General features: G+C 39.6%; 4 protein-coding genes, 2 long non-coding RNA genes and 1 pseudogene across 14 annotated transcripts in view; 3 read left to right on the top strand and 4 right to left on the bottom strand.

Annotated features, from left to right (window-relative positions):
- The window catches only part of CATSPERE (catsper channel auxiliary subunit epsilon), a 241,820-nt gene extending 26,628 nt beyond the window's left edge, over positions 1–215,192 (bottom strand). Inside the window, exons 1-18 of the mRNA XM_033414427.2 lie at positions 214,980–215,192; positions 210,167–210,215; positions 193,974–194,047; positions 193,627–193,696; positions 184,720–184,790; positions 169,609–169,633; positions 158,182–158,259; positions 139,401–139,507; positions 114,660–115,152; positions 76,977–77,454; positions 64,252–64,694; positions 37,909–37,967; positions 35,735–35,810; positions 31,745–31,797; positions 29,618–29,668; positions 29,186–29,219; positions 29,038–29,117; positions 3,907–4,006 (exon numbers count right to left, since the gene is read on the bottom strand). Coding sequence (XP_033270318.2) covers positions 3,907–4,006; positions 29,038–29,117; positions 29,186–29,219; positions 29,618–29,668; positions 31,745–31,797; positions 35,735–35,810; positions 37,909–37,967; positions 64,252–64,694; positions 76,977–77,454; positions 114,660–115,152; positions 139,401–139,507; positions 158,182–158,259; positions 169,609–169,633; positions 184,720–184,790; positions 193,627–193,696; positions 193,974–194,047; positions 210,167–210,215; positions 214,980–215,164 — 2,526 coding nt within the window. The 5' untranslated portion in view covers positions 215,165–215,192. The remainder of the gene's footprint in view (positions 1–3,906; positions 4,007–29,037; positions 29,118–29,185; positions 29,220–29,617; positions 29,669–31,744; positions 31,798–35,734; positions 35,811–37,908; positions 37,968–64,251; positions 64,695–76,976; positions 77,455–114,659; positions 115,153–139,400; positions 139,508–158,181; positions 158,260–169,608; positions 169,634–184,719; positions 184,791–193,626; positions 193,697–193,973; positions 194,048–210,166; positions 210,216–214,979) is intronic.
- A 10,022-nt stretch (positions 215,193–225,214) lies between these two features.
- On the bottom strand, positions 225,215–229,343 carry LOC117198355 (tubulin alpha-1C chain-like; annotated as a pseudogene).
- A 7,984-nt stretch (positions 229,344–237,327) lies between these two features.
- ADSS2 (adenylosuccinate synthase 2) lies at positions 237,328–277,907 on the top strand. The gene is made up of 13 exons (XM_004284516.3): positions 237,328–237,628; positions 250,616–250,718; positions 251,512–251,580; positions 253,702–253,752; positions 262,603–262,669; positions 262,914–263,021; positions 264,041–264,122; positions 267,258–267,384; positions 268,661–268,815; positions 269,955–270,079; positions 271,354–271,451; positions 275,150–275,299; positions 276,766–277,907. Exons 1-13 carry the CDS (start codon positions 237,446–237,448, stop codon positions 276,816–276,818), a joined length of 1,371 nt encoding a protein of 456 aa, XP_004284564.1. The 5' UTR covers positions 237,328–237,445; the 3' UTR covers positions 276,819–277,907.
- Positions 277,908–280,918: 3,011 nt separating this feature from the next.
- Positions 280,919–313,433, bottom strand: C1H1orf100 (chromosome 1 C1orf100 homolog). The gene is given in 5 exon segments (XM_004284515.2): positions 280,919–280,952; positions 280,954–281,035; positions 295,855–296,027; positions 309,141–309,236; positions 313,187–313,433. Coding segments are annotated over 5 exon segments (483 nt in total). The 5' UTR covers positions 313,285–313,433.
- A 13,199-nt stretch (positions 313,434–326,632) lies between these two features.
- On the bottom strand, positions 326,633–475,566 carry LOC125965237 (uncharacterized). Its single transcript, XR_007478889.1, has 2 exons — positions 475,511–475,566; positions 326,633–327,660 (listed from the first exon to the last, which is right to left on the bottom strand). It is a non-coding gene; the product is annotated as an uncharacterized LOC125965237 (long non-coding RNA).
- On the top strand, positions 372,903–379,999 carry LOC125965210 (uncharacterized). 8 transcript variants are annotated; one of them, XR_007478857.1, is made up of 5 exons: positions 372,903–374,061; positions 374,141–374,232; positions 378,087–378,145; positions 378,958–379,109; positions 379,213–379,999. XR_007478857.1 is itself a non-coding variant. In XM_049713729.1 (4 exons), exons 1-4 carry the CDS (start codon positions 373,763–373,765, stop codon positions 379,039–379,041), a joined length of 534 nt encoding a protein of 177 aa, XP_049569686.1. In that variant the 5' UTR covers positions 372,903–373,762; the 3' UTR covers positions 379,042–379,999. The 8 variants fall into 8 exon arrangements, 6 of the variants coding, with proteins under 6 accessions (XP_049569686.1, XP_049569703.1, XP_049569696.1 ...); XM_049713729.1 differs by having other exon boundaries at positions 378,958–379,999; XM_049713726.1 differs by lacking the exon at positions 378,087–378,145 and having other exon boundaries at positions 372,907–374,061; positions 374,141–374,335.
- Positions 390,039–405,274, top strand: LOC117198354 (uncharacterized). 2 transcript variants are annotated; one of them, XR_004479477.2, is made up of 3 exons: positions 390,039–390,411; positions 403,644–403,872; positions 404,863–405,274. It is a non-coding gene; the product is annotated as an uncharacterized LOC117198354 (long non-coding RNA). The 2 variants fall into 2 exon arrangements; XR_004479476.2 differs by having other exon boundaries at positions 403,644–403,879.
- Positions 475,567–576,716: the final 101,150 nt, after the last annotated feature.

Here is a 576,716-nt window from a genome sequence, read left to right as displayed (position 1 = left end):
TCCATTGGTAGAGTTCATTTGAAGAAAATAGGATAAATATTTGTTTCTCTTTATTTACCAGTTTTCAAAATAAGGAATTGGTTTCCTATCATTCTGTAAAGGTGATTTTAAAAGAAAATCATGCATTCATCGATTTAATATATTTAATGAGTTTTACTCCATTGCAATAATTATTCTCCAGGAAGCTCAAACTGTCCCATCTTTGGCCAGTAGAAATCTCTTGATGTTGATTTATGATTACTTTTATTTATTTATTTTTAATTAATTTAGTTTATTTTTGGCTGTGTTGGGTCTTTGTTGCTACGTGCAGGTTTTCTCGAGTTGTGGTGAGTGGGGGCTACTGTTCGTTGTGGTGTGCGGGCTTCTCATTGTGGTGGCTTCTCTTGTCGTGGAGCACGGGCTCCAGGCATGCAGGCTCAGTAGCTGTGGCTCACAGGCTCTAGAATGCAGGCTCAGTAGTTGTGGCACAGAGGCTTAGGTGCTCCGCGGCATGCGGGATCTTCCCGGACGAGGGCTCGAACCCATGTTCCTTGCATTGGCAGGCGGATTCTTAACCACTGCGCCATCAGGGAAGCCCGATTTCTGCTTACTTTTAAATGACTCTAGCAGTCCGTGATACTTCCTTGCTATTGGGTATGCCAAACTATTCTAGGCTCATCTTGTACATTTCTTCCTTCAGGCGTGGAATCAGCAATTTATCTAAGAATGCCCAGTACGTTTAGTGGGAAACGGTATTTCAAAACAACAATCTGGCTACTAAGTATACTTTCAGCTACTGATTAGTTATGTTTCTAAGATTTTAACGGTCAGAATAGGAAAATTTTATCTATCTCTCTATTTGATTAATAAATTTATATCCAGAGCAATATCCAATACCTCATGAGTTCATATTGAGTCCTATTCGAATTCAAGATTTTTGTCTAACTTCTTCTATCTTAACATATGTATCTTCTTGCTTTTACAACAAAACACTTTGTGAGGAATGGTGGTATTAGAAAATGTCATTATTACATATTTGTTTTATCTCACATTATACACCTCAAAACTTTAGAAAAACAATACAAATATTATCACCAGTGTCATGATTACTGAAAACACTTATACTTTTCCCTTGTATATGCTCTTCACATTCTCCTATCATATTTTATAATTGTACTAGATCTACATTGTCAGAGAATACACCCATTATATATTACATTCTAACCCATTTAACCCTCATTTTGTTTTAGTCTTGTAAGTAACTATATACTATATTATAATGCTTCCTCCTAGTCCTTATGCTGATTTCTCTTTAGTATTTTTGATTTTCTGAAGCTTCTTACTTAGTAAATTACCCAGGGAGGGCTCCTGGGAACAATATTATCAGAGCTTTCTACATACTGATAGCAGTTTGTGCCATTTACAGTGTAATCAGTTTTGCTGGATGTAAAATCCTTGGCTTGTATTTATTTTCCTTTAGTATCTTAAATATTTGACTCCACTTTCTCCTGGCATACAACACTGCTATAAAATGTCTGATGATAATTTAATTTTCCTTATAAATTTCTTGCTTTTTTGCTTATATGCCCACATGGGTTGGCTATTCTGAACTATATGGTATGTTCTTTCAATAAGAAGTTTGAAAAATTTTTTTTTCGGGGGGGTTGGTTGTGTTTTGTTGAGTTACTAGTATTTGTTTTGTTCCTTTGCCTTGGTTCTCCTTTTTCAGGAATTCCATTTATTCTTTGCCTATCCTCAATATTTGTCACTTTCTCTCCAATCATTTTTATTTCACCCTTCATTTCTTTCTTAAAATTTTTTCCTCTTTTAATTTCATGTATCTTGTAAGACATTATCTGTTGTTCACCTTCATTTTTTAAAATGCTATTTCTATTGTATTCAGAATTTTAGGTTTGGGAATTATTTTCCTTCGGTAACTTAAAAATATTTTTCTTCAAAGACTTCTGGTTTTTATTGTTTCTATTGAGAAATCAGCTTTAAATCTTATAGTTACTTTTTTGAAGGTAAGTTATCTTTTTTGCTCTGAATACTTTAAAGATTTTTCTCTTTGTTTTTGATTTTGGAAATTTTACTGTGATGTTTTTGGATGCAGATTACTTTTTCTGTGCCTTGATGTCTTTCACCAGTTTTGGAAAATGTTGCTTCTGACCAACACTCTCTCTTCTCTTTTTTTAGGACTCCAGTTCTTAGATCTTAGCTTTGGATCTCCTTTATGTTCTTTTTCTATATTTTAAATCAGTTTATCTCTTATGTGTAATTCTGGATATTTCCCTCTGACCTCTCTTCTAGACGGCTAATTCTCTTTTCAGTGATCACTTCCAATAGTTGAGTTCATACTTCCAGTTATTGCAATTTTAATTTTTTTTCTGGAAGTGATTAGTAGCTCAGATATAGGCATGGATAAGGCAGAAAAAATTAATGTTTAAAGTTGCATAACACTAAACAAGAACAATACCAGGGAAAGTGACATATAGGCATTGGGAAGACAATAGCTGAAGGACTGAACTGTGGAGCTCAAGTTAGATAGGCAAAGAAGAGAAGAAAAATGGGAGAAGCAGAGGGTTTCTCTAGGATATCTAGAGATATCTAGATTGTGTGAGAAAAAGAGGCAGAGGAATAGTGGGAAAGAGAGAGCTAAAGGGTCCAGAGACTGAAATTTTCGCATTTAAATGTAATTTTAATAGGAGGAGCTATATTGGTCAGCTTTGCTGCAATAAAAACTCCAACCCTCAGGGGTTTTACACATTAAAATTTAATTCTTGATCACACATAATCCAATGCAGATGTCCCTGGTTAAATGGCTCCTATGGATGACTCTCCTCAAAACAGTAGATTAAAAACTCAGACTTTTAAAAATCTAGTGGCTTCTTGAAGTCCCGTATCCCCTTCATCCAGTTCACATCTACTCCATCTTTAATCGTTGCTGTAATATATTGACATGTGAAGGAAGATGGGAAGCATGGAGGTGCATGTGAAGTTCTTAAGTACTTCATCCTGGACACATATCACTTCTGCTCATACTCCAGTGATAAGAATCAGTCACATGGCCTGACTTAGTTGTGAATGAGGCAGGAATGTGTGATGGGATAGATTTGTTTGGTCACATAATTGCAGTAATGTGGAGGGGAGTAGCAGGTGGAATTCAGGTCTCTTTGTTGTCACCCACGTAGGTTCTACTTCTTGGAGCATGAAGGTCTCTGGTACATGAGAAAGTTACTTTGGAAGGAGTCATCCCTGGTTTTGTATGAGATCTCTGACAAATCTCAGGAATCAATGCTGGTAACTTCTAGAGAGGCTCCATCATGATGGGAGGCCCTCAAGGGCAAAAAGCCCCACATAGAAGGGATGGGAGTGAACTGTGGTGATTTGGAGCAGGAAGGCCTTTCTGCTGTGGCCTGCAAAGTGAACAGGAAGAATAAAGGGGATTCACTGTGGAGGCTGAGAATGACCAGTCATGGAGGATGAAGGAAAACCAGGAGAGTGTGGGGACAGTGAAGCCACGGTCAGTGGGTCAAATGCTGCAAAGAAGTCAAAGTGAGATGAAGCCTAGAGTGTGTCCATTTGATTTAGCACAAATGTGATGAATGTCTGAGAGTGAAATGCAGGCCCATAAATAATCAAACATTAAATACAATGTGGAGAGAAAATAAAATATTAATCAATAATTGCATCATCCTACTATAAACATTATCTTTTCTGACCCCTTTAAGTCCGTTCTATAGGACAGTGATTTAGTTTTTCATAAATGAATTTTCATAGTCATAGAATTCAATATACAGGTCATATTTATTTTTCCTACCTACAGCTGACTGGTTTTGTTTTCCTTAGATAATTTATATATAGATTTAAAATGGAAAGACTTGTCTAATTGCATGCTAAATTCTATTTAAATCCAAAATGTCATACCTTCTTCATAGTGTTGTTAAAGCTATAGTCATCCCTGCCATGTATTTCCCACACTATGAAATTTACTTCAACATCTTCAACATAGCCACTGTCATTGTATCTGAAAGAGACAGCGAACACAAAAATAATAGTTTAGTGCAGAAGGGCTAAAAGCTCCAGCTGTCAAGACAGATGTACTTAGGTTTGAATCCTGTCTTTATCACTTAGCTTTGTGACCCTGGGGAAGTTACGTAAACTCTTGAAGCCTCGACTTTCTTATCTGCAAAGAAATAACAGTACTTACAGTATAGGTTTCCTTCAGCTCTCAAAATAAATCTCATGGTAACGAAGCAGAAAATTTTCACTTTTTTAACAGTTGGAACCATAAGTTCTCTTCAGTTTGACAGGAACCGTGTATTGATAAGGTGAGTAGGTGAGGCCATGCTGTCATGGCTGGTAGCAGGGAGAAAGATGGAAGGGAGCCATGAATGGAGGAAGGGCAAAGCAAGGGTTCCTTGGTGTTACTTAATCAGCAAATACTCTTTGGGTGCCTATTATGTACCAGAGAATTAAAGCACAGAACTACTATGATTAGAACTGAGAAGGTACAGATCTCTCTGGAGGAACCAACTGGAAGATGTGGCTAAGTGTTAGAAGATCAGCAGCTTCAGTAAGAGTTGAGGTGTGGTTGAGAAGCAGAAACAGTCATAAGCTCCTTGGAGCTATATTCATGCACAACCCCTGCTCAGAGAATGCATGATGACTTCCACCAACAGCAGACACCACCAGCAGACAGTCCAACATGGACAGGGTGCCCACTCCCCTGATGTCAGGACTGGAGACATAAGCCCCACTGAGCTTACAGTATTTACCCCAAACTCAGTAAGTTTTAAAAGAGATGTATTACCTCAAATTGTTATGATTTTTTCTGCTACCATATGAAAATAGGGCCTTGAGAAAAAAGCTAAAGTCAGTTACTGATAAAGTCATACCTTTGAATACCAGAGCTTGACTGTTTTAAAAATGGTTACATGCCTTTCTTCTCCATCAGTTATTGCCCATTTTTCTGAATTATCCCCCACACCTCTTGGATGGAAATTTCACTTAGGACCTTGGTCTCAGGCAGGTTGCCCCAGTGTCTAATATATTTTCTTGCTTCACATCTCTGTGTCTATTCATAAAAAAACAGCAGATGCTTCACAGTGACCCCTTACTCACTGCCCAGATCTCTGCCTGACTTTGCAGTCATTCTGTCTAGCTTTGCAGGTCGGCTATAACTTACTACTATCCACCCATGGTCATAAAAAACAGTTTTTGTTCCTTTCTCAGAAATTGAGAAGAAAACATCTTTAAGTGTCAGAAAGTGTTATCTGAGAAGTTATTTTGTTTCTATCTTTAATTAGCTTTTAGAAATCATAGAGATGAACTCAGGTGTAGTTAAGTGGGGATTGGTTCTCCACTTCTTTCTTGGCATGTGATGGGGGTTACAGAGAACTCTGAACTCTAATGAGAGCTCTGGACCCTCCCCACAGGAAAATGCACATATGTGTGGGCATGCACACAATTTTCTATGCAGTTTCAGGGATTTGGACAAAGCTCTAATTCTAGGAGCTTTGGAAGGTGCAGCATGTTTGACCGCATCTTCTGAATGCCATCAGATTCTTGAATTAATAAAAACTATTTGCAAAGCCCTATGTTTTATTTAAATAAAAAAGATCTTAACTGAACTCTGAGCAGGCATCTTTTGACAATCACAAAAGCAATAAGCTACAGTGTCATCTAGTGGCAATAAGGATAAATTGCATGACATACTTTCTGGGTTTATAATGATCTTTGATGTTCTATGTATTTCATTGAGAATATGGGACCAAAATACTTGCCTGTGAAAGCATGGCTTATTTTCATTGAACTTCATTAACGTGAGATATAATACTAATTAAACCTGAGAGATTGATGAGTGTTACTACATTTTGTAACTTCTCCCTACAATTTGTAACTTCTCCGCTATTGCAGTTCCACTTTGGGAATTGGGAAGGAGAGACCTCTCTGTTGATCCATTAGACACATATGTTTTCAATCCTGTCTGGTCACTCTAGATAGCCCATTGTATTAACCTTGTCTTTTACTTTCTGTAATGTGATGCTTTAATATCTAGGGCCTTGCTTACCTTGGAGGGATGCCCTCCCAGGGTTAACTCCTAGAGATAGTAAACAGCTCTCCTAGGCATGCCTTTCATATGCAAACCAACCAATCCAGAGCCCATACCCCCAGCCACCTCCTTTATGGGTTGTCACACTGGGCCACTATCTACCTGCCCTAATCACCCCAGGATCAGGTACTAGACAACAAGACAGTATTTACACCCAGAGCCCACTGAAATTACTCAAAATAGCCAATCCTAAACCTGCTTACCCTGTCTCATCCATTCCTTCCCACAGAAAACACAATAAAGACTCTTACCTCTGTTTTCCCCTCACTTCCTCTGTCTCCTGACAGACCCTGGTGCTTCCTTCTGAGGCCCTACATGGTGTGCTGTGCCTCCTGTTTCTTGGGATTGGTATTTACAATATATACCTTCCTTCATGACAGTCATTTCCACGTCTGTGTGTCTTACCACATCTGATCAAAACAAATCTTGAGTAGCCCTAAAGCACCCCTATGACCTGTTACTGAACTTCCTGCATCACAGTAGAGCAATTATGTCCCACTGTTTCCTCTGGGTTGCTTCTGTAGCACCAAATTCTGGTTTAGGATGGGTTGCCATGGGAATTAAGAAAGCAAAGAGGCAACTGGGATGACATATTCCTAGGTGGATCATACTCCCAGGACTTGCTTTATTCTTATTAACGTTTGCTAGTGAATCTATTATTGTTTTATCTGTAAAATTCTGCCCAACCTTGTTCCTGAGCCATTCTCTACAAAGATAAGACATTTATTATAATTTAGAGACCTAGTCCACACACTAATTTCCTAGTGACTACCCATGTCTGCCTGTTTTCTCAAGGCTTAATTAATTAGCACCCAAATTTGCCTCTGATAAATATCTAATTGAACACCGGGTTATCAACTATGTATTGCTATAGTTCAGTTGAATTGAACACTGAGCCTTATTGATCTGACTGTCCCTCTGTAGTTAACTTCAACTATTCAATCGATTATCCTAGAAGAATTGGAGGCAAAAAGCTTTATCAAGCTATTCCTTGTTGCAGAGATACAAAAAGTTACCCCTAGGGAAAAGTACTGTCACAATAGTCCAAAGTAGTGCTGCTTCAAAAGTCCACTCTCTGACCCCAACATCTTCCATCTTTCACATCCTCTCACCTGCCCCTTGACCTCATAGGTACTTCCAGTCCTCTGTTTCCCGTCTGCTTTCCTGCTACACAGAAGTTCCTTTCTAGCTGCTCTTCCTTCCCCAATCAGCCCAATCTCATGCTTGATCATCGGACCTGCTCTCTCACTAGCATCCTGGATGCACTCAACTGTTCCTCCCCTTGCATGTAATATCTAACCTAAACATTCGATGGTATCTATGACTTCTTCATCTGTGCATGTGCTACTTCAGACATTCACTGTGTGTGAGGATTGGACCCACTCACGGTATCTTACCTCAGTTGTGCCTTTGGTGTTGTCAAGTAATCTTTTTACTGGCCCTTAGCCAGCCCCTTCTCATAGTACCCTCAGTGACCTTTGACATTCTCCTCAAAGACCTTCCTCAACCCCTCCCTTCTCTCAGTTTACAGGTGGCCCTCCTTCCTACTTCATGTAAGTAAATCGAGGCTATCAGACATGACCTTTCTCAACTCCTACATTCCTATTTCCAAACCAGTCACTTTCTGCATTTATTTTTACTCCTTCCCTCCAAGTCTCAGAGGATGAATTGTCCTTTCAACTTCGCCATGTGGGCACTTGATTCTACTTCCCCAGTTTTCTTCATGGACCTTGTGCCTGTAGCTTAGGCACTTATTTTTTTTAATTAGGAAATATTTTATATATGCAGAAGAACACAGAGAATAATGTGAAAATTATTACTTATCATTTCCATCCTGGTTTTATACTTTACTTATATGTAAATGTATCCACAAATCACATATAGTATTGATTTATGGGTTTGAAAATATACATACATGATATTATACTGTGAATATCTTTTGGTGATTTTTTTTCCCACTCAATATTAGGTTTTGAAATAAAGCCATAGAAATTTCCAGCCTCTTGGTCTCTGTTTTCCTCATCAGCAGGTCCTTTCTCGTCTCTCTTCCTTCCCTATCCAACCTGAACTTCACGGCTGATCATTTGATTCCCCCTTACAAGCATCCTAGTTCATTCATTTTAACTGCTATTTGGCATTCCATTGTCTAACTACACAGGGTATTCATCCAAATGTTCACTGTATTTTACCTTACATATATTTCACCACAACTTAAAAAAATCTGTACTTAAAAGATACCATAAATAAACATTTCAACCACCTGTCTTTTTTACTTTGTTTATGGTATCTTCCACTGCAGATTTTTAAAAATTGAAGTATAGTCGATTTACAATACAGTTAAGTTCCCTACATATGAACCTGTTCCGTTCTGAGAGTGAGTTCGTAAGTCCAATTTGTTTGTAAGTCCAACAAAGTTAGCCTAGGTATCCAACTAACACAATTGGCTATATAGTACTGTACTGTAATAGGTTTATAATACTTTTCACACAAATAATACATAAAAGCAAAGAAACACAAAAAATAAGAAAACATTTTTAATCTTACAGTAAAGTACCTTGAAAAGTACAGTAGTACCAGCTACATCACTGCTGGTTTTACACTTGCTTCCGGAATCCTGGGCTTGAAATAAAGATACTGTACTACGGTGTTCTACACAGTACTGCACAGTAAAGTACACAAAAGCACAACCACTTGTAGAGGATGCACACACATGACAAAGTACATCAGACATGTGAACTAACTTACGTGACTGGACATGCGAATGCACGTTCGCATCTTTGAAAGTTCATAACTTGAAGGTTCGTATGTAGGGGACTTACTGTATTATATTAGTTTCAGGTGTACAACATAATTGCTGGATCATATGGTAGTTCTACTTTTAGTTTTTTGAGGAACCTCCGTAGTGTTTTCCATAGTGGATGCACCAATTTACATTCCAGACACAATGTACAAATATTCCCTTCTCTCCACATCCTCACCAACATTTATTATTTGTAGACTTCCTGATGGTAGGCATTCTGACAGGTGTAAGGTGGTATTTCATTGTGGCTTTGATTTGCATTTCTCTAATAATTAGCAATGTTGAGCATATTTTCATGTGCCTGTTTACCATCTGTATGTCTTCTTTGGAAAAATGTCTATTCAGATCTTCTGCCCAGTTTTTAATGTGGTATGTTTTTTGGATATTGAGTTGTATGAATTGTTTATATATTTTGGATACTAACCCCTTATTGGTCATATCATTTGCAAATATTTTCTCCCATTCTGTAGGTTGTAGTTTTGTTTTGTCAGTGGTTTCCTTTGCTGTGCAAAAGCTTGTAAGTTTGAATTAGACCCCATATGTTTATTTTTGCTTTTGTTTCTTTTTCCTTAGGAGACATATCCAAAAAAATATTGCTACTATTCATGTCAAAGAGTGTTCTGCCTATGTTATCTTCTAGAATTTTTATGGTTCGGGTCCTACATTTAGGTCTCTAATCCATTTTGATTTTATTGATGTATATGTTGTGAGGAAATGTTCTAATTTCATTCTTTTGCATGTAGCTGTCCAGTTTTCTCAGCACCACTTCTTGAAGAGACTGTCTTTTCTTCATTTGCTTGGCTCCTTTGTCATAGATTAATTGACCATAAGTGTGTGGGTTTATTTCTGGGCTCTCTATTCTGTTTCATTGACCTATATATCTGTTTTTGTTCCAGTACCATGCTGTTTTGATTACTATAGCTCTGTAGTATAGTCTGAAGTGAGGGAGTGTGATCCTTCTAGATTTGTTCATTTTTCTCAAGATTGCTTTGGCTATTATTCAGGGTCTTTTGTGGTTCCATATAAATTTTAGGGTGATTTGTTCTAGTTCTGTGAAAAATGTCATAGGTATTTTGACAGGGATTGCATTAAATATGTAGATTGCTTTGGGTAGTATGAATAGTATGAACATTTTAATATTACTTCTTCCAGTCCAAGAACACAGGATATCTTTCCATTTCTTTGTATCATCCTCAATTTCCTTCATCAATGTTTTATAGGTTTCAGAATATAGGTCTTTCACCTCCTTGGTTAAGTTTATTCCTAGGTATTTTATTCTTTTTGATATAATTTTAAACTTGATTGTTTCCTTGCTTTTTCTTTCTGATAGTTCATTATTAGTATATAGAAAAACAACAGATTTCTATATATTAATCTTGTACCCTGCAACTTCACTGAATTCATTAATTAGTTCTAATAGCTTTTTTTGGTGGAGACATTAGGATTTTCTACATATAGTATCATGTCATCTGCAAATAGTAATAGTTTTATTTCTTCCAATTTGATGCTTTTTGTTTCTTTTCCTTGTCTGATTGTTATGGCTAGGACTTCCAATACCATGTTAAATAGAAATGTTGAGAGTAGGCATCTTTGCTTTGTTCCTGATTTTAGAGGAAAGGCTTTCATTGGGTGTGATGTTAGCTCTGGGTTTGTCATAAATGGCCTTTATTATTTTGAAATATGTTCCCCCTATACCCACTTTGATGAGAGTTTTTATCATGAATGGATGTTGAATTTTGTCAAATGCTTTCTCTGAGCCTATTGAGATGATTATGTGACCTTTATCCTCCCTTTTGTTAATGTGGTGTTTCACATTGATTGATTTGTGAATACTGAACAAGTCTTGCATCCCTGGAATAAATCACACTTTATCATTTTATATATTGTTGAATTCGTTTTGCTAATATTTTGTTGAGGATTTTTGCATCTAAATTCATCATAGATATTGGCCTGTAATTCTCTTTTTTGTGGTGTCTTTGTCTGGGGTGGTATCAGGGTAATTATGGCCATGAAGAATGAATTTGGGAGTGTCCCAATTTTTTGGAATAGTTTGAAAAGGATATTAACTCTTCTTTGTGTGTTTGGTAGAATTCCCCTGTGAAGCTCTTCAGTCCTAGACTTTTGTTTCCTGGGAGTTTTTTTAATTAAAAATTCAATTTCACTACTAGTGATAAGTTGGTTCAGATTGATTGTATATTTCTTCCTGATCCAACCATGGAAGGTTGTATGTTTCTACAAATTTGTCCATTTCTTCTAGGTTGTACAATTTGTTGGCATATAACTGTTCATAGTATTCTCTTATGATTTTTTATATCTCTGTGATATTGGTTGTTGTTTCTTCTCCTTAATTTCTTATTTTACTTGGGTACTCTCTTTTCTTCTAGATGAGCCTGGCTAAAGGTTCATTAATTTTTTTATGTTTTCCAAAAACAAGCTCTTGCTTTTATTGATCTTTTCTATTTTTTCTTGGTCTCTATTTTATTTATTTTCTCTCTGATCTTTATTACTTTTTTGCTTCTGCTTATTTTGGGCTTTGTTTGTTCCTCTTTTTCTAATTCCTTTAGGTGATAGGTTAGGTTGTTTATTTGAGATTTTTCTTATTTCTTGAGGTAGGCTTGTATTGCTATAAACTTCCCTCTTAGAACTGCTTTTGCTGCATCCCATAGATTTGGGAAAGTTGTGTTTCTATTTTCATTTGTCTCAAGTATTTTTTGATTTCCTCTTTGATTTTTTCATTGACTTATTGGTTTTTTTAGTTGTGTGTTGTTTAGTCTCCATGTGTTTGTGCTTTTCCCGTTTTTCTTCCTGTGATTGATTTCTAGTTTCATACTGTTGTGGTCAGAAAAAAATGCTTGATATAATTTCTGTCCTTCTAAATTTGTTGAGACTTGTTTTTTGGCCTAGCATGTGATCTATTCTTGAGAACATTCCATGTGCAGTTGAATAGAATGTGTATTCTGCTGGTTTTGAATGGAATGTCCTGTAGATATCTATTAAGTCCAATTGGTCTATTGTGTCATTTAAGACCACTGTTGCCTTATTGATTTTCTGTCTGGTGATTTGTTCATTGATGTAAGTGGGGTGTTAAAGTCCCCTACTCTTATTGTATTATTGTCAATTTCTCCCTTTATGTCTGTTAATATTTGCCTGATATATCTAGGTGCTCCTATATTAGGTGTATGTATGTTAACGAGTGTAACATTCTCTTCTTGTATTGATTCATTTATCATTATATAATGCCTTTCTTTGTCTTTTATTGTAGACCTTGTTTTAAAGTCTATTTTGTCTGATATGAGTATTGCTATCCCTGCTTTCTTGTTGTTTCCATTTGCATGAAGTATCTTTTACCATTCCATCATTTTCAGTTTGTGTGTGTCTTTAGTTCTGAAGTGCATGTCTTATAAGCAGCATATAGATGGGTCTCGTTTTTTTAATCCAATCACCAACCTATGTCTTTTGATTAGTGCATTTAGTCCATTGACATTTAAAGTAGTTATTGATAGGTATGTATTAATGTGGTTTTGTTACTTGTTTTCTGGTTGTTTTGTAGTTCTTCTCTATTCTTTTAGTTCCTTCCCTTGTGATTTGATGATTGGCTTTAGTGGTATGTTTTTGTTCCTTTTTCTCTAGTTTCCGTGTATCTAGTATATGTTTCTGATTTGTGGTTGCCATGAGGTTCCAACATATTGACCTATAACTACATCTGTTTTAAACAGGTAGTCCTTTAAGTTCAAGCACAATCTAAAAGATCTACATTTTTTACTTCCTTCCACCACATTTTTGGTTTTGATGTCATATTTTGTATCTTCATGTTTATCCCTTTACTGATTATTGTAGTTATAGTTGATTTTACATTTTTTTGTTTTTTAATCTTCATACTAACTTATTTCAGTGGTTGATCCTCAGCCTTTACTATATATTTGCCTTTACTATAGATTCTTCCTTTTTTCCCTTTCCTATAGATTCTTTCTTCTTGTTATAGCCTATTCTATTCCACTTAGAGAAGACTTTTTAACATTTCTTTTAGGGTAGATTTAGTATTAATGAACTTTTTTAGTTTTTGCTAGTCTGAGAAGTTCTTTATCTCTCCGTCAATTCTAAATAATAATCATGATGGGCAAAGTACCCTAGATTGAAGATTTTTCCCTTTCAGCACTTTGTATAGATCATGCCACTCCCTTCTGGCCTGCAAAGTTTCTGTAGAAATATTAGCTGATAGCCTTATGGGTGTTCCCTTTTATATGACTTTTTGTTTTTCTCTTGCTACCTTTAGAATTCTCTCTTTATTTTTAACCTTTGTTATTTTAATTATGATATGTCTCAGTCTGGGTCTGTTTGAGTTTATTTTGTTTGGGACCCTCTGTGCTTTCTGAACCTGGCTGAGTAATATTCCATTGTGTATATGTACCACATCTTCTTTATCCATTCATCCGATGATGGACACTTAGGTTGTTTCCATCTCCTGGCTATTGTAAATAGAGCTGAAATGAACATTTTGGTACATGACTCTTTTTGAATTTTGGTTTTCTCAGGGTATATGCCCAGTAGTGGGATTGCTGGGTCATATGGTAGTTCTATTTGTAGTTTTTTGAGGAACCTCCATACTGTTCTCCATAGTGGCTGAACCAATTCACATTCCCACCATCAGTGCAAGAGTGTTCCCTTTTCTCCACACCCTCTCCAGCATTTATTGTTTCTAGATTTTTTGATGATGGCCATTCTGACTGGTGTGAGATGATATCTCATTGTAGTTTTGATTTGCATTTCTCTAATGATTAATGATGCTGAGCATTCTTTCATGTGTTTGTTGGCAATCTGTATATCTTCTTTGGAGAAATGTCTATTTAGGTCTTCTGCCCATTTTTGGATTGGGTTGTTTGTTTTCTTGACATTGAGCTGCATGAGCTGCTTGTAAATTTTGGAGATTAATCCTTTGTCAGTTGCTTCATTTGCAAATATTTTCTCCCATTCTGAGGGCTGTCTTTTGGTCTTGTTTATGGTTTCCTTTGCTGTGCAAAAGCTTTTAAGTTTCATTAGGTCCCATTTGTTTATTTTTGTTTTTATTTCCATTTCTCTAGGAGGTGGGTCAAAAAGGATCTTGCTGTGATTTATGTCATAGAGTGTTCTGCCTATGTTTTCCACATTCTTCTATATCACCTAGTCTGCTGTTCATTCCTTCTACTGTGCTTTTCATTTCAGTTATCATATGCTTCAGTTCTGACTGGTTCTTTTTCATATTCTAGTTCTTTGTTAAAACTCTCACTGTGTTCATCTATTCTTTTTCCTAATTCAGTTAGCATTCTTATTACTAATGCTTTGACTCTTTATCTGGTAAATTGTTTACCGCTTTTTCACTGGTTGTTTTTTCAGGGGTTTTCTGTTGCTCTTTCAATTGAAACAAATTCCTCTGTATTCTCATTTTGCTCAACTCTCTCTGTGTGTATGAAATTAGATGAAACAGTTACCTATTGCAGTCTTGAAGGGGTGCCCCTTTATGAGAGCATCCCTATACAGTGTGCATGTGCCCAGTGGCTTTGGTGGGAGAGCTGGATCTGAAGTGAACACAAGTCCTATCTTTTTGCAGGGTGTATTGGCAACCATCACCTTGGTAGGAAGTGGGACTGGAGATGGTAGGGCCAGAGCCAGGTGTCAGCCAGGGCTTCTCCTCTGCTCTGTGACCATCACCACCCTATAAAGGGAGGGGTCAAGTCCCAAGTTGCTGAAGCAGAAGCCCTGAAGTTTGGCTCTGAGCTGGCTCTGTTCCCTTTAAGTGTGTGCTCTCCCGCCTCCCAGCACTGGAACCCTCATCCCAGAGGGAAGCAGTGCTGGAATAAGAGGGGCTGGCATGGATGCTCGGCATGTGTCAGGGTACAGACTGTGGTGGTCTGGCTGGGGTCAGACACCTGGACTGCTTCCAATGTGATGCCTGTGAAAGTGCCAGTAATGGCTGCCCCCACTCCACTCAGACACTGCTTTGAGTCCGAACCTCCTTTGTCCCTCACAGATGAGCCTCCCTTTGGCCTCTACCATCCTAGCTAAGGTGTGGAATTGTGTCATGAAACAAGCAGGACTCAAGTGGTCATTTGGCTCAGGCTAGGATGTGCGCTGGGACATCATGGGAAACCAGCCAGCCACCTGTGCAGTCTCAATTCACCCTCTCCACCCTGCTTCAGGAGCAAGCAAGTGTGTGCTCTTCATGAGTGGAGTTCAGGCTTCCTACAGTCCTTCTGTTAGTCCTACTGGCCTTCCAACCAGCCAAGGGGGCTCGTCTTCACAGTGTTAGACCCCAGGGCTCGGGCACCCAATAGGTGGTTTGAACTGCTCACTCCCTAGGGAGGATCTTCATCCATGTAACCTTTCTCCTCTGAATCCCCTCCCAGGTTCACAGATCCTGACCTGATCACTTTTCTTCCCTTCCTACCCAATTCTGCATGGATCTTTCTGACAGCCTAGGTTGTATAGGAGTCTTTCTGCCAGTCTCCAGTTAGTTTTCAGTGAGAATTTTCCACATGTAGCTGTATTTTCAATGTGTTCATGGGGTGGGGGCAGAGGGAGAGTCCATGTCCTTTTACTCCACCATCTTGATCTCCTCTCACCAGATTTTTTTATCATGAAAAATATGCACAATGTAAAAATTAGCATTTTAACCATTTTTAAATATACAGTTCAGTGGCATTAAGCATAAAACTTCGTTGTATGATCACGACCATCTGTCTACATAATCTTTTCATCTTGCAAAACTGAAATTCCAGTTAGCAGACATTTAATCCTGTCCAAAATGTCCATAATATATTTGGTCCATCCCAAAATGTCCTTCTTTGATATTTGCAGGACCATTTGCTCCTGTCCAAAATGTCCATAACACATTTGATCTATGCCAAAATGTTCTTTATATTTGGTCACATTTTGTCCTGTCCAAAACATCTATGGAGACATTTTGTCCACATCAAAAAGTCCTTGATATTTGGTCCTGTCAAAACTATTTAGCATAGACCAAATATTTTCATGAATGTTTTGGACAGAACCACATTTCAAGAACTTTTTGGCATGGACCAAATATCTTTTGGATCAAATGTCTTATGGACATTTTAGACAGGATCAAATGTTCTGCAAGGGAAATTTCTTACCCATTAAATGATAACTTGCCATTCCCCTTATCCTGCAGCCCCTGGAAAGCGCCATTCTACTTTCTATGAATTAACAACTCTTGGTACCTCATGAAAGTGGAATCATACAGTATTTGTCCTTTGGTGACTGGCATTTTTCTTTTAGCATAATGTCTTTAAGATTCATGCATGTTGAGGCATGTGTAAGAATTGCCTTCTTTAAGGCTGAATAATACTCCATTGTAGATATGTATCACATTTTGTTTATCTGTTTATCTGTCAATGGACACTTGGGTTGCTTCCACCTTTTGACTATTATGAATAATGCTGCTTAAGAATATGATGTACAAATATCTGTTCTATTCCCTCCTTTCACTTCTTTTGGATATATAGCCAGAAGTGAAATTGCTAGATCATAGGATAATACTATGGTTAACTTAATAGTTAACTTGCTAGTTCTTTTATCCTTCAGCACTTAAAAATGCCATTCTATTGTTACCTGACCTCTACTGTTTCTTCTTTTTTTAAAGATTTTTAATAAATTTTTATTTTATATTGGAGTATAGTTAATTTATAATAATTAAAAATGGAGTATAGTTGATTAATGGAGTATAGCTGATTAATAATAAATTTTTATTTTATATTGGAGTATAGTTGATTAATAATGTTAGTTTCAGGTGTACAGCAAAGTGATCCAGTTATACATATACATGTATCTATTCTTTTTCATATTCTTTTCCCATTTATTTTATAACAGAATATTGAGCAGTGCTCCCTGTGTTATATAGTAGGCCCTTGTTGGTTATCTATTTTAAATATAGCAGTGTGTACATGTAAATCCCAAACTCCCAATCTATCCCTCCCCCTCCTCCACCCCTCCCCCGGTAACCATAAGTTCATTCTCTAAGTCTGTAAGTCTGTTTCTGTTTTGTAAATAAGTTCATTTGTATAATTTTTTTTTTTAGATCCCACATATAAGTGATGTCATACGATATTTTTCTTTCCCTGTCTGACTTACTTCACTTAGTATGATAATCTCCAGGTTCATCCATGTTGCTGCAAATGGCATTTCATTCTTTTTTTATGGCAGAGTAATATTCCACTGTATATATGTACCACATCTTCTTTATCCATTCCTTCATTGATGGACATGTAGGTTGCTTCCATGTCCTGGTATTGTAAATACTGCTGCAATGAACATTGGGGTACATATATCTTTTCTAATTATGGTTTTCTCCAGATATATGCCCAGGAGTGGGACTGCTGGATGATATGGTAGCTCTATTTTTAGTTTTTTAAGGAACCTCCATAGTGTTCTCCACAGTGGCTGTACCAATTTACATTCCCATCAACAGTGTAGGAGGGGGTTCCCTTTTCTCCACACCCTCTCCACTATTTATTGTTTGTAGATTTTTTGATGATGGCCATTCTGACTGGTGTGAGGTGATATCTCATTGTAGTTTTGGTTTGCATTTCTCTAATGATTAGTGACGTTGAGCATCTTTTCATGTACCTCTTGCCCACCTGTATGTCTTCTTTGGAGAAATATCTATTTAGGTCTTCTGCCTATTTTTTGATTGGGTCATTTGTTTTATTGATATTCAGCCACATGAGCTCTTTGTAAATTTTGGAGACTAATCCCTTGTCAGTCACATCATTTACAAATATTTTCTCCTATTCTGTAGGTTGTCTTTTCACTTTGTTTATGGTTTCCTTTGCCATGTAGAAGCTTTTGAGTTTAATTACTGACCTCTACTATTTCTGGTGAAAAGTTTGCTGTAATTCTTTCTTTGTTCCCCTGAATGTAATGTATCATTTTTTCCCTGTCTAGCTGCTCTTAAGCATTTCTCTTTCTCTTTAGCTTTCAGCATTTGTCTATGTTGTGCTTGGATGTGGTGTTTATTGAGCTTCTGGGATCCATGGGCTAATATTTATCACCAACTTTGGATATATTTCAGTCAATATTTCTTCAAAAAATATTCTCCAATTCTATTTAAGTTAGATTGCTTGATATTGTTCCATAGGTCATTGAAGCACATAATTTAAAAAATTTCTTTCCTGTGGTATAATTTAGATAATTTCCATTGAACTATCTTTATTTTCACTAATCTTTTTATCTGCTTTGTTTAACTTCCTATTAAGTCCATCCTATTAATTTTTATTTTTAAATTTCAGATGCTGTATTTGCTTTTATTCTAGCATTCCAAACTGACTCTTTTTAAAATTTATTTACTTTTGGCTGCATTGGGTTTTCATTGTTGCATGCGGGTTTTCTCTAGTTGCGGTGAGTAGGGGCTACTCTTCATTGCAGTGCCTGGTCTTCTCATTGTCGTGGCTTCTCTTCTTATGGAGCACAGGCTCCAAGCATGTGGGCTTAAGTAATTGTGGCTCACGGGCTCTAGAGCACAGGCTCAGTGGTTGTGGCACACAGGCTTAGTTGCTCTGCGGCATGTGGGATCTTCCTGGACCAGGGCTTGAACTCGTGTCCCCTGCATTGGCAAGCTGATTCTTAACCACTGTGCCACCAGGGAAGTCCCCAAATTGGCTCTTTTAAAAAAATAGTTAGCATTTCTTTACTGGGATTCCCTATCTGTTCACCCATTCTCTACAATTTTCCTAAGAATCTTTTAACATATTTATACTTGCTGAATTAAAGTCCTTGTCTGCTAATTCCAATCAGAGTATGGGTCATCTGTAGTCTGCTACTACTAGCTCCATTTTATTGATTTGGGGTCATTTTCCTGCTTCTTTTGATGTCTAGTAATTTTTAATACTCTACTGTACTGAACATTTAAATTATACATTGTTGACACTCTGGGTTTTTTTATTTTCCTCTAAAGAGTTTTGTTGTTGCTATTGTTGTTCTTCTTTTTCTCTTCTTCCTGCTCTTCCTCTTTTTCCTCTTCCTTCTCTTCTTCTTCTTCTTCTCCTTCTCCTTCTCCTTCTCCTTCTCCTTCTCTTTCTTCTTCTTCTGAAGATAAATAACTGGTGGATCTCCCTGACCCTGATGAAGATTAGTTTTAGGACTTGGAAGGCTTTACAGTTGTTCGATTTTGCCTTTAACCCTGGGACATAGTATTTTGTCCTTAGCTAACCATTTTGGTTTCAGAAGAAAGCCTAAGGTGTTTTCCAATACCCTCTAAGTTGGTGTGACTTTGTCTAGATTTGTCTCCTAGCATCAGGTAAATATTGACATTTCTGCTTCCTTTCCTTACACATGCACAGTTCAAGAGTTAGCCAAGAATTTGAGGAAAAAGTTTTCTATACTTTTGCTGCTCCTCCTGTATGATGCTGTCCTTTCCAAGATTTTTCACCTAAATTTACAGCTGTTTCACAGTCACATACTTCACTGTCTGTCTCTTAAGTTCAGTAGATCTGTCATTTTCTGTTAAAGCCTGACTCCCTCATACCCTGCCAAAAAAATAGGAAGTGACTTCAGAGGACAGTCTTACTTAGAAATCGTTCCTTCTTTCAAGGATCATGTCTTTTGCAGTTTTTGCTCTCTAATGCTTCTAAAGAATTATTTATTACAGTTTCTCTAGAGCATATATAATTGGTATTGGGCAGAGTGTATGTCAAATAAAACTACTTTGCCATTTCTAGAACTTCAATTCTGGAAGATATTTGACTGGATATTTTTAGCCCATTGTTTTTCTATATAAATTTTAGGACCTACTTGTTAAATTCTGCTGAAAACCCTGATGAAATTTTATTGGAATTTCATTTAAGTTATGGATAGATTAGAGAAGAACTGATACCTTTATAATACTGAGTCTCTCTATCAAAACATGTGGTATAGTTTTTCAAGTATTATAGTCCTCTTCTATGTATTTAATAATGTTTTATAAATTTTGCTATACAGATCTTGTACAACTTTTATTAAATCTATTCTACTTTATTTTATTTTTGCTATTGTGAATGGAATAATTTTTCTATTATACAGTTTACCCTCAAAAACAATGGGTTTAAACCGTGTGGCTGTGCTTATATGCAGATTTTTTTCAATAGTAAATACTACAGTACCACAAAATCTGTGGTAGGTTTAAATCCGCAGATGTGGAACAGCAGTATGGAGGAACCACATGTGTGGAGAGCCAACTATAAGTTATATGTGAATTTTATTATTTTATTATTATTACTATTATTATTTATTATATGTACATGGAGGGTTGTTCAAGGATCAACTATAGATTCTAGTTAGCATTTACTGATGTATAGAGACATTTTAATTTATTGTATTTTGATCTTGAATTCAACGTGCTGAACGTTCTTCTAAGGTCTAACAGTTACTGGACATTTCTCTCATAAATTACGTATACCTGACTTCATTTAAGAATGCAATCTTAGAATTATTGTCTTTTAATATAGAAGTAAGTGCTTTAAAATTTTGGTCATTATTAATATATTTATGTGTATTTCTACTATGTAACTTTTTCTTTTTACTAACTGTATTTTTTTCTCTTTTCATCTATAGCATTGCTCAATAGTTTAAGTTGGTCTAACTTCATTGCTACAACAATCCTCAAAATCTCAGTAAGTTAACACAATAAAGTTTATTCCTTACTCATTTTATGGTCCACTGTGGGTGGAATTAGATGAGGGGAGATGCTCTGCTCCACATAATCCTTTAGAAACCCAGACTTTTTCCATTTAGTAGACCATAATGTTTCTGAGTCCTTTTTGGATTCTCCAAAACTGGCAGATGATAGAAGATAAAAAGAGATAGCTGGGAGGATTATGCAAAACTTAATTTTTTTTATGGGGGGCAGAGTCCAAGCCTGACTGGTCATGTGACACTTTGGACCACATTCCACTGTGCAGTATTCAGGCATATGGCCCCACTTAACTGCAAAGCATGTTTAGAAACAGAGTCTAGGTGTGTGCCCTGGAGGAAAAGAAAACGGTATTTTGTATGTTCATTAAGTTTTCTTCTTATCAAGTTTTTTCAAAAATAACCCCACTTTGTTCTTTCTATTCTTCTTTTAGTGACTCTTCACTTTAAAATCTTGACCCCACACCTAAACAATGCTAAGATTTCAGAATAATTTAACTCTAATCATCTTACTTCAATTCCACATGTTGAGTAGTATTATTTCATTTCTATCTTGTTTTCACATTCATCAAAGATATTATTCTTAAAATTTATTTCTACAGTTTATCTTTCTTTACTTTAACCAATAATTTCTTTCCTTATGATTGATTCCTCTACTTTGTTATTTTCCTTTTTGGGCTTATTTTTCTTCTTATTGAATAAAATCCTTCAGTAGTTTTTTGTTTTGTTTTTATTAAGGATTTTTAATGTAAACTCTTTATTTGCATAGGTATTTATTTCACCTTAACTCTCTAATAAAATTTATCTAGATTTACAATCTAAGATTAACATTCTTTTCCCTCAGATCAATGAAAATATCATTCTATTATTTTTGTCCTATTTTTGCTGGTAAGAAATCTCTCAATATAAGTGGCAGTCTATTGTGGGTAATCTATCTTATCTGTATGGCAGCATATAAACATTTTCTCTTTTTCTTTTGTGTTCTATGATTTCATTTTGAGTTACTTAAGACTTTGTGTCAATTTTCACCCTGATGAATTAGCCCTTTAATAAATTATGGGAAGTTTTCACATTTTATTTGATTGAGTTTCACTTCCCTTTCCAACCCATTTTCTCTAATTTCTTCTTCTGGAGAAAACTATTAGGCACATGTTAGAAGAATTTGTCATTCTTTTCTCAATTTTTTCTTAACTTCTTTCTTATTTCTATATCTCCTTAATTATTTGTGCTGCATTCTGGTTGATTTCCATGTCTCTCTCTCTCTCTCTTTCTTTCTTTCTTTTTTTTTGTAACCCTCTCTTTACCCATATCTTTAATGGTTTGTAATCATCTCTAAACTTTTGAATTTAATAGCTATGATTTTATATCCAGAATTTCTATCTTTTTAAAATATGCCTACTTTCTTTTCTTTCTTTCTTTTTTTTTTTTTTAGGCCACACTGTGTGGCATGCTGGATCTTAGTTCTCCAACCTGGGGTCAAACCCATGCCCCTTGCATTGAGAGTGTGGAGTCTTAACTACTGTACTGCCAGGGAAGTCCCCCTACTTTCTTTTCATAGTCATATTTTTTGTTATAGTTTGTTATATTTGTCTTCCTTTTTCTTTATTTTTCTTTAACAATATTTTATGTATTGTTCAGATTGCTTTGTTATTTTTAGTTTTGTTGGGCCTATCTTTCAATTTATTTTATCTTCTAACTCTCCCATTTCCTCATATGGTTGGTAAACATTTATTGACAATTCTTTGGTGGTGGTGATTTTTCCAGTGGGAGTCTTATGCACTGGATTTACTTTTTCAATTGCTTCTGTTGGAGCCTTAGGGATTTTATGGCTACGTGACATGTTTTTAGCTTCTTTTTTCATCTATTGATTTTTATTACTATAGTCTTTTCCTATGTATATACATTAAATTTAGATCCCTGTCCACATACAGCCTGAGGTTGACATCTAACATTCTTACAGGAGATATTTTTCCCACATTCATGCAGGTAAAACTTTCTTCCTTGTTTCTCTTGTCATTGAGTAGAATTTTCTAGTCTTCATATATCCTGGATTTATGAAAGATCTTCCTGGCCCCACAGAGGCTTTAAAACCCTATCTCCTAATTCCTACTTGCAGTATCCTGGATCAATATTCCTGGACTACAGTAGATCACCTGGAGCTGACTACTTTTAGAGTTCTCTCTTTACTTGTATCACCTAGAGATTGCTCTTTCTTTTTTTCAAGTTTGGCTATGCATAAACTATTTTGTTATGTTTTATCAAGGATTATGTGTGGATGGGGAGTGGCTCAAGTGAGCTCAGTCTGTTGCATTACCATATTCAGAATGACTGATTTTAAACTTTTCTTCCTTTATTAAAGAAAGCACAACTGTAACATGTAAACTGTAAACTTGAATTGTAAACATGCTGATATCTTTTATCCTAAAAAAAGAAACCTCATGATTTTGTGTTTTACTCTATAGGTAAATTTCAACCAAAAGTTGAAAAAGTGTAGGCTACATTTTTTCCCTACATAAAAATCTTTGATTTTGCAAACGCCCTGCAATCTGACTTCTGTCTGTTCTCATCATTTCATAGAAACTACTCTTATAAAGTTCACGAATGCTATTCTAATGTCAAATCCAATGGACATTTTCAGTGATGGTTTAGTAGGTCTCTCTGAATTTGACTCTTTTACTCATTTTTTCTTAAAAAATCCTATTGTGAGCTTCACTGGTGGCGCAGTTGTTGAGAGTCCTCCTGCCGACGCAGGGGACACGGGTTCGTGCCCCGGTCCGGGAAGATCCCACATGCCGTGGAGTGGCTGGGCCCGTGAGCCATGGCCACTGAGCCTGCGCGTCCGGAGCCTGTGCTCCGCAACGGGAGAGGCCACAACAGTGAGAGGTCCGCGTACTGCTAAAAAAAAAAAAAAAAAAAATTCCTATTGTGGGGAGGGGGAAGGGTAAGCTGGGACAAAGTGAGAGAGTGGCATGGACATACATACACTACCAAATGTAAAATAGATAGCTAGTGGGAAGCAGCCGCATAGCACAGAGAGATCAGCTCGGTGCTTTGTGACCACCTAGAGGGGTGGGATAGGGAGGGTGGGAGGGAGGGAGACGCAAGAGGGAAGAGATATGGGGATATATGTATAGCTATAACTGATTCACTTTGTTATAAAGCAGAAACTAACACACCGTTGCAAAGCAATTATACTCCAATAAAGATGTTAAAAAAAAAAAACCCAGAAAACCAAAACAAAATAAATAAATAAATAAAAGACAAAGGAAAAAAAATTCCTATTGTCTTTGCTTCCACAATTCCACATTATCTATGTTGTCCTTGTGTTTCTCTGAATGTTTTTTTCTGGCTCTTATTTCTAGACTCTTTTTTCCTCTCACCACGTTTGAATATTGGTTTTTTTTGTTTGGTTTTTAGTAGTGTAAATCTTTGGCTCATAACTCTTCTTATTTTCCATATTATGGTTAAAATGAAACAAAACTTTTGATACTTCCTTTTATGTGGAGGGAGCTCAATGAGTATAACATTCTTGGTCTATCTTTGCTCTTCTATTCACTTTGCCCCTTGGGAAGTGGGTTGACTTAAATGATTGATAACTTAGAAAAGAATAAGCTGGGCATGCTTGGCTTGGCTTCTCATTTTTCTCCTTATGAGTGAATTTCTTGTAGGATAACATGTTCTTTTCTCATTTATGTTATACATTTAAAGTGCCTCCAAGATGAGAGACCAACAGTGAATCAACAATATGTGTGACTGGGGAGATGATTCTTTTTAACCCTGTTAGGTATAGTATTAGTGGTGTAGTATCAGGAAGTTCACTTTCTGCAAATGTAAGCTACATCTGTCAATATATATTTTTTGTCAGTAATAAGTGATGAGTAATAACATTCATCTTCTGACTCATATTATTCAATTCACTCAGGATTTGGTCAGGGAAGAGGGGTACAATTGGACCTCTTATGTACCCCAATAATTCTTTATGATCACTCACAACAATTCTTAATATCACAAAATTTTTATTAACTTCCAAATATATCTCTAGCTCAGACAGTTTACGTGAACTTCAGATGCTTCAATTTAACATTTTATTGCACATCTCCTTCTGGATGTCACACAGACTCAAATTCAAAATGTCTAAAAATCAACTAGTCATCTTCCCCTGTAAGCATACCCTTTATTCTCTATTTTATATTACAATTGATGGTATTAAAATTTGTCCAGTTTAGGGAAGCCATAGACATAAAATTCATGAGTTCATTCAGCAAATATTTATTGATTGCTTACTATATGCTAGTCAGTGATCTAGGTGCTGGAGGATATAGCAGTGAACTAACTAAATAAAAAGCTCTTCTCTATGGAACTTCCATTATAGTAGAGGGGAAAAGACAATACACAAGTTAAATAAGTAATTTGTTAGGTGGTAATAAATACCATGAACAAAAAAGACAGGTGAGGAGTGAAGGTGGTGCAGAGGCAGCTTATAATTTTAAACATGACAGTCAGCATAAGTCTCTTTAAGAAAATGACATTTGGGCAAAGACTTGAAGGAAGTGAGGGAACAAACTAAGTGAACATCTGGGGAAAGAGCATTGCAGGCACAGCAAGCAGCAGGTACAATGGCCCTGAGGTGGGAATCTGCTTGGCTTACCTGAGGGACAATAAGGAGGCCAAGTGAGTAGAATGGAGTAAGTGAGGTGAAGCTCATCAGGAGAAAGGTAACAGGGACAGCAGATCACATAGAGCTTTGTAAATCAGAGTAACGACTTGGCTTTTACTCAGTGATTATATATTTTGAGCTTAGGAGTGATGTGCTCTAAACATTTTAAATGATTCACTGTTGCTGCTATAGAGATGCAAGGGTGGAAGCAGGGAGACCAACAGAAAGGCTATTTTAATAATCCAGGCAAGTAGTGATGGCTTGGATCAGGGTGTTAGCAGTTCAAGTGGTGACAAATAGTCAGATTCTGTAGGTATCTTGAAGATAGAGCCAATAGGATTTACTGATGTATTGAATGAAAGATATAAAAGGAAGAATGGCTGGGGTGATTCCAAAGTTTGACCCAAACAGCCAGAAGGATAGGGTTGATATCAGTTGAAATGAGGAATGCTATTGATGGAGCAGATTTTGAGGGTAAGATCAGGAGTTCAGTTTTGAACAGGTTGTTTGATATATCTAGGCAATATCTAAGTAGAAAAGTGATTTATGTATTCAACATCTATGTGGATTTATGGGTCTGGAGTTCAAGAGTTTTGCAGACACTGTTAGTGTTCACCAAATAACCCTGTGCCTGTTTACATTTTCTAGCCCATCTTGGAGTTAGATTAGGGCTATGGCATTAGGTTCCAGATAATTGGATGTGGGTGGAAATGATGTAAACCACTTCTAGGCCCGACCCTTTAAGATATCCCAGGAAATCCTCTAGTCTTTTTTTTTTTTTTTCCAGTTTTCCCCTTTCATAGTGGTAGTCTAGGAGGCCATGTCAAGATGATGTAGGTACGAAATATGTCAGACTATGACATGAAAAAGGTTAAGCACAGAGATGCTAGGGTTTTTTACTGCAGCATAGCCTAGCCATATTTGACTAATACAATGGAGGATATTCAGGCTGAAGATACAGTTTTGGGGTTTATCAATATATTGAGACATTCGAGTCCATGAGACTGGATGACATCACTGAAAGAGAAAGTTGAAGTGGAGAAAAGAAAAGAAAGCTTTGAGCCTTGGGGCATTCCAACATTAAGAAGTCATGGAGAAAAGGAGAAACTAAGAAATTAAGGAGGAGCTATCAGTGAGGTAGCAGGAAAAGTAGGAAAATGTGATATCCTGGAAACCCAATAAGGAAAATATTTCAAGTAGGAGGAAATAATCAACTGTCAATTCTTGTTAATGAGATCAAGTAAGATGAGACCTGAGAATTGACCACTAAGTTTAGCAATCCGGAGGCCAAGGCTGTTGGTCACATTGGCTAGCAGTGCCAATGGAGTGGTGGGGGTAAAATCCTGACTGAGAAAGATTTGGGAGAGGATAGGAGAAGAGCTGGTGACAGTGAGCATAGTAGCGAGAGGGGTAGTGGGGTCAAGAGAGGGTTTTTGTTTTGGTTTAGGTTTTGGTTTTGGTGAGGGAAAGAATTGCATATTTGTATGATGATCCAGTAGACAGGGTAAAGTTGATGATGCAGGAGAAAGAGGGGGCAATTTCAGGAACACTGGTTTTAATTAGGAAAGGGTGTTGGTATCCAGTTCACAAATGGAGGAACAGGCCTTAGATACCCATATACTTTATCTATGGTGACAGGAAGACAGACAGAGTTAATGGGCACAGATGCTTGAAGATGGATAGATAACAGTAGTAGAAGTTTGCAGAAAATCTCTCCTGATTGATATTACCTTTGACTCATTCATCTTCCTCATTCTCTCTTTCCCTCATCACTCACATCTATCAATTATCAAGCCCTGCCTGTTACTATGAGTAATTTTCTCATAAGTGATTCCTCTTTTTTGTCTTTGTTGCTATCTCAGTCATTTGGTTTTTTTTCCTCCCTGGACTACCAGTACAGTTTACTATCTGGTCTCCTTACTTAGATATGTTTCCCTGAAATTCATCTTCTATACTTCTTCCAGAGAGAACTAGCTAAAGCAAATATTTAATCATGCCACTCTACCATAAGAATGGATAGAAAGTCTTCCATGAGCTGGACTCTACCTAGCTAGTTTCCCAGCCTTTTCTACTGATACATCATGCCTCACTATGTGCTCCGATAACATTATACCATTTGAACTATGAAATTTCTTCCTCTAACTATCATTTTTGCTTGAAAGGCTTACTCAGTTGAGTTCCCTGTTACCTTCCCCACTTCTCCTTCTCTCCTCTGCCTTCAGCTAGATATTCATTATAATTTAAGACTCAGTGACTCAGCTCAAATGCTCTGGGAACACTTTCCAGAGCCCCTCTCCCTTTTATAGCTGAGTTGGATTCTTTTCTTTTCAGTTTCAATACCAACCACCCATGTCATTTCTTTCTATTGTTCCATTTAGCATATCAGTTCATATCTAATTTATCAGACTCTTGAGCTCTTGAGAGTAGAAATTCTGGGTTAGTCATTTTTGAATTCCCAGTACCTAGCACAGTAATTGGGGCAAAGTAGGTGTTTAATAATGATGATATGAACTGAAGAGTGCACTTCTCTGAGAGAGAACATTGAGATTTTTTTTACCACTGGAGGATTAGGCACTAGATAAAACAAACAAAAAAAACAAAGAAAAAAACTAGGTCTCAGCAGGGGAAGGAGTGCCTAGGGTGCCCAAGAAAAGAAGTGGCATGATTAGATGTCTAGAAGATTGAAACTAAAGAAGATAGCAGATTAGCCTGATTGCTCAGAGAACCCATGACAGAGGGATTGTAGGAGGGTAACATAAGAGGGTTAGGGCAGAGCACAGAATCTTAGAACTGTCATAGATGAGAAGTGGGGGGCAGTACGTGCTGGCAGAGGCCTTCTGGATTCCAACAAAGAAAGCTCTGATGGCAAAACTAAATTGGAGTGCCTGATTCATTACTTCACACCTACATACCCTAAGAGATCTCAGAAGCTGTCTTCAGCCTGAGGGCCCCAAAAGCTGAAAACATTGACTAAAATTTTGATGTTTTGCTCATAGGAATTTCACTTCCAGTAATTTATCCTCATGGCAGTAATTATCCTCTGCCATGAGGATAAATTTACTGGACAAATTTACTGGATAAATTATCCAGTAATTTATCCTCATGGCATATATGGACTAATGTCCATACATTTATATAAATGGATATTCACCACAATTTTGTTTATAATAGCAAAAAAAAAAAAAATAGAAACCTAGGTCACTTGTCTCATATTTTTCTATATTTTTAATTTTGTAACAAGCTTTGTAACTTTTTTATAATCATAAATCTAGAATAAAGTCAGGGAAGCAAGCAAACTAGCACAAAATCACTTGGAAAAGCCTTCCTTGTAGCATTTTATTCATATTTTTTTATGAAACATTATTTATAAAAATTAAGTTAGAGATAATATTTTTGAAATCTCCCCATGTACTATCCCTTATTAGTAATCTAGTTTCTCTCTTAGCGAGCATTCAGTTATTATTGGCACATGGAAAGAAAAGTCATATGTCACCAGGGGGAGATAGTTCCTATAACAGGGAGGGGCGCTGAAGGTTGGGGAGAGATTTAGAGAGGATAAAGCAAGGGTTAGGAGACTGTCTGCATCCATGAGAGGAGTCTCAGCTCTCTTACCTACTTATGTCTCAGCTTCTAAATTGTAATCTCCCTCAACATGCAGGGACCATGGACCATCCAACTTTCCATAACTAGTACTGAAAACCTAGTGTTGCATATATTTGGGTGCTCAAAAATATTTATTATTAAATGCATGATTAATTAGGCTTCTTTTCATACTTTTATTTTGAAACTTTCAAACTAAGTTAAAATTTTTAGTGAGAATATACTTACAGTTGAACCACAGGGTGAAACTTTTCTCTGAAATCAACTCTCAGTGGGCAGCCATATTTTTCCCAATTATATTTTACTCTCTAGAAAAGGAAAAATGCTTTAGTTATTTTCTATATTTGGCTGATTGACAAAATTATAGTTTTCTTACCAAGTGTTTAGATGGTCGATCCCTCAGATATGACCTGTAAAAAGACACTTTCATTACTTAGAATCTTTCCTCTTCTCAAACTTAAAAATTAAAACCACTACTTTGTTTGGGTAAAGAGGTATCACAAAAGTCAAACAGATAACCATAGTTACAAAATACTCCTAAAATATGTGGAGATTAAACAACATACTTCTAAATAACACACAGATCAAAGACAAAATCTTAAGAGAAGTTAGAAAATATGTTCAACTAAATGAAAACACAACTTATCAAAATTTGTGAGGTGCAGCAAAATCAGTGCCTAGAGGTAAATTTATAGCAATAAATGTATATATCAGAAAAGACTGATGATAATAGGAATAAATACTGATTCTAAATTATTGATACTACATTAATATAAAACTCAACGTTTATGTTAAAAATACTTCTTACTTTTCAATGATGTAAAAAAAATCATGCTGAAGGCATTCTTTTTTATCAAATCTACAAAAAATAAAACATAATGAAGTTGTAATATCATCATTCCTTACTTCCTAGCACAAACATTTAATCATTTAACTCAGTGATTCTCGAACTCGAAAGTATCACAGAATCATCACTTATTGAATTAGAATCTTTGGGGTTGGTGTGTAGTCCTAGCATTTCTATTTTTAAAACTCAGCTTCACAAATGTTTCTGAAGGTACCAGAATTTGAAATATACTGATTTACCTCTTATATTTGATACTTGTGAAAATTTGTAGAAAATCCATCAAAGTAAAGACAAATTTCTTTGGACTGTTTCATTCTTAATAATTTTTTAAAACACAGAGTTCTAATTGCTACTAGAGACTCAGTTGCACAGGTAAGGATCTATTTTAAGAATTCACATAATTTCTAGTTAGGGTTTATGCAGACATAAGGCTATCATGGTCTATAAAATGATAGAGTTTTTAGTAAGTTAAATTATTCATTTGACCATTTTTGCTGGCTGCTTCCAGTGTGACTCAGAAGGAACCCCAGTCACTGCTGTGTTTATATAGATATTGGAAGACTAGGACTACCTCCCACCCTGAATTCAAATTAGACCCCAAGAGATGCCCTCCTTCAGTGACAACTCTCCTGTCAGAAGTATCATTGGCCCCATAGGTATCCTTTGCTGATTGTGAAAACTTAGACCAACCACAACCTGAATCCAAGAAATTAGGGTCATTTTTAGAGTTCCAGAGCAGTGGGTCATTGACTAAGAGATCTGGAAAGAGGTCCTGAAATCTGTGTTTTCAGACATGCTCTCCAGGTGATTCTGGCGAGCAACCTAGTTTGACAATTGCTCTCTAAACCTTCCCAGAAACAGATTGATTCAAGCTGTTTTGCATCTCACTGAAGAAGGAAATCTTCATGCAATGATACTGCATGCAGGGGTACTGGGAATTGATTTTGGTAACATGTTGCTTAGAGCAGTTATTCTCAAATTTTAATGGCCCTACTAATCTTGGAAATTTTGTTAAAACAGAGATTCTGACTCAGCAGGTACGAGGTGAGGCCTGAGATTCTGCATTTCTAATAAGCTCCCAGGTGATGCCACTGCTGGTCCATAGTTTATACTCTAAGGAACAAGGATGTAGACCATCCCAGAAATAAGATGCTATAGGCTGTTTAAATCCGTTAGCCTTTGTGTTTTCTGGAAAAGGACTTACGGGAAATGCAAATTCCTTGCTGAATGAGATGGGAATATTTAATCATCTGTCCAGCAACTGATTTTAACAATTTACTACTCAAAAGATTATTAGAATGACAGATGAATAGACCTTTGTTTTGGATGAGAGCAAGCCACTTCATAAATAGATTCAGATAAGAGTCAATGTTACCCCACCCTCACCCTAACCACAGGAAAGGAATTTCAATACATTTTTGTCTCCATTATACATTCCACCTCAGTTAAACAGATTTGTGTATGCTGACCTTTATTCTCTCCCATGCAGAAGAAAGAGCTGTGGATGACACAAGTTCCAGTGTGCTTCATTGTGAACCATAGTAAAAATCAATAAAAGTCACACCTTGGGATTCTCTGAAGGAAACACTTGTGGTTCTGTTAGGTTTGCTCTAAAAAACTTTCTCATGGAAAAAGGTGCAGGAAACTGAGGCTTCTCTCTTGTGGTTACAAGCAGTTCTCTGACAGAAATGAAATTATAACTGGTTTGAGTAGGATGGACAACAGAAGTAAGTTTTTCTCCCTCTCATTTCTCTGGAAATGAGTTGTACACTGAAGAGCTGAGAGAGGTAATGCAAAGGATGGAAACTGGCTTATGAAAAGGGAAGGTAGAGAAAAATGCTGGTAATGGAGATAGAGGTTAAGTCTGTCTGATCCAAATGTAATATTTGAATATGATTCAAATGTAATATTTGACTTGGCAAAAAAGTTCAAACAAGTCAGGTTTGGACAAATTATCAACTTATAATGAATGGATTTCATATGGACATGTCAGTCATTGGGCTAATATTATCACTAGTAATTACCGTATAGTTCACCATTCGTTTTTAAACATAAAGAGTAAGACAAGTCAAATGCAAATATACTTGCCCTTTAACAGCAATGAACTTATTAGCATCACAGCCAACAGATATTTGGAACACCTAAAGTAAAGTAATTTAGGTGATGAGTTTAGTGGTTCTAATTCACATGATCTAAAATATTACTACAGCTAAAAGCAATTACATTTTAGATTTGAAATAACCTTTTTTTTTTGAAATAACCTTTTAAATGTAGAGTTTTGTTATACTGCTCTGTGCTGTTTTCCTCCTTCTTCTTCGATCACTTTTTTCTTTCTTTGCTTCCTTTCACCCTTACTGCTCACAAGGCCCAAAGGTTGGGTCTCTGCTTTCTTACTTCGATGTGATCGCTCACTACTACCTCTACAACCATGACTGTCAACTCTGTAGTTCCTGCTTGCACCTGATTCACCTGGCAGGTTTCTGTAATAGTGAGTGGGCCAAAAAATTCGTCCAGGTTTTTCCATAAGATGTTATGGAAACACGAATTTGACTTCTTTTTAGAGTCAGAGTCCTGGTTCTTCCTCAACTGGGATAAGCTACCTATATTTCTACCTGGCTCCAGGACACCTTACTCACTACTGTCTACCCTGCCCACCTCTTCAACCCCCACCCCAGGCTTTCTAATTGGGATTTAGATACTTGCCTTCTGTTTTAAACATATCCTGTATGTTGCATATTTCCAGAAGGCAAATCTAAAAACACCCTTGGGGATCAGGAGGGTGGGGTTAGACAATGATGTCCAGCCAAGCTTGATGGATTTAAAGAATTGCACCTGCTAAACCAGGAGCTTTCAGTCTTCATTTGAAAGGCATGCTCCACAGCAGGAGTTCATGGATTTTATTTCTTGAACTATCTGACCTCACCCATAGGACCTGATTTGTTCTCTCAACAACTCTACCCACAGTCCTTGCTGTCCATCATTATTAAATCTTTTCCCATCAAATGTGTTTAGAAACATGTGTCTGCCCTTTATCTTTACTAAATTATCCATATATGGTACATGGTTGGCTGAGGTCCTCAAGTTTTTCATAGTTAGGACACGCCATCACTTGATGATCTTATTTGTAACATCTCTTCTTTTATGGGTCTTAGTTCACAGAAATCATTCCTAGTCTCAGAATTAACAACCATGACTCAGATTAAAATACATGAGTTGACCTGCAGGTGGCTCTGGAACAGGAGCATGGGTACAGAATGTGGGAAGTATGAATAAGATTGTTTTGTAGGGTACCCACTGCTGGAGGGCTGACACATTTTCCTTGGGACAGGACACCTAACAGAGAAATTCTGACATATAGCCCAAATGAAAACAATGAATGTAGTAGTTTTCTTTATTTAATGTTATTCTCTTAAGTACAGAGACAGGCAAAACTGCTTCTGCCTTAGCTCAGAATCAGACACAGCGTATTCCCTTGAACTGGACAGAACAACTGAACTGAGACAGGAATTCTAAAGGCCTTCAACACAGAAATGTTGGTAGACAATATATGAGACAGAGTGTAGTCATCTGTCCCTGGGAAACTTCATCTTGGAAGGAATTACTAACACCCTCTGAGGACTGGTTTACTAGGGTGGCCTCATTGCATTCTGGTTCTTGGTGTACAGTTAAAAAACTGAGATGCAGCCCTGTTGGTGCTGTCAGTTCTATTTGCTGCTCTGCTGCAGGCTATGAAGACTAAGTAACAAAGACAGCAGGCTCATGTTCAAATGGCTCAGTCCATGGTCCAGTTGGTCCAGCAGGTTTAACAAGGGCTTAACTTCATCCAACTAGAGAAGAAGTCTGTGGGCCCTCTGTCTATAATATTTATCCGGGAGGCCGATGACTTGCTTACCAAACAAAGAAGGGTCCCTGTGATTGAGAGCATCCCTTGTAGTTGTGTACAGGTTTTTATTTTCTTGGCTAGCTAGAGGACCTACCTCCACAAGGCCACATTTTCCTGTTGCCAAAGGGCTATGGCATAGTCCATTATCTTCTACTATATGGCGTACTCTCCATTCTATTTCAGTGGGTGGGTCAATACAAACTACCTGAAATGGGCACAGATGGTGGCTGGATTTGAACGGTCCATGTCTTGGGGTGTGCCAAGGAAGAAACCAGTGATATTAGATAATTACTCTGTGACAGGTATCATTCTGGGAATTTTACACAAATAATCTTATTTAATACTCTCAACAAAGTAGATAACTACTGTGAGATGGATATTATATTTCCCCTTTTACAAATGAGGCAGCTGAGACTGAGTGTTTAGGAGCTTCTTGAAGCCAGTAGGTGGTAGAGCTTGGATTTGAACTCAGGTTAGGTTAACATGCTTTTGTAATGCCTGGGCTGGGCAGGATAGGGTGAATGAGGATCCCGAACAAATCTATAAATTAGACAGGAAAAAGATGGAGGAAACCACGGTGCTTCAGGAAGGCATCTTATATGGAATACGGTAGAGCAGTCGAGGAGCTGAAGATAGAAAATGCAGACCAAGTCTGAGGCAGGAACTCGCTAGGTTGCTGTTTTTTTTGCCTCCTCAGCAGAATTAAGCTGGGTAGGCAGCATGGTGGATAAACAGGGGGAGTGGTCAGTATGTACCTGCAGGCAATTTCCTGGGGAAGCATTGTGTGTCAGCAGTGCTCAAGGATGGATCACGTCTGCCTCAGTTCAAGGCTCCCTTTAAATTCATGGAACCTTGGGACTTCCCTGGTGGTCCAGTGGCTAAGACTACGTGCTCCCAATGTAGGGGGCCTGGGTTTGGTCTCTGGTCAGGGAACTAGATCCCACATGTTGCAACTAAGAGTTCCCATGCTGCAACTGAAAAGATCCCACATGCAATGAAGATCCTGCACGCATCGATGAAGATCCTGTGTGTTGCAACTGAGACCTGGTGCAGCCAAATAAATACATTTAAATTCATGGAACCTTGCCCTGGTAGGAAGAGGTTCTTGGTGCTGGGGTCCTGAAGAGCAGGGACTATGTCTCATTTAACTTTGAATTCTTCATGTAGGTATTCCCCATTGTGCTATGCCTGATATATAGTGGGCGCTCAATATATGTTTATTGATTATTAGTTGGAATGAGAAGGAATAAAGAGAGGAGGCATCCCTCAGTGTGGAACAAAGACTCAAAGGAGGTGGTGGTGGGTGATTGCCTGAACACCCCACTGCTATATCACATTGCTGTGCTTTTGTATATGCCTCTTCCTGCTCAACTTCTACTTACTCTTCAACAATCATTTTACGCATCACCTTCTTTTCACCTTTCCCCTCCCAATCAAAATTGCTTACTTTGTTCTCTGGGCTATTTGGTAACTGTATATCTCACATTCTTTTACACTAGTTTATGTTTTCCCCTTTGGAAGAGACTCTTTTCATCTTTGTAACTCCCATTACTTAGCACACAGACTGAAACATAGAAACGTGGTAGGCACACAATAAAATTTTTTGAATGAAGAAATGATCCAATTTTTTTTTTTTTTTTTTGCTGTACACGGGCCTCTCACTGTTGTGGCCTCTCCCGTTGCGGAGCACAGGCTCCGGACGCGCAGGCTCAGCGGCCATGGCTCGCGGGACCAGCCGCTCCGCGGCATGTGGGACCTTCCCAGACCGGGGCACGAACTCACGCCCCCTGCATCGGAGGGCGGACTCTCAACCACTGCGCCACCAGGGAAGCCCGATCCAATTTTTAAAATAAATAAACATAGCATAAATATGGATATGACTGGCAGTCTTCTCTGACAAACCATATCCAACTTTAGCTGTTCTTATTAATTTCAGTTTTCCTCTACACAATTTTATGTTCAAAAACTAATAATTTTACATCTTTGTAAGCATTTATATTCCGATGGTAAACTCATGGAGGGCAGTAATCTAACCTTTTCCAAAGTAAAATTATGCTCTCTCTACAGTGAAACATTACAAAATGTTGCTACATATTAGGGGGAGTGGTATTGAATGGAGTTAATATGTATTATTTAGTTTTACCACCCATGTATTATTGAAGTAAAATTTTCAGTTTTCTACCAATGTCACTTACCTTTTGGGAGACTGGACACGTTTTTGCATGTTCACTAGGTCTAATGTGAACAAGCAGAAGACCTGTGTTCTGGTATCTAGGAGAAACAACACGTACAGGAGATTATAGAATCACAAGGGAGGTAGCCATGAGTGTCCCTTTGTGCAGAACAGATGAAAAGTCCCTTTAATATGTTGTGATTCAACTGCCACCCCCACCCCCCCCCCCACTCATGAGGAATTCTAGAGGCCTGGTGGTGGTGGTGGTGACGGTTCGCAGTTTCTGCCAAGATGCATTGTGGTCATATCCTAAAGTCACTCCCAACTCATGGTATCCCATATTTTGGCCAGCATAGGATAGGCACAAAAGGAAATAAAAATGAGTTTCTATCAGCATTTCAAGGCCTCTGTTTCATTCACACCCTCAGTCTCCTGAGAATGGGGCTTTGCTGCTGACATCTTGCCCTGCTTCCTGACAGTATTACAAGGCCGTAGCCATTGCATAGGTTCCTTCTCTAGCCTCTACAGATTTTTTCCTCCTATTGATAATGCTTTTGGAACAATAGATATTAAGTTATGAAGTTAGTTTTCTGAGCCACATTATGCTGCATAATATGATCTGACTGGAAGCAAAAGAGAGATCAGACATAATGCCTTTGTAGATTATGAAATGCAGGTGAATAATTTTGTGCTCAGGCAAAATAGGAAGGCTCAAAAATTACAGAAGAAAAAAATTTGAAAGTATTATTCCTTCCCTGCCCCTAGTAAGGTTTTTACTTTTTGAAAAATTTGGGAAAAAAACCCCACAAACACACTAACCACAAACAAATGTTCTTTTCCTTCCAATATTCATTATATTTTAATATTTATCATATATTAGATATAAAATGTACTAAATAAGTGAGGATACAAATAGCACATTTTTATATTTTTAAATCACTGTACCATATTTCATCAACTCTAAGATACATTTTTTATTTCCTTTAACACCTTTGAAAACAGGAAGCATCTTATAATTATGCCAGCTATGGCTTTTTTCCCCAAATTGATGGAAACTTTGAGTTGATATATTCAGTAATATAGTATAGATCTGTAAGAAAAGGACACCAAAGTAAATATTGCATCTTCAATTTTCTACATAATTTTACTTATAGGTAGATTTTTATTTTTTTTTCTGCCATGGCTGATTTCAAAGCTTTTGGTATTTTTTCTCAAGTCTCGGACTGACCTAAAGTATCCTGGACAATTTGATATATATTGTACAGCAACAGAATTCTGAGTAAATATCCACAAAACCAAAAATATCCAAAGGAACCCACAACATTAGAAGAATCAAGAGAAAAGTTGGTGAGTTAGGGAGGAAGGGATGTATTGAGCCTCTCTTGACTACTGTGTCTAAAGTAGCATTTTTCCTTACACTTCCTGGTCACTCTCTACTGCTTCTTTCTGCTTTATTTTTCTTAATAGCACTTATAATTATTTGGGACCATCTTGTTTATTTACTTGATTACTTGTTTCTTCTCTTCTCTCACTAGAGATATGTCTCACGACAACAGTACTCTATCTTTCTTGTTCACCATGTGTTTTGAGCACCTAGAGTGCTTGGCATGGAGTGGGTATTCAAACTCATGTGGAGTAGCAGCCTAAAGAAAAATGAACTTTTCCTTAGAAGAACAATGCTATCTTTCCAGAAAACATATTGAGTCGGGACATAATGATAACCTAATGCCTTAAGATACAATTCCATGTTGGTTACCTTCTTCCAGAAATTAAGTATTTAGGTGCTACCTTATTCCAAGATTCAGAGATGGTGTTTTATCTGACTCTACTCATAATTAAAGACTTTTTGGGATTAGAGTTCTAGTTTTTGCTTAAGGATAATATGTAAAGACTTCGGGATGGGAATGAATGATAAAAGGTGCTCAAAAATTATTGAATTCAGAAATAGCCTGGTGTTTTTTGCACCTTCAGTTGGATGAATAGCACCATCAGATAGGTCATGTTTTCATTTAATTAAAGGAGTATTTTACATTTTTATACAGAATACCATTTTCACATCTTTCCAGACATTTAAAGGAATTTGAAATCTGGATATTTAAAAGGATATGAGGTCATTTAAATAAAAGAATACATATAAATCAGTAACCTGAGTAGCATATTTAATATTGAGTAGGCTCTTTTAAAAGTCTTACTTACTGCAACTTGAAATAATCATCTACTGCCTCATAATTTATATTCTGAGAAAATGTTATTGTCTGAAAAAGAAAATAAAAAAGTTTATGTAAAGTAGGAAAATTGGGAATGGGGACAATGGATACTTTCAAGACAGGTTTAAATCTTTCTTTAGGTAAGAAAAATAATATATTTAGCACTTTTTTTTTCTAATTTCTTTTCTTTTCTATCTCATAAACGTCAATTATGTAGATATTAGATTTACTTTGTTACATTTCCTTATTTTACTTTTAATTTTATATTTTCATAGTTCTTTTATTTATACTGCTTCTCTCTCCCCCCTCATTTGACTTTTGTTGCAATATTCTTATTTTAAATTTATATCAGCATAGCAAACTTTTCACTTTCTTCTGTTTTCTAATAACCTGTCTCTGGACCTTTTAATTTCTTCTTTGATGTTTTCAAATCACTATAAAATCATATTGTCTGTAATTTTTGAGACTATGGGGAATTATTTGCCAGAATCTTTCTTCTGTTGTTTTTGAGTAATTTCTTAAAATGCCCATTTGCCTTTTGCATATTTCTTGCTATTTTCCTCCCTCCAGGCCATGTTTCATCTCAATTTGCAGAATTCTGTATGGTTGCGATTATCTCAGGGTAAAGCCATTTACAGAACATATATGATTATAGAGGCAGAAAATTATAAACCCCACATTTTTTTTTTTTTCGGTACGCGGGCCTCTCACTGTTGTGGCCTCTCCCGTTGCGGAGCACAGGCTCCGGACGTGCAGGCTCAGCGGCCATGGCTCACGGGCTCAGCCATTCCGCAGCACGTGGGATCTTCGCGGACCAGGGCACGAACCTGTGTCCCCTGCATCGGCAGGCGGATTCTCAACCACTGTGCCACCAGGGAAGTCCCAAACCCCACATTTTTAGAGTATGGTAGCTAGCTACAATTTCTATACCCCTAAATTACTTTTTTGGTAGTTCTTTGTTATATATATAAATATATATAAACATATGTACAACTATTCTATATATAAATATATATTTATAATATAAATATTCTATATATAAATATGCTATATATCTCTAGATCTTTATATATAATATAAATATATGTATATATGTGTGTGTGTGTGTGTATATATATATATATATATATATTGATCTCCAGAGAGAGATCAATTGTGAGGATTGGCTAATCTGTTGTGATGAGAACAGAGACTCTGTGGCTCTAAAACTCCTTAGTAAAAAGTTTTATTTCCAAAACAAAGTTTATTTACTCGTATGCTGGATGCTAAGTGGTATGACATAAAATATGCAATCTTTTATGATAAAGTTGAAGGCTGTGAAAGTCATCACATTAAAAATAAATCTAGTTTCATGTTCAAGGAAAGGAACTATCAAATTTACAACTGTATTCTCTTGTATGCCATGCTTTTCTTCATATGTAATCTTAAAAATAACTTTACAAGAAATTTGCCAGAGACAGAAATGAATGAACAATAAAGATGACAGTTAAAAACTCATGGGGAAACAGACAAATCACAAGCACTGAAATTGAAACTGTGATTAAAAATCTTCCAGCAAGCAAAAGTTCATGACCGGATGGCTTCACAGGTGAATTCTATCAAACATTTAGAGAAGAGCTAACACCTATCCTTCTCAAGCTCTTCCAAAACATAGCAGAGGGAGGAACACTCCCAAACGCATTCTACGAGGCCACCATCACCCTGATGCCAAAACCAGACAAAGATGTCACAAACAAAGAAAATTACAGGCAAACAACACTGATGAATATAGATGCAGAAATCCTCAACAAAATACTAGCAAACAGAATCCAACAGCACATTGAAAGGTTCATACACCATGATCAAGTGGGTTTTATCCCAGGAATGCAAGGATTCTTTAATATACACAAATCAATCAGTGTTATAAACCATATTAAAAAACTGAAGGAGAAAAACCATATGATCACCTCAATAGATGCAGAAAAAGATTTCAACAAAATTCAACACCCAATTATGATAAAAACCCTCCAGAAAGTAGGCATAGAGGGAACTTACCTCAATGTAATAAAGGCCATATAGGACAAACCCACAGGCAACATCGTCCTCAATGGTGAAAAACTGAAACTATTTCCACTAAGATCAGGAACAAGACAAGGTGACCCCCTGTCACCACTTTTATTCAACATAGTTTTGGAATTTTTAGCCACAGCAATTAGAGAAGAAAAATAAATAAAAGGAATACAAATCAGAAAAGAAGAAGTAAAACTGTCACTGTTTGCAGATGACAATACTATACTATACTATACATAGAGAATCCTAAAGATGCTACCAGAAAACTACTAGAGCTAATCAATGAATTTGTTAAGTAGCAGGATATAAAATTAAGGCACAGAAATCTCTTGCATTCCTATACAGTAATGATGAAAAACCTGAAAAAGAAATTAAGGAAACACTCCCATTTACCATTGCAACAAAAAGAATAAAATACCTAGGAATAAATATACCTAAGGAAACAAAAGACCTGTATGCAGAAAACTATAAGACACTGATGAAAGAAATTAAAGATGATACAAAACAGATGGAGGGATATACCATGTTCTTGGGTTGGAGAATCAACATTGTGAAAATGACTCTACTACCCAAATCAATCTATAGATTCAGTGTAATCCTCATCAAATTAGCAATGGCATTTTTCACAGAACTAGAATAAAAAATATCACAATTTGTATGGAAATACAAAAGATCCCGAATAGCCAAAGCAATCTTGAGAAAGAAATATGGAACTGGAGGAATCAGGCTCCCTGACTTCAGACTATGCTACAAAGTGACAGTAATCAAGACAGTGTGGTACTGGCACAAAAACAGAACTATAGATCAATGGAACAAACAGAAAGCCCAGAGATAAACCCATGCACCTGTGGTCACATAAGCTACAACAAAGGAGGCAAGAATACATAATGGAAAAAAGACAGTCTCTTCAATACGTGGTGCTGGGAAAACTGGACAGCTACATGTAAAAGAATGAAATTAGAACACTCCCTAACACCATACACAAAATAAACTCAAAATGGGTTAAAGACCTAAATGTAAGACCAGACACTATAAAACTCTTAGAGGAAAACATAGGCAGAACACTTTATGACATAAATCACAGCAAGATCCTGTCTGACCCACCTCCTAGAGAAATGGAAATAAAACCAAAAATAAACAAATGGGACCTAATGAAACTTAAAAGCTTTTGCACAGCAAAGGAAACCATAAACAAGACGAAAAGACAACCCTCAGAATGGGAGAAAATATTTGCAAATGAAGCAACTGACAAAGGATTAATCTCCAAAATATACAAGCAGCTCATGCAGCTCAATATCAAAAAAACAAATAATCACATCCAAAATTGGACAGAAGACCTAAACAGACCTTTCTCCAAAGAAGATATACAAATTGTCAACAAACACATGAAAGGATGCTCAACATCACTAATCATTAAAGAAATGCAAATCAAAACTACAGTGAGGTATCACCTCACACCAGTCAGAATGGCCATCATCAAAACACCTACAAACAATAAATGTTGAAGAGGGTGCGGAGAAAAGGGAACCCTCTTGCACTGTTGGTGGGAATGTAAATTGATATAGCCACTATGGAGAACAGTATGGAGGTTTCTTAAAAAACTAAAAATAGAACTACCATACGACCCAGCAATCCCATTACTGGGCATATACCCTGAGAAAACCATAATTCAAAAAGAGTCATGTGGGAATAAAGATGCAGACCTACTGGAGAATGGATGTGAGGACATGGGGAGGGGGAAGGGTAAGCTGGGACAAAGTGAGAGAGTGGTAGTGTATATATGGACATATATACACTGCCAAATGTAAAATAGATAGCTAGTGGGAAGCAGCCACATAGCACAGGGAGATCCGCTTAATGCTTTGTGACCAGCTAGAAGGGTGGGATAGGGAGGGTGTGAGGGAGAGAAATGCAAGAGGGAAGAGATATTTGGATATATGTATATGTATAATTGATTCACTTTGTTATAAAGCAGAAACTAACACAGCATTGTAAAGCAATTATACTCCAATAAAAATGTTTAAAAAAACAACAACAAAAAACAAAACAAAAAGAGTCATGTACCACAATGTTCATTGCAGCTCTATTTACAGTAGCCAGGATATGGATGCAGCCTAAGTGTCCATCGACAGATGAATGGATAAAGAAGATGTGGCACATATATACAATGGAATATTACTCAGCCATATAAAGAAACGAAATTGAGTTATTTGTAGTGAGGTGGATGGACCTAGAGTCTGTCATACAGAATGAAGTAAGTCAGAAAGAGAAAAACAAATACCTTATGCTAACACCTATATATGGAATCTAAAAAAATTAAAAAATGGTTCTGAAGAAACTAGGGGCAGGACAGGAATAAAGATGCAGATGTAGAGAATGGACTTGACACAGGGAAGGGGAACGGTAAACTGAGACGAAGTGAGAGAGTGGCATGGACATATGTCCACTACCAAATGTAAAATGGATAGCTAGTGGGAAGCAGCCACATAGCACAGGGAGATTAGCTTGGTGTTTTGTGTCCACCTAGGGGGTGGAATAGGGAGGGTGGGATAGAGACACAAGAAGGAGGAGATATGGGGATATATGTATATGTATAGCTGATTCACTTTGTTATACAGCCGAAACTAATTCACCATTGCAAAGCAATTATACTCCAATAAAGATGTTAAAAAAAAAAAGACTCATGGGGAATAGATTGAGAAAGTTTAACATATGATTAATCAGCATTACAGAAGAAGAGAAGATAGAGAAGAGGCATAGACAATATTTGCAAGATACCTGATGAATACAGTGATTTAGAGATGTATGAGGCCCAAGAAATCCCAAACAAAGAAAGAAGTAAAGAAACCTGCATTTAGACACCTCATAGTGAAAGTGAAGAAAGCAAAGAATAAAATCTTAAAAGCAGCCAGAGGGATAGGTGTTAAAATTTCAAGTGACTTCTCAATGGCCACAATGGAAGCCAAAAACCAATAGAATAATATTTTTATTGCGGTTTAAGAAAATCATCACCAAACTTGATTTCTATATCTGGAGAAAATATTTTTCAAGAACAAAAATGAAATATAGATGTTTTCAGATGAACAGAAATTGAGTATATAATCACCAGTAGCCTCTCACTAAAAGAAATGTTAAGGAATGTACCTAAATCAGAAGGAAAGGAATACAAGATGCAAGCACCTCTGATAAAAAGGAAAAAAGATAAAGATAGGGTAAATACACATTGCTGTATAAAATAGTAATAATACTGCCTAATAGTGAATCTATGAATTCAATTACCTGTGAGCTGGGGAAAGAACAAAGTATTTACTTAAATTTAGTCTTGTATAAATTAAACATTCAGGTTATAATTTCAAAGGAAAACTGACTAGAAATACAAACAGAATGTATAACTGTTGAACCAGTGGAAGGGGGAAAATGGAATGATAAAAAGTATGAAACTAAACTTAAAGAGGCAAGAAACTAGAGGAAAAAACATGGAAAGAATGAGAAAATAAAAGTACAAAGCAAGATGGAAAGCAAAACCTCAAATATATTATTAATTGCAATAAGGGTAAATAGACTAAATGTTCCAATTAAAGGACAAAGATTTTCAGACTAGACAAAAATAACAAAAATTTAAAAACTCAAATATATGGTACTTATAGGAAACATAGCTAAAACATAAGGCAATAGAAAGATTGAAATTAAAAGGGTAGAAATTGTATGGAAATATTAAGTCAAAGAAAACCTGATATGGCTATATTAAATACGAAACAAAATAGACTTGAAAGCAAAATGTATTACTACAGAGAAAGATCGTCATTTCATAATTAAAGTTTCAATTCATCAAGAAGAGAATTTAAAAACTTGAATGCATCTAATAATATGTTTTCAAATATATAAAGTAAAAATTGGCAATCAGATTGAAAATGATACCAGATGAAAATCTGGATCTTCACAAAAAATGAAGAGCACTGGAAATGATAAATATGTGTATAAATATAAAATGCCTTTTTATTATTTAAATCTCTTTTAAAAGATAACTGATTATTTAGAGCAACAATAATAGCAATTCATTGTAAGGTTTATAAAATATGTAGAAGTAAAAGGTATGGCAACAATAGTACAAAAGCTATGTGAGGGAATATAGAAGTATACTGCTATAAGGTTATTATACTATAAATGAAATTATACAATATTGAGGGCAAACAGATAAGTTACAGATGTGTACAATAAACCCTACAGCATCCAATAAAAAACCAAAATGAATAAGGAATAGCTAAAAAAGCCAACAAAGATGCAAAATGGAATCATATAAAAATAATCAAAAAGAAGGCAGAGAAAGTGGAAAAAAAATTAAAAACAGAAGGGACAAATAGAAAACAAATAGTTAAATGGTAGATTTAAACCCAACAATACCCCCCCCCCAAAATCACATTGAATGTACCCAATAAAAAGGCAAAAATGTTCAGAATAGATAAACAAGTAAGATCCAACTTAAAAGAAATTGAAAGACACAAATGATTTTCCATACTAAAAGGATGGGAAAAAAAGATATTTTGTGCTAACATTAATCTAAAGAAGGCTGGAATGGCTATATTAATATCACACAAAGTAGATTTCAGAGCAAAAATTATCTCCAGAGTAAAAGGCATCATGTTTTAAAGTGCACATGAAACACTTACCAAAATAGACCGTATTTATAGCTATAAAACAATTCTCTATAAATTTAAAGGGATTCAAATAAAAAATATCTTTTCCTAATATAATAGTATTTATTTAGAAATCAGTAACAGAGAGCTATCTGGAAAATCACTGTCCTTCTATATAACCCATAGGTCAAAGAAGAAATCACAAAGAAAATGAGAAAGTATTTTGAACTGAATGACAATGAAACCACAAAATATCAAAATTTGGGTATAGAGCTAAAGCAGTTCTTTTTTTTTAAATTGTGGTAACATTGGTTTATAACATTATATGTTTCATGTATACATTATGAAAAATAGACTTCTGTATACACTACAGCATGTTCGCCACCAAAAGTTTAGTTTCTATCTGCCAGTGTACAGTTGACCACCTTTACCCATTTTGCCCTCCCCCTACACATCTTCCTCTCTGGTAACTCTAATCTGTTCTCTGTATCTATGTTTAGTTTGGTTTGGTTGTTTATTTTAGGTTTTTAAATATATATATTCCACATGTAAGTGAAATCATGTGGTATTTGTCTTTCTCTATCTGATTCATTTCGCATAATATCCTCAAGCTCCATTCATATTGTCCTAAATGGCAACATTTCTCCTTTTTTCATGGCTGAGCAGTATTTTATTGTTTATACATGTTTTTTTCCCACGGTTTTTCATGGTGCTTGATGAGTTTTTTCTCTGCCTGAGAATTTGAAGTAGTGAACACCAAACACCTCTCTTCTTTAGGTAGAGCTTTTTTTTTTTTTAACTTGATTTTGACAATTTGATAGATTGATAGATTGGTAATTACGGCCTTTCTTTTGGTAGGTGGTGCTATTGCACAAGTTTTTGGTTTTTCTAACGTGAGCTGCCCCTGGCTGTGTTTAAGAATCGGCATTTTCCACCCACCTCTGCCTCTCCTGGAGGTGTCACCCTATGCCCTAGTTGTCACTGCTTGTGCCTCCAGGGTCACTGGTGCCTTGCTGTTGCTGCTGGTCTTGCTGCTGTTGCTGGTGTTGCCACCTGGAGCCCTGCGTTGGTGTGGCCTCCACTAAGTCTGGAGTTGCCTGAGTTATAGGAACTGCTGCTGTGAGAGGAGGGGGAAGAGAGGGAGGTAGCCACAGTCATGGGCACCTCTGCCACATCTGGAGTTGTTGGGTTTTGGGGCACTGCTTCTGTGGGTGGTGGAAGGCTCGAGTGGCAGGTACCTCTGTAGCTGGAGAGACAGGGTCACAAGGCATGCTGCTGCTGCTAGCCATTTCCCTGTGGCATTTCCCTGTGGCAGTGGGCACTGCTGTAGCAAGAAGGTCGGAGTCATGTGTGCCACCTCACCTTTGCAACCAGCAGACTCAGCCACTGCAGCTGGAGGTTGGGATTACTGGTATAGCCTCTGCTCTTCCTCCAGTCCACCTCCTCTATGTGTTCCAGTCCACCCATGTTTAGATGTACACATGTGTGTCCTGATGTGTTGGACAGAGGCACCTTTGTTGAGTTATGGATTTTTACTGGTTGTAAATTGAAGGGGAGAGACAAAGAGAGTGTCTCATGCCACTATGATGCTGATGTCACTCCTCTAACTAAAGTAGTTATTAGAGAAAAATTTATAGCATTAAAGTCCACATTAGAAAAGAAGAAAGGTCTTAAGTGAATGACTTAAGCTTCCATATTCAGAAACTGTAAGAAGAGAAACAAATTAAACCCAAAGTAAGTGGCAGAAAGGAAATAATAAAAAATAAATAATTTTGGGACTTCCCTCATGGTACAGTGGATAAAACTCCACGCTCCCAATGCAGGGGGCCCGCCTTCAATCCCTGGTCAGGGAACTAGCTTCAATGTGCATGCTGAAACTAAGAGCTCGTATGCCACAACTAAGGAGCCCGCCTGCCACAACTAAGACCCAGTGCAACCAAATAAATAAATAAATCAATATTTAAAAAAAAGAAGCTCAAGGAGTGGTGCTGCAAGATTAAAAAAAATTATCAATAAAATCAAAAGTAGAAAATCATTACAGAAAATCAATAAAACCAAAAGCTGATTCTTTGAGAAAATCAATACAGTTGTTAAGCTCCAGCCAGGCTGACTGGGTGAAAAGGAAAGAAGAAACAAATTACCAATATCAAGAATGAGAAATTGGATATTACTACAAATTCTACAGACACTAAAAGGATAATAAGGAGATATTATGAATACCTTGTGCCTATAAATTTGACAAGATAGATGAAATGGACAATTCCTTGAAAGATAAAAACTACTAAAATTCGCTCAAGAATAAGCAGATCACCCAAATATCCCTATATCAATTTAAAAGATTGAAGTTGTAATTAAAAACATACAAAAAACACCAGGTCAAGAGGTCTTCACTGGTGAATTCTACCAAATATTAAAGAAGAAATAGTACAATTTATACATCAATTTTTCTATAAAATAGAGAAGAAAGACCTCTCCCCAAAACATCTTAAGAGGTCAGCATTGTTGATACCATAACCAGAAAAAGACATTACAGGAAAACTATAGACTAATAACTGTCATGAACTAATAACCCACATGAAGCAAAACTTCTTAACAATAGTTTAGCAAATTGAATCCAATGTTATATGAGGATAAAACATTATGACCAAGTGGGATTATTCTAGCAGTGAAAATAAATTATTGGAATTCACCATATTAACAGATTAAAAAACATGATCATTTCAATAGATGCTGAAAAAGCATTTTATGGAATCCAATATCTATAAATGACAGAAACTCAGCAAACTAGGAGTAGAGGGGACCTTCATCATCCTAGTAAAGGGCATATATTAAAACCCTCAAGGTAACATCATACTTAATTGTGAAAGACTGAATAATTTCTTTCTGATTGAGAACAAGGCAAAGATCTCCACTCTCATTTCTTCTAATCACCACTGCACTGGAGGCTCAAGATGGTACAAAAAAGAAAGGAAACGAAAGTCACATATATTGGAAAGGAAAACTGTTTGTGTACACAGATGACATGATCACCTATGTAGAAACTAGGGAATTTACAAAAAAGTCTACTTGAAATAGTTTAGCAAAGCTGTGGGATACATCATTGATACATAAAATAAATTATATTACTATATACTAGCAATGAACAATCAGAATGATACCATTTATAATAGCACCAAAATATGAAATACTTTAAGAATATGAAATACTTAGGGATAATCTGACCAAAAAATGGACAAACTTGTACACTAAAAAGAATATATTTGGAGTACTTACACAACATGATTTCAAGAATTATAAAGGTACAGTAATCAAGATATTGTGTTATTGACATCAAGATAGACATATAAGTTAATGGAACAGAATTCAGAAATAGATTCCCACATATATGGCCAGTTGATTTTTTACAAATGTGCCAAGGCAATTCAATGGGGGAAGGATAGTCTTTTCAACAAACGCTGTTGGAAGAGCTGGCTTCGGATTAAAAAAAGAAAAGTATCTTGACCTTTACTTCACAGTGCATGCAAACATTAATTTGAAGTAGATCATAGACCTTAAAGTAAGAGCTACAACTATAAAACTTCTAGAAGGAAAAATGAGGAAAGCTTAGTGACCTTGAGTTTGGAAAGATTTCTTAATTACAACCCAAAGTAAAACTATAAAAAAGAAAAGCAATAAATTGGACTTCATCAAAATAAATAAAACACATTTTCAAAAGACATTGTTTTGAAAATGAAAACACAAGCCACAGACTAGGAGAAAATATTTGCAAAACACATATCCAACAATTAATTTATATCTAGAGTTTATAAAAAACTCTTACTACTTAATTATAAGAAGACAATCCCTTAAAGCTGGGCTTACAAGTTGAACAGACACTTCACCAGAGAAGATCTACAAATAGAAAATAAGCACTTGAAACAGTGCTCAGTATCATTAGTTATTAGAAAAGCATCAGGGAAATGTTAATTAAAACCACAATGAGATATCACTATATATTAACTAAAATAGCTAAAATCAAAAAGTCCAAAACAAAACAATAACAACAACAAAACACAGATCACACCAACAGTTAGCAAAAATGTGTGAAGCAAGTAAAACTACCAGTGGCGGGGCTTCCCTGGTGGTGCAGTGGTTGGGAGTCTGCCTGCCGGTGCGGGGGACGCGAGTTTGGGCCCTCGTCTGGGAGGATCCCACATGCCGCGGAGCGGCTGGGCCCGTGCGTCACAGCTGCTGAGCCTGCGCTCTAGAGCCTGCGAGCCACAGCTGCTGGGCGTGTGTGCCGCAGCTACTGAGGCCCGCATGCCTGGAGCCCGCACACCACGGCGAGGAGTAGCCCCCGCTCGCTGCAACTAGAGAGGGCCGTGCACAGCAGCGGAGACCCAACGCAGACAAAAATAAATAATAATAATAATAAAAAAGACTGATATTGCTTTTAAAAAAAACACTACTGGTGGCAATGTAGAATGGTACAAAAAATTTGGAATACAAATTAGCAGTTTGTAAAAAATTAAACATACATCTACTTATGATCCAGCCAGTCTGTTCCTATGTATTTACTCAGGAGAAATGAAAGCATAGGTCAACACAAAGAGTTGTACACAAGTGTTCATAGCCATTTTACTTGTAATATCCCTAAACTGGAATCAATCTAAATGTTCATAAACAAATATGGTTAGACAAATTGTGGTGTATCCATATCATGGAATATTACTCAACAACAAAAGGGAGCAAACTATTAATGACCACAATGTAATAGATAAACCACAAAATGATTATACTGAAAGAAAGCAGAAAACATATTGTATGGTTCCATTTATGTAAAATTCTAGAAAAAGTAAACTAACCTACACTGATAGCAGTCAGATCAGTGGTTGCCTAGCAATGGGGAATAGAAGGAGGAATGGATTACTAAGGAGCATGAGGAAATTTTGGGGGTGATGGACATGTACATTTGTTTGATTTTGGCTATTATTTCGTGGGTATATACATATGTCAAATTGTACACTTCAATGTATGCATTTTATTATATACCAATCACATCAATAAAGCTCTTTAAAAAGACAATTTTAGAGAATGAAAAAAAAATTCAATGAGAAAAAGGCACACAACCTAATAGAAAAAGTGACAAAAATTGGAATTTCACAGAAATGGGAATCCAGAAGCCAATAAATATATGAAAAATTATTCAACCTCATTAATAAGAAGAGAACAGCAAACAAAATATAATACACACACATTCATTAGGCAAAAATTAAAGTTTGACTGTACCAGTTATTGGCAAGTATATTAGTTTGCTAGGGTTGTCATATCAAAATACCACAGACTGGGTGGCTTAGACAACAGAAGTTTGTTTTCTCATAGTTTTGGAAACTGGAAAGTCTAAGATCAAGGTGCCAGCAGATAGATCTCATTCTGAGGCCTCTTCTCTTGGTTTACAGGTGACTGCCATCTTGCTGTATGCTGACATGACCTCCTTTGTGCATGCAGGAAGAGAGAGAAAGAGACAAGCTCTCTGGTGCCTCTTCTTATAATGACACTAATCCCATTAGACTAGGGCCCACCTTCACAAACTCATCTAATCCTAATTATCTTTCAAAGTCCCCATCTCCAAATACCATCACTTTGGAAGTTAGGGCTTCAACATATGAATTTGGGGGGACACAAACATTTAGCCCATAACTGCAATGATGTGGAGCAGCAGGATCTTTCAAACAGTGTTGGGGGTGTAAATTGTTTTAACTGTTAAAGTTCACCCTACACATACTCTATGTGCTGGTTATTAACCTATTGTCTTTCGGCTCCAAACCCACTATTCTATACGCAGCATTTTTTTTTTTTTTTTTTTTTTTTTTTCGGTATGCGGGCCTCTCACTGCTGTGGCCTCTCCCGTTGTGGAGCACAGGCTCCGGACACACAGGCTCAGCGGCCATGGCTCATGGGCCCAGCCGCTCCGCGGCATGTGGGATCTTCCCAGACCGGGACACGAACCGGCGTCCCCTGCATTGGCAGGCAGACTCTCAACCACTGCACCACCAGGGAAGCCCTATAAGCAGCTTTTTGGTGCAGGGTTTGAGATTCTGCAAATCACATTTTCCTTTGTTAGTTGGCTCTCTTTTAGATATTGCAAATACGGGGTACTGGAGAGCATCTAGAAGATAAGGATAGGAGAAAATATGCTACTTCTTGTTTTTCTCATTATTCCTGTCAGTGTCAACCTGGCAACTCTTCATCCTGGCAGTAGCAGTTGGTAAAGGAACTGACAAGTGAGAAACACACTCCCAGAACACTCCCAGGGGGTCTCATGACCCCCCTTTGAGGTACAAGCACTAGCTGGCTGGCACCTGTTTCAGAGACTAGAGTTTCAGCAGCACCAGCACCAGTCATATTGCCCCCTTCTCAGCGATCTGGGTCCCAGATCTTTGGAGTCCCTTCCTTGGAGCTTCTGAGATGACATACCATGTGAGCAGTACCCTCTCCTTCAAGGCGTGGGTTCTAGGTCTGTGGAACACTTCCCCTAACTTTCTAGTTTGTAATAACCCAAATTTCTTCCCTCTGTTCCCTCTACTCTAGCCCTAGAGGTGGAACAGTCACTTCTTGTAGTTACTAGCTCTGTGTAATCTCAGTGTTCCTTTTTTTCTTTTCATTTCTCTCATATACCCAGTTCTACTAATTCCCTATATTGATTTACCTCTGTTAAGACAATTGGTTTGATTTCTGTTTTTCTGGCCAGTGGCTTACTGCTATGGTTCTTGATATGGAAGTAGTATCAAGAAACCAACCCACAAAGATGGAATCCTGGGATTGACTTCATTGTGTCCCTGGCCTTGAACACAGTATTAATCTCTTTGCCAATGGGAGAGGGATTCTATTATTTCACGGTATGAAAAACATTACAAATAATCAAATTATCACCTGTTATTGATTGTGATAAAGTATTTACTAAGGCAAATGCCTTAGGTGACAAAGTAGCCACTGAATTTAACCATTAATGACAGTGAAGATGGCTAAAATGATGACTACTTCTGAGTGTCCTAGATCATTTCCAGAAAGAAAGGTTAGATTCTTACACTACAAGCTCAATTTATTATTATAGAAACAAGGTTTTATGGTATTCCTAAAAGTATCTCTTATTGTAACCACAAAGGTGACCTCACTGAAAATTAGATACAAAATTTAAGTTTGCCAGTAATTAAGGTAGTGTGGTACTACCATAGGATTGACAAATAGATCAATGGAACAGAATAGAGCACCCAGAAATAGGCCTACACTTGTATGAATATTTGATTTTAAATAAAGATGCTAAGTAATACAATAGGGGGAAAGAAAAGCCTTTCAAGAATACTGAAGTAACTAGATATTCAAATGGAAAATAACTTTGTTGTTTCCTTGATCAAAAGTCACCATACACAAAAATTAATTTGAGATCGATCATCAATATAAATGCTAAAACCATAAAGTTTTGAGAAGGCATCATAGAAGAATATTTTTTGTGACTTAGGGATAAGCAAATGTATCTTAGAACACAAAAAACAATAACCATAAATGAAAAAACTTTGTTAAAATTTTCTACTCATTAAGTCACCATTGAAAAAATGAATAGGCAAGTTCTGGTTCATGATGATAACACAGGAGGATCCTGAAATCACCTCCTCCCATGGACAACACTGAATTTACAGCTACGTACAAAATAATTTCCTCTGAAAGAAGCCCTAAAACTAGCTGAGCAACTCCTACACATCAGGTGAACAAGAGAAAAACCCACATTGAAACAGGTAGGAGAGACTGAGTCACAGTCTTGCCACAAACCCCAGGCCCAGGACAGTAACCCACAATCGGGAGGGAGAGAATTCAAAACCCCACACTTCTCCCTGAGGAGTAAACAGCTTGAACCCCACATCTGTCACCCCAACTTTTAAGACCTGCAATATAGAACTGAGCCACCAAAACATATGGCTTCAAAAGCCAGTGGGGCTTGTGTCCATTTGACCCACAAGGCTATAGCAAACTGAGAAACAGTTCTTAAATGCTCTCATGTGAGGACTCATGGATCCCAAGGCCCAGTGTAAAGAAGCCAACTGAAAAGTGCCCAGACTTTCTGTGAGAGAGGTTTAATTGCTTATCTTAAAGCATCGGCCTGGGAGTTCCCTGGTGGTCTAGTGGTTAGCATTTGGTGCTTTCACTGCTGTGGCCTGGGCTGGGGAACTGATATACCAAAAGCCACGTGGCACAGCCAAAATAATATAAAGTAAACTTTGATTATTTAAAAATAAAATAAAATAAACATTGATTATTTAAAAAGAAAGAAAAACAAAGCATTGGCCTGAGGGGCAGGTATCTAATTTAACAGACATCTAGGGTATGGCCTACTGAAACACTCCAAAGACAGAGGCTGATGGGCTCCATGTTTGTGCTCTCCCTCTGCCTCACTCCAGTTGCTAGTATCTCCCAGAAAACACCTTCTACACTCATCTTGCACCCTGTTTTTTGTGGCTGCCATCCATGGGTTGCCTCTTGATTGACTGGCTCTGGTGGCCAGTGGGGCTTGCACTCACTGGACCTGTAGGACTGTAATAGATGAAAGAGGAGGTCTTAGCTGGCTGCACCTCCAGGGCATAGCAGGCACAGTCTTTCTGTAAAAGAGGACTATTAGCTTATCTTCATAGCTATGGCCTGAGAGGTAGGTTTCTAATTAAAACTATATCTAAGGGCTGACTATAATTCTCTTCGGAGACCTCATAGGGGCATAGGGGAAGTGTTATCTTTGTAGTCTCCCTCTGCCTTGCTCCAGGTTGCTGGTGTCTCCCAAAAAGCAGCTTGTACACATGTCTGGTGCTTTTCTGTGGTTGCTGACTGGGGAATGCCCCTGGATTACCTGGCTCTGGTGGCCAGCAGGGTTCATGTTTTCAGGTCTTATAGGATTGTTGAAAAGTGATAAATAGTTCTTAACTGGCAACTGCATCCAGAGAACAGCACAGAGATGGTAGACTGAAATGCACCCCAAGTCTTTCTGTGAAAGACACTTGTTAGCTTACTTTTATAGATGTGGCCTGCGGGGCAGGCTTCTAATTAAACACACATCTAGGTGCTGACTATAATTCTCTCCAGAGACTGGGGAGGCTGGCAGGTGCACCATCATTGCACTCTCCCTTTGCCCCACTCCAAGTTGTCAGTATCTCAGAGAAGGTAGCTGTTATACACATCTGGTGCCCCAGTTTTTGTGTTGGCCACCCAGAGAACACATCCCTCAATAATCTGCCTCTGGTGACCAATGGGGCTTGTTCTTACAGCTTCAAAGGGTTGGTAGCAAACAAAGAAACATTTCTCAAATGGCTATCAGCCTAAGGCTCAGCACTGAGGCAGCAGACAGAAATGCCAACTCACCGAAAGAGGTATATTTGTATAGTTTAAAAGCTGTTCCCTTAGTGTCTGGCTTCCAATCAACTTGCATCTGCATGCTAAGATACTCTCCCCACTTTGAGAGACTGACAGGTCTTAGCACACCCTAAAATGCTGGGAGCCACTAAGAATAATGTAGGCGGCTTGGACAATCACAAAGTCTTGAGAGACAACCAAGAGCTCAGGCAGTGTTGAATGATAAGGTTCATCTCCTACACAAAATGACTCCTTCAAGACTAGAAGAAGTAGTTGTTTTATTTACTGCATAGAAACCAATGCAGAGAATCAAGGAAAATGAAGAAACAGAAATATATTCTAAATGAAAGAATGAAATAACATCAATAAAAAAGGTCTTAATAAAATAGTGATAAGTAATTTACCTGATAAAGAGTTCAAAGTAACGGTTGCAGTGATGCTCACTGAACTCAGAAGATGAATGAATGAACAAAGTGAGAATTTCAACAAAGAGATAGAAAATATAAGAAAGTATTAAATAGAAGTCACAGAGCTGAAGAATACATTAACTGAACTGATACATACAATAGAGGAGTTCAACAGCAGAATAGATGAAGTGGAACAAAGAATGAGTGAACTCAAAGACAGGGCAGTGGAACTCACCAAAAACAGAGCAGGAAAAAGCAAAGTGAAGATAGCTTAAGGGACTTACGGAACATCTTGTGGACCAACATTTGCATTATAGGAGTCCCAGAATGAAAAGAGAGTGAGAAAGGGGCAGAAAAATTGTTTGAAGAAACAATGACTAAAAAAACTTTCTTGGGCTTCCCTGGTGGTGCAGTCGTTGAGAATCTGCCTGCTAATGCAGGGGACACGGGTTCGAGCCCTGGTCTGGGAGGATCCCACATGTCGCGGAGCAACTGGGCCCATGAGCCACAACTACTGAGCCTGCGTGTCTGGAGCCTGTGCTCCACAACAAGAGAGGCCATGATAATGAGAGGCCCGTGCACCACGATGAAGAGTGGTGCTGGCTCGCTACAACTAGAGAAAGCCCTCACACAGAAACAAAGACCCAAAACAGCCAAAAATAAATAAATAAATAAATAAAATTTAAAAAAACAAAAACAAAAGACTTTCTTAACCTGGGGAAGGAAACAGACACCCAGATCCAGGAAGCTCAGAGAGTTCCAAATAAGATAAACTCCAAAAGACCTACACCAAGACACATTGTTATTAAATATCAAAAGTTAAAGACAATGAGAAAGTCTTAAAAGCATCTTGTTGTACAAAGGGAAACACATGAGACTATCAGCAGATTTTTCAGTAATAACTTTGTGGACAGAAGGAAGTGGTATGATATATTCAAAGTGCTCAAAGTAAAAAACTGTCCTTCAGAGTTGAAAGAGAGATAAAGTGTTTTCCAGACAAGCACAAGCTAAAGGAGTTCAACAACACTAAACCCACCTTACAGGAAATATTAAAGGCAATTCTTAAGTAGAAATGAAAGGGTGCTGTTAGTAACAGGAAATATGAAAGTATAAACCCAAGTGGTAAAGGTAAATATATAGTAAAATTCAGAATAATCTAACATGTGGACATGGTGAGTTAATCACTTATAAAGCTAGTATGAAAGTTAAAGACAAAATAGTAAAAATACCTACAATAATTTGTTCATAGATACACAAGATAAAAGGATGTAAATTGTGACATCAAAATGTAAAACATGGGAGGGGGAATAAAAATGTAGAGCTTTAGACTATGATCAAATTTAAGTTGTTATCAACTTAAAATAGACTATTATAAATACAAGTAATATGTTTTCTATGTAAGCCATACGGTAACCATAAAGGAAAAACTTATAGGAGATACAGATAAGATAAAAGAAATGAATCAAAGCAAACCACTAAAAAAGTCATTAAACCAGAAAGGAAGAGATCAGAGAAGAAAAAAGGAGCACATAAGAACTACAAAACAGCCAGAAACAATTAACAAAATGGCAATAAGTACACACCTATCAATAACTAATTTAAATGTAAATGGATTAAATTCTCTAATTAAAAGACATAGAGTGGCTAAAAGAAAACAATCCTTCTGTATGCTGTCTACAAGAGATTCACTTCAGATGTAAAATTACAGACAGACTGAAATTGAAGGGATGGAAAAAATATTTTATGAAAATGGAAATCAAAAGAAAACTGGGGTAGCTATAGTTATCAGACAAAATAGACTTTAAAACAAAAACTATAATATAGACAAAGAAGGTCATTATATAATGATAAAGGGGTCAATCCAACATGATATAACACATATGCACCCAACATAGGAGCACCTGCATATATAAAGCAAATATTGATAGAGCTAAAATGAGAAATAGACAGCAATACAATAATAGTAGGGGACTTTAATTCCCTACTTTCATCAATAGATCAACCAGACAGAAAATCAATAAGGAAACATTGGCCTTAAACAACACATTATACTGAATGACTTAACAGATATATCCAGAACATTCCATCCAAAAGCAACAGAATATATATTCCTCTCAAGTGCACATGAAATACTCTCTAGGATAGATTATATGTTAGGCCACAAAACAAGTCCTAATAAATTTAAGAAGATTGAAATCATATTAAACATCTTTTCTGACCATGTGGTATGAAGCTAGAAAGCAATTATAAGAAGAAAACTGGAAAATTCACAAATATTTAGATATTAAACATTCTGCTGAACAATGGGTCAAAGAAGAAATCAAAAAATATTTTGAGACAAATGAAAATGGAAACCCAACACACCAAAATTTTTGGGATGCAGCAAAAGCAGTTCTAAGAGGGAAGCTCATAATGATAAATGGCCTACTTCAAGAAATAAGAAATATTAACAAAAAATCTAATTTTACACCTTGAAGAACTAGAAAAAGAAGAATAAACAAAGCCCAAAGTCAGTAGAAGGAAGGAAATACCAAAGATCAGAGCAGAAATAAATAATTAGAGACTGAAAAAACAATGGAAAAGATCAGTGAAACTAAGAGCTTTTTTAAAAATATAAATAATATTTACAAACCTTTAGCTAGACTCACTGACAAAAAAAAAGAGAGGACTCAAATAAATAAAAACAGACATGAAAGAGAAGACATTACAATTGATACTACAGACATAAAAATGATCATAAGAGACTACTATGAAAAATTATATGCCAACAAATTGGACAACTTAGAAGAAATGGATGAATTCCTAGAAACATGCAACCTACAAGGCTGAATCACTGAGAAGTAGAAAACCTGAACAGACAAATTACTAGTGAGGAGACTGAATCAGTAATCAAAAACCTCCAGAAAAACTTAGGTCCATGACCAGAATGGCTTCCCTAGTGAATTATACCAATATTTAAAGAAGAATTAATGTCAATACTTCTCAAATTCTTCCAAAAATATAGAAGAGGGAACATTTTCAAACTAATTTTACAATGCCAGCATTACCCTGATACCAAAGCCAGACAAAGATGCCACCAGAAAAGGATATTACAGGCCAATATTCCTGACGAATACAGATGCAAAAATTCTCAACAAAATTTGGGAAGATAAATTCAACAATACATTAAAAGGATTATACATCATGATCAAGTGGAATTTATTCCAGGGATGCACAGATAGTTCAACATGCACAAATCAATCAATGTGATATAGCACATTAACAAAATGAAGGATAAATATAATATGATCATCTCAATAGATGCAGAAAAGCACTTGACAAGATTCAACATCCATTTATGATAAAAACTCTCAACAAAGTGTGTAGAGAGGAAAATACCTCAACATAATAAAGGCCATATATGATAATCCTATACCTAACAACATACGCAATGGTGAAAAGCTGGAAGTTTTCCTCTAAGATAAGGACCAAGACGATAATGTCCACAGTCACCACTTTTATTCAAGTTCTAGACAGAACAATTAGGCAAGAAAAAGAAATAAAAGGCATCCAAATTAAAAAGGAAGAAGTAAAACTGTCACTACTTACAGATGACATGATATTATATGTAAAAAACCCTAAAGACTCCACCAAAAAACAAATCATTAAAGGTGCTGGATACAAGATTAATATATAAAAATCTGTTGCATTTCTATGCACTAATAAGGAACTGCCAGAAAGAGAAATTAAGAAAACAATTCCATTTACAGTTGCACCAAAAAGAATAAAATACATAGGAATAAATTTAACTCAGGAGGTGAAAGACCCATACAATTTAAACTATACAATATTGAAGAAAGAAATTGAAGACATAAATAAATGGAAAAATTCTACATGTTCATGGATTGGAGGAATTAATATTGTTAAAATGTCCATACTACCCAAGCTATATACAGATTTAATGCAATCTCTATCAAAATTCCAATGGCATTTTTCATAGTAATAGAATAAACAATCCTAAAGTTTGTATGGAACCACAAAAGACCCTGAATAGTCAAAATGGTCTTGAGAAAGAGGAACAAAGCTGGAATCAAACTACATTACAAAGCTGTGGTAATCAATACAGTATAGCATAGGCATTAAAAACAGACCAATTGATTAGTGGCACAGAATAGAAAATCCAGAAGTAAAACCCATGCATATGTAGTTGATGAATTTATTACAAAGAAGCCAAGAATATACAATGAGGAAAGGATAGTTTCTTCAGTAAATCGTGTTGGGAAAAATGAATAGCCACCTGCAAAAGAATGAAACTGAACCTCTATCTCACACCATATACAAAAATCAACTCAAAATAATATTATAGACTTGAATGTAAGATCTGATACCCTGAAACTCCTAGAAGAAAACATAGGTGGTAAGCTCCTTGGAATTGGTCTTGGCAAAAGTTTTTGGATTTGATACCAAAAGCAAAGGCAACAAAAGTAAAAATAAACAAGAGGAACTGCATCAAACTAAAAATCTTCTGCACAACAAAGAAAACTATCAACAAAATGAAAAGAAAACCTAGTGATTGGGAGAAAATAGTTACAAACCATACATCTAATAAGAGGTTAATATCCAAAATATATAAGGAACTCCAACAACTCAAGAGCAAGAAAACAAAAAATCTGATTTAAAAATGTGCAGAGGATCTGAATAAACATTCTTCCGAAGGAGACATACGTATGGCCAACAGACACATGAAAACAGGTACAACATCACAGGAATGCAAATCAAAACCACAATTAGATGTCACCTCACAGCTGTTAAATGACTATTATCAAAAGGACAAGAGATAAGAAGTGTTATCTTGTAATGAGGATTTGGAGAAAAGGGAACCATGAATTGTTGGTGGAAATGTAAACTGGGGCAGCTACTATGGAAAACAGTATGCAGGTTCCTCAAAACATTAAAAATAGAACTACCATATGATCCAGCAATTCCACTTCTGGGTATTTATCCAAAGGAAGCAAAACCACTAATTTGAAAAACTATACGCACCTCCATGTTCACTGCAGCATTGTTTATAATAGCAGAGACATGGAAGCAACCTAAGTATCCATCAATGGATAAATAGATAAAGAAGATGTGGTAAGTATATATACAATGGAATATTTTTCAGCTATAAAAGAGAAGGAAATCCTGCCATTTGTGACAACACTGATGGACCTAAAGGGCATTATGCTTAGTGAAGTAAGTCAGACAGTGAAAGACAAATATCATATGATCTCATTTATATGTGGAATCAAAACCAAAACCAGGGCTTCCCTGGTGGCACAGTGGTTGAGAGTCTGCCTGCCGATGCAGGGGACACGGGTTCGTGCCCCGGTCCGGGAAGATCCCACATGCTGTGGAGCGGCTGGGCCGGAGCCATGGCTGCTGAGCCTGCACGTCCGGAGCCTGTGCTCCGCAACGGGAGAGGCCACAACATTGAGAGGCCCGCGTACTGCAACAAAACAAAACAAAACAAAACAAAAAAACCCCAAACCAATACCCCCATGACCTCATAGATACAGAGAACAGATTGATCATTGCCAGGAGTGGGGGATGGGTGAAATGGAAAAAGGTGGTTACAGGTACAAATTTGCAGTTAGAAAATAAATGTCATGAGAATATAGTGTACAACATGGTAACTATAGTGAATAATATTGCAATTTGAAAGTTGCTAAAGTAGTAGATCTTAAAATTCTCATCACACAAAAAAATTTGTAATTATGTGTGGTGATGGATCTTAACTAGACTTAATGTGGTGATCATTTTATAAAATATACAAATATTGAATCATTATCTTGTACAACTGAAACCAATAAAATGTTACATATCAATTATACCTCAATATTAAAAAAAGAAGTTAGGTCAATTAAGATATTCAGAAAAAAAAAGATTCAGAAATAATTTTCAAAATTTCAAAACTAACTTTTGGTATAAATATCATTGTGAAACCAGCTAATAGCATTAAAAACTTTAAAAAATTAGTTATCTACTTTTGTGTATGGGTGTTATACTCAGTTTTTTCTTCAAAAATTAATGATTACTTATGAAGCTTAGCACCATAGTGGCCAAAAATTATAACATTCTAATACCACTATAGTTCATCAAATCTAAGATGCTATCATATGTAAGACTCATCCCAATTTCAAAGATGTTAAATGTTAAAAAAAACCTAGAAAACTGTGCCTTAGAAATGATGAAATATTGTGGTGGTGGTAGTAGTAGTAGAAACAGCAGAAGTGGTGACAGTTGTAGGAGTAACACATATATATATAGTGCTTATTATGTGCCAGGTGCTCTTCTAAGCCCTTTACATATATTAACTCATTTAATCCTCATAAGTAAAGTAAATACTATCATCATCATCAGCAGCAGCAGCAACAACATCAAAGACTCAAAAACTTGCTCATTGTCATCAGCTAGTAAATGATAGAGCCAATAGTTTATTTAAAAATGCAAATTTGGGAGAGTGCACAAGATGGTGGAGTAGAAAGACCCTAAGCTCACCTCCTTTCATAGGCACACAAAAATTACAACTATTTACAGTGCAACTATTGATGATAATGACCTGAAAACTGGCAGAAAAGATTTTCCACAACCAAAGAAGGAACCACAATGGGAGGGGTAAGAAGAATGGAGATTCAGTATAGTCAAGACCTACATCCCTGAATCAGCAACCAAAAACTGGAAGATAATCACTCTTGCAGAGGTTCTCCCCAAGGAGGGGGTGTGTCCCTACATTGGGGTCCCCAGCTGAGTGTTCTGCACCAGGAAGAAGAGTTCCCAGAACGGCTGGCTTTGAAGGCCATCAAAGATTGTGACTCTGCTCTTAAAGGGCATGCACAAAATCTCACACATTCCTAGTCCTAGCACAGAGGCAGTAATTTAAAAGGAACTAGGGTCAGACCCATTTGCTGAACTTGAAGAGACTCCTGGAGGGGCAGGAAGCAACTGGGACTCCCTCTGGGAACATAGACTCTGGTGGCAGCCATTTTGGGGAGCTGGTTCTACCACAAGGACATTGGTGCTGGCAAGTGCTCTTCTGGAATTCTCCCTCTAGCCTATTCTGGGGGCTTACCAGCCACCAGTGGATGGCACCATCCACAGCCACCCCCTCCCAGCCAGCCATCATGGGACCCAGCCCCACCACCAGCAGGATGGCATCAGCCTTGGAACTCCCTGGACAGTACAGCCAAATATGTCAGGACCTGGCCCTGTCCACAAGCAGCCTCAGTGAGAAGAAGGACCTGGCAGCCAACCAGGTGGGGGCCAGCCCCCACCTACCAGTATACTCACAGGCAGCCCCACCACAACAAAAGGGCCCACTCAGCCCACACAGTGGCAACCCTAGATCATACAGCTCGGGTGACCAGCGGGGAGTGTACTGCTTGTCCCCATAGGACATTTCCTACATAAGGCCACTTCTCCAAGATTGGGAAATGTAACAAATGTACTTAACACATACATATAAACACAGAGAATTAGGCAAAATGATGTGACTAAGGAATATGTTTCAAATGAAGGAACAGGCTAAAACCCAAGAAGAAAAACTAAGTGAAATGGAGGTAAGCAATCTACCCAATAAACATTCAAGGTAATGATCACAAAGATGCTCAGTGAACTCAGGAGAAGAATGGATGAACAAAGTGAGAAGTTTAATAAAGAGTTAGAAAATATAAACAAGAACCAAACAGAGCTGAAGAATATATTAACAGAAATAAAAAATATGCTAAAACATGAAAATTTTAATGTTTCATAGTCCTTTGTATATTTTGATTGGTAACTAGTATTGTGAAGGGTTGAATTGCAAGTGGACAAATATACATTATACATGCAATTCTTGGAAAGAAAACCTATGAGAGTGTATGCAGATATTGGAGCTAGATAATCAAAGAAAGTTGCGCTGTGCTGAAGAAAAGTGTAAATGTTTGTTTTTGTTCTGGAAGGAGGGAGTACCTCAGCTTCAGAAAAGTGAGTTAAATATACTCCTTGTTTCTTGAAACATGCTCAATCCAGTCTTGTTTATTGTATTTTACTTTTCCCCTGTATCTTCTTCCCCCATTCCCTTCCCTCATAATAGGCACCCAGAACATATATCAAGCAAGTATGATGCTTTACTTGTTTGATATATGTCCTTGGCTATCTTTGTATTCTTATAAAATGAACAATACTCTTTTTTGCTTGTGATTTGTGTGTAGTTGTTTGTAATTTTAATAAATGTTACGTAGTAACATTTGATAGGTCTCAGTTTCTTATTCAACACTATTTTTCATTCAAGACTATGTTTTAAGGTCTATCCATGTAATTGTATATAAATCTAAAGCAGCTTTATTTGTTTCAAAACCTGTTTATGCCAGATTGCATTATTATTGTAATTGTGGAATTAAACTAAATATTATGGACTGGTTAAATACCAGTGTAAAAATAGAGTCACTCTTTCCCTGAAAACTAAGTTTGGAACCGCTTTGGAAAGTTTTGATAAAGCAAGTCACAGAAGAAATTACTGAGCTAGGTATGAGCAAGATAACACTAAAAGGCTGGGGAAAAAATTATAAAAATCTAGAACTTTGGTTGTTTTGCCACTGTCTTTAAGTCCCCCCACCCCCCCTGGCTATTTTAAAGAAACTGAAATGCGAACTAAGAGATGATGTCTTATGAATAAGACTATGCAAGAAAGGAGATGAGGAATTCCAATCAGTGGACTAATTTCAAAGCAGTCTGTGGTCCTATATTAAAAGATTGACTAATGAATGTACCTTCATCTATTTAAGTTAAAGTAGAATGTTTCACATATAGCACTTTCCTTTTTTAAATGACTCTTCACTTTAACTTATTTTGGAATTAAGTGAACACTTCCATTCCACTGTATCAATTAAGAGGCCCACTATTGTTTATGCTTAAGAAAGCTGAGCCTAGAAAAGGAGAGTGGGGAATAGAATATACAATATTTGGGAAGAAATTACAGTAACATGTAAAAATGCTTATGCTATAATATTACCTAGGAAAGTAGTATACAAAATAATATACACAGTATATTTATGTCTATTGTGGTAGATTGTTTACAAAGATGGCTGCAGTAATTCCTCCCATTCCTGTATGTAGGTCCCTTTACAGTGTAAGTTTGCTGTTCTCTTAAGAAGTGCAGTCTATTTCCCTATCATATTAATCTGGGCTGGCCTTGTGAATTGCTTTGACAAATAGAATGTAGCCAAACCTAGGCCTTGTGGCTTCTGCCTTCACCATCTTGGAATGCTTCCCTGAGATTGCCATGTGAAGAAGCCAGGTCTAGCCTGGAGGATATAGGACACATGGAGCAGAGACAAGTGCTCCAGCTGAGGCCCCTTATACTAACAAGCCAGTACTTGCACCAAACATTTGACATGTGAATGAAGCCATCTTACATTATCCTGTCCCAGGCAAGCCACCAGATGACAACAGCCTCATGAATAAACCCAGATGAAACCAGCAGAACAGCCCATCTACTCGTAACCCAAATTGTTGATCCACAGAACTTGTTGTTTGAAGGCATTAGGTTTAGGGATGGTGTTATAGTGCAATAGATAGCAGATTGAACTCTGCAGAGCAGTCATGCACTATATAAAAAAAGGAAGTGAACAATACAATTGACAAAGAATTCTACAGGAATGTGTTTTTAAGTGGCAAAGAGGCCCTGGATATTGAAAGTAAAAATTGTTGCTCAGGAATTAATGACTTACCATATCATTATTCATTAAAAATTTACATATTTCTCAACATTTTCAAAGCTAAATTTGGAGGGAAATCCATTCTTTTAAATGTTAATATTATAATTTTATATTTATTAAAATCGAATGAAAGAATTTTAAAATATTAACTTACCATGGTTTTAGTGCAGTATCCTGAGGCAATTTCATAGTGAACCTGATTTTTCTCTTCCAATATTTTTGGGCCATATGATTCCACAATAATATACAGCCCAATATTTTCTGGATAGACTATTTGAGCCCAAACTGACAGGTTTTGTCCCTTGTCCAAAAGATAAGAAACACGAAAAATATCATTATGAAATGCCATGTAGGGGCATTTTTCTTTTGTTTTGAAAGCTATACTTTGTGCTTCCAGTTTTAAGGGATATTCCTGTGGATGTATTGTGCCATTTTCAAAAACATGTATGAGATACATTTTACCAGATGTATTCAAGGAAATTAATGATTTTATTGTGCTATTTGTCCATAAATGCAGCTTTACTGCATCTTTAATATTAATCTTGAAATAAAACATTACATTATTTTCCATTTTTACCACAATATTTCCATAATAATCTGGAAAAAAGAGAGAAAAGTTTGTGTTATTCTATGTTGACATAAATTCATGCTCTTTTATTTAAGTGCACTATTAACCAAAATAATTTCTTTCATAGTGATTATTTATATACTTTGAGAAAATTCAGGCACAAACCCATAACATTACAAGATGGTTGAGAGCTTCTCTCCCACTTCGTAGCAGAGTGTTTTTTTTGTTTTTGTTTTTCTGCATACCTTTTTCCTCACATTCACTCTATCACATTTTTTTTTTTTTTTTTTTTTTTGCGGTACACAAGCCTCTCACTGTTGTGGCCTCTCCCGCTGCGGAGCACAGGCTCCGGACGTGCAGGCTCAGCGGCCATGGCTCATGAGCCCAGCCGCTCTGTGGCATGTGGGATCTTCCTGGACTGGGGCACGAACCCGTGTCCCCTGCATCAGCAGGCGGAATCTCAACCACTGCACCACCAGGGAAGCCCCACTCTATCACTTTTATAATCACATTATTAACATAGAAGAAAGAGCTGGAATTAGTGCATTAAATAATAATGAGGATGAGAATGACAGGAATGGTATTATTAGGAAGCATTGTATTATGGACTGAATTATGTTCCCTTAAAATGCATATGTTGAAGCCCTAACTCTCATTGTTACTGTATTTGAAGGTAGCGTCTTTAAGGAGGTAATTAAGGTTAAATGAGGTCAGAAGGATGGGGCCCTAATCCAATATGACAGATGTCTTTATCAGGGGAGGAAGATACACCAGAGAGCTCTTTCTCTCTCTGCATGTACAAAGAGGAAAGGCTATGTGAGGACAAAGTGAGAAGGTGGCCACTGTATTCAAGCCAGCAAGAGAGTCTTCGTCAGAAACCAACCTTGATGACACCTTGATCTTGGACTTCTAGACTCCAGAATTGTGAGAAAATAAATTTCTATTGCTTAAGCCACTTAATCTGTGGTATTTTCCTATGGCAGCCATAGTAGGCTAATGCAATTGGGATGAAGAAATGGTGGTGGGAGGGAGACAGCACCTCTTCAGGTTCACTTTATACAAAATAATTAACTTTCTCCCCTTAATAGAGTATTATGCCTAAGTCGCAGAGGTTCGTAGACAATAAGTCTCTTAACCTCTTTGGTTCTATAACCATATGTATAAAATGAACAGTTGGACCAGTTGGTTTCATAACTTCCTTTCCAGATACGACACTCTTTGTGTACAGCCCCTAGGAGTATACTTTCTTTAATTTTCAAAAACAGCACTTAGAAAGGACTGGCTGAAAGGAGGAAGGTGAATTCAAAGAGTTAGGGAGGTTCAGAGCTCTTTGTGAGTTTGCATCTTACATTTGGAATATGAATAATTAAGTGACATTTTCACAACTTGCCATAAATTATATTCTAATCAAGCTCTTAAATCAGAAATACCATTTTTTTTTAGGATCAGAATACTTTAATAACAGTGCCAACATACTACCATTTTCTTATCACACTGCTCATTAAAAACATTATTAAATGAATTTTGGATTAAATACAAAGTTAAGACGAAAATTAGGAATTATTTTTTTAAATAATGAGAATAAGAACACTATATATAAAAGCCTGTGGGACGTAGCTAAAGCTATGCAGAGAAAAATTCATAGCATTATGTTTTTCATAGTTTTAAATGCTTAGAAAACAACAAAAACTGAAAATAAATGAACTAGTTATTTAACTCAAGAAGCAGGCAACAGAATACCAACATTACAAACAAAAAGCAGAAGTGAGGAATCATTAATGACAAAAGCGGAAATTAAGGAATTAAATAAAAAAGAAAGTAGATTTGATAAATCAAAGAGTTTTTTTCAAAGGAAAGGAAAACAAAAAATTCAAAAAAAAATGATATCTTGCAAGCCAAACTAGCAAGGAGTGGGACATAAACAATATTACAAATAAGCAAGAGAATATGATTACAGATACATAAGAAATTTAAACATTAAAATGGGAAGACTTTGCCAATAAATTAGAAAATCTAGAAAAAATGAATGCTTTCCTAGGAATAAACAAACTTCTAAAATTGACTGAAGAAGAGATGAAAGACTTTAGTAGACCAATTAGAGAAAATAAAATTAATGAATAGATATAACATTCCTGGTTGAGAAGACCTGATATTGCAAATATGCAAACATCTATTCAATAAATATCAATATTTATTGAATGCCCACTATAGCTACATACTGTTCTAAATACTTGGGAGGGACATATTAGTAGAAAAACTGAAAGATCATTTTCTTTTGTAGCTTCTATTCCTTTAGGGAAGACCGCCAATAAACATAAGATAAGTAAATTATATAGTGTGTTGGTGATTAAAGCTACAGTAACCAAAACAATATAGATCTTGTGGAGATAGATGAGGGAAGGGGATAGCCTAGAAACTGAACCCAGTTAACATGAGGCATAAATGCATAATAAAATTGGCATTTCAAATCTGTAGGGTAAGTGGTGTTTAACAGAAGACTGATTTGAAGGCAACACCAGGTTTCACAGGAAAAATAGAAATAAAAAATAAAATTAGATTCCTTATACCAAATATAATTCTAGATGAATTAAATATTTAAACATAAAAATTATAATGCTAAATTATAAAAAGAAAATATGTGATAATATCTTTATAATTGGAAAGACTTTTCATATTATGACATTACAGAAGAATTCACAAATAAAAATACTAACAAATTTGACTACTTAAAAACTGAAATTGTAAATGTCAAAGTGCCTGCAAAAAGACACTGAGAAATTACACACCACAGAAAATATTTGCAATATGCGTCAAAGACAAATGGATAATATACATTATAAGTAAAAAACATATCAATAAGAAAATAAGCAATCCAGTGCAAAATATCTAAACAGTATGAATTGACAATCCAGAGAAAATATGACCAATGAACATACAAAACTAGATAAAACATCTAATTATAAAATGTGCAATAAAATGAGAATTACACATTTTTCTTCCACACTATGGGTAAATAGTAAATAGATTTTATAAAAATATACATTTTTAAAATACGTTTGGGTGAGTTTAGACTGAAAATTTTAAGGATTTATCAACTTTTTAAATATTCAGAACTCTGATTCAAGAATTCTATATCTAATAATCTATGTTACAGGAATACTTGTACAAGCGTACAAGTACATATATACATATGCATATATATGCATATTCTCCACAGGGGTTTCTTTAATTTAATTTTTATTTTATATTGGAGTATAGTTGATATACAATATTGTGTTAGTTTCAGGTGTGCAGCAAAGTGATTTATTTATACATATACATACTTCCATTCTTTTTCAGATTCTTTTCCCATATAGGTTATTATAGAATATTGAGTAGAGTTCCATGTGCTATACAGAAGGTCCTTATTGACTATTTATTTTATATATAGTAGTGTGTATATGTTAATCCTAAACTCCTAATTTAATCCCTCCCATTACCTTTTCCCTTTTGTAACCATAAGTTTGTTTTCAAAGTCTGTGAGTCTGTTTCTGTTTTGTAAATAAGTTCATTTGTATCACTTTTTAAGATTCCATATAAAAGTGACATCATATGATATTTGTCTTTCCTCTGACTTACTTCACTTAGTATGATAATCTCTAGGTTCACACATGTTGTTGCAAATGGAATTATTTCATTTTTTATGGCTGAGTAATATTCCATTATATGTATGTACCACATCTTCTTTGTCCATTCCTCTGTCGATGGACACATATGTTGCTTTAATGACTTGGCTATTGTAAATAGTGCTGCAATGAATATTGGGGTGCATTTATCTTTCTCAAATTATGGTTTTTTCTGGATATATGCCCAAGAGTGGGATTGCTGGATCATATGGTAATTCTATTTTTAGTTTTTTAAGGAACCTCCATACTGTTCTCCATAGTGGTTGTACCAATTTACATTCCCACAAGCAGTGTAGGAAGGTTCCCTGTTCTCCACACCCTCCCCAGATTTTATTGTTTGTAGACTTTTTGATGATGGCCATTCTGACTGTGTGTGGTGATACCTCATTGTAGTTTTGATTTGCATTTCTCTAGTAATTAGCAATGTTGAGCATTTTTCATGTGCTTTTTCACCATATATATGTCTTCTTTGGAGAAATGTCTATTTAGATCTTCTGCCCATTTTATGATGGTTTTTTTTTAATATTTAGCTGCATGCACTCTTTGTATATTTTGGAGATTAATTCCTTGTCGGTCGCTTTGTCTTCAAATATTTTCTCCCATTCTGTGGGGTTGTCTTTTCATTTTGTTTATGGTTTCCTTTGCTGTGCAGAACCTTTTAAGTTTCATTAGGTCCCATTTGTTTATTTTTATTTCCATTATTCTAGGAGGTGGATCAAAAAAGATCTTGCTGTGATTTATGTCAAACAATGTTCTTCCTATGTTTTCCTCTAAGAATTTTATAGTGTCCAGTCTTACATTTAGGTCTCTAATCCATTTTGAGTTTATTTTTGTGTATGGTAAGGGAGTGTTCTAATTTCATTCTTTTACATGTAGCTGTCCAGTTTTCCCAGCACCACTTACTGAACAGACTGTCTTTTCTCCATTGTATATCCTTGCCTCCTTTGTCATAGATTAGTTGACCATAGGTGCATGGGTTTATCTCTGGGCTTTCTATCCTGTTCCATTGACCTATAGTTCTGTTTTTGTGCCAGTACCGTACTGTCTTTATTACTGTTGCTTTGTAATATAGTCTTAACTCAGAGAGTCTGATTCCTCCAGCTCCGTGTTTTTCCCTCAAGACCACTTTGGCTATTTGGGGTCTTTCCTGTCTCCATACAAATTTTAATATTTTTGTTCTAGTTCTTTAAAAAATGCTGTTGGTAATCTGATAGGGATTGCATTGAATCTGTAGATTGCTTTGGGTGTATACACATTCTCACAATATTGATTCTTCCAATCCAAGAACATGGTATATCTCTCCACCTTTTGGTATCATCTTTAATTTCTTTCATCAGTGTCTTATAGTTTTCTGCATACAGGTCTTTTGTCTCCCTAGGTTGGTTTATTCCTGGGTATTTTATTTTTTTGTTGCAATGGTAAATGGGAGTGTTTCCTTAATTTCTCTTTCACATTTTTCATTATTATTGGAGAGGAATGCAAGAGATTTCTGTGCATTAATTTTGTATCCTGCAACTTTTTCAAATTCATTGATTAGCTCTAGTAGTTTTCTGGTGGCATCTTTAGGATTCTCCATGTATAGTATCATGTCATCTGCAGACAGTGACAGTTTTACTTCTTCTTTTCCAGTTTGTATTCCTTTTATTTCTTCTTCTTCTCTGATTGCCATGGTTAGGAGTTCCAAAACTATGTTGAATAATAGTGGTGAGAGTGGACATCCTTGTCTTGTTCCTGATCTTAGAGGAAATGCTTTCAGTTTTTCACCATTGAGAATGATGTTTGCTGTGGGTTTGTCATATATGGCCTTTATTATGCTGAGGCAGTTTCCCTCTATGCCCACTTTCTGGAGAGTTTTTATCATAAATCGGTGTTGAATTTTGTCAAAAGCTTTTTCTGCATCTACTGAGATGATCATATGGTTTTTCTTCTTCAATTTGTTAATATGGTGTATCACATTGATTGATTTTCGTATATTGAAGAATGCTTGCATCCCTGGGATAAATCCCACATGATCATGGTGTATGATCCTTTTAATGTGTTGTTGGATTCTGTTTGCTAGTATTTTGTTCAGGATTTTTGCATCTATATTCATCAGTGATATTGGTCTGTAATTTTTTTTTGTAGTATCCTTGTCTGGTTTTGGTATCAGGGTGATGGTGGCCTCATAGAATGAGTTTGGGAGTGTTCCTTCTTCTGCAATTTTTTGGAAGAGTTTGAGAAGGATGGGTGTTAGCTCTTCTCTAAATGTTTGATAGAATTCACCTGTGAAGACATCTGGTTCTGGAGTTTTCTTGTTCAAAGATTTTTAATCACAGTTTCAATTTCATTACTTGTGATTGGTCTGTTCATATTTTCTCTTTCTTCCTGGTTCAGTCTTGGAAGGTTATACCTTTCTAAGAATTTGTCCATTTCTTCCAGGTTGTCAATTTTATTGGCATAGAGTTGCTTGTAGTAGTCTCTTAGGATGCTTTGTATTTCTGCAGTGTCTGTTGTAACTTCTCCTTTTTCATGTCTAATTTTATTGATTTGAGTCCTCTCCCTCTTTTCCTTGATGAGTCTGGCTAATGGTTTATCAATTTTATCTTCTCAAAGAACCAGCTTTTAGTTTTATTGATCTTGGCTATTGTTTTCTTCCTTTTTATTTCATTTATTTCTGCTTTGACCTTTATGATTTCTTTCCTTCTGTTAACTTTGGGTTTTATTTGTTCTTCTTTCTCTAGTTCCTTTAGGTGTAAGGACAGATAGTTTATTTGAAAATTTGTTTATTTCTTGAGGTAGGCTTGTATAGCTATAAACTTCCCTGTTTGAACCGCTTTTGCCGCATCCTGTAGGTTTTGGATCATGGTGTTTTCATTGTCATTTGTCTCTAGGTATTTTTTGATTTCCTCTTTGATTTCTTCAGTGATCTCTTGGTTATTTAAGAATGTATTGTTTAGCCTCCATGTGTTTGTGTTTTTTATGTTTTTATCCCTTATTGCTTTTAATATTCTCTACTTTTATGTTTTGGCATCTTAATTACAATGTGTCTTGTGGTTCTCTTTGAGTTGACCATACTTGGGACTCTCTGTACTTCCTAGACTTGTATGTCTGTTTTCTTTCCCAGGTTAGGGAAGTTTTCAGCTATTATGTCTTCAAATGTGTTTTTGGCCCCTTTCTCTCTTCTCCTTCTGGGACCCCAAAATGCAAATGTTAGTATGCTTGATGTTTTCCCAGAAGTTTCTTAGACTTTCCTCATTTCTTTTCCTTCTTTTTTTCTGCTCAGCATCAGTGATTTCCACTACTCTGTCTTCCAGATTGCTGATTCATTCCTCTGTATCATTTAATCTAATATTGGTTCCTTCTAGTGTATTTTTCATTTCATTATTGTATTCCTCACCTCTGGTTGTTATTTATATTTTCCAACTCTGTTAAAAAATATCTAACTTCTCTCTCTGTGCATCCATTCTTCTCCCCAGTTCTTTGATCACCTTTATGATCATTACCCTGAACTTTTTCTTGGGTAGATTTCCTATTTCCACTTCACTTAGTTTTCTGGGGTTTTATCTTGTTCTTTTGTTTGGAACATGTTCCTCTGTTGTTTCATTTTGCCTAACATGTTTTTATTTCTTTGTATCTGGTAGTTTATGTTTCCTGACCTTGGAAAAGTGGCCTTTTGTAGGAGATGTCCTATGCATCCTAGTAGCACACTCCCCTCTCATCACCTGAGCTATATACTCTAGAGTCATTCCCTATGTGGGTTGCATAGGACCTTCTGTTGTGGTGGGTTGACTACTGTGGGTGGCTTGGTAGGCTTTGTTGGCTCCCAGTCCAGTTGGTTGCCAGGCTCTGCCTTTTAAGGAGGCTGCCAGCTACTGGTTGGTGGAACTGGATCATGAGGTGGTGGGCTGCAGAACCCCAGGGGTCCCCACTGTTAGTGCTTGTTCACTGGTGGGTGGGGTTAGGGTCCAGGAGATCCTGGGATTGATGCCTGTCCACTGGTGGGTGAACCCAGGTCTTGGGGCTAGTGCCAGCTTACTATTGGGCAGAACTGGGTCCTCAGGTCTGGCTGCAGGGCCCAGGGGCCCCAGAGCTGATTTCAGATTGCTGATGGGTGGGTCCAGTTCCTAACACAGCTGGATGTTGGGTCCAGAATGTAGGTTCAGGTTCCAGCTGGTCACAAGGTTGGTGCTGGTCCACTGGGTCCCCAGGTTGTGGGCTGTGGTTGTCCTGTGGCTAGTGTCTGCCCTCTGGTGGGTGAAGCTGGTCCCAAGGCTAGAGCAGGCTTTCTGGTGGCTGGTGCCTGCTCACTGGTGGTATAGCTGCATCCTGGGGTCTCTGGCTACAAGGCCTTCTGGGCTCCAGGTTTAGTGCTTGAGCTCTGGTGTGTGGGTCCAGGTCCTGGGCCCTCTGATGGGCAGGGCTGTGTCCAGGAGTGGCTGTGGGCTCTGGGGGTCTTAAGGCAGCCTGTCTGCTGGTGGGCAGGGCTGTGTCCCCACCTAGTTAGTTGCTTGGCCCAAGGTATCCCAGTAGTGGTGGCTACAGGCTGTTGGGCAGGGGCAGGGTGGGATCCTGAAGCTAATAAACTAGAGGGAGAATTCCAAAATGATGCTTGCCAGCACCAGGGTCCATGTGGTATGAGAGCTTTCAAAAATGGCTGTGGCCAGTGTCTGTGTCCCCAGCATGAGCTTCATTTTCCTCCTGCCTCTCCAGGAGACTCTCCAAGATCAGCAGGTAGGTCTGACCCAGGATCCTTTCAAATTACAATTTCTGCTCTGGGTCCTGGAGCATGTGACATTCTCTGAGTTTCTATTTCCCACAGCTCTCCAGGACTCCTGAAAGTAAGCCCTACTGGCCTTCAAACCCAAATGTTCTGGGGAGTAATCATCTGGTGCTGGGGAACACAATGTGGGGTTCAGACTGCTCACTCCTTGGGGAGAACCTCTGCAATTATAATTACTCTCCTGTTTGTGGGCTGCCCAGAGACATGGGACTTGAGTATACTGTGACTCTGTCCCTCCTACCTGTCTCATTGTGGTTCCTCCTTTATATCTTTAGTTGTAGATCTTTTCTGGCAGGTTCTGGTCTTTTTCATCAATAGTTATTCTGTAAATAGTTGTAATTTTTGTGTGCTTGTGAGAGTAGGTGAGCTCAGGTCCTTCTACTCTGTCATCTTATCTGATTTCACCTGTTATATTTTGAATTTGCTTTTAAAAATGTCTGGATAAATTCACAGGAACTTGTTAATAGTGGGTTATCTGAGAAATGGAAATAGTGAAGGCTGAGGACCTTTAACTTCATATCTCATATACTTATAAACTGTTTAAACATTTTATTTCAGCATTTCTGAATGGCTTTCAGTACAATATTCAAACTTTAAGGTCCTCTAAAATCTATCCCCAATTTTTCATTCTGACCTTATCTTCTTTTCACTATGGTCTTTTAAAAACACAAATATCCGGGCTTCCCTGATGGTGCACTGGTTGAGAGTCTGCCTGCCGATGCAGGGGACATGGGTTCGTGCCCCGGTCCGGGAAGGTCCCACATGCCACAGAGCAGCTGGGCCCATGAGCCATGGCCGCTGGGCCTGTGCGTCCGGAGCCTGTGCTCCGCAATGGGAGAGACCACAACAGTGAGAGGCCCGCGTACCACACACACAAAAAAACCCCCAAAAACTCAAAAAAACAAAAAACAAAACCACAAATATCCTGCTTCTCTCTTGCTTAAAACTCTTTAGAACTCCCTAGAGGCCTTAGAAGAAGGTCCAATTTCTTCATGCAACTTTTGAAATCTTTAATAATCTGGACTCTATTTCTCCAGAAGAGACTCATCCCTTTTCTCTCTGCAGAACTCTGTTTCAGCCGTTTATCATTTTTCAAGTTCTGGGAAGTATCCTGTCATCTCTGTCTCTGGGTCACTGGGCACACCAATCTCATCTATTGTCTTCATTGTCTAACCCCGGCTTATTCAGCAGATCTCAGTTTAGATACCACTTCCCTACCTCAAGGCAGCCTTCCCTACTTCCATGTCTCCCAATTTGGGTAAGGTACTCAATCTGTGTGTTTCCATAGCACCCTATATTTTCTCTATCATAGAATTAAACATGTTGCTTTATTTGCATGTTAACTTGTCTTTATCCTATGTAATTTTGTAAACTCTGGGAGGGTGGGAATTGTGTTCAAATTACCACTATATCTCCAACCCCTAGTAGAATGCCTCACAAATAGTGGTGCTCAATGAATATTTTTCAATTATTTATTCCAAAAAGTACGTATTATATACTGTTCTAGGTATTGTGGGTAAAGCAGCAAATACAATGAAGTCACGCAGAACATTTTTTTGGTGGAAGATTCAGCTAACAAATAAGTACACATATAATTTGTTAGGTGATGATAAGTGCTGTGAACAAAATAAAGCAATGTAAGGTACAGAGCAGGGGAGTTAGGTCAGGGTCAGGGAAGAGCTCTCTGATAAGGTGACATTTGGACTTAAACCTGAATTAAGTACAAGAGTTATGTAGATATCAAAGTGAGGAATATTCTTGGCAGTAGATATCCAGGGAAACAGTAGATATCCAAGGAATAGCAAAGAGGACAGTATGGCTAAGTAACACTGAACAAAGGGTCGAGGGACAGGAGATGACATCAGAGTCCTGGGCCAGATCACATATTGTTTTTCAGGTGATGCTAAACGTTTTAGATTTTATTCTGAGTGATATAAGAAGCAAATGAGTGTTTTAAGCAGAGGAATAATATGATTTTGCATATATTTTCAAAGGCTCACTCTGGTTGCTAGGTGGACTGTGGTTAGGGATGGGGATGCAAGGATAAAAAATGAGAGACCACTTAAAAAACTCTTGTATGTACGGGCTAGAGAGGATAGGGGATTGAACTGGAGTGGGAATGGTGGAAAAAGGTTAGATATTAGATACATTTTTTAGATATAGCCAACAGGATTTGATAATGGCTTGTTTGTGGGATGTTAAAGGGGAGGATTCAAGGATGAGGTCATGATTTGTGGCTGGAAGAAAAGAAGTGCTGTTTACTCAATAGGGGAGGGCTAGGGATGAAGAAGGTTGAAGTGTGGGTGAGGGAAACAAGGATTCATTTTTGGATATGTTAGTCTGAGATGCCCACTAGTCATCCAAGTGAAGGTATCAAGAAGGTAGTAGGAAATAGTAGTTTGGAGTTCAGGCTAATTATCATGGCTGGAAGGCAAAGAATGAATGTAAATAGAGTTCAGAAGATGTCTGAAAACCAAACCCTGAGGTACTTCTCCATTTAGGAATTAAGAAGATGAGAATGGAAAAGAGGCTGAGGAGGAATAGCTAGTGAAGTAGGAGGAAGAACAAAAAAGTGATACCCTAAAATTCAGTGAAAAAAAAGTGTTTCAAGAAAAAGGCCATGTTGAATTATTTCAAATGCTGCTGCCAGATCATGAAAGATGACTGAAAATTGGCCACTGGATTAGCAAAGTGGAAGTCATTGAAAAGCTGGATAAGGGCAGTTTCTGAGAAAATTTGATTAGAGTGGATTCAAGAGAGAATGAGAGGAAAGAGGAAAAAGTAAAACTAGGCAATACTTCCTTGGAGTTTTGTAAAGGGGAGCAGCAAAACTGGATGGTTGAGAGTTGAAGAATGATATGGGGTCAAGAAAGACTAATTACAAATTACAGTGATATCTACTTTAAATTTCATGGCTAATTTATCTCCTAACAAGATTCCTTGAGGATTAAACTTTCTATTTCTTTGCATTTCCTATAATGTTTAGTACACTGCCTCAGGAATAATAACATGAAGAATAACTACTATTAATTGAAGGTTTACCACTTGCCAAGTATTATTCTAAGCATTTTATATACAATCCCTTATCTAATCAACATGACAGTCCTATATTCTAGATTAGAAAACGGAGGCTTGGAAATGTTAAATGACATGTTCATCGACTTGAAAACAGATCTATTTAACTCTACAACACCTGTTATAGATTAATTGAATTGTGTCCCCTCAAAAAAGATATGTCGAACTTCTAACTCCAAATACTACTTCAGAATGTGACCATATTTGGAAATAGGGTCATTATAGATATAATTATTTAAGATGAGGTCATACTGGAATAGGGTTGGCCCTGGTGTCCTTATAACAAGACGACATGTGAAGACACAAGAATTCTATGTGATGACAAACGCAGCAATTGGAATTATGCAGCTGCAAGCCAAGGAATGAAAAGGTTTGCCAGCAAGTGACTAGAAGCTAGGAAAGATTCCCTAGCTTTCAGAGGGAGTATGGCCCTGCCAACACTTCTAGCCTTTAGGACTGAGACAATAAATTTCTGCTGCTTTAAGTTTGTACCATTTTGTGGTACTTTGTTATGGGAGCCCTAGGAAATGAATACAACAACACATACCTTGAAAATGCATATGTAAGTTGCATAGGTATCTGCTGATTGACCAAAATGAACCTCTGAAAAAAGAATCTGAGTTTGCCATTTTGCTTTGTGAGATCCTACTTAACATTAATAGAATTTTAAAGATTAATAGAATTTTAAAAGTGGTAAAACAGCACCTTTATCAAAAGCACCATATATTAATACATTAAAATTATTACATCTTCATAAGCAAGATATCTATTATGAAATCTAGAATAATTTTTGCAAAATGAGAATACCTTACCCATAAAAACATCATGAATAGTGCTGTTTTGTGATAATCTTGATAGATTTCCAAATTCCGTAGGTGTTTGTAAAACTCCAGTATCTGTGAAATTATGATAATAATAGTAGATCCTATGTTTGTCCCATAGTATTAATTCTGGCATTGCTGAATATATAAAATTTGGAATTAAAAAAGTGTCAGTAGTGACATCTAATGCAAAGTCTTGGAATACCCACTGTTTTGTATCTTCATTGTATATCACTAGGTAAATCGTTTTGATGATGTTACATGTAATGCAGTAATTTAGTAACAAGGCAAGTTCCAAAGGGTGTCCTGTATACTCAACATTGTGTATAGTCAGAGTAGCAGCTGATGACATATTTAGAAGTTCTTTCAGTTCTTCAGTAGTTATTATTTTAACAAATTTAAGCAAAGCATATCCAAGATAAACCTCATTTTCTGTCCAGATTGCCATGCTGCTTCTTCTTCCTTTATTCTGTGACAAAATTGAAAATAATTAGACAATCTTTGATTTTATGGACAGTGTTAGCAGTTCCCATCTTCTAATTTGCTACATTTAAAAATAAAACAGTAACTACTAAGATTTAATTTTTATTATATTTCTGACTAATACTTCAGACCTAGAAATATATTACATGAAAATATATTACACGCAAGCATACAAATAAATTATTCCAGTGATTTTATTATTTTATATACTTTTTCTATCAGTAGAAATAATTATTCTTAATTCCCTTTTAAATCCTCAAAGATCATAAACCTTCTCTTTTCTTATGTGTTTATCCACTCTGGCCAGAAGTGCCCCTTTGACCCTGATGTTCACTGAGGTCAAGATATAAGGACACGGGCTTCCCTGGTGGTGCAGTGGTTGAGAGTCCACCTGCCGATGCAGGGGACACAGGTTCGTGCCCCGGTCCAGGAAGATCCCACATGTCGTGGAGCGGCTGGGCCCATGAGCCATGACCGCTAAGCCTGCGCATCTGGAGCCTGTGCTCCACAATGGGAGAGGCCACAACAGTGAGAGGCCCGCGTACCAGAAAAACAAAAAACAAAAAACAAAACAAAACAAAATGATATAAGGACACTTACGTAGACAGAGGAATGGATAAAGAAGATGTAGTACGTATGCACAATGGAATATTACTCAGCCATTAAAAAGAATGAAATAATGCCATTGGCAGCAATACGAATGGACCTAGAGATTGTCATACTGAGTGAAGTAAGTCAGAGAAAGAGAAAATATCATATGATATTGCTTATATGCGGAATCTGAAAAAAAAGATACAAATGAACTTATTTACAAAACAGAAACAGACTCACAGATTTAGAGAAAAAACTTATGGTTACCAGGGGGGAAGCATAGAGGGGAGGGATAGTTAGGGAGTTTGGGATTGACATGTACACACTGCTATATTTAAAATAAATAACCAACAAGGAAAAAAAATTATAAGGATACTTCAAACATTATTTTTGGAATTCAAACTTCCTTGGCTAAAGAGAAGAGAGAACTTAAAACCTGAGAGAAAACAATACTACCATTTTATGGACACTGTTAGAGAGGAAGGCCATGCACAGACTACTATGTTTGAAATTCAGTGGAAGTAATTTCATTTAGGGAGTCAAGGTCTCCCTTTCCCCCTGTCTCCCCTCCCCAACTGTTTCTAATTCTTAAAGATTTTTACTTAAAGTGTAGCTTCTTTGTCCATGACAATCAACAGGAGTCTTTTGTGCACATCTTGTCTCCCTAAATAAATTTGTACATTTATTTAATGTACAAATATTTAGCCTATACTCAAACAGGATGTAGACAGAAATCGAACTGATAATTTAAAAAAAGAGACCATTTGGGGTAAAAAGACATTTTACCAAACGAAGATTCAATGTAAAGCTTAGAACTTCTGTTGCTAAAAATGAGTGTGAAACAATTCTCAAAAGGGAAATAGATTAGAAACAAAATGATGAGCCCTTTATAGAAAAGACACAGCTATTCTCACTATTCTTGGCAGAGGGATGGGAAGGGGAATTTGTCATAAACACGATAGATGGGAATTCCAATTAGCCCCAGCCATGGAATGAGATTTCACCCACCCAAAACTCTTTCCTATAGATCTTCAATTAGTGCTTGGGTATAGTAAGCCAAGGTCTTGGGGCAAAGCAGGAAAGCTGAGTAATCCCTCTGATGCAGTCAGGGTCTCTCCCAAATATAAAGCAGTAACCTCTTGAAGATGGGGAGGGGGCAGGCAGCAAGGCAGCAAAGTAGCAAAGTTGAGAGAAATCCATCAGCATTCTGGATGCTCAGCTACCATAGACAGGGAGTAGGATAAGAGAGCTGAGAAAAACTCTCCCTCTGAGATATGTGTGGCCTTTACTGAAAGTATAAAGCAGTCTCCATGCTAAATTGGGGTCAGGGAATCAGGAGAGAGAGATAGAGATCTCCCAAGGCAAGAAAATCCAGGGACTGATGAGAGAGGAAAGAGAAATCTTCAGTGATTAAGAAAAAAAAAAAAGCTGGCAGCTAGACTTTAGAGCAGAGATGGGTTTTCTAGGGTTTGGAAAGCTGGTGATTCAGTTGTGAAATATGAAGAGATCTCTGGAATCCTGTCAGTGCTAAGATACCAGGCATGGCAAAAAAGAAAATAGCTATGATAAAACACTGAATATCTAGTGGAAATATGAGCAAAAAGAATGCAGAGTTGGGGAATTACAGCTAAGATACATAAATGATAAAAAGACAGAATGGAAATGCTAGAAATTAAAAATATGATACCAGGAATAAAGAAATTATTAGATGGATTTAAGAGTAAACTGAGAAAAGCAGAGGAAAAGAGCAGTGAATTTGAAGAGAGGTTAATAGCATGTAATCAAACTGAAATACAAAGAAAAAAAGCAGAGTTGAAAAAAAATTAACTGGTCATCTGAGATCTGTGGGACTATATTAACTGGTCTCATATATATGTTTTTGGAATCCAAGAAGAAGAGGAAAAAGAGAATAGTGCTGAAGAAGTATTTGAAGAAATAATGTCCAAGAACACCAAAAATTAATGAAAGACATAATCCCAGAAATCCAAGAAGTTCAACTCAACCTCAAACAGGATAAATACAAAGGAAATTACACTTAGGCACATAATAAAATTGCTGAAAACCAAAGATAAAAGGAAAACTCTAAAGCAGCAACAAGTAAAAAGACACATTATATATTTGAGAACAGTGACATGAATAATGACTCACTTCTTACCAAAAATGATGAAAGCCATAAGATAACAGAATGATGTCTTTATAAATTGCTTTTAAAACAATTGAAAAACAACAAAAACCACCTGTCATCCTATAATTCTGTATTCGGTGGAAAATGTCCTTCAAAAATGAAGGAAAAAAATAGACACTTTGATACAGACAAATGCTGAGAGAACATGCAATATAAGAAATTTTAAAGACGTTCTTCAGGTTGAAGGGAAATGAAACCAGGAGGAACACTGGATGTACAGACAGAAATAAAGTGCACACGGGAAGGTATATATAAAAAACTTATTTTGCTATCAGTTTATATCTATATATCTTTATCACAATTGACTTTTTAAAGCAAAAATATTAACACGGTATTTTGGGATTTATAGCATATTTAGAAATAAATATGAGACCAGAGTACAAAGGATGGGTGGGGTATAAATGGAGTTGTATTGTTATAAGGTTTTTACACTGTTGTGAAGTAAATTTTCTTTAAATTTAGATTCTGATAAATTAAAGATGATTATTGTAAAGTGAAGTGCAACTACTAAAAAATAATTTGAATTAAAAAGAAATCAATATAGGAGACAACATAGAAATACTGAAAATACATGATTCATCCAGAAGAAGACAAGAAACAAAGGAACAAAGAACAAGAGGCATTAATAGAAAACAAATGCCAAGATGGCAGACTTAACCCCAACCATAGCAATAGTTATATTAAACTTAAGTGAACTAGCTATTAAAATTTGAAGGCAGATATTGTCACACTGGAGAAAAAGCAAGACCCTATATGCAGTTTACAAGAAATATAAAGTCACAGACAGGTTGATAGTAAAATAATAGAAAAACTTACATCATATAAGCATGAAACATAAGAAAGCTAGTGCAGCTATATTATTATATATAAATAAAACCAAATGAAATATCACTTCACACCTGCTAAAAGAGTTTAAATAATAATGACTGGACACACTAAAGGTTGGTGAGATGTGGAAGTAAATGAAAAAAGGCAGCTATAAATATTTTATAATGTCTTAATTACTATAGCTTTATAATAAATTTTGATACATGGTAGAAGAATTCCTTTGCCCCAACCCCCTCCTAACTTTCAGCCCTTTACTCCATCATATACCTTTTAGAATCATTTTCTGATTTCCACAAAGGAACATTGCATCAAATCTATAGATAAGTTTAGGAAGGATCTAAAAATTTTAAAATATTCTGCATTCCAACAAAGATCTCACACATTTTTTAGTGGCATTTATTTCTAGGTAAGTTTTTTGTTCTACCCTGGATTGCCATATGACTTTTAGAATCAACTTCTCAATTTCTATAAAAGCCCTCTAGGATTTTAATTGAAGTTGTGCTGCATTTCTCAAGAATTGACATTTTAACAATATTGAGTTTTTTCCACCTATGAACATGATACATTTCCCCATGTAAGTCTTTTACTTCGCTCAATAATGTATATAGTTTTTAAGTGTATATATTTGCACATCTTTTGTCAGATTTAGCCCTAAGTATTTAATACTTTTGAATCTATTTTAAACAGTATTTTAAAAAATTTCCATTTATGATTGTTCATTTATATGTTTATATATTTCATATACAAAATTAACTTGTTATATTTCATATAAAAATGTAATTGATTTTTATACATTGATCGTGTATACTGAAATCTGGTAAACACACTTATTAGCCCTGATAGCTTTTTGAAAAATAGATTTCATAAGCTTTTCTATATCTAATAATGTTTGAATAAAGACACTTTCCTTTTCAATACAGATTCCTTTTACTTGTTTCTTAACTCACTGCACCTGTTAGAACTGTCAGTACAATGTTGAATAGAAGTGGTGTGGGTAAACATTCTCACCTTGTTCTTTATTTTAAGCAAGAAAGGGAAGAAAGAAACAAAGGAACAAATGGTGTTAATAGAAAACAAATACCAAATGGTAAGTTTAACCAACAACAGCAATAATTACATTAAATCTGAGCAGACTGAATAGTCTTTTACCATTATACAATGCTATCTTAAGGTTTTTCATAAAGATTCCTTGTTAAGTTGAGAAAGTTCTCTTTTATTCTTAATTTGCTGATTTTTAAAATCAGTTGTGTATATTGGATTTTGTCAAATGCTTTTATGCACCTATTGAGGTGATCATATAGTTTTTCTTTTGTTATTTTCTAATAAGGTGAATTACATTGATTGACTTTCTATTGTAAATCACTCTTTCATTCCTAAGATAAATCCTACTTGGTCATGATATATTTTCCTTTTTATATATATTTGGATCTGGTTTACTAAAACTTTGTTTATAATTTTTAAATCTTTGTTTATAAGAGATATTGGTATGCAGTTTTATATTCTTGTAATGTGTTATTTATTCTTGGTTGTGGTATCACATAATGCTGGCCTCATAGAATAAATTAGGAAGTGTCCCACACCCCCTTCAATTTTCTGAAAGAGTTTAGAAATGGTGTCATTTATTTTAAAAATATATAATTCAATGGTGAAATATTCTTGGTCTAAAGTTTTATTTGTGGGAAGGTTTTTAAATTACAAATTAAATTTCTTTCATTGATATAGGGGTATTCATGTTACCTATTTGCTTTAGGGAAGCTTTGGTAGTTTGTGTAAATTTGTTTTAACTTTGTATTTAAAGTTGTTTAACTTGGCCCCACTGTGAAACAGGTTGGCACCAGCAAAGAACCCACCTGATCCATGTAGATAGCTACACAGAAACCCAGCCCTGTCCTCCAATGGGCTGCAGAAGCCCCATACCCATTGGGCCACACAGCCAACTGAGCAGGAAGCCTACCCTGCTCTCCAGTGGGCCCACAGCCACCACCCAAAGAGCAGCCTCACAGCCAACTTGGCGAGGTCCCAGCCCCACTGACCAGCACACTCACAGTAGTCAGCCCCACCAAAACAGAAATGTGTATTCAGCCTACATCAGGGCTACCACTAAAGCATATAGTTCTGGTGAACAGAGGGGTGTGCTGCTGGGTCCCATAGAATGTCTCCTACATAAAGCCACTTCTATAAGATCAGGAAACATAACTGACCTACCTAACAAATAGAAGTAAACAACAAAGAATTGGGAAAATGAGACAGAAGAATATGTTCCAAATGAAGAAACATAGCAAAATCCCGAAATAGAATGAAGTGAAGTGGAGATAAGCAATATATCTGATAAACTGTTCAAGATAATGAATATAAAATGTTCAATGAATTTGGGAGATGAATGAATGAACACAGTAAGAATTTCAACAGAGTTACAAAATATAAAAAAGAACCAAACAGAGCAGAAGAATACAATAGCTGAAATTAAAAAATAGCCTAGAAGGAATCAACAGTAGATTAGATGATACAGAGGAACAAATCAGTGATCAGGGACAGAGTAGTGAAAACCACATGAACTGAACAGAAGAAAGAAAAGAATTTTAAAATGAGGATACTTTAAGAGACCTCTTGGACAACATCAAGCATACTAACACTTGCATTATTGGGGAGAAGAGAGAAGGGAGGAGAAGAGAGAAAGAAAGAGGCAGAGAATTTTTGAAGAAATAAGAGCAGAAACCTTCACTAACCTGAGAAAAGAAACAGACATTCAGGTCCAGGAAGCACAGAGAGTCCCAAACAAGATGAAGAGCAAGACAAGGTATAATTAAAATGACAAAAAATTAAAGATAAAGAGAGCATCTTAAAAGCAGCAAGAGAAAAGCAACTAGTTATATACAAGGAACTACCATAAGAGAATTACCTGACTTTTCAGGATAAATGCTACAGGTCAGAAGGGAGCGGCACAATATACTGAAAGAGATGAAAGAAAAATATGTACAACCAAAAATACCTGGCAAGGCTATAATTTAGATTTGAAGGAGGAATAGACTTTTACAGACAAACAAAAGATAAAAGTGTTCAGCACCACTAAACTGGCTTTATAAGAAATGTTAAACAAACTTATCTAAATGGAAAAGAAAAGGCTACAACTAGAAATATAAAAATTGTAAAAGGATAAATCTCACTGGTAGAGGCAAACATACAGTAAAGATAGCCAGCCACTTATAAAGCTATTAGGAAGGTTTAAAGATAAAAGTAGAAAAATAATCTATATCCACAATAGGTAGTTAAGGGATACATAAACAAAAAGATGTAAAAAAGATTTCAAAAAAATTTAAAAAAAGGGGGTGGGTAAAAAGGTAGGTTGGTTAGAATGTGCTCAATTTTAGACCATCAACTTAAAATAATCACACATATATATATAGGTTGTTATATATGAATGTCATGGTAACTGCAAACCAAAAACCTATAATAGATAAACACATAAAAGGAATACAAACATAACACTAAAGATAGTCATCAAATCATAAGTAAAGTGAACAAAAGAAGAAGAAAGGAACAAAAAAGAACTACAAAAACAAACGGAAAACAACAAAATGGCAATAAGTACATACCTATCAATATTATGTAAATGGACTAAATGCTCCAATCAAAAGACATAGAGTAGCTAAATGAATACAAAAACAAGGCCCATATATAAGCTATTTACAAGAGACTCACTTCATATCTAAAGACACATGCAAACTGAAAGTGAGGGGATGGAAAAAGGTATTTCATTCAAATGGAAATAAAAAGAAAGTTGAGGTACAATATTATATTTATAACAGGCAAAATAGACTTTAAAACAAAGACCATAACAAGAGACAAAGAAAGACATTACATAATGATAAAGGGATCAATCCAAGAAGAAGATATAACTATTGTCAATATATATACACCCAACGTAGGGCACCTAAATACATAAAGCAAATATTAACACACGTAAGAGAGAAACTGACAGTAATGTAATAAAAGTAGGGACTTTAAGACCTCAGTTATATCAACAGATAGATCATCTAGACAGAAAAACAATACGGAAACCCTGGCCTTAAATGATACATTAGACTATATGGAATTAATAGATATACACAAAACATTTCACCCCCAAATAGCAGAACACCCATTCTTTTCAAGTACACATAGAAAATTCCCCAGGATAGAACACAAGCTAGAGCAGAAAACAAGTCTCAATACATTGAAGAAGACTGAAATCATATCAAGCATCTTTATCAATCACAATGGTATGAGACTAGAAATCAATTATAATTAAAACAAAACTGTAAAAGCCACAAACACATGGAGTCTAAACAACATGGTATTAAACAACCAATGGGTTGAAGAAACAAGAGAGAAAATAAAAAATCTGGATACAAAAGAAAACAAAAACACAATGATCCAAAATCTATGGGATACAGCAAAAGCAGTTCTAAGAGGGAACTTTATAGTGATACAAGCCTACCTTTGGAAACAAGGAAAATCTCAAATGATCTAACTTTACACCTAAAAGAACTAGAAAAAGAAGAATAAACAAAGCCCAAAGTTTGTAGAAGGAAAGAAATAATGAAGATCAGGGCATAAATAAATAAAATCAGAGACTAAAAAGGCAATAGAAAAGATCAATGAAACTAAGAGTTAGCTCTCTGAAAAGATAAACAAAATTGATAAACCTTTAGCCAGACTCATCAAGAAAACAACCAGATAGCCTAAATCAATAAAATCAGAAACAAAAGAGAAGTGACAACTGATACCACAGAAATAAAAAGGAGCATAAGAGATTACTATTAACAATTACACACCAATGGAATGGACAATATAGAAAAATTGGTTATACTCCTAGAACTTAACAACTACCCAAGAATGAATCAGGAAGAATGTATAAACAGACCAATTACCAGTAATTAACTTGAATCAGTAATTTAAAAACCTCCTAATAAACAAAAAAAATTACATGTGAATTTTATCAAAATTTAAAGAAAAGTTAACATCTGTCTTTCTAAAATTATTCCAAAAAATTGAAGAAGAAGGAATGGTTCTGAAATCATTCCAAAGGTTGCATTACATGGATACCAGAAACCAAAGACACCATACAAAAAGAAAATTAGTGACTAATGTCACTAAATCAGTGACTAATGTCACTGATAAACATAGATGCAAAATTCCTCAACAAAATATTAGCAAACCAAATGCAGTAATACATTAAAAGGATCATACACCATGATCAAGTGGGATTAATCCAGGAATGCAAAAATGGTTCAATATTCAGAAATCAATTGATGTGGTACACTACATTAACAAACTGAAGAATAAAAATTATATTATGATCATCTCAATAGATGCAGAAAAAGCTTTTGACAAAATTCAGCATACTTTCGTGATAAAAACTCTTAACGAAGTAGGTATACAGGGAACATACCTTAACATAATAAACAGCATGTATGACAAACCCACAGCCAACACCAAACTAACAATGAAAAGCTAAAAGCATTTCTTCTAAGATCAAGAATGAGACAAGGATGTCCACTCTCACAACTTTTATTTAACCTAGTAATGGAAGCCATGGCAATCAAATATGAAAAAGAAATAGAAAGAATCCAAACTGGAAAGGAAGAAGTAAAACCGTCACTGCTTACAGGTGACATGAAACTATACATAGAAAATCCTATAGACTACTGACTCCAACAAACAAACAAACAAACAAACAACCCCCCCAAAAAACACCAGAAAACAAAAACCATTACAACTAATAAATGAATTCAGTAAAGTTGCAGGAAGCAAAATTAATATAAAGAAACCTGTTGCTTTTCTATACACTAATAATGAACTATCAGAAAGAGAAATTAAGAAAACAATCCCATTTACGATTGCATAAAAAGATTAAATATCTAGGAATAAATCTAACCAAAAAGGTCAAGACTTGAAAAATATTAGACATTGATGAAAGAACTTGAAGACAACACAAAAACTGGAAAGATATACCATGCTTATGGACTGGAAGAATTAATGTTGTTAAAATGACCATATTATTCAAGGCAATATATAGATTCAACTCAATCCATATCAAAATACCAATGGCTAACACAACATTGTAAGTCAGCTCAATAAAATTTTAAAAAGATATTTAAAAGAATACCAATGGCATTTTTTTACAGAACAAGTAATTCTAAAATTTGTATGAAAATACAAAGTACCCCAAAGAGCCAAAACAATCATAAGAACAAAGCTGGAGGAACTATGCTCCCTGATTTCAAACACTACTACATAGATACAGTCATCAAAACAGTATGGTACTGGCCCAAAAACAGACACAGAGATAAACAGAACAGAATAGAGGACCCCAAAATAACCCACACTTATATGATCAATTAATCTAAGACACAGGAGACAAGAATATATAATGGGGAAAAGACAGTCTCTTCAGTAAATGGTGTTGGCAAAACTGGACAGCAACATAAAAAAAAAATCAAACGCACATACAATCTCATACCACATATAAAAATAAACCCAAAATGGATGAACATTTAAATATAAGACCAGAAACTGTAAAAGTCCTAGAAGAAAACACAGTCAGTGTGCTCTATGACATGGATTTTATTTTGGGGGATCTGTCTCCTCAGGCAAGGGCAACAAAAACAAAAGCAAACAAATTGTACTACATCAAACTAAAAAGCTTTTGCACAGTAAAGAAAACTATCAACAAAAGTAAAATGCAGCCTACTGAATAGGAGATGTTTGCATATTATATATCCAATAAGGGATTAATATCCAAAATATGTAAAGAAATCATACAACTCAACGTCATAAAACAAATAACTAAAAAATGGGCAGAGAACCTGATTAGACATTTTTCCAAGGAAGACATACAGATGGCCAACAGACACATGAAAGATGCTCAGCATCACTAATCATAAGGGAAATGCAAATTAATACCAAAATGAGATAACACCTCATAACTGTCAGAATGGCTATAGTTTAAAAGACAACAATAAGTGTTGGTGAGGATGTGGAGAAAAGGGAACCTTGTGTAGTGTTGGCAGCATTGTAAATTGGTGAAGTTACTATGGAAAATAGTATAGAGGTTCTAAAAAAGTTAAAAATAGTACTGCAATATGATCCAGAAATTTCACTTCTGGGTATTTACACAAAGAAAACAAAACCACTAATTTGAAAAGATATATACACACCAATGTTCATTGCAGCATTATTTGTAATAGTCAAGAATTGAAAGCAGTTTAAGTGTCCATGGATAGATGAATAGATAAAAAATATGTGATATAATCATAAAATAATATAATGGAAAATTGCTCTGCCATAAACAGAATGAAATCTTGCTATGTGTGAAACATGGTTGCATCTAGAGGGTATGCTAAGTGAAATAAATCAGATTAAGATAAATACTGTATGATCTTACTTATGTGTGAAATCTAAAAAACAAAACAAACACACACACCAAAATAGAAATAGACACATAAGTACAGAGAACAAACTGGTAGTTCTGGGGTGTGGGTCGAGGAGGGGGGACTATGAAACAGATTAAGGGGGTTAGGAGGTACAAACCTTTGGTTATAAAATAAATAAGTCACAGGGGTGTAACAGATAGCATAAAGAATGTGGTCAATAATATTGTAATAACTTGTATGGGGACAGATGGTTAGTTACTAGACTTATTGTGGTGATCATCTCATAAAGTATGCAAATGTCAAATCACTAAGTAGTACACCTGAAAGTAACATAATATTGTACACTGATTATATTTCAACTTAAAAAAATTGTTTAAAACACTTTTTTAAAATTAATTTTTATTGGAGTATAGTTGCATTACAATGTTGTGTTAGTTTCTGCTGTACAGCAAAGTGAATCAGCTATATATATAAATATATCCCCTCCTTTCTGGATTTCCTTCCCATTTAGGTCACCAAAGAGCAATGAGTAGATTTCCCTGTGCTATACAGTAGATTCTCATTAGTTATCTATTTTATACATAGTAGTGTATATATGTCAATCCCAATCTCCCAATTCATCCACTCCCACTTCCCCTCTTTGTGTCCATATGTTTGTTCTCTATGTCTGTGTCTCTATTTCTGTTTGTAAATTGGTTAATCTGTACAAATTTTCTAGATTCCACACATATGCATTAATATAGGATATTTTGTTTCTCTCTTTTTGACTTACTTCACTCTGTATGACAGTCTCTAGGTCCATCCACGTCTCTGCAAATGGCATAATTTTGTTCCTTCTTATGGCTGAGTAATATTCCATTGTACACATGTACCACATCTTCTTTATCCATTCCTCTGTTGATGGACATTTAGGTTGCTTCTGTGTCCTGGCTATTGTAAATAGTGTTGCGATGAACACTGGGGTGCATGTATCTTTTTGAATTATGGTTTTCTCAGGGTATATGCCCAGTAGTGGGATTGCTGGGTCATATGGTAGTACTATTTTTAGTTTTCTTAAGGAACCTCCATACTGTTCTCCATAGTGGCTGTATCAATTTACTTTCCCACCAAGAGTGCAAGAGAATTCCCTTTCCTCCACACTCTCTCCAGCATTTGTTGTTTGTAGATTTCCTGATGATGCCCATTCTGACTTGTACCTCATTGTAGTTTTTCTTTGCATTTCTCTAATAATTAGTGATGTTGAGCATCTTTTCATGTGCCTCTTGGCCATCTGTATGTCTTCTTTGGAGAAATGTATATTTAGGTCTTCTGCCCATTTTCTAATTGGCTTGTTTGTTTTTCTGATATTGAGCTGTTTGTTTATTTTGGAGATTAATACCTTGTCAGTTTCTTCATTTGCAAATATTTTCTACCATTCAGAGGGTTTTCTTTTCGTCTTGTTTGTGGTTTCCTTTGCTGTGCAAAAGCTTTTAAGTTTCATTAGGTCCCAATTGTTTATTTTTGTTTTTATTTTCATTATTCTAGGAGATGGGTCAAAAAAGACCTTGCTGTGATTTATGGCAAAGAGTGTTCTGCCTACGTTTTCTAGGAGTTTTATAGTGTCTGGCCATACATTTAGGTCATTAATCCATTTTGAGTTTATTTTTGTGTATGGTGTTAGGGAGTGTTCTAATTTCATTCTTTTACATGTAACTGTCCAATTTTCCCAGCACCGCTTACTGAAGAGACTGTCTTTTTTCCATTGTATATTCTTGCCTCCTTTGTCATAGATTAGGTGACCATATGTGTGTGGGTTTATCTCTGGGCTTTCTACTCTGTTCCATTGATTTACATATCTGTTTTTGTGCCAGTACCATACTGTCTTGATTACTGTAGCTTTGTAGTATAGCCTGAAAAACATTTTTTCTTACCTTAAAATAGCAGTAGACTTGGTAGTTAGTCCACTTCTCTCAATCCTAATATTGGTAATTTGTGGCTTTTAAAAAAATCTTTAGTCAGTCTAGATGAAAGGATAAAGAAGATGTGGTACATATATTCAATGGAATATTACTCAGCCATAAAAAGGAATGAAATTGGATCATTTGTAGAGACATGGATGGACCCAGAGACTGTCATACAGAGTGAAGTAAGTCAGAAACAGAAAAACAAATATTGTATATTAATGCATACATGTGGAATCTAGAAAAATGGGAGAGATGAACTGCTTTGCAAGGCAGAAATAGAGACACAGATGTAGAGAACAAACGTATGGACACCAAGGGGGAAAGCAGGGGGTGGGGTGGTGGTGGTGGGACGGATTGGGAGATTGGGATTGAGATACATACACTAATATGTGTAAAATAGATAATGAATAAGAACCTGCTGTAGAAAAAAATAAAATAAAATTCCAAAATAAAAAAGGAGCCTGTGTGCTGCAACTAAGACTTAGTGCAACCAAATAAAACAAACAAAACAAACAACAAATAAATAAATTTCCTCAGCAAATGAAAAAAAAATCTTTAGTCAGTCTGGGTAAATAGTTATCAATTTTGTTGATCTCAAATAATCAGCATTTGGTTTCCCTGATTTTCTCTGCAGTTTCTGTTTTCTATGGCATTAATTTACACAATGATTTTTTCTATTTCCTTTCTTCTGTTACTTTTGGTTTAATTTGTGCATCTTTTTGCTATTTTATTAATGTGGAAGTAGAGATCATTGATTTGAGACATATCTCCTTTTCTAATACAGGGGAGTAATACTATAAACTTCCATCTAAATAGCGCTTTAGTACCGTACTGCCAATTTTGACATGTACTGTTATCATTTTCTTTCAGTTCAAAACACTTTCTAATTACTTTTTAAGAATTGTCTTTTGACTCATTGATTATTTAGAAGTGTGTCAATTTACTAATTTTTTTGATATTGCAGATATCCTTTTGCCATGGTTGCTAATTTAATTCCATTGTTGTCAGAGAACACAAACCTTGTATGATCTGAATACTTTTAAACATATCTTGACTTGTTTTATGGCCTAGAACAATGATCTATCTTGGTAAATATTCCATATGTAATTGAGAAGAATGCATATTTTGCTGCTTTTCTGAGTATTTTGACATGTTCTATTAATTTCAATTTGATCCAGATGGTTTACAGTGTTGTACAAGTCTTCTACTCACTTACTGATTCTCTATTTGTTCAAATTCATTACTAAGAAGTATTAAAGCATTTGATTATAACTGTGGTTTTATCTGTTTATCCTTGAAGTTCTACTTTTTGCTACATATATTTGAAGCTCTATAATTATGTTCATAATCATTCATGATTTTTATGTGTTTGTGATGAACTGACACTATAGCTATTGTGAGATGACCCTCTTTAACAGTGGTAATATTCTTTGCTCTGAAATATACTTTTATATTAATACAAATACCCTGGCTTTCTTTTAAATGATGTTATCATGTATACTTTTGTCTATCCTTTTATTGATTTATGTATTATTTTAAAATTTTTTATTATTTTAACATATTTATTGGAGTATAATTGTTTTAAAATGGTGTGCTAGTGTCTGTTTTATAACAAAGGGAATCAGCTATACATATACATATATTCCCATATCTCTTCCCTCTTGCAACTCCCTTCCTCTGATCCTCCCTATCCCACCCCTCCAGGTGGTCACAAAGCACAGAGCTGATCTCCCTGTGCTATGTGGCTTCTTCCCACTAGCTATCAGTTTTACATTTGGTAGTGTATATATATATATACATGCCATTCTCTCACTTTCTCCCAGCTTACTCTTGCCCTCACCAGGTCCTCAAGTCCATTCTCTAGTAGGTCTGCATCTTTATTCCCGTACTGCCTCTAGATTCTTTATGACCTTTTTTTTTTAAAATTCCAGATATATGTGTTAGGGTACAGTATTTGTTTTCTTCTTTTTGACTTACTTCACTCTCTGTGACAGACTCTAGGTCCATCCACCTCACTACAAATAATTCAATTTCATCTCTTTTTATGGCTGAGTAATATTCCATTGTATATATGGGCCACATCTTCTTTAACCATTCACCTATCGATGGACACTTAGGTTGCTTCCATGTCCTGGCTATTGTAAACAGAGCTGCAATGAACATTGTGGTACATGACTCTTTTTGAATTATGGTTTTCTCAGGGTATATGCCTAGTAGTGGGATTGCTGGGTCATATGGTAGTTCTATTTGTAGATTTTTAAGGAACCTCCATACTGTTCTCCATAGTGGCTGTATCAATTTATATTCCCACCAAAAGTGCAAGAGGGTTCCCTTTTCTCCACACCCTCTCCAGCATTTATTGTTTGTAGATTTTTTCATGATGGCCATTTGGACTGGTGTGAGGTGATAGCTCATTGTAGTTTTGATTTACATTTCTCTAATGATTAATGATGTTGAGCATTCTTTCATGTGTTTGTTGGCAATATGTATGTTTTTGGAGAAATGTCTATTTAGGTATTCTGTCCATTTTTGGATTGGGTTGTTTGTTTTTTTGATATTGAGCTGCATGTGCTTCTTGTAAATTTTGGACATTAATCTTTTGTCAGTGGCATCATTTGCAAATATTTTCTCCCATTCTGAGGGTTCTCTTTTCATCTTCTTTATGGTTTCCTTTGCTGTGCAAAAGCTTTTAAGTTTCATTAGGTCCCATTTGTTTATTTTTGCTTTTATTTCCATTACTCTAGGAGGGTAATGGGCCAAAAATGATCTTGCTGTGATTTATGTCATAAGTGTTCTGCCAATGTTTTCCTCTATAAGTTTTATAGTGTCTGGCCTTACATTTAGGTCTGTAATCCATTTTGAGTTTATTTTTGTGTATGGTGTTAGGGAGTGTTCTAATTTCACTCTTTTACATGTAGCTGTCCCGTTTTCCCAGCACCACTTATTGAAGAGGATGTCTTCTCCATTGTATATTTGAGCCTCCTTTAGCAAAAATAAGGTTACCATATGTGCATGAGATTATCTCTGGGCTTTCTATTCTGTTCCACTGATCGATATTTCTGTTTTTGTGCCAGTACCATACTGTCTGGATTACTGTGGCTTTGTAATATAATCTGAAGTCAGGGAGCCTGATTCCTCCAGCTCCATTTTTCTTTGCCAAAATTGCTTTCGTTATTCGGGGTCTTTGGTGTTTCCATACAAAATGTGAAATTTTTTGTTCTAGTTCTGTGAAAAATGCCAGTGGTAGTTTGATAGGGATTGTATTGAATCTGTAGTTTGCTTTGGGTAGTAGAGTCACTTTCACAATGTTGATTGTTCCAATCCAAGAACATGGTATATCTCGCTATCTGTTTGTATCATCTTTAATTTCTTTCATCAGTGTCTTATAGTTTTCCACATACAGGTCTTTTTTCTCTTTAGGTAGGTTTATTCCTAGGTATTTTATTCCTTTTGTTGCAATGGTAACTGTGAGTGTTTCTGTAATTTTTCTTTCAGATTTTTCATCATTAGTGTATAGGAATGCAAGAGATTTCTGTGCATTGATTTTGTATCCTGCTACTTTACCAAATTCATTGATTAGCTCTGGTAGTTTTCTGATAGTATCTTTAGGATTCTCTATGTAGAGTATCATGTCATCTGCAAACAGTGACAGTTTTACTTCTTCTTTTCTGATTTGGATTCCTTCTTTTTCTTCACTGATTGCTGTGGTTAAAACTTCCAAAACTATGTTGAATAATAGTGGTGAGAGTGGGGAACCTTGTCTTATTCCTGATCTTAGTGGAAATGGTTTGTTTTTCACCATTGAGGACAATGTTGGCTGTGGGTTTGTCATATATGGCCTTTATTATGTTGAGGTAAGTTCCCTCTATGCCTACTTTCTGCAGTATTTTTATTATAAATCGGTGCTGAATTTTGTCAAAGGCTTTTTCTGCATCTATTGAAATGATCATATGGTTTTTATTCTTCAATTTGTGAATATGGTGTATCACATTGATTGATTTGTGTGTATTGAAGAATCCTTGCATTCCTGGGATAAAACCCACTTGATCATGGTGTATGATCATTTTAATGTGCTGTTGGATTGTGGTTGCTAGTATTTTGTTGAGGATTTTTTCATCTATGTTGATCAGTGATATTGGCCTGTAGTTTCCTTTCTTTGTGACATCTTTGTCTGGTTCTGGTATCAGGGTGATGGAGGCCTCGTAGAAAGAGCTTGGGAATGTTCTCCCCTCTGCTATAATTTGGAAGAGATTGAGAAGGATAGGTGTTAGCTCGTCTTTTAATGTTTCATAGAATTCACCGGTGAAGCCATCTGGTCCTGGGCTTTTGTTTTTTTGAAGATTTTTAATCACAGTTTTAATTTCAGTGCTTGTGATGGGTCTGTTTATATCTTTTATTTCTTCCTGGTTCAGTCTTGGAAGGTTGTGCTTTTCTAAGAATTTGTCCATTTCTTCCAGGTTGTCCATTTTATTGGCATAGAGTTACTTGTAGCAATCTCTCATGATCCTTTGTACTTCTGCAGTGTCAGTTGTTACTTCTCCTTTATCATTTCTAATTCTGTTGATTTGAGTCTTCTCCGTTTTTTTCTTGATGAGTCTGGCTAATGGTTTATCAATTTTGTATATCTTCTCAAAGAACCTGCTTCTAGTTTTATTGATCTTCATTATTGGTTCCTTCATTTCTTTTTCATTTTTTTCTGATCTATCTTTATGATTCCTTTCCTTCTGCTAACATTGGGGTGTTTTTGTTCTTTTTTCTCTAGTTGTTATAAGTGTAGGTTAGGCTGTTTATTTGAGATGTTTCTTAAGGTAGGATTGTATTGCTAAATCTCCCCTCTTAGAACTGCTTTGGCTGCATCCCATAGGTTTTGGGTGGTCGTGTTTTCATTGTCATTTGTTTCTAGGTGTTTTTTGATTTCCTCTTTGATTCCTTCAGTGATCTGCCGGTTATTGAGTAGTGTATTGTTTAGCCTCCATGTGTTTGTATGTTTTAAAGATTTTTTCCTGTAATTGATATCTAGCTCCATAGCATTGTGGTTGGAAAGAATACTTAATACGATTTCAATTTTCTTAAATTACCGAGGCTTGATTTGTGACCCAAGATATGATCTATCCTGGAGAATGTTCCATGAGCACTTGAGAAGAAAGTGTATTCTGTTGGTTTTGGATGGAATGTCCAATAAATATCAATTAAGTCCATCTTGTTTAATGTATCATTTAAAGCTTGTCTTTCCTTATTTATTTTCATTTTGGATGATCTATCCATTGGTGAAAGTGGGGTGTTAAAGTCCCCTACTATGATTGTGTTACTGTCGATTTCCCCTTTTATGGCTGTTAGTATTTGCCTTATGTATTGAGGTGCTCCTATGTTGGGTGCATAAATATTTACAATTGTTATATCTTTTTCTTGGATTGATCCCTTAATCATTATATAGTGTCCTTCCTTGTCTCTTGTAATAATCTTTATTTTAAAGTCTATTTTGTCTGATATGAGAATTGTTACTCCAAATTTCTTTTGGTTTCCATTTGCATGGAATATCGTTTTCCATTTCCCTCACTTTCAGTCTGTATGTGTCCCTAGGTCTGAAGTGGGTCTCTTGTAGACAGCATATATACGGGTCTTGTTTTTGTAACCATTCAGCCAGTCTATGTCTTTTGGTTGGAGCATTTAATCATTTATATTTAAGGTAATTATCGATATGTATGTTCCTATTACCATTTTCTTAATTGTTTTGGGTTTGTTATTGTAGGTCTTTTCTTTCTCTTGCATTTCCTGCCTAGAGAATTTCCTTTAGCATTTGTTGTAAAGCTGGTTTGGTGGTGCTGAAATCTCTTAGCTTTTGCTTGTCTGTAAAGGTTTTAATTTCCTGTCGAATCTGAGTGAGATCCTTGCTGGGTAGAGTAATCTTGGTCGTAGGTTTTCCCTTTCATCACTTTAAATATGTCCTGCCACTCCCTTGTGGCTTTCAGAGTTCCTGCTGAAAGATCAGCTGTTAACCTTATGAGGATTCCCTTGTATGTTATTTGTTGTTTTTCCCTTGCTGCTTTTAATATTTTTTCTTTGTATTTAAGTTTTGATAGTTTGATTAATATGCCTTGGCGTGTTTCTCCTTGGATTTCTCCTGTATGGGGCTCTGTGCACTTCCTGGACTTGATTGACTATTTCCTTTCCCATATGAGGGAAATTTTCAACCATAATCTTTTCAAATATTTTCTCATACCCTTTTTTTTTCTCTTCTTCTTCTGGGACCCCTATAATTCGAATCTTGGTGTGTTTAATGTTGTCCCAGAGGTCTCTGAGATTATCCCTCAATTCTTTTCATTCTTTTTTCTTTATTCTGCTCTGCAGTAGTTATTGCCACTATTGTATCTTCCAGGTCACGTTTCCGTTCTTCTGCCTCAGTTATTCTGTTATTGCTTCCTTCTAGAGAATTTTAATTTTCATTTATTGTGTTTGACATCATTGTTTGTTTGCTCTTTAGTTGCTCTAGGTCCTTGTTAAACGTTTCTTGTATTTTCTCCATTCTATTTCCAAGATTGTAGGTCATCATTACTATCATTATTCTGAATTCTTTTCCAGGTAGACTGCCTATTTCCTCTTCATATGTTTGGTCTGGTGGGTTTTTACCTTGTTCCTTCATCTGCTTTGTGTTTCTCTGTCTTCTCATTTTTCTTAACTTACTGTGTTTGGGGGTCTCCTTTTCACAGGCTGCAGGTTCATAGTTCCCATTGTTTTTGGTGTCTGTCTCCAGTGACTAAGGTTGTTTCAGTGGGTTGTGTATGCTTCCTGGTGGAGGGGACTAGTGCCTGTGTTCTGGTGGATGAGGCTGGATCTTGTTTTTCTGGTGGGCAGGTCCACATCCAGTGGAGTGTTTTGGGGTGTCTGTGACCTTATTATGATTTTAGGCAGCCTCTGTCCTAATGGGTGGGGTTGTGTTCCTGTGTTGCTAGTTGTTTGGCATAGGGTGTCCAGCACTGTAGCTTGCTGGTTGTTGAATGGAGCTGGGTCTTGGCGTTTAGATAGAGATCTCTGGGAGATTTTCACTGTTTGATATTACATGGAGCTGGGAGGTCTCTGATGGTCCAATGTCCTGAACTCGGCTCTCCCACCTTAGAGGCAGAGGCCTGATGCCCGGCCAGAGCACCAAGACCCTGTCATCCACATGGCTCAGAATAAAAGAGAGAAAAAAAGAAAGAAAAAATAAAATAAAGTTATTAAAATAAAAAATAATTAAAAGTAAAAAAAAATTTAAATTTTTAAAAAAGAAAGAAAGAAGAGAGGTACCAAACCAAAAAACAAATCCACCAATGATAACAAGCACTAAAAACTATACTAAAAGAAAAACAACAAAAAAAATGGACAGACAGAACCCTAGGACAAATGGTAAAAGCAAAGCTATACAGACAGAATCGTACACAGAAGTATACACATACACACTCACAAAAAGAGACAAAGGAAAACAATATATATATCATTGCTCCCAAAGTCCATCACCTCAATTTGCGAAGATTCGTTATCTATTCAGGTATTCTGCAGATGCAGGGTACATCAAGTTGATTGTGGAGATTTAATCTGCTGCTCCTGAGGCTTCTGGGAGAAATTTGCCTTTCTCTTCTTTGTTTGCACGGCTCCTGGGTTTCAGCTGTGGATTTGGCCCTATCTCTGCGTGTAGGTCGCCTGAGGGTGTCTGTTCCTGCTCAGACAGGACGGGGTTAAAGGAGCAGCTGATTAGGGGGCTCTGGCTCACTTAGGTCAAGGGGAGGGAGGGGTACGGAATGTGGGGTGAGCCTGCGGTGGCAGAGGCTGGCGTGACGTTGCAACTTCCTGAGGTGCGCCGTGTGTTCTCCTGGGGAAGTTGTCCCTGGCTCATGGGACCCTGGCAGTGGTGGGCTGCACAGGCTCGTGGGAGGGGAGGTGTGGGCTGTGACCTGTGCTTGCACACAGGCTTCTTGGTGGCTGCAGTAGCAGCCTTAGCATCTCATGCCCATCTCTGGGGTCCGCCCTGATAGCCACAGCTTGTGCCCATCTCTGGAGCTCGTTTAGGCAGTGCTCTTAATCCCCTCTCCTCATGCACCACAAAACAAATAGCCAAAAAAAGTCTCTTGCTTCTTCAGTAGTTCCAGACTTTTTCCAGGACTCCCTCCCAGCTAGCTGCGGTGCACTAGCCCCTTTCAGGCTGTGTTCACGCAGCCAACCCCAGTCTTCTCCCTGGGATCTGACCCCTGAAGCCAGAGCCTGAGCTCTCAGCCTCCACACGACCTAGCAGTTGAGTAGACAAGCCTCTTGGGCTGGTGAGTGCTGGTCAGCACAGATCCTTTGTGCAGGAATCTCTCCACTTTGCCTTCTGCACCCCTGTTGCTGCACTCTCCTCTGTGGCTCTCAAGCTTCCCCCCCACCACCAGTGTTTCTGCCAGCGAAGGGGCTTACTAGTGTGTGGAAACCTTTCCTCCTTAACAGCTCCTTCCCACTGGTGCAGGTCCCGTCTCTATTCTTTTGTCTCTGTTTTTTCTTTTGCCCTACCCATGTATGTGGGGAGTTTATTGCTTTTTGGGAGGTCTGAGGTCTTCTGCCAGCATTCAGTAGGTGTTCTGTAGGAGTTGTTCCATATGTAGATGTATTTCTGACGTATTTGTAGGGAGGAAGGTGATCTCCACATGTTACTCTTTGACCATCTTGAAGCTACTCCCACCTTTTTATTTTATGCTAGTTTTGCCTTCATATATAAAGTATGTTTCTCATAGGCACCATATAGTTGGGTCTTGATCTTTTTGATCTGATAATCTCTGACTTTTAATTATAATGTTTGGATCATTTACACTTATTTATTTTAAAAATATTTATTTATTTATTTGTCTGTGTTGGGTCTTAGTTGCAGCATGTGGGATCATCATTGCTGTGTGCAGTATGCTCATTGTGGCATGCAGGATTTTTAGTTGCAGCATGCAAACTCTTATTTACGGCATGTGGGATCTAGTTCCCTGACCAGGGATCAAACCCAGGCCCCCTGCATTGGGAGGATGGCGTCTTAGCCACTGGACCATCAGGGAAGTCCCTGGATCATTTCCATTTAATTGATTATTTATATGGTTAGGTTTAACTCTATTATCTTTTTTGTTTTCTACCTGTCCCAGCTTTTATTTTTATTCTTTTACCTCTTGTTTAAGATTAACTGAATGTTTTTTATGATCACATAGCATAATTTTTAATTTTGTCATTTTATTGGTCACTGTAGTGCTGATAATATACATCTTTAGGGACTTCCCTGGTGGTAAAGTGGCTAAGACTCCATGCTCCCAATGCAGGGGACCCATGTTTGATCCCTGGTCAGGGAACTAGATCCCACATACTGCAAGTAAGAGTTTGCATGCTGCAACTGAAGATCACACATGCCACAATTAAAGATCCCACATACCACAACTAAAAGATCCCACATGCCACAGCTAAAGATCCTATATGCCACAATTAAATATCCTGGACACTGCAACTAAAGATCCCGAATGCGGCAATGAGGATCCTGCATGTAGCAACTAAGACCCAGTGCAGCCAAATAAACAAACTAATAAGTAAATAAATATTTTTAAAATGTGTACATCTTTTTTTTTTTTTTTTGTGGTACGTGGGCCTCTTACTGCTGTGGCCTCTCTCATTGCGGAGCACAGGCTTTGGATGCGCAGGCTCAGCGGCCATGGCTCACAGGCCCAGCTGCTCCGTGGCATGTGGGATCTTCCCGGACCGGGGCATGAACCCGTGTCCCCTGCACTGGCAGGCGGACTCCCAACCACTGCGCCACCAGGGAAGTCGAAAAATGTGTACATCTTTAACTTCCCACAGATCGTTAAGTGATATTATACCACTTCAAATACAGTATAAAAATATTGCAAAAGTGTATTTCCACTTCTCCCCTCTTGTCTTTTTCATACATTTTATTTTTATATGCGTTATAAACTCTAAACTACATTGTTACTATTTTTGTTTAAACACTTATCTTTTAAAGGGATTTAAATAATAATAAATATTATAAATGTAATCTTGTAGATACCATTTGTGGTGATTTTCACTTCTTTGTGTAGGTCCATAGTTCCATCTGGTATCATTTTCCTTCCACTCAAAGGGCTTGCTTTAGCACATTTCTTCTTTGTGGGTGTGCTAATGATGAATTAGCCCAACTTTAGTACATCTGAAAAAGTATTTTCACTTCATTTTTGAAAGATATTTTCATGGCTTTAGAATTCTATATTTGAAAGAGGTTGCTCCACTGTCTTTTCACTGGCATTGTTTCCAATGAGAAATTTGATGTCATACTTATCTTTGTTCCTTTGTATATAAAATATTTTATTCTTCTGACTGCTTTTAAGATTTTTCTCTTTATCATTAGCTCTGAGTAATTTGATTATGTGTCTTGGTATAGTTTTCTTCATATTTCACATGCTTGGGGTTCACTGAGCATTTTAGATCTTTAGGTTTCAGCTTTAATCAAATTTGGATCATTCTGGCCATTAATTTTTCAAAAAATATTTTTGTGCCTCCTTCCTCCTTCAAGAATTCCAAGTACATCCATGTTAGGCTGAAAGAAGTTTCACAATCACTGTGAGGTTCTTTTTATTTTATTTATTTATTTTTGGTCTCGTATTCTCTGTATATAATTTTGAATAATTTCTACTGCTGTTTTGATGTTCACTAATCCTTTCTTCTATAATGCCTGCTGGTAATCACATCCAATGTCCTTTTTAAAAATCTCAGTCATAGAAGTTTTCATCTCTCAAAGTTTGATTTGGGTATTTTCTTAAATATAAAATATCTTCCTATCTCTACTTTACATGCTTTTCTCCTCTCTAGCTTTTGAATATGTGAAACACAGGTATCTCTTTTAATATCTTTGTCTGCTAATTCTAACATCTGTGTCAGTTTGGGTTCAATTTTGATAAGCTAATTTTTCTCTTCAATATGGATCATATTTTCTTGTTCTTTGTATGCTTGGTATTTTTGATTGAATGACAGAAATTGTGACTATTACCTTGTTGGGTGCTGAATATTTTTAAAAAATATTCTTGAGTTTTGTTCTGAGATGTCTTAAATTACTTTAAAACAGCTGGATACTTTTGGGGTTTTTTGTTTAAAATTTGTTAGATGGGACCAGAGAAGCACTTTGTCTAGTGATAATTATTCTCAGTAGTGAGGCAAGACACTTAGGAGCACTCTACTCAATCCCCCATGAATTGTTATGTGTGTTTTCAGTCTGGCTGGTTAGAACAGGTACTGTTCCCATCCCTGTGTGAGTTATAATTCAATTCCCTAGTCCTTTCATTCAGTTTTTTCCCCAGGATTGGATAGTTTCCCCACAAATATAGACTGATTGATACACTGCTGAATACATGAGGGGAGTCCTTGGAAAATCTCTAGAATTCTGTGTGCAGCTCTCTTATCATTGCTATTCTGCTTTACAAGCTCCAGCCACCTTCCCTCCCTTGATTATAAGTTCCACTTCCTCAACTAAGTGAATCTGCTGGACTCTGTCTCAGTCTCCTATGTCACCATTCCCTGGTCTGGGAACTTTCTCAAGACATTAAGCAGGGGCAATTGCAGGGCTTATCTTGATTTCCAATGTTTTTGAATATATAAAGCATGGTTTCATACTATTTTCTGCTGTTGTTTCATGCTGGAACATTATATATATATATATATATATATCTCCTATTTTTTATTCTATCTTGTGCAGAAGTGGAAGATTCTAATATAAGCACTTAATCCTATAAATTCCATTTTAGGCACTGCTTTAGCAGAACTCCATAATATCCTCACTTTCATTCAGTTAAAAGAATATCTAAAGACACTGATGAAGAGACCTTCGAGATGGTGGAGGAGTAAGACGAGGAGATCACCTTCCACCCACAAATACATCAGAAATACATCGACATGTGGAACAACTCCTACAGAACACCTACTGAACGCTGGCAGAAGACCTCAGATTTCCCAAAAGCCATGTGGTTGACAGGGTCTTGATGCTCTGGCCAGTATCAGGCCTATGTCTCTGAGGTGGGAGAGCTGAGCTCAGGACCTTGGTCAACCAGAGACCTCCCAGCTCCACGTAATATCAAATGGCAAAAACTCTCCCAGAGATCTCCATCTCAATGCTAAGAGCCAGTTAAACTCAACGACCAGCAAGCTACAGTACCAGAAAACCTATGCCAAACAACTAGCAAGACAGGAACACAACCCCACCCATTAGCAGAGAGGTTGCTTTAAATCATAATAATGTCACAGACACCCCAAATCACACCACCAGACGTGGTCCTGCCCACCAGAAAAACAAGATCCAGCCTCATCCACCAGAACACAGGCACTAGTCCCCTCCACTAGGAAGCCTACACAACTGAACTGAACCAACCTTAGCCACTGGGGGCAGACACCAAAAACAATGGGAACTACAAACCTGCAGCCTGTGAAAAGGAGACCCCAAATACAGTAAGTTAAGCAAAATGAGAAGAGAGAGATACACACAGCAGATGAAGGAGCAACATAAAAACCCACCAGACCAAACAAATGAAGAGGAACTAGGCAGTCTACCTGGAAAAGAATTCAGAGTAATGATAGTAATGATGATCCAAAATCTTGGAAATAGAATGGAGAAAATACAAGAAACGTTTAACAAGGATCTAGAGGAACTGAAGAGCAAACAAACAATGATGAACAACACAATAAATGAAATAAAAAATTCTTTAGAAGGAATCAATAGCAGAATAATGGAGGCAGAAGAATGGATAAGTGACCTGGAAGATAAAATAGTGGAAATAACTACAGCAGAGCAGAATAAAGAAAAAAGAATGAGAAGAATTGAGGACAGTCTTAGAGACCCCTGGGACAACATTAAACACACCAATATTCGAATTATAGGGTTCCCAGAAGAAGAAGAGAAAAAGAAAAGGACTGAGAAAATATTTGAAGAGATTATAGTTGAAAATTTCCCTTATTTGGGAACAGAAATAATCAATCAAGTACAGGAAGCACACAGAGTCCCATAGAGGAGAAATCCAAGGAGAAACACGCCAAGACACATATTAATCAAACTATCAAAAATTAAATACAAAGAAAAAATATGAAAAGCAGTAAGGAAAAAAAACCAAATAACATACAAGGGAATCCCCATAAGATTAACAGCTGATCTTTCAGCAGGAAGTCTGAAAGCCACAAGGGAGTGGTAGGACATATTTAAAGTGATGAAAGGGAAACCCTTCAACCAAGATTACTCTACCCAGCAAGGATCTCATGCAGATTTGCTGGATAAATTAAAACCTTTACAGACAAGCAAAAGCTAAGAGATTTCAGCACCACCAAACCAGCTTTACAACAAATGCTAAAGGAAATTCTCTAGGCAGGAAACACAAGAGAAGGAAAAGACCTACAATAATAAACCCAAAACAATTAAGAAAATGGTAATAGGAATGTACATATTGATATCTACCTTAAATGTAAATGGATTAAGTGCTCCCACCAAAAGACATCGACTGGCTGAAATGATACAAAAACAAGACCCATATATATGCTGTCTACAAGAGACCCACTTCAGACATAGGGACACATACAGATGGAATGTGAGGGGATGGGAAAAGTTATTCCATGCAAATGGAAATCAAAACAAAGGTGGAGTAGCAATTCTCATATCAGACAAAATAGACTTTAAAATAAAGACTATTACAAGACACAAAGAAGGACACTACACAATGATCAAGGGATCAATCCAAGAAAAAGATATAACAATTGTAAATATTTATGCACCCAACATAGGAGCACCTCAATACATAAGGCAAATGTTAACAGCCATTAAAGGGGAAGTCAACAGTAACAGAATCATAGTAGGGGACTTTAACACCCCACTTTCACCAATGGATAGATCATCCAAAATGAAAATAAATAAGGAAAGACAAGCTTTAAATGATACATTAAACAAGATGGACTTAACTGATATTTATAGGACATTCCATCCAAAAACAACAGAATACACATTTTTCTCAAGTGCTCATGGAACATTCTCCAGGATAGATCATATCTTGGGTCACAAATCAAGCCTCAGTAAATTTAAGAAAATTGAAATTGTATCAAGTATCTTTTCCTACCACAACGCTATGAAAGTAGCTATCAATTACTGGAAAGAAATCTTAAAAAAATAGAAACACATGGAGGCTAAAAAATACACTACTCAATAACTGAGAGATCACTGAAGAAATCAAAGAGGAAATCAAAAAATACCTAGAAACAAATGACAATGAAAACAAGATGACCTAAAACTTATGGGATGAAGCAAAAGCAATTCTAAGATGGAAGTTTATAACAATACAATCTTACCTCAAGAAACAAGAAACATCTCAAATAAACAATGTAACCATACACCTAAAGCAATTAGAGAAAGAAGAACAAAAAAACCCCCAAAGTTAGCTGAAGGAAAGAAATCATAAAGATCAGATCAGAAAAAAATGAAAAAGAAATGAAGGGAATGATAGCAAAGATCAATAAAACTAAAAACATAGAAGATAAACAAAATTGATAAACCATTAGCTAGACTCATCAAGAAAAAAAGCGAGAAGACTCAAATCAATAGAATTAGAAATGAAAAAGGAGAAGTAACAAGTGACACTGCAGAAATACAAAGGATCACGAGAGATTACTACAAGCAGCTATATGCCAATAAAATGGACAACCTGGAAGAAACCGACAAATTATTAGAAAAGCACAACCTTCCGAGACTGAACCAGGAAGAAATAGAAATTATAAGCAGACCAATCATAAGCACTGAAATTGAGACTGTGATTAAAAATCTTCAAACAAACACAAGCCCAGGACCAGATGGCTTCGCAGGCGAATTCTATCAAAACATTTTGAGAAGAGCTAACACCTATCCTTCTCAAACTCTTCCAAAATATAGCAGAGGAAGGAACTCTTCCAAACTCATTCGATGAGGCCACCATCACCCTGATACCAAAAACAGAAAAAGATATCACAAAAAATGAAAATTACAGGCTAATATCACTGATGAACATAAATGCAAAAATCCTCAACAAAATACTAGCAAACAGAATCCAACAGCACATTAAAAGGATCATACACCATGATCAAGTGGGGTTTACCCCAGGAATGCAAGGATTCTTCCATATACACAAATCAAAAATGGGACACACCGTATTAACAAATTGAAGGAGAAAAACTACATGATCATCTCAATAGATGCAGAAAAATCCTTCAACAAAATTCAACACCCATTTATGATAAAAACCCTCCAGAAAGTAGGCATAGAGGGAACCTACCTCAACATAATAAAGGCCATATATGAAAAACACAAAACCAAAATCGTTCTCAGTGGTGAAACCTGAAACCATTTCCTCTAAGATCAGGAACAAGACAAGGTTGTCCACTCTCACTACTATTATTCAACATAGTTTTGGAAGTTTTAGCCACAGCAATTAGAGAAGAAAAAGAAATAAAAGTTATCCAAATCGGAAAAGAAGAAGTAACGCTGTCACTGCTTGCAGATGACATGATACTATACATAGAGAATCTTAAAGATGCTATCTGAAAACTACTAGAGCTAAACAATGAATTTGGTAAAGTAGCAGGATACAAAATTAATGCACAGAACTCTCTTGCATTCCTATACACTAATGATGAAAAATCTGAAAGAGAAATTAAGGAAACTCTCCCATTTACCACTGCAACAAAAAGAATTTAACACCTAGGAATAAACCTACCTAAGGAGACAAAAGACCTGTATGCAGAAAACTATAAGACACTGATGAAAGAAATTCAAGATGATACAAACATATGGAGAGATATACCATGTTCTTGGATTGGAAAAATCAACACTGTAAAAGTGACAATACTACCCAAAGCATTCTACAGATTCAATACAATCCCTATCAAACTACCAATGGCATTTTTCACAGAACGAAGACAAAAAATTTCACAATTTCTATGTAAACATGAAAGACCCTGAAGAGCCAAAGGAATCTTGAGAAAGAAACACAGAGCTGTAGGAATTAGGCTCCCAGACTTTAGACTATACTACAAAGCTACAGTAATCAAGACAGTATGGTACTGGCAGAGAAACAGAAATATAGATCAATGGAATAGAATAGAAAGCCCAGAGATAAACCCATGCTCATATGGTCAACTTATTTTTGATAAAGGAGGCAAGAATATACAATGGATAAAAGACAACCTCTTCAATGAGTGGTGCTGGTAAAACTGGACAGCTACATGTGAAAGAATGAAATTAGAACACTCCTTAACACCATACACAAATATAAACTCAAAATGGGTTAAAGACCTAAATGTAAGGCTAGAAACTATCACACTGTTAGAGGAAAACATAGGCAGAACACTCTATGACATAAATCACAGAAAAATCCTGTTTGATTCACCTCCTAGAGAAATGGAAATAAAAACAAAAATAAACAAATGGGACCTAATGAAACTTAAAAGCTTTTGCACAGCAAAGGAAAAGGAAACCATAAAAAAGATGAAAAGACAACCCCCAGGATGGAAGAAAATATTTGCAAATGAAGCCACTGACAAAGGATTAATGCCCCAAATTTACAAGCAGCTCATGCAGCTCAATATCAAAAAAACAAACTACCCAAACCAAAAATGGGCAGAAGACCTAAGTAGACATTTCTCCAAAGAAGATATACAGATTGCCAACAAACACATGAAAGGATGCTCAACATCATTAATCATTAGAGAAATGCAAATCAAAACTAACATGAGGTATCACCTCACACCAGTCAGAATGGCTATCATCAAAAAATCTACAAACAGTAAATGCTGGAGAGGGTGTGGAGAAAAGGGAACCCTCTTGCAATGTTGGTGGGAATGTAAATTTATACAGCCACTATGGAGAACAGTGTGGAGGTTCCTTAGGATAATAAAAATAGAATTACCATACCACCCAGCAATCCCACTACTAGGCATGTATCCTGAGAACACCATAATTGAAAAAGAGTCATGTACCACAGTGTTCATTGCAGCTCTATTTACAATAGCCAGAACATAGAAGCAACGTAAGTGTCCACCGACAGATGAACGGATAAAGAAGATGTGGCCCATATATACAATGGAATATTACTCAGCCATAAAAAGAAAGGAAATTGAGTTATTTGTAGTGAGGTGGATGGATCTAGAGATTGTCATACATGGTGAAGTAAGTCAGAGAGAGAAAAACAAATACCATACGCTAACACATATATATGGAATCTAAAAAAAAAAAAGGTTCTGAAGAACATCAGAGCAGAACAGGAATAAAGGCCCAGACGTAGAGAATGGACTTGAGGACATGGAGAGGGGGATGGGTAAGCTGGGACGAAGTGAGAGAGTCACATGGACTTATATATACTACCAAATGTAAAATAGATAGTTAGTGGGAAGCAGCCACATAGCACAGGGAGATCAGCTTGGTGCTTTCTGACCAGCTAGAAGGGTGGGATAGGGAGGATGGGAGGGACACACAAGAGGGAGGAGATATGGGGATATATGTATAGCTGATTCACTTTGTTATAAAGCAGAAACTAACAGACCATTGTAAAGCAATTATACTCCAATAAAGATTTTTAAAAAAAGACACTGATGAAAGACATTAAAGAGGACACAAATAAATGGAAATATATAACATGTGCTTGGAGTGGAAGAATTAATGTTGTTAAAATGACAATACTATGCAAGGCAATCTACAGATTCTATGCAATGCCTATCAAATTACCAATGGCATTTTTCACAGAATTAGAACAAAAAATTTTAAAACTTCTATGGAAACACAAAAGACCCCCCAAAACCAAAACAATATTGAGAAAGAACAGAGCTATAGGAATCAGGTTCCCTGACTTCAGACTATACTACAAAGCTACAGTGATAAGAACAGTATTGTACTGGCAGAAAACAGACACATAGATCAATGGAACAGCATAGAAAGCCCAGAAATAAACGCAGACACTTATGGTCAATTAATCCACTACAAAAGATGCAAGAATATACAATGGAGAAAAGATAGTCTCTTCAATAAGTGGTGCTGGGAAAACTGGACAGCTACATGTAAAAGAATGAAATTAGAACACTCCCTAACACCATACACAAAAACAAACTCAAAATAGATTAAAGACCTAAATGTAAGAGCAGATACTATAAAACTCCTAGAGGAAAACATAGGGAGAACACTCTTTAAGATAAATCACAGGAATATTATTTGGGGTCTATCTCCTAGAGTAATGGAAATAAAAGCAAAAATAAACAAGTGGAACCTAATTAAATGTAAAAGCTTTTGCACAGGAAAGGAAACCATAAACAAAACAAAAAGACAACCTATTAAATAGGAGAAAATATTTGCAAACAATCTGACTGACAAGAGATTTGTCTGCAAAATATAAAAATAGCTCATACAACTCAATAAAAAAAAACCAACCAAAAAATTGGCAGAAGACATAAATAGACATTTCTCCAAAGAACATATAGAGATGGCCAACAGGCACATGAAAATCAAATGTAAATCAAACACTCCAGTCAGAATGGCCATCATTAAAATGTCTACAAATAATAAATGCTGGAGAGCATGTGGAGAAAATGGAAACCTCCTGCACTGTTGGTGGGGATGTAAATTGGTACAACCACTATGGAGGACAGTAAGGAGGTTCCTTAAAAAACTAAAAATAGAGTTACCGTATGATACAGCAATCCCACTCCTGGGCATATATCCAGAGAAAACTATAATTTGAAAAGGTACATGCACCCCAGTGTTCATAGCAGCACTATTTAAAGCCAAGACATGGAAGCAACCTAAGTCTCCATCAACAGATGAATGGATAAAGAAGATGTGGCATATATACCCAATGGAATATTACTCACCTTAAAAAAGAATGAAATAATTCCATTTGCAGCAACATGGGTGGACTTAGAGATTATCATATTAAGTGAGGTAAGACAGAGAAAGAGAAATATCATATGATATTGCTTATATGTGGACTCTTTAAAAATAAGACAAATGAACTTATTTACAAAACAGTAACAGACTCACAGGCATAGAAAACAAACTTATGGTTATCAAAGGGGAAAGTGGGCAGGGAGGGATAAATTAAGAGTTTGATATTAACAGATACACACTACTATATATAAAACAAACAACAAGGATCTACAGGGAATTATATTTAATATCTTCGAATAACCTATAATGGAAATGAATCTGAAAAAGAATATATACATATAAATAAATATGTATATAACTGAATATATACAACTGAGTATATATATATACATATATGTGTGTATATATATATATATATATATATATATATATCTGAATCACTGTGCTGTACACCTGAAACTAACAGAACATTGTAAATCCACTATACTTCAATTAAAATAATTAAAAAAAAAGATTTTCTAATTTCCCTGAGATGTCCTATTTAACACATGAATTACTTAGAAGTGCATTGTTTAATTTCCAAGAATTGGGGTATTTCCAGATATATTTCTGTTATTGACTCTTAGTTTAATTCCACTGTAGTTAGAGAACATACTTTATATGATTTAAATTCTTTTAAATGTGTTGAGGTTTGATTTATGACTCAGTATATGGTCTGTCTTGGTAAATGTTCCATGAACGCTTGCTAAGAATATATATTCTGCTGTTGTTGGGTAGACTATCCTATAAATATAAATTAGATTCAGTTGGTTTTTCAGTTCTTCTATACAATTGTCTATTTTATCTTCAACTATAATTATGGATTTGTCAATTTCTTCTTTCACTTCCATCAGTTTTGATATAGTTTTAATGTTTTACTTTTATTTAGTTAAAATGATTTTTAGGGGACTTCTCTGGTGGTGCAGTGGTTAAGAATCCGCCTGCCAATGCAGGGGATATGGGTTTGAGCCCTGGTCTGGGGAGATCCCACATGCCGCAGAGCAACTAAGCCTGTGCACCACAACTACAGAGCCTGCAGTCTAGAGCTCATAAGCCACAACTACTGAGCCCATGTACCACAGCTACTGAAGCCCACATGGCCTAGAACCTGTGCACCACAACTACTAAGCCTACGTGCCACAACTACTGAAGCCCATGTGCTCTAGGGCCCATGTGCCACAACTACTGAGCCTGTGTGCTGCAACTACTGAAGCCCGTGCACCTAGAGCCCATGCTCTGCAACAAGAGAAGCCACCACAATGAGACCCATGCACCGCAATGAAGAGTAGACCCCGATTGCCACAGCTAGAGAAAGCCTGTGTACAGCAACGAAGACACAATGGAGCCAAAACCAAAAAATTTTAAAAAATTATTTTTCATCCCCTTGAAATGGTGTTTGTCCAAATGGTTATTGTAATGTGTATTTATAAAATTTCAAATCCTTGATGACCTTCCACATATCTGTTTTTAAAAAGTTGATTTCTAGTTTAATTCTGTTATGACCAGAGAACATACTTTGATTTCTCTTCTTTTAAATTTGTTAACATTTGTCTTATGTTCTAAAATATACTCTATCTTTGCTAATATTCCATGTTTACTTGAAAAGAATATATTTTCTGCTGTTGTTGGGTGGAGTATATTTTACAAATGTCTACTAGGTCTAGTTGGTTAATTCAGGGGTCAGCAAACTTTTTATGGAAAGGGCTATATAGTAAATATTTAAGTTTTGGTCCACATACTCTATTGCAAATTTTTATTAGTGCTGTTGTAGGGCAAAAGCAGCCAGAGATGATACATAAGCAAACGAGCATGGCTATATTCCAATAAAACTTTTTACACAAAAGACAGCAGACTTGATTTGGCTGAGATGGGCAGTAGTTTTCTGACCACTGGTGTTATTTATCCTTGTACATCCTTGCTTGTTTCCTGTCTACTTGTTTTATCTATTACTGAAAAAGGACTGTGGAAATCTTCCAATAATTTTGTGGATTTATCTATTTCTTTTTTCCATTCAATTAATTTTGGTTCATTTGCTATGAAGCTTGTTTGTTAGATACATACACATTTAGGATTACTATGTCTTCTTGACAAATTGACCCTTTTATCATATAATGTCCCTTTTTATCCAATTGTTTTCCTAGTTTGTCTGATATTAATAAATCCACTCCCATTTTCTTTAATTAGTGTTTGCATGGTATATACTTTTCCAATGTTTTACTTTTAATTCAACTATGTCTCCTTATATTGAAAGTGGGTTTCTTATGGGAAGCATACATTTTGGTCTTTAAAAAAAAAAAATCCAATTTGACAATCTCTGCCTTTTAATTAGTATTTTTTGGCCATTTACATTTAATGAAATTATTGACATGTTTATATTTAATTACCATTTTGTTGTTTTCTGTTTGTATCCTCTGGTTTTTGTCTCTGTGTTTCCCTTTCCTGTCTTCTTTTAGGTTATTGAAAAGAAATTTTTTTTTAGTATTCCATTTTAATTTATCTGTTGAGGTTTTTAAAACTCTATCTTGTATAATTTTTTAGTGGTTGCTCTATGGGTTATAATAATGCATTTAACATTTCAAGTGTAATGAAGAAAGCTCACTACCCCATGGGTTCTTTTATCCTTCTTCATTTATGCTGTAATAATCATGTATTATATCAACATACATTAAAAAGCTCACCAGAAAATGTTATATATTTTAAATTTTGCTATTACATATCATACGTATTTTAAGGAACTTAAGAGTATAAAAATTAAGAGTATAAAAATACAAAAATTTTATAGTCTTAAGCTTTAAGGAACTTAAGAGTATAAAAATAATCTATGTAATAGATTATATAATAACAATCTATTATTATTAGATTAAATATTATTATATAATCTAATAATAATCTAATAATTGTTAGATTAGAATTTTATTTTAGCTAATTAAAATTAGATTAATAAATCTAATTAAATAATTTTATTAAAATGATTTTAGTCTAAAATAATTTTTACCTGTATATCTACCATTTCAGTTGTTTTTTACTCTTTATTGAAGTTTTAAATTCTCCATTTCCCTTCCACCTGATAAGCTTCATTAGACATATATTTCTTTTAGAATAGGTATTCTGGTAACAGATTTTCTTAGTTTTCCTTCATCTGAGAATGTCTTTATTTCTCCTTAATTCCTGAAAGACATGTTTGTCTGGAATAGAATTCTATGCTAATGATCCTTTCTTTCAGTACTCTACTAATACTGCTTCATTGCCTTCTGTTATCTATGGCCTGTGAGGAAAAATCAGCTATCACTTGAATCATTGTTCTCCTATATATGATGTATCACTTCTCTCTGGCTGCTTCCACATTTTTTTCCTTTGGTTTTTAGTAGTTTGATTATGAGTTTCTTTTACAACTACATTGTCTGGAGTCTGTTGGGCTTCATGGCTTCATAAGTTTATACTTATTACCAAATTTGAGAAGTTTCTAGCCATTATTTATTCAGATTTTTTTTTTTCTACATAATCCTCTCTCCTCTCCTCCTTGGACTCCAATGTCATGTATGTTAGACGTTTTGGTATTGTCCCACAGGTCTCTGGGGCCTGGTTCAACTTTGACAATTTTTATCTATTGTTTACATTGGAAATTTTCTATTGATATAACTTCAGTCTTATTGACTGTTTCCTCTGTCATGTCATACCCATTCTGCTATTGAGCACATCTAATCAATTTTATTTCAATTATTCTAATTATATTATAAAATCCCTGATTTTGATTCTTAAAATAGTTTCAAACATTCTTATTCTTGAGGATAGTTTTATTGAATGTATATAATTTTAGGTTGCCAATAACTTGACGTCAGTTGAGTATTTCACTATCTTCTGACTTCCATTGATTCTGACCTCCATTGATTCTAATTGTTTTACTATCTTTACTTTGTTTATAATTTGTCCTTTCTCCTTGGATGCTTTTAATATCTCTTATTAGTCTTTGATACCCTGCAATTTCACTATTTTGTATCTAAGTGGGTTTTCTTTTTTCCTATATCAACTTGGATTTATTAATATTTATGGATTGAGGATTGATATCTTTCTTTAAGTCTGAAAAAGTCTCAGCTCTTTCTCTTTCTTGCTAAAATTTCATTTTGGAATTCTGGTTAGATATATGTTGAATCTTCTCTTTCCCATTCTTTCTTTCATCTCTCTTACCCTCTTTTCCTTGATTTCTCCCAGATTTTCATTTTGTTTGATTTCTTCTTATCTACTTCTCAATGCACTAGTTATTTTTGTTGTATCCAATCTTCTATTTAAGGTGATCATTGAATTTTACATTTCAATTTTTGTTAGTTTTATCTAGGTTATATTTTAACATTCATTTTTACATATTTAAAATTTTTGAAATAGAATCTACATACAGAAAATTGACCAAGTATAAATAAATAAATAAATAGCTGGAAGATTATCACAAAGCAGAAATCTGTGTAATAGCTACCTAGATTAAAAAATAGAATATAATCAGAACTCCCAAATATCACACATACTCCCTCCCAATCACTACATCCTTTCTTTCCAGGATAACAATTATCCTAAATTTTATGGTAATGACTCCCTTGCTTTTAGTTTTACTCATTGCCTTGTCATTTGATAGATTCCTTTTTTCTCATGCTTTCCATTTTCTTTTCCATTTATTTAAATCTATTAAAGATATTTTAGATTCATTTTATTCTCTGTAGTTGGTGGTACACCTCTGTAAAGAGGTCTCTGAGAAGCTAGGTCAGAAAGATAGAGTTATTTACAAGCATAAATAACTCTACAGGGACTTCCCTGGTGGTCCAGTGGTAAAGAATCTGACTTACAATGCAGGGGAGTGGGTTTGATTCCTGGTCAGGGAACTAAGATCCCACATGCCACAGGGCAACTAAGCCCATGTGCCACAACTATTGAGCTCATATGCCTCAACTAGAGAGCCTGTGTGCCATGAGCTACAGAGCCCACATGCTCTGGAACCCATGCACCACAACTACAGAGTCCACATGCCCTGGAGCCTACCCTCCACAACTAGAGAAGAGAAAACCTGCACGCCACAACTAGAGAGACACCCATGTGCCACAACGAAAGATCCTGCATGCCTCAGCAAAGATCCCGTGTGCTGCAACTAAGACCCGATGCAGCCAAAAATCAATTAAAAAAAAATCTTAAAAAAATAATTCTACAAAGAGCTGCATAGTATAGTCTCTGATATATCACTGTATTAAACAGTATGGTAAATATACCTAAATGTGCAGGTATAATATACATATATGTAATCTTTTTACTAACCTTCAATAAATAGTTGATCCAACACCATTTTCTTGATGTAATGCCAATAATTCCACCATCAGGAAGATTTACATTGCTTCCCAGTCCTTTGAATGCATTATAATTTTTTAAGTAAAGAATACCATTTATTAAAAAAAATATTCCATCCTGTGATAGGGTCACATCAGACACACTGTGTCTTTCATCATCAGTCAGAATGTTTGGAGGCACTCTGATTCTGGTCCAAGTACGGAATGAATCATTTGTGTGAAAGGTCTCCATATCAGCTACCACCACAACAAATGAAGGAACACAAGTAGCCCAGTCTGCCATTAACTGACTACCCTGTGGTGAAGATATTGGTAAAAACTCAGGAATCTCAGGTATTGTTAACAAAGAAAAAGTCAGCAGGAAAAAAATATCTGCAGTAAAGCAATCTTGAAAAGCCACTTGATTTCCTCTAATCTCCTTTAGCACATCATCTTCTGTCATCGGTATCGAGATATGCCAGGTCCTAAGAAGAGAAAAATAGAAAATATAAGAATAAAATGCACCCCCTCCTTCTTATCCATCTTGCATTGTGCTGACATTTATCATCTTTTATAAAAATTTTTATTTTTATCAACATAAATCTGGGTAAAACAAAACAAATAGTACTAAAACATTACCACTGCCCCATTTCTCCTCATTCCTCACTTAAGTTCCCAAAGAAAAAGTTTTGACCCTTACAGCTCTTTGTCCTGGAATATGTTTCCATATTCTCAAACAAATATTCGGTGTTTTTTTTTTTTTTTTTTTTTTTTTGCGGTATGCGGGCCTCTCACTGTCGTTGCCTCTCCCGTTGCGGAGCACAGGCTCCAGACGCTCAGGCTCAGCGGCCATGGCTCATGGGCCCAGCCGCACCACGGCATGTGGGATCTTCCTGGACCGGGGCACGAACCCGTGTCCCCTGCATCGGCAGGAGGACTCTCAACCACTGTGCCACCAGGGAAGCCCGTAGATGTTTTTAATGGCATCCAAGGCAATATTCGTTAAATGGATATCTGACATTCTGTACATATGCATATTTTATTTCTATTTCTTTTAAAATATCATTTATTTACTAATTTTTAAAACAAAATAATAAATCATGTTATACAAGAGTATATGATACAAAACACACACCTTAAAGAATAATACCAAGATGAACACCTGTGTAATAATCACCCATATCAAGAATCAGAACATTGCCAGTAACTTGGAAATTTCCTGTATGTCTCTTCTTTCCCCCTCTTCCACCCACTCACATATAGTCACTGGCCTGATTTTTTAAAATACTGAGATATAATTGACATATAGCATTTTATTAGCTTTAGGTGTATAGTATAATGATTTGACATTTTTATGTATTGCAAAATGATCACCACAGTAAGTCTAGTTATGTCCATCACCATACATAGCTATAAAAATTTTTTTAATGATAAGAACTCTTAAGATCTACTCTCTTACTTTCAAATATACAATATAATATTATTAAATAGAAAATATAAATATAAAACTCCACTAGTATAGCTGGATACTTTAAAACTTCTCTATAAGTAGTTAATAGATCCAACAGGCAGAAAATCAGTAAGGACATAGTTAAACTGAAGAGCACCATCAATCAACTGGATCTAATTGACATTTAAAGAATACTTCATCCTGGGCTTCCCTGGTGGCGCAGTGGTTGAGAGTCAGCCTGCCGATGCAGGGGACACGGGTTCATGCCCCAGTCCGGGAAGATCCCACATGCCGCAGAGTGGCTGGGCCCATGAGCCATGGCTGCTAAGCCTGCGCGTCCACAGCCTTTGCTCCACAACGGGAGAGACCACAACAGTGAGAGGCCTGCATACCGCAAAAAAAAAAAAAAAAGAAAAGAAAAGAAAAAGAAAAAAGAGTACTTCATCCTAAAACAGCAGAATACACATTCTTCTCAAGCTCATATGGAGTATTCACCAAGATGCACCATATTCTGGGCCACAAAGCACTCCTTAAAAAATTAGAAATCATCAAAGTATGCTCTCATATCACAATGTAATTAAGCTAGAAGTCAATACAGAAAGATACCTGAAATTTCCCTAAATATTTGGAGATTAAACAACACACTTCTAAGTAATATATGGATCAAGGAAGAAATCTCAAGTGAAATTTTAAAATATTTGGAAATAAATGAAAATACAACTTATCAAATTTGGGAGATGACCTGAAAGCAGTGTGCAGAGGGAAGTTTACAACATGAAATGCATACACTAGAAAAGAAGAAAGAACTAAAAATCAATAATCTAAGCTTCCACCTTGAGAAACTAGAGATAGAAAAGGAATATAAACCTACATCAATCAGAAGAAAAATAATAATAAAAATTAGAGCAGAAATCAGCAAATTTAAACCAGAAAAGCAGTAGAGAGAATCAATGAAACCAAAAGCTGGTTCTTTGAAAAGATCAATAAAATCAATAAACTTCTAGTTGAGCTAAGAAAGAAAGACAAAGGACACAAATTACTAATATCGGAAATTAAAATGGGCCATCACTACTGATCTCCTGGACATTAAAGAGTAATAAAGGAATACTCCTTATTAAATGAAAAAATAATGGACAATTCTATGCCCACAAATTTGATAACTCAGATGAAATGGACCAATTGAAAGATACAATGTACCAAAAATCACACAAAGAGAAATAATGTGAATAGGGATATATGCATAAAATAAAATAAATAAATAACAAATTACCTTCCAAAACAAAAAGCACCAGGCCCAGACAGGTTCACTGGTGAATTCTAACATTTAAGGAATATAGGATGTCAATACTCTATAATCTCTTCCAGAAAATAGAAGCAGAGGCAATACTTCCCAACTTATTCTATGAGATCAGCATTACTCTAACACCAAAACCAGATAAAGACATTACAGATAAAGCTACAGACATTTTAAATTCAATAATGTGTAAAAAGATTTATTTACCATGACCAAATGGGATTTATTCCAGTTATGCAAGTCTGGTTCGACATTAAAAATCATTTAATATAATCCATCACATAAACAGGCTAATGAAGAAAAAGCATATAATCATATCAATAGATGTAGTAAAAGCATTTGACAACATCCAACACCCACTCATGATAAAAACTCTCAGCAAACTAGCAACAGAGGGGGAGCTTCCTTGACTTGATAAAGGAGCATCTACAAAAACATACAAAAAATTTAATGGTGAGAAATTAGATGCTTTCCTCCTAAGAACAGGAACAAGGCAAAGACTTCCATTCAACACCATACTGGAAGTTCTAGCTAACACAATAAGACAAAAAAATGAAATAAAATTTTACAAGATTGGGAAGGAAGTAACAAAATGTTCTTTGTTTACAGATGACATGATTATCTATGTAGAGAATCCCAAAGAACAGACAAAAAATTCCTGGAACTAATAAGCAATTATAGCAAGGTTTCAGGATATAAGGTCAATTCCCATGCTTTAAAAAACTAGTTTACCACATTATGTATTAATAAACTACATAGTATTTAATTTTTCAACTTTTTGCATTTTATATAAATGGAATCATACTGTACTCTTCTTCCATGACTTGCTTTTTTCATTCAATATTATGTTTGTGAAATACATTCATGTTGATTTGTGTTGCTGTGTTTGATTTATTTTTCACAGCTGTATAATGTATATATTCTATAGCATAATTATACTAGAGAATGTTTATCCATTTCTCTATGAATGGAAATTAGTGTTTCAATTTTTTTCCTATTAGAAACAATACTGCTACAAATATACTTTCACACCTCTCTTGATGCACCTGTGCATGGGTTTCTCTAAGGTATATACTGGTGTTGAATTGCTGAACCATTTGATATATGCATCTTCAACTTTGACTGACAGTGTAAAAATATCTTTCAAATTGTTTGTGCCAATTTATACTTCTACTAGCAATGTATGTAAGGGTTCCATTGATGCACATTTCTATGGTGTGAATGTTTGTGTGTGCCCAGAATTCGTATATTGAAATTCTAATGCCCAACGTGATGGTAATAGCAAGTGGAGCCTTAGAGAGGTGCTTAAGTCATGAGGGTAGAACTCTCATAAGTGGGATTAATGCACTTGTAAAAGAGGCCCAAGAGAGCTCCCCAGCCTGTTCCACCAGGTGAGGATACAATGAGAATTCTGACACCCAGAAGAGGGCCTTCAACCAACCACACTGGCACCCTGATCTCAGACTTCCACCCTCCAGAACTGTGAAAAATAAACTGTTGTTTATAAGTCACCCAGTTAATGGTATTTTGTTATAGCAGCCTGAATGCTGAAACATATTTTTACCAAGTCTAAAATGTTAATTTATCAATCTGGTGTATGTAAAATAGACCTTTCTGGGCTATTAATATTTTTCTCTAATTGTTAATAAAGTCAAACATCATTTCATGTACCTATTAATGAGTTGTTTGTCAAATCTTTGCTTTTATAACTTGAGGTACTTTTATTGATTATAGAAAATTTTTCCTATCCTGAGGCAATAAAGGTATTTTCCTATCTCTTTTTAAAAGTTTTTCAGTTTAGCCTTCCACATGTATGTCTTCTGAGGTTATTTTATTATTATTATCATCATCATTATTATTAATCTCAGATTATTTTAATGTATGATATGAGGTAAGTAATTATGATATGAGGTAAGAATAAAGTAAAGCTTCATTCTGTCCCTATTAAGATGATTAGGTAGTTTTCTCCTTTAATCTATTAATGTAGTAAATTATATTAAAACATTTTAAATATTATACTACTAACCTTGCACTTCTGGTATAAACCAACTTGATTATATGTCATATCTCTTTTCATATATTGGTGGATTTATTTTACTAATATTTTATTCAGAGTTTTGTATCTAAGTTCATGAATGAGATAAGACTATAATTTTTCTTTCTCATACAGACCTTGCCTGAATTGGCATATGATAATTTGCTAACTTCATTCTGCAATTTAGGATTGGAATGATCTGTGCTAGTGCTCTCTCCCCCTCCCTAAATATTGTTAAATACTGATTAAGTTTCTTTGCTCAACTTCTATATTTCCTTTTGAGTCACCTTTAAAAAATTGTATTTTTCTAGAATGTTTTCTCTTTAAGTTTTCAAATGTATTCGTCTATAACTGTTTATGTATCTGCTACATCTCTAAAGTATGTTTGTTTTTAAAACCTAGATTAGTCTTTCCACATTTTTTCACATTACTTGTTCATGTAAAACCTTTTATCTCAACTCAGTGCCACCTCTAAGATGGTATCTAAATGGATCTCTCTATATTATCACCTAGAGTATTTCTTTCATAGTTCTTGATACAACATATTGTATTGTTTACATATTGTTAATTATCCATTTCCCATCTTAGAATTTGAATTAGAATAATTTGAATTCCCAATTAAAATTTGAATACAGAAGGTAGGGACCTTGACTATATCCCTAGTTTCTAACAGTAGCTTGATTAGTAGATGTACAACAAACATGTGTTGAAACAATTGTGGAAACCAATTGACATACATGTGCCAAAAAATTAAGTTAAATCTATACTTATTCTGTATCTAGTTACCATAAAGTTGAATTTGTTTTTTTTATTAGCTAGACATATAACATTTTATTTTATTAAAGTACAGTTGACATACAATATTATGTTCATTTCAGGTATACAACATAGTGATCTGACAATCAAATAAATAACAAAATGATCACCATGATAAATTTAGTAACTATCTGTTACTAAAATTATTACAGTATGATTGACTATATTACTTATACTGTATATTACATCCCTGTGACTTATTTTATAATTACAGGTTTGTACCTCTTAGTTCCCTTCACTTATTTCTCTTTCTAATAATTTTGTTACTAGTGTATAGAAATGCAACAGCTTTCTATATGCTAATTTTGTTTCCTGCATCTTTACTGAATTTATTTTTTAGTTCTAATAGTATTTTGGTGGGATCTATAGGATTTTTAATATATATAATACCATGTCATCTGCAAACAGTTTTACTTTTTCCTTTCCAATATGGATTAATTTTATTTATTTTTAATGTCTGATTGCTGTGGATAAGACTTTTAATACTATGTTGGTGAAAGTGGAGAGAGTGGGCATCCTTGTGTTGTTTCTGATCTTAGGGAAATGCTTTCAGCATTTCACCGAGTATGATATTAGCTGTGGGTTTGTCATATGTGGTCTTTATTATGTTCAGGTATGTTTCTTTTATACCCACTTTGTTCAGTCTTTATCATAAATGGAATTTGTGAAAAGTTCTCTTCTGCATCTATTGAGGTGATCACATGATTTTTATCCTTCATTTCATTAATGTGGCATATCTCATTGATTTGTGGATATTGAATCACCCTTGTTTTCCCAGGATAAATCTCACTTGATTATGGTGTATGATCCTTTTAATGAATTGTTGAAGTTGGTTTGCTAATATTTTGTTGAGTAATTTTGCATCTGTGTTCACTAGTGATATTGACTTGTAATATTCTTGTTTGTAATGTCTAGGTCTGGTTTTAGTATCAAGTTGATGCTGGCTTCATTGAATTAGTTCCTGCTCAATTTTTTTTTTTTTGAATAGTTTGAGAAGTTATTAAGTCTTCATTAAATGTTCGGTAGAATTCACCTGTAAAGCCGTCTAGTCCTGGACTTTTGTTTGTTAGAATTTTTTGATTACTGATTCAATTTCATTACTAGTGATTGGTCTATGCAGATTTTCTATTTCTTCCTGATTCAGTCTTAGAAGATTGTATGTTTTTAGGAATTTATCCATTTCTTCCAGGTTGTCCTATTTGTTGGCATATAATTTTTCATAGTCATTCCTTATAATATTTTGTATCTCTGTGGTGTCAGTTGTAGCTTCTCTTTTATTTCTGAGTTTATTTATCTAGGCCAACTCTCTTTTTTCTTGATGTGTCTGGCTAACGTTTTATCAACTTTGCTTATCCTTTCAAAGAACCAACTCATTTCATTGACCCTTTCTTCCCTCCTTCCTTCCTTTTTTGTCTCTGTTTTATTTGTTTCCACACTCTGGTTGTCACTATTTCTTTCCTTCTACTAACTTTGGGCTTTGTTTGTTCTTCTTTTTCTAGTTCCTTTAGGTGTAAGTTTAGGTTGTTTGTTGGTAATTTTTCTTCTTTCCTGATGTAGACCTTTATTGCTGTAAACTTGCCTTTTAGAACTGCCTTTGCTGCGTCCCATAGACTTTTTTTTAAAAATAAATTTATTTATTTTATTTTTGGCTGCGTTGGGTCTTCATTGCTGAGCATGGGCTTTCTCTAGTTGTGGCAAGTGGGGGCTACTCTTCGTTGCAGTGTGCAGGCTTCTCATTGTGGTGGCTTCTCTTGTTGTGGAGCATGGGCTCTAGGCACACAGGCTTCAGTAGTTGTGGCACACGGGCTTAGTTGCTCCGTGGCATGTGGGATCTTCCCAGACCAGGGCTCGAACCTGTGTCCCCTGCATTGGTAGGTGGATTCTTAACAAATGCGCCACCAGGGAAGCCTCACCCCATAGACTTTAGAATGTTGTATTTCCACTTTTATTTGTCTCAAGGTATTGGTTTATTTTCTTTGGTATCTTCAATGACCCAATGGTTGTTTAGACTCCATGTGCTTGTGTTTTTTCTAGTTTCTTATTGTAGGTGATTTCTAGTCTCATACCATTGTGACTGGAAAAGATGCTTGATATGATTTCAATCTTTTTCAATGTATTGAGACTTCTTTTGTGTCATTACATGTAATCTATCCTGGAGAATATTCCATGTGTACTTGAAAGAATGTGTATTCTGATGTTTTTGGGTGGAATGCTTTGGATGCATCTCGTAAGGTAGCCTGATTTAATGTGTCATTTTTTCAACATCTTTATTGGAGTATAAATGCTTTACAATGTTGTGTTAGTTTCTGCTGTATAACAAAGTGAATCAGCTATATGTATACATATACCCCATATCCTCTCCCTCTTGAGCCTCCCTCCCACCCTTCCTATCCCATCCCTCTAGGTCGTCACAAAGCCTGGAGTTGATCTCCTTGTGCTATCCAGCATCTTCCCACTAGCCATCCGTTTTACATTTGGTAGTGTATATATGTCAATTCTACTCTCTCACTTCATCCCAGCTTCCCCTTCCCCCTCGTGCCCTCAAGTCCATTCTGTACATCTGCGTCTTTGTTCCTGCCCTGCCACTAGGTTCATCAGTACTGCTTTTTAAAATTCCATATATATGCATTAGCATACAGTATTTATTTTTCTCTTTCTGACTTACTTCACTCTGTATGACAGACTCTAGGTCCATCCACCTCACTACAAATAACTCAATTTCGTTCCTTTTTATGGCTGAGTAATATTCCAATGTATATATGTGCCACATCTTCTTTATCCATTCATCTGTTGAGGGACATTTAGGCTGCTTCTCTGTCCTGGTTATTGTAAATAGTGCTTCAGTGAACACTGTAGTACATGTCTCTTTTTGAATTATGGTTTTCTAAGGGTATATGCCCAGTAGCGGGATTGCTGGGTCATATGGTAACTCTATCTTTAGTTTTTTAAGGAAAATCCATACTGTTCTCCATAGTGGCTGTATCAATTTACATTCCCACCAACAGTGCAGGAGGTTTCCCTTTTTATGTCAGTGTTTCCTTATTGGTTTTCTGTCTAGCTAATCCATCCATTAATATAAGTGGTGTTTAAAGAACCCTACTGTTTTTGTATTACTGTGAATTTCTTCTGTTCTGTCTGTTAATATTTGCTTTATGTATTTAGGTGTTCCTATGTTGGGTGCATATATATTTACAAGTGTTATATATTCTTCTTGGATTGATCCCCTTACCATTAATTATGTTCTTCTTTGTCTCTTATTACAGCCTGTGTTAAAGTTTATTTTGTCCGATATAAATATTGTTACCCCCAGCTATCTTTTTGCTTCTGTTTGCGTGGAATACAAGTATTCCTTGGAGATATTACAGGTTCAGTTCCAGACCATTGTGATAAAGCATATATTGCAATAAAGCAAATCATACGAATTTTTTCATTTCCCATGCATAGAAATGTTATGTGTACACTTACTATAGTTTATTGAGTGTGCAATATCATTTTCTAAAAGAACAATGTACATATCTTAATTAAAAATACATTATTGGTAAAAATTACAAACCAATATCTGAGTCTTCAGCTAGTTGTAATCATTTTGCAATAGTAACATCACAGATCACTGATCAAAAACCACAATAATTTATATAATAATATTACATTAAATATAATCAGCTAAATAATACTATAAATAATAATTAAAAGTTTGAAATATTGCAAGAATTACCAAAATGTGACACAGAGACACAAAGTGAGCAAATACTGTTGGAAAAAATGGTACTGATCTTGACAGATGCAGAGTTGCCAAAAGCCTTCAATTTGTAAAAAACACAATATCTGCAAAGTGCAATAAAGTAAAGCACAATAAAACAAAGTATGCCTGTATGTTTTTCCATCCCTTCACTTTCAGTCTGTGTGTGTTTCTTTAGATCTGAAGTGAGTCTCTTGTAGGCAGCATATATACGGATCTTGCTTTTAAATCCGTTCAGTCACTCCATGTCTTTTGATTGGAGCATTTAGTCCATTTCCGTTTAAAGTAATTATTGATAGATATGTACTTATGCAATTTTGTTAATTGTTTTCTGGTTATTTTTGTTGTTCTCTGTTCCTTTCTTCTTCTCCTATTCTCTTTCCTTGTATTTTGATGACTTTCTTTAGTACAATAGCTGTATTCCTTTCTCTTTATTTTTTGTGGCTCTATTATTGGTTTTTGGTTTGTGGTTACCATGAGGTTCTATTTTTCTTAATTAACTAATTTATTTAATATTCTATTTTTGGCTGCATTGGGTCTTCATTTCTGCACATGGGCTTTCTCTAGTCCCAGCGAGCAGGGGCTACTCTTCATTGCAGTGCATGGGCTTCTCATTGTGGTGGCTTCTCTCGTTGTGGAGCATGGGCTCTAGGTGTGTGGGCTTCAGTAGTTGTGGCTTGGGCTCTAGAGCACAGGCTCAGTAGTTGTGGCACAGGGGCTTAGTTGCTCTGCGGCATGTGGGATCTTTCCGGACCAGGGCTTGAACCCATATCCCCTGCATTGGCAGGTGGATTCTTAACCACGGCGCCACCAGGGAAGTCCATACCATGAGGTTCTTATATAACAACCTATGTACATAGCAGTCTATTTTAAAGTGATGCATGCTCTAAAGTGTTTGAGCATGTTCTAAAGGCACTATATTTTTACTCCCCCTCTCAAAGTTTTGTTTTTTACACCATCTTTTTGTTTTGTGTATTCCTTAACTAATTATTGTAGCTATACATGATTTTATTAGTTTTGTCTTTTAACCTTCATACTGGCTTTATAGTTGGTTGATCTATTACCTTTACCATAGTCTTGTCTTTACCAGTGATATTTTTTTCTTTCATAATTTTCGTATTTCTTCTTATGGTTTTTTTTTTTTTTTTCTGTTTAAAGAAGTCCTTTTAACATTTCTTGAAAGGTTAGTTTAGTTGTGATTAACTCCTTTAGCTTTTGCTTGTCTGGAAAACTCTTTAGCTCTCATTCAATACTGAATGATAATCTTGTCAGATAGGGTATTCTTGGTTGGACGTTTTTTCCTTTCAGTACTTTGAACATGTTGTGCCACTCCCTTCTGGCCTGTAAAGTTTCTGCTGAAAAGTTAGCTGATATTCTTATGGGGATTTCCGTGCATGTAAGTATTTGCTTTTCTCTTACTGCATTTAAGATTCTCTCTTCATATTTCACTCTTGGCATTTTAATTATAATGTGTCTTGGTGTGGACCATTTTGTATTTATCTTGTTTGGGATTCTGTCATTCCTGGGCTTGGATGCTTGTTTCCTTCACCAGGTTAGGATAATTTTCAGCCATTATTTCTTCAAATAAGTTTGCTGCATTTTTTTCCTTTCTCTCTTTTTCTTCTGAGACCCCTAAAATGCAAAGATAACTACAACTGGTTGCCCCTCTAGTCCCTTAAATTATCCTCATTTTTGGGCTTTCTTTTGTCTTTTTCTGTTTTTTTTTTCAAATTTTAATTAATTTATTTTTAAAATTTTTAATTGAAGTATAGTTAATTCACATTATTGTGTGTGTTAGTTTTAGGTGTACAGCACAGTGAATCTGTTCACAAAAGAATCTGACAAAGGAGATATATATATAGATATATATTATTACAAAATATTGAATGTAGTTCCTGGTGTTATACAATAGGTCCTTGTAGGTTATGTATTTTATATAATAGTAGTGCGTATATGTTAATCCCAACTTCCTAATTTATCTCCCCCTGCCCCCTTCCCCTTTGGTAACCATAAATTTGTTTTCTAAGTCTGTGAGTCTATTTTGTAAATAAGTTCATTCGTATCTTTAAAAAAAATCCCACACATAAGTGATATCATATTATATTTTTCTTTCTCTGTTGATCTTACTTCAGTTAATATGATAATCTCTAGGTCCATCCATGTTGCTGCAAATGGCATTACTTCATTATTTTTTAAGGCCAAGTAAAATTCCATTGTATATATATGTCACATCTTCTTTATCCATTCACCTGTAGATGAACATATAGGTTGCTTCCATGTCTTGGTTATTGTAAATAGTGCTGCTATGAACATTGAGGTACATGTACCCTTTCAAATTATAGTTTTCTCCAGATGTATACTCAATAGTGGGATTGCAGGATCATACTCTCTATTTTTAGATTTTTAAGGAACTTCCATACTGTTCTCCATAGTGGCTATACCAATTTATATTCCTACCAACAGTGTAGGAGGGTTCCTTTTTCTCCACACCCTCTACAGCATTTATTATTTGTAGACTTTTTGATGATGGTCACTCTTAGTGGAGTGAAGTGATAACTCATTGTAGTTTTGATTTGCATTTCTCTAATAATTAGCAAGGTTGAGCATCTTTTCATGTGCTTGTTGGCCATCCTTATGTCTTCTTTGGAGAAATGTCTATCTAGATCTTCTGCCCATTTATTGATTGGGTTGTTTTTGTTTGCTTATTTGCTTTGTTATTGAGTTGTATGAGCTGCTTGTATATTTTGGAAATAAATCTCTTTTCAGTTGCATCATTTTCTCCCATTCAGTAGGTTGTCCTTTCATTTTGTTTATGGTTTCCTTTGCTGTGCAAAAGCTTTTAAGTTTCATTAGGTCCCATTTGTTTATTTTTGCTTTTATTTCCATTTCTCTGGGAGATGGACCCCCCAAAATATTGCTGTGATTTATGTCAAAGAGTGTTCTGCCTATGTTTTCCTCTAGGAGTTTTATAGCATCCAGTCTTATGTTTAGGCCTTTACTCCATTTTGAGTATTTTTGTGTATGGTGTTAGAGAATGTTCTAATTTCATTCTTTTACTTGTAGCTGTCCAGTTTTCACAGCTCCACTTGTTGAAGAGATGGTCTCTTCTCCATTGTATATTCTTGCCTCCTTTGTTGTAGATTAATTGACCATAGGTGCATGGGTTTATTTCTGGGCTTTCTATACTTTTCCATTGATCTATATGTCTGTTTTTGTGACAGTACAATACTGTTTTGATGATTGTAGCTTTGTAGTATAGTCTGAGGTCAGGGAGCCTGATTCCACCAGCTCCATTTTTCTTTTTCAAGATTGCTTTGGCTTTTTGAGGTCTTTTGTGTTTCCATACAAATTTTAAAATTCTTTGTTTTAGTTCTGTAAAAAATGCCATTGGTAATTTGATAGAGATTGCACTGAATCTGTAGATTGCCTTGGGTAGTATAGTCATTTTAACAGTATTGATTCTTCCAATCCAAGAACACGGTATATCTTTCCATTTGTTTGTGTCATCTTTAATTTCTTTCATCAACATCTTATAGTTTTCGGAGTACAGGTCTTTTGCCTCTTTAGGTAGGTTTATTCCTAGGTATTTTATTGTTTTTGATGCGATGGTAAATGGGATTGTTTCCTTAATCTCTCTTACTGAAATCTGTTGTTAGTGTATATAAATGCAACAGATTGCTGTGTATTAATTTTGCATCCTGCAACTTTACTGAATTCATTGATGAGCTCTCATAGTTTTCTGGTCTTTTTTGCTGTATTGATTGGGTAATTTCCACTAGCCTGTCTTCCAGATCCATTTTTCTGTATCATCTAATCTGCTATTGGTTCCCTCTAGTGTATTTTTTATTTTGGTTATTGTATTCTTTAGCTTTGATTCCTTTTAAAATATATTCTATCTCTTTGTTGTAGTTCTCACTGTGTTCCTCCATTTCACTCTTGAGTTTGGTGAGTATTTTTATGACCATTACTTTGAACTCTTTATCTGGATGATTGCTAATCCGTTTCATTTACTTCTTTTTTTTTTTTTTTTGAGTTTTTTTCTAATTCTTTCATTTGGAACATATTCTTTTGTCTCATTTTGCCTAACTCTTTGTGTTTGTTTCTGTGTATTAGGTAGATTAGCTACTTTCCCCAGTATTAAAAGAGTGGCTTTATGTAGGAGGTGTCCTGTGTGGTCCAGTAGTGTGGTACCCCCTGGTAGCCACAGCCAGGTACTCCAGGAGTGTTCCTTGTGTAAGCTGTATGTCCTCCTCTCATGGCAAGACCATGCTTGCCTCAGGCATGCTAGTGTTCAGGGCTGGCCTCTGTACAGTGGGCTATGAGTTCTGGTTGCAACTGTTGCAAGTGCCCTACTATGCAAGGCTTGCCTCTGAGGCAGGGATCACCTTGAGGGGATGCCAGTGGCAGCTGAGGGTGCCCAATAGGACTGGTAGGGAAAGTGCTTTTGAGGGGATTTGGTGCTTGTTGGAGGCATCCACTGGAACTGGTGGGGTGGGAAGGCCATTTAGGAGAGGTTCCAGTACCAACTGAGGGTGGCTGCCAGGTGTGGTGGGGCAGGGGGCCACTTTGAAGGGGCTCTGGTGCTAGTGGATGCTACCCACTGGAACTGGTGTATTGGGAGGCCGCTTTGGAAGGGCTGTGCTGCTGGCTGGGTCTGGCAGTAAGGGGGGGCATTTGGAGGACTCTAGTGACAGCTGAGGGTGACTGCTGGGTCTGGTGGGGTGGGGGGATCACTTTGGAGTAGCACCGACTGTATCAGGTCCACAGGTGAACCCAGAACAGGGCAATCAGTATTAATAGTTTAAATAGGGAGAGTCAGATATGGTGCCTGCCAGCACTGGGACAGCTAGGTAGAGGGCGAGCCATAAACAAACAACAACAAATCTGATGCTCACCAGCTCCTCGGTACCCAGAGAAAGTTCCAACAGATCTCTGCCCCTGAGGCATATGCCCTAAAATTAGTGAATACATCTCCTTCACATATGACCCAGGTGCTTTTCAGACTGCTGCCCCTGTGCTGGGACTTGGAGGGAGTGAATATTTGCATGCACCATTTAACAGCAGATTTTTGGTTTCTTACAGCTGTCTGGCCCTCCTAGACATAAAGACCACTGGTTTTCAAAGCCAGATATTATGGGAAATCATCTTCCCAGTGCAGGTCACCCAGGCTGGGGAGCCTGATGTGGGGCTGAGCCCTCACTCCTCAGGGGATGACTTCCAAGGCTATGATATCCCTCCTGCCATTGGGTGGCAATGCCAGCAGTTAGACTGTCTTGGCCACTCCTACCCATCTCAATGTGGTTTTTCCTTTTTATCTTTAGTTGTGGAATATCTTTTCTGCTAGTCTTCAGGTTGTTCTCAGAGATAGTCTCTCTATATGTAGTTGTAATTTTGGCATATCCATGGGAGGAGGCATAACCAGGCAGCATCTTACTACTCCACCATCTTGTCCTGACAATATTTGATAATAAAGTTGAATTTCTGAATAGGTTTGCTTCCTAAAAATGGCAAAGAGCTTTTGCGTGATGTTCAAAATTTTATTTAATAGTTCTATGGATATTGGAATATAAACTTGAGACTATACATTTATTAGAATATAGTGGAAATTTGAGTTAGCTCATTATGTCTATCTTAGGAGACTGATTTTTACCCACTGATGTTGGTGATAATTAATTCACTATGTTATTATTAATTTAGCTCTAATTAACCCAACTGGATAAAAATATCTATGCAAATATTCTTAATATAAGGAACATAGCTTAAGAAGGAAATGTTTGAAAATATATTTCTCCATGAAAAACATATTTGTAAGTAGGATAATGTGACTTATAGCAGTATAAAGCTAGGCAAAAACTTAACTTCTTACAGCAGAATAGATTTCCCACCTGATAAGTTTTTAAGTTATTTCAACTTTTGTTTTTTCTTTGCAAAATATTCTAAAATTTCAGCTTTGCTCAGCTATAATTGACAAATACAACTGTAAGATATTTAAAGTGTACATCACTTGATATACATACATAATGTGAAAGGATTCCCTCCCACTCAATCTGGTTAATTAACATCCATCATCTCACACATTTATCTTTCTTTCTTTGTTTTTTGGTGAGAACATTTAAGTTCTACTCTCTTAGCAACTTTCAAGTATACAGTGTATCAACTACAGTCACCACATTTTTCATTAGAGCCTCAGACTTTACTCATCTTATAACAGAAAGTTCATACATTTCTTACCAACCTCTCCCTATTTCCCTCACCCCCAAGCCCTAGTGACCACTGTTTCTCTGAGTTTGACTTTTTTTTTCAGATTCCACATATAACTAATACCATGAAGTATCTCTTGTCTTTGTCTGGCTTATTTCACTTAGCATAATGCCCTCAAAGTCCATCCATGTTGCCAAATGGCAGGATTTTCTTCTTTATCATGGCTGAATAATATCCCATAATATAGAGATAGTCTACTGTGAACAATGCTGATGTAGACATAGGAATGCATATATCTCATTATCCTGTTTTCCTTTCCTTTAGAGATATACCCAGAAGTGGGATTGCTTGATCATATGGTAGTTCTATTTTTAATTTTTTGAGAAAGCTCCATACTGTTTTCCATAAGGCTGTACCAATTTACATTCCCACCAACAGAGCACAAGAGTTCTCTATTCTCCACATCCTTGCCAACACTTGTTAACTCTCGTCTTTTTGATGATGATCACTCTAACAGGTATGAAGTGATATTTCATTGTGGTTTTGATTTGCATTTCCCTTGTGATTAGTGATGTCAGGCACATTTTCAGATATTTGTTGGCCACTTATATGTCTTCTTTGGGAAAATGACCATTTAGTTCCTCTGTTTTATATCCGATTTTGGTGGTGTTGTTGCTATTGAGTTGCATGAGTTCTTAATATATTTTGGATATTAACCCCAATCAGATACATGATTTGCAATTAATTGCTCCCATTCGATAGGTTGCCTTTTTATTTGTTGAATTGGCTTTTGGTGTCAGATCCAAAATATCAGTGCCAAGACTGATGTCAAGGAGCTTACCATCTATGTTTTCTTCTACGAGTTTTATGGTTTCAGGTCACACATTTAAGTCCTTAATCTCATTTCAGGTTCATTTTTGTGTATGATGTAGAATAAGTTTCCAGGTTTATTCTTTTGCATGTTGCAGTTTCCCAACACAATTTATTGAAGAGACTATCATTTCTCCATTGTATATTTTGGGTTCTTTGTCATCAATTAACTGACCATGTATACATGGGTTTATTTCGGGGCTCTTGATTCTGTACCATTAACCTATGTGTTTTTATGCACATACCATACTTTTTTGATTACTACATCTTTGTAATACAGTGTAATGTCAGGTAGTGTGATGCTTCCAGTTTTGTTCTTATTTCTCAAGATTATTTGGTTATTTGAGGTCTTTTGCAGTTCCATACAAATTTTAGAATTGTTTGTTCTATTTCTGTAAAAATTGCCAATGGAATCTTGATAGGGATTGCATTGAATCTGTAGATTACTTTGGATGGTATGGACATTTAAACAATATTAGTTATCTATATGAGCATGTAATGTATTTCCATTTATTTATGTCTTTGATTTTTTTTTCATCAATGTCTCATAGTTTTCAGTGTACAGATCTTTTACCACTTTGGTTAAATTTAATCCTATGTATTTTATTCTTTTGATGAAATTGTAAATGGGATTGTTTTCTGAGTTTCTCTTTCTGATAGTTCATTGTTAGTGTATAGAAATACAACGGGTTTTTGTATATAGATTTTGTACCCTGCAATCTACTGAATTTCTAAATTAGTTCTCATAGTTTTTGGAGGAGTCTTTAGGGTTTTGTATACATAAGATCATGTCATCTATAAAAAGAGACAGTTTTACTTCTTCCTTTCCAATTTAGGTGCCTTTTATTCTATTTTTTGCCTAATTGCTCTGGCTAGGACTCCTAGTTCTATGTTGAATGTAAGTGGTGAGAGAGGGCCTCCTTGTCTTGTTCCTGACCTTAGAGAAAAAGTTTCCAGCTTTTCGTCATTGATTATAAGGTTTACTGTGGACTCGTCATATATGGCCTTTATTATACTCACCTTTATTATGTATGTTCCCTCTATACTCACTTTCTTGAGAGTTTTTGTCATGAATTGATGATAAAATTTGCCAAATGATCTTTCTGTATCTATTGAAATAAACTATGATTTTTATCCTGCATTTTGTTAATCTGGTGTATTACACTGATTGATTTGTGTGTGTTGAAACATCCTTGCATCCCTGAAATGAATCCCACTTGATCATGGTGTATGAGCCTTTAAAGGTATTGTTAAATTTGGTTTTCTTGAGAATTTTTACGTTTATATTCATCAGGTATTGGCCTGACGTTTTCTTTTCTTTTAGTGATCTTTTCTGGTTTTTGGTATCAGGGTAATTTTAGCCTTGAAAAATGAGTTTGGAAGATTTCCCTCTTCTTCTATTTTTTGGAAGAGTTTGAAAAGGATTGGTAGTAAGTCTTCTTTAAATATTTGGTACAATTCACCACAAAGTATTCTTAAATAAACATACATATACAAATGCTTTACATACTCATGCTAGTATTTCTATAGAAAAAATTCTTAGAAGTGGGAATGTTAAGTCATAGGTTACATTTATTTAAAATATACATTCTGCAGCAATCTTCCTCCAAAATATTTTAAACAAGTCTATATTTTTCAACTTACCTGTTACCAATTCACACTCCCAATATTTCCCTATGTTCTCCCCAAACCTAATCTCCTTCTCCATCTTCTTCTTCACTTCCTCCTCTCCTCTTCAGAAATCTTCTTCCTTCCCTTCCTCCTCCTGCTCACTCTATTACATTTTTCTTCTTATTACCCTTCTTCCTTTGGTCATATTACACTTGTTGGGATTATAAATACAATGTGGGAGAACAAGTAAAAATAGGTATGCTTTTATTTTTCATGATGTAATGAGAATAATTCATGTTTTATCAATTAACTTAGTCTCTGATATGTATATTTGTTTTAAGTTAAGCAAATTTTCTCCTAATTCCAACTTATTAACTGTTTATAAAGTCAAAAATGCATGTTAGATTTTATCAAAAACTCTTTTCATACCTATTGTAAACAATTATGTCATTTTTTCCCTTTAATCTATTACTATAGTAAATTACATTAATTTCCTAATGTTGAAACATCTTTGCATATGTAACCACACTCTAGAAGTTTTAAAGTCATGCTGAAAAATAAAGTGGTGTTGATTTTAATATAGTAACAATGCATCTATATTAAAAGAAAAATTAACATTCTTGAGCTCTGTCTGCCCAATTTTTTATATTTGAACTATGCTAGCCTTACATAATGAATTGAAAAGATTTCCATATTCTTACACATATGTTATATAGTTTGAATAATATAGAGATTATTATTTTATGCCAATAGCCTTAGGAGAATTTGCTTACAAAACCATCTGGGCTTGATGTCTTGAAGAAGGAGATTAATTTTATTACCATTTCAATTTTATATATCTTTAAAAGAAAAAAACTTTCTAAAAAACAAGTGACATGACAGTCATCACATAATATTTTAACAGTAGTTCCTGAATATCTAAATATCCAGACAGTATTTAAGTTAAATATCTTTTAATTTATATGTTCCTCCACCAACTCTCTCTTTTTTTTTTCTTTGTAATTTAGTTTTTGAAGGAATGAGTTTACTGGGTAATATTTTTAAATATAAAACAACAAGGTTGGTCATGTGCATGCCCAAGACTGTGCCTTTTGAGGGATGACCTCAGAGGCTTCATATTGTGGGGGAAATAAACTTCACTAAAATAGTCCAGTCAATCACTAAACAAATAAGCAAGGAAACAAAAAATAACAATCCACTAGAGGGATTAAACAGTAGATTTGAAATGTCAGAAGAAAGAACTACTGAACTTGTAGGATGATTGAGATTATGCAATCCAAAGAAGAAAGAGAGGGAAAAAAAGTAAAGAAAAATGTGTAGAACCTCAGTGAAATGTGTGACATCATTAACTGCATCAACATATATGTAGCTGGAGTGTCAGAAGAAAAGGAGAGAAAAAAATGAGGGAAAAATTTGAACAATAGCTGAAAACTTCCCAAATTTTATGAAAATCAATCTATATATTTAAGGAGCTCAAAAAACTCCAGGTAGGATCAATACAAAGAGATCCACACACTTAACACCATAGCAAAAATGTTGAAAGCCAAAGTAAAGGAAAATCTCAAAAACAGCAGGAGAAAATCAACACATTACAAAGAAGGAACACCCCCTCACCCAACACACACACACACACCCCCCAAATTAAAAGCTGACTTCTTATAAGAAATAATGGAGGGCAGAGGCAGTGGAATCACATATTTAAAGTGTGGAGAGAAAAATACTCAACAGAAATTCTATATCCAGCAAAACTATTTTTCAAAAATGAAGTAGAAAGTAAGACTTTTCCAGATACACAAAAAGTAGAGAACTTGTCATAGAAAATCTGCGTTATAAGAAATACTAAAGGAAGTTCTTCAGGTTGAAAGCAAGACACAGCACACAGTAATTCAAATCCACATTTAAAAAAACACAAAAAACAATGGTAAAGTTAATTATACAATTATAAAAGAGTATAAATGGGGCTTCCCTGGTGGCACAGTGGTTGAGAATCCGCCTGTCAGTGCAGAAGACATGGGTTCCAGCCCTGGTCTGGGAAGATCCCACATGCTGCAGAGCAACTAAGTCTGTGCACCATAACTACTGAGCCTGCGCTCTAGAGACCACGAGCCACAACTGCTGAGCCCATGCACCACAACTACTGAAGCCCATGCACCTAGAGCCCGTGCTCTGCAATGAGAAGCCACCATGATGAGAAGCCCGCACACTGCAACAAACAGTAGCCCCCACTCGCCGCAACTAGAGAAAGCCATGCACAGCAATGAAGACACAACACAGCCAAAAAAAAAAAAAAGAGTATAAATGTATGTTTCTCCGTTTTTCTCTTAACTGATTTTAAAAGCAATTTTATAAAGCAACATGTGTTTAATTGTATTGTTGGGCTTATAACATAAAAATATAATATATTTGGTAATAATAAGATTATAGAGAGGGATGGGAACACAGCTATATTGGAGAAAGGAAATGACAACAGATGATAACTCAAATCCATAGGAACAAATGAAGAAAACCAGATATGGTAAATAAGGAAGTTAATACAAGTTCTATACATGTATACTGGCTCTCCTTTCTTCCCCCAGCTTCTTTAAAAGGTATAAAATTACTCAAGCTAATAGTTATAACAATGTGTCATTGGGTTTATAGCATATATAGATATAATAATATGCATAACAATAGTGGCAAACAAGGCCAGTTGGGGGAGGAAATAGGAATGCTTTCCTATATCTCACTGGAATTAAGTTAGCATAAATCTGAATTAGATTCTGATTTTATATATATATATATATATATATATATAGCCTGCCCTAGATGAAAAACTAAGAAAATATTTCAAACAATATAGTGAAAAAAATTAATGTAATTAAATTGTTACACACTGAAAATAATACTAAAGAAAACAGTAGAGGAGGAATACATGAAAAAAAGACATAAGAAATATATTAAATGAAAAGAAGATGACAGACATAAATCCAACTATGTCAGTAATAACCTTAAATGTGAGAGGACTAAGCAGACCAGTGAAATGTCAGAGACTAGGTAACAAAAGAAGATACAACTATATGCTGTCTATAGGAGATGCATTTTAGATTCTAAAATACAAATAGGTTGGGAAAAAAAGGATGAGAAAAATATATCATGCAAAGGAGTGGATATACTAATATCAGACAAAATACATTTTAAAACAAAATTAAAAGTTCCAAAAATAAAGAGGGACATTTTATAATGTTGAATGGTCTGTCCATCAGGGAAGTATAACGATTATAAATGTATTCATCTGACAACAGAGACATAAAATACGTGATGCAAAACCTGACAGAAAAAAGGGAGAAATAAATAATTCAACAATAATAGTTGTAGACTTTGATATACCACTTTCAATAATGGGTAAAACAACAAGCAGAAGATCAACAAGGAAACAGAAGACATGAATAACACTATAAGCCAGCTAGACCTAACAGACGTCTATAGAACACTCCACCCAAAAACAGAAAACTAAAAATTCTTCATAAGTGTACATGGAAAGTTCTCCAGGACAGACCACATGTAAGGCCATAAAATAAACCTCAATATATTTAAAAGGATTGAAATCATATAAAGTATTTTCTCTGACCACAAAGAAGTGAAATTAGATACCATATGATCCAGAAATTTAACTCTTAGGTATATATGCAAGAGAAATGAAAAATGTCCACACAAAACTTGTATATAAATGTTCATAGCAGCACTATTCATAATAGACCCAAAGCAGAAGCAACTGAAATGTTCAGAAACTAAAGAATGAATAAATGAAATGTTGGTATACCTATAAAATGGAATATTACTTGGCAATAAAAAGAAATGAAATACATTTGGCCTTTGCACAATGCAGGGGTCAGGGTGCTGCCTCCCCTACCACCCACCTCCTCCAACAGTCAAAAGTCTGTGTATAACTTTACAGTTGGCTCTCCATACACTTAGTTCCACATCCGTGGATTCAACCAACTGTAGATTGTGTAGTACTGTAGTACATATGTATTGAAAAAAAAGATCTGTGTATAAGTGGACCTGTGTAGTTTAAACCCTTGTTGTTCAAGGGTCAACTGTACTGCTATATGCTACAACATGGATGAACCTTAAAAACATTATGCTAACAGAAAGAAGCCAGTCACAAAACAACATATATTGTATGATCCTCTTGATATGAAACAATCCAGAATAAGCAAACCACAGAGACAGAAAATAGATTAGCAGTGTTAAGGGCTGGGGGAGGAGGGAATGGGGTTTCTTTTTGGGTTGATAAAGATGTTCTAGAATTAGACAGTGGTTGCACAACTCTGTGAATATCCTAAAAATCATTGAATTGTACACTTTAAAAGGGTGAATTGTGTAGTATATGAATTATATCTCAATAAAGCTGTTAAAAATAGAGAAGAAACAAATGGTACCAATAACCTTCCTACCTGCCTGCTAAATGAGACAAGGCCTTTGGCTTGGTTTTATAGCAACTGCTTCTCCTCCCTCCCTAACACCCAAAGTTTTATAAGATCAGCAGGAATTTCAGCTCCAGATTAATATTTTATCTCTCTAAATGGCACCCTCTACTTTAACCATGAATTGAACTTCTTTGCATCTCCTAGAATGCATCTGCTTTCTTAGGTCTCTGTTTGAAGGCCCTCTTATGTGTTGCCCTGCTCTTTGAAAGCTTCCTCCAATTGGCTCACTTTTATTTCTTTTCAATAGTGCAGATGTCACCTCTTTAGGAACGTCCTCCCTGAGGCTTAGTTAGTGCACCCTCGAAGCCTTAGTTTCTGTACCATCTATATATTTCACTTCACCCTGGGCTCACTTCTATCATAGCATCTATTTGTTTACTTGTCTCCCCCACTAAACTATAATGTCAATGACTGCAAGTATTGTATCTTTTAGTTATAAGCACCTTGCCCTGTGCCTAGGTGCTCAATAGATTAAGAAAGTCTGTCTAGCCGTATGTAAATCAATGAAATTAAAACAAATACTCACACCATACATAAAAATAAACTCAAAATGGCTTGAAGACTTAAATATAAGATATAACACCATAAAACTCTTAGATGAGAACATAGGCAAAACATTCTCTGACATAAATTGTACCAATGTTTTCTTAGGTTAGTTTCCCAAGGTAATAGAAATAAAAGCAAAAATAAACAAATGGGACCTAATCAAACTTACAAGCTTTTGTATAGTAAAGGAAACCATAAACAAAATGAAAAGACCACATACGGACTGGGAGAAAATATTTGCAAATGATGTGACTTACAAGGGATCAATGTGCAAAATATACAAACAGCTCATATAACTCAATACCAAAAAAAAAAAAAGCAATTGAAAAATGGTCAGAAGATCTTCTCCAAGGAAGATATACAGATGGCCAACAGGCCCATGTAAAGATGCTCATCATCACTAATCATTAGAGAAATGCAAATCAAAACTATAATGAGGTACCACCTCACACCAGTCAGAATGGCCATCATTAAAAAGTCTACAAATAATAAATGCTGGAGAGGGTGTGGAGAAAAGGGAACCTTCCTGCACTGTTGGTGGGAATGTAAATTGGTGCAGCCACTATGGAAAGCAGTATGGAGGTTCCTCAGAAAACTAAAAATAGAGTTTCCATATGACACTGCAATCCTACTACTGGGCATATATCTGGACAAAACTATAATTTGAAAAGATTCATGCACCCCAATGTTCATTGCAGCACTATTTATAATAGCCAAGACACAGAAACAACCTAAGTGTCCATTGACAGATGAATGGATAAGAAGATGTATTTATAAACAATAAAATATTACACAGCCATAAAAAAGAATGAAACAATGCCATTTGCAGCTACATGGATGGATTTAGAGATTATCATACTAAGTGAAGGAAATCAGAAAGAGAAAGACAAATACCATATGATATCACTTATATGTGGAATCTAAAATATGACACAAATGAACTTATCTACAAAACAGAAGCAGACTTACAGACAGAGAACAGACTTGTGGTTGCCAAGGGAGAGGGGGAGTGGGGGAGGGATGGATTGGGAGATTGGGATTAGCATATGCAAACTATTATATATATGATGGATAAAAAACAAGGTCCTGCTGTGTAGCACAGGGAACTATATTCAATATCCTGTGATAAATCATAATGGAAAAGGATATAAAAAAGAATGTATATATGTATATGTATAACTGAATCACTTTGCTCTATATAGAAATTAGCACAACGTTGTAAATCAACTATACTTCAATAAAATAAATTTTAAAAAAATGTTTGTCTAAACCCCATGATCACCTACTAACTTTAACAGTAACAGATTTTACTTCTCAGGGGTGTGTGACAGCACGTAAACCTGTGCACTGATGGTGGTAATGATCGTGATATCAGTCATATCACTGTGGCTCACTTTAAAGAACCAGCAGGAAACATTTTGAGATATTGCTAGGATTTGCCACTATCCTGAATGAGACTCTTGCATTGACCTTTAGCTATTAATACAAATTGTGAAACTATTGGAGTGTGACTGGTATTTTCTGAGTTGGTAACTATTTCTGATTATCACAATTTTAACGTGTTCAAAGAAGCTACTTGGAAATTACATATAAGATATTCCATGAAATTCCACTAGAGTTTTTAAATTTCTTGAGGTCTCTGATAATTATTTTACTTAATTTTAAACATAAATTTTATAGCTGAAATTTAAAAATTAAATACCCATTCTTCATTTTTCTATGTGGAAAATAAACTTTTCTCCTCAGAACTGTATATATGGCAGGCTTCTGTCCCAAAGTGGCCAGCTGTTTACTAAGTATTATGGAATTCTGCAAAAGAAAAAAAATTCCTCTTTTTAATCTTTTCAGAGCCAAAATTATTCGGAAATTACATCATGATATACTGAATTTATTATTTTAGTTAAGACATTGTTTATATTTATAAATTTACCACATTTTCAAGATTCAGCTTTGGTTTTTTCCCTACTATATAGCCTCCTCCCTATTAGAACCTTATGAATGATAAATGTCATAATTTCCAACATGTTGAAAACACTATGCACAATCAGAATCCTGAATAAACTGATATTATGGAGGCTCTTAAATAAATACACTTAGTTTTTAAATTTTATTTATTTTCTTTTAACATCTTTATTGGAGTATAACTGCTTTACATTGTTGTGTTAGTTGCTGCTGTATAACAAAGTGAATCAGCTATATGTATGCATACATCCTCATATACCCTCTCTCTTGCGTCTCCCTCCTGCACTCCCTTTCCTACCCCTCTAGATGGTCACAAAGCACCGAGCTGATCTCCGTGTGCTATGCAGCTGCTTCCCACTAGCTATCTATTTTACAGTTGGTAGTGTATATATGTCAATGCTACTCTCTCACTTCGCCCAGCTTACACGTCCCCCTCCCCATGTCCTCAAGTCCATTCTCTACGTCTGCATCTTTATTCCTGTCCAGCCAATACGTTCATCAGAACATTTTCTTTTCTTTTACATTCCATATATATGTGTTAGCATATGGTATCTGTTTTTCTCTTTCTGACTTACTTTACTTTGTATGACAGACTCTAGGTCCATCCACCTCACTACAAATAACTCAATTTCATTTCTTTTTATGGCTGAGTAATATTCCATTGTATATGTGTGCCACGTCTTCTTTATCCATTCATCTGTCAATGGACACTTAGGTTGCTTCCATGTCCTGGTAATTGCAAATAGTGCTACAATGAACATTGTGGTACATGACTTTTTTTGAATTATGGTTTTCTCAGGTTATATGCCCAGAAGTGGGATTGCTGAGTCATATGGTAGTTATATTTTTAGATTTTTAAGGAACCTCCACACGGTCCTCCATAGTGGCTGTATCAATTTACATTCCCACCAACAGTGCAAGAGGGTTCCCTTTTCTCCACACCCTCTCCAGCATTTATTGTTTGTAGATTTTTTGATGATGGCCATTCTGACTGGTGTGAGGTGATACCTCATTGCAGTTTTGATTTGAATTTCTCTAATGATTAGTGGTGTTGAACATCCTTTCAAGTGTTTGTTGGCAATCTGTATATCTTCTTTGGAGAAATGTCTATTTGTGTCTTCTGCCCATTTTTGGATTGGGTTTTTGGTTTTTTTTAAATTGAGCAGCATGAGCTGCTTGTATATTTTGGAGATTAATCCTTTGTCAGTTGCTTCATTTGCAAATATTTTCTCCCATTATGAGGTCTGTCTTTTCATCTTGTTTATGGTTTCTCTTGCTGTGCAAAAGCTTTTAAGATTCATTAGGTCCCATTTGTTTATTTTTATTTCCATTTTTCTAGGAGGTGGGTCAAACAGGATCTTGCTGTGATTAATGTCATAGAGTGTTCTGCCTATGTTTTCCACTAAGAGTTTAATAGTGTCTGGCCTTATATTTAGGTTTTCAATCCATTTTGAGTTTATTTTTGTGTATGGTGATAGGGAGTGTTCCAATTTCATTCTTTTACATGTAGCTGTCCAGAATTCCAAGCATTCTTTGCTCCATTCTATATTCTTGCCTCCTTTATCAAAGATAAGGTGACCATATGTGCGTGGGTTTATCTCTGGGCTTTCTATTCTGTTCCATTGATCTATATTTCTCTTTTTGTGCCAGTACCATACTGTCTTGATTACTGTAGCTTTGTAGTATAGTCTGAAGTCAGGGAGCCAGATTCCTCTAGCTCCATTTTTATTTCTCAAGACTGTTTTGGCTAATGGGGGTCTTTTGTGTTTCCATACAAATTGTGAAATTTTTTGTTCTAGCTCTGTGAAAAATGCCATACGTAATTTGATGGGGGTTGCAATGAATCTGTATATTGTTTTGGGTAGTAGAGTCATTTTCACAGTATTGATTCTTCCAATCCAAGAACATGGTATATCTCTCCATCTGTTTGTATCATATTTAATTTCTTTCACCAGTGCCTTATGTATCATATTTAATTTCTTTCATCAGTGTCTTATACTTTTCTGCATACAGGTCTTTTGTCTCCTTAGGTAGGTGTCCTCCTAGGTATATTATTCTTTTTGTTGCAATGGTAACTGGGAGTGTTTCCTTAATTTCTGTTTCAGATTTTCATCATTAGTGTATAGGAATGCAAGAGATTTCTGTGCATTAATTTTGTATCCTGCTACTTTACCAAATTCATTGATTAGCTCTAGAGTTGTCTGGTACATCTTAAGATTCTCTATGTATAGTATCATGTCATCTGCAAACACTGACAGTTTTACTTCTTTTCTGATTTGGATTCCTTTTATTTCTTTTTCTTCTCTGATTGCTGTGGCTAAAACTTCCAAAACTATGTTGAATAATAGGGGTGAGAGTGGGCAACCTTGTCTTCTTCCTGATTTTAGTGGAAATGGTTTCAGTTTTTCACCATTGAGAACGATGTTGGCTGTGGGTTTGTAATATATGGTCTTTATTATGTTGAGGTAAGTTCCCTTTACGGTGACTTTCTGGAGAGTTTTTATCATAAATCGTTGTTGAATTTCAACAAAAGCTTTTTCTGCATCTATTGAGATGATCATATGGCTTTTCTCCTTCAGTTTGTTAATATGATTTATCACATTGGTTATTTTGCGTATATTAAAGAATACTTGCATTCCTGGGATAAACCCCATTTGATCATGGTGTATGATCCTTTTAATGTGCTGTTGGATTCTGTTTGCTAGTATTTTGTTGAGGGTTTTGCATCTATTTTCATCCGTGATATTGGCCTGTAGTTTTCTTTTTTTGTGACATCTTTGTCTGGTTATGATATCAGGGTGATGGTGGCCTCATACAATGAGTTTCAGAGTGTTCCTCCCTCTGCTATATTTTGGAAGAGTTTGAGAAGGATAGGTGTTAGCTCTTCTCTAAATGTTTGATAGAATTCACCTGTGAATCCATCTGGTCCTGGGCTTTTGTTTGTTGGAAGATTTTTAATTACAGTTCCAATTTCAGTGCTTGTGATTGGTCTGTTTATATTTTCTATTTCTTCCTGGTTCAGTTTCGGAAGGTTATGCTTTTCTAAGAATGTGTCCATTTCTTTCAGGCTGTCCATTTCATTGGCATATAGTTGCTTGTAGTAATCTCTCATGATCCTTTGTATTTCTCCAGTGTCAGTTGCTACTTCTTCTTTTTCATTTCTAATTCTGTTGATTTGAATCTTCTCCTTTTTTTTCTTGATGAGTCTGGCTAATGGTTTACCAATTTTGTTTAGCTTCTCAAAGAACCAGCTTTTAATTTTATTGATCTTTGCTATTATTTCCTTCATTTCTTTTTCATTTATTTCTGACCTGATCTTTATGATTTCTTTCCTTCTGCTAACTTTGTTTTTTTGTTCTCCTTTCTCTAAGTGCTTTAGGTGTAAGGTTAGGTTGTTTATTTCTCTTGTATCTTGAGATAGGAATGTATTACTATAAACTTCCCCCGTAGAATTGCTTTTGCTGCATTCCATAGGTTTTGGGTCATCATTTTTCATTGCCATTTGTTTCTAGGTATTTTTTGATTTCCTCTTTGATTTCTTCAGTGATATCTTGGTCATTTAATAGCATATTATTTAGCCTCCATGTGTTTGTATTTATTACAGTCTTTTTCCTGTGATATGTGGTCTCATAGTGTTGTGGTCGAAAAAGATACTTGATACGATTTCAATTTTCCTAAAGTAACTGAGGCTTGATTTGTGACCGAAGATATGATTTATCATGGAGAATGTTCCATGAGTACTTGAGAAGAAAGTGTATTCTGTTGTTTTTGGATGGAATGTCCTATAAATATCAATTAAGTCCATCTTGTTTAATGTATCATTTAAAGCTTGTGTTTCCTTATTTATTTTCATTTTGGTTGATCTGTCCATTGGTGAAATTGGGGTGTTAAAGTCCCCTACTATTATTGTGTTACTGTCGATTTCCTCCTTTATGGCTGCTAGCATTTGCCTTATGTATTGAGGTGCTCCTATGTTGGAGCACCTCATTGTTGCAGGAATTGTTATATCTTCTTCTTGGACTGACCCCTTGATCATTATCTAGTGTCCTTCTTTGTCTCTTGTAATAGTCTTTATTTTAAAGTGTACTTTGTCTGATATGAGTGTTGCTACTGCAGCTTTCTTTTGATTTCCATTTGCATGGAATATCTTTTTCCATTCCCTCACTTTCAGTCTGTATGTGTTTCTAGGTCTGAAGTGGGTCTCTTGTAGACAGCATATATACGGGTCTTGTTTTTGTATCATTTCAGCCATTACATTACATTTAAGGTAGATATCAATATGTGTGTTCCTATTACCATTTTCTTAATTGTTTTGGGTTTGTTATTGTAGATCTTTTACTTCTCTTCTGTTTCCTGCCTAGGGAAGTTCCTTTAGCATTTTTTGTAAAGCTGGTTTGGTGGTGATGAATTCTCTTAGCTTTTGCTTGTCTGTAAAGCTTTTGATTTCTCCATCGAATCTGAATGAGATCCTTGCTGGGTAGAGTAATCTTGGTTGAAGGGTTTCCCTTTCATCACTTTAAATATGTCCTGCTACTCCCTTCTGGTTTTCAGAGCTTCTGCTGAAAGATCAGCTGTTAACCTTAGGGGATTCCCTTGTATGTTATTTGTTGCTTTTCCATTGCTGCTTGTAATACTTTGTATTTAATTTTTGATAGTTTGATTAATATGTGTCTTGGCATGTCTCTCCTTGGATTTATCCTGTATGGGACTCTCTGCGCTTCCTGGACTTGGTTGACTATTTACTTTCCCATGTTAGGGAAGTTTTCAACTATAATCTCTTCTAATATTTGCTCAGACTGTTTCTTGTTTTCTTCTTCTGGGACCCCTATAATTCGAATGTTGTTGTGTTTAATGTTATCCAAGATGTCTGTGAGACTGTCCTCAATTCTTTCCATTCTTTTTTCTTTATTCTGCTCTCTGGTAGTTATTTCTACTATTTTATCTTCCAGATCACTTATCCGTTCTTCTGCCTCAGTTATTCTGCTATTGATTCCTTCTAGAGAATTTTTAATTTCATTTATTGTTGTTGTTCATCATTGTTTGCTCTGTAGTTCTTCTAGGTCTTTGTTAAACGTTTCTTGTATTTTCTCCATTCTATTTCCAATTTTTCGATCATCTTTACTATCTCTACTCTGAATTTTTTTTCAGGTAGACTGCCTATTTCCTCTTCATTTGTTTGGTCTGGTGGGTTTTTACCTTGCTCCTTCATCTGCTGCATATTTATCTGTTTTCTCATTTTGCTTAACTTACTGTGTGTGGGGTCCCCTTTTCGCAGGCTGTAGGTTTGTAGTACCCTTTGTTTTTGGTGTCTGCCCCCAGTGGGTAAGGTTGGTTCCGTGGGCTGTGCAGACTTCCTGGTGGAGGCGACTGGTGCCTGTATTTTGGTGGAGGAGGCTGGATCTTGTCTTTCTGGTGGGCAGTATCACGTCCAGTGGTGCGTATTGGGGCATCTGTAAATTTATTATGGTTTTAGGCAGCCTCTCTCCTAATGGGTGGGGTTGTGTTCTTGTCTTGCTAGTTGTTTGTCATGGGGTGTCCAGCACTGGAGCCTGCTGGTCTTTGAGTGGAGCTGGGTCTTAGCGTTGAGACGCAGATGTCTGGGAGCACTCTTGCTGATTGATATTACATGGTGCTGGGAGGTCTCTGGTGGTCCAATGTCCTGAACTTGGCTCTTCCACCTCAGAGGCTCAGCCCTGACACCCAGCTGAAACACCAAGACCCTCTCAGCCACATGGCTTTTAGGAAGTCTGAGGTTTTCTGCCAGTGTTCAGCCGGTGTTCTGTAGGAGTTGTTCCACATGTAGATGTATTTATGATGTATTTGTGGGGAGGAAGGTGAGCTCCACGTCTACTCCTCTGCCATCTTGAATGTCCTCAATACCCTTAGTTTTAATGTCAATGTAATACAAAATGGAGTTTCTAAAACTGATCTGTTGGAATTATTTCTATATGAGCTTGACTTCAAAACAACATACACTTCAAGGTATATTTCAAATATATGTGGAGGCTCTAGGATAAATTATATTAGTATAAAGATAGATCTGACATGCTCCCTGTTTTTCTCATGAGATTTAAGGGGATGTTGAATTGACTGGAATTATTCCTAATAAAGTCTTTTTAGAATAGAGGCAACAGTTTCATTATGGGGAATCCCTAGAATAAAAAAATCAGATAATGAGGGCCAGTCTAGAGTCCTCCAATAATGCTCCTGTTTAATTTCCTAGAAATATGTCAACCACCCACAAAGGAAAATTTGAGATTGCTGTAATGATTACCAGTAAGTGTGTATTTATTGGGACTGTGGGATTGCCTAATAGGAGGATTTAACCTATATTTTGAGAGTAGTAATGGTGGTCAGGGAAGGCTTCCTTGAAGAATACAAGTTTAATGATTTTGATAGAGAAAAATAGATTTGCCTGGTAAATACTTGATAAATAATAGATCAGTTAAATTTTGTTTCTAAAAATCTTATTCACTATTCAGAATTTTAAATACAACTATCCTTCATATACCTGCAAAGGAAAAGACTAAATGGAGCATTCTTAATGTAGCAAAGAATAAGATGGAAATAAAATACAACAAGCAACCTATACAGCAAGATGATAGAAAAAAGGATAGACTAAGATAAAGTTAAGATAATTATGCCAACAAGCTTAAGAACATATGTTTCTCCATTAATAGGGTAATTCATGGTCATTAAAGATGGTTTTATAAATATAGAAAAAAATTACCACAAAGAAATCATCAAAAGTATAAAAAACATATTTAGGATATTTTCTTAGGATTTACCAAATGTAGGTTACTGTTATGTATTCATGTTATATAACCTGAAGTCTATATATCATTTAAAATGACATTTTAAATGATAGCATAATATTCCATGTTAAATGACAGCATAATATTCCATTGAGTGAGTTATCATTACTTACTTAACACTCCCCTATTGGACATTTAGGTAGCTTTACTTTTTCACTTTTGTAAATATTATTGCCATGGACATTATCAGATACAGTCTTTTCTACATTAGCACTATTTCCTTTGATTAGATTCTTGAAAATGTGATTACTGGATCAAAAGTTATGAACACTTTAATAATTCTTCATATGAATTGAGCAAAATGATTTCTAAAAGGAATATGCCTATTTATTTTATTACTATTAATTATCATTAGCAGATTTCACTATCTAGTGCCCAACTTCTAATACTTTTTAGAAAAGTATTCTAGTTGTAACATCAATATATGTTTATACATGCTGCTAAATTTAATAAATATCTTTTAGTTTCTTAATTGATTTTTCAGCAGCATTTGAAACATTAGACTAATTTCCCCTTTTCAGGGAGTGTTTCTCTCTTACTTGACTTACAAGCACTTCAAACCGGTATGTCCAAAACTGAACTACTGCCTCGAGACTCTGCCTCCCAAACCAGCATTTATAAATATGTGTTGAATAAATAGAGAGGAAAATAATCTCACCACCCAGAGGAGAGTAAAGCTCTCTCACAATTTGCATGGAATCTATTTTCATCCCTTCACTTTTCTCCTATGTGTGTCTTTAAATGTAAAGTGAGTTGCATGTTGACAGCATATTGCTGGATGTTTTTAAAAAAATCCATTCAGTCGTTCTATGCCTTTTGATTGGGGGTTTAATCCATTTGAATTTAAGTACTTATTGATAAATAAGGTCTTCATATTGCCATTTTGTTAATTTTTTGGTCTGACTTGCAGTTGTGTTATTCTTCTCTTTCCCTATTGCTGTTTTCCTTGTTATTTGATGATTTTTGTAGTGCTTTTCTTTGATTTTTTCTCATCTTTTGTAATAATATATCTGATAGAAACTATATACTAGTTTTTTGTAACTTGAGGCTTACATAAAATATCTTACAGTTAAAACTATTTTAAGTTGATAGCAACTTCAATCACATAAATAAATTACACTTTTACTACCTGCCCCCTTTGTGTTCGTGTAGTCAGAGCTTACTTTTTTGTGTGTTATGCATCTATTAACAAATTTTTGTCTTTTAACTTTTATATTAGGGTTAAAAGTGATTCATGCACCACCATTACAGTGTTATATTGTTCTGTATTTGCCTATAAAATTACCCTTACCAGTGATAGATCACATGTGAGGTCATAAAATAATTTTTAAGTCTTAAAAATTTAAGAAGATGAAAATCATTCTGGGGCCTTCCCTGGTGGCACAGTGGTTGAGAATCTGCCTGCCAATGCAGGGGAGACGGGTTCGGGCCCTGGTCTGGGAAGATCCTACATGCCGTGGAACAACTAGGCCCGTGAGCCACAACTACTGAGCCTGCGCGTCTGGAGCCTGTGCTCCGCAACAAGATAGGCTGCAATAGTGAGAGGCCCATGCACCACAATGAAGAGTGGCCTCTGCTTGCCGCAACAAGATAAAGCCCTCGCACAGAAACGAAGACCCAACACAGCCAAAATAAATAAAGAAAAGTCCAAATTTATTAAAAACAAAAATCATTCCAAGTATCTTTTCCAACCACAATGGAATGAAACCAGAAATCAGTAATAGTTAGAAAATATGAATAATCACATACACATGCAAATTAAACTGCACAATCTTGAACAATAATTGGGTCAAAGAGGAAATCAAAGGAAATTTTTTAAATACCTCAAGACAAATGAAAACATAAACACAACATAACAGAATTTATGGGATGTATCAAAAGCAAGACTGAAAGGGAAGCAATAAATGCCTACATTAAAAAAAAAGATTTCAAATAAACAACTTAACTTTACACCTCAAAGAACTAGAGAAAGAGAAGCAAACTAAGCCTAAAGTGAGCAGAAGGAAAGAAATAATAAAGATCAGAGCAGAAACAAATCAAGTAGGGAATAGAAAAAAAACAACAAAACTAAGAAATGGCTTTTTGAAAAAATAAACAAAATTGACACATTCTTAACTAGGCTAAGAAAAAAGACAAAAGTCTCAAATAAATAAAATAAAAAATGAAAAAGAAGACATTACAACTGATACCACACAAATGCAAAGGCTCATAAGAGAAAAATGTGACCAATTACATACCAAAAAATTGTATAACCTAGAAGAAATGTACAGATTCCTACAAACATACAACCAACTAAGAATGAATCCTGAAAAAATAGAAAATGTGAACAGACTAATAATGAGTAAGAAGACCTAATCAGTAAGCAAAAATCTCCCAATAAAAACAACAACAGGGCTTCCCTGGTGGCACAGTGGTTGAGAGTCCACCTGCTGATGCAGGGGACACGGGTTCGTGCCCCGGTCCAGGAAGATCCCACATGCCATGGAGCGGCTGGGCCCGTGAGCCATGGCCACTGAGCCTGCGTGTCCGGAGCCTGTGCTCCGCAGCGGGAGAGGCCACAACAGTGAGAGGCCCGTATACCATAAAAAAAAAAAAAAAGAAAACAACAACAACAAAACCTGGACTAGATAGTTTAACTGGTGAATTCTATCAAACATTTAAAGAATTAATACCAATACTTCTGAAACTCTTCCCAAAACTTGAGGTGGAGGGAACCCTTCCCAACTCATTTTATGAGGCCAGCATTACCTTGATACCAAAATCAGATAGGAACATTACAGGAAAGAAAACTTAAGGCCAATATCCCTGATGAATATAGATGTAAAAATTCTCAGCAACACACTAGCAAACCAAATTCAACAGCACACCAAGAGGATCATACACAATGATCAAGTGGGATTTATCCCTGGGTTGCAAGGATGGTTCAACATATACAAGTCAATAAATATGACAAATCACATTAATAGGATGAAAGACAAAAATCATTTGATCATCTCAATACACACAGAGAAAGCATTTGACAGAACACAACATCCTTTCTTGATACAAACGCTCAGTTGATTGGGTATAGAAGAAATCTACCTCAACATAATAAAAGCCATATATGATAAGCCCATAGCTATCATCATACTCAGTGGGGAAAGGTTAAAAACTTTTGCTTTAAGGTCAGGATGAAGACAAGGGTGCTCAACCTCACCACTCCTATTCCACGTAGTACTGGATGTCCTAGCCAGAATAACCAGGCAAGAAAAAAAAAAAAAGCATCCAAATTGAAAAGGAAATAAAAATGTCTTTGTAGATAACATGATCTTATATTTAGAAAATCCTAAGGAAGCCACCCAAAACTGTTAGAACTTGTCAGCAAATTCAGTAAAGTTGCAGGATACAAAATCAACATGCAGAAATCAGTTGCATTTCTATATACTAACATTGAGCTATTTGAAAAAGAAATAAAGGAAACAATCCCATTCACAATAGCATCAAAAAAATGAAGTACTTGGGGATAAATTTAACCAAGGAGGTGAAATATCTGTAAACAAAAAATTATAAGACTTTGATAAAATAAATTTAAGAAGACACAAATAAATGGAAAAATATCCCATGTTCATGGATCAGAAGAATTAATATTGTTAAAATGTCCCTGCTACTCAGAGCCATCTATAAATTCAATATAATTCCTATCAAAATCTCAATGGCATTTTTTCACAAGAGTAGAAAAAATAATCCTAAAATTTGTATGGAACCACAAAAGACTTCAAATAGCCAAGAAAATCCTGAGAAAGAAGAACAGAGCCAGAAGAAATCACACTTTCTGATTTCAAATTATAGTAATCAAAACAGTATGGTACTGGCATTAAAATAGACACACATAGCAAGGAACAGAATCAAGAGCAAAGAAATAAACACTTGCATATATGGTCAACTAATATTTGACAAGACAGCCAAGAATACTCAATAGGGAAAGGATAGTCTCTTCAATAAATGTTGCTGGAAAAAATTTATAATCATGTACACAAGAATGAAATTGGAACCCTACCTTATACCAACCACAAAAATTAACTTTAAATGGATTAGAAATTTAAACATAATACCTGAAACTGTAAAACTCCTAGAAGAAAATAGGGGAAAAGCTTTTTTGACATTGGTCTTGGCAATGATTTTTTGGATATGAATATGACACCAAAAGCACAAACAACAAAGGTGAAAATAAGTAAGTGGAACTACATCAAATTAAAAAACTTCTGCACAACAAAGAAATAATCAACAGAGTAAAAAGGCAACCTATGGAAAAGGAGAAAATATTTGCAAGTCATACATCTGATAAAGGGTTTATATGCAAAGTATGTAAGGAACATATACAACTCAATAGCAAAAAAAGAAAAAAATCTGATTGAAAAATGGGAAGAGGAATTAATAGGCATTTTCCTAAAGAAGACATACAAATGGCCAAAAGGTACATGAAAATGTGCTCAACATCACTAATTATAAGGGAAATGCAAGTCAAAACCACAGTAAGATAACATCTCACACCACTTAGGATGGCTATTATCAAAAAAACAAGAAAGAACAAATGTTGACAAGGATATGGAGAAAAGGGAACTCTTGTGCACTGTTGGTGGGAATGTAAGTTGGTACAGAAATTATGGAAAACAGTATGGAAGGTCCTAAAAAATTTAAAATAGAACTATCATATGATCCAACAATCCCAATTCTGGGTGCATATCCAAAGGAAAATAAAACAGGACATCTATCGAAGAGATACCTTCACTCTCATGCTTATTGCAGCATTATTTACAATAGCCAAGATATGGAAAAACCTAACTGTCCGTCAGTGGGTGATTGGATAAAGAAGATGTGATATGTAAAAATGTTAAGTGAAATAAGTCAGACAGAGAAAGACAAATACAGTATGATCTCACTTTCATGTGGAATCTAAAAATGCTGAATTCATAGAAACAGTAGAATGGTGGTTACAAGCGGCTGAGCAGTGGGTAAAATGGGGAGATACTGGTTAAAGGGTATAAACTTCCAATTATAAGATGAATAGGTTCTGGGGATCTAATTTATAGCATAGTGAAAATAGTTAACAATACTCTATGAAAGTACTTGAAAGGTGCTGAAAGAGTAGGTCTTAAATGTTCTTACCACAAAAAAGAAAATATAACTATGTGAGGTGATGGAGGTCTTAAAAATTCTACTATGGTAATCATTTCACAATATGTAAGTATATTAAATCAACACATGTATACTTTAAACTTACACAATGCTAAAGATCAATCATATTTCAATAAAGCTGAAAAAAGAAACCAACACTCATTAAAAACAAAACAAAACAAAACCCAACACCAAATTCATTGACTCTAAAATGGATAAAAAATGTGTGGTGTGTTGAAACAATGAATAACATACAGCAATGAAAATGAGCAAACTATAGGTATATATAACATGGATAAATCTTATATAATTATGATCAAAAATAAAAAGCAATATGCAGTGTATATAAAGCATGATTCAATTTATTTAAAGTAGAAAAACAAAAATAAAACCAACTAAACTGCATTGTTTAGGAATCATGTGGTAAACTAAAGAAAAAAGCAGAGCAATTATTATCACAAAATATTCAGAATAATGGTTACCTCCAGGGGAAGGGAAGGATTATGTCCATACAAGCACCTCTACTGTGGAGGGAGAAATTATGTTCATGGAGGTGGAAAATATGGGGACCTTCTGTACTATTGTTAATGTTTCATCACTTGATAGTAGTTATATGGTTATTTATTATTATTCACTAAACTGGATACTTAGCTTTTATGGTTTTTTCTTTATGATGTAATTCATAGTTAAAATGGTGAAGGAAAAAAACCTCAAATAAACTAAAACTCTGAGCCTTTTAATAGTTATTTAACCACATGTACAAATAAGTTATCCTGTACCCCATCCCTGAGTCACATGCTACTGCTGGTTCTCTTTTCCCTGGTGTGGGTGTTGGGGAAAGGGTAAGGCTCAGATAGGGATGTGAGACAGAAGTGGGTTGAGGTTCAAAGGTGAAATAAAGTACAGAAATGAGTTAAACATAAGGGATTATTTTGAGTTCAAAGTCAGGGACGGTTAAGGGTTAAGGAAGAGAATGAAGAATGGAATCAGAGGTAGAATTAGGATGTGGGTGTCTATTAGGCACATTATCTATTGGTTGATAAAAGCCCAAACAGACAGTTTATATTTTGCCAGAGCTATTTTGTGGATGATTTATCAAAACTGCAGTATTACAATAATCCTTGCAAACTACTCATGTAACAAAAATCCTGATTTGGTCATGGCAGGCATCTTGGAGGCAATGATACCTGACTTGAGACTTAAAGATGACTAGATTAGGAAAGGGAATGGGCAGTTCCTGTGGAGAGAATGGCATAAGCAGAGACACAGGCTCATGGAAGAGCAGAAGTGTAAAGGGAGACAGCAGAGTGCAGCTGCTGGAGACAGGACATGTGGAGAGCTAAGGCCAGAGAAGAGTGGCAGAGATGGGATACTAAGGGCTTTGTGTGCCATATTAATAGTCTAAGACTCAACTCTATGCTGTTTGTCAGCTCAATATCAAAAAAACAACCTAATCAAAAAATGGGCAGAAGATTCAAATAGACATTTCTCCAAAGAAGATATACAGATGGCCAACAGGCACACGAAAAGAGGTCCAACATCTCTAATTATTAGAGAAATGCAAATCAAAACTACAATGAAATATTACCTCATACCAGTCAGAATGGCCATCATTAAAAAGTCTACAAATAATAAATGTTGGAGAGGGTGTGAAGAAAAAGGAACCCTCCAACACTGTTGGTGGGAATGTAAATCAGTGCAGCCACTATGGAGAACAGTACAGGGGTTCCATAAAAAACTAAAAATAGAGTTACAATATGATCCAGCAATCCCACTCCTGGGTATATATCTGGGGAAAATTATAATTCAAAAAGATACATGAGAAAAAAACCACATTCACAGAAAGATAGACAAGATGAAAAGGCAGACGAAGGAACAAGATAAAACCCCGGAAAAACAACTAAATAAAGTGGAGCTAGGCAACCTTCCAGAAAAAGATTTCAGAATAATGATAGTGAAGCTGATCCAGGACCTTGGAAAAAGAATGGAGGCAAAGATTGAGAAGATGTACGAAATATTTAACAAAGAGCTAGAAGAATTAAAGAACAAACAAACAGAGATGAACAATACAATAACTGAACGAAAAATATACTAGAAGGAATCAATAGCAGAATAACTGAGGCAGAAGAATGGATAAGTGACCTGGAAGACAGAATGGTGGAATTCACTGCTGTGGAACAGAATAAAGAAAAAACAATGAAAAGAAATGAAGACAGCCTAAGAGATCTCTGGGACAACATTAAAGGCAACAACATTCGCATTATAGGGGTCCCAGAAGGAGAAGAGACAGAGAAAGGACCTGAGAAAATATTTGAAGAGATTATAGTCGAAAACTTCCCTAACATGGGAAAGGAAATAGCCACCTAAGTCCAGGAAGCGCAGCAAGTCCCATACAGGATAAACTCAAGGAGAAACATGCTGAGACACATAGTAATCAAATTGGCAAAAATTAAAGACAAAGAAAAATTATTGAAAGCATCAAGGGAAAACGACAAATAACATACAAGGGAACTCCCATAAGGTTAACAGCTGATTTCTCAGCAGAAACTCTACAAGCCAGAAAGGAGTGGCATGATATACTTAAAGTGATGAAAGGGAAGAACCTACAACCAAGATTACTCTACCCGGCAAGGATCTCATTCAGATTCAACGGAGAAATCAAAAGCTTTACAGACAAGCAAAAGCTAAGAGGATTCAGCACCACCAAACCAGCTCTACAACAAATGCTAAAGGAACTTCTCTAAGTGGGAAACACAAGAGATGAAAAGGACCTACAAAAACAAACCCCAAACAATTATGAAAATGGTAATAGGAGCATACATATCAATAATTACCTTAAACGTGAATGGATTAAATGCTCCAACCAAAAGACCCAGGCTCACTGAATGGATACAAAAACAAGACCCATATATATGCTGTCTACAAGAGACCCACTTCAGACCTAGGGACACATACAGACTGAAAGTGAGGGGATGGAAAAAGATATTCCATGCAAATGGAAATCAAAACAAAGCTGGAGTAGCAATACTCATATCAGATAAAATACACTTTAAAATAAAGAACGGGGCTTTCCTTGTGGCCCAGTGGTTGAGAGTCCACCTGCCGATGCACGGGACATGGGTTTGTGCCCCAGTCTGGGAAGATCCCACATGCCGTGGAGCACCTAGGCCCGTGAGCCATGGCCACTGAGCCTGCATGTCTGGAGCCTGTGCTCCATAACGGGAGAGGCCACAACAGTGAGAGGCCCGCGTACCGCAAAAAAAAAAAGGAAAAAAAAGGAACGTTACAAGAGACAAGGAAGGATACTATGTAATGATCAAGGGATCAATCCAAGAAGATATAACAATTATAAATATATATGCACCCAAAATAGGAGCACCTCAATATATAAGGCAACTGCTAACAGCTATAAAAGAGGAAGTCAACAGTAACAATAGTGGGACGCTTTAACAACTCACTTACACTAATGGACAGATCATCCAAACAGAAAATTAATAAGGAAACACAAGCTTTAAAGGACACAATAGACCAGATAGATTTCATTGATATTTATAGGACATTGCATCCAAAAACAGCAGATTACACTTTATTCTCAAGAGTGCATGGAACATTCTCCAGGATAGATCACATCTTGGGGCACAAATCAAGCCTCAGTAAATTTAGGAAATGGAAATCATATCAAGCATCTTTTCTGACCACAGCACTATGAGAATAGAAATCAATTATAGGGAAAAAAGCCCGTAAAACCCACAAAGACATGGAGGCTAAACAGTACATTACTAAATAACCAAGAGATCACTGAAGAAATCAAAAAGGAAATAAAAAAATACCTAGAGACAAATGACAATGAAAACATGACAATCTAAAACCTATGGGATTCAGCAAAAGCAGTTTTAAGAGGGAAGTTTATAGCAGTACAATCCTACGTCAAGAAACAACAAACATCTCAGTTAACAACCTAACCTTACACCTAAAGGAACTAGAGAAAGAAGAACAAACAAAACCCAAAGTTAGTAGAAGGAAAGAAATCATAAAGATCAGAGCAGAAATAAATGAAATAGAAACAAAGGAAACAACTGCAAAGATCAATAAAACTAAAAGCTGGTTCTTTGAGAAGATAAACAAAATTGATAAACCATTAGCCAGACTATCAAGAAAAAGAGAGACGGGGCGTCCCTGGTGGTGCAGTGGTTGAGAGTCTGCCTGCCGATGCAGGGGACACGGGTTCGTGCCCTGGTCTGGGAGGATCCCACATGCTGCGGAGCGGCTGGGCCCGTGAGCCATGACCACTGAGCCTGCGCGTCCGGAGCCTGTGCTCCGCAACAGGAGAGGCCACAACAGTGAGAGGCCTGCGTACGGCAAAAAAAAAAAAAAAAGAGGGAGAGGACTCAAATCAATAAAATTAGAAATGAAAAAGGAGTAGTTACAACAGACACTGCAGCAATACAAAGCATCCTAAGAGACCACTACAAGCAACACTATGCCAATAAAATGCACAACCTGGAAGAAATGGACAAATTCTTAGAAAACTACAACCTTCCAAGACTGAACCAGGAAGAAATAGAAAATATGAACAGACCAGTCACAAGTAATGAAATTGAAACTGTGATTTAAAATCTTCCAACAAACAAAAGTCCAGGATCAGATGGCTTCACAGGTGAATTCCATTAAACATTTAGAGAAGAGCTAACACCCATCCTTCTCAAACTCTTCCAAAAAATTGCAGAGGAAGGAACACTCCCAAACTCATTCTATAAGGCCACTATCACCCTGACACTAAAAACAGACAAAGATACTACAAAAAGAGAATTTCAGACCAATATCACTGATGAATACAGATGCCAAAATCCTCAACAAAATACTAGTAAACAGAATCCAACAACATATTAAAAGGATCATACACCATGATCATGTGGGATTTATCCCAGTGATGCAAGGATTCTTCAATATACACAAATCAATCAATGTGATACACCATATTGACAAACTGAAGAAGAAAAACCATATGATCATCTCAATAGATGCAGAAAAAGCTTTTGACAAAATTCAACACCGATTTATGATAAAAAATCTCCAGAAAGTGGGCACAGAGGGAACCTACCTCAACATAAAATATATATATATATATATATATATATATATATATATATACACGCACTCAAATATTCATAGCAGCACTATTTACAATAGCCAAGACATGGAAACAATGTAGGTGTCCATTGATAGATGAATGGATAAGAAGATTTGGTATTTATACACAATGGAATATTAGTCAGCCATAAAAAAGAATGAAATAATGCCATGTGCAGCAACATGGATGGACCTAGATATTATCATACTAAGTGAAGTAAGTCAGACAGAGAAAGAGAAATATCATATGCTATTGTTATATGTGAAATCTAAAAAAAATGATACACTGAACTTATACACAAAACAGAAATACTCACAGATATATAAAACCAACTTATGATTACCAAATGGAAATATATATATATATATATTTTTTTAATCACTTTGCTGTACACCTGAAACTAACATAACATTGTAAATCAACTATATCTCAATAAAAATTTTATAAAAGGAAATTTACTTAATGTCTCTGAATTGTACTCATAAGAATGTTTAAAATGGTAGATTTTATATTATGTATACTTTTCCACAATAAAAATGTATAGATTAAAAGGATGAATAAATGCATGAATTGAGAAAAAAAAAGTCTATGTTGTTTGTAATGGAGAAATGTTTCAAGGAAATGACATGATCATGAATAAACATGGAAATTAAAAAGAAAAAAGTAAAGTATTAGGTATGATTATTTAGCATGAACTAAATAATGTTAAATTGTGCATATTTTCACTTAAAAGATTAGAAATTAAGTAAGAGTAATACTTAAAGTATTTAATTACCATTAATATATTTTATTCCCTCTAACGTTTATTGCCAAATAAAACAATTAATTGATTCATTGTCATTTTAATTTATCAGTCTATCTCTTGTGAATTTGATTACCATGAGGCATGACAGCATGCTACTAAAAAATCATATCTCAACTCATGAAGACATAAAGAATCCCATAAGAAACTAAAACTCATTTTACGTTTCTCTTCTATACATTATGATTGTAACAGAAGACAGAACTTGAATCTTGAAAGAGGTAAATTTGTAACAGATAAAAGAAAGGACTTATTTATTCACTGGGCTGCACTTTTAGGAAAATCATTAGTCTCAAGTGGTAAAGGATTCAATAAAGGACTAGACAGATTTTTGAAGGATGACTTCAACAAAGATGCTCAAGAAACATCTTTAAAGCATTTTAACGGTCAGCCTCTTTGTGAATAATGAAGTCATAGAAAATACGGAAGAATTCTAAAGAAAGATTTATAATTGTAGAAATCGAGCACAAGTTCAAAATCACTATAATGACTAAACTAAATTTAATGGATAATTAAAATGTATCTAGTTCTAGGCTGTTTAATATAAATTATTCACAGCCCTTAAAAGAGAAATGTAGCATATTATTTTATCTAGGATAATAATAATGTTTCCACCTACTAGGGAAGGTTCATTTGCATTCCATAGCAATTCACTAGGGTCTGCGTTTTCTGGATCGTATATCCATATAATGATAACCTACGAAATAAAATGTGGTTGCATTTCTTGACACTTTGGACAAATTTTTAGTTGTGGCAAAACATAACCAAAAAATGTTTTTATTTGTTTTTAAAATTTTGAATATCTCAGTTTAAAATATCAAAAGTAATACGTGTTGTTTTTAACAAGAGAAACTGTCCAAAGAATTAATAACATCCTCTACACTCCTGAGGTAACTAATGTTAAAACTTTGTATGAATGCTTATATGTCTTTTTCTACACCCACAGACACAGCAGCCTCCCCACACACTCATACACTTTTTACAAAAATGAGATTACACTATTCATGTTATTTATAATGTGCTTTTGTCACTTAATACACCATAGCCATTTCAATAGATGTAGATGTAATTCTTTTTATTGTTTTCTTCTTAAATAGACAACTTATTTATTATAAAAATAAATTATATTAAAAATACAGTGAAAATTGTCTCTCCCACCCTGTACTTCATCACTCAGTTCCCACAAGTCTACTACACCCTGCAAGTAACTACTATTGGTAAGTTTTTTTGTATTTCTATAAAATTTTTGTGCATAACCAGTGTTATTTTTCTCCTTTTTATAAAATACTAGTGTGCTAAATGCACTTTTGAACATTATATTCTTCACTTAAAGTTATATCTTAGAGATCTTTAAATATTCTCATTAATCTTTCATATTATTTTACATATTATTACAAATTATGGAGGAACCATAATTTAACAAGTAACCTGCTAATAAATATTTGTTTATATCCTTTGCCATTACAATCAAAGTTATAATGAGCAACTCTGAACATATATTATTTTCCACTTTTGAGTATTCCTAAAAGTGGAATTGTTGAGTCATAGAGTATATGAATTTGTAATTTTTGTAGATGCTGCTAAATTGTTCTCCATAGCAGTTGCAACAACATACCTTCTCACCAGCAATGTATGAGATCTCTTCTTTCTACACAGCCTTCCCAACATGATGTGTTGTCTTACATTTTGATATTGTCAGTCGTTGGATGAAAAATGGTACGTTGATGCAGTTTTAATCTGCATTTCTTTTATCATGAGAAAGTTTGAGCATCTTTCCATATATTCAAGTTCTATTTCTATTTCCCGTCTGGTGAACTATTTGTTCATTTCCTTTGCTCATTTTCTATCTGGCTTTTAGTCTTTTATTTATTAATTTGTAGAAGTTTTTAACATAAAGAATGTTCTAGATGTTCTATATCTTGATCTGTGTGGTGGTTACATAGACATATATATGTACATATGAAAACTTTATTACTTTTATAATTATGTGGCATTCCTCTTTATCTTATTAAATCTGTTTGCCTTAGATTTTATATTGTCCCTATATATGGCTGCCCTTCCTGCCTCCCTCCATCCCTCCCTCCCTCCCTCCCTCCCTTCCTCCTTTTCATATTCCCTTTACCTATATTAATCTTCTCTCAACCTACGTAATTTGAGTTAACAACTAGTATTTACTTTTTGCTATTTTTCTCCATGCTATGCATTTGCAGAGATAAACACAAATACATGCGTACATATATTTTTAAAAAGAGGCATCTTAAGACATTCTTTTTTTTAAACAAAATTGGATCACATTATACACACTTCCCACATTCTCCCTTTTTTTCACTCAAGTATATATCATTGAAATTCCCCAGTCAACTCTTATAATGCCTGAACAATATTCTATGATGTGCTTATACTATAATTTACAGATCAATGTCTCTAATAATGGAGATTTACTGTGGCTCCAGTTTTGTTTTGTTTTGTTTTGTTTTGCTTTACCACTATTACAATGCTGCAAAATATAGGTCCTTTTCCATACAGCTGTATATACTAGAGGTTTTATTTCTGTGGAGTAGATTCCCAGGAGTGGGATTTTAGATCCAAATGGTATATATATTTTTAATTTCAATAGATGTTTCCATATTCCTATCCAAAAATGTGAATAAGGCTCTAACTCCTCACACTTTCCACCAGCAATGTTTGAGTGTACCCTTTTGCCCAGATCCCCTCTAGCAATAGTTATTTTCCCTTGTTCAAGTTTTACTACTGTGATGAGTGTGACATTTCATTGTTAATTTGAATTTTCTTGAGATGAAGTGAAGTTCAGCATCTTTTCATGTTTGTTAGATTTGCTTTTGTGTACATAGCTTTTTTACATTCTTCTATTGGAACTTACCATATTCTTATCATTTGTAAGAGCTCTTTGTTTTGTTTGGACTTTAGGTATACAGACACATTATTAGAATAATCACAAACCTCAGTCCATGACACACTATCATTATTGGCATGACCCTCTTTTATGCAATTATTTAAATTGTAAATTAGTAAAATGAAAACCAGGAACCCACCATCCAACTCGAGACCTAGAACCTTACAAATATCTTTCATTTACTTATATATTCCTCCCTTTTCAGGTTCCCTGTTTCTGCCCAGAGGTACTCACCTTCCTGAATTCTGTGTTGGTTTTTCATTAATATAATGATAGTTTTTTGAACTTGATCAGCCCACACATAACCCCCTAGGGGCTGCTTTCATTTTTCTTTCAAGATTATGTAACTAGGATTTATTCATGTTACTGCTCATAACTGAGCTCATTCATTTTCATTACTATTTAAAATTCCATTATGTGAAAATACCACAATTTTTCCATTTTTATGTTAATGGGCATTTGGATTCCTTCTGTTTGGGATGGATGAATTTTATGAGCAATTCTACTATGAGCATTTTTGTTTCTGTTTTATTGGAGTATAGTTGCTTTACACTTCTGTGTCAGTTTCTGCTGTACAGCAAAGTGAATCAGATATATATATATATATATATATATATATATATATATATATATATATATCCCCTCTTTTTTGGACTTCCTTCCCACTTAGGTCACCACAGAGCACCAAGTAGAGTTCCCTGCACTATACAGTAGGTTCTCATTAGTTATCTATTTTATACATAGTAGTGTATATATGTCAATCCCAAACTCCCAATTCATCCCACCACCCAGCATTTTTGAAAATGTCTATTCAGGCATGAGTGCAAGATTTTCTCTTGAGTATATACTTAGGAGTAGAATTGCTAAGTATATACTTAGAGTATATACTTATACTCTTGAGTATAAGTTGCCGAGTATGTGTAAGATAATGTAGAATCATTTTTCAAAGTTTACATCCCTCCATCTCTTTTCAACACTAGGGATATTAGCTGTGTACTGTCATCTATGTTGTAAAATGTTTTCATAACTATTTGTTGTATAAGTTGACTTTGTTTATGGCACTTCTGTGATAAAGTTTTCAATTTTCACATTTTCATTTATGACTACTTTTTATTCATAGATTCTGGTTTCCAGTCTTGAATAAGATTTCCCTTGATTCCATATAGTACAGCTTCAAGATTCTCCTGCCAACCATCCAGGGTTTTCTGTTTTACATTTGTCTTCTATGCCAAGGGATTTTTTTTTTTTTTTATATGTGGTGTAAGCAAGGATTCTACTTTTGTTTTCTTCCAAGAAGACAGCTTATTTTACTACATTATTCCATATAAATTTTAAGATATTTTTTCAATCAAAAATTGGACTCTGGTGTCCAGTTAGAAACTTTAAAAAACAGATCTTTTTTAAGCCATTCGACAAAATTTCAGTGTGGTTCTTGATACAGGTTCTGTGTCTTCTTATATTTATTCTTAAGTATTTTATAGTCTGTATTGCTATCATGAATTTATAATATTGTACACTTCTTTTCCTTAATTTATTACTTACATTATTATGTTCAATACAATATTAAATAATAATGGTGATTATGAGCACATTTGTCCAGTTCCTGATTTTAATTGAATTCGAAATATCTCATAATTTATAACAATTATTGTTAGTTATTTGGGAAGTAAATTTTTTTTTTAGAATTAAGTAGTTTCCTTCTAAACTTGTTTTGCTTAGTGTTTTTATTAGAAATCGTTGTTGAATATTTAAATTTTTTTACATCTTTATTGGACTATAATTGCTTTACAATGTTGTGTTAGTTTGCACTGTATAACAGAGTAAATCAGCTATATGTATACATATATCCCCATATCCCCTCCCTCTTAAGCCTCCCTCCCACCCTCCCTATCCCACCCCTCTAGGTGGTCACAAAGCATGGAGCTGATTTCCCTGTGCTATGCAGCTGCTTCCCATTAGCTACCTATTTTACATTTGGTAGTGTATATATGTCCATGCTACTCACTTCGTCCCAGCTTCCCCAACACCCCCTCCACTTGTCATCAAGTCCATTCTCTACGTCTACATCTTTATTCCTATCCTGCCCCTAGGTTCATCAGAACCATTATTTTTTCTTTTACATTCCCTATATATGTGTTAGCATATGGTATTTGTTTTACTCTTTCTGACTTACTTCACTCTGGATGACAGGCTCTAGGTCCATCCACCTCACTACAAATAACTCAATTTCATTTCTTTTTATGGCTGAGTAATATTCCATTGCATATATGTGCCACATCTTCTTTATCCATTCATCTGTCGATGGACACTTAGGTTGCTTCCATGTCCTGGCTATTGTAAATAGTGCGGCAGTGAACATTATGGTACACATCTCTTTTTGAATGATGGTTTTCTCAGGGTATATGCCCAGTAGTGGGATTGCTGGGTCGTATGGTAGTTCTATTTTTAGTAGGTTCCTATTTTAAGGAACCTCCATACTGTTCTCTATAGCAGCTGTATCAATTTACATTCCCACCAACAGTGCAAGAGTGTTCCCTTTTCTCCACACCCTCTCCAGCAGTTTTTGTTTGTAGATTTTTTGATGATAGCCACTCTGAACCATGTGACGTGATACCTTATTGTGTTTTTTTTGGGAGGGGGTACACGGGGCTCTCACTGTTGTGGCCTCTCCCGTTGCAAAGCACAGGCTCCGGACGCGCAGGGTCAGCAGCCATGGCTCACGGGCCCAGCCGCTCCGCGGCACTTGGGATCCTCCCAGACCGGGGCACGAACCCGTGTCCCCGGCATCGGCAGGTGGACTCTCAACAACTGCGCCATGAGGGAAGCCCCTCATTGTGGTTTTGACTAGCATTTCTCTAATGCTTAGTGATGTTGAGCATCCTTTCATGTGTTTGTTGACAATCTGTATATCTACTTTGGAGAAATGTCTATTTAGGTCTTCCACCCATTTTTGGATTGGGTTTTTTATTTGATATTGAGCTGCTTGTATATTTGGAGATTCTTTTGTCACTTGTTTCATTTGCAAATATTTTCTCCCATTCTGAGGGTTGTCTTTTTGTATTGTTTATGGCTTCCTTTGCTGTGCAAAAGTTTTAAGTTTCATTAGGTCCCATTTGTTTATTTTTGCTTTTATTTCCATTACTCTAGGAGGTGGGTCAAAAGGATCTTGCTGTGATTTATTTCATAGAGTGCTGCCTATGTTTTCCTCTACAAGTTTTATAGTGTCTGGCCTTACTTTTATGTCTTTAATCCATTTTGAGTTTATTTTTGTGTATCGTGTTAGGAAGTGTTCTAATTTCATTCTTTTACATGTAGCTGACCAGTTTTCGCATCTCCACTTATTGAAGAGGTTTTCTTTTCTCCATTGTATATTCTTGCCTCATTTAACAAAGATAAAGTGACCATATGTGCATGCGTTTATCTCTGGGTTTCTATCCTGTTCCATTGATCTATATTTCTGTTTTTGTGCCAGTACTATACTGTCTCGATTACTGTAGCTTTGTAGTATAGTCTGAAGTCAGGGAGCCTGATTCTTCCAGCTCCATTTTCTTTCTCAAAATTGCTTTGGCTGTTTGGGGTCTTTTGTGTTTCCATACAAATTGTGAAATCTTTTGTTCTTGTTCTGTGAAAAATGCCATTGGTAGTTTGATAGGGATTGCATTGAATCTGTAGATTGCTTTGGGTAGTACAGTCATTTTCACAATGTTTATTCTTCCAATTCAAGAACATGGAATATCTCTCCATCTATTTGTATCATCTTTGATTTCTTTCATCAGTGTCTTATAGTTTTCTGCATACAGGCCTTTTGTCTCCTTTGGTAGGTTTATTCCTAGGTATTTTATTCTTTTTGTTGCAGTGGTAACTGGGATTGTTTCCTAATTTCTCTTTCAGATTTTTCGTTGTTAGTGTATAGGAATGCAAGAGATTTTTGTACATTAATTTTGTATCCTGCTACTTTACCAGATTCATTGATTAGCTCTAGTAGTTTTCTGGTTGCATTTTTAGGATTTTCTATGTATACTATCATGTCATCTGCAAACAGTGACAATTTTACTTATTCTTTTATGATTTGGATTCCTTTTATTTCTTGTTCTTCTCTGACTGCCGTGACTAGAATTTCCAAAACTATGTTGAATAATAGTGGTGAGACTGGGCAACCTTGTCTGTTTCCTGATCTTAGAGGAAATGCTTTCAGTTTTTTACCATTGAGTATGATGCTTGCTGTGGGTTTGTCATATATGGCCTTTATTATGTTGAGGCAGGTTCCCTCAATGCCCACTTTCGGGAGAGTTTTTGTCATAAATACATGTTGAATTCTGTTGAAAGCTTTTTCTATATCTATTGAGATTATCATTTGGTTTTTATCCTTCAATTTGTTAATATGGTGTAACACATTGATTGACTTGCGTATATAGAAGAATCATTGCATTCCTGGGATAAACCCCACTTGATCATGGTGTATGATCCTTTTAATGTGCTGCTGGATTCTGTTTTCTGGTATTTTGTTGAGGATTTATTCATCTATGTTCATCAGTGATATTAGCCTGTAGTTTTCTTTCTTTGTGACATCTTTGTCTGGTGTTGGTATCAGGGTGATGGTGGCCTCGTAGAACGAGTTTGGGAGTATTCTTCCCTCCACTATATTTTGGAAGAGCTTGAGAAGGAAAGGTGTTAGCTCTTCTCTAAATGTTTGCTAGAATTCACCTGTGAAGCCATCTGGTCCTGGGCTCTTCTTTGTTGGAAGATTTTTAAGCACAGTTTCAGTGCTAGTGATTGGTCTGTTCATATTTTCTATTTCTTCCTGGTTCAGTCTTGGAAGGTTGTAGTTTTCTAAGAATTTGTCCATTTCTTCCAGGTTGTCCATTTTATTGGCATAGAGTTGCTTGTAGTAGTGTCTCATGACCCTTTGTATTTCTGTAGTGTCAGTTGTTACTTCTACTTTTTCATTTCTAATTCTGTTGATTTGAATCTTCTCCCTTTTTTTCTTCATGAGCCTAGCTAATGGTTTATCAATTTTGGTTATCTTCTCAAAGAACGAACTTTTAGTTTTATTGATCTTTGCTATTACTTCTTCATCTCTTTTTCATTTATTTCTGATCTGATCTTTATGATTTCTTTCCTTCTGCTAACTTTGGGTGTTTTTTTTGTTGTTCTCCTTTCTCTAATTGCTTTACATTAAGGTTAGGTTGTTTATTTGAGATTTTTCTTGTTTCTTGAGATAAGATTGCATTGCAATAAACTTCCCTCTTAGAATTGCTTTTGCTGCATCCCATAGATTTTGGGTCATCATGTTTTCAGTGTCATTTGTTTTTAAGTATTTTTGGATTTCCTCTTTGATTTCTTCAGTGATCTCGTGGTTATTTAGTAGCATATTGTTTAGCCTCTATGTATTTGTATATTTTACAGTTTTTTTTTCTGTAATTGATATCAAGTCTCATAGCCTTGTGGTCAGAAAAGATACTTGATACAATTTCAATTTTCTGTAATTTACCTAGGCGTGATTTGTGACTCAAGATATGATCTATCCTGGAGAATGTTCCATGTGCACTTGAGAAGTGTATTCTGTTGTTTTTGGATGGAATGTCCTATAAATATTAATTAAGCCCATCTGGTCTAATGTGCCATTTAAAGCTTGTGTTTCCTTATTTATTTTCTGTTTGGACGATCTGTCCATTGGTGTAAGTGATGTGTTAAAGACCCCTACTATTATTGTGGTACTGTCAATTTCCCCTCATATGGCTGTTAGCATTTGCCTTATGTATTGAGGTGTTCCTATGTTGGGTGCATAAATATTTACAATTGGTGTATCTTCCTCTTGGATTGATCCTTTGATCATTATGTAGTTTCCTTCATTGTCTATTGTAATAGTCTTTATTTTAAAATCTATTTTGTCTGATATGAGTTTTGCTACTCCAGCTTTCTTTTGATTTCCATTTGCATGCAATATCTTTTTCCATCCCCTCACTTTCAGTCTGTATGTGTCCCTAGGTCTGAAGTGGGTCTCTTGTAGACAGCATATATATGGGTCTTGTTTTTGTATCCATTCAGCCAGTCTATGTCTTTTGGTTGGAGCATGTAATCCATTTACATTTAAGGTAGTTATCGATATGTATGTTCCTATTACTATTTTTTAAATTGTTTTGGGTTTGTTTTTGTAGGTCTGTTTCTTCTCGTGTTTCCTGCCTAGAGAAGTTTCTTTAGCATTTGTTGTAAAGCTGGTTTGGTGGTGAATTGTCTTAACTTTTGCTTGTCTGTAAAGCTTTTGATTTCTCCATTGAATCTGAATGAGATCCTTGATGGCTAGAGTAATCTTGGTTTCAGGTTTTTCCCTTTCATCATTTTAAATATGTCCTGTCACTCTCTCTCGGCTTGCAGAGTTTCTGCTGAAAGATCAGCTGTTAACCTTATGGGGATTCCCTTGTATGTTATTTGTTGGCTTTTCATTGCTGCTTTTTAATATTTTTCTTTGTATTTAATTTTTGATCGTTTGATTAATAGGTGTCTTGGTTTGTTTTTCCTTGGATTTATCCTGTATGGGACTCTGTTCACTTCCTGGACTTGATTGACTATTTCCTTTCCCATGGTAGGAAAGTTTTCAACTATAATCTCTTCAAATATTGTCTCAGTCCCTTTCTTTTTCTCTTCTTCTTCTGGGACCCCTATAATTTGAATGTTGGTGCGTTTAGTGTTGTCCTGGAGGTTTATAAGATTCTCTTCAATTCTTTTCATTGTTTTTTCTTTATTCTGCTCCTCGGTAGTCATTTCCACCATTTTGTCTTCCAGCTCACTTATCCATTCTTCTCCCTCAGTTATTCTGGTATGGATTCCTTGAATAGTATTTTTAATTTCATTATTGTGTTGTTCATCATTGTTTGCTCTGTAGTTCTTCTAGGTCCTTGTTAAACATTTCTTGTATTTTCTCCATTCTATTTCTGAGATTTTGGATCATCTTTTCTATCATTACTCTGAATTATTTTTCAGGTAGACTGCCTATTTCCTCTTCATTCGTTTGCTCTGGTGGGTTTTTACCTTGCTCCTTCATCTGCTACATATTTCTCTGTCTTCTCATTTTGTTTAACTTACTGTGTTTGGGGTCTCCTTTGCACAGGCTGCATGTTCATAGTTCATCGATGCTTTTCCATCTTTTCATTTTTATATTCTGCATTCTGCATGATTCCCATTCCAAATCACTAATTCTGCAATTTTCTCAACTGTATGTAGTCTTTTATTTAACCTGAATTTTTGTTTTTAGATGCCTATTTTTTCATCTTAAGACATATATATAGGATATTTTCAATGATGTACAATTATGCATAATCCTCATTCTTGTTTTCTTTGTTTTTATCCCTTCTTTTATCTTTGTGACCATTTAAAATATGGATTTAATCATCTTTCAGATGGTTCTCACCTTTAGTTTTGAAAAGTATGAACTTTCTCCAAATGTGTGAGAAGGTTTATGTGTGTGTCTATTCCAGGCAGTTTTGTATTTTTTTTGGTGGTCTATAGCTTTTATTTTGAGATTATTTTCAGAGGGTTTGTTTTCTATGAGAGTCCTATACACCCTTGGTTATGAAATGGATTTTATAATCACCTCTGCCTGCGCCCTATGTGTTTCACTGCTTGTATTTTTGTGTTTACTACTCGGCTCTAGGTTCCTCAACCTCTTGAGAGATGTTTAACTTGGGCATCCACCTGAAACTCTGTGAAGGTAACTCCTTGTCCATTTATGGCCCCCAAAAGGATGTATCATTTATTTGAAATTACGCTAAGATAGTGAGTGAAGCCTTACTAGTTCTCATTTTACAGACTTTTCATAAATCCTAGCTTCATGTAGGGAGATTAGTTTCAGCTCCTCCCTCTCCCATAGGTTGGAGGCTTCATTTTCAATTCCCACACAAATGTTAAAACATCACCCTTTGTCTACTAGGGCTTATATTCTGTCTAATTATCTTACTTCTGAATTCATTCTTCTCTAACTCTGGATTTTAGTTCTTTAGTTACTTCTGACAACTAGGAAATTCCTTTACTTGCTTTTAAATTCTATACACATGTGTACTAATATTAATGTAAAAGTCTACACTAGTATTATACATACGTATTTTGTAAAGGCATTTCTGTATGTTTTGAGTGAGATGGAGGCTATTTTGCATTATTTGGGTCTGTAATAGGTATTCTACTTTTAGAAGTTTCTCTCTATTTTCTGTCTTAAAATTCCTTATCCACGGATAATACTCTTTCTTCCTTTTTTTCACTGTTATAGTTATAGACTTAATAAATAATCCTATAATGCCAACTGGGACTGGGATATGGATACATATGAACACATGAGCTCATTCAGCCATCTTGATCCAATATAGGAAGTTTATTTCTTCTTATTATTTTTCTGCCTCTTCTTTCCACTAAATCACTATGTTGAGAAAATGAAAATATTTATAGAGCTTAAGTTTCCAAATATTACCACCTTATTTCAATTTTCAAATTTTTGAATATATCTCTCTGTCATACTTCTAATCAGCCTCCAATCCAGATGTCAAAATTTTTGGATCTCAAAACCCCTTCATAGGCTTAAAAATTATTGAGAATCCCACAGAGCTGTTGTTTTATGTGGGTTAGCTCTATCAATATTTATTACCATATAACAAATTAAAATTGAGAATATTTAAAGATATTTATTAATTTATTTTAAAATTTATGATAGACCTATTACATATTAACATTAACTAACATATTTTTATGAAAAAAATAATTATTTTCCAAGATAAAAAATAGTAAGAAGACTGGTTGTTTTACATTTAAATTCTCTTTAATATTTGCCTTAATAGAAGAGAGTTGGCTTATCATCTGTGCTCCTACATTCAAGCTGTTGGTATATGTTATTTTGGTGGAAGTATATGGGGGGAAATCTATCCTCACACAGATATGTAGCTGGAAAAGCGTAGACCTCGTGGACCTTCTAAAAAGGTCTGTGAAGACCAGGGGATCTTAGTCTATAACTTGAGTAACCACTTCTCTAAGCGAAATTTATTGAAAATTCATTTAGAAAATTCCTCTTCTAGTAAATATGGAAGATATGATGGAAATAATATGTAGTATAATATACGAGAGATATACAAAAACTTCAAAAAGATTTACCTGGGTTAAATTGTTAGTGAAATTTCTGTTGGGAAAAAGAGAAATCATATTTTAGTAAACAGCATGTTAAATATTAGTTTGAATATTCTACTTTCAACATACATGTTTATAAATCTTTGAATATTCTCTTTATATTCCATCACAGATACATAAATGATTAAATGCTAAATGTTAAAAAAAACTCATGTCAATAATTAAATATAATTATTGATCCTCATGTGTTGTCAACAAAAGGCTGAAGGGCACGAATCTATATACTTTCTTAATAGTACTGTAAGCTCACATAGCCAAAGTTGCATGATTAATCTTCTTTAAAAATTTGACATGATCAATGCACATTAAAAAGTCTATAGAGTTTAGGGACTTCCCTGATGGTCCAGTGGTTTAGACTCCGTGTTTCCAATGCAGGGGGTGCAGGTTCAATCCCTGGTCAGGGAACTAAAATCCTGCATGCCACACAGCATGGTCCCCCCAAAAGAGAATTCTACAGAGTTTACATGTTTTAATTTATGTCAAAACCAAATTTATCAATTAGCACTGCAAATGCTTCATTTTTCAGCCTTTCAGTGTAAATTTTCTGAAAGGAGCAACATTCACTTGTATGTTTAGTTATATGTTTTTTAGAAAGTAATTATTGTCACTTTAAAGATATCTGTATTTTTTAAATCATATAATCTCTAAAAGTCAATGACTCAGGACTGTGTTTTCATTTGTGCATAGTGTTTAATACATTATTAGGTACAAAACAAAATGAAGATGTTTGGGGAATCAGTAAATGTGCATGCAGTGAGTTTCTGAGACCGCATAATGAAAATAATATTTTGTATGTTCAATCTGTTATATGAGAAAGCCACTGAAAATAAGTACTATAAATCCTGACAGGCAAATGTGCCCAAAGTTCAGAAAGTATGAAGTTTATCAAAAAAATCCCCTGCCAGTACACAGGCACCTAAAACTAACCCCTGCAGCTGAGCATGTGCACAGTACTGGCTTGGGCCACCAGTGCTGCCTGCTTTGGTCCCTAGCTACTGGACCTGGAAGCACTGCTGAGGACTATCATAGCCCTTGCAGTCACCCTGGTCACCCTGCAGCATTTGGTAAACACAATGTAATTCTTGGTGTTTTGGACCCCAGTGGCCTGTGCTGATGAAACATGCCCCACTGGATCCAGAGCCACTACTTGCCCCTGCACATGGCCCCCCACACCACTAGACCTGCAGTCACAGCACGCTCCAGCATGCACAACCACAGGTGAAGGTCTTTTCTTAATGAAGTCAGTCTGTGACAACTGGAAGTGGTGACTTCAAATGTGCAGACACCTACACAGGCTACAGGGTCCATGAAGAATCAGGGAAACATGACACCACTTAAGGAACATAGTAAACTCCAGCAATGACCCCTAAGGAAATAGATATATATACACGAATAGCCTGATAAAGAATTCAAAATAGGGTTCTAAAGATGCTCAGAGAGCTATGAGAGAAAAAAGACAAGCAATTTAATGAAATTAGAAAAACAATACTAGAACAAAATGAGAAGTTCAACAAAGAGGTAGAAAACATAAGGAAGAAACAAATTGTGGCCCTAAGGAATACAATGACTGCAGTGAAGAATTTATAAGAGAGCTTCAACAGCAGACTGGAACAAGTAGAAGAAATAATCAGTGAACTCAAAGACAGATCTTTTGAAATTATCTAGTCAGAAGAGCAAAAAGAATAAAAAGGAATGACAAAAGCCTATGAGATTTATAGGACACCATTAAGAGAAACAATCTATGCATCATTGGAGTTCCAAAAGAAAAGATGGGGAGAAAGAAGCAGAGGCTTATTAAAAATGTGTAATAGCTGAGAGTTTCCCAAACCTGGGGAGAGATTTGACATCAAAGTTCATGAAGCTAAAAGGTCATCCCAAGATTTCAATCTCAAATGATCTTTTCCAAGATCATTAAGATGGAACTGTATAAAATTAAAGACAAAAAAGAAAATTTTAAAAGCAGCAAGAGAAAAAAATCTTCCCAAAAAGGGAAACCCCATAAGGCTAACAGTGGATTTCTAGGAAAAACTTTCCAGGCCAGGGGAGAGTAGGCCAGGGAAGATATATTCAAAGTGCTGCAAGAAAAATAAATTGTCAGTAAAGAACACTTTACCCAGGTAATTTGTCCTTCAAAATGAATGCAAGATAAAGCTTTTCCCAAACAAACAAAAGATGAGGAAGTTCATCATCACAAGATCTGTCTCACAAGAAATGCTGAAAAGTTCTTAAAGCCGAAATGAAAGGCCTTTAATTAGTAAAATGAAAACATATGAAAATATCCAACACACTGGTAAAGGCAAGTATAAAGTCAGATTCAGAATTTGTTAATATTTTAATAAGGTGATGTGTTAACCACTTACCTCTAGCATAAATGTTAAAGGGCAAAATGTATTAAAAACAGTTATGGCAACAATAATTTGTCAGTAGAAACAGAATATAAAGAGATGTAAATTGTGACATCAAAAACATAAAATATGGAGGGATAGTAAAAGGGTAGAGGTTTTGTATGCAATAGAAGATAAGTAGTTATTAGCTTGAAATAATCTGCTATAGATTTTGGAGAGGGATCAAGATAACAGAGTAGGAGGATGTGGAGCTCACCTTCCCTCACAAACACATCAAAAATACATCTACATGTGGAACAAGTCTCATTGAAAACTGGCAGAAGATCTCCTAACAACCAAAACTGCAAGAAAGATCTCCACATAACTGGGTAGGACAGAAAAAAAAAGCACATCAGGTCAGGACCGGCACCCATGGAAGGTATTTGTAAGGAAGAGAAGGTCCTCACTGGCTGTCCTAGGGAGCCCACTTACCTGCTGGGAAATCCACTGAGACAGACAGAAGGACTGGAGAAGCCTAGACTCTGCTCGCAAGGAGTGCACACATGCTGGCTTGCTAACAATCAAGGAGGAGAGAGAGACTTGCACTGGTGGCTGCTGCCTTGCAGCACTTCCCAGTTTGAAGGGGCAAACACCCTTGCCCTGCTCTCTGTACACCACTGCCAGGTGCAAACTCTAGCAAAGATTCATTCTACCTATGCAGAGACAGATGGGACACCTTGGGTATGATCTGGGCAGAACCGCAGAGATCACTGTCAGCGCACACATGGGAGCAGCAGATCAAACCTGGCAGATGTCAGTGGGCACACTGGGTGATGTCACAAGAATACAGAGTGGACAAGCACTGACTCTTGGGAAGACAGGCCCTGGCAGAGGACTCTAGCTAAGCAGAGACAACTGAAGAACATGGGGTATGACTAGGGGGAGCCTCAGAGCCCATTATCAGCATGTGTGCACAGTGGTGGTGAGTCCAGATGTAGCAGACACTGTCAGTGCGCACACAGGGCTGCACCACAAGAACGTGGGGCTAGGCTCTAAATCTCGGATGGACAGGCCCTGGACAGGAGTATACAGCAAGGAGCCAGTCAGAGTGCCCTGGTTCCATCCACTCCACACCACAGCTTAGCGCCAAATCTGGCAGCCCTGCTCCCAGGCAGCAATACAGCCACCTCATTTAGAAAAGTAAAGACAAAAACCACATAATCATCTCAATAGACACAGAGAAAGCATTTGACAAAATTCAACATCCATTCAAGATAAAAACTCTCACCAAAGTGGGTATATGTGGAACATATCTCAATATAATAAAAGCCATTTATGACAAACCGACAGCCAACATAATGCTCAATGCTGAAAAGCTGAAACCCTTCCCACTAAAATCTGCAACAAGACAAGGATCCCCGCACTCACCATTTCTCTTCAACATAGTATTGGATGTCCTACCCACAGCAATCAGACAAGAGACATAAATAAAAGATATCCAAATTGGAAGGGAAGAAGTAAAACTGTCACTATCTGCAGATGACATGATACTCTATATAGAGAATACTAAAGTCTCCACACAAAAACTATTAGAACTAATAAATGAATTCAGCAAGGTAGCAGGATAAAATATTAATATGTAGAAATCTGTTGCATTTTTATACTAACAATGAAATATCAGAAAGAGAAAGTAAAAGAACAGTCCTGTTGAAAAATCTCATTCAAAAAAATAGGAACAAACTTAACAAAGGAGGTGAAAAATCTATGCATTGAAAACTATAAAACACTGATAGGGCCTCCCTGGTGGCGCAGTGGTTGAGAGTCCGCCTGCCAATGCAGGGGACACGGGTTTGTGCCCCGGTCCGGGAAAATCCCACATGCCGCGGAGTGGCTAGGCCTGTGAGCCATGGCCGCTGAGCCTGTGCATCCGGAGCCTATGCTCTGCAATGGGAGAGGCCACAACAGTGAGAGGCCCGCATACCGCAAAAACAAAACAAAACAAAACAAAAACAAAAACAAAAAAACACTGATAAAGTAAATTGAAGGTAATTTAAAGAAATGGAAAGATAGCCCATGCTCTTGGATGGGAAGAGTTAATATTGTTAAAATGGCCATACTACCCAAAGCAATCTACAGATTTAGTGCAATCCCTATCAAAATACCCGGACATTTTTTCACAGAACTAGAACAAATAATCCTAAAACTTATATGGAACTACAAAAGACCCAGAATTGCCAAAGTAATCCTGAGGAAAAAGAACCAAGCTGGAGGCATAACCCTCAGACTTCAGACTATCCTACAAAGCTACATAATCAAAACATGTGGTATTGGCACAAAAACAGATGTGTAGATCAATGGATCAGAACAGAGATCTCAGAAACAAACCCACACACCTATGGTCAAATAATCTGTAACAAAGGAGGCAAGAATATATAATGGTGAAAAGGCAGTTTCTTCAACAAGTGGTATTGGGAAAGCTGGACAGCTACATGTAAATCAATGAAATTAGAACACTCCCTCACACCATATTAAAAAATACCTGAAAATGGTTTAAAGACCTAAATATAAAATAGTACATCATAAAACTCCTAGAAGAGAACATACTCTGACATAAATTGTACCAATGTTTTCTTAGATCAGTCTCCCAAGGCAAAAGAAATAAAAGCAAAAATAAACAAATAGGACCCAATTAAACTTAAAAGCTATTGCACAGCAAAGGAAACCATCAACAAAATGAAAAGACAACCTATGGAAAGGGAGAAATATTTGCAAATGATGCAACTGAGAAAGGGTTAATATCCAAAATATACAAGTGGTTCATACAACTCAATATAATAAAAAACAAACAACCCAATCAAAAATTGGGCAAAAGACCTCTAAATAGACATTTCTCCAAAGAAGACATAGAGATGGCCAACAGGCACATAAAAGAGGCTGAATGCTGCTAATTATTAAAAGAAATGCAAATCAAAACCACAATGAAGTATCACCCTACACTGGTCAGAATGGCTATCATCAAAAGCCTACAGTTAATAAATGCTGGAGAGGGTGTGGAGAAAAGGTAACCCTCCTAAATTGTTGGTAGGAATACAAATTGGTGCAGCCACTATAGAAAACAATAAGGAAGTTCCTTGGAAAAACAAAAACAGAGCTACCATATGATCCAGCTATCCCACTCCTGGGTATATATCCAGAAATGACAAAAACTCTAATTTGATACATGCACCCCAATGTTCATAGCAGCACTATTTACAATAGCCAATACATGGAAGCAACCTAAATGTCCATCAACAGAGGAATGGATAAAGAAGATGTGGTACATATATACAATGGAATATCACTCAGACAAAAAGAATGAATTATTGCCATTTGCCACAATAATGGATGGACCTAGAGAATATTACACTTAGTGAAGTAAGTCAGAGAAAGACAAATATTATCTTCCACTTATATATGGAATCTATATACAAAACAGAAACTAACTCACAGACATAGAAAATAAACGTATGGTTACCAAAGGGGAATGGGAAGCAGGTATAAATTAGGAGTGTGGGATTAACATATACAAACTACTTTGCATAAAATAGATAAGTAACAGGATTTACTGTATAGCACAGGGAACTATATTCAAAATCTACTAATAACTTATAATGGAAAATAATCTGAAAAAAATATATGTACATAAAACTAAATCATTTTGTTATACACCTGAAACTAACACAATATTGTGTATCAACTATATTTCAATTAAAAAAGAAAAGACAATCTGTTATATCTATAAGATGTTTCAACCACACACACACCAGTTATAGTAGATACATACAAGATGAATAGAAGGGAGTAAAAGAATACCACTGTGGAAAATCATCAATTCACAAAAGAACAGCAAGAGAGGAAGAAAGGAACAAAGGGATACAAAAGAGCTGGAATATAATTAATAAAGCAGCATTAACAAGTCCTTATCTTAAAAAAATTACTTTAAATGTAAATGGATAAAATTCTCCAATCAAAAGGCATACAGTGGCTGCATGGATAAAAAAAAAACAAGACCCAACTATATGCTGCCTATAAAAGACTCACCTCAGCTTCAAGGACATATATAGGCTCAAAGTGAAGGGATGGTAAAACATATTCCAGGTAAATGAAAGCCAAAAAAAGAGCGGGGATAGCTATACTTATATCAGGAAAAATAGACTTTAAGTAAAAAAGTGTAACAAGAGACAAAGAAATTCAACATATAATGATAAAAACCAATTATTCAAGAGGAAATAACAGTTATAAATATATATGCACTCAACATCAGAGCCTAATATATTAAGCAAAACTAACAGATCTAAAAGGAGAAATACACAACAATATAATAATAGTAGAGGATTCCATTTTCAACAATGGATAGATCATCTAGACAGAAAATCAATAAAGGAATGTTGTACTTGAACTATACTTTACACCAAATGGGCCTAAAGAACATTCCATCCAACAGCAGAATGCACGGTCTTCTCAAGCGCACATGGAACATTCTTCAGGATAGATCAAATGTGAGGTAAAAACAAGTCTTAGCAAATTTTAAAAGATTGAAATCATACCAAGTATCTTTTCTGATTTTTCTTCATCTTTTCATACCATGGTATTAAACTAGATCAATAACAGAGGGAATACTAGAAAATTCACAAATATGTGTAAATTAAACAACACACTTCTGAACAACCAATGGGTCAAAGATGAAATAAAAAAGGAAAATCAAAAAATATCTTAAAACAATGAAAATAAAAACACAACATAACAAAACTTATGGGATGGAGCAATAAAAGTTCAAGTCAAGAAGGGATATTTATAGTGATAAATGCCCACACTCAGAAAAAAGGAAGACCTCAAATAAACAATATAACTTTATACCTGAAGAAAACAGAAAAAAAAAAGAAAGAAAGAAACTAAATTCAAAGTTAGCAAAGGAGAGGAAATAACAGTGAAATAGAACAGAAATAAAAGAGACCAAAAAAAGAAAAAAGAATAAAACTAAGAATTTTTTTAAAAGATAAACAAAATTGGCAAAACTTTAGCTAGACTACCTACGAAAAAAGAAAGAAGACTCAAATTACTGAAATCAGAAATGAAAATGAGAAAATCACTACCAATTCTACAGAAATTTTTAAAGAAATCATAAAAGACTACTATGAACAATTAGGCCAAAATATTGGACAATCTAGTAGAAATGGATAAATTCCTAAAAATATATGACCTACCAAGAATAAATCATAAAGAAGCAGAGTATCAGACAAACCAATTATGAGTCAGAAGCTTGAATCAGTAAGCAAAAATCTCCCAACAAAGAAAAAGCCCAGTATTTGATGGCTTCATCGGTGAATTCTACCAAGCATTTAAGGAAGAATTGATACCAATTCTTTCCAAACTCTTCCAAAAAACTGAAGAGGAATGGATATTTCAAAACTCTTTTTGCAAGTGCAGCACTACTCCAGTATCAAAACCAGATAAGGGCACTACAAGAAAAGAAAACTACAGGCCAACATCCCTGATGAATACAGATCCAAAAATTCTCAGTGACATACTAGCAAACCAAATTCAACAGCATATTAAAAGGATCATACACAATGATCAAGTGAGATTTGTCCCTGGAATGCAATATAGGAAAATAAATCAATGTGATAACCACATTAATAGACTGAAAGACAAAAATCATTTGATCTTCTCAATACATGCAGAAAAAGCATTTGACAAAATACATTATCCTTGATTGATAAAAACCCTCAACAAATTGGATATAGAAGGAACATACTTCATCATAATAAAGGCAAGATATGACACACCACAGCTAACATCTACTCAGTCATGAAAGGTTGAAAGCTTTTCCTTTAAGGTCAGGAACAAGACAAGGGCACTCATTCTCACCATTTCTATTCAACATAATAACTGAAGTCCTAGAGAAAGCAATCAGGCAAGAAAAAGAAAAATAAGGCATCTGAATTGGAAAGAAAGAAATAAAATTGTCTCTGTTTGTTGATGATATAATCTTGTATATAGAAAAGCCTAAAGAGTCCACCCCAAAATTGTTAGAACTAATCAATAAATTCAGGAAAGTTGCAGCATACAAAATCAACATGCAGAAATCAGTTGCATTTCTATATACTAATGATAAACTATCTGAAAAAGAAATAAAGAAAGCAACAATAGCAACACAAATAATAAAGTACATAGGAATAAATTTAACCATGGAAGTGAAATATCTATATACCAAAAATTATAAGACATTGATGAAAGAAACTGAGGAACACTTAAATAAATGGAAAAATATCCCATGTTCATGGATTGGAAGAGTTAATATTGTTAAAATGTTCATACTACCCAAAATCTTATATAGAGTCAATGAAATTCATATCAAATATCCAACAGAATTTTCACGGGAATAGAAGAAACAATTCTGAAATACATATGGAGCCCCAAAGACCCCAAAGAGTCAAAGCAATCTTGAGAAAGAAAGCCAGAGGCATCACATTTCCTGATTTCAAAGTACAATACAAATCTATAGTAATCAAAACCGTATGGTACTGGCATTAAAATAGATACATGGAGCAATGGAACAGAATAAGGGCACAGAATTAAACCCTCACAAATATGCTCAACTAATGTTTGACAAGGGCACCAAGAACAGGATATGGGCAAAGAATAATCTTGAAGAGATAGTGTTAGAAAAATTGGATATACATATGCAAAACAATGAAACTGGACCCTTACCTTATACCACTCAAAAGATCAACTCAAGGACTTGCCTCGTAGCATAGTGGTTAAGAATCTGCCTGCCAATGCAGGGGACAAGGGTTTGAGCCCCGGTCTGGGAAGATCCCACATGCCACGGAGCAACTAAGCCCATGCGTCACAACTACTGAGCCTGCACTCTAGAGCCTGCAAGCCACAACCACTGAGCCCATGTGTCACGACTACTGAAGCCCACACACCTAGAGCCCATGCTCCAAAACAAGAGAAGCCACTGCAATGAGAAGCCCACGCACCACAACAGAGTAGCCCCCACTCGCCACAACTAAAGAAAGCCCGCGCACAGCAACAAAGATCCAACACAGCCAAAAATAAATAAATTAAAAAAAAATCAACTCAAAATGGACTGAGAACTTAAATATTATACCCGAAACTGTGAAACTCCTAGAAGAAAACATAGGGAAGAATCTCTTTGATATCAGGCTTAGTAATGAGTTTTTGGATAGGACATCAAAAGCATAAGCAACAAAAGTAAAAATCAAAAAGTAAGAATACATTAAACTAAAATGTTTCTGCACAGCAAAGGAAGCAGATGAATAAGTTTTAGGGATCTAATGTACAGCATGGTGACTGTAGTTAACAATAATGTATAATAAAAAGAAAGACAGAGAAGATACTGGTATTAGGTTAGTGAAGGAATGAGAGAGTTTTAAGAAGAAATAAGTGATACCCAGCATTAAGTGTGGTACAGAAATCAAACAGTAAAAGGACTAAAAAATCCCATTAAACTTTCAGTAACGTTGCCAAAGCAGTTTAAGTGGATAGACGGATAGTAGGCAGAGAGTACTGGGATAGACTGATGAAGCAGAACATTGTTACAGTGAATTTGAAAAAGATGATAATTTGAGCATGACCCCTTGGATTCTTCTCCCTTCCTTTTCTGTATTCTAACCCTAGGGGAGAGAGAGAATAAAGCAAGAGAGTTTAGATGCTAATACAGTACCTGATCCATGAATTCTCTTCCCTCGGGTCAGAATTCTGGTTTGTGGGCCGAGTCAATAGGTTAGGAAAGCCCAGGGAAGAGAGGCAATGCTCAGCAGGGCCTTGTACTTGAGGTTTAATGCTTTGCAGTCTCTGTCTTGAAATTCTTAATAAATGTATCTTTGAATTTGTGGTTTGTATGTGAAGTATGATAGGAAAATGAAGCATGCACTTGGAGGTTTGGCTCATGCAGTACTGTCTCCTATTACTTATCTTTCCCATGGGACAGGCTCTTGGCCACCCACTCATTATGCCCTGGCACCTTGGGTCCTGCCTGGCCTTCCCCTTCTCACTCCTTGTCCTGAAAACTAGTTCTGGGCTCAGGTATGAGGAGGGTCAGCATAGGGTGTTTAAGTCCTGTGACATCTTGAAGTAAGGCATGCCAGCAATTGTCCTCCCAAAACCCCAGCTAGCAAAATTATGGTGTGGCTGATGGAGGCCTCATCTAGGCAGGGATGAGCTTCTTACCCACCCCCAATCCAGGTACCAAGGGTGTCACAGTGCAGAGGTTGCAATATCCTTGGGGGTTGCCTATCAGCTATGGGTTGAGGTGGTAGCTCCACTGTAAGGGAAGATGTCTGGTTTGACTTCTTCAGACCCCACCCCTGGCTGAAGTATTATATGTCAGTCCAATGACTGTTGAGAGGGAAAATTGAGCAGCTAATGGGCTGCACACACGCTAAACCTGGTGACTATATGAGTTTGTACTTGACCCAAGAGTATTCTCATGTCCAAGGGAGCATGACATTATATTCCAAATAAAAAGTGCCATGACGGGTAGAGAGTAACCACAGAAGAAAGGAAAAGCTTTATATTTAATACTTTTAACGGTATTTTTCCCTTGGCTTTTGAACCAGAGGCCCTCCATATTCATTTTGTACTGCACCCAACAGATTACACAGCCAGTTATGGATGCAATAATGCAGAAATGGTAGAATATAGTATACAATGGTACTTTCCTCTAGATAGTAGGATTTTAGTAATTAAAAATTTTAAACACAGATGATGAGAGAACTAGAAAACTGAAAGAAACATTTGAAAAAATAGTCTAGAATGAGTCATGGGAAATAAAAAGATAGGAAATATGAAAAGATTTGAAGCATCAGGAAGGACAGAATGAAATGGTGGCATGTTTCTATTATGGAAATTTAAAAAGAAAGAAGAAAGAGAATGAGAGAAAACCAGGATTTGAAAAGATAGTAACTGAATTTTCAGAATTTATGAAAGGCTTTAATCTTCAGATTCAGGAACTATAATAAATCAAAAGTAGGATAAATATAAAGAAACTTACTATAGCAAAGCTTGTATAGCTCAATAGGTAAGGTTGAACTTCTTAAAACAGCTACAGAGAAAATAATGATTACCTAGAGAAGGAACATCCATTAGACAGAGAGCAGACTTCTCAACTGCAATAGCAGAAGCCAGAAGTCAATGAAAAATAATTCTAAGGCCTTGAAAATCAAAGGTTAAAGATACATGAACATATTAATATAAGACAGAACATAAGTTGAAAAGCATTACAAGTGAGAAACAAGGCCACTACAAACAAAGTCTCAATTCTTCAAAAAATCTTAATAATTCTAAAGTTATATGCACCTAAAAGATAAAATAAAAAGCAAAAATTTACATACCTACAAGGAAAAGTGACGTATCTACTATCATAGTGGGAAATTTTAGCCAATATCAAGTCAACAATGAGTCAAATAAGTACACAAGACTTTGAACAGTACACTTAACACACCTGATCTACTGGACATAAATAGCATACTTCATCCAACAATAGGAAAATATATTTTCTTTAGGTACACACTAGACATTTATAAAATTTGACTACATGCTAAGCCAAAGATTTGATTCTAACGCTTTTGTGATCACAATACAATTAGGTTAGAATTCAATAACAAAACAATAATTTAAAAGGCTCATGTCTGTAAATTTAAAAATGCATTTCTAAACAACTCATTGCTCAAACAAATTGTAGCAGTTACTAGACAATTATTTATGAGCAATAATGAAAAATTACAATTATGAGATATTCCACTATTTGTTGATGCAGCTATAGAGGTACTTAGAAGAAATTTTATTTCCTTAAACACATACATTTGAAAAAAAAGGAAGTTTTAAGCCTAGTAGGCTAAATAACTAATTCAAAAACTTTAGAAAAACAAACTCAAAAAAAGAAATAATGTAAAAAACAAATTGAGATAAAATAGACAACAATACAAAAGCTCAATAAAGCCAAAAGATGGTTCTTTGAAAAGACTAATAAAATAGAAATATCTCTAGGAAGAAGAACAAGGAAATAGAAGGAAGGCACAAATAAAAATATTAGAAATGATAAAAGAGAGGCATACCTACAATTACTTCAGTGGTTAAACAAATATAAGAGGATATTATGGACAACTTTATGACATTAAAATTGATACTAAAATTGCTAACTGAAGACATGGATGAATTCCTGGAAATAAAATACTACAAAAATGGATTTTATAAGAATTAGAATTCCAAAATAGGATTTTAACCATTAAAGAAATTGAGTTAATAGTTATAAAATTTCCCCCCCACACACTCAAAAAATCCAGGTCCAGGTAGATTTCTATGCAAGTTTCCTTCAAATATTCAAGGAACATATATTTCCAATCTTATACAAAATCTCTCAGAGAACAGAAAAGAACAACTCATCCTAACTTACATGATGAGTCTAGCATAGCCTTGATATCAAAAGAGGAAAAGGATAGTACAAGGGGAGTAAAACCACAGGCCAATCTCACTCACGTATATTCGCACACACAAAAAATTAAATAATATTAGTAAATGGAATCTATCAATGTATATGAAAGTTAATTCATCAAGACCAAGTTGGCTTATTCCAGAAACACAAGGTTAGTTTAATATGGATATATTAATAACTATTATCCATCAGATTAACATAGTAAAAGAGAAAAACCGTAGGGACTTTTATGTGGAAGAGAAAAAAACTTTGAATAAATTTCAGCACCAATTCATAAAAAAATCCACAGCCACCTTGGAATAAAAGGGAACTTCCTTAACCAGGTAAAGTTTAACTCATAACCTGTAACAAATATTATACAAATAGTGAAATGATGAGAGTCTTCCTTTTAAGATCAGGAATAAAATAAGGAGACCTGCTATCACCCTTCTAAGAAACATTGTATTTGATGTTCTAGACATGCAGTAAGAATAAAAGGAATGGAAGCCATACTTATCAGAAAGAAAAACAAAATCATCATTATTTGCAAGTAATCTGATTTTTTTTAATTCCAAGAGAATATATAAATAAATTATCACAATATAAGAGTTTAGCAATGTTGCTGAATGCAAAAATCAACATTCAAAAGTAAATTGTATTCTATACAACAGGAATAACTCGTTAGAAATTGTAATTTAAAAATTTTGACTATTTATAATAGCAAAAAAAAAAAAGAGTACCTAGGAATAAGTCTAACAAAAAGGTCCTGGAACCTTTATTAAAAATTACAAAATCTTATTGGCAGACATGTAAAAAGACCTAAATAAACAGAGAGTTATATATTATTCAGGAGTAGAAAGACACCCCAAATTGATTAAAATATTTAGACAAATTATAAAAATCCCAGCTAAGGTTTTTGTAGAATTTGACAAACCAATTCCAAAAATTTATAGGAAGAAAAAATAGGTCCATGATATAGCTAAGAAATTCCTGAAGGAGGACAAGAGCTGGGGTCAGGGTGGGGTGGGTATTTGTACTATCACTTCTCAAGATTTAAAAAATAAAGTTATAGTAATACAGATAACGCAGCATCTGTTCAAGTATAGACAAATATATCAGCTAATCCATTTGTGGTTAACTAAAGCTAAATACTCTTAAAACACATTAATTACTTTTCTTTTGCATTACTTACATAACCTTGCTTCTTGGTAAGGCTCTGGGAGAGTGGCAGTAATTCAGAGAAGAATGGGTAAATGTGTACTCCTGGTGGGGCTTGCTGAAATCTAGCTATCAGGACTTTCAATTCAAAGGTTACACATAAACTACAGAGCCATCTGACTTAAAGGGACCATGTAAACCAGGACAGTGAAATTATCGGCAACAATTATGCTTTACTGAAGACACAAGTATTCTGATAGGTTCTGTTTGGGTCATATGGCCATCCTCACCTAATTGCTGTGGCCAATGAAATGTGGGGTTGTGGAGGTAGTACCACATAAATCACATGAAATTAATAATTTCACCACAGAGTAGGGGAGGGATGGTTCCCTCAAAGGAAGGGATATTAAGTACATAAAAAGAATTAGGTACATTACAGTCATCTGGAGAGCAGGGACCACATAAGACAGTTCTTTTTATCCTACACAGTATTTAGGATATGCTTGGACTATGATACCAAAAACAAAACAAAACAAAACAAAACTCTGACTCATTGATGCATTTTACTTATTGATTTTATAATGCGATTAACTATTTTTTCTTGTACCAGTTTTTCCTTCTTAGTTATATTCATTCACCATCATGTTAAAAAGAGTTTGAAGAGCTATCTAAGAAAACGAGAGTACTTTTGGAATATAATGTATACAGTGGAAACCAAAGAAGCCTGTAATCTGAAAAACCAGAGTCAATTTCCAATGCTATCTTTTAGTAGCTGCATATTTTTTCCAAATTATTTAACCTATCCAAGCTTACATTTCCTCATTTATAATAAAGATAGTAATACTTACATTTAACTGGTAATTATGAAAACTGACATAGCTAATTTACATAAAGTATGACCATGTAGAAGCAGTATTTGTTCAAATAGTGGTTGCTATTGTTATATTTACTGTTTGTTCTTCACTATTAGTTGGGCATTAGTTGGGTACATTTGAGGATATCTTGATTGGTGAATAAAAGCTTATATGGAAACTATAATGCAGATAATCAATTTGTGGTTAACTAAAGCTAAATACTTTTAAAACGCATTAATTACCTTTCTTCTGCATTACTTACATAACCTTATAATACCACAGAAAGCAAGTATGAGAACTGTCCACAGATAAATAGCGTTCTTCTTCTAAATCCTAAAAGAAAATGCAAAAGAAACTATGATAAATTTAGATGACTGATTGCTTCTATTATATTTGTCTTTATGAAATTATATATATACATCTTTTCTGTATATTTTAACCCCAGTTCCTAATATCTGGTCTTTGACCCTGGTTCCTGACACCTAGCTCCTAACACTTTTTAATTTCCTGAGTAATAGGAACGTCTGGCACAGAGCCCCTAAATTCCTTTTGTTCTAATGAGTTAACTCGGTGGGCTCCTGGCTGGGAACTGATCACTAGAAAAACCAACCCAGGGTTAAAAGCTTGGAACTTTCAGCTCAGCCTCCCATTCTCAGCTCAGCCTCCCATTCTCAGCTCAGCCTCCCCCCATTATCTGGAGAGTGGAGAAGGGCTGGAAAATGAGTCAATAATCAATCATGCCTACTTGATGAAGTCTCCATAAAAATCCTTAAAGTATGAGAGTAAGAGAGCTTCCAGGTTGGTGGACACATCCACATGCCAGCAGGTGATGTACCCAACTGCACAATGACAGAAGTTCCTGTACTCAGAACCCTTCTGGACCTTGCCCTATGTACTCCTTGACCTTGTTGTTCATCTGGATCCTTTTACCATATTCTTTATTTTAACCAGTAAATGTGTTTCCCTGAGTTCTGTGAGTTGTTTAGCAAATTACTGAAATTGAGGAGAAAGTTATGGGAACCTGGATTTATCACCAGTCAGTCAGCAATTGGCAACTGAAGTGGGTGCAGTCTTGTGGGACTGAGCCCTTAACTTGTGGGATGTGACATTAACTCTAGGTAGATATTGTTGGAACTTTGAATGGTAGTACCCCCAGCTAATATAGGAGAATTGGTCAATGTTGAACCACCCTCCCCACCAATATCTGGACACAGAAGTGTTCTCTGCAACTGTACAAAGGAAAACAGTGAATTTTCCTCGAAAGTCTTCCTCAATGAAACACAACTCAATTAATTTTCTTGTTTAATTGTTCTCAACAAGAGATGAAATTGCTTGCAAAGAAATGTTTGGCAATGCTTGGAGATATTCTTTGGTTGTTATAACTGAGGCCTTTTGAGTGCATTTCACACATACCTCCTTAAGGGCTGTAAGGTCTGATAGCACTATATATAAATGACAAATATATTCTTATATATACATGTATTAGTGTGTTCATATTTTTTACATAACATTACACATTTATGTGGACTTCCAACACATAACAAAAGGGAGAGAAATCCTTTACTTCCTCAGGAATTGTGTTCATGAAACTGGGAAACACACAAACTCAAAAAGCCAAATTCAAATATTTTTCAATCTACAGGGATTGAAATGTGAATTACTATATACATCTGGCCTCTCCCACTTCACCCTGTCTACCTGTTTCCTGAAAATACAGGTTACTAAGTAAAAGGAAAGCAACAGAACTTAGAGAAACACTTTACTCATGGGGAAAAAAAAAAGTAAAAAGAAGGCACAAGCCCCAGAGTAAAGGCAGGACTTATCACATGAAGTCTCTACACAGCAATGGCTTTAGATACACTTATGTGGGAACATCAACTATAAGGTGTGTGGCCAGTACTTTGTTATGAACTAGCACAGTGCCATTGCTTTAAAATTCCTTATTGTTAGGGGCGGAGTGAAGATGGCGGAGTAGGAGGACACATCCACTAGGTGCTGGTGGAGGACCTCAGACACCAAAGGGGACAGGAGGAATCCCCATGCCACCAGGTAGGACACAGGAAGGAAGGAGGGGGGGGAAGAAAAGTTGGAGGTAGGATGGGACTGGCACCCCTGAGGGAGGCTGGGGGAGGGGAGAGGTTCCTACACTCAGAGGGGTCCACTCATGGCGTGGGGATTGATGGGGATGGAGAGGGACCTTCTGGGGATTGGGGGATCAGAGGGGAACACGGCCAGCATCTCCCCTGCCACTTGCGCCCCGGCAAGCCTCCTGGGGTCCTGGGCCTGAATCCCTCCCCGGCCCGCTCTGGCCGGTCAGATCCTGGGCCTAAGTGCCCCCGCTGAGGCCTCTTCCAGCCGCACGGGTCCTGGACCTAACCCCCACCCCTCAACTAAGGGCTTTTCTGGTTGCACAGGTCCAAGGTCTAAGCCCTACGGCCCGCTAAGGCCTTTCCTGGCCACGCAGGTCCTGGGCCTGAGCCCCACAGCCCCCAGGCCTCCTCCAGCCTTTTTTAAAAAAATTCTTACCTTTTAATCTTATTTTTTATTTTATTTTTTCATTTTTAAAATTTTATATATATATATATATATTTGCTGTTGTGGTTCTGTTTTGTTTTGTTGTGGTGATTTCATTTTTATTTTTTCTATTGTATTTTTAATTTTTCTAATTTTATTTTATTTTTTCTTTATTGTTATTGTTCTGCTCTTTTTTGTTTGCTTTTTTTTTTTTTTTTTTGCCACACTGTGTAGCTTGTAGGGTCTTGCCTGAGCTCCTGTGGTGGGTGTGTGGAGTCCAAAACACTGGAGTAACAGAGAAGCTCAGATCCCAAGGAATGTTAATTGGTGTAAACTCTCCCACAGGTCCTCATCTCAGCACCAACACCCAGCTCCAACCAACTGCCTGCACACTCCAGTGCTGGATGCCTCAGGCTGAACAACCAGCACAACAGGAACACAGCCCCACAAATCAATAAGAACGAGATGACCAAAAAAATGTGTTACAGATGAAGGAGCAAGGTAAAAACCTATAAGACCAAATAAATGAAGAGCAAACAGGCAACCTACCTGAAAAATAATCCAGAGTAATGATAGTATAGATGATCCAAAATCTTGGAAATAGAATGGAGGCATGGATTGAGAAAATACAAGAAATGTGTAACAAGGACCTAGAAGAACTAAAGCACAAACAAACAGTGATGAACAACACAATAACTGAAATGAAAAATACTCTAGAAGGAATCAGTACCAGAATAACTGAGGCAGAAGAATGGATAAGTAACCTGGAAGATAGAATGGTGGAAATAACTGCTGAAGAGCAGCATAAAGAAAAAAGAATGAAAAACTATGAAGACAGTCTCAGGGACCTCTAGAACAACATTAAATGCACCAATATTCGAATTATAGTGGTCCTAGAAGAAGAAGAGAAAGAGAAAGGGTCTGAGAAAGTATCTGAAAAGATTAGAGTCAAAAACTTCCCTAAGATGGGAAAAGAAATAGCCACCCAAGTCCAGGAATTGCAGAGTCCATACAGGATAAACCCAAGGAGAAACACACCAACACATATTAATCAAACTAAGAAAAATTAAATTCAAAGAAAAAAATATTAAAAACAGCAAGGGAGAAGCAACAAATAGCATACAAGGAAATCCCCATAAAGTTATCAGCTGATTTTACAGCAGAAAGTCTGCAGACCAGAAGGGAGTGGCAGGATACATTTAAAGTGAGGAAAGGGAAAAACCTACAACCAAGATTACTCCACCCAACAAGGATCTCATTCACATTCAACAGAGAAATCAAAAGCTTTACAGATAAGCAAAAGCTAAGAGAATTCAGCACCACCAAACAAGCTTTACAACAAATGCTAAAGAAACTTCTCTAGGCGGGAAACACAAGAGAAGAAAAAGACCTGCAAAAACAAATGCAAAACAATTAAGAATATGGTAATAGGAACATACATATCGATAATTACCTTGAATGTAAATGGATTAAATGCTCCAACCAAAAGATCCAGAATGGCTGAATGGATATAAAAACAAGACCCATGTATATGCTGTCTACAAGAGACCCACTTCAGACCTAGGAACACATACAGACTGAAAGTGAGGGAATGGAAAAAGATATTCCATGCAAATGGAAATTGAAAGAAAGCTGGAGTGGCAATACTCATATCAGATAAAATAATCTTTAAAATAAAGACTGTTACAAGAAACAGGGAAGGACACTACATAATGATCAAGGGATCAATCCAAGAAGAAGATATAACAATTATAAATATTTATGCACCCATCATAGGAGCACCTCAATACATAAGGCAAATGCTAACAGCCATAAAAGGGGAAATCAACAGCAACACAATAATAGTGGGGACTTTAACACCCCACTTACACCAATGGACAGATCATCCAAACAGAAAATAAATAAGGAAACACAAGCTTTAAATGACACAATAGACCAGATAGATTTCATTGATATTTATAGGACATTCCACCCCAAAGCAGCAGAATTCACTTTTGTCTCAAGTGTATACGGAACATTCTCCAGGATAGATCACATCTTAGTTCACAAATCAAGCCTCGGTAAATTTATGACAACTGAAATTATATCAAGCATCCTTTCCAAACACAACTCTATGAGATTAGAAATCAATTACAGTAAAAAACTGTAAAAAACATAAACACATGGAGGTTAAACATTACACTACTAAATAACCAAGAAATCACTGAAGAAATCAAAGAGGAAATTTAAAAATACATAGAAACAAATGACAGTGAAAACACAATGACCCAAAACCTATGGAATGCAGCAAAAGCAGTTCTAAGAGGGAAGTTTATAGCAATTCAATCTCAACTCAGGAAACAAGAAAAATCTCAAATAAACAATCTAACCTTACAGATAAAGCAACTAGAGAAAGAAGAAGCACACACACACAAAAAACCCCAGTTAGTAGAAGGAAAGAAATCATAAAGATCAGAGCAGAAATAAATGAAATAGAAATGAAGAAAACAATAGCAAAGATCAACAAAACTAAAAGTTGGTTCTTCGAGAAGAAAACAAAATTGATAAACCTAGCCAGAATCATCAAGGAAAAAGGGAGAGGATTCAAATCAATAAAATTAGAAATGAAAAAAGAGAAATTACAACTGACAACACAGAAATACAAAGGACCATAAGAGACTACTACAGGCAACTATATGCGAAGAAAATGGACAACTGGAAGAAATGGACAAATTCTTAGAAAGGTACAAACTTTCAAGACCGAACCAGGAAGAAATAGGAAATATAAACAGACCAATCACAAATAGTGAAATTGAAATTAAAAATCTTCCAACAAACAAAAATCCAGGACCAGATGGCTTCACAGGACAATTCTATCAAACATTTAGAGAAGAGCTAACACCTATCTTTCTGAAACTCTTCCAAAAGATTGAAGAGGGAGGAACACTCCCAAACTCATTCTATGAGGCCACCCTGATACCAAAACCAGATAAAGATGTCACAAAAAAAGAAAATTACAGACCAATATCACTGATGAACATGGATGCAAAAGTCCTCAACAAAATACTAGCAAACAGAATCCAACAACACATTAAAAAAATCATACACCATGATCAAGTGGGATTTATCCCAGGGATGCAAGGATTCTTCAATATACACAAATCAATCAATGTGATACACCATATTAACAAATTAAAGAATTAAATTACTAATAATATAATTAAAGTTAATTAAAATTAAAGTTAATAATTAAATTATTGTCTCAATAGATGCAGGAAAAGCTTTTGACAAAATTCAACAACAATTTATGATAAAAACTCTCCAGAAAGTAGGCATAGAGGGAACCCACCTCAACATAAAAGGCCATATATGACAAAGCCACAACAAACATCATTCTCAATGGTAAAAAACTAAAACCATTTCCTCTAAGATCAGGAAAAAGACAAGAGTGCCCACTCTCACCACTATTATTCAACATAATTTTGGAAGTTCTAGCCATGGCAGTCAGAGAAGAAAAAGAAATAAAAGGAATCCAAACTGTAAAAGAAGAAGTAAAACTGTCACTGTTTGCAGATGACATGATAGTATACATAGAAAATCCTAAAAATGCTACCAGAAAACTACTAGAGCTAATCAATGAATCCGGTAAAGTAGCAGGATACAAAATTAATGTACAGAAATCTCTTGAATTCCTATACACTAACAACGAAAAATCTGAAAGAGAAATTAAAGAAACAATCCCAGTTACCACTGCAACAAAAAGAATAAAATACCTAGGAATAAACCTACCTAAGGAGGCAAAAGACCTGTACTCAGAAAACTATGAAACACTGATGAAAGAAATCAAAGATGACACGAACGTATGGAGAGACATACCATGTTCTTGGATTGGAAGAATCAACATTGTGAAAATGACTATACCACCCAAAGCAATCTACAGATTCAATGCAATCCCTATCAAATTAGCAATGTCATTTTTCACAGAATTAGAACAAAAAATTTTACAATTTATATGGAAACACAGAAGACCCTGAATTAGCCAAAACAATTTTGAGAAAGAAAAACAGAGCTGGAGGAATCTGACTCCCTGACTTCAGACTCTACTACAAAGCTACAGTCATCAAAAGAGTATGGTAACGGTACAAAAACAGAAATATAGATCAATGGAACAAACACAAAGCCCAGAGATAAACCCATGCACCTGTGGTCACATAAGCTACAACAAAGGAGGCAAGAATACACGATGGAAAAAAGACAGTCTCTTCAATAAGTGGTGTTGGGAAAACAGGACAGCTACATGTGAAAGAATGAAATTAGAACAATCCCTAACACCATACACAAAAATGAACTTAAAATGGATTAAAGACCTAAATGTAAGACTGGACACTATAAAACTCTTAGAAGAAAACATAGGCAAAAACCCTCTTTGACATAAATCACAGCAAGATCTTTTTTGACCCACCTCCTAGAGTAATGAAAATAAAAACAAAAATAAACAAATGGGACCTAATGAAACTTAAAAGCTTCTCCACAGCAAAGTAAACCATAAACAAGATGAAATGACAGCCCTCAGAATGGGAGAAAATATTTGCAAAGGAAGCAATGGATAAAGGACTAATCTCAAAAATATACAAACAGCTCATGCAGCTCAATATCAAAAAAACAAACAACCCAATCAAAAAATGGGTGGAAGATATAAATAGACATTTCTCCAAAGAAGACATACAGATGGCCAAGAGGCATGTGAAAAGATGCTCAACATCACTATTTACTAGAGAAATGCAAATCAAAACTATAATGAGGTACTGGTCACAATGTGCATCATCGAAAAATCTACAAACAGTAAATGCTGGAAAGGGTGTGGAGAAAAGGGAACCCTCTTGCACTGTTGGTGGGAATGTAAATTGATACAGCCACTATGGAGAACAGTATGGAGGTCCCTTAAAAAACTAAAAATAGAACTACCATATGACCCAGCAATCCCACTACTGGGCATATACCCTGAGAAAACCATAATTCAAAAAGTGTCCGTACCACAATGTTCATTGCAGCACTATTTACAATAGCCAGGACGTGGAAGCAACCTAAGTGCCCATTGACAGATGAATGGATAAAGAAGATGTGGTACATATATACAATGGAATATTACTCAGCCATAAAAAGAAACGAAATTGGGTCATTTGTAGAGATGTGGATGGACCTAGAGCCTGTCATACAGAGTGAAGTAAGGCAGAAAGAGAAAACCAAATATATATTAATGCATACATGTGGAATCTAGAAAAATGGTACAGATGAACCTATTTGCAGGGGAGGAATAGAGACGGAGACGTAGAGAACGCACATGTGGACACGGGGGAGAAGAGGGGGTGGGATGAACTGGGAGATTTAGATTGACATATATACACTACCATGTGTAAAATAGATAGCTAGTGGGAACCTTCTGCACAGGGAGCTCAGCTCGGTGCTCTGTGATGACCTAGTTGGGTAGGATGGGTGGGAGGGAGGTCCAAGAAGGAGGGGATATATGTATACATATAGCTGATTCCCTTCGTCGTACAGCAGAAACTAACACAACATTGTAAAGCAATTATATTCCAATAAAAAATTCCTTATTATTATTGTTGACTAGAGAGGATTCAACATCACTTTTATTTAATTGCATTCACATAGCTTTCCTGAATTGAAGAAAATGTAGTGGAATACAAATAAATCTGCTAGAAATGGCTTTTTAATTGTTGATATTGTCATAGGAGTATATGATCTGAGACCCACTTATCTGGGAGTACTGTTATCATTAAGGTGGTAACTGGGGCTTTAATATATTTATTAATAAAAAAGCTAATGTAAAAATCATATATGGTGATCCCCTCTTATCCATGGGGGATATATTCCAAGACCCCCAGTGGATGGTTGAAACTGCAGATAGTACCAAATCAGCCCTATATATACTGTTTTTTACTGTACATACATACCTATGATAAAATTTAATTTGTAAATTAAGCACAGTAAGAGATTAACAACAATAATAATAAAGTAAAATAATTATATCAATATGATCTTTTTTCTTTCCTTATTTAGTTAAAAACGTTCACCTTTTCACTTAAAGGAAGCACTTAATTGCTTCTCTTTGGCATATCTGAATTGCCAGAATCACTGTTCTTGCACTTTGGGGGCTATTATTGAGTAAAATAAGGGTTACCTTCACACAAGCATTGTGTTATCACAAAAATAGATCTGATAACTGGCACAGGTACTAAGTAACTAATGGGTAGGATATGCCAGACAAAGGAATGATTCATGTCCCAGGTAGGATGGAGTGGGATGGCATGATAATTCATCATGCAACTCAGAAAAACTGCAATTTAAAGCTTGTGAATTGTTTATTTCTGGAATTTCCCATTTAAATTTTTTGGACCACAGTTGACTGTGGGTAACTGAAAGCAAAGAAGGTGTAACCATGGATAAGTGGGGAACTACTGTATCAGTTCATAACATATTTTGCTATGAGATACATCTAAAAATTAATGATATATTGACAATAATTTTAAAATACCTCTTATAGTTACAATTCAACTATTTAAAACAGGTTAAGTTAAAACATCAAAAATAAGGCAAAATAAAATGTAACAGGGATAATTATTTAAGATTTACTAATTTATCATTAAAATCAACTTACTGGGCCCATAACAATTGGTTTTATAATCTGAATACCAGGAGAAGAACAACGTAGTTCTGTCTTGGGTGATCTAGCATTTAAAAACAATGGGAAAGGAGAAATAAGTATAGATGCTTATGAGATTCCCCTACTACTTTTTAAGCCTAATAACTTCCATTCTTTGCTAATAAGAAAAATAAAAAATATAGCAATAGTTTACTTCTCTCCTATTTTCAAAGTGATTTTGCCTTTCTTTTCACATCTATTAATGAAAAGAAATTTACATTAAATCACAGCCTTGAATCTGAATGTCCATACTATATGAATGGTTTTTACTCATACATTGAATTTCACAGCAAAAATCTTACCTTTTATTTTTTATAGAACAAGTTCCCGGCACACTCCACTCAGAAAATAATGTTCCTTCATACTCTAACTTAATCTGGAAAAGAAGGTAAAATAGCTCAAACAAAAATCTGCTCTACAATTTTTTATCTCAGTGTTTAGATGTAGGGCTCAATTTTCTGAGTCATTATTTAAAGAGAGAATAACTAAAGCTCAATCCCTTTGAAATTGTACAAGTAAAGGAAAAATAACAACTTTTATGGGACATTTCAATAGTCTGCCCCCAACTATAAGATTTTTATTTTATTTTACTTCAAAAGTAATCTATCAAGTGTCTAGAAGGTGGCACTTAAGGTGATACAATCATCATAAATTTCTTCAGTCGCATTTTCCTTATTTCTACTTTTTTTCCTGCTTCCACATTCTTTCATTTATAAGCTCTTTCTTCCTGGAAGTATGCTCATACAATTTCTAACATTATCAGTCTTAGTCTCAACACTGGTCATCCTCTTCAGCCAGAGTTGGAGCCCAATTTCACCTCCTAATGTTGTTACATAAAATTACGTACATATACATATGTATACAGTTTTATGTATATATACATATATAAATATTGTTTCATTGGTTTTACTTGAATGGGGATTATAATACCAGCTATCTCATAGATTTGATGATATAGGATTAATGAACAGTGTATAAGAAGATAAAAGAGAAAAGTTCACCAGAAGCTATGACACGACCCTGTAGTATATAAAGCAAAATTTGATAGAATTACTAGAAGATATTTTAAAAGTCACAAATATAGTGGTAGGCTTTAACACACTTTTTTCAAGCCATAGATTAAACCTGAAGAAAAGGTAGTTACAGTTGACCCTTGAACAACTCAAGGGTTAGGGGCACTGACACTCCACATAGTGGAAAATCTGTCTATAGTTGATAGTTAGCCTTTTATATATGAAGTTCTTCAGTATCAGTGGTTCCACATCCACAGGTTCAGTCAACCTTGGATTGTGTAGTACTTTAGTATTTACTATTGAAAAAAATTCTTTGTATAAGTGGAACAGTTCAGCTCAAACCTATGTTGTTCAAGGGTCAACTCTGTGTGCTTGTGTGTGTGTGTTTCTAAAATTAACCAATACAAAATATATTCTTTTCAATCTCACATAGAACATTACCAAAATTGACCACATTTACAAAGGAAGTGTTAGCCAATCTCAAAGTACTATTATCACACATACTGTGCCTTTGATATTAATGAAATAAAATAATTAGAATTTCTCATAAAGTTAATCAGAAAAAATTTTAGGATATTTGTAATCTTTTTTTTTCTCATCTTTATTGGAGTATAATTGCTTTACAATGGTGTGTTGGTTTCTGCTTTATAACAAAATGAATCAGTTATACATATGTCACTGGTAATTTGATAGGGATTGAATCAAATCTGTAGATTGCTTTGTGTAGTATGATCATTTCAACAATATAAATTCTTCCCATCCAAGAGCATGGGATATCTTTCCATTTCTTTGAATTATCGTCAATTAGCTTTACTAATGTTTTGTAGTTCTCAGCATATGTCTCTCATCTTTCTGGTGAGGTTTATTCCTAAGTATTTTATTTTTTTCACGCGCTCTTAAAGGGGATTGCTTGCTTACATTCCCTTTCTGATATTTCATTGTTAGTATAAAGAAATGCAACTGATTTTTGTATGTTAATCTTGTATCCTGCTACCTTGCTGAATTTGTTTATCAGTTCCAGTAGTTTTTGTGTGGAGTCTTTAGGGGTTTCTATATATAGTATCATATCTGCATGATGACAATTTTACCTCTTCCCTACCAATTTGAATAGATTTTATTTCTTTTCCTTGTCTAACTGCTGTGACTAGGACTTCCAATACTATATTGAATAGAAATGGTAAGAGTGGGCATCTTTATCTTGTTCCAGATTTTAGTGGGAAGGCTTTCAGCTTTTCACCATTGAGTATTATATTGGCTGTGGGTTTTTTATAAATAGCTTTTATTATATTGAGATATGTTCCCGCTATACTCACTTTTGTACGGGTTTTTATCATGAATGGATGTTGAATTTTATCAAATGCTTGTTCTGCACTATTGAGATGATCATGCGGTTTTTGTCTTTTCTTTTGTTGATGTGTTATGTCACATTGATTGATTTGTGTATGTTGAACCATACTTGTGACGCTGGGATGAATCCAAGTTGGTTATGGTGTATGGTCTTTTTTATGTGTTGTTAGATTCAGTTTGCTAATATTTTGTTGAAAATTTTTGCATCTATATTCGTCAAAGATATTGGCTTGTAATTTTCTTTTTTGGTAGTCTTTGGTTATGGTATCACGGTGATGATGGCTTCATAGAATGTCTTTGGGAGTCTTCCTTCCTCTTTGATCTTTTGGAAGACTTTGAGAAGGATTGGTGTAAGTTCTTCTTTTTATGTTTGGTAGAATTTGCCTGTGAAGCCATCTGGTCCTGGACTTCTGCTTGTAGGGAGTTTTTTCTATTTCACTTCTAGTGATCTGTTCAAGTTATCCATTTCTTCTTGATCCAGTTTTGGTGGGTTGTATGTTTCTGGAAATTTGTCCATTTCTTCTGGTTGTCAAACTTGTTGGCATACAATTGTTCTTAATAATTTTTTTTTTGTCTTTCTGTGGTATCCATTTTGATTTCTCCTCTTTCATTTCTTATTTTGTTTCCTTGGATCTTCTCTCTTCATGGGGAGGCTGGCCAGAGTTTTTTCTATTTTGTTTACCCTTTGAAAGAACAAGCTCTTGTTTTTATTGATTTTTTTCTATATTTTTAAATCTCTATTTTATTTCCTCTCTGATCTTTATTTTCTCCTTCTTTCTGCTGACTTTAGGTTTTGTTTGTTATTCCTTTTCTTTTTGTTTTTTTTTTTTTTTTGCGGTACACGGGCGTCTCACCGCTGTGGCCTCTCCCGTTGCGGAGCACAGGCTCCGGACGCGCAGGCCCAGCGGCCATGGCTCACGGGCCCAGCCGCTCCGCGGCACGTGGGATCCTCCCGGACCGGGGCACGAACCCGCGTCCCCTGCATCGGCAGGCGGACTCTCAACCACTGCGCCACCAGGGAATCCCCTGTTATTCTTTTTCTAATTCCCTTAGGTGGTGTGTTAGGTTATTTGAGATTTTTCTTGTTTCTTAAAGAAGGCCTGCATTGCTCTGAACTTCCCTCTAAGAACTGCTTTTTCTGCATCCCATAGATTTTGTATGGTGGTGTTTTCACTGTCATTTGCCTCAATGTATTTTTAAATTTCTTCTTTGATTTCACTGTTGACCCACTAGTCTTTTACTAGAAGGTTGTTTAGCTCCATGTAATTGTTTTTTTCTCATTTCTTTTTCTGAGGTTGATTTCTAGTTTTATGCCATTGTGGTCAGAAAAGATGCTTGAAATAATTTCTATACTTTTAAATTTGTTGACGTTTGTTTTGTGCCCTAGTATGTGGTCAATCCTAGAGAATGTTCCATGTGCACTTGAAAAGAATGTGTATTTTGCTTTTTTTGGATGTAATGTCCTGAAAATATCAATTAAGTCTAACTGTTGTATTATATAATTTAGGATCTCTGTTGCATTGATTTTCTGTCTCAAAGATATGTCCACTGATGTGAGTGGGGTGTTAACATCTCCTACTTTACTGTATTCCTGTCAATTTCTCCCTTTGTTCGGTAGTGTGTATATGTCAATGCCACTCTCTCACTTCATCACAGCTTACCCTTCCTCCTCCCCATATCCTCAAGTCCATTCTCTAGTAGGTCTGTGTCTTTATTCCTGTCTTTCCCCTAGGTTCTTCATGACCTTTTTTTTTCCCCTTAGATTCCATATATATGTATTAGCATACAGTATTTGTTTTTCTCTTCCCGACTTATTTCACTCTGTATGACAGACTCTAGGTCCATCCACCTCACTACAAATAACTCAATTTTGTTTCTTTTTTGGCCGAGTAATATTCCATTGTATATATGTGCCACATCTTCTTTATCTATTCATCTGTCGATGGACACTAGGGTTGCTTCCATGTCCTGGCTATTGTAACTAGAGCTGCAATGAACATTTTGTTACATGACTCTTTTTCAATTATGGTTTTCTCAGGGTATATGCCCAGTAGTGGGTTTGCTGGGTCATATGGTAGTTCTATTTTTAGTTTTCTAAGGAACCTCCATACTGCTCTCCATAGTGGCTGTATCAATTTACATTCCCACCAACAGTGCAAGAGGGTTCCCTTTTCTCCACACCCTCTCCAGCATTTACTGTTTGTAGATTTTTTGATGATAGCCATTCTAACTGGTGTGAGATGATATCTCATTGTAGTTTTGATTTCCATTTCTGTAATGATTAAGGATGTTGAGCATTCTTTCATATGTTTGTTGGCATTCTGTATATCTTCTCTGGAGAAATGTTTATTTAGGTCTTCTGCCCATTTTTGGATTGGGTTATTTGTCTTTTTGATATTGAGCTGCATGAGCTGCTTGTAAATTTTGGAGATTAATCCTTTGTCAGTTGCTTCATTTGCAAATATTTTCTCCCATTCTGAGGGTTGCCTTTTCGTCTTCTTTATGGTTTCCTTTGCTGTGCAAAAGCTTTGAAGTTTCATTGGGTCCCATTTGTTTATTTTTGTTTTTATTTCCATTTCTCTAGGAGGTAGGTCAAAAAGGATCTTGCTGTGATTTATGTCAGAGTGTTCTGCCTATGTTTTCCTCTAAGAGTTTGATAGTGTCTGGCTTTACATTCAGGTCTTTAATCCATTTTGAGTTTATTTTTGTGTATGGTGATAGGGAGTGTTCTAATTTCATTCTTTTACATGTACCTGTCCAGTGTTCCCAGCACAACTTATTGAGGAGGCTGTCTTTTCTCCATTGTATATTCTCGCCTCTTTTATCAAAGATAAGGTGACCATATGTGCGTGGGCTTATCTCTGGGCTTTCTATCCTGTTCCATTGATTGATATTTCTGTTTTTGTGCCAGTACCATATTGTCTGGATTACTGTGGCTTTGTAGTATAGTCTGAAGTCAGGGAGCCTGATTCCTCCAGCTCCGTTTTTCTTTCTCAAGATTGCTTTGGCTATTCCGGGTCTTTTGTGTTTCCATAAAAATTGTGAAACTTTTTTGTTCTAGTTCTGTGAAAAATGCCAGTGATAGTTTGATAGGGATTGCATTGACTCTGTAGATTGCTTTGGGTAGTACAGTCATTATCAAAATGTCGATTTTTCCAATCCAAGAACATGGTAAACCTCTCCATCTATTTGTATCATCTTTAATTTCTTTCATCAGTGTCTTATAGTTTTCTGCATACAGGTCTTTTGTCTCCTTAGGTAGATTTATTCCTAGATATTTTATTCTTTTTGTTGCAATGGTAAATGGGAGTGTTTTTTTAATTTCACTTTCAGATTTTTCATCATTAGTGTATAGCAATGCTAGAGATTTTTGTGCATTAATTTTGTATCCTGCTACTTTACCAAATTCATTGATTCGCTCTCATAGTTTTCTGGTAGCATCTTTAGGATGTATAGTATCATGTCATCTGCAAACAGTGACAGCTTTACTTCTTCTTTTCCGATTTGGATTCCTTTTTTTTTTCTTCTCTGATTGCTGTGACTAAAACTTCGAAAACTATGTTGAATAATAGTGGTGAGAGTGGGCAACCTTGTCTTGTTCCTGATCTTAGTGGGAATGGTTTCAGTTTTTCCCCATTGAGGACGATGTTCGCTGTGGGTTTGTCATATATGGTCTTTATTATGTTGAGGGAAGTTCCCTCTATGCCTACTTTCTGCAGGGTTTTTATAATAAAGGGGTGTTGAATTTTGTCGAAATCTTTCTCTGCATCGATTGAGATGATCATATGGTTTTTCTCCTTCAATTTGTTAATATGGTGTATCACATCGATTGATTTGCGTATATTGAAGAATCCTTGCATTCCTGGGATAAACTCCACTTGATCATGGTGTATGATCTGTTTAATGTGCTGTTGGATTCTGTTTGCTAGTATTTTGTTGAGGATTTTTGCATCTATGTTGATCAATGATATTGGCCTGTAGTTTCCTTTCTTTGTGACATCTTTATCTGCTTTTGGTATCAGGGGGATGGTGTCCTCATAGAATGAGTTTGGGAGGGTTCGTCCCTCTGCTATATTTTGGAAGAGCTTGAGAAGGATAGGTGCTAGCTCTTCCCTAAATGTTTGATAGAATTCGCCTGTGAAGCCATCTGGTCCTGGTCTTTTGTTTGTTAGAAGATTTTTAATCACAGTTTCAATTTCAGTGCTTGTGATTGGTCTGTTCATATTTTCTATTTCTTCCTGGTTCAGTTTCGGCAGTTTGTGCATTTCTAAGAATTTGTCCATTTCTTCCAGGTTGTCCATTTCTTTGGCATAGTGTTGGCTGTAGTAATCTCTCATTATCCTTTGTATTTCTGCAGTGTTAGTTGTTACTTCTCCTTTTTCATTTCTAATTCTATTGATTTGAGTCTTCTCCCTTTTTTTTTTGATGAGTCTGGTTAACAATTTATCAATTTTGTTTAGCTTCTCAAAGAACCAGCTTATAGTTTTATTGATCTTTGTTGTCATTTCCTTCATTTCTTTTTCCTATATTTCTGATTTGATCTTTATGATTTCTTTCCTTCTGGTAACTTTGGGGGTTTTTGTTCTTCTTTCTCTAATTGCTTTAGGTGTAAGGTTAGGTTGTTTATTTGAGATGATTCTTGTTTCTTAAGGTAGGATTGTATTGCTATAAACTTCCCTCTTAGAACTTCTTTTGCTGCATCCCATAGGTTTTGGGACGTCGTGTTTTCATTGCCATTTGTTTCTAGGTATTTTTGGATTTCCTCCTTGATATCTTCAGTGAGCTCTTGGTTATTAAGTAGTGTATTGTTTAGCCTCCATGTGCTTGTATTTTTTACAGATTTTTTTTACTGTAATTGATATCTATTCTCATAGCATTGTGGTCGGAAAAAATACTTGATATGATTTCAATTTTCTTAAATTTACCAAGGCTTGATTTGTGACCCAAGATATGATCTATCCTGGAGAATGTTCCATGAGCACTTGAGAAAAATGTGTATTCTGTTGGTTTTGGATGGAATGTCCTATAAATATCAATTAAGTCCATCTTGTTTAATGTATCATTTAAAGCTTGTGTTTCCTAATTTATTTTCATTTTGGATGATCTATCCATTGGTGAAAGTGGGGTGTTAAAATCTCCTACGATTGTGTTACTGTCCATTTCTCCTTTTATGGCTGTTAGTATTTGCCTTATGTATTGAGGTGCTCCTATGTTGGGTACATAAATATTTACAACTGTTATATCTTCTTCTTGGATCGATCCCTTGATCATTATGTAGTGTCCTTCCTTGTGTCTTGTAATAGTCTTTATTTAAAGTCTATTTTGTCTGATATGAGAATTGCTACTCCAGCTTTCTTTTGATTTCCATTTGCATGGAATATCTTTTTCCATCCCCTCACTTTCAGTCTGTATGTGTCCCTAGGTCTGAAGTGGGTCTCTTGTAGACAGCATATATATGGGTCTTGTTTTTGTATCCATTCAGGCAGTCTACATCTTTTGGCTGGAGCATTTAATCCATTTACATTTAAGGTAATTATCAATTTGTATGTTCCTATTCCCATTTTCTTAATTGTTTTGGGTTTGTTATTGTAGGTCTTTTCCTTCTCTTTTGTTCCCTGCCAAAGAATTTCCTTTAGCATTTGTTGTAAAGCTTGTTTGGTGGTGCTGAATTCTCTTAGCTTTTGCTTGTCTGTTAAGATTTTAATTTCTTCATCAAATCTGAATGAGATCCTTGCTGAGTAGAGTAACCTTGGTTGTAATTTTTCTCCTTCATCACTTTAAATATGTCCTGCCACTCCTTTCTGGCTTGCAGAGTTTCTGCTGAAAGAGCAGCTGTTAACATTATGGGGATTCCCTTGTGTGTTATTTGTTGTTTTTCCCTTGCTGCTTTTAATATTTTTTCCTTGTACTTAATTTTTGATAGTTTGATTAATATGTGTCTTGGCATGTTTCTCCTTTGATTTATCCTGTATGGGACTCTCTGTGCTTCCTGGACTTGAATAACTATTTCCTTTCCCATATTAGGGAAGTTTTCAACTATAATCTCTTCAAATATTTTCTCAGTCCCTTTATTTTTCTCTTCTTCTTCTGTGACCCCTATAATTCGAATGTTGGTGTATTTAATGTTTTCCTAGAGGTCTCTGAGACTGTCCTCAGTTCTTTTCATTCTTTTTTCTTTATTCTGCTCTGCAGTAGTTATTTCCACTATTTTATCTTCTAGGTCACTTATCCGTTCTTCTGCCTCAGTTATTCTGCTATTGATCCCTTCTAGAGAATTTTAAATTTCATTTATTGTGTTCATCATTGTTTGCTTGCTCTTTAGTTCTTCTAGTTCCTTGTTAAGTCTTTCTTGTATTTTCTCCATTCTATTTCCAAGATTTTGGATTATCTTTACTATCATTTTTCTGAATTCTTTTTCAGGTAACCTGCCTATTTCCTCTTCATTTGTTAGGTCTGGTGGGTTTTTACCTTGTTCCTTCATCTGCTGTGTGTTTCTCTGTCTTCTCATTTTGCTTAACTTACTGTGTTTGGGGTCTCCTTTTCACAGGCTGCAGGTTCGTAGTTCCCTTTGTTTTTGATGTCTGTCCCCTGTGGCTAAGGTTGGTTCAGTGAGTTGTATAGGCTTCCTGGTGAAGGGGACTAGTGCCTGTGTTCTGGTGGATGATGCTGGATCTTGTCTTTCTGATGGGCAGGTCCACGTCTGGTGGCATGTTTTGGAGTGTCTGTGGCCTTATTATGATTTTAGTCAGCCTCTCTGCTAATGGATGGGGTTGTGTTCCTGTCCTGCTAGTTGTTTTGCATAGGTGTCCAGCACTGTAGCTTGCTGGTCGCTGAGTGAAGCCGGGTCTTGGCGTTGAGATGGAGATCTCTGCGAGATTTTCACCATCTGATATTACATGGAGCTGGGAGATCTCTTGTGTACCAGTGTCCTGACGTTGGCTCTCCCACCTCAGAGGCAAAGCCTTGACCTGGCTGGAGCACCAAGAGCCTTTCATCCACATGGCTCAGAATAAAAGGGAGAAAAAATGAAAGAAGAAAGAAAGAAAGAAAGAAAGATAGAAAGAAAGGAAGGAAGGAAGGAGAGAAGGAAGGAAGGAAGGAAGAAGATAAAATGAAATAAAATAAAGTAAAACAAAGTTATTAAAATAAAAAATTAAGAAAAAAATTTTTTAAAGTAAAAAGAAAAAAAAACGGATAGACAGAACCCTAGGACAAATGGTATAAGCAAAGCTATACAGACAACGTCACACACAGGTGCATACACATACACACTCAGAAAGAGAGAAAAAGGGGGGGAAATATATATATCTTTTGCTCCCAAAGTCCATCTCTTCCACTTGGGATGATTCGTTGTCTATTCAGGTACTCCACAGATGCAGGGTACATCAAGTTGATTGTGGAGATTTAATCCGCTGCTCCTGAGGCTGCTGGGAGAAATTTCCCTTTCTCTTCTTTGTTCGCACAGCTCCCGGGGCTCAGCTTTGGATTTGGCCCCACCTCTGCGTGTAGGTCGCCCAAGGGCATCTGTTCTTCACTCAGACAGGACGGGGTTAAAGTAGCAGTTGATTCGGGGGCTCTGGCTCACTCAGGCCGGGGGGATGGAGGGGTACGGATGCGGGGCAAGCCTGCAGCGGCAGAGGCTGGCATGACGTTACAACAGCCTGAGGCGCGCCGTTTGTTCCCCCAGGGGAAGTTGTCCCTGGACCACGGGACCCTGGCAGTGGCGGGCTGCACAGGCTCCCAGGAGGGGAGGTGTGGGTAGTGACCTGTGTTTGCACACAGGCTTCTTGGTGGCAGCAGCAGCAGCCTTAGCGTCTCATGCCCGTCTCTGGGGTCCACGATGATAGCCGCGGCTCACGCCCGTCTCTGGAGCTCCTTTAAGTTGCGTTTTCAATCCCCTCTCCTGGCACACCAGGAAACAGAGGCAAGAAAAAGTCTCTTGTCTCTTCGGCAGCTCCAGACCTTTTCCCGAACTCCCACCCGGCTAGCTGTGGTGCACTAACCCCCTGCAGGCTGTGTGTTCACGCTGCCAACCCCAGTCCTCTCCCTGGGATCCGACCTCTGAAGCCCGAGCCTCAGCTCCCAGCCCCCGCCCGCCCCGGCGAGTGAGCAGACAAGCCTCTCGGGCTGGTGAGTGCTGGTCGGCACCGATCCTCTGTGTAAGAATCTCTCCACTTTGCCCTCCGCACCCCCGTTGCTGCGCTCTCCTCCACGGCTCCGAAGCTTCTCCCCTCTGCCACCCGCAGTCTCCGCCCGCGAAGGGGCTTCCTCTTGTGTGCAAACATTTCCTCCTTCACAGCTCCCTCCCGGTGGTGCAGGTCCTGTCCCTATTCTTTTGTCTCTATTTTTTCTTTTTTCTTTTGCCCTACCCAGGTACGTGGGGAGTTTCTTGCCTTTTGGGAGGTCTGAGGTCTGCCAGCGTTCAGTAGGGTGTTCTATAGGAGTTGTTCCACATGTAGATACATTTCTGATGTATTTGTGGAGAGGAAGATGATCTCCGTGTCTTACTCTTCCACCAGCTTGAAGCTCCCCTCTGCCTGAGAAATTTTTTATCTCTCCTTCTATTCTAAATGATAATCTTGCTGGGCAGAGTATCCTAGGTTACAGATCTTTCCCTTTTAGGACTTTGAATATGCCTTGCCACTCCCTTCTGGCCCGCAACTTTTCTGTAGAGAAATCAGCTGATAGCCTTATGGGGGTTCCCTTGCAATTAACTCTTTGGTTTTATCTTGCTGGCTTTAGAATCCTCTCTTTAACTTTTGCCATTTTAATTATAATATGTCTTGGTGTAGGTCTGTTTGGGTTCATCTTGTTCAGGACCCTCTGTGCTTCCTGTACCTGGATATCTGTTTCCTTCTTTAGGTTTGGGGAGTTTTCAGCCATAATTTCTTCAACTACATTTTCAATTCCCCTTTCTCTTTCTTCTCCTTCTGGGATCCCCATTACGCATAGATTGGCATGCTTTATATTATCCCATAGGTCTTTTATATTGCTTTCATTTTTTTTTCACTTGGTTTTCTGTCTGCTGTTCTGATTGTGTGATCTCCATTATTTTAATCTTCCAGATCACTTATTAGTTCTCTTGCATTATTCACTCTGCTATTCATTGCCTTTAGCTCAGCTTTTGTCTGGCAAATGAGTTCTCTAATTTCTCCTAGTTCCTTTTTATAGTTTCTGTTTTCTTTTTACAATAACCAGCATATCTATCAACAGCCCTTCTTAATTCCTTCAGCATTTTCATTATCTCCTTTTTGAACTCAGTGTCTATTAGACTGAAGAGGGCTGTTTCATAGTGTGTTCTTTCAGGGGAATTCCCTGGATCTTTTAATTAGGAGTGGTTCCTCTGCTTCTTCATTTTACTTATATTTCTCTTGCTCTATGAATTTAGGAGAAACAATATCCACTGTGGTCTTGGAGGGCTATTTTTATGTGGGAGCATCCCTTGTGTAGACTGTATGGGTTTAACACTTTTGGTGCAAGTGTTGTTTTGAGTACGGATGCCTGCTGCCTCTTTCCTTGGTGTGTGCTGGCTGTTATCCCCTTGATAGGAGGTATGACTGGTGTTGTGGTGGACAGAGCCTGCACTGGATGTTGAGCAGGTCCTCCTCTTTGCTCTGTGGTTGTCACTGCCCTGACAGGGGCAAGGTTTGCTCTTTAGTTTTAGGAGTAGAAGCCTCAGATCCATTTCTGAGCTGTGTTTCTGAACTGCAGTGCATGGTATGTGGGATTGGAGTGCTCTCACTGGGAGAGGAGCCACTGAATATTCCTCTGCCAGAGCTGTTCACTGGTGAGTGTGCTCTGTTGTGTCACCTTTCACCCATTGTGCAGGCTCACAAAGTACACAGTTGTTGGCACTGCCGTCAGCCCCATCTCAACCATGCGCATGCCGGCAATCAGCCCTCATGTCTCTCAGGCACTGTTTTCACAAGGCCACCAGCGCGGATCCACTGAAGTCAGGTGCCAGGACTGGACTAGTCACACACCTGGACCTGCTGTGCAAGCTATGGAGGCAGCCCAGATCCTGACCTGGGTCAGCCCCCATGTGCAGGCACCCACAAAGCCCACAGCTGCTAAGGCCAGACCCGTCCCAGCCATGGGAGCACCCATTGTCTGCTCGGATGTCCTACGGGCTCTGAATTTACAAAGCCGATGGTGGAGGTGTAAATCAGCGGCTCACACAGCCATGGGGAGAGATTCCAGCCCTACCTCCTAAGTCACACAGCCCTGGGGCTCAACTATGATTTCAGCCCTGCCTCTGCATGTGGGCAACCCATTCGCCTGCTCCCGGAGCCTGCCAAGGTGGCGCCTGGTGCCAGAGCCTGCTGAGGTGTGAGCCCACCAAGGTGGTAGCTGGAGCTTGCGAGCCTGCCCTGGCAGCGGAAAGAGAGTAGGAGTCTACTAGGCAGGTGCCTGCTGAGGTGGTGGATGGAGCATGCACTCCTGGAGCCCCTGGAGGTGGAGGCTGGTGCAAGGAGAAAGAGGCTGCTATGGCAACCCCACTCCTCCCTTTGTGCACCACTTAACAATGGAGCTCTGTTTCTACAGGCCCGGGTTTCTTCCGCAAACAACCCTGGTTGTGGCTGAAATACACTCCAGCCCCTTCAGGCTGTCTCCTCCACACAGCCAACACCAGTCCTCTAAAACCTGAGTTTCAGCACTCAGTCCCCACTCGTAACAGTGGATGTGTGTCTCAGGCTGGGGCATGCAGGGTGGTGGCACGACCATCTGTGCAGGTCTCTCTCTGTTCTGCCTGCCACAAACCAGTTGATGCATTCTCCTCTGAGCATGTGAAGCACCCTTTCTGTCCTGGTTGATCTCCCCACCAGGGAGGGGGCTTCCCTGGGTGCAGGAACCTTTCCTTTTTCACAGCTCCCTCCCAAGGGTGCCAGTCCTGTCCCACTTCCTCTTTTGTTGTTCCTTTCATCCCACCTGGTTACGTGGAGATCTTTCTTGTCCTTTCAGGTTTTTGAGGTCTTCTGCTAGTGTTCAGTAGGTATTCTGTGAGAACTGTTTCACTGTAGATGTATTTTTGATGCATTTGTGGGAGGAGGTGAGTTCCACATCCTTCTACTCTGCCATCTTTATTCCTCTCCCCAACCATTATCAGGTAAATTACTTATCTCCATTTCTTTAAGGTTGTTTTTTGCCCTGAGGTTTTATCTTATTGTTTGGAACATATTCCTCTGTTATTTCATTTTCCTTGACTCTTTGTTGATTTCTACAGTAGATGAAACTACCATCTCTCCCAGTCTTGAAGGCATGGCCTTGTGTAGGAGATGAGCGTATTGTTCAACCCTGCGCTAGCTCTTGGTTATCTCTCCTTGTGATTGTCCAAGCAGTCTATTTCATTTTTAATAGCTCCTAGTAGTTGAGGATGTGCCAAGACCTGTCAGTGTCCCAAATGGGAGAACCTGTCAGCACCTAGATTCATGCTGATTAGCATCCAGATCCTCAGGCAGCAGCTTTGAAAGTGTGCAAATATATACTGTCCTGTGGGATTGCAAGCATATAAGCCCCACTGGCCACCAGAGGCAGGCAATCTGTGGTGATTCCTAGGCAGCAGTCACAAAAATCAGGGCTCCAGATGAGTGTACAAGCTCCCATCTCAGAAATACCAATGAACTGTAATGAGGCAGAGGGAGAATGCAAAGACAGTATCCAACAGTGTATGTTCCCTAACAGCACCTTCATGTGTGCCAATCCTCATGCTGAAATTTCAGGAAAAGCAAAAAGGTGGGGAGGGACTTTTTAAAATGCTTTCCATCAAGAAGATTCATGGACTACTTAATCCCTGAAGTATTATGCATACTTAATATTTTCTTTCTCTGAATATTACTTTCAAGCAAGCACAATACCACTGTTTTTATCATCTACTCTCCTGACTTTTGTCTAACTTCTGCTCTGATAATCAAACTCTAGCTCCTAATCTGCATTTCTGCAATTACATAACTTTTTTGTTTTGGGGACCAATTATCAATTAAAACTGAAACATTTCTGTAACCTACATAAAAGTGATAAAGGAACAGTAGAAAAGAAAAAGGGTGATTTTAAAAAAAGACTAATAAAATGGTCAATCATATAATAAAGTTCTTCAAGAAAAAAAGATGAAGTACATAAACAAATAATATTAGAGAAATACAGTAACTACAAATAGAAATTTAAGTGGTATGCAAAGATTATAAAGAAATGGATAGCAATAAATTTTAAGACAAATGCACATTTTAAAAGGAAATATAGTTTTAATAACCTAAGTGGGAAAAGAATTTGAAAAAGAATAGATATATGTATATGTATAACTGAATCACACTTTGCTGTACACCTGAAACTAACACAACATTGTTAATCAACTCTACTCCAATATAAAATAAAAATTAAGAAAAGGAAATACAGTTTACATAGATTCCTTTTGCCTGGTTTTGAATAATGTAAATACAACAATATCTGTAAACAGAATATGAACGTAAACTGATAAAATTACTTTGTAAAATCTTTTGGCACCATCTACTAAAGCTGAACATATGCACATGCCTTATGACTTATCAATTCCACTCCTAGGTATACACCCAGCAGAAATACATACATATGTTAAGCAGAAAATAAGCATAAGAATGTTCATAGCCGCCCTAATCACAGTAGACTAAAAATGGAAAAAACTGATTGTTTATCTAGAGTAGAATGATATTGTTGTATGTTAATTCAATGGAATATACAGAATTGAAACTCCAACTACATGAAACATGTTGCAGAGAGGATCCGTCAAATCTACCAATAGGAAAGAAGAAAGTTCAGAAATCAACACATCCATATATAAAACAAAGATGATACCAGAAAAAATAATAAGGAAACAATAAATTTTAAAATACATGCTGGTTCATTCTATGGAGAAAGTAATGTAAATGCCTACCTTATATTATACACAAGGTGGACTCCAGATATTACTTATGACCTTTATTTGAAAAGTAAAAATATAAATCATATAAAAGAAAATGTAGGATAAAAATCTGTGCAATGCAGCGTAGGCAAAATTTTTTCTTAAATAAAATTCAAAAAAAAGTATAAACTGTAACATCAAATAAGGGATGGGATGGCTCAACAAAAGTCATCTTTTAAAAAAAATAAAGTATCCATGGACAAAGTCAATGGTTAGATGAGTAGATGAGAGGCTAGGAAATGATAACTAAAATATTTAAAATCAACATTTGACTAATACATAGAGTGGAATGTAGACAATGCTCTGTAAATCAATGAGAAAAGGGTAGAACATTAAGTGGAAAATGGGCAAAAATGAAAAGGCAATTCACAGAAGAATCCTGCATAAATATGGCAAACGATGCACAAAATCACTAGTCATCAGAGAATTGAAAATAACAACAGCAGTAAACTATTACTATGTAGTAATGAGATTGGTAAAAAAAAAAAAGGGAAATTCAAGAATACCAAATTCTGGTGAAGATGTTCACGGTGTAAGAATATAAATTGTGATTGCCATTTTGGAAAAAATCTTGCAGAATTTAGTTAAGTTAGGTGTCTGCTTCCCTATGTCCTACGAACCATAGCTGAAAAATTATTGCACAGATTCATAAAAGGCCATGTAGAAGGGCATTCATCACAATGTTTTCTGTGGTGGTAGGAAGCCATTCATCCATCATTAGGGGGAGGAATAGATAAATAATATACACACACACTAGTAATCAGGTGTCATTAAGTGTACTAGACAGTGTTGAATTTAAAAAGTAATGTAAAGAAGGAAGTCTATAGCTTGGGTGACCATACATCCTGGTTTGTCTAGACAGCTCCGATTTATACCTATTGTCCCAGCATAACTGTTAATAGCACTATCTTTAATTCTCAATAGTTTAACAATATACTGCATGGTCATCCTGTCTGTATCATAACACCATTTTGTGAATGGTGAATCACAAAAACACTCAAAAACAACACTACCTATTTTTGCTAAATACATATTTAAAAACATTTATTGGAGGGGGAATTTATATTAGGAAGATATATAGGATGAGGAAATAAAATAAAAATAAAAGAATGACACTGTGCTGTATGACTGAGTATGATTAACTTTGCTTTCTGCTGTGAAGTCAAAAAATTAATAATTATAGTTTAAAAAGTTAAATACTTACAGTACTTCTGGTACTAAAAATGTGGTAGTTTGGGCTGTTACTGGAATACCTGCATAGGAAAATGTCAAATATGAATACTAAAACTAATTTCTCCCCCAAATAAAAGGGATTCTATACTTGGTCAGAGCATGCCTGCGCTGCCATGAGCTTTACATTTCTGCCCAAGCACCTTCTTAGAAAGTATAGTCGGGGCTAAAACTGGGAATATCAGCAACATCTACCCATAACTCAAGGTGCGCTCAAGGTTGCTCAGTATCTGAAGACACTATAGCAAGAAGTAAATACTTTTACATCTTGTTTTTGTTTTAGAATAAAAACTGTTGAAGAATATTGGCTCTAACTCCTTCACCTGTAAACTGAGTTAAAATAAAATGGATAAAGATTGAAAAATCAAAAAAACAGTATTTCTTATTTGAAGCATTGAAGTAAAGAGCAAATTTCTATGAGTCCTTGTTCATTATCATTTCTCGCTATAATTCAGAGTACTTTAATTTCTGTGTATATGATTTATCTACTCTCCAATAAAAATATAATGTCTATGGAATTGAAAGTTTTCTAGTAGTCACATTAAAAAAGTGAGAAAAAACAAGTGATATTGCTTCTAATAATATATTTTATTCAAAAGTATTCTTTTTTTTTGGTACTAAGTCTTTGAAATCTGGTGTATATACTACACTTACGAAACATCTCAATTTTGACTAGCCACATTTCGAGTACTCAAAAGCCAGATAAGGCCAGTGGCTATCATAAAGCGTCATCTTGAAATTCCCTTTACCTTCCCTTTGCTTCAGTAATCTATTCCATGTCTACATTACACACTTAATTGCCATTGGAATTGCTCCATCCTTAAAATCTTAAATCAGAGGCAATTTCTGTGTGTATTTGTATGTGGAATTGCTGGGATATCACTATGTAACTCTTTTAATAGATGTCAGTCCCATAATGAAATATATTTTGTTATTTATAATGAAACATTTTATCTATATGCAGATTTCAGATAAAATATAAAACATTTTAATGTATTTTTATATATCCCTATAAATTAAAATGGAATATATTTTCATCAAAGTCTCTTTTCAAGTAAGTATGAACCACCTCCCACTTATGAATCCAAGACCTCTTTCACTATAGTAAGAAAGACAGAAACCTCAGGAAAGAGAAAAATACAAGTGAAAATTTTTGTATTTTAATTTACAAAGTTAACCTGGGCAATTTGTGAATGAAACCTGGTAGCTAAATGATAAAACTACCTTCTCTGACAAGCCCTTTTCCCCACCTTCTCCTTTATCAGCTTCCAACTCCTACTAAGGCTGGGTACAGGATATGGAGGGAACAGTAGCTAAAGGAGTCATATTTAATTTATTAACTTCATCACAGACAACTATAATAACACCTTCTCATTCCTGCTTCCTTAATTATGTCAAATATTTACTGTGTTATTGTTGGAAATGGATCTGGAATGATCAAAGGTGTGGGTGTGCAGATGGCCCATGTGCTAGGACAATTTTTTAATGAAAAGGACGGTGTCATCTCACTCTGGGACTCTAAGAATGTACCTCTCCTACTCTCTCTAGTGTATTCCCACTCTACCAGTTCTTCCAAATCAAAGAGAATTCTTGACTTTTACCCCTTCCTTCATCTCCTAAGAGATAAGTCATTCCTGACTTCACTTTTTCTCTCTCTATCCAGCCTAAAAAATATATTCTTTGGGTAGACCATTTTCTCTCAAACCCCTTATTCATCCTAAGGGGTTTGTCTGTCCTGGAATTGGTCCTCAATAGGTCATACTCTTGGGCATCTGACAGAAGCATATGCTAAATCATTCATGTGGGAAAACCATACATTGCAGGAAGCACAGGATTCCCACAGAAAGTCCAACCCCCACTGGATATATTAATCTAACAGAAAAAAAGACTTTGAGACAAAAAGTGTTTTCAGGGACAAAGAAGATCAATCCATTATAAATGTGACCCAATAGAATAGCAGAGCATGAGAAAACATATTCTTTTCAAGTGCATATGGAACATTTATAAAAACTGATCATCTAGTAGGACATAAAGCAAGTCTCAACAAATTTCAAAGAATAGGTATCATGTGGACCCTGCTCTCTGATTATAGTACAATTAATGGAGAAGTTATTAACAAAAACATAATCAAATATTTACATATTTGGAATAAAAACAAACTTCTAAATAATTCGAGGGTTATAGAAGAAATAGTGATTATAGTTAAAAATGTCTAGAAGTGAATGATAATGAAATGATTATATATCATTTCTTATGGGATACAGCAAAGGAGTACTATATGGGGTATTAATACCTTTAAATGCCATATTAGAAAAGAATAAAGACCAAAAACTGTGAGCTAAATGTCTGGCTTAAGATATTTGAGAAAAAATATCAGAATAAGCCTAATGAAAATAAAAGAGAGAAAAATGAAAACAGAAATCAATAAAATAGAAAACAAAGACACAAAGATAAGTAAAACAGACAAGCTTCTGACAAGACATTAAATGATTTGAAGTGGTACTTTAAAATCTACACTAAAACACTTATGCTCAGGGGTTTAACATATGAGTCCAATCACAACGTTCAAGGAACAAGTTATCCTAATCCTATACAAATTCTTCCAAAGAACTGAAAAAGAGATAACACTCTCCAACTCATTTTGTAAAGCTAGTGTAATGCTGATATCAAAACCAACCTAAGACATCATGAAAAAGAAAAATACAGACATAAAAATCCTAAAGAAAATATTTGCAAATTGAATACAATAAAGTATAAAGAGATAATAAACCATGACCAAGTTGCACTTATCCTATGTATGCAAAGACGATTTTATTAGAAAACTCTACAAATGAAACTCACCACACATTTTTTTTTTTTTTTGCGGTACGCGGCCTCTCACTGTTGTGGCCTCTCCCGTTGTGGAGCACAGGCTCCGGACGCGTAGGCTCAGCGGCCATGGCTCACGGGCCTAGCCGCTCTGCACCGGGGCACGAACCCATGTCCCCCTGCATCGGCAGGCGGACTCTCAACCACTGCGCCACCAGGGAAGCCCTCAAACTGTCTTAAAAAACTCTTCCCTTAAGTCCATTGGTGAGTTCACGTCTTTTGAGCATTTATTGCCTCCTTGCACCTGCAATAAATGCTGAACTTTCCTTCACCACAACCCAGTGTCAGTAGATTGGATTTACTGCGCATCAGCAAGCAGACTCAAGTTCAGTAACATTGTTAGAAAATTTAGGTAAATACCTCTAAGACCTCGGGGCAGGGAAATATTTCTTAAATAAAACATCTACCCTGGAATTCTCAACTCCCCCACCCCCCAAAGGCTAACAATAAAACACAAATTCATTATATTAAGTTTAAGAAATCTTGTCCTTTAAAAGCACACCTTATTAAGAACTAAAATTCAGGGAATCTGTGACTACCATGACAAAAAAATACCATTTTTGTCTTCCCTAACCTCTAATTGAAATTTAGCATTTCCTTAATTATGAATGTACACCAGGAGTTGGCAAACTACGTTCTTTGGGCCAAATCCCATCTGTTTTTGTAAACGGATTTGTATTTGCACACAGCCACGCCCTTTGTTTACTATTGTTGGTGTATGCTGTCCCCTACAATAACAATGTTGAGTGGCTAAAACATAGACTGCATTGACCGAAAAGCCTAAAATATTTAATATCTGGTCCTTTACACTAAAGTTGATGACCTCTGGTGTACAACATAACAAACGTTATAAACTCCCTAAGTTTCACAGGTGAAGCTGAATAATATCAGGTACCATACTTTATTGACACAGGCATGTGTTGAGAGCTTGAAATATATCATTGTATTCAAGCCTCACAACAACCCCATGAGATGGGTTTAATCATCGTCATTTTATAAAGAAGAAAATGAAGGTTTACAAAGTTCTGTCAGAATGCTACGGTTTTACTTTTTCTCAGTACTTCAATAATCCTTTCCAATGGCTACTCTCACTCTATTTGAACTCTCCATCTGTCCATTGAGATGCCATGGATCCCTTCCTTCTGAAACCTCTATAATAGTTTGATTTATTGTGGGTATCCTTACATCTTAATGTTAGAAGGTAATAATAATTGTTATAGCAAAGCCTCCATTAAACAGAATATTCGCAAAATCTGATTTTTCTAGTTAATCATCTGTATTTTAACCTGTGTTGAAAATCTAAAATATTTTGATACACTTTCCAATCCAGCAGTCACCTAATGTTGACCAAAAAGCAAACTTGCATAGAGGATCTCTCAGAACTTTAAAGTTTTCCTTCCCCAAATCAACCCACTTTATGCGGGAATTACACACCCTTACGTTTGTAGAGTGTATATTTTGTAAAGCACTCTCTCACAAATCATTCAACCACAACTACCTAATATAAACCATCAACTACCCTGTTACCCTAGTGAAGCTGGCCTCCCCCCCCCCCCCCCCCCCCCCGCCGCCCGCCTCCGCTATTTCTGGTGGAGACTTTTCGGTTCTCCTGTGCTTCTCTTCCCTCTGGCAAAAGGGTGCAGTGGGGTCCAGGGGATGGCGACGTGAAGGTACCGCGACCCTACGGCGGGAACTTGAGGAGGCAGCCAAGTCCTAACAGTGTGCCCTCATTTCCCGCCCTCATTCACTGAAAACTCTCGGAAGGGGCGGGGTGAGCCGGGGTTGGTGTTGGGGGAACTGGGAGACCAGGCTGTTGGTCTACAAGAGCGCCTGGCCCCGGGACGCTGAGGCGCCACGGTGGGTCCCCGCCTGCCCGGCCCAAGGGGCGCCCCCCTCGCCCGCGACTGGCGTCTCTTTACCTCCACAGAGCCGAGCCGCAACAGCTCAGCCAAGACAGCAGCACCGCCACTCCTGAGGCTGACATGGCTGGCGCCAGTTCGCAACCACCCAACAGCCCAGCGCGCCCGCCAGTCCGCGCGCTGCCGCGGACGCCGGTTTCTGAAGGTGCTCGGTGCCCGCGCCGGGGGCTGGCGGGGCCGCTCATCGCGAGGCGAGGGCGTGTGCGCCCGCGTGCCAGCTATCCCTGGAGAGGCGTGGGTGCGTGCGCATGCGTGCAAGCGCGCGCTGAGGCCGGGATTCCCCAGGCGTCAGAAAGTTAGCTGCCGGCCACGAAAGCGTAAATCAGATTTTAGGCAAAGCAGAGCTATGCTTTTTTGGAATGAAATAGCAAAACCACTTAAACTGACCCCTGAGAATCCAAACAGACAGGATGAAGGTGAAACTTTTAAGTTAGTGTATCTTTTAGCCCAAATCTTTCTTGTGACAGTATATAATCACTGCAATAGCTGTTAACATATCTGGCAGTACTATCCAGGGAGCAGGCACTCCATAAGTGATTTTAAAGATGAACAGAGGGGGCTTCCCTGGTTGCTCAGTGGTTAAGAATCCGCCTGCCAATGCAGAGGAAACGGAAATGGAAACGGGTTTGACTCCTGGTCCGGGAAGATCCCACATGCCGCAGAGCAACTCAGCCTGTGCACCGCAACTACTGAGCCTGCGCTCTAGAGCCCGCAAGCCACAACTACTGAAGTCCTCGTGCTCCGCGACAAGAGAAGGCCCTGCTAGCTGCAACTAGAGAAAGCCCGTGTGCAGCAATGAAGAGCCTAAAATTAAAAAAAAAATTTTTTTAAGTTGAACAGAAATGAATAGTACAGTGTGCCTATTGAACACCTGCTTTGTGCCCAACACTATCTCGTGCACTTGAGTACAAAGAAACAGGAACAGGATAGGACTTCCCTGGTGGTCCAATGGGTAAGACTCTGCACTCACAACCGGGTTCCATCCCTGGTCGGGGAACTAGATCCCACAGGCCGCAAGTAAGAGTTCACATGCCACAACTAAAGATCCCGCTTGCTGCAACTAAGACCTGGCGTGGAGGGAGAAAGGAAGGAAGGAAAGAAGAAAGGAAGGAAGGAGAGAGACAGCATTCTGGTTTGCAAAGGGATTTGTAACCTTGTAGTAAAGCCAAGATAAACAAACACCAAAGTTATCAGGTAGTATTATAATTTATCTGTTTACTTGTACCAAATAATCTGAATCCTTGAGGACTATAATTGTATCTTTATTCATCTTCGTGTTATCAGTGCCTAGCATAATCTTATTTTGTAGTAAGTTCTCAGTGTTTATTGACTTAATGAATCACTGAATAAAAGTAGTAAAATTTGCTCTAAGGACTATAAGAGAATGTATATATATATGATTTGGGAGACACTACATTTAATGCGATTCTATTCCCAGTTTATTCCAAAGCAACTTTATATCAGAACTAGATGTCATAGTTAATTTGTGTTGCAGTTGGAAGAGCATGTGATCAGCAGTAGGCATTGTCAACCACAAAAATAAAGCAGCTAGTTATTTTACTAGCAAAATGGGTTTATTTGGGAGTAGCAGAGAATTGCAATTCAGGACAGGTAAGCTATGGTGAATCACAGGCAAGTCTGAAGAACAAAGGAGAAGGGGCTTGCTTTTATTAGGTTTTAGGAGGAAATGCTTGAGTTGTTTTGAACAAACGTGCATTGGAGAAGAGCCAGGGTCAGAGGTTATGGCAGTTTCTCTGGGTACAAGTGTTAATGCATTGCTGCTGGGTCAAGGAGGGATCTTCCTTCCTTTTTCTTAAAAGCAGGAGATAAAATTGTTGTGTGAAAAATGTCCTCCCTTATACCAGAAGGAAAGTAGCATTCTATCTTCCTTCTTGCTGCTGGTTATGCAGGCTGCAACAAGTGGCAGGTGGGTGAGAGCTCCCTCTCTAGGGCTTCCTGACTCCATTTAAGATGAAAGTTACCTTTATTTACACACACACCCCTCATCACAACCCCGTGCCATTGCAGACACATCATTTTCACATAGTTCTTCAGGAATTTTAAATATTCCAAAGCTCAGTGGGAAAGGCTCGTGGTTAACTCTAATTTTGAAGCAATCTAAGGAATCTGATAAGCCTGCATCCTTTCCCTATACATAGGATTTCACCACCTAGCAGTTAAATGACATGGAATTGAAATGACAACCAAAAAGTGCAGTCAGTCTGGGCAAGGGGCGGGGGTGTGAGGGGGGGATAAGATGGAGTGGCTTTGTGGGAACAAGAATATCCTGTTCTTGGAGTGGTAAAGAATCAAGGTGAACAGGGGCACATCAGGACCATGCCTCGGCTATTCATTCTTGAGCCAGTGCCTAGGCTGTACAGGCAGAACCTGCTTTCAAATGATTGAATTACTTACAATTAGTGGCTACCTTATTGTAGGTGCCCAAGATGGGTGCGCTCACTTTCTATTGAAAGCCCTTTTGTCTTATCTTGAAATTTACCTCCCCTTTGACAGGGACAACTCCTCCCTGAAATGGAACTCCAACAGCCACCCAACCCCTATTTCACATCTCATACCAGAGCTTGTTCAGGACAAAGTGGGAGGAAAAGATAATGTGTAAACCTGTGGGAACTGATCACTCTCCCCACACCTCCTTAGGACCATGAGTGTCCCCAGCTTACATTCCAGCTGCTCACTAGTTCCCCCAGGTCATAGTTCCATCCCGGCCCCTAATCTGAAATAGACTGTCTGGGGTCACCAGGGATCCTGCACTACTTGTAACAGAGGACATGTACCTAGCATGTCAAATTAGAATCATTTGTTACAATATCGTGTTTTGGGTACATATAGTTTATGTCATAGGCTACAAAACTACTCATGGATAACATTGTTTCTATAATACATGAGGCAAAATGCATTTCAAGTTTCGATAGACATGAAATGAATTTGGTGGACACTTCTGCCACTTCACCCTAAATTCTGACATTTAGACACATAGTCCAGGAATCCTTGATCACAATTGAAGGATTGGCACCGCTGAAGTTAATTGAAGTTGTCACCTTTATTTTCTTCAGACTTAGCCATAGTCATAGTCACACTGATGTACACGCTGCATGATCCTGTATCACATCTGTTTTCATTCTTTGTCAAAAGGCATTAGAAAAAAGTGCAGTACCTAATTTCTAACCCACTAGTCCTGCATCAGAAATATAATTCACTCTAATCCCTAACTCCATTTAAAAAATTTGCATGGGGCTTCCCTGGTGGCGCAGTGGTTGAGAATCTGCCTGCTAATGCAGGGGACACGGGTTCGAGCCCTTGTCTGGGAGGATCCCACATGCCGCGGAGCAACTGGGACCGTGAGCCACAGCTACTGAGCCTGTGCGTCTGGAGCCTGTGCTCCGCAACGAGAGAGGCCACAATAGTGAGAGGCCAGCACACCGCGATGAAGAGTGGCCCCGCTTGCCACAACTAGAGAAAGCCCTCGCACAGAAACGAAGACCCAACACAGCCATAAATAAATAAATAATAAATAAATAAGCCAAGCATTGGAAGCCCTTTAAAAAAAAAAAAATTTGCATGAGGGCTTCCCTGGTGGCACAGTGGTTAAGAATCTGCCTGCCAATGCAGGGGACATGGGCTTGAGCCCTGGTCCGGGAAGATCCCATGGGCCGTGGAGCAACTAAGCCCATGAGCCACAACTACTGAACCCGTGTGCCACAACTACTGAAGCCCGCACACCCAGAACCCATGCTCTGCAACAAGAGAAGCCACCACAATGAGAAGCCCATGCACCAAAACAAAGAGTAGCCCCCGCTCTCTGCAACTAGAGAAAGCCCGCGTGCAGCAACGAAGACCCAACACAGCCAAAAATAAAATAATTATTTAAAAAAATAAAAATTTGCATGAATACTTTAGTCCCATTAAAGTAATATAGCATCCAATGGAGTTTAAATTCCCTTAACAAGTATTTATCAAACTATTAAAATGTGGCAGACATTGGGCCAGGCACCAAACATGTAATGGTAAACAGGATATTCTTGGTCCCTACACCAAACGAAACTTACCTTCCTTAGAGATGAGCAAGCAGAATCAAGGGTTTAATTTTTAAATGTATATAGGTTTAGGAGATAATAGAAAAGAAAGGTAATCTAATTATGAAGGGTATAAGAACTAATGTTTAGGAATGTGAGCTTTATATAGGACCATTCATTGGTTACATTCTTCTAAAAGCCTTTTTATTATAAAAACATATATTCAGAAAAGTGCACAAAAGACGTATACAATTCTTAACAATTTATTACATAACCACTATGCAAATGTTTAAAAAGTAGAACATTATCAGCATTGCCTAAGACCTCCTTATGCCCCCCTCCCCAAACTCATTACTCCCACTTTTGTCATGAACCAAGCATCCATATACATGGGTCTGTTTCTGAGCTATTTGGTTCCATTAATCTTCTATCCATGTGACAAACTGTGATATCTTTCTAATAGAAGAATTCTCCCATCTTGTTTTTCTCCCTGGCTTCTTTGGCTATTCTTAGTCCTTTGCATTTTCATGTAACTTTTAGAATCAGTCTGTTGAATTTCACACACACACACAAAAGCTGTTGGGGTTTTATTGGGATTTTATTAAATTTATACATCAGTTTGGGGAAAAGTTGACATATTTACAATATTAGTCAGGAGGAGTCAAACTTCTTTCCTAAAGGACCAGATAATAAATAGTATAGGTTTTGCCTCTTAGAGGCAAAATTGAGGATATTATGTACTTATATAACCATTTAAAAAGGTGAAAACCACTCTTAGCTCACTGACTCCTGAATCTCAGTAAATCAGATGCTGTTTTGAATTCATTTAGACTGTGGACTCTGGTTTTATGGTCCCATAAATTTGTTTTAATTTTTCTCAGTAATGTTATATAAGGTTTTGGGTGCAGTCTTGCAAATCTGTTATTCCTTCCACTGAATTCTTAATTTTGGTTATTGGATATTTTTAAATTCCAGAATTAACTTGTTTTTTCACATGTTCAGGTATCTGCTGAAATTCTCAAAACTTGTATATCTCCTTGAACAGAATAAGGAGTTATTTGATAGTCTATGTCTGAAAGCTCCAATGTGTCCATCCTCTTTGGGCCCGTTTCCATTGTCTTTTTACTGGTTTTCTGTTGTTTCATATGCTTGGTTGTGTTTTATTGTATTCAGGATATTTTAGTAGCAAAATTGTTTGTAGAAACAATTCGAAGTTTAGAATGACGACATTTTCCTCTAGAGAGGGTTTTTGTTTGCTTATGCCAAGGCTTTGGGGAAACTCCCACTTTAGGATCACCTTAATCCAATTTTAAGGACTGGGATCATTGGAAGCTGAGCTGCAATCCCCTTCGAGAGCCTTTTTCTTCCCTACTTCTGGTTCACCCCTATTCCTAGGGTGCAAAGGCCTGAGGGCCACAAACCAAAGTGAGGGGCATTCACCAGGTCTACTCCCCTTTGACAGACTCTGGCCCCTACTTCTGGAAGGCTGTCAAAATCACACATCAGCCTCTGAACTGCCTCCTCCAAGTTTGACAAGTGCTGGAACAGTGGCCTGTAACATTAAGCCCACCTCCCAGGGCCTCCGCCTTCTCAATGGTCCTGGTCCAATAATTCTTCAAACACATGTTAGCTCTCTGATTCCTTTGGACTTTTAAAATATTTTGTCCAGCCTTCCTAGTTGCCCTCAGTGGGATGGTCAGTCCAAATTACCTATGCACCATTACAAGAGCAGAAATCCTCATTAGTTGTTAGTTACTGGAGTAGCCTCATTCATACACAGCATGGTAACAATATGTAAAATGTCAGTACGCCATTGTCCATCTTTGATTCTGTGTTAAAAAAGAGTTTTGTAGAAACCATTAGGCCTTGGAAAAATCAATTGCTCTCCCTAACAGGAAGGTTTCTATACTCATAGCAGCAAGCATGGGTTACCTCTGTCTACCTATAGCAAATAGCAATTAACTGATTCACACATCTTTACTGAGAGCCTATTACATGTGAGGGGAATGAAGAGATGACATTCTCACCTTATAGCAGAACTAAGTGACTAATTAATTAGTTGACATATCTCAAGACAAACCCTAAAGTTCAGGTTTCAGCTCTCTTCTGCTTTTTCAAATTATATATTCTTCCCAAGGACATGCAAGAGTCTAATTTCGATGCTTAAATGCCTTTATTTCTTTCAGATAAAACTGAAAAAGCAGAATAACAGCTCGATATTTTTGGCTATTGGAGCAAAGATGTCTGGCAATTCTCAAAAAAAATATAAATGACCAGTAAGTATATAACTTTTCATTAGAAATAAAATTAACAAATTACACAATGAGATTTTTTCTATCAAAGTGGCAAAATATTCTTTTAATGATAATACACAATGTTAGGAAGGGTTCAGAGAAATGCTCTCTTCTGCCAGAGGAGAATAAATTAGCACAGCTGTTTTTGAGGAGTATGTGTCAATACAGCAAAGCCTTGAAAATGTGCATACCCTGCAATTCCACTTTTAATGATGTAGCCAAGGAAATAATTAAGAATGTGTAAACAGATTTAGCTATAAGCTTGCACGTTATATCACGTTGTTTATAAGAAACTGGAGACAATCTAATAGTGGATTGTTTAAATAAATTACGGTACAGAAATACAATGGAATACTAAAAACAATGGTTGTATATAGATGGATATCTACTGACATGGGAAGTCAGTATTTTGTTAAATGGAAAAAGCAAGTTATAAAAGAGTGTGATCTCATATTTGTTTTAAAAGACCATGCATGTTTACATACAGTACATATAGAAGAACACTGAGAAGTATGTACACCATATAACCATTGGCAATCTTTGGATGGTGGAAATATGAGTGATTAAAAACATTTCTATACCCATTTTTGTATTTATCTGAAATGAATGTGTATTATCTCTGTGTTTAAAAACTGGAAAGAAAAGTCAAAGCCTAATTTAAAAAATGCTTTGCCTAGGTTTTGGCTTGTGATACGAGGGACCATATGCACCTAGAGGCATCTGCTTGGTTTTGCTCCTTATGACCTGAGTGGATAATTCTCGTTTTTGTTCTTGTTTTCCTGCAAATGCCATAATCGTGGACAACAGTTCTCTCATTTTCTACTAGAGCTCATTGAGGCTATGATTGCGGAAGGAAGCTGCCTTTCTAGGGGAGTAGGCTGGTTGCAAAAGGCCCATACTTTAATTGGGGGACACTTAGAGCAAGCTCTGTGGAGAGGAAGGAGGAAGCAACCAGAAAACAAATGCAAAGGAATGGACAGCAGATTGTCTCTATTTAGTCGTCACTTCAATTCTAGGTCTACTGAATCTTAGAGGTAGGGATGATGGGAGGATACCTAAAACCTGGTTATATAGATTCCCTCTAAGATGGTGAGCCATTTCAGAAGACCAATGACAGAACAACTGAAAATAATATTGAACATCAAACTGCTGCTAACATCAAACTGTTAGAGCTACCCTACAGCTATAAATAGAGGCATTTGATGGAAAGTTTGTATTCTGGGTTGGTATAGAGATTCCAAATGAACCCAAACTCAGAGAGGACCATGCCCAGTACGTTCAATAAATGATGACACTATCCATTAAAGGAGTCTCTCCTAAGAGCAAATGAAGAGTCACTTGTCCAGATAAGACAAACCTATAAACTCATGTATAATATGGCAAAGGCCTATCCCTTCTATATCTCACACCCTCCATTCTGATTCCAAGAAATGTGTCCAAGGTAATGTGTTTCTGATTAGCAGTTACATACTGGTTTGTAAATGCTTTACTTTTAAAAAGAATAAATTGCTGTAGATAAAGTTAGCCATACGAAGAAGTCATTCTCAGACACTCGTATGTGTTCTTGAATGAGAGAGGAAAAAGGTGGAGTTTCAACTATCAGCACATGAGCATCACTTCTTATATGTCACTGTGGCTAAAAGGTTGAATACCGCCATTCTAGAGCAAGAAACAAGGGAACTCCTGGATAAAAGAGAGCCCAGGCAGAATACCAGGCAGGAGAATTAGCTTGTGAAAATACCCCGGGGACCTAAAACTGGGGGGGAAGGGATATTAAGAAATGTTGTGATGCAAAGCAAACTAAGCAAGAGGCATGCACTCGAGGCTTTGAGGAAGCAGGATTAGCTCTCTGCATGTTCAACTGGACATGCTGATACTCATAATTTATATTAGTACAGAGAAGGCAGCTGCAGTTATACCAGGTTAAATGCCAGTTCTTGTGAGGAGCAGCTGTTACAGCTGGGTGTGTAGCTGATTCCCTTCCCCTCAGTTACTCATGGGTAACCCGTTCCATGGCCCCATAGAAACTGTTCTTGTCATCGAGGCAATGCCAGCCAATTGGTCCGATTTCACAGTCTGAACAGACCAGAAACCTGTTGCCCACATCCTTAGTGAAGCCCATGTTCTGAAAGATGAACATGTCATCACCGGCCAGTGCTCCTAGGGAAGTTCACCATCAAGATTGCTGCCATCGGCTAGAGTTGGCTTCTTTCTCATGGAAGGGCAGGAAAAGCTGCAGTGGAAGAGAACATAAAGAATACAAAAACTGAACTGGCCCAGTTATATCATCACCCTCATTCTACTTATACTTTATAACTGCTCCCTAGCAGTTTCTTGGAATGAGAACAAACAAGGAACCCTGTCATTAAATTACAGACTAGGATGCTGGGAGGCTCCTGTACTGTCTCTGGTCCATGCCCTGATTCTTAAGAGACTTGAAAGAGGAACTTTGACTGGTTGCCGTGGTAACTTGGCTTCACTGCTATCCTGACTATGGTCCATAAGGCCCTAGCTGTTCCTAATCTCCCCCTGGCTCCTTCTGCCCCAGCCACACTGGCCTTCTTGGCTTCTTCAAACAAGATTAAGTCTGCTCTGCCCTCAGATCTTGACAAGGCCAGTTCCTTCATGATATTCAGTGCAAATGTGTTTGATATTCAGTGTTTAAAAAAAAAACAAACAAACAAGGTCAACTTCCCCTTAATGCTTCCAAGGAAAGCAAGCTTACTAGCAATTCCTGAAGGCAACCTATTCTTCCTTTGAATAGCTGAAGCTTTCCTAACATGGAGCTGAGAAAGGAAGTCAGCCTCCCAGATTCCCTACCCCTTTGTTCTGAGCTACAGGACAACTCTTCCACACTAGCAAGCTGCTATTATCTTTATGACCAGGAGTCCCTGCCTCCCCTCCCATTGCAGTCATGTCTGCAGCAGTGTAATGGGGCAGGAAAGCTGTATAGTTTCTAAATGCCACAGCTGTCACCTTTAATCTTTCTAGTCTCACCCTGAAACAAAACCTATAAAACTTAAACTAGGCCATATGCCCAGTACCCTCTGGGAATGTGAACTGATGAAAGGGTGGGGCATAAACAAATTACTCAAAAGGAAGAGACAGTATTCATACACCTTCTGACCCCTGTTTTGCCCATTATCTGAATGGCAGGCCTTTCTGTGCTTCCAAAAGCACTCCCTTCTGAGGAGGAGCCATATTAAATGGGTATGTCCCTGGCACACATGAACAATGAAAGCACTGCCCCCATTCTGACTGGCAAGCCTAGGGAATGCCTATATACCAGGCTAAGAAACATGAAACATACTTTCCTTTCATAAAGGCGAGTTTTCCAATAGAATTGAACCTGGTGTACAGACCAAAGGCCTGGGCTCTAGACAAGTTGAGATCTATTGAGTTAAAGACAACCAGGCTTCCCTGGTGGTGCAGTGGTTGAGAAGCCACCTGCCAATGCAGAGGACACGGGTTCGAGCCCTGGTCTGGGAAGATCCCACATGCCACGGAGCAACTAAGCCCGTGCGCCACAACTACTGAGCCTGCGCTCTAGGGTCCGCGAGCCACAACTACTGAGCCTGCGCTCTAGAGCCCACGAGACACAACTACTGAAGCCTGAGCGCCCTAGAGCCCACGCTCCACAACAAGAGAAGCCACCGCAATCAGAAGCCCACGCACCGCAACAAAGAGTAGCCCCCGCTCACCACAAGTAGAGAAAGCCCGCGCGTAGCAACAAAGACCCAACGCAGCCAAAAATAATTAATTAATTTAAAAGAGTTAAAGACAGACTCTAACGCTGTTATTTGCCTGATTCTCCCAATCCCTAGTGCATGTTTCAAAGCCTGCAGCTCTAAAGGAATCTCCCCTCTCAGTGGTTACACTGGACACATGCTAATCCCTCCCTTTATCCCTAACTTGCCTTGAAACACATGGGATACCAGCCCACAAACCAGATGATGCACCTGGTCTTGAGAGTGGCAACGGTGGCATTCACATCCTTGGGCACCACATCTGCATGGCAGAGCAGGCCATGTATTTGCCATGGTGAGGGTCACACTTGACCCATCTGATTGGAGGGTTTAAGCAGGCATTGGTGATCCCTGACACCAAGAGCTGCTCATGATAGCCCTTCTCATTTGAGACAATGTGTGAGCAGGTCACCAACAGAAAGTGGATGCAGAGGTAGGGCACCAGATTGCTCTGGAACTCTGTGAGGTCCACATTGAGGGCACTATCAAAATGCAGAGAGGCAATGATGGAGGACAATCTGGTCCTTGAGCCAGTTGAGGTTGGTGTAGGTAGGGCACTTGATGTCCAGGTTACAGTGACAGATATCATAGATGGCCTCATTGCCTACCATGAAGGCATAGCCCAAGTGCTCCAGGGTGGTATGGGTGGTAAGGATGGAGTTACCAACTGCTTTGGACACTTGAGAGGCTTGGTAGATAGTAAACTCCAACTTGGATTTCTTTTTTTTTTTGTGGTACGCGGACCTCTCACCTTTGTGGCCTCTCCCGTTGCGGAGCACAGGCTTCGGACGCGCAGGCTCTGCGGCCATGGCTCACAGGCCCAGCCGCTCCATGGCATGTGGGATCTTCCCGGACCGGGGCACGAACCCGTGTCCCCTGCATCAGCAGGCGGACTCTCAACCACTGCGCCACCAGGGAAGCCCTCCAACTTGGATTTCTTGCCACAGTCAACAGAACGCTGCTCCATCAGCAGAGAGGTGAAGTCTGGGCCAGTGTCCTCCTTAAAGCTATGCAAGATCAAGAAACCCTGAAGCCCAGTACACTGGTCTGTCTAGGGTAGGAGATAACACTGTTAAGGATGCAGATGGCATTATCATCTGTCCCCAGCCCTCTTCTCCTGACAGGATTCTTTCCTGTCTACAAAACTATTGTGACCTAACTACAACTGTATTCACTTCTATACTTCAAAAACACAAAACTTTGAAGCATAATTTATACCTAACTGTATACATATTATTATACATACAGTGAATGCTTTGACAAATGTATATACCTATAGAACTATCAAACCAATCAAAATATAGAAATTTCCATCACTCCAGAAAGTTCTCTCATGCTCTGTTGCTTCACCTCTATAGATGTGAGAAGAGAATACCTACAAGGGGCTTGGAGTTCTGGGGAGACAGATGACCTAGAAGGGCAGTGCTGTGTGTGTGAAGTGTCAGGGGTGAGGGGAGGGGAGATGAGGGTCAGGTGGACATCGGATCTGTAGTCAGAGAGCTGAGCCCTCTCAGCTTTGTAGCTCTGCCACCTAGTCACAGGAGAGTGGGACTGGGGCTGGTGGTGGTGGTATCCAGGCCCCACCTCAGACTGGAACCCAGGAACCTGAAGGTTTAACAAGTACCCTTGGTGATTCTGATGTAGTTGTTCCTTGGACTAGAAAAGCGTCAGACTATACCAGACACATGAGTAGTAACAATATAAAAGTTCTTCATTTGCAATATTACATATATCAAATCATTATGTCCTATACCTGAAACTAATATGTAGTATACAATTATATATATTATATACAATAAATATACATTATATACAATAAAAATTTTTAAAAGCAAAAAATAAAATAAGTAGGCTTTATGTAAATTGACAACTAAAAGAAATTCTCCTTTTTAAGAAAGGTCTAAGCTTAAAGGGGTGCTTTGTCATATTTTCACACAGAATCCCATTCCTCAGGTCACCCGCAAGTCCTCAGTCTTTGAGCAGCAGAGAGTATGTCTGGACAATCCCTTTAGAGGGCCAGCGCCAAAGTACTGGCTCCTAGCTGGCCTTGGTCCTGGCTCTCCCGGCCTCAGGCAAGGGATAGGATCAACTGGAAAAGTGGCTAAAAGCTAAGAGGAGCCTCTCCCAGCTGGAAAGCCCTGCTAAGGAGTCCAAGAACAACAAGCCGAGCTTCTGAGGCAGCTTCCTCCCACCTGCTGGGGCTAGAGATGGATCAAAAATCAAAAAAGGTTTGGATCAGACAATCAGGCGTGGCAAAGCAACAACCAGCAGGGCAGAAGCCAGAGTCCACAGGCTCAGGGCAGAGCAAGTTACTCAGACTTCTAACCCTAGATCCACACCCAGGACACGCAGCTCCCCCTAGAGGAAGCAAGTGGACAGACAGGCCAGAGGAACCAGCACTAGCCATAGGCCTGTGGTTCCCCTTTCTTCCACACAAGTCCAGCCTCCCAGGTGCCAAGGGCACTTGGTCTGCTCACCAGTTTTTGGATCCACTCCAGCACCAGATCGAGGATCTCCTTCCCCACAGTGTAGTGGCCTTGGGCAGAGTTGCTGGCAGCATCTTCCTCGCCAGATATCAGCTGCTCAGGGTAGAAGAGCTGCCTATACCTGCCAGTTCTTACCCCATCCTGTGCGGAGGAAAGGTCTCCTCCACACAGGCACTAGGACCTTTCCTGCTGAGCTCCCCCACGTAGAACCGAAGATCAGGGCCCGAGGCCCACTTGTAAAGCCCAGTCCCACCTGGGCTGTGAGGGGGAAAGTTAGGGGGTCCCTTTTCCAGTCCCTTCCCTCTCATCATAGCCACTTCATTCTGCTTATTAAGGAATCAGTGGTGTGTTCAGGGGAATCTCATTTGACTTTTGATTGGAATAAGAACACAGACTAATGCAGAAAACCCAGTCCACAGTTCAACATCTATAACAACGTCTGTAGGAAGATGGGGGAGGGGTGACATTTTCAGGAACAAGAAACCGAGGAAATCCAGACGCAGAAAGGAGGAAGCAGAGAACCCCTTGAGAGCCAAAAACAGCCAAGCTCACACAGGTCCACATCCTATTAAGGGGCCCATTTCAGTTAAACTCAGCACCCAGTTCCTTAGGCAATGTTATCCCTGAGAGCCTGAGGGTAGGGAAAGGGAAGTTTAAAGTTTCTGCTTTAATATCCACTCTTTTCTGTAGTCTTCTTTCTAGGTCTGACCCCTGACTCAAACATCTAGTGGTTTCCCAGGCAGAGCTCTCTGACTCATCTCCCTCTCAGCACAGGAAGCCCGCAGGACCCCTCCTGAAGATAGAGTCTAGACAAAAGCAACAGACCTTATTGTTGTTCTTGGCTGGTGATTGCCTGCATTCCAAGAGTTTTTCCCCTAAGCAGAGCTCCCAGCTGATTTGGGGGATGGCAAAAATATGGGCTGGGGGTGGGGAACCCACCAAGTGCCCACTCACCTATGACAGAGGGCTCCAGGTCCACAAAGACAGTCCCAGACACGTGCTTGCCAGCCCTGTCTTACTGATGGTGTTGAAAGGGGTCAGCGCAGCTCCCCAGTGCCTTGTTGCTGGGCACAGTGCCACTGGGCTGGATGTTGTGCTCCAGGCAGTAGAGCTCCCAGTAGGCACTACCCATCTGCACCCCAGCCTGGCCCACAGGGATAGAGATACACTCATGCTCTAGAGGGAAGCAGAGTTGTGGCACGGTCTGCGGAGGGCCAGGGGCTTTAAAAGACTTCCCTGGGAGCACCCCTTTATCTGTCCTCCCTGGAGCCTGAAGCCTAGCAGTGCATTACCTGGTTCCCTTTACTGGGTTCCCTTTCCAGGCCTTCCCACACTTTAAGGCCCTCATTTTCTCTTCATTTACCCAGGGCTTGAGAACAAAGATGGCTAAAGCCTAGCTCTTCTAGAGAAAAGTCAATACCAAGCAGCCAAACCCCACTGCCTAGTGCCCTGTCTTGCTGGCTGGGATGATTCTAGAAGGCGCAGAGCCCCCGCATGCCAAGATAGGGCATCCTGGAGCTTCTAGCCCTAGACCCCTAGGAGAACGAGTCTCCAAGGCCGGGACTTGGTGTCCTCCACACCCTGAGGCGGGCAGAAGATGGAATTCAGGTCTGTGGCTTAACGGAGGCACGGACTGTGGAGTTAGAGCGCTTTGAAAGCTCATCTGCACCCTCCACTTTTGGGGGGATATGCACCTACTCTGGACACTTGTCCTGGCCCCCTGAGTACAGATGGTTAATCCAGATAATTGCTTAAGGGTCACAATGAAAGCAGAAAACTCACCTCACCCGTCCACTCTCCTCATTGAGGTAACTCCTGTGATGGACAGACTCTCCCGGCTTCTGGTCCTTCAACCCAGCCCACTCTAGACCTTCCCAGATGCAGAGGGGATCTTCTAGAACATCAGCAACAGTTTCACAGTTCAGTTTAGTTAGGAACTGTCCTCCAAGACAGCCTCAGAGCCTCCACAGGGGTTCTGCCCAGAGGTGGGGATCCCGAGATTCCCGGGAGGCGCCGGGGTCTGTGTACAGACCCTGACTTCTCCCTTTTAACTGAGGGACTTAGCGTCCTTGGGCACCGCAACAGGACAGAGGTGGGACAAAGTTCACTGACACCCCTGGTCAGGTACGGACCAAACGTCATGCGCCTTAGACCTCCGGCTCGAGTCCGGCCACCCAGCCTCAGAACCCGAGCGAACCTGCTAGAGGCTCCCCGCCGTCCCGGTCCCCGCCCCCGAACGGGCGTGGTGTCCGAGGCAGCCAGCACCGCCCCCCGCCCGCGGCTGGGGAAACGCACGGACCCGGTTGTCCCGCCACGCCGAAGGGAAAGCGCGGAGAACAGCCGGGCTCCGACGCCCCGTCCGCCCGGCCTTTCCGCGCAGCCCACAGTCGCCGCCAAGTCTCCCAACGCCCCCCGCGCCCGGGATGCCGGCGTCCCCTCACCGTGGTCTCTCGGAGAGGTGGAAGCTGCGGAGGGCCCCTGGAGGGCGGGCGCGCCACGAGTCCCCAGCCGCACCCCACCCTGCGGCTTAGAGTCCCGGCAGAGCCGCCGGCCTTGCCCTTTAGCCGGGCTCCAGTGGGGAGGGGGCCACCCCCGCGCGCCTCTCTCGCTGCCAGGCCCCCACCCGCGCCCGCCCGTCTCTCTGCTACTGGGCGGCCGCCTGCGAAATATCTCCGCCTTGGCCGGCCACTGGGAGGTTTGCAAAGCCCAAGGGAGAGAAAGCCTCAGGGGTTCGAGTCCTCCGGCCAGCTTGACCCTCTTCTCTGGTGGTGTATGCTGGGTCTGAAAAGTTGAAGCTTTCAGGGGATGCCTCATTCTGCTTTTGTTTTCGGTCTTTACCCGGGCAACACCGCGGACCTGGTGGGAAAAGCGCATAAACCTTGGAGGGCGATGCGGACTTGAGGTCCACAAACACCAGAGAAAGAGAGATGCTGTAATGAGAACCAGGTGCTGGGAGGTTCGAAGGAGGGACAAAATGTGGCTAGGGTGGGGGAGGGGTGGGCAGACAGGTGTGGGCGAGAGCATCGCAGGTGCAGGTAATTGAAGTATTACCCTTGACTGGGGTGGGGGAGGTGGTTTGCTATTTTTCCATGCTAAAGGGCATACACACATTTTCCCTCTCTCCAAGCTGTTTGTCAGCTGTCTAAAATGAGGTTTTACTTCTAAATACTTAACATAAAAATTATTCCATTTCCTAATTTGGGAGGGTTAATTAGTGCCTGGCTTTATAAAATGATTGGGCACACCACAATGATTACCCTTACTATTTGTGCAGCACATTGCAGAGGAACCCAAGCATCTGTCATCTCCTAGTCTCACTTTCTGGTGGAAAGGTGACTGCACCCAGCTTATGCGGGTCAGGCCTGGAGACTTGAATTCTTGCCTTAGAAGACCTGCAGCTGTAAATGACTTTCTGGTGATAGAGCACACGAAGACTTAAAGTTACTGTGTCACTCGCCAGTGCCCCCTGCATTCCTGCAGCTGTTTTTCCACAAGACTCTAGCCATGTCATTTGAAAGTATCCTGAAATATTTTTAAACTTAATGCTGAGGTGGCAAAAGTGGTTTAAGTCCAGGGTGCGAGGTTAACTTTCGAACTCTGAAAAGTATTCTTTGGTCTCAACCCTTGGGTTTTATGGGGCTGCCAGCTCTAAAGTGGATGCAAGGGATAAGATGCGAGTGTGTGCGTGAATATTCAAGTAAGTATCAATACTTTGAAAACCCTCGTATATACAAAGCTAAGACATGGTTATTCATTGCCTGTCACTGCCCCAAACAAAACTCAAATGTTGTGTCCTACTGAAGGCGGGCATATCAATGATTAAAATGAAGCTACTTGGCCATAAACTCAAAAAGTCAAACTCAAGACCATCTCTCTTCCTTGTCTCTCCTGATTAGGCATCCATTCCACCCTCTAGTAGAGCTGACCAGTTAAAAACATCCTTCCACCACTCCACTGAATAGAGTGCACTCTAACCAAGGGATTATAAATACATTTGAAACAGTGACATCCTAGTGTTATTTTATGGAAATTACACAAACCCTCCTCTCTTGATGTAAATATGCTTCTTTATATCACACCAATTAAAATTAGTCCTTTTACAAGGTATTTGGATTTATTTCTATTATCTAAACTGCTTCCAAGTTTAGACTTATTTTTTTTGTTGTTGTTTGTTTTGGGCCCTGAAGTTCTCAACCAGGGATTGAACCTGGGTCCCCAGCAGTGGAAGTGCTGAGTCCTAATCACTGGACTGCCAGGGAATTCCCTAGATTTTTATTTTTAACTTTTCCTTCTCCTTTTCTCTATATCACCTGTCGACCTGAAAAATAAAACAGCCAGTTATTTTACCAGCAAAATGGGTTTATTTGGGAGTAGTAGAGAATTGCAATACAGGACACGCAAGCTATGGTGAATCATGGGCAACTCCAGAGAACAAAGGAGAGGGACTTGCTCTTATTAGGTTTTAGGAAGAAATTGCTAGGGTTGTTTTGAACGAAAGTTCATTGGAGAAGAGCCAGAGTCTGAGGTTGTGGCAGTTTCTCATTGGCTGCAAGTGGTAGTTAGTGCATTGTTGCTGGGTCAGGGAAGGATCTTCCTTTTTCTTGAAAGCAGGAGATAAAACTGCTCTGTGAAAAACGTCCTCCCTTATACCAGAAGAAAAGTAACATTCCTCCTTCTTGCCACTGGTTATGCAGGCTGCAACAAGTGGCAGGTGGGTGAGAGCTCCCTCTTTAGGGCTTCCTGACTCCATTTAAGATGAGGTTTCTTTCATTTTCACATTTACCTCTTTGATCACCATCTTTCCTTGAAAGCGTTGCTGATCAAGAGTCAGGTTTTCCAGGCTTCCCTGGTGGTGCAGTGGTTGGGAGTCCACCTGCTGATGCAGGGGACACGGGTTCGTGCCTCGGTCTGGGAGAATCCTGCATGCCGCGGAGCGGCTGGGCCCGTGAGCCATGGCTGCTGAGCCTGTGCGTCCGGAGCCTGTGATCCGCAGTGGAGGAGGCCACAGCAGTGAGAGGCCTGTGTACCTTTTCCGCATTTAGAGGTTTTGTCCCTCCAGGAAGGAGCTTTCCTGGTTGTCCTGCCTCACGTTGGAGGGAAAGTGCAGACTGGAAACCACTGAGGCCACATTTGAAGGAAAAAGAAAAGTAGGAGGGATAACTCTCAGGCATTTCCCATCTAAAGTCTTTATCTTATCAAGGCCATAAACATTGGAGATCATTTTAAAGTGCTGAGTTAGTATCACCCTTTTTGTGTTACTGAAACAAACTTGGATCCACTCACCCATGCACAGTAAAGCCAATCTACAGACAACAGGTTGTGATGAAGGAAAGGGCAGTGCTTATTGCAGAGCACCAAGCAAGGAGTCCAGGCAGCTAATGCTTAATAGACCCGAACTTCCTGATGGCTTTCAGGAAAAGGTCTTTAAAGACAGGGTGATGGAGGGGAGTTGTGGGGTGCATGCTCAACTCATGGACATTCTTCTGATTGGTTGGTAGTGAGGTAATTGGGAGTCAACATCATCAACCTTCTGGTTCCCAAATGGTCTGGGGTCTATGTGCTTGTGGGCAGCAGAAGTTAACTTCATCCACCTGGTGGGGATTTCATTATCTGCAAAATAGCTCAAAGGATATGGCTCAGAATATTAGCTATAGCCCTTGAGGAGGAACTAAAGGCCCTTGACTTTGTTTAATGGCTACTATTATTATTTTGTCTTGCTTGAGTGTTTTCCTTTCTTTATGCATTTTCTCACTTCTTTGATTAAATTTATTCTTTGGAACTCAGGGAAGACCTAAGAGGCTAAAGTTTTCCTACAGATGAGAGGCACGTGGAGGACATGCCAGGGAGAATGTGTGTGTGGGGGTGAGGGGGTCTGTCCCCAAAAGGCCCCATAGGGTCCTGTTCAGTTACATTGGGTATATGTCATTTTTACAAAGATTTCACGGGCACAAAGCTTAAAATGATTATGCAAAGCACAGTTAAAAGTAATATGACAAGTTCAGTTTGCATGATGGTTCTGAACCAGGAGCCTAAATCTGAAGGTAATGCTAAATAGGTTAAAAAAAAGAGGGTGGGGGTGATCAGGTGAAATTTGTTGTAACCAGTGGGCTAGTTCCCTGATCTTGTATAATTGAGTTTTTATCTCTCCAGAGGCATTTAACTATGTGTAACTGGTGGTATTTGCTATTGAAAAAAATGCCTTCTTGTTCAGCAAGTAGGTAATCAAGGGCTATGCGATTTTCCAAAACTATTGGTACTTTAGCTAATGAGTCAAGTGATCCTTGTTAGGTTGCTATTGCTTTGGCTGTGGAATTGACTAGCTCGCCTAATGTTCGGAAAGATTTTTAATCATGCATTCACTGGAACTTATTCCGACCCAGAGGAGAAAGGCTCTCCCTTTGGAGGCAAACTCAGAGTCAGGTAGGCCTCCTGGAAGTTCTCTTTTAAGGAGGCTTAATGGAGTGGGCCAATGGAAGGCTTCAAACATCTTACTCTGTAGCTGATGCCAAGGGGTTGCCGAGTGAAATTAGCAGTAGCACTTGGGACAAGCGAAAAAATTTGTTACAGGATGGACTAAAGGGTCACCATTGTCATGAATGGATTGAAGTTTCTGGTGGCAAACACAACAATTAGGTAAGTGTCCCCCTTTTGTAACAGATTGAAAATGCAGATAAGAGCACTGTCTTTCCAAGAAGAGGGAGAGGATAAGGCAAGAAGTAATAGAGGAAAAAGGTACACAGGCCTGGTCCAGTCATTTTGGGAAGAAAGATGTGTCCTTCAGCTGTTTCCTTCAACTCCTGATCAGTTTGATTCAGCAGTCTCCAGTGCTTTTTATAGGATGGGATGCCAGGTGGAGTCTTCTTTAGCTGTGAGATGTTTACCCAAGGTTTGAGTCTCTTTGATGTTTTGTTGCATCTGGGTAGTGAGGGGGACCTTGGTGTAGTCCTTTCCAAGGAAATTCAAAGGCAACCTTTGTTCTTATTGATTCCAAATCGGAAGGGTTGGAGAAAATTGGAAACATTGGTTTGGAGATTTATAGTCAGATATTAGGGAAACAAGACTTTAGGATCCTGTCCAGCTTATAGATATATAACAAAACCTTAAAGAAAATTAACAAGACAAGAATCTAATATCTACAAAGGTGCAAACATAATTTCTCTCTCCATAACTATCCCCCTTTTATCAAAAGTAATCATAGTAAAACTAATTTGTTTGTATTAAATTTGGCTTGATTATTCACATAAATGCAGTAAGAATAGCGATTGACCATATAAGCTCTTTTTAAGGTTACTTTGCTGGAAACTTACGAGCAAGGTACCAGGCTTATTTTTCCAAGAAGTTCCTTAAAATTGGTCATATCTGAGTCTATGTAGCTCTCAAATATTACATTCCAGTCAAAGCCTTGGCAATGTAGTCAGTATTTCCAATTGTATCCTATTATAAGAAGAACAGGTTCTCACTGAATTCAAGTAAATAACTAACTGTACTGTCAGGAAAAAATATTTAAGAGCTGCCGAATTCTGGAAGGATCAGGTAGGAAAAGATAAATATTTCATCTTTGTTTACAATTGCTGTAAGTCACAGATGCTTAAGAGAAAACGTTTCCTTAAATCTGGAAAAGTAAACATTAGGGGACTAACATAAGAAGTCATAAAAATTATAATCATCCTCAAAAAGACTTCATTCAGAAAAGTAAAACATTAGGGAACTAGCATAAAAAATCATAAAAATTATAATCATCCTCATTTGTTCATTCAGCCTCCTGTAAATCTTGTTGATCTTGGGTTAGCAGCTTTAAATCAATCAATTTTCCATTAAAGTTTTAGAAACTTTTACCCAGTTCAGTGTTATGAACTTAAAGTTATCAGAAACCTGCATTCTAGAGCAGTGGTCCCCAGCCTTTTTGGCACCAGGGACTGGTTTTGTGGAAGACAATTTTTTTCTCATGGACCAGGGTTGGGTGGGGAGGATGCTTCAGGCGGTAACGTGAGCAATGGGGAGCGGAAGATGAAGTTTCGCAGGCTCCCCTGCCGCTCACCTCCCACTGTGCAGCCTGGGGGGGTTGGGGACCCCTGTTCTAGAGTATTTGTTAGGGTCTTTTCCAGGAATCTCCTTGAAGACGAAGCATTTTTATAGGAATATTCTTGCAAAGCATCAGAGTAAAACAGTAACTCTCTGTGAATGACAAAATACTTAAATGTCTGTTATTAAAGATCCAATAAGAGTCCATTATTATGGAATTGACATGGGAATTTGGTAAGTTCTATGACACACATTTTAAGATAATAACTAGAATTATGAATGATAATACACCAGAACATATCAAGATTTCTAGGAATGTCATAATTTCTGAAACATTTATGACAGATACAGATGAAATATAAAGAAGGCTTAGTATTATTTATTTGACAATGCTTCCCATGTAATTTCCCAAAGAAGCCTAATTAGTTTAATATCTCCTTTTTAATAAAGAGAGAGAACAGATCCTTCAAGATGCTCCAGAGGCCCTCCAAAAAAATCCCAAAGTTAGTTTAAGGTCAAAAAGACTTCATTTATAGTTTGATTCTTGGGAAGTTTTTAAAAAATATCAAAAATTTTGGACATGACTAAATTGGATCACAGATCATTATAAAATAATATTTATTCATTTAACTAAAGTGACAAAAAGATTTCAAAGGTTAGAGCATTGTTGCTGGGGCAGGGAGGAATCTGCCTTCTTTTTTTTAAAAGCAGGAGATAAAATTCCTGTGTGAAAAATGTCTTCCCTTATCCCAGAAGAAGAGTAATATTCTTATCTTCCTTGTTCCTCTGGTTATGCAATCTGCTAGGAATGGTACCTGCACGACAGCTACCCCGTTGGGGCTTCCTGACTCCACTTAAAATGAGCCTAATTTATTTTCACAGTATACTTGGGAATCTAGCGACAACTGAAACACTAAACACTACAGAAAGGACCTGGGCTCTGGACTCAGACCATCTAGGTACCAATTCATCCCTCACTGCAGGAAGTTCACTAACTTTTAAACCCTGTAAAATAAGGATAAGATAGTATTACCTACCTCATATGGTTGTGGGAATTAAAAGTGTATTATAGTATTCGGCATATATTGTATGACATGGGCAATTCATTCCTTCTCTCTGAACTTCTGTTACTAATATGTAAAATGAGAAGGTATAGGACTCTACGTGTTCTCTACATTTTCAGGCCTAATGTCCTCTACATTACTGCTTTACTTTCGAGTTTGCCTGTTCCCATCTCTGTTCTTACTTCCAGAGCTTTACTTTCCAAATTATAAATCTATAGTACGTTTCAATTTCATCCCATTTGTATTTTGAAATTGCACCCTTTGTATTTTGTACACACTATCTCATTCCTTAATAAAAACAAATTAAAAATTATTTAAATATGAACATTTTCAGAGACTGAAACGTGCAGATGGCAGACACCAAATCACTGGTATACGTCGCTTCCGCCAGAGCGCTGCCGGGAGTTGTAGTCTGACGCACAGGCACACACCTCCCCGCCTCTCCAGTTTGAAAAGCGGGAGGACGGGCGGGTGGGCGGGGCGTTGAGGCTGAAGCGCGCTCGAAGCCCCGCCCCCGCCCCTTTCCGCTCGCCCGGTTCGCCCTGGAGGGGCGCGCCCGGCCGTGGAAGGGGCGTGGTCTTTCCCTGAGGGGCGGTGCTGCCGAGGCCGGCGTCCTCCGGGAGGTCCTGATTCCCCCCGCGCCGAGGGCGGCGGGAGCGCGGGGCGGGCCTGGCGGGAGGGTGGCGACCCGGCAGGCGGGGCGGGGGCGGGCTGGCTCTGGCTCCTTCCTCCGCATGTGGCTGGCGGCCGCAGAGCAGTTCAGTTCGCGCACTCCTGCCCGCCCGCGTCCCCTTCGGGCTCTCCTCGCGTCTCTGGAGCCATGGCGTTCGCAGAGACCAACCCGGCGGCATCCTCCTTGCCCAACGGCGACTGCGGCCGCCCCAGGGCGCGGCCCGGAGGGAACCGGGTGACGGTGGTGCTCGGCGCGCAGTGGGGCGACGAAGGCAAGGGGAAGGTGGTGGATCTGCTGGCGCAGGACGCAGACATCGTGTGCCGCTGCCAGGTGAGGCGGCCGGGCTCTGATGGGAAGCCGGCCCCTGAGCTCGGGCCCAGAACTCGCATCCACAGTCCAAAATAAGGTGTCACCTTGAGGTTCTTTCCTCTTATTATGAGCTGCGGCGACGTGGAGAAATGGCGGGAGGTCGGAGACCCCTGCCCTGGGGCCTTGGGCTGAGGGCTCGGGGTGGCTCAGGAGGAAGATGCGGCTTGACGGGGAGCCTTTGAGATGCGCGATGCCTGGGGAGTTGCAGTTCTCGGTCTGGGGACAAGTGCTCAAACCCAGGACTGAGGCCCTTGGAGGTGGGTTACTGTTCGAATTTGAGGAGCTACCGCCCGAGGCCTGCTGGCGACTCCGGGCGGAGACCCTACGGGGCCGCAAAACCTTCCCCATCATCACCCATCCGCTCAGGGAGACCAAGTGGGCCGAAACGCCCTGAAATCCAGACTCACCACTTCCCCACCTGCAGGCCCCGAGCTTGCAGAGCTTTGCCACCTCCGGGCCACTTTGTTGACATGAGAACCCACCTCCGGGGCTTAGGGCTGTTTGATGACTGTTTAGTGTCCCCGGCTTTTTTACTCGGTACCCGGTATACTAAGGGGAGATTAATTTTACATGTTGGTCCCAGAGGTGGGAATCCCACCCAGCTCTTTTACGATTGAGGCAAGTGAAATACACGAGTGTCAAATCTAGTATTTAGAAATATTTACAGTGTTACGCTCACATCTAGAGTGAACTTTCGGGAAATGGAATGGTAAGGTACTTCCTACCGGGAGACACGTGGTTTTCACTGTAAGCTTTCTTCCTATTTGTCGTTTGCTTTGAAGCAGCCTAGAGGCTAGGCCTTTGTAAAGCCTCTTAGATAACTGTTACCAATTTTAAAATTCGAAATAGTTGAGCAATAACTACTTTCAAAACGAATGGTAGTGTAATATCTGAAGTTAACCGCTGTTTAGGTTGCAAGAATGTTTCTTCTTCATGAACTTACCTGGCACAATATAATGATGCTGTGTACATTCTAACAAGTTCATAGGCCCACTTGATTGGAAGTTTTCTACCTAAAATTGAGTACCATTTGAGCATGCAGAAAAGGTAATCGTAGGCACATCAAAAGTTAAATAAAAATCTTGTTTTTTTGCGTGCAAAAATCCGTCCTGCCCGTTCCTTGGTTAAGACAGCTGTTGCACCAGCTGCCTCTTAGTATTACCACTAGCACCACCACCAGCACCTCCCTTCCAGCCTTCTATTCCTCCACCCCTCTGGCAACACGCATACCTTACTTAATAACACCCCTAAAGGGGTTGCCTCACACTGCCTTAGGAGCTGCTCCAGAAGGCTGGCCTTCACCTTCCTTTTGTCTTAAAATCAGATCTGGCTGTGCTGTGGGGAAAGAAGTATGAAAATATACCTAACTCTTTCTGGGTAGGAGGGGAGAGAGGCTGAGACCTGTTTATTTACTTCACTGTCATTTCTGACATCTTCCTTACACAGAAATAGTAGTGCTCGGGATCAGCTACATTATGGCTTGTAAGAAGGTTTTGGGAATGTGACCATTTTGCCTTTATTCTGGAAGATCCTCAGTTTTAACATCCCTTTGAAACGTAGTAGAATTAGTTTGTTGATTGGAGAAGGTGCTACTGTGTTACTGTAAAAAGTAATCTTGAAGGAGGTCATGGACCAATCTGATCTGATGCCCTTGGAAAGTCTAGAGAGAAGTGACGGAGAAGGAGCCAAGTTTGGCTTTAAAATGTTAGCTGAGGGCTTCCCTGGTGGCGCAGTAGTTGAGAGTCCGTCTGCCGATGCAGGGGACACGGGTTCGTGCCCCGGTCTGGGAAGATCCCACATGCCGCGGAGCGGCTGGGCCCGTGAGCCATGGCCGCTGAGCCTGCGTGTCCGGAGCCTGTGCTCCGCAACGGGAGAGACCGCAACAGTGAGAGGCCCGCGCGCCGCAAAACAAACAAACAAACAAACAAAATGTTAGCTGAAGTTAGAGAAGAAACATATGAGCAGACTTGTTAGGCAGACTTTACTCACCGGGAAAGTTTTGACTTACTACCTTCCTTATATAATTTAAAAAGTGTTGTATTCTTCTAGTGCCTTTTAAGAGCTCATCATTAGAAGGATTCTTACGTCTTGTTAGTGCAGGCAGATAAGTAATGAATAGACTTAAGAATATCCCTTGTGATTCACCTTGGTAACTTTATATCATCTGGTCAGTCCTAGTAAGCTGACATCTACTTAGTGAAGTTCTCCTGACTTATAAAATTGATGGTTATGGAATGTTGAAATTCTTAATAAGTATGTATAGAGAGCTGGGAAAAGTCAACTTTAGGAAAAACATTTTGAGCTTGAATTGCCATGTTTGATGATTCAAATTTTGTGTATTATTGAAAATAATATGCACTTTGTTAGAGTTTAAGCAGTATATTTTTGTCATATTCATGCCATAATCTCAGGTTTTATACAGTCTTTCTCCAGAAGTGGTATACACATAATGTATCTCTAATGGAATCATAAAATAAGGAATTTTTTCCAGTAAAAATACAGTTTTTTTAAAAAGAAAAGCTGACACTGCATTTAACTATATATTTTAATATTTAAAATGCCTGTTTGGAAAGAATATAAGCAAAACTAGTGGCATTTTCATCATCATAGCACTTAAGACCTGTATTTTAGATTCAAGATTTATAGGAAGTTACTTATAACTTGTTAGATACACTAGATCCTTAAATAAGTGTGTAGGACTTGCATGAAAGGATGACTTAATTTTAAATCGATAGGTCTTTTAAGAAAAAGAGAAGAATTAAGTATAGGACCAATTCCTGGCACAGTTCATTCATCCAACAATCACATAATGAATATCTACAGGGGACCACTTAGCCCCAGAGTTAAAAGCTGAAAAAGGCAGGGCTTGTGCCCACAGGGAGCTTATAGTCTAGTGGACAACTGTTTCTTAAACAAGTATTTCCCAGGGTGGGGATAGAGAAGGGGACTAGTACAGGTTTTTCCGAAGGGTTAAAGTATGGGAATAGGAAGCCTCCTTCCTGGCAACACAAAAATAGTTTTATTAGGAGAATATTACTGGGTTTTTTTCTCCCCAGATACTCTCAAAGTAAACTATTATTCTTTATTTTCTTTATTTTGTTGAGTAGAAACTACAGAGATTTTAACTATTGTACTTTATACCAGACCTTAAGCATGGGCTTATTTATTGTTCTGGAGAAAGTAAAGCTTGGTAGTCTCAGCTACAACTACAGGCATGAAGTTGCCTGTAATCAGGAATAGGTAGAAGAGTATTTCTTTGTGTTTTTTCCCCAGGGCTTTAAAGTTAATATAAAGAGAAAATCTCAACTAAAATTAATTACAAAGGGAAAGTATATCCTGTCACTTGCTATATAAAGTTGGCCATAAAAGTAAACACAATGAAAAAAAATGTTAATTTATAGCTAGATGCTGGTATTTGCTGAAGGCTCTGAAACCAGCTATTAGCAAGTGATAGAGAAATGTAAAAGACATACCAGCCGCAACTGAGGCGTTCTCCTTGAAATAATCAGAAAGGTTGAAAGATAATTTAAAAGAGAATAATTTCAGTGTTTTTTAATGCCTTGACCTTATACAGCTAAAATTATCTTCTAAACCACTTCCCATAATTTTGAAGATGGTGGAGAATTAGCATTTAAGGTAAGCCATTCTTCCAGTGTTATAACAATTGCTATTTCTGTGTCTCCTATCAGGATTGTTTTTTATGTGTAGTATTTCCCAAGTGCCTACATAAGTGTATACCAGAGTGTGGTGTACTTGGTTAACTCCTGCTTTCTCGGATTACTGTGTTTTCCCTACTAGAATGTACGTTTTCTCAAAAAGAGGACTTGTTCCTTTTTTGTTTTCTTCCATAGCATCCAGTACTGTGTGAGGCAGAGAGGAAGTAAATACTCAACAAATATTTATTGGGTGACCTGGATCACCCTTAGAAATTTCTGTGAATTCAGTAGTTTAGCCCTTTCCTGTATTATTTTAATATACCCCTAGACAATTTAATTGACTATTGGCATGAGTTTAACGTGGAATCCCCAACTTTCCTTGGATTAACATTTGTTAAGTAGTATTTTTAGCTAGTATTTTTCACGTACCATTATGTTCAAAGGCTTTACTAGTTTATTTTAGACTTATTTCTTGTATCTATGAGAAAATAGATAACTGATAATTGTATCATTTTTGTGTATTTCCTCAGCAAATTTCAGTTGAATGCTCTGTGATTCTAGTAAATAGTTTTTCCTTGTTGAGGGCAGTAGATCTCAAAGTTTGGTCGATGAGGATGTCTCAAGTTGTTCACTATTTAAACTTATTGTATTAGTGTATATAATATACCATTATCTCTATTTTTGAGGCATATATATTTTAAATTATATGAGGTTATCTCAGTATCAGATCAATATTATTCTGTTTCTTTAATTTTGGTGAGAACGGGTGGGTTAGTTCGTTAGTTTTAAGTATCTCTAGGAAAAACTTTTGCCTAGAACAAATCTAGAGTGAACTGGTGAATTGATAATATAGTTAATAGCTTACTTACTGTAACTGAATACAAATCTACTTATAGTATCTTTTGGGGACTAGGTCAGATTTTGATTAATGTGGTTGAGCTACATACCAATAAGTGAAGACTGGTGATATTAGAATACTTTTATCTAACGTCAAAGGGATATTGAGGTATTCAGTATTATCTGGGGAAAGCAATTGAAAAGAACAGTAAGTATGTATAGCACAGGGAAGTATACTCAATATTTTGTAATAACCTATAAGGGGAAAAGGAATCTGAAAAAAATATATATATGTATGGGACTTCCCCGGTGTCACAGTGGTTAAGAATCCGCCTGCCAATGCAGGGGACATGGGTTCGATCCCTGGTCTGGGAAGATCCTACATGCCACGGAGCAACTAAGCCTGTGTGCCACAACTACTGAGCCTGCTCTCTGGAGCCCACGAGCCACAACTACTGAAGCCCGTTCGCCTAGAGAATGTGTTCCGCAACAAGAGAAGCCACCGCAATGAGAAGGCCGCGTACCGCACCGAAGAGTAGCCCCCCCTTACCGCAACTAGACAGAGCCCGTGTGCAGCAATGAAGACCCAACGCAGCGAAAAGTAAATATTTATTTAAAAAAATATATATGTATGTATAACTGAATTACTTTGCTGTACACCTGAAACTAACACAACACTGTAAATCAACTATACTTCAGTCAAGAAAGAACGAAAGAAAGAAAGAACGAAAGAAAGAAAGAAAGAGAAAAAGAAAGAAAGGAAGAAAGAAAGAAAAGAACAGTAAATAGAGGACAGTTCCCATGGCTACTCTGGCTCCAAGACGGAATGGTTCTTTACATTGGACCAACTTTTAATTATATTTAATTCAATATAATAAAATTCCTCTTTAAAAAATAAGAGGTCCCATGAAATTTTTAAAAATGGGATTTTTGTGTCAAGCTTTTAAACACCCTTTTAAAGGAAGAATTTTATTCATGAGAGAAAACTTTTTTGACTTGAAATCTGCAGTTCAATTTCAATGTGTTTTAAGAAAATACCTCCATAAATGTAATGATTAAGTGAATTTTTATCAAGCATTTAGAGAGCTGCACAACATTATTGGTTTATGCATTTTTTGCTTGCATGTCTGATCTTCCTGACTATGACCCTGGTCATCTCTGACCGTTGTTTAGTAAGTGTGTATATTAGAGTTTGGTACCTAGAGTCTAGAGCTTCTTAATTAGGAACCTGAGGTCCTCCAAGGCCATGCCTCATTCCATTTTCATTGTGAGAAGTTGTTTTATAATGGTAATTTAAGGTACAAAATACAAGGTACTTGAGATTTTTATCATTTGTGTGACATTTATCTGTGTATGAAACTGGAAGGTAACCATAATACTGTAAGGTAAAGTAGATACTGTAAGCCTTTAAGAGATAACTGAGCAGTATACTTGGATGTCTTTGCTAAAAAGAAATTCAGATACCCTGTATATGTTTTCCTATCTAGTGTGTCTGGTTACTGTTGAATAGTTTAATTTGATCAACTTACTGCTAGTAACTTAAACCTGCTCTACTTTGAAATCATAAGCTAATTGCAATTATATGAATGTTTTTATAAAAGAACAGTCATCCTTGTTTATAATTGCTTTATTGCTGTAGATTGCTGTTTTAGTTTTGGCAAATAGTGAAGTGTTTCATCAGGAAAGGGACACAGGCCTTTCAGTGTTTACCAAGAAAAACAGCACAGGTAATAAGCACCAACTCAAAAGATTGTTAGGTTTCTAAGAAGCTTGAAGACTAGGTAGGAAGTGGGAACACTTTCTTGATTGCTGGAATAGTTCAAAGTCATGGGGTCTGAGGCATTGCTGTGCTCTGCTGTAATCCACAGTGTTTACTCTGACTTCTTGATTGATGTTCATTTGGAGCTCTGTGATTACTGTACAGTGTTCATGTATTCAGAGCAAAAAGAAGACAAAGAGAAGAGAAGACAGATACTATTTTAGAGGCCTAAGTGGCCTGAGAAATGCCTCTTGGCTATGTGCATGAAATTGTTAGCCCACAACACTATTGCTAAAAAGAGACATCATTGTTTCGGGTTGTAACACTGCCTTCATCTCCTCTCCCAGCAGAAACTCACTTAGTTGCCCGAGTGATTTGGGGAAGAGGAAGACCTAGGAGCAAACTAAGAAGTTAATACTCGGGAGTCACTTTTGCAGACTAATGTCATTTTGTTCCTGTTTAAATTTCTTTTTTACTTTTCTTTTCTTTTTCTTTTTTTTTTTTAAATCTCTCCTGGACCTTCTTAATTAGAAACTTACACATATCAACATTTCCTGATCCAAACTTTTATTCTAGAGCTGGTCTTGACAGCCTCTGGTTCTGAGGAGTGGTGGAAAGAAACTTTAAAACACTTGTCTTCTGACTTTCTTAAGTTTAAAATTAAATTGGGGGGAAAAAAAGTACACATGGAAACAATATAAAAGAATTAAATACTATTATTTTGAAATATACTGTCTAAAACCCCAAGAAACAAACAAACCAGTGGAGCCCAAAAGTGGTTTCATATTGTGTGGCAAGTCTCTGAGGAAAAACATAAGTCTGTAATGCCTTATATGATATTTAAGAGAACAGTTACAAAATAACTAAATACTAAATAATATTGTATCATCCCTGTATCCTGCAGTACCATGTTTTAGAGGTTTGTTCTTGACAGCATAAATATTAAAATTTAGAAGTTAATCATTTTTTAATTGAAGTATAGTTGATTTACAGTTAGTTTCAGGTGTACATAAGTTAATCATTTTATATTCAGTTATTACTAGCACAAGATGTGAACTTAGAGAGCCAGCTGTATACATACCATGTTGCAATGAGTTTGTTTTGTGAATCATTTGGATTCTTTGTCTGCAAGCAATGGAAAGAGATTGTCTTAAGCAAAATGCCAATATGTTTAAAGGAAGACCAAGATGGCTAAACCTTAAAGTGGCCTGAGACAAAGGCAGACAGCTTCTGGGATCTCAGCAGCCAGAACTGGCAGCCTTTACCTTTAGGATGCTCCCTTAGGTGATAGCCATCTCTGACTTTGAAAATCAAATTCCCAAGAGAGAGGAGCTTGACTGGCTCAAGCTTGGATCAGGTTTCCCTGTCTGGATCAATTACTGTGGCCAGAGGGGATGATTACTATGATTTACAAAGTAAGCGGTGAGGGGGTAGGGAAGCAGAGGGTCTGAACATACAAAAGGTATAGCTGACCTACAGTTAATTTCATATGGGAAAATTAAGAAATGAGGAAACATTAATTCAGGGTGATTCTCATTTGTAAACTATTTTCTAATATCACTATAGACCTCTAGTGCTTTTCTAGAGGGAAGAATGTTTGGTGTTAAATAGGTTATTATTATTTTAACTATAATTAAAATAATGAGCGTTAGCTGTATTGGTTTTTAAAAACTAAGAGTATATACAAGAAACTTTGCTCTTCATCTTTGAGAACACAGAATTTTAGTTCTGCTCCCCCCGCCCCCATCATAACGTTCTAATTTATTTCAATGAGATACAGTTTTTTCCTGGTCATTAGGAAGCTTATTTGATATTTACATTCAATCTTAATGTAAGAATAATGGTCAAAGAAAATAGGTAAAATAAACACCAAATTAGGGGATGTTTTTGTGATTGTGGTGAGTGCTGATTGGATGACTGGATTTCTTTTTTTTGATATATTCTTTACTTTAATACTATTAATTTGCATTTATTCTGTTTTGGGAGGCTATAGAATGGCTTTATTGTCTCAGACTTGTAGAGTTTTGTTTCCTAAAATTAATCAGTCCATATCAAATAAGTACTAACAATGTCATAGAACTTTATTGGTCACTGCGGGGGAAGCAAAGAAGTAGTGAGTCCTTGTACTTAAAGATCATCTCACATCTATCCCCACTGAATTTTACATTTGTTCTTGTTATTTAATATAAGAAAAAATATCATATAAGGCATTATAAACTTAGGTTTTTCCTCAAAGAGACTTGCCACACACTATGCAGCCACTTTTTTGGGCTCCACTGGTTGGTTTGTTTCTTGGGGTTTTAGATGGGATATTTTAAAATTAAAAATGTTCAAAAATTAAGACATCTGAGATTCATTAAGAAATATTTTCTCTATTGATAATAATTGATCTGGAAAACAACGTTAATTACTATTCCACAGCTCCTTGTTTGTATAGCAATTAAGTGAACATATTTGTTTTTTTAGTTAGGTAGTATAAAATATACAGCTATGATAATTAGAGATATTTGTTAAATGCTGCATGAATGACTGGGATTATAAGTGTTATGGGAATTTAGCAAAGCAGCAAGAGGTAGTTACATGTAACTATTAGTATGTGATCAATATTGTATCTGGGAGGATAGTTTACCAAATTTGCTTTGGGGAGTCTGTTAAAAGTATCAGTAGAAATAAGGATATATTTAGCTCCCATCATTTATCTGGCCTTCCCAGTGCTACTTAGGAGAATTGTTAAGCATAATTAAACAGGTATGTCCTTGCTACTTATCTTGGTACATACTACATAGAGTTGCCCATGTGAGAAGCATTCCATCACAAACGTGGGAGCCTGCAGTTCAAGTTGGCCCTCCATATCCCTGGGGTCTGCATCCAAGGATTCAACCAACCACCAATCGAAAATATTCGAAAAAAAATTCCAGAAAGTTCCAAAACGCAAAACTTGAATTTGCCATGCTGGCGACTATTTACATAGCATTTACGTTGTATTAGGTATTATAAGTAATCTAGAGATGATTTAAAGTATATTTGAGGATGCACGTAGCTTGTATGCAAATACCACACTACTTTATACAAGGGATTTAAACATTTCTGGATTTTGGTATCTGTGGGAGTCCTGGAACCAATCTCCTGTGGATATGGAGGGAGGACTGTATCTGCCCTTGTAACTTCGTAGTATTTGTGGTTATTTGTGGTTGGGTGAGGCTGGCAGTGGTGGTCCTATTGAAACGTCTTTGTTTTGCCATCTGCTAATAACATGTGACCTTTCCATGGACCTCTGTTTCAGGACACTTTCCTGAGCTCCCAAGAAGAATTTTGTATATTCCACACAATTTATAAGTATTTTAGGTTAGCGTCCAAGTAGCCACTTCAAATTTGAAGCTTCATCAGGGGATTTTGGTGAAATGACCCTATCCTCAAACTTATTTTATATATGTAGATTTAATTTGTCAAGAAATTCCTTGTGAGTAGCTCCTCAGTTCACCTCAGGACTGTTTTCTGCACAGTGAGTGTTTCAAGATTAGAAGCTATTATACCCCAACTCCCTCTTAGGGCACTAGTGACTGAATATACTAATAAGCACTTACATTTTCTCCCCTAACTCCTTAAAAGGAAAATTTTAGGGTTATTCTTGGGTTTATTTAACCATATTTTCCTACTCAGTCAAACAATTTAAATGGGATTTAAACCATATAGTAATCCTTAATAAGGCATTGGTTATTGAAAAATCTTGGTCAATGTTTGAGTGAGCAAGCTGTTCACTAAAGTGTGATTTCAAGCCTTCTGCAGCTGAACTTTTCCAGCCTGAACCACTACCTGTATGTAAACTTGGAAGGACTCAAAGAATTAAAGCAATTTATCGCCCTCAAGTCATTTATCGCCAATCACAACCACCTGCCTCAAACAAACAAACATATCAGCCACTATCTTTCCATCATTACTTCCTGTCTTGGTAAGATATTATCTTAAGAGAGTAGTAGGCTTTGTTACACACAAGAACAACCGAGTTAATAATTATTTCACCAAATGACTAGTATATCTGTAAAAATAACTTTGTGTAAATTATTTCACCAAATGATTAGTATATCTGTAAAAATAACTTTGTGTAAAGGAGACTTACTTTAAAGGTCTACATCAAAATTACAGAGTAGATTGTTTTTTATATTAAGCAAATGATGGATTAAAAAGAAAACTGGTTCTGCTTAAATAATAATGCTTTATTGGTTGTTGGTCTCAAAGTCACCAATACTATTAACAATTTAATACAAATTCATTAAATTTAGTGTTTTATAACAATTTAGAGTAAATAGTTATAATAACAAATTAACACTTTCCTAGGATTTGAGGAAATTTTAGTGAGCTTCATACTCTGAAAAGATTTTTCCTGAAAAGTTGGGGGACGTTTCCTAAATCATAAAAAGTTGTGATAAAAAGGCTAATATTGGTATGAGGGATAGAGTAAAAGGAAAACCGTAAAAACCAAGTAAGAATTGTCCTGTGAGTTATTTAAAAAAGACTAAGTTAAGATCAATATATTCTATGTTTTAAGATTCTGTCAGGATTGGTGATAAACCTGCCAAGTGTGAAATAATAGTAAAGTGTGTACCAGGAAGTGTATTGCAACATTGTTAATAATGACAAGAGGTTGGAAACAATCTGAATGTCTTTCTTTGGGACCAGTTTAATAAATTATGTGTCCATATAAAAAGGAATGTAGTGCAGCTGTTCAAAGGATGAGATGTTCTGTTTACAAGGTTATGGAATGAGCTCCAAGATTTGTTAAGTAAAAAAGCAAGCTGCCCAGGTGTGTATCTTTCCTACCATTTGTATAGGTGGAATAAAACAATGTATAAATGTGTTTGTATATGCAAAATTACTTAGGGAAGGACACAAAAAGCTAGTGGTAACAGCAGCCTTGTAGCAGGGAAGGGGAGGGTGGAGTATGGGAAGGACTTTACTTTTTATTGTGCATCCTTCTGTGCCTTTTGTATCATATGCAGATGTTGCCTACAAAAAATAAATAGTAAAAAATATTCACCTGTTGCCTTGATGGTATCAAGTGAAGGAGGTATTGCTTAACACTACCACTTCTGTCCTTCCTGTGTCTTGTCATCTACCTGTTATCTTGTGGACTATAGGCCACCACCACCAAGTCTTTTTTTTTTTTTTTTTTTTAATTTACACGACATACACTAGTCTTTAAGCAAGGAATTCTTTGCTCTGTACAGTGCAAAACACAGTGTAAATAAGTATTTGCTTTTTTGAAGATATTTTTGCAGGACCTATTTTTCTGGCATTTTTGTGAATTCATGATGATGATGGTAAAAGTAAGTAAAATACATTTGTCAAATAGCCTTGTGATCAAGTTAAACTAGTCATCCTCAGGAGATATCGTTTTGATTTTTTTTTTTAAATGTCCCACAAAGATGTTGTTAAACCTTTTATTTGTTCAAATATATTCCTAGTTTGTTGTTTATTTTAAAACTTTTGTTAGTATTGTGTAGAAGTTTAAACATAATCAAATTGATTTGTGTCTTTTCCCCATGCTTTTTAAACTTAGAAATATTATCTGGTCACTTAATATTCAGTCTCCTTTGTACCTAATTTTTATAATTCAACTTCACATTTTGTTTCATAGAGTGGAAGTTTCACCATGGGTTTATGCTATGATTCTCAGCTTTAGAGGTTCCTTGACCCAGTGTATTACTTTAGCCAGAGATGAGCAGATTCAAGGACTCGGTCACTAACCAAACTCATGAGACTGATTTTAAAATTTAAAAATTATTCTCCAGGATAACCAATGTTTGAGGGATTTACTTGGGAGATATCCTCGTTGATAAGTCCATGTAAGAATAATAATTTTAGGTCACAGAGTTGCTTGACACACTCTTAGGACAATGAGAATTATATGAATATTTATGTCAAGTTAGGGTAACTGGATAGATTTTTCTATTTTAAGGATTTTTTTAAGATAAATATTATGGAAATTTAATTAGATTGCTACATGTTCCACATAGTGCCGGAAACAGAATAACAAACTAATTGTTCCCTGTACTTTGTTCGCTTTTTTCTCTCTTTTAAAAAGGGATATGGGACTTCCCTGTTGGCGCAGTGGTTAAGAATCTGCCTGCCAATTCAGGGGACACAGGTTCGAGCCCTGGTCTGGGAAGATCCCACATTCCGCGGAGCAACTAAGCCTGTGCACCACAACTACTGAGCCTGCGCTCCAGAGCCCACGAGCCACAATTACTGAGCCCACGTACCACAACTACTGAAGCCACGCGCCTAGAGCCCATGCTCCACTACAAGAGAAGCCACCGCAATGAGAAGCTTGCACATCCCAACAAGAGTAGCCCCCGCTCACCTTAACTAGAGAAAGCCCGCATGCAGCAATGAAGAGAAGACCCAACCCAGCCAAAAAATAATAATAATAAAATAAAATAAAAAGGGATACGTCTTCCTATCTTCCAGAAACCTGAACTTTCCAATTTCCAGATCCTGTTAGGAATAACCATTCAAGTAGGGAAAGGAGAGAGGATAGACAAACTATTGTAAAGCCTGTAAAGAATAAGTATTCACGGCAAATACTTGGGTTGCCTTATTGACATTTTAGCAGGAGGTCATTAATTCACTTTGGAAGGAGATATATTACTTGTCATATTTATTGTCAGGTTCATTTTTCCCAATCTTGTATTTCAGGGAGGAAATAATGCTGGCCATACAGTTGTTGTAGATTCTGTGGAGTATGATTTTCATCTTTTACCTAGTGGAATAATTAATCCTAATGTTACGGCATTCATTGGTAAGTATATAAACTGAATTTAGGGACTTTTTTTCCCCAATTGATAATAGTGTTTATTTTTCATAATCTAAACTTATTTAATCTCTAATCAAATGATTCATTTATTGCTTATTAATCTTGACAGTGGTACCTTCTGGAATATACCTAACTTTGGCTGTTTTACAACTCTCTTAGATCATTTAGCACTAATAACTTTTTTGGAATGATTACTTTGCATTTATTTCTGATCATTGGCAATCTTAATTGTATAACAAAGTGTTAGATCATCAAATGAATTTTCCAAACACTGTGAAGCATAGTAAGAAATACAAGAGGTCTGTGTTTCATTGACTGGTTCTGAACGCTTATAAGATGCAATCTGATATTTTCTCTTCTAGTCTTTTATTTTTAAAAATGCTCATCACAACCCAATAAATTGATTTTATGACCACTAATAGGTTTGAGTCCCCAATTTGAAAGACTGTGATCTGGTTCAGTTTGCCTAAAACTATATAACTAGTTTCTTTCAAAATAATAGTTTCACTTTGTTTCAAAGAAATTTCAAGTTATATTGAGTGTAGTTTTAGTGTTTTGTATTCTGTGTATTATGTTCTATTATGTATTTACATTATACTACCGTTTAAAACTTGGAACCATTTCTGTGGTAACTCCCTGATAAATTAGAATGTCCTCCTAATCAAAGTGCCTCACTCTTCTACTATTCTAGATAAAGGGTTATTGAAGATGTATGTCTATATTATAGATATAGATGTTTAAGTTTGGGATTTGCTTATTTGTGGTTTTTGTTTTTTAGGAAATGGTGTGGTAATTCATCTACCTGGGTTGTTTGAGGAAGCAGAAAAAAATGTTCAAAAAGGAAAAGGTATGAAAGAATGAGTCTGCTTTGTCTGGCAGCCAGTTTTTTTTGTTGTTGTTGTTTTTTTAATGAAGTATTATTGGGCTCTCATTCCAGAAAAACTTAACATTTTTGTCTTCTACTTTAACATTGCAGATTATTGTAGGACAAAATTTTTAATGTCAGTTATTAAATTTTATTCATTATCATCAGTGTTCTAAACAAAAGACAAACATAACAAGGTCATTGTGTAAGTCCTGATTTTTTACACATTGGTCATCTGCAAACTCTAGGTAGCTAGAATTACTATATGCTGGTGGCAAAACTCTAGGAAATTCACGAGTTCATTTTGTCATTTGTGCTCGTTAGCATACACTTCTACACAAGCCAAAAATTAGCTTAAGGCAGTCAGAGAGCCACTGTAGCCCATTTTGTGCACTTTTAGTCTCATTTCCTAGAGAATCTGGAACTCCCTTGGTTACTACAACCTAGGGACAAAAGAGGTTTTTTAGGTCCCTGCCTCCAAAGGAGGGAAATGCTTATTCTATGCAATGTATCCACTTCCATCTTTAAAAAAAAAGACTTGATTTCCTGCCTTTTCTAATCTCTTCTGGATTTTTGGAAGTCTGTTTACATTCAGTTAGGCTACCTTGCTAGGGTTTGAGGGGAATGTGGCAATGCAAATGATACACAATTGAGGAAAAGCATTAGTGTAGTTCTCCCTTAGCTCATATTTAAAGAATTAAATTCTGTTACATCGTTAAAGTTTATTTTTCACGTTTAAAAGTAGCAATCCATCCTCAAGTGTTCCTAACAACTAAATCTGACTTCACAGAATCCTGTCTTGCTATTATCTCTGTTGTCTTCCCTGCACTTTTACCTGTGTGTTGTGTCTGCCTTTTTAATTGGTCACCTTGAGGTTCCCTTGCTGCTCTCTGCTGTCCTTCATCCCCTTTACAATTTTGCCCTACTCTTTTTCCTTCTGGCCTATCTAACCCAGCTGAATCTACTTTATTGAGTTTCTTTGTAATATTTTGTTATAATATTCCCTAAGCAAACTTTAGAATACGTGTTACATGTCAAAAACAGCTATAGAGCGGGAGGCTTAATAACTTCTTTAATCTATAAGGAATATTTGTAAAACAAATCTTTGGATATTATCAAAATTAACAACTAATTTTTAATATTCAAATACTAGTTTTGAAAATAGGGCTCAGTGGCTTATCCTTAGAATGCATATAGCCTACTAACTTACTCTCTTTAAAGAAGAATATTTAGATTCATTTATTTATTCATTCAACAATCATTTTTCTTGAACATTTATTGGATGACAGACCCCATACTATGAAAATTCATGGCCCCTACTCTCAGGCATTCACACTTAAATGGGGAGACACATGTATCTTCTTATAATTCAGTGTGATAAGTGCAGTAATTGACAGTACTTTGGAGGAATTAGAACATTTTATTATTTTGTTTAATCACACTTTTTTTTTTTTTTTTGGTACGCGGGCCTCTCACTGTTGTGGCCTCTCCCGTTGCGGAGCACAGGCTCCGGATGCGCAGGCTCAGCGTCCATGGCTCACGGGCGTAGCCGCTCCGCGGCATGTGGGATCTTCCCAGACCGGGGCACGAACCCGTGTCCCCTGCATCGGCAGGCGGACTCTCAACCACTGCACCACCAGGGAAGCCCTAATCACACTTTTTATAATTGTCTTTTGGGAAAGGGTGCCATACCCCAAATTAACTCCCTTTTCTCAAAATTCTCCCCTTGCTTTGAACTTCACCCACGCTCCCTCACATCCCACCCCCCCACCTCTCCACACACCCCCCCACCCCACCCCACCCCCAACAAAATGATACTTCCTACCATTTCTGTTTTGGATTCCTGAAAGTATTTTATGTGGCTATGGCTGGCTTGAGTTTGGAGCTTTTTAGAGCAAAACATTTAGAAGGAATTTGTGAATGACTTTGTATAATGAATGACAGGTGAGAAAATTCTTATTAAACATATTTCCTATGCAGAAGAAAAGATGCTAAAATGACTACTTAGGTGAAAAAGACTTTTAAACAGTGTATTTCTAAGGAAATTAAGTCTAAAAATTATACAAAATGTACAATTAAATGTATCTTTTCCCTTCCCTCTAGGTCTGGAAGGCTGGGAAAAAAGGCTTATCATATCTGACCGAGCTCATATTGGTAAGGGGGACGTAATACATTTATTTATAACTGTCTTTTTATCAGAAACATTACATGAAAGCATTTAGTAGCCAATTTGTCTTTAATTTTACTGAACACTAAGTAGGATGAATTGTAATAATTGGGTTCAGATACATGGAATCTTATTCATTTTTTTCTTTTGTTTTTAATAAGGGCTAGGTTAAATTTTACCTATTTCTGAAGAATTAGCTAATCAGATGAATAATTTAAGCAGTATTTCATGAGACATCACTACTTCTATTAAAAAATAAGCCACATTAAAATACAAAGAGCTTTTATTTGCACATATTAATACTCATGTAAAAGTAGGTCTCCCATCGGGCAAGTCTTTAGAGTGATTCATTGTACCTAAAATGTAATAATACTGCTTTTTAAATGATGCAGATTTTATTCAGACTAGCCTTCTCCTCCATTGGTTACAACAAACTGGATTCTAAAATTAATTTCAACCACCACCAGTATATTTGAAGTTTGTTTCCCTGTTATTATCCTATCTCTGAAGTGATAGCATTTTTAATTACCAGTGACATGATTAAGAGGCAATAGCCAGGAAAGAGAAAGACCTATAAACCATGTAAGAACTTCTGGGATTGATTAGAACTCTTAAATTGTCTTTAAATATGTATGTCTCCTGAGGCAGTAGCTGCTCTAGTTTTAGCATTGACCTCCATTTAAGAGGCAACCCCATCAAAATTTTCTTAAGTACCTCCAAATAACAATCACAGATTTGAATACTATGCATAGGAAATCAATAAAATAACTTATTTGAAGTAAACTGTACTGGATTGACATACAGCTTTTATGTGAAAACTCCCTTTTCATTTCATAGTTTGCCATAGGCTTCTTAATCTATAAAATCTGAAAAGAACAATTTGTGATTACCACTGCAAAACACTTTTATATTAGTTCATATTATCGTATATGTTGTCCATGAGTAGATTGGTATTCCCATACTGAAGACTTTGCTAGTTGTTAGTGTGACTAGATAACATGTAAAGAATACATACTTATGTATTTTCCATAAAGCAAAGTAGGCTGTGAGTCATTTGTATTTCACCTATTTAAACTATGAAAATATTACCTATCAATTATACTTGTGTTTAAACTGAACCTTTTCTTTGAAGAGCTCATAGTTTTTTATTTTTTAGCAAAACTGCAATTTATGTTTCCAGAGTAATAGTGTAGATGCATAACTAGACAAAAAAAGAAAGTAGGAAGCTTTGCAGTCCCAAATAATAACATGTAATTTGGATGAGGACAAAAAGGTTTCCTTTTGCTTTTATGAGGAAGGAGGTTATAAATCTGTCATGTTTGTTGGCCATTTTAAGCTTCTGATTAAAAAAGAGAATCATACTCAGCCTGTCACCTATATAGTTTAAAATATTTTTTGGTTATTACCTTAGTACTTTTAAACTTTTACATATCATCACTATAGGGCTGTAATATAGGAAGCAATATTGTATTATTTTTCTTACTGACAGTCTCTTAGGTATATAATGAAAATTATATTTTTGTGCATTACTTTTGTAGTGTTTTTTTGGCCTCTCCCGTTGCGGAGCACAGGCTCCGGACGCGCAGGCCCAGTGGCCATGGCTCACGGGCCCAGCCGCTCCGCGGCATGTGGGATCTTCCTGGACCGGGGCACGAACCCGTGTTCCCTGCATCCGCAGGTGTGGACTCTCAACAACTGCGCCACCAGGGAAGCCCTCTTTTGTAGTGTTTTTTATCTGCTTACACTCACTAATCATTAACCTTATATATATTTTATTTTGTTAACATGAGTCATCTTTAACTTTCTAGTTTTTATGTATAGCCTTTTGGTATTCATTGCCTCTGTCTTGTGAATAAATGATGAAAGCTGCTACTTATCTTCAGAACTTTGTAATGGTCCTCTGTCATCTGCTATGTGAAATTCAATATCAGAATACCACAATTTAGGATTGCAAAATAGGATAATACCTAGTATGTACTCTTTGAGTAGCTTATAACATTAATGCACATAATCAGGTAAGTAGTTCGGCCATGTGTAGATGTAAATATATGCTGATGGATATCAATCTGTTGAAAAGAACATGGTGTTAAGAGAGATACCTGTGTTCCTGCCTGGATTCTCCACCTTTTTTCATTATAAATGCTTTGGGTCTGTCACTTGACAGTTTGCATTCTTGAACGTAGCACAGTGGTTAAGCAAGTTACTTAATTCCTTTAGAGTACAAAAACCAAAGAAAATACTAATACAAAGGGGTCAAAGGACCAGAATAATAGGAAAGTAATGTGGTTTAAATTATAACAAATGTGAATTTTTAAATTTTAAAAAGTATTATATTTATTTAATAATGGTTTTTCCTTTTCCATAAATTGATATTCTTAAAGGAAAGTATTTCTTAGAGGAGAAGTAGTTAGAGGAGAACTGAGCCCAGAGAGGATAGCTCTGAGTAAAATTTAGATATTAGTAGTAATATGTATAATAATATATGTATTCTTTAAAACATGTGTTATTAAAATGTTTATAAGAAACATGTATTTTTAGTACAGTCAATTCTGAAATGGTGAAAAGAAGTAAATAATGTTATCAAAAAATCAAATCAAACTAACTAGAAAATTGCTGAGAATCATTGCTATGTAACCACTTCACATTTTTGCTTCAGGGACTCTCTTACCATAGGACTGAAAGGACAGTTCTCTAAGTGCCATGGTAATTATGGCATTAGAACTCTCATTTCAGTACTGAGCACAAAATCTAGTCTGGTACATAGATGCTTAAAAATATTAATTCTTTCCAAGGATTTTAAAAATTTCTCATAAAATCCTGAGATTGTCAGTACAAAGTATGATGGGTGATATGGAGTATAGTATAATACAATTACAGGTTTTAGAATTTTAGGGATCTGGATCCAAATGTTGTGTTTGTGTCCTCTGGCAAGTTATTTGTCTTCCAGGCATTAGTCCCCCCATCGGTAACAATGTCTCACACAAGGCTGTGCCCATGTGGGAAAGAGTTTTAGCTGTTTTATTCATAAATATGCCCAGCACCTAACTTAGGTGCCCTACCCCACTTGGCCAAGATGTACTACTTTTTCATCTGGAGGCATACTGTCCTGTAGTTTTTTAGTTTTAGTGCCTTCATTTTTCTGAAAGAGTACATGTAGGGTTGGTATTATTTCCTTTTAAATGTTGGCTAGAATCTCTGAGGGGATGTTTTTAGTTATAAATTCCACTTCTTTAACAGATACGGAGAGATTCAGGTTTTTCTGTTTCTTTTTGTGTCAGTTTTGGTAATTTATGTTTTTTCAAGGACTGTATTCATTTCATCCAACTTGTCAAATTATTGGCATAAGGTTTTTAATGTTTGTATATTATCCTTTTAATTTCTGTAGAGTTTGCAGTGATGTCCTTTCTTTTATTCCTGGTATTGGTAATTTGTATCTTCTCTCATTTTCTCTTGATCAGTCTAACTAGAGCTTTCTCCATTTTATTGATTTTGAGTTTTTTCCCCAAAGAATAAGCATTTGATTATGTTTATTTTCTATTTCATTGGTTTCAGCTCTTTATTAGTCCATTCTTTCTACTTTCTTTGGGTTTAATTTGCTCTCTTTTTTTTTTAGCCTCTTTAGAAGCTTATTAGATTATTTATTTTAGACTTTTTTTAATATAAGCATTTAAAGTTATACATGTCTCTCTAACACTATTTTAATTGCATTTCCAAACACTGACATTTTGTATGTTTATTTCCATTCAGTTGAAAATACTTTGTAATTTTTTTGTGATTTCCATTTAATCCATGAGTTAAATATGATGTTTATGTTTCTAAATATTGGAAGATTTTCCTGATTTCTCTCTATTATTTATTTCTAATTTAATTTTATTGTAGACAGAGTATACTCTGTACAATCTTAGCCTTTTAAAATTTGTTGAGATTTGTTTTATGACCCATTATGTGGCCTGTTTTGATTAAGGTTCTACATGCATTTAGAATATGTGCTCTGTTCTTGTTGAGTAGTGTTCTTTAAATGTCAATTAAATCAAATTGGAAGATAGCATCATTCAGATCTTCTGTATCCTAAGTGATTTTCTATTTACTTGCTCTGTCAGCTACTGAGAGAGAGGCATGTTAAAAACCTCCAACAATAATTGTGGATTTGTCTATTAATTTCTTTTCAACTCTGTAAGTTTTTGCTTTGTGTGCTTTGAAGCTGTTAGGTGCATGTATATTTAAAATTATGTTTTTTGATGAATTAGCTCTTTCATCATTATGAAATGTCCTCTTTATTTATGGTGATATTTCTTATTCTGAAGTCTACTTTGATATTAATATAGCCACTAGAGCTTTCTTAAGATTAGTGTATCTTTTTCCATCCTCTAATGATCTTTAATCTATTTATATCTTTATATTTATGGCTCATTTATTGTCGACAAGATGTATTTGGGCCTTGCTATTTATTCATTGTGACAATGTGCCTTTTAATTGGAATGTTTTGACCATTTACTTCTAGTACAGCTAATTAGCAGTATGGTTGAATTTATATCTGCCCATTGTTTTCTATTTGTTTTTTTCTCTTCTTTCCTGATTTCTTTGGGATTTGATATTTTAAATATTATCTCCACTATTAGCTTATGAGCTATACCTCTTGTTTTATGAATTTTGGAAGTTGCTCTAGGGTTTATAGTCTGCATCTTTAAATTTCTCATGATCTACCTTAAAATAATGTAACATTTAACCTAAGGTCCTTACAACAAAATGCTTGCATTTCCTTGTAAAGTCCTTTGTGTTATTTTTGTCATACATTTCATGTCTACACTGTTATAAACTCCACAATACATTGCTAATATTTTTGTTTTAAATAGTCAATTTTCCTTTAAAGAAATTTAAAAATGACTAAGTTGTTGGCCAATTCTTTACATTAGCATACTTAAGCAAGTATGCAAAGAACTATCTATTGCATCATAATTGTGCCCCTTCCCATTGAATCTCATAACAAAATTTTAATATAAGAGATGTTTATTGAGGAAAAGAGACTTGAGAAATGACTGAGAGTTTAAAATTTTTTTAAGCATTTGAAATCCAAGGTTTGCTGGGTGTCTGTCCTTTGATTCAACAGCTATTGGAAGCCTACTCTATGTCAGGTGTGGTGTTGGGCACTGAGGATTCAGCAGTAGAAAAGATAAAAGTCCCTTAATGGAGCTATAGTAGGGAGCACAGGTATGTAATGTACCATGGTATATAGTGATACGTTCTGAGGAGAAAAAGTAAATCAGAGAAAGGAGACCGGTAGTGTCAGGCATTTGGAGGAGGTGGGTGGGGAACTATAATTTTAGATAAAGTGGCCAGGGAGGTTTCACTGAGAAGATGACATTTGAGTAAAAACCTGAAGGAGATGCAAGATGAATAAGGTCTAGAGATACGCTGTACAATCTTGAGGTTATAGATTACAATACTGTATTGTGACTTAAAGTGGTCATATTAAAAGAAAAAAACTTAAAAAAAAAAAGACCTGAGAAGGTGTGAGAAGCAAGCAAAGTGGATATTACATGTCCTGAGGCTCACACTGGACACTTTAATACAGTATAAAAATAGTGTTAATAAAACTTAACTCTGATAATTAAAAAATAATAAGATGGTGTTAATAAAACTTAATTACTGAAGGTACACAATTATCTTTAATTAAAAAAATTAGACTGAATCCCCAAGGTGGCATTTTGTGTTTTCAGTATCTAGGCTGTAGAGAATGGAAGAGATATTCGAGCAACTTTAGACAAAGACTGTTCTTTCAAAAACAGTAGTTGTGGTGGTATTAAGGCTCCACGCCATGATGAAGCTTCATGAAAGTGATGATTCTGATTGTACTCTTAGCTTCCTGGAACCTAGAAAAACCTAAGAAAACATTAGCTCTACGGCAAGGTACTTGGCTCACCTGCTTTCCAACAACTATTTGTGATTTGCCAGTTGCCTCTGTAACTTCTTTGAACATAAAAAATAAAGCATGCTGAAATGCAAATACTTTTTTATTCAAAAGAAGTGGCGTACTCCAAGGTCTCAATCTTGTCCTAACTGATTTGCAAAGTCTGAGTTTAGTGAAACAGCTCTTAAGAACTATTCTGGCCTCTCAAATGTAGATGAGAAAGGCTAGGCTGGGCACCAAAATAGGAACATTGTGATGAACTAATCGTTATAGTATATAATAGCGATCTATTGGCCAAGGTTTAGAATCCATGTCATAGAAAAAAGTAAACATTTTAACATACCACGTAATATAGAAGGTGCGGCACAAATGGTATACACATATTTTACTCCTTTAATCAGCATGTACCCTATTACACAGAGCCTTCTAGTACCTGAAAAGGGTACTCTGTTAACCAAGGAGGTGAAAGACCTGTACACTGAAAACTATAAGACAGTGATGAAAGATATTGAAGAAGAAACCAATAAATGGAAAGATATTCCATGCTTATGGATTGGATTGGAAGAATTAATGTTGTTAGAATGTTCGTACCACCCAAAGCACTGTACAGATTCAGTGCATTTGGAATTCAGGGTGTTCAGTTACATTGGAATTCAGTGCAATTCCAATGGCATTTTCCACAGAAATAGAACAAACAATTGTGAAGTTTTTGTGGAACCACAGAAGACCCAAAATAGCCAAAGCAATCTTGAGAAAGAATAAAGCTGCAGGCATTATGCTTCCTGATTTCAAATTATATTACAAAGCTATAGTCATTTAAAAAACAGTATGGCTTTGGCATAAAAACAGACACACAGATCAATGGAATGGAATAAGGGGCTCCAAAATAAACCCACACATATGTATTCAATTAATTTACAACAAAGGAGCCAAGAATATACAATGGGGAAGGGACAGTCTTTTCAATAAATGGTGTTGGGAGAATTAGAGTGCTACATGCAAAAGAATGAAACTGGACCGCTATCTTAGGCTATACACGAAAACTAACTCAAAATAAGATTAAAGACTTGAACCTAAGACCTGAAACCATAAAACTCCTAGAAGAAAACATAGATGGTAAACTCCATAACACTGGTCTTCGTAATGAGGTTTTTTTTTTTTTTTTTAGATGTTGGGGGTAGGAGTTTATTAATTAATTAATTTATTTTTGGCTGTGTTGGGTCTTCGTTTCTGTGCGAGGGCTTTCTCTAGTTGTGGCAAGTGGGGGCCACTCTTCATCGCGGCGCGCGGGCCTCTCACTATGGTGGCCTCTCTTGTTGCGGAGCACAAGCTCCAGACGCGCAGGCTCAGTAGTTGTGGCTCACGGACCTAGTTGCTCCGCGGCATGTGGGATCCTCCCAGCCCAGGGCTCGAACCCGTGTCCCCTGCATTAGCAGGCAGATTCTCAACCACTGCGCCACCAGGGAAGCCCTGAGTTTTTTTATTTAACACTGAAAGCAAAGGCAACAAAAGCAAAAATAATCAAATGGGATTACATCAAACTAAAAAACTTTTGTACAGCAAGGGAAACCATCAACAATATGAAAAGGCAAGCTACAGAAAGGCGAAATAGTTGCAAATCATATATCTGATAAGGGGTTAATATCTAAAATATTATAAAGAACTCATACAACACAAGAGAAAAAAAAAACAATTTAAAAAAGGACAGGAACTGAACATACATTTTTCCACGGAAGACATTAAAGATCACCAACAGGTACATGAAGAGGTGCTCAACATCACTAATCGTTAGGAAAGTACAAATCAAAATCACAATGAGGTAATCACACTTGTCAGAATGTCATCAAAAAGACAAGAGATATGGGCTTCCCTGGTGGCGCAGTGGTTGAGAGTCCACCTGCCGATGCAGGGAACACGGGTTCGTGCCCCAGTCCGGGATGATCCCACATGCCGTGGAGCTGCTGGGCCCGTGAGCCATGGACGCTGAGCCTGCACATCCAAAGCCTGTGCTCCGCAACGGGAGAGGCCACAACAGTGAGAGGCCCGCGTACCGCAAAAAAAAAAAAAAAAAAGAGAGATAACAAGTGTTGGTGAGGATGTGGAGAAAAGGAAACCCTTGTGCACTGTTGGTGGGAATGTAAATTCGTGTAGTCTTGGGGAAAACAGTACAGAGAGGGAAGGGGAGAAGAAGAGGGAGAGAGAAGAGAGAGAAGGCATAGAGGCGTATTCAGACAGGAAAAACATATGCCTTGGAGCCAAGGACTTAAAAGAATGCCTATATGATGGTATGGGAGGGCAGAAAGGGGGCAGAGCATAGTGTAAGATGAAAGGGCAGACTATTCAAGGAGCACATGTAAAATAGTTTTGTCTTTTCCTTTTAAGCATTAGAAAGATACTGAGTTTTAAAGACAACAGTGGTGATATATCTGTGTGTTGGAAAGATGACTGTGGCTGCATTAAAAGGTAGGAATTAGAGGTGTCCAAGAGTGGAAATAGGTACACTCATTAGGAGGCTACAGCTTTAGTGAGAGGTGATGGAAGCTTGGGACCAGTGAGGAAGAGGGAGATAATTAACATAATCCCTAGATTTCTGGAGTCCAGAACTTCAAGAGGATATCTTAGTAAACTGAGCTTTATAGAATTGTAGGGTAGGGTACTCCAGAATCACTCTCTTAAGGACTCATTTCTAAAAATAGAATAGATTGCAATATATGGGAATGAATGATCAGGCATACTTTCATATTAATATACCAGTTAGCATTATAATCTTCACTCCCACCATTATTGTTGCTTTTTAAAATGTATCCATTCAATTTGTCATAAAGAAATTAGGCTTAAGGAATTTATAACTTCAGTAATTTAAAATGCAGTATATGTTGCTTTCCTGTATTTTGTCTCAACAACAACTGATTTTGTTTTTCCCCCTCAGTATTTGATTTTCATCAAGCGGCTGATGGTATCCAGGAACAACAGAGACAAGAACAAGCAGGAAAAAAGTATGTTTTTGTGTGTGTGTGTGTATGTGCAGTTTAAGCATATCTAGTCTTTTTTGTTTAAATTCTAGGCCAGAAGTTTAAGAAAAATAACTATTAGGATATCCTTTTTAGATTTCAGAGAAAATAAGACTGTGAAAATAAACTTAAAGGAAATAGCATAAAAATTTCATTCTTTGTGTTGATCTGACCATAAGAACTGCATCTTTCTTTTCTAACTCAGAGCTTGTTTTGATTTATTTTAAAGTTTGGGTACCACAAAAAAGGGCATTGGCCCAGTTTATTCTTCCAAAGCTGCTCGGAGTGGACTCAGGATGTGTGATCTTGTTTCTGACTTTGATGGCTTCTCTGAGAGGTAACTACCTTGTATTTCAAAATGGAAAGAGCAAATGGATTTTTAGGATTTTTAAAACCCAATATGCAAATTGATAAAAATCAGTATTCTAGTTGAGTAGTGGTAGTTGGCTTTTTTGTTTCATTTGAAATATTAAAGTTTTTTTATTACATTTGAATTGGTCCTTAATTTGAAATTAACTTCACGAAAACAACATGATGTTGATATCATATCAGTACCACAAAAAGACAAAGCCAAAATTATATTTAAGGATTGGAGTTTGGAATGTTTTAATGAGAAATAGAGATGCTTCCAGGGGGATGTGGCAGTGCTGTGGTGGGGTCACCACAGCCTAGGGTCCTCGGATTTTCAGGTCCAAAGACTCTGCTGTGTCCTCCCACCGGGAAATAATTAGGCTCTCAGGTACTGGTGAACTATTGCGTATCAAGCTCACCTTGAAAAATAGAAATGCCCCATTGACACTTAATCTCTGTAGAAAAAATCTCCGTGGGAAACCTGATAATCATCCGAAAACTGTATGGTGACTCAGTGATGAGGCGTTAGTTGGTCACATCTAATAACAGATGGCATCAGAGATCACTCGCTGTATCCATTTTCAGTCAGCAGTTTGTCTGTCTGCACTGTTGGGACACCTCCACTAAGAATATTGGAGACAAATTGCTAATGCCTGCCTCTGTCTCTCTTAAAAGCGTCATTTTAGACCGTCCCCTTTTGTCTTTCATGCAGTACAATATAGTTAATTCGATTTAAGTCTTGTGGTTACAGATTTCAGTCATTCCCTCCTCCTCCCACCCCTCACCTTAATTATATTGTTGATATCCCTATCAGTAAAAAATATTTTGAGTGTATCATTTATTCATATGACTGATCTTCTTTATTAGATTCTATTTCTCAGAGTGTAACTTCAGTTTGGGGATTGTTACTAAGACCACTTATCTCCAGAAACCATTTGAATCAAATGAAATTATTCAGAATATTTTTAAACAGAGCTGAGGTCTTGATTTATCTGTAATTTTCAGGTTCAAAGTTTTGGCTAACCAGTACAAATCTATATACCCCACGCTGGAAATAGACATTGAAGGTGAATTACAAAAACTCAAGGTAATGCTTTCTGACATTTATAATGTCCTTTTTAAAACTCGTTTGCCAAATTGGCATCTAGATCTTTCATTCATTCAGTCTTTGTATTAGGAACTGAAAATATAAGGTTGAAGAACATGTGGTTAATAAGTGCCACACAGATATGTATAAAGTATTATAGGTAAGAAATGGTGAAGTGAATTTGTAATTTTAAGTCTAAAAGCATATAGCCTAAAAGGATGTGGCATGTTTGAGTAACTTTACATGATGTAGCTTAAACAAAATATTGAGTGGGGAGCAGGGAGCAAGAATAAAGTACCTGAAAATAAAATTAGACAAGTAGGGAGCAAATCATAGGTCTTATGCTGGCCTTATATGCAGTGATAGGGAGTTTAGCTATTGAATAATTTTTGAGCAGAAAAAAAGACTAGCTTTGTATCATATAAAAATCACTCATAGGAATTTGGGGGATAGATCAACAAAGGGACAAGTAAGAGATGATAACTTTTAAAACTAACCAGCCCATTTAGGACTGTTACCCCATAGGGTCAATTTCTTTAGCACTGTACTCTTAAGAGACAAGTAAGGTAACTGGCCAAAGATTAGGCCCACAGTTGGTGCCTGAGTTAGCCAGTAGTCAAGTTGCCTATCCTCTCCACCCTTCCATTCTTCCAAAATCTTTGGTGAGTTTCAAGCTGCTTCTCATGTGTCTGATTGTCGCTCTTAAATAAGTATGACATCAATTCCAGAACTGAATAGGAATTTACATACCTGATATGTCATTTTAGAATTGTTGCAGGCCTTAGGTCTAGCCACTCACTGAATTTCTAAAAAAAAAATGACCTCCAAGGAACATTATAAATGTTAAGTATTTGGATTTCAGTGTATGGATTGTTGCTTGGAATAGACTGCCATTTTGTTTTCATTCTGTCATGCAACAAATATTTTAAATTTATTACTAGCAACTTGGAAATATTTACGTGCTAAAGTATGGGTATATCTTTTCAATTATATTTTATACATGTTCTGAATGAAAGTAAAGTAGGTGAATAATAATGACCAGAATTAGGTAAAAAGATTCTTAATAGGTGATAAAAAATATTTCCCCCTTATCCTTGGTTTCACTTTTCATGGTTTCAGTTTCCCATGGTCAACTGCAAAACAACTCATAAGTTTTAAATTTGAGAATATCTGAGTAGTGTGATGAAATCTCTTGCTGTTCTGCTCCATCCTGCCCAAGATGTCAGTCATCCCTTTGTCCAGTGCATCCCACCCATTAGTCACTTAGCAGCCATTTCACTTATCAGATTGACTGTCATAGTATCACAGTGCTTATATTCAAGTGACCCTTATTTTACTTACTAACGGCCCCAAAGCACAAGAGTTGTGATGCTGGCAATTTGGATACACCAAAGAGAAGCCATACAGTTTTTCCTTTAAGTGAAAAGGTGAAAGTTCTCAACTTAATCAGGAAAGAGAAAAAATCATATGCTGAGTTGGTAAGGTCTACAGTAAGAATGAATCTTCTTCTATCCATGAAATTGTGAAGAAGGAAGAAGAAATTTGTGCTAGTTTTGCTGTTGAACCTCAAACTGCAAAAGTATAACAATGCATGATAAGTGCCTAGGATGAAAAAGACATTAAATTTGTACAGTAAGATATTTTGAGGGAGAGAGAGGCCATATTTATATAACTTTTATTACAGTATATTGTCATACTTGTTCTATTTTATTATTGGGTATTGTTGTTAATCTCTTACTGTGCCTAATTTATAAATTAAACATTATCATAGGTATGTATGTATAGGAAAAAACACAGTGTATGCAGTTTGGTACTGTCTGTGGTTTCAGGCATCCCCTGGGAGTCTTGGAACCTATCCCCCTAGGATAAGGGGGGGACTACTATATGTTGAACCAAGACTTTAAGGAACAAGGGTTGTGATGAATGGTACGGTCATTTCAGGCATTAAAAAAAAGGACTAAAACAGGAAGAAGCATGAGATTGGGGACTAGAGCCAAGGGGGGAATTATATTTTCATCAATAGGTATACCATACTCAGGTGAGTTCATGAGTGGATCCTGGAATTTCCATACTAGTCTGGCTAAATATTTAAACATGGTTGAAACTAGATTTTATTGTAGTTATACTATAAGCTTTGGGGAAACTCTTGTTTATATTATATTTTTAATTGAATTCCTAAAATTAAGCAGTATTATTAATACTTTAAACGTGTTTTGAGAAAGTTTTTCATGTTTGTGTGTATGTTAGTATTTGATATTATCTACTAGTAATACTGCTAAGGTATTTTACTGTAATGGAATACAATGGGAAAAGAATAAAAGAGTATTAGTAGTCAATTACTGATACTTACATGCTTGGCAGTGTCACTTGTGGCCTTCACCACATTTTGAGAAAAACCTTGATGCAGCTTATGGTTATATGGGCTATAACTTCTGCTTTTCTAATACCTACAAAATATAAAAGCATAATGTAATATATTCAGTTCTTGTTTATTTTCCTGAAAGCTGGTTTATGAAGTATGAGTACTTGGCTATTTGGAAGATTGTCATCATTATTTGCAGTGAGGTTAAAATAGAACCTTTGGGGCTTCCCTGGTGGCACAGTGGTTGAGAGTCCGCCTGCCGATGCAGGGGACACGGGTTCGTGCCCTGGTCCGGGAAGATCCCACGTGCCACGGAGTGGCTGGGCCCGTGAGCCATGGCCGCTGGGCCTGCGCGTCCGGAACCTGTGCTCCGCAATGGGAGAGGCCCGCGTACCGCAAAAAAAAAAAAAAAAAAATAGAACCTTTGAATTTCATTGTATCTCTACTTTTCTTGAAATAGTATCTCTTTTCTGGTTCTGGAGAATCAGCATGGCCTTATATGCAGTGATAGGGAGTTTAGCTATTGAATAATTTTTGAGCAGAAAAAAGACTAGCTTTGTATCATATAAAAATCACTCATAGGAATTTGGGGGATAGATCAACAAAGGGACAAAGCCAATCCAAATGTTGCATTAGGGTAAGCACCGTCACCAATCCCTTTCTACTTTGCATTGGTCAATTTTCACTGTCAAAGTCAGGTAATTTTTACTCGTATTGGTTTCATTGTAAATTTATTAGTATACGTTGAACTTGGTTTTTGTCTTTGTATATAGAGTTATATGGAAAGGATTAAACCAATGGTGAGAGATGGAGTTTATTTCCTATATGAGGCTCTACATGGACCACCAAAGAAAATCTTGGTAGAAGGTGCGAATGCAGCACTACTAGATATTGATTTTGGTAAGTGAGATATGACTTATGGGGAGCTTAACTGAGTCCTAAATTGCTTAAGATATAAATAATTAACGTTAGCATTAAAGGATTTTAAAATAAGGCTTTTTGCTTGTATATTCAGGAATGATGAAAGTTTGTCATCTTATGCTAACCCTTTTTTTAAAAAAGGAATATTTTGTGTTAAGTTCTGCAGTTCATTAGAAAAATGAAGTCACTATTTGGGTCAGTGGGTTTGGGTTTTTATAAACTGTGATTTTTTTTTGTTGTTTGGTTTATGGTTCAATTCCAGACCTCATTTCCTTGGAACTGTAAAATGATTAGATGAATCCTTTGAAAGGACCTTTAATTCAGCCTTTTTTAAAAAATCAAAAGCTAATATACCTTGTTATTAAACATGCACATTCTAAGATCTATGGAAGTCTGTTTAATTGACTCCCTGGACGTGAGATTCTGAGTGGATTTAGAGCATTTCCTCCATCTTCAAAAAGTTAATGCTATCGTCTTCAAACTGCTGCCTTTCTTGGCCTAATTTGTTGGCCTTTTCATCTAAACATGATCTTTCAGGATAAATCTGATTGTTCTCAGCTCTTACTGGCATTTCATTGGCTTTTGACTCCAAGTAAGCCAATTAAAGTGTATTTCTGTGTAGTAGATATGTATTTTTGATACCATAATATGCCTATCCAATCTGGAAAGAAAGCAGTGTCTAATTGGCATAGTGAATAGTTTAAGTATGAAGAGGATCTTGGGGCCAGGGTTTGGGGAGGGGGGGAAGTACACCACTCTTTGCTTACTCTTGTCATTTCTGGGATTATTCCCTGAAGACAGATAAAAAGGTCAGAAAATGCTGAATACCACAAAATTCTTAGTGTACTGTTGTCACTCCAGGTTGCTGGTGCACCTTAATATTTGTATCAGGGGAGTAAAATAAATTTGCTTTAAACTAACAGGAGAGTGTTAAAATATATATAAGTCTGCATAGTAGAATAACACCAGAGTTTTGGCATTAAATTATTTAGCAGTCTATTAGGTGAGTGCCTACCAGACAGAGCTGAGTAATTGCATGTACTCAAGGAGCCTCTCTAGTATAAGCACTACAGCTGTAGCTTAACTACCTATGTTTTTATCTCTCTACAGACAAAAGGAATCAGGAATAAAACATCGAGGCTTTGAAAGGGCGGTTACAGTTATATTCTCAAATACCTAGAATATACTCAAATGCAGAATTTTTAAAATAATGTCTACCATTTGTGTATATTTTACCATTTGTTTCTATTTTTAGGAACTTACCCTTTTGTAACCTCTTCGAACTGTACAGTTGGAGGTGTTTGTACTGGCTTGGGTATGCCCCCTCAAAATGTTGGAGAAGTGTATGGAGTTGTGAAAGCTTATACAACTAGAGTTGGTATTGGTGCCTTTCCTACAGAGCAAGACAATGTGAGCCTATTTCTCAGTAAATCTAATTTAGAAGTTTTAAAATAAAAAAATCATGCTTTTTTTTCCCTTAATGAATTATTGGCTTCTGTGCATTTCACTTAATTTGCAAGAGTAATCAGAGCAACATTAAAGAAAATTATATACACCTTTATTGTTAGTGGCAGCAGATTGACAACAAAAGGGGAGGGATTAGTGGGTGCTTAAAGGTAATTGTAATTGCAAGGCTAAGTGACAGGTGGGCTTATGAAGGGGATTAAGATGGTAGAGGAGAAAGAAGCTAAAAATAACAACTATCTTTCACCAAGAGCTTATTAGGAGTCAAGATTGAGGAGAATGATCTGCAGACATTGTCTAATCATAGCCGACACTTACTTGGTGGTGACTTCGGGCCAGGCACTGTTTAATTGCTGTAAACTTAGAAGCTCTTTGGGTCCTCACAGCAACTCTGGGAGCTGGGTGCTATTACCATCCCCATTCTACACATGGGGAAACTGAGGCATGGAGAGCTGAAGTAACTTGCCCAAGGCCACACAGATAGACAAGGCTGGAATTCAAACCTGACAGAGCAACCTATTAATTGTAATTATGTCAGAATACGTGAGGTAATGAAATGATGGCTTTAATCAGAAAGGTGTAAATTAAGGAACAGATAGATCATAGATGGGAAAATTAGGTTGTAGGGAGTGGCTATAGCTTAGAACTTTGAGCATTGTTTTCAACCTCAATTCTCTTCAAAAGGACATTGTGATAGCAACTACTAGGTGAGAGTTTGCCTTATGGTTTTCAGGAAAGTCATCAAACTAAAGTCCTTAGAACAAATGGACCTAACTTATCTATTTTAATAAATACTTTACTAACAACTTAGTTTTTAATATGCAGCATTTAATGTAACATAACATAAAAAATGTTCTTGGTTTTAAAATAGTGGTAAAAAGTGAAGCCAAAAGTGGATCTATCTCAAATAATGCCTCCCTCACATAAAATCTATCATCTCTATGGAATTCTATCTTCAACTTACTTATTTTCTGAAAGATGCTTATCTCTAAGAAACTTTGACTTGTTATATGATCTTAAGTATAATTCTACTAGATTTAGAGCATTGCTATTCTAGTCCTAAGGTTTTATTTTCTGTTCCTTAGGAAATTGGAGAATTATTACAAACAAGGGGTAGAGAGTTTGGTGTAACTACTGGAAGGAAAAGACGGTGTGGCTGGTTGGACCTTGTTTTGCTCAAATATGCTCATATGATTAATGGATTTACTGCGTGAGTATTCTTAGAAACATTTATTTCATAAATGACGGTTCATGACCACAGGTTAAATTTTGTGGAGTGCACACTAGAGGTAGTGCACTAATAGAAAAATTTCACTCTTTAGACTCCAGATGAAATTGCAGTTCAGGGTAGAAGTGGACCAAGATATAGGGGAAGGGTACATAAGGAGAGGGACGCCAGGTTTTTTTCCTGGATATCCAAGGTTGGGAGAAAAGAATCGTGATACCCTTACATGCGTATAAGTATAGAGGGAAGTAAGACAGGCAGGTAGAAAGGTAGGTAGATAGATGGAGTAACATAGAGGGGAGGCAGTATAACAGTGGTTTAGTGGATGAGCTTGAGAGACGTCTGACTTCTGGATTCAACTCTCAGATCCATGCGTTATGCTGTGTGACTTTGGGCAAGTTGATCTTTCTGTGCCTTTTTCATCACCTTTAAAATCTAGATAATAGTACTATCTACTTCAAAAGGGTATTTTGAAAACTAGATGAGAGCATATAGCATGCTGCATGGCACACTAAAAATGCTCCGTATGTTGTTATTAACACGTACACATAAGTAAGTGTAAAAATGTATTCATGTTTGTATTAATTACACTTAATTTCTAGCAAATAACAGAATAAAGGATAAAAAAATAATCTGTGGGCAAGAATCTCAAACCTAGTGTTTTATCTAATTTCTATAGATTTTCCTGTAAAACTCTGTTTTTCAGTCAGTTTGTTGGGAGATTTTGATGTATCATGAAGAGGTCCTTGATGTGGTTTCCTCACTCTCCTTTGACAATTTCTGACCAGAAGGGTGGAATTGATGGTAAGGAGAGTGAAGAAATGAGGATTGATAGCATATGTGTAAATGTACATGTATCTTGTCATCCATGTGGAAGAGTCAGTTTTGCTGTGTCCCACAGCCATAAGATGCATCCTTTACTCCAGGCAGCCCTCTGTGGATATGTGTTGGTTGATCCTGAGAAACTAAGCAAGAGGATGTGGATCTATCAAAGAGTGAAAATCTACTATAATTATTAGAAAAGTAACCCACTAGTAGATCAGTTAAGTCATTGTTTTTATTATGAGGAAAAATTACATCAGTATATTGCCCTGTAGTGTTTTATGTGTGGCGTGCTTTAAAATATAATCCTAACCAGTTTTCAGAATTGCTTTGGAACTGTTAACTTTGTATGAATTTTCCTTTACTCCCTTATCAAGTTGGTTGTTAGGGCCTTTAAGAATTTGCTATTTTAACGTCACCTTTTCTTCCAAAATTAGGTTGGCACTTACCAAATTGGATATTTTGGACATGTTTACGGAAATCAAAGTTGGAGTTGCATACAAGTTAGATGGTGAAATTATACCTCATTTCCCAGGTACTCTTCTTTTTAGGCTGTGTATAAAGAGTATTATTAGGTGTATGTATTAGAGCAGTTCATAAAGCTCTTCTGTATAATTTATGATATATAGCTACAGACTTGATATGCCCTTTGTGAATAGTGCAAGTACATTCACTTACTAGTATTTGTCTCATAGCTGCTATGCATTTGGGTGCTGGGTCGCAGCAAGCATGTGCTCAAACTTAAAATAGGAAAGAAGAAACATGGTACCCCTGAGCCCAGTTATGCTGCTCCGGAATCTTATCGTCCCTATTTTGAAACTAACCTCTCTGTAGGCATTCCTCCCTTCCTTGAGAAATGTGAGACAGGAGAAAAGAGCCCTGCTTGTCAGGGTAAGCAGGCTCTTAATACATTAACCCACTATGTCCTTCAAGCCACAGGAATGATTTTTTTCTAACTTCTATTCTGTGTCTAAAGTGGACGGATGTAGGGAGATTTCCTGCTTGAGGCAATGTGTTTTTTCAGGTGTATCTTTAGTTGTATGATTTCTTCATTTACTCAGGAAGTTCCATAAATGTTTCCAGCTTCCAGAAATAGAAACTGTTAAATTGTTTAGTCATCCTATAAGACTAGAAATATGTCAAATGAAGGAATATTGACTAGCTTAATGGAACTTGGTAAGCTGGTAGGTTTTGTGACCAGTCCTTGGGAATTGAGGAGAGCTGCAAGTTCTTAGAAACATGTTTAAAGTCATTATTTGTTAGCTAACATCTGGACCATCTCCAGTTTGGTTTCTCTTGACTATTCTTTTCCTTGATTGTGGATCACTGTTTCTGTGTCTAATGACTTTGGGTTGAATATTGGACATTGTGGGTAATATGTTGTAGACACTTGGATTCTGTTGTCTTACTCTGAAGAGTATTGGTTCTTGTTTCAGGGGACAGCTAAATTACTGGCTCATCATCCTGAACCTTGTATAGTTTGGTTTTATGCTTTGTTAGTATAGTTATGTGGAGAGCCCAAGGTGTTTCCCAAATCTCTAAACTAGTGTGATACAGTCTCCACATTGTCTCCTCTGTGGATCTTGGCAGAGCTTGGTTTTAGGCTTTGTTGGGGTGTTGAGGGGGGAGTCTGTAGTAGATTTCAATCTAAAGTATGGTTTTTACTTTTAATGAACAGCCTTTCTGTTGTCTCAGCTGGATGCCAGGAGAGTTAACAAGGTATAAAGAGATCTCTCCAATCTGGCAGTGCTGGAGCTCCAGTGTACCCTGTTCCTTCCCTTTTACCAGCACTGCTTGACCTCTAGAATCTTTGTCCCACTCAACTGTGTGACAACTGCTATCTGGTAAGCCTCCCACGGTCCCATTCTTTGCATGTATGGTTGAACTTTAGCCACAGGACTTTCACACAGACTTCTGGGGGAGGTACCCTCTCTGTCTGTATAGCTCCCTCCTGTCTGACGCTTAACCTTGAGGATTCTAGCTACTTCAGCTTCCCTGAAATCTGATATCTGCCTTCTCAGGTCAGTGGGACCACCATTCTCTACTGACTCCAGGGTCCTGACTTTCATTGATCAGGAAATTGTCCCTAGGCAGAGAGTTGAGTAGTTTCGGGAATTGCTTACGAGTTTTCTTTCTCTCGGAAACCACAGTTTGTGCTGCTTATTGACCACTGCCTGGAAAGAGTTGTCGTATATTTTGTCCAGTTTTACGGTTATTTATGCTGGAAAAGTTAGTCTAGAATCATGTACTCCATCATGGCTGGAAGGAGAAGCCCCTCTGAGTCTTTTGATTCCTTCTTCTATCATCTATCACAAACAGTTCTGACTTAGTGTGGTTCATCACTTTCTCTAAGCGTCCAAGAACATTCCTAGCAGTATGTTTTCATCAGTTTGTATCGTGGATCATAGGAGAGAACTTCCATATCAATATACTCTCTTACTGAATTTTTTATCCCACCACTCGCAGGACCCCTTGATCCAGTACCTTGAGGATCCAGTTCCATACATACTTCTTTGGCTCCTACTGGTAAATCTTGGCTCAGCCCTGCAGATCCTTCAGAATGTAGTCCGTCTCCTCCTTTAGCAGGCCCCGTGTATCCTTGGCCAACTTACGTTGTACCTTTACCCTAGATATTGTTTGCTGGTCAGGAGGGGAGATAGAGGTAGGCCCTGACAGGGCCACAAGCTGCCTTGCAAGGCAGAGGCTTCTGCCTCATCCTCACGCAAAGGGAAGCCTTCGTCTTCAACAGAAAGTAGTAGACCATTCTGCAGGCCATCGGCGAATCTAGGGGTTCAACCGGATGTCTCATCCAAAGTCTCAGGGTCCCACTTTTTTCTCAAACAGGATCTGGCCTTGTCATAGCAGATTTGCTGGATTTGAGAATTCAGCCTTCTCTGGAGCTCTGCTGTCTGTATGACTAAGTCCTAAGCCTGATCCTCAGCTTTTCCTGCTCTCTGCTATAGGAGATGAGATTCTCTCTAGGTGTTTTCAGTAATCTTTCATTGTCTTTCTCCAGTTCGTGAATGGCATTCATCTAGAGCCCTTCAATTCCGTTGTTCCATTGTGCTCATTTCTCAGCGCTTCAGGTATTGCGAGTGCTTTACTTCCTACCGTGGCATCCCAGCTCACCTCCCATGAAAGTTTTAACAGTTGCCCTACTATAACATGCCCGAGATTATCCATACTCTTCTGCCACTAGCGATCCTCCTTGCCAGCCATAGCCAATGATCCAGCTTCAAGGTCCCATTTTAGAGCCTTCTTCCTTATACCACTCCTGGCACCAACTGTCTTACTTTCGGTTCCCTGAGAAACAGACTCTCTGATATAGAGATGTACATGTAGGTAGTTTGTTTGCAGGTGCTCTGAGCAATCTGTAAGGGAGTGAGAGAAGAAGCGGGATTAGGCAGAGGGAGAAGTTGAACTGCAGAGAATTTCCATGAAAAGCCCTTAGCTGATCCCATAGGGGAGCTCTGGGGCTAGAATAGTTTTTCAGAGTGGTCCCTAATTAAGGTAAGTAGTCAGGTCCTTTGTATCCCCACACTGACAAGTCATTGGATATGGGCTGCTCCAGGGAGACAGCTGGGGAAATTCTGAACTGTGAGTTCTCAGCAGGCAGTACTCCCATAGCTGGGGAATGAGTGTCTGAATCCTAAAGAGGGAAATCTGGACAGTGTACCATAGCATCCACCACACTGTCTCTCGTCAAAGCAACTGTTCTTGTTTTAGCACCCTGTCGGTTTCTATTAGGGAATACAGAGAAACTGGTTAGGTGAGATAATGAAGAAAATTTCCAGCAAAGCCTGTGTATACATTCACAAAAACAATAGATTTCCCAGGTGAGGGCAGATATGCAAACCTTTTCTGTGAGATTGCTGCCATTATACAGATCCACAATCCCTAATCCATAGTGTGGAAATCTAAAACGCTCTAAAAATTGAAAGTTGTGAATTTGGCACCAAAACTATTTGATGGCAAAACCTGACTTGAACTGATGTTATTAGAACTAATAATCTACCCACTTAGAGTGAATAATCCTGTTGCTGCAGAAATATGTTTGATTAGAAAATACTAGATGGTGCACTGTTTTACCTCTCTAAATTCTGAAAAATTCTAAATTCCAAAACGTATCTGGCTCTAAGTATAAGAGATTGTGAACCTATGATATATCAAAAAGTTGTTTGACAATAGGCAGTGTACACCATGGACAAATATACTTATTCCTTTAACTTTCAGCAAACCAAGAAGTCTTAAATAAAGTTGAAGTTCAATATAAGACTCTCCCAGGATGGAACACAGACATATCAAATGCAAGGGCTTTTAAAGAACTACCTATTAATGCACAAAATTATGTTCGATTTATTGAAGATGAGCTTCAAATTCCAGGTAAATATAAATATTTTATGAAGAACTATCTTTTTCTACTTTTGACTTAACTGTCTACTTTTGAAATAGGATAAAAAACAGATTATTACTTTATAGAGTGCTCACGATTTGCACAAATGCCCAGGAAAATATAAAATAATTTTATTCCCTAGAGTAAATATAATCATCTTTCTCTAATCCTTCATGTGCCTGAAGATAAGAGATTACCTCTCGCCCTTTTGACCCTGCTTTTAATTCTCTGTCAGTCTGTTTTTTACCCTCTGACACTGATTCTTATTCCTTTCTCCCTCTTAATAACAAATCCTTTTTGTCTTTACCACCACCAGAAATGGTTTTTGGTATTTTTCATTTCGGGTTAAGCCACCCTTGAGAGTTGGGGGATTTTCTTGACCAGATATTAGGAAATAATAGGTACATAAAATAGGAAATCCAATTTTAAAAAATATAAGAATAAAGAATAAAACTCTTTATTAAAAAACAAATGTAAGCTGGCCAAGGAGTTAGGCATAACCAAGTTATGGCTATGACTCATTATGTGAAATCTTTCTTTTAAAACATTGCTTTTTTCCTTTTTCCTTTTTTTTTGCACTGTTAGAGATTTCAGAGACAAAAAGTGAAGTGAAAAAAAAAAAAGAAAAAAAAAAAAAGAAAAAAAAAAAAAAAAAAGTGAAGTGAGTGGGAAGTATCCTCTGTATAAAAATCTGTTATGCACTTAATCTGATTTTGTATTGTTCGTTATATTTGTGGTTCATCTCCAAACATGAATCTTGTTTTTCCTTATTACTAGCTGTGTTTCCCAGCTTGAGATCAAATCTTGTAAGCATGTTTGCTCACTGCACTTAGTCAACATCTTTTGAAATATAAACAACAATGAATTTAACAATGACATCTGTAAAATGCCATAAAGGTTTACCCATGTGGTGCAGACAATTAGAGATTCCCCTAGACTGGTACAGTAGCCAAGTTCTCAGGCTGTGCAAGTGAAAACAGTATTCTTTTCCAGATATTTCTACTTTTTGTGAGATATGAAAGTTAGAGTGGTACTTCAGTGGCCTCTTAGTATCATCCATTTTTCAAAGATGCTTATCTTTTCTAGTTAATTAGGAACTTGATGAAAGGTTCTTTAATCAAGTTAGGTCTCTGATTAAAGAACCTTTAGGTTCTTTAGGTCTCTGCTGGTTTGGGCCAGTATTTTACTATACTAATCATTAGAAATTGAATAGTTGTAAATATTGTGCAATGAAAACAGGAAATGGTAAGGCAGACTACCCTGTGCTGAATGTTGACTGCACATTCTGTTTAGAAATTGGCATAATCTGCTAATAGAGAAAAAAAGATAGCAAAAGACACAGTGGGGAAAAATAAATGGTGACGTTGAGAAAAGTGTGGGATCTTTTAATCTCAAAGATTGAACATTGTAAATGAATTAATACTATTCTTATACCATTTTTTTTTTCCTCTCCCAGTTAAATGGATTGGTGTAGGTAAATCCAGAGAGTCTATGATTCAACTCTTTTAAGGATTTCCAGTGATGCAAGAAACACTCCTTGAGAGGGGGGGAAAGGACTTTGTTAAATATTTCATTTATGATCTACAAATTTCAAGAATAAAGACACTGAAGTGAGTTTTAAGCCCTACAGTTGTTTCCAGTCTTGTAAGATGGATGGCTGGTGTGGAGATGCACTTCGGCATTTTCTAGCGTCAGCTTCCTCAGCTGGCATAATTGCCGAATCATTTGTTGCTTCTGCTGCTCATGTTGCCACATTTTCTTTCAATGTTTAGTAATACTATGATCAATGTTGTTTGAAATCTAACAGAATTACTTTCAGTGTAGTTTTTCTTCATTATTGTTATTGTGTGTTCATAGGTTTTACCTCTATTGAATGGTAAGAACAATTAATGCAGTTTTGCACAAATATTTTTACATTCTGATCATTCAGTTCTGTCATTGTAATCTTCGTTGTTCAAAAAAAATAAGAGAGGAGTCCTGTAAACGTTTGTAATGCTATCAATTCTGTTTAAATTGTGAACTGTTTATTTTCTGCTGAGACCATTGCAAATTTGAGCTTTGGTGGTGGGAGGGGGTTATATTCATGGGTCCTTTAATTTGTACAGAACACAAAACTTATTTCTCTCTGTAAATTATTTAACGCATTGAACATTTAGTTAAATGTTCAAAGAGAAAAAGTGTTCCCTAAAACAGCAGTTGTAATGTTAAAAAAAAATTAGTCATTAAAAGATCTGTTGTGATATTTGGTGGATATTCTTCTTTAATTTCAGAGAATTCTGAAATGTATAGCTTTCTTTTTTTATCTTACCATTATTTATAAGTCAAGTGGATTGTATTTCAGCATCGTGCCTGCCAATATGCCTACAGAGTCATCTGTAAGTGTCCAAATGAACCCAAATTGTTGGTCATAATGTTGATCATGCCTTTATTTCTTCTTGAAAAAAAAAAAAAGAGGTGTTATTTTGACTATCTGGCTTAACATATTGTGTTGTAGATTATCCTTCAATGAACTATTTTAAATGTTTAAATTAGGTGCCACTTAAATTTATTTTATTATACCATCAATAGCTGATTAAAAAGAACCAACTATTTCTAGTATGTTTTGTGTATTGTATTTTTGTTCTGATGAGAGAAGTAATAGTAATACGACTAGTATATGTAAGAAAGAGTTTTATCTTTATAGTCTGTGGGGGTAAGGTGAGGAGAGATCAAAAACAGAATCTTTGAAAGGATCTAAATGTCTTTTATCTTCACTAGATATATTTTTATTAATAATTAGTTTTTAAAGTCCATTATCTTGGCTATAAGCATTGCATTATTGACACACATTTTTAGTAATGGTCCAGAAGCAAACGTAAAGAACCCTCTCTTCAAGTCAGGAGTGGTCTTGTTTTTGTACCAAAACAGTGTAACCTTCCTATTGATGTTGATACACATTTACATATTTTTGACCATTTTGAGTGATTCTCCTGTTTCTCTTTAAAAGTGAGCTGTTTGCTGATTAAACTGGTTGAGAGGATCTGTTCTTCAGATACAGTTCAGTCTTTGAAATCATAGACAACTGTATTAAAATAATCTTTGTTGAGCAAGTATATATGCCAGGTATTAGGTATGTGGGTGACAAGTACACAGTCTTTCTAAAGTTTATTGTAGTTAGGACAGCATGCTGAACACACATATGCCAGGATGGAAAAGAACCAGAGTGCTGTGAAGGAGAACCTAACCTAAATTTGGAAAAGGTCAGAGAAGGCCTTCAGTAGAAATAGCATTGAAACAGTCCAAAAGGATAAGTGGCCGAAGTACAAAGTAGTCCATATGCAAAGACCCAGAGGCTGGAAATAATTTGGAAAGTTTGAGCAACTGAACAAAATAAGTGAGGGGCTGGTGAGGCTGCTGAGGCTAATGAGGTTGGCAAGAAAAACTGGGAGGACGGTGAGGCCAAACAACCAAACCATGTTTTGTATGAAAGAAGAGGACTCTAGGCCAAAATGTGTACATATGCTTCAGGAGGCATAAGGAGAGCACGGAACAACCACTGAAAACAAAACCCTGAATCGTGAAACTTCGTAGAAGGGAGATGAATGACAGAACAAGATATTTCAGTGGGGAGAGGACCTATTTAGTATATATGTTTTATATGTTAATTGATTAATATAGTTGAATGAAGATGTCAGTCCTTCACAAATGAGTATATGAATTTAATGCCATTCCAGTCAGAATTGCCATGTTGTTCTTTGTAACTGGACAAAATTATACTGAAGCTTAGGTGAAAAAACGAATGTGCAAGCATTCCTAAGATATTTTTGAGAAAGGAATGTGTTGAGAGAGGAGGTTTTTACTCACCGGATATTAAAACAGTATGAAGCTACTATAATCAGAGTATGTGATATTGTCATGGGAAAGAACAGATACGTAAGGGAGGTGGACTAGGCATTCCAGAAATAGATGCAACGTATATGGGGACTTAATATAGGCATTTCGTTTCACTGGGAAAAGAATACATTAAAAAGAGTGAGAGCAAAACAATCTCAACATAAAATAGAAATTTGTTATAGAATAAAAATCTAAATTATAAAAGTTTTAAGTAATAAAAGTAATATAGGAAAATATATAATCTTAGAGCCTTCTAAAGAAAAACAAGAAACTTGTTTTTGTTTGAAACAGATCTGACCAAATTAAAAGTTTTAAAAATACTATGAACGAAATTTAAATAAACCAAAAAACTGAAAAAACAAAAGTAAAACTTGGGAAAAAATATTTCAACACATATCCCTAAAACACAAAGAGCTGCCTCAAATAAGGACATGACAACTAATAGAAAGATAAGCAAAGCTTTCATTTGGGAGGCTTCTGGTCTTAAGCTCTGTGAAAATGTGTCTTTGATAATTCCCTCTACTCTTAATTTTTTGTTGTTGTTGTTCTGTCTCTAGAATGCTTACTAGTTAGATGATGGACCTGATTTGTTACTCTATGTCTTTTTTTTTAAGTCATTTTATTTGCTTTTCGATTCTCTATAGAATATTTCAGAATTTTTTCTAAATCCTGTCAAATTTTTAATTTTTAGCAATCATTCTTAATTTCCAAGAGATTTGGAAAGATTGCTTTTTCATGTTTATGAATTTAATTATTTTGACCCATCTCGTTGTCAAATGATAAAGCAATTTTTTTTAGCTTGTTTTAGGTTCTTTTCTGTTCCCTGAATTCCCTTTTCCTCTGGGATAATTTCTTCTGTTTGTTTTGTTTATTTTGATCTTTGTCTTTCATGTTGTAGTATTTTTTCAACTCTCTGGTGATCCTTGGTTGGCTGTTCACAACTAAGACTAAGACAGTGGAGATATATGTATATATACATGTGTGTGTGTGTGTATATATATATATATATATATATATGTATGTATGTATGTAACTCTATGTTCTTGGGGTGAGTTCATTAACTGGTAGACTTCACTTTGGGGTGTTGAGTAAAGAACCAACTACTATGCTGGGGGGTCCCTAGGGAACAGAATGTAGGATTCTTTCCTTTGGGATCATTTCATTTCTTAGAGAAGAACCTCTAGCATTTTGCCCAGGGAGTTGATGCCGAGTTGTCAGGCATTCTTGTCAGGATAGGGATGTTAACTCCTGTATCTAGACTTTCAACTAATCTTTCTTTTTACCAGCCCCACATCTCACTACAGCCCTGTGTCATATCTGGGGTTCTGCATCCAAATCACCTTCCAGGTCTGTGATGCCAGTAATCTTCCTCCTTAGCTACATCCTCAGATGCTGCTGCTGCTTTTTTTTTCCAACAGTGATGCAGTTATTGGGCGGAGGCAATTATATTCTTACCTGGTCCCACATAAAACCACTGGACTAAATGTGAGATGGTTTGCCAACAGCAGCAACAAGTCTGGTAGTGGGGCATTAAGAACAGGTGACAAGTCTTCTTAAGGCTGATCTTGATTCCCTGCCCTAGGCTGACCAACTTAATGTGAAAAGAATTTGCAACATGTAAATATTTTAGGATTGTAGCCATCTGGATATACACTTAAAAGTAGTTCTGTTACCATTATTTCAGTCTAAAAGAGCCACTTAAGAATGCCAAATGTTATTTTGTTCAAATGCTGTGGTTACTTTAGTTTAAAAGCCTTTCTTTCAAAGCCACCTCTCTTCACAACAGTAATGCCCTGGCAGTGAATTAAGTGGTCTAGGATTCGATGAAACTGTGGCTAATTTCTGGTCCCCATCTGGAATGTAAAACAAATTAATGATTTATTTTAAGACTACTTGATTTTAACACACTGTCCTTTCAACAATTGTGTGCAATAACAAAATAATTTACAGGATTTAAGACAAAGGAATATATTTAAAAGATGTGGAAAAAAAGGATTTAGAAGGTTATTTCTGTGGTTCAATCTCTGATTAAGAAGCATATTATTGGATTATTCCAAAGTGTAAATAAAACGAAATAAATCATATAAATTTGCATGCTTACATTCTAATTCTAGACAACCCCCCCAACCCTTTAAGCCCTACATTATAAACAGGCCACTTTGTATCATCTTTGTATCAAACTGCAGTTGTTACGTCCCTAAATTCATACCCAATGGAGTTCCCTCATGTCTTATAACCCCTTGTCTACAGTCACCAACAGTTCTGCTTTTTGGAGGTTTCTTAATGTTATGTACAGGCACAATGCTAAATTATACGGGTATCTCAATTCTATTAGGTAGATACTATTTTTATCCTTTTTGCACATGAGAAAACTGAAGGTCAGAGAGTCTAAGGGTCACACTGCTGCTGAAAGAATATATTTTATTTTGGAAGAATGGGGTTTTTGAATTATTTGGCACCAGGGTGCATAAAACAAAGGCAGTTTTCATCTGAGGGGCCATCTAAGCCTTCCAGGCTATTAATTCTCTGAGGACAAAGTCTTCATCTCTTCTACTGTGTCTTGCACATAGTCAATGCTTAATATTTTCGAAATAAATAAATGAACCCTATGTGCTGAGAAAGAATTTTACTGAGGAAGAATTTCTTAGGCAATAACCATGATCTATCATAATCTATACATAATCTGTTCTTCAACTATTCCCAAAAGAGATAAGAACTGCACATGAAATGCAAATCATTGCTAATCTAGACATAAGCTCTGCCCTTAAAATCTGATCACAAAGACTGGTCAATGGATAAGATAAAAAAACCTTACACCTTGGGCTTCCCTGGTGGTGCAGTGGTTGAGAGTCTGTCTGCCAATGCAGGGGACGCGGGTTCGTGTCCCGGTCCGGGAAGATCCCACATGCCGCAGAGCGGCTGGGCACGTGAGCCATGGCCGCTGAGCCTGCGCGTCCGGAGCCTGTGCTCCGCAACGGGAGAGGCCACAACAGTGAGAGGCCCGCGTACCGCAACAAACAAACAAACAAACAAACAAAAAAAAACGGAGAGGAGCTTGCATCTCTCTTCTGCCTTTGCAATGTAACTATTCTGCCTGGGCTCTCAGGAACTACCTGATCCATCTGTAGTTCTCCAGACTGAGGAAAAAAAAAAAAAAAAGAGGCATTTTAAATTCAAGCAGAAAAACTGTGAGATCTCTGGTTCTGTCTGTCTTTATGTAAAAATTAACTTGTAAATGAGCTGTATTTAATTTGCTTAAAAGAAATTGAGTGCTTATATGCATTCTCAGAAATATAAAAGAAGCTCACTAGAATACATTTCAGGTTCATGTGATCTGGGAAATATTTAATATTGAATTAATATTTGGTATTAGAGCTAGCTTAAGCTTGTGGTCTTAATTAATACAGACCTGTCTTTAGAGACATCAACATTAAGCACAATACTTTCATTGTACCTAGGGCTATTGAAAGTCAATAAACGCATATTGTTTCTGTTATGAAATTTGTCAACAGGGAAAATAACCTGATATGATTAAACTTTTAAGTAAATGTAACTGAGATAAGAGCTTTTTGTTAAACTCTATAGGAATAATTATGTTTTGGTAATGTCCATCTAAAATAGTCTCTCCAAATTTTGGTAACTTGAAACAAAATTAAGTTAAATGTTAAGAATTCATTGAATATCCAGGCCATTTCAGATAAGATAAAATTTTGGAACATTAATTGTTAAACATGTCTAACTTTACCTACTTTTGTCTTCTTGTGAGAGAGAAACTAAAGATGTTTGGTGCCACCTTGAGATGTTCTCTACCAATCTATAGAACGCTAATGTAAAAGACAGTTCATGGTGGCTTAAGGAAAATAGGATGTGTGTTTTCAGAAAAGAAGGTATGAGGAGTGGAAATATATTTTGTTGAAAGGAAAAAAGGATGATTTTGTCCTAGAGCTGGTTGTTTCTGAATGGGAAAAAATAAGGGACAAAATATGGCTACAGAAATTTGCAGAAGGTTTGTGGAAAAGGAACACTGAGAAGAGAATTTTGTATGTGCTCAGGATTTTCTAAGGTTGGATTAAATTCAGTTAGGTAAATGGATTTTATTAAGAGTAGGTGGATGCAAGACTGGATTTGGTTTCTCTCTCTCATAAGAGAGCAAAGTTTTCCTGGAATGCTGCTTTTGATAACAGATTGTGTGAGTTTCTGTGCCTTTAAGTGATCTGTATTTACTTTTGCAATCTTTTCTTTCACCTTAGCTCAAGGAATAATTTTTTCATGGTGACCTATGATTCTATCTGATTGGCTGTTTTAAAACTTTTTGAAATTTTTGACAGACTTCCCAAATATCAAGTTCTTTTGACCTCCAGCTAACTTTGGGGTGCTTCCAATGGCCCTTGGAGCAACCCAAAGAGAGATCCTAAACTAATTGGGTTCAACTGGTATGTTAAATTACATGGGAAACGTTGTCCAAACTCGCTGTTGCCCGTGTCAAATGGAATCATCAGGCTCTCCCCAGTTTTATCGTAACCACCAAACAGGTAGGGGAAAGGGTTTTGGGTTCTTCTGCTGTCTAGTCTCTCGCCTTACTGTATGTCCAGAAATCCCCTATGGGAATACTCCCACCTCTAGGCCCTCAGGTCCTGACGCCTGTGGCATTTTTCATTACGCCCAACTCCAATTCCTCCAGGAGTTCCTTTTTGCACCTCTAGGACCCCCTTCACTCCAGGCCTTGGCGGCCCAGACCTTGTTACAGACTACCTATTGGGCTGGCCACTTCCAAGCAGCCCACATCCTAGGCTTTATAGAAGCTCATTCTTGAGGAATACACCCCAACCTAGGGAAACTTGTTATAAGACATAAGCTTTATAGATAACAGATCCCCCTCAAGGAGAGCCCTGGCAACGTGCTGGCACTGAGCCCTTGCATGAGGGACAGGGTCGACCAGAGATGTCTGGTTAGGAGTTGATGGGAAAGTAGAGGACGCTCAAAATCCCATTAGGTAAGAAGGGAATTTGGAAGACACTCCAACCCCTTTCTGACAAAGGCCTCCTGGTAAAATGTCTCCAGGACATCAGACTTCATATCTAGGAGTGCTCTTTCTTGGTTGCAGGTTACTCAACATGGAAGGACCCTTTTCGAAGCTGGAAGAAACACCTCTGGAATGTATTCTTAAAAATTGGAAATTTTAAAAACTAGATGGGCTAAAAAGGGGAAAACTTACACTTTACTGTAACACTGCCTGGCCTTAATATAAGTTGTGGGGATGGATAAAAATGGCCTGAAAATGGGTCTCTAAATTACAATATCATCTTGCAATTGGATCTTTACTGTTGCAAGATGGAAAAATGAACTGAGGTTCCCTATGTTCAAGCCTTCATGGTCCTTTACCAAAACCCCCGCTCTATGTGGCTCCTGTAATCAAAAGCCTGGGGAATCAGAAAACACTCCCAACATTTTAGATGATCCCCTTCTAATCTTCCCCAGTTCTCAGGGGGGAAACCAAGTCTCCACTGCTTCTCCAGAGCCACCTACTTCCCCAGAGGCACCTACTTCTCCAGATCCCTCTGGCAAATCCCAAACTCCACCTCCCTATGTCCCTTTATACGTTCCATTACCCCAGAAAGGAGAGACTAGTCCCTCTGAGGTAACTCACAGTGGAGCTTCCTAGCACCCAGGATCAGGAAAAATATGCTCTCTTAGGGAAGTGGCAAAAGGTGAAGGGACAACCAGAATACATGTGCCCTTCTCTTTAACTGACTGAGCCCAATGCAAACAGAGACTGGCTGATTTTCTGAAGACCCTAGTCAAAGTTTGCTGAAGGGTTTCAGGCCCTAACTCTGGCCTTTGATTTAGCTTGGAAGGATGTCCAGATAGTCCTATCTACTTGCTGTACCCCTGAGGAGAAACAGAGAATTTGGGCAGCAGCCCAGGGGCGCACTGACCAGCTTGCCGGGGACCAACACGAACTTTTTGTTATGGGAGGAGATGCATTCCCAAATCAGGAGCCCCATTAGAATGATAATTCCTGTGAGGGAACAGAAGCCAGAAATCACATGATCCAATGGGTATTAGAAGAGATGAGAAAGTATATCAAAAAGCCAGTTAAGGGCTTCCCAAGTGGCGCAGTGGTTGGCAGTCTGCCTGCCAATGCAGGGGACACGGGTTCGAGCCATGGTCTGGGAAGATCCCACATGCCGTGGAGCAACTAAGCCCGTGAGCCACAACTACTGAGCTTGCGCGTCTGGAGCCTGTGCTCCGCAACGGGAGAGGCAGCAACAGTGAGAGGCCCACGCACCGTGATGAAGAGTGGCCCCCCGCTCGCCAGAACTGGAGAAAGCCCTCGCACAGAAACGAAGACCCAACACAGCCAAAAATAAATAAATTAAAAAAAAAAAAAAAAAGCCAGTTAACTATGAAAAGGTTAAAAGAGTGACCCAAGAAGAAAAAGAAAATCCAACCCTCTTTCAGGGATGGCTTATGGAGGCTTTTAGAGAATTTACTAATATTGAGCTGTCCATTCCCAAGGGTCAATCCCTGCTGGGACAACATTTTATCAGCTAGTATGCTCCTGATATTAGGCGGAAACTCCAGAAGCTACAATTAGGCCCACAAACCCCTAGGCCCCAACTCCTAGAGGTGGCCTTTGGGGTACTTAATAATCGAGATCAAGCTGAGGAAGAAGAGAGAACCCAAGGTGAAAACAGGCAGGCCAGGGCTCACGCTAAACTGATAGCTGTTGCTGTCTGTCATGCCGTGTAACCTCAAGGCAACCTAAAGGGGCCAAGGAAGTTTAACCATCCATCCCGCAAGGGGGAACACTTCAAATGTAAGTCAACGGACCACTGGGCCCAGGAGTGCCAAAAAAAAAAAAGGCCCCTGGTCCATGCGCAGTCTGTAAACAAATAGGTCATTGGAAGTGAGACTTTCTCCTATCCCAAAGGCGAAGAGGGGACTCCCACTCCCAATACGGCCATGCTGGATGACTGAGGTGGCCCGGGGGTTCTGGCAGCTCCCCTTCACAAGATGTCTATCTCCTTTGAGGAGCCTTGGTGGTCCTTAACATGGCAGGTAAGAAAATCAATTTTTTAATTGACACGGGAGCCACTTACTCTGTCCTGATCTCTCACACTGGACTTCTCTCCTCTAAAAGCTGTACAGTGACTGGTGTTGACAGAAAGCCTCACACCCATTACTTTACTGGGCCTCTCACTTGCCAATGTGAACAGCATTTGATCTCACGCAGCTTTTCAGTTGGGCTTGAGTGTCCTACCCCACTACAGGGGAGAGACCTTCTGGCCTCCCTTGGAGCCATATTACAATTAGGAGACCCCCAGCAGCCCCTTTTCTTGGCTCTAAGACAAATCAGCTGGAGGAACAGGGCTCTAATTCCCAGCCATATTCTACACTAAACCCTGCAGTTTGGGACAAAGGAATCCCTGGGAAGGCTATAAATGCCCAACCTATAAAAATTAGCCTTAAGCCAGAAGTCGCTCATCCTAACAAGAGAAAGTACTATCACATAAAGTTGGAAGCAAAAAGGGGTTTGCGACCCTCATCAATAAATTCTTAAAACATGGCCTCTTACTGCCCTGTCAGCCTCCATGCAAAACCCCTATTCTGCCAGTTGTTAAGCCAGATGGGGAATATTGAATGGTACAAGACCTTAGAGCAGTAAATGATACAGTGGTCCCTATACATCCCCTTGTAGACAGTCCTTACAATATATAGTCCAGAAACCTGGAGATGCCAAATGGTTTACTGTGCTTGACCTCAAGGCTGCCTGCTTTTGCATCCCAGTTCATCCCTCATTACAGGATCTGTTTGCCTTCAACCCTCACTTGGGCCAAATGCAACAATATACCTGGACAGTATTGCCTCAGGGGTTTTGGGACAGTCCACAATTGTTCACCCAGGCCCTAGGAAAAGAACTAAGGGAAATACACCTGAAAGAAGAGGCTATTCTACAGTATGTGGATGATATATTAATATGCAGCCACACCATGGAGGCCTCAGATCAGAATACCATAGAAGTCCTTAATTTCCTTGGGGCCTGGGGTTACAGGATATCCCAGAAAAAGGCACAAAGTTCAAAACAACAACAAGTTAAATATCTGGGATATATTATAAACCCTGGAAGTAAACAGTTATCTCCAGATAGAAAACAAGCTATATTAGGCCTAAGTGCTACAAAGACAAAAGAAAATCTTTGTACTCCCTTAGGCATGGCAGGATTTTGCAGAATTTGGATCCCAGGATTTGGACTAATGGCTAAGCCTCTATATGAAGCCACTAAAGGCCCAGATACAGAACCATTACTTTGGACGGGGGAAACAAGAAAAGGCTTTTAATAATATCAAACAGGCCCTCACCAGAGATCCTGCTCTGGGTCTCCCTAATTCAAAAAAGCCATTTACCTTGTACATAGCTGGAAAGCAGGGGACAGCTCTGGGGGCTCCTTGTACAAAAGCTGGGAGAAGCCCCTCAGCCTAGAGGCTATGTTTCCAAACAACTAGATTCCATCGCCCGAGGGTGGCCTGGCTGCCTCTGGGGGGTAGCTGCCACTGCTTTATTAGTGGAAGAAGCTAGCAAGCTTACCTTTGGACAGCCGCTGGAAGTCCAGACCCCTCATCAAGTACAAGGGATTCTGGAGACTAAAGGCCACCATTGGCTAACTGGAGGCCACCTTACTAAGTACCAGGCTTTACTCTTTGACTCCCCAGAGCTAACTCTCAAAAGTTGCCGCACCCTCAACCCGGCTACACAGATGCCCGCAGAAAGCCCAGAACTAACACATTCCTGCCTTAAGACCCTGGACCTGGTTTATGCCTGTAGGCCTGATTTAACAATCCAGGCCATAGAAAACCCTGAGAAAGCATGATTTACTGATGGCAGTAGTTTCATTAAAGAGGGAGTCAGTAGGACAGGGTATGCTATTGTGAGTGTTTATAGCGTTACAGAAGCAAAACCTTTGCCACCTAACACCTCAGCCCAGAGGGCTGAGGTAATAGAACTAACTTGATCCTTAACCTTAGGGGAAGGAAAAATTATAAACATATATACAGACTCAAAATATGCCTTCCTTGTTTTACATGCCTAGGCAGCTATCTGGAAAGAAGAGGACTTTAAATGCAAAAAACTCCCCTGTGAAATATGGAGCTAAGATTTTACATCTCATAGAAGCGGCTCAAAACCAAAACTAGTAGCAGTCATTCACTGCTGCGGGCACCAAAAGGAAAAATCTCAAATTACCCAAGGGAACAACAGGGCAGATTGGGAGGCATAGAAACAGCCCTGATGCCCAGAACAGAAATGGCTTTAATCCCATCCCTTACCCCTTCTAACGCTATACCTAGATACTCAACTTCTAAGGAGACCAGGGCACGAGACAAAGGGAGAACTAAGAGAACAGATGGCTGGTGGCACATACGTGAAAAACTACTCATATCCCTTTTTGAGCAGTGGAAAATTATTAAAGGACTACATGATTCTCTCCATCTGGGGAGGGATCTAGAGTCCCTGCCCAAGGTGGTACTTGACCCTCGATCATCTATTGGCCCTCGATCATCTATTGGCAGAACAAAGAGGGGTATGTGCAATTGCCAATACTTCTTGTTTTGCACATATGTCAACACCTCTTCCCAGGTAGAAACCAACATTGAGAAAATTCGACAAGCCACCTGGGTTCAGCAGACAATGAATCACCAATTCTTGCTATTCAATATGGGCGGGGAAATTGAAAACTGCTTATCTAGTTTGTTCTCTTGGATTCCACAAGGTATAAAAAACTTTCTGGCAGGAGGTTTTCATTTTCTCATAACCCTTTTCTTTTCAGTCATACTGATTTATGCTATATTTTATCTACTACTCTGTTGTCTTCCCTGCTGTTGTAAACCTGTGACTAAGAATTTGTGGTTCAAGAAGGAGAGCTGGGACCAACAGGTCCAGAACCTCCATTCTAAAAATAGAGCAACATGTTAAACTTTAACCCTGAGGTTAACAAAGTATACACCCAAACAGAATGGCTTCTTGGCAGGGATGACATAGCCTCCTCTGTGTGGTCAACAGTTAAGGAAACCCTCCCAAAGTTAATCTGGTTCCTTTCCTTTCTAAACCCTTTAATGGCTATTGTTGTTCTCCTCCTTTTTAGCCCTGGTTTGTTTAACCTTTTGGTTAAATTTGTGTCTTCTAGGCTCCAACAGTTTGAAGTAAGTCTCATGATGACTCAAGGAATTCAAACCATTCCAGCAGAGAGTGGCCCAGGTCCCTACAGGTCCTTGGGACAGTCAGTGAGGGACTCATACACCTCTAGGGTAGGCTAGGGTCTGCGGCCCCTGTCCAGCAGGAAGAAATTTCAGAAGAGAACTTCGGCCCCTTACCCCTTAAGAATAAAGGTGTAGGGCTTCCCTGGTGGCGCAGTCGTTAAGAATCCGCCTGCCAGTGCAGGGGACATGGGTTTGAGCCCTGGTCAGGGAAGATCCCACATGCCGCGGAGCAACTAAGCCCGTGAGCCACAACTACTGAGCCTGCGCTCTAGATCCCATGAGCCACAACTACTGACTGTCCCGCCTAGAGCCTGTGTTCTGCAACAAGAGAGTCCACCGCAATGAGAAGCCCGCCCACTGCCGTGAAGAGTAGCCCCTGCTCACTGCAGCTAGAGAAAGCCCGCGCCCAGTGACGAAGACCCAGTGCAGCCAAAAATAAAATAAATAAATTGATTTTAAAAAAAAAAGAATAAGCGTGTAGAGTCTCTCAGGGGGAAGTGAGACAAGCTGGAACCTGGCACTCTTTGCTGCAGTGCTTGCACCTGGACGAACTTCTCCCCAAGCAACAAAATACAAAGGGACTATAAGGGACTAAAAATGACTGCGTGCAGGCACAGTTGGGGCAAATTATGGACAACAAGATACAAAGAGACCAAAAAAAATCCAACTGCCACTTCTGAAGAGCCGAGAGCAAAAGCAGGGTATTGGACATGCCCCCTGCACACACCACCACCAAAGGGGTGGGAAAAACACCTAAGCCACGCCTGCAGCCCCCCTGGACACACCCCTACCCTCACCCCATATAAGGAACTAGCTCGCGCACCCCGTTGGGGAACCAGCAAGGGAATGTGTTACTTGTTTTTGGTCCCTCCTGTGGCCGGTGGGCACAGGAGCCCCAATAAAGCCTTGCCTGAATTTCTGGTCTGGCCTCTAGTCAATTTCTACTGATTGGGGAAGGCCAAGAACCCTGGTTGGTGTCACTGCCTCCCATCATCAGTTTCCTATAGCACTGGTTCCTAACTTGGCTGCACAATGGAATTATCTGGAAGTTTTATAAATTATTGATGCCTGGGACCTTCTCCCTCCCACCAGGAGATTCTGACTTAATTGGTATTGGGTATATCCTGGGCATCTGGAGTTTTAGAAGTGATGTAGCTGAGGTTAAAAACTGTCAGCCTAACCCCTGCAATTGCCTCCTGACCCTTTATATTCAATCTTTGCCCTACTCTACTCCCCATCCCGCCCCCTTTTTCTTCCTCACAGTTGGAGTCATCTTTTCAAAATGCAATTTTAATCGTGTCACCTCCACCCTCTTTAAAACTTTTCAAACATTTCCCATTAATCTCAGGCTAGAAGCCCCAAACCTGAAAATGGCCTGTAAAGCCCTCCTTGTTCTGACCTTGCCATCTCTTTAGCCATATCCTTCTTGACTTCTGGCCTCCAAAAAACTCTTTTTTTTTTTTTTTTTGGTACGTGGGCCTCTCACTGTTGTGGCCTCTCCCGTTACCGAGCACAGGCTCCGGACACGCAGGCTCAGCAGCCATGGCTCATGGGCCTAGCCGCCCTGCAGCATGTGGGATCTTCCCGGACCAGGGCACGAACCCACGTCCCCTGCACCAGCAGGCGGACTCTCAACCACTGCGCCACCAGGGAAGCCCCCACACTCATTTTTTTTTTTTTTAGTTCTTCAAACATGTCATGCTCTTACCACAGTGCCTTTGCATATGCTGCACTCTCTGTGAAGCTCTTCCCCTGTTCCTTGCCTAGTTAACTTTTAGCTCATCTTTCAGCTCTCAACTTTTCATTTCTCTGACCTGTTATATGCTCCTATAGCACCACATAAATTCTGCTTCATAGGATTTATGACAGGTGAAATTTTATGCTTATTTCTATGCTGGTTCCCCACCGAAGCTCCTTGAATGTAGAAACTTTGTATCTATTTCTGCTTCACCTGGTGTTGATGAAACCTTGCACACTGATTGGCATATAGTTAGGCTCTCAAATTAGTTACTGAAGGAATATGTATGAATGAATGAAAATGTGCTTGACATCAAATCTATCAGTGAGTTCAGTTGATGTAAGCTCCAAAATATCTCTGGAACCCATTTGTCCCTTTTCGTCTTCGCTGCTGGTCTGAACCACCATCACCTCTGGTCTCAACTACTAAACAGTTTCCTCACTGGTCTGCAAACCCTCCCTCTTGTTCCTCTCCAAACAGTGTCTTAATGGCAGGCAGACTGATCTTTTTAAAATACAAATGATATGCCACTCCTCTGTTCAAAATTATTCCAAGTCTTTCCATTGTTCTTGGAATAGAATCCAAACATCTTACCACTCTCACCCTCACTGACTACCCACCAAACTACACTGGCCTCCTTTCTGTTCCTCAAACATGCCAAACCCTTTCCAGCTTTCAGGCTTCAGCACTTACTGTTTCTTTTTCCTGAAATGCTCTTTACATGATTTTTTCTTATTTTGCAGGACTCAGCGAAAACTGCATAGGGGTTTTCCCTGACTGCACTATTAAAAGTAACATCCCCTGGCTACACTCATCACTCTGTTTACTTCCCTTATAGCACTACTACAATCTAAAATTGAAAAAAAAAAAGAAGTACTCCGTTATGCTCCATATTCCCCACCAGAATGTCAGCTCCATGAAAGCAGATGTCTTGTCTATCCCGGTCACTGTATCCCCAGCAGACAGCACAGTGTCTAGTTTGTACTGGGTGCTCAATCAATGACTGAATCATCTTATGATTGCCAGCTTCCAAGATGGACCCCAGTGATTCTCACCCCCTGGTATCCGTGCCTTGGGTCCTTTCCTCCCACACTGCTTCAGGGCTGAGTGTTGTGTGACTTTTGAACCTAAGACTTTTGAACCTAAGCCATAAAAGGCATTGCAGTTCCCAACTTTATCTCAGATTACTCATTCTAGGGGAAGCTAACTGCCATGCCATCAGGACGCTCAGCCTGGAAAGGCCCACCTGGAAAAGCATTGAGGCCTCAGTCCCCAGCCAGCCTGTGACAACCCTGTGAGTAGTCACACCTGACAACCATGTGAGTGAGTCACCTTGAGGGTGGGTGCTGTAGCCCCAGCTGAGCCTTCAGAGGATGAAGCGCTCACTGACACTGACTGTTACCTTGAGAAAGACTCTAAGCCAGAACTGCCCACCTGAGCAGTTCTCAAATCCTAACCCACCAAAACCATGAGAGATAAAAAGCATCATCACTGATGTTTTAAGTCACTAAGTTTTGGAATGATTTGTTTCTGCACAATAGATAACTAACATACACACAATCAATGAGTCAATGAATGGAGCAATGAATATTTCAACATAAATTTTCTCTTGAATTAGTCAGCCTTCAAACCTCACTAAATAGGGCACTAGCCAATTCTGTCTTCTCGTGTTGCCTAGCCTACACTTTCCAGTACCATATTTTCAATTGTATACAGATCCTAACTTGACACTTCTTCTGCCTAAAACCATTATTTCTATCAGAGGCACCAACAATCTTGCAGTAGAAGTGGGAGGCTGTGCAATTAGCTTTAATTTCTCTCCTGTGGATTCTCTACCAGTACTGTCGTTTCTCTCTCCTGATGCTTTACCATATGAGTTTTCTTCCCATTTCCCATGAAACTTCCTCAGTTCACTTTAAGAGCAAGGTCTGGGAGTGTGACATCTCCAGACATGACCTAGACTGATGACTTACCAGTTGCTTGCTTGAGTAGGTTTCTAAGTCTCTAAGCCTCCGTTTCCTCTTCTGCTAAATGAGGTTAATAACAATACCTACTTCATGGGGGCAATACAACTCACTGCAACCCTGAGTGTGACACACGTATGAGTAAATCACTTAGCACAGTTTTGGGCACATGACAGATATTTTCAATTCTAGCAAGTATCCTAAAACGTAGACTTGAGTCTCTATTTTACAGACACGAAAAGGTTCAGAAAAGTCAAGTGTCTTGCCCAACAGCACGCAGCTAGAATCTGCCAGTCCTGTAGCCCTCCAAGGTCTGGATTCTGTTCACTGCCTCTCACTACTCCATCCCGCGGTTCTGCCATGGCCTCCCAGCTGCTCTTCTCACCTGCCAGTTGTGTCTTCTCTCATCCATGCTAAGCAGCCTGACAGACTAACATCCTCTGAAGCTGACTGGGTTTCTCCCTGGACTCTGATCCTACAACGGCTCTGATTGTCCAAATTCAACCTTCCAGACTCCTGCAGCTCCTCTGACTGTCCACATTTTCCTTCCCACTTCCTAGTTCTGCCTTGCCCAGTCAGCCAGGTCCTCATAGCTGGATTCCCCGCTGCTCTCCCAGACCTCACACACCTCCCAAACTTCTTCTCATCCGCTGCCTCTGGTGTGTCGCCCTGTTTCTTCTTTCCCATGCACATCTCATCTGTCAAGACCGAGCTTAGTCCCCACTAGTGCATGCTGCCTTCCTGGCTCTTCTAGGCCCCAGTGACCTCATCTCTGAACTCCTGCTGCTCTACTTGGTACTTAATCACTCTCTGATAGGTTGACTGTTGCCTCATCTTCCCAATTAGCTTGTGAGCTCCCTGATGCTGAGCTCATAGTCTGGACTTTTACCTCCTCCCATGGCACCTAGCCCAGGTATTTGCTTTGCTAGACGTTAACTTTGTTCTATAGGTTTGGAAAGAATTAGGAATTGTCTTCTAAAATAAGCAAGGGAGAAACCTTTTGTGTCTGCCTGAGAAGACTTCCGCATAGCAGAGGAATTGTAAAGAAGTGTTTACTATCACTTTGGAAACTAGAGGCCACCTAGAGTCCCTCATACAAAGGAAAACAGATTTCACACTCAGTCTCAAGAAACTGCTTCGGCTGTTCTACAGGGACAGGAGCCCCACTAACACTTCCGGACCACCCCTTCTTTCCAAGCTCTCCTCAGCCCCGGCAGTGCCCCCCACCCCACGGCTGGCTCCCTTTAACATGACCTTCCTACAAGAGGGAGGGGATATGGGGATATATGTATACGTATAGCTGATTCACTTTGTTATACAGCAGAAACTAACAACATTATAAAGCAATTATACTCCAATAAAGATGTGACAAAAAACCAACAACATAAGCCTCCTAAGGTCCCCTGCCTGTGGGACCCTAACTCCTACCACCCTCCTCTAAATGACTTAATCTCAGCTCTCACCCTCCTCCCCATTCCCTCAGCTCACTCTCTTCTCAGGCTCCAACATTCTCTCACACCCCCCAGAAGCCATGTTTGCCCTTATCCCACACTCCTTCAGTCAATCTCTGGCCCCAATCCCAGCTTCATCCATTACCACCCCTACGCCTGGCTCAACTCCCCAAGATCTGCCTGGTCCTGCTGGGTTCCCACTCTTTCTGATTGCTGTCATTTTCTGTCCCCTCAGGACCTGAGTCCCAGCCCTGCTCTGGCATCCCATCCAGGCTGCAGCTCTTTTCTCAGGAGAGACAAGAAGGAGGGCAGATTCTTCCCATTCCTCCCCACCATCCTTCTACTAGTTTTCTTATTTTTAATTTTAAGATAAAAAGTGGCTTGCTTTAAAGAAAACTGTTGAATAAATAGTAGTACAAGTGATTCTCAGCTGTGACAGAGGCAATATAGCTTAAAGGTCCAGCACAGAGCTTGGCCTGGGGCTGAATTCTGCTTCTCCTAGGTACTGTGATTTGGGGCTAGTTAATTAACTGTCTCTGCAACTTGGTCACTGTTTACAGTGACCAAGAAATAATAGCATTTACCTCAGAGAGCTGTTAGAAGAACAAAATATGTGCCTGCTACACTGTCAGAGCCTCAGAAATATTGGGGTTTACTCATTTAGAAAGTCTGTCAACAAAGGAATCCATTCCGTGACTAAAATCCAAGTGTCAGTGACTATAGAAATACAGGTAATGTTTCAGGTCATGTCCATGTGTACCCCCCAGGGTCATATCTGTGGGGGGCCTCGGCCCCTCAGTACTCTCACATAGGCTGCAGCATGGAGAAATACTACATAGGGAATTTAGAATTTTTGAAACACACCTCCAGTTATCAAATAATTGTCAGAAATCCATTTAAAATAGGAGAATGAGGGGGAAAAATTCCTCTAACAATATGTTTAGGCACAATAACAAATTTGTCAAGTGATAAAGTGCTCTGAGGAGTGGTCAGACTCAAGTTTGCTTCCTACCAAGGACATTTATGAATTTTCAGTCTTAAAGTTTCCTGTACAAGGAGCTAGGGGAGGAGAAAAGGAGGAAGCGGTCTGGGGGCAGCTCTCTAAATCCTTCTTCCTGCACCCAGACACACACGCATCCCCCTCCCCCACAACGTGACTGGTCCCAGACATACTCCCTGAGATGGCAAGCCCATGGGAGATGCTTATCTGTGGCCCAGGCAAGGTTTTGCTCTCAGGGAGTAAGAACACTTGATCTGACTTACCCATCTTGTAAAATGGCAAAGAATAGTCTCTTTGGTACGTAGTTTCTTTATACCATGGCTTGGCAGGCTTTGAATGTCTTCGAAAACAAATGTATTGAATGAGAGTTTGTTGGTCTAATTGAGGCTGATACTGACTTTTTCTCTTAGGTGGAATTTCCAAGTCTATGAGAGGTCTAAATGAAAATAAAAACAGCTTGCTGAATACCCATCCAGTAGAAGAAAAGCATTCCACTTTCTCATCAGCTGAAATCCATTCCCTAAAAGTGGCCAGGAGACTACCAAGATAGTATTGGCAAGACTCCATAACTCCAAGGCTAGCCCTAGCAAAATTATCGGTAGATGGTTCAAGGATTCCAGACCCCTGTTCTTCCCTTTAATATCCCTCCTCCTTCCCAATCACAGGTCACAGAAGGTGACCTGCATCAAAACTTCCTCTGGATCTGCCTACGCATGGCTACTTCCCATACTCCAGATCTTCCCAATGCCCTTTTGCAATGTAACTTTTCTATAGATATTTGGTTCCCTCAAGGAACTAATGCTTTCTTTTGACCAGACTAACCATTATGGTGCATATTGGTGTTTGATGAACCTGAAATTGGTTACAACCTTCTTGTACCCTCCACTCAGATGAGAACCCTATGAAGGTAAAGGTAAAGAAGAATCAAAATGTAGTGGTGGAATATCTTCACATACTTGTGGGAATATACATTCACTTTGCAACTTGTTTGAGAAGACTTTGGTGATATGTATTAAACCTTTAAACTGTGTATATATTTTGTCCTAGAAACCCAGAATTTAGGAATATCAACAAAGACTTAGCTCTAAGAATGCTTGTCAAACTATTTTTATGATAATAAAAGGAATGGAAACAACTTTCATGTGGAAAAAGATAGGGAATTATTTAGACAATGATACAGAGATATACAGAAATACCATGCCACCATTAAAGTGATGCTGTAGAATTATAATATTTGAAATGGAAAAAAAGTCCACAATATATTATATTTAAAGAAAGATTTCAACTGAATTGTACACTTTAAATGGATGAATTGTATGGTATGAATTATCTCAATAAAGCTGTTATACAAAAAATGGTTTCAATCAACAAAATATTAGCAAACAGAATTCAACAAAACATTAAAAGGCTCATACAACATGATCAAGTGGGGTTTGTTCCAGGGATACAAGGATGGTTCAACATCCACAAATCAATCAATGTGATACACCACATTAACAGAATAAAAGAGAAAATTCATGTTATCATTTTGACAGATACACAAGAAGCATTTGACAAAATTCAGCATCCATTTATGATTAAAACTTTCAACAGACTGGATATAGAGGGAACATACTCCAACATAATAAAGGCCATATATGACAAGCCCACAGCGCACATCATACTCAATGATGACATGCTTTTCCTCTAAGATCAGGAACCAGACAAGGATGTCCACTGTCTCCACTTTTATTCAACATAGTATTGAAAGTCCTATCCAGAGTAATTAGGCAAGAAAAAGAAATAAAACGCATCCAAATAGGAAAGGAAGAAATAAAACTGCATTTATTTGCAGATCACATGATCTTATATATAAAAAACCCTAAAAATGTTATCAAATAGCTGTTAGAACTAATAAATAAATTCAGTAAATTTGCAGGATACAAAATTAATATAAAGATATCTATTGTGTTTCTTCTATACACTAAAAATGAATTATCTGGCAGAGAAATTAAGAAAACAATCCCATTTTCAATTTCATCAAAACAACAAAGTACTCAGAAATAAATTTAACCAAGGAGGTGAAAGACCTGTATACTGTAGATATAAGACACTGATGAAAGAAATGGAAGAAAACACAAATAAATGGAAAGATATTCCATGCTCATACATTGGAAGTATTAATATTGTAAAAATTTCCACACTATCAAAGCAATCTACAGATTCAATGCAATGCCTATCAAAATTCCAATGGCATGTTTTCATAGAAATCAAACAAACAATTCTAAAATTTATATGGAATCACCAAAGACCCCAGATAGCCAAAGCAGTCCTGAGGAAGAAGAACAAGGCTGGAGGTATCACATTTCCTGATTTTAAACTGTATTACAAAGCTATAATAATCAAAAATAGTATAGTATTGGCATATAAATGGACACATAGATTAATGGAACAGAATAGTGAGCCCATAAATAAACCAAAGCATATACAGTCAATTAATTTATGACAAATGAGCCAAAGCATACAATTGGAAAAGAATAGTCTCTTCAGTAAAGTGTGTTGGGAAAATTGGACAGCCACATTCAACAGAATGAAACCAGATCCCTATCTTATACCATTCACAAAATGAGTTAAAGATTTTAATGTAAGACCTGAAATCATAAAACTCTTAGAAGAAAACACAGGGAGTAAGATTTTGACATCAGCGTTGGCAATGATTTTTTGGATTTGACACCAAAAACAGGCAACAAAAACAAAAATAAATAAACATCAAACTAAAAAGCTTCTTCACAGCAAAGGAAACCATCAACAAAATGAAACAGCAACCTACAGAATGGGAAAAAATAATTATCAACCATATATCTGATAAGGAGTTAATATCCAAAATATGTAAAGAATTCATACTACTAAATAACAACAACAAAAAACCCCAAAAGGAATACAAAACAAACCAAAAAACCTATTCAATTAAAAAATTGGCAGAGGGACTGAATAGACTTTTTTTTTCCCACAAAAGACTTGTAGATGGCCAACAGGTACATGAAAATGTGCTCAGTATCACTAATCATTAGAAAAATGCAAATCAAAACCACAGTGAGATATCACCTCACACCTGTCAGAGTGGCTATCATCAAAAAGACTACAAATAGGGCTTCCCTGGTGGTGCAGTGGTTGAGGGTCCGCCTGCCAATGGAGGGGACACAGGTTCGTGCCCCAGTCCGGGAAGATCCCACATGCCGCGGAGTGGCTGGGCCCGTGAGCCATGGCCGCTGAGCCTGCGCGTCTGGAGCCTGTGCTCCACAATGGGAGAGGCCACAACAGTGAGAGGCCCATGTACCACACACACACAAAAAAAAAAGACTACAAATAGCAAGTGTTAGCAAGGATGTGGAGAAAAAGAAATCCTCCTGCACTGTTGGTGGGAATGTAAATTGGTTACAGGCACTATGGAAAACAGTATGGAAGTTCCTCAAAAAACTAAAAATAGAACCACCATATGATCCAGCAATTCCACTTCTGGGTATTTATCCAAAGGAAACAAAATCACTATCTCAAAAAGATATCTGCACTCCCATGTTCATTGCAGCATTATTTACAATGAGCAACACATTGAAACAACCTAAGTGTCCATTGACAAATGAATAGATAAAAAATATGTGGACTATATATGATATATTAATATAATTATTAATATTAATTATAATTAATCAATATTAAATATAATAATTATATTAATTAAATATAAGAGTATTCATTGTGTGTGTATATATATATGTATATACCATGAAATACTATTCAGCCTAAAAAAGAAGAAAAGCCTGGAGAGACCTTCAAGATGGTGGAGGAGTAAGACGTGGAGCTCACCTTCCTCCCTACAAATACATCAGAAATACATCTACATGTGAAACAACTCCTACAGAACACCTACTGAATGCTGGAAGAAGACCTCAGGCTTCCCAAAAGGCAAGAAACTCCCCATGTACCTGGGTAGGGCAAAATAAAAATCAGAGGCAAAAGAATAGGGATGGGACATGCACCTCTGGGAGGGAGCTGTGAAGGAGGAAAAGTTTCCGCACACTAGGAAGTCCCTTCACTGGTGGAGATGGGGGGTGGCGGGCGTGGAAGGTTTGGAGCTACAGAGGAGAGTGCAACAGGGGTGCAGAGGGCAAAGTGGAGAGATTCCTGCATAGAGGATCAGTGCTGACCAGCACTCACCAGCCTGAGAGGCTTGTCTGCTCACCTGCCGGGGCAGGTGGGGGCTGGGAGCTGAGTCTCGGGCTTCGGAGGTCGGATCCTAGGGAGAGGACTGGAGTTGGCCATGTGAACACAGCCTGAAGGGGGCTAGTGCATCACAGCTAGCTGGGAGGGAGTCCAGAAAAAAACTTAGGACGGCCTAAGAGGCAAGAAACCATTGTTTTGGGGTGCACGAGGAGAGAGGATTCAGAGCACTGCCTCAACGAGCTCCAGAGATGGGCGCGAGCCACGGCTATCAGCACAGACACCAGAGACGGGCACGAGATGCTAAGGCTGCTGCTGCAGCCACCAAGAAGCCTGTGTGCAAGCACAGGCCACTATCCATACCTCCCTTCCCAGGAGGCTGTGCAGCCCACCACTGCCAGGGTCCTGTGATCCAGGGACAACTTCCCCAGGAGAGCACATGGCGTGCCTCAGGCTGGTAAAATGTCACGCTGGCATCTGCCGCCGCAAGCTTGCCATGAATCCCCTACCCCTCCCTTCCCCCCAGCCTCAGTGAGCCAGAGCCCCCTAATCAGCTGCTCCTTTAACCTTGTCCTGTCTGAGCAAGAAATAGATGCTCTCAGGTGACCTACATGCAGAGGCAGGGCCAAATCCAAAGCTGAACCCGAGCAGCTGTGCAAACAAAGAAGAGAAAGGGAAATCTCTCCCAGCAGCCTCAGGAGCAGCGGATTAAATCTCCACAATCAACTTGATGTACCCTGCATCTCTGGAATACCTGAATAGACAACGAGTCATTCCAAAATTGAGGCGGTGGACTTTGGGAGCAACTGTAGACTTGGGGTTTGCTTTCTGCATCTAATATGTTTCTGGTTTTATGTTTATCTTAGTTTAGTATTTAGAGATTACTATCATTGGTAGATTTGTTTATAGATTTGGTTGCTCTCTTCCTTTCTTGTTTAATATATAGATACGTATATTTTTTTCCTTTTTCTTTTTGTGAGTGTGTATGTGTATGCTTTGTGTGATTTTGTCTGTATAGATTTGCTTTTACCATTTGTCTTAGAATTCTGTCTTTCTGTTTTTTGTTTTTTTTTTTAGTATGGCTTTTAGTGTTTGTTATCATTGGTGGATTTGTTTTTTGGTTTGATTGCTCTCTTCTTTCTTTATTACTTTTTAATAATTTTTTAATTTAATAATTTTCTTTTCTCTCTTTCTCTCTCTTTTCTTTCTTTTTTTCCCTTCTTTCCTTCTTTCTTTCCTTCTTTCCTTCCTGCTTTCTTTCTTTCTTTCTTTCTTACTCCCTTTTCTTCTGAGCAGTGTGGCTGACAGGGTCTTGATGTTCTGGTCAGGTGTCAGGCCTGTCTCTCTGAGGTGGGAGAGCCGAGTAGAGGACATTGGTCCACCAGAGACTTCCTGGCTCCAGGTAATATCAAACAAAGAAAGCTCTCCCAGAGATCTCCATCTCAATGCTAAGACCCAGCTCGTCTCAATGACCAGCAAGCTCCAGTGCTGGACAGCCCATGCCAAACAACTACCAAGACAGGAACACAACCCCATCCATTAGCAGAGAGGCTGCCTAAAATCATAATAAGGTCACAGATACCCTAAAACACACCACCCGACGCGGTCCTGTCCACCAGAAAGACAAGATCCAGCCTCATCCACCAGAACACAGGCACCAGTCCCCTCTACCAGGAAGCCTACACAACCTACTGAACCAACCTTAGCCAATAGGGGCAGACACCAAAAACAAAGGGAACTACGAACCTGCAGCCTGTTAAAAGGAGACCCCAAACACAGTAAGTTAAGCAAAATGAGAAGACAGAGAAATATGCAGCAGATGAAGGAGCAGGGTAAAACCCCACCAAACCAAACAAATGAAGAGGAAATAGGCAGTCTACCTTAAAAAGAATTCAGAGTAATGATAGTAAAGATGATCCAAAATCTTGGAAATAGGATGGAGAAAATACATGAAACATTTAACAAAGACCTAGAAGAACTAAAGAGCAAATAAACAATGATGAACAACACAATAAATGAAATTAAAAATTCTCTGGAAGGAGTCAATAGCAGAATAACTGAAGCATAAGAACAGATAAGTGATCTGGAAGATAAAATAGTGGAAATAACTACCGCAGAGAAGAATAAAGGAAAAAGAATGAAAAGAATTGAGGACAGTCTCAGAGGTCTCTGGGACAACATCAAACACACAAACATTTGAATTATAGGGGTCTCAGAAGTTGAAGAGAAAAAGAAAGGGACTGAGAAAATATTTGAAGAGATTATAGTTGAAAACTTCCCTAATATGGGAAAGGAAATAGTCAATGAAGTTCAGGAAGCACAGAGAGTCCCATACAGGAGAAATCCAAGGAGAAACACGCCAAGACACATATTAATCAAAATATCAAAAATTAAAAACAAATAAAAAATATTAAAAGCAGCAAGGGGGTAAAACAACAAATAACATACAAAGGAATCCTCATAAGGTTAACAGCTGATCTTTCAGCAGAAACTCTGTAAGCCACAAGGGAGTGGCAGGACATATTTAAAGTGATGAAAGGGAAAAACCTACAACTAAGATTACTCTACCCAGCAAGGATCTCATTCAGATTTGATGGAGAAATTAAAAACTTTACAGACAAACAAAAGCTAAGAAAATTCAGCACCACCAAACCAGCTTTACAACAAATGCTAAAGGAACTTCTCTAGGCAGAAAACACAAGAGAAGGAAAAGACCTACAATAACAAACCCAAAACAATTAAGAAAATGGTAATAGGAACATACATATTGATAACTACCTTAAATGTAAATGGTTTAAATGCTCCCACCCAAAGACATCGACTGGCTGAATGGATACAAAAACAAGACCTGTATATATGCTGTCTACAAGAGACCCACTTCAGACCTAGGGACACATACAGACTGAAAGTGAGGGGATGGAAAAAGATATTCCATGCAAATGGAAATCAAAAGAAAGCTGGAGTAGCAACTCTCATATTAGACAAAATAGACTTTAAAATAAAGACTATCACAAAAGACAAAGAAGGACACTAGATAATGATCAAGGGGTCAATCCAAGAAGAAGATACAACAATTGCTGGAGCACTGAGGTGCTCCAACATAGGAGCACCTCAATACATAAGGCAAATGCTAACAACCATAAAAGGGGAAATCGACAGTAACATAATCATAGTAGGGGACTTTAACACCCCACTTTCACCAATGGACACATCATCCAGAATGAAAATAAATAAGGAAACACAAGGTTTAAGTGATACATTAAACAAGATGGAGTTAATTGATATTTACAGGACATTCCATCCAAAAACAGCAGAATACACTTTCTTCTCAAGTGCTCATGGAACATTCTCCAGGATAGATCATATCTTGGGTCCCAAATGAAACCTCAGTAAACTTAAGAAAATTGAAATTGATCAAGTATCTTTTCCAACCACAACACTATGAGACTAGGTATTAGTTACAGGAAAAAATCTGTAAAAAATACAAACACATGGAGGGTAAACAATACACTACTTAATAATCGAGAGTACACTGAAGAAATCAAAGAGGAAATCAAAAAAATACCTAGAAACATGACAATGAAAACACAACGACCCAAAACTTATGGGATGCAGCAAAAGCAGTTCTAAGAGGGAAGTTTATAACAATACAATCCGACCTCAAGAAACATCTCAAATAAACAACTTAACATTACACCTAAAGCAACTAGAGAAAGAAGAACAAAAAACCCCCGAAGTTAGTGGAAGGGAAGAAATCATAAAGATCAGATCAGAAATAAGTGAAAAAGAAATGAAGGAAATGATAGCAAAGATCAATAAAACTAAAAGCTTGTTCTTTGAGTAGATAAACAAAATTGATAAACCATTAGCCAGACTCATCAAGAAAAAAAGGGAGAAAACTCAAATCAATAGAATTAGAAATGAAAAAGGAGAACTAACAACTGACACTGCAGAAATACAAAGGATCATGAGAGATTATTACAAGCAATTATATGCCAATAAAATGGACAACCTGGAAGAAATGGACAAATTCTTAGCAAAGCACAACCTTATGAGACTGAACCAGGAAGAAATAGAAAATATAAAGAGATCAATCACAAACACTGAAAATGAGACTGTGATTAAAAATTTTCCAACAAACAAAAGCCCAGGACCAGATGGCTACACAGGAGAATTCTATCAAACATTTAGAGAGGAGCTAACACCTATCCTTCTCAAACCCTTCCAAAATATAGCAGAGGGAGGAACACTCCCAAACTCATTCAACGAGGCCACCATCACCTTGATACCAAAACCAAACAAATATATCACAAAGAAAGAAAACTACAGGCCAATAACAATGATGAACCCAGTTGCAAAAATCCTCAACAAATACTAGCAAACAGAATCCAACAATATATTAAAAGGATCATACATCATGATCAATTGGTATTTATCCCAGGAATGCAAGGGTTCTTCTATATACACAAATCAATCAATGTGATACACCATATTAACAAATTGAAGGAGAAAAACCATATGATCATCTCAATAGATGCAGAAAAAACTTTCAACAAATTCACCACCAATCTATGATAGAAACCCTCCAGAAAGTAGGCATAGAGTGAACTTACCTCAACATAATAAAGGCCATATATGACAAACCCATAACCAACGTTGTTCTCAATGGTGAAAAACTGAAACCATTTCCACTAAGATCAGCAACAAGACAAGATTGTCCACTCTCAGCACTATTATTCAACAGTTTTGGAAGTTTTAGCCACAGCAATCAGAGAAGTAAAAGAAATAAAAGGAATCCAAATCAGAAAAGAAGAGTGATGCTGTCACTGTTTGCAGATGACATGATACTATACATAGAGACTCCTAAAGATGCTACCAGAAAACTACTTGAGCTAATCAATGAATTCGGTAAAGTAGCAAGATACAAAATTAATTCACAGAAATCTCTCGCATTCCTATACACTAATGATGAAAAATCTGAAAGAGAAATTAAGGAAACACTCACATTTACCATTGCAACAAAAAGAATAAAATACCTAGGAATAAACCTACCTAAGGAGACAAAAGACCTGTATGCAGAAAACTATGACATTGATGAAAAAAATTAAATATGATACAAATAGATGGAGAGATATACCATGTTCTTGGACTGGAAGAATCAACATTGTGGAAATGACTATACTACCTAAAACAATCTACAGATTCAATGCAATCCTTATCAAACTACCAATGACATTTTTCACAGAACTAGAACAAAAAATTTCACAATTTGTATGGAAACACAAAAGACCCCCAATAGCCAAAGCAATCTTGAGAAATAAAAATGGAGCTGGAGAAATCAGGCTCCCTGACTTCAGACTATGCTGCAAAGCTACAGTAATCAAGACAGTATGGCACTGGCACAAAAAGAGAAATATAGATCAATGGAACAGGATAGAAAGCCCAGAGATAAACCCATGCACTTATGGTCACCTTATCTTTGATAAAAGAGGGAAGAATATACAATGGAGAAAAGACAGCCTCTTCAATAATTGGTGCTGGGAAAACTGGACAGCTACATATAAAAGAATGAAATTAGAACACTCCCTAACACCATACACAAAAATAAACTCAAAATGGATTAAAGACCTAAATGTAAGGCCAGACAATATCAAACTCTTAGAGGAAAACATAGGCAGAACACTCTATGACACAAATCACAGCAAGATCCTTTTTGACCCACCTCCTAGAGAAATGAACATAAAAACAAAAATAAAGAAATGGGACCTACCTAATGAAACTTAAAATCTTTTTTACAGCAAAGGAAACCATAAACAAGTTGAAAAGGTGACCCTCAGAATGCGAGAAAATATTTGCAATTGAAGCAACTGACAGAGGATTAATTTCCAAAATTTACAAGCAGCTCATGCAGCTCAATATCCAAAAAACAAACAACGTAATCCAAAAATGGGCAGAAGACCTAAATAGACATTTCTCCAAAGAAGATATACAGATGGCTAACAAACACATGAAAAGATGCTCAACATCACTTATTATTAGAGAAATGCAAATTAAAACTACAATGAGGTATCACCTCTCACCAGTCAGAATGGCCATCATCAAAAAATCTACAAACAAGGAGGGAGGGAGACGCAAGAGGGAAGAGATATGGGAACATATGTATATGTATAACTGATTCACTTTGTTATAAAGCAGAAAATAACATACCATTGTAAAGCAATTATACTCCAATAAAGATGTAAAAAAAAATCTACAAACAATAAATGCTGGAGAGAGTGTGGAGAAAAGGGAACCCTCTTGCACTGTTGGCGAGAATGTAAATTGATACAGCCACTATAGAGAACAGTATGGAGGTTCCTTAAAAAACGAAAAATAGAACTACCTTATGACCAAGCAACCCCACTACTGGGCATATACCCTAAGAAAACCATAATTCAAAAAGAGTCATGTACCACAATGTTCATTGCAGCACTATTTAGAATAACCAGGACATGGAAGCAACCCTAGTGTCCATCGACAGATGAATGGATAAAGAAGATGTGGCACATATATATGATGGAATATTAGTCATAAAAAGAAACGAAATTGAGTTATTTGTAGTGAGGCAGATGGACCTAGAGTCTGTCATACAGAGTGAAGTAAGTCAGAAAGAGAAAAACAAATACTGTATGCTAACACATATATATGGAATCTAAAAAAAAAAAAAAAAAAAAAAAGGTTCTGAAGAACCTAGGGGCAGGACAGGAATAAAGACGCAGATGTAGAGAATGAACTTCAGGACACGGGGAGGGGGAAGGGTAAGCTGGGATGAAGTGAGAGAGTGGCATGGACATAGGTACGCTACCAAATGTAAAATAGATAGCTAGTGGGAAGCAGCCGCATAGCGCAGGGAGAGCAGCTTGGTGCTTTGTGACCACCTAGAGGGGCGGGATAGGGTGGGTGGGAGGGAGACGTAAGAGGGAGGGGATAAGGGGATATATGTATATGTATAGCTGATTCACTTTGTTATAAAGCAGAAACTGACTGTAAAGCAATTATACTCCAATAAAGATGTTAAAAAAAAAATAAAGACAGCAAAAAAAATAAAAAGAAGAAAAGCCTGCCATTTGTGACAACATGGATGGACCTTGAGGGCATGATGCTAAGTGAAATAAGTCAGGCAGAGAAAGACAAACACTGTATCTCACTTATGTGTGGAATCTAAAACAGCTGAACTCATAAAAACAGAAAACAGAATAGTGATCGCCAAAGGTGAGGTTTGGGGGGTGGCGGAAATGGGCGAAGATGGTCAAAAGGTACAAAATTTCAGATACAAAATAAGTTCTGGGAATGTAATGTACTGCATGGTGACTATTGTCAACAATGCTATATACTATATTTGAAAGTTGTTGAGAGAAATAGATCTTAAAAGTTCTTATCTCAAGAAAAAAATTGTAACTATATGTGGTGATGGGTATTAATAAACTTATTATGGTAATCTTTTTGCAATATGTGCATATATAAAAATCATTATGTTGTATACCTTAAACTAATACAATGTTATATGTAAACTATATCTCAGTAAAACTGGGAGAAAAAGTGTTTCAAAATGCCATCTCATTCTATTTTGTGTAGATCTGGAAGATTCTACATGATTATCTGTCTCTGGGTAATGACATGATGGATAATTAAAAAAATTTTTTTTGATTATCAGCGTTTCTAAATGTTTTAATAAACGTGTATTTTAAACCGTAAAGTAGATGAGGTGAGCTGCTAGAGATGTGAAAAATATTAAATGTTGGGTGAGATTTAAGAATATCTAAATCCAATCATTTTGAGCAGGATGTCATCTAACTTGATTGTATAACCATAATTAATCACACTGAAATGTGATGACTGACACTGTTTAATCATAACACATTATGTTTACGTACTTGGGTAAAAACCTGATTGTGGTGTGCCTCCTTGGCTCCAGACGCACAGGCTCAGTGGCCATGGCTCACAGGCCCAGCCGCTCCGCGGCATGTGGGATCTTCCCAGACTGGGGCACGAACCTGTGTCCCCTACATCTGCAGGCGGACCCTCAACCACTGCGCCACCAGGGAAGCCCCCTTATTCTTATTCTTAACCAGAAGTTTAATAAAGTCATTGATTGGCATTTGCACTAAGTTTTCCCCCTAAGACTAATCTTGGGCAGGCACAAGTCTTGTCAGAGTCAAGGTTCCCTTTGCCTGAGTGTCCTGTGTTAGGAGGAGGGTGAGGCACTGGAGTTGGGGGAACGGTCAGAGTCCACAGAACACACGTGGAGAGTGCCCTGTGGAACTGGCTTCTGGCAGTGGAGTTCTGTTGTTTCCTTCCTTGTTTATCCTCTGGCAAAGAACATGGCCCTAACAAGAGTTTGATGTAAGAATGTATTTGAGTTAGAACCAAGAGCCTTGAACAGCAATCAGAAAATTGGATCAACTCACGTCCCAGCTTTTACACCAACCAACTACACCTCAGGCAAGACATGTCACTTCTCTGGGCTACATCTTATTTATTAAACTGAATCAGGATTTAAAAAGCTAAAGCTACTTCCAGATTGGTCACCTATTAAGTTCAGACTGTGTGCTGCTTTATAGTTGCCATGGCTCCCTTTTCTTTGCTTGGAGAATAATCAGGAGGTGACTACATCAAAGGAAATTAAGAGAAGAAAAGAAGTTTGTAAAATATACTAGATGATGAACTCAAAATAATAGCAATCCTATTTTGAGTGCTTACCATGTTCTAGAATTTTATATCAATTATTTTATTTAACAGAGAAGTCACTGATACTCAGAAGGAATGAAAACTGCCTAAGATCAAACTTTTCATAAGTTACTCAAATTGCTGTTATCAACTGCTGTGGTTTCCAGCCTCCCAAAACTAGAAAATAGCATTGAGGTACCTACTTTTTTCCCCTTTTTGTTAAAATCACCTGCAGAAAGGCAGAAACCATTTAGACCAAATTTGTAATTTTATTGAGAAGGAAACTGACTCTCAAGAAGATTATTATTTGACTGAGTGAAAATGCTAAACTCATGGTGTTTCTTAAATTTCTTTGATGATTTAATAAAATTTTATATTTATTGCTAATTACAAAAGTGATATATGTTCATTACAAAAAATCTGGAAAATAGAGAAAAAGATAAAAAATGAAATACAAATATCAATAATCTCACCATTCATGAAAAACCATTGTTAACATATTGCTGCATTTCCTTCCAAATTTTTCCATCCACTGAACAATAATAATTGTTATTATTATCATTACAAATTGTGATTCCCCTTTTTTCATTTATTATTCTAACTTTAGTGAAATTTTTCAACATTAAGATTTAGGAAGGTGTCTCACCTGGGAGATAATCTTCACATATAAGCATAATGAACTCTTGCAAGCTGCCCAGGGTAATAGCCATGGAGGTCCTTTCCTTGATGAGCAATGAATATACTAGTGGGAACAGTAAGGGGGTGAGAGAAAAGCAATTATTATGATTAGTTCTTTACAGAAGAAAACCAGCTGTGGTATCATAAAAAATACATTCAGTCTTTATCCCCAGTTCCTGGCACAAAGCTCATAAAACCTTTGGAATCTCTTGATAGGAGTGTCTTTTGTCATCCATTTTTCAGGATTTAGTTTTCAGGATTCATAAAGAAATACTTGACATGTCAGGTATTAGGTTCACAATATCAGAAAAAAACAAATAAGAGAATATATAAAACCAGTGGGTCAAATGTTGATAATTGTTGAAAGATGGAAATGGGTAAATGGGGGTTCCTTATACTATTTTTTCTACTTTAGATATTTTTACAAACTTTCACAATGTTTAAAGAAACTCTGATAATTAAGTATATAGGGGCTAAAATTAAGTATATAAGAAGCACTGTGAAGGTCAAAGCACAAGGTGCTTGTAAACCTAGAGGAGGGGCTGTAGCCCTGCCTGGGAGGGCTGGGTTGTGAGGAAGTTTGGAAGCGCAAGCATGAGTGAATGAGGTGGAGAGGGAGGGGGAGTCTTCTGAGGCGTGAGGTGAGCTGGGTGTGTGCAGCTGAAACACAGTGGTGTCAGGGGGAGGGGCTGAGGGCTAGTGGTGTCCAAATCTTACTTTTTTTTTTTTTTTTTTGCGGTACGTGGGCCTCTCACTGTTGTGGCCTCTCCCATTGCAGAGCACAGGCTCTGGACACACAGGCTCAGCGACAATGGTACACGGGCCCAGCTGCTCCGCGGCATGTGGGATCTTCCCGGGCAGGGGCACGAACCCTCATCCCCTGCATCAGCAGGCGGACTCTCAACCACTGCGCCACCAGGGAAGCCCCAGATCTTACATTTTGAAATAAATCTTCTTTTATAATTAATTACTTTCCTTTTAGATTATGGTTATAGCATTATATTGATATTTTAAAATTACGTGTTGTTGGATTATGTTATTTACAGATTTTATTTCAGAAGAGTATCAGGGACATTGCAAAATATTTGTTATAAACAAAGGGAGGGTTTGTCTGAAAGGTTGAGAACCACCGAGGTAGGTAATAGGGAATCTTTGTAGGATCTTTAAGATTTGTGACGAACGCAATTTTTATTTTAGAAAGATTTTGCTGGTGGCCATATGGAAAACAAATTTGAGGACAATCTGACTAGAAGTAGAAAGGCTGGTCAGGAGACAATCGTAGTAATGTACTATGTGGGGAAGCTCTGGACTTTGTGGTGGAAATGTGGATGAGAGGAGAGGTCTGACTGAGATCACTGTTAAGAGAGAGTGATAAAAGAAGGAGGGGTCCAAGACAAGGCCGACGCTTCAGGCATTGGGAAGAAGGCTGCCATTCTCCAGGAAACAGAACACAGGAAGGTGACCCCTGTTGAGAGGATGACTCTAGAGTCTGCGGTATGTGGGGTCTTTTGGGACCTCCACAGGTTCTGAGCACTTGGTAGGTGCCAGAAGAATTCAAGAAGAGTCAGTAGAAAGTAGTGGATAGGTCTGCATGAAGTAGCTTGCCAAACATGTGTCAGATGGTGAATGGAAACTTAGACTATGCCTCCATTCCAACCAGCATTTATTGAATGTACGTAACGTACTCTGCACACTGCTAGGTTCTGCAGATACAAAGGTGACCAGGAAGCAGGCCTTGTCCTCATAATGCTCTTTATGTGCTGAAATTGTGATCTGAATAAAAGGTCAGTGGGGTACAAAAGAGGGAGGGGTGTCTAGGGCTTGGGCAAGTAACTAGAATGGGGAAGAGGTTCCAGGTGAGGGGAATTATAGGAGCCATGACTTTGACAGAGTTGGGATCAGTGTGGAGTGTGTGGGGGCCAGTGGGGACCTTGCTGTCTAGCTCGTGCAAAAGGCAAGTGCTCTAAGCAGGGCGGGTCTGTCTGTCTATGCAAACAGGACCTCAGGGAGCTCTAATTTTCATAAAAACCACAGGCTGTCTAGACCTGCCCTGCGTCTGGAATAATATGACTGATCCCTGAATAGTAAATAACAGCAGGGAATTAGGTCATAAGAAGAATAACTGGCACTGTAATAGAGAACAAATGACATTTCTGAGTGCACAGGAGTGGGCGATACAGCTTTCTTAGGCGCCCATCCAGCTTCCAAGCACTACCTTGGAAAGATTACCCTACGGCCACGTTATACTTTGTTAAGCATCCAGGTGGAGTTCCAGAATGACACTGGTATCTCACAGTTGCTATACTGTTTGCACTAGGCTGTGTTTTGACTCTGGGCTCCTCCCTGGCGCGAGTCCAGGTAAGTAGCCCAGGCACTGCTCCTAGAAGCGGTCTGGGCAAGCTGTCTGAGAATGGAGAAGCCCCTCACCAGTACCAGGTAACACGCCCACCCCAAGTCTCTCGGGAGTCTCCCTGGGTAGGTTTTGGAGTGGAGAGAATGGGAAAGTGTGTAAGCAGGCAGCAGTTGGAGGGAGGGCTGGGTGGAGACGTGGAGAGTTTTGAGAAATGAAGGCATGATACATTTTTCCTCCACCTCTTTGGGTAGACTTTCCAAGTTCCCCCATGTGGCCTTCACCTCAAACAGGAGAAAGCTCTCGATTAACAGGTCAAAATGTCTGTTGTTTGGAAAAGAATTTGTACCTCCCAAGTGGCAATGCCTGGCCTGGCGTGGCAGTCAGTATTCCCAGAGGCTGCACAGTACCCGGCCTCTCCCAAGGCGGGGCTGGGTGTTAGGCAAAATCGATTAATGGGTAGGAAAGCTGGGCTGGCCTCCAGACCTGGCCCAGGAGCCCCGCCCTGGACTCTGCTCAGACCCATTTTATTGACTTGGCTTACAAGATTCTTGAGTCAGCTGTAGAAAGGCCTTTCCTTCTCCCTGGGTGGGAGTAGGAGTCCAGGTGTGTCTGACTCCACCGCACAGTATTTACCAGTCCCTGACAGCTTGGCTCTTTGAGGTGACACGTTCAGTCCAGACAAGAGCAAACCAGTCCCCTGGAAGGGTGAATGTAACCGGAGCAGGCTCTGAGCTTACCTGCAGGCAAAATCCAACATGCACAGGGGAGGATCCCTCTAGAGAATGAGGTAGCCTGTGTCACAGTGACAATGCAGCCCTTCTGTCAGTGTTGGGCTTCGTGCATTACAAAGCATCTTTACAGAGATGATCTCATCTAATTTTCACAGTCACCTTGCCAGGTAAACATTATTAACACCCCATTACAGAAAAGGAGACCGAGGCTCAGAGAGGTTAAGTAGAATTTCTAAATATCACTCAGCTGATAAATGCCAGAGGCATGAATCAAACCCTGTTCTCTAAACTCCATGTCCCATCCAGAGTCATCTTTGTGTTTGTGTGATGACTTCTTTTCAGAAGAGTTCAGAGTTATTTTTGTGTGAACTCTGTGATTCTCTCACTGTGGGCAGATAGGAAGTAGATGTCCTGTACCAAAGGAATAGGAAGAGAAATAGACCCGGCAGTGTAAGGCTGCTTTCAGTTCAATAAAACAAGGGTTTTATGCAACAGAAGGCTTTGGTCCCATTTACGTTTTATTCTTGGGCCATCGATGAACTCAGAGAAAGAGTGAAACTACTCAGTTTCCGTCTGTGTGGTTGCATCCCATGTTGCAAAAGCATGAGAATGGTTTGTTTTATCCCAAGAGTAAACGGGTCCCCTCTGAAATTTGGGCTTGGGTTCCTTACTAAAGCTCTTCCCAAGCAGAAACCAACATCCTTCCAATCTTTTGGGAATTTGGAATCGCCTGTTTGCTTGGATTCTGCCATGAATGTGGGATTTTTTTTTTTTACAACTTTCTCTAAACCCAAAGAAACTTCCCTAGAACCTCTGGCAGCAGTTATCTCTTAATCAGGGAGCAAGCAGCAGGGGGAGCAATTCCAATTCCCTAGGTGTCTGTCCAACTTGCTGCAGCTCTGGAGGCGTCTGTATTTGGAAGAACATTACCTGGGTGGGATCCCTGGGTGGCGGTCAATAAATTCTGGTAGCTGGATGGCAGTCATGATGGATAGGATTCTGAAAAAGAAATCAGAGTGAAGTTTCATATTGCAAGTTTATATACATTTCCAGGCATGAGCTATCTAGTACTACAAAGTCTGTCTTGAAGGACCATCATAGGACCATCACAGCTTCTGCTAGACTATTTAGGGAAGGAAATAGACTCAAACAAAAAGAAATGGAGAAATGCATAAGCCAATACATATAGACATGCTTTTCTTTAAAAATAGAAAGTACTGTGCAAGTTGGGCACGTAGCCTCCTTTCTCACCCTTCTTAGGGTGCCTTCCTACTGCATGAGCTTGCGGGCTAAGCACTGCATCTTCCATACTCCCTCACAACTAGAGTTCTGGATGTGAATTAGGATCCTCCATTCAGATGTAATTGAGTGAGATTTGGAAGATGAAAACGAGACAGAGGCTGTTTCCTGCTGCTTTGACTTGTTCTACCGGCAAGGTGGTTATGACGATGTGGTTTTTTTTTTTTTTTTTTTCCCAGCAGAATGCCCCTGTCCAATCTCCAGCTTTGAGGGTGTCGGAAGGCAATTGTGTTGAAGGCAGTGCTGAATGCTGTGTTCTAGTGTTCAAACACCAGCTTCGTGAGTGTGGAGAGGGGGCTGCAGGGGCAGTGCAGGTGGCTTTGGGACTAGGTTCTTGAACTCAATTGTCTGGAAGCAGTTTCCTGATCAGGCACAGGTAGCTGCTTCCATGATGGGTCAGTTTTGTGAAGGTGTTCTAGAAGCTTCCTGGAGGCCTTCCCCAGAGCCTAACCCTCCAACCTTTCCAATGATTTTGTAAGCACCTCATTATCTACATCAAACTTTCTGTTTCCTATACTGGCCCTGGATTTAAACATGTAATATATGATGTTTCCAGTCTAAAATTTCATATTGCATCTGATTATCTACTGGAGAGGACTTGCCACAGAAAAACCACTGCATCTAAGTATTCAGTTGAGAAAGAGTCTACAATGGGGAGGAAACTGAGTGCCTGGGGGACAGAGGTGGGAGAAAGCCTTACTTTTCTACAGTTTACCTTCTGTGTACCTTATGAATTTTGTACTATGTGTATATACTATGTATATACAAAGACAGTTGGGCCTCTGCATAAACATGGTGTAGCAGGAGAATGTTGGACTGAGACCCATGTGACCTGTGGCAAATCATTTCCCCAAGGGAGTGGACTGAAAGTTTGTGTGCCCCTGAAATTCATATGCTGCAACCCTAATTCCAATGTGGTGGTATTTGGAGGGGGAGGCTTTGGGAGGTAATTACATTATGGGTGTGGAGCCCTCATGAATGGAACTAGTGTTCTTATGAAAGAGACCCCAGAGTGCTCCCTGGGCCTCGTTCTGCCATGTGACGATACAAGAAGTCGGCAGCCTGCAACCTGGAAGGGGTCTCACCAGAACCCGATCATGCCGGCACCCTGACCTCGAACTTCTAGCCTCCAGAACTGTGAGAAAGAAACTTCTACTGTTTACGAGTCACCCAGCCTCTGACATTTGTTATAGCAGCCTGAACAGACTCAGGCACCCACTAAGTATATGGATGAATACAATATCTTTCTGGAGAATTGAGGCAGAAATGCATGTGTGAGTGTTTTCTAACCTAGAAAGCATCAGTATATGCATTTCTACTTACGAGCACGTATAATGTGTCAGGTACCATGCATGAACTCATATTAGACTCCCAGAAACCCTGTGAAGTGTTTATCACTACTTTACTGACAAGAAAACTGAGATTCTGAGAAGTAGAATAACTTCTGAGGAGCCATGGTTAGAATCCTCTGGCTCCAGAAACATTTATCTTAACGACTATGCTATATCACAACAACCATGGCGCACCCAGACCATCAGCCAACACAAAACTGGGACAGCCCAAAAGAAGCAGTAACCAGGAGGGAGAAAGGATTGGAAAAAGGAGTGTGATGCTTCTCCCTCTTCTTTTTATAACTTGTTAACTTACTGTCCACAGGCCAGCTGGCTGCTTTATTTCACCTCCATGTTTTTCAAGCAACTTGAAAATTTTCAAACAAGATTATAACAGAACAGTTTGGCTATCCAACAGAGCCTGTTAATTACAAAGTGTGTTTTTACTTTTAGCACTGGTGTGCTTAGTTAAAAAAAAAAAAAGATGGAAGAAAGAATGACAGAGAAAATCTGAGTAAACACAATTGAGTTCTCCCTTAAACTCCGACACATGACTGCTGGGATTTCATTTTACTAGAAGTGACATGCTGGTGAGAAGAATGCAAGATATTTAGGACATTTTTGCTCCTAACAAAGAAAACACCTTGTGTGCCTTTGCTGATAGAGTGATTGCTCAGTGCCTAGAAATTCTGAATCAGCACCGCAGAGAACACCAGTCCTGGGTGGCTGTAACTTGGCTATGCCAAAGAAACCCTTTCAGAGGAGCACATTAATAGCCCTCTTTGAGTCTAAGCCTAAGCTTCCAGAATAATCAGGAGACCTTGTCTGGGTGGGTGACATTGCCATTCTGCACCTTTAGAGGATGCCTCTACCATGTGTATAGGGTACCAGATCACATTTTGTGTGGTTAGCTATCATCTCTTGAACACGTAAGAAAATGTAGTTTGCAGTAAGATATGTCAGTGCATTTTATTTTAATCTTAAAAAGTAGAGTCACGTACCAAATCTGAATGTGACTCACTTATGAGCACATGTTAAACTTGCCATCATTTCTATACTCACAGCCAACACTGCACAACTGTTGTTAGAGGCACCATGAACAACATAACTTTTATCTCCTTTAAAATAGATATTTTTTTAGTTGCCTTAATAGAGGATTCTCCTTCTGATGTGCCCTTAGTAAAATTCTTCCAGTGCAAACACGAGTTCCATCTGTACCTTCATCCTACCTTTCGTTCAGTCTCATATTAATCTTGGGAAACCTTAAACGTTTTTCTTTTTTTAAACTGAAATACAATATGCTCAGGGTAAATAATGCTATAAAATAATATTAAAACCACCCATAAAAAACTATTTTCATTTTTTATATTTTATGTATACATACTCAGGCTTATACTTAAAAACTTGAAAACTCAGTAGACATTCTATTTCATAGTTTTGGGTTTTCATTTAACAATATTTCATGAAAAATTTTCCACATCGCCACAAAGTATTCTTAATTCTAATATTTAGTGTTCTTTTGTGTTGTTTGGTGAGGCCCACCCATCACTCTATTCAAACAGCATCCTCTCCACTTCCACCCCTGGACTCCTCATCCATGCTCTATGCTTGATTTTTCTGCACAACACTCATCACCATCTGCCATACTGTATGTTTACTTAGGTATCTTGTTTATGTCTGCCTTCCCCATTAGAAAGTAATCACCATGAGGGCAGGGAGCTTTGTCTGTTGTGTTCACTGCTGTACCTCTAGGGCCAAAGATAATAACTGATACATGGTAGACATTTAATAAATATTTACTGAATAACTGAATGTGCCATAATTTATGAAACCCATACCCTGATGTTGGACATTTTGGTCATGCTGAACATCTATATGTTTGATTCTATTGAATTCATTTCTTGGGATACATTCCTAGAAGCGAGTCAAGGTTTGGGCATCTTCATGGCTCTTACTTACGAGGATTTTAGCCACTTTCAGTTAATAAGGCTGGACCCTAAATCACTATGGTTAGACTCCTAGGGCACAGACATTAAAATTTAATAATAGAATTTTTATTATGCTGATTTCAGAAGGTGAACTAAGGTAAATGAATAAAAGATGTACATTCCAGCAAACTTCCTCAAAGTTAATATTCAACATGCTGACTTCGGGAAAAAATATATAAGATTTATTTTGCCAACTTTCTCAGCAACTTTTTGGTATTATAGAATATATTACGGATCAAATCAAAATTTTATAAAATATAGTAACATAGTCAAAAACCTAGGGCTTCCCTGGTGGCGCAGTGGTTGAGAGTCCGCCTGCCAATTCAGGGGACACGGGCTTGTGCCCCGGTCCGGGAAGATCCCACATACTGCGGAGCGGCTGGGCCCGTGAGCCATGGCCGCTGAGCCTGCGCGTCTGGAGCCTGCGCTCCGCAACGGGAGAGGCCACAACAGTGAGAGGCCTGCTTACCGCAAAAAAAAAAAAAAAAAAAAATCCTGATAATTTCTGCTTATTTATGGCAATATTTCTTAGCAAGCCATGAAGGAAATTTCTCAACCTGATAAGGAACATCCATAAAAACTTACAGCTAACATGACATTTAATGGTGAAAGCCTGATTTCTTCTTGAAATTAGGAACAAAGCAAGGATGTTACACTCCTACTCAACATGCTGCTGGAAGTCTGACTCAGTGCAATAAGGCAAGAAAATGAAATAAAAGCATACAGATGGGAAGGAAAGAAAACTATCCCTATTTGTAAATGACATAATTGTGTAGAAAATCTCAAGGAATCTACAGATAAAGTTCCTAAACGAATAACTCTGTTTAACAAGATCTTAGGATACAAAGTCAACACATAAAAAAATTATATTTCTATACTTTAAGTAAAAAATTAAAACCAAGATTTAAAACATTACTATTTACAATAGCTCAAAAAAAGGAAAAAGAAACATTATGTATAAATCTAACAAGACATTTACAGGCTATGTATGTTGAAAAGCACAAAATCCTGATGAAAGAAATCAAAGACCTGAGAGACACTGTGTTCATGGATTGGAAGACTCAACGTAGTAACGATGACAATTCTCCCCAAATTGATCTGATTTGTTTGGTTGAACTAATTAGCAGGATTTTTTTGTAGATATAGACAAGCCTGTTCTAAAGTTTATTTGGAAATGCAAGGGAAATAAAATAGCTAAAATAATTTTGAAAAAGAGCAATCACATTCTGGTAGAAAGGAGATGGAAAAACAACTAGTCCTCAGCTGACAACCAGATATTTTACATATGTTCTTTCATTCAGTCCTCACAAGAGTCCTGAGAGTTGTTTCTTATTATCCCGAATTTGTAGAAGATGTTAAATTACATGTTTAAGGTCACATAGCCAGTAAACAAAAAGCTCCAGATGTGCCTGACTCCAAAGCCCATCTGCCTTCTCCTCGAGTGCCACTGATTCATTGATTTACTCAGCAAACATTTACTGATCAACTACCTTTGCTTGGCATTGTACCAGGCGCTAGGGAAAAAGCATTTAGCAAAAGGTATGTGGTTCTGCTCTCATGTTGCTTATGTGGTAGAGAAGTTGAAGTCAGATATTAATCATAGAGTTGCACGATCAATGTAAAATTAAAGCTCAGTAACTGCTAAAACAGAATCCTTTGACAAGTTAGCTTTCAGGTAGTTGAGGGGCTGCATCCCTCCTTGCCTCTTTCAGAATTCTAAAGGAAAAGGCTCTAAGAATGGATGTCACATTTGCTTCAGGACATTTTCCCTGATAGGAAACTTGTGAGAAGCTCTCCTTTTGGAGATGGGCTTCCTGAGGTTTAGAAAAAGATTTTAAATGTTGACACCTACTTTTTATGGTAGGAAAGAGAGTTAAAAATAATATTTGTTAAAGTCTTACAACATCAGGTGGAACCAACAGCAATTACCCGGTAAGTTAATTAGCTTGTGAACCTTAAGTAAATGATAACTAGCAAGTTATCATTTAATTAATCTGCCCAAAGAAGGGGCAGAGGCAGGATATTAGAGTCAGGGTCCCAAGACTCTGATGTTATTTACCTGGTAATTTTTGGAAAATTTGAGGAATAGTTAGGGAGTGGCATTTAAACTGGTGTACAAATGGCAACAATTTATTTTCTAAATGTAGTTTATAACACCAGAGTCCTGGGTGTCCCCTTTCCTTGGAGGTGTGGCATCAGTACTCGTTGCACTGGGGGAAGTTGGGCCCCTGTGGAAAGCCATGCCCTAGTAATCTGACAGTGCAGAGAAGGCATGGGGGTGGATGGCTTTCTCAGAATTCATATGACCCACCCTGCCTAGGAGTATGACAGCAGCCTCGCTGACTGCCGATTGCTCTGTGGCTAGGGCAATGTCTCCCAGCTGCTTTTGAGCATGTGTGTCATAAGAGGACATTTAGAAAATGGTTTTCAGTAACTGAATTACTTTGACAGTCCCCTATTGCTTCTGTTTCCTCAGGAAGCCAGTGTTCCCAATTCAGGAAGGTGAGTTACCCACTTGCTCTCTTCCCCTTCCACACCCCTGCACCCAACCCCCAAAGTCCTACCATGAATTCTACTGCCTGAATGCTTTTTCCTTCCTCTTTTTCTGGTCTAAATTCCACCCATTCCTCAGGGCTTTCTTCAGGTCCTTTACAATCTCTTCCTAGCACTATGAGTTCTAAATGGTCCGTTGCCTGCCCCTGAATTCACAGAGCCCTGGATTAATTCTATTACGCATTTTGGTTCTCATTGGTTCATTGGTTTCTGAACTCATTTATTCATCATTTAAGAAAATGTTTAATGAGTGGCAATTTTGTGCCAGGCCTTGAATAAGATTCTAGAGATTCTTCAAAGAATAAGACATGAGTTTCATACAGTGTCTTTCCTCTCAGTTAAAATTATGTAAGCTCCTGGATCTCGGAACCACGTTTTTTTTTTGTTTTGTTTTGTTTTTTGTGCGGTACGCAGGCCTCTCACTGTTGTGGCCTCTCCCGTTGCGGAGCACAGGCTCCGGACGCGCAGGCCCAGCAGCCATGGCCCACGGGCCCATCAGCTCCGCGGCATGTGGGGTCCTCCCGGCCTGGGGCACGAACCCATGTCCCTGCATCAGCAGGCGGACTTTCAACCACTGCACCACCAGGGAAGCCCAAAACCATGCTGTTTCGATGGCCTCTATCTTTACTCTCCTTGTCCTGCTACCTCACTGTCTTGCAAAGTGTTCCCCATCAAAGGAAGTGCTCAATGCATACTTCAGAATGAATGAATAAATGAAAGAATCCATCCATCCATCCATCAGTCCACTCAGTAATCTGGTTAACAGTTTTCAAGCTTTTTTTTTCTTGTATCATAAAGAGCCAGATACCTTAATATAGGTATACCCTATTTCTGAGAAAAATATGTTGATCTAAAACTATTCAAATGATTCAAAATGGAAAGGTATGAATATTCAGTTTCCAAAAGAATTCTTGGTTTTACAAAATGGTCTACCACAAAGTTTCTTTAAATTGTGAGCTCCTGTCCCTAGAACATTCAAAAGGTAATCAGCTATTTAGTAATGCAACAACTAAGTGAGAGAAGAGAGAAGTACAGGCAGTAACTGGTATTACCTGCTTAGGCTGCTGTGGGTAGAGACCTCCTTGTTCTTAAAAGCAGTCCTCTGAAGACAGCAGTTATTTCAGCTGTCTCCTGGTGTTGTAAAGGCTCACTGCAGAGTTGTGGGACTTTATCCTTTTACATCGCTCAAAGGGCATTGTGATGCACTATGGGTTAGAAAGTTTTGCTTGGTAATGCCTTTCAGGTCTCAGACTTATAAAAAGTAGAGATCTTTGGTCTCTATGACAGCCCAGCTGCACATGAAAGAAAGGATAAAAATTGGTGTGGAAAGGAAAACCATGTGGGCAAGTAACCTGGACTAGTTAATCACTAGAATTTTCTTTTCTATAAAGATTATTCCAAAGACAACGTAAGGTCAAAGACCTGAGAGGTGCTGTATTGCAAGCACTACCCTTTGCAAGCTAAAATTGAGAAAGTAGGGGCTGGCAAGAGGGACAAATGAGTCTAGCTCTGCTTGGTCCAAGACTAGATTAGGCTCTATCCTGTTAGTACTGAAGGTATCAAAGGAGGCATTTAATTGGCCATCTGTATGTCCTCTTTGGAAAAATGTCTATTCAGGTCGTCTGCCCATTTTCTAATCAGACTGCTAGTTTATTTTGCTATGGAGTTGTATGAATTCTTTATATAATTTGGGTATTAACCCCTTATCAAACATATCATTTGCAAATAATTTCTCCCATTCAGTAGGTTGCCTTTACATTTTGTTGATGGTTTCTTTCACTGTGCAAAAACTTTTTAGTTTAATTTAGTCTCATTTGTGTATTTTTACTTTTGTTGCCCTTGCCTGAGGATCCAGAAAAATATTGCTAATACTTATGTCAAAGAGCATGCTACTATGTTTTCTTCTAGGAGTTTTATGATTTCTGGTCTTACATTTAATATTTAATCCACTTCGAGTTTTTATTTATTTATTTTTGGCTGATTGGGTCTTTGTTGCTGCACACGGGCTTTCTTTAGTTGTGTTGAGCAGGGGCTACTCTTTGTTGTGGTGCGTGGGCTTCTCATTGTGGTGTCTTCTCTTGTTGTGAAGCAAGGCTCTAGGCACGTGGGCTTCAATAGTTGTGGCTCGCGGGCTCTAGAGCGCAGGCTCAGTAGTGTGGTGCAAGGGCTTAGTTGCTCTGTGCATGTGGGATCTTCCCTGACCAGGGCTTGAACCCATGTCCCCTGCCTTGGCAGGCAGATTCTTACCCACTGCACCAACAGGGAAGCCCTGAGTTTACTTTGGAATATGGTGTGAGAAAGTGGTCTAGTTTTATTCTTTTGTAGGTAGCTCTCCAATTTTCCAAAAACCATTTATTGAAGAGACTATCTCTTCCCCATTGTGTATTCTTGCCTTCTCTGTTGTAGATTAAGACTAAACCTGCAATATCTCCGAGGTATGCCTGTAGTCATTCTGAGAGCTATGAGGTGATATTTCATTACGGTTTTGGTTTGCATTTCCCTGGTGATTAGTGATGTTGATGGGTTTATTTCTGAGCTCTCTATTCTGTTCCATTGATCTATCTGTCTGTTTTTTGTCCAGTGCCATGTGGTTTTGATTATCATAGCTTTGTAGTATAGTACGAAATCATGGAGTGTAATACCTCCAGCTTTGTTCTTCTTTCTCAAAATTGCTTTGGCTATTCATGGTCTTTTGTAGTTACCCACAAATTTTAGGATTGCTTGTTTTAGGTCTGTGAAAAATGCCATTGGTGTTTTGATAAGGATTGGATTGAATCTATAGATTGCTTTGGGTAGTATGGACATTTTAACAATATTCATTCTTCCAATCCAATATCTTTCTATTTCTTTATATTATTTTCAAATTCCTTCATCAATGTTTTATCGTTTTCAGAGTATAGGTCTCCTGCACCCTTGGTTGTTTATTCCCAGATATTTTATTCTTTTTAATGCAATTTTAAATGGGATTGTTTTCTTTCTTTCTCTTTCTTTCTTTCTTTCTTTCTTTTTTTTTTAATATTTATTTATTTATTTAGGCTGCACTGGGTCTTAGTTGTGGCATGCAGGATCTTCAGTTGTGGCATTCGAACTCTTAGTTGAGGTATGCATGCGGGATCTAGTTCCCTGACCAGGGATCAAACCTGGGCCCCCTGCATTGGGAGTGCGGAGTCTTACCCATGGACCACCAGGGAAGTCCATCTTGCTTTCTCTTTCTGACAGTTCATTATTAGTGTATAGAAAAGCAACAGATTTCTTTATATTGATTTTGTATCCTGCAACTTTACTGAATGCATTTATTAGTTCTAATAGAGTTTTTGGTGGAGACTTTACAGTTTTCCATATATAGTATCATGCCACCTGCAAATAGTGACAGTTTTACTTCTTTTCCCCAATTAGGATGACTTTCATTCTTTTTGTAGTCTGCTTGTTATAGCTAGGACTACTAACACTATGTTGAATAAAAGTGGTGAGAGTGGGCATTCTTGTCTTATTCTTGATCTTAAAGGAAAAGCTTTCAGCTTTCACAATTGAGTATGATGTTAGCTGTGGATTTGTCATATATAGCCTTTATTATGTTGAGGTGTGTTCCCTCTATACCATTTTGTTGAGAGCTTTTATTATAAATGGATGTTGAATTTTGTCAAATCACCTATAGAGTTGATCCTATGATTTGTACACACTTTGTTGAGAGTTTTATTATAAATGGTGTTGAAGTTTTGTCAGATGCTTTTTGGGCATCTATCGAGATGAGAACATGACTTTTCTCTTTCATTTTATTAATATGGTGTATCACATTAATTGATTTGTGACTACTGAACCATTCTTACATACCTGGAGTAAAACCCACTTGATCATGGTATATGATCCTTTTACTATATTGTTGAACTTGGTTTGCAAATATTTTGTCAGGGGTTTTTGCATCTATGTTCATCAGGGATATTGGCTGTATTTATTTATTTATTTTGGATTGTCTCTGTCTGATTTTGGTATCATGGTATGCTGGCCTTGTAAAATGAGTTTGGAACTGTTCCTTCCTTTTCAATATTTTTTGGAATAATTTGAGAAGGATAGATATTAACTCTTCTTTACATGATTGGTAGAATTTATCTGTGAAGTCATCTGAACCCAGGCTTTTGTTTTTTGAAAGTTTTTGATTACTGATTTAATTTTTTTTAATTATTAAAAAAAACTTTTAATTTTGAAATCATTATTTAATTTTATTACTAGTAATTTGTCTGTTCAGATTTTCTGTTTCTTCCTGATACAGAGATTGTATATTTCTAAGAATTTATCTGTTCCTTCTAAGTTGTCTAATTTTGTTTGTATGTAATCATTTGTAGTAGACTTTTATGATTCTTTGTATTTCTGTGGTGTTGGCTGTATCTTCCCTTACATTTGGTTTTATTTATTTGGGCCTGCTCTCTTTTTTTTCTCTGTGAGTCTGACTAAAGTTTTATTAATTCTGTTTACCTTTTTCAAAGAAGCAGCTCTTAGTTTCATTGATCTTTTCTGTTTTTCTTTAAGTCTTTATTTAATTCCACTCTGATCTTTATTATTTCCTTCCTTCTACTAATTTTGGCCTTTGTTTCTTCTTCTTTCTAGTTTCACTTCGTGTAAAGTTAGATTATATTAGGGATTTTTCTTGTGTCTTATAGGCATTTATCACTATGAACTTTCCTCTTACTACAGCTTTTGCTGCATCCCATAGATTTTGGAAAATTGTGTCTCCATTTTTATTTGTCTCAAGGTATTTTAAACTTTCTTCTTCTGTTTCTTCATTGACCCATTGGTTGTTTAGTATTATGTTTAGTTTCCACATGCTTGTGTTTTTTCCAGTTTTCTTCTTGTAATTGATTTCTAGTTTCATACAATTGTGGTCAGAAAAGATGCTTGATATGATTTCAGTCTTCTTAAATTTATTGAGACTTGTCTTATTGCTTAATACATAGTCTATCCTGGAGAATGTTCCATGTGCACTTGGAAAGAATGTGTATTCTGTAGTTTTTTGATGGAATGTTCTGTATAGATCTATTAAGTTTGTCTGGTCTAGTGTGTCATTTAAGGCTAATATTTCCTTTTTGATTTTCTGTCTGGATGATCTGTTCATGGGTGTAAGAGGGGTGCTAAAGTCCTCTACAATTATTATACTATTGTCAATTTCTCCCTTTATGTCTGTTAATATTTGCTGTATGTATTTAGGTACTCCTATTTGGGTGCATAAATATCTATGAATGTTACATCTTTTTCTTGGATTGACCCCTTTATTATTATGTAATGCCCTTTGTCTTTTGTTACAGTCTTTGTTTTAAAGTATAGTTTGTCTGATATGAGTACTGCTACCCCAGCTTTCTTTTCATTTCCATTTGTGTGGAATATCTTTTTCCATCCCTTCACTTTCAGTCTGAGTGTGTTTGAGGCCTAAAATGAACCTCTTGTAGGCAGCATATAGATGGGTCTTATCTTTTTATCCTCTCAGCCACCCTATGTCCTTTAATTGGAGCATTTAGTCCATTTACATTTAAAGTGATTATTGATAGATATTTACTTATTGCCATTGTGTTGATCGTTTTCTGCTTGTTTTTGTAGTTCTCTGTTTCTTTCTTTTCTTTGTGTCTACCTTTGTGGATTGATGATTTTCTTTTCTTTCTTTCTTTTTTTTTTTTTGGTTTCCCAGTGCATATAAAAGTTTTGACATCATTTTAAACATACAGACAGATTGCCATCAAGAGTTAGATAGCTTTATAAACCAAAATAATTTTAGAAAACTGGGATCATAATATATATGCCATATATCTAAAATATAAAAGTATAACCTAAGTAAATTTAAAAACATTTAATTAAAGAGTCAAATCAAAAATTATGATGACTAATTTCCACAGTATAAGAGGTCACATGGATTAGTCATCATAAATTCCACTAAACAATAGGGACTAGAGGAACCAAGATGGTGGAGTAGAAGGATGTGTTCTCACTCCCTCTTGTGAGAACACCAGAATCACAACTAGCTGCTGGACAGTCATCGACAGGAAGACACTGGAACTCACCAGAGAAGATACCCCACAACCAAAGCCAAAGGAGAAGCCACAATGAGATGGTAGGAGGGGCGCAATCACAGTAAAATCAAATCCCATAATGGCTGGGTGGGTGACTCACAGACTGGAGAACACTTATACCACAGAAGTCCACCCACTGGAGTGAAGGTTCTGAGCCCCACATCAAGCTTCCCAACCTGGGGGTCTGGCAATGGGAGGAGGAATTCCTAGAGAATCAGACTTTGAAGCCTAGTGGGAATTGATTGCAGGACTTCAACAGGACTGGGGGAAACAGAGACTCCATTTTTGGAGGACACACACAAAGTAGTGTGCACATCAGGACCGAGGGGAAGGAGCAGTGACCCCAGGGGAGACTGAACCAGACCTACCTGCTAGTGGTGGAGGCTCTCCTGCAGAGGCAGGGGGTGGCTGTGGCTCACCATGGGGACAAGAACACTGGTAGCAGAAGTTCTGGGAAATAATCCTTGGCATGAGCCCTCCCAGAGTTTGTCATTAGCCCCACCAAAGAGCCCAGGTAGGCTCCAGTGTTGGGTTGCCTCAGGCCAAACACCCAACAGGGAGGGAACCAAGTCCCACCCATCAACAGTCAAGTGGATTAAAGTTTTACTGAGCTCTGCCCACCAGAGCAACATGCAGCTCTACCCACCACAAGTCCCTCCCATCAGGAAGCTTGCACAAGCCTATTAGATAGCCTCATCCACCAGAGCGCAGAGAGCAGAAGCAAGAAGAACTACAATCCTGCAGCATGTGGAACAAAAACCACATTCAAAGAAAGATAGACAAGATGGAAAGGCAGAGGGCTACATACCAGATGAAGGAACAAGATAAAACCCCAGAAAAACAACTAAATGAAGTGGAGATAGGCAACCTTCCAGGAAAAGAATTCAGAATAATGAGAGTGAAGATGATCCAGGACCTCGGAAAAAAATGGAGGCAAAGATCGAGAAGATGCAAGAAATGTTTAACAAAGACCTAGAAGAATTAAAGAACAAACAAACAGAGATGAACAACACAATAACTGAAATGAACACTACACTAGAAGGAATCAATAGCAGAATAACTGAGGCAGAAGAACGGATAAGTTACCTGGAAGACAGAATGGTGGAATTCACTGCTGCGGAACAGAATAAAGAAGAAAGAATGAAAAGAAATGAAGACAGCTTAAGAGACATCTGGGACATTAAACGCAACAACATTCGCATTATAGGGGTCCCAGAAGGAGAAGAGAGAGAGAAAGGACCTGAGAAAATATTTGAAGAGATTATAGTCGAAAACTTCCCTAACATGGGAAAGGAAATAGCCACCCAAGTCCAGGAAGCGCAGCGAGTCCCATACAGGATAAACCCAAGGAGAAACATGCTGAGACACATAGTAATCAAACTGACAAAAATTAAAGACAAAGAAAAATTATTGAAAACAGCAAGGGAAAAACGACAAATAACATACAAGGGAACCCCATAAGGTTAACAGCTGATTTCTCAGCAGAAACTCTACAAGCCAGAAGGCAGTGGCAAGATATACTTAAAGTGATGAAAGGGAAGAAACTACAACCAAGATTACTCTACCCAGCAAGGATCTCATTCAGATTCAAGGGAGAAATCAAAAGCTTTATAGACAAGCAAAAGCTAAGAGAATTCAGCGCCACCAAACCAGCTCTACAACAAATGCTAAAGGAACTTCTCTAAGTGGGAAACACAAGAGAAGAAAAGGATCTACAAAAATGAACCCAAAATAATTAAGAAAATGGTCATAGGAACATACATATTGATAATTACCTTAAACATGAATGGATTAAATGCTCCAACCAAAAGACACAGGCTTGCTGAATGGATACAAAATCAAGACCCATATATATTCTGTCTACAAGAGACCCACTTCAGACCTAGGGACACATACATACTGAAAGTGAGGATGGAAAAAAATATTCCATGCAAATGGAAATCAAAAGAAAGCTGGAGTAGCTATACTCATATCAGATAAAATAGACTTTAAAATAAAGAATGTTATAAGAAACAAGGAAGGACACTACATAATAATCAAGGGATCAATCCAAGAAGAAGATATAACAATTATAAATATATATGCACCCAACATAGGAGCACCTCAATACATAGGCAACTGCTAACAGCTATAAAACAGGAAATCGACAGTAACACAATAATAGTGCGGGACTTTAACAACTCACTTACACCAATGGACAGATCATCCAAAATGAAAATAAATAAGGAAACAGAGGCTTTAAATGACATAATAGACCAGATAGATTTAATTGATATTTATAGGACATTCCATCCAAAAGCAGCATATTACAGTTTCTTCTCAAGTTCACATGGAATATTCTCCAGGATAGATCACATCTTGGGTCACAAATCAAGCCTCAGTAAATTTACGAAAATGGAAATCATATCAAGCACCTTTTCTGACCACAACACTATGAGAATAGAAATCAATTACAGGGAAAAAAAACATAAAAAACACAAACACATGGAGGCTAAACAATACGTTACTAAATAACCAAGAGATCACTGAAGAAATCAAAGAGGAAATCAAAAAATACCTAGAGACGGACAATGAAAACACGATGATCCAAAACTTATGGGATGCAGCAAAAGCAGTTCTAAGAGGGAAGTTTATAGCTATACAAGCCTACCTCAAGAAACAAGAACAATCTCAAGTAAACAATCTAACCTTACACCTACAGGAACTAGAGAAAGAAGAACAAACAAAACCCAAAGTTAGCAGAAGGAAAGAAATCATAAAGATCAGAGCAGAAATAAATGAAATAGAAACAAAGAAAACAATAGCAAAAATCAATAAAACTAAAAGCTGGTTCTTTGAGAAGATAAACAAAATTGATAAACCATTAGACAGACTCATCAAGAAAAAGCGGGAGAGGACTCAGAACAATAAAATTAGAAATGAAAAATAAGAAGTTACAACAGACATTGCAGAAATACAAAGCATCCTAAGAGACTACTACAAGCAACTCTATGCTAATAAAATGGACACCCTGGAAGAAATGGACAAATTCTTAGAAAGGTATAACCTTCCAAGACTGAACCACGAAGAAACAGAAAATATGAACAGACCAATCACAAGTAATGAAATTGAAACTGTGATTAAAAATCTTCCAACAAACAAAAGTCCAGGACCAGATGGCTTCACAGGTGAATTCCATCAAACATTTAGAGAAGAGCTAACACCCATCCTTTTCAAACTCTTCCAAAAAATTGCAGTGGAAGGAATACTCCCAAACTCATTCTATGAGGCCACCATCACCCTGATACCAAAACCAGACAAAGATACTACAAAAAAGAAAATTACAGACCAATATCACTGATGAATATAGATGCAAAAATCCTGAACAAAATACTAGCAAACAGAATCCAACAACACATCAAAAGGATCATACACCATGATCAAGTGGGATTTATCCCAGGGATGCAAGGATTCTTTAATATATGAAAATCAATCAATGTCACACACCATATTAACAAACTGAAGAATAAAAACCATATGATCATCTCAATGGATGCAGAAAAAGCTTTTGAAAAAATTCAACACCGATTTATGATAAAACCTCTCCAGAAAGTGGGCATAGAGGAAAACTACCTCAACATAATGAAGGCCATATATGACAAACCCACAGCAAACATCGTTCTCAATGGTGAAAAACTGAAAGCATTTCCTCTAAGATCAGGAACAAGACAAGGAGGTCCACTCTTGCCACTATGATTTAACATAGTTTTGGAAGTCACAGCCATGGCAATCAGAGAAGAAAAAGAAACAAAAGGAATACAAATTGCAAAAGAAGAAGTAAAACTGTCACTGTTTGCAGATGACATGATACTATACATGGAGAATCCTAAAGATGCCACCAGAAAACTACTAGAGCTAATCAATGAATTTGGTAAAGTTGCAGGATACAAAATTAATGTACAGAAATCTCTTGCATTCCTGTCCACTAATGATGAGAAATGTGAAAGAGAAATTATGGAAACACTCCCATTTACCACTGCAGCAAAAATAATAAAATACCTAGGAATAAACCTACCTAAGGAAACAAAAGACCTCTATGCAGAAAACTATAAGACACTGATGAAAGAAATTAAAGATGATACCAACAGATGGAGAGATATACCATGTTCTTGGATTGGAAGAATCAATATAGTGAAAATGACTATACTACCCATAGCAATCTACAGATTCAATGCAATCCCTATCAAATTACCAATGGCATTTTTTACAGAACCAGAAAAATCATCTCAAATTTTGTATGGAGACACAAAAGACCCCGAATAGCCAAAGCAGTCTTGAGGGGAAAAAACGGAGCTGGAGGAATCAGACTCCCTGATTTCAGACTACACTATAAAGCTATAGTAGTCAAGATGATATGGTACTGGCATAAAAACAGAAACATAGATCAATGGAACAAGACAGAAAGCCCAGAGATAAACCCATGCACCTATGGTCAAGTAATGTATGACAAAGGAGGCAAAGATTTACAATGGAGAAAAGACAGTCTCTTCAATAAGCGGTTCTGGGAAAACTGGACAGCTACATGTAAAAGAATGAAATTAGAACACTCCTTAACACCATACACAAAAATAAACTCAAAATGGATTTGAGAGCTAAATGTTAAGACCGGACACTATAAAACTCTTAGAGGAAAGCATAGGAAGAACACTCTTTGACATAAATCACAGCAAGATCTTTTTTGACCCACCTCCTAGGGTAATGGAAATAAAAACAAAAATAAACAAATGGGACCTAATGAAACTTTAAAGCTTTTGCACAGCAAACGAAACCATAAACAAGACGGAAAGACAACTCTCAGAGTGGTAGAAAATATTTGCAAATGAATCAACGGACAAAGGATTAATCTCCAAAATATATAAACAGCTTATGCAGCTCAATATTAATGAAACAAACAACCCAATCCAAAAATGGGCAGAAGAACTAAATAGACATTTCTCCAAAGAAGACATACAGATGGCCAAGAAGCACTTGAAAAGCAGCCCAACATCACTAATTATTAGAGAAATGCAAATCAAAACTACAATGAAGTATCACCTCACACCAGTTAGAATGGGCATCATCAGAAAATCTACAAACAACAAATGCTGGAGAGGGTGTGGAGAAAAGGGAACCCTCTTGCACTGTTGGTGGGAATGTAAACTGATACAACCACTATGGCGAACAGTATGGAGGTTCCTTAAAAAACTAAAAATAGGGCTTCCCTGGTGGCGCAGCGGTTGAGAGTCTGCCTGCCGATGCGGGGGGCGCGGGTTCGTGTCTCGGTCTGAGAGGATCCCACGTGCCGTGGAGTGGCTGGGCCCGTGGGCCATGGCCGCTGGGCCTGCGCATCCGGGCCCTGTGCTCTGCGATGGGAGAGGCCGCAGCAGTGAGAGGCCTGCGTACTGCAAAACAAAAAACAAAAAACTAAAAACTAAAAATAGAGTTACCATATGATCCAGCAATCCCACTACTGGGCATATACCCAGAGAAAACCATAATTCAAAAAGACACATGCACCCCAATGTTCATTGCAGCACTATTTACAATAGCTAGGTCATGGAAGCAACCTAAATGCCCATCGACAGATGAATGGATAAAGAAGTTGTGGTACATATATACAATGGAATATTACTCAGCCATAAATAGGAATGAAATTGAGTCATTTGTTGAGACGTGGATGGATCTAGAGACTGTTATACAGAGTGCAGTAAGTCAGAAAGAGAAAAACAAATATATATTAATGCATGTATGTGGAACCTAGAAAAATGGTACAGATGAACCAGTGTGCAGGGCAGAAGTTGAGACACAGATGTAGAGAACAAACGAATGGACACCAAGGGGGAAAACCGTGGTGGGATGGGGATGGTGGTGTGATGAATTGGGTGATTGGGATTGACATGTATACACTGATGTGTATAAAATTGATGACTAATAAAGCCCTGCAGTATAAAAAAACAAACAAGCAAAAAAACAACAATAATAAACTTTCTTTGGGTTATTTGTATGGAAATATGTTAATATAAATGTTTCAGACATTACATGAAATTTCTAAAAATCTTATATGTTCTGGTATAATGTTATAATTCATAATTCTAGTTGTTACTTTAAAATGCATATCTCAGAAATAACTAAAATTTCCTTGTCAATTGCATTATTATGAACTTTCATCAAATCTTTAACCATGGTTATTTTTAAGTCTTTTGTCATTTACAGACAGTTCTGGGTGTACTCTGATACTTTCGCAAAAATATTCCTATAAAAGCGTTTCATCTTCAAGGAATTCATGGAAAAGACTCTGACAAGTACAGGTTTCTGGTAACTGACTATACTGCTGAACTAACTGAATAAGCATTTTCTGAACTCTAATGGAAAACTGATGAATTCATAAAAGTGCTAACAAAAGCTCAAGATGAAAAAAAATTAATTACATGGGACTGAGTGAACTGATGAAGATGATTATAATTTTTGTGACTTTCTGTTTGAATAAAAAAAAATCCCACAAGGACTCAGAGGCAAAAAATATACAAATCAATTTTCACTGCAAAGTAAAGGAGCTGTTACAGTGGAGGATTCCTGGACTGATTGTCAATATCATGACATAGTATGAGTGTGTTTCGTGTTTGGTAATTGCAATCATTGTTGCTTTTGTTGTGGTCATCCATTTACAATGCTTGGTGTCAGTTGATTTATCTCTTGTAAAAATAAAATACAGTGTGTGTATGTGAGTTGCGAAAAAAAAAATCTATACTCCAAATATGCTTTCTAAATATATTTTCAAAGTTTAGTAATAAAGGACTCTGTCAGGGTAAAAAAAACCCCAAACAAAGAAAAAAAACAATAGGGACTGCTTTTGCATAAAGATGCTCACTGATATAAATTTCTTCAAGTTTGTGCCAAGCTTGTTGACCTCTATACATAGTTTTTCATTCTCTTCAGCTTTAAAATGACCTCCAAATTCTCACACCTGCCCCCACTGGGTTTCTTGTAAATAACAAGCTAATGCTTCCTTTTAGAAGATTGTTCTTGAGATTGTCCTATAAAATCTGGTCATAAAGCTATCAGACTATCATTCCTATCAGCCTATCATAGTCTATCAGCTATGACAACATGTCGTATTGTCATTTGACTCTCTTCAATGGCAAAATATTGCTAGGTCACCAATCACCTTCTCTTATAATACCCACATCTTATCTTCAGTCATCTTCTCTCCACTTAATCTCACACTCCTTCCCTGCTGACATCAGAGTTCTGAGACCTTCCTTCCTCATCTGCACAGAACATCTAAATATTACTTTTAAATAATACTTGTTCTTATAATTCAGATAACATAGAAAAACATAATTAGGAATATTAATTAGAAATCCTTCAATCCAGGGACACTACTATTAATTGTTGACCTCGTTAAATATATTAGTTATTATTGAGGGTAGGGTGCCATGGTATATTTAGATTCCCATAAGGGTCGGCACAAAAGAAGCCTTGACTTCTAGTGACCCACACTTTATTCTAGGACAGAGCAACTGTGCTGAGTATTCCTCACCTACTTTCCTGTTACATCCCCTTTCCTTGCCACCCTGACTATGGAGCCAGCCCTACTGGGTAGGTTCTCCTGCCATTCCTCTGGTCCCCTTGCTGGTTTTCTATACCACTCTGTTCTAAAGGTGCCTTTCAAGTGGATGAGCCTTTAGCCACAAAGAGGGTGAGGATCCCTGGAGTGGAGAATGTGGTGTCCTACCCAAGTTCTCCCCTTCAGGAGATGGAGGATGGGAGGCATTTTCACATCTGCATAGACTGTATGTTGCCTCTTGATAACTTTCAACTGAATCTCCCTCCAACAGTTGCCCTTGACCAAGAAGACTGTCTTCCAGACTTTAAGCTCCCATCAGTAGGCAGGCTACCTCCAATGGCTTGTCAACGTGAGGACACCTGGGCTCAGTTTGGAAAACTCTGAAGGGCCTGCCCAGCTCTAATGGTCCCTGTGGAGCCAACTAGCTGAGGTTGAATTGCTGTGTCTGAGTTCAGTTTCTCCCTCTGCCCGATCCGACTCACTTTGTTCCATTACAGAGCTAGTTCCTGAGACTCTTTCCCAATAAACCACTCCCATACAATTCTCTGTTGCAGAGTCTGTTTCCCAGTGAACCTGATTTAAAAGAGCTGGTTCTGGAAGTTGTCTGAGGAAACAGACGCTGAAATGAATTTTGGAATTCCCACATCCACTGGTGGACTATTGGTGAGGACATCGCCACTGGTGGCAGGTGGAGAGGGGAGAGCCCCTGGCATTCTGTAGCAGAGCAATTGTCAAGACTTCCACTTACAAGATATGAGAGGAAAGGAATCCAGTGGCAGGTGCAGTTTCTCAGGCGCTGGAGAAGTTGGAGGAAGAAGTAATTATGAGAGTAATGAAATTGGATGGCTCTGGATGAGTACCACTGTGTGTGTGTGGTTTTTTTTAAAGATATAAAAAAAATTATTTATTTTTGGCTGCGTTGGGTCTTCGTTGCTGCGCGCGGGCGTTCTCTAGTTGAGAGGGGGCTACTCTTCGTGGCGGTGCGTGGACTTCTCATTGCAGTGGCTTCTCTTGTTGCAGAGCACGGGCTCTAGGGGCATGGGCTTCAGTAGTTGTGGCACGCGGGCTCTAGAGTGCAGGCTCAGTAGTTGTGGCGCACGGGCTTAGTTGCTTCATGGCATGTGGGATCATCATGGACCGGGGCTCAAACCCGTGTCCCCTGCATTGGCAGGTGGATTCTTAAGCACTGCGCCACGAGGGAAGCCCTACCACTGTGTTTTTCAGTAAGAGAGTGAACATCTGAGGGTGATGAAGCATTAATTTAGGCAAAATGTGAAATCAGAGGACTCCCCTCTGTAGCATATAGAAAGACCCTCATTTGCTGTGGTAGGAGGGCAGAAACCGATGAGAATCAGTTGCAGGACTTAAGTGTAATAGAAGTGAAGCCCCAGAGAATAGTTCCAACAAGTTTCCTATGCCAATGTCAGGGCCACTGTTGGAAAGGAGGGGCAACCTAAGATTTGGGATGAGGAAAAAGAGTCAATGCATTTGGGAACCTTGAAAACTCAGACTCATCTGAATTTCTGGGCCTGCAGAAGTGGGCCACTCCTCTCTTTTAAGGGTTTCTGTTCCTCTCTTGCTTGAAGACAATGCAGAGGCCAGCTTCCCTCTTCAGAATCTACCCATTTTTCCTCTTCTGGCCACCAGAAAATACTTAGACCAGGTAACAAGGTAGCCTGCAGGGAAAGTGCTAGACCTGCTTAGAGAGGAACAAAACTGTGAGTCAAAAGAATATAAACTGAATTCTAATCATAAGGAAAGTTTAGATAAGCTTAAATATTTCCACAAAATAACTGGCCTGAACTCTTTAAAAATGATAAAATGAAGGAAGATAAAGAAAAGCTAAGAAGCCCTTCTAGATTAAGAGCCTAAAGAGATAAGACAAGGAAAAGTAATACGTGATCTTGGACTGGATCCTGGTCCAGACTGTAAAAGGGCTCCGCAGCCGACCCAGCCTGCACCTGCTGGAGCCCCAACTGAAAGCATTCGGTCCCACCCCAAGAATTTCCCTCGACTAAAAAGAGTTGCCTTTGCCCAGACTACACATTCTTCCCGGGGCAGCCCACCTCCAGGGGCTGGTTGACATGGGTGTACAGAAGCCCGGGCTCCTAAGCCCAGTTTGGGATGTCTCTGAAGTTCCGTCCTAGCTTTGGAGCTCTCCATGGCATTGGCCGAGGCCTCTGACGCAAGTGACACACAGTTCAGCTTATCCCTTGGTCAGACCCTGTTTCCTTCACTCCCTTGTATGTGTTGCTACAGGAGCACACTCTAAAAACTTCCCCCAAGCAAATCTCTCTCACAGAGTGTGTTTCCCAGGAAACTCTACGTGAGAGGCCAACCCCAAGCTAGAAGGTCTCTCCCTTTAAAAACCACAATCCCTGCATTCTCCTTCGGCTTCCAGTCCAGTACTGGGGAGGGGAAGAGGAAGTGGTGACTAAAAAGTATTCCATTAAAAGAAGGCTTAAAAGAAGAAAAGAAAGAAAAAAAGAAGAAGTTTCTTCCCTGATCAAAAAAACTATTCTCAACCTCCTGGTGCCAAAAAATCTAAAATTTTAAGAACTATCTAACACGATACTCCTCATTAACAGTTTAAAAATTTCTCTTTATCAGACAAATACTACATGAATGTTCAAGGAGAACCTACCAGGTGCTCATTACTGCACTGGCCGCTGGGAGTGAGGAAAACCTAGGAGGGTTGGAGTCAAACACAGGCCAGAACTGCAGCTCTGCCGGTCAACTCTGCACCTTGGCTAGAAAGTAGGGCAACAACACCTACCACGTAAGGGTCATTCACATCAGGATTATAGGAGATAATGCCTGTGGCAGCAGTTTGTTAGTTTGCAAAGGTCAGTTATAACTATATAGGACAGTATAGACCTCAAAAACTACTTAGACCTGGATGTTTCATTCTGACTCATGAATCTGTCCTTTAGGACAATTGCATATTGGACACTTTTTCAGATATTTTATTTAGAAAAATTTCAAACTCATTGAAAAGTTGAAAGAATAATACAATGAGCATCTATGTACCTTTCACCTAGTTAGAGCAGTTGTTAATAATTTATGAAGTTATATAAATTTTTTTCTGAGTCATTTGAAAGTAGACATCATGACACTTTAAACATTTCCGCATGTGTTTCCTAAGAATAAGGATATTTTCTATTGTTAAAAAAATGAACAGAAATCTCAATTAGAGTCTAGGCACTAGGAAGGGGAAGCCCTCAGGCTGTGCTAGGATAGTAGAGCCCAGCAAAGGAAAGAGAAAAACTCCTCTTCTTTCCTGGCAAGGACTCAGCCAATGAAAGCCATGGACACTTTGTTTACTGTATAAACGCTTTTTCCCCTCTTTAAAAGCGTTCTCCTTCCCTTGTTATGGGGGGGACTCATGTGGTCCACCATGGTTGCAGACCCGGAAATGCAATTCCCGTTGATCTTGAATAAACCATCTTTGCTCGAGAAATAACTGGTGTCTATTTATTTCAGGTCAACACTATTAACCCCAGTATGTTGTCTCACCTAAGAAAAGTGACACTAAAAATTCTATAGTATCATCTCATATACAGTCCAAGTTGACTCAGAAATGTTTTTGAAAGCTGATTTTTTTTTTAATGATTCAAAATCCAATCAAAGTTAACACATTACATTTGGTTGTTATGTCTCTGGTCTCTGCTAATCTATAACAGATTCCCTCAGAATTTTGTTGGCTTTTTATGATAATGACTTGTTTTAAGGGTCCACATTAGCTGTCTCATAAAATGTCTCACCATCTATTTTTTCTCTTTTTTCTCATAATTGGATTTTAAACATTTTTGGCAAGAATACCACATATGGGATATTGTGGCGTATTGTATACTTTTAAAGACCTGACCGAGATGTATGTCAATCATAGCTCAATAAAGTGATTAAAAAAAAAAGACCTGAGCAAGAAGTTAGATAAAGTTCTTTCGGTTTTAGGTTACAAAAGTGATTACTATTAACTTGATTAAAAAATTAATTTCTTAGAGTAGATTATAAAATTGAAGGAAGGATGAGAATCACCAAGCTTCAGGAAGGCAGGCAACAGGACAGGTCTTGGGACCTGAGAAGCAGGGGTTCCTGTTCCCCTGGGCACTGAAATTGATATGACAATGACAGAGCCCATCTGTCAGGGGTTAGGATCACATAGCATGTCCCCAGCCACTGGGGAAATAGGATCAGGCAACCACTCCAACTGCTTTCTATTTACCTGATGATGACAATTTACTGTTATATGAGGCTTAAGTAAAAATGATTTTTTTTTTTGACTTGTGGGATCTTAGCTCCCTGACCAGGGATTGAACCCGGGCCCCCAGCAGTGAAAGCCCAGAATCCTAACCAGCGGACCACCAGGGAATTCCATAAAAATGCTTTTACTTGCTTTATTTGTTTGATTGTCCCAACAGACCAAGAGAAACGAAAGTCTGTGAAGAATCCCAAAGCAATAGAATGTCTCCTGAGTCATAAAATCATTTTATGCATCTTGCAGATTGAATGAACGTGTCATCTCAAAAATGTAAATGTTGAAGCCCTATTCCCCAATGTGATGGTATTTGGGGTTGGGGCCTTTGGGAGGTAATTAAGGGTTAGATTAGATCTTGAAGGTGAGGCCCCCGTGATGAGTATAATGTCCTCCTAAGAAGATGAAGAGAGAGAGAGAGGGAGAGAGGTGCATGGAGGAAAAGCCATGTAAGGACACAGTGAGAAGGCAAATCAGGAAGAGTGCTCTCAACAAGAAACAAATCAGCTAGCACCTTGATCTTGGACTTTCCAGCTTCCAGAGCTGGGAGAAATAAATTTCTGTTGTTTAAGCTGCCCTGTCTGTGGTACTTTATTATGGTAGTCTGAGCTGACTAAGACAATACATCTTGTTAGTTTGCCTTCCAGCTATAACCCTCTGCTCCCTGATTAATTTAGTCACTGAAGGGCCAATCACCCAGGCCGTAAATCTGGGAATCACCTAAGAATTCTGCTCTCTCAGCTCTCACCTCTAGTATCTCACTAAATGGTTTCAGTTCTTCCTCTCATTATGCTGTCCTCACCTCCCCCTCGACTTCGGTGTGAAGGATGGTGACTCGAGCCTAGGGGCTGCCCCCCCCCACCTCCCATCCCCCTTCCTTCTTGGCTAACACAACCCCAGTTCTCTTAGGGTGGCAATGGGCCCAGGCCCAGTGGATGATTCATGACTGACCACAGCCAATGGTGACTTTTCTGTCCTTCCTCACAGTTTGGAGAGGGCTTGTGACATGGTCAGGCCAGTGGGATATAAGAAAGGCTGCTGGGTGTTGCTGAGCAATATTTTCCTCACCGATCAAGAAGACACCTTTTCCCACCCAGCCCTTCCTTTCTTCCTGACGGAGAACACATGTCTGGATCCCAGCAGCCACTTTGTGGTCGACGAAGGCCGTGCTGTCACATGTGCTGCCGCTGGATCTAGAACACTTCTTCTGCTTTGTCTGTCTGGCTGACTGCAATTCATTCTTCATCTAGGGAGCCTCCCGCACCCACCTGACCTTGTACATACCTGGTCACTATGTACTGTCTACTTGTGTCTCAGCCCACATATGCCTGATGTCGGCATGTATCTTCTCTCTTTTTTTTTCATTAGAGTCAATTTTTTTTCTTAATGGATTAATCTTGCTTAATAATGTCTTATTTATTTATTTATTGGCTGAGTTCGGTCTTTGTTGCTGCACGTGGGCTTTCTCTAGTTGCAGCGAGCGGGGGCTACTCTTTGTTGTGGTGCGTGGGCTTCTCACTGCGGTGGCTTCTCTTGTTGCGGAGCACGGGCTCTAGCGCTCAGGCTCAGTAGTTGTGGTGCACAGGCTTAGTCGCTTCGCGGCATGTGGGATCTTCCCGGACCAGGGCTCAAACCTGTGTCCCCTGCATTGGCAGGTGGATTCTTAACCACTGTGCCACCAGGGAAGCCCATGAATCTTCTCTTTGTGAGAAGCAGCATTTAGTTAAGAGCAAGAAATCTGGCCTTTCAAAGCCTTGGGTTCAAATTCTCACTGTGCTACTTTACCGGTTCCATTGGTTATTTCTTAATCTCTAGGCCTTCAAGTTTCCTTTTGTTTGAAAAGTGGCAATAATAATATCGTATATATCATAGGATTTTTGTGGAGAATAAAGAATACATATAAAATGTGTAGCATGTACCTGGTACATGGTAACATCTCATCAGGCATTAATTACTGTTGATATTTCTGCTCTGGTACCTACACAAAATCACTTACTAGATGAATGAGCTCTGATTCCTAATTCAGTTCTGAACACCTGACTCCAAGTTCAGTGCTCTTTTTTTTTTTTTTTTTTTGCGGTACACGGGCCTCTCACTGTTGCGGCCTCTCCCGTTGGGGAGCACAGGCTCCGGACGCGCAGGCTCAGCGGCCATGGCTCACGGGCCCAGCCGCTCCGCGGCATGTGGGATCTTCCCGGACCAGGGCATGAACCCGTTTCCCCTGCATCGGCAGGCGGACTCTCAACCACTGCGCCACCAGGGAAGCCCCTCAATGCTCTTTTTAATGGACTGCAGTTTGGGGGAGTTAAAGAAGCAAATGCTTTGCTGATATCTTGGGCTCAAGTGTGCTGCTGTTGCTGGCTGTGTAGTGACACATGCATATCACTCAGACCCAGATGTGACTTAGTCATCTGGCCGCTTAGAATCTAAATGAGGTTGCATCCAGCCCACAATACCATTACATGAGGAAGTCCAAAGCCTGCTCAAGATGTCAGCAAATTTGGGGCTAGAGAGGTAGCAGGGGATGGTTATGTTCTTATGTCATTTTCACTTTCAATTCCAGCTTCTTCAAATTATGAGTATTATAGAGTCTGCTATTTGTCCCCCAATATCCATTCTGTCCTTCCTCAGTAATGAAATCCTCCATTTTTAGCACAGGTCAGGATTGACTCAACCAAGAACCATATAATTTCTCAGTCTCCCTTTCATTTGTTCAAGAAAATATATATCAAGATTCAGAAACTATAGCTGGAGCACAAAGTGGAAAACTTGTTCTCTCTGGCAAGAAACCGGATCCAGCACAGTTCTAGGCTCTGGGGATGAGGTTTGGGGGAGGAGAAACATAGTAGAGTTTTTTAAGCCGAAAGAGCAAGTATTGCTTCTGTCTCATATTAGAAAAATCAGTGTCCGAGGCTGCTGATTGGCTGGCAACATTTAGGTTTGTTCATTAGGTAAGTGTTGAGCAGGCTGAGAGCTGTGGTGTATATGAGGGGATGAGGGGTACCTCCCTTGGGATCACGGCCTCCAGTGGCCTCTGACTGAGTGAGAATTATAGTGCCCAGTGAGGTCTGCACCAGTGTCAGAAGGCTGGGTGGCCAGGTGAATGTTTGTGCACCTTCGTGTGGTCATGTGTCTAATTCTGGCCAAGTAAGTGCAAGTGGAAGTGTTTTGTGCTGTCTCTGGAAAATATCTTTTTTTTTTTTTTTTTTTTTTTTGGCCGTACGCGGGCTTCTCAATGGTGTGGCCTCTCCCGTTGCGGAGCACAGGCTCCGGACGCGCAGGCTCAGCGGCCATGGCTCACGGGCCCAGCCGCTCCGCGGCATGTGGGATCCTCCCGGACTGGGGCACAAACCCGTGTCCCCTGCATCGGCAGGCGGACTCTCCACCACTGTGCCGCCAGGGAAGCCCTGGAAAATATCTTTAAAGAAAGAGCCATGGCCTTCTCCTTGCTATTGGATAAAAATGGAGATAAGATGCAGGGATTTGAGCAGCCCTGGGACCCCGTGATGGAAGCCAGGCATCTAGGATGGTGGAACAGTAAGTTCGAAGAAGCTCACTCCCTCCTGATTGTGGAGCCACCAAAACAACCCTTGACTTTGGACTTTGTTTAGGTGAAAGCCCACTGAGCTTCTGTCTTTTTAAAGCCCATCCCTGCACAGCCAAACCCAAATACGTGCTGAGTAGGATAAGATCCATCTTCCTTAAAGGCAATCTTGTTTTTCAATAGGATTTTCCCACCCACTCACTCCTCTTCATTCATTCATTCTTTGAAAAGTGTTATGTATTATATACTAATACTTCTTTCACTTTATACTTAGGAAAGAACAGAAATTTGAGTATAAAAACAGTGGCACTGGGAAAAAGCCAGATATTATGGTGACTAACATCCTTCTTTAGTTCCCAAGTCTAACGTGGCCTGTAGCAAGCAAGGATTGACTAATAACTTGGTTGTCGCAACGCAATCAGAGTTTACAGTCATGCTTTTAGAGCTAATAATAACCATGGTAGGATATGAGTATTTGTACTGTTTTATTGTGGAGACTTGTTTTGTTTCTCCTCCTTTCTTTGCAGCTCCACTGAGCATGACAGACGAGGACAGATATGTTTCCTTGCCTCCTACGAGGCTTTGAACACTGAGTCCAGTGTTTCTGATGCTAATTACTTGGACTTTGGCTCTTTGCTACGATGTCATTGGAAAGTGACAAGACCCTAGAGAGAAATGCCTCAGGTGGGAACCTGGAACGTAGGCCACAGTCAAAATTAAATTTATGGAAAAGAAAGAAATGCAAAAAAATTTGTTTACGTAAGTTTTGGAATAAGAGTCATACTTGCTCTGTAACTTCCATTTGTTGAGCACTTACCACAAGCCTGACATGTTATAAAGTAGTTTCTAAGATTATTTTTCTTAATTCTCACAATGATACGAGGTGGGTAATGCAAAATTCATTTTACAATGGAAGCAAATGAGGCCTGAAAACATTTAGTAACTCACCCATGGTTACACAAGCAGTAAAGGTAAAGGTAGTCTCTGAACCCGGGTCTGCATGACCCCAAAGTCTTGCTTTGAACTATCATTTTTCCCTGCCTCCTTCGAGCATCCTTTGAGTACAGTGGGTATACTGGGTCAGAAGACCTGGGTTGGCACTCAGCAGTGCTCTGACTTTGGGTGTATTTAAACACTCTGGGCTTCTGTTTCCTCATCCAACAGCATCGTGTCCTCCTGTGCCCATCAGTGACAGCACATCATTGGTCCACAACCCAGTCCTCCTGCTTCTGAGGTTTCCCATCTTGTAGTCTCATGCGATGACTGACTAATGTGGAGAAAACTCCTGGGAGGATTTTATTGGGCAACGGAATAGGTGGTGTTGGGAGGTTCCAGCAGGAAGAGAAGGAACTGCAGGTAAATCACGATTCCTCTCCCACCTCGGCTCCCTTGGACCATAGCCGTTGTCCTGGAATTGGGTGACTCAGTACTTGTAGTGGGAGACAGGGCTGAAGTTGCCAGAGGAAACCAAACAAGTCTTATTTACCGAACTGTCAAAATCCTATCATTGCAATTAAGGAGGTAGGCAATTAACTGTGTCTTAATTACGGCAGCTGCCACTTATCTGAATGCTGTAATTTGCACAGAGAATGGGAGGAGACTTTAAATTAATGTGTGTCTTTAAACAACGAAAAACACTGATGGAGCCTAAAGAAAATTGTCAGCAGCGGTTGCAGAGGCCCCTCCTGAAAAGAGGCATTGTTATAAAATATGCTTACAGAACACCACAATTTTCCTCTGCCTTTGTTGCCTAATGGCTGCATTCTTAATAAATGCCCGAATGACATTATTATATCCCATTTTGTATACAATTCAGTGATTTTAATAGCAATATCATCTGCGAAACCCTCTGCAAGTGTCTTTTTTTTTTCTTTTTTATAGACTCAGCTTTAAAACAAAGATTTTAAAACAATGAGTCCAGACTCATGGATAGAGAAACAAGCCTTTAAATTTAGAATTTTAAAGGGCAGTCAGATTCACATCTGTACAACCACACCCCGAGGTGAGTTTTTTTTTTTTTTTTTTTGCGGTATGCGGGCCTCTCACTGTTGTGGCCTCTCCCGTTGCGGAGCACAGTCTCCGGACGCGCAGGCTCAGCGGCCATGACTCACAGGCCCAGCCGCTCCGCGGCATGTGGGATCTTCCCGGACCGGGGCACGAACCCGTGTCCCCTGCATCGGCAGGCGGACTCTCAACCACTGCGCCACCAGGGAAGGCCCCGAGGTGAGTTTTATCGTCACACATTACATACAAGGAAACTGAGGCTCAGAGCAGCTAAGAAACTTGCTAAGGGTCACAGAGCAAGCTATGAAGTGGCCAAGCCCAGATGCGACTCCAGAGTTTGCTCTTTTCCCAAAAGCTGGTTGACAGCACGAGGTCAAGGTACCACAGGGAGGGACCCCAAACAGGGGAGAGGACAGAGCTGTGGCAAATCTAAGGTGAGCAGCGCTTGGAAGTTGCTGGGTGTCAGGGAGGGCCCTGGCAGGTGGGGCTAGACTCAGCTGCATTTAGAGCTGCGCTTCACTCCCTGGGAGGCCCCAGGGTGGAGTGGTAAGGACAGAAAGCTTGCAAGCCAAACTGACCGTGCTTCAACCTCTGCTCCTCCATTTCCGAGCCAGGTGACCTTGGGAAATGTCTTTACTGTCTCTGAGTTTCAGTGGCTTCAATGCTCTTCATCTGCATTTGGGGACTAGATCAGCTTTGCACAACAGCTGTGAGGATAGAAAGGGATAATGCATGTCAAAGGGATAACGCGGGCACACAGAAGCCACCTGGCAAATGCTAGCTCACCTTCCTCTTCCCAGAAGGGGACCCAGCTCAGATCCGGGAGGCATGGGTGGTGGTTGTGGGGGGATGTTCTGGGCAGATGCCAGAAAAATAAAAAAATTCAGGAGCTTATGATAAGAAGTAGACCATGTGTTGGAGGAGGGAGACTCAGTCTAGGAACAAAGCCATGATGTCCAGTTAGCATCTCTAGGACCAGAGCAACGTGGACAGCAAGTACCGCAGACATCATGTTGAGTCCGGGAGTTGGGTTCGAAGCCCTCCTGCTTCAGGTCGGAGTGAGTCCTTGGACCTTCACGTGACACTGCATGGCTTAGTTGGGGGGAAGGGGAGATGCTGAGTGTGGGGCTGGGCAGGTGCCCACATCAGAAAGCCAGCTGCGAGGCCCTGGGTCTGGGCTTCCCCTTGGCAAGCCCTCTCGTCTCAGTCCTTGCATCAGAGAGATTATGACTGCGGTGGAGGAGAGAACTGAGTGAGGCGCTGGGCCCTGTGGCTGTGAGCCACCCACCTTAGCTGGCTCGGCTGGGACAATTGCTTCTCTTGTCTGATTGAACTCTGACCTCTCTTCCAGAAAGACAGAATTTTCAATACAATATAATAATTTAGAGATGAAATTACATAACAGTAGAGTTGATGCCGTAAGTACCTTCACAAGAGAGTTGAGAGTTACAGACAGGAGCCTCCCTGACCTTGCCGATAATGGGCCCTAATCCTCCATGGCCTTACCTGGCTTTCTTCCTCACTTGTCCCATCAAGGTCAGCATCCAGGAAAGGAACTAATGTTTATCATCTGGATCCTAATGTGATCTGAGGTTTGGCTTGCCTCTCCCAGAAGAATGAGCATTTTAGCCTCTCCATTTGTATCCCACATAATTACAGAGGATCGCTCATCTAACCACCAGCAGACATGCTTAGCCAGGAGACGGTGATGCTGTGTCTGAGAGAGTTGCTAGTAGTTTCCTAGAGGGGAGGGCAGAAGACGAAAGAGCACAAGGTGGTGGTGGCACTGGGGGTGCAAGACAGAGGAAGGGCCAGGGGTTCATCCCAGTGAGCCCCGCTGTCTTAATAACTGATTTTCTTATTCTCTAGTTGCAGGAGTTTGCCACACAGGGAAGGCAGACTCTGCACCTTGTAAATCTTGTATATCCAGATTTAACGCAGAAGCAACAAATGTTTACAGGCTCCAGTCAACTGAAATTAATATTAGGCAGACTTTAGGGTCCCTGCCCATCATGCTGTCATTCGGTCCTATGAAGCCACCCAAAAATCTCCCTTGCCCTTATAGAATCACAAAGAGTAGAGCTGGATGAACCTTGGAGACCATTTGGTCTCCAAGGAAACTGCCCAAGACCAAAGTAAGGTTTGTTCATTCATTCAGAACTTCTTACTGGAGCACCTAGTGTGTGCTGGGCATAGTGCTAGTTACCAAGTATACTGTGGTTACAAAACAGGCTGCAGGCAGATCTAAGCAAATCCTCATCTCTTGACCTCGTCTTTTACTTTTTCATAACCCATGGGAAGGCTGGTGAGCTCCCTGAGCCCCCTAAGTGTTCTCTCTAAGGTGTTTTGTAGAAGTAATTTAATGAGATTCTCAAGACAGGAAAACCACGTTTGCCTGTTGTGAGTGAAGAACTTGGAAAGAGACCAGGAGAGGAAGTAGAAGGTTTGAGAAGAGTTAAAGAATCTCCAAAACAGTGGTCAGAAGACTTAGGAGCCTGGAAGCAAGGAGCCAATCAGATGGGCAGAAGCGAGTGGGAGTGGTCAGAAGCCCGTGGAGGATGCCTCCCCCGGCAGGGCCAGCTGCTGCCCAGCTCTGCAGTGTTGCTGCTGTTGTGGGAAAGTGGGCCCAGTGTACCCACTCTTCCAGTTTTTCCAGAGAAAACAGATTTCTAATGGGAACTTTACTGACTTCCAGTACTCTGAGCAAACAGAACAAAACATGGAGTTACATTTATCCTATCAGCCACCCATGCTTGTTCTTGCCCCTGTGAATCTCAGATTAAAAAAACTACTTAGACGCATCAAAGTACAGCAGATTACCTCTCCTCTTCTTTAATCCCATTCTGTATTTCCTGCAGTGTTTTATTCTTTGCTTTAAGAAAGGTCCTCAAGTTAATTATTCACAGTGATGTAATCGAAAATTTTAATTCAGTGGTAGAACTCCATTAGCAGAATCCATTCCAGGGGGTACACTGGGGGGCCTTCAACAGCTGAAGATGTGGGACCTCAAATGCCAAGGAAAGCTGGGGTACATGTTCATGTGAGGAGTATGGTCCTGTCCTGCTCTTTTCTCCTCGGGCTCCCACATTGCCTCTTGGCAACGAGAAAGTATCCAAGGAAACCCTACCCGTTTCATAGACAAGGAAACTTCCGCTGCTTCAGAGCTTTCCCTTCACCTCTGGAGACTGGCACTCCCAGCCGACCACGGGGGGCTCCCAGGGCTGGGGTGTGCCTTGCTGCTGGTGCCCCGGGAGAGGTGATCCTGGGGAACAGGTGTGGCCCTCATCAGACAAGCAGAAGAATGCGGCTTGTCTAGGGCATCAAGGATTTTAAATATTTCCAGAGTTCATCCATTCTTCATTTGTGAGGCTAAGAGTATTGTTTTTTAAATGCTTTTTAGCTGCAGATATGGAATTTAGGTAGTCTACTGTGAAAATCACTTGCTCATGGTCACTCCTTACAAGAAGCAGTGGGTGCTTAGAGATGGCTGCTTCTGTTAACCGACCTGCTGCTGTCATTTCAACATCGTTTTTGAGTCCTTCATTGTCTGCTGAATAAAGACCAGACTCCTTCATCTGACATTCCCAGTCCTCCATCAGCCAGCCACAGTCTCATCTAAGGCCAGCTCTTCACAGACACCATGCTCCAATCACCCCAGACTATTTGCAGTTCCCCGAACACATTATAAAGCTTGTTTCAGTGCTTTTATTGCTCTAAACTGATATGCCCTTTCCTTCATTTTCCAGTTATTAAATTTCACTTATTTGCTTCCTTAAACAATTATTGAGTATTGGGATTACAAATAGGAATGAAATGTGGACCTTGTACTGCAGAAGTTAGACTCTAAGTAACTAACAGACATAGAAAAAAATAAGCTCTCTCCACCTGGCTAACTCATCGTACTCCTCGGGGCTCCTATATTCCTGTCCACTGGAAAGCTTTTAATGACCAGTAAAGGTTGGGTCATAATGATCATAGTAATTGCCTAATTTGCCCCCACTAGGCTCTAGGCTTTTTGAGAGAGGAGATTTTTTAATTCATAATGGCTCTTTCAGTGCTTAGGAGAGTGGTTGTTTGATATATGTTTATTGGACAGAGGAATGAATGGTTAGGCTAGAAGGAGCACATGGTGCTGGGAGAACAAGCAGAGGGCACATTCAACCCAGGCATTAAAGCCAGAGAACACTGCCCAGAGAATGCGTAAGCTGAGTTCAGGGTGTGACCAAAAGTAAGAATAATCAGTTAAGGACTTCGGGTTTCTGGACCCACATGTAATGTGCTTGGAAACCACCACTCACTCCACTGTGACTAGTGAAAACCTGAACAAACTGAGAAAGCGACAACTCTTCTTAGATTCATAAGAGACGTGAAGTCACAGGGCAGCCTGCTGCCTCCAAAACTGGAGAGGCAGAAGGTGAATATGGAGAATCACAGCTCACTGGAGCAGAAACACATGAGCACACACTTCACGAGAACCAGTGCCGGAGCAGTAAAACCTGAACTGTAACTGATGAATTACTGAGGGCTCAGTGTGGACTAGTAGGAGAGATGCAAACTCCAGGGGACCCAGTCATAAAGGGGTCCCACAGTTCTGTGAATATCAGAGAAAGATCCCCACATGCTTCTGGCAGGTTGCTGGGAAAAGGAAACATTTGAAAAACACCAGAGTTTTCTCTTAACGTGATTCTTACCTAGATTCCAAACCCAGACAAAGAGATCACAAGAAAACTTCAGACCAGTTCCTCATGAACATAGACATGAAAATCCTCAAAAGTATTACCAAATTGAATCCAACAATATATAAAATGGATAAGTGGTATTTATCCTGGGAATGCAAGATTGATTTAACAACTAAAAATGGATCAATGAAATTCACACTACTAATAGAATAAAGGAGAAAAACTCTATGATCATTTCAATAAAGGCAGAAAAAGCATGTGATATATTTCAACACCCTTTCAGGAGAAACCAGATAGGAAACTGGAATACAAGGAAACTTCTTCAATCTGATTAAGAGTATGTATGCAAATGTCAATGCTTTCTGCCTAAGATCAGGAACAGGCCAGGACATCTGCTCTCACCACTTCTATTTAACATTGTTTTGAATGTCCTTGGCAGCATAATTAGACAAGAAAAAGAAATAAGAAGTATATATATTCGAAAAGAAGTAAAATTCTGGTGGGGATGATAAATGGAGAATAGTATGGTGATCTCTTGTTAATTAAACATAGACTTACCATATGACCTTGTAACTCCACTCCTAGATATTTATTCGAGATAAATGACAACATATTCCATACAAAGATGTGTATATGATTATTCATAGCTGCATTATTCTTAATGGCCAAACACTGGAAACAACTCAAATATCCATCAGTTGGTGAATGGATAAACAATTGTGGTATATCCATACTATAGAATACCACTCAGCAATAAAAAAAAAAATTAGTACATGGAACAGTATTGGATGAATTTCAAGGACATGAGACTGAGTGAAAGAAATCAAACATAGAAGACAAAACACTGCATATTGTATGATTTTAGTACAGTGAGAGAAAGTAGATCAGTGGTTCCTTGAGGGTGGGGAGAAGGGATCAACTATAAAGATGACACAAGGAAGCTTTTAAAGTGACAGAACTACTGTCTATCTTAACAGTGGTGGTAGTTACAGGCTTTCATATCATTACCAAATCTTATCAAACTGCACACTTAAGGGTGATGAATATTTTTGTATGTAATACCTTAATTAAAAAAAAAAAAAGACACTTTTGGGCTTCCCCGGTGGCGCAGTGGTTGAGAGTCCACCTGCCGATGCATGGGACACGGGTTCGTGTCCCGGTCCGGGAGGATCCCACGTGCCACGGAGCGGCTGGGCCCGTGAGCCATGGCCGCTGAGCCTGCGCGTCCAGAGCCTGTGCTCCACAACGGGAGAGGCCACAAGAGTGAGAGGCCCGCGTACCGCAAAAAAAAAAAAAAAAAAAAAAAGACACTTTTAAAGTGATTGAGCAAGAGCTTGCCACAGCAAATCTGGTTTGACTCATTAGCTGTGGGCCATGGGAAATATGTTTACCTTCTCAAAGCTCAGTTTCCAATTCTATAAAATGGAGATAAGAGCATCTTAGAGTTACTGCAATGAATACATGGGATAATGAATATACCTGCCACCAAGTTAATGTTCAATATGCATCAGTCCTGATGATAGAGGGAGGCCAGCAGGAGAGGAAGAAAGCATATCTCAGGCTGTGTGCGCAGCAGATGCAGAGGCATAGAGGCTGGTGAGCGGGACAGCAAGTTATTCAGTCTGGGGGAGTAGAGGCAGAAGGGCACTCGGGAAATGAGGATACAGCAGCCAGGGGGCAGGCCTTTGAGGACCTCTGTCTGCCACATTACCAAGATAGGATTTTATTTGGAAGGAGAGTTATTCAAGTGGTGGTATATGCAGTGCTTAATTGAGTCTGGGAGCCAGACTGGACTTGAACCCTGGTTTTGTCCCCAGCTGTGAAACTTTGGAAAGTTCCTTAAGTTCTTAGTAGTTTTCTCACCTGTAAAAAGGAAATAATAACAGTATCTACTTCACTGAGGGTTAAATGAGTGATGTGGTTTCCACAGTCCCTGGCACGTCTAAGCACTTGATCAACGTGATTAAACTTGTATTTTCTTGTGTGGAAAGTGGTTTGTAGACAACTGGCAGCAAGGAGACCCTTGCGTAAATGGTTTTTTTATATAAGTGAGAACTGAAGGTGATGTGAGCTAGGGAAGTGATAATAAAGACAGGAAAGGAGACAGGCTGGAGGCATACCCAGAGGTAGAATCCACACAACTCTGGGACTGATTGGATAGTCACGAGAGCGAGAAAGGAATCAAGGGTAACACTCACTGAGGTTTCTGGTCTGAGGGGTGGTACCATTTGTCCAGATCTGGGAGACAGCAGACCTCCAGTTTCCACATCAACTCTTCCGAGAAGGAGATTATTGTACTTGCTCATTTCCCCACGCTAGCTCCAAAGTACCCCCAACAAATGCTTAGTACATTGGATTGTTGATCAGCCAGGTAAGAGGAGTATCAGTAAGTCTAGAATGATCAGTGGTGACTCTTGGTTACTGAGAAAAGGAAATGGTCACCTTTAAGACATAAATTGAAAGGACTGACTTCATGATGAAAGTGAGTTTATATAATCTCACTGTATCTCCTCTGTATTCCCCTTTGTGAGTCCAAGAAATACTGAAACACAAACTAGATGAAAAATACCCCTAGATAAAATGAAGGGAATCTTACTATAATACAAAATGAAACCCACAAGTCTGCTTCTTTCTTGGAAGATAAAAAAAAATAGAGAAGATCCTGCTTCTTCTGGCCAAGTGTGGCTGCACAAAGCATCACAGCAAACACATGCCATTCAAATGCACTGTGGCTTCCTGTGGAGGAATTGACTCATATATTATGTAAATGTATAATATATAATATTACATAGTATGTATATTACATTATATTTGTTGCTTGCTTGGCTAAGTTTACTGATATATTTACTTTTCCTTCATGTACTGATTACCTTGTAAATAATTCAGAAGGTTAGTTTTAAAAAAATATGTTCTTGAAATTAGGGTTGTCACTTATAATGCCCGTATAATGTATATGGCAAGAAATATACTCTATTGAGACAGACAATTTAACCTATAACAACTAGGATGCAGGTCATTTAGGGTGGCCAACGTGTAGGACACGTAGAGTGGAAGGCAGAGGGAAGTGAGACCAGAGAGACTGAGGCAAGACTTTCAATAAAATAATAATAATAATTAATAATTATGGCAAACATTGGTTGAACAGTTGTTTTATTTCAGGCACTATTCTCAGTACTTCACATATATTAGAATACTTATTTTTACAGGTTTGGAAATTGAGGCACAGAGAGCATACTTTGCTCAACTTTGAAACTTTCCCCAAATTCCTCCAAAATGGATTTATTTAACAAAAAGAAAAAGAAAAAAAGAAATGGTGAAGGAAAGTGACATTTTCTGTGGGGCGGGGAAGCTGCTTTATCAGGTTTCTGGAATCCGGCTCAATGTGACTCCTAGTTAACCAGACTGAATTGTTTTTCTCTCCTGAAAGTCAACTGGTCAGGGAGCTTTGAGTCAGGATTGAGTCATAGCTGTGCTATGTTCTCCAACCAGAAAACAAACCTTGTTTTTTAAGTCACCAAGGAAATGTTTGAATAAACTAAATGTACTTCTGTAGTTATATGTCATCTCTGATTCATGATCTCTGTATGGTTCACTTGTAAATGGTTATTGTGTTTGTAGCAGAGTTGGTACACTGGATATTCTTTACACTCAAATTGGTCTTGTACTGTCTTTCCCAGTCTGTCCGGACACCACTCTTCGAATATCTTCTTAAGAAACAATAAAAAATTTACTAATTATTCCACAGCTGGGCAAACTAGTTCAACAGGCCTCATTGCAAGAGGAAAAAGGAAGAGAATCGAGTGAAAGACTATTTTTTTTCTGAGTATTGATATAAAAGCTGTGGTTTTGTACAAATACTACCTCTGTTTTTTTGAATTCCTTCCAAAAACCAAAAAGTCCAACCAGGGACAGAGAAAATCCAGTGAGGAAAGATCAAAGTTATTCCTGTCAAGGTTTTTATTTTTGATTTTCCTAGACCCAAGAACATTACCCAAGGATGTTAATGATATTGACAATGTTTTAAATAAAGAGATTGAGCAGCCTTGTCTAAATGTCGACTAGACCATCAGACGATGCACTTTTAGTGATCATAGAATCACAGAATCACATGTAAGAAGCAACCTCAGAGAGCCCCTGGTGCATCACTTGTGTGTTAAGAGAGACAGAAGCCAAGGAAACAGCAGTGACCTGTCAAGGTCACAGAGCTTAACTGCTGAATCAGTTTCCATACTCTTTGATGTATTGAATGTCTGCGATTAAATGTGATAGTGGGGTAGAGATTTGCAAACAATAAAAGCTGAGGTATAAGATATCTTTTATTTTTTAATTTTTAAATTTTTTTGTGGTACGCGGGCCTCTCACCGCTGTGGCCTCTCCCGTTGTGGAGCACAGGCTCCGGTCGCGCAGGCTCAGCAGCCATGGCTCACAGGCCCAGCTGCTCCGCGGCATGTGGGATCTTCCCGGACCAGGGCACGAACCCGTGTCCCCTGCATCGGCAGGCGGACTCTCAACCACTGCGCCACCAGGGAAGCCTGTATCTTTTATTTTTTAATAGCACTTTCATATATCATTTTCTCATTAGAAATTTGTCAGAGCTGGGGACACCATTGAGCCTTTGAGGGATTTAGAAATCAGGGAAACCCTTGTTATATTTGAAGATGCAATGGTTATATACGTACTGGCTTAGGAAGTCAAGTTTAAGTGTTTGAAGGTTTGTAGGTTGAATTTCATGATTGTTTTCTTCAGGGCTGTCATTTCTACACAATTCTTTTATGCTCTCCTCCTCATCTGCCCACTTCACAGAGTCACTGCCCTGCTCATGGAGCATCAATCCTAGAAGTGGCCCGGTATCTAGTTAGGAAGAAATGTTGGGGAAAGTGGACCCCCTAGAAATCACTTCCAGGACCCAATTCCAGTTTGGAGCGTACATTTTTTAAAGAAGAAGGTAACTGCTCTGAGTTTAGATGACCAAGTAAAAGATGATTATGTTAATCCTCCTCAAGGGAATTGATTTTAATTATTTTCTTTCAAATGATGAGCCAGTTGTCCCACTCTCATTGATTGAACACTTTATGCTTTACTTTTATCATATGATTACATCACAGGAAGTGAGAAAGACTTTCAATACTATTTCTTTCATCTCTCAATCCTGTAACTGTTGTACACAGTTTTAATTCTTATAGCTTTATGGACAAGGTTCCTTAATTACCTGAATGGGCAAGCAGAGACAGAATTTGTTGCCCTGAGAGACCTGTGGGCACATGCCCCTTGGCACTGATCTGCGGTGTACAAGGACCCCCAAAGAATCACTGGGATGCTTTGTTGCTCTGGTTTGACCATAGCTAATGGATTTTTTTTTCCAGACCTCCCCACGGAGAGTAAGTTAATCACAATGGAGGCTTGACCTACCTTTTAAAATTCTAAAACCACAGGTCAACATTAACATTCATCTCTCATTGGAAATAAACATGGCAACCGCCATAACGCCACACACCTACTCCTCTTGGACTGCAAGCCAGAACGTGTTCGTTGTAGCAGTTGTTTGCACTTTGTCTCAGTTGCCTGCCAAGCCAAATCTATTGGTCTATTTTGGCATGTAAGCGCCATTAAAATTTTATTTTTATTTAGTTGGGCAGTCCAATCTTGTTTGGCTGTCTAATTCAGTTTTAGTTTCCTATTTGTCACTTCTCCTTTCATGTTTTTTTGGGCTCATTGCCCTTCTTATTGTCATGGGCAACCACATTGTTGGTCCTACTCACCTTGCAAATCCCCTAGCATAACCCAACAGTTTTCACTTGAAAATACAATAAGGTTGCCAGATATAATACAGGATGCCATGCACCATTTGGGACATCATTTATAGGGTACCATGCAATATTTGGGATATACTTGTACTAAAAATTATTTGTTATTTATCTGAAATTCAAATTTAACTGGGCATCTGCATTTTCATTTGCTTAATCTTGCCACACTAAAAACAACTATCTCTGTGCTTCCCAGGCATCATAATGTGCAAATGGGGCCCACATCCAACTCACAACCTGGGCTTCCCTTCACTTCTCTATCTCCAAAAACAAATGTCCTTTTACTGTTAAGAACGCTGGTGTGTGTGTGTGTGTGTGTGTGTGTGTGCGCGCGCGCGCGCGTGCCTGGGGGTTGGGGTGCAACAAGGTAAACCCAAACATATTTTATTATTGTTACTCTGTTGATATGAATAATAAAACTTAATTGAAAACTTGATTTATTTTTCTTCTGACAGAAAAGCAAAATGATAAAAAAAGGACCCCACAAACCCAGGCCTCCTCTTAGGGCTGTCCTACCCACTGCCTCAGAGCAGCTCTGGTACATCACCCGAATGGCATGCACTGGAATTCCTTGGACCATGAATGTACTATGGTTACCATACATGTATCATTTCAGTCTTGGGAGTCACAGAGACCCCCTTCTGGCCCCCCAGTCCATGAGTTTAGGCTGAATTTGAAACAGTTTCTTTTTATTCACACCTGAGATGGCCTAGTTCCAGAGAAACTGAGCAACCTTGACACCAATCAGTGGCTATGGAAACATAGGCCAAATTCCTTTGTGGCAAGACTTCTGGTGAAAAATATCTTCAGAGCAGAGCCAATGATCCTCTTGCATTGAGAAAGGTTTTCTAATAAATGTTCTCTGTGTTAAGAAGGAACTACTTCTCCCCACAAAACTGGTTTTAAAAAATGAACCAGAATGGTTGAAGGGTGGTTTCATTCACTTTTTGCCTACTTTCAGAACCTCAAATGGCAAATAACTTACTAAGTGATTAGCATATCTACACAGGTGAGATGTTAATGTAGTGTCACTTTGCTCTAGAAACATTACCCATGGAAAAATGATGCTCCCATTCTTGTTCCTTGCATTTTAGACCCATCACAAATCCAGGTATTTAACGTCCCAAAGTTAACTAATTCTATCATGGAGAAGGAAATGTAAATAAAGGTTAAATAATCATAAAAGAGAGACCATATGTCCAAGAAGACAGCATGCACCTTGATGGGGCGAATGAGCACATTAAGACAAATCATGTCCACATTGCAAGATGCAGGATGTTCCAGTCTCCTTCCCCATACCCCTGCAGATCTGAAGGACTCTGGGGGTGCTGCTGGCTGAGAGCCCTCAGCTGTCAGCCTTCTCCAGAAATTACCCTTGGCTGCGAAGTGCCATCTTGCCCAAGGTCATGTCCTCTTCCTGGGACACCCTGTATCCAATGACTGTCCTTTGTGGGGGTATAAAGGCTCAGACGCCTTGCCCCAAATCATGACAACACTGAAGGGACATCCCAGTATCAAAGCTCCCCATGGGGTCAGCTGAGGTTTTGTTGAGACCACAGCACGGTCCAACTTCTCCTTTCAATCATTTCCGTCTCTTTCTCCAGGGATGTTAATCCCAAGAACATCCTCTAATAAGTTTCCTGCGGGCTGATCTCCATCTCACAGTTTGTTTCCCAGGGAATAAACGTGTAACGGTTGCTACCAACAATAGTGCAAGAAGCAGATGCTAAGATGGGATTCTGCAGCTGAACCACCTGCTGTCCAGCTGGCAAAGTTGACTTCATAACTGCTGGTAGTTGGGACACAGCTTAGCCCCGGTAAAAGGTAGCAGTGCAATTGTTAAAACTGGCCGGTAGTGAAGTTGGATGGCATGCCAGTGGAAGGAGATAACACTAGTAGGTGAAAAGTATTAGACATTTAAGAAACATAGAGTGGGCTTCCCTGGAGGAGCAGTGGTTGAGAGTCCGCCTGCCGATGCAGGGGACACAGGTTCATGCCCCGGTCCGGGAAGATCCCACATGCCGCGGAGCGGCTGGGCCCGTGAGCCATGGCCGCTGAGCCTGTGCGTCCAGAGCCTGTGCTCCGCAACGGGAGAGGCCACAACAGTGAGAGGCCCGCGTACCGCCAAAAAAAAAAAAAAAAAAAGGTTGGCGGGGAGGAAGGAATTAGAACAACAATGAATTTGGATGACTTGCAGGGGGCAATTGATGCTTTGGAGAATGAAAGGCTGGCAGTGATTGTACAGATTACAAGGTAGGTATAAGAGTGAGAGGCCTTCTTGGCAGCATGTAAAGGAATCTCTAGCTCCTGTAGCCAAAGGGCAGAAAAAACTGAGGATCAGCCCAGGATTTAATTGTAAGTGTAGCAGAGGGTTGAACACTCAGCCTAGGTAGGTTTGCTCTGTCCAGGTCAGGACTCTCATTAGTAAAGAATGGGATCTGAAAATATGAAGTAGAGACGCAGGGGCATGCACTTGAAAATCCTGATTCCCTGAATGCTCTGAGCCCCCAGAATTGGCTCCCTCCTCCATATGAAGGCCTCACATCTACCCACAGGCTTGAAGACACTGTAGAGGCTATTCCCTTGCATGACCCTTCGTCAGGGTCTGCCCTCACCTGCCCTCTTGAATATTAGGCCAATAACTAGCATGAAGAGACACCATTCCCCAGCTGGGAAAGTGCTGGACCTGCTAGGGGAGAAAAGGAACTATACACTGAAGGAGCTGCAGGGCCCGGCCGACATCCATTGGAGGGGGCCTGCAGTGTACAGAGAGGCTGGGTTCTGAGAGTGCTGAGTCAGAGAGTGGGGGATAGGGTGGGAGAGTGAGGGCTGTATGGACTCTAGGTTCTTATTTTCTGTATTCTTGATCCTCTGGCATTTGGGGCCTTGATCCTGAAGAGAGTGCTACTCCCACAGCTAGCTAATTCCTAGAGAGAGCACGTGACTCCCCTGCAAGTGGGCTTTTCATATGCACACCAGCAAATCCCGAGCCCATATCCCTCAACTGTCTCCTTAAACAGACTCTCACACACCAAGCCGATATTTCCCCTGCTGTGAGTCACCCCACGGCCAGGTACAAGACAACTGTGGACCACTCTTATAGTGCAGAGCCTGGGGAAATTATTCACACTATCCAATCCTAAACCTATTCAGAGTACCTGCCTCACTTATTCCTTTCCAAGAAAACCCCCAAAAGGCTGTAGGCCTTTTTTTTTTTTTTGCGGTACGCGGGCCTCTCACTGTTGTGGCCTCTCCCGTTGCGGAGCACAGGCTCCGGACGCGCAGGCTCAGCGGCCATGGCTCACGGGCCCAGCCGCTCCATGGCATATGGGATCCTCCCGGACCGGGTCACGAACCCATGTCCCCTGCATCGGCAGTCGAACTCTCAACCACTGCGCCACCAGGGAAGCCCCCCCTCATTCTTTTGATTCATGACCATCTCTCCTCCTTCCCCACGTTTCCCTGCATGGGAGATGTGTCTCCTGTGTCTGGATATCTGTGAGTATAAACGTCTTCCTTCATAACAACCATTTTCACGTCTGTTGTCTTACCAAACTTGTTTAAACAAATTCTCGGTATATTTTTAATATACGGGTGGAAAATAAAGTCGGACAAGGGAAATTTTATAGATTTGGGAGCATTCTTCTGGGATATGAGATTTAACATTCTGGCCAGGATCCCAGGAGACAGAGCAAATATAGCTCCCAGAAGACTGGAGAAAACAATGGCCCATGTTAAATCAAGTAGATGTGCCGGAACTATTGAAGCAAGAAGCGGCAGAAAAGATCAAAAGGGTCAGAGAAGTGGGCCATAGTATCTAGAGAGTGTAAGGCTGAAAACCCACCCCAGTGACTACATGCTATAGGAGGTAGGAGGTGGGTGTCTGGAGGACACTCCACTTACTGAAGTGATAAGGAATGAGCTGAGGAGAGGGACACCAACATTGTTGAAAAGTTCAGTGGTGGCTGTACTCAGAAGGCCAGGGCTGATGTTAGGTGATACCATAAGAGAACCACAGTCCCTGTGATTGCGGTTTCAATGAGAAAGATAAGATCCTGAAATAATAGAGACCAAGCGGTTACACCTAACTGTCAAAAGGAAGGTGGCACAGTGAGTGGCCAGGTCAGTTGGTCAGCTAAAGGACCAAGCCTACTTAGAGTTATGGAGATGGTAAACAGAACATGTGTTCCTAAGACACTAGAGGTGGGCACCAAACACGGGCATTATTTACAACCAAAAAAATAAAGGATGGACAGGGGCAGCTGCCATAATTAAAGATCACAATCCCTTGTCCATTTTCTGGACCTGAGTTAGTTTTCAGACCCATTGATTGAAGAAGAGCTGGGTTCTGTCAAGGAAAACCCCCGCAACATCACAATTGTATGTAGTAATGTTTGTCCCCGTCTTCAATGATTTTTGTAGCTATTTTCTTGGATAATGACATTGATCATCCTCAGAGTCAAGAAGCATGATCATGGCACCCCTGTTTGAGTGGAGGCATATTGGGGCCAGGTAAAAAATGGGATTCTGGCCTGAGTCTGGCTTACAGTGAGTCCACTGGGCTCACTGAACCATCTGGTGGTCCTTTCTCCAGAGCCTGAATATACAATCGTGATGAACATACTTGGTGTTGGCTTCACCCCCACATTGGTTCCTTGGCTTCTGGGATAATAGCTACTGTAGTTAAGAAGGAAGAGAGGAAGTCTTTGAAGCTCTCCCCTTCTTCCCTGGATTAGCCAAATAGTAAAGCAAAACCAATATTCCATCCTTGAGGAAATAACGAAAGTCAGAGACAGAGACTTAGGGGTAGGGAATGAAAGATGCCTCATGATCTGGAGAGAAAAATGAGACTCCCATTTGTCTCTTGTTATGATTCTCCAAGTGCATCTGGGACATATGGAATGGACCCTAACAATAGAAGTTCACCTTGGAGAGAACTATGTGGTTATTTAGAAAATTCATTCAGAATGATCTCCATATTGGCCAGTTTTTCCAGGACTGTCCTAAGGAGGGAAGGGAGTCTGAAGGACCACACACCCAGCAACCTTTCATGGCCAGCCTGGAAGGAAGGTGGCACAACTTGGAAATAAGCATGTTGGAAACACATAGGGAAACAAGTCTTGCTAGGGGCCTGATAACTGTGCCTCTGCAGAATTCCTATCCAAGGCTCAGGGCCAAATGGGTCAACCACGTCCAGGTCAGGCTGCGGTGACCTCCTTGACCGCATCCTTCTGGTTTGTGACATGTCACATGTCACTAGCACGTTTCACTCAACAAACTTTGACTAGATATTGAAAACCACTGATTTTCAAACACAGAGGACTGGATTATGTGAGATATTAACAACAAGATTTCCAAGAGAATTATAGCCCTGGAATGGATGAAGTTTCCAAAGGCAGATCAAAGATTCTGGGAGGGCTACGGTGGGAACCTGACTGGAGGCTGGAGAGATGGCTGGAGAAGATAACCTCCAGTGTCATCGCTCTAAATGCCTCACACTCTAGGGACCATCCTCTTAACAATCATTGTCAAAGACAGTCATTGTATGAGAGGAGGAAGAAAAGGAAAATTAGGGCAGGCTAATAAAGGGACAATGGAAGTTCAAAAGATTAAAGGTAAAAAAGTAAATATAAGAAAAATAAAATGAAAACAGTAAAATTTATAAAATATAATAAACAACCCACTAAATCTGAAAGGTAATGAAAACAATAAAGGATAAAATATCTGAGATTTAAAGAAGAAAAATAAAAGGTGAAACCCTTTTATCAGCTAGATTAAAAGATTGAAAACCTGCGGAGATAGATTTTAGCCTGAGAGTGGAAACATGTGTAATGGGCAGAAAGGAATTGCATTTCTCTTTCTTTGATAGGAATAAAAAGAAAGGAAAATCAGGAAAGACAGAGTAGGAGTGAAAAGGCTAAACATGAGTCTAAAGTTAAATTAGAAATAAAAATTGAAGGCATGCAGCATATATGGCAACGGGTGATCCTTAAAATGATGCCTGGGTGCCCGGCCCTGGGGGCACAGCACTGGGCCGTGTCAACCAGATGAGCCCCTACTCTCACTCCTACATTTAGCTTGAACAAAGCCTCTCGAGGTTATGGCCAAATTCCAAATCAGTTCCCTCTGAAAATTGATCTCATCCACCCCAAAACAATATTTAAAGCCCTCGAAGAATGCTGAACATGTGAAAATGCAAGGCATTGAGAGGAGAGCGGGTTCTCACACTCCTTCCTACCCAGTCAAGGAGGGTAGTCCCCAATCTTTGTGACCCTCAAACAAGATGACAAAATGGTGGCAGAAACTGTGGAAGTTCAAACATCTTGTCTTAGTCTCTCCTGAATATTTCCCCCATGAAAACCTTCAAATAATTTCAAAAGCAGGTTTAAAGAAATTGAAATGATTTACTTTGAAATAATTTCAAGCGTATAGAAAGTTGTGAGAATAGTAGCCAAAGAATTCTTGAGTCCCCCCTTATCATTATCAGAACCATTTAAGAGCAAGTTGCAATCACAACGCCCTGTCACCCCTAAATACTCCAGTGTGTGTTTCTGGATACAACCCTCTGTGGGTTGAATAGCACTCCCTCAAAATGTACGCCCAACTGAAAGCTCAGAATGTAGTCTTATTTCAAAATAGGGTCTCTGCGGATGTAATTAAGGATCACAAGATGAGATCACCTGGGTTTAGGGTGGACCCTAAACCCAGTGGACTGATGCCCTTATAACAAGAGGAGAGGACAAAAAGGGACCCAGAGACACACAGAGGAGAAGGCCATATGAAGACGGAAGCAGAGATTGAAGTGACGCTGCCCCAAGCCAGGAAATGCCAGGGACTGCCGGCACCCATCAGAAGCTAGGAGAAACGCATGGGACAGTTACTCCCTCAGTTTCCAGAAGGAACCAACCCTAACTGACTGACACCTCGATTTTGAACTTCTGGGCTCCAGAGAATAGATTTCTGTCATTTTAAGCCGCTCACTTGTGGTAATTTGTGATGGCAGCCCTAGGAAGCTAACGCAAACCCTCCAAATGAGGAGCCAACAATGGCGCAACGGTAGCACCCAGTCCACAGACCTCCTTCAAATGTTGCAGCTCAGCTAGCTCTCTTCTCTTTCTGGTCCAGGATCCAGTCAATCCTGGGACACACAGTACCTTTACCTGCTACATCACTTCAATCTCCTTCAACATGGAATAATTTCTCAGAGTCTTTCTGTCATTAATGTCCTTCAGTTTTAAAGAGTATAGGCCTTTTGTTCTGTAAGATGACCTTAGACCTGTTTCTATTTGACATTTCCTTTTGGTCAGACCTCGCCATGCATTCTTGGTAGCAACACCACAGACAGGATGCTGGGCTTTTCATATTACAGCACATGATGTCGCCCTGTCCCACCAATGGTGACATTGATGTTGAATGCTTGGTCATGTTGGCATCGTCCAGATTCCTCCCCCATCAAGTTACTACTTTTCTCTTTTGTAATGGTAAGCATTTTGTGGGGAGATTTTCTGAGATGATACCAACATCCTGGTCCTTCTCAACCTCCACTCATCAGCCTGGTCCTTCTCAACCTCCACTCATTCATTGTTGACCAACCCTTCCTGAATAAATCATCAGCATGATGGTGTCATATGATGGTTTCCTATTTCCACCATTTTTTCTACATTTATCACTTGGCAGTCTACTATAAGAAAGAGCTTTCACACACATATCCCATTAACGTATTTATTCATTTATTTTCAATATAGATTCCTATTTTATTTAATAATTGAAAGTAAGGTATTATCATATCATTTTGATGTGGAGGTTGTCTCCACAACAAATGTGGAGATTTAGCCAGTGGGGAGCCAGTGGGATCTCCTTCAGCTGGCTCCTGTGTCCTTTAAATATGTCCTAGTCATTCTTTAAGCATCTCCTTACTTTCTGGCATAAGAAGATATTCCAGACTCACCTTGTTTCTGTTCTATCTTTGGAATCAGCCATTCCTGGTTCTTTTAGTAAAGAACGGTATTTAGAAACCAGTGTTATATGTTCCATGTGTTCATTGCTACTGGGATGTTATTATTTCTGTCACCTCTCAGCTGATAGAGCTAGAATTTGTGTATATATATAATCCCCCCCACATATATAACTATATCTGTGTGCATCTCTATCTCTATATATCATCTATATCTATGTATATAGATTTATATTTTATGTTGATATATATATTTAAAAACAATTTATACTATACTTCCAGTTACAATCCAATACCTCAAGTTCCTTTTCAACCTTCCCTTTTCACTTCCTGTCATCTCTCCAGCCTGGCTCCCATTGTCCTCTCTACACTTACTCACTTGCTCAAGTTACTTATTTGCTCAGTGTAACCCATTCCAAGCTCATCACTGCCTCCATGGGGACCCCTCCCAGCACCACCCCCATACAGCTCAGCCCTTAGACACTGAGGTCTCTGAGAGAGGAAAGGAGGGAAGAGAAAGCTTGAAAGCAGTTTAAAAGAAAAACATGGAAAAGATAACTCTCCTGGAAGCCAGTTGCAGAATGTGAACTTTGATTTTATAGCACATATTTTGCCCTTAATGAAAGGAGGAAGTGAAAGGCATTATGGTATTATCAGTCAGAAGAAGAGAGGTCTGAATTTCCCCCGGCTCCCCCATGATCTTCACAATTAAGCAAAGCCAAATAGAAAGAGAAAGTGAGCTGGCGTGAGAAGAGAGAGAAGAATAAAGAGAAGAAAGAGGCAGAAAGAACTACAGTGGCAGAGATAAGCCTTTTCAGAAAGTCCTGGGGGCAACATTCTTTCCCGGGGCCTCCTCTTCGCCATTTGCATTGGGGCCACCCCAAATCTGACTGCTATGCCTCCTGGGCCCAGCCTTTCCTTTTCCCCAGCACCTCTCCTCTTGGACCACCAACACTGGGGTCCCCTCAACACAGCCCCTCCCCACAGGCTCTGAGACCCACCCCATTCTCCTTCTGATTGCAGGACTCACACTGCCGTCCTTAGCACTTTGGGGCTTCCTCTGCCTATATCCTTGTGTTGTCGGTGGATCTGACGTCAGGTCACCCTCGAATTTAAAATTCTACTCTGTCCACATTCTAGCTTTGTGTCCTTGAGCAAAGTATTCTCTGAGCATCTATTTCATCACCTTTGTAATACACATGGCAATATAAATCTCATAATGCTGTTTGAGTATTAAGTGAGTAAACTAGCTTTCTCTTTCTCTTTGTACAAATCAAGATGGCTGGTCTTGGGCTGCTTGTAAGTTCCCATTCGTCCAGAAGCAAAAGTCCAGTGCAGTCTGGGCAGAGACTCAGAGAAATGACCTTGTTTGTTTACAGTGAAACACTTTCTTAAGAAAACACGAGATATTAGGAAGGAGATAGAGCTAATGGCAAGAGAAATCTTAGCCATAATAAACTTCCATGACTCAGTAACCTGGAGAAAATCGATAAGGAATAGAAATTGTTTTGAAAGAAGAGAAACAAATTACACAATATTACAAGAATTATATACTGAAGTATGTAATTAAGTGGATTCTGGCAGAAAGAATCTAGTATTCAAAGATTTAAGTCTAGTCTTAATTCCCCAAACAGCTTCAATACAATTCCTAGTATTCTCTATTCATTACTTATTTCCCGGGTTGTGTTATAAATCACAGGGTCATTAGGGGAAAAAGTTACTGGGAAAACCTGTGCAGGCTCACAGGGCCGGCTCTGGCTGCCACCCTCCCTGCAGCAGCCTCTCTACTCTCTTTGATCAAGAGACACTTTCTCTTTGCAGGGTTGGGGAGGACTTCTAAAGGAAGTGAGACCAGGAACCTGGAAGGTGTCACTTGAAACAAGAATGAGTCCTCTTCCTTCCTCTGAGCAACGATCACCCTTTATTTTGGCAAAGATGCTGATTTGCAAATCTGTTGTAAGGGGTTGGGGGTGACTCTCCAGCCCATGCTGGGAAGTTTCAGTACTAAAGTAATGCAAGAATCTCCTTATAAATCAGCCTCCACTGTGGGAAGGCATGGAGGCCTAGGCCACTCCTAGAGTCTCTAGCATAGCCACCTCCTTGAGGCTTTGTTCTTTTTGGCCTAGTCCAAACAAACAGGCCGATTTCCCAGCAGCACTAAAAAGTCCCTCTGTGACTTTCTGACGTGCAGATTTGGCTTCAGAACTCAGCTCTCAGTAAACTGCTTCTGTAATTGAGGCTGGATGCCTCCAGGTGGCACCAGAGTGCCGCCCTCCTGAACTGAATCTGCCCTGGGATAGAAGCGAGAATAGTTTCTCCTCCCACCCAGTTAATTTGAGGAACTACTGCCAAGAAGAATCTTTCCACCAACCCAGTTCATTTTTTTTTTTTTTTTTTTTTTTGTGGTACGCGGGCCTCTCACTGTTGTGGCCTCTCCCGTTGCGGAGCACAGGCTCCAGACGCGCAGGCTCAGCGGCCATGGCTCACGGGCCCAGCTGCTCCGCGGCATGTGGGATCTTCCCGGACCGCGGCATGAACCCGCGTCCTCTGCATCGGCAGGCGGACTCTCAACCACTGCGCCACCAGGGAAGCCCTCACCCAGTTCATTTGAGGAACTACTGCCAAGAAGAATCTTCCCAATGATGAGGTTTCTTCTCTGCTCAAAGCCCATCAGAGGTTTCCTGCTGTCTGCGAATGAAGCCAAACTGTCAGTGGTCTGGGCTTGAGATCAAGCTGAGATTCAGTCTCGTCTGAGCAAGCAGGATGATGGAAGAGGTTGGAGTAGAGGGGAGGAGGCTGTTTAAGTCTGGGGAAAAGAGTTGAAGCCACAGAAACAATGAGCATGGGGAGGAATCCCTGATGACCACCTCTTTGTGTCTTTGCAGAGGGGCACTGCAGGCAGGAGAGGCGGGCCCTGCTTTCACCAGGACTCAGAACTCACTAGGTGGGTAATGAAATGCGACGCAGAGTGAGGAGGGGGTGTACACCTCCAGGCATGGCACAACAGCTGCAACAGCGCCTTGTAGCAACCCTCACCGGCCTTCGTGGGCAGCAAATAGTAAAGGGCCAGGACCAAAGAACACGAGGGGACCCTGTGAACATGTAAAGCAAACCCCAAGGACACCACAAACACTTGAGAGGATTTTGCAAAGTCAGATAGCCTCTAATTAAGGGGGTCAGGGTAAGAGCCAGTGAAATAGGGATAGGTCAGTTGCCGGCGTCTTATTAAACCTCCACGCTGAGAGACAGAGTGGCCGTCTTAGTGTGTTCTAGCTGCTACAGCAAAATAGCACAGACTGGGTGGCTTGTGAACAACAGAAACTTATTTCTCACAGCTCTGGAGCTGGAAGTCCAAGATTAAAGCACCAGCATGGTTGAGTCTGGTGAGACCCCACTTCCTGGTTCATAGCGGATGCCTTCTCACTGTGTCCTCGCGTGGTAGACGGGGCGAGGGGCTCTCAGGGGCCTCTTCTGCAAGGACACAAATCCCACTCATGAGGGCTCCACCCTCATGACCTAATTACCACCCAAAGGCCCCATCTCCTAATACTATCACATTGGAGGTTGGGATTTGAACATGTACGTTCTGGGGGGACACTAACATTCAGACCATAGCAGTGGCCATATACTTTATCGTCCTGGGTGGTTTTATTACTAAAGTAACTCAAAAACCTCCTTATTATAAACCATCCTTTCCTAGATTCTTGCTGTTTTATGACGAGAAGAAACTTTTTTTTTCCTATCACTCTACTCGAATACATTGGATCAGATATTCTTTTCCAGCTCCTGGACAATCTCTCGGGCAGGGCCTATAACTTCTTCAGTCACGAAAGTCCCAAGCTTTCAGGAATTGGAATAGTCTCAGGTTTTTTTTAAATTTATTTAAAGAATCAACTTTATTTATTTATTTATTTTTGGTTGCGTTGGGTCTTCGTTGCTGCACACGGGCTTTCTGTAGTTGCGGCGAGCGGAGGCTACTCTTCCTTGCGGTGCACTGGCTTCTCATTGCGGTGGCCTCTCCTATTGTGGAGCACGGGCTCCAGGCGCGCGGGCTTCAGTAGTTGTGGCACACAGTCTCCGTAGCTGTGACTCACGGGCTCTAGAGCGCAGGCTCAGTAGTTGTGGCACATAGGCTCAGTAGTTGTGGCTCATGGGCTCTAGAGCGCAGGCTCAGTAGTTGTGGTGCACGGACTTAGTTGCTCCGCGGCATGTGGGATCTTCCGGATCAGGGCTCGAATGCGTGTCCTCTGCATTGGCAGGCGGATTTTTAACCACTGCGCCACCAGGGAAGTCCCTAGTCTCAGTTTTGAATGTAAAGGCAGAGCTTTGTCTTCCAGCTGATTCAAAGCTGAGGTCTGACCAGCAGCTGTTGGGAAGCTCTGATCTTTCCTCTCGCTCCAGCTCCTTTGCTTGCTCAGCTGCCTCTGGGTTTTCCAGTGTTGGTAGGGGAAGAAATAGCAAACTGACGCTTCTGATAGTGAAAGGGTACTACTAATAATTACGTTGGGACAACTGGCCATAGTGCGCACTCTCCACCAGATGGGTGCAAAGCCATCCTTCAAGGTCTGTGTGGCTAGGCCCTGGCCTGCTTTTGCAGCCATATTTGCTGTCACTCCAACTTCTGAGAGCAATGTTCCAGTGTTCGAGGCCAAGATATACTACCTCTCCCCACCCCTCCAGCTCCCATAGGCTTCCTTGCTTCCTTGAGAAACTGTGATAAAGTGTGAAGACACAAGACCGGGAAGCTGGTGACCTGGGGAATTGAGCCCTAGCTCTGTTTCTTATCTGCTGTGTGACTGTGGGCACACTGCATGTCCTCCCTGAGTCTTGCCTTCTTTACCTATGGAAGGGGAATAATGCCATGTATTCCACAGTGTTGTGAGATTAAGTGATGTAAATTATGTGGACGTGTGATGTGAACTTCACATGACCATTCAGATGCTAGGATTTTTTTCCTTGACGTTTCTTTCTGGTCTCACCTGTTTCCAGAGGAAAAGGGAACCATGAAGTTAGTGTGGAGGAGTGGGCGGAATGGTGCAAGTGTCTGTATTTTTTTTTTTTTTTTTGCGGTATGCGGGCCTCTCACTGCTGTGGCCTCTCCCGTCGTGGAGCACAGGCTCCGGACGCGCAGGCTCAGCAGCCATGGCTCATGGGCCCAGCCGCTCCACGGTATGTGGGATCCTCCCGGACCGGGGCACGAACCCGTGTCCCCTGCATCGGCAGGCGGGCTCTCAACCACTGCGCCACCAGGGAAGCCCAAGTATCTGTATTTTATCTCTCTGACTCTCCCCAGCATTTATTCCTTATGTCCCCACCAGCTTACATGGAGAGCTTTACTTTCGGTGGAATGAAATTGTCCCCAGAGATTTGTCAGTTTTGTCCAGCTTTATCCTACAACAGTGCCTGGTACAGAGTAGGAGCTCAGTACACATTTGTTGAGTGGAGGTAGTTTGTAACATAACAATAAGAAATATATTGATCGTGCTATTTCTAAGCCCATTGCCTACCTTCTTGTCTCCATTTGAGGGTCACTGCTCTGGGATTGTTCAAAACATATTTGTTGAGCCCAATTCTGTGCCCGATTCCAATGGCGGATGTGAGGAGGGACAGATACAGAGATGAATGAGAAGACCCTTGACCCTTAAAATCTAAAGTGCAAAAGGGGAGGAAGGATACAAATGTAAATGAAAATAACCTTTCCTTTGACTTTCTCCAGATGAGAAAGTATTACAAGTGTCTTAGTGCTCAGAAAACACAAAAGTCCATATGTTTCATTGACCAAATTATACACAAAAATGTACATTAAAAAGAAACTTTTTAAAACCCTCTTTTTGAAAATGCTTGATGTTGCCTTTTTATTTTTCCTTTTAAGCTATCTGATAAAGCCTTGCCTGCAACATATTTCTCATTTCCTAACAGTAGACATTCCTAAAAATAACATCAGATACAAGCTTTTTATATTCTTACCCCAGATATTAACTTGCAGTGAAGATCTGTCAAAGTTTAAACAGCCATCTAGCTCAAAATGGGAATTATGAACCCCCAATTACACTTGATTGCCAAAAGGGTCCAGGGTCCTTGTGATGAAGAACTTCTCCTCTCTGACTGTAAAGATTGAACGGATAGAACATTTCAACGGAAGACAGAAATGACTTCGTCTGTTAAATGTACACACAAATTCATAACAGGAAAGTTGGCCTTCAGAATAGGGAGATGTGGCAGCTATGAAGTCCAAAGGGCGGCTGGAGAAACGACTCAAAATCACTTGAAGAGCTAAGGAGGTAGCAGTGGGTTAGAAGAGAAATATTGACAAATGAGGCAGCTTGGATACTTTGGAAAGAGACTGATTTAAGAGCCGCTCAGCTCTTAAGAGCCGCTCAGTGGGAGTCGGGGAAGCCAGGGAGCATGGTATCTGGAGTGCCAAGCAGACCCTGGTCTGAGTTTTGTATTCAGCCGGGAGACTGAGCAAGAGGAGAGCTGGTTCAGGAGCCTGGGTCCTAATGCTGACTCTGCTAAGCGCCGGGGAGAGTCACGACAACATTCTGACCCCAGTGTCCTCAGCTGCTGACTAGAGGATTAGGCTAGACCAGTGGTTCTCAGCCTTTACTGTACGTTAGAATCATCTAGGGAGTTTTAAAAATCCACTGCTGCCTGGGCTTCACCGCCCCCCCCCAGACATTCTGAAGTCACTGGGGTAGGGCAGGGTGCAGGCATGGATGTATTTAAACAACTTTATGAAGATATAGTTCATATGCCAAAAAATCCACCCTTTGAAAGTGTACAGTTCAGTGGGTTTTAGGATACATACAGCGTTGTATAATCATCACCTCTATCTCATTTTACAACATGTTTTCACCCCCCAAAGAACCCATGTGCCTATTAGCAGTCCTTGTTTCCCCCTCACCTAAGCCCTAGGCAACTAGTAATCTACTTTCTGTCTCTAAAGATTTGCCTCTTCTGGACATTTCATAAGTGGAATCCTATAATACATGGTCCTTTGAGGTTGGCTTCTTTCCCTTAGCATAATGTTTTCAAGGTTCATCCATGTTGTAGCATGTGTCAATACTTCATTCCTTTTTGTGGCCTAATATACCATATACTAAGCATGGATAGTTTTAAAATTACTTTTTAAAAAATAGACTTTATTTTGGGGGGAAGTTTTAGGTTCACAGCAAAACTGCAATGAACATACAGAGATTTCCCGTATCCTGCCTGCACAGGTGCATAGCCTCCCCCGCCATTAACACTCCCCACCAGGGGATGCATTTGCTGCAACTAATGGACCTACAGAGGCAAAACGTCATAATCACCCAGAGTCCATGGTTTCCATCGTGGTTCACTCTTGGTGTTGTACATTCTATGCGTTTGGACAAATGTGTAATGATGGGTATCCATCATCATAGCATCATACAAAGTAGTTTCACCCTAAAAATCCTCTGTGCTTCACCTATTCATTCTTACCTCCCCTTGAACTCCTGGCAACACTGATCTTTTTACTGTGTCCACAGTCTTGCCTTTTCCAGAATGTCATATGGATAATTTTAAAGTTCTAATATGCAGCCATGATTAATAACCAGTAGATGATCATTAAGACCCTGCTGGGCTCCATGGTGCTCATGGGTGGGACAGGAGAGCCAATCAGAGCCTCTATCTGGCAAAGCCAGTCTCCAACAGTGCCGTGTCTGTGACCTGACTTACAGGCTAGAAGGCAGCTCGTACCTCCGGTTGGGACCCTGTTTTGCAGTGAGGATGACTGTTGCGCTCTGGGAGCTGGGCGTGTGTGAGTCTAGATGAGGGAGATCACACCAGGTTCCAGGCTGAAGACATCCCAGTTCAGTGTCTCTGTGACCAGAAGGTCACAGATAAGTCCTGAGAAAAGGTCAGAAAGGTGCTTCTAAATCCTGAAAATGATTTCATGGAGTTTAAGAGGCTCCCGTGTTGCGTAAAATACAGATTTAGTTGTGAAGCCATCCAAATAAATTCACTGGTTGAGCAAACTCGCCGCTGTGCCACGTTCCTCCTCTAGAGCCTTTGTTTGCCCCTTTGGCCTGTTGTCCATTCAGAAGACCCCAACTGGGTTCTTGCCAGTTACATGGGTTGGCACCAACCCACTGAAATTGCCATTCACTGGGTCAGAAAAGATGGTTGCAGCTGTTCCCATCTTGGTTGGGATCTTTATGGTAACCAGAGGTGTTTCAGCAGCTGTTTAGACTGTTAATGGGAAGTGGGTTAATACTTCTGTCCCTGCTTTTTTTTAACCTGGGAAGAAACTTAGTGCTTTTCAACACTATCACAAAGAAAGATGAAGATGAAAGAATGCACAAAACTCATAAATGCAGCCATGAAGTCACCTCCCATTATTCTGGGGTTACAGAAGGGACCCCTGGTCCCACTACTGCCCCCAGTAACCTGCTCTCCAATCAGCAGCTCTAGTGATCTTTGTAAAATATAAATCAGGTAATGTTTCTTCCTCTCCTTGGCTTAATAACCCCACAGTGGCTTTCCTGTACTTAGGATGAAATCCAAGACACTTAACCTGGTTGAGAAATCCTGTGGGATCTGGCCCTTTGCACTTGCTTTTCTCTCTCTTTTCCCACCAATTTATACACAATCTGCTGTCTCAGTGTCAATGCCTTTTCCTCGGAAATGCCGTCTCTTTCTCCTTTACCCACTGTCTAAGTTAAACCCCATTCTTCCTTTTTCTTATGGCATCCTTTGCTGGCTTCATACAGCTGCTCACCATTTGTGAGTCTATGTTTCTCATGTTAGTTTAACAACCTTCCCCCCACCAGACCGTAAGCTCCATGTTGGATTTGTGCCCACTCTGTTCTCCCGTGCAGTGTCTGGTTGTGATTTCATACTCAGAAATACTTGTTGAAGAAGTGATCGAATGCGTTGGTGCGTGGAGGGATTCCTGGGATTCCAGAGTCCTGGGGTTGGGGTGCTATTCAGGGCTGCGACGGCTCGGGAGAGCTATGGATATAAGGAAATGAGGGGCGTGAGGCCCAGGGATGTGTTAGTTACCTACAAACAGTGATAGAAACAGGAGGCCAATGGTGAGTGGGTGTTTAGGACCAGGGAACAAACGGTCAGACACCAAACAACTTGTCAAGAAAACAGATTCATGACACAAGTGACGCCCTTACAGCCAAGGCAGCTCCGATAGGTGGGGCAGGAACGGTGTGTTAGGGATAAGGTAGGAGACCACCGAAGCTCTGTGCGGAGTTTAGGGCAGCTCCCTGTGCCTTGGAACACAGCTCTGGAATCTGGAATCTGGATGAAAGGTCAGAGGGAGCCTTGTGGATATTGCTACCATTGGAGTCATAAGAGACTCTCCTTCCACTGAGCACCAGCATGTAAACCTGGCGTTCCAGGGAGCTACCTCCTCTACAGGTAATTTCAGGCACAGAGGATGGTCAGAGGCCATGGTTGCCCAGGAGCCCAGACTGACACCCAGTGCAGGGAGGGGAACACACCTTAAAGTCTTCTCAGAGGCCAACAGTGTGCACGAGCCGTGGTCGGGCACCTCCACATCTGGACTGCGGAGGCATCATGAGGTATTGGAAGGCTTTCGTAGGCAGAATAGTGGCCCCTTCCCAGCTGTGGTCAGACAGACATGTGACGACAGAAGCTGAGTCAGAGATGCAACACTGCTCACCTTGAAGACGTGTGGGCGACCTCTAGAAACTGCGAAAGGCAAGGAAAGGGATTCTCCCTCTGCCCAAAATATGACATCCAACTCAGGTGTTTATAGTCAGTTCATAGCTTCTCCCAGTCCTTTTTTTTTTTTTTTTTTTGTGGTATCCAGGCCTCTCACCACTGTAGCCTCTCCCGCCACGGAGCACAGGCTCCAGACATGCAGGCTCAGTGGCCATGGCTCACAGGCCCAGCTGCCCCGCGACATGCGGGACCCCCCCGGACCGGGTCATGAACCCGTGTCCCCTGCATCGGCAGGCGGACTCCCAACCACTGCACCACCAGGGAAGCCCCAGGTGACAATTTTAACATAAGTAAAGTTGCCTGGCGGTTGTAGTTGACATTCCCATTTTATCTGGTTTCCCGGTGTGGTAGACAGAATAATGAACGGCTTCCTGAGGACGTCCAACCCCTAGTCCGTGGAACCTGTGAACATCTTACCTTACGTGGCAGAGGGGAATTAAGGTGGCAGATGTGATTAAGGTTATTAATCAGCTGACTTTAAAATAGGGAGATTATTCTGGATTATCTGGGTGGGTCCTTGGAAGTAGAAGAGGGAGGCAGGAGCGTTGGTGTCAGAGGGATAAAATGTGGGGAGGACTCAACCAGACACTGCTGGCTGTGAAGATGAAGAGGGGTCATGAGGCAAGAAATACAGGAAAAGGCAAGGAAATGGATTCTCTCCTAGAGACTCAGAAAGGATTAGCCCAGCCAATGATTGATTTCCATCCAGTGAGACCTGAGTTGGTCTTCTAACCAAGAGAACTATAAGATAACAGATATGTGTAGTTTAAAGCTGCTAAATTTATGATAATTTGTTACAGTCATTAGAAAACTAATACAAAGACTCACCAGACCCAGTGTGGGTTAAAAATCTCAGCTCAGATATAGACAAGTGTTACCGAACCAGGTTCGTTTTGCCCAGCGCACAGAAAGCCAAAACACAGACACCGAGGTTTGCAGCAAAGAGAGGGTTTATTCGTGAGGCAGCCATGTGAGGAGACGGGAGAACACATCTCAAATTCACCTCCCCAGAGGCAAGGGTCTCGGAGTATTTATGGGACAAGAAATAGAGAAGCAGGGCAGACTGAGGCATTGGAAGCGAGGGAGAGGTGATTGGATAAAGGTGTGGTAATCATTCTTTGCGCTGTAACTAGGCTTCACACAGGCCTCTGCACATTCACAGGGGCGCCAAATGGACACTTGCACATGCCCAGTTGAAGCATCAGTGGTTCTACCCAGTCTCAACCAGCTCGGCTTCAACCAGCTAGACACTGCTGACTCCAACCTCCTAGAAAACAACAGAGGCAAACATCTTATTGTTTGGGCTACGTGTTGCTTGGAGGACGTGCAAGTCTTAAAACGACTTTGATTAGTGAAGGCAGGTGAAATTGGATTTGACTAACCATTACCCAGGGTTTCACAGGTGTCAAATCATATGTTATATGTCAATTATATGAGACCACAAGCAGTTCCACCTGGGAGATGAGACGGCGGGGCAGGGGTGAGGTGGAAGGCCAGAAGTTCCAATGATATTGTCTGCTGGGCTTAGGGGTGTAGATGTATTGATATATCCTGTAGGTCTTTACCTCTCCATTCTGCAAATATTTATTGAGGACTGTATTAGTTTCCTAGGGCTGCTGTAACAAATTACCACAAGTTTGGTGGTTTACAACAACAGAAATTTATTTTCTATAGTTCTAGAGGCCAGAGCTTGAAATCAAGGTGTCAGCAAGGCCACCCTCACTCCGAAGGCTATAGAGAAGAAGCCTTCCCACCTCTTCCAGCTTCTGAGGGCCCCAGTTATTTCTGGTGTGTGACAGCACAACGCGAACCTCCGTCTCCACATGGCCTTCTTTGTGCCTCCGTGTGTCATTTTCTGTCCCTTATAAGGAGACTCATTGGATTTGGGACCTACCCCAATCCAGTATGATTTCATCTCAATGCTTATCATAATTACATCTGCAAAGACTATTTCCAGATAAGATCACATTCTGAGGTCCTGGGTGGACATGAATTTTGAGGAGACCCTGCACAACCCAGCACAAGGATTGATTATGTCTCAGGCACCCTGCTAGGTTCTGGAGGAAGAACGTCCTTAAATAAGAAACTAAAGAAGCCAGCAAGCAAACTAGGGTTGTGATAAGTGCTCTAAAGGCCATGAGCAGGGGAATCCATGGGAATCAGTGTGGGTGGCAAGGAGGCCTTAGACAGGGTGGTCAGGAAAGTCCAGTCTGCAGAGAAGAGCTGAGCTCCAAAAGCCACGGAGGACCAGTCGCACAAAGGTGAGGAGGAGAGTGCGCACCTGAGGGACGGGAGGGGCAGAGGCCCTGGGAAGCAGAGGGGCTGGGCAAGTTCCCAGGGGAAGAAATCCAGTGAGACTGGGGCAGGGGGAGAGCGAAGGCAGTGACATGAACTGAGCTTGTCTAGAGCAACCTTTAAGAATTTGGAGTAGGAGTGAAGATATTAGACTACATGTCTGAAGGTTCCCTCTTGCGGTGGCCTGGAGGATGGGGGGTGGGAGGTAGGCAGGGAGATAAAACAGGACATTACTGCAGGCTTCCTGGAGAAAAGATGCTGAGAGCCTGGGCAGTTCACGTGTACCCAGGGATGGGGCCGGGCGGCTGGGAGAGGCACCTGGTGGAAGAATGGACAGGACTGAGCTGGTGAATAGACTTGGGGTAAGGGAGGACCCCAAGAGGTCTTCCAGAACAGGGTTTTGATGACTGGGTAAAAACCAGTGCCATTTACTGCAAGGGAAATGCAGGAGAGAAAATGCCCAGTCAGTCACTTGGGACAGCTCGGAAAACACTGGGCATGGGGCCAAGTAGGCCACCAGGGAGCTGCCACCCTGCACAGTCCTCCTCCGGGAGCGTGCTGCCCACACCTACCTCAGGTCCAGGCAGGTCGGGACACCACTGCGCCCTTTGTGGATGGCTGTTCTTTGCTCTCCGTGGGGCCCAGAGCGGGGAGACAGAGGGAGCCCAATCGCTTGCCAACCATGACCAGGCAGTGCCCGTCGTCTGTCGGATGTTTAGAATTATGGACAAGAGACTCCAGGTCCCTCTGAGGTTCTCTAGAGGGAGGGAGGGAGGCCACAGCCATGTTCCTTCATGCAGAATCTTGTTTATTTCTCCAGACAGCCCTTTCAGGTAGCTGGTGTGATTCCCATTTTGAGAGACAAGGAAATATTTGAAGAAGGTAAACATCCTGATCAAGCTCACACAGCCAGTAAGTTGCAGAGCCAAGACCCAAGCTTAAGTTTCCTGATCTGGGCAACTCTCTTCTCTTTCCATGGCCCTTTGTCACTGGAGAAGGGCACCGTGGAAAACAGGTATCAAAGTCCAGGGGGTGCTGGGTGGTTCAGGGTGAACACTGACACAGGCCTGTTTCCATTAGGTCAGTTTGATGCAAAAGGATGTCAGTCTGTTTCAGAGACCTTGCTTCTTCCATGAGGATTGGTTTCAAGAGGGTTGGGTGTAAGGGAGCTCTTTCTGGAGTGCTCGTAGGATGTTTTTTGAAAGACCTTCTTACACTGCCCCTCTTTTATTCTGCTTCCAGGCAGAATCAAATCAGGCACGGAATCAAATTGATCACATTCATGAATTCATAGAATGAAAGGGATTGTCCTTACAAGACTCTTCTGTGTTTAATTAGTTACTATTTTCTCCCTTAGTCCCCCAGCTGCAATCCCATTACCCTCCTCCTTCCCTGCCCCTCTTTGCATACCTAGACATATATTTACTGCAACTCCTTCCACTCCCCCTTCCACCACACCCACGTATGGAGACATCCTTGATAATATATATACAGTGTTGTTATTGTTGTTTTTTTAATTATATATATTTAAGGTGTATGTGGTGGGGTTTTTTTGGTTTTTTTTTTGATGTTGGGGGTAGGAGTTTATCAATTCATTTATTCATTTTTGCTGTGTTGGGTCTTCATTTCTGTGCGAGGGCTTTCTCTAGTTGTGGCAAGCGGGGGCCCCACTTCATCGCGGTGCGCGTACCTCTCACCATCGCTGCCTCTCTTGTTGCGGAGCACAGGCTCCAGACGCGCAGGCTCAGTAGTCGTGGCTCACGGGCCTAGTTGCTCCGCGGCATACGGGATCCTCCCAGACCAGGGCTTGAACCCGTGTCCCCTGCATTAGCAGGCAGATTCCCAACCACTGCACCACCAGGGAAGCCCTACAGTGTTGTTTTGTATGCTGTTTTAAAACTCTTATAAATATTGTACTATAAATATTCTGTTTCTTACATTTTGGGCTTAACATTATGATTTTGAGATTTATACATGTTTTATGTAGTCTGGGTAATTTCTTCTGTCTACTGCAAAGTATTTCACCAAATACGTACAACATATGTTGCTTGTTCATTTCCCTGGGAAGGGGCCCTAGGTTGCTTCCAACTCCGTGACACATCCAGCTCTGTATGAACCTCTTTATACATATTTCTTTGTGAACTTGTGATGATTTCTCCAGCGTATAAACTCAAGGCTGGCTTTCCTGGGTTCTAGGGATACACATAGAAAACACCCTTCAAAATGGCTCACCAGCAACCTTTGAACCAACAATGCTCAAAGGTCACGTTTCCCCACACCCTTGCCAGCATTTGATATTGTCCAACTCTCTAATTTTTGCCAACTTGATGAACATGAAGGGGCATTTTGTTAACTCAGTATGATTCTCCCAAAATCCTAATGGCCATAATCATCTTCGCTAGGACTGAAGGGAACGTAATTAATGTATCAAGTGCCGTGCTAACTGAATTTCTATTATATGTACCGTATAGCCTTTCTTTCCCTGACTTAAGTTCATAAGTGCATGATAAAAGTGCCTGCTTCACAGTGTTGTTGTGAGGCTGATCTAAGGGTCTGGCCCATAGTGCTCAATAGAGGCAAGTTATTCTTACTGTCATAATTACTGTGAATATAAAGTAATTGGCACAGTGTTTGGTACACGGCATTCCAGTAGAGTTTAGGCTCCATCAGAAAAGGAATTTTGTGTCTCTTGTGCACAGCTGTATCTCCAGTACCTAGAAGAGTGTTTGGCCCACAGTTAGTGCTCAATAAGAATTTATTAAATGAATAAAAAAATAACTGTTAGCTTCTATAACGATGGTGATGATGCATATAAAGTAACTAGCACAGTGGATGGAACATAGGCCTCAATAAGTTTTAGCTAAGGCATGTTAGCTCTTATTATCATTAACTCATGCCACAAAGACCCCATGTTGGGACTTCCCTGGTGGTCCAGTGGTGAAGAACCTGCCTTCCAATTCAGGGGACATGGGTTTGATCCCTGGTTGGGGAACTAAGATCCCACATGCCACGGGGCAACTAAGCCTGCATGCCACAATTATTGAGCTCGGAGGCCTCAACAAGAGAGCCTACGTGCTGCAAACTACAGAGCCCAGTGCGCTGGAGCCTGTGCGCTACAACTAAAGAGAGAAAACCTGCATGCCACAACTAGAGAGAAGCCCGCGGGTTGCAACGAAGGATTCCATGTGCCGCAACTAAGACCCAACGCAGCCAAAAAAATAAATTAAATAAATAAGTATTAGAAAACAAACAAACAAAGACCCCATATCTTTGCTGTTGCCTTATTCACAGGAAGGAATTAGGCCACTGATTCTCAAAATTGCTTGCACTCTGGGATCATCTGGGGAGATGTAAAAGTAAGTGTTAGCTGGTCAGTCTCCCAATATACAACCCACCTCTTGTCTCTCATCACAAAATACTAATTAATTTACAAAAGGAAAAAGAGTACTTTTACAGTAGAGAAGGCTGGCAGACACCATCTTAATTAAGTGATCAAAGTGGATGCCATCAGTAACACGACAAATAAACATAGTGGGCCACCCAACAGGATGCAATGAGAACATAGCATCGTTTCTGTGATATTCTTGTCAAAGATGAATAAACTAAATCCCCTCATAAGGAAATGTTGAACAAACCCAAATTGAGGGACATTCTACAAAATAATCTTCAAAAGTGTCAAGGTCTTAAAGTCAAGGAAAGGCTGAGGAACTTTCCAGACTGAGGGAGACTAAAGCCACCTGACCGATAACTGCAACTCATGATTCTGAATTGGATCCTTATCTGTAAAGAATGTTATTAGGACGATTAGTGAAACTTGAAATCTGAGGATTAGTTAGTAGAGATATAACAATGTTAATTTCCTGATTTGTGGTTTTTTATTGAGGTTATATAGGAGAATGTCTTTGTTTGGGGGAAATAGACACTAAAATGTTTGGGGAAGGTGGCACACTAGGTTGGCAAATTACTCTCAGTTGGTTCAGGAAAGAGTTTTTTTGTATTGTGTGTGTACCTTAGGCAGTTTGGGCTGCTATAACAAGATGCCACAGACTTGGCAGCTTAAACAACAGAAATCTGTTTCTCACAGTTCTGGAGGCTGGAAGTCCAAGGTCAGGGTGCCCGCATGGTTGGGTTCTTCGCGAAGGCCTGCTTTCTGGTTTGCAGGTGGCTGTATCATCACGTGGCAGAGAACAGAGAGAGGAAGCAAGTCCACGCGCCTCTTCTTATAAGGGCACTAATCCCATTCCTAAAGCTCCACCCTCATGACCTAATTACTCCAAAGGCCCCTCCTCCTGATACCATCACATTGTGGGTTAGGGTTTCAACAGATGAATTTTGGGGGACACATTCAGTCCATAGCTATTTCCAACTTTTTTGTACATTTGTACTTGTTTGAAAAAAAATTATTAAAAATTCTGGTTGGGTTCAATTTAAAGCTGATTTAATTGGTATGGGGTATAGACTGGTCTGCAAGTTTTAAAACGTCTCCCCAGTCGTCTTATGTGTTGCCAAGTTTGAAATGACTAAGTTAGATCTTTTCTGCAAGATGATCAGTTAATTTTCTGTGATGAATTATTTCCCATTTTCTGAAAGCCTTGCACTGGGCAGTGTTTCCAGAGGGTGGTGGGCCATCACCATCCCTCCCCGTAAGCTCAGGAAAAGGCCAACCTTTGTGAAATGGGTGAGGGTGAGTTTCTCTCTTGGGCATGTAAGTGCCAAGGGCTAGCCAGGACTGCCTCTATTGACCAGCAACACCTTGACTCCTGCAGTTGACTGCCCCACATCATGGAGAGTATCTCAGAGGATGGCTGTCAGAGTCACTTGTCAGGTGAGACTGGGGTTCAAGTCGTGGCTTCACCCTTCACTGGCTGGGTGACATGGCTTATTCACTTCAGTTCACAAGCCTTAGATTCATCCCGCATACCTCTTCATAGGATTCTTGTGAGGATTAAATGAAGTCATTAGGGCATGAAAATCACCTAGCACAGTGCCCAGAATGGAATAAGCATTCAATTCATGCTAGCTATGTAATATAATATAAGTATAATGTAAGAAATTTTCTGATTTCCTGAAAATATTAATATTACCAAGAGTTTTGAGTGTGTGTGTGTGTGTGTGTGTGTGTGTGTGTGTCCTGGGAGATGTTGCAGGCCAAGAAGGAGAATAGCGTGCTGACAGCTACATCAGTTAAGAGAGCTAAGACCCCAAGTGGGTGGGAATAACCTTGCCATCTGTCCTTCCCTCCCTGCGGGCAGGCCTGGCAAACTCTTGAGAGGTGAGTGTGGGTCCCAACATGGGGGTTAACTGTGCCCAAACTCCCTTTGGCTACAATCTCTTCATGACCCCAGCAGTGGAGAAAATCCCTGCTCTCAGGAGGTTTAAGATCCAGAGGGAAGTGGTGAAATTAGTGGAGAAAAGAGGGCAGCAATGGCAGGAAGAAGCCCCCAGGACCGTCTAATCCGCCTTTTCATCTGAAGGTTTTGAAGGGCAGAGAGAGTCCACTTCTGACGCTGTGTCTTTGGCTTGGATCTTGCTAGGAGAGAGCTGCAGAGAACAGTTGTTTGAAGGGGAAAGGAGGTTAATTGTTTTAACTTGAGCAGAGCAAACTTGGAAAGTGAGAAATCCTCCCTCTTCCAACAGGCCGCTGGTCCAAAACCACACCTGGCCTCGCATCCTTCTAATGATAATCCCCACAGAGTTCCAGGTGTTGAGCCCAGTGACTGATGGTGAGCCCTGCCGAGTTCAGAGGGACAAGATGGAGGCTATATATAAATCCAACAAAGTTTCAGAAGGTAAAAGACGCATGACCGATTATGAAAGCTTATATTGCTCTGGGAGAGTGCCGAAGCTTTATTTCTGCCCTGGCTGATATGTTGTTCTGTTCCCTCTTGGAAGACAAGGCAGTCTCTAGGCCACAGTTCCCCATCTGTGAAATGGGGTGAGATTATCCACCCTGTGGGACTCATCCTGCGTGAGGCACTTTTGAAGGCTCCAGAGCACGACAGCAGGATGCGCTCTGAAGAGCTAGTGCCAGTATTCCCAATGGCAAAGGCATCAGGGCCAGCTGACGCCTCAGGAGGCGTCTGAGAGACCAGCGGGGGACAGCTGGTGGCGGGCCACACCTGCGAGCCTGGTGAGGGTTGCCAGGAGGACTGCACGATGGCAGCAGCTGTGGGGCGAGGTCAGCGGAGAGCCCAGGCAGGAGTCGGGCAAGACGGGGCCTCTTGGAAGGTGGTGGCTGGCATCCGGCTCTCCTCCCAGGCTCTGTTGCCATCACCGAGCCACACACATCGACGGGAGGAGGCCAGCACTTGATGATGCCAGCAGGGAGGAAACTCGGAAAAGTCGAGAAAGGTGAACGCAGAGCCACTCCACAAGATCCAGGCTCTAGAATTGAGATATGCCCTCTTAGAGCTGATGGTCTGGGGCCAAGCACAGGCTCTCCAGAAGGGTGAGGGCTAAGACATCACCTTTCCTAATCCCTTTATTTTATACAGGTGGGAACTCAGGCTCAGAGAGTATTGGTGGCTTGCCCAAAGCCTCACAGCTAAATAGCAACAGAACAACCAGTCATTTCCTACGTGTTTCCTCTTTTCAGTATAACTTAGTCTCCCTAAATGGTTCAGCATATGCCAAACTTTTGGAATTTTCTTTCTCCCCAATAAAGGTAACTTCGAGAGGTGCTGTGGCCTGGTGGATAGAGTAGAACTGGTGAGTGGAACTCTGGTCTTTCGGGTCCTTGCTTGTACTCTGCTCCTAATCAGAAGATGGTCTTAGAGATGGCATTTAGGGCCATAATTGAAAGCTTGGCTTAACTCAAAGTCTCCCCCAGTGCCTTGGGGGTGGGAGGTGGGCGGTGCACCCACCCTGGAGGAGCCCTGACCCTGAGCAGGGAGGTGGTGTGTTAGTTCTGGCACACAGCCAGGCATGGTGACGGCTGTGGTTAACATAGTCCTGAGTGTGCCTTTCAGGTAACTACCCTTCAGCCCAGTCTCTGGACGCACATTTCATAAGCAAAACAAGGCGACCTTCCAGGGAGCCCATGGGCTGTAATTAGTCTTCCTTCAACCTCAAGGCCCCATTGGCAGCCACTGCCCCATGATGGGCATCGTCAGGAGCTGTGGTGACAAGCCTGGTGGTAGGAGTGGTGGCAGCTCGGCCTAGTATGACCAGAGCAACCAGGCCGGGGGGCACCTAACCAGCCCACAACAGCAAAGGCCCCTCTTGAAGGGGAGGGTCCCTCAAGTTCACTGAATTATCAGTCCACAGCCTCGGAGGGATCCCGTGTGTTGCTTCTCACCTGTGGTCGGATGATCTGGAGTAAGTCGCTTTACACCTGAGCTTCAGTTCCCCAAACTGCAAAATGGGCAATAACATCATAGACTAATGGGGGTCATTGTAAGAACTCAATGAGGTAACATGACAACAATACCTAGAATAGTCCCAGAATCTCAGGAGTCACTCAACAAGTGATATTTCCTTCCATTTCCCTCTTAACGTTAAATATCATTGACACTGTCACCCACGCTCTTGGTTGTCTTCCATTTGGGCAAATAAGCACATCGAACACACATACACATACACACACACACTCTGTCTCTTTCTGTTGAGAAAGAACCCTAGCTTGTCAGTGCTTACAGGCACTGTGGAAATGTCCAGCACAGAGCTCTCATCACACAGGTGAGGGGCTGGTGCCCTGAGAGACAGCGTGGCTTGGCCAGGGTTGTGCGGGCACAAGTTGCATAGCTTATACTTCCTGCTAAGTCACGTCATGTTCTCCAACTTAGTTGTGGGATGTTTTGAGACTGCAAGCTGATGGCAAGAAGATGAGCTTTGTCTCTTAGATACCAGGGCCAGGGACGTGACACACTGCTGATGCATTAACTGGCTGACCCAGAATGTCTCATAGAACTTCTTCCTCAAATATTTTTGAGATGGTAACATGTCATCCTGGCTTTGTGCTACTCAACCTGGCAGCAGAGGGATTTGAAATTATTCTATTACAATCTTCTCTGTATGACGATGAGGTTTCCTCAATTTTGTGCAGTTAGTGGGACAGGGGGCAGTAGTCAAGGTCTTGGAGAATTTGTCCTTGCTTACACAAGGTAATTCATGTAGGACACAGAAAGGTGGTACCATCACACACAAGCACACGGTCGCACATATGTGCACACGCATGTTCTCTCCAGCATGATTGCCAGCACATCTATCATCTAGCTGTCACCTCTTTAACTTGGTAAAAGAGAATACACAAAAGTGAAATAAGAAGAAATCATCTGCTAGTTCAAAGCCCATTTCCTATCTCTTCCCTCTGTTTTTTTCCTCTTTTCAGTCTTTTTTTTTTTTTTCTGACAACACTGAAGATTCCCTAAAAGTGGTTAGATCCCTTCTCATCTCTGCTAAACGAATGCTGTCTCTACCTAAACCAGTAAAAATAAATCAAGACCAAACATCACTTAAGGGCACGTCCCTCTCGCTCATCTCTCCTGTGTCTGCCAAGTAAACCACTCAACACAAACTCCACTCCCATGCTTCAAAAGTGATGATGATTTTTCCTGATGATGACATTATTTTGCTCATTATGGAGAATTTGAAAATCATGTATAAATAAAACAAAGAAAAGACAAGTCACTTATAATCCCACAAACTCTGAAACAATCTGTATTAAAATTTTAGTCTTTTTTCCTTCAAAGATCACTTATTAAAACAAAACACGGGGACTTTCCTGGTGGTTCAGTGGATAAGACTCTGTGCTGCCAATGCATGGGGCCCAGGTTTGATCCCTGGTCGGGGAACTAGATCCCGCACGCATGTCGTAACTAAGAAGTTCTCATGCCGCAACTAAGAGTCTGAGTGCAGCAAGTAAGACCTGGTGCAGCCTAAATAAATAAATAAATAAAAATCTTAAAACAAAACAAAACAAAACGCAAACTCGAACTAATACCAACAATAACATTTTGCATTTTTTTGTTTTCTGACATTAGAGCAGGAGCTTCTCCATGTCATTAAATAGACTTTGAAAACATAATTTTTAATGGTTGCAAATTATTTCCTCATTTAGCTCTCCCTCTACTTCTTTAACCAGATTCCTATAGTTGCACATTCAGGTTTCCAACTTTCCAATATTATATGTAATTCTGTGATTATCATCCATGCACACAAATTCCTACCCACATCTCAGACATCAACTGAGACTGAACAGGTGAAATGGTCTGAAAACTGCCAATTCTGAAGCTGGTGGAAGCCGAAGACATCTTCAAGGTTGCTGCTAATTGGTGGGGGCCTGGGTCCCCTGGCCTCCTCTTCCCTGGGTCTGGCCTTCCCCCTGGGCTGCCTTGGTCCTGGACCACATTTACCCTGACAAGGGACTCAGATCCTTCTCTGGTTTTCACAAGAGAAAATCATTCACACGAAACAGTGATGTGTTTAGAAGCCATTGCTGAAGATTGTGGGGGTCCCTGATGGTGCCACTTGGTGGTCCTTTCCCTCCTTCCCTGTTCTGTTCATCCTGGCCCAGTCCTTCCCTTCTGTCATGCAGTGCTGTGACCTTGTTGTCACAGGCATGGCATGAGGCCACCTGATACACAGGCCGTTAAGAGTGGGGCTCATCTTCTGTCTAAGCAATCTTCTTAACAAAGGCAGTTCTCACCCTAAGAGGAATTCTAGTGCCAGCATTGAATTCTCACATGTGGAAGAAGTTGGAATGTAGCAGGGGAATGTCTGGGTTGAACGGTATGAAAAGTAGGCATTGAAAGGTGTTTAAGGCCAAGAATTAGATGTGGGACAAGAATATAAATAACACAGGATTAAAACAAGTAATTTTAAAATTTATATGGAAACACAAAAGATCCCGAAGAGCAAAAATCATTTTGCAAAAGAAGAACCAAGCTGGAAGAATCATACTCCCTGACTTCAGACTACACTACAAAGCTACACTAATGAAAACAGCATGGTACTGGCACAAAAACAGACACAGAGATCAATGGAACAGGATAGAAAGCCCAGAAATAAACCCATGCACTCATGGTCAATCTACGACAAAGGAGGCAAGAATATACAATTGAGAAAAGACAGCCTCTTCAATAAGTGGTGCTGGGAAAACTGGACAGCCACATGTAAAAGAATGAAATTAGAACATTTTCTAAAGCCATATACAAAAAAAAAAAAAAAAACTCAAAATGGATTAAAGATCTAAATGTAAAACTGGAAACCATAAAACCCCTAGAGAAAAACATGGACAGAACACTCTTTGACATATATCATAGAAATGTGTTTTTTGGATCTGTCTTTTAAATCAAAGGAAATAAAAGCAAAAAAAAAAAAAAAAAAGAAACCTAATTAAACTTAAAGGCTTTTGCATAGCAAAAGAAACCATAGACAAAACAAGAAAACAACCTACTGGATGGTAGAAAACATTTGCAAATGATCTGACTAATAAGGGGTTAATATCCAAAATATATAAACAGCTCATACAACTTAATATGAAAAAAAAAAACCCCGATTTAAAAAATGGGCAGATGACCTGAATAGACATTTTTCCAAAGACAAACAGATGGCCAATAGGCACATGAAGAGATGCTCAACGTTGTTAATCATCACAGAAATGCAAATTAAAACAAGAATGAGATAACACCTCACACCAGTCAGAATGGCTATCATCAAAAAGAACACAAATAACAAATGTTGGTGACGCTGTGGAGAAAAGGGAAGCCTCATACACTGTTGGTGTGAATGTGAATTGGTACAGCCACTGCGGTAGACAGCACTGGAGGTTGCTGAAAAAACTAAAAATAGAGCTGCCATATGACCAAGCAATTCCACTCCTGGGTATATATCTCAAAAAATAAAACCAAAAAAACAAAGAAAAAAATGAAAACACTAATTCAAAAAGATACATGCACCCAATGTTCATAGCAACATGCCAAGCTATGGAAGCAATCTAAGTATCCATCTACAGAAGAATGGATAAAGAAGATGTGGTATGTATGTATGCGTGTGTATATATCTCAAACAATGGAATACTACTCAGCCATAAAAAAGAATGAAATTTTGCCATTTGCGATAACATTGACGGACTTGGAGGGCATTATGCTAAGTGAAATAAGTCAGAGAAAGACAAATACTGTGTGACATCACTTATATGTGGGATCTAAAAACACAACAAACTGATGAATATAACAAAAAAGGAACAGACTCACAGATACAGAGAACAAACTAGTGGTTACCAGTGGGGAGAGGGGAGGGGGAAGAGCATAGGCATAGAGGATTAAGAGGTACAAACTACTATGTATAAAATAAATATGCTGCAAGGATATATTGTACAACTCAGGGAATATAGCCAATATTTTATAATAATTATAAATGGAATATAACCTTTAAAAAATGTGAATTTTATGTAATGTGAAACTTATGTAATGTTGTACATCAACAGTACTCAATAAAATTACCAGAAACTGAAAAATTATCTCTTAGTTTCCAAAAAAAAAAAAGAATATAAATAACACCACAAGTATTTGTTTATGTTGCCAGACTCCAGAGTCACAATTTTAATGTGAACAGCTGACTTAGCCCAATGGCCTAGTCCTGGGAGTTCCATCTGCCTATAAATAACCTGAGAATCATCCATTAGAAATGATTATAGAAAACTTAAAGTCAGAAGTGATTCTAGTCTCCTCCTAACCACCCCCTTACCCCCAGTCCCCCTCCCCCGCCTTGCCCAGGTGACCCAACAATATGTCATGTTGCAGGTGAGCGTCAAATCCTCTCTCCAGAAGGACCACCTATTAGTGCAGCCTTAGGACCAACTTTAGATGCTTCTAGAAATCTGTTACTTTTATGACTGATATAAGTATTAAAATGGATATGAACTACGGAACGGGTAGATATTTCATCATACTAAGCTTAACAATTAAAAACGAACCTCTAGAAAAGCATGAATTCAGTCCCTCAGCTGCAAAACAGGGAAGGCTGGCAGAATGAACCTTTTGGAGGCTGTGTTAGCAGGGATGGAGCTCAAGGGGCACATTGGTGTCCTTGGTGAGGTCACTCAGCTCAGAAGATATTTATTAAGGTTCAGATGTGTTTCCAGACACGAGAGGCCCTGTGAGACCAGTAAAAGTTTTTAAGGAAAAACCCACTGGAAGGCTGGGGCCCAGTCCAAATCCCAGGGGAAAAGACACACGATGGGGACCCCATCCAAGAAGAAATGGTGGAGCCTGCAGGTCCTGAGGATGTGAGCATTCTGAGGCCATTGCGGGGGAAATGGCAAAGGAGCCCACCTGGACAGGGCAGGAAAGGCTCTGTGGGAACATAGGGAGTTACCGGTGCAAAGTGCAGGCAGCAAGCCTCCCTGGGTCTTTTCTGTATGGGTCAGCCCCCCAGCCCGTTACTCTCCACTGAAGGCTGCTGCCTTGGAGTCCACCAGTATCTGTTCTGTTAGCTGAGTTTGGTGTCTCTTTTCCATGGGGTCAGTGTTTTCTCAAGTAGTTGGCATCTCCTGGTGGGGCTCATAACTGCACTCAAGACTTCCTCATGGCCTGCCTGCACCCCTGGGCCCAGGGACTGTAGGGAAGGAGGTGGGCTGAGGTGGTGTGTCATCTCGGAGGACTCCCTTCTTTTCAGGGGTGCGCCTTTCCAACCTAAATGTCCCAACTCGTGAGCCCCCCAAGGCTACTCCAAGCCAGCCACAACGACAGCTCCCCAGACCTGCTCTTTGTGCTTGGCCTGAAGCGCCAGCACGGGGCTCCACCTCTGTGGAGCTGTCCTCTGTCCTTTGTGCCTTGGGCTGTAGCTTCCTCTTTTAATCCCATCCTTGCCTGCCATCTAGGTTTTGAGGATTTGACATAATTTCTAGATCATTAAGAGCACTCCCTTCTTGGTTTCCTGTGCTCTCGTGATTTAAAAAATGTCTTTTTAAAAAATATTGTTCAGGGCTTCCCTGGTGGCACAGTGGTTGGGAGTCCGCCTGCCAATGCAGGGGACACGGGTTCATGCCCTGGTCCAGGAGGATCCCACATGCCGTGGAGAGGCTGGGCCCATGAGCCTGTGCTCACAGGCTCTCACAACAGTGAGAAGCCCGTGTACTGCAAAAAAAAAAAAAAAAAAAAAAAAAATATATATATATATATATATATATATAGTTTAGGGATTTGTGGGTGGGAGGGAGACATAAGGCATGTGTTCTGGTGGTTATCATAAACAAGTCTCCCAGTAGAACAGTCTAAACTCCCAGTTCACATGAAAGGTGCTCTGCATCACTAATCATCAGGGAAAGGCAAATCAAAACCACAGGAGATATCACCTCACACCTGTCAGAATGGCTATCATCAAAAAGATAGGCAAGGATGTGGAGAAAAGGGAACCCTCGTGCACTATTGGTAGGAATGTAAATTGGTGCAGCCATTATGGAAAACAATATGGATGTTCCTCAAAATATTAAAAATAGAACTACCGTATGATCCAGCAATTTCACGTCTGGGTATGATATCTGCAGCCCCACATTCATTGCTGCATTATTTACAATAGCCAAGACATGGAAACAACCTAAGTGTCCACCGATGGATGGATGAATAAAGAAGATACGGTATATATATTCAATGGAATATTACCCAGCCATAAAAAAGAAGGGAACCCTACCATTTGCAACAGCATGGATGGACCTTGAGGGCATTATGCTAAGTGAAATAAATCAGACAGAGAAAGACAAATACTGTATGATATCACTTATAAGTGGAATCTACAAAAAGCCAAACTCATAGATACAGAGAACAGATTGGTGGTCACCAGAGGTGGGGTCTAGGAAGTAGGGGAAATGGATGAAGGTGGTCAAAAGGTATAAACTTCCAGTTATAAATACGTTCTGAGATGTAGTGTACGATGTGGTGACTAAAGTTAGTAATACTGCCTTGTATATTTGAAAGTTTCTAGGAGAGTAGAGCTTAAAATTTCTCACCACACACACAAAATGGTAGCTGTGTGAACTTGTGGTGAAGGATGTTAACTAAACTTATTCTGGTAATCATTTCACAATTTATACATATTACCAAATAATTATGTGGTACACCTAAAACTAATTACAATGTTATATGTCAAGTCTATCTCAAAAAAAAAAAATAGCAGATTCTTCTAAAAAGTTCCCTTCCCTTTCCAGGGAAGAAAACTAGTTCTCTAGTTTTGTGTTATTAGTTTTGGACTCTGGCATAAAGTGCCACTAAGTTCTTCTTCTGGCCCAGATTCTGGGTGAAAACAAGCTAGTGAGAGTTCACATAGGGGGATTTGAGTGTAAAGATGAAGACACAGACAGACAGACAGATGGACAGAGAGAGCCTCCTAGGGCACCTGTGAGCTCCAGGACACAGATGACACTTAGAAGAGTGCAGCTGGGAATGGGGCTGATTTGGGGGGTCAGGTGAGGCATGATCCACACCCCACGCTGGGCAGTGGGCAGTGAACCCTCTGTTACATAATTAACTCATTCATTCAACCCACACACATTACTGGATGCCTCCTGCATAGCGAGGGAGGCCAGCATGAACAAACGTTAGGGCCCATACAAGTGCACCTTGTGAATTTCCCCAGGGTTCTCTATGATTCCTTCCACAGTGCAATGCAACTCACAAATCAAGGCACACGCCTCCGCCCGACTTCACTCACTTCAGGCACCAGCTGCAGACTTGGGGGTTCCCAGGCCCTGCACTCTCACGAACTGGCTAAAATCCAGAGGGTTCCCAGCACCACCTCAGGTTTCACAATTTGCTACAATGACTCACAGAACTCAGGGAAGTGCTGTAGGTATGATACAGTTCATTGTAAAGGATGCAAATCAGGACCAGCCAGGGCGAGGCCCGGGAGGGTCCTGAATGTGCTCTTCTGGGGTCCTTAGGATGCGTTACTGTGACGGCATGTCAGTATGTAAGCACCCCTCAGGGAAGCTTACCCAAGCCTCTGGTGGCCAGAGTTTTTATTGGAATTTAGTTATGCAGGGATGATTCACTGAATCATTGGCTACAGTGATTGAACCCCATCTCCCCTCCCCAGAGGCTGGGCTAACATCACATGGCTCAAAGGTCCAACTCTCTAATCACATGTTGGTCTTTCCCCCTCCAGACTCTTTTTTTTTTTTTTTAGTCTTTATTGAATCTGTTACAATATTGCTTCTGTTTTATGTTTTGGTTTTTTGGACACGAGACATGTGGGACCCTAGCTTCCTGAACAGGCATCGAACACGTGCCCCCTGAATTGGAAGGCAAAGTCTTAACCACTGGACCACCAAGGAAGTCTCCCCCGCCCAGACTCTTCACACCTGGGGAAGGCAGTACCCTCAACAGCCGGTTTGCACGGCTTGGAATTTGTCCCGGGGATGAAGGGGAAAAGTGGAAGGAATGAGACACAAGCCCCCATCCTGAAACTACCTAGGAACCTACCACAAGTCACCTCATTAGCATAAACTCAGGGGTAGCCTGAGGGGCCACCATGAATAACAAGACTCCTATGACTCCAGAAAGTCCAAGGGTTTAGAGGCTATCCACCAGCAACCAGGGACAAAGGTCAATCAGAATCTTTATTATACCACACGTACCACCTTTCCTCTACTTCTTCTCCTTAAACTTTTGCAAGATATGGTATACAGGACAGGTATTTTAACCATTGGGATATGAATAAGTGTATCCTAAATAAATCTTTTTAAAAATACTAAAAATAAGTGTATTTATCCAAATACACGAATTCACTGGTTCGTGTTTGAAGCTGGCAGTGCCCCCGCTTCCACCGTTGCCCATCACGGCTGACTGTGTGGATGTGAGAGCACCCAGTCCTGCGTGCATTGTGACACCCCACGCTCTGACCTTCTGCAGTCTCTTGCAACATGACTGGTACCCAAACCCACATGCTTGAAATTACAAGGTCCATCTTCTTCAACACATCCCAGAAAACGAATAATTCTGTCAGCAGTCTTATTGTGCCAACAATCACCTTCGCCTTGTCAGATCATATGAACTTCAGCTCAGAAAGTTTGGCCACCATACCTTTGATTCCTACCCTCATTCGGCTGATGTAAGTAGTTTATACAGTGCGGAAAAACTCTGAACAAAAATCTTCCCCTCCCGTACCTTCCGGAGGGAAGACCCTGACTGCTACCTCCTCCCAGTGACAGCAGGAGGAAGAAGCACCTCCTCAGAGGTAGCTGAGCAAGCCGCAGACTCTGTCCACAGGCTGGTCTCTGGAAGATTCTGGGGCAGCCCCATGAGGGTTAGGTGGGGATGAGCGACCTCTCTGACTGTGGAGTTCTGTCATGGCACTCTGAGGCCTTGGGAAGGAGACCCTCATTCTGCAGGGTAGGGGCGTGACCTTTCCCTTCCGTCCCCCTGATCTGCCACGGGATCCTCCTGGAGCCACAGCCTGCTTCCCTCCTCTGTTCCCGTCTCCCGCTAACACACTGGCTCACTCGTGACATTCAGGAGTCTCACGGTGGCTGCCTGAGGACAGGCCTAGACGAACAAAATTTGGAAACAGGTGGAAGCAGAGCCCAGCCTGGGGGGGGGGGCGGGGCAGAAGGCCTAGAAATCTGAGTCATAGTTCCTCACTACTCATCCAAGGATTTGATGTCCCTTTGGCAGGCATGCTATTTTATCTTTGCAAAACTATTGATCTTGCTGCCAAATGTGCCCTAAGCCTTCTTCCTGCATCAGTGAGACGAGTGATAAACTGTGTAACTGGAGGACAAAAGGGGCCAGCCCATGGGTGGGTCACCTCTGAGCTCAGGCTAGCGTTGAGGACATTTTTATCAGTAGACCCAGCACTGGCTGGTCCACCAACACAGGCAGGGTTGAAATTTAGCATGAGGTGAGGACTGCAACATTTGGGTTTGTTCACCAAGTCCAGAGCAAGGCACCAGAAATTCTTGGCTTCCTCCAAACAGCTGCACAGAAGCAGCGGCCAAACCCGTCTTGTGTTTGATGAGTCATCCTGCGTCAGCCCTGTACCGCGCAGGCTCCTATGGGTGCTTCCTCAGCGGCTGCCTCTGGCTTGGGCTCTTTCCAGGAGAGGAGGTAGCCAAATACTCAGGCCCCAGTACTAATGGGCGCTTTGCGATTCCAGGTAAGTAGAGCTTAACCTCCAAAGGTTCATCTGTGTTCCTCGTTCCTCATGATCTCGCTGGCCCTATGAAAAAAGGCCGAAGAAACTGGTTTTACTTAAATCAGGAAAGTGAAAGCTAAGGAATTTGACAGTCTGTGCATTTAGGAAAGCAGGGAACAGTGTGAAGTCCTTCTCCCTCTTAACCTAAGGCTCAGGCTTTAATTTATAGGAGGTTAGGCAGCAAAACAAGCTGTGAGTCTCAGAAAAGTCTTACCAATATAATGAGATAATCTACTTCTTTAGAGATTTTTTTAATATATTTATGTGTATTTGTGTATAAAGTTTACAAGTCGCTTTTTATATGCAGTCTTATTTAAGCTTCACAAAACTCTAAGGATCAAACATTTATTATGATCTCCACTTTACAGATGAGAAAACAGGTTCATAAAAATGAGAAGATTTACTCAAGCATGATGCCACAAATAGATGATGGGCGCTGAGCTACAGAACAACATTCTGACTCCATATCAATGTTTTCCCTGAACAATCCAACCTATCTTCTCGAGATGTCTTAAATGAAAGCCTGTATAAATATTTGGAAGATTCCTTCAAACAACCTGTGTTTTACGATTCTTAGAAGTTGATTTTATCTAAATTTGCACATCCTGAAGACGGCCACAAGATGGTAGGGTAGCCTTGACGATTGAGGAATTGGCTCCGTCCCTTGCACCAGTAGAGGGCTGTAGTTCCTTATTTCAAAAAGTGAGAAATGAAAACAGAAAACCAAAACAAAACAGTAAAACTTCAGTGCCTACACTGAAGAAATGGGATGGTGGGAGGTGTGTTTTTCTTTTTTCTTTTTCTTTTTTAAGTGAGGCAATGAGAGTTCAAACAAACAAGTCTCCATTTTCACCACTGTGTTTGCTTTTGGAGGCACGAGGTCAGGGCTCAGGCCAGTCGCCGAGCCTACATTATTCATCTGTCCAGCTCCAGCCCTGGCACAAATATGAAGAAATGAAGTAGCTTCAGTCGAGGGGAAACAGTGTTGTTATTGTTGCTGGTGACAGTTCTATTTGCCAACAAACATAAAAACATACTTTGGAACCGGGAATGGGCTTGTCAGAGGGAACTTTTGTTCCATGTTTGGGCTGGGAGGCTTCCAGATAGAAATCAGGCTGGCATTTGAACTTCAGGAGGCAGGGAGAGAGCTGTGCACAGCAGCCACTGACCCAAAAGCCTGGGCCATCAGCTGCAGTTTTCATCTGGGTGTTGTTTGACTGCCGTCCATGTGGCTCTGTGCTGCCAACTGGGGTCACTGGCCTGCCTGGGTATTAGGGGGGAGCAGCGCAGGGCATGCAGTCCAGGACGATGGGCTTTCCACAAAGGGGATAAACAGACTTTGGATTCGGAGCTTTTGGAAGGTGGTCCTCACTCGGGGGCTCTGGGATAGGGAAAGCGGTCCTGATGCTGCAGGATTTATTTGCTGTCAGACCCCAATTATCCCAAGATTCTTGGCAGCATCCTTAGGATCCTTTTGCTACATGGGATACTTCAGAGATAAAGCCATCCTTCCTGTGTCTGTAGGTGCTAGTTTAAGGTCGGTAAACTCATGTGGATGCCCATCTAGAAGGCATAATTCAGAGGGCCTATCTGCATATCCCCGCTACTGTCACATAATTCAAGGTGAAGGGCCTGTCCAAAGCTGTCTGGGGGCTACCGTCTCTCTCCACAGGTGGACTGGACTTACACTAGTACGGCATCTATTTGGAAAGAGGTAAGCCCGATGAATTACTACCGCAGTGAATGTCATTAAGACATGGTAGAACTGGAAGCACCCCATACATGTAAATTCACTGCTTCTCAATTAACCTTCCGCAAAGCCACGGTCTCACAGTGTCAAGTCTCACTTTACTTTAAAGCTGGAAAGGCATCTTAGAGATGACACGGTCCAAAACTTCCATGTCTGTGCTGGCGAGTTCCCTCCCAGGAGTAGTTCAAAGATGGTTGACTAACTGACGAGCCCCTTATTTTACAAGTAAAGTAACCACTCCCAGAAGGGCAGCGATGGCCCCAATCACACACCTAACTGGCGGACAACCAGGGGCCGGAACACAGCTGCCAACTTTCAGGTTAGTGCTGCTTCTACTCCATATTGCTTCCTTGCATCTTAAAACCCTCAGAATTATTTTAAAGCCTTATTTTAATCTACAGATTCCTTCAGGACCACACAGTAACAAGCCAGATGCAACCGGAAGAGAGGCCTCTTGTTTCCAACCCTCAGATTCATTTGAGTCTCAATTCCAACCACCAGGCCTTGTAAACCTTAACTGACTCCGGAGCTAAAAAGTTTAATTACCAGCATTCAACCTCAGATTTAGGGATATTTGCGAAAGAGGAATAGAAGGTGTTCAGTAGAACAGAGGCCGACAATTCTTTTTTTTTTTTTTTTTTTCTGTAAATGGCCTGATTGTAAACATTTTAGGTTTTGTGGGCCATACATTCTCTGTCACAACGCCTCAGTTGTGTGGTTCTGGCATGAAAGCAGCCTAAGAGGATTTGTAGATGAATGATCACGGCTGTGATGCAGTATAACTTTACTTACAAAAACAGGCTGAGGGGGGTGGGCGGGTGGGACGGATTTGGCCCTTGGGCCAAAGTTTGCTGACCTTCTGCAAGAGAAGACTTGGTCTCTGGTTTACTCTTCCGTAGCACATTCCAGATCTAAGCAATGTACTCTTCTTCATTTGTCTTTGAAGAGTATATTGACATTCAGGTGTCCCCACCCACCTTAATACATAGAATTAATTTTTTTCAGTCAGAGACTTGATAGTCCTAATTAGGCGATTGATTTGTGTGGGCCTCTTGTGTTGCTGTATCATGCAATTTGAGCCCCTGAGGGAGGTCAGTCAAGGCGACAAAATAACAAACCTCAGAGATGAGGAAACTGAGGCGGAGGCACAGGGGCTGGAGTCTGAGCCCTTCTTTGTCTATGGTGTGCCTGGGGCTGTGTGATGCCAGGCACTGTCCTTCATCATCTCATTTAATCCTCACAAGATCCTGGGGGATTTTTACTACTATGCCAGTTGTACACATACATCCTCAGAAAGATTAAGTCATGAGTCTATTCTAGTAAGCAGCAGAGTTTCCCCTGTACCACACTGAATGTTCAATTCTTAGGAATAATCACCTGTTCCAGGGCTAGGAGGGCATATTCATAATCCGTACATGTTTAACTCCCGCACTTCCCTTAGCACTCAGTAAATGTTTGTTGAATGTTAAATGAGTTTTTGATGGGATGACAAGATCTTTTCATTGTAAATGTTTACCTAATGTTCTTTTTAAAAATAACTGTCTGCAGGAGCCGTCCCACCTTGGTTTGACCCAAGCTCTCAGCTATTAGGTGCAGGATTTCCCCTTTAGGGCGAACGACCACGTCAGGCGCGGGTGGTGGGCCTCCCTATCGCCAGCAACCTCCCCAGGCTGCAGCCCCTGCTGGGGATGCTGGGTGTGGGAGGAGACGTCTGCGGGCGGGGCTCCGAGTTCCTTCCAAGTTCCCACCTTCTACCCTGGTGGGCAGAGGAAAGTCACAGATGCAAACAAAAAATGTCATTCAAATGCCATTCAGTATACCTCCAAGATATATTCTTTCTCTGAATGGGTGGCAAGTTTAGGGGTCTTCAGGCCAGCACTGTTGTGGGCTGCCGGGAGCTGCGGCCCCTGCCACGTGTCTTTGGAGAGATGGGCTCACTTGGGGCAGTTTCAAGTCTCCTCCTGGGCCCGGCCCGGGCCATCCTGGAGCCCCATCCTGTTAGGGGAGGAGGGCAGCCGGAGCCGCTGCGTGTTGTCGGCGTGCAGGCCTGAAGGGTGGTGGCAACAGATCGCGTGGAATTGCCACAGCTGCGTCCGCAGTGAGGACGGGGCGTTCCGAACCCCTGATCCAGGGCCGCCCCGTGTGACCAACTCCCAAGACGTCTTTACACCTGGACCTCTCCACTTGGGGACCAGACCTCAGTTCATCCTCAAGGGGAATCTGGAATAGAGAGAGAGGGGGACTTTGGGTTCTGACAAGATGGGGAAGACGCACTGCTTTCGGATTTTGTCAGGGGAAGAGATGGAGGCGGTGGGTGGTAAATTCCTGAACTGAGGGGACGGCCCACCTCAGCCTCCCCTTTCAGGAGGTCTGGTTGCCTGCCGGGAGGGGCTGTGATTCCCCGCCCCCCAACCCCCCATAACAGACCTACCGTCTTTGTATCAGTTTTATGTCTGTAAAATGAGGACATGGGATGATAATTTCAAAAGAGCCTGGGGTTGAATGCTTGGAGGGTCAGGGATGTTTTTTGGGGGGAGGTAGTGATTTTATTTTTTAAATTTAATCATTTTGACCACTTTATAATAGAAAGGATTAACTCTTTGTCATATTTGGTGTTAAATTACCCAGTTTTGGTTTACCTTTTCATTTTTTTGACAAAAGGAGAAATTAATGTGGTTAATTCTAGAAATAGTTTCATGAATTTTTACATTGCTTTCAAAGTTTTCTCCTACAGAGACCAAATATTCATGTATTATTTTTAAAGGTTTTATTCTTTACATTTAAGTTTTAAAATATTAGTTTTTGTTTTAAAAATTTGAAATTAGTACACACCCACTTAAAAATTCAACTAGCATATATGTGTCTGTATATATATATAATTTTCATGAGAAATTAAAATGCCACATTTACACCCAGTCCCATTACCTTCTCCAGAGGCAACTAGTGTTAACAATTGATGTGTGAATTCTTCAGACTTTCTTTAAATTTGTGGCACATGCATGTGCACGTGTATGTGGCGTTTATTTTTACATAAGTAAAATGCACACTCACATATGTATACAAGAGCATTCTACAGCCTGGTTTTCTTCACACAACACTAGCTCTTGGAGTTCTTTCCATGCCAGCACATATAGCTGAACCTTATTCTTTTTAATTGCATGATAGTACATATTATACATGTACTGTAATTTACACTTGACTTTTAAATTCATCTAAATTTTGTGTGTCAGTGAATGGTGTGAGATGAGGATCCACATGGATTTCCCTCCCCCAAGCAGCTGATTTACCCAACAGCAACTCTTTCCCATGTATTGGGGTGGGGGCATGTTTTAGTTTATAGTCTGCTTTCCAAGTCGGCACAGTGGACAGTACTTTCTAAAGATAAGGATGGCAAAATGTGTACGTTCCTCCACGGTTAGAAAGTGTGTTCCTGTACGGAATCGTACTTGCATCTCAAGGTGACTCCATGACACAGGAAGTTATTATCTTTTGCATTTTACACCCGAGCAGGTGAGGCATAAGGTGTAAGGGGTGTGGTCAAGGGGCCGCCCAAGGTCACACAACTAAGTGTGAACTGGGGCTTGAATTCAGGTCTGCTCACATCCAACTCTGAGCTTTCCTAGCACCGAGGCCAGGACCAGGAGTTTCAGCAGTTCAAAGCTATGAGGAGGGTGAGCACCTCTACCTTCCTTCCTCCCTCTTTGCCCAATGCTCTTCTTCCTTCCTTCTTTCAATAATTATTTACTGTGTGACAGGCACTGTGCTAGGGTTTGCCACACAAAAGCTTCAGAACTTTCAGAAGCTACTTATTCTCAGCGTCAGCCTCTTCACTTGTATTATATCTATGAGGTATGTTTAAGCCCCATGATTCTATAAAAAAAAGGTTCTTCCAATTAACCAGGAAATCAAATTCAGCAAACCACCAATTTCCTGAAGCATTTTGTTTAAAACTAAGGGCTTACTGTATTATTTTGAGAACTTCTTAGGATCCCAGCAATGGAAGGGATTCTGTACAATCACTTGTTCTGTCTGGCCTCTTGTAGATGATAGATAAATTTTTCAGGAGAAACATTGCCTAGCCTTTCTGTGGCCCCCCATTTTTTTAAAAAGGTTTAAAACAACAAACATTTATTATTTTACAATTTCTCTGGGGCAGGAATCTGCAGATGACTTAGCTAGGTTTCTCTGGCCAGGGGTCTCACCAGGCTGCATCAAGTCTTGCCCAGGGGAGGACTTATTTCCAAGCTCACTCACTGGCTGGTGGCCGGAAGCATTAATTCCTTGCTCTGAGGGCCTTTCCACAGGGCAGCTCCCAAGGTGGGATACAACATGAGAACTGACTTCCTTTAGAGCAAGCAAGCAAGAGAAGGTGTGTCCAGATAGAAGCCACAGGCCTTTTGTACCTCACCTTGGAAGTGAGATCCCATCACCTCTGCCACCGGAGGTGGGAGCATTGGGGGCCTACTGACTTAGAGGCTGCCGACCATTGTAGGAATCTCTGTTCCTTAGCCAAGGCCTAGAGAGGATAAGGAACTTTGCTCAGTTATACAAGTAGCAGTGGAGGAGCTGGGGGACAGCCAGGTAGTCTGGCTGTGGAGGTTGCTCTCAGCACTACTTTGCTCTCCTGCCTCACAGTTGGAAAGCAGAGTGGACTCACTCCTGTACTTAGAGGACAAGGGGGCGTGAGCTGCATGGGGAAATGTCTGACTTGGGCAGGCATCTCCTTTGCGAAATGATTAGAGGAAAAGCTTGCGTTTGCTTAGGTATAGTAGGCTTTGCCTTAAAATTTGAACTACATGGAAATAGTAGTAATGATTTTCCAAAAAAGGAGTGCAAAAGAATGTAGAGAAAAGTGCACCTCCCACACATCCTTTCCCCTGGTACTTTACCTTCCCTCTTCAGAAGCAGTCCCCCCTACCATGTTCTTGGGCATCCTTCCAGAGATATTCTATGCATGCAAAAGCTGGTGAGAAGAGCCCTTCTTCTTCTTCTTAAATACACGCATAAGAGTAAAATGTGGACACACAGAACGGGAGATGATAAGGACTCATCCAGTAATTATAAAAAACAAGCCAAAAAAATCCTACAAATCAAGAAGAGACACATGACCAACCAGATAAACCAACAAGAAAATGGACTAAAGACATTTTACAAAGGAGGAAAGCCAAATGGCCACTAGACACACACAGTGATGCCAGACTTCACCTGTCCAAAACCACAATGATACACAAGCGCATCTCACAGGACGGCGAGGATGTGAAGGGGAGAAAGCACCAAGAGTTGGTGCCCACAGTGTGTGAGTGCCTCAGTTTCCCCACGGCTCCATCAGCACATGGGGTTGTCACCGCATCTTGTTTTAGCCACTCTCACAGGTGTCTAGGTTGTTCCTTTAAAAAAAATTTACTGCTAAAATTTGTTTTGAAAAGCAATGAATATATATCATGTGGAATTTCTGTTTCTTTGTGAGAATAAGCAGATTTGATCAGAGCACTTTGATTTCAACTCTGACTTATTTGTTTCAGATCATTTTTTTTTTTAAGAAAAAAATAGGTGAAGCCCTCTGTGCATCCTTTCCCGTTCTGTTTCTGTTGGCTCAGAGGTGACAGCTTATTCTGAATTTGTTATCATTGCCATGAATATTTTAATGTTATTTCTATCTATAATAACATATAATACTGGCTTTCATGTTTAAAGCTGTATCTACCTGTTAGCATACCGTACGTATCATCAGGCAGCCTGTTTTCCTTCTCTTTTTTTAAAATTCAACATGATGTCTTTGAGCATTCTCTGTGTTAGTGTATATAGCTCTAGTTTATTCATTTTAATTTCTGTATAGTGTTCTGTTGAACCACAGTTTATTTATCCATTATCTTGTTGATGGGTTTAAGCTGTCTCCGTTTTTCCCCTGTTACAAGCAGTACATCTCTGTGCATCTGTAGGAGTGGAATTCCTGAATCAGATGTGTGTCTCTAACACACTACCGCTGCTCTTCAAAGGGCCTGTACCAATGTTCACTCCCGCTGCAGCATGTGAAAGGCCCCATTTCTTTTCTCTCCCTCTTCACCAGCACTTAATGTTGTTAGCTTACTTCTGTTTGCCAATCTGGTTGGTGAGAAATGGTATTTCAGTGGTGACTTAATGGGCAATTTCCTGATTACCAGCTTGGTTAAGCATCTTTTCGTTAGCTGCTGGGTATCCTTGTGTGAAAGGCACATCCACATCTTTTGTCCATTTTTTCAACTAGATTGCTTGTTTTTCTTGCTGACTTGTAAGAATTCTTCATATATTCTAGATTTGCATCCTTTTTCACTTGTACAGATCACAAATATCTTCCCTCAGTCTGCACAGTCTGCAATTTGCCTTTTTACTTTGCTTAAGATGTCTTTTTTAGATAAAAGTTATTAATAACAGCATAGTCAAATTTATCAACCTTTTTCTTTATGATTTGTTCTTTTTGTACCTAGTTTGAAAATCCTTCCTACTCTGAAAACGTAAAACTATTCCCTTCTATTTTCTTCTAAAAGTTTTGAAGTTTTGATATTTTTTTCACTTAGGTATTTAATCCATGTGTAATTACTTTTAAAAAATTTATATTAAGGATCTACTTTTATTTTGTTTTTCCAGATGAGATAACCTATTGGCCCAGTACCATTTATTAAACAGTTTAGGGCTTCCCTGGTGGCGCAGTGGTTGAGAGTCTGCCTGCCGATGCAGGGGACATGGGTTCATGCCCCGATCCGGGAAGATCCCACATGCCGCGGAGCGGCTGGGCCCGTGAGCCATGGCCACTGGGCCTGTGCATCCGGAGCCTGTGCTTCGCAATGGGAGAGGCCACAACAGTGGGAGGCCCGTGTACCGCAAAAAAAACCACAACAAAAAACCCCCAAAAAAACCAGTTTATTTTTTCCTTACAGATTCAAAATGCCAGTTGTGTCATATATCAAGTTTACAGATATGCCTGGGTCTGTTTCTCAACCTCTGTCTGTTCCTTTTCTGTTTTATTTATTTATTTATTTTGCCCCTTGTGCTGCTACCACATTCTCTTAAGTACAGTAGGTTAATAAACACTTTTAATATTTGATAGACTTGTTGCTGTTCCTCGTTCTTTGTTTTCAAAATTGTAGCTGTTCTTGGCCTTTTGTTCTTCCATGTGCACTTTTTGATCAGTGTGTCAAGTTTGATCTAAACCACCAGATACAGAGAACTGTGGAGAATCTGTGCATAATTGACATATTTATGATACGTGGTCTTCTCATCCATGAATGTGGTCTAATTCTCCATTTATTCAGGCTTTCTTTTATGCCTTTTGATAATATTCTGTAACTTTCTTCAAAGGGTCTTGAACATTGTTAGAGGGAAACTTGTCCTTTGATCGGGATTTCTGTGAGGAAGAGTTTTCCCCAAGAATACTTTCTTCCTTCATCCACTTCACCTGGGAGAGATGCAGTCACTCATCTGGTGTCAGATTTGCAAAGGCTAACTCAGTTTAGCTCTATCCTGTTTGCTTTTAGGGAATAAGAAGCCTGTAGTGAGCAGGAATTTTCTTATTCCTCTAAAGTAGTCTGTTTTTTGCTGAAAGTCCTGTTGAATATAAGTTGTGACAGTAGCACCCTTCTCTCATTGCTGACCCCAGCGAAGAAGTTTCAACATTTTTTTCCATTAAGTGTGATGTTTCCTATAGGTTTTTTGGTAGATACCTTTTATTTGTCCTTTTATTTCTAAGTTGCTAAGAATTTTTATCATGAATGGTTGTTGAATCTTATAAAATTGTTTTCTACATTTATTGAAATAATTGTATGCTTTTTCTCCTTTATTCTGTTTACAGGTGAATTAAATCGATTTTTTACTTGTAACTTTACATTTTCGTGTGATTTAATACTTACATAAAAATTGATTTGTACAAGGAATACTCATAACCCTTTACCCATGTTTACCAGTTGTTTACAATTTGCCTAATTTGCTTTATCATTCTATATATTCACATACATATATATATATACATATATGTTACTTATTTTTTCTAGAACCATTCTAGACTAGATTGGAGATATTATAAAACTTTACCCCTAAATACTTCAGTGTATATTTACTAAGAACAAAAACATTCTCATATATAACTGGAGTTCAATAATCAAGTCAGGAAATTAAACACTGATCCATGACTGTTCCTATATGTGAATGTTAAACCAACCTCACATTCTTAGAATAAACCACTATGACATGACATTTTATCATTTTATCTTCAATATATGTCATTGGATTTTATTGGTTTTCTTTTAAAAAAGAAAACATGTGTTTATGAAAGAACTTGGCCCTATAATTTTCTTCTTGGTAAAGATCTTTCTCAGTTTTAAAAAGTTGGGAAGTATTCTCTTTTTTTTCCATTCCCTGAAAGAGTTGTAAACAATTGGTACTATTTCTTCATTAAATTTTATAAAGAATTTACTCCTGAAGGAGAGAGAAGTTTTTAAATTTGGGATTCAATTGAATAGATAAAAGACTAGATTTTGTTTGTTTTTGTATCCATTTAGTAAATGTTTTTTTAACTGTCATTTAATCTAATTTTCTAGTTTCTTGTCATAAGTTGCTCATAATATTATTCTATTATCTCTTAAATATATGAGGATATAGAGTTTTGTCCCCTTTTTCATTCCTGATATTTTTATTTGTGCCTTCTCTCTTTTTTTCCTTGATTAGTCTTACTATGGATTTATTAATTTTATTACCTTTTAAGCAACCAACTTTGGTCTTTTCTCTTTTATATCTTTGCTTCCCATTTTATTAACTCTTATTTTTCTGTTTTGATTTTCTTCTTTTCGTTTTCTTTGGATTTAATTTGCCACTCTTTTTCTTTTCTTAACTTCTTAAGATTGATACTAAGAACAGTGATTTTCAGCCTTTCTTCTTTTCTAATATATATTTTTAAGGCTATAAATTTTCTTTTAAACACAACTTTAGCAGCTTTCCATGGGTTTTGATATATAGTATTCATCATAATTTCAAAATACTTTCTAATTTCTGTTAAGATTTCTTCTTTGACTCAAATAATGTAGCAGTTTATTACTTAATTTCTAAATATATGTAGGGATATCTAGCTTTATGTAACTGATATCTAGTTTAATTTTACTACAGTCAGATAATATACTTTATATGACTTCTATGCTTTCACATTTTTTGAGACTTTCTTTATGGTAATATTGGTAAAGGGTGCAGGTGTACTTGAAAAGCATGTGTACTTCAGTTCTTTGGTGCAATATTCGAAATAAGCCAATTAGTTCAAGTTTGTTCATCATATTATTCAATTGTTTTATATTCTTAGCAATTTTTTTCATCTTCTTAATCTATCAGCTAATGAGAGAGGTGTGTTAATATCTCTCTACGACTTTGGATTTGCCTGTTTCTCCTTTAGTTATGTCAGTTTTTGCTTTGTACATTTTTGGTCTATGTTATAAGCTATATATAAATATAAAACTGTTAAATTTTCCTGATGAATTAACCTTTTATATATGGCTAAAAAGTTCCAATCTGATAATCTTTTTTTGTTGACTTTAATCAGATTTCATTTTTGTGATATACTGTGACTTATGTTTTCCAATCTTTTTCTTAGTATTTTTTTTGCATTCCCCCTAATTCCTCTTGGGAAGTTGATTGCCCCAACTTTGTTCTCTTGCTGGTTTGGAATTCCTCAAATATCTATTGATCACAATCACACCTACCTCCTTTTTTGGTATAATGGTAAACAACTCTAGCTTAACTTTTTAATAAAAAATTAGATTTTAGTTGTATTTTTTCATTCTCCATAGTTATAATGGATATTCTATCCATTTCCATACTCACCACTTTTTTTTCTTGCTTGCATACCATAGTTTATCTTTGGGTTTAGTTTCATTTTCTTCTTTCTTGCTAAAGAATATCTTACAGTGAGAATCTGTAGGGGTGTAAGCAGTTAATCTTTGTATATCTGAAAAAATCTTTATATCACTTTCATTGTTAAATGGTAGTTGAGCTCAGTATAAATTTCTTGTTGATGCTTAATTTTCCTCAGCACTTTCAAGATATTACTCCATTGTCTTCTGACCTTTATTGGGGCTGATTTGAAATTTGCTGAGTGTCTAATTGTTATTTCTTTGTGAATAATTTTCCTTTTTATCTTGTGGCTTTTAAGAGTTTTTCTTTATCTGTGTGGTTCTACAGTTTCGCTATGATGAATCTAGATGTGTATTTATTCTAGAGAGTTGGAGAACACCTCTCTCTCTCTCTCTCTCTCTCTCTATATATATATGTGTGTGTGTGTGTGTGTGTGTGTGTGTGTGTGTATACTTTTTTTCTGTGGCTTACTGGTGAATTATTCAGTATTTCCTTCTAATTAGCATTTTTTATAGTGTCCAGTCTACAATTGATCTTATTTATTGAGTTTTTTTTTAATGAATATATTTTTGAATCCTGGCCTTGGAAAGTTAACTCTTCTCATATATACCTGTTCTTCTTTTATTTCTTCCCTCTTCATATTTTCCTGGTCTCTTAAAATGAAAATTATTATATCATTTGTGTCTTCTTGCATTATAAACATATTTTTAAATTTAAAAAAGTCTTTTCTAGGCTGTTCTATAAAACTGATTTAATCATAAATGAATTCACATTTATACCCTTGATTTCATTCTCATTAGATTTCTTCTTTGGTTGGGGATTTTGGTTTGTATACTTATTGTTAGTGGGAAATTTTTGTTTATGTTTTCTCTCTCTCTCTCCACCCCACCCCTCCCATATTTTCCTCTCCCTATAGTGATTTTACAGTTGTTAAGAGCCGTTGTGATCCAGGCCTCTAGTCCTTAGCCATTTCTACTATTTCAAGGCTTTCTTTTCATTGTAATATTGGGGATATCTTATTCACTAAATTTGATTGAGGTTCTTTGTCACAAAACCTTTTCCTTGTCTTCCTGTCTCCCCAGCCAAAACCCCAGTTTGTCAGCAGCTTAATTTTTCAGATTCCTTTCATCCCAGCTCTTGCCTTTCTCAATGAAAATGACTCTAATTCCCCTTTCACATGGAGCACCCTCATTCTGCAGGAGTGAAATTCTGGATCATCGCTACCTGCAGCCCTGTGGTTTCAGCTGCTGCTCACCACTTTTTTTTTTTTTTTTTTTTTTTTTTTTGCGGTACGCGGGCCTCTCGCTGCTGTGGCCTCTCCCGTTGCGGAGCACAGGCTCCGGATGCGCAGGCTCAGCGGCCATGGCTCACGGGCCCAGCCGCCCCACGGCATGTGGGATCTTCCCGGACCGGGGCACGAACCCGCGTCCCCTGCATCAGCAGGCGGACTCTCAACCACTGCACCACCAGGGAAGCCCTGCTCACCACTTTTTGTTTCTATTACGGGGTGATTATTTTGAGGCCAGTTATTTTGCCTTTGTTTTGTTTCTTACCTGACATTGCTATGTCTTTGCAGGAAAGGGGTGTGAGACACCACATGAACTCACTGCACTGGCTTGATCAGAGTTCTATCCTGTTCCTGAAGAGCTCTTCATCCTTCTTCCAGTCAGTGTCACCCTTATGGTCATGTAGTTCTGGATATGGCCTTGATGCTGGGCCTGGGTGATAATAGAAGACACCTTCTACTCACAGCTCCCAAAGGATTTCCTGCATTATCTCTCAGGGACCTTTGCCTGGGAAAGGAGGTATCAGGTGCAAAGGCCATAAGCGTTCCCTGTAAGGGTGGTCCTGGAGGAGAGGGGTGCATGGAGGATAAGCAGTGGGCTTCTTCTCCAGCCTGCTCTGCTGCACTAAACTTTCCAGAGAAAAACAAATGTTTAACTGCCAGAAACATAGATGTGGAAATGTTGAAAGAACAAGAAATTAGTTGCCTACATTGTGTCACTTTTTTATATTTCTTATGAAACTCAAAAAAAAATCTCAAAAATTCCCAATTAGAAAATAAAAATGAAGAAACATTATGAACCTTTTTTATGTAATTGACTATAATACAGAGTAGAATTGGAATTTAAAATTTCTTCTACAGTTATTTTATATTACTTCTTCCCAATGAATTTCCTTAAGGAATATTTGAAAAAAAAAAGCACATTTAAATGATCTAACGTGTATATTAATTGGTTCATAACATTTCTTAAATAAAAAATTTCTAGTGAGTTTGAATTATAACTAAATCAGTACATTGTGTAGAACTCTTTAATTGGAACAAATCTAGATCAAATTCTTTTTCCAGGATAAAGCTGAACACAATGGCTGGTTCAGTGTAGACTGTCTCTTTATAGCCTGTTAGCACAATATAGAGGCACATTCAATTTTGTGTGCACGTGTATGTGACTACAAGGGGTTAAAAACCCAGGTTCTCTTAATTCTGAGAGCATGTGGTGGCCAGCCCAGAGCCAGATTGAGCCATGTTAATTTCCCAGAAGATTTCAAAGAATTATCTTTTGAAAAGGGGAAGTTTGGCTAATAAAAACCAGGATAACCTCCGGCAGTCACATGGAGAAGAATAGAAACAAATTACTCCTGGCTTGTTCGACATTGTTGCTGGGGGCTTTCTCTGGCCAAACCAGACTGCTTTGTTTTTCTTTACTCCAAAGAGGGAAGTTATTTCAGTAATGTCCTGGGAAAGGCAGGAGTACAAGGTTGTGCCAACTGCTCATCTGTGTCTTCTTTCTTAGGTTCAGCTCTTTGGGAAGCATGTGAGGACTGTAAGGGCTTTTGTGCCATCAGGTCCTGGGATTGGATTCCTGTTTTGCCACTGACATCCAGGAAATCAGAGAAATTTATGTTTCCACTCTGAGCTTCAATACCTGCATCTCTTAAAGAAGATAACTAATGCCTACCTCATGGCCATGATGGCGAAGATTTGGATATGATAAGGGCTGTGATGCACTTGGGCACAGTAGGCGCTGAAAAAAAATGCATAGGGATTCCCGGATTCCCCTTGTGCGATCAGTGCCTCTCTTCCTCTCTGACAGCTCCTGAAACCTCACCTCTCTTGTAAGTAGGTTCTTGAAAGTTGGAGCCAGATGACTGATACAGGTTCTGTGTGAAGATTAAGGAATTTGAAAATAAAATATCGGTTATCTATTGGCTGTAGAACGAATTACACCCAAACTTAGCAGTCTAAAACAACCATTTCACTATGCTCACAGCTTCTGTAGGTCAGGAATTCAAAAAAAAGCACAGCTCCATGGTGCTATGACCTCAACTGGGAGAATTCAAAGGCTGAGGGAAGAAATCCTGCTCAGGTACCTTCACTCACATTCCCCGCCCAGTGAGGCCCTCATATTAGGAGTACAGCGGCCTTTACTGTATGGCAACCATGGGTCTGAAAGCAAGTTTCCCAAGAGAACCAGGCAAAAACTGGAACCCTTTTCTTGTCCTAACCTTGGGAGTCACATAACATCATTTCTGCTGGGTCTCAAACCCCTCCAAGTTCAAGAGGAGGCAACAGGCTCCACCTTTTGATGGGAAGAAGGTCCAGATCACATTGTAAGAACGCGTGAAATGGGAGCTTTTGTTATAGACTCTTTGGAAAATACAATTTGCCACAGGGGTGAGTCAATAATAAGTCCTTGAAATTTTTTACTGGATCTGATAGGAGTGTGAAAGATAGAGTTGAGGAGAATATCTACAATGCCATTGACACAATGATTCAGGTTGAAATAATGAATGGAGAGAAGGGAACGTAGAGAAGTAGACAATGGGATAGGGTCAGTCTCATGCAGGCGATGAGGAAGAAAATAAAAAGGGGAAATAGGAGTCAAGAGGACTCTGAGGTTTCGAACATGGATGCTCAGAAGGGTGGTGCTGCCACTACCTGAGACAGGGAAGTCACAGAGAAAAGCAGGAACTCCCTCTTCCCACTTTACTCACCACAGACTTGCTCATCTTCCAACAACTCACATATATAAGTCTCAATCTAATTTGCATGCATGCTCTTTGCTTTTCACGGATCTGCATGTTAGCTCAGATCCTGAGGTCTCAGTAAGTCTCTAAGGGGCTGGATGATGACTCTTGGAGAGATGACATCAAGGGCTATAACTGGAAATGAAGCCACTTATGAATCTGGTTTTGTATCAAGATCCTGTGTTAACTAAGCTTTCCTATATAACTAAAAATCCAGGGAGAAACAACTGCCCATGTGGAGCTTCTGCAAAATGTTTTAATACCATCGTGAAAGGTATGATCCAAACATTCCCTGCGGAAGGATCTCGGGTTTCTTTTATAGCATGATCTGTCCTTGGAGATCAGGCCCTTAGGAGAGCCATCCTTGATCACATTCTCAAGGCTCTGCTGGCAGTACCTCTTCTTCCCTGGTCTCTGCTATCCAGGGTACAGAGATGTTTAAGTAACTTCATCCATTCCAGACAAGCTTAACTTCACTTCATTCCAGAGAATTTTGGGTTCCCAAGAGATGTCAAAAGGAAGTTAGTTATAAGATCATTTTAAAACATTCTAAATGAATGCTATCCTTCTCCTAGTGGCCAGGGGAGGCTAAGCAGTTATTCCAGAGAAACTGCCCTTGCTTAAACATTTCAGGAACTGGCCTTTAGGAATTGTTTTTGAAGTCACTCCATGAAACCATCATCATTATATACTTTGTTTTTGACCCCAAATTGCCTTACCCACTTTTATTTGCAAGTGACAGGAATTAACTCAATTTAAGTGAAAAAGCAAATTTACTGGTTCACATAATAGGAAAGGTTGGAGCATACCAGCATCAGGTATGGCTGGATCCAGGGGTTTAAATGGTATCATCAGATCTCTGCCTCTTTCAGTTCTCTCTGTCGGTTCAACTCATTACGTAACACTACAGATGGCTTCCTGCGTGTGCCAAGGAGGAAGGCTACCAGCAACCCCAAGACTACGTCATCCCAGTTTAGTAACCTCAGGGAAAGGAAGGCCTGCTCCCCAATAACTTCCCCTTCCCCATTCCCACCCTTGTTCTTATATCATTCCCAGGCAGGACTCTGATTGTCCCAGACTGAGCCACGTGTCCATTGCTGTGGCTTGGAGGGAAAGATTTGTTACTAGAAACAAACAAAAAAAATGCAGGCAAGGCACATGCTCTGGGAAGACAAAAATAGTAGTGGCTAGTGGCTAGTGGCTGTCTCATCTGCTTTGCTCAGTATTCTTGACACTGATTAATCTTTAATTGTTCACAAAACCAGCCCTGGGAGCTTGTTAGAAATGCAGATTCTCAAGATCTATCCCAGCCCTACTGAATCAGAGCCTGTAGTTCAGCAAGATCCTTTGGTGAGTCTCATGTACATTGAATTTGGAAACAGGTGGGCCAAAGGAGAAAGGTTGGCCAATGGCTCTGAAGGAGCTTTCCTAAAAGGAGTTTGAGAAGGTTCTACACATGGCAGCATGATTGGAACAGGCAACCAGCATGCCCAGGCTAACACCACAAGGAAGGAAGCAGGCCTGGGCACCGCACTGGTGCCCCAGGCAGGGATGCAGACACCATACCGCAGCCTGAGGTCAGAGGTATGCTGAGTGAAGGAAGTGATGCTGATTCTACTCACCTTTTGAACGAGGCACCCCTTGAGCTCCCTGAGCACAGCACCGGGAACCTGGGTGGTCCAAGTCTGCGGAGGTGCCTTCAGTGGCTTCTACAGAGAAGAGGAGAAAGCTTCAAGGCAAGAATGTCGATTCCAGGGCTACTATAGTGCAGGCAAAAGCTGACATGACTTTGCTCTCTCTCTTTTTTTAACATAAACCTTTTTAAAACAAAATATTGAATACTACTTTCAGTCATTAGAATGATTCTGAAATTTGGATCCTATCTAGTTGCAAATAGAGCCACTTCATGCACAAGACTTTAGGCAAAACACAATCATACCTAGACAGACTTTGCCCTTTCCCCAGCGCATTAGTCATAGGAGTTGGATGCGGAAATTAGGTAAATTCTCAGTCAACTCAATCGGTTCCCCTCTCATTTACTTATTTTAAATCGAGTATTTCTGTAAGAAGTGCTGCAGAGATGAAAGCCAATGGAAGTGTAATTAGATAGAAAGTTTTAGAGGACTCAAGGTCTGGACCAAAGACTGGAATTGTTTCCTGCTGTCTGTCTCGAGGCCATGAGGCCTTGGAAACACAACACTGGAATGCGACGCAGGCTATAATCCAAAGTGATGGAGAGCAGATTTCTCCGGGTCTCCAGGCTATGCTTTCCTTTCAGGGATGGGTCTTCCAAACAGCGTCCTTCCCGTGTGTGTATCTGCTCAGGTTGCCACACAGTCCAGAGACCCCGGGAGATGCTTTTGCATGCAGAGTCCTACCGAGTCCTAGAGCGTGGGGTAAGGACATAGTCTCCAGAATCAGACCCATTGGGTTTGAGTCCTTTCTTTGCCACTTATAGATGCGTGATATTGGGCAAATTACATACCTTCAGTCTCCTCAACTATGAAATAGGGTTAGCAAAGGATCATTGTGAGGATTAGATGAGAAAATGTGTATGAAATGAGATGGCAGAGCACGTGTCTTTTCCCAAGCACCTGGCACGGAGGAGGTATCGATGTTAAAGCACTTAGCTCCCTTCGCAGAGCATGGAAAGCACTTAATTCACAGTAGCTGTTATTGTTCCCTAACCTTTGTTCAGTTTTGTATGATACTTTCCTTCAAGATGCTGCATGGTCAGCATCTGCTTTCCATTCACATATGATGAATATGAATTAACATTAACTCAGCCTTGAGAATTTCATGACATACGTCCTTGAGATAATTGGACACACTCTGAGGTTTCATCGAAATGTGGAGTCCTGAACAAATGTACAGTTCCCAATATGTAGTTGTTGGTCTTGATCACGTTAGGAAGAAGGTTCTGGCACCCACACTCATTCTTTAAGGTCCCCGAGGCTCCTCTTGTAAATAACCTCTTCCTGTGCACAACCCCATAGGACTTGGGGGACTTGAGTTCATGATTCTCTTAGAGAGATCGCTTTATTCCTTTTTGTTATTTTTAGTACTGGGTCTGTGCTCACTTGCAACAAGTATTTGGGTTCCTGGCTTCCATTAATTTTTCCTTTCTTCATTCTACATAGTTGTTGAGCACCTCATCCGGGACAGTCAGGACGCCATGCACTGGAGGGAGATAAAAATGCCCGCTTTAGGTAACCGCTTTCCCCTCCAGCCTCTGTCTCCATCACTCCCTTAGCCGCATTTGGGAACAAGCATGTAGGATGCTATCCATCTTCCCTTTACTCTGTACAATCTCTTCCCTTCATGGAAGACTAGAAGTCTTTCCCACTGGAAAAACTATAAGACTATCCCCAAACTATACCTGTGTCTTGAACTCTTTTCCAAACCCAGGACTCACATCCTCAAGTCTGGTGGACACACTCACTGAGCCTCATTCTTAGGGCCTTTTGAGTATCTCTTTTGTGAATTATAACCAATTTCACTCCACCAGAATATTTTTTTTTTTTTTCTACGCGGGCCTCTCACCGCTGTGGCCTCTCCCGTTGCGGAACACAGGCTCCGGACGCGCAGGCTCAGCGGCCATGGCTCACGGGCCCAGCCGCTCCGCGGCATGTGGGATCTTCCCGGACCGGGGCACGAACCCGTGTCCCCTGCATCGGCAGGCGGACTGTCAACCACTGCGCCACCAGGGAAGCCCTCCACCAGAATTTTTGAAGGGCCGTGAAGATCTGTGTTTGGGTCTGTTTGCTTATTTGTTTCTTCACTGGCAGTTTTTCCTAAGAATACCTTGGCCCTTTCTTCTTTACTGATGTGCCCAAGCAAATCACTCCCCCTAGGACATTCTGCTCCTCTCACTTCCCTGCCCTCAACTGTTTGTTAACGTGACCCATCCTAAAAGGTTCAGTTCAAATGTTTCTCTGAGAAGCCTCTTGGGCACAGCTTCACCTGCACCAGAATCATCTCTTCTCAAATTCCCTGGAGTCTGCATGGCCCGAATGACTCCAGGTTCAGGACTCTGAGTGTTCGTGTTGGGGTTATCTGGGTGCTAGTTGCACGCCCCCCCTTCCCCTTTGGGGAAGCCCAAAAGGGCAGGGGGACATCCTGCATCTTTCTGTCTCATAAAGCCTCTAGCAAAGTTTTCATTAGCTGGATGACCATAGGCGACTGACTTACCCTCTCTTCGTCTGTAAAAAGGGAATCTTGTTACCCAACCTCACAGAATATTTCATCTAACAACCTGGCTCAGGGTTCCCCATAACTCAGTGTTATATATGTTTCTACTTTCTTTGCTCACTCTTTGTGCTTCTTAGATGTTCAACGCATATTTCCTGAATGAATGAGTTAATTAATAAATGCATGAATCAGATGGTTTTCTATTCCAAAGTGCTCACAGCCCTGATGATGTTTATATTCATTGATGCCGAGGACATGACTATTACGTAAAAGACTGTAACTATGGACTAGTTCTTCTATTTCTCCCTCTCAGGCATTGTTTAGGACTTGGGGTAGGACAAAAGTGTAATTCAACAGATGTAAACACTGGCTGTTATTCTTTTAAACTTTTGCAAACCTGATAGTAGAAAAAGGCTATGACACTGTTGTTTTAATTTGCATATCTCTGATTACCAGTGATTTGAAGTACTCGTGAAAAAGCAGCAGAAATCCGTGTTTTAAACCGCTTGAAGGCTGCTGAGTACTTCAAGTACTCAGGCACATGACTTAGAATGGCTGGGCATGGAGGCTAATGCTGTCAAATTCCCACCGCTTCCCAGGTTGTGAGGTCACACAGAATGTAGTAGACCAGTTGTGCGGCCAGAGAAGACTGGTGTTTCAGCAAGGGCATCTCCCTGGCAAGCGCCGGGAATGCGTATGCGGTCCTCTGACCTGTGCTGTGCTTTGTCAATGTCAGAAGCCACGGCCTTCCATCAAGAACCCCCTCCCTGGAAATCTGTCTCTTGTTCTCCTGCCAGTGGTAAATGAGTTCTTACCTCAACGCACTGGGAGAATGATTGAGCCTGTCCCTCCTGCCCAGAGTCTGCACTTCACTCCTCAGGATCCAAGGAATGAGTGACCACCTTCCCTCAGTCCAAAGCCCACCTTTTAGTTGCTCCCTCCCATGTCAGGACAGACTTCTGCCCAATGTGGATGAAGGTGAGAGCAAATACACTGTCCCACTGATGGGACTCCACCTGCTACCTGAGGAGTCTGGCCTTAGCTTTGTGCTTCTCGTGGAACAGCCTTCACCGTAAAATGACCAGGCCATTCAGTCTTGGATATTCCTCCCTGTGGGGCTTTGGTAGAAGGTCAAAACGGGCTTCAGCAACTCCTGTCTGGTCTCTTTCGGGAGTCGTGCTGCCCAAAGTGATGTTCAACCTCCTACATCCTCCTATTGTCTGCTCCCAATTTACTGTGAGCCAGTACTTGGAAAATAAACATAAAACCTATCAACTAAGAGCAGAACATAATTTTCAGAGACCATATAATCTAAACCCATTTTAAGAAAGTAAGGAGAGAATGTGCCCACCATTAAACCACCTTTCACATGATTACGCACAGCAATCTGACTTTCCTATTCTGATCTTTGCTATACCTTTGCCTAACTCAAAGTCCCACTGCAGTGTTTTTTCCTAATATAAGGGAGCAGAGATGAATTCAAACTTCATCATGTCTAGATAAATCACTTCACTATAAAAGATGTTGGCTTTTCCCTGGTTTCTAATGATCAAAATTATACACATGCTGATAGATAGACAGGTAGACAGAGATGGATGTATGCATGGATGTATGTATGTTGGATTTCAGCCAGGTTCCACAGGTACACGTGTAAATGTGCACCCCATTCTTCATTGTCATTTCTTGTAGTGATTCAGTCAGGCAGGAAGAAGCCAAGGTCAGCATGGGAACGGGATTCAGAATGCCTCTGAGGAGGGTTATCACCTGCCCGTCTTGAGTGATGGGGACAGAGGTACCAAAGGCTATGGATTTCAGGACTGCTATCAGCCTGGTGCCGTCCTTGACCCTCTCTTCCAGGTGATTACCGTGTAGCAAATCAATCAATAAACAGTTATCATGTGTCTGTTAAGTACCAGGCACTGAAGGCCTCTGAGGGAAATGCAAAAAAGAACAACTGAAATTTACTTTTATTCATGTAGAAAGAGAGCTGCTAGAATTTAATCCATTTTTTAAAATTTTTATTTATTTATTTTTGGCTGCGTTGGGTCTTCGTTGCTGTGCGCAGGCTTTCTGTAGTTGCAGTGAACGGGGCCTACTCTTTGTTGCAGTGTGTGGGCTTCTCATTGTGGTGGCTTCTCTTGTGGCAGAGCACGGGCTCTAGGTGCGTGGGCTTCTGTATTTGTGGCTCGTGGGCTGTAGAGCACAGGCTCAGTAGTTGTGGCGCACGGCCTTAGTTGCTCCGCGGCATGTGGGATCTTCCCAGACCAGGGCTCGAACCCGTGTCGCCTGCATTGGCAGGTGGATTCTTAACCACTGTGCTACCAGGGAAGTCCCTAAAATTTTATCAGTTTCATGTAAGGTAGTAAAATGTACACCTTAAAACACCTTTCTATGACTTCTGATGAGTAGCCAAGTGAGGCACTTTACCCTAATAATTAACTGCCTGGGTTGAAATTCTGACTGTGCCACTTACTAGCTGCGTGGCCTTGGCCATGTTAACGCCTCTGGGTGTCAGTTTCCACCTCAGTTAAAACAGGGTCAGAGTAGCTACTTTAGCGTCTGCATAGGGCTGCCGTGAGTATTCAGTGATGTAATCCATAAAAAGTGCTTCGAATGGTGCCTGGCACATGGAAAAGTGCCCTGAATGTTAGTTACAATCACCATTGACCTCCCTTCTGGCTGTGAATGTCCAGGTCCTTGGCAACCCTGACTCAGAGCTTAACAGTGAGGTCAGCAGCACAGGAGGCCATGGGTGGCAGAGGAAGGGAGAGCTGGTCTGATGTAGGAGGTCAAGGAGCTTTCGGGCAAGTTCCACCTGGGAGTTCTTGGTGTTTTTTTTTTTGTTCTTGTTGTTATGAAAGTGTTCATACACACAAAACAGTGGAAAGAAATGTGTAATGGAGGCTTACCAACCCATTTCCTGGATATGACAGTGGTTAACATTTTGCCATATTTATTTTATCTATTTAAAAACAATTTCACTAAAGTGTTTTAAAGTAACTTAGAAATATTACATTTCATCCCTACATGCTTCACTGTGTATCTCTGAAACATAAGGACAATTTCTTCCAGAAGCACAATATCATTGTCCCACCTAACAAATCAACAAGTCCATAGTCTAACACCCAGGCCTCCTGGAGTATTTCAAATGACCCTTTTGATTTCAAAATACACTGCTGGGGAGGAGACCATTCTGAAGCCAAGATATGAGTGGCTGTAGGTAGGAAAGAATGTTCCAGGTGTTAGGATAGGGAGGGGGACGTACTGTTGGCCACTGTCCCTCTTGTCCCCCTGGAAAAACATAGCCTGGTCTGAGGTCCTTTGTGTGACTGTGCTCATTCCAATTTGCTTCTTTCCAAAGGAGGAAAACATGTTTTTGAAGGGCGCTTGACAGACAGGAAAGATATTAATAAATGACATGCAAATTTCTTAATTTCGCTTTGGCTGGATATATGATTGCTGCTTCTGAAATACAGGCTGGTGATGGAGCTTCTCTTTTAAAAAAGATTTCTTGAGCTCTGAGGGTACGTTGGCTTGTCCAGCTGAACATGGCTGGTGGCTGAGGGCAGAATCACTCTGACCTGAGAGGAAGTGAATAAGGACACGTTCCAGTGAAAACTGGCCCTAAATAAGAAGTGGAGAGTTTAATTTTGAGACTGTTTCTTGGGTGGAGATACCACAAAGGTTTGACTGAAAAGCTGAAAAGTTCTTTTTATAGCCCTGTTGCTCGCACATGCGAAAGTGACTTCATCGACTGGACATTTTACACTTAGCTTTTGTGCTGGGGCTGCTCCTCTATTTCTCCTTCAATCCCACATGTTGCTGGGTGGGAGCCACTGTCCATTGCCCTGGCTTGGGTGCCCTGGGCTTCCCAGTTCAAACAACTCTTCCCCTTCTCCTAGGAACAGGGGTGAGGGCTCTCCCCATCCGTCTATGAAATATGCAGGGGCCCCTCTGGTCAGAGTGTTGGCCTGTGGTGTTGCAGGGTCGGGCCCCAGCCCCATGGTGCCCAGTAGCAAAGGCCATGGGCTCTGGAACAAGGCTACTTGGACTCAAAGCTGGCTTTCACCATGTGCTGCTGGTTCCACTTCTCTCTAGGGCAGTGAGTAGCCAGTCTTTCAAATATGCTGTTTTCTTATATTTACACCTTTGTGAAGGTATTTTCATTTGTTCTGGGAAAGACTGTCCTTCCCTAAAAATGAGTGAATCACATTATAATGTAATGAAGAAATGCTGCAACTATAAGTTGAGGGTGAATCTTTTTTTTTTTACATCTTTATTAGAGTATAATTGCTTTACAATAGTGTGTTAGTTTCTGCTTTATAACAAAGTGAATCAGTTATACATACACATATGTTCCCATATCTCTTCCCTCTTGCATCTCCCTCCCTCCCACCCTCCCTATCCCACCTCTCCAGGCGGTCACAAAGCACCGAGCTGATATCCCTGTGCTATGCGGCTGCTTCTCACCAGCTATCTACCTTACATTTGGTAGTGTATATATGTCCATGCCTCTCTCTTGCTTTGTCACAGCTCACCCTTCCCCCTCCCCATATCCTCAAGTCCATTCTCTAGTAGGTCTGTGTCTTTATTCCTGTCTTACCCCTAGGTTCTTCATGACTTTTTTTTCCCCTTAAATTCCATATATATGTGTTAGCATACGGTATTTGTCTTTCTCTTTCTGACTTAACTTCACTCTGTATGACAGACTCTAGGTCTATCCACCTCATTACAAATAGCTCAATTTCGTTTCTTTTTATGGCTGAGTAATATTCCATTGTATATATGTGCCACATCTTCAATACGAACAGACCAATCACAAGCACTGAAATTGAAACTGTGATTAAAAATCTTCCAACAAACAAAAGCCCAGGACCAGATGGCTTCACAGGCGAATTCTATCAAACATTTAGAGAAGAGCTAACACCTATCCTTCTCAAACTCTTCCAAAATATAGCAGAGGGAGGAACACTCCCAAACTCATTCTACGAGGCCACCATCACCCTGATAACAAAACCAGACAAAGATGTCACAAAGAAAGAAAACTACAGGCTAACATCACTGATGAACATAGATGCAAAAATCCTCAACAAAATACTAGCAAACAGAATCCAACAGCACATTAAAAGGATCACACACCATGATCAAGTGGGGTTTATTCCAGGAATGCAAGGATTCCTCAATATATGCAAATCAATCAATGTGATACACCATATTAACACATTGAAGGAGAGGGTGAATCTTAATACAAGACGGCCATGTGTTTCCTGCTAGGTGTTCTTAACTGCCTGGCTTATTTAGTTTTAGTAGAAGGAACTCAGCTTTCATCACCCCTTTTTTTAATAGACATGTTTTCTCTTGCCTTGGAGTTCATGTACTTAAAATAAAACCCCATGAATCCCAGGTTCAAGAGAGAAAAACAACTGGTTATGCAGAGGAGCTTTTTTATATGATCTGAAGATCATAATCAGGCATAAGCCAAATGCAATTTGATTGTGTAAAGCTATTACTTAACAAGTAACACAGCACTTATAAACCCCACGACTTGGATTTATAAGTAATATTGTACAGTAATCCATAAAATTAAAATAATACCACCAGCTATTAGCAGGTCATGAGCTTTGACTAATTTGTAAAATAGTGTTTGTAGACGCCAATAAGGACTTTGAAAGATGTGAATATTTAATTTTAAACCTAGCCTATTGACATTGTTCAGAAGTCTACTGAGTCAACTAGTCCTGGGCAGGAACCTCCTCAAACAACAGGATGACAAGCAATGCCAGGGCATATTTCCAGAAAGTTCTTTAAGCAGGTCAAGAGAGTACAGATTTTTCAAATGATTGAGAACTGGGAGAAAGTGCTGAGAGGTAGAGTCAGTTGTTTAAATCATTGGGAAAAGGGGATTTTAATAGCCTTTTGTAATAGTCTGAGTGAATGAGAGAGAAAAGGAATTGCTTCCTTTACTTAGCCATAAGTGAAAGCTATATGTTTAAACATGAGCCATACAAATGAACTGCCTTATTGGTAAAGTCTGGTAATGATTTCGTTAAGCACCATTAGAATGGAAGAAGAAGATACATGTAATCTCATTCTTTCCCTCATTCGAGGCTACAGGCGTCATAGTCCTTGGGACTCTTGCTTTTGGTCAGATGTCATATCACTGTAGCCACAGATTGGCTGTGAGCCTAGTTGTGGACAGCCACTGAAGTTTTTGGTAGGATGGATCTTGACTTATATACAGGTACCAAAATTCCTTGCCAGGTCCTTGCCAGTCACTGTGGTAGATACTTCTATCTGTTCACTTACCATCTAGGACTTCCTGTATTAGAGAGCCCCAATTTGATTTGGGGTAGCCATATGGCTCACCAGCAACACTCTCATTCTTCATGACAGCTGGTGGAGTCCACATAGCACAGTTGGGCCCATGAGAAGTGGGAAGAAGTCCTTGGGAGTGTGTCTTTTTTTAAATGAAAAGGCTGAGCTTTACCAAGAGAAAGCCTCTTTTTTGTCCCCCACCTCACCCCCAGGATGCAGATGTCAAAGACACAGGTGACAGTCAGCAGATGAGTATGGAAGCCTGACCAGGGTAAGAACGGAGTGAGAAGCAGAAAGAGGAAGAGATCTGGTCTCTGGGAGCATCACTGAGGTACTGTACCTGCCCTGGACTGTCACCTCCGAACCTTGTCCTGTGAGAGGAATAAAGCCTACTTCTTTAAGCCGCTATCGTCTTCTATTACTTTTAGCCAACTTCATTCATAAATGGTACTGATCCAGAGAAAAGTTCTTCCAGAAAACCTGACCCAAAGTCACTTAGCAACTTATTAGCTGCTTTTTCTAGCAAACAGCACATTTTCAGCCCTAAAAATCCAATAAAAAGGAAAATTTTACTGTTTCTTTTTCTTCCTTTTCAGATCAGGTAATTCCAGATATCAATAATATTTCAAGTGTGTGAGGAGCAGAAGTTCTGTGCTTTTGACACTGTGCTACTTCATCCTTCTGTTATTACCATCTTAATGAAAAAAAGCAAGGTGACTGCAGTATTTCTGCTTAGTATCTTTGCTCTCTCCATTGCTGCCAAAGCCTTTCTGTAAGGGGCACCCAGAATAAGGTCATATTACCTTAATTCATATAGCATGACCTTGGCCACAGGTCAGGTAGAGGAGAGTATAAAGAACAGATCAGATGTCATCATGTATATTTCAGTGGGCTTCACAGCTGCTTTACCTTTCACTGGGAGGTGTGCTTGTCCTGAGAAGCTCAACAACATCCTAAGGTGCATTCCATTGACGTGAAGGTTTGTCCAAAGTCCATGATAACTGGCCTGACTCATTCCCCAGTGTAAATGGGCCAGAGCTGGTCTTTTTCAACCTAAACAGTTACACCGTTTTGTCAGATCCAAGATGAGAACCAGAAAGTATACCAGAATGTTTCTATGGACATGGATAAACTCTTCATCTTTACTGACCATAAGAATAGCCTCAAAGGGGGGTGGGTATCACCTGAAGATAGAGTGCAGGTGACTATTCCTCAAATCCTTCTGGAAGCCTGCACAGTGGTGCTACGTGTTGACTGTAAGCTTGAGGAAAGCCAAGGTCGATGGTGCCTGTGATGTGTTGTCATGGTGTCTGTCAGCTGTGTCAGCTGTTACTCATGTTGGTTCATCTGGGTCATAAAGGCTTAAGCACTGTGGTCGTAGGAGTAGTCAAACAGGTTTCCCACGTCCAAAAAAAGCCAGAAAGTAGAATAAAAGCCAAGAAGTGTAAATCCTAGTCCAAGGGGTCAAAGGCATGTCCAGGATATCCATAAGATCGCACCAGGGATTGGAGTAGAATTATTGATGCAGCAGAAGTTTTGGGAGGCTGCAAGTTGTTTCACAAGCAATCCTAGTGTAAGAATTCTGATTCATTTCAAGTAAGCCCATGTTAAGCTCACCTTGGCAGGGAACCCCAGGGGGAAGAGACTAGCAGAGAATCTGAAAGTCTGTGGAGCCCTGATCTGGACCTGCTGCCACCTCCTTGCTGCTCTGAGAGGCCCTTGTCCTAGAAATCCTGACAGCCACCCTGGGCACATGGGGAGTCACAGGATAAACCTGGAGCATTTTCTTGGACCATTAATTTTGCTTAATGATATTTAGGTTAGCCAAGAACATTTCTATGCTTAAATAATATATTGTCTAGTATAAGGCAAAATTTGCACGAATTTTAAGGAGAAGCACAGGTCCTCAAAGAACTCGGCATTGTTGGTGGGTTATGTCAGGCACTCAGCTTCACTCTCCTCTGATCCTGCAGGAATGCTCTGGTGGAAAAGTTTTGAAAGCAGTAAACAGATGACAACACTTTGCAAGGCGCAGAGCTCTTGTACAGATGTGATCTTTGGATTAGTCTCTCCTCAAGGAGGAGAGAGCCGTGTGTTGTCTTTCTCTCCCTAGTCTCTTCCCAAGTAATACAGAAGAGAACAAGGAAAAAAGGGGAAAAAATTACTCAAGGTCTGGTCCTCCAAAGACAACCACAGGTGACATTTGGGTGGACATCCTTCAGGGTGCCCCTTGATACATACGGCAGAGACACGTGGATTCCATTTTACACAAAGAGTGATTGTATCTGTGAGCTTCTCTGATGGGCAGGAAACTTTTTAAGTTTTCAGATCGGTTTGAGTTAGGTTGACTGAAACAAATTACCATTTCCAGATACCCTCTCATAGCAAACAATGTCATACACCACCGCGAATAGAACCTTTCACATTTACCAAGAGGCAACAAATATCATCTCTTGCGTTCTTTTTTAAACAACAACAACAAAGTAGGACTGGTAGGTGCTCAATACATGATTGTGGGATGTGTGTCCAAGGATGAAAGTTAAAATGCCATCGGCCCCCAGGCCAGGACCGTGCAAGGGTGAAAGGCCCTCTCACGACTTCCTGGCTGTGCGACTGAACGACCGAAGCATCACTGCCCAGCTTCTTGCTGGGTTTCCCATCACCCACGGCCTCCGAGGTGGGGGGATGAGCCCTCTCAGGTTGAGCCTAGAGAGCTGAGCCCATCTGCCCGCCCTGACGCTTCCCGACGTGACACCGGCCTGCTGGGGTGGACGCCTGCCAGGAGCGGCCAACCGCAAGAGGTCCAAGGGAGGGAAGCGGGGCAGGGGGCAGAGAGCCCGTCCGCGGAGGTCCTGGATACAGCTGCTGCCCGCGTGGCGTGGGCGAAACCCCGCCTGGGGCACAACTGCCCAGCCTGGGGGCGTGGCTGCTTTGAGCAAAAGGTTTGTTCTGAGAGTGACTTTACAAGGTGGTTCTATAAACAGTGGCAGGACTTCAGATGGCGATAGCAGCCTCAAGCCTCTCTCCTGTGTGTTCTGTGTGCAACGCTGGAGGGTAGAAGCTGAGGCTGCAGACTCCGCCCTGACTTTCAGTGCCCCTTAGAGCAGTCTCCGCCCTACCCCATCTCTCTCTCACACCCTCTCTCTTTAAAAATACCCGTCTCTCTCCCTCTCTCTTCCTCTTTCTCTCTCTCTCTCTCTCACATACACACACACACACACACAATACTTATCCTACCGTGAGATCCATGAATGGGAATTTTAGGTGCCAGCTTTCCTTTGAGCTAATGCATGTAAAAAGGGCCATCTCTTGGGCTTCCCTGGTGGCGCAGTGGTTGAGAGTCCGCCTGCCGATGCAGGGGATACGGGTTCGTGCCCCGATCCGGGAAGATCCCACATGCCGCGGAGCGGCTGGGCCTGCGAGCCATGGACGCTGAGCCTGTGCGTCCGGAGCCTGTTGCTCCGCAACGGGAGAGGCCACAGCAGTGAGAGGCCCGGGTACCGCAAAAAAAAAAAAAAAAAAAAAAAAAGGGTCATCTCCTTAGGAGTAGCACATAAAAGTCTGTCCTGAGGGAAAACGGGGAAACTCTAACTCCAAAGGCCTGGAAATTTACGAAGGATGCATCAGGACTAAGACACTGGCTTTTGAATCAACCTGGATAGGGCCTTAGCCATTCCATCTATAAGCTGTAAGACCTTGGCCATCTTACTTAATGCATCTGTAAAATGGGGAGACCGCCTCAGAGGACAGTGAAGGTTAAAGGTACTCACACACAAGCACTAGCAGAGTTCCTGGCCCAGAGGAATGCTCAGTAGGTGGCAGCTGGCTAGAAAAATCTACCTAAGGGCCAACCTCACCAAGCCCCAGAATTCTTGGAGCTGGGAACTCAGCTGAATAAGGATGTAACCCTTGAAGCCTGCGCCCCCCCATCCCCACCATTCCTCAAAGTCTTCCTTCTGTGCCCGTCACGTGCAGTCAGGGCCACAATCCAGCACGCCCTCCACCCTTGTATTTTCTCTGTGTAGGTCTCAGCTCCCACTAACCTTTCAGCTCTCAAGCAACTAGGATTTATACTTGTATGTCCCTGTTTGAGTCCAGCACTGCACATTCATTAGTGAACCACTCTGTAGTGTAGCCAACCGGCTAAGAACACAGGATTTACATTCAGACAGAAATGGGTTTGAATTCCAGCTCTGCCACTAGTCACCTGTGCAAATGTATGCAAGGTTTCGTAAGTTCTTGGATCTTAGTTTCCTGAACTAAGATGGGAGTAATAATAGCATGTAAGGTTTCTTATAAGAATTACGTTAGTAATAATTGTAAACATTTGTAAAGCGCGTGGTAGACACCTCGTAAATATTAGTTATTTTTCATTTTATTAATACTGTATTTAATTTAGTGCAGAAAATAAAACATGACAAAACTGTGGGTTTTGACCTTCATCAAAGAAAGCTGCAGCTTTTTAACCTTTGCACATGCCCAGGGTGCGCCTTGGATACAGAGAAAGGAGAGAGGAATGTCGGCAGCTCTGGCAGAGCAGGGACCAGTCCTCTGTGACCCACAGCGACTCACTGCTTTGCTCAAAGCTCCTATTGTTGCCTTGTGGCAAGTTCTGTTCTCCAAGTCCATTGACTGAAGGCTGTTTATGATGCTTTTTGGGGAGAGACAGTAGATCCATACGAGGTTAATTATTATTATGCAAAGGAAGAAACCCACGACGTGTTCATAGTACTTTTGGGTGGCATACATATTCGTGTCTCTTTCTTAAAAATGATGCCTCTTTTTATTTATTTGGTAACGTCTTTACTCTGGTTCTGAAAAGAATAAAAATGCAGCCTCCACAATATTAACTCAGGCAACTCTGCTTAAGCTCTTCCAAGGTTCTCCATTCCCCTCAGGTGTAATCCCAGTCTTCCCAGGAGCCCGCAGATATGCAGGACCTGATCTCTCAGCCATCGCTCCCCTCCATTACTCCCTCTCCTCTTAGCTGCTGGGTCCCAGCCACACTGACTTGCTTGTAGCTCCTGGCATACACTGCACCAGCTCTCCTGCAGGGCCGTCGCACTTCCAGTGCCCCTGCCTGGAATGCTCTTCCTTCAGGTGTCCTCATGGCTCACTCCCTCATTCCCTCAGGCCTCTGTTCAGAGGCCATCTTACCAGAAAGGACTTTCCTGAGAATCTCATCTAAAAGAGCGTCGGCCACCCTGTCACTCTGCCCCCTCTACCTTGCTTTGTCTTTCAGCACAGCACTTACTACATTCTGAAATGTGTGTGTTTGCTTGTCTGACTTCTCCCACCGGAATATAAGCTCCCTGAGGGCAGAGACTTTTATTTCAGTCGCTGCTGTAGACCCAGCACCCAGCACCATCCTAACACACAGCGGGCACTCAGTAAATATTGAATGAACAAGGACTACATGTGTCTTGGGTTTTGCACGTGAGCACGGAGGAGGAACCACTTTTGCAAACCCACTTCATTATGAGAGCTTCAGGTGCCCTGTAGCGAGGGTCAACTCGCTCCCTGGGCAAAACGACTCAGATGGGTGGTTGCCTTCTTCCACTGTGGTCTCCGTGACTCTTTTGACTAATGGGCCTGCAGCAAAGCACCGCCAGCAGATGAGGGGATGGCTTTCCGATAGAAGGTCTTACCTGCCACACAAGCTCAATGCAGGTTCCCCATACCCCCAACCTCCATTTGAAAGTAGAGCGTTCCTGTAAAAACTTTCAAAAGCCGGAATGGCTCGTAAATTGAGGAAGCAGTTACCTTAGGACACATCTTGCCAATGGATGCACAGAATAAATCAAGATAAAGGGCAGATGCTCACAGGCACAGTTCAAAGCCCTGGCAGCTTGATCCTGAGATGCTGAGTGTAGTTCCCAAGGAAGGAGCTTGGGTGCCGCACGTGCAGCTCCGGCTGCATCCTGCCCCTATAATGGCTCACTGCAAAACAGACACTGATCCCTTTTTTCGATTTGCGCCTTTTCATAAAAATCAAAAGTCCTCTTCAGATTTCTTTCCATTAGTGAAGACAGATACTAACGTAAGCCTTTCGTAAAAGCGAGGTGGTGTAAAGCAAATTTTTGAAAAACAGGGGATACCTGTACACATTTGAATAAAAAGTACTAAAGAAAAAAGGGGGGAAATGACTATGTAAAAACAGACCTTATGACATATGTGTTATGTTCTTTGCAAGAGGATTGAGAATAGGGATTTGTTAGAGTCAAGAGAGATGTTTCGATGGCATCTTGCACAATGTTTCTTCTCCCCAGTATTTTTATGATATTAGGAAATCAGAGAGAGCTTTACTCTCTCTGAATCATGGTATGTCCTGGAAGATCAGGAGAACATTCAATGCCTTTCCCACTGCTTAATCATGAATTTTCACTAAGATGAAAAAGTGAAATTTACTTCTTATAGAGATGGATTTTTAATGGTGCTTTTGTTTTTTAAGTAAATGCTCTTTGTAAGACAAAGACATAATACAGAAGAGAGCAAGGAAGAAAGAAAAATGGTTACTCAAGATCTCATCCTCTGATGAACACCATAGGTAACATTTTGGCGATCATCTTTCAGGATACCTCTTGATGCGTGGATTCCCTTTTACATAAACGGCTCATATTATATGTTTTATAGAAGCTACTTTCTTCACCCAATACTGTATTTTGAGGACACACTTCTATGTCAAGATATGTAAATCTTAAACACCATTTTTAACAGCCTTCAAAGGAATAATGGTATTCCGCTGTATGTAGCCAGTTCCCTACTGATCCATATTTAGGTTGTTTCTGACTCTTTGCTATTAGATGAGATTGTATATATAAGCTACTCTGTGGGTTCATTCCAGGAAGCTCTTGCCCCAGCTGAACTATCAGTCTCCCATGGCATTATCACTCTGGAAATCTGTCATCACCACTCCCCATGCCCAGCCCTGAAAACACTGTCTTAAAGGCTCCCCAAATCCAGTTTTTTTTGTCGTTGTTGTTGCGGTACGCGGGCCTCCCTCCCCATGCCCAGCCCTGAAAACACTGTCTTAAATGCTCCCCAAATCCAGTTTTTTTTGTTGTTGTTGTTGCGGTACGCGGGCCTCTCACCGTTGTGGCCTCTCCCGTTGCGGAGCACAGGCTCCGGACGCACAGGCTCAGCGGCCATGGCTCACAGGCCCAGCCGCTCCGCGGCATGTGGGATCTTCCCGGACTGGGGCACAAACCTGTGTCCCCTGCATTGGCAGGCGGACTCTCAACCACTGCGCCACCAGGGAAGCCCCCAAACCCAGTTCTTAACATCAACCAAACAGGCTCTATTTAGTCCATCTACCACGTGTAGAGGAGGGCTTATGTACTTATTTTTGATTTCCTAGAAAAATTCAGAACACTTTTATATTGTATCTGGCCTCAATTGTTCGTACCTTTCTCTCACTCCATCCCCTCACTTTCTGATAACTGCAGCTCCTGGAGAATTACACCTCTTCTGCTGGATAAAGTCCTGATGGACCTGGGGGTGGGGCAGGCAGGCCAGTCAGTAAAACCCAGTGTGCGAGGCAGCCAGCCTCTACTTGCATTCTTCCCTCTGCCCTTCTGCACCCCAAAGCCTCCAGGTCACAGGTCTGTAAGCTACTGGCATTGGTGCAAGAGCCCCTGCACAGGACTGATCCATCTTTAGCAGATATACCAAGGAACCTCCCGGGGGAGGTGTGTGTTATCTAGGTGGCCTTAAATATGTCCTTTATTTTGTTTCAGGACATGGCGGGCAGCAAAGCCTCGAAATAATAGACTTCAGTGCTAGGTGGGCTTTTTTTTTAAATTTGCTCTCATTGTGCCCCATCATTGCACTTGTTAGGGTGACTTCTCTCTGCAAAACCCTGCTGTGCTGGGTCCAAGCGTGCCTCACTATTATTAACCTGTTGGACAGCTGAGGGTCAGAAGCAACCAGAAGCTGCGTAACCCGCCCAGGATCATGTGGCAGTGCCCCAGAGGCCTGGGACTCAAGCTTCTGCCGGCAGACCTGCCCTGGGCTCAGGCAGAGGGCACGGGGGTCGGCTCACGTTACACGACCAGGTCCCATGCTGGGGGGCGGGATCCTCTTCTATTTCTTGACTCACTGTCAAGAAGCCACGGAAGGAGGTGGCAAGAAACCCTGGTGGACTTGTTTTAGAGGGTCTCTAGAGATGGGTGGTAACATCTTTCTTAGGTCTGTCATCGGCATGGGTGGATTGGGAGGTCCCAGGCTGGGTAACTCAATAGTTCACTGTGGCCCTCCACTGACAACACCATGTACTGAAGGGTGTCAGCTGTTCAGCCCCAGTTATAAAGTTATAAGGAAAGAGGAGGCTGGGGCAGCCAGAGGGAAACTAACCCTATTGAAAGTCCACTCGGAGCCAGGCATCGCGCTGACACTTTCACGTGTATTGTCTCTTCTGCTCCCTGAGAACCCAGTGAGCAACTCTGAATCTTCGTCCTCCTTTGGGTTGAGGAAATGGGATGATCAGAGCTGCTAAGTGGAAAGTAGCTATTACACGATGGAGACACGGTTTTAATGCATTTATGTCTTGAGGCCAAAGTTAAGCTCTTTCCCTGTTACCACATTGCCCATCAGTAGCACCCCAGGACAGCCTGAGTTTTGCAGTAAATCTCTTTGGAGCGAGATGTCTTCCTGTGAAGGAGCGCTGCTAAATCTCACGCGGACTCATCAGCCCCATTTACTTTCTTCCCTAGTTGCCATGTCATCTGAGGAGAGCAACGTTAAAAGTTGGTGCTTTTGTCTGAAACACTTGATGAGTCTCTCTCCAGACTGCAGTTGGCTCAGGGGCACCATTTTGGCTGCAATACCGCAGAGTTTCACTTTCCCTTTTTTATTGAAAAATCAAAATCTGGGGAATTAGAGCCTTTCCATATTGATTTTTCAGGGGCGAGTGAAAATTGCATTCTGCGCAGTACAGAACCAAGAAGGTGCCACCGCGAGTGGCGACAGGCTGATGCTGGAGCGGCATGCAGTACGAGGAACGATGGGGCACACAGACACAGACACAGTCTCTTTGTACTCTTGCCAACGTGGCCAAGCAACAGCTAATTCTCGATCCACGTAAAATGATTTCTGGAATTAAAACTTTTTTTTTTCATTTGAAAAGAAAGTCGAAGAAAGAGGCCTAAGTGAGAAGAACTTTGGAAACTGAGTCCGCAGTTTCTCCTTTCAGTACATCAGGGGCGGGTCAGGTCCGCCCTTGGCCCCCTACCTCCTCCGAGCCTGGTACTTGACGACTGTGAAGGCAGCAGCCCAGAGTCCTGCTCTTTTCATTCACTTTGAGGCCCAGAAAGTTATGAGCCCGGGTCGTGCTCTACCACTTACTACCCAGATTGCCCTTTTGCAAAGTACTTCATGTCCTGAGCCTTGGTTTTCTCATCTGTGAATTGGGGATAGTATAGAAACTACTGCGTAAGGTTGCAGTGAGGATTGATCGAGTAGATATTAGTTGACTGACAATGAATAAGCAAGACGATCCACTTGGGTTTGATAAAGGTGTCGGTTGTGTGCAATCACCGTGTCCCGTCTCTCAGCTGGGCCAACCCCCTAAGGAGTTTGAAGTGTCATGGAGTTCACGGCACTCAGGGCAGGTGCACCTACGTGACGCGTGCGTTGCCATCTTGGATTCTATTCCCTCTGTCTGTTCCATTGGGGTAAATGAGTCAGTCAGTTGTGGGTGAAAACTGCCACCGCCGCGCAGTCTGCCTCTGGCGAAAGGTGCTCTGCGAGTTAGTAGCCATTCGTTCCTCTCTTCTTTGCCCCCTCTCCCCGCCCTCTTTAGCGCCTGTGAAATGTCCTATCTTTTCTCTTTTTCGTACGCAGGCTAAATGTGAACATATCAACCAAAGCCCTGAAAGCGACTCTGGCAGGACATGAGCAGGTCTCTGTGAAGCAGAAGAGCTGGGCTTTGGGTGGAGCATGTCTGCAGCCTCGGGGATGAGGTGACTACCCCGGGCGGGTACCGAGCCAAAGTGCAGACGCTTAGCCCCGGGAGCACACGGAGCCCCTTTATTACCGCCGGGAGTGCGCAGACTCCACACCATCACTGCTCTGCTCGGGCTTCTGAAGGGCAAACCCAGCCGGAAATGCCAAGTGAAAGGGAGAGGAGCAAGTAAAATGCTGGGGGTGGGAGAAGGGAAGGGGTGGGTGCCTGTGCTTTGAAATTCTGCCCCGGAAAGGCCTCTTCAATGGATCCCCTTCCAACCTGCCCTAGTACAACAACTGGACGTGGCATGTGACAGGCGCTGTAGACAGATCGTGTTTCACACATGCAGCTGTAATATCTGGCACACAGGTGTTTGGTTCTGTGTTTGCCAGCTGCTCTGCAGCGCCCTGTTTCTCTGGATGGGCCAGAGGAGGGGGAAACCCTCACGCTTGTTGCTGCCAAAAGGGAGGAGGGGGCTGGCAACTCCTGCCAGTGGGCGGAGGGCTCAGTGTAGGAGTCAAGGCTTGCCTCTGGGGGTCCCGGGGCTCTGCCCAGGTGCTGTCGCAGGATGGGGGCTGTGGCTGCATGGGAGGGGGAGCAGGGTGACCAGGGCACCCCCAGCAAGCTGGCCAGAGTCCCAGGAAGGCCAGTCAGGGGAGCGAGCCGAGGGAGACTAGGCCCCTGGGCTCTTGGGTCGGTTGGTTTAGGTCCCGACTCCACCTCTGAGTAATTGTGAAATCTGGCCAACTTTCTTAACCTGTCTCAGCCTCAGTTTCCTAATCTATAGATGGAGTATGGGAACACCTGGCCCTTGGGCCCTTTGTAAGGATTCCATGAGACAGTGTGTAAAGCACTCAGGAACCAGCACTGTTCTTGCTATTTCCACCTGGGAAGGTGGGTCAGGGCAGGTGCTCCCCGGGCTCCAGGGACAGAGCCCTGGACCCTTGTCCCTGTCAAGCAAGCCCAGCGGTCCTGTGTCTCAGGGTGGATGGTCAGGCCCGGGTGCCCCCAGACACAGATAATTGGTTTTTTGCTCTTTTTCCTTCCTCGGGGAGGAAGACGGCTGTGTACTCAGAAAACTAAAGTCATTGAGGAAAGGCAAAGCAGGGGAGTTTGGACCTGCACTTCCAACCTCCAGCCCCTCCGCTCCCCTCTTGCCCTGACCCTGAACTCCCCAGTTTGCGATTGTCCATGGCTGTGACTGTCACCTGGAGATCTCTCTTCCCCACAGGACTCTCTGGAGGCCGTGGGCCATGTCCACTTTGCCCACCCGTACATTTCCTACACCCAAGAAGCCTGGATAGACGTTTTCTATGGGAGCAAAGGCTTGAATGAGTGGATGAGTGGCAGGCTGTCTTCACTGCCTCTGCCTCTCCCATCCCTGTTTTCAATTTTTTTTTAATTGAAGTATAGTCGGTGTACAATATTATATAAGTTTCAGGTGTACAACATAGTGATTCACGATTTTTAAAAGTTAGACTCCATTTATAGTTATTCTAAAATATCAGCTATATTCTCTGTGCTGGACAATATAGCCTCATAGCTTATTTTTCTTCTTTTTAAAAAATTTTTTATTGGAGTATAGTTGATTTACAATGTTGTGTTAGTTTCTGCTGTACAGCAAAGTGATCAGTTATGCATATGAATATATCCACTGTTTTTTAGATTCTTTTCCCATGTAGGTCATTACAGTCTTGAGTAGAGTTCCCTGTGCTATGCAGTAGGTTCTTATTAGTTATCTATTTTATATATAGTAGTGTGCATATGTCAATCTCCCAATTAATTCCTTCCTGCCTTTCCCCCGGTAAACTTAAGTTTGTTTTTCTACATCTGTGGCTCTGTTTCTGCTTTGTAAATAAGTTCATTTGTATCATTTTTTTAGATTCCACATATAAGCAATATATGATATTTGTCTTTCTCTGTCTGAGTTACTTCAGTTAGTATGATAATCTCTAGGTCCATCCATGTTGCTGCAGATGGCATTATTTCATTCTTATTTTTATGGCTGAGTAATATTCCGTTGTCTAAGTGGTTCTGGGAAAACTGGACAGCTACATGTAAAAGAATGAAATTAGAACACTCTGTAACACCATACCCCAAAATAAACTCAAAACAGATCAAATACCTAAATGTAAGGCCGGACACTATAAAACTCTTAGAGGAAAACATAGGCAGAACCCTCTTTGACAAAAATCACAGCAATCTCTTTTTTGATCCACCTCCTAGAGTAATGAAAATAAAAACAAAAATAAACAAATGGGATCTAATTAAACTTAACAGGCTCTGCACAGCAAAGGAAACCATAAACAAAACAAAAAGATAACCCACAGAATGGAAGAAAATATTTGCAAACAAAGTGACCAACAAGGGATTAATCTCCAAAATATACAAATAGCTTATTTATTTTATACATAATAGTTTGTACCTCTTAATCTCCTCCCCTATCTTGCCCCTCCAGTATCCCCTCTCTCCACTGGTAACCACGAGTTTGTTCTCTCAATCTGTGAATCTGTTCCTTTTTTGTTATATTCACTAATTTATTGTATTTTGTAGATTACACGTATAAGTAATATCCAGTATTTGTCTTTCTCCGTATGACTTATTTCACTTGGCATAATACCCTCCAAGTCCATCCATGTTGTTGCAAATGGCACAATTTCATACTTCTTTATGGCTGAGTAGTATTCCATTGTGTATATATATATATATATATATATATATATATATATATATATATACACACACACATATACATACACACACACCATATCTTCCTCATCCATTCATCTGTTGATGGACACGTAGGTTGCCTCCATACCATCCCTATTTTAAGGACAGGAAACATGCATGTTCAAAGGATGGACCTGTGGCCATGTGTCCAGCCCCACATCACTCCTGGCCCTCTCCACTTCTCCCAACACTTCTCTCCATCTCCTGAGACTGGGAGATGGGAATGTCCAGGTCTGCAGGAGGTTGAAGGAGGAAGAGAACAATGGGAATCCCAGGGGCAGGGGCCATGCCAAGCTCTGTGTTTGGACATGGGGCTAATGCTGTCTTTCTGCGTGTGCTTCCTGAAGGTTGCAAACTGTTTGGTGAATGAGCATTCTCTTTTCTTTTTTCCTCTCATCACCACTGTCCCATTTCTCTCAAGGAGCTGGCTCCCCCTCTAGCGAGGCTGGGCAGGAGGAGGTTGGGCAGCCATCCTGCCACAGTCCATCCACGGCTGGGCCTCTTTCACGCTTGACCTGTGCGTGCTAAGATGTCTTTCCCAGAAGGGTCTCTCTCTCTGGCTGAAACCTCTCCATTACCCCTCTGCCATCATTGCAAAGTATGAGAAGTATGAGGAAAGGGAGCATGTTTATTTTGCACCTGTTATGTGCCAGGCACTGTGCTAAACACTTTATAATCAGCCCGTCATTGAGGTAGGTGTGATTACTCTCCCCACTTTACAGATAAGAAAACTGAGGAACAGAGATACTAGAACTTTCTCAACATCAAGTGATAGGACTGGGGTTTGAATCTCAGTCTGTAGGATACCTCTGCCTTTGCTCTTTCCATGCCATTCAGCGTTGCTAAACAACTTCATACAGTAATTCATGTGCATGAATGAATAACCATGACCATGGGCCTGTATCCTTTCTTTCTGAGTACCAGTGTCTCTTTGCATGATAATGCCATTCATTCAGTCAGTCATTCATTCAGTAAGTAGGTATTGAGTGCCTACTGTGTACCAGGCTCTGTTCTAGTAGCCGGAAATAAAGTGATCAAGTGGATCGATAGAGTTCTCCTCCAAAGTGCTTATACAGTCGAGAGGCAACTGCTAAATGGATAAGCTCACAACTCAATTAGTTGGACGATTATAATTGTATTAAGTGCTATGGAGCATCAAGAGATACTTCCCTGAGGAGGAGACAATATTCCCAGCTTTGCCATCAACCGGGCAAGTGTCTTGAAGGGCAGAAACTTGGTGTGAGGACAACATTTCCACAGCCAGGGGGAGAAGCGCCTGATTGTGCCATTTCAGACAGACGTGAGCCACTGAGGGACCCATCCAGAACGTGGGCATCACGCAGCTCCTCCCATTCAGCGCTGAAGGGAGTGACAAGCATGTTTTAACATACCAGAGGAGGGAAAAACCCACACCAGAAGAGAATCAGTGCTCTCTTGGCACCAGCCCACCAGTGTAGCAAGGCTGCTTCTGCTTGGGTCTGTATTTTTCCTGGTACCTAAGAGATTGTCTCAGTGACCCTCACACGCCACTCCACCCGGAATGGAAAATCACTTGTTGAAAACATAAACAGAGCTTATAATAATTGGCAAGACACAGACAGCTAATCACCATTCTCTCTCCTCTTGCCCTTCCTCTGTTCCTGTTTATGAGACATACTGCCCATGTTTTCTATCACATTTTTGCTCTGCTCTTGAAAACAGAGAGAACAGCTCTGTGTCATAGGCTGCAGAGCCCCTCTGCTGATGTGACAGGACACAGAGAAGAGGGAAGCAGGGGAACTAACCCAGACTTCCCCAGTCCATCCCTCCTTCCCTGAAAACTTTGGTTTCTGATGGGGTGGAACAAGGCCCCTTCACTTCCCTTTTCATCATCATCCAATGAAACCTGCAAGGACTCCTTTCCTGCCGCATTCCGAAACTTCCTCCAAAGTTGTTCTGGGCAAGCTGGATATCGGATCTCTGTTGATTTTTCTTCCTTCCAAGATATGAGCTAGCCAGAGGGAAACACAAGGTGCTTAGCCCACCTTTCCTATTAATGAACTATTTGGGGTACTCTGGGTTGCATAAAAGGAAACAGTGAGATGTTTTCTGTGGAACCCTAGAAAGGATCAGTAGTTTCCAAACACATCCTTGCTCAGTGGGGCATGCAGCCGGGCCTGGCACACATGTGCACATGTACTCTCTCCCCCAACCACTTTAGGACTGCAGAGACTCAAGAATAAGGCTGTTCCTTCCTACCAAGAGTCCGGGACCCCTAGTTTATAGTCTTGACTTCCAAGCAGCCAACCTTCCAGCTGGCTTACAATTCAGTCCTGGGAAGGGAACAGGGACACTCAGGTTGCCAGAAGACCATGTAGTGACCTTAGCTGACTTAGTCGCGCCCCACACAACGCTTCTTTACCTGGTGGGAAAACAAAACATTAACCCATGGCTGGTTGTGCCCACAGGACACAAATCCTGGTCCAGTTGTCTTGTTTCCGAGACCTCTAGAGGCTATTTGACTTTAAACACAACCTTAGCTCTTAGGGCACCTGTCTCTTCTTGGCTTGGACACTTTAACTTTTAGTAATCTTTCTACCCTATAAGCCTCAAGATCCACATCTATAAATTGGGCTTTACTCTGAAAAAAAATGAACTTCCAAAAGTGTCGCACTTCTAAATTGAAAGACATAAGGGCTGCCTCGTCATCTGTCCCAGCAGTTACACTGTTGCTGCCTCCGATTTTCCTTTGGACCATTTCTCCATAACTCAAGGGGCTATCTTTCCTGTTGGCCACTTTGCAGATGGGGCTGGGGGTGGGACAGGGAAGTCTCATGAGGTCTCAAGACAGGAAGGGTTGATGGCAGGTTATCTATCCTACCCCCCAGCATACTCTGAAATCAGCCCAAGTTTAAGCAACCATCTGATACGTCAACTCAGACCTCATGATCTGGAGGTTTGCAAGAAAAATTGCTTTGTTTTTGGAAGGGAGACTTAAATCTCCCTTTCTCCTTTGCCTTCTACAACTGACCAATACAGTCTTTGTGGTCTGTAAGTGGCCAGGAAGAGCTCTAGAAGTCTGTTTACAGATCTTTCCTTCTTTCTATTTGTTTTATTCATTTATTTTTGGCTGTGCTGGGTCTTTGTTGCTGCGCACAGTCTTTCTCTAGTTGCAGCGAGCGGGCTTCTCATTGCGGTGGCTTCTCTTTTGTGGAAGACAGGCTCTAGGTGCATGGGCTTCAGTAGTTGTGGCTCGCAGGCTCAGTAGTTGTGGCGCACAGGCTTAGTTGCTCCACAGCATGTGGGTTCTTCCTGGACCAGGGCTTGAACCCGTGTTCCCTGCATTGGCAGGTGGACTCTCAGCCACTGCGCCACCAGGAAAGCCCAATCTTTCCTTCTTTTAAAAAGAATACTTGTGTGTGTGCACATATACACTTGACTAATTAGCTCACAGTGAGGAAAGCTCTGTGAGGATCAGATTTGTGGTTTCATCCAGCCTCTTAGAACATGAAGATTCAGAATTTGGAAAGTGACCCATCCTTTCCCTGAGAAAGATAGAATGGACCACTCTTCAGTTTCTGTGTCAAGTGAACACGTTGAACATACTCAGGCATAAAAGACTTTTCTCAAAGAGGGCTTGTATGTCTTGTTTTCTGCTCTAGCGTTGGCCATGTTATGCATCTGAGATCAGTGGAGAATTCTACTCTCTTTTTGCTTGTCTGTTGAAATACAGGTAGAATTGAGTTATAAGCAACTGCCAGTGATAGACAGATCTGTACTATTATTATTATTAACTCTCTGAGAGTTGCCACAGATACCAGAAGATTCCTTCAGTTCAATCAAAATTGAGCAGGAGTCTATCAGTTGACCATTCATTCTAGGTCAACTCTTCAGCACCACAGAGAATTAGCTACCCACACCACCACCCCCGGCACCATCGCTGCCCCTGGGTATTGGAGACAGTCATCGTGTGTCCTGAAAACCCATGTGCTCTTCTTTGGGAAGGCTGTCATGCACTGAGTCCAAACTACTCAGAAAGGGCTCCCTCCACTTTTCATCCTGACCGAGGGCTCTTCCTGCTGCCAAGGTGTGCCCCTGGCTCTGACTCTCTGTCTTGGGAGTCCTGTCCTGCTGAGCTGACTTCCTGCAGTCCACTCCCATCAACTCTAATGCTTCCTTTCCTCATTGCAAATACCTGAGAATTGATGACCCCACCTTAACAATGGACTGTTCGGAGGCCTGGGGTTCTCAGCTCCATCTCTGGATTTCTGTGAAGATTCAACTGGGGTGAAAGTATGCAGCAGAAATGTGAGTGCAGGAAAGCAGAAGTGGACCAGGTCTCTCAGGTCGTGATGCAGCACCTAAGTAAGGGAAAGAGGAAATTCTGGGGCAACCTTGGTCCTTAGACTTTGTAGATAGTCAGGCAAATGGAACAGTGTTCTTCCCTTGAATAAATGTTGCTGGAGAATGTGGCGAATGTTCTTTTGACACAAAACCTCACAAATTCAGGCCTTTGACCAAGGAGATTCTTGAGAAAAAAGCAGATCCACATTAACATGAGACCAAGGTCTGGCCTATTAATTGTCCTCCAAAGCATCTAACTCAGCATCCCAATTCCTCTTTCATAATGTCGTCATGATTATTTAAATCTGTAGATTTCTCAGTGAAAATGCTCCTATTTTTGACTTGTACAACCACAGGGAGAAAGTTGCATGCGTTTAATGGTCGGATTTTATTCTACTTCTGGGTCCTGTCAATTTGGGGGATAGTAGACAGTATTCTCCAAGTGCCCTTAATCAAAATTCTCAAAGAGAACACGGGTGCTGAATCAGGGAACTTACCATTAGCAGTGGCTCCATTCTCACTGGAGGTGAGCGTGGTTGCCCAGCCCCACTGGCCCGGCGGAAGGGACACAGCGTGCATGTCAGCTGTCACGTTCCCTCCTTCCCACTCTCGTGACCCAAATCGCACCTTCCAACTGAGACTATTACCGTACTCTTTCCAGATCTTCCTGCTTCTGTTCTTTCCAATGCTCTCTTGCCACTGGTCAAACTAATTTTCTTAAAGCTTTGCTTTGTGTATGTCACTCCTCTCCTGAAATAACCATTAGTTTGTAGCAGCTTTTCTTACGTTCTGTAAGAATAAATAAGCATTCTATGAAAAAGGGATTTTGTAGACAAAACAAAATTAAAGAGTTGCTTTACAGCAGGACTTTTTGGAGCCTTAAGATGCTAATAAGCATTGCAAATTTTCAGGCACTTCCCCCAAATTTATTTGACTGGGATCCTGGCAGGAAACAGATGGCTCATTCAAAGAAGTAATTGCAGGGACTCTTAGCAAAAGTGTGAACAGATTAAGCAAACCAACAAGGGGAAGATGGAGTACCCCGGGACTAGCAACAGAAGGAACTTGGGATAAGGAAGAGAACAGAGCCCAGGACAGGTATGGGCTTGAGAACCACTGCCTGACGGGAGCCGAAACCTCCCGAGGCCGGGCCACTGTCAACCCACACGAAGGTGGAATAAACGCCCTGCCTCTTTCTCCTGCCACGCCAATCATCTGGCAATTTTCCTATCACCTGAACCCAACACTGAACCAAAGGGCACAGGAGTCCAAACCATACAGTTGCTAGAAGTCAGCCTTACAGGGCACAGAGGGAGGCAGAGAAGAGGGTGGAGAGTGGACCTTCGGAACAACTTTCCCCGCCATGGAACATCCGTTAACATCTGGTAGAACACTGTTTTCAGAACAACATCTGGCCAGCACTGGCCTAAAATGTCAAGTCCACACCCGAAGCTGGGCGTTTAAATCCCTCCATCATTTGCTCACAAACTAGCCCCACGCTCTTCCCCCCTCACTACTCTGCCTTCATGTGAACTCAGGAAAACACGCTCAGTCTCATGTCTCAGGCTTTGCGTCACATTGTTCTCTCTGCTGAGAGATCCCATCATGGGCGACTCGTCAGCTCAGGCCCATTCCATTTCCTCCCTCCTCAGGGAACTTCCATGGCCACCTCAGGTACAAGTTCATTCTCACTGCCCTCAGCAACGGGGACCACAGATTCCAATTTAGAATAGACACTATTCATAAAGATTTTGTGTGGCTTCCAGAAGTGAGAGACAATCTGAGAGGTGTTGATTAGATGCCCCTAAATATCAGAAGGGCTGGAGACGAAAAAAGAACAAAATAATGTCATTTGCAGCAAAATGGATGGACCTAGAGATTGTCATGCTGAGTGAAGTAAGTCAGAGAAAGATAGATATCATATGATATCACTTATACGTGGAATCTAAAAAAATGGTACAAATGAACTTATCTACAAAACAGAAATAGAGTCACAGATGTAGAAAACAAATTTAAGGTTACCAGGGGAAAGGGGGAAGGAGGAATAAATTGGGAGATTTGTATTGACATATACACACTACTATATATAAAATAGATAACTAATAAGGACCAACTGTATAGCACAGGGAACTCTACTCAGTACTCTGAGTATTTCCCATAATGATCTGTATGGGAAAAGAATCTAAAAAAGAGTGGATATGTGTATAACTGATTCACCTTGCTGTACAGCAAAAACTAACACAACATTTTAAATCAACTATACTCCAATAACAATTTTTAGAAAATAAAATAAATTAAATTAAAAAAAAAAAAGAAGGGCTAGAGAGTGTTGGTGGCTTCTGGGGGCAGGCTCTCTCGGGAACCTCAGAGGACTTTCCATCCAGGCCACTGATTTTGCATTTATACCCAGTGCCTGGATTTCCACTTAGCCTTTACCAATGTTACCTCTTTTCTCTCTATAAAAAGCTCTGTGACCCTCGAGTCTACAGATGCTTGCCATTTTTCTCCTTTCCCTGAGCTGTCATAACAGCACCAGGGCGTGAGTAGCAACGTCCCAGCGGTGCTGTGGGTAGGGTGGAAAGAAGGATCAAGAAGTGGAGCCGCGACTTAGCAACCAGATGCGTTTCTATTTGGGCAGTTAATGTGGGGATGCCGTGCTGAGGCAGTGTCTGATCTCCTGGCCACAGTCAGGCAGACCCAAGTGTGGCGGGGAGGGTGGGGCGGGGCTGCTGCTGGGAGCTGCTCGGGATGCAGAGGAGGGTCTGTCCCCAGCAGCAGCCCCGCCTGGCCTCACCTTCCTCCTTCGTGGCTTAGGAGCTGGAACAAGGCTCCCTTTCACAGCCCTCTTCCACACCATTCTCTTGCCTTGTCTGGTTTCAGTTTAACTGGAAGGCAGGCGAGAGAACCTCTGGCTGCTTCCTCCTTATTCAGCAAGAGGATGTTTGCGGGAGAGTGTGACATTTCGTGGGAACTGGAGATTCAGGAATGTTAATCTCCCTTTCCCTATGCTTATGTAAACATGCCGACTTCAGTATTCCAATGATTCCCACATTATCTGAGCTTCTCCAAATCACCTGATTGGAGGGTGTGCAAGGCACTCTTTATCTGGTGTGTAACAGCTGGACCCAGACCTCCCACTGAAAGGCTCCTACCCCTTTGAGGTAAGGTTTATGCCCCAAGTTCTAGATTTTAAGGGAATCAGTGAACAGAATTGCATCCTCTGTGGCATAAAGGTTTAATGGGACTTTAAGCCCTCAGCTCTACATGGGTTTTTAGGAAGCTCTTGAGAAACCTCAGCCCTGAGGAGTCTGAGGGAGCACAATTTGCTTTGTAATGAAGTGACAGTGTGTGTGGCGGAGGGAGGAGACGGTGGACAATGAAACTCAAAAATGTCACCTTGTGGGGCTTCCCTGGTAGCGCAGTGATTGGGAATCCGCCTGCAGATGCAGGGGACGTGGGTTTGTGCCCCAGTCCGGGAGGATCCCACATGCTGCGGAGCGGCTGGGCCCGTGAGCCGTGGCCGCTGGGCCTGCGTGTCCGGAGCCTGTGCTCCGCAACGGGAGAGGCCACAACAGTGAGAGGCCCACATACTGCAAAAAAAAAAAAAAATGCCACCTTGCTACTTTTCTTTCTCCTCTTTAAATTCCCCCTTTCCCCCTTCGGGTGGGGTTAGAAGATATAAAGAGATCATCTAAGGGAAGGGCCACCTGGGAGGCATTTCTGCCTTTACTTGGAAATGGAACCTTCCTGCCCGGCATGGTCTCTCTCACTGTGGCTTAAGAGCAGACATAACTGCCCTCTGTGTGTTGTGCCGGGCTGCCCAGGTCCCCTTTGCTGGGAGAAAGAGTGGTAGCGGGGCAGGCCTGTGACAGTGGGACAGGTGCTGTTGTCCTGCAGGTTCCATGGAGAGTGGGATAAGAGAGACCTGTGTCCTCCACTCCACACAACCCAGGGATCCTACCACCAAGCCCTGCAAACGGAAGATCCTGGTTAAGAAGCACAGCAGCTGGGCTCTCTCCATCTGTGGGGCAGGAAGCCACCTTTCACCAGTGGATTTTCAATAGGAGTGACGCTTTCTGGAAGTTAGCACCTCACACGGCTTCTTTCCTTCCTTGGTTAAAGCGCAGGAAACTCTGGACCCCAGCAGCCTGGAGAGCTCTTCCTCCCAATCTGGGCACCAATGCAGTTATTTTTTCTGGAGGTGATGCTTCTCCCCAGCCCAGCCCTGTCTCTGCCTGTCCTCATACCCAGGAAGATGTGTCTCCACCCTGGAGCGGCGCCCTTCCCCTTCCCCTTCCTCCACTCTTTCCCCTCCTGGTCCTTGGGACAGCTGGTTCCTCCAGCATTGGGCTGCCACCTCAGGCCCTCGCACTGAGCTGTGTGTTCACAAGCGGCATGGGTGCTGGAACCCAGGGAAATCTGGGACCTTGTTTCCCCAGGATGCTTGTCAGTGGACTCCATGCTCCTTTGTAAGCTCTTTCTCGGGATCCTGTTTTACTCCATCCCCCAGTAATTTTGTGCAAGATGGGTGGGCGAGCAGCTTGGAGGCTATATCTGTACCATATTCCCATTCCTTCTCAACTGAACGCATGTCTTGAATGTCAGCCATTCACAAGGCGCTCAGCTCAGAATTTCAGGGGAACCCAAAATGCCTAAGATAAGAGTCCCTGCTCTCAAGGAGTTCAACATTTAGAAGAGGTAATAAAACAAACATACTAGTACCTCCAGGCAAGGCAAGCCAGGGTAAGAGGTCCTACAGAGAGTCAGTCCTAGCCCCAGGGATGAGAGCTGCAGCCAGCCTAGGCAGAGGCCTTGGGGCGGTGGTGATGGAACCAAGGGGGGACTTCAGGAGCCACAGGCCTGGGGCAGCCCGGTGTGCAAGCAGTGGCCACTCACTCCTCGGTGGGGTGGGGGTGGGGGAGTTCTGTAGCCAGACCTAGGAACTGCAAATGTGAGTGGTCTTTAATTCTGCCATTTCCCAATCCCACTCCCCCGCACCAGGGCTCGTTTCTGCTCATTTTGATCCAAGACAACAGGATGCGCACAAGGCCTTTCTGGGGAGCTCAGGGGGAAAAGTTCTGGATCTGAGATGGAGCCTTAGGCCTTCTTCCTCAAAGCTGGATTTGTCGGGAATATTTCACTCTATATCCTAAGGGAAATAGAGTTCCTACAGAATTTCTCTTTTCCCGGGAAACACCTCTGGTAGCGTAGAAACTTGACAATATGGGAGATGAACAAATTGAGAAAAAAGAACTTCCTCTCTTTCCTTTTTCCTTTTTGGCGGGATCTTCTCGCTCTTCCCAGGTACCGTGGTGCAGGTGCTAGAGCATTGCAATTTTTTTCTATAGTGATTCTGCTTCTGACATCCTCTGGCCTATTTTCAATTTGATGAAGATTCTTTTTTTTTTTTTTTTTTTTGTGGTACGCTGGCCTCTCACTGTTGTGGCCTCTCCCGTTGCGGAGCAACAGGCTCCGGACGCGCAGGCTCAGCGGCCATGGCTCACGGGCCCAGCTGCTCTGCGGCACGTGGGATCTTCCAGGACCGGGGCACGAACCCTTGTCCCCTGCAACGGCAGGCGGACTCTCAACCACTGCGCCACCAGGGAAGCCCTGATGAAGATGCTTAATGCAGCTAATGCTGCATGTCCCTTGCTGTGGGACAGGCTGAAAAGACAGCACTTACTGTAATAATTCTTCCTCCCAGCCTCGGTCTCCCAGCTCCTCCCTCCCACCCAAGCCACATTCGGCCTCCACTCACAAAGGCACACACTGTCCCCTAACAGATCAGCGTGGCCCGATCGGCACCTCTCACAGTTGGTACTTTGTGCATCCCCTGAGGTAGGCGGTCACTCTCCTGCCAGACAATTGGCAGGTGGAATCAATAGCCGCATGGTCTCCTGGGAAGGGTGCCTTGGTTCATTCCAGCCACACTGGAGCCTCCCCACTCAACCCCGCCAAGGGTTTCTCCTTCAAGGGCAAGGTCAATGCCACCTTGTGTGGGGAGGGGCAGAGGATGGCTTCTAATGCCACAGCACTGACAAAAGGACTAGAAAGAGATGGCTGCTGAAAAAAGGGGGGGGCAATTCCATTGCAGTTATTTATTTATCTATTCATTATTGACATACAATTGATTTATAACATTATATTAGTTTCAGATGTAAACATAATGATTTGATATTTGTATATATTCCAAAATCGTCGCCAAAATGAGTCTAGTTAATATCTATCACCATACAGTTACACATTTTTTTTTCTTGTGATGAGTGATTTATTTTATTTTGATTATTTGGCTAGGAACTATTGACCAGAAGGATTAACATCTTTACTGTGAAATATCCATTAACTAGTTGTGAAGGTGGGTGAGTGCATATGTGCTGATGTCTCAGTGTGCCCGGGGGCCGTCATTTCCTGCTCTGTGGCACTGTGACATTCTGTGCCACTCCCCAAACTTCTCTCCCACCTGCACCTGCCCGCATGCTCCAAACAGTGCTGTATGGCATACACTTTTACATTATGCAGAACATGTATTATTGTATGTTATTTCTATCAACATCCATCCTACATTTAAGTTCCATATCTTTCTGAAATCGTTCAAATTTCAAAACCAAGGTAAAACAAAATTGATTTTGAAAACCTTTGAGAATTTCAGCGCTCATCCCATGATAACCAAAGCCCTTGGCCCACTGGTATCTTGACTCCAAGGCTGGGAATCTGTCCTCCAGGAGGGCAGAGATGGACCCCAGATTGCTGTTTCAGCATCCTAAGCCTGCCTATTACAGGCCTGAGATGTGCAGTAGTATCTCAGTCTGCTGGGCTGCCATAACAAAATGCCACAGACTACGGGGGTGAAACAGCAGAAGTTTATTTTCTCACACTTCTGGAAGCTAGAAGTCTAAGACCAAAGTGTCAACATGGTCAGGTTCTGGTGAGAGTTCTCTTCCTGACTTGCAGATGGCTGCCTCCTTGCTGCGTCCTCACCTGGTGGGGAGAGAGCAAGCTCTCTGGTGTCTCTTCTTACAAGGATGTTAATCCCATCATGGGGTTCCACCTTCATGAACTCATGTCAACCTAATCACCTCCCAAAGGCCCCGTCTCCAAATACCATCACACTGGGGGCTAGGGCTTCAACATATGAATTGTGGTCAGAGGGACACAATTCAGTCCATAGCATGCAGGTTTTGTGTGTTTTAATGTTGTTGCAGTGGTAGTGATGAAAATATAAGCTGACTTGTTAGAGTCCCTGAGGTGTGCAAATCCCTGGAAGAGGCGCATGTGTGCAATATTTTATTGATTTACACACACACACACACACACACACACACACACACGATCTCGTTGGATCCCCACAGAGTGGGTGCACTTGTTTTCATTTTCAAAAGGGGACACCGAGGTTTTCTGGAGTTAAGGGATCCAAAGTCCCTACTGAGCAGAGGTCATAAGAACCCAGTCTCTTGTTGGCTCATCTAGTTCCTTTCGACCAGGCATTGTGCTTCTGGAACCTCCTCTCTAGATGGGAGACCAAGAGAAGAAGAGAAGAAAAGTGGAAAGTAGTGAGAAATCACTAAGGACAGCTGCACAGGGAGCTATGTCATATACTGGGTTGTGGGACAAGACTGCTAGTAGCATTGTAGGGACAGAGACATTTGCTAGGAAAAAACCCCACTCCTCCTTCTTTTGACTGCTCTGGCTCAAGTTGCTTTCCTCCTGAGGGCCTGGGAACATAACTCCTGGGGTCAGGGAGAGAAAGGCCCAGGAAAGCGGGCGTCTGTCCTGGGCCACATAGGACTGGCCCCTGGGCCCCATAGGACACCTCCCGGCTCAGGTTCCACACTGCCCTCTGGCCAGAGGTCACGGGCAACTTATTGAGGTGGTAGCTTGCGCCCTTTAGCTACTGGATCCAGACGGAGTCTCCCCTTAAAGAATCTTGGCAACAGTTGTAGCCTCTAGTTTCTGTTTTTAGAAACAGCAAAAACAGCATGAAAGGACAGCGCTTCTCTGATAAGGAGCCACCTGATAAACATCAGCTTCCTACCATTGCAGCTGCTCCTAGGGGGCTCTTTTCATTGCAGCTGCCCCTAGGGGGCTCTTTCGGTGTGGACACTGGGGATCACACTGCTTCCTCGGCCAACAGTAAACTCCCTTGTACCGTGTGCCCTCTGCCAACCCTGCCTAGTGTCCCAGCTACTCGGTGGCCCAAATCAGAACGTGTATATATACATTAGACAATAGAAACTTCATATATGTAGATATCTATATAGGCTTATATATATATATAATATATACACATATCTGTGTATATGTGTGCATGTATGTATACACACATGCACACAAGTACGCATGCAAAGGTATACACATACGTACACATATGCGTGTGTATACACCTACGTTGTCAGTTTGGATGCACCCTGACACTGTGCTAGACCCTATTCTCAGGCCACCTCTGTGAAGCAAGAATGGGCCATTCTACAGATGAAGAAACTGAGGGCGGGAAACATTAGTTGGCTGCCCGGAGTTACGTGACCAGTAAGTAGCAGAGCAGGATGGACTCCGGTGCTTCCTTGCTCCAAGGACTGCTCTACTCGGCGCTGGCCCTTGGCCTTCCTGGGCCAGGAGGCCCCTGGGATGAGACCCCCACCATCCAGGACCCTGGGGAAGCACTGACTTGGATTCTTTTCAGGGTAAACCAATGTGGCTGAGCTCTTGTTCTTTTCCCAGACCTGAACTTTTTTCCTTCCTATTCGCTAATGTTAACAAAACAAACAAAAAGCATGGTTTATGGTGCACAGAGCTTGATTTGACTTAATATATAGAGCACACATATTCCTCAGGAATCCATTAAGTCGACCCGAGTACAGGCTATGGACCACGTCTGAGAAGGGCCTGAGCCACCGGGGCCCTGGGTTCATCCACAGTTCACGTGGCAGAAAGGAGTGAGTCACTTGTCAATGGCACAGCCAGGGCTGGATTACCCTGCGGCTTCCTTCCTTAAATGGGCAGAGATTCCAACTGCTGCGTGAATAACAAAGACCGTAATGTCCCACTCACCAATGGAGAACAGGCCAGTGAGCAAAGGAACCGCAGCAGCTGTTTTTTTCCAGAGTGCTGAAGGCTGCAACCCTAGCCCCACTCAGCTGTTACGGTCAAACCTTGTGGGGTCCAGCAGAGAGCACAGATGGCCCAGGGCCATTGGTCCCACCCCTGGAAAACCGCAATCGGAATCTCTGTCCTTCGGACAGGGCTCCCCCAGGGAGCTCAGTGGCCAGCTCCCTGCCCAGGGCAGCGCTACTCTTTTAGTTGAAGGGAAACAGTGTGAGCTGGTGATGCTTTGGGCAGTGGAATGACACTAAGAATGAACAGGACGACAAACCTCATCTTCTCCCTCAAACCTGTAATGCGGCATCTACGCCTCACTTCTCATCCCTGCCTCTTCGTTCTTGATTCTCCCGTTTGTCTGTCTTTTGGAGTACTGGCTAAGTGTTGGATAATTATTAAATGTTAAATGTATTACACGGTCTTCGTGCACTCTGTTTTCTTGTTATTTAAGCTACAGCAGAGGAATGCAAAAAATCACCCCCATCCTGATTTCAGATTCTTTCCTGCATGACATGTAAGTCTATGAAAAACTAAGCTTTCACATTGGTTGTAATCACCTCTAAAATCTCATCATTCTTCTTATGAAAAGGAGAAAAGAATCAAAGGTATAGCAGAAAGAACACTGTGAAGGGGACTGAGATCAGAGCAGTATGGAGGTTAAGAACATGAGTTCTGGAACCAGTGGGCAGGGCTCCCAGTGCCGACCCTGTCACTGTCTTGTGGGACCCTGGGCAAGTCCCTTAAACAGTCTGAACCTCAGCTCTCTCATCTGTGAAATGGGAACAGTAATTCTGAGCCTCCTAGGGCTCTTGTGAGGATGACATGGGGAAATATGGTATACTCTGTAGTTAGCAAGAGCTCAGGAAATGTGAGTTCCACTCCCCTCCACCCCAACCCCCACCCCCGGCCAAGTATTGATATTTTCCAACTCTAGTGCAAACATCACTTGGATAGGCCTTGGCAGATCATTTAAGGCAAGTTGGCTGCCCAGAGGAATTTGCTGCAGTCCTAAGGCCTCTCCATATTAATAGGACTAATTGTGTCGAAGCTGATGGAGCCTTTGGTTCGTGGCCAGAATGAGGAGGTATGAGGCCCTCTTTCATGCATGTGAATGACGGGCCTTGGTTAGCTTCTTTGATGAGCTTTTTTATCCATATTCAATGAGGTCAGTGTCCCTTCCCTAGAATGGAAATGGGGTCAGTGTCCCTTCCCTAGAAACACCTTACCCACGTCTTTGCCCCTTAAAGAGGCTGCTTTGTTGTTGCTGCTGTTTTTTTTTTTGTTTGTTTGTTTTTGCGGTACGCGGGCCTCTCACTGCTGTGGCCTCTCCCGTTGCGGAGCACAGGCTCCGGACGCGCAGGCTCAGCAGCCATGGCTCACGGGCCCAGCCGCTCCGCGGCATGTGGGATCTTCCCGGACCGGGGCATGAACCTGTGTCCCCTGCAGGCGGACTCTCAACCACTGCGCCACCAGGGAAGCCCGCTGCTGTTGTTTTATCAAAACTTTCTTTAAATTGACCTCCTTTCTCCACACTGTAGGCTAAAATTCTGGGCGCCGATCAAATGTTTCTGAAAGGAGCCCTAATGCCTTTAGTTAAATGACAAATAACTCTCCTGCTGGAAAAAGGACCCTCTTCTGACATACCCCAAGCCCTGCACAGCGTAAGGGACGCTGACCACCGTGCCCTCCGCAGGTAGAAAGAATCCCAGGGTTTCTCCCCAGAGAAGAGGGCAAGCGCCTGCCTGCTCCTCTGTGTTCCGATCCCTGCTCCTCTGGGTTCCGGTCCCTCCTCACTCTTTATCCATCCGCCTTGCAAGGCACTCCTGTCCCAGCCTCAGCTACTGGTCCAGGATGAACAAACATGTTGACTTCCAGTAAGTCCTTGGCTATCCAGTTCCCCGCTCCCACCCGGTGTTGAGAGCTGTGGCATGGAATTAGCATGTGGCTGAGAACCCAATGAAGCCATTGTGGTTTGAACTTAGGGGGCAGGACCCGACGCTCCACAAGGCTTGCTGGGTTTCAGCAGCTAAAACTGTGCAATGTGCTCATGGTTATTTCTTGTCACAGATTTCACCCTCTAAAATCGCCTCACAAATAAGGATTATGATCCCATTTTGAGGATGGACTTGAGGAAGAAAGAGAGCGTGATCTGCAAGAATACAAAACAAAATGTTAGAAATTACATCTCCATTGTGGGATTACAGTTCATTTAATTAATTCATTAGTTTATTTATTTTTGCTTAGCTGTATTTTCTACATTTTCCCTACCAGACATGTTTCATTCTCGTAATAAAAAGAGATAAAAATTTATGTTTTAAAGTAAAGATTACTAAAACAGTAGCCCGAAAGTACATCATTCTTTCGTCCAGGATGAGCTAAATCCCAGCAGTTTTTTCAGGTATGCTCCGTGTGAGCGCTATTTACAAGGCTATTTTAAGCTAACAAGCTTATTTTGGAAGGTTGTCACAGACTTAGAGGGAATTACAGGATTTGAGTTGGGCCATGTCTTGGATGCAGTGCCTGTTTTGATGGACAAGGAGAAGAAATGACTAAGTGCCTCTTTGGCTGAAAGGAAGCAGGATCAAGCCTTTTCAAGTTTACAATGGATCCAAGTAATTACCTTTTTTATATGTCAATTTAAAAATCTGGCATCCCCTCAAGAGGCTAAGCAAGGACCATGTCTCTCTTTACACTTCTTTTTCCGAGAGTATTTGGTCAAGGAAGGAGTTTGGCTTGATTAGGACCCTTAGTGCTTGCAAGCGTGTGCGCTGAGGTGTTCCTCCTGAGGGGCTAACCCACTTTCCAGAGCGTCAAGGCAGCATGCGTAACGTAAAAGAGACATGTTAAGATGACCTTCTTCCACGGAGACTGAAAGCTCTGCGCCTAGGTACTCAGATCACACGTTAACGTTATGGAGGCGCCGTGCTACTTTGTGACCTGCACTGAAGCCCGGAGAAGGTGTGGGGCACTACGGTGGGAGTCCTACTTGTTCCCCATGCCCGCCGTCGGGACGGGGTCTACTCTTTCAGCTCTGTTGCTTTCCCTCTGTTCATGAATAAGGGGACTTGCTGACCTAATGTTTCCTTGAGTGTTTTCTGTCTGCCTCCCCTCTGCCCCAGAGATGCAGACGTGCCAGCGGCAAGGGCCTGTGTGCACAGACCCCGGGTGCTGAATGCCTGGTGCTGTGGGCTGGACCTTGGAGTGGCAGCATCTCAGCCTGGGATGTCAATTCTCAGCAGAGCAGGTAAGGCTTGATAGACCCGGGCTCTGGGCAGGCTGGGAGAGCCCTCCATTTTGGAAAGGCTTAGGAGGTGTTGGGAGAAATTGGCAAGGTTCGGGCCAGCTACAGAGAATCTGCGCTTCTCCGCCCGCTAAGATGTGGTGAAGACTTCATAGACTCATAGACGTAGGAGGCCGGCGCCAGAATTATAACTAGAGTTCCAGAATATCCTGGGGCTAGCCTAAGGGAGAACTGCTGGAGAGTTGCTCTCAGAATGGCTCGGGAGGGAGCTTTGGATGTTTTCATTAGACATAGTAATGTATTTCCTCTGTGTGAAAATGCAATCATGTTACTGCTACATATTATAAATGGTTTTGTGTGCAGAGCCAGTGGGCAGGCTGGGGATCTAGTGCTTTCAGGAGAATCATAACCCTGGTACCTGTATGCTGAGGCAGTTTTAGAAAAACGAGACCATTTAGTATCAGGCGCTGTTCATCCAGGAAATAGGATCAGCGAGAAAGTTAGTTGCAATATCTGATCCAATACGGCACAGTAGTGGTGCTTTGCTTTATGTAATAGGAGTTTCCATCAAAGTTGCTTATGAGGTGTTTCCTGGTGCGGTGGGGAGACGTAAATCCTGTTTTCTTGTTGACTTACACTGCAGGTTCATAGACTGCCAAAATTACAAAAATAAATCTTAATTTGGTCCACTACAAGTTCAGAATTTTTGATAACTCAAATGTGATCTGTGAAAGTTTATATTTGCTTAGCTCGCTGTTTCTTTGCAGAGAATGCAAACTAATAGAACAGCAACCAAAAAACCCTGATGAACGAACGATGTTTGAAATCCTTGATGGAAGCAACTATTTCCAAGCAACTTCAAATATTTTAGAAGAACTAATTACAGGAAAATTACCATTGTCCTAAATAAACAAACATGTATTGAACACTTTGTGGGTTTTATGAGAGGGATTTAAAGATAAACAAGACAGTTTCTGCTCTCAGCATCTAAATAACAAATACCGGCAGAGCAATTACAATTATTGGGCTCAAATAAATTGAATACAAGACAGGGGGCTTCCCTGCTGGCGCAGTGGTTGAGAGTCCGCCTGCCGATGCAGGGGACACGGGTTCGTGCCCCGGTCCGGGAAGATCCCACATGCCGCGGAGCGGCTGGGCCCGTAAGCCATGGACGCTGAGCCTGCGCGTCCGGAGCCTGTGCTCCGCAACGGGAGAGGCCACAACAGTGAGAGGCCCGCGTACCGCAAAAAAAAAAAAAAAAAAAAAAAAAAAATTGACTACAAGACAGAATGCTTTAAATACATCATTTTCAACTCCCAACCTTCTTAGAAGAGGATACTACGTTTCTTGCTGTACCTCCTGCACTTCATATTCAAATCTCAAACCAATGAAGCCCAATTTCTAATCCTGCCAATCAGCTGACATATTTAGCTTTTATGAACCAATAGGCAATCAATAGCCTGCCTTCAGTTCTCTTCTTGAATAAAATTTTAGTAGCATTTGCTACTATTGTCTGTTTTACACTATTATCCCTGTCTATTTTCTCCTTTCTGGTTTCCATCCCACCTCTGTAAATACTCTTCTTGGGTCTCTTACTAGCTGTTCTGCAGATCTTATAATGCCACTGTTTTCCCAGGGTTCCATTCTCATGTTTCTCTTCTCACTCTGGATACTTTCTCTGAACAAGCTCATAAGCTCCTGTCACTTCAACCACAATTGGTATATATACCATGACACAGAAATCTGCCCTTAACATTGACTTCTCCAGAGGCAAGAGTAAGCCACCCAAAGCTTCTGTGCACCAAGTGACACAAAAAGAGGAAGATTGTTATGGCGGCAGTGTGCGTAATGGACTGGATGGGGGTACAACAGAGACGACATGTGGGCTAGGAACGTTTTGTGTCTAGGTGAGAGGTTACAAGACACTATATATATTGATCTATTGTATCATTTACTTTACTTCCATTATGCTTCTTGCCACAATATCTTGAGTTATCTGTTTATGTGCCTACCTCCTTTACCAGTGAGCTCTTTGAGGGGAAAGACTATGACTTTCATCTCTGTACCTTTTGGTCCGTAATAAATACGGCAGTATGATTTACTTGTACAAATAGGGTGGCAGCAGGATTGGAAAGAAGGAGCTAGGGAAGACATTTTAGATATTGATAGTACTTGTTGACCAGTGGAATGTGGAGCCTGAGAGGTGGGAACAGTTGAGAAGGACTCTGACCATCAGATTGAGGTGACTGGCAATGGTGAGGCCCTTAACTGAAATCAGGCACACAGAAAGAAGGTGGCAGTGGAGCCAACATGTTGGGTTTGGGATGCACAGAGATTGAGGCACAGTGGGATTTGGATGTGGAAATATTTGGGAGGCAGATAGAAGCACAAAACTGTGCTGATCTACTGTGAGTTATTCCATGAAACTAAAAACATTAAAACTGGGAATTTAAACAACTATGTTAATGGTTGAATTATAGCATCTCTGGGTTTAGAAAGATCCTTAAGAATCATCTAGTCCAGTTGTCTGTCGAATACTTTAATCCTCTATAGAACTGTCCTGCCGACCTTCCTGCACTTTCGTCTCAGTTGGTGAGCTTTCTCAGTATTTACAGCTTTTTTCCTTTTTGATTCATCTTTAAAGACTGTGGTCTCTTTTACTGTCGGTTTTAAGTTTCTCTGGCCTTTTTTTTTTTTTGTCATAACAGATTTTTATAAGTCATCTATTTAGCGAAACCTTTATTTACCTGGCTTGGGTGTCCATAATTTTACTACTGGACAATCTGAAAATAGGGTTCTCCATAAGAGAAGCTTTGGATTAATTGGGAGACAAAAGGTAAGAACTGGGTTAGCTCATAGCAACTGCGTCTTCTTATCTCCAAGGTTTCTACTCTTCTTGGATTTTCTAAGGGAAGCAGGAGGCAGACTGCCTGGAAGTGTGTCTTGGCTGCCCTGCCAAGACCAGACCACTATCTCTCTAGCTGAGAGCTAGTGGGCAGGTTACTTAACCACTCAGAGCGCTGGCTCTTTCCAGTGAATGGACACACTGATGGTATCAATCTCACTGGGAAGATTGAATGTGGAATGTTTAAATAGTCTCTGTCACATAGTTTGTCTTAATAAGTATTAGCTCTTATTATTACTGTCTCAGGCACACCCATCCATGCAAAGAAGAGTCGGTACTGGGGAAACATCAAGAGAATGAGGAAAGGTGGCAGAAGCAGTCCTTGCTTCATCTAATGACAGACCAAGGAAATGACTAGAATCAGGGAGGTCTAAATGTAACAGAGAGGAAGCTCTGCACGGAGCCAAGAGTCACTCCACTCACAGTTTTCCGAGGGAGAGAATTACGGGAAGACGCAGCTTCCGGCATTTAGAAGTGAGAATGTTTTCATGCTTGTTGTGAGGCCTATTTTAAATAGTTTGGCTAATTAGGTGATGATTAAATTACACTGCTCCCATATGTTTGTGCTTTCTTCTTTGCAGAATATATCTGCCTGAAAAGTTGTAGGTGAATTATGTGTTTGTGAAGGAATTTTTTGACACTTTGCACATAATTAAGTACTCAAATGTATTAAATGGTAAATTATTTTATAAACTCAATAATAATAACAGCTAACATGTTCAAGCACTTACTCTGTGCCTCACATAATCATCATTTAGTCATATGAAGTTGGTGCCATTATTATTTCCAATTAACTCTTGAAGAAACTGAAGTCCGTAGAGCCATGAATTCTTGGTATTGTGAAGATCTCTCATTTCTTGGTTTGCGTGTTTGATTTTTGTTGTTGGGTATTCTTAGAACAGAATGCACCTGCAGGAGAAATGATACAAATGACTTTCAATAGATCTCTAAATAGATGTGGCTGCTAAAGCATCAGGAGGGGTGGCATATGGCTAAGCTGAGGGTAGGAACCGTGGAAATGGTATGGTGGCTCTTAGGATACGATGGACGGAGAAGGAAGAATGAGGCAGATTGAGCTGGAACCCCCTGTGAAACCAGACTCAGAGAGAGCCCCAGCAGAGCAATTACAAGTAAGCCTGAAGGATGCTGGCCTTCTCTTCACTGAAAACAACACTAGCCCATCATAAACTGACCCAGCCAACCTGTCCAGCCTCATCTATTATTTCTTCCTCTCAAGCCCTAGTTTCCCAAAGCAGTAAACTACTAATATGCCAACTGATATGTAAATTAGTAGTATGCCAAAACATACTATTTCTTTTCACATGTCTGTTTTTACACACTGTATACCCTCTATCTGAAATGCCCTTCTTCACAGCCCTAGCTGGTTAATTTAATAAAGCCACACTTATTTTGTACCCATTCTCTTGCCAAATACTTAACATACATTATCTCTAAGTCTTATAACAATTCTGCAAGGTAGGCATTATTATTTCCACTCTGCAGATGGAGTAACAGAGGTCCTTCCTCTGTGAAGCCTTTATGGACTTCCGCAGATAACTGTGTATTTCCCAGTAGTCTTGTAATACTCTTTACACACCTATAAAAACAGTATTTATTAAGGTTGTATTCTAATAACATGTCTGCATGGCTATCTTGCTCCCCTGGTATGGGTTTTATAAAGAGAAGGGGGTATATTTTTACATATCTTTATAATAGTATCTTCCCTCTTTCCAATCATCCAACCAAGGCTTCCACATTGTCCATCATATAATATGCCCTTAATAAATTATTATTGGATTAATGAATAAATTAATTAATGCTAAGGAGCTCATTTGTGAAGCTGTGAACTTCCTCCTCTGTCAGATTATTGATTCTGCCTCTAATTATGCTCCCTGTCTGCATCCCACGCTAGTGTGATGAGCATTAACCAGATGGCCAGCCATGGAGGCGTCCATCCTTGGAACCCAAAGCCTACTTCCCAAGCCAGTGTGCTGGAAATGCTTGGAGACCGTACCAGGCCCTTGGCTACCTTTTCTGTGGCCCCAGCAGCAGAAACAGCACCAAATCTAAAGACTGTGTGAAACTCTGAATTAACCCTTCAGGATCTGACCTGGCCAGAGAAGTCCTCGGCTTTCCCAATCCAAATCCATTTTATAGCAATTGCTGAGTCACCTCACGTCAACATTATTCAGCACGGACATGCTAGAAGACCAGTGGCTGCTCTGACTGAGGCTCCTTCCAGTGTGTGCTGCAGCCAGACATCCCGGCCCCAACACTAATCTGAAGTTTATGACTTGATGTAGGCAGAATCATTTAACCTCTCAGAGTTTCCCGCACATTTCTTGTCAATCATTCCCTGGCATCTCTGTCAGTCTTTGACCTACCTTCTTTTAGATTCCATCCACCTCTCTTCCTTCAAAACATGACGTGACTTGTTTCCAAAACAGTTGTCTAGAAACATGATTAGATAATGAACTGAGCCAGCCTCCATCATTGAAAGGGTTAACACCCCTTCCCCGGTGACTGACCAAAGCTGAGCTGCCACCCAGGTGCAGATAGTGACTGTCTATTCAATCAAAACAGTGCAACATGGGCACCCTGCGTCCTGAAGAGGGCTTCTCACCAATGTTCTGGCCATAATGTGCAATGGGATAAGTCATTCAGCTTTGATTTTCAGAGTTATTCTACAAGGAATATAGACCCCTTGCTAAAGTGACAATCTACCCTGGTTTGTGCCCACTGTCCCAGTGTCACCCTGTCCAGGTTTGCATTTATCTCAGATAGAAGTGTCCAGGTTTGGAAGATGTAAGTTTCCCTATTCCTTGCTGTCTCTTCAACCAGCCCCAGTCCACTAATAGGACGCAAGTCCAGCTTTGCATTAGCTGTAGCCAGGGAGTGTATTGTACTGTGCATCTGGGCGTGGGAAGAAACGCAGCCAACAAAGGGCAGGCGATTCAGCAGATGTGTGCAAACTAATGGGGATCTCATCAAGTCAAGCTGACCCAGGCCCAGGCCCAGGCAGGGAGGCTGCTTCTGGGGGATTATGGAAGAAGATCCACCTAAAGCTGGCCCCTGTCACCACAGAGGCAATGCTTAGGAGGCTCTGGGAGGCTGTGCATGTTTTTTCTGGCTAAAGACACTATGTAAATGCTTATGGAGGAGCCATTAACTGATTAACAGCTGAGTATAAATTAGGTTGTATGATTAAGTGATTAATACCTATTGTGAACTAGCAGAGCCCAAAGAGAATAGAGTCTGATGAAATGAGACTAAATATTTTGCCTCTGCCATTACAAGGCTTTTAGGTGGATGTATGGCATCTCATTTGAATGTGATTTTTTTCTACTATTTTGTCACAGAGAAAGAAAAAATGATGAAAGGTGGGGGAACCGATCTTGAGTAAACCCAGATGCATCGTTCACACATCACATTAAACCTCCCAGCAGCGCCGTGAGAAAACAGCCGTTATCCCCACGTTACACATGAAGTGGTGGGGCTTGGAGGGACCAGCCAAATTGTCCGAGATGGCAAAACCAGGACTGACAGCTGGGATGGACCCCAAATCCTTCACCTTTCCACGGGGTCACTGGTGATGAGAAATTTAAAGGAAAAGCATACCTTTTTCTTGAAAGAGTTGTAAGAGTTGGTGATGACTGAGAAAGTGATGATAAACAGGAGAATGTGAAGTTGGTGATGGTGATGACTAGTTTAAATACTATGTGCCAGGCACCCTGCTAAGCTTTTCACATATATTATTTTATTTAATCCTTATAAAGTGCCTGTGTGGTAGGTGTTATGAATCTAATTTTTGCAAATGAGAACAGCAAGACACTTACTGAGAGGTTGTGCCAGAATTTGTGCTTAGTGCTTTCTGATGACAGAAGAGCTCAGCACTTTCCGTGTTTCTGGCCCCTGCCCTCACTGACCCGTGGTCTGCTGAAGTGAGACCCAAGGACAGGCAAAAGCTCCAAAGTGGAGCCTGATGCCAAGAGACCTTGAAGTGACAAGCTCTGGGAACAGAGCTAGAGATAGAACTTACTGTTCTCCATCAGGATTTTGACTCAGGAAGAAAAATTCTGAGTAATATAATATTAAAAAAAAAATCTAGCATTGAATTAAGTGCCTAAAATAATTAAATTTTACCTAAAAGAGTATAGAATTGGATCTGAGAGTATGCATTTTCTTAAATTTTATTCTCTGTATCATTTTTGTAAATAAAGATTGGGACTCATGTTAAGCTAATTTAATTGATGACTATTGAGATCGGGAAAAAAAGATAACGAACGCTTTTAAGTTCTATATTAGGAAGAGATTGAATATCCAATGGACAATATGAGACCTTTGGCTGCTGAGGGGTGAGGATCCACCAAGAGAAATCCAGAGTAAGGCTGGAGTGCTGAAAGACAGTGCTTCTTTCTAAAATTGCCTACAGATGGGGACACAACCAAATGCAGAGTAATTCACTTGAGAAAAGCAAATCAATGCATGGGTACATAATGGGATAGTATTATTATTATTATTTTTTTTTTGTGGTACGCGGGCCTCTCACTGTTGTGGTCTCTCCCGTTGCGGAGCACAGGTTCCAGACGTGCAGGCTCAGCGGCTATGGCTCACGGGCCCAGCCACTCCGGGCATGTGGGATCTTCCCGGACTGGGGCACGAACCCTTGTCCCCTGCATCGGCAGGCGGACTCTCAACCACTGAGCCACCAGGGAAGCCCGAGATAGTATTAATTTTAAGTGAAGACAACAACCGACCTAGACAGACATTGTTGCCATCAGCACAGCAGCATTAGCAAAATTGCTAGGTGGGGAAACTTTCCCTTCCATTCTTCCTATTCCCGTTCTCAGTCTTCCCCTCACTGAGGTTCAGGTGCTACAGCTGCTTCTGGAGATCCCAAAGCCTCACCGAGTGAAGATTTTGCCCTTGCGTCAGGATTCTTCCCCCATCAGCAGACACTGAACCTTTCTTTTGGGACAGATTTCACCAGATAAACAAATCCATGCAGATACTTAGCAAGATACTGTTAAACATTAAAACAGGAGTCGCTTCAATCCTTAGATGTGCTACTAATGCTGAGCTTTTTATAGACGAGGGAAAGCTGGTAGGGAACAGTTTCTGGGTGCAGCTCTGTGCATGTCTAGACAGGTCCCTGGGGTGGTCCTGAACCAGAGAGAATTGGGGCTTCTGGCAGGACACGGGTGTGTGGAGGGAAGCACCGCACAGAGAGCGGGTAGAGAGTCTGTCGCTAGCATGATTTCCCAAGTGTACTCTGACCTCAGACAAGATGCTGTTGACCCCAGACTTCTTTCCTCCAGTAATTTGTGTCCCAGCCCCATTTGGATAAGGGTCCAGAGGAGGAATCCCTGTTGTTTGCCCCAAACCCCTGAGCTTCTTGCCGGCAGGAGCATGTCTTAGCCCATGTAGAGCCAGTGCCCCGCTCACATAGCTGTTGATGTTGATGCCACCAACACCAGTGACGAGGAGAGTTCAGAAATCATCCATCCTTAACTAGTGGCTCAGCTCTGTTATCTGAGTAACGCTCTGATCCGTATATCTGCACGCCAGATTTTCCCTCCCATCCTAAGCATTTGGTCTCTGATTTTCCATGTATCTCTAGATATTTTTAATTTCATCACATAAATTCTCGTAATCCACTCATAAAATAAGTCAGTGTGTAAATAAAGCAATAAATAAAGTGCTCGGATTTGTAGGATTATCACAAGCTATTACCTGGCCTTTTAAAAAACCTTTTTTAAAGGAACATGACAATATTATTGCTGGACCTCCTCTTTGTAACGTTATATTAGAAAGAGACCTTCTAGATGTACATGTGGGGTACACGATTTCCCTTGGAACTCCCATCTACCCAGTACTTGTTTTCTACATTTAATGCCTTCAGAAATCTCTGCTAAAATCCTCTGACAAAAGTTAGTGCTCTGAATGCCACAAATGCATTTGAGCTTCGGATTTTTCAATATTTGCAAATAAGGTTGAAAGATTTCTTACCCCAAGGGATGGGGCATCAGTTCTGTGGAAAACTAGGGCACAACAGCATTAGGGGACCTGGTCCCTGGTCCCTGGAGCAGGAGAGCAGGTAAATCGAATCCTGGTTTGTGCCCAGTGTTGGCCATGCTGTCCCTGTCTCTGGGGTTGGGAGCAGCCGAAGCCAGGTGGGCGACGAGCAGAGCGGCTGTGAGCTCTCTAAGGTGGCCAGATGGCAGGGAGCTGCCTGCTGGGCGTGAGATGGCCAGCCTAGGCATGGGCACTTTTGCTGGAATTTGCTCTCTGTTATCAGGGCGCCAGGTGACACAGGTCATCTTCCGCTTCAAGCCAAGTTACAGGACAACAGGAGAAATCTGCCACCTGGCCGAGACACCTCGGTGAACAGCTCTCACATGGGCTGAGCTGCAAGTTGATTCTCAGAGAACAAAATTCTCTCTGGTCCTAAAGGGCTCCTCCTGTCTAGTCCTATGCAGGAGCTTGGACGCCTGCAGGCCTTTGAGAGTTGAACTTTAAGTTCACTGGCCAGCTGAACCTTCCAGCTGACCCTGAGGTGTCTCACAGTTGTGCTGCAGACCATAACTCTAGCCCCACTCCACGCCCACCTTGGTCCCCCACTCACCATCTGTTTTCTTGTGTTCCACTTCCTGAAGGAATGTGAGTCACAATAGATTTAGCAGGGGTTGAACCAAATGACTTCACAAAGAAAGACAATTTCATATAAGGAATAATAGCCTAGAAAAGGGGAGGTTAGGTGTGAGGGTAAGAGTGCTGTCTGATGGAGGCTACAAGCTCTCCTAGCCAGGAAATTGGGCTCCGTGGTCTGAACCAGGGAAGGAAGGATTTCAGTAAGACCTGCTCTACAGCTGAGTAGCCCTCTAAGATGAAAGACCACAGCCCTTTTATTTTAACCTAAAACACCCCAACAGTCGAGTTACTCCTCAGTGACTAGCAGGTGCTATAAATAACATCAGAATCAGAGAACAGAATCAGAGAACTGGACCAGGATTTTACCATTACTCAGCCAGCACCCTCCCTTTCGTGAGCTGAGGCACGAGTGAGTGTTAATGATGGAATTGCCCCCACAGATTTTATTAACATTTATCAACACTCGCATATGTTTTCGGGCCCTCCCTTCCCCTCCCATCCCGGCCAATAATTGAGAAAAGCCCTGTGATATGCAAATCATGGCAGAGCAAAAGGATAGTCAAGTCCCCATAAAGGGAATTGTGAACTTCATTGATCGGAACCCCAAGCTGTAGGCAATAAACCTTTCAGAACAAGACTGGGAACTTTGGCTCAGGATAAAGTCTGGATTCTTAGTCCTGTGAGACCAAGTTTTCACAAACAAATCTTTAGATATCTGGAGAATACATTCTGACTTGGGGCCTAAGGTGAAGAACACTTATAGGTGTTATGTTAGTCAATCCAGGAATAAGGCTAAAAATAAAGGGCCAATCGGAGGACCCTTGGGAACTGTCCCATGAGGGCTAAAAAGAGTTGTACCAGCATGGGGGAGATAGGGCCCTGCAGACAAGAGAGTTGCAGGAGCATGGGAACTCTTCCGAGGGGGGCAAGGGGCATGGGGGGTCCCTGCAGCAACAGCAGGACACAGGCCTCTGAGTGCTCACGTGTGTGCACTGCTGGGAAGTGGCCAGGCTCTGACCCCAGGGAGGTGCCCAGCAGGTGGGAGAGAATGGGCAGAGTAGCCGTGCATGCAGACCGAGGAAGGAGAAGCACACAGACAAAGGTGAGTGAGGGTGAAGGGGCCAGCCGGGTAAGGGCCGTGGAGAATGTTCTCTACCGGGCAGGTTCTGTTAGAGCTCAGAGCCCTGCCCCGGGTCATGTCAGCTTCTGCCTGAAGGTGGCTGGCAGTCTGACAAGTACCAGGAAACTTGGGGTGTGTGCTGTGGTTGGAGGACCACACTTTGAGCAATGAGGAACTCAAAAACAGCCTTGTGGGCAGCCTCGTGGGCCGGACGCCGTCGTCTGGGGATTCTTCGAGGGAGAAACCCAGAAAATTCGCAACAGTATTTCTGTCGTGTGGAGGCTCCTGGAAAGTTGCCCATGAGAAAGGAAACCCCAGGCCTAGCTGGAGCCACCAGTCCAGAGCTGGAGCCGGATGACCCCTGGGAAGCGATGACTTCATAGGCGCCACTGGTGTTTCAATGGGAGCTCGCTAGGCTCTCAGGTGTGGCACGGGCTGAGCGTTTACGTGGAGTCCCCGGCCTTTCTTCCTTTGTTCAGCTTCCTCAAACCTCTCCAGTTTTCCAGATTCCTTACCTCATTCTTCCCTGCTGTTTATGGAAATCTCTTCTCCTATAAATAATTTTGTAAGTTCCTTATACTGGGTGCAAATGCTGGAGGAGTCTTACATATTCCAGAAGGATTGATATTTTAAGAAGGGCAAAACCTTGACCCAAAGAAAGGCAATTTTGGCTGGTCAAATATAAAGACCTGAACACCTATGTGTTCAGTTTAGCACATTTGAGGGGATACACAGATTTGCGTATCGACCTGGATTGGGGGTAGGGGCAGAATTTTAAGTCTATGTGAAAGGAATGAGCACAGCGTTTTTGGGGTGTGGTTTTGCGGCGTGGGGCGGTGGAGGAAACACTGGATGGGCAGTCAGATCACCTCCCTCTCAGGGTCTCCATTCCCGATCTGTAAAGTGAGTGATTTGGCCCAGGTAGATGACATTTAAGAACTTGAATCAGCAGCTCTTGAAGTCAACAATTTTCCTCATCATGTGGGATCCATCATTCCGAACCTGGAGAAGCAGCTAAGCACCCTGGATGCTGGATCAGGTGCCATATAGACAGAGATTCCATCAGAATGGACCGGAGTTCAAGACTTTCAAAGTAAGGTCAACGTGATACTTACACCTGGCAGTGTCATTTCAAAGGTAGGGGAGGAGCAAGCGACAGCAAACACCGGGAGAGGGGTAATCTCCTCTGTGGCTCCTGGCACTGACTCCAGCCCAAGACCAGCCTATAAGAGTTGGTATCTTTAGTTTTTTAAGGAACCTCCATACTGTTCTCCATAGTAGCTGTATCAATTTACATTCCCACCAACAGTGCAAGAGGGTTCCCTTTTCTCCACACCCTCTCCAGCATTCATTGTTTCTAGATTTTTTGATGATGGCCATTCTGACCGGTGTGAGATGATATCTCATTGTAGTTTTGATTTGCATTTCTCTAATGATTAATGATGTTGAACATTCTTTCATGTGTTTGTTGGCAATCTGTATATCTTCTTTGGAGAAATGTCTATTTAGGTCTTCTGCCCATTTTTAGATTGGGTTGTTTGTTTTTTTTGATATTGAGCTGCATGAGCTGCTTGTAAATTTTGGAGATTAATCCTTTGTCAGTCGCTTCATTTGCACGACTCAGCAATCCCACTACTGGGCATATACCCTGAGCAAACCATAATTCAAAAAGAGTCATGTACAAAATGTTCATTGCAGCTCTATTTACAATAGCCAGGACATGGAAGCAACCTAACTGTCCATCAACAGATGAATGGATAAAGAAGATGTGGCACTTATATATAATGGAATATTACTCAGCCATAAAAAGAAACGAAATTGAGTTATTTGTAGTGAGGTGGATGGACCTGGAGTCTGTCATACAGAGTGAAGTAAGTCAGAAAGAGAAAAACAAATACCGTATGCTAACACATATATATGGAATCTAAGAAAAAAAAAAAAAAGGTCATGAAGAACCTAGGGGCAAGATGGGAATAAAGACACAGACCTACTAGGGAATGAACTTGAGGATATGGAGAGGGAGAAGGGAAAGCAGTGACAAAGTGAGAGAGTGGCATGGACATATATACACTACTAAACGTAAAATTGATAGCTAGTGGGAAGCAGCCGCATAGCACAGGGAGATCAGCTCGGGGCTTTGTGACCACCTAGAGGGGTGGGATAGGGAGTGTAGGAGGGAGGGAGACACAAGAGGGAGGAGATATGGGGATATATGTATATGTATAACTGTTTCACTTTGTTATAAAGCAGAGACTAACACACTATTGTGAAGCAATTATACTCCAATAAAGATGTTAAAAAAAAAAAGAGTTGGTATCAGTGATATACAGCTTGAAACCTGATCCTTTCCTAGGGAACAGAATGGGGGTGCAGTTCCTGAGAAAGCAAATGAACAGAAATTAGCCTTCACCAGATGCTCCTGTAATTACATTTAAATTCAGTTCAACTAATTTCTTACACTTGATAAAAGCAGTTGTCTTTCCAAATTATTCTTAGACTCTTCTATTCCAAACACAATATAAATATGCTACGGTCAGGTTAGGAAGGTCTTTCTCTGTGAGCCTCTCTGTCACTCACGTTCTGCTTGGCCCTGTGCTGGGACACAGTTTTTTGTTAACAGCTCAGAAAACTAAACTGCCCTATTAGCATAAAGAGTCTGTGACTCATTGACTCACAGATTGTAAATCAGACTAATGTTGCATTTTAATTAATTATATTAATTTTAGGGGAAACAACAAAACTGAAAAGTCTGCAGTGCTTCATTTACTGAGAAAGTCTGAAATGTCTTTTATTTTTAGCAAGAGCCATAAAAACATCTCATACTGAAATAATGTAAAAATCAAGGAAGGGTTGTATTACTCAGCGTGATCGCGCCCTTTAAAAGGCTTTGACATTTTCTTTATTTTTGTAAGTTTTTTAGAAAGAAATATATATATAATATTACATCCACATCCACATATGCATACGCTACACCAGACCCTCTCTGTAACAGTATTCACTACTGACTGTAATTCAGTATAAAGTGTTTCTATCTTAGAGCTTCTCAAAGGGAGGTTAATTACTTGAATTATCATAAAGAACTTGCAATTAGTTAGCTTCATTTAAGAGACTGCCTCGTGGTAAGAAAGGCTCAAATACTTGTTGTATACACATACACAGTCTATTCATTATTTATTATTCATTTGCATTCATTTAATTTCTCAAGCTAACGTATATTAGCACTTACTATGGACCTGGCACTTGTGCAGGTGGTGAGAGCATAAAGTGGAGGTAAAATGGGTTAAACCTGGTTAAGTGGCATAATAGAGTTAAGGACACAAGGCTTTGGGAGCAAGGAGAGCGCATCTGAGAGCACCTGAGAGCAATGGGAAAAACTCAGAGTTGGTGGCATGAAGGAAAGCCAATAGTGAAGATCTACAGTTTTCAGTCTGGGGAGTAACTATCACCTGCCTTGTGTGTGCCAGATGCTGGCCAGGTGTTTGGGAATCCAGAATTGAACAAGCTAGACACAGTTATCACCCTTTTGAAGATTACAATCAAGCTGGGAGATGGTAATCAAATGATGACACAGGGATTAACTTGCTATTTTGCTATTTTAAGAGCCTTTAAGGAAACGTACAGATGCTTTAAGAATACACTTTGTAGAGGAGCTAAGGTATATGCTGAAAGTAAGGACAGGCTTCCCTGAGAAAGTGACATTGGAATAGAGATCTGACAGATAAGTAGAGAGGCCAGACAGGAGAGATGGTGGAAAGAGCATTCCAGGCAGAAGGAAAAGATATGCAAGACACTAATAGGCGAGGAAGCTTGGTATTTGCTAGAAACTGAAAAGAAGCCAGAGAGATTAGCATAGCAAGGTGGGTTACTGTCTTAAGACCAGGACTGGAAAGGTGGGCAGGAACCAGATCATATAAGATTTGGGCTTTAAGATAAGAGCAATAGAGGCATAATAACACACTCAAAAAATAAAAATAAGGGCTTCCCTGGTGGTGCAGTGGTTGAGAATCTGCCTGTTAATGCAGGGGACACGGGTTTGAGCCCTGGTCTGGGAGGATCCCATATGCCACGGAGCAACTAGGCCCGTGAGCCACAACTACTGAGCCTGCGTGTCTGGAGCCTGTACTCCGCAACAAGAGAGGCCGCTGTAGTGAGAGTCCCGCGCACCGCGATGAAGAGTGGCCCCCGCCTGCCACAACTAGAGAAAGCCTTCTCACAGAAACGAAGACCCAACACAGCAAAAATAAATTAATTAATTAATAAACTCCTACCCCCAACATCTAAAAAAAAAAAAAACTATTAAAAAAAAACTATTTATAAAAAAATAAAAAATAAAATAAAAATAAAATAAAAATAAAAAAGGAATTTGTTTGGGGAGGAGAATTATGAATTTAAAAGCACGTAGCACTATGCCTGAGGTTTAAGAAAATTAGTCACTCTCCCTCTTTCTGTTCTAAGCTTAGGTCCTTCTACTAGGCTAATCTATGTACTCTGCACCTTCGTCTTGGGCTCCGGGAGTGTATTCTGTCCTGTCAGTTCTGATTTGGATTCCTAACATAGTTTTTCAATTTGTCCCCATCCTCTGTGATAACCTATGATATCTGCTATGGTTAGCCATCTGGATGATGGAATAGCTCATTTATTCAATTATTAATTCAACAAACCCTTATTGAACATACCTTTTGCACAGTGATCCACTCCTCTTTGAGCTTATAGCATCGCAAAGGTATAAGATACATGCATAAAAATTATAATATTGAACATTCTACTGGAGACCCTGGACAGTGCACAAAGGCAAGGAAAAGAGGGTGGGAGGTAAGAGTATGTTCACAGGAAATCCACAATAACCTACCGATAAATTATTAGAATTAATAAAGAGCTTTACGAAAGTAGCTGGATACAATAGCAATATACAAAACTCAGTTGTATTTGTAGAAATCAGCAACAAAATATGAAGCAATTAATGTAAATTTTTTAAACATATGCAAGACCTCTACGGACAAAATTTTAAAACCATGTTGAGAGATATTAAAGAAAACCTAGACAAATTGAGAAATATACCATATTCATGGATGGGAAGACCCAATACTGGAAAGATACTAATTTTCCCAAACTGATTTGTGGATTCCATGTAATCTTAATCCTAGTCAAAATCCAAGCAAGTTTTTTTGGTAGAATGTGACAAGTTGATTCTAAAACTTAGATGTAAATACAAAATATACCTGACTCTCCTGAAGAAAAATAATGAAGTAAGAGGACTTGCTCTACTAGACACCAGATCTGGGTTTTTTTTGGAATTTTTAAATTTTATTTTATTTATTTTTTTATACAGCAGGTTCTTATTAGTTATCTGGTTTATACATATTAGTGTATATATGTCAATCCCAATCTCCCAATTCATCCCACCACCACCACCACCCCTGCCACTTTCCCCCCTTGGTGTCCGTACATTTGTTCTCTACATCTGTGTCTCTATCTCTGCCCTGCAAACTGGTTCATCTGTACCATTTTTCTAGGTTCCACATATATGCGTTAATATACGATATTTGCTTTTCTCTTTCTGACTTACTTCCAAATCTGTTTCAAGTTATAGTAGAGGCAAGGTGGTATTAGCACAGAGATAGACAAATAGACCAATGGAGCAAAATAGAGAGAACAAGTAAAGGATATGCATATGTGTGGACACTTGATATCTGATAGAGGTGAATGGCAGATCAGTGAGGACAGAAATACCTTTTCAATGATGAATTCCAAGTAGATTAAAGGCCTAAATGTGAAGGTAAAACTACAAGCTTTTAGATCATAATATAGAATATTTTCATACAAGAAATATAGCAATATCTCCTTAAACAAGATTCAAAAATGAAAGGTTTATTAATTTGGCTACATTAAAATAAAAACTTGTGTTTATCAAAGGATACCATAAAAGTAATAAAAGATCAAACTTTAGGGTGATGGAAGATATAAATGTTACATGTTATGATATTTGTAATATATAACTGACAATAAATTGACAATGTATTTAAAAGACTACACCATATCAAGAAGAAAAACTCAATCCAAAAGAAAAATGGGCACAGCACAACAAATTACAAGAGAATAAATCCAAATGGCCAATAAATATAGGTAAAGCATTTTATTAGTAATGAAGGAAACGCAAACTAAAAGCACAAAGAGATAACACTATACACCCACCAGATTGGCAAGAATTAAAAAGTTTGATAATACCAAGTATTGGCAAAGATGTGTAATAATGAGAAGTCTCATACACTTCGGGGGAGGAGGGTGGAGTATAAACTGGTATAGCTGCTTTGGAAAACAATCCGGCATTATCCACTACAGGTGAAGATGTATACAGCTTATAACTCAGTGCCTCTACCACTACACGTGTCCTACAGAAACTCATGTATGTGTACACCAGGATAATATATGCCAGACTGTTCAAGGCAGAATTACTTGTAATTATTCAAAATTGGAAATAAGCCAAATGTTCTTCTACAGAATGGATACATTGGGATATTAATACAAAAGAAGACCATATAACAATAAAAATAGATGCAGCTATTTGCAACACAAATGACTCTCAAATAACATTGAACAAAAGATATAAAATGAAAGAATACATACAATCTGATTTCCATTCATATAAAATTTTAAAACAGGGAAAACCAAACCATATCGTTTATGGAGACATACCAAAGTGGTAAAACTATCAAATAAAGCCATAAAAGGATTATTACAAAAGTCAGAACAGTAGCTCTTTCTAGGGTAGTGGAAGAGTGATATGATTGAGGAAGGGTGCCTGGAGAGCTTTCAGACTGCTGGCAACGTTCTGATTCTTGACCCAGGTGGCAGTTACAATAGGTTCACTTTATTATTATGTGTTAAACTGTACATATGTTAAAGTTTTTTTCCTGAATGAATATCACAGCAAAAATTTTTTTTAATTGTATGTATAATTTGTGTGTTTCCAAGGATTTCCTGTCTTCTGGGATTACTCTTCCCTTGAATAACCAAATAAGAATAATAAGTCTCCATCATGTGGGACTGTGGGGATACCAGTCTGGTCATTTTAAGTGGCCTCTCATTTCAAACTGCTGCCGCAGGCTGCTCCTGCTACCTGACTACCGCCCACCCTTGCAGTGATTGTGCTGTAACTGGGTGGCCTCAAAGCAGGGAACTGGGTGCTCTCTACTACTCCCATTCCAAGCACAGTAGTCACCAATCATTTTTGATCTTGCAAGTTATCAGTGTGGTATTGTTGAGCTCGCACAAATGTGTGAATATTTCCTTATTTATAATTTTTATACATTTTAAACTAACATTTCAAGTGGATGTAAACCCATATTTCAAAAATGTTGACTTTTTGGTTACCATCTTGACAGATCTGGTTAGTCATGATTATTTTTTTCCTTTAAATACGTCTGATGAAAAGCCGTTTTCTTGGGGTCCGTTTGTTTGTGTTATCAGCATTAACTTCAATCTCCAGTTTCTTTGCAGGAATCTTTTAAACAATTTGTCCATTTTTTTATGAGGATGAATTTAGATAAAACTAGATGATATAATCCATAACCTCACTCAACTGCCCATGTGTAAATTACAATATACCTCAATAGATCAGAGTAATGAATAACACTATATTAGTTACCTTTTGCAAGTGCCCTCAAAAACTTGGTGGCTTAAAAGATTTATTATCTTGTAGTTTCTGTGTGTCAGAATTCCAGGCTTGGATTCATGAGGCGCCTTTGCTTCAAGGTCTCTCATGAGGTTGAAGTACCATCCAGGGCTGTAGTGTCATCTGAAGCCTTGCTGGGATGGGGGCAGGGAGAGGGAAAGGCAAGTTATACACTTCCAAACTCACTCATGTGGTGACTGGCAAGCCTCAGTCCCTTTCCAGCTGGGCTCTCCATGGAATTGCCTTACAACATCCCCCAGGTGAGCAATTCAAGAGAGAAACCAAGACAGCAGCCACAATTTGACCACAAGAGTGAGCTCCCAGGCAGGGCCAGCTTCATGGGCATATGACCTGTGAAGTCTCAACCAGCCCTGGGCTTAGAAGGGCCCTACACTTGGATTAATGCTCTGCTGTACTATCTTGAAATTCTTGATAATTTTTGAACAAGGAATCCATATTTTCAGTTTGCATCGAACTCTACAAATGATACAGCAAGTCCTGTACCCCAGGCAGGCATATTTTTGCTAACTGTCACTCAACTCTAATTAGAGCCACATTTTACCAGGTGAGGACACCTAAATGAGGGTAATCAGATTCTCTCTTAGGAATTTCCACTAGAGTCCGAAGCTGGGAATAGGAGTCAAGTCACAAAAATGGGAGAACTCTGGAAAGAAGGTCCAGAAAATGCTGCTTCTGAAGTCACCAGAGCAATCTTGGTTCTTCCCAAGTCCTGGACATTCAGCTCTTCCTTGGATTCCATGATCGATCCCAGGCTCTTTCCAGTAAATCTGTCTTTTTGCTTTATCAAACTGTGTTTGGGATTTGTTCCTTTTAACCAAAGAATCTTAATGGATTTAACCAACTTTGTTGGTTGGCCAAGCTTTGGCTAAGACTGCACAATAGCTTCCGACCTACTTGGTGGTGTGCTGGAGGTGGCTTACACACACTTGCGAGAGTCAATTTTGTGCATTTCTTCCCAACTTGGTGTTCAATGATGTCATAAAGATAGCTTGAAATCAGTCAAGTATTTACACACAGAAATCAGAAAATGCTGCAAATCAGGAATTTTCCCCCAAGAGAGCCAGTTGTTAAACATTTACCAGCTTGTCACTGGACCTAGTCCTGCTTTAGGATATGATGCGGGAGTTACGTGGGACTAGGCTCTGTTGGGATAAGGCAGTGGAAAAAGAGACAGCCCACAAATATAACAATAAAACCCCAAATCCTAACTCTCACGGTGCAGTGGCTGCCTTCAAGTAGTCTTTCCAGCTTGCAATGAGAATTGCTTCCACCACATTGTTGCCTTTAGAAACCATGAGCTCTTCCCACCTCGTTTATTGGAACAGGGCTGAACACATTATCTGACACGGACCAATCAAATTCTCTCCCCTGGATTCAGTAATTCCCTGTTCAAGATGGCAGGATGAGCAAAGTATTTGTTTTTATCCTCTCCTGAGAGTCCAATAGAATATAAAGGAATAAATCCACCAATATGAAGAGAATCATCAGAAGGTGAGATATTTCAACAAATTTCTAGAGTATAAAGAGAGTTTGGAAGCCTATTAACAGACAAAACAGAGTGAGGAAGCCTCAACCCAGACAAGCCGGGAGACTACTACACAGAGAGGCAAATTGCCCCACAAAAGCTGGAAATGCTGCAAGCTCAGTTGCTAGGTACACAATTCTACTTACTCAGTGACTGTACCAGTTGTGTTGGCAAGCTCCATTCCTCTCTCTTCACCCTCCCTAGGAAAGCAGCCTAGTTCTCTACACATAAGCAAAACAAAGGGGGCCCATGCTAAGGGAATTAGGGTTGATGGAGCAGACGTGGTGCCCCTGGGTAAAGACCTCTCCATGCTTGCATTCGGAGGCCCTCCTAGCCCCAAACCTGGTGCTCCTCCTTGCCAACTCCTCATTTGCTTATTCTGCTAATTGTTGAGCCCTGCTCACATCTACAAATGTTCCAATAATCCTATTTATGAAAGACCAGAAAAACAGACATATACATACAACAGCAGAAAAAACCACCTAGCAACCTAGAAACAAGTCAAGACACCCTCCCATTCTTAATTATAAACAAACAAGCAAAGCTAACCAGACCTCAGAATAAAATGAGTAGTGTGAAAACAAGACAAAACAGACTGAAACACAATAAACTGACCCTGAAAAAAGGGAGATAATTAGAGGAAAAAATTGAAAAGTGAATAAAACACAATAGAACATACTAAGTGAGATGTGAAAAGTATGGAATTCATATAACAAGAACAGAACGCTTTGAGAAAGGAACAAAGCAAACAGACAAGCAGTGAAAATGAGACAAGAAAGAGCACTAGTGTGCTAACCATACAATTGCAAAGTAAAATTCTATTTAGGAGCTGGCATTTTCCTCCATGTGGGATGGAATTAAGAAATATTTTAAAACTCAGGAGCTGGGTTTACTATCCTCCCCCTGTGAAAGCAGCATGAAAGAAAGCCAGGCTTCAGAGAATAGTGAGAAAGCAGAGTAAACAGCAAACACAGAGAAAGAGCAAAAGCACAGCTGGATTTCCAGTTTCCTTCCAGTTCCTATTTCGTGATTCTTGAGGAGTCCCACTGCCTTTGGCTTCTGTGAGATATCCCAGTAGCTTCTTAATAAAATTCCTCTCTTGGTTCAAATTAGGTCAAGTTGATTTTTAGACAGAAGACAAAAGAGTGTTAACTAAGACAACAGGGCTGGTAAACTGGAAAGCGATCCAGTCTCAAGTCCCTCAGGATTGAATGTAACTAAATGGAGGTTCAGAGGAAGAATCAAGCCCAGTGATTGTGCCCTTGTTCCTGTGGTTAACTTTTCCTAAATTCTACACTGACATTCAAATTGTAAAGTTGGACAGCAGATGCCCCACATGCAGTGTTTCCAGCATTTACATTTATTTTCTTAACGTCTTGAAAGAAAGATGGGGCTTAGCCTGCCAAATCTCTAAGCACCTTATAATAACCTATTCAGACATCATATGGAAGGATTAATTTAGCTACTTCACACATTAATACAGCAGAAAACAAACTAAACTACCTTTTCATGTATCCGAGGCAGCCTGGGAATTTTAAATGCCACTGTGGATTTACCTGAAAATAATACATTTTCATCCTTAAAGCCAAACGTGGGGGAAGAAAAAGAAACAACCTAAAGAGAAAGAGCCTCAAATTAGCAATTTGACTGGGAGAACATTACATCAGCCCCTAGTTCTCCTCCTCCCTCCTCAAGATGTTTTCCCCCCGTGTCCTTCCTTCACTTTGCCCTCTGGGAGGAAACTAGGAGGCCTGGCACGTTCTGGTCCGGAAGAACATTCATGCCCCTGGTGTGATCCAGCTAAAGGAGAGAAATATAGCTTTGGTGGGAGAAAAAGAAAAGGTAAGTTATCAAGAAAATGGAGATCTCACAAAATGAAAGATACAGATGTTGGGGGAATGGAGCTTTCTGATCTTAAAACCAGCTTTGCCTTTTTCAAATGCATGGTAATTGTATTTTTCTTTGTGGATTTTGGTCTTATTGGTTGGTTTGTTTGCTTGTGTTCCAGCTTGAGACAAGTTGCCTTCTCAACCCAGCCACAGTCCATGAATTTGTTGTTTAACCCAAATCCAATTGAGAGTTGCAGGAAAGAGAAGAGGAAACATCTCACACCCAAGTGGCCCACACCATAAACAAAGGGGCACCTCGCTGTGCCAGCTCTTGGCTTCAGATGGACCCAGCGGGGAGCTGGAGTCCCTGTGCCAGGCTGAGGGCAGCCACCGAAGCAGATGCTGAGCAACTCAGAAGAACTATTGATTTCAGACGCTCAAATTCCTCAGGGTGGCCACCCGCCTCTCCTCAATGGGAGGGCGGAGGTAGCTGGGAGCTGTGTTGCCCACCGCTGGCTGCCAGCACGGCTCGAGTTGGGAGACGTGTCCCCAGCTTCTGGCTCCAAGCAGAAGCTTTGGTAGGAATCAGCATTGTCTCTTTATGAAGATTTATGGAGAAGCTGACGAACATTAGGCTGTGAAGCAGAACTCAGGTGAGCTCTCTCCCCTATGTGGAGGATTCAGGAAGGTGGTTTGGATGATCCAGAATGATTCCCTTTCCCCTCTGGTTCCCATTTGTAGCCCAGCCCTGGGCTTGGCCCAGGAGGAAAAGCCAAGGTGAAGCATGCGTGGCTTTCTGGCTACATCCATTCTTCTTCAGAGAGAAAGAGAGAGACTGGCACTTTTTGTGCCATCTCACACAGAGGGGAAAGGCCAAGATAAATGGATAGTTTCAAGGTCATTAGCTTCCTGAGCTCACAGTTTGCTTTTCTCTGCCAGAGGACTGCTTGGAGTGGTTATAAATGTTTCGTGGCTGGGCCAGGGGAGCCCATTGTTGGACCTGGGGCTCTGAGACCTGCTGCCAGTGGCAAATTTGGACTCTGGGGCTGTGGAATATGCCTTCCCTCCCTTCACATGCTTGCCATGAAAGAGGTGGAGCAGCGAAATGCAGGGTGCAATCTCTTGGAAACTCTAGGGCCTCCATCATCGGTGCCTGGCCTTGGGAGAAGGGACCTGGAAAAGACTGGGGAAGAACTCAGAAATGCTCCAGGCTTTCAGTCTTTCTAACCCATGAGGAGATGAGGCAGGAGTTAGGAAGGCAACACTTTAAAAGAAGAGGGAGTCGAGGTGGGCGGCCTGACAGTGATGGGGGGAGGTGGGAAGGTAGATGGGGAGAGTAGGGTCTTCATTCGAACTCCATTGTGATCTGAGCTTTAGTTTTGTTTCTCTTAATCACTTTCAGGGCTCTCCATGTTCTATTTTGACTATGCCACATCCTCACTTCTCTTTTTAACTTCAAAATTTTTATTTTTATTATCAAATAAATAAATTTTATTTATTTGACCGAAAAAACAAAAGCAAACTTTAAGTTTCAACAATTTCCATGGTTCCAAATTTATCCCCAAGCCTTGAAATTGTACATGGACACATTTTTTTCCATCAATGTGTGCATATATGCTCTGTATTGTCCACATAATGTGATTTATAAACATGTTTCCACATATTAGCATAGACTCCATATGTATCGCTTTAAGTGGCCATCAAATAAGTCACTGTGGTGATATCTAAGGGCCTTGGTCATTCCACTATTTATGGATATTTGGGTTAAATATCTCTCTATATATTTATATCTATAATTTTATCCCAAGGTATATATATGTATGTGTGTGTGTGTATATATATGTACGTATATGTGTGTGTATATATATATATATATTTTTTTAATGTATCTTTAAAAAATTTTCTTCTCATGCTAGTCCTTTTCTTTTGCATCACTCCTCTGGGTTATATTCTTACAGCATCAATTACCAGGTCAAAAATATAAATCTTTCACAGTCCTTACTACCTACTACCACTTGGTTCTCCAAAAAACAGAAACCTAACCCTGATACACAGTGTTGGTAGCATTATGCAAATGAAGGATCAACGTAGGTTTTTATCATTTTTCATTTACTTTTGGGAAGGCTGCCTTCTTCTATTGCTTTTTTGCTCTAGTTGCCTTTTCTCCCAGACACTCACATTTTCCAACCACCCTCATGTATATCCTGATTCCTCTCCTCACAACTTGTCATTTAGTGAGGTGTATAGCACCCTGTGCATTTGGCAAATGGCTGGTGACACACCAGCTGCCCAGTAGACCGGCATAGAAAGGGGCTGCTGGCGGTTAAACAACCACACACAAGTCGTGACCTCCAGATGCAGAATTTAAAGGCACGAAGGCTTCCTTACTTCTGCTAGGTGTTGGGTGTTTTCCAAAATTCACCTTCAGGGTGTGGTTGGTGAGTTAGTAAGGGTAGGAGGTGAGGCACTGATCACGGCTCAGGTCCCCTGGTTGATCTTTCTGGATGTGGACAGGCAGGGGGCAGGAATGACATGATTTCCAGAGGGATCTGGCTATCCCATGCTTCACTGCTCAGAAAAGTCCCCTGTGCCAGGTAAGCCTGCCGATGCAGGCACACTGCTCCCATTGAAACGAATGGGGGCAAGCAGTTCCCCACACACTCTACAGCACTGAAAACATACAGCAAGGTGTTTTTTTTCACGTGGAGGGGGAAGGGTTAGGGCCCTGGAGAGAGCACTCAAACCAGAGATTTCTTGCAATGTGGTGCCTTCCCAGGATTCTAGATCTACTGAGAACATCATGTAATCCCTCACTCACAGAGTTGATCACTTTGGGATTCAACAAACGAGCAGGCAGTGATAAAGTGAAGAAAAACAAACACCTTAAAAATGGCATTGCCAGGGTCCTTTGTACCTGTTTGTACCCATGTATTGTTTGGATTTGTCTGTAATTGTGGGTTTATGATGATGTCCATAAATGTGCAATCTAAGCAATTTAATTTGTGGGAGTTTTAGGAAAAAGCAGCTTGGTCTACTTCCAAAGTAGACCAAGTGGGTATCATTGGACCTGCAGAGGTGCAGCTGGTGCAGCCCTCCAGAGGTTTTCCCTTCTTCTGTAAACACCTCATCGGATCTGTCCACCATACTATGTACCCTATGCAGGGCGGACGGTGGAAGAGGGTGCAATAAACAGTGTTGAACAAACAACAGTGAATAAACAAATATGTCCTTAGTGTCCTCACTTTAGTGATGAGAAGACTTCGGTCAGGGAAAGTTCAATAGCTAGCACCAGGGACATGGGTATTTCACTGGACACCTAGACCAGAGTCAGGCCTTCTGCCTCCTGGCCAGCCTCTTTCCTCTTAGCCTGTCTTATGAAGTGGTGATGACTAATTCTTGCCCATACTTTATAGGGTCATTTTTGAGAAATTAAAGCAACATAAAGAAGAACTTATATTTTGTAACTATATGCATGGTGATGGATGCTAACTAGACTTGCGTGGTGATCATTTCATATATACATTTCACAAAATATACAAATATTGAATCACTATGTTATACACTTGAAACTAAAATAATGTCATATGTCAATTACAACTCAATTAAAAAAAAAAAAGGGACTTACCCACCATCAGGGTAGCATAGCATCAGACTGCACCTGGGGTAAATGTTGGAATCTCTCTCCCAGGAGACTTTTAAAGAAAGAACAGACAAATCACCTTGTCTAGACTATATCACCCTATCACCAAACACCGTGTAACATTGTGTAGCTTTATGTGGTTCCTGAGCATTTATATTTGCATTACTCATTGGACTCTTGTAACAACTTGTAGATATAGGTGTTGCATTTACTGATGAGGTAAATGGGCTGCAAAGCAGCCATGTTCTCTCCTCGATCACACAGCTAGCAAGAAGCAAAGCCAAGATCCGAATGTCCAGTATTTCCCATACGCAGCCAACATCAAGTATTAGGACCAGGTCCCTGACACTGTAGTGACCCAGGAATCGTTATAATAACTAACATTGCTTAGGCACTAATGTGTTAGATGTTAACGCATCTGATTCTCACAGCAACCCTGTGAAGCAGGCATTACCCTCATCTTCATTTTTCAGATGAGAAAACTGAGGTACAGAGAAAATAATAACTTGGACAAAGTCACCCCACTGGTTAGCTGCAGAGGCAAGATTGGAACCCAGATGGTCTGACGTTAGACCTGAACTTCTAACCACACATCTCCAAGATAAGGTGAAGATGCATGTGCTCATGGTTATCACGTGGCTTCTGGAGGGTCTGCTTGCTTCTTTGAAGACAATGTCAGAGTTGCCTTCCCCAAATCAGGGGAACGCCTCCCCACAAAGGCAGGACAGGCTGATACAGGAACTGGTTCCACATATCCGAAGGCTTTGTGATGTTTAGCCCTGAATACCCCAGAACAGAGAAGAACAGAGCATTTAAAGCTGAACCAGAATAAGTGAGAATGAACAGGGGAAGTGTGGTCTCTGCCTAGCCCTAGATGACAGTGGGCATTCTCAAAGGGCAAGAGCAGAACAGGCAGCACCCAAGAAATGGGTGCCGTGGTTTGGCGTTACAGGGAGTGCCCAGGCTGCAAGAGCAGGTCCTGCCACAGGCCGTGGGCCTGTGTGGTGTCCCTGAGAGAGAAGAGACAGCCCTACAAAACACAGAAGCACAGGCAGAAACTGTTAATAACTCAGATGCATCAATAGTCATCTAGTAGCCCTGACACAGTTGGGGACCACCTGAGCCAAAAGTAAAGAAATGGCTTTTGCATTTTTATTTGAAACTGTTCACTGTGGGCTGGGAGCTGCCATCCCCCAAGTGTCAGAGACGGACAGGGGTCTGGAGAGTTGCTGGATGAAGCGACTTGGCCCTGCTCACGGAAGGTAGATTGGCACGGCTCCTTGAGGCCTGGGCTGCTGAGGGAACACGCATGACTGCTCCCGGCAGCAGCATGCCTTCTGACATCGAGCCCGGGGAGGCCTGGCGGCAGGGAGAGTGGGGTTTGGCGCCGAGAGCCCCAGAGTTGGACAATTGGACTGTTCACAGTTGGGCCACTTTGGGCTGCTGCTAGTTCTGGCTTTTGCTGGATGCCATTTTTCCTTTTCAGAATCATCTCCATTCTGGGTCCCCTTATCTTTCCTTCTGTTTTCATCCTTGTCTTACACAAAAGATGAGGCTAAATGTTCAAGGATCCCCCACCCCAATATCCAGTCAATTAACTTATTCATTTGTTAATTCATCCATTAATCAGACATCAATTACTAGGCTCCAACTGCATGTCAAGCCCTGTGCCAGGCACCATATATACAGCACAAATATGGATAAGAAACAGTACCTCCCTCTAGGAGTTTCTAGACTGTTAATCTTGGAGGTCAAAAGCAAAGATCAGTTTCAGCAAGTAAATAATTAAACAAGGATCTGTGAACCACTATTAGAGTCAGAAGAGAGAGCTGATTCTAATTACTTCATATTCCCCAAGAAAACTGTTCCCTGATGTGACCATCCTCATACTTCTCTGTGCCTTCAGAGAGGCAACAGGAGTTGCAATTGGAGTGGATGGGAGTCCAGTTCCCTGGTGACTTCTACCTGAGGCTTTCCCAGCTGTCCTAGTCCCTGAGGACCTCAGAGAGGAACACGATGTGGAAGCCAGCACACCAGCCCTTCCACCAGCAAGGAGGAAATGCGAGGAGCAGGTGGTAACAACTAGCTGGGAGGAAACATTTTTAAAAAGGAATTTCATTATGGGACTTCCCTGGTGGTGCAGTGGTTAAGAATCTGCTTGCCAACACAGAGGATACAGGTTCGAGCCCTGGTCCGGGAAGATCCCACATGCCACAGAGCAGCTAAGCCCATGAGCCACAACAACTGAGCCTGCATGCCACAACAAAGAGCAGCCTGCACGCCTGGAGCTTGTACACTGCAACAAGAGAAGCCACCGCAATGAGAAGTCCATGCACCACAACGAAGAGTAGACCCTGCTCACCACAACTAGAGAAAGCCTATGCACAGCAATGAAGACCCAACACAGCCAAATATAAATAAATACATAAATTTATATTAAAAAAGACATTCACAGAAAGATAGACAAAAGTAAAAGGCAGAGAACTTTGTACCAGATGAAGGAACAAGATAAAACCCCAGAAAAACAACTAAATGAAGTGGAGATAGGCAACCTTCCAGAAAAAGAATTCAGACTAATGAGAGTGAAGATGATTCAGGACCTCGGAAAAACAACGGAGGCAAAGATCAAGAAGATGCAAGAAATGTTTAACAAAGACCTAGAAGAATTAAAGAACAAACAAACAGAGATAAACAATAACTGAAATGAAAACTACACTAGAAGGAATCAATAGCAGAACAACAGAGGCAGAAGAACGGATAAGTGACCTGGAAGACAGAATGGTGGAATTCACAGCCACGGAACAAAATAAAGAATAAAGAATGAAAAGAAATGAAGACAGCCTAAGAGACCTCTGGGACAACATTAAACGCAACAACATTCACATTATAGGGTTCCCAGAAGGAGAAGAGAGAGAGAAAGGACCAGAGAAAATATTTGAAGGTATTATAGTCGAAAACTTCCCTAACATGGGAAAGGAAATAGCCACCCAAGTCCAGGAAGTGCAGAGAGTCCCAGGCAGGATAAACCCAAGGAGAAACACGCTGAGACACATAGTAATCAAATTGACAAAAATTAAAGACAAAGAAAAATTATTGAAAGCAACAAGGGAAAAATGACAAATAACATACAAGGGAACTCCCATAAGGTTAACAGCTGATTTCTCAGCAGAAATTCTACAAACCAGAAAGGAGTGGCAAAATATAGTTAAAGTGATGAAAGGGAAAAACCTACAACCAAGATTACTCTACCCAGCAAGGATCTCATTCAGATTTGATGGAGAAATCAAAAGCTTTACAGACAAGCAAAAGCTAAGAGGATTCAGCACCACCAGACCGGCTCTACAACAAATGCTAAAGGAACTTCCTTAAGTGGGAAACACAAGAGAAGAAAAGGACCTACAAAAACAAGCCCATAACAATTAAGAAAATGGTAATAGGAACATACATATCAATAATTACCTTAAACGTGAATGGATTAAATGCTCCAACCAAAAGACACAGGCTTGCTGAATGGATACAAAAACAAGACCCATATATATGCTGTCTACAAGAGAGCCACTTCAGACCTAGGGACACATACAGACTGAAAGTGAGGAGATGGAAAAGCATATTCCATGCAAATGGAAATCAAAAAAAAAGCTGGAGTAACAATACTCATATCAGATAAAATAAACTTTATAATAAAGAATATCGGGGCTTCCCTTGTAGCGCAGTGGTTGAGAGTCTGCCTGCCAATGCAGGGGACATGGGTTTGAGCCCTGGTCTGGGAAGATCCCACATGTCATGAAGCAACTAGGCCCGTGAGCCACAACTACTGAGCCTGCACATCTGGAGCCTGTGCCCCGCAACAAGAGACGCTGCAACAGTGAAAGGCCCACACACCATGATGAAGAGTGGCTCCTGCACCACGATGAAGAGTGGCCCCCACTTGCCGCAACTAGAGAAAGCCCTCACATGAAATGAACACCCAACACAGCCAAAAATAAATAAATAAATAATCCTTCCTTCTATTTTAGGAAAAAAAAAAAGCAAGAATATTACAAGAGACAAGGAAGGACACTACATAATGATCAAGGTATCAATCCAACAAAAAGCTATAACAATTATAAATATATATGCACCCAACAAAGGAACACCTCAATACATAAGGCAACTGCTAACAGCTAAAAAAGAGGAAATTGACAGTAACACAATAATAGTGGGGGACTTTAACACCTCACTTACACCAATGGACAGATCATCCAGACAGAAAATTAATAAGGAAACACAAGCTTTAAATGACACAATAGAACAGATAAACTTGATTGATATTTATAGGACATTCCATCCAAAAACAGCAGATTACACTTTCTTCTCAAGTGCACATGGAACATTCTCCAGGATAGATCACATCTTGAGTCAAAATCAAGCTTTGCTAAATTTAAGAAAATTGAAATCATTTCAAGCATCTTTCTGACCACAACGCTATGAGATAGAAATCGATTACTATCAAGATAGTAATTGATCAAAATGGGGGAAAAATGTAAAAAACATGAACACATGGAGGCTAAACAATACGTTACTAAATAACCAAGAGATCACTGAAGAAATCAAAGAGGAAATCAAAAAATACCTAGAGATAAATGACAATGAAAAAACAATGATCCAAAACCTATGGGATGGAGCAAAAGCAGTTCTAAAAGGGAAGTTTATAGCAATACAAACCTACCTCAAGAAACAAGAAAAATCTCAAATAAACACTCTAACCTTACACCTAAAGGAACTAGAGAAAGAAGAACAAAAAACCCAAAGTTAGTAGAAGGAAAGAATTCATAAAGATCAGAGCAGAAATAAATGAAATAGAAACAAAGAAAACAATAGCAAAGATCAATAAAACTAAAAGCTAGTTCTTTGAGAAGATAAACAGAATTGATAAACCTTTAGCCAGATTCATCAAGAAAAAGAGGGAGAGGACTCAAATCAATAAAATTCAAAATGAAAAAGGAGAAGTTACAACAGACACCACAGAAATACAAAGCATCCTAAGAGACTACTACAAGCAAGTCTATGCCAAAAAAATGGACAACCTGGAAGAAATGGACAAATTCTTAGAAAGAGATAATCTTCCAAGACTGAACCAGGAAGAAATAGAAAATATGAACAGACCAATCACAAGTAATGAAATTGAAACTGTGATTAAAAATCTTCCAACAAACAAAAGTCCAGGACCAGATGGCTTCACAGGTGAATTCTATCAATCATTCAGAGAAGAGTTAACACCCAACCTTCTCAAACTCTTACAAAAATTTGCAAAGGAAGGAACACTCCCAAACTCATTCTATGAGGCCACCATCACCCTGATACCAAAACTAGACAAAGATACTACAAAAAAAAAAAAAAAGAAATTACAGACCAATGTCACTGATGAATATGATGCAAAAATCCTCAACAAAATACTAGCAAACAGAATCCAGCAACACATTAAAAGGATCATACATCATGATCAAGTGGAATTTATCCTAGGGATGCAAGTATTCTTCAATATACAAAAACCAATCAATGTGATATACCATATTAACAAACTGAAGAAGAAAAACCATATGATCATTTCAATAGACGCAGAAAAAGCTTTTGACAAAATTCAACACCATTTATGATAAAAACTCTCAAGAAAGTGGGCATAGAGGGAACGTACGTCAACATAATAAAGGCCATATATGACAAACCCACAGCAAACATCATTCTCAATGATGAAAACTGAAAGCATTTCCTCTAAGATCAGGAATAAGACAAAGATGTCCACTCTCGCCACTATTATTCAACATATTTTTAGAAGACCTAGCAATGGCAATCAGAGAAGAAAAAGAAATAATAGGAATGCAAATTGGAAAAGAAGAAGTAAAACTGTGACTGTTTGCAGATGACATGATACTATACATGGAGAATCCTAAAGATGCCACCAGAAAACTACTAGAGCTAATCAATAAATTTGGTAAAGTTGAAGGATACAAAATTAATGCATAGAAATCTCTTGCATTCTTATACACTATTGATGAAAAATCTGAAAGAGAAATTAAGGAAACACTCCCATTTACCATTGCAACAAAAAAATAAAATACCTAGGAATAAACCGACCTAGGGACGCAAAAGACCTGTATGCAGAAAACTATAAGACACTGATGAAAGAAATTAAAGATGATACAAACAGATGGAGAGATATACCATGTTCTTGGATTGGAAGAATCAATATTGTGAAAGTGACTATACTATCCAAAGCATCTACAGATTCAGTGCAATCACTATCAAATTACCAATGGCATTTTTTACAGAACTAGAACAAAAAATCTTAAAATTTGTATGGAGACAAAAAAGACCCCGAATACCCAAAGCAGTCTTGAAGGAAGAAAACCGAGCTGGAAGAATCAGACTCCCTGACTTCAGACTATACTACAAAGCTACAGTCATCAAGACTATATGGTACTGGTACAAAAACAGAAATATAGATGAATGGAACAGGATAGAAAGCCCAGAGATAAACCCATGCACCTATGGTCAACTAATCTATGACAAAGAAGGCAAAGATATACAATGGAGAAAAGACAGTCTCTTTAATAAGTGGTGCTGGGAAAACTGGACAGCTACATGTAAAAGGATGAAATTAGAACACTCCCTAACACCACACACAAAAATAAAGTCAAAATGGATTAGAGACCTAAATGTGTGACCAGACACTATAAAACTCTTAGAGGAAAACATAGGAAGAACACTCCTTGGCATAAATCACAGCAAGATTTTTTTTGATCCACCTCCTAGAGTAATGGAAATAAAAACAAAAATAAACAAATGGGACCTAATGAACTTGAAAGCTTTTGCACAGCAAAGGAAACCATATACAAGAAGAAAAGACAACTCTCAGAATGGGAGAAAATATTTGCAAACGAATCAACAGACAAAGGATTAATCTCCAAAATATATAAATAGCTCATGCAGCTCAATATTAAATAAACAAACAACCCAGTCCAGAAATGGGCAGAAGACCTAAATAGACATTTCTCCAAAGAAGACATACAGATGGCCAAGAACCACATGAAAAGCTGCTCAACATCACTAATTATTACAGAAATGCAAATCAAAACTACAATGAGGTATCACCTCACACCAGTTAGAATGGGCGTCATCAGAAAATCTACAAACAACAAATGCTGGAGAGGGTGTGCAGAAAAGGGAACCCTCTTGCACTGTTGGTGGGAATGTAAATTGATACAGCCACTATGGAGAACAGTATGGAGGTTCCTTAAAAAATTAAAAATAGAATTACCATATGACCCAGCGATCCCACTACTGGGCATATACCCAGAGAAAACCACAATTCCAAAAGACACATGCACCCCAATGTTTATTGCAGCACTGTTTACAATAGCCATGTCCTGGAAGCAACCTAAATGCCCATCGTCAGACAAATGGATAAAGAAGTTGTGGTACATATATACAATGGAATATTACTCAGCCATAAAAAGGGACGAAATTGGGTAATTTGTAGAGATGTGGATGGATCTACAGATTGTCATACAGAGTGAAGTAAGTTAGAAAGAGAAAAACAAATATCGTATATTAACTCATATATGTGGAACCTAGAAAAATGGTACAGATGAACCGGTTTCCAGGGCAGAAGTTGAGACACAGATGTAGAGAACAAATATATGGACACCAAGGGGGGAAAGTGGTGGGTGGTGGGTGGTTGTGGTGGGGTGAATTGGGAGATTGAGATTGATATATATACACTAATATCTATAAAATAGATAACTAACAAGAACTATATACTTAGTTATCTATTTTATACATATTAGTGTATATAACTATATATATACACTAATATGTATAAAATAGATAACTAATAAGAACTATAAAAAATAAATAAAATAAAATTCAAAACAAAAATCAGGTGGCAGGTCAGATTTGGTCTACGAGACATGGTTTGCTGACATCTCCTCTAGATATTTCCCTTTTCCAAACATACCTTCCATGTAAGGAAATGGTCACAGTTCAGTGCCAGTGATTGATAGTTTGCAGGACAGAGCCTTGTCTTCCAAGTGCCAAAATTCAAGATACTGAGAGCAGCCAAGCCCCTGTGCTGCATCCTTCAAAGAGCAAAAAGAAACAGGATGCCAACTTTGTGAACTTGAACAAAAAGTGATCATTTGAGGAAAGAAACAGTAAGGAGAGAGAACCCTGACAATTAGTACTCACTAGCTCAAAGAGAATCACTAATGAGGGGTGATGGCCAATGATAAGGAAATGCATATCAATTTTCCAATTTACCTCCAGAAAGCCTCTTAATTTTAGAAGGGATTCATCTTATAGTTGATTGAAGAACTAAAACAGGTAGATAATTGTTCCTCAGGACCATCTCTCTTACCAACTCAAGGGCAAATGGGTTAAAAAAAAAAAGAAAACTCACTCAAGGATGTAGAGAAAAGGGAATATTTGTGTACTGTTGGTGAGAATGTAAATTGGTGCAGCCACTGTGGAAAATAGTACAGAGGTTTCTCAAAAAACTAAAAATAGAACTACAATTTTACTCCTGGATATACATATCACAAAAGCAAAAACACTAATTCAAAAAGATATATGCACCATGTTCATAGCAGCATTATTTACAATTGCCAGGACATGGAAATAACCTAAGTGTCCATCTGAAGTTGCATGGATAAAGAGGATGTGAGGTATATATATATATAATATATATATGCAGTGGAATACTACTCAGCCATAAAAAGAGAATGAAATTTTGTCATTTGCAGCAACATGGATGGACTTAGAGGGCATTATGTTAGGTGAAATAAAGGTCAGACAGAAAAAGACAAATACTGTGTGATATCACTTATTTGTGGAATCTAAAAATACAACAAACTAGTGAATATAACAAAAAAGAAGAAGACTCACAGATATAGAGAACAAGCTAGTGGTTACCAGTGGGGAGGGATGGAGGGGCACTATAGGGAAGAGGGAGTGGGAGGTACAAACTATGTAAGATAGGCTCAAGGATGTGTTGTACAGCACCGGGAAAATAACCAATATCTTGTAATAACTGTAACCTTTAAAAATTGTAGAAAACTAAAAAAAAATTTTAGAAACCTCACTCAAACACTTGAGGGTGTCTGGCCAAGTTACATCTTAGCCCATGTGGGGAGGAAGAACATTCAGGGAGCAGAGATGGAGGGAGAAATAGTGTGAACCCAAGAAGTCTTTTACTCAACACAATTGTGTATTACATAGAAAGAGAAAAACTCCTTTCCTCAACACTGCAGTGATGGGTTTATATGACTTTTCAATTTGGAATCCTAGGATCTTTTATGGGATAAATCTCCAAAGCAGTGAGTTTCTTTAAAGGCATCTTTTTGTCTTTAGAATTTATATCTTTCTTATAGATCATAATCCCTCTACTTCATAAGAAGAATGCCCCTCAAAATTTTAAGACTTGGGATTTCCTAGAGAAAAGATTCTAAAGGAACTCATAGTCTCATGGTGTTTGATTCACTTGGAAATATCTAGAATGTAAAGAGTAATATAAAGAAATCTTATTGGGTCTTTCCAATTCTGAAAGTAAAGTCTATATAATTTCAGCCTCTCCCAACTTCTTGTTTTCCCGTCTTGGAGATTACAAAGAGTTCTTGGAGCCTGGAAGACACAAAGCTCTCCTTGAATCTTCCAGCCCTTGTCACTATGTCTAGGAGAAGCAAGGCGAGTGGCAGCAGCAACTGTGGTATTGGGTATTTTGGAATTGATTTTAAGGTTCCCTAGATGCACCGCTTCATGGGACACGAGTATAATTTATAGATAGGTTCAAAACAAATAATTTTTCATGATTCTTTCAAGAGCTTGTAGACGGGACTGTGGATTCCTACTATTACAGACACCTAACTGAGAAGCATCATGCTGGTGGTATTGGGTATAATTCTAAGCTTTCAGATCCGCTTTTTCCATGTCCAGAGACAGCGGTCTCTCAGGCTTTAAACTTGTGAGTCTACACTGTTCATGTGAGCACCTCTGATACTCACTTTATCGGTTCCCAATTCTCTCCCTATTGGAACTCTGTTGACTACTCTGAAAGGCAATTAAAAATTGTTGACTATCCATCATAGGTGATCTCAACTTACTTTTGAGTTCTGTGAAGTGAATTTTGATTGCTAGGAGCTGTTTCCTTTTAACCCAACTGGAAAGAATATGGAAACATTTCTGCCTTGCCTTTCACATTTGATTGATACTTTTCACTTTGAAAGCTAATTACATCTGATGTGAAGGGAAAATGGGATTCAGAAATACGGGTGCTCTTTTCATGAATTTTTACTCTGAAAATGTGGGTCATGTGTTCATTTTTTTTGTGCCTCGGTTTACCCACTGTCCTGCTAAGGTAACGTTCCATTCCTTGTCCTCTAAGAGAAGCGAGTGATGGAAGTGACCATTCTAACCCATGATCTCACAGACTCTCAGCCCAGGAAGGACCTCCAAGGTCACTCTGTCTGACCATCCGCTTGTTACAGGAATGCTCTCACAGGGTCCATGACACGTGGTGTTTGGTCCCTGTGTAAACTCTGCCAGGAACTGGAACCCTCCATATTCAAGGCAACCATTTCATTTCTTAATAGGTCTAATTGTTAGAACCTTTTTCCTTATACTCAAACACCTTTCTGTGATAGCTGCCTATTGGTCTCAGTTCTGCCTTTTGAAGCAAAGCCAAATAGATGGAATTTCCACTCTTTAGTTTGACTTCTCTTTGATAGCCATATTTGTAAGTTGTTTGAGGCACAATTTGAAGAACACTCTGAGAAAAATAAATGTATTATTACATTTGTTGTGGTCATTCCTGCTATTAGTGAAGTCTTAATTAAACAAACAAACAAACAAAATGTGCTCCAAAGAAGTAAGAAACCTATTGGGTATGCTTGTTCAATACATTAGTTACCTGAGACACAGGTGACACACATCCCTAAATCCTGCCTGGATGATGGCTTCTCTCCCATCTGCAATGTTTACACAGCTAATGAGACGGCTGCATTTTCAGTCTGACCAGGAAGTCAAGGACCTGGGAATCCCAAAGGACTTTCAGATGAAATACCTTGGATATGTTTATAAATGTTAATCAAGAGATTATAGCACCAGTTGGGAGAAATTTTTATCAAATCTCCCACCTTAGGGGATGGAAGAAGTATTGTTTATTTGTTCAACAAATATTTGTTGAATATCTCTTATGTGCCATGCTATGTTTTAGATGTTTGTGTTACATCAGAGATCAAACAGACAAAAATCCTTGTCCTTATAAAGCTTACATTCTGGTGAGAAGATTTTTAAATTGTGTAATAAAACATCAAAATAAATAAGTATATTACACTGTAGGTTAAAAGGTGGCAGGTGTTTTAAAGAATAAAAAACAGAACCACCTTAGGGACAGAAATACTGGGGGTGGGGGTGAGGGTCAAGGTTGCAGTTGTAAATAGGGTATCAGGGTGGGCCTCCTGAGAATATGACAGCTCGATAAGAGACTTACTAGGAATGACCAGGGAAATAGGAAGAAAACCAAGAGAAAGTAAAATATAAAAATGTTGTCTTGAGTATTTTAAAAGTCCAGGGAGAAATCATTGAGGGTTGCCTTTAAAATGCTTAGTATGGGCGTCCCTGGTGGCACAGTGATTAAGAATCCGCCTGCCAATTCAGGGGACATGGGTTCGAGCCCTGGTCCGGGAAGATCTCACATGCCACGGAACAACTAAGCCCATGTGCCACAACTACTGAACCTCCGCTCTAGAGCCTGTTAGCCACAACTACTGAGCCCTCATGCCACAACTACTGAAGACCGTGCGCTTAGAACTCATGCTCTGCCACAGGAGAAGCCACCGCAATGAGAAGCCTGCGCACCACAACGAAGAGTAGTCCCCGCTCGCCACAACTAGAGAAAGCCAGTGGGCAGCAACGAAGACCCAACGCAGCCAAAAATAAATAAATTTATAAAAATAAATAAATAAAATGCTTAGTGTGATGTGGTCATTGCGAACTAGCTTTGTGAGTGTGGTTCTGCGTGCTGGGAGGGGAAAGGTGAGATAGCTACAGGGCAGAGTGTGGCAATGCCCTCGGGGTGGATTGATACAAAGCCAGAGGTGTTTTTGTGAAAAACAAAACACTCCGGAAGACAAGAGAGGTAAATCTGCATGATCAGAGTCATGCCCACATGAACAGACTAAGGCAAAAAAGATGGGCCTGATCCAAGGTGGGGCCTCCACAGTACAGAATAGGAGAGTGGAGCCCACCAGTGTGACCAGAGACAAAAAAAAAAAAAAGGCAGAAGGAAGAACTCCTAGTTCTGCCTATTTTAACTGAGGGGGTAGTTAAAATATCCATCTTAGGCTGTATCTCTCTGCACTGTTCTGAAAGTAGAATAAATTAGGGAGACAAATCAGAGAGATACTCCCCCGAACTGAGCTGAGAAGGAGGTGCTGGCACATTCTCTTAGTTTCTACCAAGGTTAGAAATGTTGTGCCTAGAGCCTAAATCCTAAGGAAACTCACTGCCAAGCCAATAGACAGAGTGTAAATTCAGAAGCATGTCTTGGGCCTAGAAAGACAAAGATGAAGCCTCTGCCAGAAGAAGCCATCATCTCAAGGTTAAAGGTCTATTGAAAAGGATATCAAAAAATAGGCAATACAAAAGGGACTGTCTTGTTCTTTTTTTTTTTTTTCCCCTGTACGTGGGCCTCTCACTGCTGTGGCCTCTCCCGTTGCAGAGCACAGGCTCCGGACGTGCAGCCTCCACGGCCATGCCTCACGGGCCCATCCGCTCCACGGCATGTGGGATCTTCCCGGACCGGGGCATGAACCCGTGTCCCCTGCATCGGCAGGTGGACGCTCAACCACTGCGCCACCAGGGAAGCCCCTGTCTTGTTCTTTGACTCTTTGGAGCCATCCTCATGACAGACCACTACAGTGGCCTGCATACTGCCCTCTGGTATCCCCTTCCACCATGAGATAGTTTCCTTGGGCACCAAAATGAGTTTTGTGTGCTCTATTGTCAGAGACCTACAGAGAAACCGGAGATCTGGGGGAACTCAGGTCATAGGGATGCAGAGTTTAATGGATGGAAGCCCCTCAAACTATGCTTTGGCTCTTCAGGATTTGGGACAGCTCATTCCAAACATTAACCACTCGACAAGGTATTTAGGGGCCAAGAAAATATCTGAGAACTGGAAAGTTTATTGTCTCAAAAGCGAACTATAAAAATGAAATTAATAAATATTTATTTTGCGGAACATGATATGATAACCACCACTTCTTTAATCGCTAAATTTAGTATTAATAAAAATTACACTACACTTGAACACAATGTATAGATTTTCTCTTTATAAGAATTCCTATGTAGACACAGGAGCTGCCAGGAAGCCATCACCAATCATGATTTAAATTACTCATAGCCATATAATTTCAAAAGCAAAAGTATAATTCTAAACTTTATTTTTATAGCAAAAAAATACCTTCAAATGTGGGATGTGGGTACATTTTGATATATGTGGTATAGGGCGGGATTTGGAATCTTCAGAAATAAGTCTAAGGACTAAGAAGGTGTGAACATAGACCTGACCTGAGGCCATATGTTGGATGTCAGGGAGACAAACACCCATTTAATCTGTAGTTAGGAAACCAGGATATATAAAGATAAAATAGCAGTTACATTATAGCCTTTAGAGAAAAGGTTCCAGTTCAAGTGCCAGAGCTCTGTGGTGGGAAAGCCTCTCTGCTGCAGTTCCCCGTGGCTGGCTCCACCCTTACCTCTCCCCCGTCTTCTCCCCGTAACATGGCCTCATTCATTTACTTCAGCAGCTCCTTTCTGGAACAAATTCTCACAAATCCCTTCCAGAATGCTACAGTGACAGAGTTCTCACAGGCTTTGATTTATGAGATTTGAAACACTTTCTTTTTGGAAATATTTATATTTGATCCCTTTTGGACAGACTGCACATAACTAGAGCTTATCACATTGTTGGAAATCATGGGCAGGCTCTAAGAGGCAGGAACCCTGAGTTGGCCGAGGGCTGGGAGTGTAAAGATTAATATCCATTTGTGCTTTGCCGTCCTCAGCCCCTGATAACTGTAAATAGTGTTTGGAAGAGATTGGGGTGCATCATGATGTATTACACGGTGGCGGTGATTCTGTTTGTTATGTCTTCAACAGTGATTTATCATTCTCTGCAGTGACACAAATCATGGGCCTTTGCCTGACCCTCTGGAATGTACACACGATTTGCAGACTGTAACGGTGATGAATTTGTGTTTATATCATAACATTTTTAACCTGAGCTAAACCTGACCTCCTGCTTCAATTTGGAAATGTATTGAACATAAACTTTTGAAAATCTCTTTGGTTTTACTCGTATTATAGTCTGACCCTCTTTTCCACTTTTTGGGGGAACTAATGAGAATCAGTAAATAGTGAGAAGGTCAAATTTGAGATAAAATCATTTTCTCAGTTTTTCCTTACCTGGTATTGTTTTCATGTAAATACTATAGTGAGTAAAAGATCGGTACAGACTTGCCTTGTTCCAGCAATCGACATCCTGTTTGATTGGAGGATCAACAAGGAAGAGAGCCCTGATAGCCTGATCTTTCAAAATCTGAAAATTAAGGAGAGTCTACTAATCTCTCCCTGGGTATTTATTTGAAGGACGTGTGGGCTCTAGTGGACAAGTGTTTGTGTCTGTGTGTATACATTTTTCCCAAGAATGGGTCAGGCAGTTGAGCCCAAGCCTTTTCAGGCTTCCCTTCAAAGCAATGATTTTCTCTGAAACAGGGTCTAGGGACTTGAGAAGGTCTTTAGGAGGTTCTACATAAAAACGCTGTATTTCTTTGGGTTATTTTCCTTTCTGTGAAGTGTAAAAGCAGTATGAAATATCAAAAAAAAAATTAAAATAAAATGGAAAACCTTGTCTTTCCTGTCTGGAATGATCTTTCATATTCTAATTGATTGTCATTTTTCATTCATTTGAGAAACCCAAGCATCTTGGGTTAAGAAATAATATTTGAGTTGCAATGATTACATTTAAATGGATAACTCAGAAAGCAAACAGCTGCAATTTATACCAAAAACTTGTTTCTTTTAGGTATTTGTCCTAGATTCTCAGTTTTGAGACCGAAAATGAAATGATGCTCCAACCTGGCCAAGCAGTGAAGAGGGTGAATTTTCCCCAGGGTTGCACGTGGTTAGAGCACTGACCCCTACATCCCTCAGTCAGTAACGGGCTCCAGGATTGCCTTACCTGATGCCCTCACCGTGTCCTTGCTCACCCACAGATTGTCCCTTGTTTTCAAATGCCTGTCAATAAATAAGCTAAGATGACGAATTTGTCTGTGATAATGTGCTGAGGCAATATGCATTTTAGCTGAAGGCTGGAATCCACTCCGCTTGTACTGCCGAAGCCTGCAGTGATTTCAAGGGTGGAATTTCAGGTAAGCGTGAATCCAGGGAAAAGTGGAAGCACACTGGTATTGGTTACATCCTCACCTCACCTGACAAAGAAGATACAATCCCTTTACTGCCTTGTTTTTCTAATTTTTAGATGTGGAATTCTGAGTCACTCTCAAAACAATAGAAATTTCACAAGGATTATCAAACGTGATATTAATTTGCTAATTTAGACAGATGAAGAGGAATGACAATGAATTTTCACTGTATACCAGTACTTTGTCATATATAGTGGGTTATTAATATCACCCTGGAGCTTTGGCAAACACAATTCTTCACCACATTCTACTTTTTCATAAACATCTTATCTCATCCAACCTAACATAACTCCTAATACTTTATATAACCATGAAATCCAACACTCCACCTTCATTGGATAGTTCTTTTTCAAAGCCCAATCTTTCTTAAACTGACTTCATATGACAACAACATTAATTGCTATTTTATGCACATACACAGACAGACTTCTTCACAACTTTACTTCTTGGTAACTTACAAGTGCACTAGTTGACAGCATCCTCAATTAGCAGAGTCATTTCCATATCCTGGACATATACATTGATCAGAAAAGATGACAATTTATTTTTAGACAGACGCAGACTGCATATTTTAAATATATTTCCCATTTGGCAAAAATAGTGTTGTAGCTAATGTATGTACAATATTTCCAAAAACATTGGTACTTTCCCATAAATATCTTCCATATTTTTTTCCAGTGAGTAATAAAAAAGGTTGAGGTGGGATGTGTTTTATCCCACCACATTATATCATTCCTATTTTTCCTCTTTGTTGGATGGCAATCAGGGGCCCTGATGCCAAGCTTTGGAAGCAACAGCATCTGGCTCCTTGGCAGATCCTGCAGGCAGACTTGTTGCCAGCCTCTAAGCTGTGTCTGGGTCTGTTGCATGGTTTGGCTGCAGATGGACTCTCTGGGTTGCCTCGTGCTTCTGGAAGCCAGTCCTGGCTTTCCTTTGATTCTGAGGACTTTACTCATTTTTATTCATTTGTGAAGAAGGGCCTATCCAAATGCTTTATGAAACCAACACTGGAGAACATTAATGGATCAAATTTTGCCTTTGAAAAGGCAGAGGTCAATGTGTATTTGGACAGCAGATGTGGCATTCTGAAGGTGGGTCTACACATGTCCGTGTGTCTCTCCATGAACTTCTATTCTAAGGAGTTTGGAAAGAGGCCAATTATGTTTTATCATCTCTCCGTCCCCCAGGATGAGGCTGTGTGGTTACCTGAAAAGACAGAAACATGGGAGAGCTCAGACTTCCTCAGATCAGTAAAACCTCCCATTTCTTTTGTCTTTTCAGTGAATCAAACGCTGAGGAAATAAACACACGTGATGGAGGTCCTCTCATCTTCACCTCTGTTCCATATTATTGCCCATATGAGTATGGGATTCTACCATACCTAGAAAGAAGGATGAACATTAAGCCTTAATTTAGTCTGAACTAAGCACACGTATCAAAGCCAGATCACTTCCATTAGTGTTCCCTAAGGCTCTGGCCTCCTGGGAGAGGCTACTGAATTTTCTTAGCATTGTGAAACCCTGTCACCAATGATTTTTTTACCCATGACAATCCACTAAAAATCTTTATATCCTGCACATACAAACACACCCACAACTTAATTAAAATATAACTTATTTTTTGTTTTAAGGATTATAAGAATTGCATGAGTGCCTTCACTCCTTCATTGATTCACTTGTTAGCAGCTTTTTATTGAACATTTATTATTTGCTAAAGAGAAAATATTGCTCATGGAATTTATATTCTACTGGGGAAGCTGGGCAATAAAACAATTATCAAGTCAGTTAACAAGATAATTTTAGGTAGTGATAGTGCTATGAGGAAAATAAAACAGAGTCACTGGATGAAGTGTTCGTGGGGTAGAAGGAGAGCTACTTAAGACTGATTGGAAGGATTATTCAAGGAAGCGACATTAGATCTAAGACCTAAATGACAATGAACAGGAGCCAGCTAATCTGGGAGAACAGTGACCTGGAAGAGGAAATACAAGGGCACCGCAATGGGAATAACCTTGGCACATCTGAGGAACAAAAAGACATTAGATATCATAGCAGAGAGTGAGGAGAAGAGTGAATGGCAAGAAGCCCCATGAGAAAGGTAAGCAGGGGCTAGATCACGGAGGCGCTGCAGCACCGTGGGCCACAGCAAAGCTCACAGTTTGTTCTAAGAGCAATGGGCAGCCACTGGAAGTTTTAAGTAGAGAAATGACATGATCTAATTTATATGTTTAAAAAAGTCACTCTGGCTACTCTGTAGAGAAGAAGCAAGAAACCAGTTGGAAGGTTGTCGCAATAGTGAGACAGAAGGTTTCAGATAATAATGCTAGTAATACCTACATTTATTGAGTGCTTACTGTGATTTGGGGGCTGTTCATGCTTTATATTAGGTGAGGCTCAAAAAAAGAAACCTGACTTAGAAGTTATCTTCCCCATATCATAGGTTAAAAAAAAAATAGGATTTCAACCTATAAATGTCTGATTCAGGTAGGCATGCCACCTCATGCTATGAAACCAAACCAGAGTAGAAAACCATTATTTTACGTTTATTCGTATGCCTTCAAATAAGAAAGATATGCAGGTAAAATGTATGTTTAGATATCAAAGCCTTACCAATAAAATGAACAGTTCTTTCACAAACTCTAATTGGGATTTTAAAAAGTCATGGCAGATAGCTCTCAGAAAACACGAAGAATTCAGATAGCAAGCAGTTAATCAAGGCTTAGGATACCTTTTTGTGCAATTGTAATAATGGTGAATGAAATTCTGTTTCTATTACAGAAAAGCTGGGTTTTCCTGGAAGACTTCACAGCCTTTTCCTTCATCCTTAAATTCCACTGGCTCTTTGAATGCCTCTTAGTATACCTGTGGGGCATGGAAAAGAAGAATTTCTTTCCCTGAATTTATCAGGTGTTATATTTCACAACTCTTTTAATCACCAAGTTTATCTATAAGCTTTCCTTGAGTTGAAAGCTTCTGGAGATGTGAGAAAAGTAAGTTCTAATATACCAAGGAGTAGGAAAGGGCTCTCTCAGCAAATATGGGTATTTACTGTGGTCTATGGTTGCACATGTAACAAAGAACACAAAAGAACGATAAGAGCATTACCACAGAGACATGACTAACTAATGGGCGCAATCTGCAATGCAGCACTTGTGTGTCAGTTGAGTTCTCCACCAGATTTTCAAATCTATGCTAACCTTGGACAAAAGAACATTGTTCTCAGATCATCACTACTTAGTTAACTTCACCAATTCCTTTTTTTTTTCTCTTTTTTAAAATCATTACAAATGTCAGTTGCTGTTCCTTTTATATTGGTTCCCACTTCTGGTTTCTTATCACTTTCTGTAATGGCAGAAATTTGTTCTCATAAATATATATTAAACATCACCAAACCCCCTCAATTCCTCTAAATCAGTCTAATCTAAGGAATGTAAACTAAAGTTTTCATCCCTATGAAGCAAGTAGATACCTCCACCAAGATGATGTGCATATTTGGACTCAAGTCATCAAATCCTTTAACTCGAACAGAGTTTTTAAAAAATCAAATATTTGACAGAATTAACAGGTCATTTGCCTGAATGTATCAATTAATTTAATCAAGAAAATAGAACCAATTATGTATATAGGCTTAATCATAGTACTGAAATCACTTCCATTTGAAGCCCATTTTTAAACTAATACTTTTGGACAAAATATTTTCCTTTATACTAAAACTTTGTATACTCCACCTAGGAGCAAATACTTCCTCAGAATTCTGCCACTTGTTTTCTGTCAGTTGAAAATGTTATGTCAGTATAAAATATTATGAAATCTTCCCTACAACTTCTTATTGAAGTGTAGCTAGTTTCACATGCTTATTATCACAGATATTAGGATCCAGGCATAATGACCTTGAGATTCCTCATTTAGGCATGAGCAGTGACTATTACTACTCTAAAAATACCACAAAACAAAAAGGGGGGCTGGTCTTGAAGACTGAAGTGTCCTTTTACTAAATGGCTCAGAACCTTCCTAGAACATTTAACTTTTCTGGCCTCAAACCTAATAGCTTCTGGGTTTCTTCCTTTACATATTGAGTTCTTTGAAAACATGATATTTGAGTTCAGGTGACCAGGATCAGTTCCAGGAGAGAAGTGTGGACAGAGAGTGGGCTGTCAGGACTGCCAGCATTCCATAGGGCCTTCCCTTCATTGCAGGCATCCTTTAGTTGGGTTACAGCATGTGTTATGTGAGTCCCACATTATAACCTTTTGTAGGCAGCCTTGTGGCACCGTTTACAATTACAGATCTTTCAGAGCCATTTGATCTCCAGACAGACCATCTCTACAGTGTGGTCCTTAGTCCTAGGACTCACTTAACACAAACATGGCAGGCTCTGTGGAATGCTGTGAAGGTTTGTGGATCCCAGGCAAATAACCCTGAGGACACCCGAGCAAAAGGTCAGAGTACGTCTTAGCTGTCCCCCTGAACATTAATAAACATTAAGTAACTTGTTGAAGTTTCCTCTCCTCTTTCCCCATCTGAAAGTTCCCACCACCTTTTTGCTTTCATTGTCATCTGGTGCTGTTCTGAGGATCCTGCTTTCCTTGAAGCTCTCGCAAGAGGAAGATATTTTTATTCTACACCCTACATATCACAAGTTTTAGAGGTGCAGTGGGTGTCCTTGCTCTCTTTGCTGCTTCCTCTATTCTTCTTCAAAACCCTACTTTGAAATAAATATCATCAGACTTCATTACTCATCACTCCTCCTCATTTCTTGAGCCTACTGACCTCCCAGTTTCTCTCGGTCATTCAGAGATGGCTTGGGCACCTTGCTTATGGACCCCCTTCCCACTGTCATCATTCATGGTGACTTCATCCTCTATGTTGATGATCCAGCTAACATCCGGGCCTCTTATTTCTTTGATCCCCTTTGCTCCAAAGACCTTTTCCTCTAGAGGTCGGCTACACACACTCATGGCCATACGTTAGACCTTGTCATTAACAACAACCGAACAACTTCCAAAATCTCAAGTTTAGGCACCTTCCTCTTTGACCACCATCTGCTATCCTTCCTGTTACTGTTCTATTATCCCCCTCAAATAGTACTGTGACACTAGCATGACTGACAATCTATTGGCCCACCTCCACTTTTTCACTATTCATCACCACCACCACCACCTCCTACACACACATATTCTCACTTCCTTTCTTAGCTGAGATTCCTGGCCCAGCAGCATAAACACTCCTTTGCAAATACCCTTAACAACTGTGCCTCTTTCTTCCTCGATCATGCATGCTTATTAAAATTCCAATACTTGCTCAACCTACCTATCCACTTATTCTTCGCTGGGACTCAAGAGCATAAAGCTACTGAACTGAAATCATTTTGCTTCTTTTTAAAAGGAAATGTACCTGCTTCTTTCTAAGGCCAAGTCCTTCATTTATGATCTGAATCTCATCCCTTGTGCTCATCTCAAGGACTTTGCTCCTGCAATTATTTCATCTCTGTCTTTCTTCCTTAATTTCTCTCTATGTCTTATATTCACTTCCATCAGTGAACAAACAAGAATCAATAGCATCCATGTTAAAAGTCTCCTGACACCTCTTCCCATTCTGGGTCCAGCCTCACATCTGTGCTTCCTTTCAGAGGAAAATCCTTGAAATGATTGTTATGACTTATCGTTTCCCTTTCCTCACTTCTCAATGTCACTTAAAACCAATCCAACCAAACTTTTGTCCCCTTCATTACACTAGAAAGGCTTTGATCAAGGTTGCCAATGCCAAAGCCAGGAGTCAGCTTTCTGCCCTCCTCCTGTGGGAGCTCTCACCAGCATTTGGAGGAAGGGACTGCTCCTATACCCCAGTGGCTCTGCGTTGGGCTCTTCTCATGCTTCCTTCTCTCCACTTCTCCTTAAGTGTTGGGGTGCCCCAGGACCCTGTTCTTGACTTTCTAATTCATCTACATTCTCCCCAGGTGATCTCATCCAGTCTCATAGATTTAAGACTTACCTTTATGCTGTTGACCATTGCACTTATTTATATAGCTCTGACATGCTTTTGAGCTCCAGATTCAAATACTCATCTCAACATCCTCACTCATATGACTAACAGGTACCTCGCAATCAGCAGTGTCAACATTGAACTTGATTTTCCTTCCTTCTCTCAGATCACTTCCTCTCCATCATGACCAAACTTTCTCCCTTTCTATATATGGCATCATGATACACTCAATTGCTCTGACTATAAACCTTGGAGTCATTATTGATACTTCTCCTTCCCTCAAGCTCTACATCCAATCTATTGTACAACTTCTAAACTATATCTCCAATCATGGTCCAAGGCCCCATCATCTCTCATTTGAATTGCTTCCCTGACCCCTATTGTCTATCTTGCACAGAGCAGAAGTAAATTTACTAAAGCATAAATCAGATTCATGTCACACACACCCCCACCCCCGACCCCCCGCTAAAGCTCTCTTATGTCTTTTAATTATGCTTAAAATTAAATTCAAAGTGGCCACCATGATCTGGAACCTGCCTTCCCCTCTGACCACCCCTGAAACCCCTCTTCCTGTTGCTCTCTACACTTCAGCCTCACTGGCCTTTCAGCCACACTCATTTTATCTCAAGACCATTGCTCCTGCTGTCCTGACAGCTTGGAGGACTCTTCAGACCCTCAGATCTTTGTGTGCCGGTCTCCCCCTCATTCAGGCCTCAGCTCGAATGGCCCCTTGGCGGAGATTCCTTCATGCCCTTGCTCAAGCAGTGCCCTGCCTGCCAACCCCAATCCCCAGTGCTCTCCCCTATAGAGCCTTATTTTATCTCAGAGCACTTAGAATTACTTGAAATGATCACATTTGTTTGTTTTTTGTGTTTTTCCCTGTGTTCCTCAATTAGAATGTAAGATGTCTGACAAACTAAAAGCTAAGATTATGTTTCTTTTCATCTATCACAGAAAAATGTAAGATTTAATAAAATGAACTTACTTCTTTAATGGGATCATTCTCACCAGAAATTCTCACACTCATGAAAACATCAAAATACACTGCATGTACTACCCTGCAATGCTCAGGGTGAAATATGAATAGATCATAGACATACCTATATATGTATCATTGATATTTTTTGTATTTCGTGATGATTAATTGTCAAGAACAGATGTAGGAGAGTTGTGACTACCTCCTTGAGAGGCTTTAGTAGGGTCTACAGTTTAGTTTAGCCTCGATCATGTGAGAATACTTAAAGTATATGATTAGGATGGGTATGTCCTGTGTACTCCTGTAAGTCTGCTTTGCTCACTTTCTAAATTGTAACTTTCGTTCAGACTGACACTAAATGTACAGTTGGCCCTTCATATCCGTCAGTTCAGCATCCATGAATTTAACTAATCACAGATGGAAAATATATATATTTTTAATTCCAGAAAGTTCCAAAGAGCAAACTTTGATGCACACTGGCAACTCTTCACATAGCATTTACATTTACACTGCATTTACATTATATTTACAACTATTTACATAGCATTTACATTACATCAGGTATTATAAGTAATCTAGAGATGATTTGAAGTATACAAGAGGATATGTGTAAGTCATATGCAAATACCATAGTATTATATATATTAGATATAATAGCAAGTACCGTTTTCTATTAGGAGACTTGAGTATCTGCAGATTTTGGTATCTGGTGGGTCCTGGAACTAATTCCCTGTGGATATGAAGGGTCAATTGTCATTGATACTTCCTGAAAGATGCAGAACTCTCCCTGGTTTGGGGGTTGCTGCAGGCCTGCCTGCCTAGGCTAGGGGGAGCCTGAGATCTGACGATGGAGATTCCTTAGACATAGAACAACTTGATCTATGCCTAGTGAAGCCTATGGAAGATGCTGGGTGACTAATCCCCAGGGACTACTCCAGAAGTGAGGCCAGTATGAGTAATGCCAAAAGCTATGGAGATGGTGTCATGTGGCTAGAAACACCTTCAGCAAGGGCTAAGACTATTAAGAGACACAAACTGTAGAAGCAGGGGTAATGGCAAAGGCATTCAAAGAATCCCTTTGCGCTGGGAGTACATGCAGGAGGAAATCCTATCCAGGAGGGGAAGTGAGTCAGAGCTTGCTTACAGCACTGGAGAAAGAGGACAATCATATTTTGTAACAGGCTTAGTTTATATCCTTGGGCTTCAAAAAATTCTCAGATTTTTTCAGGTTCTGTCTTTGAATTCTAGAAAAGGTGTCTGGGGAAGGGTCTCAAGGAGAATATAGCTGTGGAGGGAGGAACAGGTCGGGGGCCACACTGAGGGGCAGCCGCTCTGGACAGCACTAGGAGGGCCCTTGAAGGCATTTCCCGTGTACCCAGGGCCTTTCTGGGGAGTTGGCAGTAGTTCGATAACTATGCCATATCCCATCTTTTAAAATGTAAAACTAATGCTGGACATAGTGCATTTAGGGAGGTGATCTGTAGGTTACACAGTACTTAAAATTCCTGAAACCAACTCCGGTAAATGCTTGGAATAAATTGTGGGAAATCACTTAAATAATTTTGCAAACCTCCATCTGATGCTTAAACAAAGGCCACCTAAACACGAGGGAAGGCTGCCAGGCGGCAGTGCGCCGCGTGCCTGGGAGGTCAGGAGCAGAGTGAGGGAGGCCCAGGGCGTGCGGAGATCGCCCATCGGGGCTTTCAGCGAACTCTACCCTAGTCTCAGTTCTTAGAATGTTTTCTCCAACCTAATCTCAAACTCACTCTCAGAAATGGAGGAAGAACCCCTTTTCATTTTTCACAAAGTTATCAACTAAAACACTTCTGTGACTGCTGGGGAGCTCTATTGTTTTTGTTTGTTTGTTTGTTTGTTTTTTAGCGGTACGCGGGCCTCTCACTGTTGTGGCTTCTCCCGTTGCAGAGCACAGGCTCCGGACGCACAGGCTCAGCGGTCGTGGCTCACGGCCTAGCGGCTCCGCGGCATGTGGCATCTTCCCGGACTGGGGCACGAACCCGCGTCCCCTGCATCAGCAGGCGGACTCTCAACCACTGCACCACCAGGGAAGCCCTGGGGAGCTCTATTTAAAGGATAAATTCTGAATATACCTCCTCCTGGCCCTGGAGGTGTTGTGACTCATTCTGCCATTTGCTATGAGATTCTCAGGTGAACCATCAGTGGCCTGGGTGGAGGGAAGGATCCCCATGCCACCGCGATCTCCTCAGGAGGGAATGGGAAACTAACCATGAAAGCAAGCAAACCAGTCAACACGTGCTGGAGCAAACAGCGCCCGGGAGGGCCGTGGAGGAGAAGCAGCACGTGCCCCTGCCCCACCTCCCCCGGCCTTTCAAGGGTCCTCCCAAGTCCACCTCTCACAGCCTCCTGTTTAGAATTTCAGTTGTTCCTCATATGATGTCAAGGGGTGATAAGAAGCTATTTATCACTCTGATGGGTTCGGACTCTTAATGTATGCTGTCACCTTGAAAGATTATTTCCAGTGTGATTTAGCAAAACATAGTTGATTTAACAACCACTTGCCCTCTCCCTATGGGTCAGGCTTGTGGAATCCCTGGGGATCCAGAGAAAGAAGAAATACAGCTCCTGTTCTCAAGGAGCTCATGATCAGTGAGAAACGCAACCCAGCAAATCAACAATGACAGTTCTGTGGGCCATGCTGTCTATGAGGTGTGCACAGTATGTCATGGGGGTACAGATCAGGGTAAAAGTAAAGATACTGAAGCTGAGTTTTCAAGGAGAAATAGAAGTTAAGAGAAAATGCCTCATGCCCAGGAAGAACTGACGCTGGGGTTTGGATGTGTGGGGGAGCGAGGCCCTTTCAGAGATGTGGCTGGAGGGGAGGGTGGGTGTGGGCACTTGGGAGAAGCTGAGGTAGGCAGGGACGGAGCAACAAAGATCCCTCTAGGCTATACTAAGAAAGTTGACATTTACTCTGGGGAACCTGGTATGATTGGGCTTATATTTTAGACAATTTATCCTGGTAGCAGTATAGGGACAGAAGAGAGAGGAGCAATACTAGAGGTTTAGGATGAGGATGAAAGTGTGGGATTGAAAGATAGATACTTCATGAATAGAAGTGCCCAGAACTGATTACCCACAGTATAAAGAGAGAAGAGAAGTTGGCTATGATGCTCAGGTTTCTGATTTAGAGAAGCCCACTTTGCTTATAAATGCACCATTGAAGGATATTTTTTAAAGGAGGCAAGTCAACTTAAAAAGTTTCCCAGTCGGGCTTCCCTGGTGGCACAGTGGTTGAGAGTCCGCCTGCCGATGCAGAGGACATGGGTTCGTGCCCCGGTCCGGGAAGATCCCACATGCCGCGGAGAGGCTGGGCCTATGAGCCATGGCCACTGAGCCTGTGCGTCCGGAGCCTGTGCTCTGCAATGTGAGAGGCCACAACAGTGAGAGGCCCACGTACCGCAAAAAAAAAGAAAAAGTTTCCCAAGTTTCCAAACATTATCGTTTCTAAGGTAAACTCAAATACTTTGATTGGACAAGGTTATTCTAGGTTTCACTTTGACTTTGAATCAAGAGGCAGGGAGCTTTGAGTACCCAAGAGGACTCTGGATTGCAGAGTTGAGTTACGATGGCTTGCCTTTCTCAGGGTATATTACGATTCTCACTTAAATGGGGTGTGACCTTGAATGCACAAAGGATGAAGATCCCAAGAATAGAGATTCTGCTGCCCTGCAAGTGTGATATATAAATATGAATGTCAAGCCACTCCAATGCCTGAAAGCCTTTTTAAATGCCTGAGAGTTCCAAAGTGCACCGGGCCTCGCACAAGCACAATGAAATGATAATGAAGACGGCCAGCAGTGGGACCACCCACCAGCGGGTTTATTGCTGTAACTAGCAATGAAGAGTCTCCCTGGAACCACTGACACTGGATGGCATTGTCATTTTTAGCACATGCTAACACTGTGATGGTGAAAGGAACTGTCTCTTTTAAACCAGAGCCAGACTATTTATGGACTCCCTGCTCCCACCATATTCTTGCACCATGGCCATAGGTAAGAAAAAATGGAAAATGGCTGCTCACTTGCCCCACATTTTCCCATATTCCCTGTCCAAGCTTAATGAACCAAGGAAGAAATACACTTCAGGGGCCTCTTTCTGGAGGGCCTCGAGCTTAAGTTCAGCAAAGGCTCGCACCTTCTTCTTTATTCCCCCCATCCTCTGGCAGAACTTGAGCCCTGTCCCCACTCAGGCCACCCACAGAGCTGTAGGTCAAAGGACTACCCTTAACCCTGATGCATGTTTCTCTCTCCAACTCTAAGTAGAGACAAAAATCACTTGCTTTAGTGTGTGGAATGCATATATTAGGTAATAACGTTATTGTCCCTACTTTAGAAACACACACAGGCATGTGTGCATGTGGCAGAAACTGCACCCACAACCTGTGCTCTAGAAAGTGTGCACAGGGAAACAGTTTTTGGGCCGTCTTTTCATTATTCCATAGTTAAGAATACTCCATGCATGAAGAGTGCGGTGAAACTTTAGTGGTTTTTAAGTTCTTCCTACGGGCTTTTCAACTCGATAGATAGTCCAAATAGTTGGACAGGAAGGAAGGAAGGTGGAGGGGGAGACATAAGTGGTCAGTTTTGGTTGCAGCACAGTCTTGGGAACAGGCCAAAGACAGTGACTTTGGGGTCAAGAGAGTTGATACATTTTCTTTTCCTCAAAGAAGTGTAGTTTCTCTCATCCCAAGGGCTCCATTCAGCTGTACACCCAGCTTTTTTTTTTTTTTTTAGGTGATTTCTAGGATGAGGGATTCATTCATTCCAGAAATGCCACGTGCTGGACACTGGAGTGAGTGAGGTCTTCCAGGGCTGTCACAGTGTGGGTTCTCTTCACAGAACCTAGTAGAGTTGCTCCACATAGTAGGAAATCCATCCGGGCTGATGCACTAAGAGGAAGTCTTGAGGATCAAGACCACTTGCAAAGATTGACATCCATCGGACAAGAATCGAGGCCAGCAATATGTTGGTGTAAAACAAGAATGAATACTCCCCGGCGAGTAGGTTCATCATTTGACTGGACAAGCTTATTCTAGGTTTCACTTTGACTTTGAATCAAGAGGCAGGGAGTTTTGAGTACCCAAGAGGACTCTGGATTGCAGAGTTGAGTTACGATGGCTTGCCTTTCTCAGGGTATATTACGATTCTCACTTAAATGGGGTGTGACCTTGAATGCACAAAGGATGAGGATCCCAAGAATAGAGATTCTGCTGCCCTGCAAGTGAGATATATTGGGGGACATCAACACAAGGCATCGGGGAGAGGCGGTTTCAAGACACCCATGGAGCCATTGCCAATGGCCCTCAAACTGTAACAAGCCACAGAGATGGTGTCTCCACCACAGTGAAGCATGTCGGCTGGAGGAGTAGGCTCCGGGGGGAGACACGTCTGGCTTGGATTTTACCTTTGCCTTTCATGAGCTGTGTAACCACAGATATCTCAATCTCGTCAAGCCCCCGCTGTCTCATCAATAAAACTGGGTATGAAAACAATATAACCTTCTCGTGGAATTACTGTGAAGTGCTGTAAAATAGTGCCTGGAACATTGTAGCTCAAAATGTTAGCTAGTATACTGTAGTTAGTATATGATTATACTGTATGGGTCAAGAGCCAGGGGATACAGAAAGGTGATGGTCCCAGGTTTGGGCACAGAGTAGGGAGCACATATATTAAGACCCTGAATTTTGACCAGAACTGTGACTTCCAAATTAGGCATAGATTTGGAATAAGACACCTCTTCTGGATATCACTGGCTTTGTTCCTCTCCAACCTCCCTCATACACACTGCCCACCTGCTTCACTGCTAATTCCAGTGCATGAGGGTTCACAGGACCATGTCATGCCACTGTCACCACGAGAGAGACAATTTGTAACACATTTTGTCTTCAGTTCCCTAAACTCACAGGAAAAGTACATGCTTGAGAACCCACTACCCTTATTTCACCACTTTCAGCGCATTTTTACATTATCTGCAGCACAAATTTTGCTGTATTCCCAGCAAAAGCCACATACTCAACGGGCCTGAGGTCATAGACTGCTCAGAAAACTCTCCATTTTCTCACAAAGAGGAACTTTTCTTTGACTGGGCCCCAGCAAAAAGCTTTCCAGGTTATAGTTCTTTGAATGAGAAGTAGATATGTCTACATCTCTTGGACAAGGAGATTCACAGGTAGGTAAGAAAATCCTGGCAAATATACATAGCATCCCATTTGTTAGGAGTTCAGGATGGAGGAGAAGAGAAGGGGAGTGCAGGGGGGAAGGAGAGAGAGAGAAGGTAGGTAAAGAAGGTGGACAGGAGTGTGACAAAATCACCTATATACTTATTACAGATGGAATCTGATATGGCTTTAGAGGAGAAAATCTCTGAGTTGAGAAATAGTAACTTTTCTTATCTAATGACTCCAACTGAAAGAGGGATAATTTTTATTGGTAATTTTGGTTATTTTTGATTCCCATAATTTCTAAAAATGAATATGTATTTCATCTCTGATGTGACTTCACAGCTATCACAGAATGCAGAATTGAGGATAAAGTACAGTAAATGGTAATTCACACAAAAAATGTGATATTTGTGCCAAAACAGTGATTCCCTCTTACCTACTGTCATATAAAACACTCTGGGCCTATGTGTAATCTCTGGATATTTCTTGCTACAATATTGGGTGCATCTAAAAGATATGGGAGGACTTCCCTGGTGGCGCAGTGGTCAAGAATCCACTTGCCATGTAGGGCACACGGGTTCGATCCCTGGTCCAGGAAGATCCCACATTCTGCGGAGCAACTACACCGTGTGCTACAACTCCTGAGCCTGTGCTCTAGAGCCTGCGAGCCAAAACTACTGAGCCCATGCACCACAACTACTGAAGCCTGCATGCCCTAGAGCCCACGCACCACAACTACTGAACCCACGATCTGCAACTACTGAAGCCTGTGCACCTAGAGCCCATGCTTGGCGCCAAGAGAAGCCACTGCAATGAGAAGTCTGCACACAGCAATGAAGAGTAGCCGCTGCTTGCCGCAACTAGAGAAAGCCCACGAACAACAACGAAGACCCAACGCAGCCAAAAAAAATAATAAAATTAAAGATAATAAATAAATAAATAAAAACATGGGATTGTGAGATTGTAATTAAGAATCCTTGATATAAATTCTATGGTGTTCTCTGATTTTTTTATTAGCTTTTGAAATTTAAGGTCATTTAGAACTGAGTTAACAGGCAGTTGCATACACCCAAAGTCTCTGAATACTTTGAATTAGGTTAAAAATTTCTCAGAAAATTCTCAATATTCTAAACAGACACCTTTGTTACCTGTTATATCTAAGCTGCTCAAAAAGCAATCAGACATAACAACATTATTCACAATAGCCAAAAGGTAGAAACAACCCAAGTGTCCACAGATGAATGGATAAACAAAATGTGGTATATGTGCAGTGAGATATTATTCATCAAAAGGAATGAAATTCTGATATATGCTACATGGATGAATCTTGAAAACATTATGCTAAATGAAATATGCAAGTCACAAAAAAGAAAAATATTTTATGATTCCACTTATATGAGATACCTAGAATAGGCAAACTTATAGAGACAGAAAGAATCAAGATTATTAGGGACTTGGGGGAGGGGAGTTACTGTTTAGTGGTTATAGAGTTTCTGCTTCACATGATGAAACAGTTCTGGAAGTAGATAGTAGTGATGGTTATACAACATTATGAAAATACTTAATGCCATTGAAATGCACACCTTAAAATGGTAATTTTTATGTTATGTATAGTTTGCCACAACTAAAAAAAGAGAGAGAGAGAGAGAAAGAAAGAAAGAAAGAAGGAAAGAAAGAAAAAAGGAAAGAAAGAAAGAAAGAAGGAGAAAAGAAAGGAAGAAAAAAAGAAGGAAGAAAGATAAAAGGAAGGGAGGGAGGGAGGAAGAAACCAAAGAGGTACCACTTGACTCTCACTATTTGGGACATGTTCTTTGCATCTAAAACTTCTGAAGAACAGAAGTTTGTTTTGTATCTCTGTGTTCTAATAATAGACTAAACTGTACCTCACAAAATGGGCTCAGGATTTCCAGAGTGAACTAGGCACAAATATAGAGATAAAGTAAGCTATTCCTGAAACATTCGGATTGTTGCATATTATGGCTGAGGAAAGAAGGTGGGGGATGGGAGGGTTTAAAATAAAGACAGTAAAAAATACCTGAGTTTTAAAAGGGAAAAGGATCAGCAATGAGAAATACAGTGATGAAAACTGAATAAGGAAACTAGTTGTGGAATAATATTTGAAGTTCTATATATAGTACTAGAAGTTTCTTGCTTATACATTGTTTCTTAATCCCTTGGGGAGAAGCTGAAAAGTTTTTCCTTTTCAAACATCTAGTGTTATTTTTTTTTAAAATAACACTAAGCAGTTAGTATATTAGCCTATTCTAAACATTCACTTGTAGTGATTAAGATTATGTATACAGGGCTTCCCTGGTGGCGCAGTGGTTGGGAGTCCGCCTGCCGATGCAGGGGACGTGGGTTCGTGCCCCGGTCCGGGAGGATCCCACGTGCCGCGGAGCGGCTGGGCCTGTGAGCCATGGCTGCTGAGCCTGCGCATCCGGAGCCTGTGCTCCGCAACGGGGGAGGCCACAGCAGTGAGGGGTCCGCGTACCACAAAAAAAAAAAAGATTATGTATACAAGGGAGCCAACTCAATTTCCCCTGAAGTTCATCAGGGAGGAGGCCTCTAAATTTGGGAAATGTTGCTATAGAGCATCTCAAGGTCACCATCATGGTCAAAATTGGAATTAGTTAGAAACACAGTTCTTCAGTTTAAGAAATATGTCCCAGGGACTTCCCTGGTGGTGCAGTGGTTAAGAATCCGCCTGCCAATGCAGGGGACACAGGTTCAATCCCTGGTCCAGGAAGATCCCACATGCTGCAAAGCAACTAAGCCCGTGCACCACAACTACTGAGCCCACGTGCCACAACTACTGAAGCCCGTGTGCCTAGAGCTTGTGCTCTACAACAAGAGAAGCCCCTGCAATGAGAAGCCCACACACCACAACGAAGAGTGGTCCCCGCTCACTGCAACTAGAGAAAGCCTGTGCGCAGCAACGAAGACCCAACACAGCCAAAAATAAATAAATAAATTAATTAATTAAAAAAAAAAAAGAAATATGTCCCAAAGTACAGTTGTGGTTGGTACCCTTGGAAATGACATCAGGGAAGAACACAGTATGGGGGACTGAGAGAAAACTGTCTGATGGTTTTTGAGCATAATAGTGAGCATTCCAGCTAACATCAACCAGTTCACCGTCCAGGCACAGAGTTCTGAGAGTTAGTTAACATGACAACAACAAAGATGCAGGGTGGGTACGCATTTAGAAAGAGCTAGTAAAATTCAAAATCAGTTTTTGGTGGTGGGATGCCCGTGTGCCTTGTTTCTACAAACTCTTACCACCCCCCATTAGGTGGGGAGAGGGACAATACACATGAATCTATCTATGATGTCCATTCCTCCTGAGGACACTGGCTTTGGAGAAAGAACCAAGAGCGCAGTCAGAGGGAGCTGCACGGCAGGAGAACTCAACGAGGGTATATAACCAGTCTCTCTCTACTTAAGTTGACATCTACCAGAGCTAGAGCCCTATCAGTGATCGTTAACTATGAAATAGGACCATGCAGATGTGGAAAGAATTCTAACGGAGCTGAGTAGAAGAGGAACAGCAGAATTGCCTCTATACCTATGACAAATACTGATGGAATTTTTGAGATGTCTTTCATGCTGACTGAGCTGAGAAAGAACTCCTGCACGACCAGAAGCTCTGTCCAAATTATTCACATGTAAAGATAACTTTTGGCTGGTGGTTGCAGCTGCTATTGACAGAGCTTTGTGAGACCTGCTGGCTTGCTTTGCACAATAGGGAGTCATTCTGTCCCTCCCCACCAAGGCTGGGGTCAGGCGGTCTGTTTGTTGCTATTGCTGCTGCCACTGCTGCTGCTGTTTCTCAGCTGTCCAGAGCAAGGCCATGTGTTTGAAGTTGGGCACAGTGTGCCTTTGAGGTGGCTCTTTGGACCATTCATTGCAGCTGTTCCACCTGTGCTGGCACAGAGCAGCTGCTGGGCCCCTACACACATCCTGCCCACAGAACACAGCATGGGCTGAGGGCCCTTCAGTTCTGGGAGGCTGCCTAAGCCATGCCTTGCTGTCCACTGTGACCATATCTAATGTCCAACATTGGCAGCTACCTTTCTGCCAGTTGTTTAGCATTGCCTAGGCCCAGGTCATGAGTCTGATGTCTGTGTGAGCTGCTTAGTTGCCCACACATGTTCTGTGACTCCAGAAGGTTCAACTAACCAAGGAACCTCATAAATGTGAGTCCCTGATTGCAGGGGAGACTGGTCAACAAAATAGAGTTGAGCTGTTGGAGACATGTCTCTCCTGCTGCAAAAACCACTCAGAATCTTCCCTCCATGAGCAATCGGCTGGTAGGAGCCCTACTGTTTCCTAGGTAGCGCATTGGCTTCACCACCTCCCAGCTGATCTTTGGTGGTGCATTTAGTGGTGATGGTCTTCAAATGCAACCTTGCCTTAATTAAAGTTTCTGCCTCTTAATAAGCAACTTTTTGACTGCACAACAAAATTTATTGATAATTTAAAATCTTATATAATGTGTATACATCACTGGCTATGTGGGGCATTTCATTGAAGAGGGCTAGAAAACAAACTCAGTTTTTACCTAATCTAGAATAATGGGCTGAAGTTATAAATTAGATAAAAAATTTCTCCATGGACTTTATGTCTATAATGGACTGTAGAATATACACTCTTCATACAGGATTGACTTGAGGACTAAAAAGTATATTTATGGTATATTGAATTGAAAATATTTCTTCAGAGAGAGTGATACTATCAAGATGACAACATAGGTCATTCTGACTTCTGTTTCCCTCACAGAAAGACAAACTATCCACTATCCATAGACAAGCCTGCATTGTGAAAATCCCAGAACCCAGAAGTGAAGCTGAATCCTCTCCCCTGGACCACAGAGACTGAGAAGGACCACATTAGAAGGGGAAGAGGAGCAGCTACACTCTGACTGCATTGCCCCTCCCTCAGGCCAGCACAGTGCTGCATCAAGATAAACTCTCTGGGCCTCAGTTTCTCCAGTGTGAAAAAAAGAGCCTCATAAGGTGGATATCCAGCTCCCTGATCATTACAGGATGCTTCCCAGGAGGCCCACTTGGGTCTTACCTCCCAGATCCCAACCAGTGGCTCTGCCCACCTGGAGAACCAAGCCAGTAGCTCCATATAGCCAAAGAAGTTTGTTGTCAGTTCTACCTGATTTGGGTCCCTAGTTAATGAGGTGTACTGGCCATGGAGCCCATTCTATGGTTCCACCCAGGTAGGGAATCAAATTTGCAGCACCACTCAATTGCTGAATATAGCTTCTAGTACTGCTTGACCAAAGTTCTTTGACTGGTCAAAGAACCCAGACAGCTGTGTAGCCCATCCTGCAGCCCTGCTTGGACAGGGATCAAAGCCAACAGCCCTGCCCAACTGTTAATATGACCTCTGGTCTGGGCCTGCATAGCCAGGGAGCCTTGGAGCCCAGCCTGTGGTAATATCCAGCCACAGAGCACAGCCTATGGCTATTCTAGATTACTGAACACAACCTGTAGCCTTGCCCAGGCAGGGAGCCTGGACAGTGACCCTGCCCGTCTGTGGAGCATGGGCTCTAGCTCCACCCAATTGAGGTATATAGCTGGAGGGCCCTCTCAACCACAGATCCCAGCCTGCAGCCCTGCCCAACTTCAGGGCACAGCATGAAGCCCTATCTAACTGCAGAGCAGTGCCTGAGGTCCCATCCAACTGTGAAGCCCTGAGAGGCAAAAACCAAGAAGGCAGAGTAGAAGGACCTTGGACTCACTCCTCTCATGAGCACACCAAAAGCACAACTAACTGCTGAATAGCCATCAATAAAAAAGACTGGAAACTGCCAAAAAGATATTCTACATCCAAGGATATAAAGAAGAAACCACAACAAGACAGTAGGAGGGGCGCATTCATGATATAATCAAATCCCATACCCCCTGGGTGGGCGATCCACAAACTGGAGACTAATTATATCACAGAAGTTCTCCCACAGGAGTGAGCGTTCTGAGCCCCATGTCAGGCTCCCCAGCTTGGGGGTCTGGCATCGGAGGGAGGATCCCCCAAAGTATCTGATTTTGAAGGCCAGGAGGGCTTGATTGCAGGAGCTCCACAGGACTGGGGGAAGTGGACACTCCACTCTTGGGGAGCTCACACAAGGTCTTGTGCATACCAGGACCCAGGGCAAAGGCAGTGACTTCATAGGAGCCTGGGCCGGACCTACCTGCTGGTCTTGGTGGGCCTCCTGGGGAGGCAGGGTGTCACTGTAGCTCTCCCTGAGGACATGGACATTGGTGGTGGAGACTTTGGGGAGTGTTCAGCTATGTGAATGTCAAGGAGGCAGATATCTTGCTTGGGTCACCAGCACCAAGACACCCAACAGCCTGTAGCCTTCAATACTGGGACACCTCAGGTCAAACAACCAACAGGGCAGGAACACAGCCTCACCCATCAGCAGACAGGCTGCCTAAAGACTTCCTGAGCCCACATCAGGCTATAGACACATGACACAGCCCCACCAACCAAAGGGCCAAGACCCAGCTCCACCCACCAGTAGGCAGGCATCTGCCTCTCCCACCAGGAAGCCTGCACAAGCCTCTAGACCAGTGTCACCCACCAGGGGACAGGCATAAAAGCAAGAATACTACAATCCAGCAGCCTGTGGAACTGAGTCTGCAAACACAGAAATTTAGACAAAATGAGGCAGTAGAGGAATATGTTCCAGGTGAAGGAACAAGATAAAACCTCCAAAGAACAACTAAGTGAAACAGAGATAGGCAATCTATCAGAAAAGGCTTCAGAATAACAAACATAAAGATGATCCAAGATCTCGGAAAAAGAATGGATGCAGAGTGAGAAGTTACAAGAAGTTTTAAACAAAGAGTTAGAAAATACAGAGAATCAAGCAGAGTTGAAGAATACAAAAACTGAAATGAAAAATACACTAGAAGGAACCAACAGCAGAATAAGTGAGGCATAAGAATGGGTAAGTGAGCTGGAAGACAGAATGGAGGAAATCACTGCCATGGAACAGAAGAAAGAAAAACGAATGAAAAGTAATGAGGACAGTTTAAGAGGCCTCTGGGACAACATTAAATGAACCAACATTTGCATTATAGGGGTCCCAGAAGGAGAAGAGAGAGAGAGAAAGGGCCTGAAAAAATATTTGAAGAGATAATAGCTGAAAAATTCCTTAACATGGGAAAAGAAACAGTCAGCCAAGTCCAGGAAGCGCAGACAGTCCCAGGTAGGATTAACCCAAAGAGGAACATGCTGAGACACATATTAATCAAACTGACAAAAATTAAATACAAAGAGAAAATATTAAAAGTAACAAAAGAAAAGCAACAAAAAATATACAAGGGAATACCCATAAGGTTATCAGCTGATTTTTCAGCAGAAACTCCACAGGCCAGAAGAGAGTGGCATGATATATTTAAAGAGACAAAGGAGGACACTATGTAATAATCAAGGGGTCAATCCAAGAAGAAGTTATAACAATTGTAAATATATATGCACCCAACACAGGAAAACCTCAAAATATAAGGCAAATGTTAGCAGATATAAAAGGAGAAATTGACAGTAACACAATAATTATGGGGGAATTTAACACTCCACTTACATCAATGGACAGAAAATCAGTAAGAAAACCCAGGCCTTAAATAACACATTAGACCAGAAGGACTTAATTGAGATCTATAGAGCATTCCATCCAACTTTGAAGCCCTGCCTGTAGCGCTGGCTGAACATGGGGTCCAGCCAGTGGCACCATCTGGTCAGGGAGCATGTCCTGAGACCCCACCCAGCCAGAAACAATTGCAGAGCCCAAACCCTGCATCATCACAGAATCTAATCAGTGGCACTGCCATGCCAGGGAACACAGACTACAACTTCATCCAACTAGAGGTGATTTCAGAGCCCAGTTAGTGGCCCTGCATGACTGTAGAGTAAAGTCAGCCCTGCCCAATCAAGGAACCCACTCAGTGGCCCTACTTGAACATGGAGTCCAGCCAGCAGAACCACCCAACCACAGAGCTCAGCCAGTGGCACCACCCCCAATGTTACAGTATAGGCAGTGGCATCTCCCAACTAAAGACACCAGTAGCAAGTCCCACCTGCCCACAGATCATCCAGTAACCCAAGCTGAGCTGACTGGTGAAGACCTTTCCTTGCCAAAGTGAACCTGTAAAGTCTGGAAGAGGAAATCACTTACTCCAATGCACAGATATGAACACAAGGAATCAAGGATGAAGTAAACATGACAGCAACAAAGGAAACTAATAAAGTTCCAATAACTGACCCTAAAGAAATAGAGATCTATGAACTATCTGACAAAGAATAAAGAATAATCCTCTTAAAGAAGTTCAGTGAACTATATGAACACACAGACAACTAAAAAAAATTAAGAAAATAATGCATAAACAAAATGAGAAGTTCAACAGGAAATAGAAACCATAAAAAAACTAATCCCAAACAGAAATCCTAGAGCTGACAAATACAGTGACTGAACTGAAGAATTCAATAGAGAGCTTCAATAGCAGACTTAACTAAATAGAAGAAAGAATCAGTGAACTAGAAGATAGGTCATTTGAAGATAACCAGTCAGAGAGGTACAATGAAAAAAGAATAAAAAAGACAGAAGAAAGCGTACAGAACTCATGGGACATCATCAAAAGAAACAATATACACATTATGGAAATCCCAGAAGGAGAAGAGAAAGAAAGGGACAGAACATCTAATTAAAACAATAATTGCTGAAAATTTCCCAAATTTGGGGAGGGAAATGGCCATCCAGATTCATGAGGCCCAAAGGACCCCACATAAGTTGAAACTGAAAAGAGCTAGGCTTAAGAATTTTTATAATTTAATTGTCAAAAGTCAAAGACAAAAAGAGGTGTTTTTCAAGCAGAAATAAAAAGATGCCAATTAACATCATAAAAACATATGAATGTGTAAAACTTACTGGTAGTGATAAATATATATATATATATATATATATATATATATATATATAGAGTCAAAGACAGATTCCCTAATATTGTAATGGTAGTGTGTAATTCACTTACAAGTCTAGTTTAAAAGTTAAAAAAACAAACTTATTAAAAATAACTAAAACCATAATAATTTGTTATTGGACACACAGTATGAAAACAATGTAAATTGTGACATCACTAACATAAAATGTGAGGGAGAGAGAAGTAAAAGTATAAAGTTTCTGTATGCTATCAAAGTTAAGTTGTTATCAGTTTAAAATATGACATTATAAATATATTTTATGTAAGCATTATGGTGACTACAAAGGAAAAGTTTGTAGTAGGTATGCAAATGATTATGATAAAGAGTCAAAGAGCTTCAAGATGGTGGAGGAGTAAGACATGGAGATCACCTTCCTCCCCAAAAATATATCAGAAATACATCTACATGTGGAACAACTCCTACAGAACACCTACTGAACACTGGCAGAAGACCTCAGACCTCCCAAAAGCCAAGAAACTCCCCATGTACTTGGGTAGGGCAAAAGAAAAAAGAAAAGACACAGACAAAAGGATAGGGATGGGACCTGCACCTCTGGGAGGGAGCTGTGAAGGAGGAAAAGTTTCCACATACCAGGAAACCCTTTCACTGACAAAGATGGGGGTGGGGGGGTGGGGAAGCTTTGGAGCCATGGAGTAGAGTGCAGCAACAGGGGTGCAGAGGGCAAAGCAGAAAGATTCCAGCTCAGAGGATCATTGCCGACCAGCACTCACCAGCCTGAGACGCTTGTCTGCTAACCCACTGGGGTGGGTGGCGTCTGGGAACTGAGGCTCAGGCTTCGGAGGTCAGATCCCAGGGAAAGGACTGTGGTTGGCTGCGTGAACACAGCCTGAAGGGGGCTAGTGCCCCACAGCTAGCTGGGAGGGAATCCGGGAGAAAGTCTGGACCTGCCTAAGAGACAAGAGACCATTGTTTCAGGGTGAGCGAGGAGAGGGGATTCAGAGCACCACCTAAACGAGCTCCAGAGATGGACATGAGCTGCGGCTATCAGCGTGGACCCCAGAGACAGGCATGAGAAGCTAAGGTTGCTGCTACAGCCACCAAGAAGTCTGTGTACTAGCACAGGTCACTATCCACACCACCCATCCCAGGAGCCTGTACAGCCCACCACTACCAGGGTCCCGTGATCCAGGGACAACTTCCCAGGGAGAACACACAGTATGCCTCAGGCTGTTGCAACGTCACACTGGCCTCTGCCGCCACAGGCTCACCCCGCATTCTGTACCCCTCCCTACCCTCGGCCTGAATGAGCCAGAGCCCCCTAATCAGCTGCTACTGTAACTCCAACTTGTCTGGGTATGGAACACACACCCTCAGGCGACCTACACGCAGATGCAGGACCAAATCCAAAGCTGAACCCCAGGAGCTGTGCGAATAAAGAAGAGAAAGGGAAATTTCTCCCAGCAGCTTCAGAAGCAGCAGATTAAATCTCCACAATCAACTTGATGTACCCTGCAACTGTGGAATGCCTGAATAGACAATGAATCATCCCAAAATTGAGGTGGTGGACTTTGTGTGATTTTGTCTGTATAGCTTTGCTTTTACCATTGGTCCTAGGGTTCTGTCTGTCCTTTTTTTTTTTTTTTTTGAATAGTTTTTAGCACTTGTTATCATGGGTGGATTTGGTTTGGTTGCTCTCTTCTTTCTTTCTTTTTTTTATTACTTTTTAATTTTTAATATATTTTTTTAATTTCTTATTTTTTAATAACTATTTTATTTTTTTATTTCTTTCTCCCATTTCTTCTGAGCTGTGTGGCTGACAGTGTGTTGGTGCTCCAGTCAGCTATCAGGTCTCTGCCTCTGAGGTGGGAGAGCCGAGTTCAAGACATTGGTCTGTCCCTCAGGGACCTACCAGCTCCATGTAATATCAAACGGTGAAAGCTCTCCCAGAGATCTCCATCTCAACACTAAGACCCAGCTCCACTCAATGACCAGGAAGCTACAGTGCTGGACACCCTATGCCAAACAACTAGCAAGACAGGAACAAAACCCCACCCATTAGCAGAGAGGCTGCCTAAAATCACAATAAGTTCACAGACACCTCAAAACACACTACCAGACATGGTCCTGCCCACCTGAAATACAAGATCCAGCCTCATCACCAGAACACAGGCACCAGTCCCCTCCACCAGGAAGCCTGCACAACGCACTGAACCAACCTTAGCCACTGGGAGCAGACACCAAAACCAAAAGGAACTATGAACTTGCAGCCTGTGAAAAGGACCCCAAACATAGTTAGTTAAGCAAAATGAGAAGACAGAGAAACACACAGCAGATGAAGGAGCAAGGTAAAAGCCCACCAGACCTAACAAATGAAGAGGAAATAGTCAGTCTACCTGAAAAAGAATTCAGAGTAATAATAGTAAAGATGACCCAAAATCTTGGAAATAGAATGGATAAAATACAAAATATGTATAGCAAGGACCTAGAAGAACTAAAGAGCAAACAAACAATGATGAAAAACAAAATAAATGAAGTTAAAAATTCTCTAGAAGGAATCAATAGCAGAATAACTGAGTCAGAAGAAAGGATAAGTTACCTGGAAGATAAAATAATGGAAATAACTGCCACAGAGCAGAATATAGAAAAAAGAAAGAAAATAATTGAGGACAGTCTCAGAGACCTCTGGGACAACATTAAATGCACCAACATTCAAATTATAGGGGTCCCAGAAGAAGAGACAAAGAAAATTTGGGACTGAGAAAATATTTGAAGAGTTATACTTGAAAACTTCCCTTATATGGGAAAATAAATAGTCAATCAAGTCCAGGAAGCACAGAGAGTCCCATACAGGATAAATCCAAGGAGAAACACGCCAATACAAATATTAATCAAATTATCAAAAATTATATACAAAGAAAAAATATTAAAAGCAGCAAGGGAAAAAAACCAAACAACATACAAGGGAATCCCCATAAGGTTAAGAGCTGATCTTTCAGCAGAAACTCTGCAAGCCAGAAGGGAGTGGCAGGACATATTTAAAGTGGTGAAAGGGAAAAACCCACGACCAAGATTACTCTACCCAGCAAGGATCTCATTTAGATTCGATGGAGAAATTAAAACCTTTACAGACAAGCAAAAGCTCAGAAAATTCAGCACCACCAAACCAGCTTTATAACAAAAGCTAAAGGAACTTCTCTAGGCAGGAAACACAAGGAAAAGACCTACAATAACAAACCAAAAACAATTAAGAAAATGGTAATAGAAATATACATATCGATAACTACCTTAAATGTAAATGGATTAAATGCTCCAACCAAAAGACATAGACTGGCTGAATGGATACAAAACCAAGACCCTTATATATGCTATCTGCAAGAGACCCACTACAGACCTAGGGACACATACAGACTGAAAGTGAGGGGATGGAAAAAGATATTCCATGCAAATGGAAATCAAAAGAACACTGGAGTAGCAATTCTCATATCAGACAAAACAGACTTTAAACTAAAGACTATTACAAGAGACAAGGAACGACACTACAGAATGATCAAGGGATCAATCCAGGAAGAAGATATAATAATTGTCAATAATTTTGCACCCAACGTAGAAGCACCTTAATACAAAAGGCAAATGCTAAGAGCCACAAAAGGGGAAATTAACAGTAACACAATCAGAGTAAGGGACTTTAACACCCCACTTTCACCAATGGACAGATCATCCAAAATGAAAATAAATAAGGAAACACAAGCTTTAAATGATACATTAAACAAGATGGACTTAATTGATATTTTTAGGACATTCCATCCAAAAACAACAGAATACACTTTCTTCTCAAGTGCTCATGGAACATTCTCCAGGATAGATCATATCTTGGGTTACAAATCAAGCCTTGGTAAATTTAAGAAAATTGAAATCATATCAAGTATCTTTTCTGACCACAATGTTATGAGACTAGATATCAATTATAGGAAAAAATCTGTAAAACATACAAATACATGGAGGTTAAAAAATACACTACTAAATAACCAAGAGATCACTGAGGAAATCAAAGAGGAAATCAAAAAATACCTAGAAACAAATGACAATGAAAACACGATGACCCGAAACCTATAGGATGCAGCAAAAGCAGTTCTAAGAGGGAAGTTTATAGCAATACAATCCTACCTTAAGAAACATTTCAAATAAACAACCGAAAATTACATCTAAAGCAATTTGAGAAAGAAGAACAAAAAACCCCCAAAGTTAGCAGAAGGAAAGAAATCATAAAAATCAGATCAGAAAGAAATGAAAAAGAAATGAAGGAAATGATAGCAAAGATCAATAAAACTAAAAGGTGGCTCTTTGAGAAGATAAACAAAATTGATAAACCATTAGCCAGACTCATCAAGAAATAATGGGGGAATCCTCAAATCAATAGAATTAGAAATGAAAAAGCAGAAGTAACAACTGACCCTGCAAAAATACAAAGGATCATGAAAGATTACTACAAGCAACTATATGTCAATAAAATGGACAACTTGGAAGAAATGGACAAATTCTTCGAAAAGTACAACCTTCCAAGACTGAACCAGGAAGAAATAGAAAATATAAACAGACCCATCACAAGCACTGAAATTGAAACTGTGATCAAAAATCTTCCAACAAAAAAAAGCCCAGGACCAGATGGCTTCACAGACAAATTCTATCAAACATTTAGAGAATAGCTAACACCTATCCTTTTCAAACTCTTCCAAAATATAGCAGATGGAGGAACACTCCCAAACTCATTCTACAAGGCCACCAACACCCTGATACCAAACCAGAGAAAGATGTCACAAAGAAAGAAAACTACAGGCCAATATCACTGATGAACATAGATGCAAAAATCCTGAACAAAATACAAGCAAACAGGGCTTCCCTGGTGGGGCAGTGGTTGAGAGTCCACCTGCCGATGCAGGGCACATGGGTTCGTGCCCCAGTCCAGGAAGATCCCACATGCCACGGAGTGGCTGGGCCCGTGAGCCATGGCCGCTGAGCCTGCGCGTCTGGAGCCTGTGCTCTGCAACAGGAGAGGCCACAACAGTGAGAGGCCTGTGTACCACAAAAAAAATAAAATAAAATACAGCAAACAGAATCCAACAGCACATTAAAAGGATCATAAACCATGATCAAATGGGGTTTATCCCAGGAATGCAAGAATTCTTCAATGTATGCAAATAAATCAATGTGATTAACCATATTAAAAAATTGAAGGAGAAAAACCATATGATCATCTCAATAGATGTAGAATAAGCTTTTGACAAAATTCAACACCCATTTATGATAAAAACCCTGTGGAAAGTAGGCATAGAGGGAACTTTCCTCAACATAATAAAGGCCATATATGACAAACCCACAGCCAACATCGTTCTCAATGGTGAAAATTGAAACCATTTCCTCTAAGATCAGGAAAAAGACAAGGTTGTCCACTCTCACCACTCTTATTCAACATAGTTTTGGAAGTTTTAGCCACAGCAGTCAGAGAAGAAAAAGAAAAAAAATGAATCCAAATTGGAAAAGAAGAAGTAAAGCTGTCACTGTTTACAGATGACATGATCCTATACATAGAGAATCCTAAAGACGCTACCAGAAAGCTACTAGAAATAATCAATGAATTTTGTAAAGTAGCAGGATACAAAATTAATGCACAGAAATCTCTTGCATTCCTATACACTATTGATGAAAAATCTGGAAGAGAAATTAAGGAAACACTCTCACTTACCATTGCAACAGAAAGAATAAAATACCTAGGAATAAACTTACCTAAGGAGACAAAAGACCTGCATGCAGAAAACTATAGGATGCTGATGAAAGAAATTAAAGATGATACAAACAGATGGAGAGATATACGATGTTCTTGGATTGGAAGAATCAACACTGAAAATGACTACACTGCACAAAGCAATCTACAGATTCAATGCAATCCCTATCAAACTACCAATGGCGTTTTCCACAGAACTAGAACAAAAAATTTACAATTTGTATGGAAACACAAGAGACCCCGAATAACCAAAGCAATCTTGAGAAAGTAAAACAGAGCTGGAGGAATCAGGCTCCCAGATTCAGACTATACTACAAAGCTACAGTAATCAAGACAGTATGGTCCTGGCACAAAAACAGAAATATAGATCAATGGAACAGGATAGAAAACCCAGAGATAAACCCACACACATATGGTCACCTTATCTTTGATAAAGGAGACAAGAATATACAATGGAGAAAAGACAGCCTCTTGAATAAGTGGTGCTGGGAAAACTGGACAGCTCCATGTAAAAGAATGAAATTAGAACACCATACACAAAAATAAACTCAAAATGTATTAAATACCTAAATGTAAGGCCAGACACTTCCAAATTCTTAGAGGAAAACATAGGCAGAACACTCCATGACACAAATCACAGCAAGATCCATTTTGACCCACCTCCTAGAGAAATGGAAATAAAAACAAAAATAAACAAATGGGACCTAATGAAACTTCAAAGCTTTTGCATAGCAAAGGAAACCATAAACAAGACAACCCTCAGAATCGGAGAAAATATTTGCAAATGAAGCAACTGACAAAGGATTAATCTCCAAAATTTACAAGCAGCTCATGCAGGTCAATATCAAAAAAACAAACAACCCAATCCAAAAATGGCCAGAAGACCTAAATAGGTATTTCTCCAAAGAAGATATACAGATTGACAACAAACACATGAAAGGATGCTCAACATCATTAATCATTAGAGAAATGCAAATCGAAACTACAGTGAGGTATTACCTCACACCAGTCAGAATGGCCATCATCAAAAAATCTACAAACAATAAATGCTGGAGAGGGTGTGGAGAAAAGGGAACACTCTTGCACTGCTGGTGGGAATGTGAATTGGTACAGCCACTATGGAGAACAGTATGGAGGTTCTTTTAAAAACTAAAAACAGAGCTACCATACGACCAAGCTATCCCACTACTGGGCACATACCCTGAGAAAACCATAATTCAAAAAGAGTCATGTATCACAATGTTCACTGCAACACTATTTACATTATCCAGGACATGGAAGCATCCTAAGTGTCCATAAACAGATGAATGGATAAAGAAGATGTGGCTCATATATACAATGGAATATTACTCAGCCATAAAAAGAAACGAAATTGAGTTATTTGTAGAGAGGTGGATGGACCTAGAGTCTGTGATACAGAGTGAAGTAAGTCAGAAAGAGGAAAACAAATACCGTATGCTAACACATATATATGGAATCTAAAAAAAAAAAAAACATTCTGAAAAGTCTAGAGGCAGGACTGCAATAAATACTCAGACATAGAGAATGGACTTGAGGACACAGGGAGGGGGAAGGGTAAGCTGGGACGAAGTGAGAGAGTGGCATGGACATATATACACTACCAAATGTAAAATAGATAGCGAGTGGGAAGCAGCCACATAGCACAAGGAGATCAGCTCGGTGCTTTGTGACCACCTAGAGGGGTGGGATAGGGAGGGTGGGAGGGAGATGCAAGAGGGAGTAGATATGTGGATATATGTATATGTATAGTTGGTTCACTTTGTTATAAAGTAGAAACGAACATACCACTGTAAAGCAATTATACTCCAATAAAGATGTTAAAAGAAAAAAAAGAGTCAAAACATATCACCACAAAAATGTCTTCAAATCACAAAGCAAGACAGCAAAATAGGAAGCAAGGAACAAAAGATTTACAAAACAACCAAAAAACAGTTAACAAAATGGAAATAGTAGTCCCTATCTATCAAAATTTACCCTAAACATAAATGGATTAATTCTCCAAATGAGAGACATAGAATGGCTGAATGAATTTTATTAAAAAAAAAACAAGATTCAATGACATGCTGCCCACAAGAGACTCACTTTAGCTTTAAGGATGCAGGTAGCCAGAAAGTGAAGAATGGAAAAAGATATTTCAAGCAAATGGTAACCAAAAGAAACCAGGGGTAGCTATATTTGTATCAGACAAAAGCTGTTCTAGGAGGGAAGTGTATAGTGATAAATGCATACATCAAGAAAAAAAAAAGATCTCAAATAAAAAACTTTTCTTTACCAAGGTTGGATCAGTAATTACAGATCTTCCAACAACAAAGAAAAATCCAGATGATTTCTCTGGTAAATTCTATCAAAGATTTACAGAAAAATTAATGCCAATCTTTTTCAAATCCTTCCAAAAACTAGAGGAGGGAACACTCCCCAACTCATTTTACAAAGCCAGGATTATCCTGATACCAAAGCCAGTTAAGAACAGTACTAGAAAAGTAAACTACATCTCAACATCCCTGATGAATAGAGATGTAAAAATTTTCAACAAAATACAAGCAAACTGAATTTAGTAGCACATTAAAAGGATCATACACCATGATCAAGTGGAATTCATTCCTTGGATGTAAGGATGGTTCAGCATATGCAAATCAATTAATGTGATACATTACATTAAAAAATGAAAGACAAAAATCATATGGTCATCTCAATAGATGCAGAAAAAGCATTTGACAAAATTCAGCATCTGTTCATGACAAAAACTCTTAACAAATTAGGTATAGAAAGACGGTACCTTAATATTGCAAAAGTCTTATACGGCAAGGCAAGTCCACAGCTAACATACTCAGTGGTGAAATGCTGAAAAATTTTTCTTTGTGATCAAAAACAAGACAAGGGTGCCTACTCTTACCACTCCTATTCAACATAGTACTGGAAGTCCTAGCTAGAGGAATCAGGCAAGAAAAAGAAATAAAAGGTATCCAAATCAGAAAGGAAGAAGTAAAATTTTCTTTGTTTGAAGATAATATAGAAAATTCTTATGACTCCACCAAAAAAATACTGCTAGAAATAATCAACAAATTCATTAAAGTTGCAGGGTACAACACCCAGAAAATCAGCTGTGTTTCTATACACTAACAAGGAAACATTTGATAAAGAAAATTTTTAAAAATCTCATTCATAATAGAATCAAAAATAAGAAAATAATTAGGAATAAATTTAAACAAGATGCAAGATCTGTACACTGAAAACTCTTAAGACTTCGATGAAAGAAATTGAAGATAAATGGAAAGATATTCTGCTTTCATTGATCAGAAGAATTAACATTGTAAAAATGTCTATACTACCTAAAGCCATCTATAGGGTCAATGCAATCCTTATCAAGATTCCAATAGCATTTTTTAAAGAAATAGAAAAAAACTAAAGTTTGTATAGAACCACAAAAGACCCCAATTAGATAAGTCAACCCTGAGAAAGAAGAGTAAAGCTGGAGGCAACACACCTCCTGATTTCAAAGCTATAGTAATCTAAATGGTATGGTATCAGCATAAAAACAGACACACAGATGAATGGAATTAAAATAGACAATCCAGAAATAAACCCATGTGTCTCTGCTCAACTAATATTTAACAAGGGAGCCAAGAATACTCAATGGGGAAAAGAAGTCCTTAAAATGTTAAAAATGGATGAATCTTTAGGGCACTATGCTAAGTGAAATAAGTCAGACAGAGAAAGACAAATGTTGTATGATCTCATTTATATATGGAATCTTAAAAGCAAAAACAAAAAACCAAACTCAGAAAAAGAGAGAAGATTGGTGGTTGTTGCCAGGGGCAGATCAGGGCAGGGAAGAAGATCTTAGTTATAAGATGAATAAGTTGTGTATGTACAGCACGGTGACTATAGTTAATAATACTGTATTTCTATATTTGTACTCTTAAGAGAGTAGATCTTAAAAGTTTTCACCACACCTAAAAAATTTTAATAATATGCAAACTAACCTACTGTGGTAATCATTTCACAATATATACACGTATCAAATCATTACATTGTACACCTTAAACTTACACATATGTCAATTGTATCTCAGTAAAGCTGAAAAAAAGAAAAATAAAATATCTCCCCAGAATTTTGGAGCCAATTTTATAAAACAAGTTAGTTTCAAGACCACTTATATCTTAAAATCTGCCTGAATAAAATAAGAAAACTGATGTTAACTTAATATTACAATCCTGAACTATATATCAACAGATTAAAAAGGAGGTCACCCAGTTATAAAAAGGTAAAACAATTGATGAAAGACCATATCAATAAAAGAATTATCATTTTAGTGAGACTTGACCCTTATCTTCAAGGTACTCACAGCAAAATGGAAAAATATAATAAATTATTGATAACTGCAATTCTCAATCTGAATTTTCCTGTCCTTGCAGAGACAATTAATACTTGATTTGTTAAAATTAAAAATTCACAAGTTCAAAAACCTAATTTTAAGCTTTTGGGGTCAACTAAAATCATTTTATTCTATTTATACATCTACTACATTTTGCAACCACTTTTAAGAAACCTTTCACTACTTAATTGAATGCTTTTAATTTTTTAAACAGCATTTATAAAAATTATACACTTGATTTCTTTTTGTAGTGCTTCAATTGTCTGTTTAATAAACAAAAATTTCTCAAGTACCTACATTGCTCCTTTAAACCTAGTAAAAGGAAATTTATATGTATGATAAATCTTAAGCTCTTATAAACTATTAACTATATTGTTTAGAACCTTGGCAATATTCTCCTATACTTTTCACCTTAAAATCATAATTCAAATTAATTAACAAAACTTCATATTTTCAAATGAAGTTTGAAATTAGAATGACATCCTGTTACGTATTGAAATGTGCCTATTTCTCTTAAACATTCCAAATATTCAATACAACAAATATACATATATTGTTTCCAAATTTAGCTAAAATCTTAATACATTTTATTTATTTCAACATTTAATTCTATACCTTATCAGGATTAAAAAAACAAAACAGAACAACTAACTAAAGTAACAACTTTGTCATCCTGACCAAAGCAAATATATTCAGGTTTCTTAAAGACCTAGAGCAGCGGTCCCCAACATTTTTGCCACCAGGGACCGGTTTTGTGGAAGACAAGTTTTCCACAGATGGGGGGTGGGGTGGGGAGGGAGGTTCTGGTGGTAATGTGGGTGATGGTTCAGGCGGTCCTGTGAGCGATGGGGAGTGGCAGATGAAGCTTCACTCACTCACCCACTGCTCACCTCCTGCTGTGTGGCCTGGTTCCTAACAGGCTAAGCGTTGGGGACCCCTGACCTAGAGATACCCTTTGTTAGATCCTGGGCTTGATTCTTGCTGCAGTCATGATGAGATACAATGAGATCTCTTTGGTGTCACTATAAAAGGTACTTCAAAACTTGTTAAAGGGATTGGTCTCTTGCCCATGTCCCAAGAGTTAAATTCTATACTACTTAGTTTTTTGTCTACTTCCTCAAATCTACAATTCCAACCAAGTTGCAACTAATTTCCTCCACTGCCACAATTAGATTTGTTTCTTTAACTCTTCTGAGGTGTGTGAGTATCATCTTAATGGATCCTGAATATCTCCCAAGTCTTTGCCTGCCTGATTCCATGCACACAACCACAGCCCTGCTAAAGGCAGCAGTGTGCCACAACAAAAGCAAAGGTAGAAATGCAGAGATGCCATGGCTGAGAGCTACCTAACCCAGCCTGATAAACAGGAGCTAGCAAAGTAAGAATGGAAACAACCTGGTTAAATCCATGTTTTAGAGAGAACACACTGGCAGCAATGGGGACAATTTATTTGACAAGAATGAAGGCAGGGAGATGGTTGCAAAATTCCTGGTGAGAAATGATATTAGGCAGTGAGCAGTTATACACAAATGAGGGAACAAATACATGCATATACAAGAGGTAAAATTCACAAGATTGTGATAAATTGGAGGGTAAAGAAGAGGAATCTATATTTTTCAATATCCAATCTCTTAAGCAAGCTTCAAAAACAGTTGAATTTGGGCTGAATTTTACAAGTATCTGTAGGAAGATGTTCTATGTTGTTGCTTGAAGTGAGAACAGAAATTTCTGAATGACAGCTGTATTGGGGTGGGTAGGAGGACAAAGCTGTCATTTTGTTATGAACATTCAAGAGCCAGACTTGTACTCTCACTCCTTCTGAAGTTCGTCTCCTTTAGTTTAAAGGCCACTTCTTCAGGAGGGACTTTCCTATTCTCTCACACTCAATGAGGGTCCCTTTCATACACTCTCAGGCTCTATGTCTTCCTTGAATCATAAGAATCGCACATGTGATTCATGTGTATTTGTGCATAATCATGTGATTACTTGGATGTCTCTCCCACTCTATGAGAACTGGGCCGTGCCTGCCTCTCTTGTTCTATGATAAATCCCCAGCACCCAGCACAGTGTCCAGCATTGAAAAGCTGTTCCATAACTATTTGTTGACTAGATGAATGAATGAAAGACTATAGGAATGACTGAATGAATTAATGAATTAAAGTGGTAAGCAGCACAGGTCCCTGAAGGTGGAGACAATCCACTGTGTTCCTTACAGTGGTGCTCTGGATTTTTCTCCAGCACGTGTGGAGCTTGAGAAAAGTAGAGTGTGAAAGTGTGAGAGGGGTTAAAAGAGTTGACTTCGGCATCAGGCAAATCATGTATTGAGACATCTTTCAACGTAAATAAACAGGGAGATCTCAAACAACTCATTTAATCGTAAGAGTTTAGTTTTCTCATTTGTAAAATGGGAATAATTATGGTATGGTATGTGTGTATTCAGTTTTATCTCAAAGAGTAGAGGATTATATATGAAATGATTTTAAGCTAAGCAAATGCCTCAAAATCATCAATTCAGTATTCTCCTTTATCTTACTTTGCCTTATATATAAAAAGGTATATAGAACTTTCTAGAATGAAGGCAAAGGTGTCAGTTTAAAAGCTATAATAAATAGGAGGAAGGAGATGGGGGAGGGCAGCCTTTAGATCCGAGAGCCTAGGCAACTCTTAAAATATTATGTGCAACTCTCAATACAATCAGAAGAAAAGTAAATACTTTGTGAATTATGTTATCAAAAGGATTAAAAGTAATACTGGGCTTCCCTGGTGGTGCAGTGGTTGAGAGTTAGCCTGCCGATGCAGGGGACACATGCTCGTGCCCCAGTCTGGGAGGATCCCACATGCCGCGGAGCGGCTGGGCCCGTGAGCCGTGGCCACTGGGCCTGCGCGTCCGGAGCCTGTGCTCTGCGATGGAAGAGGCTACAACAGTGAGAGGCCTGCGTACCACAAAAAAAAAAAAAAAAAGTAATACTAAGTTGGAAACATTTTAAGTGGTAGTATAATGTAGGGTCTATGAGTAATTTAACCCCAATGGTTTATGTAAACATGTATCACACACATTCAGCATAATTACTTTGGATATTATATTTAAAAAAATACAAATTGTAGGAAAAAATTTTTTTTTCACTGGGGAATTCTGACTCCAAGCCTTACATGAAAGTAGCTTCTCAAATTTATTGCCAGGTTTATTATATTCTGGTTTCTAGGAACATTTTTAAAAATACCAATTGTATAAACATGGTTGATATCACCAGGGTCTTCTGACTCCTAAGCTTAGTCTGAATGTGTCCTCTCAAGTTTATTGCCAGATCTATGATTTTACGATGCCCTGATTTATAGTACCTGGAAGTTACTATACAGCATTCTGGGTTTTATCATAATCACCTTTGAATGTTTATTTGTGATCACATTAGTATTGTGCTTTAGTATTTCTGTGCTTCTGAAAATTTTATGGCCCATGAGAAAAGAATCCATGGGACATCTGCTCCACCAATAATCCCTGGCCTTCTGAAGCAACTGATCTCATCAGAATTTATTGATATGGTACTATTACATCACATAAGACAATAATGAGGGGCTATGTCTTTTAATTAAATAGATATTAGCAAATGACTAATTCCATAAAACATATTCCTACATTATTACAAACATTAAGAGTAAATCAAAACCTGAAATCTGTTTTCAGATTTCAGATGGCCACATGTGGCCATCCACAGATCGCATCCTGAGACCCTGGTATTGTAGAGCCTCCCTGTAGGGGCAGGAAGTAAGAGGGTGACCAGGTGGAACCAGGGGCACAAAGTGTCACCCTTAGTCTGGGGCTCATTGTGCACTATTCCCATTCCAGCTGCAACTGTTGGCAGGGAAGTGGTTTCCGGGGAACGAGGGGCCCAGTGGGGAAAGCACCTCCAAATGTGAAAGCTGTGGCTTGTATGTACTCTACGCAGAGGTCGTATCAATTCAGGCCAAGATGCGAATAAAAACCCATGGTCATCCCCACTTGCCTTGTGGAATAGCAAACAGAACTCAGAATTCGTGATGTTCCCTACACACTGCGTTCGCAGCCTAAGGAGAAAGGATACCTATTTGCCATTTTCATAGAAGTGTGGGCTTTCCAAAGATAAGGCGCTCGAGTCACTGTCGTGCATGTATCTTTGTTTAGTCATACTGAAGAGGAGTTGGGTTTTGAAATGTCAGAACATTGGCCTCAGTGGAGTGGGCGTGGTTCCCGTTTGTGCAGCACAGAATTTGGAGAAACAGAGCTGGTTCTGAGATGAGCGTGTTCAGCTAGAATCCCTACCTGAGTCTCTGACTCTCCAGAGGAAATTGGTGCGCCTGTAGATACTTGGATAATTAAGCAAAGCATAGAAAACCCACACAGCCTGCTGGGTCCTTGGGGGTTGTGATTCCTGAACTTACATTTGGCTTCTGGAGCCTGTCTCCTTCTGTGAGGCTTCCCCATGTGCCTTGGAGGTAAATGCAGAGTCCAAGCTCTCTCCACTGTTGCCTCTCAGAAGGGTGAATCAGAGCAGATTAAGTAGAGTCACGATCCATCACATGAGGCACCTAGCCAGCCATGCACGTCGGCATGTATGGCAGATTGACAGGCTGAGCCAGAAGCTAGAAATTCAAAGTTTGTGGGTTTTAATCCCTGCTGTGCTGTGTGTGACCCTAGGTCAGCCTCTTGCCATTCCTTCTTCTTCGGCGTCCACATCTGTAAAAGGGGAGGAAGGGTGCACAGCTGGTAAATATTAGTAACGTGTTGCTGTTGAACTGATGGATGGGAAGGCCTCAGCACTCTGTCACCTGCTCCTTAGAGAATGTGGAAAGGTTCCAGGACATGAATCCTCCTAGTGTTTTCTTATATCCTCCACAAAAGCACCTCATCCCATTTCTGGATAAAACCTCATCTTACTCCTCCATTCTTGGGCATCTCTGACCAGGCAGTGCCCTTGCTGCAATTGCCATTGGAAGCCAGTGACAGGCTGAAATCACAATAAGGAAGAGGCTAAAATAGTGGAGAAAATGGGAAGATTGCAGACCAAGAAAGGCAGAAAATAAATCTGCACCTAGGCTAGAGGGGTTTAATGTCTTAGGGACACCATGGGTCTTAGAGTGAGACAGACTTGGGTTCAAACCCCCATGCAGCTGTGACTTAACTGCCCTACACATTGTTTTCTCCAACAATAAAGTGAAAATGACAATGGTGCCTACATCCGAGCACTGCTGCGCAGATGAAGCCCCTAGGTGCATGCAGAGCCCCTAGCACATTGTTGGCATTTGATAAGTGATAGCTGATCAGGATTGTGACTATGCTTACCCAATGCTGCGGCTAAAATGTAGAGGGTTTTTATTTATGTTTTACCATCCTACCTTTTTCTATATACATCTCATGGCCTAAACTGAGAATCTAGATCTAGCTGGGAGAGGTAGATCTGGATTTATTGTTCGTTCTTTTTTTAAATTAATTTTTATTGTACACTCTTTATACACCTTGGGGATTTACCTACCCTCTCGGTGTTTCAATGTGGCCCCATTCACAATAAAACATCAGCTCCTGCTCTTCTGTGGGAGCTGATTTCTTCCGGAGGAGACACACAGAGTAGCCCAAGCAGCCTCTAGAGGCAGCTGGTCTAAGGTTCAGATGGGCTGTGGAGAGAGGACGTCAGCCTGGAAGAACCTTACAGGGAGACAACCCATCGCGTGACTTTATGGTTGCTTGTCTGGTTCCCTCTCTGAGTTGCCATCTTCCTAGGTGCAGAGATCCTACTTCCCAGGGGTTTGAAAGAGGTATGTATGTAAAGTACTGAACATGGTGACTGGCATGTAGTTTTCATGAAATGGTACCTGGTCAAATGCTGCTGCTTATTATGATGTTTACAAAGTTTCTGATGTTTATATTCTTAGATTTTGGCTTTTAGGAAGCATTCAGTATGTGTTTGTTGAGCTTTTTTTAAAAATTTATTTTATTCAAGTATAGTTCATTTACAATGTTGTGTTAATTTCTGCTGTAGAGCAAAGTGATTCAGTTATACATATACATATTATTTTTCATATTCTTTTCCATTATGGTTTATCACAATATATTGAATATAGTTCCTTGTGCTATACAGTGGGACCTTGTTGTTTAACCATCCTATATATACTAGTTTGCATCTGTTAACCCCAAACTCCCACTCCATCCCTCCCCCACCACCCCGCCAAACCTTTTTTAAAAGTCTGTGGTGATCATTAATGGAGTCCATTCCTGTACTGACTAGCTGCTTTGACATTCTTGAGCCTACAAAGTAAAGAATAATGGAAAAGAATTCTATTTTGTCTGAAACTCCAAGAAATGCTGTGGCTAAATCTAGGGGCATGGTTTCCCATAGTTCAAGAGTGAAAGACAAACACAGAGGAAAATTCTCACAACTTCCCCTAAGTCACCCAGTGTCTAAAACATCCAGATGCATTCATTCTGAGCAAAGTGGAAGTTGAAAAGTTGTTTAGTTTCCAATGAGCACTGTTTTTTCATATCCATTAATATTATGTTGAACTATTTCAATCATCCATTTTTTATAGGTCAGATATTGGCATCATAATAATAAATGTGACTTTCACAAACATTTATTGCATTGAAATAAAACAAGAAATTAGTTGCTAATATAGATGGGTTTCAATGTCCTTCTTGTCAAATGAGAAATTTGTAAGAGTACCATTCTACATTCACAATGTTGTGACCAAAATGACCTACATTTTCCTTTTCTTAACAACAACCTAGATACATGTGTGAAAAGAGTTTAGTCTAGTTTTATGATTCATTTTTTTTCTAAGGATTAATATGGGAATTTACATTATCATTAAACTTTTTTTTTTTTAATTTAGCAGAGACCCAGACAGAACTACCGTGTGCCAGGCACTGCTTTAAGTACTTTGGACATATTAACTCATTTGTCCTCTTAACAATTCTATGAGATAGGTACTATTATTATCCATGTTTTATCAAAGACAACTGAGGCATAAAGAGGTTAAAGAAACTTACCCAAGGTCACACAACTGTTAAATAATCCAGGTAAGCTACACTTCTCACTGCTGTACTGTTCCTTCATGCCAAAGATGGGCACTAAAATAAAGACTAATGAAACACTCAGGTGGACTAATACTAAATTGTTCATGTCTATCAAAAACCGTCAGTTGTATATTTTTATGTTTTCTAAATGGTCAAATAAATTAGGGTGACTATCCAGTCTATATAACTTAACTCATTAAGGTAAATAGCTAAGAAAAGATTCAAGCATTTAAAAGTGGTTTTGTTAGCATGTGTGGCCATTTTGATGCAGCAAATACTTTAAGACATACCTTAATATGTATTAAAGAAAAAGATTCCAAAGAAAGCTAAGGAAGATTGGGACCAGAGAAAAGTATAGTTGAATTGCAGCTCTACTACTAACCAGCAGCAAAACCTTGGAGAATGTGTAACAGGGAAGAACCTTTGTATCCTATTACAAGTTAATCACTAAAGGAATGTTGCCTATAAGCTTAAATACATAATGGCTCATCTCTGGGAACCCTGACTCCCAGGTAATGAACATTAAGCTAAAATATCTTTGTTTGGCTCACAGGAAACATCCTGACCAGGCCCACCTGTGAATGACTGCAGGAAGGAAGAAATTAGCACATCCCCTCCAGAGGCTGACCAGACCCAGGAAATGTTTGATTTTACTCCCTCCCCTTTTAGTATAAAAGAAGCCTGAATTCTAACTCAGGCAAGATGGTTCTTTGAGACGTTAGTCCACCATCTTCTTGGTCTGCTGGCCTTCCAAATAGAGTCACTCTTCCTTGTTCCAACAACTCATCTCTCGATTTATTGGCCTGTCGTGTGGTGAGCAGTACGAGCTTGGACTCGGTAACAAATGTACCTGACCTTCCCGAGCCTCCGTTTTTCCTCTGTGTAGTGGATGTCAAATAGCTTAGAGAGTTGTAATGATAGGAAATAACATATACACAGTGCCTAGAACAGTGTCCGGCTCATTGTTGGTAATTAATACATGTTTATCCCATCCCCACCAACTTCCAGAGCTCTCAGTATTGGCAAATAATAGAGTTCACCATGCTCAACGCAAATTCCTCTTAAACAATTCCAGCACATGATGTTTTTTTCTCTGAATATCTTTTCAACAATTGAAGAGTTTGATTCTAATACCTTAAAACTGTGAGTCATTTGCTCAGAGGATAATTGGAAAAGAAGGAAAGTTTAGAAATTTAAAACAAAGATACAAGAGTAGAGATTTTGCAACAACATTTTAGGAAATAAATATAGCTAAGAGAAAGGAAACTAGGTTCTTAAAATTAGACTTCCTTTGTTGGAAAGGAGAGAAACAAGCTGTGTCTATGAGGCTGTGAGTTTTTCACAGCCCGTGTTATGACCCTATAACCAGATGTGTTGCAGCAACTTGCGTAACGCCTTTCCTAATTCAATAATCCTAATTTCTATAAACACGGCAAAACCTGGAATGTGAGAATCAAAATGATAAAGTTTAAAGTGTTTGAGTATTTAAATGGAGAATTAGATACAGAATTAGTATCATTATTATTTGTAAGGAGATATGAAAATATAGCCATCTGATTAAATGTTTGAGAAGGAAATCCTAGCAAACAAAGCATTATAAATAAAAATTAAGTTCATGGTATTCATTATTACTGGTTTGAGCTATGAAAAACACCATTAATGCTTATTATTCTTTGCTGTGCTATTTTGTTTTAGGGGATATAAAAATATGTACAAAGTTTTTATAAATTCAATCTGTGACCTCTGTCCCAGTAATCCTATTTTTCCTATAAGATCTTGAGTTCCCCAGCTGTGGATTTTCTACCCTTCAAAGTAGGAAACTAATTCTCACCATCTGAGGAACCACTAAGCATTACATCATGTTATTTGTGTATTTCAAGTGCCTTGGAGAGATGTCTCGTGACGCTTGATCGATATGTCTCGTGGAAGCTTTAAAATTCTATGACTATGACGAAGGACACTTTGAATGAGTTGTTCACCACTGTTTTGGGTGCTCTATAAATATTTGGTGAAAGAACAGTGTACTACTGTTCCTTTCCTTTGGTCACCTGCAATAGCTCAACATCATTAAATGACCATGTATGCCTGGCCTGCCAGGAAACTCAGAGCCAACCTCTATGCTCAGTTGGTATAGCTTTTCTTGACCTAATCTCATCCCTCGTCTCGGCTATTACTATCTTTTTGCTTTAATCTTCTGTTAATGGTTTGGGGTATTATTGTTCCTCTGCTTTTATTAAAAGTTGCTGAAATCCTCCACCCCCTTTTTAAAGATGCTCATTGTATATAAGTAATTAAATAGCCATGTCAAATCCTAATACAGATGAGCCTAGGAGATATTGTATAGGCCAGGTCTCTGTATTTACTCATTTCCTTTCTTCCTTTTTGGAAAGGGTTGGTTTTCAGGACATGTATGCAGTACCCATGTTTTACTGTGCATTTATTTAGCTGACTGGACACATTTTCATGCAGTGGTTTTTGCCTGCATTTATAGTCCAGATTTTTCAATAGCGTTATTGACTGTTTAATGAATTATTTATAAATGCATTTATATACTCTAATATTTGCATTTAATATAGATGCAAATCATTAAGAGGATTACATTTTAGTTTGTGGTGAGTTATAGACTCATAAAGAATAGCAGTAAGAGAATCAAAGAAAAATGTCCAAATTTACATACAGGTAGCAAATGCTGAAATCATAAATTAAAAGACAAGATGCAACCAAGGTAGCCATCAAAACTTTTAGCTTGCCTTCAACCAAAATCCTAACCTATATCAAAATAAAGAGTATACCTAATTGAGGAACAAAGCTTTCTAGAGAACCAGACCCTGCATCTAACAAGACATCAACTTCTAAACAGCTTAATTGAATTAATGAGAAGATTACTCACTTGGCAGGACGTTGTGGTGTGGCGGGGGTGGAAGTTGTTGATCACAGAGCAGCCAGATTCAGGCGCAATTGGCTGCTGCTGTCGATTTAATTAGTAGTATAGATCCTGCCTCAAACAGTTCTTCATTCCAGTATTTGGTGTTAAAAGAAGTATCAGTCATCATTGGCCTGTTTGATTGAGTGCATAAGTTACTTCTCTGCATTTCTTTTTCTCTCCCATTCATTCACTCACTCACTCAACAATGAGCACCCACTATGTAGCTAGGAACTGGGGATACAAGATGATGCAGAACCTTAAAAGGTAGACATTCAAGGCCATTTAGATGGAATGAAAGGAAATTCTCCTTGCTCTGCCTTCAAAGAGATTTCCTTTATGGTTCACTGATAATTTCAGGTCTTATTTTGAAAATGTATTCATAACAACTTATCAAAATGTTAATGTCAGAATCCTAGGATTTAAAAAAAACCCTTATTTTAACCTCTGGTTTGTGGCATTTAAAATTATGTTCCCTGAAATGCTTTGAGTTATATTTTCTCAGGTTGTCTTTTAACATAATAGAAGTAGAACTGAGATTTCTCTTGAGGTAGTCCCACAGAACAGGCCAGCCTCATAGTACACTGAGCTGGTGAGAGCCAGTCTGGTCTGATTTGAGGAGATTCAAGGCACAGCTCCCTAGTCTCCAAATCCCCAACTCTCACCTGTCTCTTCATCACTAGAGCATCACAAATTTGGGTCTCAGAGGCTGAGATGATATCAAAAGCTCTCTTTCAAATAAGAAATCTGTAGAACGGGGACAGGGGCACCTGGGGATGGGGGCAGGGGAAGAAACCTGGAAAGGGGAGAGACAGAGGAGCTGTAAGGGAGACCAGGTACTCTGCAGCACCCATACCTGGTTTACCTTAGGTCCTGTCATCAGAGATGTTTAGAGAGGAAGACAGGAGGAAAATATGTGGTTTCCTCTCTTATTTTTGCAAGACAGTGGCTTCCCTTCCTGATTCTGGTGAGGCGTTTGATGGTCGTTAGCACCCAAACCCTCTGAAGACTTGCTATTTTGCAACCATTGCACACTTCAGCATCATCAGCTCAAAGAATGCACCTTCTTATTGGGGGTGAGATGAAACATTTTATCTCCAGGGTTAGGCCTCTGTGCTGCTAGTGGATTAGCTAATAGCAGAAACAGACTGATGAATGGGTCCAAAAGCCACAGAGATTGCTCTTTGCAATAGTGAATAAATATCGGATTACATACAGAGGTTAGCCTCAGTGACCTCTCAGCAAGCCCAGGTAAGAAGCTTGCAGTCCTGTGCTGCTCTCCCAAGGGTGCTATAATAACTTCTTATGTACCTGGAAAACTTTTTATCAATGCCCTATTGGTAGGCGCCCAATCAAAGCTTTTGCTCTAGAATTTTAGTGTCTTCAAGCAGGCATGTTCTCATATTCACTGGTCCTTAGCTAAAATGAACATCACTAAAAGGGATGTCTTTATTTGTATGTAGTAACTGATGAGAGTAATTTGCTTCAAAATAGAAGCTACGACTGATAAGACAATCTATGTGATTATATCATTCTAGTAGTGTCATAATTATGGTTTAAAAATGTCTTATACGGGAGAGTGTCTTCTATACGAGAATATATAACATTAGCCATGTACATATAGTTCTTTTCAATGTTTAAAGTATAAGCAATAGCATACAAAAGTGATTTATGCAATGTCAATTCCTTAAAGAGGATATTCTGGTTATCCACTGCTACGTAACAAACCACCCATTAGTGACATAAAATGTCAAGAACAATCATCATTTTTATTCTAATTATTAAATGATGGTGATGATGATTGTCTCGCACAGGTTTGGGGGGTTGACAAAGCTCAGGGTCTCTCCTACGACTATAATCAGACAACAGTGACTGGGGCATCTTAAAGTCTTCCTGACTCACATGTCTGGTAGTTGATGCTGGCTGTCAGTTGGTGTGTTAACCATACCTTTTATTCTGATGCTTTGACATCTGGGGCCTTGCTGACCCTGGAGGGACCACCCCTCCCAGACCTAGCTTGTTCCTAGAGAGTAAATGACTTTCATATGCAAGCCAACCACCTCCTTTATGGGCTCTCACACTCTGGACCCCTAGATACCTGCCTGTCACCCAGGAGCAGGTATCAGACAACTAGAGACAAGTCCTACATCCCAGAGTCCATCAAAATTACTCAAACTAGCCAATGCTAAGACTGCTTACCCTGCCTCATCTGTTCCTTCTTGTGGAGGCCACCTTTGCCTCCATTTTTGCCCACATTTCCCCCTCACTCTTGCTGCCTCCTGGTACTTCCATGTTATCCTGTGTGGCATGTCATGTCTTCAGTTATAGGGAGCTGTGAAGTCATGAAGTGACTCATTTTTGTGTCGGCAAGTCTTAACACACCTGACTAAAATAAATCCTGGGTACATTTTAAAACAGCTGGGACCTTAGCCATTAGCCAGATCAGCTACATGTGGTATCTGCATGTGACTTGGGCTTCCTTACATTATGGCAGCTGCATTGTGAGGATGAGACTTCCAGGAGAGAGTTAGATGGAAGCATTATCACCTCTCTAACTGAGCCTCAGAAGTCTCTCAGCATTCCTTCTGTCACACTCTCTTTGTTAGAAGGTAGTCAGTAAGCCCAACCCATAGTCAAAGGAAAGGGAGTTAAACTCCACCTCTCAATGGGAGAAATGCCAAGGAATTTGCAGCCATTTTTTAAAACCACCACAAGTGTTTTTATTCATGATCTATTCATGGCTCCTTAAATAACTAATGAGCCCAGGGAATTCCCTGGAGGTCCAGTGGTTAGGACTCCATGTTTTCACTGCTGAGGGCCCAGGTTCAATCCCTGGTTGGGGAACAAAGATCCCACAAGCTGTGTGGCACAGCCAAGGGGGAAAAAAATAATGAGCCCAGTTTGAGAAGGACAGTTTTGCTCAGTTCAGATGTTTCCACATGTGGAAGTCAGGTTCATTTTTTTAAGTGCTGTTTCTATCATCCAGCTTTCACAATTCCACCATGGCACTGTACATATTTTAAAAATTATACTTCTTTAAAAGTTTTACGACTCCCTACATTGTGATCTTTAATGCCTTAAATAGTGTTAAATTATTTAAAATAATTCAAAATTATTTTAAGTTCAAATTTGAAATTTTATTTTAACTTCCTGTCAAGCCCCTTTCTTAACATGATTTGGAGAAAAGTATTCACTTAGAGAAATGATTGTGGGCCAAAATTAAAAACAACAATAAACAAACATTTAAGAATCAATTAAAATTAGGTTCTGTGGAATGTGGAAGGTGGAAGACAGGATTATAGCCATAGTGTTACTTAGAAGAATTTATGTTTTTCCACTTTAATTGTTGCCTTTATTTTCATTAGTTTATTTCAAAAGAGAAAGGGTTTGAAGAAAATTGTAGAGAGAGCATTCTCTCTCCTAACTGATGGTCAAGTGATAATTCAAAATTCTTGATGACTCTTTTTAAGACAGTAGATAGGGAGTGAGTTTAGCTATTACATAGAGGTTTGGTTTCATTGATTGGTACATCAGCCCAGAGTAGCTGAATCTTTTTCAAGGAAGTACACTATGGGCATCGGAAAGGTCGACCTCAGCATGAGGACAAGGAAAAACCTGGCTGTCTGGGCAAACCCTTCAAAAATAACCAAAATGAAGTGAGCATTAGGGTTCGGAGTGACGGAAGACAGTCTAGGCATGAATTATAGAGATAAAGCCATAAAATCAAAGGAAATGTGACTTATTAAAACGCTGAGGGGAGATAGAAAACACTCTTCAAGGAAACGTGCATGAGGAAAAGTAGAGAAAATGCTTTCTCATTTTTAGATGGGTCTTATAGGCAGAAGACTTTGAAAAGGCAGGCCTTTTTAGTAACAACTTGGTACTCAGTTAAACAAAAGGATTCTTTTTAAATCCACAGGTTCTGAAGGCTTCACCCCTTAAGAAATTTTTCAGATCATTGTGAAGGTAATGGTTCTCCTCTTCTTCACATGATGAAGTAAAAAATAATTATAGAAGGATCAGTTACAGTATTTGATAACACCAAAAAAAAAAAAAAAAAAAAATGGAAGAAGAAAGTCACCTAAGAAGTCAGTCTCCTAATCTCCAGGAAGGACCATATCCAAACTCAGCTCGCTCAGCCAATGCCACCCTTCTCTTTTAGAAAACTACAAGAAGCACAGGAGGAGTTGGTGTCAGGAAGGGACTCCTAAATTCCTCATTCAAGTCTCCTCTGTGACTAAGCAATAGGAATGCATCTGTCTTTTCTTCACTCAGTAAAATACTACGTTACTTTAGCCTTTCTTTATTAGAAACCCTCTCTTCATTTTCATCTGTTAAATAAAATGTCTCTATCTCTTCCAATTTTCCCTTAAGTCATGAAGACCAATCCTAGTCTAGAGAGCACTTGTTCCGTTATGATTCATATTTGCTGAACTCTCTTTGTTTAGGCATCCAAACGTCAAGTTCTTTGTTTAAACTGTGGGGGCTCTTTGCTGATTATTATCTTTAATCCACGAGATACTCTGACCCTCAAGATCTTTTTCTGTTCTATTCCAATATAATAATACCCACTCTATGTCTTTCCTAGTATTTATGTAGGGAGTTTCTGCCCCTAATTTTTTTAATGCTGTAAATTACAGAGTAATTTAGAGTAAATGATACTATTCTACTTTGCCTTAGAATTTTTGTCTTATGGTTTCTATTTAATTAAAGTTCGTAATGGGTGGGAACTATTATTATTATGTCTTTTATAGTGTTCATCAAGAGCCTTGCATAAACATTTGTCAGAAGTATATAATGTTGAATATATGTGTATTGATACATTGTGTATCTATTATACTGTAGTGTAATCACGATTTATACTTTTCTATCTTCCTAACTAGACTGTGTTTCATGTGACTTTGTATACCCAATAACTGGCACTTAGAACGTGTGCAAAAAATGATTTTGAATGCAATGTTGCTTGAATTAACTTTTGTTGGACGGATGGATGGATGGACAGATGGACCATCAACTTGTAATATTAACCAAACCCAGAATAAATTTGAATCTACACTGGTTTTCTCTTCCTGTCTTCCTTTTAGGCCGTCTTTAATCTGATTAAATGGTTATCCATTTAATTACTGCTTAATCAATCTATTTTAATTAATTTATTTAATTGAGTTAACTTCTAAAAGGGATGGACCTTTTCAGAAATATTTTCATTTACAAATGAAAAAGGAGGGCTGGGAAGAGCTCCGCCGGCAGACCTTGGACGGATTGGGTGCCAGCAGGCTCCGCCCTCTGGTGTTCCTGGACGTGTTAGTCATGTGCTGCGGAGTCCTTACACCGAGATACCCGCAGAAATACATTGCTTCTGTGCTCTTTGCTTTCTACATAACAGCAGCAGAGTACTTTGGGAAGCGATGGTGAGCTGCTTGGAGGAGGAGGTGGATCTGAAATGCCTGAGGAAGTGGAGAGGCGACCCTGTAAGGAGAGGATGAGGGCCCAGGCCCTGCTACCATCTTCGCGGCCCTGGGGCACCTTGCTGAGCCTCGGTTCCTTCATGAGGAACACTTAGGGGCTGAATTGCTTAATTTTTGAAATTCCTGCCAGCTGTAAATTATCTTGATTCTATGTGAAGCCAAAATAAAGAAAAAATGGTATCTCCTTATGCATATGTTCTTCTATATAACCCAGCGGCAAAACACGAGACCTGTGTTTCCAGCTCGCTGCTTTAGACACCAATTCACAAGACATTGTTTAATGTGAAAGACATTGTCTGCATGTCTTGTGAAAGTGAGTCTAGTTGTATATGGGCCAGGGTGCGTACGTGTGTGTGGGAGAGAGAGAGAGAGAGAGAGAGAGAGAATCACATTTGGCCTATTATCCTGACCATAAGAGGGCACCACTCCCAACACCGGTCCACTCCTGATCTGATTGACTCTATAATTTGCAAACCTCTACAGTATTTTACGTACAAACATTTCCAAAACACTGTCTCTCCTAATTTCTTTCAAGAAGGAAGAAAAAACAGCTGTGCCCATGTAACACTCCATTCCGCTGGATCCTTCACCTCTTTTTTCTTAATCCTGTAGTGTCAGTGATACGCAAGCATTTTGTTGTTGTCTTCTTTGTTTTTAAACTCTCTTAAAATACTAATAAAGGAAAAGTGACCAACAGATTCAAAGAAAGAAGGAGATGTGGTTAACACAGAAGCTGCTTTTCCAGGGGGGAGGACTTACAAGTCCAAGATGAGACTCAAGTGTCATTTGCCTGGAAAAGAGAGAAGCAGGAAGACAGATGTTTCTCTCATTATTTTTATTTGTAGACACCATTGCTGATCAGATATGTCACCACCCGAGAGGGCCAGTGCAGAGCAAGACAGCTGTGCATTATCTATTCTTGTGACTTCCCCAGGACACGGGGAAGGAAATTGTAGCTTGCATTTTTTTTCCCCTTAATTTAGAGACCATGGCTTTTATAATAAAGATATTGAGCCATCATTTGTTTCTATTGTCAGGAGACAGACCTCCCTTTCTTCTCTTTCAGACCAGTATCTTACCCTGTTGCTCTTGGTGTGTAGAAACTTTGTAAGAAATCTAAAACTAAGCAGGGCAAGTGGGCAACGTCAGGGTCAAATGTATATCTTTCCCTTCTTTTAGTCTATTTTGAACCATTCATATCATTTTTTTAATATCCCAAAGGGCCAACTAATTCATGCTGGGGTTTTGCTGCATGTTGGCATATTCAGACTTGGGTAATGACTTTCAGGTTTTCTCATTCAGTGAGAACGTGAGCATCTTTTCCCAGGTTTACTCAAGCCCACCCTTGATGGCTGGACCCGAGCAACCGACAGTCCAGGAAATGCTGCATTCTTGTGTGTGTTGGGCAGGATTTCCTGCAAAGGATCAAGAAAACATATTTTCCCATTGCTTTGTTTAAACTGGAGAAAGGCCTTTTGTCCAACTGGAGATCCTGTTAGTCACTGCCATGGCAACTAAGGAAGATGGGCAGGTCACTTGTTGGCACTGATGGTCACCATCCCAACAAAAGCAAGTGATAAGACAAAGTGCTTCTGAATCTGCCCCTGAGCTCCCCATGGTCTGCTGCCCTTCCATTCTTCTAGTTGGCAAAATGGGAAAACTGCAGGTAGAACCAAATGGAAGCAACAAAATATGAACTAATATGCTGGAGGTGCAGTTTGGTTTATTAGCACTCTTGCTTGATAGCATTTGTGTGATCCATCTCCTTATGAATAAGAGGAAAGAGTATCAGTGTGTAGGGAAAGGGGAGGAGAGGGTCAGAAGTAACTCTGTAGATCTTGAAGTGATTGTCTCAAAGTCTTGCCTAGAAGAGATAGAGTTCTAAAGGGGTTGATGCTGATGTTATAATGGGGAGCCAGAAGATGGACTAATGATCTAGAATGTGGGATGTCAGTCCCAGGTTTGGTGTATTATCTAACACTGAGCTGGCAACAAGAAAGCTAACAATGGAAGCAGTGAGCAGACAATCTTGGATGTGACTTTCAAGCTCAACAGATCTGAGCTCCACCCACCACAACCTGGAGCTTGCTTCCTGAACTGCAGGCTTCTGTCAGCTGGATTTTCCTTATTATTCAACCATCGTCTTCCTACTCCTTTGATGCCCTTTAAACATCTTGCACTTCTGTGACTTTCCAGAATTTGTTTGTGGCTATTTGGAGATGGACATCCACAGTGAATACACTGGGGCCATTTGCTAGGTCAGGAAGCTACATTTCAAGGGCTTCGTTCTTGACGTCTCGGAACAACTCATTTGCTAGGGTCCTGAGTGCATAGTAGAGGTCAATGTTCACCAGAATACTGGGGATTGAGAAGGCCTGCTACACTGGTAACAGGCTGAAAATGAAAGTAAGTTATATAGAAAAGTATTCTCAGTAGGGTTGCATGTTGTTTCTTGACAAAGAACCTGCCTAGCTTTTAGCAAGAGTTAAATAAACAAAAGAAAACAAAAAGGAAAATGAGAATAGGCCATAGGTATAAGGATCTTTCAACTGCATTATAGCAGCTTGGTGTTTCTTAGGTTGGAGAGGAAGACAAGTCACCTGCCACACCATCTCTAATGGGACCCTGTGATACTCTTCTCATGTCAATCAATAAAGTCCCAAGAAGGAAGCTATGAGGCTAAGAACAGTGTTTAAGATAAATCCAAAATGTCAGCAGTAAGTTAACTCCAATCTGGAGAACTCTCCATTAATACTATCAGGATAGAAAAACCCTTATTTTTTATTCTCATGCACATTTTCAGAAATGCTGCTTAAATTAGGCAGTGATATATACTATATATACTATATATAGGCAGAATAAGTTTACTCATGTGCACACTCAAAGTAGAGTCCTAGAATGACTGGAATAAAAAAACTAGATCCAATTCTCAGACAAATTTCTAAGTCTACATCTCCATGACTTGAGTGAATTGAATAGGCTGAGGAACACCATGTTTGATGTATTCCATCCAATACCTGTTACAGATTCTGGTTTTTTTTCTACCAGGAAGTTACATAAAGAAACTTGTATTCTCATCATTTTAAAAAAACACATTTATAAAATACAGCAATCTAGGCAGTATGCTATAAATGTCTAAAGATAAAAACTATATGATTCCATTTATAAAAAGTACAAAACAGTCAAAACTAATCTATGCTGTTACAGATTAGAATAGTAATTACCCTCATTTGGGAGGGGATAAGGGTTAAGGGGCTTCTACATTCTGTTTTTTTAAAATCTGTGTGCTGGTTACATGAGTATATTCACTTGTAATAATGTAAACTTATGCATAATTTTGGTATACATGTTAAACTTCAATTAAGTTTTATTTAATTACCCAAAGATAATACAAAAGTAATATAGACCTTAGTACAGGAGTTCAGAGGGATCACACAACAGCGTCTGGCTGACATTATGGAGAGAGTGAAATTGAAGCTGGGATTAGACTGATGGGGAGGATTTGAATCTATGGAGTCAACTTAGTCTTGAAACTAGAACAATTCCTAGCACACAGCAGGCTCTCAATAAATGGCTGTTGAATAAGGGAATGCATGAATGAATGAAATATGCACATTTTCCAAATGAAATATTCAACAACACAGCTTTATAGATCAGACAACCAGATGAAGCTTCCAATGCGTCAGGTTCTAAACCCACCTGTCAGTAACTGCATTACAGTAAGTTTGTGAAGCAGTTTTTGTAAAGGTCAGGACCTCCCATGATGGGTTAGTATGTGTGTATGTATGTCTAAACACTTACAGATACATGCAATCTCCAACTTTGAGCCAATTTTTGTTTGGTGGGTTCATGCAAGATGTGAACTAGGTAGACACCTAACACACTCTCCAAACTGGTACACAAGCACATCTCAGAGCACGAGGTCTCAAGGACAGGGACCCTGTTTTTCCACCTCTCGTTACTAAGACCTGGCACAGAGGCTGGCAAAAATTAATGCTGAGAGAATTTCAGCTGGATAAGTGGGTGAACCCAAGTCCTGCATGCAGGCTGATTCCATCACAAGGTCTTACTCCACCTCCTCTGTGGGCTCAGTAGCTACAGGCAAATGCTAATATAATTTTTTCAGTGTTTATGGCCGGAGAGTAGAGGGCAGGGAAATATACTGTCCCTTCTGTTTGAGTCTGAGCTTCAGAAGGTATGTGTCTTTAATGTAGTCCTCACAAGTCCAGGTCTAGTCCTCAGTTTTGTAGGTCAAGAAGAATGAATTAATGTTCACCCAGGAGTGACAGCCTCTAGAAGATGACTCATAATAAACCAAAAACTTGATTTTTAATCAAGAATTATATGAAAGCATATTTACACTTAAGATGAGAACCCTTACATCATGTCATTAGTATTTTTTATTTCTACTCCAAAAGTTTTCTTGAGAAATTAAATTAGCATGAGAAGGTTGTTTGGTGAATATGATCAGTGCAAAGGAAGGTGAGTGATCTGGTTGAGTATGGATTTAAATTTTATCAAGCACCTACTGTATGTCAAGCACTGTGATTAGATTCTAGGTACTTTCACACGTCACTTCACTCAACCTTATTTAATCCTCACAGTAATCTTGTACAATTAATGTTCTCGTGTTATAGATGAGTTAATCAAGGGTCAGAGAGGTTCACTGATATTCATAGCATCATGATTGAGTGTAAATAGACAAGCAGTAAGTACTTACAAAATGAAGGAGTAAATTAACCAGTAGAAACCTGTTCCCCAGCAAATAAGTGCAAGAGATGTAATTTGAACCCAGGTCCTCTGATTCCAAGTTCATCACTCTGGAGATTATGATAGCATGGTGTGCTCATAGACAATATAAAAGTTGACCTGCCAGTTAGATTGGAAAAGCTCTATCAAGGGACTCTTTTCCCCAGCTAGTAGTAGAGATGCATGAACAAGTTATTTTTCTTGGGTACACATTCATTCATTTCTTCAACAGATTCTTAATGAACACTCGCTACGGGGCCAGCACCACTAGTTAATTGCTCTGAGACTTGGATAGATGGTATGTAAAGCATAGTCATTGCTATTTTGCATGGTTACTATAAGTAAAACCATTGTCAGGATAAAGAGATTAAAGATACGGTTCCTGCCCACAAGGAACCCAGTCTACTGGGAAAAAGACAAGAAACCAAGTAAATATGGCAAGGTTTCCTAGGGAATTTGTCTTGGACAAATTCAGGTTGCTATAACAAAGTACAAGAGACTAGGTGGCTTAACAACAGAAATTTATTTCTCACAATTTAGGAGGCTGGAAGTCTGAGATCAGGGTGTCAATATGGTCGGGTTCTGGCAAAAGGTTTCTTCCCAGCTGTAGACTGTGACTTCACGTTGTGTCCTCACATGGTGGAGAGCAAAGAGGGGAAGCAAGCACTCTTGTGACTCTTATAAGGGCACTAATCCCATTCATGAGGGCTTTACCCTCATGACTGAGTCAACCCTAATCACCTCCCACAGATCCCACCTCCTAAACCATCACATAGGGGGTGGGGTTTCAGCATAGGAATTTGTGAGGGACACATTCAGTCCATAACAGAATTCATGAATGAGCTTGAGAGAATATTTTTGTTTGTTTGTTTTGCCTTTCTGTTACTTTGATAATTGTTTTTATTTTTTTTTAAATCGTGTTTAATATCAACCATGTTGTAATGATATCACTGCTTCTAATAAGTGCTAGCAATGCTATTGTACATGGTCAGGTAAAGCAAAAATCATCATCACCACCATGATATGACACTGAGATTAGTTTCCTATAGATAATAATGAAAGGAAATGTACCCTGGCATCCCTGCCTTTTTATATAGGCCCAAGTTAAGTTAGGGGAAATGTCATGGAAAAGAAACAATACGTTTTCTGTTTTTACCTTTGAACATCATGGGTTACAAAAGCCCCAGTGTTCCTGTGTGGCCAATGAAAACACAAATCCAATCAAACTGCCCATTCTCTCAACACATCAGACACGGTAGATACTTTTGGTTGGAGTCTTACAAAATATGGCAGTGCTTCAACACAAAAAACTTTGTTTTCATGCATCTCTCAAAGCTGCTAACAATATTTTCAAGGAAAAGAAGCCACACACAATTGTGAAACCACGTGTCCTGGAAAATAGTCAAAAGACTTCTAGTTTGATTCAGAGAAGAAATATTGAAACTGGATCTCTGTCATGTAGAGTTATCTATTCCAGAATCACTAGCACTTCTTTAATCATTTCTTTTACCCATTTAATGAAGGTCATGGAAGAATTGGCTTATAAGCCATTTCCCTTGAAGACAGTTACTGACATCTTTCAATGCATCTAGCTCTTGGTTTTTGACCGTTCGGTACACACTGATACAAGAGAACTCTAGTTTTGTGAGTCCCTTTTGGAACCTCAAAGGCCACTGACATCTTCAAAACTGTTAAAAGTTCCTTCGCCAAACAGGCGTCTGACTTGGACACAAAATCTTGGTACCGTACTTGAACTGATGAAGCACATGCTATGCTTGGCATCAACCCACCTGGTTTTGCTCCTTTAGTAAATAAAGAAGCACAACATACCATTGTGTCTTATTGCTTTTGACATTGGCATGTGCCCGTATCTAAGACTTGGCCAACGATTTTGAAATCATGTCCACTGCTGTGCAGAATTTGTCAATTTTATCAGAGTCACAGCCTTGAATTTTCCATTGACTATGTATAATGAAGAATAGATACTATTCAAGAGATTCTGTCAAGGAAGTAAAAGAGAATATGACATTCTTCCTTTATCCATGTAAATTCAGTGACTCCCCAAATGTCAAGTCTTGAAGTATTTGGTTGAAACTCAGGCAGAAGTTATTTGTTGTTATTTGCTTGTTTGCACTGAGAAGAAAGAAAGGCTTTCTCTCAGAACATAGAGGAGATTGTTCATGGGCTTGACTTACTTGGCAGATATTTTTTTTCTTAATAACAGTATCAGTCTCTCCATTCAAGGCCCTGCAGTCATTATATGGGTGCTACCACTCTGGAAAAAGAGAATGAGGGCAGACAGTTATGTAAACTCCCAGTTCTGGAAGACATGCTTCTGTAGGTTGAAGTCAAAAGGGCCAAAACTAACCAACGTCTTTGAAGAAAGATAATCTGTTGTGTGGTGGTTAGCCTCCAAAATGGCCCTGCATGAGTGTCACCTCCAAGTTTTCACGCCTCTGCGTAGCCTCCTCCTATAATAAGTAAGGGTGATCCGTGTAATCGATACAATATTACAAACATGTTTGTGTGTAATTTCTGAGGCTAGGACATAAAAGAAACTCGGCTTCCATATTTATTTATGTTAATTCTTATTCTCTTCCATTTCTAAGTGTACTATTTCATAAAATTACATGCCCATTAAGGAGGCACATCTTTTCTGAGGTCTGTAGCTCCCAATGAATTGGGTACCTGGAATCCACTAGAAGGAAATCAGTAACTAGTAAAGGGGTTTGGGAAAAATAAAAGATAGCTTCAGCAACTGGCTACACTTGGGGATGCTGTCTAATGACACAGCATTGTGGGAATTTCCTCTTTCTGCCCAATTCTGCCTGCCCCTCTGTTTAGGAGAAAATCTGTTTTAAAGGAATCACCGAGATTAAGCTCTAGGGTCAGGATTTTATAAATCTACTTTTAGTGTAAAACATGAACAAATTTTGTCTAGGTATAAGGAAAAAAAGTTTTAATATTTTTCCCAGACTGTAAGGTATTTATATATATTCAAGATTCACATTTTACTTTCCTTTATTAATTAGCAGGGACATCTGCATTAACACAGGTTCATTAATTTATGATCTAGTGAGTCTTTTCTACCTCTAACTTCCCTGATGAAAGAGAATGAAACAAAAAGGAACTGTTTTATCAAGACTTCTCCCACAGATTTAAACAATGGTCCTTGAATAACATTAAAGATATTGATTTTGCTGTTGTCTTTTTAGCTTGTTGTGAGATAAACATATTAATCAAAAGTGAAGGCATTAAAATTCAGATTTTATATTACTACTTGCTAAATAATTAATGTGAGAGCACGTTGTCATTTTCTTTAAATTCTAAATAAAACCAAATGTCAGTAATGCCAACCCAAGGTGTACCATTTCTTGAAACTAAAATCACAGCTTCCTCTGAGGGACTGTCAGAAAACATAATTGAAATGATAAATAGTGTTGTTACACTTACTCACTTGGGGCACCGTCTCATCCTTCCAGATCCATTTTCTTCTCTGTCTGGGTTTGAGTCTTGGAGAGTTCTCCCGGTACAACATTCTGGAGTCAGTCAGTCATTCATTCCAAATAGAATCCTCAGAAACAAAAAGAAACATGTATCGCAAGTATATTAGTTTCCTATTGCTGCTGTCACAAGTTACCACAAACTCAGGGCTTTAAAACAACTATTACCTCACTGTTCTGGAGGACTGAAGTCTCACCCAGGTCTCCCTGGGCTGAAACCATGGTGTCTGCTGGGTTCTGTTGCTTTCTGGGTGCCTTAGTGGATAGTTCACATCCTTGCATTTTTTAGTTTCTAAGGGCTGCCGCATTCCTGGACTCATGACCCCCCTTATCCATTTTCAAAGCCAGCAACAGTGGCTGAATCCTCATAGCACATCTCTCTGACCCTTTTCTGTAGTCACCTCTCCCACAGACTCCTCCCCTGCCTCCCTCTTCCATGTTTAAGGGCTCTTGTGACTACTTGGGGGTCACCTGAGCAATCTAGGATAACCTCCCCATCTCAAAACCCTTTACTTCATCACATCTGCAAAGCCTCTTTTTGCCATGTAAGGTAACATATTCACAGTTTTAGGGATTAGGAAGTGGGTATCTTTGTGGACCATTATTCTGCCCACCACAACAATTTTTAAAGTGACTAAAAATAACATTCCAACGTTCATTTAGAATGCGGTTCCTTCTCCTGAAAAAAAAAAATGTGTTTAATAAGTTATAAGAAGCAAATGAATCCCCAGGATTGCACCCACTAAACTATCATATACAGTGAGTCCCCTACATATGAAACTTCAAGTTGCAAACTTTCAATGTGAACACGTGTTTGCATGTCCAATCACGTAAGTTAGTTCACGTGTCTGGCGTAGGTTGTCACGTGCGTGCATCCTCTACAAGTGGTTGCGCCTTTGTGTACTTTACTCTACAGTACCGTATAGGGTACAGTAGTACAGTATCTTTATTTCAAGCCCAGGATGTCCGGAAGTAAGCGCAAAAGCAGCAGTGATGTATCTGGTACTGCTAAGAAGCACCAAGCGATAATGATGGAAAAAAAGTGAAAATTGAGAGAGTGGAGCAAGGCGAAAAGATGGTAGATGTTGCTTGTTCTTATAACATGAATTGTTCAACCATCGGCACGACTCTAAAGAACAAGGACAAGATCATGGAACATGTGAAGTCTGGTGTGCCGACGATGTCGACAATAATATCGGAGAAGCATGGAAAAGTGATGGAGGAGATGGAGAAACTTCTCAGCGTGTGGATGCAGGATCAGTATCATCGTCGAGTCCTGCTCAGCTTAATGCCAATTCAAGAGAAAGCTAAAAGCCTTTATGAAGACTTAAAGAAGAAACACAGTGAAGAATCAGAGGGCGCATCTTTTAATGCCAGCCATGGCTGGTTTCATCGGTTCAAGGCTAGAGCCAACCTTCACAATGTAAGTGGTGAGGCAGCGAGTGCAGATACGGTAGCTGCCCAGGAATTCCCTGAAATGCTTCGAGAAATTCTTGATGAAGGCCTGTATTTACCCGAGCAGGTTTTTAATGTGGATGAGACAGGACTGTACTGGAAGAGGATGCCAGACCGAAGTTACATCAGTAAGGAGGAAAAGTTGATGCCACCCTATAAAGCAGTAAAGAATAGGCTAATTCTGTTGTTTGGTGGCAATGCTTCTGGTGATATGAAGCTGAAGCTTCTCAATTTATCATTCAGAGGACCCAAGAGCCCTTAAAAACATAGCCAAGGGCTCTCTTCCTGTTGTGTGGAAGAGTAACCCCAAAGCCTGGGTTACACAGGCCATTTTCCAGGACTGGTTTTTCTACCACTTTATCTTGGAGGTAGAGAAATATTGCTTGGAGAAGGACATCCCATTCAACATTCTTTTGCTGCTGGACAGTGCTCTAGGCCACACCCCATTCATGGACTGGACGACTTTCATCCCAGCTTCAAAGTAGTGCCACCGAATACTAGGTCGCTCATCCAACCTACCGACCAGGGAGTTATAGAGACTTTCAAGAAATATTATTTACGTCACACTTTTCGACAGGGAGTAAAGGAGACTGACAAATCAGGAACAATCCTGCAACAATTTTGGAAGGATGATAACATCTACAAGGCCATAAAAAACATTGACTTTGCTTGGCGTGAGGTTACAGCTGTCACCATGAGTGGAGTTTGGGAGAAACTTTGCCTGCAGACTGTTCATGATTTTCATGGATTTGAGAAGGCGAATGAGGAGTCCGAAGAGGTCTTCAGCAACTTAGTGACCCTCAGCGAGAAGCTGGAGCTAGACCTGCAAGAGGACGACCTCATTGAACTCCTTGCTGTGCAACACAAGGAGCTTACTAATGAAGACCTGGTGGTATTGGAGGCCCAGAGAAAGGACGAAGAGAGACAAGAGGAAGAAGAATTAACTGAGGAACAGAAGAGATTCACGACGTAGGAAACCGCAAGGGGATTTTCTTTATCTGAGGAGGCACTGTTTGTTTTAAAGGCACAGGACCCGAATGTAGAACGGTACGTGAAGGTTGCAGCAGCAGTTCAGAATGCAATCCAGTGCTATCATGTCATCTATGACCAGAAGAAAAGAGCTACTACCCAGACATCACTGGATCATTTTTTCAAGAGGATGGATAGAATTGAATCCAGCAAGGAACCAGAAACTTTGCCATCAACGTCAGGCATGAGTGAAATTGCAGCTTGCCCTTGTCTCCTATTGCTGACGATCCTTCAGCTCTACCATCTCCCACCTCCCTTCCCTCCTCCAGTCAGCAACTCTTCTTGCCTGTTCACTCAATGCCAGTGCCTGTAGGCCAGCTGTTGGACTGTACTACTGTACTTTTCAAGGTACTGTACTGTAAGATTAAAAATGTTTTCTTTGTGTTTTTTTGTTTTGTTTTATTTGTGTGAAAAGTATTATAAACCTATTACAGTACAGTACTATATAGCCAATTGTGTTAGTTGGGTACCTAGGCTAACTTTGTCAGACTTACAAACAAATTGGGCTTACGAATTCACTCTCGGAACAGAACTTGTTCGTATATAGGGGACTTACTGCACAGGTATCATATACAGATAAACTTAACTTAAACAGACCATGGCTGCCAAAAGCAGGAGTATCTGCTTCCTTTGCAGTGAACTTTCCTCTGATCTGACCATAAAAAGAAGAGCAGGGAGTGCACAGTCCATGAAACAGCACTATCTGGAGAGGGACCATGCATTTCACAGCGGTATTATTGTGGCTGTCTTTAAGATTCTGTCGCAGTATTAAGTGTTAGTCCTTTAAGTATTACTGTTGTATTTAGAAATTTTTATTTTCAAGAATATTTGATCCATAGGGAAGAAATATATGTCTTAAATTTGTTACACATGAAAGAAATTGGGAGGCTGGCCACTATTTCTTTCTATTTGGCGTTATTCTAGTTTCTCTCCCCCAGAGACAGGCACATCATAGATGCACGTTTTGGATCTTGTTAACCATTTTCTTCCCAATAGTCATTATTTATGGACTTGAAAAAGCAATACATTTCTTAACCATGCCCTTTTTCTATGACTATTTATAACATGTTTTCAGATGCAAATTCATAATGTTCTTATTTGCATGATATATAATTGGTATTCTATAAAATTAGAGTGGTTGCATAATGCTGACAATATGGTATTTGTTCATTAATTATGTATATATATAAATATATACATATGAAATTATATATATAATTATAGATTTGAAATATATATGAAATTCATTCAATTTTTTTTTTTTTTTTTTGTGGTACGCAGGCCTCTCACTGTTGTGGCCTCTCCCATTGCGGAGCACAGGCTCCGGACGCACAGGCTCAGCGGCCATGGCTCACGGGCCCAGCCGCTCCGCGGCATGTGGGATCTTCCTGGACGGGGACACGAAACCGTGTCCCCTGCATCGGCAGGCGGACTCTCAACCACTGCGCCACCAGGGAAGCCCTCATTCAATTTTGATTAGATAAAGAAAAACAAATGACAATGAAACAGCTAAAATTACAAAGGACACTTGTTTAACCAGCCAAAAGCTTTGTTTAAATGTACATTCCATATGTGAATTTAATATAGCTGAAAATGCTACCTGGAATTCCAAATGTGAAATAAGAAGAAACGGTGTCCTTTTGGGCTTCTTGGATAAAAATCAGGGCAAAAGTGAGTAATGGAAGATTTATTTCCCTGCTGGGCAAATGGCACAGATTTCCTTTTGATAGTCAACTGTTTCCGACACAGTTAGAAGGAGCCCTGGTGCTGCAAACTCCACCCTTGATCATAAACATAAAGTTACAATGAGGATAAATGTAAGACATATGTGGCCCACATTTTTATTCCTATAAAAGTATCTTGGACAAATGAGAAGGAGAGAGTGTTTTTTCAAATCCTACAGGTGGTTTCATTTAGTCAATATGTTTGTCTAATTGCTCAAAAGTTACCTACACAATATTGAGAACAGATATTCTTTTGTAAAGTTTCTTAATCAGCTTCTGAACGTTGCCAGCGTCCTCTTTAGCATCAATCCTCTTTTTCTGCATGCAAAAGCTGAAATCTGCCATGTTCTTGTTTTACCCTCTGCCATCCAGTCTCAAGAAGCTGGATCTGACAAACATAGCATTAAAAAATAATGGGCAGGGGACTGCCACCAGCTGTTGCCAATGAAACAACTGCAGACCCTGCATTGGTAGCTTCCTCCTCTAACTTCATATCCCCATGGTGCTGGCAGTAATTGGGAGGGGGGTTACAGGGACATTTCTCTCTCAAGGGAGATAGTAAGAATATTAATATTAATGCAATATCTGCTCTTTCAGATGGGAATGGATAAGATGAAATGATTTAAAGAAGGCTTGATCAATTGTTCCATTTCTTGGCAAGAAAATGACGCCTTTGCATTTAAGAAAGAACGTCTGGGTGGAATCACACTGGTTAAAAGAATTGGGTGGTTGGCAACCAAAAATTCACCTTCTTTGATAGAGTTAGATTCCTTCCCCTCTCCCACCCTCCCACCGCCTTCCTTTGGGTCTTCTGGCCCTGCTGGGGGCAAAAGCAAAACTTTGAAATGCTTCACTTGAAAGTATATGCTTACATTTCAGCACTCTTTTTGTGACCTTGCTGCTTACTGATTTATTAGCAGTGTCTAAGAAGGCATCTGGGGTAGCTGGTCAATTTGTCTGATTCTGAAGAAAGGGTGGCCACCCTGGGAGCCTTTTTGACTCTATGACCCCACATCTGGCCCATGAAGCTCTTTCTGTCCCCATGGTGGCTTGAGAAGTGTCTGCAACCAAGAGCTCTTTGGAGAAATGTGGACAGTTCGCCAAACCTTTCAAAGTCTGGGAGAGCTGAGAGGCTGCTGCTTGCTTCTGACCAGGACACCAGCAAGGCCGCAGCACAAAAGGACTGTGCACGTGGTAGATAGATAGGGGTTTCTTAAGACATTAAACATTTCAAGGTTTTACTACTGAAAGCACAAGCGGAGCCCTGTGTAGGAGACAAAGATGTATGGCCTCAGGGAGGAGTTGGGGACACTGCTCCTTTACTGTTCTCTCTCTGAATGGTGATGACCGAGCATGGAGACATTTATGACCTGCATCCCCCCCTTGCCAGATGCCAGATGGCCATTAGTTAACCAGTAACATTCCTGCCACCCGTCCACTCTCTCAGCTTTGGGAGTTGAAGCCAGGGGTACAGAGCAAAGTGGGGCTCATCAGGGCAAAAATCAGCACAGGAGACAAATTTGGAGCGTTACGGGAAGGCAAAGGCACCCAACTACAAGTCAGAGTAAAGAGGAGGGAGGTATTCAAAAAGAGTCTTCCAACCTAATGTGAGTTTTAAAGATCACAGTGGCATCCTAAGGGACACACCCCGTCTTCCCCAAGAGCATTCCTTCATACAGAGCTCATTCCCCAGTCTTTATATTTCTTTGTAACTCTGTAACTCTACACCCCCCTAAAACACCTGTGCTACCTTTAATATGATGAGGCTCATCCTAGGTCTATTTCCTTGCAGAGCAACCTGGGAATCACTGTATCAGTCACAACTGTTCCTAGCCCTCTCTCCTTTTCTCTTATTCCTTGCCTTATTACTGTGATATTCTTTGATGTTGTATTCTTGCAAAGTATTTAAAACATCACTACCATCATCAAGGAGCACTTTTATATACATATTTTTACATCATGTGACATTTCTTGTGTTTAAAGAGAATTTCCTTGTCTTCTCCATCAGAATGTAAGCTCCATAATGTCACTGAGTTCCCAGTGCCTAGAACTGTACCTGACATTTACTTGCTTGATAAATATTTGTTGACTAAATGAATGAATGAATGAATATAAGTCTACTCTCATCCATCTAAGAGCACAGAGCCTAAGAAAGAACATATGTGTACATATATCCAAAAGCAGAAGGCTGACATATAACTGGGCAGTAAAATGCTGGCCAAGTTCCATTTCATAAGATGATGATTGATTCCATTAACCATTGTTGTTCCATTTTTGGACCACAGGCAGGTGAGATGCTTCAAAACCCTTCATGGAAACATGCATCCATACATGTGGTTTCTAAAGAAACACTATTCTACTCTTTAGTACATTATGTTATTGCTATGGAAACAGCAATATTTTAAAGAACACTGGAACTTTCCAAATACAGTATTTATTCTTCTTGTAAAAGCAAAATAATGTGTTTCGCTTAAGAACTTGTTAGGTGGCCTGCAGCTAAATATAAAGAGACAGATTCTCATCATGTGTATGTCTATGGGAAAACTTGGACACCAGCTTTTCCAGATACATTTTAAAATAAACTCAGTGCAAAACTCTAGGCATAATTGGGGTCTTCAATGAAACACTTAATATGTTAGATTTGTTTTTTATTTAGGAAAACGATTTATATTTGAACCCCAGAAACCCCTCTGCAGGATTGCAAGCTGGCATTGCCTTTGGATTTTCAGAGGACCAACTTTACTTGCTACTTTTGTCTATTACTTCACCAACACCTCTGAATGCTCAGCTGGCTAGTGTGGCCCTGGCTCTCCTGGACTGGCATTAAAAATCTTTCACCAAAAGATTTTGAGAAAAAAGCATAACCCATATCTAGGCTCTAATAGAACAAGAGAAGAGGAACCAAGTAGGATTAGATGGGTGTTATCAAAGGTCACTCAACTCTAGTTCACACACAGGGAATTTCTGTATCAATTGACAATATCCACTTGTAAAATTTCTCTTCCTTAGTCATGCGTTTCTAAAGCAAACCTAGATAGATGCAATTTGAAAACCTCTCTTTCTGCTGATAATGAAGTAGGAGCAATTCGTTAAGATGTACAGTCCAGCATTATGGTGATCATAATTTCTGCCTTGTATTAAGTGCAAAACTGATAGTTTTAACATTTAGTTCAAATACATTATCCATGTGCAGAGGTGGTAACACCCCACTTCATTCCTGGTGATGGAAAGACCACAGACTGGAAGCCGTGAGACTAGATTTCGCCTCTGCCCTTGCCACTTGTGAGCTGTTTGTCCCCGAGCAGATTACAGCCTCCCTCAGCCTCCCTCTGTTCCCCACCTTGTCAGGTTACCCAAATAAGGACACACATACAGAACCCAAAACAGGACTTAGTAAACAGTAATTCTCTTCTTGTCCTCAATAAAATAAAATAACCATTGCATTTCTCTTTATTTTTGTCAGCCTGTTAAAGTACAAGTGCCTTTAAAGCTTCCAGGGTTTGACCATGGACAGAGTTCACTTAAACAAAACCTGTCTCCTGTTAGTAATTTAGTTCAGATAAAAGATAGGTATGTATTTAACAAAATATATTGCTCACATTATAATAATTTGTAAATATGTGTCATCTTCTATGCAAGAGCCCAAAGGGCTTTGCAAATAAAAATACTTGCAATGCATATAGATATGGTTAAATATTATATTTCATTTTAGGTAAATTAATAAAAACAAATTAAGTGATTTGCATACGATTTTATACTGTTGAATACTTTGGTGACAATACATAAGAAAATACAGAGCTTTTTGAATTCTATCAACTGCATGAACGGCAAGTATGTGCTGTATAGACCCCGCTCTCCTCTTCTGGGACCTTACCTGCCATCATAAACTGATTGCAATATTGATCCTCAGAATTGTTAACAAACACTCCAAGCAGCCACCATCAAGCAAGTGGAATTGGTTGATTAGTTTAAGTCTATTTGCTTCCTTGAGTTAGACTTATTTCCAAGTGTTGTCTACATTAGGAATGAATTCACATAAGGGAGCACAAAGCTTCATTTGCATGCTTCTTTGTTATTATTTTTTAATGTTCACTAAAATATATCCTTGAAAATTACTTATTTGTCAGTTTTAATGGGACCTGGCACAATTAAATTCCTCAATGTATTGACCCTCAGAGAAAGAAAATTTGCTGAAAATCCTCCCTCCCTGTTCAGAGAAAATAATGTCTATTCAGTTCTCCAAGACCTCCTGCAAAGACAACACGGGCCTCCATTTTTTACTTAACTGCATTTCACTACTGATGCCTAATCCTTCTGCTTGCTCCATGGCCTGGCTCCATCATGTTTCCTCTTTCTGCCTTCTATCTTTCATGTTTCCTTTTCCTGGATCTTCCCATACTCAAATTTTTAGAGGAAATCACCATCCTGTCTGGTTCCACTGCAAGTGCATGGTTCCAATTTCAGTCAGATCCTCAGGACTGCTCAGCAATTCTTCTACATAACCGTAGTTGGCCTCTTTCCCCATCCATTTTATCAGAGCTTCTAAATCTTCATCAGTCTTCTCAACCTCCTCCCCCTGGCTCCTTGACTCAACAGATGCCAACCTGTCCTAGAGAACATGGATGCCATTAAGTATGGACTCCCAGCTCCCCTGAGCTCTGCCTGAACCTCTGCACACACTCATTCTTCGCTCCATCTCACCTTCTTTCTCCACAGTGTCGCTCCCCTTGTCCCTGTGCCCCACACCTGATCCAAGACTCTATGCTATTGTTTTCCCACCCCCTCCCCCAACCCACCTTTAAAATATTTTCTTGGACAAATGCCCCTGAGCCTAGAAATGAGATCAAGAGTGTTCCTCACCAAAAATAAACAAGCAAGGAAGCAAGCAATGACAAGGCACTGTCTTTGAACTGGAGCCTGACACTTGTGCTTCATCCCACCTCTGAGTTTTTTCATCACGCTCCCTCTGCATGGGGTAAAATTCTACCTATTTCTGTACATCCAAATCCTGCCCATTTCCTAAGACCCAAACCAAATGCATTTTCCTTCCCCATGTCCCCAAATGCAAACAGTGACTTGCTTCCCTGAACTTACGTATTGACCTGTGCCTTTCTACCAAGAGCACCTCTTCTCTGTGTTGTAATTATGTGTCTGTCTGCTCTCATAACTACTGGAAGCTAAATAAGGTCAGAATCTGTGTCTGACTTATCTTTGTACTCCCAAAAGTGCCAACACATGCCTGTACACTGTAGGTACTTACTTAGTCATTGCCATTTTAGAGAGATTAGGAATCTGAGGCAGGACGCTCTTAGAGACGTACCCTAAATCAAAGCTGGTAAATTGCAAAGTTGTCACTAATTTTTGCTCTCTTTCAACTCCGTGTACAAATCTGCAATCTTAAAAATTTTACTGCAACTAGTTCAAAATTATATAAATTATATCATTTTTGTGGTCTGTAGCAAGTTTCTTTAAATGTCTATTTTCCAAAGACTTTGCAAACATTTTTATTTTATGCTGTACATAGTAGGAGCTAAATAAACATTGAATGAATGAATAAATGAACAAGCTTTGGATAATGACAACCATAAAACTTAAATTTGTTAAGCGTAGAAAAATAAGAAGTGTTCTGGCCAGAGGGAACCCCACTGGAGGACAAGGTGAGGACACAAGACTGCTAATAAAGAGAAGAGTTGCCCCTCTGCCCAACTGTGAGGTTCCATTCTCCTTGTTGTGCAACATTTCCATATTGAGGATTTTGACAATTTAAGGTATTTTAAAATTACAACGTAAGTGTCATTTGTTTTCTGAATTTGGTTGCCAAATTCTGATCCTTAAGGTCTGAGATAAGATTATTACCTGCCAAAGGAGAATATTAGGAGAAGATTTATTTTCTGCTCTCAAATTTCACACTGAAGAAGCATCTTCAAATGTTGAGCCAGGGGCTTCCTGGTGGCGCAGTGGTTGAGAATCCGCCTGCCAATGCAGGGGACACGGGTTCGAGTCCTGGTGTCGGAGGATCCCACGTGCCGCGGAGCAACTGGGCCCGTGAGCCACGACTACTGAGCCTGCGCGTCTGGAGCCTGTGCTCCGCAAAGAGGCCGCGATGGTGAGAGGCCCGCGCACCGCGATGAGGAGTGGCCCCCGCTTGCCACAACTAGGGAAAGCCCTCGTACAGAAACGAAGACCCAACACAGCCAAAAATAAATATATATAAATTATAAAAAAAAATGTTGAGCCAGGAGAGCAATTCCAGACAATTAAAGAAAACCAGTCAAGACCATTTTATTACCCACTTTCTGTAAGGGCAGGTGGAATATAAACTTCTGCATGGGTACAGTTGGAGACATCTCTGCTGAAGAGAATTCGGACGCCTTTGTTGCTTTCCAGGTTATTTACAGTGATTGATGTTCACCTGGATCTAAGTTTTATTATATTTGACAATGACAGGATTACGTAAAAATTTCACAGCACCACAGGTATTTCGGGGAGATCAAAGTACAACCCCTGCATAACAAGCAGTTTGCAAATGCTGAGGAATGTACACTTTGTTATGGATGGTACACTTTGTGACTCTGAATAGGGCTGGTTGAAAAACATTCACTTGAACGCAAAACAAGAGTCTATTATCCAAGGAGTGTAAGAACTCTATTGCACCTTAAGAGAGAGAGAGAAAAGAGGTTTAGTATCAGACAAGAAAAGGAGAGTATTAGCCCTCAGCAGAATTTCCAGTAATTGCCTCACTGAAAAGGCTCTAAATAGAGTAATCACATAATGGTAAACTTAATGGTATAAAGAAATGATTGAGCACATTTAGGTGGGACAACTGAAGTCTGGAGGTATTTGTTTTTCATTCCTCACTGGAAGGCAGGAGCTGTGTTTCATAGCTGTGGGAAGGAGCCATAGGATTGTATATGGAGATTAAAATACATCGTAATTGCTTTAGTCAAATGAACAGATTTTATACATAAGAGGGCTCTGTAAGCATAATTTAAGGAAGGTTTTACATGGAAATGATTTATCAGTTACAACTCCAGTTCCCAACTACCTTATACAACTTGTCTCCCCAAGATGGATATTTTAATCGCTAATTTATTAAAAGATGAAATGTTGGAATGTTGGATAGATTGAAATCATTTGTCAGATCACGAAGTCCTCATAACATTTCTCAGCCTTAATAACACATCTGCTCTTAGAATGTGGTCTCTTGATAATAGTTGTCTGAAAGTGTCTGAATTTAGGGATTATTTGAGACAACAGATTTCCTTCTATTTGGAATTGAATGAGGCATCTGCTCCCTCACCGTTAGCTTTGTGTGATAGTCTCAAGGCATTCATAAAAGGGCAGATCATTTTGAACATCATGAGGAGGAAAAAAGACCTTTGTTGACAATATGAGATTTGGAAAGAGGAATTAAAAGCACTTAAAGGTAGTAATTTATGTTTAGAAATATTCCATAGTTCCTTTTCCAATCTTCTGTTGGTACTCCTAAACCAACAATTTAGAGAAGACTTTGATAGAACACTAAATAGAAATTCACAAAATTGTATCTGATTTCTTTCAGTATAACCAACAGAACTGAGTAGAAATGGACAACCATAATCATTCCAAAGACCATATGCCAAACTAAGTGTCCAAATGCAAGAGTAGACTAAACAGAATGGAAAATAATATGTGAAAATTACCTTCTCCATTTTACTTCCAAGAGAGAATATTCCAAAAGATGAAACCATAACAAAACCTTTGTGCAACTTCAAGGATAAACTATATATACAAAGAAATGCAGGTCAAGAGCCCAAACATCTCTGAAGGTGCAATGGCTGATAAGAAAGAGACCATTATCAGCTTATTGACTGCAGTTAATTACAAAAATTATCATGTATAGTTGGACAAGTTCATTTTCAAATGATGGTGTTGCCCTTTTGTTTCCACACACACACCCACAAAAATATTCTTTACATTTAGAAAGAAGTAAAAGGAAATTTTTAGCTAAGTTTCCTGATATTTGTATATTGTCATCCTACAGATAGCTCCACAGATGGCATTAATGGATGTATAACAATGAGATAACATTTTATTATAAAAGCCGTGCTCTTCCTATGAATCAAGCCATATCACATGTACATATACAAACATGTATATTTTTTAATAGAGCTGGATTTTCAGATTGCATAACTGTATGAAGATGATGATGACAATGAAGCATAAAAATTGCACCCTGCCTGAAAAAATGCAGCTGTCCTATCACTTACCATATAGGACAACACCTAATTATTTTGGAATAACTAAAGGTGTTATGAGAAACAGCACCCCAGCTGTCTTTTTTTTTCAAGGTGTCCTTATTCATTGGTCTTTCAGTTACACTTGACACAACTGATTACCCTCCCTTTGGGAACATTTTTGCCTTTGGACTTTCTGCCACACTATTATCTCTTGCTATCTCTTGGACAACTCTTTCTCTGAATTCAGATTTTCTTATTCTCCAGAGGTTTTCTCAGTGGGTTGGAGGGTCAGGAACCACATCCTGGAGAGAATCTGGATGTATGAGGGGCCTCTTCCTGTTGTCCAGTGACGGGCTACTGGCATGTAATGTGAGGGAGGTGGGGGAGGGGAGAGGAGGAAGAATGCTAATTTTCTAGGATACACAGAACTGTTCCATAGGACAAAGACTTCTTACAGCACTACACTTTGGGGAAACACTCAGTGGGAAAACCAAGTTCTTGACCTTTCATTTATTATTTCTGAGACCCTACCTTTGAGCACTTTGCTTCAACTGGGATCAAATCTCCCACATACACATAAGATCCCCAAGATTGTCTCTCCCACTTTGTCCCTCTGTGGTCCTCTAGGTCCTCCACGCCAGTTGCTGCCGAAGATGTCCTCATGGGCAGTTCCAACTGAGATCCACCCAGAAGCCTGGCAGATGGCTAGTCTTTGCTTCTACTTTTTCCTTTCTCCTCACATCCAAATGATTGAGTTCTGCCAGTTCTTTTTATCTATAATGTCTTTTGGAAATGTTTCTTTTCCATTGCCACAAGAATCCCTTATCAGACACCTGTGTTTATGCCATATCTATCCTAAGTGGCTTCCCAAAGGCAACCCCTGCCCTTTACCATCCATCCTATACCCTATTGCTACAATTAGTTTTATGGACCACTCCCCACCATTTTTGATAATCCACTATGACAGATCTTGCTTCTTAGTTCTCACTGTGACTCTTCATCCCACCCTCAGTGACTGCCATATCTCTTTCCCCCTTTTTACCCTTCATCTTTTACTGTCCCCTTGTTTAGACCTTCTGTCCCAGTCAAGCTTATCTGCTTAAGAGCATAGTGTGAATTTTTTACTCCTTCCTCAGAGCTTTTATACCTATGACTAAAGCTGACCCCATCTCCTCTCCCTCCTTACTTACAGGCTCAGTAACAGACTGTGTAGAATCAAATCAGAGCCTGAGAAAACAGGAAAAATCAGTAATATCAATTCTGTCTCTCTTTAAATTTTTGACATTTTGTTCATTATTAATTTTGTATTATACAAATTTAAGTTTAATATGAATTGTGATTTTTAAAATATTGCACTAAAATATTCTTTACCTTGATTACTGAGTTTTTGGCGCACCTTTAAATTTTGCACCAGAGCAAATTCCTCACTCAGCTTGCCCTAGCCCTAGCCCTAGCCCTGCTTAGTGGTTTCCTCTCTTCCCACGCTGTTCCTCCTGCAGGGCAACCCTGATGAAGACTTTCAGTGCTGGGAGCTCCCCTGATGTAACCCTTGCCTGCTGTCAAGGGCTCCGTGGTTACATGTTGCCATGGGGGAGCGTTTGTCATCTGCAGGTTTGGGGTCTTTGGTCCCCCTCTAGGACAAAGGCTCCTCTGCTATGCTCATCACAGGACCAAATACCCTGCCCTCCACTCAATGGATGCTTACTAAAGATCCATGAGCATAACAGAATATATGGTATAGCACAGGGAACTCTACTTAATACACTGTGGTGACCTAAATGGGAAAGAAGTCCAAAAAAAGAGGGGCTATATGTATATGTATAGCTGATTCGTTTTGCTGTACAGTAGAAACTAATCCAACATTGTAAAGCAACTCTACTCCAATAAAAATTAATTAAAAAACAAAAAGAGCTGCACAGCTAAGATGCAATAATAGGAATGTTGGCCTCAGAGAACATCAGAGAAACAGGCAAACAAAAAATCCTCACCTTCTTCCACTAGTATCTGTGAATAGGTTAGGTTTATCTCATCAAGACTCCTGGAAGAATCCTTTGCTATAAATAGAAAAGTGAAATAGGCACTGGCACCATTCCTGTGGTATGGTGGCTTGGGGGTGAGTCTGAGCAACCCCTGGGTTGTACTGGGTCCCCTTCCGTTAATCACTTCCCAAGCTGCCACTCCCAACTGCCGAGACTCTTGCAATTCAAACAGTCCATCTCTTTCACAGTGAAAAAGAGTCCGAACAGCTCCTCCCACCTCCACGGCTATCAAATAACAAGGTTAAGTATTTCTGAGGCATGTGGCAGAATAAATTAGTTTCATCTCACTAAAGAAAGAAGACATACCATGTTGGAAGATAAGCCTGGGAATCTGAGAGTGAGACTTTACACACTGAGCCGGCCTTCGGTGACACTGTTTTGAAAATGAATAGAATCAGAGATTTGGACTCTAACTTCATACTTCTAAAAGTTCTGTTCTCTGCCCCTCCCCCCAAACAGCATTTAATTGAGTTCTGATATTCAAAGAATGGGCAGCTGGGAATCTAGGTCAAACCTGCTTCCTTTCTCTGTGCCTCCTTCTTTTTCTGTCCCACCTCCTCCTTACTCACTTCCCTTTCCACTTGCTTTCCTCTCCTCTCCCTCCCAAATCACCTTTCACATATCCAGAGATGGTGAATAGCTCTAACAGAACACAAGAAAGTTGAGTAACCTTGGTAGCACTAAATTCTTTCTCTCTATATATACCTTTCTAAATCGTTTCCATGTACGATACGTTTTATGCAGAGCAAACATATAATGATATATGAGGTTGTTCCAGGCACTTCTAAAACACAGCAACTTCTCTAAGATTTGATTATTTTGAACATTAGACAAGTGGCAAAGAAATATATATATCTTTTTCAACTAAAAAAGAATAGGAAAAGGGATATAAGTAAACACAAATTCTCTGTTGCTGTTACATTGGGACCCACTTAACTATCCAGTACTAATGGGGTTATTAAGAGGCATTAAGCTGTCTGTCCAGAGTAAAAGGCAGCAGATTTAGGTGCGTTCCCTCAGGATGTTGGAGGGCAGGGGTTGACTGCAGAGAAGGTTGTCCATGGTCTCTGTGGGACCCATTTCCCATCCAGCAGGGTCTCTCCCCCCAGGTCGTATTAGCTCACTGGGTCTCCTGGCATCAATAGAGCTTCTAAGACAAAATTCTTAATCTACTGAAAAAAAGTTCTATTTTAAAAATAAATGGTAAACATCCTTCTACCACCGATATTTGAAAAGCCAAGAAGAAAGACATTTGAAAATCATTACATATCTGTCCAAACAATGTTTTATATTTTCTGACCTCTAAACGTTGACACTTAAAGAAACGAATGTGAAGCATGGATAGAAGTTTGGTGAGCTCAAATGTTAAAAGAAAACACATGGAAAGTGGTGCATTTAAACATAAATAATATGTATAGAGAAAAAAAGGAAGATGGAGCATACAACCCAAGGAGATTACAAAAGAGCTTCAGGAGCACATAAGAATAGTATAAGGGAGTGTATTAGTTTCCTGTGGCTGCTACACCCACCAACTTGGTGGCTTCAAACAATTGAAATTTCTTCTCTCACAGTTCTGGCAGGCCTGAGCCAACTGCAAGTTTAACACAAGGTAGCATCACATTCCAGCCAGGTAAAAATGTCCTCAGCATCTAATGCTCCAGTCACAGAAGCAGTGTCCTAATTAGGGGAATAATGGAAATTATGGGGAACATGGCAGAGTAGAAAGCCCATGAGTCAAGTTGACCGAAGTGATGTGAGGTTTTATTTCCTTACCTATATAATATATACCTGAAAGGGTTATTATGTAGATTAAAATGAATCGCGAATGAGGTCCTGGCACATGGTAAGTTGTAAATAATGTGAGTTCACTTCTTCCTTTCTCCTCCTTTAATTTCTTTTGTACTTTGTGCAAGGCCAGTCATGGAAGTAACAGTGTATTTAATTTTGGCCACTACATTTTAAGGAACACAATGACAAACTATAGGTACAGCCAGAAGAAGGACGCTAAATTGGTGAAGTAGCTGGAAACTACATCTTATAATAATAATAATGTCTTACGTTTCTTTAACATCTTATAATTTTCAGAGGGTTTAATTTCCAAAACAGAACTCTCAAGTAAGCTGACAAATGTTAATCTGTAATTAATATAATTCATGTTTTATATACAAATCTATAAATGCCCAGAGAAATTAGGTGGCCCACCAAATGTCATGGGGCTCATACTCATATATAACCAAGATGGGACACAAATGCAAGTTTACTGAGCACTCACTAACAATTTCCTCTTTATTACACTGCCTCCCTTATAAGAAATGGTAGAAGGAACTGGGAAATATTCTGGAGATGTTTACAGAAAGACAGTAAACATCTGTCTGATAACTGCCTTAAAATATTTGAAAGATTGTCCTGTAGTAAAGGGAAAAGAACACTCCCCCCAAAGTACAGACCAGGATTGGTGGGTGGAGATCACAGCCAGACAAACTTTAGCTCAACATCAGGGGACTCTTTGGAACCATTAGAGGTAAACAACAGTAGACTAAGGTTGACGAGGGCGATATTCAGCAGTGCAAAGCAACGACGTCTTTGTTGGGATATCGGTTGAACTAGATCCATTCAATTATTCCAATGTTAAATACATAATTATTGAGCAAAACCCTGTGCTAGGCATTGTGGGAGACAGAGAGATAATTAAGATCTTGTCCTCAACTATGTATATCACCTCAAATGCCCCCACAACTTTAGAAATCATACGGGTGTTTGACATTTTTATTTAAACAGATTTTTAAGACATTTGGGAAAACACAATTGGTGTAACAGTGGAGACTTCAACAAGTGACAGAGTGATGCTTACATCCACCTAAATATTGCTTTATTTTTCAATATTGAATGGACATATGAACAGGTGTGCATGGCCGTGTGAGAAGGGTGTTCATCTTTCTAAATGAGAAACAGACAATGTGACAGGATGACAGTTCTTTTCTCTTTCTACATTGTCCTTCTGAGGGACTCATTCTACTTATTCCTGAACAATCTAGAATGCTAGCTGTAGTTTGTAGAAGGGCAGGTCACTGTATGTAATTCTCTCTGCCTTTGAAATTAAAAAAAAAAATGTAACCATGTGCTATTCTAAAGCATTTCAATATTTGCATTTCTAATTCCTATAAATCACAAGCATTTATTTTATGAAACTTGGAAAGATCGCTATTTATCTCAAATTATACCAGTTATGCCGGCATCACACCAGAACACAGAATTACGGAACATATGAGATAGAAACCTGACACTCAGTTCTCTGCGATGTGTTAAGCAGAGAAAAAAAAAATGTACTGCTGTATAAAAAGCTGGATAATCAGTTGCAAACCTCAAATTATAAGACTAAATCAATAAAGAAAACAATTGAAAAGTTACACTCAAATAGAACCTCTGAAGAGAGTCCAAGGGACATAATGGAGAGCTGAGTAATGAAATGAAAACAAACACTCTCTTAAACTGCTATGGAATTTATAATCTGGATTAAATATGGATTTTGCTCAAATCCATAACTCATGTATATTTCTCTTAAAATAACCTGTTTAAGTGTGTTTGGGCTTTAGGAAATTGTTACTGTTGTTGCTTCTTAAAAAAATAGACTAACACACTTAATGGCACAAAGGAAATAATATTTTCTACGACTGAAAGAAAAAAGACAGTGTTTATCTTTTCCAGTAAATTAGTTTTAAAAGCTAGACCTAGTTCACAGGCAATTTCCAGCTCACCAGATTTTCCCAGGTTTTCCCACATTTATTAGTGTCAAAATAATGATGCATCTGGTAACAGTAAGCCATCAGAGCCTTGAGATATCACCAAGAAACAGTTCTTTGGATCACAGTTCCAAATTTTATTAAAATTCCTACTTCCCACAGACTGATTTAACTCTGATATGTCCTCTTATATCTCCCCCCAGGATACCCACCCCTATGATGCTCACAAATTAAAGTAGATTTCTTACTACAGGGGGACTAACAGACCTTCTACAGATGTTTGTTGAGTAGATCTCAAATTCCTGATTCAATTGGCACATGAATAGAGATTTTTTTCTTTGATTATTGATTAACTACTTTAAGAAGTATAAACTTAAAACCTTCATTGTTTCAAAACGCTATTATTTTATTTCTTAAGCTTTCAGAATAGAAGTGAGCTACAAATTTAAGGGCCTATCAAGGATCAGAAAATTTGCCTCCCTTATAGGGGCAATGAAAAGGAAGAATATTTTTCTCTTTTCAATGGCGTTATAGGATTGAATCCTGTACCTGAAGAACAGGAAAGAGGTCTAATTTTATTCAATTAAAAAATATTAAATCAGGAAAAAATCCTCTTCCTTGATTCATGCCCTTCCTTCAGCAATGACTCATTTCTCATCTAAACTGTCATTTTAAGGTTCAGAATGATGGAATCTCATCCAATTTTGACTCCCAGGCTTCGCTTATTGAGGTCTGCATATATTTGGTTACCGTGATCTCAGATGACTTGTTGCTAAAAGAATGTTAAGCCAGGAGGCTATTTAGAATTGTGTGATGATTGCAGAATCCTAAAGCAAAGGAAAGCTGGACCCTGCCTTTGAATCTTCCCTACTTCTGTTCAAAGGAAAATCTATCTTACAGTGAAATAGGTTCCATCACTTTCCTTCAAGACACATTCCTGCTTCTCACAGCTCTCTACTGTGGGAAAATATTTTATACACCTAATCTAAATCCTTTTTATTCCAGCAAATGTTCATTTTTTCCCCTTCAGTTTAAGAATAACATGTTACTGTCCTCTGTGTGAGATCATTGTGCCCAAGAAGACTAGAATCAAAGAGCCCTGCAGCCTGCAGTGGGATCTCTCCACAAAGTCTTACTCAATTGCTCCCATTATGAATGATGTGCTTCAGAGTCTATATTCCATGGTTAACACTTTAAGAAATATAAACTACACATTTTCATGTTTAACATAATGATTGAAAGTACTGTTTTACGTGTCAGGCTTTGGTCCCTATTCTGACTGTGATTTTATTAGCTGTGTGATCTCGGGCAAATTGCCTAACAGGGACTAATAACACCTTCCACAGAAGTTTGTTGAGAAAATGCAGTGAGATAACACACAGAAAATGCTTAGCACACTGCCTAGAACACAGTAAGTACTCAATAATTGGTAGTTAATATCACTTCAATAATTTATAAACTTGGTTATCAAATCTATAGATTTAGATGTTGAGTTGTTACAAATTTAGGGAATTACCATGGACTGAAAAGTTAGCCTCCTTATGTAACTTCAAGACCCATATGATATCCAGGTTGAGATTTAATATCGGTTCACATCAAGTGATTCTAAGTCACTTCCTAATAACATTATAATAACAAATAAGCATCAAACAGTATCCTAGTACTTTGGAAAGTTTTGAGCAGACGAGATCTAAGAGATCTAAGACATGATCCATCTACAATGAATTTAACTTAACTTACAGATGGGGATTTGGGCTCTCTAGGCCAGGCCAGTGCCTTGCAAATGTTTGTTTTATTTACTGACAGAGGTTAACATTTTCTTTAACTTAATCTAGGAGAGGGTAAGTTGAGAAAGTGTCCCTAACCAAATCAAGGGGCAAAGAAGGGAAAGAGAAGAGACTTAGAGAAGAGACTTCCAAGATAGCTAGAAATGTGAGGAGTGGAGAAACGGTTGATGTGTGGTTACAATGAGATGGGGTCCAGGAAGAAGGTGAGATTGATTGCTGCAAGCAGTCTGACTTTGAGCTGGGTCTTGATTTGGGAGGGCAGTCAGAAATGTGGGTTGACCAATGGATGGAAGAAAGGAAGAGCCTCAGGAACAGGGTCACAGGTATCCTTTGGGTTGGGGAAAGCTTGGCTTGTACTCACATCTCAGAGAGGGTTTCATGGTGTACCAGTGCGTACTGAGCTGGGGATGAGGAAAACACTGGACTGAATGAGCTTTCCAAAGCATCCACTATCAAAGGATACTTTTAAAAAGACTTCTTATACTACTTCATATAATTGGGCACAATACTTTTAGTGTGCAGTATCTGAGCTCAGGGGTAGTAATGGAGTCTGTCCCCAACACAGGGAACATGGGTCTTGCTCAGATCTGTACAAATACAGTTAAGAGCAATCATTCATGCCTGTTTGCTTTTCCCTATTTCCTCCCTCCCGCCTTCCTCTCTGCTCTCCTTTCCTCATGCAAATATGGAGCAGTTTTTCTCATTATTTATTTCCAGATCTTCTACAGTTTTTTTTTAAGTATATCTGAAATGCATCCCAATGATGAAAATCTTCTCAACACAAAGTACTTAATATGGAATATTTATCGAGACAAGAGAAAAGGAACGTTTCCTAACTTTATTTTTAAAATAGTATAATAAGTATGCATATGGATAGGTAGGTAGATAGATAGAATTATGGGTTGATCTAGCTGTAGCTCTCAAATCAGAAAGAAAACTTTTATTTTTTTAAAGTGATTGCTCAGAATAAGCCTTATGCTTTGTAGTATTCACCAATAAAGTAGACAAAATTATGAAGTTGACCATTTTTTAAATCTATTGCATCTTACTCTGCAGGCATTGCCAAAAAAAAAAAAAAGGAAGAATGTTGGTTTCAAGCTTTCAAAAAAATTCATTTCTGAAGGTAAATTGTACTTTCAATAATTATTAGATGTTCTTCCTAGAGAAGCCTGGCAAAGGGGGCAAACTTACTTTGATTGGAAAGTAAAGTACCAAAAATGTAGAAGCTTGAGTTACCTAGTCGCAAGGCATCAAATCCTAGTTTTGACAAAAGTCTCCTTTTAATGGCTCAGTGTCCCATTTCCTAGACTCAGGGAGTATCAGAGCTGAGAGGACCTTGGATGTTCCCTGGTTTCAGCTTCTAGTTTCACATTGAGGACCTAAGGCCCCCAGGGAGGTAGGTGACTTGTACAAGATCCCCCAGTTAGTAATTAATAGAGCCAGGACTGGAAGTGTGGGCGTCTCTTGAATCCCAGTTCAATGCTTTTTCCACTACAGCATGCATCTTCTCTTGACAGAAATGGAACCTGCATCAGGAGCTCCTGGGAGATGCCATGTGGTTTTTTTTTTTAATATATATATAACTGTGATGCATTTTCTTACTCCACTTTGAGAAAAATGCTGTCAAGCTGTTCTCTAGGGAGTAGAGCCTCTATACAGAGAGGAGAGCTCTCATGCTTGGAGATCACGAAGAATAATCACTCATTTAACACCTAAACTGCATCCCGAAGGCCACAACCACCCTGGGGAAGAGGATCAGATGGAGAGCATCTGAATTGGGTTCAGGAGAAAAAGACACAGAGAAAAGTTGAGGAATTTAGCAGCCAAGGGATATTGGAGTCAAATTGAAAAGTCACCAAGCAAGTCTCGAGAATGGAAGAGCTATGGGTAGCAGAAGAGAAGCTCAGGTCGTCTCTATCTGATATAAATATAATATTATCTTTATACGTATACAAAATATTTATTCTTTATATCCACTGAGCGCCCAATAAAGAACTAAATAGATATCTTTTGGCTATCCTAGGGGGTTGGGAATCCAACATTTTTCCATGTGTGCGGTTTTCATCCATTAAGCCCTTGGGGAGAAGGGAACAGTGTGGGAGAATAAAGGAGTCTGAATGGGGTCAGACAAAAAGAAAAAAATCAAGAGATGAATAGAACTGAGACATAATGGCTGGATGGGACAAGTACAAAGTGTTTTGTGCCCGGCTCAGCAGTGAACCAGTGATCAGTTTCCTTAAAAAAAAAAATAAATTCTGAGGATTTCCCCCCTTTGTTTTAGAATTATCTCAATTCAGTTTCCTTTATTTTACCAAAAAGATAGCTTTAAATTAATCTAAGCCTACAGAATGAGTCTAGGTATTCTACACAGTACACCAAAATTCCAGATAAGACTTTTTAGAAATATTTTATTTTACAGAGAGTATTAGATATTTCTTTACCTGTAGTAGGTGCTGAATAGATATTGGTTTAGTAACATCCAATGGTTTGTTAATGGACTTAAGACAGGAGCACCCATGTGAAACCAAGTTCCCGGTACGTACATATTCAGGAAGCATCCTTCATGTGTTTTCTTCCCTAAACACAGTCTGAATATAAGAAATCTTATGAGATCTCATATCTAACTGATTTTGTGTTTCTTTTTTTCACTGACGTTGAGAGAAGAGTCTTTTCAGCTATTCCTAGGAATCATGCTCTTTGACACGTGTTAAGTTTCTCTCTGCACCACCTGACCGCGAAACAATGCAATGATGGGAAAGAGCACATTTTTTTCTTTGGACCAACTTCACATTTATTCCGAGAGCAAGACTGCAGGGGTCTACATGGTACCCTAATGATGACTGCACAGACCGTGTAAGATGAAATAAAAGACAGGTCTTGTCTCTCCCTAAGTGTCTTAGATCCTTGTCTCTGAATGCAGACCGTCCGGGTCCCTCTCTGACAACTGCCTGCTGCCTGCTGCTGACAGGAGAGTTCAGCAAACAAAAGTGTCTGCAATGTCCCTCAGGTTCCCAGAGTGTCCCAGGGAAGGGTGTGATTTTGCACTGAAAGAGCATTCCCAGGTTCTGACCAAATTTTCAGTTATGACTTCCTCAAAGGAGAGCATTTGAAAAAACAAACCCATTTCTACTCACGTGAAAATACATTCAACAGATAAAAAATTTAAATCTCAATCCAGATAAGTATAACATTTCCACTGTACATTCAACAAACTCATCAACACCACAGGTGGCTTGCTGGGACCCTTGAGTCATTTATGTCTCGTCCAACAGAACCCCCCCTCCCAGGTTGAGACAAGCAAACTCCTGAGATTTATTAAGTGGCCACACCCTCTCACAGTGAGGGATTTCTAGAAAAATGCAAAGGGGACATTATATTTCATCCAAAGAAGTACTATTCGAGGCAAAAATTTTTCTTTGTGTCTTAAAATTCACTTTTGATGAATTTTACTTTTTTCTTTCATTTCTAATAAGTAGCTATGAACAGAGAACTCATGTTTTTCAAATATAACCTTTTAAGCAGTTCTAACAGTTCTCGTCAATTATATTACTATTGTTATTATTATTATTTCCGAATCCAAGGAACTGTGCTTCCATGTTGTCTATTTGGAATAGCTTAAACTAGATCATCCTTCAAAACACTTCTAACGTTTTGTGGTTCATTTGAATTAAAGTGCTTAGGATTCAGTATCAACAAGCAGCAAATGACCTTTGTAAATACACCTAATTTACTGAGTCCATTAGGTTTATGATAATAAATAAAACCTCTGTAATGCTTCATAATAACAATAATGCCTTTCAAATGACTCTCTGCTTAATGGCCAATTTCAGAGCATTAACTGATGTTAACAATCAATTTCCTGGATATTATTGTGCTTCAGTTTATAAATATCAAATTATATAGGTCATAGTGTTACCTGTGCAGGCCAGTTGCAGGATTTATATTGATATTCTGTAGAAAAATTGCCAGGCATTGTATCATGATGATTTTTTTTTTTTAATCTGATTCTCGGCAGGTTACTAGGCTTTTGCACTGACACTTTTCTCTAACTTTTCCCCCTCAGGATCAGGTAATTAAAAGGGTATTGATGCAAAGGGAAGCCGAACACCACATGGCTTGGCAAAGTGTCTCTATAAAGTCCTGTCCTGTAGCTGTGGATACAAACTCAAGCTGGTCATGTGCGGAACTCCAGCATGTTGAGCCCACTACCCCTCGGCACAGCCAAATGTTTCAGCAGCTGCCCTTTTGTCCTGTTTCTTAAATAAACAAAGAACAGATACAAATTAATGACCTAGATTTATTGCAAAACACACTGCCTTCCCAGAGCAAATAGCCTTAAAAGAACAGATGCTAAAATCACATTTCTTACTCACAGACCCCTAGAGAAGATAGTTCTGTGAGCACGTTAGTTTCTATTCTATAGAAATTAGTAATTAATAGAATGTAACTGTGGTGTACAACATCACGCTTACCCCGATTTTACAAGCTTCCAGGCGTGGGCCGAGCCCATGGTTTGTTCCTTAATCTGCTGCCCCATTCTGCTCCAGGGTCTTAACAGCTTTATTTCACTTTTGCATTTTACTTGACTTTTTGCTAAGAATGATCAAAAGATCATTTTCCTAAGATTTTAAATAATAATTAATGGATCGATTTGGTTAATATCGTTGGTAATACGGTTTCTAAAGAGTGTCAGGAATATCAGGAAATTTCTTTTGTTTTACTCTGAACCACAGGATGGAATGATACGAAAATGGGGTTACTTTTCTTCAAAATTTGGTTCAAAATTTGCGTTCTGCTTTTCTTTCTTGGTTTTCATTTTAACCAATGCCAGCTACACATAACAAAACCCGACAGAAACAATGAAAACCTTACTGCTGATTTTGCATCCAGAGATTTAGCAGTAGCTTCTAATTTATGGCAAATGGGAATGAAGCTAGGTCACCTCCAGGCAGACATTAGAATGAAAAGGTACAGTATGTCATTGGCCACACGTTGTGCATTCTCTCTATCCCACACTGTACAATATTTCGAACCTTATTCAATAATTTAATATACATTTTCTTGTCAAGCTTCTTGGCAGCAGGCTATGCAGCTTGCAAGATGGACTGAGAATGCCACAGGTGGGCTGATTAGCGGGTGGCATTTCTGAATTCTAACAAGCTGTTAGCATTATGTCTGTTTGCTTTAGGTACAGATGTGAAATGATTTGACAGTGGATTTCAAAAGTGAGTGAGTACATTTTTGTATGTCAGACTATGGAAATATGTTTTTTTTTAATTTCACACATTGATGGTATGTATTGTATTTATTAATTTCAGAAAGTATATGCCACTGACATGGCATAAAAATTAAAAAGCAGTATCCATGATGTATCAAATGAACAGATTGAATAAACATCCCACCCCCAGTTAATCAGAAAGTCTTATCTTGTGCTTCAGAAAAAGTCAGAGGTTGGAAGAGCTCAGCCACAAAATAAGAGTCTTTGCAAAGTTTGTTTTAATTGGGTTTACAGTGTGATGGTGATTTTTTTAAAGGAGAAAAAAAAAAAAAAAGAAGCAAAAGGGAAAACAACGACCACACGCAACAAATGGCATGTGGAACACTTGCCAGTCACATTAAGTGACATCTGCCCTTGTCTAAAATTTCAAAGGTAATTTCAGGATTTATAACGGGAAGCCTGCTTGACATACATAAAGGCAATTTAAAATAAATCTTAGAAATTTAAATTTTGGTGTATGCTTAAGGCGATGATACAGATTTGAAATCAGAGACAGACACCCAAAACTAGGTGACATCTAAAGGTAACTCCAGGTAATGATTGGTGCAGTGGAGGTTGGGGAAGGCTTTCTTTCTGAGGATGGCTCTGCTGGGGCACAGGAGGAATTAAAAGGCAGATGTTTGCTCAGGCTTGTGCAGCTGATTCTGTTTCGAAACTATGGTTTCGAGGATGATGATGGCTCCACCAGTCTCCAATGTGTTCTCTTCCCCAGTCCTTGGGGAATCCATCCCCACTAAAAATAGCCACACCTCTGCCTATGGAATAGCTTTACAGTAGATGTAGGTGGAAAGGATGTGTCCATCTTTCTCTGGTAGGATCTGAGAAGTCCCTCAATTACATTCCAGCAGGGTTAGAAGTTAGACCTCAGCATCTGAGCATAGCAGACACACATGGTGATCCCATTGCCCATACAGGACACCAGGGAACGTAAGGAGGAAGCCCCCAGAGAAACCTTGGTCCGAATTCTGCCACCTTTGGCTCTAAGTTGAGTCTTCAGGATGTAATTGCCAGTCAGTGCATCACATGAGGCATGAGAAGTCATTGCAGAGAGCACCAAGCAACATGAAAGAGGATTTTGTCTCCATCGTTATCATTGACGTTAAGAGCTCTAAACGATCTTAAAGAATAGCTAATATGACAGTCTGATCTTAAAGACGAAAAATCCATGTCTTAGAGAAATCAAATCATTTTACAAACAGCGCTCGGTTTGTTCATCCCAGCGGTGCTGCGAGGTGAGCTGCGATAGCATGCTTCCCAGGTGAGAAAATATACTTGGGACGAGCTGTTTGTTCACGGCCACACAGCATGGCTTCTACACTCCAAGTCCACCCCTGCAAAGTAGTCACTAAACATCTTTATAATAATAATAGTCTTTCAACCAACATTTGTTGGGCACCAACTTTATGCCAGGCACTTTTCTAGGTGCTAAGAATAGGCAGTGTATAAAATTGACAAAAATCCATGCCCAGGGCAGCCTACCTTCTGGTGGGAGAGACAAAATGAAGCATCTTATGCCATATTTAAGAAGGTGAAAGGATTTCAAGAAAAATGAAGCCAACGAGGGTGATTCAGAGTGTGGCAGGGGGGGATGACTGTGGTCTGGGAAGGCCTCCCTAGAGGAAGCGAGGCAGGAGCCGTGCAGAGATGGGACCGACTTTCCAGGCAGAAGGAACCAGTGCAAGTCCTGAGGAGGGAGCAGGTCCTGCAAGATCTCGGAACACCACGCCACTGGACCAGCTGTGGGAGAGCAGTCGCCAGGCTGCCCAAGACGTGCTGGGGGAGTGGGGAGTCTTGAGGCCACGGTAGAGATGGAAAGCATTTCCAAGGTCATGGGAACCTCGCCACTGTGGAAATTCCTTATGTTCTTATGGGGGAGGGCATTGCAAATTCCACAAGAGAGACTTCCAAGTGAAATTTTTGGAGCCTAACTCATTTTAAAAGGAGAGCCTGCCATTGGAGCCCATACAAAATGGGCTAGAAACAGCACTGTCCCATCTAGTATTCAAGCACTTTGTGTACAAAACTGGAACATTCTCTTGTACAAAATGGTTTTGATTTTTAGCTTTTGCCATGATTTTCCCCAGTAAGCCTCCTGCTCTTATGGGGAAACGGTGTGTTCTCTAGACATTTCCATCAATTTCAACATCAACAGTATAAAATAATAATAATCCTAGCTCCTAGACTTTAGCGACTATGTTTTCCTGTCTTTTTTTTTTTTTTTTTTTTGCGGTACGCGGGCCTCTCACTGCCGTGGCCTCTCCCATTGCGGAGCACAGGCTCCGGACGCGCAGGCTCAGCGGCCATGGCTCACGGGCCCAGCCGCTCCGCGGCATGTGGGATCCTCGCAGACCGGGGCACTAACCCGCGCTCCCTGCATCGGCAGGCGGACTCTCAACCACTGCGCCACCAGGGAAGCCCCCTGTCTTTTTTTTAAACTAGTTTTTCTCACTAATTAGCTTTTGGCTAATAATTTCTTACACACTTCTATATTCTACCATATCAAATATACCCAAACCTTAAACGCAGTAAGAAAAAGGGTATAATATGGAGCCCATATGGAGATCCTCGATAGCCCAGCCCAGGTGAGGATCTGTATTGTTACCTTTATCCTTGATGCCTGGACTACTGTAGATGTTTAGTACAAATCTGTTGAATGTTAAAGGCATTTTCATCAGAAAAAGAAAATAGCAAAAAGGAAAATTATTTTTCATTTTACCTTCTCAATGCCATTGTAATGTGGGTTATTTTCTTCTCCATCACCCAGCCTACTTCCAGAAATAGCATGTGCAGGAGCAATGTGAGGCCATCTCGAAGGGCCTGGAGCTAACAGAAGATCTGTCTCTCCTGGGTCAGCATCTTGGGAGGGATTTATATACAGAAAATCCACTGGGTGTTACCCCTGGGTGACAGACTTTGATGTCTCCTCATCCAGGGAGGCTCAGGGAGAAGTCAGAGTCCACAAACACTGCCTGACCTCGTGCGTTTGTCCAGCTGCTGCAGGTTGTTTCGGCCTCCCCACTGCAGCCCAGCTGCTTCACGCTGCTCTCGCGTGCCTGACATCACTCACCCAAATCGTCAGTCTGTAAGTCTCAGCAAGTATTCCTCCCTACCCACAGTAGCACCATACACGATACTGTTAAACACCCAAGTCATGAAGTAAATGCCTGTCTACATTTATTTTCAGCACACACAAAAAAGACTCCCTTAAAAACAACACTGATCGTGTTAAAGAACATTTCTTTATTGCAACGTGCCCATCTCTGTGCAGAAGGAGACCACTGCTGGTCTGTCTTGTGGAGGACCGGCACTTGAGTGATGCATTTGGAGAAATGATGGATTTGCACTGCTCCATCCCACTCCCAGCTTGCCTGGTCCCCCCTGTGACCAATGGCAGGCATTTGCGAGACAGCTGGCGGGGTGAGGGGTGCAGGCTGAGGCTGTGCTAGAGCTCACTGGCCTCTGCACGGATCAAAGACTCATTAGCATCCCGCTCTCACCAAATCAACTTATTGGCTCAGACGATCTGTATTGCTTTAAACCCTTAGACAGCTATAAAATTTATTTGTCAACTAGGCAGGGTTAGGATATGATTTTTGACAGGTCCCATCAAAAGACAAAAGGTACACAATCCCAAAGGCATACGTATTGCATATGTTGTAATTCTAGTTTTATGACAAATACAGATTAATAATTATTTCCCAAAGTACCAAAATAATGACTTGGGGTTATAAAATATGACAAATAGGCCACAAGGAAATTCAGAAAATATCTTGACCTGGAAGATCTGGTGGCAGACTACTCAAAATATGACCTTATGGTTTGTGATGCCTCAAGAATTTCCTGAAAGATTTATAAGATTGTAGAATTTACAGTGTGGCAGTGCATGTTTCCTAGGCCATTTGAATATATTTGTTTGTGTGGCTCAGTGGACAAAATGAAAGTGGAGTACTCAAAAGACATTGAGTTCTAATTTAGATTTCACCGCTGACTAATTTTGTGGCTGATGGAAGTTATTTTACTCCTCTGTGTTCTAATTTTGCTAGAAATAAGATGAGAATTACAATAGTCAGTTATTTACCTTTCAGGTAAACTGTGGAAAAAAGACTAATAAAAAATTGAATAACCTCTTCATGAAATATAAAGGTCTAGCCACAACATAATGAGAATTACTTTTATCTATAAGGGGAACTTTGCTGTCGATGTGAAAAAGTTACGTTTTGGCTTTGTAAGTTCGCCCATCCCGAGGATTCTCTGTGTAGGCTGTTCAGCCTGCTGGAAATAGCAAAGGTATCAACCTTTCTGCTGTTCATTTTCCTTTTAAGAATCTCCAGTTCCCATTATGTTATTGCCTGGAAGGAAAAGAAGGCAGCAGCCTGTTTTGCAGTTGGAGCCTGACACTATCTGGGTGGTTCTCAGGTACTCAGTGCACCGAGAGCCAGGAAGACTTCGTGCCGCCCACCCTCTGCTGAGCTTCCAGCCGCGGTGTCAGCCATGGAGCTGGCACCATGGGAAAAGCTGATAGGTCTGTGGTCCCTGGAGCTCCAGTCCACCTGTCCAATTCATGGAGATGTTAAGCCCGCGATGGCCAGATTCTTGGTTTTGTGGTGTCAAGTATAGTAGTGGGGGAGGAAGAAAGAAGAACACTGAGTTAGATCCCAAAAAGGAAACCATGGAAGGTATATAGACATCTTTAAAAAAAAAAAAAAAAAGATTAAAAGTGCCTCACATTGCACGAAGTGCAAGCAGGAAACAGCTGTTGAGTGGAGGGGATAATGGATGGCAGGGCTGGTGATCAGCACGGAGGAGATGGCTCAGTGGTCCTGGGCAGCGGCGAGGATGCCCCTGCCAGGGAGAAGGGAGTGTGTCAGGGCAATAAATCAAGTCAGGGATTCCAACCATTGGGTTTGCAGTGAGGATTTGCTTCTCAGTGGGTTGCATTTTCTCACTAATAATTCTCTTTGGTGGAAAAGAGAAGAATAGAGAAAGAAACTTTAGGACCATTTATATTCTGAACCAATTGGGGGCCACATCGAGTTAAACACTGCTCATTCTAAAGCTGACCTCTAATGAAGGGCCTTCTGCCTTTTCACTCTTTGCTCAGCATGTAATTAGGTACTTGAATTCCTAACCACGTTATATTTGCCAGATAATGGGTGTACAGTTGTTTATATGACTTAAAATTGACTTTAAAATTGGAGATGTTCACGCTATGTGTCCTTACGTGTTTTCTGAGCCTAGATGTTTTAGATTCCACATCCTAGCGTCTTTTATACAGTGACTCCCTGTATAGTATTTTATGCAAATAGTTTGTCTACAGGCATATTAGCATTTTTAATAGTTTAAAATCTTTCATTCCAGTATATATAAATATTTAAATTTCAGATGCCTTGCCATGTATTCATACTTACTTATACAAGGTTAAATTTCTATTAGACTGATAAGCCAGTTCATTTCTTAAATGATAATGAAATATATATAAGGGTTTTTAGTGAACAGCGTGCTTTCACATCCAGATTGAGCATGTTTTTAGTGTCGGGTTGATTTTTTTATCCTATACATTTTACTAAAAATAGTTTACCAAAAGCAAAGTCTGCTTTAATTTAATTATACTTTAAAAATCCGTCATCTGCCAGCAATTAGTTACAGTAACATTAGAACTTGAAACTATAGTCAGCAAAAGAGAAACCCCAAATAAAAAAAGTTCACCATCAGGTTGCAGAAATGCATCCATTTACCGGTCTTTTCACCTTTATTTCCTGTGGTAGATATTTCACAGTTAATGGCAAAAGGGAAGGATTTGGAGGCAACCTGGTGCTCTGTGAGGTGGGGCAAGGGGGCTCTGCTGGGTGCCATGGAATGACGGCATCCTCTTGATGCTGATACAGAAGGAAGGGTCATAGCCATGCCAGGACAGTGACAGCAGGGGCAGCTGCCACCCCCCCTGGCACATGCCACTTGACTCAGTGCCTAAAGATAACAAAACAGAGCCATAGGAAAACAGAAGAATTCCATTAGCCAGAGCAGTCATCCTCCGGGAGCGGTGAGCAGGCTTCAACCTGCCAAAGTTCTGTGAGTAATGAATGCGGCCCCAGAAAATTTATGGATTCCACAGTTTTCAACCACCCTACAAGGTTTTTCTATGCCTCTCAGCAGTTTTAAATGTACGCTTCTCTGTTGTCTCCTCAACTGCCATGCTGAATGGGCAGCTTGGAAAGCCGAATCTCCTCTTTCCTGGAGGGGCTGCTTTCCTCAGTGAAAAGAGCTGGGTTTAACATTTAGTTTAGAAGCGGAGAGGAAAGGGGGAAAGGAATAAAGGAAATAGATGCAGTGGGGATGCAAAGAGAGAAAGGATTTCAAACAATGAAAGTCTAGCGCAGAGCAAAGGAACAGACAATAGGCAATAAGCATCGCACCTGCCTTCTTCCAGAGAGTTCTTGGCTTATTCAGGAAAAAATATGGAAAAGGGAAATCAAGATGTACAAAGAAAAAAAATCCTCCAAGCAAAGAAGAGAATGACTATAGCACTAAGATAAAAGCGTGAGGTACACAAAGTCAGAAAATCTGAAGTACCATAGGAAACAGTGCCAGAAGTGTAATCTAGATATCTAAATGTGTAAACGTGAAAGCCAAGGAACAGTAAAAAGAAAAAGCATTCAAAAGGAATTTAAATCTCTTCATCTAAGTTGTTTGGCAATGTCATCTTCCAGTTAGCTGAACTGGATAAGCTCAACGTGGAAACCTTAACTGTCTGCGTAAGCACAGATAATTATTTAACACAGTTAACGATCTCCTTAAAGACTGAGGAATTCTTGTTGACTTCAAGTCATCATTAGTTTCAATCCTTATTTTTTTGCTAGAAACCCATTTACTCTAGTTGAGAGTAGTGTTTAAGAGCATGGACTCTGTGGAGTCATACACATTTGAGTTCAGATGCTAGCTCTGTCCTTCCTAGTTGCAGGAGTTACGGTTACATAACTAGTTATAAGCAAGTCGCTTAAACTTCATCTGTATAACAGGGACAATAATAGTAACTTATTTATAGGATGATCATGAGGATGAAATGAGATAATGGATAATTAACACAATAAGCAGTTAATAAATCTTAGTGGTTGTTGTTTTATTATTATAATTTCCACTCTGTATGAGGAGATATAAGATCTATCCATTAGCCCAAATATTTTTCCATGTCATTTACTGCTGTTATAAACTTGTTTTCTTGGAAGGCTCAAGTTCTCTCTGCCTTTAAAATGGAATATATTGGGATTCTTCTTGGAGGATCCCCTGTCCTCCCGTGTAAGATGCTGTCTATAAGACATTGGCCCGTGGGCGTCAGTATTCACCAGATGGCTCTCTTCCTTTGTCTCTTATTCCCTCCTGCCCAGAACAGTAAGATGGAGACTGGCCCCAAATGTCAGGACAGGAGGGGAGGGAGAAATTTGATCAGTTCAGGATTACAGAGAGGTAGGTTAATTTTCATTGATATTTCCAATATGATGAATTATAGTGTATTTAGGCACAAAGTCGTATTTGTACATCTTTGGTCATTATCCTAACACAAAATGGAAATCCACTACCACTTTCTATTTTATGTCTATCTCCCAATACTAAGGTTCTAGTTCTTAAAATAATTCCATGTGTAGCCAATTAACTCAAGCAGAACATGAAATTTTCAATTTATTTTTAAAACATTGTTTAGCCTATACTACTTTCTAAAAATAATACAAAAACAAAGTAAACAAATAACACTTTAAAACACACAACCTAATTTTTGTGGGCTACCAACTCAGGGAAGCTCCAGAGAAGCTGGCCTTCCCAAGAACTCAGGACTCTCCTCTGCGCACTGAGAATGGAGCTTAGCACGTGTGTGCTCGGCAGGGCCAGGGAACCCAGAGTCATGGGGTAGACAGCGAACAGGAAGTTTCCTGGTGGAATCAGAGACTTGGGTAAACTCAGTGTAAATACCTGTGGGATAGGAAACTGACTTCCCAGCTAAAACAGGATCTTAGGAAAATCTGCTGGGTGAGTGAGAAAATATACACGTTCGCAGTCTCCATTTTACATTTCTTTTAGAAAATGGCATTTATCGGCCCAGTGACTTCTCACATGATGCGGGGCGTATGCACCCTCTGAGCCCTTCAGGTACATCTTCCTTCCCCAGGAGTGACCCTACCTCGCAATGGGAGGTCGACAAAAATCACAGCCCAAGATGATATGACAGCAGCTTGATTAATAACGATTATCACAACAGATGGAAAACTGTAGACACAACTTTCCATGGAATGAGTCTTCCACAAAATCTCTTGATGAGACAGAAGGATGGTTAGCTACCACAGAATTACTCCTTACTTAACAGAATAAAATTGCTGAATTTTCTGCCCACTCCTTTTGATAATTCTCAAAAATCTCCGGCAATTTACTAGTCAGGTGTGTGCAACTTCTGAGGGCAGCAGGCTGCGTGCTCCCCTTGAAAGAGGAGCGTGCATCCCTGAGAAAAATGGACTACATGGGGCTTCTCTTCAGCAGTTCATCTTTCCAATGGGTCCACATACTTGGACCTCTGCTACTGAGAGAAAACGAGTTTTTATACCCACCACCAGAATGTTTCTTGATCATTTGGGTTGTTTTCCTTTCATCCCTGCTTTTTGTTGTTTGCTTTCGTTC

Source organism: Orcinus orca, chromosome 1 (assembly GCF_937001465.1).
Source record: "Orcinus orca chromosome 1, mOrcOrc1.1, whole genome shotgun sequence".
Classification (NCBI taxonomy): domain Eukaryota; kingdom Metazoa; phylum Chordata; class Mammalia; order Artiodactyla; family Delphinidae; genus Orcinus; species Orcinus orca.
The sequence above is the reverse complement of the archived record's forward strand: the minus strand, read 5'-3'. Positions and strand labels throughout refer to the sequence as shown.

Excerpts from the sequence above, each read along its gene's own strand:
- ADSS2 (XM_004284516.3), top strand. The coding sequence starts at position 237,446 with ATGGCGTTCGCAGAGACCAACCCGGCGGCATCCTCCTTGCCCAACGGC. Across the intron at positions 253,753-262,602 it reads ATCTGACCGAGCTCATATTG|TATTTGATTTTCATCAAGCG; the intron begins GTAAGGGGGACG and ends TTTCCCCCTCAG. Across the intron at positions 268,816-269,954 it reads TTCCTACAGAGCAAGACAAT|GAAATTGGAGAATTATTACA; the intron begins GTGAGCCTATTT and ends TCTGTTCCTTAG.
- LOC125965210 (XM_049713717.1), top strand. The coding sequence starts at position 373,763 with ATGCAGGAGAGAAAATGCCCAGTCAGTCACTTGGGACAGCTCGGAAAA. Across the intron at positions 374,062-374,140 it reads TTATGGACAAGAGACTCCAG|ACAGCCCTTTCAGGTAGCTG; the intron begins GTCCCTCTGAGG and ends TTATTTCTCCAG. Across the intron at positions 374,336-378,957 it reads AAGGGCACCGTGGAAAACAG|GCCGCTGGTCCAAAACCACA; the intron begins GTATCAAAGTCC and ends CTCTTCCAACAG.